The 502,429-nt window shown below is 37.5% G+C and overlaps 57 protein-coding genes, 6 long non-coding RNA genes and 3 other non-coding genes across 151 annotated transcripts; 31 read left to right on the forward strand and 35 right to left on the reverse strand.

Annotated features, from left to right (window-relative positions):
* Window positions 1–4,535: 4,535 nt before the first annotated feature.
* On the reverse strand, window positions 4,536–7,979 carry LOC107225674 (protein transport protein Sec61 subunit alpha). The gene is made up of 8 exons (XM_015666214.2): window positions 7,821–7,979; window positions 7,545–7,612; window positions 7,214–7,279; window positions 6,521–6,731; window positions 6,122–6,379; window positions 5,801–5,967; window positions 5,216–5,605; window positions 4,536–5,015 (listed from the first exon to the last, which is right to left on the reverse strand). The coding sequence occupies exons 1-8, from the start codon at window positions 7,825–7,827 to the stop codon at window positions 4,752–4,754; spliced, it is 1,431 nt and encodes a 476-aa protein (XP_015521700.1). The 5' UTR covers window positions 7,828–7,979; the 3' UTR covers window positions 4,536–4,751.
* Window positions 7,980–11,841: 3,862 nt separating this feature from the next.
* On the reverse strand, window positions 11,842–24,670 carry LOC107225680. Of its 2 annotated transcripts, none has more exons than XM_015666222.2 (4): window positions 24,313–24,670; window positions 16,190–16,493; window positions 15,397–16,050; window positions 11,842–13,637 (listed from the first exon to the last, which is right to left on the reverse strand). In XM_015666222.2, exons 2-4 carry the CDS (start codon window positions 16,483–16,485, stop codon window positions 12,968–12,970), a joined length of 1,620 nt encoding a protein of 539 aa, XP_015521708.1. In that variant the 5' UTR covers window positions 16,486–16,493; window positions 24,313–24,670; the 3' UTR covers window positions 11,842–12,967. The 2 variants fall into 2 exon arrangements, with proteins under 2 accessions (XP_015521708.1, XP_015521707.1); XM_015666221.2 differs by having other exon boundaries at window positions 16,181–16,493.
* A 600-nt stretch (window positions 24,671–25,270) lies between these two features.
* On the reverse strand, window positions 25,271–30,967 carry LOC107225667 (aminoacylase-1). 2 transcript variants are annotated; one of them, XM_046738691.1, is made up of 6 exons: window positions 30,961–30,967; window positions 30,421–30,585; window positions 28,601–28,770; window positions 27,765–28,268; window positions 26,786–27,076; window positions 25,271–26,430 (listed from the first exon to the last, which is right to left on the reverse strand). In XM_046738691.1, the coding sequence occupies exons 2-6, from the start codon at window positions 30,575–30,577 to the stop codon at window positions 26,287–26,289; spliced, it is 1,266 nt and encodes a 421-aa protein (XP_046594647.1). In that variant the 5' UTR covers window positions 30,578–30,585; window positions 30,961–30,967; the 3' UTR covers window positions 25,271–26,286. The 2 variants fall into 2 exon arrangements, with proteins under 2 accessions (XP_046594647.1, XP_015521691.1); XM_015666205.2 differs by lacking the exon at window positions 30,961–30,967 and having other exon boundaries at window positions 30,421–30,592.
* A 513-nt stretch (window positions 30,968–31,480) lies between these two features.
* On the reverse strand, window positions 31,481–67,742 carry LOC107225627. 12 transcript variants are annotated; one of them, XM_046738681.1, is made up of 14 exons: window positions 67,500–67,741; window positions 46,854–49,536; window positions 46,593–46,680; window positions 46,288–46,441; window positions 46,062–46,206; window positions 45,880–45,927; window positions 45,332–45,623; window positions 44,801–45,247; window positions 44,181–44,659; window positions 42,566–44,054; window positions 40,691–42,334; window positions 39,107–39,350; window positions 38,379–38,516; window positions 31,481–38,252 (listed from the first exon to the last, which is right to left on the reverse strand). In XM_046738681.1, the coding sequence occupies exons 2-14, from the start codon at window positions 49,220–49,222 to the stop codon at window positions 37,783–37,785; spliced, it is 8,007 nt and encodes a 2,668-aa protein (XP_046594637.1). In that variant the 5' UTR covers window positions 49,223–49,536; window positions 67,500–67,741; the 3' UTR covers window positions 31,481–37,782. The 12 variants fall into 12 exon arrangements, 8 of the variants coding, with proteins under 8 accessions (XP_046594637.1, XP_046594636.1, XP_046594635.1 ...); XM_046738680.1 differs by having other exon boundaries at window positions 44,801–45,292; XM_046738679.1 differs by having other exon boundaries at window positions 44,801–45,623; window positions 46,288–46,432.
* Window positions 67,743–68,355: 613 nt separating this feature from the next.
* On the forward strand, window positions 68,356–70,367 carry LOC107225636 (protein anon-73B1). 9 transcript variants are annotated; one of them, XM_046738694.1, is made up of 4 exons: window positions 68,515–68,893; window positions 69,020–69,127; window positions 69,254–69,431; window positions 69,492–70,367. In XM_046738694.1, exons 1-4 carry the CDS (start codon window positions 68,685–68,687, stop codon window positions 69,588–69,590), a joined length of 594 nt encoding a protein of 197 aa, XP_046594650.1. In that variant the 5' UTR covers window positions 68,515–68,684; the 3' UTR covers window positions 69,591–70,367. The 9 variants fall into 9 exon arrangements, with proteins under 9 accessions (XP_046594652.1, XP_046594654.1, XP_046594656.1 ...); XM_046738696.1 differs by lacking the exons at window positions 68,515–68,893; window positions 69,020–69,127 and adding an exon at window positions 68,356–68,504 and having other exon boundaries at window positions 69,250–69,431; XM_046738698.1 differs by lacking the exons at window positions 68,515–68,893; window positions 69,020–69,127 and adding an exon at window positions 68,356–68,504.
* A 1,701-nt stretch (window positions 70,368–72,068) lies between these two features.
* On the reverse strand, window positions 72,069–85,003 carry LOC107225671 (constitutive coactivator of PPAR-gamma-like protein 1 homolog). Of its 4 annotated transcripts, none has more exons than XM_046738686.1 (17): window positions 84,891–85,003; window positions 83,129–83,566; window positions 82,843–83,015; window positions 82,640–82,753; window positions 82,158–82,304; window positions 81,605–81,971; window positions 81,235–81,489; window positions 80,723–81,103; window positions 80,478–80,513; window positions 79,927–80,065; window positions 79,367–79,492; window positions 78,795–78,912; window positions 78,365–78,665; window positions 78,005–78,255; window positions 76,601–76,729; window positions 76,410–76,513; window positions 72,069–76,214 (listed from the first exon to the last, which is right to left on the reverse strand). In XM_046738686.1, exons 2-17 carry the CDS (start codon window positions 83,337–83,339, stop codon window positions 76,073–76,075), a joined length of 2,994 nt encoding a protein of 997 aa, XP_046594642.1. In that variant the 5' UTR covers window positions 83,340–83,566; window positions 84,891–85,003; the 3' UTR covers window positions 72,069–76,072. The 4 variants fall into 4 exon arrangements, with proteins under 4 accessions (XP_046594642.1, XP_046594641.1, XP_015521696.1 ...); XM_046738685.1 differs by having other exon boundaries at window positions 78,005–78,267; XM_015666210.2 differs by lacking the exon at window positions 80,478–80,513.
* A 636-nt stretch (window positions 85,004–85,639) lies between these two features.
* LOC107225664 (endoplasmin) lies at window positions 85,640–89,483 on the reverse strand. The gene is made up of 4 exons (XM_015666203.2): window positions 89,324–89,483; window positions 89,086–89,169; window positions 88,038–88,644; window positions 85,640–87,840 (listed from the first exon to the last, which is right to left on the reverse strand). Exons 1-4 carry the CDS (start codon window positions 89,367–89,369, stop codon window positions 86,202–86,204), a joined length of 2,376 nt encoding a protein of 791 aa, XP_015521689.1. The 5' UTR covers window positions 89,370–89,483; the 3' UTR covers window positions 85,640–86,201.
* Window positions 89,484–91,629: 2,146 nt separating this feature from the next.
* On the forward strand, window positions 91,630–100,288 carry LOC107225687 (calcyphosin-like protein). 3 transcript variants are annotated; one of them, XM_015666229.2, is made up of 5 exons: window positions 91,630–91,841; window positions 97,809–97,962; window positions 99,087–99,264; window positions 99,381–99,590; window positions 99,909–100,288. In XM_015666229.2, the coding sequence occupies exons 2-5, from the start codon at window positions 97,811–97,813 to the stop codon at window positions 100,008–100,010; spliced, it is 642 nt and encodes a 213-aa protein (XP_015521715.1). In that variant the 5' UTR covers window positions 91,630–91,841; window positions 97,809–97,810; the 3' UTR covers window positions 100,011–100,288. The 3 variants fall into 3 exon arrangements, with proteins under 3 accessions (XP_015521715.1, XP_015521714.1, XP_046594649.1); XM_015666228.2 differs by lacking the exon at window positions 91,630–91,841 and adding an exon at window positions 94,681–94,735; XM_046738693.1 differs by lacking the exon at window positions 91,630–91,841 and adding an exon at window positions 94,750–94,768.
* Window positions 100,289–101,700: 1,412 nt separating this feature from the next.
* Trnag-gcc lies at window positions 101,701–101,771 on the reverse strand. The gene has a single exon. It is a non-coding gene; the product is annotated as a tRNA-Gly (tRNA).
* A 199-nt stretch (window positions 101,772–101,970) lies between these two features.
* Trnad-guc lies at window positions 101,971–102,042 on the reverse strand. The gene has a single exon. It is a non-coding gene; the product is annotated as a tRNA-Asp (tRNA).
* Window positions 102,043–103,312: 1,270 nt separating this feature from the next.
* On the forward strand, window positions 103,313–109,772 carry LOC107225660 (27 kDa hemolymph protein). Of its 2 annotated transcripts, none has more exons than XM_046738703.1 (4): window positions 103,313–103,390; window positions 107,134–107,607; window positions 107,852–108,020; window positions 108,205–109,772. In XM_046738703.1, the coding sequence occupies exons 2-4, from the start codon at window positions 107,190–107,192 to the stop codon at window positions 108,419–108,421; spliced, it is 804 nt and encodes a 267-aa protein (XP_046594659.1). In that variant the 5' UTR covers window positions 103,313–103,390; window positions 107,134–107,189; the 3' UTR covers window positions 108,422–109,772. The 2 variants fall into 2 exon arrangements, with proteins under 2 accessions (XP_046594659.1, XP_015521684.1); XM_015666198.2 differs by having other exon boundaries at window positions 103,325–103,669.
* On the reverse strand, window positions 108,649–110,866 carry LOC124294199. The gene is made up of 2 exons (XR_006904129.1): window positions 110,736–110,866; window positions 108,649–110,658 (listed from the first exon to the last, which is right to left on the reverse strand). It is a non-coding gene; the product is annotated as an uncharacterized LOC124294199 (long non-coding RNA).
* Window positions 110,867–111,009: 143 nt separating this feature from the next.
* LOC124294200 lies at window positions 111,010–117,440 on the forward strand. 2 transcript variants are annotated; one of them, XR_006904130.1, is made up of 4 exons: window positions 111,010–111,145; window positions 111,241–111,249; window positions 111,356–111,520; window positions 115,322–117,440. It is a non-coding gene; the product is annotated as an uncharacterized LOC124294200 (long non-coding RNA). The 2 variants fall into 2 exon arrangements; XR_006904131.1 differs by lacking the exon at window positions 111,241–111,249.
* Window positions 117,441–120,320: 2,880 nt separating this feature from the next.
* On the forward strand, window positions 120,321–129,208 carry LOC107216556 (27 kDa hemolymph protein). 4 transcript variants are annotated; one of them, XM_046736707.1, is made up of 6 exons: window positions 122,801–123,338; window positions 124,163–124,282; window positions 124,518–125,000; window positions 125,307–125,442; window positions 125,988–126,119; window positions 126,231–129,208. In XM_046736707.1, the coding sequence occupies exons 2-6, from the start codon at window positions 124,246–124,248 to the stop codon at window positions 126,310–126,312; spliced, it is 870 nt and encodes a 289-aa protein (XP_046592663.1). In that variant the 5' UTR covers window positions 122,801–123,338; window positions 124,163–124,245; the 3' UTR covers window positions 126,313–129,208. The 4 variants fall into 4 exon arrangements, with proteins under 4 accessions (XP_015509271.2, XP_015509278.2, XP_046592663.1 ...); XM_015653785.2 differs by lacking the exon at window positions 122,801–123,338 and adding an exon at window positions 120,321–120,378 and having other exon boundaries at window positions 125,988–129,208; XM_015653792.2 differs by having other exon boundaries at window positions 122,797–123,338; window positions 125,988–129,208.
* Window positions 129,209–133,391: 4,183 nt separating this feature from the next.
* LOC107216711 (interferon-related developmental regulator 2) lies at window positions 133,392–138,605 on the forward strand. The gene is made up of 6 exons (XM_015653980.2): window positions 133,392–133,647; window positions 135,986–136,470; window positions 136,606–136,832; window positions 137,030–137,273; window positions 137,374–137,592; window positions 137,732–138,605. The coding sequence occupies exons 1-6, from the start codon at window positions 133,614–133,616 to the stop codon at window positions 137,816–137,818; spliced, it is 1,296 nt and encodes a 431-aa protein (XP_015509466.1). The 5' UTR covers window positions 133,392–133,613; the 3' UTR covers window positions 137,819–138,605.
* Window positions 138,606–139,309: 704 nt separating this feature from the next.
* Window positions 139,310–143,124, reverse strand: LOC107216801. Of its 2 annotated transcripts, none has more exons than XM_015654091.2 (6): window positions 142,893–143,122; window positions 141,656–142,383; window positions 141,383–141,505; window positions 140,650–140,817; window positions 140,299–140,463; window positions 139,310–139,679 (listed from the first exon to the last, which is right to left on the reverse strand). In XM_015654091.2, exons 1-6 carry the CDS (start codon window positions 142,930–142,932, stop codon window positions 139,401–139,403), a joined length of 1,503 nt encoding a protein of 500 aa, XP_015509577.1. In that variant the 5' UTR covers window positions 142,933–143,122; the 3' UTR covers window positions 139,310–139,400. The 2 variants fall into 2 exon arrangements, 1 of the variants encoding a protein (XP_015509577.1); XR_006903703.1 differs by having other exon boundaries at window positions 139,543–139,679; window positions 140,193–140,463; window positions 142,893–143,124.
* Window positions 143,125–143,207: 83 nt separating this feature from the next.
* On the forward strand, window positions 143,208–148,428 carry LOC107216717. Its single transcript, XM_015653993.2, has 9 exons — window positions 143,208–143,355; window positions 143,446–145,029; window positions 145,413–145,506; window positions 145,594–146,621; window positions 146,732–146,888; window positions 146,984–147,151; window positions 147,268–147,580; window positions 147,693–147,990; window positions 148,102–148,428. Exons 2-9 carry the CDS (start codon window positions 143,572–143,574, stop codon window positions 148,162–148,164), a joined length of 3,579 nt encoding a protein of 1,192 aa, XP_015509479.1. The 5' UTR covers window positions 143,208–143,355; window positions 143,446–143,571; the 3' UTR covers window positions 148,165–148,428.
* An 839-nt stretch (window positions 148,429–149,267) lies between these two features.
* LOC107216783 lies at window positions 149,268–154,181 on the forward strand. 2 transcript variants are annotated; one of them, XM_015654073.2, is made up of 6 exons: window positions 149,268–150,384; window positions 150,528–151,627; window positions 152,028–152,244; window positions 152,329–152,438; window positions 152,540–152,914; window positions 152,997–154,181. In XM_015654073.2, the coding sequence occupies exons 2-6, from the start codon at window positions 150,536–150,538 to the stop codon at window positions 153,141–153,143; spliced, it is 1,941 nt and encodes a 646-aa protein (XP_015509559.1). In that variant the 5' UTR covers window positions 149,268–150,384; window positions 150,528–150,535; the 3' UTR covers window positions 153,144–154,181. The 2 variants fall into 2 exon arrangements, with proteins under 2 accessions (XP_015509559.1, XP_046594406.1); XM_046738450.1 differs by having other exon boundaries at window positions 149,268–150,218.
* Window positions 153,905–158,933, reverse strand: LOC107216793 (transmembrane protein 59). The gene is made up of 5 exons (XM_046738455.1): window positions 158,682–158,933; window positions 158,431–158,545; window positions 157,973–158,256; window positions 157,176–157,488; window positions 153,905–157,103 (listed from the first exon to the last, which is right to left on the reverse strand). Exons 1-5 carry the CDS (start codon window positions 158,820–158,822, stop codon window positions 157,090–157,092), a joined length of 867 nt encoding a protein of 288 aa, XP_046594411.1. The 5' UTR covers window positions 158,823–158,933; the 3' UTR covers window positions 153,905–157,089.
* A 432-nt stretch (window positions 158,934–159,365) lies between these two features.
* Window positions 159,366–166,305, forward strand: LOC107216752 (cystathionine gamma-lyase). Its single transcript, XM_015654040.2, has 8 exons — window positions 159,366–159,522; window positions 161,452–161,610; window positions 163,066–163,353; window positions 163,883–164,017; window positions 164,106–164,241; window positions 164,339–164,491; window positions 164,600–164,765; window positions 164,949–166,305. Exons 2-8 carry the CDS (start codon window positions 161,470–161,472, stop codon window positions 165,091–165,093), a joined length of 1,164 nt encoding a protein of 387 aa, XP_015509526.1. The 5' UTR covers window positions 159,366–159,522; window positions 161,452–161,469; the 3' UTR covers window positions 165,094–166,305.
* On the reverse strand, window positions 165,778–169,265 carry LOC107216838 (solute carrier family 35 member E2A). Its single transcript, XM_015654141.2, has 6 exons — window positions 169,115–169,265; window positions 168,622–168,971; window positions 168,163–168,414; window positions 167,882–168,068; window positions 167,597–167,800; window positions 165,778–167,462 (listed from the first exon to the last, which is right to left on the reverse strand). Exons 2-6 carry the CDS (start codon window positions 168,884–168,886, stop codon window positions 167,270–167,272), a joined length of 1,101 nt encoding a protein of 366 aa, XP_015509627.1. The 5' UTR covers window positions 168,887–168,971; window positions 169,115–169,265; the 3' UTR covers window positions 165,778–167,269.
* Window positions 167,365–168,106, forward strand: LOC124294174. The gene is made up of 2 exons (XR_006904084.1): window positions 167,365–167,502; window positions 167,592–168,106. It is a non-coding gene; the product is annotated as an uncharacterized LOC124294174 (long non-coding RNA).
* Window positions 169,266–169,284: 19 nt separating the features above from the next.
* LOC107228215 (28S ribosomal protein S22, mitochondrial) lies at window positions 169,285–172,928 on the forward strand. 2 transcript variants are annotated; one of them, XR_006904083.1, is made up of 5 exons: window positions 169,285–169,325; window positions 169,436–169,620; window positions 169,957–170,429; window positions 170,623–171,347; window positions 171,418–172,928. XR_006904083.1 is itself a non-coding variant. In XM_046738454.1 (4 exons), exons 1-4 carry the CDS (start codon window positions 169,300–169,302, stop codon window positions 171,079–171,081), a joined length of 1,143 nt encoding a protein of 380 aa, XP_046594410.1. In that variant the 5' UTR covers window positions 169,285–169,299; the 3' UTR covers window positions 171,082–172,928. The 2 variants fall into 2 exon arrangements, 1 of the variants encoding a protein (XP_046594410.1); XM_046738454.1 differs by having other exon boundaries at window positions 170,623–172,928.
* Window positions 172,929–174,985: 2,057 nt separating this feature from the next.
* LOC107216582 (phospholipase DDHD1) lies at window positions 174,986–182,015 on the reverse strand. 4 transcript variants are annotated; one of them, XM_046738452.1, is made up of 10 exons: window positions 181,357–182,015; window positions 180,169–180,483; window positions 179,409–179,582; window positions 178,450–178,578; window positions 177,058–177,199; window positions 176,663–176,769; window positions 176,206–176,505; window positions 175,783–175,935; window positions 175,441–175,596; window positions 174,986–175,342 (listed from the first exon to the last, which is right to left on the reverse strand). In XM_046738452.1, exons 1-10 carry the CDS (start codon window positions 181,430–181,432, stop codon window positions 175,194–175,196), a joined length of 1,701 nt encoding a protein of 566 aa, XP_046594408.1. In that variant the 5' UTR covers window positions 181,433–182,015; the 3' UTR covers window positions 174,986–175,193. The 4 variants fall into 4 exon arrangements, with proteins under 4 accessions (XP_046594408.1, XP_015509310.1, XP_046594407.1 ...); XM_015653824.2 differs by having other exon boundaries at window positions 175,783–176,068; window positions 176,192–176,505; window positions 181,357–182,014; XM_046738451.1 differs by lacking the exon at window positions 178,450–178,578 and having other exon boundaries at window positions 175,783–176,068; window positions 176,192–176,505.
* Window positions 182,016–183,715: 1,700 nt separating this feature from the next.
* LOC107216603 (enhancer of rudimentary homolog) lies at window positions 183,716–184,935 on the reverse strand. The gene is made up of 3 exons (XM_015653847.2): window positions 184,720–184,935; window positions 184,194–184,281; window positions 183,716–184,065 (listed from the first exon to the last, which is right to left on the reverse strand). Exons 1-3 carry the CDS (start codon window positions 184,720–184,722, stop codon window positions 183,845–183,847), a joined length of 312 nt encoding a protein of 103 aa, XP_015509333.1. The 5' UTR covers window positions 184,723–184,935; the 3' UTR covers window positions 183,716–183,844.
* A 2,167-nt stretch (window positions 184,936–187,102) lies between these two features.
* Window positions 187,103–189,476, forward strand: LOC107216592 (histone H1-like). Its single transcript, XM_015653835.2, has 2 exons — window positions 187,103–188,809; window positions 189,009–189,476. Exon 1 carries the CDS (start codon window positions 187,166–187,168, stop codon window positions 187,853–187,855), a length of 690 nt encoding a protein of 229 aa, XP_015509321.1. The 5' UTR covers window positions 187,103–187,165; the 3' UTR covers window positions 187,856–188,809; window positions 189,009–189,476.
* Window positions 189,477–189,505: 29 nt separating this feature from the next.
* On the reverse strand, window positions 189,506–190,755 carry LOC107216682 (histone H3). Its single transcript, XM_046736974.1, has one exon. It carries the CDS (start codon window positions 190,672–190,674, stop codon window positions 190,264–190,266), a length of 411 nt encoding a protein of 136 aa, XP_046592930.1. The 5' UTR covers window positions 190,675–190,755; the 3' UTR covers window positions 189,506–190,263.
* A 17-nt stretch (window positions 190,756–190,772) lies between these two features.
* On the forward strand, window positions 190,773–192,272 carry LOC107216703 (histone H4). Its single transcript, XM_046736975.1, has one exon. It carries the CDS (start codon window positions 190,907–190,909, stop codon window positions 191,216–191,218), a length of 312 nt encoding a protein of 103 aa, XP_046592931.1. The 5' UTR covers window positions 190,773–190,906; the 3' UTR covers window positions 191,219–192,272.
* A 1,589-nt stretch (window positions 192,273–193,861) lies between these two features.
* LOC107216694 (histone H2B-like) lies at window positions 193,862–194,329 on the forward strand. The gene has a single exon (XM_015653955.2). The coding sequence runs from the start codon at window positions 193,883–193,885 to the stop codon at window positions 194,252–194,254; it is 372 nt and encodes a 123-aa protein (XP_015509441.1). The 5' UTR covers window positions 193,862–193,882; the 3' UTR covers window positions 194,255–194,329.
* Window positions 194,330–194,981: 652 nt separating this feature from the next.
* LOC107216475 (triosephosphate isomerase) lies at window positions 194,982–196,527 on the forward strand. The gene is made up of 3 exons (XM_015653674.2): window positions 194,982–195,212; window positions 195,516–195,769; window positions 195,918–196,527. The coding sequence occupies exons 1-3, from the start codon at window positions 195,104–195,106 to the stop codon at window positions 196,296–196,298; spliced, it is 744 nt and encodes a 247-aa protein (XP_015509160.1). The 5' UTR covers window positions 194,982–195,103; the 3' UTR covers window positions 196,299–196,527.
* Window positions 196,250–197,459, reverse strand: LOC107216486 (39S ribosomal protein L20, mitochondrial). The gene is made up of 3 exons (XM_015653685.2): window positions 197,223–197,459; window positions 197,021–197,131; window positions 196,250–196,833 (listed from the first exon to the last, which is right to left on the reverse strand). Exons 1-3 carry the CDS (start codon window positions 197,307–197,309, stop codon window positions 196,585–196,587), a joined length of 447 nt encoding a protein of 148 aa, XP_015509171.1. The 5' UTR covers window positions 197,310–197,459; the 3' UTR covers window positions 196,250–196,584.
* Window positions 197,460–199,676, forward strand: LOC107216466 (something about silencing protein 10). Its single transcript, XM_015653662.2, has 4 exons — window positions 197,460–197,595; window positions 197,838–198,415; window positions 198,558–199,207; window positions 199,284–199,676. Exons 1-4 carry the CDS (start codon window positions 197,579–197,581, stop codon window positions 199,371–199,373), a joined length of 1,335 nt encoding a protein of 444 aa, XP_015509148.1. The 5' UTR covers window positions 197,460–197,578; the 3' UTR covers window positions 199,374–199,676.
* Window positions 199,572–201,155, reverse strand: LOC107228221 (10 kDa heat shock protein, mitochondrial). Its single transcript, XM_015669607.2, has 3 exons — window positions 200,995–201,155; window positions 200,575–200,742; window positions 199,572–199,963 (listed from the first exon to the last, which is right to left on the reverse strand). Exons 1-3 carry the CDS (start codon window positions 200,995–200,997, stop codon window positions 199,820–199,822), a joined length of 315 nt encoding a protein of 104 aa, XP_015525093.1. The 5' UTR covers window positions 200,998–201,155; the 3' UTR covers window positions 199,572–199,819.
* Window positions 201,156–201,748: 593 nt separating this feature from the next.
* LOC107216725 (heat shock protein 60A) lies at window positions 201,749–205,510 on the forward strand. The gene is made up of 5 exons (XM_015654005.2): window positions 201,749–201,900; window positions 202,480–202,897; window positions 203,073–203,659; window positions 203,783–204,086; window positions 204,332–205,510. Exons 2-5 carry the CDS (start codon window positions 202,480–202,482, stop codon window positions 204,739–204,741), a joined length of 1,719 nt encoding a protein of 572 aa, XP_015509491.1. The 5' UTR covers window positions 201,749–201,900; the 3' UTR covers window positions 204,742–205,510.
* A 296-nt stretch (window positions 205,511–205,806) lies between these two features.
* LOC107216846 (dephospho-CoA kinase) lies at window positions 205,807–207,771 on the forward strand. The gene is made up of 3 exons (XM_015654155.2): window positions 205,807–206,224; window positions 206,497–206,788; window positions 206,867–207,771. The coding sequence occupies exons 1-3, from the start codon at window positions 206,113–206,115 to the stop codon at window positions 207,171–207,173; spliced, it is 711 nt and encodes a 236-aa protein (XP_015509641.1). The 5' UTR covers window positions 205,807–206,112; the 3' UTR covers window positions 207,174–207,771.
* Window positions 207,772–209,053: 1,282 nt separating this feature from the next.
* On the reverse strand, window positions 209,054–223,798 carry LOC107216502 (zinc finger CCCH domain-containing protein 10). 2 transcript variants are annotated; one of them, XR_006904068.1, is made up of 5 exons: window positions 223,661–223,798; window positions 212,190–212,784; window positions 211,347–211,632; window positions 210,445–211,126; window positions 209,054–209,970 (listed from the first exon to the last, which is right to left on the reverse strand). XR_006904068.1 is itself a non-coding variant. In XM_015653711.2 (4 exons), exons 2-4 carry the CDS (start codon window positions 212,663–212,665, stop codon window positions 210,656–210,658), a joined length of 1,233 nt encoding a protein of 410 aa, XP_015509197.1. In that variant the 5' UTR covers window positions 212,666–212,784; window positions 223,661–223,798; the 3' UTR covers window positions 209,054–210,655. The 2 variants fall into 2 exon arrangements, 1 of the variants encoding a protein (XP_015509197.1); XM_015653711.2 differs by having other exon boundaries at window positions 209,054–211,126.
* LOC107216495 (sarcolemmal membrane-associated protein) lies at window positions 213,130–217,159 on the reverse strand. Its single transcript, XM_015653698.2, has one exon. It carries the CDS (start codon window positions 216,796–216,798, stop codon window positions 214,444–214,446), a length of 2,355 nt encoding a protein of 784 aa, XP_015509184.1. The 5' UTR covers window positions 216,799–217,159; the 3' UTR covers window positions 213,130–214,443.
* LOC107216511 (G patch domain-containing protein 11) lies at window positions 217,392–219,649 on the forward strand. Of its 3 annotated transcripts, none has more exons than XM_015653740.2 (3): window positions 217,392–217,521; window positions 218,433–218,672; window positions 218,779–219,649. In XM_015653740.2, exons 2-3 carry the CDS (start codon window positions 218,447–218,449, stop codon window positions 219,330–219,332), a joined length of 780 nt encoding a protein of 259 aa, XP_015509226.1. In that variant the 5' UTR covers window positions 217,392–217,521; window positions 218,433–218,446; the 3' UTR covers window positions 219,333–219,649. The 3 variants fall into 3 exon arrangements, with proteins under 3 accessions (XP_015509226.1, XP_015509218.1, XP_015509209.1); XM_015653732.2 differs by lacking the exon at window positions 217,392–217,521 and adding an exon at window positions 217,990–218,113; XM_015653723.2 differs by lacking the exon at window positions 217,392–217,521 and adding an exon at window positions 218,006–218,332.
* Window positions 219,767–221,416, forward strand: LOC124294168 (partner of bursicon). The gene is made up of 3 exons (XM_046738422.1): window positions 219,767–220,753; window positions 220,815–220,939; window positions 221,083–221,416. Exons 1-3 carry the CDS (start codon window positions 220,633–220,635, stop codon window positions 221,251–221,253), a joined length of 417 nt encoding a protein of 138 aa, XP_046594378.1. The 5' UTR covers window positions 219,767–220,632; the 3' UTR covers window positions 221,254–221,416.
* Window positions 222,940–225,145, forward strand: LOC107216529 (bursicon). Of its 2 annotated transcripts, none has more exons than XM_046738419.1 (4): window positions 222,940–223,001; window positions 223,668–223,834; window positions 224,210–224,338; window positions 224,844–225,145. In XM_046738419.1, the coding sequence occupies exons 1-4, from the start codon at window positions 222,965–222,967 to the stop codon at window positions 224,991–224,993; spliced, it is 483 nt and encodes a 160-aa protein (XP_046594375.1). In that variant the 5' UTR covers window positions 222,940–222,964; the 3' UTR covers window positions 224,994–225,145. The 2 variants fall into 2 exon arrangements, with proteins under 2 accessions (XP_046594375.1, XP_046594376.1); XM_046738420.1 differs by having other exon boundaries at window positions 224,210–224,335.
* An 809-nt stretch (window positions 225,146–225,954) lies between these two features.
* LOC107228247 (eukaryotic translation initiation factor 4 gamma 1) lies at window positions 225,955–292,075 on the reverse strand. Of its 7 annotated transcripts, XM_046738404.1 has the most exons (26): window positions 259,042–261,288; window positions 258,948–258,990; window positions 255,974–256,344; window positions 254,736–255,005; window positions 253,262–253,382; window positions 252,804–252,998; window positions 250,979–251,175; window positions 249,152–250,061; window positions 236,668–237,488; window positions 236,358–236,462; window positions 235,841–236,158; window positions 234,987–235,208; window positions 234,663–234,739; window positions 234,173–234,326; window positions 233,808–234,072; window positions 233,181–233,275; window positions 232,647–232,804; window positions 232,276–232,328; window positions 231,773–232,017; window positions 231,274–231,446; window positions 230,955–231,034; window positions 230,468–230,691; window positions 230,031–230,177; window positions 229,736–229,811; window positions 229,406–229,561; window positions 225,955–229,156 (listed from the first exon to the last, which is right to left on the reverse strand). In XM_046738404.1, the coding sequence occupies exons 1-26, from the start codon at window positions 259,333–259,335 to the stop codon at window positions 228,969–228,971; spliced, it is 5,958 nt and encodes a 1,985-aa protein (XP_046594360.1). In that variant the 5' UTR covers window positions 259,336–261,288; the 3' UTR covers window positions 225,955–228,968. The 7 variants fall into 7 exon arrangements, with proteins under 7 accessions (XP_046594360.1, XP_046594361.1, XP_046594362.1 ...); XM_046738405.1 differs by lacking the exons at window positions 258,948–258,990; window positions 259,042–261,288 and adding an exon at window positions 290,954–292,075; XM_046738406.1 differs by lacking the exons at window positions 258,948–258,990; window positions 259,042–261,288 and adding an exon at window positions 283,004–283,144.
* LOC124294280 lies at window positions 231,558–231,724 on the reverse strand. The gene has a single exon (XR_006904234.1). It is a non-coding gene; the product is annotated as a small nucleolar RNA SNORA53 (small nucleolar RNA).
* Window positions 240,042–243,808, forward strand: LOC124294171. Its single transcript, XR_006904081.1, has 3 exons — window positions 240,042–240,250; window positions 240,328–240,501; window positions 243,180–243,808. It is a non-coding gene; the product is annotated as an uncharacterized LOC124294171 (long non-coding RNA).
* A 63-nt stretch (window positions 292,076–292,138) lies between the features above and the next one.
* On the forward strand, window positions 292,139–294,268 carry LOC124294167 (putative nuclease HARBI1). Its single transcript, XM_046738416.1, has 4 exons — window positions 292,139–293,001; window positions 293,114–293,410; window positions 293,532–293,740; window positions 293,839–294,268. The coding sequence occupies exons 1-4, from the start codon at window positions 292,735–292,737 to the stop codon at window positions 294,131–294,133; spliced, it is 1,068 nt and encodes a 355-aa protein (XP_046594372.1). The 5' UTR covers window positions 292,139–292,734; the 3' UTR covers window positions 294,134–294,268.
* On the reverse strand, window positions 294,257–294,680 carry LOC124294170. Its single transcript, XR_006904080.1, has 2 exons — window positions 294,621–294,680; window positions 294,257–294,513 (listed from the first exon to the last, which is right to left on the reverse strand). It is a non-coding gene; the product is annotated as an uncharacterized LOC124294170 (long non-coding RNA).
* Window positions 294,681–295,320: 640 nt separating this feature from the next.
* On the forward strand, window positions 295,321–298,932 carry LOC107216824 (protein LZIC). 3 transcript variants are annotated; one of them, XM_046738418.1, is made up of 4 exons: window positions 295,321–295,466; window positions 295,948–296,119; window positions 296,262–296,397; window positions 296,490–298,932. In XM_046738418.1, exons 2-4 carry the CDS (start codon window positions 296,019–296,021, stop codon window positions 296,850–296,852), a joined length of 600 nt encoding a protein of 199 aa, XP_046594374.1. In that variant the 5' UTR covers window positions 295,321–295,466; window positions 295,948–296,018; the 3' UTR covers window positions 296,853–298,932. The 3 variants fall into 3 exon arrangements, with proteins under 3 accessions (XP_046594374.1, XP_015509617.1, XP_015509609.1); XM_015654131.2 differs by having other exon boundaries at window positions 295,324–295,466; window positions 295,990–296,119; XM_015654123.2 differs by lacking the exon at window positions 295,321–295,466 and having other exon boundaries at window positions 295,621–296,119.
* LOC107216662 (zinc finger MYND domain-containing protein 11) lies at window positions 297,354–311,087 on the reverse strand. 2 transcript variants are annotated; one of them, XM_015653922.2, is made up of 9 exons: window positions 310,851–311,087; window positions 306,766–307,176; window positions 306,196–306,526; window positions 305,736–306,049; window positions 305,457–305,486; window positions 304,648–305,019; window positions 304,397–304,576; window positions 300,402–300,584; window positions 297,354–300,304 (listed from the first exon to the last, which is right to left on the reverse strand). In XM_015653922.2, the coding sequence occupies exons 2-9, from the start codon at window positions 307,159–307,161 to the stop codon at window positions 300,182–300,184; spliced, it is 1,929 nt and encodes a 642-aa protein (XP_015509408.1). In that variant the 5' UTR covers window positions 307,162–307,176; window positions 310,851–311,087; the 3' UTR covers window positions 297,354–300,181. The 2 variants fall into 2 exon arrangements, with proteins under 2 accessions (XP_015509408.1, XP_015509414.1); XM_015653928.2 differs by lacking the exon at window positions 305,457–305,486 and having other exon boundaries at window positions 310,851–311,081.
* Window positions 311,088–311,265: 178 nt separating this feature from the next.
* LOC107216760 (pyridoxal phosphate phosphatase PHOSPHO2) lies at window positions 311,266–312,873 on the reverse strand. Its single transcript, XM_015654050.2, has 2 exons — window positions 312,686–312,873; window positions 311,266–312,415 (listed from the first exon to the last, which is right to left on the reverse strand). The coding sequence occupies exons 1-2, from the start codon at window positions 312,746–312,748 to the stop codon at window positions 311,687–311,689; spliced, it is 792 nt and encodes a 263-aa protein (XP_015509536.2). The 5' UTR covers window positions 312,749–312,873; the 3' UTR covers window positions 311,266–311,686.
* Window positions 312,874–313,024: 151 nt separating this feature from the next.
* On the forward strand, window positions 313,025–315,092 carry LOC107216771 (ras-related protein Rab-18-B). Its single transcript, XM_015654061.2, has 4 exons — window positions 313,025–313,403; window positions 313,673–313,790; window positions 313,871–314,188; window positions 314,307–315,092. Exons 1-4 carry the CDS (start codon window positions 313,336–313,338, stop codon window positions 314,466–314,468), a joined length of 666 nt encoding a protein of 221 aa, XP_015509547.2. The 5' UTR covers window positions 313,025–313,335; the 3' UTR covers window positions 314,469–315,092.
* A 138-nt stretch (window positions 315,093–315,230) lies between these two features.
* Window positions 315,231–319,108, forward strand: LOC107216612. Of its 6 annotated transcripts, XR_006904067.1 has the most exons (7): window positions 315,231–316,461; window positions 316,575–316,861; window positions 316,924–317,110; window positions 317,193–317,557; window positions 317,658–317,768; window positions 317,841–317,877; window positions 318,034–319,108. XR_006904067.1 is itself a non-coding variant. In XM_046738414.1 (6 exons), exons 1-5 carry the CDS (start codon window positions 316,027–316,029, stop codon window positions 317,740–317,742), a joined length of 1,359 nt encoding a protein of 452 aa, XP_046594370.1. In that variant the 5' UTR covers window positions 315,231–316,026; the 3' UTR covers window positions 317,743–317,768; window positions 317,841–319,108. The 6 variants fall into 6 exon arrangements, 3 of the variants coding, with proteins under 3 accessions (XP_046594370.1, XP_046594369.1, XP_046594371.1); XR_006904066.1 differs by having other exon boundaries at window positions 317,658–317,877; window positions 318,014–319,108; XR_006904065.1 differs by having other exon boundaries at window positions 317,658–317,877.
* A 161-nt stretch (window positions 319,109–319,269) lies between these two features.
* On the reverse strand, window positions 319,270–322,300 carry LOC107216630 (protein RCC2 homolog). Of its 2 annotated transcripts, none has more exons than XM_015653880.2 (4): window positions 321,952–322,300; window positions 321,462–321,702; window positions 320,118–320,965; window positions 319,270–319,961 (listed from the first exon to the last, which is right to left on the reverse strand). In XM_015653880.2, exons 1-4 carry the CDS (start codon window positions 322,159–322,161, stop codon window positions 319,791–319,793), a joined length of 1,470 nt encoding a protein of 489 aa, XP_015509366.1. In that variant the 5' UTR covers window positions 322,162–322,300; the 3' UTR covers window positions 319,270–319,790. The 2 variants fall into 2 exon arrangements, with proteins under 2 accessions (XP_015509366.1, XP_015509374.1); XM_015653888.2 differs by having other exon boundaries at window positions 321,886–321,992.
* Window positions 322,301–322,623: 323 nt separating this feature from the next.
* LOC107216644 (ubiquitin-like modifier-activating enzyme ATG7) lies at window positions 322,624–326,640 on the reverse strand. 3 transcript variants are annotated; one of them, XM_046738411.1, is made up of 9 exons: window positions 326,128–326,640; window positions 325,560–326,037; window positions 325,099–325,415; window positions 324,731–325,031; window positions 324,160–324,507; window positions 323,957–324,072; window positions 323,256–323,553; window positions 323,108–323,181; window positions 322,624–322,892 (listed from the first exon to the last, which is right to left on the reverse strand). In XM_046738411.1, exons 1-8 carry the CDS (start codon window positions 326,346–326,348, stop codon window positions 323,113–323,115), a joined length of 2,148 nt encoding a protein of 715 aa, XP_046594367.1. In that variant the 5' UTR covers window positions 326,349–326,640; the 3' UTR covers window positions 322,624–322,892; window positions 323,108–323,112. The 3 variants fall into 3 exon arrangements, with proteins under 3 accessions (XP_046594367.1, XP_046594366.1, XP_015509386.2); XM_046738410.1 differs by having other exon boundaries at window positions 323,090–323,181; XM_015653900.2 differs by having other exon boundaries at window positions 322,624–323,181; window positions 326,128–326,639.
* A 74-nt stretch (window positions 326,641–326,714) lies between these two features.
* On the forward strand, window positions 326,715–335,874 carry LOC107216654 (cyclin N-terminal domain-containing protein 1). Of its 3 annotated transcripts, none has more exons than XM_015653912.2 (6): window positions 326,715–326,921; window positions 326,998–327,096; window positions 327,210–327,484; window positions 327,622–327,837; window positions 327,928–329,716; window positions 331,427–331,696. In XM_015653912.2, the coding sequence occupies exons 1-5, from the start codon at window positions 326,870–326,872 to the stop codon at window positions 328,204–328,206; spliced, it is 921 nt and encodes a 306-aa protein (XP_015509398.2). In that variant the 5' UTR covers window positions 326,715–326,869; the 3' UTR covers window positions 328,207–329,716; window positions 331,427–331,696. The 3 variants fall into 3 exon arrangements, with proteins under 3 accessions (XP_015509398.2, XP_015509422.1, XP_046594373.1); XM_015653936.2 differs by lacking the exons at window positions 326,715–326,921; window positions 326,998–327,096; window positions 327,210–327,484; window positions 327,622–327,837 and adding exons at window positions 334,165–334,326; window positions 334,646–334,849; window positions 335,428–335,577; window positions 335,771–335,874 and having other exon boundaries at window positions 329,579–329,716; window positions 331,427–331,727; XM_046738417.1 differs by lacking the exons at window positions 326,715–326,921; window positions 326,998–327,096; window positions 327,210–327,484; window positions 327,622–327,837 and adding exons at window positions 334,165–334,326; window positions 334,646–334,849; window positions 335,428–335,533; window positions 335,771–335,874 and having other exon boundaries at window positions 329,579–329,716; window positions 331,427–331,727.
* On the reverse strand, window positions 329,473–337,378 carry LOC124294169. 11 transcript variants are annotated; one of them, XR_006904077.1, is made up of 6 exons: window positions 337,255–337,378; window positions 336,917–337,111; window positions 335,681–335,830; window positions 333,372–334,987; window positions 330,318–330,480; window positions 329,473–330,113 (listed from the first exon to the last, which is right to left on the reverse strand). It is a non-coding gene; the product is annotated as an uncharacterized LOC124294169 (long non-coding RNA). The 11 variants fall into 11 exon arrangements; XR_006904075.1 differs by having other exon boundaries at window positions 329,473–329,865; window positions 329,931–330,480; XR_006904073.1 differs by lacking the exons at window positions 329,473–330,113; window positions 330,318–330,480 and adding an exon at window positions 332,300–333,297 and having other exon boundaries at window positions 333,372–333,481; window positions 334,029–334,987.
* A 5,356-nt stretch (window positions 337,379–342,734) lies between these two features.
* Window positions 342,735–349,498, reverse strand: LOC107216571 (sorting nexin-13). 3 transcript variants are annotated; one of them, XM_015653813.2, is made up of 10 exons: window positions 349,325–349,498; window positions 348,680–348,792; window positions 347,970–348,069; window positions 347,789–347,875; window positions 347,507–347,631; window positions 346,827–347,385; window positions 345,159–346,748; window positions 344,790–344,978; window positions 344,460–344,674; window positions 342,735–344,369 (listed from the first exon to the last, which is right to left on the reverse strand). In XM_015653813.2, the coding sequence occupies exons 2-10, from the start codon at window positions 348,790–348,792 to the stop codon at window positions 344,039–344,041; spliced, it is 3,309 nt and encodes a 1,102-aa protein (XP_015509299.1). In that variant the 5' UTR covers window positions 349,325–349,498; the 3' UTR covers window positions 342,735–344,038. The 3 variants fall into 3 exon arrangements, with proteins under 3 accessions (XP_015509299.1, XP_046594364.1, XP_046594365.1); XM_046738408.1 differs by lacking the exon at window positions 349,325–349,498 and adding an exon at window positions 348,966–349,052; XM_046738409.1 differs by lacking the exons at window positions 347,970–348,069; window positions 348,680–348,792; window positions 349,325–349,498 and having other exon boundaries at window positions 347,769–347,875.
* Window positions 349,499–349,940: 442 nt separating this feature from the next.
* On the forward strand, window positions 349,941–353,668 carry LOC107228167 (transmembrane protein 26). The gene is made up of 6 exons (XM_015669545.2): window positions 349,941–350,522; window positions 351,198–351,375; window positions 351,502–351,699; window positions 351,839–352,413; window positions 352,479–352,967; window positions 353,046–353,668. The coding sequence occupies exons 1-6, from the start codon at window positions 350,329–350,331 to the stop codon at window positions 353,083–353,085; spliced, it is 1,674 nt and encodes a 557-aa protein (XP_015525031.2). The 5' UTR covers window positions 349,941–350,328; the 3' UTR covers window positions 353,086–353,668.
* A 339-nt stretch (window positions 353,669–354,007) lies between these two features.
* Window positions 354,008–355,858, reverse strand: LOC124293879. The gene is made up of 3 exons (XM_046736679.1): window positions 355,521–355,858; window positions 354,928–355,316; window positions 354,008–354,815 (listed from the first exon to the last, which is right to left on the reverse strand). Exons 1-3 carry the CDS (start codon window positions 355,776–355,778, stop codon window positions 354,176–354,178), a joined length of 1,287 nt encoding a protein of 428 aa, XP_046592635.1. The 5' UTR covers window positions 355,779–355,858; the 3' UTR covers window positions 354,008–354,175.
* Window positions 355,859–355,941: 83 nt separating this feature from the next.
* Window positions 355,942–358,421, reverse strand: LOC124294108 (putative uncharacterized protein DDB_G0281733). Its single transcript, XM_046737985.1, has 3 exons — window positions 358,237–358,421; window positions 357,280–357,740; window positions 355,942–356,315 (listed from the first exon to the last, which is right to left on the reverse strand). The coding sequence occupies exons 2-3, from the start codon at window positions 357,653–357,655 to the stop codon at window positions 355,942–355,944; spliced, it is 750 nt and encodes a 249-aa protein (XP_046593941.1). The 5' UTR covers window positions 357,656–357,740; window positions 358,237–358,421.
* A 422-nt stretch (window positions 358,422–358,843) lies between these two features.
* On the reverse strand, window positions 358,844–361,506 carry LOC107228238 (basic helix-loop-helix transcription factor amos). Of its 2 annotated transcripts, none has more exons than XM_046737485.1 (5): window positions 361,162–361,506; window positions 360,459–360,685; window positions 360,041–360,209; window positions 359,714–359,922; window positions 358,844–359,530 (listed from the first exon to the last, which is right to left on the reverse strand). In XM_046737485.1, exons 1-5 carry the CDS (start codon window positions 361,281–361,283, stop codon window positions 359,424–359,426), a joined length of 834 nt encoding a protein of 277 aa, XP_046593441.1. In that variant the 5' UTR covers window positions 361,284–361,506; the 3' UTR covers window positions 358,844–359,423. The 2 variants fall into 2 exon arrangements, with proteins under 2 accessions (XP_046593441.1, XP_015525113.2); XM_015669627.2 differs by having other exon boundaries at window positions 358,848–359,530; window positions 359,714–359,925.
* Window positions 361,507–366,508: 5,002 nt separating this feature from the next.
* Window positions 366,509–379,282, reverse strand: LOC107216745 (tripartite motif-containing protein 2). Of its 3 annotated transcripts, none has more exons than XM_046737033.1 (11): window positions 375,768–375,940; window positions 374,975–375,220; window positions 374,744–374,883; window positions 374,365–374,669; window positions 374,180–374,299; window positions 373,892–374,113; window positions 370,065–370,219; window positions 369,622–369,851; window positions 367,943–368,289; window positions 367,701–367,768; window positions 366,509–367,617 (listed from the first exon to the last, which is right to left on the reverse strand). In XM_046737033.1, exons 2-11 carry the CDS (start codon window positions 375,217–375,219, stop codon window positions 367,395–367,397), a joined length of 2,055 nt encoding a protein of 684 aa, XP_046592989.1. In that variant the 5' UTR covers window position 375,220; window positions 375,768–375,940; the 3' UTR covers window positions 366,509–367,394. The 3 variants fall into 3 exon arrangements, with proteins under 3 accessions (XP_046592989.1, XP_015509514.2, XP_046592990.1); XM_015654028.2 differs by lacking the exon at window positions 375,768–375,940 and adding an exon at window positions 378,782–379,282 and having other exon boundaries at window positions 366,511–367,617; XM_046737034.1 differs by having other exon boundaries at window positions 366,511–367,617; window positions 374,975–375,236; window positions 375,768–375,916.
* On the forward strand, window positions 377,000–379,634 carry LOC107216736 (xyloside xylosyltransferase 1). The gene is made up of 3 exons (XM_015654017.2): window positions 377,000–377,634; window positions 378,182–378,655; window positions 379,282–379,634. The coding sequence occupies exons 1-3, from the start codon at window positions 377,242–377,244 to the stop codon at window positions 379,486–379,488; spliced, it is 1,074 nt and encodes a 357-aa protein (XP_015509503.2). The 5' UTR covers window positions 377,000–377,241; the 3' UTR covers window positions 379,489–379,634.
* Window positions 379,635–380,050: 416 nt separating this feature from the next.
* Window positions 380,051–447,060, reverse strand: LOC107216537 (proteoglycan 4). 4 transcript variants are annotated; one of them, XR_006904174.1, is made up of 15 exons: window positions 447,049–447,060; window positions 436,198–436,203; window positions 430,685–431,046; window positions 394,683–394,953; window positions 392,991–393,135; window positions 392,486–392,572; window positions 392,222–392,348; window positions 390,122–390,838; window positions 389,567–389,980; window positions 388,261–388,386; window positions 383,997–385,111; window positions 383,803–383,903; window positions 381,821–383,087; window positions 381,496–381,611; window positions 380,051–381,427 (listed from the first exon to the last, which is right to left on the reverse strand). XR_006904174.1 is itself a non-coding variant. In XM_046738996.1 (14 exons), the coding sequence occupies exons 4-14, from the start codon at window positions 394,928–394,930 to the stop codon at window positions 381,552–381,554; spliced, it is 4,383 nt and encodes a 1,460-aa protein (XP_046594952.1). In that variant the 5' UTR covers window positions 394,931–394,953; window positions 430,685–431,046; window positions 436,198–436,203; window positions 447,049–447,060; the 3' UTR covers window positions 380,051–381,551. The 4 variants fall into 4 exon arrangements, 3 of the variants coding, with proteins under 3 accessions (XP_046594952.1, XP_046594951.1, XP_046594953.1); XM_046738996.1 differs by having other exon boundaries at window positions 380,051–381,611; window positions 383,803–383,879; XM_046738995.1 differs by having other exon boundaries at window positions 380,051–381,611.
* On the forward strand, window positions 434,304–438,334 carry LOC107216809 (CCR4-NOT transcription complex subunit 9). Of its 4 annotated transcripts, none has more exons than XM_046739001.1 (4): window positions 434,304–434,322; window positions 435,111–435,502; window positions 435,590–435,984; window positions 436,200–438,334. In XM_046739001.1, the coding sequence occupies exons 2-4, from the start codon at window positions 435,176–435,178 to the stop codon at window positions 436,399–436,401; spliced, it is 924 nt and encodes a 307-aa protein (XP_046594957.1). In that variant the 5' UTR covers window positions 434,304–434,322; window positions 435,111–435,175; the 3' UTR covers window positions 436,402–438,334. The 4 variants fall into 4 exon arrangements, with proteins under 4 accessions (XP_046594957.1, XP_046594958.1, XP_015509596.1 ...); XM_046739002.1 differs by lacking the exon at window positions 434,304–434,322 and having other exon boundaries at window positions 434,410–435,502; window positions 436,200–436,428; window positions 436,540–438,334; XM_015654110.2 differs by lacking the exon at window positions 434,304–434,322 and adding an exon at window positions 434,414–434,884.
* LOC107228207 (sodium-coupled monocarboxylate transporter 1) lies at window positions 437,699–447,272 on the reverse strand. 3 transcript variants are annotated; one of them, XM_046738998.1, is made up of 14 exons: window positions 446,878–447,272; window positions 444,550–444,709; window positions 443,797–443,862; window positions 443,535–443,654; window positions 443,220–443,374; window positions 442,993–443,133; window positions 442,415–442,523; window positions 442,148–442,257; window positions 441,520–441,703; window positions 441,160–441,246; window positions 439,544–439,728; window positions 438,782–438,965; window positions 438,606–438,660; window positions 437,699–437,980 (listed from the first exon to the last, which is right to left on the reverse strand). In XM_046738998.1, the coding sequence occupies exons 1-13, from the start codon at window positions 447,072–447,074 to the stop codon at window positions 438,613–438,615; spliced, it is 1,746 nt and encodes a 581-aa protein (XP_046594954.1). In that variant the 5' UTR covers window positions 447,075–447,272; the 3' UTR covers window positions 437,699–437,980; window positions 438,606–438,612. The 3 variants fall into 3 exon arrangements, with proteins under 3 accessions (XP_046594954.1, XP_015525076.2, XP_046594955.1); XM_015669590.2 differs by having other exon boundaries at window positions 437,699–438,660; XM_046738999.1 differs by lacking the exons at window positions 437,699–437,980; window positions 438,606–438,660; window positions 439,544–439,728 and having other exon boundaries at window positions 438,839–438,965.
* A 10,702-nt stretch (window positions 447,273–457,974) lies between these two features.
* LOC107228176 (metabotropic glutamate receptor 6-like) lies at window positions 457,975–480,653 on the forward strand. 3 transcript variants are annotated; one of them, XM_046736373.1, is made up of 16 exons: window positions 457,975–458,118; window positions 458,739–458,924; window positions 470,982–471,151; window positions 472,056–472,215; window positions 473,014–473,150; window positions 473,400–473,548; window positions 475,044–475,240; window positions 475,520–475,872; window positions 476,309–476,564; window positions 477,638–477,760; window positions 477,861–478,193; window positions 478,268–478,550; window positions 478,836–479,035; window positions 479,116–479,445; window positions 479,532–479,618; window positions 479,761–480,651. In XM_046736373.1, exons 3-16 carry the CDS (start codon window positions 470,987–470,989, stop codon window positions 479,853–479,855), a joined length of 2,868 nt encoding a protein of 955 aa, XP_046592329.1. In that variant the 5' UTR covers window positions 457,975–458,118; window positions 458,739–458,924; window positions 470,982–470,986; the 3' UTR covers window positions 479,856–480,651. The 3 variants fall into 3 exon arrangements, with proteins under 3 accessions (XP_046592329.1, XP_046592330.1, XP_015525041.2); XM_046736374.1 differs by lacking the exon at window positions 479,532–479,618 and having other exon boundaries at window positions 479,761–480,653; XM_015669555.2 differs by lacking the exon at window positions 458,739–458,924 and having other exon boundaries at window positions 479,761–480,652.
* A 113-nt stretch (window positions 480,654–480,766) lies between these two features.
* LOC107228187 (protein grindelwald) lies at window positions 480,767–497,848 on the reverse strand. Its single transcript, XM_015669566.2, has 5 exons — window positions 497,584–497,848; window positions 492,718–493,282; window positions 486,619–486,684; window positions 484,926–485,083; window positions 480,767–484,681 (listed from the first exon to the last, which is right to left on the reverse strand). The coding sequence occupies exons 2-5, from the start codon at window positions 492,926–492,928 to the stop codon at window positions 484,409–484,411; spliced, it is 708 nt and encodes a 235-aa protein (XP_015525052.1). The 5' UTR covers window positions 492,929–493,282; window positions 497,584–497,848; the 3' UTR covers window positions 480,767–484,408.
* Between the last annotated feature and the right edge of the window lie 4,581 nt (window positions 497,849–502,429).

Raw genomic sequence — 502,429 nt, forward strand, 5'->3', positions numbered from 1 at the left:
GGTATTTAAAATTATGTAGGACTGACAGCTAAAGAAAACGGCAAAAGTACAAACAAATTTTCCCTTTGTGGGCTAAAACTTTCGATTTACTGTTCGCAGCGACTTTATGTTGATTGAGCAACTAAATGAATTGATTCTACAATTTTTCGTAATTTTTGGACTAAAAACTTTTTGTCTCAGAATCGATTTGCAGGACCTTTTTTTTATTGATTGCACCCCAAGAATTCAAAAAAGATAAGTAAGTCAATGTGATAGCTGTAGATGTGTGACGCAGGATAAATGTATATGTATCCAAAAGATCAAGTCATTTTTATTTCGTTGTTTTGTTCTGAAGGGTTATCAAAACAAAATCTGGTCATCTGTAACAGGTAAGCTTGTATTATAACTTTTCAGAACAGGTATTTAATAGATAGATTCCAGACGAACTGTCTGTAGAATCGGATAAAGAGGTAATTGAAGAGGCATCCAAGTAATTTCAAGATTTTATACAAACACATTCTCGCAAATACAAAAGACAATTAATTATTATTATCATTATTATTGATATCGTATTATTAATAATAATACAGGAATGATGGTACCTAAGATGAGCGAACACGTTTTGTTCAGTTACTGTACGAATACCCTAGGTGGGTGTCTCGTCCTGTCTAAATTATTACACTGCATTCAATGTTCAAATATTTATAAACATGATGTGGCCTCTCACTCACACACGCACCTAGTCTTCAGTGCCGCTCTGTTTGTTGTCAAGACATTTATTATAATGAAGGGTCACTGCTATACTCCAGTAATAATTCGTCCATTATCCTAACATTGCGCAGCAATAAAGACAAATCTCATACGTACTGTAACGTGGCGTTTTAGAGTCGCCCGTCACAAGGGCACACAACCAAAGGAAATCTCTAGGAAACGCGTCCTCAGCGGGGTACTCCAACCGAACTCTATACAAAATAGGCAATACCTACTCGTAACTAATTCTTTCTTTGTAAATTCTGTATTTCGCGCTCCGGCGCACGCTGATAAGGCACTTGGACGACAACGATCCCGGCCACTGAGGGATCAACAGCTACCGATATCTACCGTTTCCATCTCTCGACGATTTCGCCTACCGACGATCTAATAAGACCACACTGGCTACCTTGGTGCACTTCTAAACACCTGGGATAGCATTCACCCGAACCTCTCGTATCGCCTCGACTACCGGTGAACAGGGAGGTCAAACTCCTCCCGACAGCCGAGGGCACCACTCCTCAAGGAGAATCCAGCCGCCCGCCTTATCGGATGCCGTAAGGATGGCATACAGGGCAGACCGTAGCCTGCCATCTTTCGAGTTACCGGCCTGGTACCGGACTGACTCCAAACCACTACGTCCAGATTGATAAAGCCCTCGTTCCTGAGATCGAAGCAACCTTCCTATTAGCAAGGACTAATCATGTGAGTCATGGTCCACGGTTTAGAGTTGCGGTAAGCCACCGTGTGACAGCATGATCTCCTTGATATTATGGGCAGCCGGCCACTGCCTATATGTATAGTCTAATCGATAAGCTCAAAATGGTCTAAAATAGAAATACTGCTCTTAAAATTATGTGTGATAGCTCATTGGATTCGGAATGACGCCTAGACAAATGTGCTAAAAAAGTTTATCAGCCCATAAAAAAATGCAAAAGTTATAAACAATTAAAGATGAGAAAAAAAGGTATTTCTGAAATTTTAAAAAAAGATTCTTAAAGAGGCGGAAATTTCCAATAAAAAAGTCCTAGCTCCCGGAACTCTATCTCCATTATTTATAATTTTTATTTAACGCTGAAAATGGGTCTCCGCTCTTCGTTTTTAGGTCGCGCGCGCGGGGTCAAAAGCGAGTACGACGCATTGATTAATTTTTTTAAGGTATTGAATATTTTTTGAAAATTTGAAAAAATTATGGTGTATTTTGAACACTTCAAAAAATTTATCCCCGTTGGAAATTTTACCGGGAGCTCGGACTTTTTTATTGTAAATTTCCTCCTCTTTAAGAATCTTTTTTTCAAATTTCAGAAATATGAATAGCCTATGAGATATTGGCGAAAAACGAAATACCTTTTTTTTTCATCTTTAATTGTTTATAACTTTTGCAATTTTTTATGTGCTGATAAACTTTTTTAGCACATTTGTCTAGGCGCCATTCCGAATCCAATCAGCTATCGCACATAATTTTAAGAGCAGTATCTCTATTTTAGACCATTTTGAGCTTATCGACTAGACTAATACAACGAAACCGGTGGATGTGAACAATGAGGCGTCACTCTCCGCTCGGTAACTTTGACCGAGAGGCTCCCTGCGTATGCCGATGTCAAAGGAGTCCCCAATGATAGGCAACCTGGACAGTAAATCGAAGCCGCTAATAAATCGTACGAGTTGGTGTCAACGACGAAATCACGAGCAGCACATCACGCCACATCCAGCGGTAATCTTCGACAACGCATTACCACGCCGTAACCGATATTCGCCACAGGGGGATGGCTGGGGATGGCCTATTTGCGGTGGGGGTCAACCAACCAATCAAAGGGAAGAAGAATCACCTCACGGCAACCGCGAGATCGGCGAGCCGAACTCCGACCTCCGTCTATCTACGCAATTCTACGCTTGACCCGCTGAGTGACAGATATGAGTTTACGCATCCTCCCGATTTAACTCTCGATACTTCCTCCTCTATCGCTACCGTTTCATTATTAGTATCGTTTTGCTCTGCCGTTAAATTCTTCCTGTAAATTCAAGTTCTTTCCTTCCTTCCTATTTTCCCTTGTTCGGTATAAGTTTGTACTTAAGTAACTTCAGTGTTGTGTGCCTGAGGTCATCCCCTAAGGTAAGGCTTCTGCCTTTGTATTGTATCGTTACGAAGTTGCTCATAATTTCTATTCTTTTTCTTATTGTATTTACCGTTTCGTGGTTGCATCGTATGATGCCGATTTTGTGTGAATCATGGTCCACGGCTTAGAGTTGCGGTAAGCCGCCGTGTAACTGCATGATTTCAGTAATTAATAATCTTCGTGTCTGAGCGACCTCGTAACTGCCGAATAATTAATTCTTTTGTATTTATGAATTTCTATTAGTCTGCTTCTGTAGTTTCCATCGTATTTTGAGCCCTATTGGCTTTATCTTCCGTTTCATAATTTTTTGTAATAGTAGTGTGCCTTATATTTTATTTCTGTTATTGTTTATTATATTTTTATTTATTTCCTGCCTATTGTATCATATATCGAGTTCCTTGGAGTATAACCGAGAGTAGAATCAGCCTCTAAATACTACTGCATCTTTTTCTATTGCTATTGACAATCCTATATTATTTTTGCTTGTTATTCTTTTCTCTGTATCTGTCTGCAGTATCGCATTTCCGTGTTAATTTAAGTTCTGCGTATTATTCTTGATTCTTTTATACTGAGGTGTATTTAGTGTATTTCTTTATTTTGCGAACTCTCTGAATTTCTCACTCTCTCGTAATTTTGTATTCTCTCATAATTTTGTATTCTCTCGAAAGTTATATTTAAGAATTCATTGTATAATTCTTTGGATCCGTAACTATTGTAAATCATCGATTCAATCGTTTATGAATAATCTCCCGAAAATTATCTATCGTACTTGACCGTAAATCTAGTCGATCATTTACCCTACCGATTTTGTAAATTATTGATGAATGTCAATCTTTCGTACTGGTTAGAATCTATGGTAAATTCGTCGTATTCTCCCGTTATTATGTCCCGATCTATCGTTACTTTGTTTTCTACCGATTGCAATAAAGTTCTCACTTTCGTTTTTTTTAATTGACAAAATAATGATTGCCGTAGCGTCATTTGCAACTTGGGTAAGATCACGTCGCCCAGTGACGTGTAGTTTTAAGTAAATTCTTGCGTTATATCGCTTCTCCCGATCTACGCTCATTTTTCACTGTTACCTATCGTCTCTCGTTTCGAAGCTACCGTTTAATTCTATTCTATCGAAATTTTGGTGAAAAATTATTGCCTATTTTATTAACTACCGCTATCGATACCATTTCATTTGCCTGTCTTAACCCTGTAACCTAATCGACAATATATGACTGATTGACCTGTTCATTTTTCCCCTACTTGAGTTTATTCTTTATTTCATTATTTTCTTTAATTCTGTAATTATCGTTAGCTACCTTGAATACCGCTACTCTACCAGTTCGTGAGTACCTGAGCCTAGCCAGCCATACAACGGGTTCTCTAGTTATTTTCCATATGGTTTCGTATTATTTTTCTTGGTTCGTATTATTGTTTGAAATTCGACGCTAACACGTCTGGCACCCAACGTAATTGTTTTTTTTATAGTTTAATGTTCAGAATAAGTGGAGAATCGCGCCAAAGTGTCAACAGTAAGTCCCTATCTGAGGGTATCAAAATTTTGCGTTACAGTACATTGCGAATGCAATTAATATGCAATATAATTTTAGTTTTCTTCAGGTATTTCATTGTTTAATTCAGTTACCTGAATTTTCACCACGCGCACTGTAGGTAAATAGAATTGCACGTAATACAGAGTTCTATCAATTAATAATTTAATACGAAATCTGTAAATATACATACATATTTCACCATCTTTTCGGGTAATGCAGCCCCTTACTTTTTACGCAATAAGCCCCACAGTTAAACAATAAACAGAGCGGGCAGTGCCGACTGGACTTTGTTGGCAATAAATTATTATTCAGTTCTTGTGAGGTTTTAAAAATTTACGCCCTAAACCTAAGCGGTTATAGCTTAGAATAGTAGCGTGCTCATGCCGCCCATTTCACTTTGTTCCTTCACAAAGATTTCGAAGTACTGGTAAATTATCGTCACTGCGAGCAAAATACCAGTACCAGAACCTATAGCTCCCAGGAAATCGGCCAAAACAGAGAGAGCTCCGATACATAGACCTCCAAAAGCTGCAGCGGTAGGTATATAACGATTCAACTCACGAATCATCGAATTATCTCTGTGGCCTCGCATCACCATCTGTTGTTCTTTGAGCTGCTTAGCGACCTATAATGTAAAATAATTAAATTCGCAACATTTTTTCAGCTATTCCGATATCTAAAACCTGAAAGTTGATGTAACTGTGACGTCGAAATACGCGGAAAAGATATTTAATTATGGTTTACTACTTGTTGATTAGTGTACGTTATATATGGGTATTGAATATTCAATTTTTGAAGATCTTCTAAAGCATCAACAATACTTACATCCTTGGCAGAGCTTCCAGAGACTTCAATCCACGTTTTGGAGAAGAACGCGCACGATCCAAGCATGAATAAGATGTAGAGAAAGGCATGAACGGGGTCTTGAACAATGTGGCCTACAGATTCTGGTGGAGATAGGTAGTAGCATAACCCGCCTACTGGATACGAGCGAGCAGGACCACCTCCTCCAACGTCGGACCAAACACCAAGCAAATTGACTATAAGATTACCCTGGAACTTGACAGCCAACATTTGCGAGATGACATAAAGATTGGAAACCAATGCTGATTGCAGGATGATCGGGATGTTGCTAGTGTAGAACAATTTTATCGGATAACTGCTGTACTGTCCACGATATCTGGCAGACTTGATTGGCAGATCTACTCGGAAGCCCTGCGATTAGAAACATAAAATAGTTGTGAGTAATACTCTGTTTATATGTCAATGAATAAATATTGAAAATGTGTGGTGTATTTGTCTCAAAACAATGTGAGCATAAATAAGTGTTCAAAAAAATGCTATACATTGATTACCAACCAATGGCTTAATATCCCGTTATGCTTTTAGCTTTAGAAAGTGAAAGCTTACCTGGAAGTAAATGACTATTGCGAAAACTAGGATAGTGGCAAGTAAGTTCATTAAATTTGGAAGATTCTGTCGGTAGAAGGCTTCGCGGAGAGCTCGCACTTTGTCTTGCCTGGTGGCCAAGAGATGGAAGAGTGCAATGACCGCACCTTCGAACTCAGTACCACGACCTGGAAACAGAAAATAATAAATTAGTTCAATCATCAAGCAATCTGTCTGAGTTTTCATATATGACCGCCGAGAAACTGTTTCACCAATTTTCAGTTGAAACAATGACTCATTGAGATAAATTTTTGTGCAATGCTTAAAAAATGTAATACATACCAGTGTTAACAGTTGCTGGAGAGAATGCTTTCCATACAATAGTTTCACAAATATTTGTGGCAATGAAGAGAGAAATACCACTCCCTAGACCATATCCCTTCTGCAGAAGCTCATCGAGTAACAACACAATCAAACCGGCAACAAATAGTTGGATGATAATCAACAGACAAACTCCAGCACCAATTTCGGCAGGATCGCCATACATGCCAGTCATGACATAAACGATGGCTTGACCAACTGTTATTACCATACCAAATACTGAAAAGTGATAAGAAAGAGAAATGTGAAATTCAATTGTAAAACTGATAGTATCACTAATGTACAAAAGTACCAAATTGTTTGACGTGCAGATTCAGGTTACATTCGTAATTGGAAAAAGTATTGCAGAACTCCACTTACATTTTTGAGCTCCGTTGAAGAGTGCTCGATCCTTGGGGGTATCACCAACTTCGATAATTTTTGCACCAGCCAAGAGTTGCATAATCAAACCGGATGTAACTATGGGGGATATTCCTAATTCCATCAACGTACCTCTGTTTGAGGCAAGAATAACACGAATCCAATAGAAAGGATCGGCACTGTCTGAAGACATAATACCAAAAAGAGGGATCTGCAAAAAATATAATTAAATGATTAACTTCTATGAAGGAGAGGCACTCGCCTCAAAACAACTCACTCATTTCATTTGTCAAAAAGAAGTAAATCTGATTCATGAGAACTATCTGGTGAACCACAACTTCTCCTTCAAATGGAAATATATAACAATTAATCATTCCACTAATCTTGCTGCGATTCTGCATACTTTGAATTAAAAAATTTTGAATTCTATAAGTCTCGAGTATCAAAATATCAACATTATGTAATACAAGATATTTGTGATAAGCCTAAAATGTCAAAATCATGTGCACCATTCAGAAGTATGTCAGTGATCCACTGCTGGGAGAACCATCTTGACAATGAATCCCATATGGACAGTATCATTAGAAGAACATCATTTAGATGGTAATTGAGTAAGTTTTCAGTGATGAGTAATAGGACCATACTGATATCTTTACAGAGGTCACAATTAAGATTTATCATTGGTAAACTCACCTGACAGCATACTAAGAAAATGAACAACGTGATGGCAGTCCATAACACTTTTTCCCTGAATTGGATCTGCAAAAAAAAAAGGAAAATTACTTAGATTTAGGTGTAATACTGTATAGTACAATGCTGAAAAATTTGCAGTAACTGAGTTGAAGAGAATATTAATATATCTTACTATATGGAATGGGTAAGGCTAGCTGATTGACAAACATGTGTGATAGTTGGAGATTTGTATCTAGTAGGTAGAAATAATAGGAAGTATGTGCGTAGAGGATCAATTTATGTATTATAAAATATGGCATGTATAACGGTTATATGGAAACGGTAAACTTACCTTTCGCTCGGGCTTTGCTATTTCCGGCAGTATACTGCAAAACGGTTTGATCACCTCGAGGAATTTTACTGAAAATGAAAAAGGCTATACGCATAAAACATTTTTACAACGACTATCATAGAAATGATAAATCAACAATATGTTGCGTTGCGGTTTCTGGACAGACAGCAGCGAGTATCCGTGACAACAGCATTTCAAGAGGTTACAACTTCGAAATTGTATCGATATTATGAATGAAATTATTTCTAGTTATTACAACTATCCTTTAATACTCACTGCCCATGATGATTTCTGGATTGATATTTCTTATACACTAAACAACGTTGCTTTTTCAAGCGTTAAACGGTCAACACTGCCACTCGGGCGAAGCCAGCAGTCGGAAACTAAACGAAAGTCGACCGCTCGGCTGGCAAATGGCAGCAAATCGTGGCTCACTCCAACGACACGTATTCAATACGCCGCGGTCACGTGATCTGATCATGTTGGCCGTGTTGCCTTGCATTCGCCGCCAGATGACGGATATAACCGCCCAACTTCAAGCTAGAGCGACATGCGTATTACCCGTCACATTGTTGGCCGCATGCGGTCCGAAAATACATAGCTATGTACGTATGCCACTGATTTCAAATATCAGTGGTATATATGCATGTACCACTGAACAGTTGTATGCATACATACCATACAAAGTTTGCCTGTGACAACAGTTGTTGGTTATGAAGAACTTTCTCTACCAACGTCGTCGATAATTTAAGAAACTGCGGTTACCCCAATGCTCTGAAATAGTTAAGGCTTAGTCACAGAGAATGCGGCGCTGCACACAGGCTTATGACTTATGCTTACCTTTATACCTTGCCTATTCCGTTTCATCGAAGTCGTATAAAGCTATTACCACTAATATGTATAGTATATATATCAGTGTTTCCATGCCTACGACAAGCGAAATGAAAACAAGATACGCAGAGTTAGGTTAGGTTCGCTCCACTACCATTGGCCAAATTCAAATAGGGATTAAAAAACGCCAGAAATTAATTGTATACATAAAATTCTTGTTTTTTAATTGTTAATTTTAAAAATCCGAATTTGGCTTGGGCTTGACAAAATTTCAAGAACAGAATACTAGTAATTGACGTTTTTTTTTTTTGGCGCAATTGAGTTTTACCGTCGTTCATTATCACTGTGTACATTTGAAATTAGTGCCACGAATATGAGATGTCGTTATAATGCCATATCTGTTTTATTACTTTATTCAATAACCATGTCCAACTGGCTAATGGTATAATAATAATAATACTATATAAATTTTATAAACAGGTACAAAATCTACTAGACTACATTTTATTACAGAAGTTCATCTAAACAATGTGTACTCCATTATGTTCATTATTTTTATACGAAGCTACACATTATACGTACATGGTATATGAGTTATACATGGCATAGTTTCGTAATCTCCAGCCAGCATTTTACATAGATGAAAATTAATGTCTAGCACTTTATAGCATAATTATAAACTGACTATTCCATGCTAAGTTGATTTGGAAAATTCCGGTTTAACGGAAATTCATTTTGAAGCAGTCAATTCTTTTCAATTCGTTCCAATCCGGAATTTTTCAAATGTCGAATTTATTAATCGAACTCAGTTTACTGGGATAACTTAAACTATTTCGTTCTTGTTAGAGAGGAATTCATTATTCATCATTAAACATTCATGGAATAGAAAAAGTTTAAAATTATTTCTTTTCAGGAATAATGGAAAAACACTTTCTAGCACTCTGTAGCTCGTCTGCAAAACAGCCTTTTGAAGAGTGATTGACAACTTTTGATAAAACACAGCATTCCCAGGAAATAAAATTAAAATAAAAAAATTTCAAAGAGCATGATACGATATAACATGATCGTATCAGTGTATCATTGTTTTTCGTACGATGCACAGAATGTGAATAACTTTTTTCAATTGCTAATTTTCGAGATATTTACTCAATATTGCCACATGTACTACGATTTTCGTTACTCCTATGAAGAAGATTAGGCACCTTGAAATTTTCTAGCGTTTCAAAAATTCTAATCAATTGATTGGCGGCCAATTCTGGGTCGTAATATACATCCAAGTAGCTTCTTGGCTTTCAGAATATTATAGCAAATAATGGAAATACAATCTTGTTGTTCATCAAAATAAAAGTATACAAGTAGAAAAACGAAGAATATCAAGTGGGCCACGGTTTGCTTTAAAAGTAGATGAAAAAAATGAATGTATGTGTATAAATTAAAAACTACACGTGTTTTATTCTAAAAAAATTATTTACAACAATACAAACACTGGCTATACAAAATCTATTCCGTGTTAAATAGATCCAGATCATACTTATAAGAGTAAACTTAAAAAAAGAACTTATACGATAAATCTGTAACTAATCATAAGAAACAGTTCTGTGTGGTTGGTCCCATTTTAATGCTAATTTATTTGCTGAGACTTTGTACACCATAAAATTAAACTCTGTATTTCTCACAAGAAAAATCATCAGGATGTCATTATTTGTGCAGCACTCCTGAAATAATAATTGTTCTAAATACGACCTTTTGGAGTTGTGAGTCAACAAGTCACAGCTCCAAAATGTCTAAATAATAAGAAAACATTTTGAAATTAAAATGAAAAACACATATTATTGTCAGATAAAGGTAAAGAACTGCATCGGTTTCACCATTAATTGTCATTGTCGTAAATGAGATCACGTTTCAAAAGTTATAGTGAGATATTAATTACGATTTCTATCTGCATGAAAATGAAACCGTATTATCGTCGCCGTTATTGACTGGGCGAAGCAAGTTGTTCCGTGACGAATGATTTCGATAAAATCTGCCACAAAATAGTTAAATGCAAGTCAAAGTTCAATTGAAATTTGGTAACGTGCATTCAACGATTGTAAAACAGAGCTAAAAAGTAGCTGGAACCTTCCACATCATTGGAAATTTTATAGCATCACGCATGCACTTGATATCATATTTTTCATGATACAATGAATGCATCCTCTGATATTACATACCTTGATTAATCATCTAGAGTTTAGATGTTTACCATCTTTTGGTTACCAGGTATATACAGTTTTGCACAATCTTATTATTAGTAATACATTTGTAGCACTCTCTTTTGTAGTTGCTTGACGACCAGTGACTCCGACCTAACCAAATGCAACATTTGAAAATCATTTTCTAGGTTTTAATTAGTAGATTTGTACTAAGGGGTGTGTGCAGCGGTTGCCTATGCTCCATTTTCTCGTATACAATTTTAGTCAAATTTCATTAGCGGGGATTTTACAATTTGTAATTGCTTTTCATCACAGGCGTGAAAATATAAAATTTGTCGGAAATATTAAACCCAAATAACGATATTTACGATCGAAACGTTGCAAGTGGTTTTACAAACTCCTACCGATGTCACCTATATTTATCATACTAAAATGTTAAGTAGTATCGTAGGTTTAGACTAATAATAAATGATCTTTTTTCGATATCATAATTTTTTAATTATTTAACATACCACTGGCCTAAAACTGGATGACATGTTTTCAAATTAGACAATGGACATTCAAATTAACTTTCAAATTCCGACAAGCAAAAGAAAGAAATGGAATTTGATACTTATATGTTTAAATCAGGATTAGTGGATATATATATATATATATATATAATCATTCTTGACTTGCTATGCTACAAAACTTTACAATTCAAATTTTTCCCTATAGCTGTCACTTTGTACTCTACATATAATAAGTCAAGTCGCATTATATATCCAGTTATCTCTATATTGGAAAAAAAAAAAAAAAATTAAAAACATATACACTTTTTACTTAGTCCAGCAACATATAAAAAAATGTATAATACATCAGTCTGGCCAACATATTTGACCAAATACTTATTGATCTACAATTTTTTTTTTCCAGTTTTGAGTAATTTTGCTTAATCTATATCATGTGTCATTTTGCCAATTCTATACAGTTGTTCAATGCAAACGATGGAGAATAATTACTGTAAGAATTGAAAGTACTAACTCGTGAAAAAAATTTTTGACTGTAAAGACAATTTGTGTAGTGAGATAATGCAAAAAAAAAAAAAAACTTATGTAAGAATTTGAATAAAAGTTGTACTTTTACACCATTATGATGTAAGTATTTTTTCACACTATTAGAAGGTAAGCGTTATTAAAAGACAAGATTAGTAACGAACCTATACACATATTACAAAGTGTTCTGTGAATTTGTCTATATATTTGGGTTCAAAATTTAATTGGATCGGATTCAACATGTCGAAGAGTGACAAGACTGGTAGTAAAACGTCCCTCAAATTTTAGTATTATTTTCAATTTCACTAGATATGGTAAACATCTGATATACCGTGTTCGAATTAAAAAAAAATGATACACTAAAATCTTAAGATTGCTGCCGATGAAAATAATTTTTTTCCAGCTAAATCAACCAAACGGATTTGAACAATAGTACAAAATCTATATTCGTAAGACTTATTTATAGCAATATATTATTGCATACACAATTTGTGCGAATAGGGAATTCTTGAACACTGAAAAATTTTGCTGTGTAATGAATTGACTGCATGAGCACTAAATTGTTTTTCTTTTTTGTTTCTTAAGTAGTATCTACTAAATATACTTGCTCATCATCCAAAGTTTCAAAACGTTACCATGTAATCAAAATCTGTAACTGTTTTTACCCAGTTAGATGCATAATTATAGAAAGTCTTGCTATGTTGAAAGTTAGACTTGATTTGCATGCTTTCAAAATTGCAGTAGTTCAGCTGTTTTCCATAAATTTAATACAAACATTTCTGTTCCATTTATTATTGTGAGAAAAAAAAAATAACCAATCAATAAATTCGAACTATATAATCGTTAATTTTATCAGATCAGGTCACGAACCTGACAAATTAAAAAATTTGTCAATACTCTAATTTGTACCCATTGCAATTGTTTCTCATGTAATGAAATCGTTTTGTTACTAAAAATGTGATAAAAGAAAATATCAGATGAAAAAATGATATCTGGATAAGTTAAAAGTACTGCGAACTGTTTTGGTTTGGTCTTCGATGTTCGAGTTATATTATTATTGTATTAGTCATTTTAAATAAAAGTGAAATACGTAAAAACGGTAGTTAGGTACAGTAAGTAACAAGAGGGTAATTAATAATGAATTAATTTCACTGAACTTCCAGAATACGACTTAGAGCAGAAAGTCAAGAGTTTTAAGAAAAAAGACAATGAATAGAAACTGGTAAATTAGATTAACATGGACACCTTAAATCGATATTTCGTAATAGAATTCGACTACCAATGTGAACGGAGGTAGAAAAAAAATTGATGCATTTTTTATACAGTGAAAATGTATGAATTTTTTTCGTCAATTTCATTCTAACGTTTATTCAATCTTAAGGTATGAATTCGGCGTCGCTCCTGGCCTTAAGAGTAGAGGAGTTTTCCTTCGTGTCGTCGTAACAGGTTGGTAGACATAGTTTCTTTGTAACGTTCCCGTCAACGTTTTTTGTCTCTTCGTGCTAGGACTAAGTTGATATTTAAACGTTGGCTGCTTAGCGATATTTAGCTGCATGTGCAATGTGTCCTTATTATCCTCGATATCAATTTCATCATAGATATGTTCAGTAATATCTATGTCAAAATCTTGACTGCTCTCGTCATAACTGTCTGTTACAGAATTTGCTGCAATATGATTATGAACAGGTTCATCATACGTTGTATTCTCTTCCGCGGTTTCATCGCCAGAGCTTTCCGCCTCTTCTGACATAAAGCCGCTCCCCGCATACCTCATTTCACCCCGTTCTAGTAACTCTAAGTGGTCGGGATAGATCATTGCCTTCTTAATTGCAAGAGGATCCTTTCTTGACCATTTCTGCACTTCTTCGTCCATTTTCGCTATCTTCGCTGGATTTATCGCCCACAAACATCCTTTTCTCTGATTGCCATTACCTGCAGGCTTCTCTATCTTTTCGAAACATTTATTCAGCGACAAATTGTGCCTTACAGAATTTTTCCAACCATTCGGTGCTGTCTTGAAGTAAGGAAAATGTTCACTGAAATAAATAAAAGAAAAAAGCTTGGCTTAGAAGAATACTTCCAAGATATTTCAAGAGATATTAGTATTTGGGATAGACGAATTGCACAAAAACTACAGAGCTGCTTAATTAGTCATGAAAAGTAGAATTTTAATTTTTATAGATCAAAATGTTAGAAACTGGAAACTTTGAAACGTCCGCAAGCATTTTTCATGTAATTTTTTTTTTCAACATCTATTTTGAGTCGGACTTGCTCCACTGATTTAAATATTTTTTAAAACTAAAATATAAGATAACAAGTGTATTTGAAAAAAGTATCAATTTGAGAATTTTTTATTATCAGACTCACTATAGTTATCTTACGGTAAATGATAGCCTAAGCAGTAAAGATTGCCAAAACTACTAGTTTTCAAAATTCACAACAATATATGAAACTGAAATTGCTTGGTCGAAGAATCAGTATTGCGATAATAATGTACATGGTGATAGTTATAATTATACATTCACGCGATGTGACGAATTATAACGAAATATATCATGTTAAACAGCATGGTTGGGTTCGTAAACAAAGAAAGAAGTGAAAGGTTTTGAATGGGACTGTACCCTGACATGCACCTGGTGCTCCAAGGGCCCCATACAAAATGGTTGCTCCCCCCTTAGTAGCCTGTGAATAAAGGGACATGGACAATAATTTTCCATCTCATGCCCCCTCCACAGTTACAGGGTTTCAATCTATTTTGCACCATCAGACCACATGGCAAAAAGTTCAACTGCATCAACAGTTTAAAGAAATGCGATAATAAGCGTGTAATTATTAATCGCAATTACTTTCGTAATTTGTTATACTTGTCAAGCTTTGAATGAACAGCTCTTTAGCTTTTTGTTTAAATAATTGCCTTGTTTAATCTAGACTAATTATGCACACCAGTTTCCTTTGTCTAATGATACGTCTATTTGAATGTCAAGTCATCATAAGAATGGTTCTAATTACAATAATTTTTCGATAATAAATGACTTGTAATAACGTGAGGCTTCCTGAGTAATAGCCCCAAAATAATAGATAAATAGATGTACATACGTAAACGTATCAAATCCCAAAAATGGGCAGATATGTTACCTAATATGTCAATAGATACATTGCTTTGATTCATTTTATCTAGATTTTCCGGTTTGACTTATTCAGACAAGTAATGAAATCCTGTTTCATGCACGAGTAATTTCAGTCTGAGTTACTTCCTGATTAAAAATAACAGTGCCTTATCTTTTAGCAAATTTAGGGTGCTGAAGAAATTTCAGTAAAGTTTTAATGTCATGTTTCACGTATCACACTTCTTTGGACATTACATCAAAGTCTGAAAGGATTTTTACATCACCATCTCACAGAGCAAAATTTAATCAACTGAAGAAGTTTATCAACAGTTTATCAAGGAAGCTAAATTGAGTTGAAGTTGTGCATGTAGCTTGCTCCACCAATTAATATAAATAAGTCTCTTGCCTTATCCGAGTGATAAACTGTTTTCACAATTCTATAACGTCTCAGTAATATCGATGTGTGTACATGAAATTTATTCTACACGGCCTTGATTAAGTTGCGCTAATTTCTGCACAAAAGAGCGGAGTTGAATCCGAACTAAAAAGTTTTCTAAGAGATTCATCATTGTAGCCTAAGGCAGCATTTACAAGACATTTACGTAATTCTGTACAAAAGCTGGTATGCAGCTTTTATTCTGTCGTGTAAGTCTTACAATAAGCTCTACAAATAAGAAACCAAACTCACCACATAAAATTGTAGATTTCCGAAACTGGCAAAGATCCTGTGTGGCTATTCTTCAGTGCCATCGCTATGAGACAGGAATATGAATACGCCGGCTTTGGATATGGTCTTTCGTCGTAATCTGAGAGGTCAAATTCCTTGTCCCTTTTTATTGTCGTAACTGTGTTGTGAACATTGTTATTGTAGTTTTGTTTTCTAACGTGCTGAGCGTGATGCGAATTCTGAAGTAGTTTGAAGTTTTGTACTTTTATATTCGTAACGGTGTTTAATTTCTGTTGCATTTGAGGTTTCGGTATCTGAGGAGATATGGTTTTTATCGTAGTGTTTGTAGGTAGCGAATTTTGCTTTAGTTTGGGCGGAATTATCGTCGTTGTAAGTTCTTGCTCGTCTTCCGACTCCTCCTCCTCATCTCCGTCCTCTTCTTCCTCCTCCTCATCTTCAGTTTCTGTCATATCATGCTCATACTGTTCTCCGTCCGAATCGTTCTCATCTTCCACATTGACTTTCTCTTCTTTGATATCTTTTTTCACAGAGAGAGAAAAAGAGCGATGATTACTGCGCGGACTTGGACTTCTCACAGTTATGTGTGGCATCACAGAGTTGGGATTGACCATCACCGAAGCTGCTTCTCCTCCAGAAATATCCAAATTGAAATTGCTGTGGAAAATTGTTCAAAATAAGTATATACAAACATAATTGTTATCCAAACTTAAGTGGTTTATTGTTATCAGCGATAAAATATTAAGGAGATTTATTTCCCCAAAGTTTATATTGAACGATTTTTTACCTCACATACCTGTTGGAACTATTGCTATTTCCATTCAACAGACTAGCTGAACCGAACCAGCCGTTAATATCATCCTGACAGCCGACGGGATTGTCATCCATCTCAAGGGGCGACAAATCGGTGAAATTGAAGCCTAGCTCCGGATGGCCTCCGATGACTCCTTCGACTTCACACTTTATGTCAACATCCAGCATCTCCTGCAAGGATACGCTGTCTGTTCCTAGGTAGCAGTCCATCGTGAGCCAAGGATCCCTTGTGGACCCTTGATCCAGCCCGGTACTGTGTCTGCTCTCCGTGTCCAACATTCACGCGACTGGAAAAACAAACATTTTCAACCATAAAATATTTCTCTAGCAATTCCTCCAGTCTGCAAAGGTATCAAATACGACTCGACGAGCTTACAGTTTGACAATACATTGGCGAACAAGAAAATAAATTTTTCAGCATATCTGCCAGCGGTTCGTCTTCTCATCAAAATTTGAAACCGTTCAGCTTGACATCATGTAATAACAAGGTGGGTTGATAATATAGAAAATTTATCGGCATCGGCAGACAAGAACAATGTGAAATAAGAGATGGAAAAAAAGGAGGCGCGGGGAAGAATACTACGAGAATTTAAACGGACTAAATATCGCAAGTAAGGAATTCCTGAAGTTGGCTCGAAGAACTGATATACGAGAAGTATAAGGTAGTGCTGTGGTACAGTTAATTAGGTGCATAATATTGTCTTGCTCCTATTTAGATTGCTAGGTAATCTTGTAACGTGATCCGAGGTATAGTCAATAGAATTTCAGCCAAGGGAGTTCAGGTATACAGTACAATAAAGTAGTATACACGTGACCTCGCATGCGGCAGAGAGGAGTGAATGTGTGCTGAGAGGGTCTTGAACTCCTGCATCAGGCTAAGCTTGTGGGTGTGACTGACTCATAATACTATAGCCGATTTACTATAGAATGTGTAGAGTTCTGTAGTACTCCAAGCGATAGTGAGTTTACTTCAACGGAGGAGGAGGAGGAGTGGTACCTCTACGTTCTGCCACGTAGTAGTGTAAAATGCTAAATAGCCAACTCCTCGTAGAAGCAGCAATTACTAAGCGTACTAAACTTGTATCGTCGACTAGGGAACTGACCCTGCTTCAATTGTATAGGTACATGAATAATGCATATCACACAGTATATTATTGATAAGTTGATTGACAGACCCAACCCAAGAATGGCGAATAAATCATTATTTTGTATCGTATTAATTCAAAAATTTCTCTCCATGGCAAAAAATGAAAATACATTAGCATCGTATGTAAAAAAAAAATTTTTTTCGACATACGACTTCAAATTGACATGCGTTTGCTCATTAGAACGCTACATTGGGTAAGATACAAATATTCAATATTTATTCACAACTTTCTTTAGAATTATTCGAGTCATAAATTAGGACTATATTCAATATCTATAAACATTGGATATATGTGGGAAAAAGAAAGAAAAAACCAACTCTGGCATCAAAAGGAGGCGAAAAAAAATTGTGTTATCCTTGACGGAAAGATTGAAGTTGGTAACCAGTAAAAAATGCAATGAAAAAATGAAAAAATAATAAAATTATAATTAGTAACGACATGGATATTCGAATGTTGAAAATTGATGTTTTTAACTCGGACGTAACTTTTTTTTTCTTCTTCTTTTGCGCTTCTTAAGACGGAGCAACGACCTTTATTGATAGTGAGAGGTTGAAAAAAAAAAACAGAATTTTTTCGAAGGTCAATGTGCGCGTACAAATTTTTTTTTTTTTCTTTCTTTCCTTTGGACCGAAGCCAATAGTAAAATTGAAGGGGATAAAAAAAATGTTGTTACGTATGTCGGGTATTGCAACAATTACCGTGCATAATTTTAGAATCTTTTGTCTCTCTTTAGAGACGAACGTCGGCGGTCTTTCACACTTGCTCTCTCCGCCAAACAAGAACAACCTTGGGCCTTTGGCTGTTTAGTTCTTTTCTTTTTTCGTCTGTTTTCAAGTCTGGCCATTCAAACGTGTGCGGTGGATATTACCATGTGGCGTGGTGCCATGCCCTGCGTACAGTAACTCGACTGACTAACAATAAGCTTACTGTCGCAACTTTTTACTACATATACCCATTGACTGACCGTCGGATCTTCTATACGCCTCTGCAACGTATAACTCTCCGTGTTTGTGTATTCCCCCCCCCCCCCCCCAAATTCTCACACAAGTTTAACAACCGACAATGTTTAACCGAAGGAAACTGAATCGGCAAGAGATAATTGGACTTTCTAACGTAGTACAACGAAACTGAAATGTATAATTTTGTTAGCAAAGTAAACATCGGTGATGAAAAATGATTACAATAGGTGGAAAGAAAAAAGTTAGAAACATTCTGCTGTAATTCGGTGATTTTTGCAGACAACAATTTCCGGGACCGGAATTAAATTGCGGTTATTTAACTCAACGTCGAGGCTCGGTTAAAACTGACTTGGTAAGAATTTGTTCCTCGAATATCAGAGAGACACATGGCTTATAGCCGCTGGCTGATTGCGTAGCAGCGAAGGAAAAGAAGAAGAAGCGGTTGAGTCGACGGGAAGTAGTTGATGGTAAACTATATAAAAGCCGCGGTTCGAGGATATTTACGGTACGGATTTAACTTCCAATTTCGTTGATGAATATTCCTATTTCTAATTGGCTTTTGGGAACGACTTTAAAAACTCCAGGGAGCGGAACAAGGAGAATTTAATGTACCATTAATAGCATCGTGACACTTGACCTGGGCGGGTAATTAACGGGATAGATTCGACTCGCAAAGCGTAACGAACCGTCAAGTGATCACGAAGACTTGTTCCGAGTTTCGAGTCAGAATTATAGTATAGAAGAATGGAAATATCTCTTCCCGCATCGCTGGACAATCCCTTGCTGTTTATTTATTTATTTAAAAAAAATTTTTATGCCTTGTATTCCTCTCAACATTTTACACGTGATCAAAACTCGTCCAGTACGTATAAATTAATCTGTCGGCAAGGTGAGATAAGCACAAAATTAAAGGGGAAGGGAAGTAACCGAAATAGAAAAAAAAAACGAACCACAACACGAAGATCAATAGAAAGATCCGAGATACGGATAGAAATTCTTCGGAATGTTGCAGCGGCGTTGTGCAGGCATTGGGAGAATAAGCAGATCAGAGCAGATCAGAGAAGAGAAGAACAGAATGTATCTCCTCCATAGATGTAATGATCCCTGAGATGAACCGTAATAAATCAATATTACACCAATAGTACCATCACTGCGTCCGAAAGCCTAGTTCACACTCGGTGAACTTCACAAGCTTCGTGAGTATCCCGAATGAAAACCGGTTTTCTTGATCACAAAGAAGAAAGAAGAGAGAGAACCTGCCTTCTTCTCGAGTATACGTTCATACGACGACGACGACGATGCCTCGGTCCAATCCGACATACAAGAGTCTTCTTCGAACATAAGTATAATACGGTAGTAGATATGTAATGCATGCATATACGCACATACATATATATACATATATATACATACATATTTACAAAAACTGTAAAACCAGTACGGTTATTCCTAGTTTCGTGCTTTCCGCCTTAAAAGCACTTGTATTCGCCTTTTACCGATTCTTATGACATAGGTATAAACGATGAAATGTCGAATATGCAGATCGTGCAATGAGCAGTAAGTTTGTCAAATCTATATTCAGTACACTTGAATGATACACCACCCGCCGACCTTCCATCCCCCGAAGCAATAGCGTCGAGTCTGGATTTTCGAATTTTACGACTTCAGGCATACCAAAGCCGACGAAAAGCCTAGGACCCGGATTCCCGGAAGTATTCGACTGTTAATCTTTTTCCGGGTATAACGTGGGTCGGATTATCCTTGCTAAATCGGGTAAATGACAATAGAAAAAGGGAGAGTATTCGAGTGAAACTTTTCGCCTTGCACCCTGCTAGTTTATACCTAAGGTTTGTTTCAAAGGACCCGAGTCCCTGCCCTTGCCGACTCACCCAGTTTCTTATTCTACCTATATAGAATTTTCTTGGGACCGCAGGTATATGCCATAAATTCTAACACTGGCCCTACCCCGAAGTAAGGAATGATTCATTATCCCTCAGTCGGTAAGGCAGTCAGTCAGGTACAGCAATATTCATTAATGCCTTAACCTTCCGAGTATCTGTCTTCGGTCCGAAACAAAATGCGATTTCGATTTTATGCCAATTATGTGTCAACGGACTCCATTCTGTGAACTCATCGTTATCAACTCGCATTTTCTTTCCGGTCGAAAACCAAATAACCGTAAGGGTAATAAGGCATTAATGATTATTGCTGTACAAAACAGATCCTCAATTTAGATAGAGACTCAGGTAAGCTAAAGAAATAAACGATCGTGCATACGAGGAATTATTATAATTGTACAAATTCTGATTTTCATCGATATATTACCCATCGTTGTACCTGTATAATAACTCGCGTATGACCGAAATGATGCAAGTATTTAATAACCGCGGAATATTGTAATGTAGAGGTATATGCGGGAAGACGTCGACCGCGAATTGATAGTATTATTACATCGCAGGCAGATATATATATATATATATACATACACGTAGATACGTATATTAAGGCGGTTGACCACTTCCTGCATGAAGGCGCTCGTAAATTAATTCGAAAAAAAAAATACGGTAGGGAATATGAAAAAAGAAGTAAAAGATGAATAATCTCAACGCCACACACGTGTTACGCACACTGTATATTTTACTGTTTGGCTGCGCCGATTTATCGTGCGATATTATTCGTTACATCACGAATATACTTACTATAAACTTAGAAACAATGTATAATGTTTGTCATCGGCATCGATTGATAAATTTCGCCAATTAGCATACATGAGATGCATACAAAAATATCTACCGGCTATATTTAGAGTATAACGGTATGTAGTTTGCGGTTCGCAAAAAGAAAGGCATCTTTGTTTGATTAGCTGTTGATTAGCCGTACAGATACATGTAAATGTGTGTACGAGGGGATTTCGAAGCGAGAGAGTTACAACATGCTCGTCATTCTACATACGTGTACGTACAAACACCATAAGTTATTGGCATACCATATTGACCCGAATGAAAGTAAGAACGGAATGGATTTCTGAACAAAAATTTTATGAAAATTAACTCGTGGAATTTTTTAAAAACAATTTTAGTCTGTCAAACATTCCTACAAAATGAATTATACAAATAGTATATTCTATATTGCGACGATGTATACACGGGAGCCAGTTTTAACTGCAAAGACGCAAACGGAAAATGAATGATCTCGGGTTGGACCGACTGTATTTTCTTTAGTCTCTACTACCCTCTCGACTATCGATCCGATTTCCCCTGCTACATGCCCGACTGTCTGCACCCTCTCTGCGTAAAACGACGAGGGGACGAACGGATGGTTTGAAAATTTATATGAAAGGGGATTGGTTGTTACGTTTGGATAAGATTTTCGTAAATGTATTCGTAAGACACGATTGACCGAGAATATATGACCGAGAAATAACTTGAAAATTACCAAAAAAAAACGAAAAAATTTCAACTCACAATTAGTCGAGATGAAAGAATGTTTTTAATAAAATGTACAAGTACCGCGTACGTGAAAACATTAAATACACATTTCGCAACTAACGAATCGCAGAAAATGAACCGCTACTTCGTGATCGAGCTTTGTCTAATATCGTGAATAATATCAAAGTCGTCGGTAAGCGGCGGTTCATGGAACTTATAATTCAGTGTTTGCAGCTTCTTCGTGGGCGCGTGTCGTAAATGCTGTTCGACACGTACCTCTGCCTATATACCGTACTCAATATATACGTTACAGGCAGACTCGGGGTGTAAAAATATTCGAATATAGGTGGGATATATCGCGTTTACGGATATAGATATAAATTCGTTTAGGTAGTTGAACCGGGTAATGAAAATGTAAACATCGGTAGGTATATAATGTGTGTAAGGTCTGCGCCGAGCAGCATTTCCCTCCTTCTAACGATGATTATTCCGACGCAAAGAACAAAACTCCGCGCCTGAGGGTCTGAGAGCCTGAATTATATAGGTACCTTAGGCACATAACACATGAGAGACTGAAAGTCTATTTGTACATACATGCATAACTTTCTCAATTTCCTGTCTGCCTTATTATGGAAACTATGTATAGAGGCAAATTGTATTGTCCGAGAGAGACAAGATCGAACGATGAATTTGAATAATCTACCCGATAATATTTAGTAAAAGATGAAAGAAAAAAGGAAAAACTTCGTTCAATGAACGGGATTGTGGATGGGAAGGAGGAAAAAAAACTGCTAAGATAAACACGCAATTTGTGCAAAGAAGGCTATAAAACTTTTATATATATATATATATATATATATATATACACACGAGCTGGCAAGATTATATTTCGGTTTAAGCCCGCAGGATGGGTCCGGTGTTGGGCATATGGCGAGGGTTGGAGTTCCCAGAATGTTTCTCACGGTCAAAAATTTCCCGACCATGGGTTGGATTGCCGAGAGAAGGACCCCTTGAAATGCGTTCAGAGCCCCCCGCCTTTTATTTGGGTATTATACTTTTGGAAAATTTCCACTTTGAGGTTGAAATAACTATTTAACTTGAAACGTGTCTGACTTAACATTTTTCAAAAACGAACGATCTATCATCGAATTTTATTTTTCCTTTTTTCATTAAGTAACATTTTTATTTATTTATCTTTACTAAATCTACGTCAAAATACCGAAATTAAATCTCTGAACGCAGTTCAAAGATATACAAAGTAAAGAATAACTGCGATTTGAAACCGCTACGGATTGAACGATGAGACTGAAATCAATTTCATACAAGGTTTTAATGTTTCAACGTTATCATGATATATAGTTAACGCGTGTTAATTATATACATGCCAATTTCGAATGAAAGTTAACGGTGGGAAAAGAGAAGAGGAGATAGAAAAATTGTTAGTAAAGATACTAGAAAACGAATGGGAAAGAATTAAGAATAAACGTATAGCGTATAGCGGGTATTTTTTTGTTTTATCAAATTACAAGTGTCAACAAGTAACGAAGCGGTTATCGTTCGTAAACCGGGCAATGCGATAAGTCTGTAAACACGCCACACGGTGTATTACGGCAGATTAATCGATGCTTTACGCGGGAAAGTAGTAAAATCGTAATGGTAGAGACAAAAAAAAAAAAAAATCACACACGTACGTACACAGAGGCAGGCAGGAAGAGAATAATTCTTGGTAAATAATCAAGTAATCTTACTCCAAGCAAACGTAAATGTCGAATTTAATCAGTCGCGCGTATAATTTACATAGTTATTATATCTGAGACGAGAGCTACGTGTCAAGAGTAAGAATAGTAAACTATTTAGGCGGGTAAATCTCCACACCGAGAGAAAGGTAAGGAGGGAATGACCGGTCTTCTACTCTTTTTATTGCATGTATTTTTCCCGCCGAAACATCCGACGATGTGTTCACGATATGAAGAGACACGCATTTCCGTCAAATCAGAAAAGAAAATCGTATCGATTCTTTGTTGTTTAACAAATGAGTGGTACGTACACTCGGTTGCCATGACGTTTGATGGGATATATAAATTCACAGAAATGAAATTTATTAACTGTACGTGTCCAACACCACAAGCTGTTCCCGCCTTGAGGGAAACGATGACAAATAGAATAACGTGTGAGTAACAAGACTCTCGTCTCGGCGGTTAAAAATATAATATGCACTGAAAATTCCGCACGACCAACGTCAGGTTTGACACGTAGTTACATATTGGAGAGAGGAATTGTATCAGGAAAAATAAATTGTACAAAATCAGTCATCATGGTGTAAAACGTAACGAGACAACGTGACATTCGTCGTAGACTGTAACGTGTAAACAGATCAATGCTCGAACACAGATAAAAGTATCGAGGGTGAAAAAAAAAGAATCGAAACGATCCCAGGTATGCGCGTAATAGTATGACAAGAGCCCACCGAAAAAAACCGGCATCTTCCTTCGACCGCGTGATTATTTTGTATAAAGTAAAATACGATGAATACTTCGTGATTAATGTTAGGAATTAAATATCTTCACTTACCGGTTGTTAAACAGTCTGGACGAAACGTTGTTGTCTTATGAAAAAAATCACAACTTTCACATATAAATTTTTAGCCGAAAAATATGCGATTTTAGGCAGAGACCATACATAAACGAACACTGACACAAGGCCCTCTTTACGGAACTGAAGTAACGTTGACGGGGGACTCGTGAACAAAGACCACGCACAATTTCAAATCTCTCTACGCCTATTGGCTGGTTTGTGTCACGTGAACATACCGCTCGGCGTTTATTGGGCCACTGGTATTGAGGTATGAGATCATTTTAAATTCTATACCAATGCACATGGCTGACAAAATACATTAAATACATCTTGATTTCACCATGTATAAATGACCCGTGCACTCTCTCAGGCTTATTCCGATACAATTTTCGCCAAAATTAACGTCTTCGATGCCTACTCCTATCGACAACGTTATACCGACTTGACAGGTGCGGTCGGGGCTCGCTACACGTCGCTACCCCCCCCCTACTTCAAAATGGCCGAACCCAAAGTGCAGCGTACAAATAGATAATTATTAGAGAAATGAAGAGTTATTTTGATATATCTGCGTCATGAATAATATTAAAAAAAAAATTTCAATCGATTCCCTTCAAAATTTCTAACAAGTTAACCTTCCCTGAGATTTATTTTGCGGAGGATATACACATGCCACAGACGAGTCCATTATCTTTACGATAAAGGGGAGTCGGGTTGCCCCGTTAAGAATGAAACTGAGCCGCAAAGGTATTTACCGTTCGTTCCTCTCTTTCTCTCTCTCTCTGACTCGCTCTAACGTGCCGTAAGATAATGGCGGGAAGACGAGACACATTCACTTACACATCGAGATACAGCCGACGTTGTATTCCTTGCGAAGGAAAAGAGAGAAAGAGAGAAGACAGCTGAACACCGTCACCTGCACACTAGGCAAAAAAAAAGGAAAGAAAACGAAAAATAATTATTGTTGTGAATTCTGGTATTATGAAGAGAAAATTACACCACAAATTTTACGTCTTTTTTTTTTTTTTTAGTTGCGGTGCCAACAACGCGATATCAAATCTATCAACTCCGGGTTCAATGCAGATGTCTTCGTTTTTTAATGTAATAACATGTAATATTTCAAACAAGCTTAATGATTATTATAACACGCTTAAAATAACTATTTCAAAAATATATGAATATATCTATGTGCACGTACGCATACGTAGAAATATAATTTTTTTTATCTTCTCTTCCAACATATTATTTCTTTTCCTTTTTCACTGTTTCATCTCTTTCTAGACATTGATTTCCATGATTTTGATTTTCTACTTCATCGTTTTCATGTTGACATTTTTCGTTTTCGCATATTAGAACTTCAGCAAATTTATGTTTCTTAACTGCATTTTTAGTGCACAATGGCAAAATTAATGTTCAACATTTTGCCCCATCCAAAAGATAATAATCGATTACACATTTCTAATTTTTTCGTTCAATCAACGTATGATATTCACATGATTATATATCTTTGAAAAATCGTTCAAAAACGAAAATAATAATGATCAAAATGAAAAATCAAACCTTGCATTGTTTGCATGTTTGTTCAAATTACACCGGGCTTTGTTTTAATCAGGTTTTTTTCTTCAAGTTTCAGTTTACCATTACTCATGAATATATTTTCATTTAATTGAGAATAATTTGAATCATCCATAGAACTTGGGATGTACCTCGTGCTGTTCAATAATGTTTTAAAAAACGATTTTTCATTACTGGAATTACCTATTTTTGATTATTGTCTCAGTTCACTTCAGTCAAACTGTGTTTAACGTCATCATTAAATTAAAATATTATATATCTTTAACAAACTTTTCACCCCAACTATATTTCATATTTTCTTACCACATTTCATGCCTCATACTTCTCACTTCGTACTGCTTCATCTTCCTTGGAATATCAGGTCATGAAAATTCATATTCAGACGAACTGTGATGAATTCTAAGCATTTGCCACAGCTGGTATCAATTCCGTGTAAATTTCAACACCACGCAAAAATACATCCTTATTTAGATACTCGTTGTGATCGTGAAGAAGGATCGGCGTATTGTTCATCGGTGAAAAACCAATCGCTGGGATTCCAACCTGGTTAAATTCAGTCAATGTTATCATTTACATACATTAAAAAACGGAAGTGTACGTGCACTTAATAAGTCATATACGCAATTAATAACGTCTTTTGAACATGTAGAATTCTTTTTCCCCTTAACGAGGTTGAATTTCGTTTCAATCAGATCTTATACAAAAATTGTAAATAAATGTACGGATCTGTGGTCTATATGAAGTCATGGAAATTCATTTCCACATATTGGTCGAGACAGTTGTTGGAGACGCGAAAAATTTAAAAAGACGAATTTCGAATGCATCATAGATCGCTTCTGAAAAGATATGTACGATCTCGATCTCTGGTTTTCTTTAGCGTTATATTTAAATCTTTTACCGATCGCACAAAGCGACTGTCAGTCGCTCCGGGGAAGATTCCGATGTCGAGATTCACTCCCAGTTTATCACTGGCTTTTTTAAATTCCACCCAGAATGGATTTGTACTGTCTACTTTAGTGGTTTCGATTTTCTCGTTTTTCTGCTCAAATTTAACATGCACATCATCTCCAGCCTCTTTGCACCATCCCATCACCATATCTTCGAATTTTTTTTCATCGACAGTAACAGCAATACGAATATCAAATGCAACTACCAATTGATCTGGAATTACGTTGGTTTGTATACCTCCCTGAAAAATAAAGATTGCATTATTATGAAGTGCATCTTTTTCAGAAGTAGGCTGCTATTGAAATTATATTCGCACAATTGGACACAAAAATTACCAAAACAATATTATAATATCGTCAGAAACGTTTCATATTCCAATCAATTTCAAGGCTACTCACCAATATTATCATCCTAGTGATCAAGGCATGGTAAAATAAAACAAAAACGAATTCTTTAGAGATTCATTGATCTTGCAATTGATTTTTTAGAAAAACATTGCGAAAAGTAATTTGACCAATGCCTAATAAATGTATGTATTTTCAAGCATCCCGTAGCTTACTCTCAAATTATTGTATGATTATTATCAAAAATAATGAGAGATTTGAGAAAAGTTCATTTCACACCCTATATCTGGATGAATAAATCATATTGATTCAAGTGCCTTTTTGAAATTTATACTGGAGCCTAGAATCTTCGAAGATTTGATCTCAGGCTGGAATTATCAGATTAAACTTTCAATAATTTGTCATCTAACCTTTAATTGCCAGTTCTCGTAATACTTAAAGTAAAACAGCGTTTATATAAAGTTAAATTTAAATCAAAAGCAACATTATTTCGAAGAGTAAGGAAAGAAATTAAATTGAACGAAATGCTATGACATGAACAGAATTTAAAGAAATGAAAAAAATTTATTACGTTTCAAGGCTTACTTGTAATTGCGTGAGATTAACTGAAGTCACATCTCCCAGCTTGACTTTTGGATCCTTGAGCTTGGCTTTTTCTTTCGCTCTAAAGTCCATGAATTTGTCAATAACAATTCTGATTTTTTCTCCAGCTGTATTATCCAGCATTAGCGATCCGTGGCCTGGATTACCTGGGCAATAGATCCATAAATGCCACAAAGATCGCTCGCCATTGTAGAGAAAAAAATCATTGGTCGGTGATGCAACTCCTTCGTCCAGAGCGAAACCCAAATTCAATGCCTGGAAGTCTTTTGTGTGGACAAACTCTCTCATTCCAAGTACTCCCCCGATTTCTTCGTCAGGTACAAAGGATAAGTGAATCGTTCTGTTGAAACACTGACCCTTCAACTTCAGGCGTCGTATTGCTTCCAAATATTGAATCCCGACGCATTTCATATCCTGACTTCCGCGTGCGTATATATTTCCTTTCTCATCCATGTGCGCACTAAATGGCGGATACGTCCATTGATCCTGAAATAAATTTTTCTAATTCATCTCATGGCTTACTCCAAGCCAAAAGACTGTAATTTAGTGACAGTTGTTACAAACTTCCAGTATCGTAACAACCGAATTGTTACACAGTTTTACATCATTGTACAGAAACTGTTGCAGAAAGTAATAAAAATTGAATCAAAAGTGATGATCGATTAACTTGAGCGCTTCCATAGACAATTACACCTTACAGACATAATTAGTACCCATACTAAGTATTTGATCAAGTTGCTTGAAATTTTTGCGATTTGGAACAAGAATAAGATGAACCTGCGCGATGGTAAAAAGTCAAATGTAGAAGCATTGCTTACAGCAAAAACTGGCACGACATCCATGTGGCTGTTCAAGAGAATAGCAGGTAAGGATGGCTTGAGTCCCTCCCAGGTGATGATGACGATTGGCTTGTCAGGATGCACATGATACACTTTGAGTGGCAGGTCGAGGGACTTTGCCTGCTTTTGTAGAAAAGCGACGCAGTCATCTGAAATCGAAAACTTGCTGTAGAACGGGTTCCCAAACTTCATGATCTACTTTGTTAGTTACACCAGAATCATTGACGGATTAATTCAAAAATAAAATTAAAAACTATGAAGTCGTAAATTTGTTATAAAAAAATTTCAAATACATATATACATAAAAAATTTAGCCAACTGACAAAATATCGCCAGAGAATGGCTTATAACATTGTAGCAAAGGAATTCTCAATCTGAAAATACGGTATGTTGTAAAGCAGGATAGTTAAATAATTGTGTAGAAGAATAAATTGAGTGTAAAATGGTGGTAAAAATTGCACAATCATTACAATCAACAAGTGTTGCAACTACTACTAGTACTTTCATTTTATTACCATTTTATTGATCATCAGAACGAGCTTGCTGTCAAATTTTTGTAATAAATTAAACTCGCGAACTGCAAACTATGATTTAAAATTAACAAAGGTATTTGTTTTACTTCGTTTATTAAAAGGCACCTCCAAGACTAATTTGTGATAAAATATCGAATGTTTGTAATTAGCAGAGTAGTTCCTTTAATCCCATTGAAAAATTGAAATGCAAATTGCAGTGTAGGTATAATGCGGATGTAACTTCAGATCGCATTTAGCACGATTATAACAAAGAGAATAGTTACTTGAATGAGTATGTTATGAAAAAAAAATAAATAAAAAAATGACCATTAGTGATGAAACTGACGTGCAACCAATATTGTATACGTGAATAGAAGTGACGCTATTGTTTCTTGGCTGGCAAAAAAATCAATTTAACGAAGCAACGCCTTACCACGAATCAATAATCAGTTGCGATTTAAAAAATTTATATACGCTCGACATGAAAACCTGTTTTCACATTGAAAATCTCTTATCGTTTCACCGGCGACCGTAGAGGTATACGAACGCAAAATGATTGCGTGAGGCACAAAAGTTTTCGCAAATGCGTTTCACAAACTTAACGAAATGCGCGAATATTGCGAGTATTTCAGAGTGTCTAAACAACAGATCGCGGAGTATCCGCCAATGACTTTGGCGACATAAATCGTAAACAAAGATTCCGGGTCCGGGAAAGAGGCGTGAGGATAAAAAAAACACGTAGCGACAAAAAAAAGACACATCACGGACTCTGAGAATAAAGAGTTCGGCTGTGCTCGGCGGGGGATAATTTTAAATCGACCTTAAATAAAGACGTATGCCGTTTAAAGCCGGAGGAATTTCGCAGAATGCTTTTTCGATAAAACGGATCGGCTTTCTATGGATAAAAAAAATGACTAAACGAGTAATATACCATTTCTTGATACATGCAGGGTGGGGCAGACAATGGCTGGATAGCGTCTTGGACGCCGCGTCCTTTTCAGAGTTCACCTTCGACCAAACTGCCGAGATAACTACTATCGTGGCACAAGCAACACGCCCACATTCATCTGGCCGTGGTTGAAATCATGACGGATGTCGGTCTCCGGTAATGATCGGCTAATTTAGCTAAGGAGGAAACGCGTTGTTGTACGACCCCGTTCAATCGCTATGCACGCACTTTTAAACTGTTCAATTTAAATTTATAATTCACACCAGATTATCGGCCGGTAGAAAATTTCAATCTTGGAATACGAGGCTTTATCAGTGATATATTGCCGAATTACTCACCGTAATTTACGTTGGGCTGGACCGTTGGTATTCGGAGATATTCACAAAAATTCTCTACAGCTGTTGCCTCCAGCTGAGACTGTTTCGGGTACAGCGAGGACATTGCGTGACCTGCTGATCGGATCGCCGCGTCGGACGCCGTGAAGTCGACTGTCATAGCAGACGCTTTGCGTCGATTTAACCAATGGAAATATTCTCCTCATAATGACGTCACGGCGTTCAGCCAATCGCGTTGCGCGATCTCGAGTGGCGCGTAGGAGGGGCGCGAGATGCAATAATTTAAATCCCCATTCAAAAGTGACTCTGAAGGCGTCCTCTTTCACGAGATAACAATTATTAAAACTGGACCATTATTCACTTGTATTTTATTAGGTCAATTACCAGTTGCGTCTTGCTTGCATTGAATAGCATATTGTTCCTCGCGAATACGCTGCGTAAGGCTGTTTACAATTAATTCCTCAGTCGTTCTACACAGAAGATATTTAATGGTATTTATGAAACTGGCTAGACGTAACAATGCTTACCCGTGTTGTTTTATACAGCACACGTATCATGTAAGCTTGTGATAAATACGACGTAAAAACGTTTATTTCACAGTAGTTACCTTCTGATAACGTATTGCGCGTAGATACTCAGGCCCATATATTGTCAGAGATAAGACAAGACGATGATTTATAGCACGTTATTTATCGAGTACAAGTTGCCAGATCCAGCACAGATGTACACATTCCATAATTTTGTAAATGAATTTGCGTGAATTAATTGAACAACTAAAATCACATCCACACACGTAATGAAAATAATTTTAAATCGTCATTCTCGTTCCAGTTACCCAATTTTCGGATACGAATTAAATTCGTTCGGATCTAATTAATAATTAAATTAAATATTGAGGAATTTGCAGGAAATTATTAAGAGTTTAAATGATAAGCAGTTATTGACTCGGATGAGATAAGAAGTAAAGTCTAAACATTATTTTACTGAAGTTGATATCACGTTTTGAAAAATATGATGATAAAAAGTGAAGGGCTATCTTTCTCTGAAAAAAACTATGAAGAAATTGTATTTTAATTCGTAAAATGTATTTCGATTTTATTAAATTTCATGTATGCCTAAATATGAGCTCTTTACAATATTGTATAATAAATTTATACCATATCCAATATCTGATATTGAAGAACTCGTTACACTTATTACTTAATAACATGAATTAATTCATCATATCATATAATTAATATAACATTGCTATATCTAGGCACATACATGTAACAGCGAATCGCAAATAAAAAATTATAATATGTGTTCTGATATTATTTTTAATATTAATATTTCAAATTTTTATGTATATATTTTTATATATATGTATATATGTATGTAATTATTATTAGCTATATTCTAATTTATTTACAACACTGAAACAATTATTTTAGACCACTTTAATTCTTTCTCTTTTATGCTACCTTATGTCGAATAGTACGAATAATTACTTATTATGCTAACACATCTATGATACAAATATAGCAGGGTTGTAACAGAATTGTACAATATTCAGGGTAGTTGTTAAGTTGGTTACAAGCAAAGCGATTGCAATTGTTACAATAAATGAGACAGGTCTGCAAAATTTATATGCTACAGCTAAACTAATTTATACATCTTGTATTTACACTTTTCACTGCATATTCAATATATGAGAGATACTTAGACTTGTATTTTTATATTATATTTTTTGCGTAATCGTATAAATCTGCTTAATTTCTCAGTTTAGTACGTATTTAACAGTAATTTCCTATCCAAGAAGAGTGCAGAATGAAAAGGTCCGATAACTGCCAGACGATCAACAAAGCTATCACGTTAAAGTCACTCCTTAATTGCGCCCATTTGAACGGAATCAAGGCAAAGCCAAGACTGTGTGTAGCATAAATAAAATCAACAAGCTATGCAAGCATATTTCGATACATTTTGAAATACAGATGTGAACACAATTTAGATTTATCAATTACTTGTTTGGTAATTTGTCACCCTATTTTCGGAAGTATTAGAAGTGTAAGTTTTTTCACTACCTAAGGTCATTGAGTCTTGAGATGGATAATTTTTTAATATGTCAATAAAACTGGTGCTCTTAACTGTGAAATTGTAGATGCTGCTTATATTAAAACAGGGTGACACATGACCATATACTAAGACATTTTTCGAACTTTGGTGCTGATATCTTGTTACAATTGAAAAAAAATCAAGCTTCTTTACTCCAGATTGAATCTTATTTGTATGCAAACATAATAAATACTTCATTCTATATCAAGACCACTGATTACACGCTGTACATATAATATACTATGCAAACAGATGCTGTATCATTGTTTGAGATTGCACACAAATTGTTCACTCGTAAGGGTGTAGCTGTTTTTTTTTTCTTCTAATTTTAACATCGGAACTATCGATACGCATATGTATGTAATTTATGGTAGGAAAAAAGATACAGTAAACGTAAATAATATACTCAAAGAATCTAAATTCAACGAAACAAATTTACACGCTTTGTTGAAGACGATATTGTGTGAGAATTTTTTTCCAATTACAACCAAGTACAACCGATTGTAAAACAACAACACTAGAAGTAGTACAATCAAAGATTTGAAATGATGAGTTGAAATAGTTGCGCCCTTGTTTGGTCTATGAATGTATTTCTGGAAATTTCGAACTTCTGATAAATTTATCACAGATTTAGTAATTCAAGTGTTTAGATTTGAAACAGTATTAATATTGTATACCATTAATTACTGTACATGAATCCAGACGGGCATCATCAGTTATCTATGCAGTTATATCGTCCTATTATTCAAACATGTATTAAGTCTTGCAAGCGTAACGATTATTGGAGTTTCCTTGGTTGAAGTTGAAAAATACATCCGTTCTATCAAAACTTTTGCTGTGTAGCTAATTATTGAAAAGAAAATTTTTTAAGTGCCAAGAGAATATTGAGCCGTTGCAATGCATGAAACCCTACGTAATACAAGTGTTAGTACCTATGATTAGTTTCATATTAGAAAAAAAAACCATAAAAGATTTAGTGTAACAATATTTGTTCGAAGGATACTAATTATTTACATAACATGTTTATGGCTTACAAAAAAGAATTAAATTAAAACTAGTTTTGAACTCTCAGTAGGAACATGCAAAAGATGAAAAGAATTTGATAGAGTAAACCGTGTTTGCAATTGTTTGAAGCTGTTTTTTGATCTTTTTAAAAAATCAAAATAGATCAGTTAGCTGCACTAGAATGAATTGTATTTATGCCTCAGTACATTGAAACGGAAAAGAAATGTTCTTTAACGTAGGCAGCTCAAAATTGAGGTATTTTAGCATATCATACTTCTATAACACTGCAATTTATGTGAAAAATTATATTGCAAAAGTCAAGTTCAAAGATCTCATTCTTTGCAAGCCTAAAGAAATTTTACGTGAATTTTGTGTTTTATTTTTTTGCAGATTACTACTATTTAAACCTTTTGCACACAACCTTAGAAATAGTCTTCGCTTATATTATGTTGATGCAAAGCATTGTATAACAGACAGAGAAGCTTAAACTAATGCAAGATATAAAGTGAAGTAATTCTTTACAGCATTCAAATAGTTCATTTTTTCTATCTCAAGTATCAAAATGCAAAACTTAAGAAATTTGAAGTACTCGATAAAGACATCCAATTTATAACCAACCTTACGAGGATAATAAGAACTTTTATAAAAACAACTAACACTATATTTATCATAATTTTGTACCAATATATTGCATTGAGCTGCGTCTCAACATCAAAATACAGAAGATTTATTAGAAAGAATTGACCAATAAATTTTTTTAATACACTGGAGCTTTATAATTTAGTCTGTGCATAATTTATTTCAATAGAAGTTTTTTCAATGAAATATTATATCACATCGCCACCACGAATAGAAGCTTCAAAAAAACAACAATAAACTGTTCGTTGCTTTTAAATCGTCATACTGTGAATATGTTTAATATTTCAATTTCAAATATATAGGGCATTCACCATTTTCGATTTCGATAAAAAAATTTTATGCAATTGTCCCTATTCCAAAACAATACTCTGAATTTCGTCAGAATTTTTCGAGTGAATTTATATTACTTATGGTTTTTGAAAACCAACACGTCTTATGTCATAGTTTAAAAATCTGGTGTTGCATGAGAAAATATTTGAGCGACGTCCATAGTAAACTGACTCTTCCTTATATTTTTTTGTCTGTGAAGAGCTTACAAAAGAGTCAAGGTGATCCCCGGCTTACTTTAAGTCTCAGCTTGACAATTATTATATCCAATACATGATTTTTGAGAATTTGATGAGGTTTGTAAATTATGCCATAAGACATGTTGGTTTTCAAAAATCATAGATAATGCAAATTAACTGAAAATAATCTGAAAAATTGAGAGTACTGTTTTGGAGATGGGACAATGGCATAAAAAATTTCAAACAAAATCAAAAAATTGAGGGTCCAACGTCGGTACAGTTGGCGTAGAGTGCCCCATATGTATTTTTGCTTCAATGTCGAATTGAATAAGTTATAATTTACCAAGGAACTACATATTTACAAATGAATTTACAACTTAATGTAAGAAAAGCATCATTATTTAAGCTTATTCGAAAGGTACAAGATTTTTAAATCTGCCGTCAGCACCAATAATGCAGCTTGAAAACAACCATGAGCGTCAAAGGTTCATTGGAACTAAAGAGGATGATGTTACTACCAGTGCTAGCCATATATTTGAATGTGTTCTTTAAATGTATTGTGTGCAGCAAACTACATAATGTGATGAAAACTCAGCCAATTTATAAATTAGTAAGATGCAACAGAATTTATGGAATTAATTGCATACTTGATTCATACTTTAACTCTATGTAAAATTACAGCAAAATTGACATCACATATTCTTTAAGTTAAAAAAAAAAGCATGTGTCCCACCTATCTTTAAAAAATTCATGACTGTGACGAATTTTAACTGCTGCATCAGTCATCATACACTTACGCTATGTACACATATACAAGAGTTAGATTGACTTAAATCTTAAGTATTGATTATCTATGTAGATGTATAACGCAATATAATTATTATACACTGGGTAGTTGCGTAACTAGCAGATTATTTTATTCAAAAAAATATTTATATATATATGTATACGTGTGACTGTATATTTTTACTTAATGTTGCCCATAGAAAGAAATTTCAAACATGCACGTCATAAAATCAGAAATCTTCAACGTGTGTGCAAAAGTGGAAAAATATGAAAATGCAATCTACATTTTAATGCATTTCAGAAATTCCATACATCTGAAAATCTGAAAAGTTCCACACTTCTCATGAAAGCTGCTCTTTATTGATGAAACTTTTACGCTTTGGTTTTATTTTGTCATGAATTTAGCAAAAATGTAAGAATTTGAGCTGGTTCTCTGCGATACACAGAGGTAAAAAATGTTAATGGCAATGGCATATTTTTACTTAAAAACTTTTTCTACAATTCTCCTGCCATGATAAATATTTTTCTCTTTACTCTAGTTTTAATGTTTTAAACATTAAAAATTTTTTTCGCCGTTCATCGAGTTTTGTACTTAGTTGAATGTTAAGTTTTGGGATAATAATTTTCCCATGTTTTAAAGATGATTCTTTTTTCTTCTTTATTTTTTTTTTTACTTTTTTCATTTGCGCCTTGTGTTTACTGCTTTCATTTAACTGAAATATACATTTGTACCTCTATCAACTATTTAACTAAAAATACATATAATTTAAAACATTTTTATTGGAAAACCGTATCATAAAAAAAAAAATTTCATTTTGACATACAGAAAATAAACGCCATTTTTTCAAAACTTCCAATACACGAGGAATTCAGAAAAATTATTATTTTTTGATTCAAGTTTATTAGATAATGCTAAGCCAGGCCGAAAGAAATTGGTCGATCAGCTCCAGCAACGACAAAAATAAAAAATAAAAATAACGGTTATCAATGCACAAATTTCACAATTGAACTATGAACGTTAACTGTCGCAAAGAGCTGGAGAGTCCGACCATTTAACCTGTGTATGAGTACGTCATACAATAAATCGAATCCGAACGCAAAAATAAATTTTAGCATTTTTCATTTATTATAACTAATCATTGGGCATTTTACAATCAAATATAAAATATAGAGAATTTTGGGCATAATGCTGATAATATTTAACAGCACCCCACTTACCTATACGACATAAGTTTATATATGAATCTAAAATAACTACAGTTAAATATATAATTTTCATATCGTTATATTATATTATGCATGTATGTAAATAATATGTACAGACAAGATGGACAACGTAGGTTCAAATTTATATAATGTGCATATTACAAGTAATGTTGAAGATGTACATACGTACGGATCTTCGATTTAGTAACGATCGTGAACTAATCATTAATTACGTTCTGTTCTATAACTAAAGCAGAGTTCGTAAGGTAGTTGATTAAACAAATCTTGAGATTGATCTCTCCAGCTTATATTGTGTTAATTGAAATCGGTTTTATCGATAACAGATTAATGCTATGTTTCAACACATTAGGATGACTCGTTTATGAGAAGTGTATGACTTCTAAACTGATTATTCTTGGAGCAAATGAGGAGAAAGGGGGTCGAAAATACGCGTGATGAAATATTCGAATTGTCAACGTTTTGAAAACATAACAAAATATCAAAAACAGCCACTTCCTGTTTGAATACTATGCCTTAAACTTGTCAATCGAAAGCTGGGTGAACTCTGTCATAAAACATTTCATCAGAAAGACGCAACACTAATGTGACGAATCATTACTACAAAATGCAACACCGGTTTCAGCACTAACTTACAGTCAGAATAAATACAACAGACTAAAAATACTCCCCAATCGTATTTGTTTATATATGTACAACCAAATTGAGACCTAACTGGGTGATAGTACGGTATGTTTTTTTCGTAATATCCAATGCCTTACTGTTTTCTCGTAGTAATTGCTAGAAAGCATACAAATAATGCAGAGGGAGTAAGAAGAAAAATTAAAGAATAAAAGATAGAGAAAAAATGTACAAAACATTCTGAAAGAAGGCTCGTCACATCTGTCACGCACAGCCTTTTTTTTTTAGTGTCTCAAACTCAGAGGACACTTTCTAAGTTTTTATGCTTCATCAGCAGTCCAGGAGTAATAAACCTTGTGTATAATAATTACTGGACCAGCATATGCACAATTTGACAATATCAATGTAGTCAACAACAAAACAAATATTTCAGTTTCAAAGTTCTTTCACTTGACTAAAAAATTTGCAACGTTACTAGCCTTAGCGTGAGTTATGTTCTTGGTGTCGGATGGTTGAAGAACGTTTTCTGAGCCTGGGATGGCGGTGGAAAAAATTGAGCAGTCAGCGGTGGCGGAGGTGGTGGTGGTGGAGGCGCAGTTGGAAATCTCTGGGCTGGAACAGTCGACGAAGATGGTACGAACTGCGGTGGGTAAGGATTAGAACCCGGCGGTGCTTGAGGTATTAAAAATTGTTGCGTTTGCTGTTTGTTAGGCAAAGGTTGTGCCGCTGCGCTTGGATATATCGGCTGAGACACTGCTTGAGGCACTGCAAAGTTCGAGTATTGCACTGGCACTGGTTTAGCTTGAAACTGAGGAAAATGGATCGGGGCTGAGCCAGGAGGTGGTATATAAGGTTGAGGAGGTAATTGCGGAGATGGATACACAGTTGCTGCAATAGGAATCGGAGCATGAGCAGAAGGGGATAATTTTCGGGCCTTCAGAATTGCCTCTGCAGTCAAACCTGCAAATAGAACCAAAATTTGATATTTTCAATTACGTTTTATAGAATATAGCAGATGCTGATGTCAGAGATTAAGCAAAATGATTCAAATGTGGTTACATTAGAAAATTGATGAAGGATTTCTACCTTGTTTGCGGGCTCTTTCTTCCTCATCATCACTGAGAAACAGTCCAAACTCGCGTTTTAGTCTCTCGGTAAGATTCTCTCGCTGGCGTTCAACCAAAGTTGGGGCAGCGGACCAACCCATTACTCCTTCTTCTCCACCTATTGATCGTTCAAATTCGTATAATCTTGTAATTTATAGGTTCAGGATAGACAAAGGTCTTAAGACCTAAAGGCTATCGATGAAAAATATTGTGAATTTTGATTTATGAAGACTTCTGGATAAAATGACACCAAAGTAGTGAAAGTAGTTGTAAAATTGTGCAATTCATTTACCTAGGTTGCCTATTCATACGTAGAGTTTGTGCCAGAATTATCATCTTTTGAGCATTGTTTATTATTGATTCTATGCTAGAATAGAGACGAGTGCTGGATGCTACGTTAAAAAAAAACAAGTATCAAAATACTGAACGGTTAGTGCTTTGCTACGTTATAACAAGGCATTGACTGGTAGGTAGTTTCGTTTCATTTCTGAAGCGCATCAGTTATTCTGAATCATTGTTGAAATAGTAGAAGAACATTAAGATTTAAGAAAACCTTGTCACATATAGGTCTAAATTACTGACCTGCGAGAGATTGCCGATATACCGAAAGATGTTTACGCTGAATCCAGCACTCTATCCCTATGCTCACTGGTAATGGCAGCGACTGTATATGCAAATCTTTTACTAAGTGCTCCAAGGATCACTCGCCTTTCTTTTCATCGCTATCTACGTTGATGAACAGTGGTAGAGTTGTTAAGCTTGGTAGATCCAATGCAACTTTTGAATTTCCTTCTTCATCAGAACTTAGCGAAGAAGTTCCGCTACTAGCACTGTCTGATCTACCCCTTGCACCCCCCCGTTCTGACAACATGTCAGTTGATGGCTCTGGTTCTGGCTCAGGTGGCGTGCCAGTAGACTGTTGCTTACGTTTTCGATACTCTGATATTGACAACTACAAAAAAATTGAATGCCTCCATTGATTATCTGAGTTTAGGGATTTTCACTAGTTGCAAAACAGTGCAAGATAATACTTCAATGCAAGCCTACGTTTTCTAAGTTGGTGAATTCTTTTCAAATTTCACTTCACACAAATGCATCTGATCATTTTAAGCTGGAGAATAGTTTGAACAATCATAGCTCATAACATACGCATCACATGTAATGGAATAGCACATTTGCTAATGATGCGCAAAGCCTATTCAGAAGTATTTACAGCAATCATCCAATTTCAAGGACGAATTAAATTGCTAAGATGAATGTCCCAATTGCTGCCGTAATTTAATAGACTCTTTCAACTATTTAAGGTGACACTTACTGAATAACAATTTGCTATCCTTTCAGCTACTGAAATGTATGATTAAGATTTGTACATTTAACGTCAGTGATTTCAATTCATATAAAATTAAATGGTCCGTAATCATAATTCGAGGTTTTAGTTATTGAAACATTCAACTTAATGCAGAGATTTTTCATCAGGGTAACGCTAAAATGGTACATCGAACTCCTTGATTAACGTAATTTCCAGCTTACATCTTGTTGCTTTTATACGAGAGAAAGTAGGTTTGAAAAAGAATGTGAATCGAAAAAAAATACGTATTTCAAATAATCACAAGCTAAACATACAGCTATTTTTACAACTACCTACTTACATTAAGCATATTTTTTGTCTTGGCGATTCTAGGTAAATCGTCAATGGATTACACCTAGAATCGGGAGTGAAAGAAAAATATCAGTTTATGAAAACAATTTATGAATACATGCAAAATGGAGAATAACTGGATATAAAAAAAAACAATGTCTGGTTCTATTGCACATATAAAGAAAAATAGTTCAATAAATACAACATACGTGAAATAGATTGGAGTTAATTTATAACTTGTTACGACGTTTGCTTGTATTCAAATTATGCACAATCTTTACTACGCTTTTGGTAACTTGGAATATATTTTGAGTTACTAATAAAATCAACGGTACTTTTGGATAATTAAAATAGAGATTTGGATATAATCAGTTCTATATCCAGCCATTCTATAATAAATTTGCGACCGTTATATAATAAATGCAATGTAATAACAGTGACATCTATATAGCATTGTGTTTATGAATTTGAGTGTAAAAGGATCATTCAGTCATGCCATACACTTGAATTATCACACACGACATACACCCTAAAGGTTTCAGACAATTCAGCCATTGCGAGTAGTAATAATTACGAGAGAACGAAAAAGAATAGAGAAAACTAAAAAAGGAAGAAGCATTCTGTCCTAGACAGGCTCTCTACCACATTCCTACCGTTCTAACCTTGCGCTTGACTGGAGCAGGAATCTCCGGCTTCGAGGCAGGTGGTGCTGGCATATCCGTAGGCGTAATAGTTCTAGGATCTTTTAAACGTTTAGGTTCGTTTGAAACATTTTCCTCCACCCTCTCAGAAACGTTTTCGACACGTACAGGATCTTTATCAGTTTTTATGACACCATCGTCATTTTTAACAGGATTGGTACATGAAATTCGGTCCATTTGATCATCATTAGAAATAACGTTCATTTCTTCGTTGGGTATCTCCATTTTCACTAGTTCTGGATCAACATCAATTTTTGCCTCTAATAATTCTCTGAGGGCCGAAGAGAGCATTGATTTTTGTCCATCTTCTGTCGAAGCATTACCTACTTCAATCTCAATAGTGGATTCAATGATCGATGCTTCAAAATCAAGCTGCAACTTGGCGGGTTGTGTTTGTTCAGGTTTTTTACGTATTCTTTCGCTAAGTGGTGGAATGGGAAATTGAATTTGCGGAGCATCTGCAATTGATTCCACATCAATGTTCGACGACGTTGACTCGAGTATAGATTCCTCTGACAAAGTTACCGACTCACCTAAGTTGTCTACCTTCGGAGGTTCGAAATTGTCGCGATTTGTCGTTTGCTTATTTTCGAAGTCAATGAAGTCTCTCTTCTCGGGTTTTCTCTCAAACTCTCTAAATGCCCGCATCTTAGAGTTTATATGGAATTCTTTAAACGAAATACTCTCCTCCTTAAGATCATCCATGTCTCTATCTTCGGATTCGGAATCCTCTTTCGAACTTTCCATTAGCCCCTCAATGCCGTCCATGCTTTTGTCTTTCTCTGAACTTGTGTCGACTTTCTCTTTGTAATCGTTTCCATCGTCTCCAGTAATTTTCATCATTTGCGCCTCGACATCAAACTCATCAATAGACATGTTGTCGTCTGATTTCACTTCATCGGATCTATTGTTCTCAAACTTCCTGTCATCGTCGGATTTTTCATTCTCACTGGCAATATTTACTATTTCTGCAATACTGCCACTAAATTCAAGCCGCATTTCAGCTGCCCGTTGTTTCAGTACTGCGTCCGATTCCATTGCAGCAATCGGTGAACTTAGGTCTTCCATTTCTGTGTCTGGTTCATTCTGATCGACAATTTCCACTGTGCCTTTTTCAATTAGCACCACTTGCGTTTCCTTCTTTAACGTAATTGGTTCTTTTTTGATGTGTTGAGACTCTCCTTGATGTTCTGTTGGCTCATCTTTTACCTGATTTGGTTCAGTTTTATTGACAGACATTAGTTGAGCATCAGAAATTTCACTTTTGATAACAGCTGGTTCAGACTTACAAGGGGACTGTGAATTCTTCAGAGGTTTTTCGTCTTTTACAAACTCGTTACTTAGCGCTTTTTCTGGAAGGACCGATCCGCTTTTAACCATTGGCATTGGTTCGTCATCTTTCTCATCTTTTATGCAAAGTGCTGACTCAGGGTTGTCAAATTTAGAATTTGTGAACTCGATTTTTTCTTTCAGCTCGTGCACATCTGCTGTTTCAGACTCTGAATCAACTTCATCCTTCACATTGTCTTGTCCATATTCTAAATTCGGTGTAGATCTCTCATTAATGGGGGATTGAGGCATATCCACGAATTCATCCTGAAAAAAAAGACGAGGTTCCCGTAAGATATGGATAAGATGTTAAAAAACGGGAAACTGGGGTTTTTCTTTTGGACATGCGTAGATTATTCTTATAACTTTCCTTTGAATTTTCAACATGAGTTATAGATCAACAAAATTGCCGACATTTGAGAATAAAAATAGGCTAACCAAGGGCAATTACAAATCGAATTTATCACATGAAATTCGAACTTGTTTTCATCAATTTACCTCGTTATGACACGTTGGCTGAGAAAGTGTGGGTTGTTCAGATGTCAGCAGAGTTGGTGTAGTAGGCGGCGTATAATTGTCAGATGACAAACTTTCCCTGGCGATCCTTCTTTTTTTGGGTGGAGCTGCAACTATTTCGTTGGGTGGACTCTCTGGCCTGCTGTTAGGAGAATCGCATTCTTCAGAAATAGCTTGTCTTAGCCACCTTTTTTTTGCAGAGCCAGTAGATCCTGAGCACGACGAATTTCCAGTTATAGTTTGTCTCCGCTGAGGAGGAGAGTCGCAAATTCCGGAAACAGAATTCGCGGCCTGGACCAAAGTGGCCAAACTTTTAGCTGCATAACTTTGAGTAAGAAATTCAGGCGATGGATCGGTTGGTGACAAGAAGTCGGTCGGTTTGTTCAATTGATTGACAGGATTATTCAATGGTGCTGGAGGCACAGCAGGTATTGGGGATATTTGAGGAATATGGGTTTGAGGTGGATCTGGAGATTCTTTCAGCCACTCATTCATAAGGACCTTCTTAGTTTTTGGAAACTTGAAACCTGGCGCTAATGGCCCGACAGCTGCTGCGACCAGTAAACAAGCGGAAGATAGAGGAGTAGATGGAGTTGAGCTTTGGGAGCTGCTACTGGCGCCGCTATCGCACGTAGGACTCTTGATTGGAGTTGGCTGCTGCAGAGGTGGAGAACTCGGCCCTGGTATATTAGAATTTGCTAAAGCAAGTAGCAAGCCAGCAGCTGTTGGAATTCCATGATGGCCAGTAGCTCCAACGCTACCGCTATCGGTCACATCTTTCGTTGGAGTATGAAGATGTGAAGTGTAAGAAGGCATTCCCCGTATCGGTGGGTAACTCTGATTCGGAAGGGGTGGTGACTGCAAAGAATTACTCTCTTCTCCCGACGATATATCAGAGTCCGCCGAATTTAATCTTGTCCTGCATCTGCTTTGCTGTGAATGAGAGCTGCTGGTTGTTCGCGCGCGACCCTTTCTCCTCTTTCGTCGAACAGGCCTTTCCGTGTTTTGGGATTTTTGTTTCAAAGGAGGGGCAGAAGTAACTTGACTTTCCTCGTTGTCACTATGCGTACCACCAGATTCTTTTCTCTGTGCATTTCTTGCCTGAACTTCCTGTTTCCTTTGTTCTGCTTTTTCCAATCTTTCAAAAGCCTTCATGATCGCTTCCATCTTACGCTCTTCCCTCGTCATTTTCTTTTTGTCCTTTTTATTTGACTCCGGAGCTTGCGATGGTGTAATCGAAGGCGAAGTAAGAGGCTGCTGCACTGTAGTTGATGGTTCTTCTTTAGCTACTTGACGTGTCACTGTTGCACTTACATTTGCATTTGTGATAGTTCTTCGAGGAGGAGCTGCCGTTGGTGCTGGCACAGGTGTTGGAGTCGTCTGAGTAACACTTATAGTAGAAACTGCAGACAAGGAGTCACTATCTTCGCACACTGTGTTTCTTCTGCCTCGCCGTCTTCTTTCCCTACCGCTGATGGAAAATATAAAAATATTGGATATTGAGTAACGGTATTGTAAACATGTATAAACAAAAATTCTCGTGCTAAGAGATATTTATATTTGAAATTAAAAAAAATAACTTCGAACTGATACTTACTCGGCATTTTCTGCAAGGGCTCCGTTGCTTCCTCGTCTACCTGGTTGTCCCATAGTGGCGACTTGACACTCTCGCGTATTGTTGCAAGCACAAATAAGTGGTGCAACAGGTGAATTTGGATTCGGAGAGAGCATGATATCGTGCTGCTCATGCTTGATAGTGATTTCAGCATTTTTTTCGATATTTGTCGTTGTGACAATGTACAAATGCAATGTTCCTTTCTCTATGCAATGTTTCACCTCAGCGTTCGGTTTACAACTTCGACGAACGAACCTCGCGTCGTTACCATAAGTTCTTGTATCAACACAAACTTCTGTCCCGTCGCGTGGTAGTCGGTAAAAAAACACAAAAGGTCCTGGTCTTTGTGCGTGTTGTCGACCTTGCGGATGCGAAGGCCTGTGCTGAGTACTCAGCATGTATTTCCCACGAAGTTCAACGACTGGAGTGTTCGGTGGCAAATACATAGTGGCGACGAGGAACTATTTGCGAAAGAAAAAAAAAGAGGATTGAAAATATCATTTAAAACAGTTATTTCATGCAAAAAATGAAGCAGACAATTCCAAGAGCATTTTATCAAATTGAAAAATTTTGATTGCATACAAAAAATCACAGATACTTACTCTCAGGTTATTACTGTGCACATTAAGCCTACATTTCCCAGTCGCAGCAGCATTCATATTGCTTTGTCTCAAGTCACCATGAGCGCCATTAACTTTGATGCTGGATATCCTAGCCCGAAGTTCAGGACTATAATGATTGGTTACAGCCTCTTCATATCGCTCTATCCATTGTCTTAAAGGAGCCATGTTAGTTCCCCATGCATCTTGTGTATCCTCCTCTCTATCCTCCAGGCTCATTCTTCTCTTAGTCTTTCTTTTGCCCAGGCCTCGTTTGACAGTTTCCTTTTTACGCACTGCGCTAGTCTGTCTTGGATGAGGATCCCTTCTTTGTCTCTTTGCAACATTATTGTTATTGTTGTTAGTGCTTAATCGTCTAACTTGCGGTGGAGGATCAGATTTTCTCCTCAGAGCTGGTTGCTGTGGTTGTTGTTGTTGTTGTTGTTGTTGCTGCTGTTGCTGTTGTTGGTGTTGTTGTTGTTGCTGCTGTTGCTGCTGCTGAGGTTGTAGTTGCGGTAGCGGTTGCTGTTGGACTTGTTGCTGTTGTTGCTGTTGCTGCTGCTGGGCTTGCTGGTGTTGTTGTTGCTGCTGTTGCTGCTGAGGAGCTCGCTTCTTCTGTACTGGATTTACGCCAACGTCAGTATCGGCTGAGCTTGTAGACGACGAATCGGAAGATGTGTCTGAATTCAGAAGCTCCTCGCGCTTTCGAAGTTGCAACGCGCGTGCTCTTTGTCTATCGACACGGCGTGGCCGACACATTTCGCATAGATATTCGTCAGGTATATTAGATCTATCTATACCCATGCAATCCACGTGTTGCCAAACTCTGTGCAAAAAGTACTTTATTGTTAATTCATTATTATGAGCTGATAATCGCCAGCACCAAATCAATAGCCTACCGGGATATTCTACTGGGTTCAATACTGTAAATGATTTTGAATATATGGAAAACTTTCAATAAAGTATCCTGCATTTTTTAACTATCATGCTATGATCAGCATAATAGAAAATTAGACAAACTAATACTTTATTATAACCAAACAGAATGAGGATTCGGTAAAAAAAAAAAATAGTCAACTTACAAGCAACGATCACAGCAGATCATGTATCCATCATCATGTTCGAATTCGCTGTAAAAATAAGAAAAGTAAATTTTGTCAATGATATAGATCAGGTTTAGTAATGCAACTACTACATCACAAACCAACAACGGACAAATTCAAATATTCGCAATTAATGACTAATGCACACTGTAAATAGTTACCAAATGCATCTTGTCACGCTATCTTCGTCATCTCCCTCTCCTTCTGGTGCTGTCTCTGTTTCTTCACCTTCCGGTTCTGCCTCTCTTCCAGCCTCACTGCTTATCGCACTACCTGCATCGTCTTCAACATTCTTACTGCTCACTGCTAAATAATCAATAAAGAATGATCATATCCATAACTGAGAACAGTCCGAGATGATAAATTTAACTTTCATTCCATGCTTACCTTGTCCATAAATGAAAGGATGCTGGGACACTGCAGCAGAACTTGTTCCACCATTGATGGGCTGTTGTTTAGGATGTGGCGGAGGTGATGCTGGGGGAGGTGTCCTCGGTGGAGGCGCACCGTAGTTATGGTCTTGTAGGACAAACTGGAGACACTACAATTAGAGAAGCTGTTGTTCAAACCATGCAGGGGAGCACACAACTACCACCTTAGTAAGAAGTAATAGGGTAATCTAAACAGAGACACTAATTCCACCGTAAAGTCATATCATAGCATCTTTACAACAATTTCAGAATTATAAATACCTCGTACGGAAGTGGCATTCTTCGTACCGGAGATTGAGGATCTGGCTGTGTGCTGTCATCTTTCGCTGAGTAAGCTTCAGTCTCATTTCTATCAGGATTATTATTAAAGAAATGGATGTACATTATTATCAATTTTTGTGCAAAGTCGGTTACTGTAAATTGTAAGTAAATGAAAACAGGTCTTTGTGAGTCTGATGCGGAGAATTTTTTAATCATCGCAAGATGTGTATTAAACTTTCTCAGAAACGAAAATGTACTCACTTGTTCTCACTTTCCCTGCGAGTGTCCGCGCTTGCGACTGGTAGGAGTGTTTTGATTTGACCAGTTTGAGCTCTGGTCTGCTGTGGATATTGAGCAGTAATGACAAGTTGTTTTTGTTGTATTGTTTGCTGTTGAATCTTGACAGGTTGATTTTTATGGGGTAACACATTAGGCCCACCAGGTTGTTGGGGAAGTAAGGTTTTAATGCAAGTTTTCTGCTGTGCAATCGATGACGGTGTTCCCTGCCCTTTTAAAGAGCTTAAATTAGTATTCAAAGATGTCTTGATGCCAGACATCTTTTGCACATGATTTCTCTGCGTCGGCTTTTGAGGTGGTATAGTCTTAATACATCCCGGCTGTTTCTGGGTATTCTGAGGGCCAATGATATTTTGTTGTTGCTGTTGAATTATTTTCACTGGCTGGGAGTTTACTGTACGATTTGATTGCTGTACAACATTTTGCTGGTTCAAAGGTTTCACGCTGTTGATCATTTTCTGCGAAACAGGCTTTAAATTTCCAGGCTGCATATTCTGAGATTGATTTTTCTGCGGACCAACCCTTAGCACCATTTGAGGTTGAGGTTGTTGTGGTTGTTGTTGTTGTTGTTGCTGCTGTTGCTGCTGAGCTTTTGAATTGGCAGTTGCCTGTACCCTCTGATTGTTTGGAACAGACGTAATAGTGGCCACTTTTTGTTGTACTCCAGTATTAGGTTGACATTTCTGTGTTTGAGAAACAACGTTCATTTGTTGCTGTTGCTTTTGCACAATATTCTGTTGCTGCTGCTGTTGTTGAGGTTGCGAGGTTTGATGCATCAGTTGTTGCTGAAGCTGAGATATTTGTGGAGTGTGAACTTTTAGTTGTTGTTGTTGTTGTTGTTGTTGTTGTTGTTGTTGTTGTTGTTGTTGTTGTTGTTGTTGTTGGCTAGCAATTTGCTGCTTGGCGACATTACGTAAATTTTGATTATGCTGCAGCTTAGAAATATTTGGAACGCTGTTACTTTTTGTGATGTTAGGCACAGATTGCGTTTTGTTCGAATTTACCGTTGCAAGTGTTTGAGATTTTTGAAGGACCTCCATGCTCTGTGGCCTCTGCTGTTGTGTTGTTTGCAGATTTTTTTGCTGCTGTTGGGCATTTGTTTGTATCTTTTGTATACCAGCTACAGAGTTGACAGTTTTTGAAAAATTATTCAATGTAGCAGGTTGTTGCTGCTTCTGTACACCAAGTCCCTTATGAGTGGCTCTCTGAGCCCTTTTTTGTGGCATTTGTTGTACTTGTTGCAGTCCAGAATGTTGTACTTTTTGAATACCATGACCGGCTGTATTGGTTATTACTTGAGTTTGAACTTTCTGATTGTTAAATACTTGCGTCACCTTTTGCACATTGCCAATGTTCAATGGTTGATTAACTTTTTGCACATGTTGTTGTTGTTGTTGTTGTTGTTGTGCATTGGAAGAATTAACCTGCTGTATTCTCTGCATATTTGCGCTATTCATTACTTGGCTCATTGAAACTTGCATGGTTTGAGTTGTCGGAGTGATTACTTGAGACTTGGGTACAGTTTGTATTCTTGGTAAATTGCCTCCTCGCTGCCCGGTTTGATTGTTTACATTGGTAATTGTTTTGACCTTCTGCAAATTAACGGTTTGCGATTTACCACCGATACCTTGGGACTTCACTTGTATCCTTTGCACATTTGGCACGGATGTTGTAGTGATGGTTTTCACACCAGTTGTGCTCAGAATTTGTTGCGTAGAAACTTGTAATTTCTGATGCATGGTCGTCTGGAAATTTGTTATCGTGGCCGGCTGCAGCTGTTTAGTTTGAACCGCATTCGGCAGCGTGGCCAAGATTTTAGTTTGTGCATTCGCATTTTGCGGAACCGTCGGAGACGGCAAAGATTGGATCTTAGATACATTGGTGCCAGGTGAGTGCAATGATTTTATTGGTAAATGAACGGCGTGTGCAGCAGAATTCAACGGTAAAGAAGTCGGATGTATTTGGTAGGTGGATTGTGGTAATTTCTGTGAAATAACCCTAGTAGTCAAGACTTGTGTAGTGTTGGTCTGCGTACCCCCGATTCTCTGGGCATCTCTGACAGTCCTGTTTACCGGGTAAGTAACAGTTACAGGTTTTACAGTAGGCGATAAAGCAGAGCCAGCTGTTACAGTCGTGATGTTGACAGTTTTTAAATTTTGTTGCAAGTTCTGGGTTTTGATGTTGCAGTTACCAGTTGCAATCAAAGGTTTACCAATTACCCCACTGATAGTCGGTATCGATCCAGCCAATTCTTGAGGTAGTACGGAAGTGTTGTTGTTGCTAACTTCTTCAGATGTTTTTTCAACGCTACCTAATTGAAGAACAAAACTCATGGTAGCGTCCGTTACATTTGGTACAAACGTGTTAACCGCCTCCGATCCGGTTTTTTTACTATCTATTGGATCATTTAGCTCTGCAGGGGTGACAGGGGGAGGTAGCCCAGGGCCAGGGGACACCTGTTCCCCACCCCCACCTGTTCCACCCCCGGTTAACTTGATCACTGATGGGGTCGACGTCTTGGAGGCTTTGATGTTTCGCCAAATTGAAATTTGACGAAATTTGTTTCAACAATAACTTCTGACACTACAGTTTTAATATCCGTTTTTTCTCTCCTTCGTTGAGCTATTTGAGGATTTCGGTTATGAAACTGCAACAATAAAAGAGAAATTTCTTTTACTTTCAAGGTAGATATGTTTTAAACTAGATAGAGGGAGGAGGACTGTTAAGAAAACGACCATTTTTCTTGGAACACCCCAACGGACGCTCATTGTACGAAAATAAATTTAAAAACAAAAACCCACGGGTGATTGTTATTTTCTATAAAAATTTATCCCGGTTACATGACTGTGTTGAAAAATTCACGTGCTACAAGTTGAGCGAGTCAACAAAAAACCTAAATTAATCATATTCTGGTTACAATTCCTTATTACAGCGATTACGACTTGGAGCAGTACTTTTATTTCCATAAAAAACTTGAATCATCTCTACGTCGCAGTAACGTTTAATTCTAGTGTAAAATAATATCATACATAACTAACAAGTTAACTCTTGATAATCAATCTATAGCCTGTCACTTTTCAACTACTATAAGGTAGATATATAATGCGATCGTGATCGTGACACAAAGAATCCATACAGATTGAACTGCATTACCCCGCGGCACGCTTATCAGTTTGTTGCGATAAGGTAAAAGTTGTAGTTCCAAGCGAAATTCAACCGTCCGGTGATAAGTACTCGCAGCTGTTACTACCTCGCATATAAGGCATTAGAAAAATAAAGAAGAATGTAGTCACATGAACATCACATATGCAGGGACTTAGAATAACTATTGCAGAGAAATCTCTCCTCGAAGAAACGTGATTGACGGGTGACGTTGACGCCGCGACGATGGCATTTCAGTCGATGTATATATCTAGTACAAGACCTGTAGTAAAAACTCGGTAAAAGGTGAATGATCTGAAATCGTTGCATTGAATATACATATTTTAAACGATTGAATTTTCAACATGTATTTTATAATCCAACATCCCCTTGTACAAGATTAAAAATATAGTGGTACGAAATGGTTTCAAATTTAAGAATTACGACTTGCACCAAATCACAGTCGAGATCATATTAGAAGCTTGAGGGAACAACAGAAACGTAAATTTGAAAATATCAACCACAAATATGGGCTGTGTACAGGCTCGTTCGGAGTTGCAGCATTGCCGCCTCTTGACTTGGTAACACGAATAAGCTGAAATAATAATGATAGTCGCGAACCAAGGCCTTGTTTCTCTGCATAATGACTTCATTGTGTTGTCAACCGTGTCTGTCTTTACTCGTGACTAAAAATATGTAGGTACTACCATATGTATTGAAAACGGCATATTCCCACTCGGTCGAGTGAATAAAGATAAGCTTCATCGGTACCAATATGCATTAGCTCAGATTCAGAATATTTCGCAATTCATCGATACGTTTTATGTATAACGAAAACAAGCTCGTACGCAGTTTGTGAAAAAGAAATTAGTCACCGTTCATCGCGTAAAGAGCAAAGAATTGCGCAGCGCGATTACTACAAGCAAACGTTGTTTAACTAACGACGTTGAATGTTTCCCCTGCTTGTCGATTCGTCCATCCACCATTCCATCAATCCATCCTTGCGTTCGTCCGTCCGCCGCATCTTCTCAACTCCAGAGATTGTAACGACATCCGTGTGCCGAGGTTCCATCGTTACCTTAATTAGGCCAATCTTCAAGGAAGCGTTAATTATAACTTGTGATGATTAAGTAATTTCCATTAACCATGTTCAAATTCCTGCAGGTATAATCCATAGCGCATCGGTTCGGTACACTGACGCAGAATTTGCAGCATCGCAACTAATCACATATGCATATACATATATGTGTACATTGTTTATTATTATTTTCTTTTTTTTTGCGAATCGTACGTATACATATGGTAAAAATCCGGCTGCAATATAAGCAGTTATTAGGACGTTCGACCAAGTTACGTCAAGGCCTGTTAACATTTTAGACTAGGCAGTTGGATTGAATAAACAACGGTATGTGTACTTATACATAATGTATCGTAGATATAAGCTGCACCGTTAGAGATTGATTAATCAAAGAGTCAAGTGAACATTGAATAATTATCTGCATCGTCAATGTACAATAACTCGTTTATACTATTCACAGCTCAGGCAGTTAATTATTGATTACTCATTGTCAGACCTCACCAATCAATTCCAACGTCTACTAGACGTGACATTGCCGCTTCCCAAAGATTATGATACAACAGATATATTGGTTCAAAGTAAGGCAAATATTATACGATAAACTGCGCCGATGAACAATCGGCAAGCTGGCTATTATGAATTCATATATAAGTAATCGATAAAACCTGTACAGGAAAAAGTATGACCAAAATGAAGAATTCGATGTAAACGATCGATCCATTCCACAATGTCCCGACGAGTTTTCAGTATGAGAAAATTAATTCACCCCTTCGAGCGTATAGCTGATGATGTGCACGCCTCACGTTCAAAATGGTTGAAAAATGCAAATAACTACCGAGTTGCGGCTATTTTTAAATATCGAACAAACAGCCCTGCATGCACTTTATGCGTTTCGACTATATTTTTTTTGGCAAAGAAAAAGAGAGAAAGAAATAGAGTGCAGTACGTGTATTGAAAATCTGATTTAAAAAAAATTTAATTCTTCGAAAAGCATTTAAGAAAAAAAAAAAGATTACGGGAAACGCGCTGTTGTTGTTATTGTTTGTTTGGTTTTTTTTGACACTTCGGCAAAAGAACAATTCCTCGATAGAACATATTACTACACTACAGGTAATAGCACAGATGTTACATCAATACATCACACGAATTGCTGCGGCCTGTCGGAACACAAGAATTAAACGACGTTATGATTTGACGAATCTGAAGTTACTAACGTTATTGTAATGATTCACGTTTCGGAGAAACCGTTATTTTGTAATTTTCTAGGAATCTCTGAAATGCAGTACATTATAATAACTATAAGGCAAAGCGGTGATTTACATTTTCAATACTTAGCCACTTACAAAGTCACCACAAAATTGCAAAATAGTAATCCCCCCCCCAAATGTTTTGTTACGCCAACGTTACTAACTTCAGCCTTATATGATTCGGCTACAAAACCCGCCGTCCGCAAGTTAATTTTACTCTGCTGTTTTACTACCAGCTAATCGTAATAGGCGTTATGTTATTTCCGAGGTTATTTCACATGCATGCAGAGGTGGTCATTCTGAAAAGAACGAGAACCATAATTTTCTCAGAAATAGTACTTGTTAGACTAGGACACGGCATTATATTATGAAAATATCCACGCAGCAAACGGCAACTACGACATTAAGAATTTTCTTTAACAATACGGAATATACTCATGCAATATCTGTGCAGATTTGAGTCCTACATTCGGGATAAATTCCGACATTTTACTGGCACTAATTTTTCTGCCATTCTCCGTGTGTAACTACATCCAGTAAAGACTATGACACTACCATTTCCTGCTTTCATTTAGTTATAGTCAATGAAATTTATAGGACTACATGTAAGAAATATATCAGCAGAGTTTAAAGAGAACCAACCGTGCAAGTATCGCGATTGAATTAGAAAGTACATGTTATGCTGCACGTCTAAAGTTTACTAACCCTTATAAATGCTGCGAGAAAGTAACGGTAATTTGATTTTTATGCCTCCTTCAAAATGATTCTCATTCTTCTTTTTCTTCTTCTTGGAAAAATATTTATTCAAGATATAGTATTACGATTTAATTCTGAAGTATACAAGTAATTTTCTTACGTTATAGTTGTTTCTTTTTTCTTTCCTTTTCCTTTTATTTTTTCCTAATTGATATAAGAAGACGACTACTTTCGACGATAAATGACCCTTAATATCTAAAGCCTCTGATTTGAACGGTATAATCAACGATCTGAAACAAGTCTGATGGGTAAAGGTTATAACCAAATAATACATCAAAGTATCCTGTATAATGTAAAATAATTATTTTTGCCCGGATCTCATAATATATAATGGTGTGGTGCAATCGATGATATAACTAAGCATTAATATTTACGCCCCAAATAGACGAGCGAATAACATCGGTGTATTCGAATTGACCTGAGCGTAAAGCATTGTGCATGAAATGGAGCAGTGTCCAGGTGGAGTCGATTCGGTGAAACAAGGTACGCGCAAAACTAGCGTGCAGCAGAGTGGATAAACCTATAATACGTATTATACAGCTGCAGAACAGAGTTAGTACACGAAGAGTGAGTAGCGAGTGAATGAGCGCGTGTAAGTCGTCGTCGCCTTGCGTTTAGTTGGCATAGCAATGGGATTTGCAGCGACCTACTTGGCGGCCCTCGACCCTGCATTGATTCGATACAATTTACGAACAAAAATAATTCTCATCAGCATCGTGTATATATTATATGTATATATGTGCTATGCGCAATGGGCATTAGACCGTAGACATTTATAAGATTATAACGGTTATTAAATCACGCCAAAACCCCTCGGGGGTCAACTGAAAGAAGCGTTTGAAAGAAAACTAAAGGAAGAAAGAAGAAAAAATGATCAAGTCATCGTATTCTCTGTTATAACCTTCTGCATCACGACCCGTGATGAGTTTACAATGCTAGAAACGGCACACCGAGTAGGATACAATAATATTCATTAACTGTTCGGCTAACTTGTTTTCGGTCCGAAACAAAATGCGAGTTTAAAAATCTGTACGAATTTTGTGAGAGTGACCGGCAATGCAGCCAACGTAAGAGAATCGGGAGTCACTGTCACATAATCCGTATAGATTTAAACTCGCATTTTGTTTCGGACCGAAAACAAGTTAGCCGTAAGGTTAAGGCATCAACGAATAATGTTATACCTAATTGAACTCTATCGAACCTAACGCCTGCTGTGAACAGCCAACCAATGGTCAAACTAAGTTCAAGTACGTAAGTTCATGCGCAGGTATTGGCACTTCGATAATTGCGTAAGATTTTCACAAGGATTTTGACATGATCGTGTCAAAAAAAAAAAAAAAGAAAGGAGTCGAAGGTAAGCCCTTTTTTCTCATGAAAGAATGACACAGTATAATAACAAAAGTAAATCGAGACCAGAGAGGATTAGGAAAGAAGGGTATGTAAGTATAACGAAATACAATAGGCTGGACAATGGGACCTACGACGAATGTTGGTCCCTCCCTTCTCATACTCTTGTACGGAGTTCGGAGTAGAGAAGAGAAGTGGTCTCTTCACCAATAACCGGTATTGCTACTCTCCTCCTCCTCCCCCTTCTCCGCCACTTCTTCTTATTCTACTTCTTCTGTTTCTCTTTTCTGTCTATAATGTGAGGCTCTGCTACGCTGGGTAGGAGGATGGAAAATGGAGAACGTTTGTAACGGGAGAGACGGAGAGAGAAGAACAACGCGTAAAGGGGTGGAGGAGGAGGGACGAGAGGCAAAGGCAGGCAGCTTCTATCGATCCTTGAAACCATACAGGCCGCACACGACACACAGCGACATCCGGCGATACCTGCATGCATGGATGGAGACATATATATGTGCACGTGTATAATGTAAATATATATATACAGGTACGTATCTCCGCGTATTTCTTCACTTAAACAAGTTAAAGACAAGAGAAGCAGCAGGAGGAGGAGGAGGAGGAGGAGGAGAAGGAGGAGGAGGAGGAGGAGGAGGAGGAGGAGGAGGAGGAGGAGGAGGCGGAGGAGGAGGAGGAGGAGGAGGAGGAGGAGGAGGAGGAGGAGGAGGAGGAGGAGGAGGAGGAGGAGACCCGCGGTGAATTGTGTTATACACGTGCGAAGCGAGCCGAGTTGGAGATCTGGACTATATAATACCTACGGCACGTGTGTATAAGAGGTAAACCTGCATGGTGAAACGAAAGGGGATCGTGTTGTGGTAAAATGTCTGTTGAGAGGGTTGCTTCTTTTCGTTCAGAGTACGAGAGCACACTTCACGTTCATTTGCATGCAGGTTGTTCTTTTTCTTTTTCTTTACCTACCTTTTTACAAGCCTGAAACATTACCTACAGCAAGGGTTTAATAATATTATAAAAATTAACATCACGCATGCATTCGCACCGATTAGACGAAACTGAACGATGACTGTTATGTAGTGGGCGGTATCTCCTTTTCTCTGACAGTCATAATAGAGTTTGATGGATATAAGGTGACCAATAACAACTCAGCTTCGTTTAACGGCGATTTCGTGTTCTTGATATACCGATAGATAGCACTGACGAGCGTGTTCTTATCTTTCTTATTCCTTCGCCCAATACTCTTGAAAAGAGATTATAAACACAACATCAATTTATCGAAATCAGTGTTTCAGTCCATCATCATAGACGAGGTCAATGCAGATATTCAGAAATCGTGCATTATAGATGGTATTTTGATAGTATAAAAGGTATAACATCGACAGTGAGTTTCATCACGATTATAAACTGTGATAAACTGCGTCAGTGATTCGTCACAAAACTTGCGTCGATGCAACGAAGAAAAAGTCATCGTTGTGTACATTCATCGTTGATAATAAAATCGCGCCCTACTTATGATCAAACCACTAAAACCGCCGGCGCACCCAAGTTTTTTTTTTTTTTTATTGTCTCTTTTTCCCCATCATTCATTGTGAAACTTGACGCACGGTATAAATAAGCAGCGTGGTCCTCGTTATCGCTCTTTCTCTCTCTTTCTTCCTCTCATCTGTGGTATAAAACGTATATGTGACCATAAACAAAAAAGTGGATCACGCAAACGGAAACCATACACAATACTACATGGTATCAGCGATAGTACACGCAAGATGTCTCGGTTACGTGCGTGTAAATAAAACGTATGATATATACGCGACGGATATGAAAGCGTGTTAAATGATGCGGGTACATTAAATTGCAAGATCGAACCATCAGTGGTCTGAAAACGGAGTTCAATGCAAATGTTTATATGTGTGTGTGTATATATATCATAATTAACAATGAAATGAATCAACGAAACTTTGACTCATATGGCATCCTTCTGTAAGTTATATAATACTTATGTAGTAAAAAAAGAATCTAGTCTCCCGAAATATCAATTGGAACATGTAGCTCTACTGAATCTGTATTTATACTGTTCCCATTTGTCAAAGTGAACCAGTGCCCTTAATAAGATGGGAGGTGGGACCTATTCGTTCGTGACTTGTCGATGGTTGACCGTTTGTTGTTCGCTTCTTGTGTTTAGTCTATTGTTAGATTATTTCTCTTCCACCTTGTGATCCCCGTCCTCCCGAAACTCCCGGATTATCGTTCGCCCCGCTTATACATCCTTACGTTATACAAACATGAAAAAAAAGAAAGAAAGAAAAAAAGAAAACAACAGCCGCGCGTTTATGTAACGGGGACATGTAAATAAATAAGTACAATGTGCAAAAAGCTACAACGTTATTATACATCTGCACAAATATCATACACAATTGTGTACTTAATGCGTGTGTAGGTAGGTATAATGTACGTTATGTACCTCATTTAATACATAGGTGTATAAAGGCCACTGACGTAACTGTAGTATACACATAATACACCTATCGCACAATGACTTATGCATAGAGAGTCAATAGCTTTCATTATAAGTATTATAAGTATGGAAAAGCATACGTATATGGAAGCGCTTTGCATTCTCCGTGACACAGCGCAAGCAATCAACTATCGTTTTCTCAATTCCCTCCCTCTTCCTCCTCCCCTTTCTTCCGCAAATTTTTACACTATAACGTATATATAAAACTTATTCTAAACTGTATAATCCATTGGGGAAATTTGATCAAAGAATAATGAAAATTTGCAACAAACACGAGTCTTGCTGCGATGCAATATATATATATATATATATATATATATATATATATATATATATATATATATATATATATATATATATATATACATATATATATATACATATATATATATATATATATATATATATATATACACATACATATATATATATATATATATATATTTCTATAACGGGAGGCATTAATCGGGTCTCATGGATACACACGCGAGGGTGAAAGTGAAGGTGTACATATATACAACAGCAATAATAACGAAGAATAAATAATGACAACAACAAGATGACAAGAAACTTGGGAGAAGAAACGTGATCTTCGATTTAAAACTCGTGCTGAAACTTTCACTGCGACCGGCCAGCCTTATACAGACATACACACACATATAACGCAATCGCGTGTAAAATCCATGATATACATGTTGCATAACGTAATTCGTTAATCGTTCCGAATGCATTACATGTATTACATGCTCACTGGTATCATAAAAGTGATAAAAAAGGAATGAAAATAAAAAAAGAATAAAAAATTAATTCCGTCGCAGATAAAGACGTAATATGTAAACAAAGAGTTAACCTCGTTTATATACGCGCATATATAATATCACGTGTGATATTTTCGGAATAGGACATGAACACTGTACGCACACATATGTACATAAATACAAATCTCTTACGCGTAGCTATTCACAATACGGTAGTTGGCAAAAGTTCCTAAGTGTGGACCTCGGAATGAAAAACGTCGACCGTTTTGTTGTAAAAAAATTTTTCATTTGAATTTTAAAGAAAAGGATAATTAAAGAATAAATGTATATTTTTTTAAATAACTATACACGTTTATTGCTCATATCATTTAGCTGTGAGAAATAAGAGAAAAGCAGTAAGTAGAATAAAAACTGGTTTAAAGGTAGTTTTGTTTGTGTTTTTTTTTCCCCTTATCACCCGTGAAGCGGAGTGAAAAAGAGATATGGAGAAAAATTGAGCATTTGAACGCGCATCTATTGTAATATACAATAAAAAGAAAAAGTTTGATAAAATACCGCAAAGTAAATGAAATGACAAAGTAAATATGAATTAACGTTCCTTTTGACGCTTATTATAACGTGCATAATATTACACGTAATATGATAAAAATTATTCGATATTTGCTCGATAAAACACAAGCATTGACGTAATGTAAATTTATGTATGTATATATGTACGAGTATTAAATGCTTGTTTATTTTTTAACTCGTCTTTTCTGCACCTGCAGCACAGTTGCGTCAATTAAGATTTTTCTGCTTCTTCTTCTTTGTCGTCAAAAAACATACGATAAAGAATTTATTTTGTAATGAAGAATATCGGAAATTCGCTAAAACATTTATAATTATCATAACGTTTTAAATCATTGCTAAATTTCCATGTTTGGTTATCTGCGCTGAAGCTCAATTCCGATGCCTAAGTTGGAATGGTTTGTAGCTAATTGCGGTTATTCACGTTCGCCTTTTACGCGACATTTTCGGAGCTTTAATTAATTTGCCAGATTATGTCATGTACTCCATCGGATGGGTATTTACGTGTATATGTATGTGTATATGTACCTGCGTGACTTCACCTGCAGTCTGTAAACTGCAGATCACACCATGAGAATAACTGCAGGAATTTGGCTCAACGTTTAAGATTGTTATTCATTAATTATCATGACTTTTCCAAGTTTGTCATGAAACGAATTTGTGAAATCTGCGCGTGGCAGTCTTTCACTGTAAAATCGTCTGCCACTGAACATAAAAATTTTCATAGTACCAGATATTCTAGTATTCTTAAATTTGTAATTCCGGATCCGTTCTAGTGGTTTTTTTTCCTTGGTAAAGCGCTACAACTGAGCGTTTAGAACTCCAAGAAAGATTTTACAAATATGGTTCAAGATACGATTATATCTATAGCGGACCTTTTACTCTTCAAAGCGTAATAGAAAATTACATATTTACCCAAGTATAGTATACTATAGTACAACGATGAGTGTGTGGTTCCATAAAGAAATTCAAATACCACGCCCTTTGCTAACACGCAATGAAATCTCGCAGTGATTTTTTTTTTTGATCCAAGTGTTTATGCATGTATAATTGTTTTAATTACAGACGCAGAAAACGTGATTTAATCACAGTTTCTCGTTATTATCACGACTTCAGTGCACCTGAAAAACTTCTCTGCTCTATACAATATATTCTTCTAAACATCCGTCAAACGTCAAAATCGTCTATTCTGTTAAATCAAATCCAAATATTACGAAGCGGAAACATCTTGCAGAGACTACAAGTATCGAAAAAATAGATCTAACCGAAGAATATGTGGTGTAAGACTTGTATAAATAAGAAAATCTGTGCTTATCTTCCTCCTTTTTCAAGTCAAACTACATTACAGCCAGTGCCGTATTGCCGCCACTCTCCCTAACGCTGGTGAAAGGTAAAATTTTCAATTTAAAATAAAAGCACGTATCAATTTTTAAATAGATACCGTCATCGCTGATTACGCCGCATGCGATTCGATGCAGACTAACTATTACATACATCTTTAACTTTGATTTAATACAGAGGGTATATAAGGTAAGCGTGCCAGTTATAGACACGTTTAGACCCAATTATTGACCCTTTCATTTATCAAAATTATAAATTGACGGCACAAATTTATTTTTTGGTAATTTTAGAAATAAGGATCAAACAGAACAACCAAAAAAATATCAACGATTGGGACAGGGTTAATAACTGGTAACGTGGTACAAGTTCTGTGCAAGTATTTTGCAGATTGAAGATCAATTCGTAGACAATTTGTGCAGGATTTTTCTATAATTTTTCTAAATCATTATTTTCAGGACTTGACGAAATATGTGACCAAAAATCTATATGTACGTATAGGTATGGTGTGATTGTATAAATTTTGTAGTAAAGAATGCATATTGTAAAAATAGGAGATATGGTCGAATTACATGTTTTTGTAAATAAATAATTGTACAACGAACATGTATACTACGTATATTGTTGTAGTGTCGTCGCGGGGATTGCGAGTTAATTAAAGAAGTTTGCATAGCGCCAACTTCCAACGACACGAGAGCATGAATAATTACAACCCAGAGCAGGAAAGCAGCCGGATATTCGGTCGACGAATCGTTATTTAAACCTCGGACTCCGGATTCCTAGTAACGACACATATGGGTTTAAATATGTCAAGATGAATTTAAATACGGTATAAAAACACATAGGTATAAGGCTTTCTCTCTTGGACAAAGGAGAACCTAAAACCGACAAACGCAGACAAGCGTGAATTCTTTATTATGTTTATTATGTGTGTAATAAAGTATAAGATAACGGCTTGGTGAGTAAAATACAGAGAATTAGACGAGAATTAAGAATTTCCTTTACTCTTGTTTGGTGCATTTTATGCATGCTTTATCCTTTCATTGCGGATTTCAATAGTTACAGGTTTTTTTTTTTTACTATTAAGAAACCCCAAAAAACTGAAATTTTCCGTATATAAGCGAACGAACCAATCGTTTTTTCGGTAAGAAACAGTTAATTGTCCACTTGTATCCAATGAGAAATAGAAAATCGCATATTTCAAAATTATTCGATTTTTGTCATCATGTCATAATATTTACGATAATCAACTATAAAGTTATCACCGATATAATAACGATAAATTTTCACACCATTTTGTCCTATCAGAAAATTGGCTTCTATGTAAATGCAACCCACGATATTCAGCTTATATACATGTATATTACAGGTGCAAGATAAGAAATGCTTTCAGGTGTAATATGATGGAACTAGACAGTCCGTTGCGGCTCCGCCCGTTTTAACATTTTCAAATGTTTCTCGTGACAAAACTATTAGACATAGTCATGTGCTCTCGAAATTTTTTTGTATAGCTTCATCGAAACCTTGAAAACTCTTTAAACATAACTTTTGCTCCATCTGTAAGAGTTTAGTGAGCGTGTGTGAAGCCGTTCCGACTTTACTTACAAAGATCGTTATATCTCCAAAACTATAGATCTAGTTGTAACGATACATATCCTAAAACCTGGCCGGACATTGTAGCTATTCACAGAAAAAAAAATAATCAAAATCGGTTCAATATTTCTGGAATTAAAAGCGAACATACGAATAGTTAGACAGAGAGACGTTGAATTTCATACACGTACAGAGGGAAGAAAAGAAAAAAAGAATACAAGAAATAAGGTATAGAAGTGACGATAAATAATAAAAATTGATGATTCCCTCTGCTCTCCGCATCTCTGCAAACTATATCAATGTCTCTCTATGGATCGAAGTTTCTATTGCCGAGGCAGTGTCGCCCTCCGGCGACGAGTTTCGAAAGAATCATCCCCCCCATATTTCTGCGCCCTCGACTCGCGGCGAACGACCCTTATTGTTAGTCAAAGGCCACGGACGTGTCGAACGCCCCCGCAAGCTGAGCTTCGCTGCGCGTCGGCAGGAAGTTCGTACCTACCTATAGGAGTATGGGATGAGAATCGTTGGGGGTGGGGCTGAGGACGCAATTCGGTTGACAAAACAGGGTCGCCCGACATCTCCGTGGGCGTAGGTCGGGGCAACGACGCGACGACGGCGACGGAGATACCGTCGTATCTCGTCGTGCGTTTGTGACGTCATTCGGCGGTTTAACAAGAATGAATTTAGCCGCGGAACGGAGCGCGCTGATCGTCGTTTACATGCGTCGATATACGTATGTACGCGACACGATGTACAGGTTATGTGTATACAGATTGTTGGATTTCGTCGCACACCCTTATTCGCAGGGGTTTTTTGGGTGGTGCCCCAAATTCAGACATATTATATACTGCGATAATTACAGTATTGTAGCGCAAATCCGATGTTTTTACACGCGCGTATTAATTGCTTTATTTTTTTTAATGTAATTATGTCATTTTTTGCACCGCGACTAAGACCGAATACACAAACTTATATCTATAGCTATATCGAATACCCTCGAATCGTTTAAAAAAAATTTACGACGATTTATATAGAAACGTTACGAATTTAATTCATGGAAAGCCTCGTTCATTTTATTTATTTATCTATGTCCTAAACGTGTAAGCCGATAAATTTCAAACAAAAAAATTCTCAAACAATTTTACTAACTTTTTGTCACAGTAAAGAACAGTATTTAGAACTGCCGAATATTCGTTGAAAAGTTTGTTTATTTATAATAACAAAAATTAGAAAACCCAATTTCTCGGAACTGTTTCTTTTTCCACATATTCTGACGAACGAAGATTAACATTGTTTAGAAGTTGAATAATTATTTTTCTCCAACCAAATTACAGGGTGTCGGACTTGAAGAGTTTAATAACCAAACCCCGTCAGATTTATCTTGCGCTGAGTTTTCTCAAAATTTTAGAATATAACTTTTTTTCTCAATGTGATGCGGATAATACGGCGATGCAAATTTATCAGTTTGAAAACCGAAGGAAATGAAAATGTATTCGAATTCGAAAAAAGAGAACCATAGCATAAAAATAAAAATACACGCAAAACAATCTCGCGCCATTGTATAACATAAAATGACGATATAATAATCGAAATGCCGACTGGGGTACGGATGTGAATAATAACGACTATTCGCCCCCATCCGTTCGTCAAAACATTGATGCGTGTACGTATACACGGATCATGTTTACACATGAATAATGCGTGAGATGAAACACGCGTATCCCTATGTTCTGTTATACACCAAGAGCTGCCTACTGCTCCTCTCATTTCGAGCCCTAAAATCCATGAAGCAACGTTCCGACCGCCACAGAATCATTATACATATATACCGCATCTCTCTCACTCGCTCTCCCGATGAGATCCAACTCTAGACGTGAACTAGAATCAGAGGATACTAGGTATAGAGGCCAGCATAGAAGCTTGGCTTATATAGGTATACATATTATAAATACGCACCTCGCTTTTAGAGCTTGGGGCGAGTATAAGCGATTCGTTAAAATGATAATGATGAGATTGAGAGATATTGTAGACTGCATACATACATTTCCATCATGGGAATATTTTTCTTTTTAAATTTCATTTACAGGGGGTATATACATAATAATATATACATATCTCATATCATTTTCAGTATTCTCGAAGTATAAGTACTCAAGCAAAGTTTTTTCGACTCTTCAACTTTACAATTTAAACTTTTGCATCTACCTTAGATACGAATTATATGCACTTGTCTTTTTCAAATAATAGCGAGTTAGTTTATATGTGGAATATTCCATTTTATCTATTTTTCGGTTTACCAAGTACGAATGTTGTTAGACAAAGGGTAGTGCCGAGTGAGTCGTGAACGCTGTGAGTTGCGGATTCGTCTTGAAGTTGATCGAATTTAATTTTGAATATTGATTCGTCGTGTCGTGACGGTTGGAAGATTTTCTTGCTTAATTTTAATTTTTTTTTTTTTTCCGATGAATTTCTAAGTTACACGTACAATGACCATGAATTATATCCCTCTCGCTGTATATTACAGCCGGATTGCGATCAGCACATACATACATACATTAAATATTATACGGCATTACGGCACGTGTATATTCGCGATGGTATGTACAATACATTGACATTCCTCGTATATACCTGTACACATATTATGCAGATAGAACGCTTTGTTCTCTGATCCACCTCGATGTTGTTTTCAGTCTTCTTATTCTTATTCTTCTTCTTCGAGTTTGGTGTTGTTTCTTTCTAGCGTATTCACCAATCGGAAAACATTCACATCGTAGAGTATACGATGAAAATATTTTCAAAAATTATTTAGATTATGTAATATGTAAATAGGTAAGAACTGCCAGAATTGCAATTAAAATTTTGAAAATTATTTTTATATTATAGCCAGAAATCTACGCAAGGTTCTTCATAATATATCTCACAAGAAAACAATCATTTATTTAATGATGGCGATAAGTCGCATTGTCAGCTACTTAACGACGATCCACCACGAGCGCCACATTCCGAGGCATGAAAAACGATTTTTCAAAACATTCACGCAACCTTGGTAGGTGTGTGTGCATATATATATATATGCATACCTTTCGTCGTCCGTATCCGTAAACGATTTTGCCGAAAAATATATATCATTTCTTCTACGTATAAACGTTATATTATTATCTTTTATCGGAATTCATACAGAAGCTGCAGAGGAACGAAGGAAGATTGAATCCAAAACATTATAATATACGAGGCGTATGGTAACGTTACACATGTTATCACATCTATTATAAGCTTAAGTTCCGAGGGTACGCATATGGTAAATCGTTTTATTTCATGCGAAACGATACGAACACGCCTCGATGCGAATTAACGTTTCATCGCTTGTAATATTCGTGCCGTATTTATGATCTACAATGTGGCGCGGATTGCCACGGAGAACAGTCATTTCCGCGTAGCGAAGAAAACAACAGAAAATAAAAATAAAAAAGTAAAGGAAAAAAAACCTACATTCTTCAAGATTAGATAATAATCTAACTCAGACTAGTAATTTATTTCCTAGCCGCCGCAGTCGCTACAGTCGCCGCAGTGTCGGTAAAGTTTAAATATAAAGCTCGAGATTCCTCCTCAACTATGAAAATCGAATTTTTCCCTCCCATCAAGAGAGGAATGTGTATATTTCGATTTAGTATACCTGTGCTGGAAGCCATGCAAAACGTTATCCACATTAAAAGTACAGTGCCCATGCTCCGAGTTTCTGTATAAATTTGTACATGTCTGTACTACGCTGCAGTAAATATGGCGTATGAAAATAAAATAATATAACATGAGCTTTATGGGTTTTAATACCTGTACGTTTCTCCTTCTGACAACGAGATAATATATAATGTATAGCATATATCCATTCGACAACAACATCGCGATTATTATACCGTTCTACATCGTGTATCTTATTGTTAACATGTGCCGAAAACAATCCTGGCTTTCTCTCGTTTGGTATAGCAACGAAACAACAAACAACGTTTTAACAGTTGGACGTAAAACCCGGACATCCGCGATCCGTTCCCTATATGTATACAGCAACAGAGATGATGACGGATAGATGATAAAACATTGTGTAATGAGAAAAATGAATGAACAACTTTGTTGTAGATAGGGTAATTGGTCTTATAGCTATATCATATTGTGCAAATAACAATTGAATTCTTGGCTTTGGGTAGATTCTCGAAAGCGGGGAATCGTATCATGGCGTTCTTAAAAATCGATGAGCAGTGTTTGAAACGCCGCGGCGCAGGTTAGCAACGATGGGATGAAGGGAGGTGGGAAGGGAAACGAGAGGAAGAGAGGGAGGGAGGAGAGAGGAGCAGAGCGGCAGTCAAGAAACTAACAACATGGCTGCCAACCTGCGAACAGAGCGCCGCCTGGACGGAATATTGGAAGTTTGAACGTCTTTCAATTGTTTATACTTGTAGTTTCGAAGAAAATTATAATATCACTTTCATTTTTCATAACCTAACCTAAAAGTTGCAACGCTTTCTGATAACAAAAATGGAAGTAAAATTACATACGTCTCACAATTTATGTATCGCGACGCTTATTTCTGTTTTTTTTTATTTATAATTATATCGTTTGCGTTTTTACTTTTACTTACAGGTGAAATGAATCTATTTCTTACTTTTTAGTTTTGTGGTACAGTAAAGTAAGCCTCTAACATCACGACGACAAATCATCATGTTATCCATCATTCCACTTCGTATTAATCATCATCGGTATGTTTGATTTTTGCAAAAGGTATACAATATTTATAATTGTAATCAACGAGTTAAAGATTTTAATGGGTCTAACGTCATTGATATGTTATTCGTTTTACAAAACCCATTCGGCTACTTACTGACCTGTTAGCCAATAAATAAAATATGAGAACAGGTAATGATGTACGAAAGTAATTCACAGATAAGTTTCTATTTGTAGTTTTATATCGATTAACAATGATCTTAGCTTCCCTCAAGACCTCTTGTAAGTTTTAATCTCAATAACGTCGACCCGAACTTTTCAGCGATGGCTTCAAAGATGAAGATATTTACCAAGCATTGAATGAGTTAATATATGCACAAGATAGAAATTATTGGTGGATTAAATCAAAAAAGGATTAGGGTCAGCTACCCAACAAACTTTGTTGTCAGGCACATATAAAAACAGTCGGATTACTGCCGACCATAAACATATGGTTTGGCTTTAGAGCATGTCCTCATCTTTCGTGATGTAAATACTAGGGAAATTGTATCGTACAACCAAAATTTATAACTTCAGCGATAAGAGGTTAATTATATTGAAAATACAATAGTTCAGAGAAAATCTTGCTTGCGTTTGACAATTTTGTAACCCCTTTTCTTTATCTTAATAGTTACGTGGAACGAACAAGACAAACGGTGGTTATGTGCAGAAATTGATTTACATAGATTAGAAAATGAAATTGTACTGACGCAATTTTGCCACTCTTGGATGAAAGTTTACATGAAAAATGAGTTAGGTGCATGTTTATCTTCTCACTGATAGAAATACCGAACTCTTCGTGTGTTAATACCAGAGTTACAGAACCTCCTGGCTTCAACGGCAGAAACACCTGATCGTACTAGTGATTTGACGAGTGAAGAAACCGAATTATGTCTTCAATATTTCGAGCTGAAGATTTTAGATAATTGTAAGTATTGCGAACTAAGTTCAAAAAAGGCTGATGGCTGCGCAAGTTGGATTTATGAAGCAAGTGTGTGTATGTACGATGTGGTTGACCTGGCCTTCCTTGCTACTTCAACAGGCACTGCTGCCATCATACGAGAGTGAAAAAGAAAATTTATAATGTTTGATGGGAAAAAAAGCTAACCAAAAAATCGAATGAACTAGAGGGTTGATGATCGGTAAGAGTAGAGAGGAGTAATTTTTTTTTCGTGAAGATAAAGAACTCAACGTACGAGCGACGTTTACTTGGTTAGGTGTGGGTTTAATGCATCGAAAATACAAATCGAGTTTTTGAAGAAATAGTCGGGGAAGACTGAACAACCTTTGAAAACTATGAGAATAGTCATTTATACTCAGTAATCGTGGTAAAATTGATATTAAAACGTTGGTTTGTACGTCAGAAATGATAAATGCCGTGTGCAATTGGAGTCGCCCTATTGGAGTGTTTCATTGTTAGTTTGCGGGCATATTTGCCTGCGAAATCATCGCATACCGAAATATAACATCGATTCGTAGGATAATAATGGTAAGTTATTAGTTTCTTACCTTAATATGACAGGAATACAGAAGCTCACTTCAAACTTGGATGTAAACACAGGCATTTTTTAACGGAATTGACACTAGGGCAGCTTAAATTGATGAGCATTGAACACTCGTTACATCGCGCTGAACGTTATCTCACTATTTTAGATTTAATTACGTTATTAAATACCGCAATAAATATAAGAATTCACGAACTCTTCGGAAAACATCCATCGAAAACTAAAGATGGCAGCCATTCTTCTGTACAAAACAAAGGTTCACATCCACGGACTCCGGAGCAACGAAGCCTCGAACCCAGACGGTTTCCGGCGCTGCTGTCTCGGCGCATACATTCGAAAGTGATTTTTGCAACAATCATTTTCACCACAATTACACAGCGGGAGATCTTTTCGCCTAAATTTGGGATAAACGAATGTACTGCGAATTTTAGTTCAAGCTATTCCCAGTCGTATCTTGGATTATTTTCAGTTATTCATCGCAAATTTTAGTAGGGAATTTAGTACAAGTAAAATCCGACAGTCAGCGCTTAAGCCGAAACGTAATTATTCATGAGTTCTTTTTTTCATGGTTTCGCAGCGCCATCTGTGATCGGTTATCTCAGAGTATACACGTCTTGTTGCCAACTTCAGCTGGAATAAGTCGCACCTCTCATTCAAACTTTTTGCTTATACGACATGAATCGTGAATTGATGCGGTTTTCGGACATGCACACGTTTGTAAAACTGAGGCAAGAATTTTTTCTATCCCTTTCTATATAACGCTAAAGGCTTGCTGCGTTTTGAATCACAAGCTGTTTCTGCGTGCGCCGCAGCAGCGATTGTTCCAAGCAACAACAATGACAAATGACGACGTTGGCAGGACTGTCGATCATGCAGCAACTTCGGATCGGAGAATTCGCAGATAGATACTGAGAAGCTAAGGTCGGCCCTCGGCGATGTAATACTTGGATTATTGATCAACACGCGGCATATATGTTTTAATAATAGAGGAATCGGAGAAGACACATAGGCATGTAATGATAGTTATTGTGTGCTAAATGGCATGCGGTATATTGTCGTTTTTACACAAGTATCATTTGGATCCATTCGGATTACCCGAAGGGATAATCAGTGCTTAGCGAAGCTTGCCACTACTTTTTAAAAAACAATACTGATCGTTCGGCTTCTGTGTGCTACTGCTCACTGCTGTATGCTTCAGCCAGATTTTGTAACAAAAAAACAGCCGACTGCAAACCTTGAATCAAAAAAAGGATTGCTGAAAATAAACACTTCTACTCCGCACGAATCACGTTCGACCATTCGAACCTCTTCACGTTCTGCTATTAAAAAAAACATCGTTTTACACAGATTATTATATCAAGTCCGTCAGAATTTAGATTCAGCACTTGCAAGTCGGAGGTAAAAATCACTCTGTTGACGATAACAATGAATCTCTTCATCTCTTGTACACAACAATGTATCCTCAACTTTATTCACATTTCACATCATACATTTTGATAATTTCCCTGGTATTTTATTTGGCAGCCTTCAAGATTTAACAGTTCAAGGGGAGAGATCAATTAGTTCATTTTCAAATTTACGCAGTCAATCTAAACAGCTTGCAAATAACCCGCATCCAACATACCTGTACAGGTTTGAACTGCAGTTACTACCTTGATTGAATTTTTCTGACGTGGTTCAAAATTTTAATATATGATTCAACGTCAAACAGTCTAGGTTTGGTCTCAATATCAGAAATGTTTTCTTTCTCTCAGAAAGCACTGCGATGGTGGACACCGACCCTCAAATAAAGAGGCTTTTGTTGCCTACGGAGGAAACTTTGTTTGAGCAATTATTGAGAATTGGTCTTTACCTGGGAGCTGTATTTCAAATTATCTGTCTCCTGGCAATTGTAGTGTACCAGGCAGGACCATCAGACGGGGTGACTGCTCTAAAGGTAACAAGAATTTGTGCTCATTAACGGATAATCAGAAATTATAATCGGTATGTTTCACAGGACGATCCAAGTGATGTTGAATGCTCCGAAAACAGCCCTCAAGTAACACCCAGACGGCCTCATAGACTCCGAAAACAAGAGAAAAAAAAGAGACGCTGATGAAACAAGAGATGAATGCGAGAACTGTACATGGAGATATTTTATACATTTTGTGATATTTTATCTGTACATTTATTATTTATCGACTTGAAAATGACTAGTTAGTTGATTATACATTACTCTGGTATTGTAAAATAGAAAATTATTTCTAAGTAGCAACTTTATCTGGTAGCTCTGTATTCTGAGTATAAAATTAAAATTAAAATACTTTCATTTATATGAATAATTGTATCCCACATGAATAAGAAAAAAATTGAAAAAGAATATTGAAAACATTACAGCACAGATTTCAAAGAATTTCATTAGAATATTTTGCCAATCATTTTGATCTAAGAATAGGTTCTTTAGAGTTGGAATAGGAAGGGAAGATGTATGAACTAGAAACAGGTCGTAATTTAATATATAAATAAGAATTAATACTTTCGATTACTTGTGATGAAAATTATAATTGTACGGTTTATATTTTTTATATTCGTTTTATTGTTTTTAATATATGACAACACGTTTCATTGAATCATTTATTCTTGCGAAAATGTCAGTCAACTATATGCCAGAACCTCTTCAGCCAATATTTGAAGTAATGATATAGTACTGATAAATTTATTAATGATGTAGCAACGAATACAAAATAATTATACTGATATACAGCTGGCTAAGAGGATCTAATTTGCATACCACTCTAGTGCCTGTACTTTGTGTTTATGTGTAGATAAGTGTATTTATTTTGTGTTACAACATGTAAGAAAAATAAAAATGAAGTTTCTTGCAAAAACGAAACCTAATGCGTCTGCAGATTGATCGGCTACTCGGTTACTTTATTTACTTCAAAGATATCAGTATGGAACTCCAGAAATTGTATTTTTTCTATTTATTTTGCTTTTATTATAAGTTGGAATCCTCTGATTGTAGATGCAACCAAAACTTTTGATCTTGCAATTGTAAAGAACCGATTACATCTCAATTAACTTACAAAGTAGGATTTTTCTGATGAGACTTACAGGCAAATATTCATGAAATTTGAATAATTCTAAATTGTTTACAACATCCATTAAAAGTGCATTTTGCATTTTATATTTTGAATAATCATTGAATATATCATTTTTATTTTATACCCTCTTTTTGGTAGTGCTATAGTTTGCCACTAGGTTTACAATATTATTATTAGATTCTAAGTTCCAAATATGTAATTACGTATGTATCTGTTTTAGGAATATTTAAATGTGAATTCATCTTTTAAAATAATAATTTTATGTCATATTTCGGTTCGTGCTTTTGCCAACACTGATTCTTATTAAAATTCCGTTGATGATTTACTTTTTATTTCCAGCCTTCCATGAATTCTGAAAGTGTAGTTTGAAACTAAGGTTATAAGTTTTCAAAGCGTTTTTTCTCTGTTCATTTTATCAAGCTGTAAAGACATAGAATCAGGTGTGCTTGACACTAGACACGAATGGTTACACATTACGACAGTAAGTTATAAGATAGAATAATACAATGAGGATATATTGATCCAGTTTTGATAATAAATGCAAGGACCTAAAGGTTGGCTCCAGAGAGCTCACAAATAAAATAGAACCAATCAAACATCCATTTATGTAGCCCGCTGACATAAAAGTCAAACCGGTTCACAGGTAAGTGTAAAATGTGCCAGATTTACTAAAAAGTTTTATTACTTGTAAACAGTTTCAATGATTAATTAACTCAGAAGTGAAATTCTGCTTTTACTCAGTTCATTTTTTCAATTTTTTCAAATTTTCGTTTCTTGGATGTCTTGAGTTCAATTTATACTTCATTTGTTAGCTCTTTAGTCGACCACATTGGCGTGTTATAACTCATTGATATTAACTTATGCAATCAACGATAATACTTTAGCGCATGGAATGCTTTTTGTGAAATGAAACGTTTTTTTCATATGCATTTATTTAAACATTTATGAATCATTTGGAAACATTGAATATTACTCGTAATATCAGCAAAGAAATAAATTTCAATAAACATGTATATTTAACTCTAGAGCTCTGCCCATGCGCTACATAATATTTCGTAAATTTTTAATTCAACTTTTTTTCCAGAGAAAAACTAAACAGAGGAATAAACATATAAGTTGTTAGCAAACATACAAAATATATCGTGTATGTAGGTACGTTTTTTTTTTTTTTTTTTTTTTTTTTTAAATTCATTTATTACTTTTTTCTTCACCTTTAGCTATGAGAATTGATAGCAGAATATACGTTATGTAATATTTTATTTAAGAATATATAAATACGGGGGCCCACGTATGGTTTTAGCTATATCGATAGATAAAAATTGAATTTTTTTTTTGTTTTTTTTTCTTAGTGTTTTTTCTTCTTTTTTACTTTTATTATTTATTGAGCTGCTAATATACTTTAATCTATTTGATATTACATATACAAGCAAAAATACATTATAAAAGAAACTTATAATTTATAAACAAGAGCGGCGTTACTCATATCTCTGTTAAAAACCACATACCACATTATTGATAATATTTAGAGTCGCACCTTCATTACTCAATTCATAGATAATGCAACAAAAGAATACGTAATGAAAAAATTCAATATTGTAATGCACATCCTTTTGTGAGTACCTAAGATATGTGCAGAAATGAAAAATATTTCAATTAAGATTTTTTCTGCTGAATAAATAAGCATTTAAAATATATAAAGGTATATCTAATAAATGAAAGTTTTTAGGGATAATTTTTTTTATTTACTTTTATACTTTGAATTTTCCTCACTGTATCTAGGAAAATAAGCGGCAAGAGCCATAAATGAAAATGAAATAATAAAATTTTCTTTGAAACAAAGAATAATAAATTGATTAATTTTATTGCAGATAAATTAATTGGTCAGTACAACCTTTGCAATGTTATAAGTTGTAAAATTGCTGTGCTCAAAGTAATATGGAAAATTGCTGCTAAGAATCCCCAACTGATTATATGTTTGCGTATAATTGAAAAAAAAAAAAAAAATAAATAACGAACCCATCACGCTGAAGGCGATTCTTTACTCACTTATATTCTTTTCAATGAACGTGCTTTACAACAAATAGAAATGTTTAATATCGCAGATATTACAATAAGATGCGAAATTTTTGAATACGTAACACAGAAGCTAACTTATGAATATAACAGAGGTATTGTTCACAGTATAATGTCAAGTCATAAACAATTTTTGTGGGCCCCTATTCTACACTTCCAACAAAAATCAGTTACAGGTCGCTACGAGAGGACCTGTCTTGCATAGACCATATTAGTTTATTTTCATGTTCAAGCTGTCTTGTTTTCACATTTCTGTTCTATGTTATACATATTAAGTTAAGTTTGATTTTTCACTTTTTCTTTGTATGAATTGTGTATTATTATGCGATGCTGTAAATACTAAAATCAGTGCAGCAGCAACTGATTATTTTTCATGTAATTCATTTCAACGATATATCATATAATATATTTAATATTATTATCAAGAGGTTGACTTCTCGAAAAGAGAATTAATCATTTAGCTTTACAAAAGCGTAAAGTGGCATTTAATCTCGAATTCCATGATTTATATTCAATGTTATATGTCAGGGCGTGGTCCATTTGAAATCACAAACATTTCGCTTACTTTACAGATCAAAGACTGAGAACGAATGTAGCGTTTGCAGTACAATTATCATGTATTACTTATATGTTCAGTAAATAATGTGTATATGCTAACTTTTCGTTTCAGACTTGAAAGTTCACAGTGCTCTGTATTGTCGGCATAGATTTCATTTATTAATTCATCGTATTTATATCTTTTGTTTTAGTGACATTTTTTTGTAAGTAGCAGCCTCTTTGAAGGTAACCCATTTAAAATATTGAATTAACGTTCATCAACACTGCCTTCGTGTTCTCATAGCTGACGTTAGGTTGAAATTTCTTTCCTTTTCTGTACTTATTCATACTTTATTTTAGTTTCATTATGTCTTGGACAACACCAACAATATTGAAGAATATGAAACACACGAAAACGTGGAATTCAATATCAATGAGATGCGAATGATTTAATAATTTGAATTGTTTGAATCAGTGGTAGCTATTTTCGCGACACTAGTGAAAAGTGGATTTTTTCAGGAACAGAAAATAATGTTCAAAATCTGTTCAACGAGCTACTTAAAACTTGATCAATCCGGCAATTTCTTGCCCAAAAGGTATTTAACATACTGAATATGATTTGGAGTAATCATATTATTCAACCTCGATATGATAGTAAATTTTAACTCATTATTTCCCTTACGTGTCACAAGATTTTTTTTCTCATTGTCTTAATGCCTTTTTATGCAATAACAAATCTATAAAAATATAGCCTTTCCATCTGATCACGTCTCGTTATATTATCTCAGTAAATGGATTTTGTTAAATGCAGCAAATACCGTTTTCACAAGGTATTCACTCATACGTTCCCCCTTAATTGTTCGTATTTGTCAGTTACTCAATTTAATCGTGTTTCACCGTTCTGGTGCCCCCCCCCTCCCCCCCCCCCACACAAAATTTACTACATTACATGATTGTTGTAATTAGTAAAAACGAACAATAACAATAAGAAAAAGAAGAACAAAAAAAAAAACAAAAGGGTTTTCTAATCAACAAATTGGTTGTGATCTTCTGTAGAAAGTCTCATTGACTATACTACACATAAATAGAATATTTTTTTCAACACAATCATTTAGCAGCCTCGGTGCATTAATGGCACACTTGGGCGTTGCTTATTATATACATCTTCATTCATACTATCACTGTAATCACTGTATCTTACATCTAACCAACATTTATTTACAATTCACGTTGTCAAATCTGTAACACAACATTATGATCGTATTAGACATAGGCGCATGCGTACCGAATTGATTCTTCAGGGATCCTGAATAATATTCTCATAGCCGTCGTCATTGAAAACTAGCATATAACATTACTTTCAACTATCTCTCATCAATTATATACCAGTTAATTAATTGAGAGTTACTCACTTCATAGAGGATACATCATGCGATCTAATATTGTGTGGCATAATTTCACAACTATACATGTCTACTTGATAAGCTACACGTTGAAAAAAGAACGAAAAAAAGGTTGTCATACCATGTCAGCTGGGCGTAATAACATCACTCCAGCAGATTTAATTTTCAGACATTTCTCAACCAATTTCAAAGCTGTCTTATATTAAACTCTCAATCAAACCAAAACAGCCCCATCCATAAAGTCTCAAGCACAACAGCTAATAAATATATTTCTTCCTGTGTGTGTGTGTGTGTGCGTGTGTGCGTGCGTGTGAATCTGTAATATTATATCCGCGCCTTTTATGTACATCCCCCCCCCCTCCCCCTCGCCGGCCGTCCCCTCGTCACAAACTCAATAATGAATATATAAACGATATACTTAGTAATTTTCATTCTCTCGAAATATTCAAGCACGCTGTCAAGCTTTCTCTATTCTCATACCTTAGGTCTAATTTACATCGTTATGGGAATCCTAAACCTAAATTATGTATAAATATATATTTTACTTATATGAAAAGCATCAGTCTCCATACGCTAAGGGTTGTCCTGGACCTCGATTCCCTGCAGCCTAAGAAATTCATTCTGACTTCTAAGAATGAGCCAATACTTTAGCTCTCCATCCTCACCAGGGAAATGAGTGCCAAGACGTTCCGAAGCGAGCATTTCATATAATACCGGAAAATATATATTTTCTTTGTAAAAAAAATAATCATGCTTCTTAACAACTAAATACATATATGTATGTATAGCAGTTTGACGACTCTTCTTCTTAGATACACATTAGCGCAATTGTACACTAATCAGTCAAGTTTTTTTTTTTATTATTATTTGTTTTATCCATTATCCGTAGTATCAATGCAAGCGGTAGAGCCTGTCAGCACAACCACCACATTTCTTCTATCGTGTAGAGTGTGGTGAATTTGGCAGTGAGGACATCGTATAGTATTAGTCAAAAATTGGTTAATTTTGCACCTTTTCAATTATTCTTTAGGCGCCATTCGGTGACTTTACCTATGTTATTTTATAGTTTGGCCCCACCAGAACTGTATATGCTTTGAGCAGCTACTTCATCAATAAAGTTTGCTATAAATATGAAACAAATTTTCCAGTATGAGTTTATATTTGAAGTAACTTAAAAACACTTTTCTGAGAAATTGTTATAGAGCGCCTACGGAAAAGATTGAAGTTCAAAGATACGACGAAATTTGTCAATTTAATTTCGTTAATAATAAAGTTGGTGTTTTATATTTAAAGTGAGTGATCCACAATGTATGATACAAATGTCAGTAATAGAATACGTGCCACTGACTTCATTGATAATTTAGCAAACGTAGCTGCTGTAGCTGCTCAACTGACATATAGCTAGATTGATTGGTTGCAGTCTTAAGTCATATCCGAGAGGTTCGTATTATTTGATACGGGGCATTGTTTTTCTGTATAATTTAATTTTCAACTGGAATCGCTGTAACTAGCGGAGCATCACCCTGCCCTTTTTCAACAGGCTTACCATTTTCTGGCGCATCGTCAAACTGGCCAGGTACTGAAGTGGTTTCCTTTGTGCCATTCACAGGTAAAACTGAACCGCTGTAACAATAAATTTTTTATGCTTATACCTGAATATGAAATATATTGCACCTCTATAGCCAAAAATTGAAATCATATAATACAACTTGTCTAATGGAATATTCAGTTTTACATTTAACACAAAGATTATAATGAAATGACAAATGATTTTTTTTTAAACAAAGAGTAAATGCGTAATTACAAAAAACCACTTACACGTATTCACCTGTCACGCCCTCAACGGTAATGCCACGACCTCTGCTATCTTTCTTTTCGTTTTCCTTATTCTTCCTGTTGTTATTTCTCTTTTTGTTTGTTGCCTAAAATTTTTTTCATGCTTAGTGTAGAAAATCACTCTTGTGAAATGTTACAAGAGTATTGAAATTAATTGCATAATAATATTTCACCTTCATTTGGGTTTTTTTTCCACGACCACCAATTTGGTTTCTGTTATTTCCGCGAGTAGGAAAAGTTGGTCGACCCATTGGGTTAAATCCACGAGGAAGACCATACTTCAGACCACCGATAGATGTTACCTATAACAATTAAATCGATGTTTTCAACAATTCCTGAACTTTTTACAACAGTTTTTTATTCTAACTGACAAGAAGGGTAGGATTAATATTAATATTATATAACAATAACAATAGAATGAATGAGTGAAAATTGCTTTATTCGATCAATTGAAAGCATCTTATCCATTTTTGATTTTGTAATGATGTTCTATGCAAACAATTTTGAATGTTCGCCAAATCGAATTCTAGCCAAAAGTTCAATAAGAATGCAGAAAAAATCCCAGTCAGTTTATCACAGGCTATATTCCAGGTACATCGCAATTAGCTGTGCTCAAACTTAATATTGGTGTGGTATGAGTTGGCTTTTTTATATTCTTCAATAAAAATTGACAATAAAGAGAAGTAGCCTGATCTAAGCTTCAGAAATATATGTTCAAAAATCTGTAGCCTAGAGTCTTTCGAGTCTGAATGAAAAAAATAAATAAAAATGTAAATAAGAAACACAAGTTCAAGTCTTCAACAAAATTGAAGTCTCTTTATTTTCACGAATATAATAAAAGCGGGTTATAAAAACATGTAAGTACGTTAGAAAATTATAAAAATTACATAACAAGACGAGGAACTTTTTTTTATCAATGAATAAACGTAGACATATAAAAATTACTAGAAACGAATGACAATAAAAGAAAACATCAATTTCAATACAATTTCTTACCAAATGATTTTCTTGCATTACTATACCAAAGGATTCGGAATTGTGAATGGCCAGGGTAAGTTTAGTAGTTGTTAGTTTAGTTTTGTGGGAATAGCAATAATTGATAGTACAGTGGAAATAGATTTTAATTTACATTTCATGCAGAATAAAAAAATGCAATCATTCCGTGCAAGAAAAAATGAGTAACAAGCACTCTCCTTATAAATTTTGAAAAAATAAACAATCGCAATGTTAACATTATAATGAAATATTTGAATTATTCGAATAAATTTAATTCAGATCGAAATCAAAGTATTAAAAGTTAATAAAAAAAGAGGCAGTGGTCGTTTGTTAAATATGTCCGTCATTATTATAAAAATATGAAACTTCTTAGCACCTGACACTTAAAAATTACAAGAAATAATTTGGCTGTGATATTTGTTTTTGTTTTGGCACAACGACTGCTAATGAATATTCTATCGAATATTTTCAACATCTTTTTCAACACCAGTCATCGAGCTTGGCTCCTGAGAATCTTGTCCCATATAGACACATCGGTAGCGGACCATAGTGAGACTGCGATTGCACATGCGATATCCTACCTGAGGTGGAAGTCGGCCACGAGTATGACCTTGGATGGGCTGTGGCAGACGGCCTGGTGGCATGGAGCCATAATTAGGGCCCCATTGCCCTACAACTACGCCTGCTACTTCCAATTGACCTCCTCTAGATGGTACTGGACGTCGCATCAGTCCACGCTGTGCAATGTTCCCAGTTCCACGACCACGGACCAGACCTTCGCTGATGGTGCATCCAGCAGGCAGGATATTTTGTGGGACTGACACCCGAATGCCTGGAAAAACATCTAATTTACGACGTAGTTTGATTGGATGCGTAAAAGAACGATTGTCCCGTAAATTACAAGTCAGAATTACTTCTTTAGAGGATTATTTCGAACTTACCGGGGGTAACTGGTAGTGGGGGGCGAGCAAAAACAACGTTGATTCCCTCCAAGACAGCTTTTCGCATTCTCTCAACTTTCACAACTCTTGCAATGTCCCCGCCACATAGCTCCAAAAGGTTTTTGGCAATTGTAGCACGTGCGAGGGTGTGATGAAACAATTTACCATCAAAGAAGAGCCAAGGGCAACACATCAGCCAGGGGATTGGAGCCCCGCAGGCATCATTTGCTAGTAATGCAGTTTCTACACCAGCCATGAACAGAGTCGCTAGTTGAACTCCACGAGATGTGACCAGAGGTAGCTTTAAAAAATTTTAATTATATTTTGAACCATTTGTAAACCTGTCAAGTTTTTCTTCGATTGTTGAAATCAGTTTGTTCAAAATATTCACAAGTCGTTTGACTTAAATATTAAATTAAATTATGTTTACCTGTAAATCTTGGAGGTACTGAGCATTCATAAGTTCCGGGGAGAAAGCTTGTGCGATGAATGCATCAAGTTCTTGACGTCGCAGTATTTTGACCTTGTCGTTGAAACACATTACGTACCTAAGATTTAAACAGCCAAATTGAAAGACACCTGCTATTGCAGATTTGAAAATAGAGATAAATAAATACTATTTTCATGAAGATAACTAGACAAGTTTGTTTCAAATATCATTCAGAAACAGTTGACAAGGAATTCAACTACTCCTACACCCATATTTGAAAATACTTGATATTTTAACGCTGTTTATTCACTCAAAAATTAAGTTTTTCAGTTCCTCTACTTCCTCTAATGACTATGGTAAGTTAGTATTCACACCATAGCTATGCTAAGGAAGCTCAACATTGCAGGTCTGGTAATGGTTGAACCATTTTAAAAGGTGGGAGAATGAAGTCATGTCATAAGAATGAATTTTCACACGTTAAAAGACGTGAACATTGGTCGAAACAAGAATCTTCTTTTGTTTTGAGTCACAGTGAAAAAATTTCAATAACTTATAATTTAATTTATATTTACCTCAAAACACAAGCCATGACCAACAAATGTTGAGGAACATAAGAAGGATTCAACATGAGAGGTGTGTCTGATTTCAGGCAAGTTAAGAATCCTCGAAGTCTCCGGCGTTTGTCGTCGATCCCTGTACTGGAAAAAGTTAACCGATAATTATGAGTTGCAATCCTTTGCAAGAGAATAAATTTATTTTGTTCATGACAAGCTAGACATATTTCGTCCACTTCATTTCTTCTAATGAAATTCGCATCTTTAGCGTATCCAAGCAAGGCAATCAGTAATTTAAAATATAAGCTAAACGAAACATGGCTATGAATTGCTATACTTTGAAATTGATTCTGTTCGCCTCAAATTACAACATCAACACAAACATCAGTGGACATACCTATGATGCCCATGGGAGCTGCAACGAACGAGTATGTTGGATGGATAAAGAAGCTAAACAATAATTCTGTACTTCATGAGGCCCTGACAATTTTGAAAGTCATGTTTTTTTGTTTTTCATGTTCAGCTATGCCAATCACTATAACAGAAAATGAGGCTACGTATCAAATATCCATACTCACCCAAACCATAAACGCTGTATTGTAGGAACACCCCATCCAATTTGCTCAGCTTTTACCAATTCGGGTGTCTGGTAGCAGTTCGTTTTTGACCACACCCATTCTTTGATCACGACGTCAGGTACGTCCACTTTTTCGTTATCTGTTACGATAGTTGAGAATAAAAATTGGTAGCTGTACTGTCGGAAAACTTTTTAGATAAAGAATGATTTCATGATTTTGATTTTGGAAAGTAATACCGAAATGGGTTGGGAAAATTTTACACAACTATCGATCATGACTACCAGGAAGTTGCAATATCAGAAAAACTAGGACTAAATCTGCATCCACCGAAACATAGGAACTGTGTTGAAAAGTAGTTTATTTATACATGCTTGTTACCATAAGCTTATTCCACGAATTGGATATATCGTTGGGTGATGGTAATTTGGAAAGGTAAATGAATGCTAAATGCTGAAGTTGATAGTCTAATGACACATTGCTTGTCCAAACCTAATAAAACTCAATAATAAATAATCTAATTGCCATGCGGTAGAGGAATAAATGGTGATTACTTTTCTTGCCTGGTCTTCTATTCTTTCCTGCGGCCTCTAATCAAAATTTTTATGGATATAATGAATATCGTGAATGTGACATAAATCTTCCTGTAAGAAGTTACTGAAAGTATGCTACAACTCGTTAGATTTTACACATTACTTTTTTCAGTGACGAGGTACTGTTAGCAATTACTAGCCCTACAAATGTTCCTCAAGTTCAGATTGTTATCATAGATTAAATTTTTTTGCGAAAATTGACTTACCGCCTTTCTCCTTGTTCTTTGTGGCGAGGTATATGCGGTGGTGCACATTGAACAAAATGGCGTAAACCATTTGCCTCACAGGTCTGTAGATCAAGTGGATGGATGGGAATTCCTTGTGACTTTCATCCTCTAACAGAACTGGCAATTTTAGTTCTCCGGCGATCAAAATTTGGTATATATGCGGAGACATCAGTCCTTTCTGATGTCGTTCTGAAGCTGTACGCATAACTTCCGGAACAGTGCTGGGAATGCTTGTTGTTGATTCAGACTGTTTAGTGGAATCTATCGTAATATGCGAGGGAGATGTAGCTGTTGAACTACTACTCGAGCTCGAAGAACTGATCAGTAGATTATGAGTACCATTTATGGCATGGCCATTGTCTGTCAAAAAGGAAAAATGTAGTAATCAAATTAGATCAGAACGCGTAATGAAATATTTTCTATTTATCAACTCCACGATGTTTGGCGTCTAATTGAAAATTTAATTCACATAACTGCTAGTTTAGACTTACTCTGTTCTTCTTCGGTTCGGTTATTATCAGCATCTCCATGTCCCTGAATTCCTGGTGGTTCAATTACGATTTGCGGAGCAGCTTGGGCATTCGCTGTTGCTTGTTTGTACGCTTGCAAGCTGTCACGTTCACTCTCTAAAGTCTCTGATGCGAAACGTGATGTTTCTAAATTAGCATCGTCTTCAGAGGTTGTTGATGGAACCTCTGCTATATTTTTCTGAACTGGTATATTTTGCTTAGATTCGGACTTGCGAGCTGTACAGAATATTAAAAATGTAGGAACTACATTGTTTTGGTAATGAGATAAGTGAATGAAACATGTCATAGAACTTCTGGCAACATTTTGTTACAGAAAATCTTCGTCAATTACCTTTAGCTGGTTTCACTGGCTTATAATGTAAAAATCCTTCTTTGGTTCCGTTAATGTAGTACTGTACAGACTGTCTGAGTTTAACACATCTTGGGTCAGATAGAGAGCCGAAAACATTTTGTGCTACAACATCCAATTCAACAGAATGCAAATCTTTTACAAAATTAGCCACTGTTCTGACTAGTTGTTCAGCTGTTACTTTATTTGGGTTAGTGTTCAAGTTTAGTTTTTTGTAAAAGTCTGCTAAATCTTGTTCCGTAAGTAAATAATTGCCGAGCAATGCAGTCAAGGTGCAAAGTCTCTCTGATGGCAGATTGAGCGACTTTGTGAATTCAGAGATGATGTATTCTTTTGTTTCCAAGGAACCCTATAATGACAAAAACAACCTTCGTAGTACATGTGAGGTATAATAATTCGATACAAAATTTGCAGTTTGCTTTAAAAATCAACCAGCAGCTACCAATAGTTATTTGCGATCAAAAATATCAACCAATTCTATAAAAATCATTCTTAAATTATGAACACCGAATTAGTTAAAATGAGTATTGAATACCTTGTAGGTTAATTTCAATTGTTCCGACGAAAAATACCTCGGTGGATCAAATGCGGCATATTCGGCATCATCGGCTATCAATCCGTTGAAATAATTTTCACGGCAATAGGCGATAACTTCTTGGTGATGATCATCCATGCTGCACAACTGTTCAGTTAAGAGAAAAAAGAAATGGATTCCCTCAATTAGACGACAGTTATCAATAAGCGTCCTCTGTTAGAAATACTAATCATATCAACCCTTGCAATAAAATTTACAAAAATATTTTACAACTTCTCGCATCAGCTGTCCTCCGGTCGTTCAGACGTCTTTAAAAACGTCGTGATAAGAAAAGACATCCTGATATATATTTTGTGGGTTTAACACATCTTGGAATACTAAAAATAGCTCATGATTTGACGCTTTTCGACCAAACTTATCATTTTCTGTATTTGAAAAGTGAGTTATATTTTGCACAAGATGTATTAAAAATAAGCTCTTACCACTGCAACATTCAAGTGCCGGAGTGCCATGCGAAGGCTGGTCCGTAGACAGACTGGTGGTGTCCACCAAATTTTTGGAGGAGGCGTTCCTTTGGTTGTGATGTGTTTCAAAACCTATAACAGAGATTGAATTTACATCCAATTTATATGCATGTATGTTAATGTGATTCTATTTCATAAAATAAATTGGGTAAGACACTTACATTGTTAACTTTTATTCGAACTTTCAATTGCTGCTGAATCCAATCAAGGCGTCGAGGAGACTCCAAGGATCCATTGAAAAACACAGCCAACTCTACTCCAGACATTTCTGTAGCTTGTGTCAACACTGCTAGGAATTGTACCATCCGGTTCCATTGACCACCGCAAGCCCAGTCTAAAATGTGAGTGCAGAGGTCACTTTACTTTACCGACTGACGACTATCAAGTTTTTTTTTTTTTTAAGAATTCGTTCCAGTTCAATCAAATGAGTTTGGGGAGTGATTTTACCTGAGAAATAGCCGCCGTACAATCTGTCCAGACAACATTCTCCATCAAGAACTAATCTGAGTTTGGACGATGGTGACTGTTGTTGTCCCTTTCCAGAACGATTGCGTTGTCTCTGAGCGACGTTACGAGCGATTCTCAGTAAGTCTACAGGTACCGAGCCACCTTGAATGGCATTGCTGTCCAAAAATGCTTGTAAATCTTGTATACCCATTGCAACAGGTTTTTATTCCTCTTTACAAAGAGAGTATTTGTTTTTATTCAACTTTACTTTACACTGTTTAATGAAATGTTACTATTTTTTTTTATCTTGATATTTTATTTTTCAGAGCCAACAATTCATTAATTTCTTTTACTTTTCTCTAGATTATATATTCTTAGATTTTCAATGTTTTCCTTTAATAGGTAGAAAAGTCCAACTCCAATTTCAACAGTCGAAAGCTGAAAAGAAAAAATCAAAATGTCACTTATATGTACTTCATTTTTAGATTTGTGACTGATATTTTAGTCAAAATTATGCTTTGAGAATATTTGTTTTACGCTCAAAGCTTTGATTATTCTTGCCGGCATATTAAATCTCATGCACTTTAGTATCAGGCAGCAACTTGATCCTAAATATCTGAAGCTTCTGCATAATCAAATCTCTCGTGTAACTTAATCGGACATCAACCGTCCTTCAAAATGCTACAAACTATTAGCTATATTTCATTAACAGTAATATATCAGACAACGTTGCATCTCATTATTTAAAACTACGAGTACCTATTTTAGATCCAATTATTCGCTCAGTAACTTTACACCTGGCATCTATGAGTTGACAATTGAATCGAAAATAGTTGTAAGAATTAAAAGTATCTCTAAATTATAATATTTCGTTGAAAGTGATCTAATTATTACATGGAAAAAATTGAGATCAGAACGGGAGTAAAATGAACATAATCATGCAATCAGGACAAGTTTAATTTTTACTTGTGATCAACGGCTAGCACAGAGGTTTAGAACAATTGGTGTGGTTTTATTCCTCCCAGAAAAAAGCATAATAATAATAGTTGAGAGATAAATCTTCATCTAATAAATTTTAGTCACTTTGACTTCGGCCGAATTTCATGAAAATCTAATACGCTGAAAAACGCGTGGGAACATCGAACATGAAATGGTTCGCATAAACTCTGATTGCTTTATTATTGTCAGTCTCTTGACGGCTCCTGGTAGAGCATGACGTGGTTTATTGCCGAAGTTCCGTGAAATAGAGGTTTTAATTTGATTACCCAATATAGGAGTGAATGAGCCAAGATCCGTCAAGCTTGTCGGCATATGAATCGGGACGTTCCGTTTAGAAGTATAAAATAATGCGAAAAAAGATGTGCATTACGTTCGGACATTTGCAGAACAGTCGAGAATAGTAAATTTTCCATTCTGCATTGTGTCCGAAGAAGCGTGACTAGAGACGCCATTTATTTTGTTTACGTGTACAGCAATGCTGTTTTCATCGACACAAAGTATAACATGTCATGAATTATTTTACCGTTTAAAAGAGGCGAGCCGAGCTCGAAACAAGTCCCATTATTCGAAGTAGTATATCAACGTTAAAAACGGTCAACATTAGCTAGGAATTTCCTCGCCGGCATGGTGAAAACGGCATTTTAGGTAGCAGAATCTCTCAAAGAACAAGCTCGTCTAGTTCAACATGTGGGCTGCTATTTGGTTTTCGTTTAGCTGAGCGACTTAGGGCCTCGATTATCGCAGTTATTTGTAACATACTTACGTTAAATTAGCGAAAATCATTGTGGCTCCAAAGAAACACAAAACACACGGACTTTGACTATGGTTGACGTCGGGTTCGAAAACGGAAATGTACTCGGGCACGCTCAGCCAACTTGTCCCGTTACACTTTGTTCCAGTGGAAAAGTTCGTCGCGATTCGTCCGATTTAACGGAAATTCAAAATGTCCGACGGATGCCTGAGACGCGTCTTGTTTTCAAACACGGCGTTGAATAACGAATTCTTTTATTCCTTACAACAATAATAACAAATCAATTGTTCATCACGCCTAGCAGCAGCTGCGTTTGTGTCTGTCTCGCATTCAAGTTTTCATTTCAATCAGCTCTAATAACAATAACAATAATAATAAAATGAACATATGAATATGCCCGCAAATTTCAGCACGGATCGACGTTGAATCCTTGAGAAATATTAACACATCTCAAAAACGTAATACATAATATTCCGATTTATAAATTCAACACGGATATTATAGTTTTATCGTGAACGAACAATGGCAGACGCGAATGCCTTGATTTAAGATTTTGCGAATCAAATAACGTCTACATACCTACAGAAATCAATATCATATATGCAGATCGCATGGTATACGCAAGTAGGTAATTTTTCTTACATAGAAAATTCTATAAATTTTCTTATTTATCATCAAAAAGCATATGTGTACGTTAGAACAATATAACGACGTAGATATGATGAAGTGATTATACACTGTTATAAAAGTCCGGGGACGAGTTAAATTGAATAATGTTTTTATTTATTTTTTGTACAAATTACACTCACACATTCTCACAAGCATACACAGGATCTATACGACACGCAATTGATATTTGCGCGATTACTACACACGAAGTATGGTGATGGAAGAACAAAAATAAATTAAATGCATTGCGTTTCAACAACTGGTATGAAAAATTTACCAATGAATATGTTATAACGATCCTACCTTGATATTCTGTTATAATCGAGCATGACAGGCAACTATAAACAATTGCGATGCTATGTATCACGTATGCAGCTTGTCACTATACGGAATATCAAGTCTCACATTTTCTCCGTCGACCTAGATTATTGCTAATAATAATCCAGCTACACATCTTTTACGAATAAAAAATGAACAAATCAAAGGGCAAAAAAAAAAAAAAGTTCAAATTAAATCCTACTGCAAAATTTTTGACTCTTTTGCATGTAAAAATTGTAACGTTATGTTATTTATTTGAAGCTGCTATACATTGTATAGCTTACTTCGAAGATTTGAAAGTCTTTCCTTTTAATATCTTAAAGCTAAGAAATTTCTTTACAGTTCGTCGTGCTCTTCGTCCTCCTTTTCTTCATCAGCGTCAAGTTCTGACGCCTTTTCAGTCTCAAAAGTGGAATCCTCCTCACCATCTTCTTCTTCTTCCGCTGTCTCGGACAGTGGAATTCCCAGAGTCTTTCTCATTAGCTGTTCAACACTCAACGCGAAGTCCGAAGTCTCCTTTAACATGTAGCCGGATCGCAAAGTCGCAGTTCTGAACATCATAACAGCAATATCCTTTGCCGCTGGATCACTTGGATCTTCCTCAACTCTGCGTAACAGCTCGCGGATCAGTGGATGTCTTGGATTTATTTCCAAAGTTTTCTTCTGATTCAAGTAGTACGATTTTTGTGGGTCGTCCGCCTTCTGATGAGCATTTGATATCGCTAATCTCTCCATGTTTCCGGTCCATCCAAACATGCTCGCTACCAACGCACAGGGCGAGTCTGTCAGACGTTCGGAAACCTGTGCCTTGCTGATCTGATCCTTGAGTGCCTCGTCGTTCAGCCATTTGGTGAGGGGTTCAAAGGTGGTTTTGTACTCCTCAAGGCGCTCCTTGGCCTTGTTTCCTTCGTCAAGGGTGAATCCCTCCTTGGCAACGTTCTGGAACTTCTTACCGTCGAACTCTGGAAGTGAGGAAATGGCGTACTCGTCAACGGCTTCAGTTAGGTACAAAACCTCGTAGCCCTTCTTTAGAAGTCGCTCAACAAACGGAGACTTCTCTACTTCGCCACGCGATGATCCAGCAATGTAGTATATGTGCTGTTGCTGCTCCTTCATTCGGGATACATAATCTCCTAGAGACGTCGTTCCTTTTTGGTTGGAGGACTGGAAGTGGAGGAGTTTGGATAGTCTGGCACGATTGCTGGCATCTTCAATGACCCCCAGTTTCATGTTTGTACTGTATTCTTTCCAGAACTTGTCGTAGTCTTCCTTGGGGATCTTCTTTATCATATCCAATACTTTCCTGATCAGTTTCTTCTTTATAACTTTGATCAATTTGTGCTGCTGCAGGGTCTCACGCGAGACGTTAAGTGGCAGATCATCGCTGTCTACAATACCTCGAATGAATGATAAATAATTTGGCATCATGTCATTAAATTCGTCCGTAATAAACACACGCCTGACAAACAGTTTAATATTATCTCCCTTGGTGCCATACTTATTAAAGCTATCGCCAGGCTGTACCTTAGGAATGAACAACAGAGATTTAAACGTAACTTCACCCTCAGCAACAAAGTGGGTTTTGGCCAAAGGATTGCTGGTATCTTTTGTAAGTGCCTTGTAAAATTCGTTGTATTCGTTGTCCTCAACCTCGTTTGGTTTTCGTGTCCAGATAGGTTTGGAATCGTTCAGGATTTCCCAGTCCCAGATAGTTTTTTCAACAGTTTTAGTTTTTGGCTTATCATCCTCGGATGCTTCCTCGACCTTAGCATCATCCTCCTCAGATTCGGTCTTATCATCTTTTTCAGTCTCCTCGTCTTTCGTAATTTCATCCTCATCAAGGGGTTCTTCAACCTTCATAGTCTTACTGGCCCACAGGTAGATAGGGAAGTTAATGAATTGAGAGTATTTTTTCACTAAGTTCTTCAGTGTATCAGGTTCCAAAAAGTCTGCAGCTTCGTCCTTCAAGTGCAGGCTGTAATTGAAAAGATAGTAGTATTAGAAAAAATTGTCATTGAAAACTAGAAATTAGGGTTGTTCCAAGCTATAGTATTTGAAACATTGAAAAATAAAGTAAAGTTAGAGAAATAGGTAATACGCAGAAAAAACAAATTTTGTTAATAACCAGTGATTTTAACTGTTTGCATTGCAATTTATAATGAAAATGCTTACCTAATTGTCGATCCTCGCTTGAGGGTATCACCTCGTGGATCTTCACCAATGCTATAGCTGGTGCTGTCAGATTCCCAGATCCATTGCTTATCGTCGTTGTGTTTAGATGTAACTACGACTCTGTCAGCTACTAAAAATGAGGAGTAAAATCCAACTCCAAATTGGCCGATCATATCGTTCATGTCTTGTGCGTTAGCAGTGTCCTGTAGTTTTCCCAAAAACTCTGCAGTCCCGGACTTAGCGATAGTTCCAAGATTGTTGATCAGGTCGCTCTTGGTCATACCGATGCCCGTGTCTGTGATGCTAAGTATCTTATTCTCTTTGTCAGCCTTGATCCTTATGGTCAATTCATTGTTAGTTTCTAATACATTCTTGTCTGTCAATGAGAGCAATCTTATTTTGTCCAAAGCATCAGATGCATTGGATATCAATTCTCTAAGGAAGATTTCTTTGTTGCGGTAAAGGGAATTGATGATCAGTTTCATCATACGATTTACTTCAGTTTGGAATGTAAACTTCTCCGCTTTGTCTCGAAGCTCCTTAAGTTGTGCAACATTTAACGTATCAAGTTTAATCGCTTCCTCTTCTCTTTGCACAACTTCATCATCTGGTAAAAAAACAACAATACTTTGTTAGACTTGGAAGATAATGTAAGAATTGGAAAAATATTTTCTTCTCACAACAGTGCCATCAATGTGTTCAGTTCATTATAAATTTTGCATATATGTTTATTGACTCGAGGAGTTTCATTATTTTTCTTATAATCGTCACCTTATTTTGATGTTTTTCACATAGACTTTACACAAAAAATAAATGAAATACTGCATTACATCGTTAAACAGAATGTTGGTTACTTTTCACAATGAGAAGAGACTGATAAGTGCTGTGACAAAATATGGTTTAACATGCCACCATCTGTCGCAACATAACAAGATATGCCGTACAGAAACTGCGTATACAAATAATATAAAAGATCGGAATACAAGTAAGAAAATGGAAGTAAAAACATCAGGTAACATGAGAGTAATACAATGAAATAATGCATTACCTGTTCTCGATCCCTCCCGACTTGATCCGAGGTCATTTTCGACGGTTCCAACATCATCAGCGGGATCCTCGGCCCGGGCGAAGCCTGAAAAGCAATATATATAATCGTTAATATTTGGTTGAACGTAGGAAGAGAATTATGATGGATGCTTTTCGAGATGATCAGAGTAGAAATGAGCCACGAATAGTTCACGATTGATTTAATTAATGCGAGTCAGAACAACGAGGAAATAATTTACCGGCGACCAAAAGAAGCCCGACAACGCAGAGGAAAAACTTTTTCATCGCTCCCTCCTAAGCAGCAGAACAAACCGGTGAAAAAACACACAAAATACAAAACGCCTCGTTGGCACGCTGTGTTCTCTTTAATTGCTTCTCGCCGACTGTCACAGACTCAGAGTTGAAATGGAATTTAGCAAGATGCGAGTTTCGGGTTCGGCCAATGGCGTTCGACCACGCAGTCAACGTGGACCAATCAAAGATCAACCGGTGTTAGCGACTCCATATGTCTCGTTTTCATTGGTTGATCATCCCTGACTACACTTCTACTTTGCTTCTAGAAAATTCAAGATCAACGGACCGGATTTTCTTATCAACAGAGTCTTCTGGTTACGTTACGATAAACTTTTTACCAGGTATAATATGGAAATCATCATCTGTCGATAACAGCACGATCTGGTACCAGACTTCGGTAAGTCGGTAGTAAAGGATCCTTTTCAACCTAGTATTGATTGACCGAGTAGTATTATATGACCGCAGACATTACCGACCGGAAGGTCCTTGGCGTCGAGGGACGAGTGAAGAGAGATTCTCACGGGACTTGAACTTGTGGGAAAAAGATGATCTAGCGAATCACGTTTTATAATTGTTTCTACATTTTTGTATTAAAAAAAAAAATTTAATCGGTCTTTGCTACAGTACAATAGGGAAATGAATAAAACACTCGAACGTCTATGTAACAAAGGAATCCGATTGGAAACTCGAGTTTTTGAGTTACAGCTGGTGAAAAATTGCAGTCACGAGAATCTCACTGCAAGAATAGACTGTTTACAGATTCTAATGAGTTAGTTATAACAAAATAAAATTGAATAAAAAATTATCGCAACTGTTGTACGACATTACCTTTGATATATTAATATCGCGTGGGGTCAAAGTTCATAAACTGAAGCGACCTGACGCGGCCGCTGCTCTTATCACCAAAATACCCTGGTAATCAGGCGGCGAATGTTTTCGTGTATCGCGAAACTCGACCGTATGTAATTCAATTTTTTAATTTTTTTAACCTGGTACTGCCATATGCGATAAGGTTCTCTGCAGTCCCTCTGGCACTGAAACGATATGCAGAATCGGGTCAACAAAACAGAATAATCAAAGATTGGGAAATCGGAATCACTGAAACTTCCAACATAATTGGATCTAGTGAAGAATATTTTGATGCATTTATTAACTACGTAAAGTCATACTTATAGGTATGTAATCCGGGCGTTGAAGAAATACGATATTTCCGAACGACAATGGCAGTATGCTTACGTTGTGTAATAAACAGATTAAGTATCTTCATGCTCTATTTGCTGTACCAACATCTCGATCTGACAATGGGCCGGCGGATATATACAACGTATAAGTCTCATATAACAATAGAATGAAGTTCCTGCACGCAGTTGAATCTTTAATTAGCTCTCTATACATACAACATATTAGGTTTATATTCAAATGAAAAATAAAACGTTTCCGTATACATTACCGGTACCAATACAATTAACAATCATGTCGTGTGTTCGAGTTTCAAAAATGCGAACTGTACGTGTTTTGTGCTTGAGAACCATGCAGACATCAAGATAGTCTATGTCGAAGAGTGTACCCGCAGATTCTCGGATAATCAGCCTTGCTCGAAGTGTTTTGACAAACGGTTGTCATGGACGTGCATACGCAACGGATAACGCAGAACGGCCGCACATGTGCTTCACACTTCGCAAAGTCTATCCGATTGTGTATCGTGCATGTATCGTACGGAACAGACACACCTTTGCAAGCCACAAACGTTTCTTTGAGTGGTAAACCGATGCCCAAATACATGTAAAAATGAAACTTGCGTACGAGCGAAGCCGAAGTAGCGTAGCCAGCCATAATATTATCACCAAATGCTCTGCTTCTAAAAGCTGGTATTGTAGTTCAGTAGGAAATGACGCATCGAAATTGAACCGAAATCGGTTAGCTCGAAATAAAATCGACGGAATGCCGACGTCAGTATATACGGATCACTCCATAATGCACGTACAAAGACAACGAAGGGGGGTAAACGGTTCGAAATCGACCACATCAGCTGATACATATTATGGTATCCAACCCTGGCCGCAAACCGTATGAATAAAAAAGGAGTGAGGGATATTTTACAGTTATCAGCTACGGCACTGCGCGTGTCATGCATGTAGGAGCATGTCGTATAGGGGTGTGTATACATACGTATGCCTCCATGCAATATGTACAATCGCATGTGTATAATACCACCTATGACCGGGAGCCCTCAGACGCTGTCACTTGCCTTCCGGTCTTCTTCAACTTCATTTCGAATCGTTCCACTTTGTTCTCAAACGCCGGATAGACAAGCCTCTGAATTTTTTGTCGTCGATGCGGTAATATCGCATTTGGTCATTAGTCAGTCGTTCTGTCGCCAATAGACGCGGGATCAGCTGCCGCAGTTCCGAGGGCTGAAAAGTTTCCCACGATTTTCGTCATTTCCAAAGAATTATTCCAACGGTGAGTAATATTGCATCTATGTTATACAGCTACAATACCGCGTACCGGCCAAATGTCTTATTTCATCGTTTCAACATTGTAAAATCTACGCTGTTACAGCGGTGGTAATAAATTTATATACTCGCATGGAGTGAAATAAACATTTAAGTGCAAAGTTCAATGTCGGTCGTTAGCATTTTTCGTAAACCGCTGCATAGTATAACATACAATGTATGTAGGTTCATACATATTCAAGTTTTTTATTCAATCAACAATCTATTATATGATAATCGTTTTTTTATTTCGTTTGTTTATTGTTTCGCTTATTCTCTGCAGCGAGCTGACGTGGATTATATCACTTGTGTAGTTACAGCAGTGTTGTCATAGGATGTTAATTCCATTCTTTCTAACATGTATGTAGTAATAAATAATTTAGTACGTATGACTCTTTATGTGGCCGTACACTTGGGATCGAAGTCAGCAACGAACCGATAATTGGTGAAATCGTTTGGTAGTTACATATCGACAAATCGACGTGATCATACTTTCAAGGAATAAGTTTTTATTGATAAAGTATTGGAAATCGACTGCTAATTCTTCGCGTAGGTCAGCATTCACACGCTGCAGGTAGTTCGATTCTGTTATAGGCACATTAATCTGGAGCATTTCACACGATTGTTTTTCAACTGATTGGAACTAGAGTAAATAATCTAATCATCATAAACCGTTCTAGTACACATGGTGATGTTGCCATAGTCCCCTGAGGCAGGGTGTGTGTGTACATTTGAAAGTCGAGAAAGATTGTGAACCGTTGGATTGTCAATACATAATTCATAAACACCACTAATTATCTAACACAAATAATATGTTCAGTGCCAACGTGTGCTTTTCCAAAGACGGCGATTATACACGTGACATAATTAATTGTCAAATTCACTAATATTCGCGGATATATTTGGTCATCCACACGTCACGACCGCAGGTCGAACACAACGATCGTTATTTTCTAGGAGCAGTCATAACACTTTACATGGAGGAGTGCCGCCCCAAATTGTCACTATAATACGGCGAAAATAGTCGTCGACACACGTGAAATCGATAGACAAAAAAATTTGTAATTACACGACCACAGTTTTCTTCGAATACGACTTATTTTATATATGTTAGAGTTAGAAACGTCGGATTATATTCAAACGCACGAGTTCAAATACAGGTAAAACAGAAAACCAAATTGGCTTTGATATTCAGTTTGACATTGCCTCAAATATGTTATGTACGCTATATTTATACTAAGGTTAAAATGTAAACAGTTTATAACAGGAAAGAGATATTGTAGAGACAGATTTATCGGAAGAAACGAAACCGCGAAAGTGTTTCGATATCAAGCCCACGTGCGGTATATCTACAGTACAAGGCTCGTATTTGAATACTTTATAGATAAGATAGCGACGATCATGAGGGTCTATATATCGGAGGGGAGCTTGAACGAAGTTCATTGCCTGACCATAGGATATACGAATTGGGTATAACGGCCCTGATCATAGGATTGCAAGACAAATTGCCGTCTGCTGATGAAATTTTCATAAATCCCAATTGAAAGTTCATCCAACCGCATGCATGCGCGATTGAAAATCAGAAAAATTATCGCAACTACGAAGGCAATGAGGCATAAAAATTTCATTAATTACTTATCCATTGATTTTCTCGGTCATGTCGAGTCGTCTGTTGGAAACGGGTCGCTGACCCGAACTTACAGACGCTCGTTCAACTTTCGTGCAATTTTAAAAATGTATAGAATTTGATCGATTGCCCCCGAGAACCCTACCGCTTCACTCCTTCAGGCCCAAGTCCGAAAGCAACGAAATCGCAAAGTTGGAAGTTGAATTTATTACACCAAGAAGACGCCGGTAGCCTTGCCCGCATTCACGTGCCTTGACCCGCATACAATGGTGCGGTATAATTGGCCGATTATTAATTCGGCTGGTTACATAACGTGGGTTATACATAATATAACGTAACATAACATAGAACAGGAAACCGGTGTCTCGAAATTAAGAATGCGCGCCTGTGTTTTGAATAAATCATCCTCATTGACTTCCGCGCGATTCGTCAGATGACTCGTGTAAGAATCGTCAATTTGTTTTTTTCTTGTTTTCTGTCAAAGAGGATATAAAAGTTTTCGAATAAATGAGCAAAAACGACACTTGTACAAATTATGTTATAATATTATCGAGTTATCAAGGCCTCAGCCACGCTTAACGAGAGGAACCTTACAGACATTATTAATCCGCCAGTTATAGAATATCCGACGATAAGCGTATTATATCAGATATATATCGTCGTTCAAAGTGCAAACTTCGAATACGTTTTGGTTGATCGATTTCCCGTATACGTTTAATTAAACGTTGCGTGTATTTCAATCGATTCGCTCTTTTACAATATCCAAGTTTCCTTCTCAAAATATGTTTCGAGAACGATGTAAGGAAAAAATGTCTCCAATATTTGGAACTTGACCGTTCCAAACTACGATGTCTTTTGTTTTCTTACAAATTTCTCTTCTCCCTGAACCTGAATACCTGGAGGGGTTACGCCACTGGAATTTTCCCCCCGATACTTCCGCCGTTGTTTCGGCGTATATAACACATGGATCAGGGGTAGTAGCAACGCGGTGTCAGACACGTTCAGGACTACGGACACAGGGGGTATGAACTACTGACCGGCCAGTAGTGACTGTGTCGGCATGATCAGGCGAGGTTGAAAACTTTCACGGGGAGTTTTAGTACAGGGAGGAAAGGAATAATTTTTAAGCGATTTTGAGGGTGTTAAGCTCGGCTGAACTCGGGGACAAAAACAAATTAACTTTAAACTTGGCATTATGTTTAATTGGAGGGTTAAACATAAAAATACGTCGCTGAGTGAGTTCGCATCCGTGGATGCAGTGTAAATGTGTAATAATATAATTGATGTCGTAATGATACAGTGTCGACCATTTTTATCAAAATTTTGTTATTTCACTAATACAATTTTCTTCATTTTTACGGTAGCTCCAGATACTTATACTTTCTGCAATGCTTTAAAGACTCGAAAGATTATATTGTTAAGTTTTTCACGACCAGAATCGTGCAGTATTTTGCCCAGTTGTATAAATAACGCGTCACGTGGTTCAAAAATATATAGACACTGGTACCAATTCGGATTCTCTTGATCTTCCTTAAGCTTGTACTTTCAAAGGAAGATCACACACAGGCACGCACACTCGACTCATTGATTGAGTGTTTTATTTTAGTAGGTTGAATAATCTGCTATCACCCTGAAGCCAATGCTAATCTGATATGGATGTGACCCTGCGCTATAAAATAAATATTGCCTGTTCAGAATGTCGTATTTCATTTTATTCCGTATTTTTTATATCTTACCCGTGATGTTGGAGAATAAATACCCACGCGCATAAGCCCACGTGTATAGCGTATAATGTCAGCGAGTGCATGGTCAATATTCATGTATAAACTCTTGAAAATTTGGGAAACGATCATATAGTTGAAATTTTCCAGTAGTACTACATATAAAAAACTTCACCGCAGTGAAACCATACCTACATACGTATAGATATGAGATGTGCAAGCCATGCCTGCGACATCTTTGACCTGGACTGTTTGCAGATCTGGTGATCATATAAGTACCATGAAACACGTCCGGCTGCTATCATTCCTCCAGACTGTATATAAAAAAGGATTCGTTGAATAATTTATCTGACGGCATTTACCGATATATGCAATAAACTGTCGGGAATCAAGCCAGAGCGCAGGTCACGATCTTGGACCTTACACCGTATCCGTGGCCATTATTTATGACTCAAAACGTGACTTGGTTATGTCCTAATTACTAGCTGTACAATACTGGCGCTAGCGATGAGACAAAATAACGAATTTGCCATGGGAAAGGGAAGAAAGTATTGCTCTGATATATGTTTTTTTTTTTTTTTTTTTACTTGTCAACACTACACCAAATTGTAAAATCAAAAAATACCGAATCAGTAAACACCTAAATTCATGGACACATTGGTCTAGGTTTTCGAATCGCGGAATTAGACTTTACGCTTTGTGTGTTTATCGTTTTTCTTTCCGAGCAAGTCAATATTTTCGTCGATGTAAGGATATAACGCAGTTAAGCCGAAAACTTTCCAGCCGTAAAAAAAAATTTCTAACGACAATCCAACACTATTTGAATTCTATTATATACCTATAAAATAGAGGTAAGGTCCTCGTTAGTGATAAATTCTGGCCAGGGTAGAATAACATCTGTACTGATTTTACTTTCCTACCATTCGGATCAACACTGAATAATATTGAATATAATACAACCTAATAAGCTCTGTTGGATCAAATACCAAATATTTCAAGGTTTAGTCATTATTTACTGTGTCACAGAATATGATCAGAGCATGAAATTGTGACAAGAATCTCTTTTCTATCACTTCTGGAGCGATTTCATGATATCTCCGTGAGATAATTTTCTGCTGCACATTCTGATCTCCGATCAAAGCTGAATTTGCACGTCTGTTAAGGCGGCATTTAAGGCTAAAAATAGATTTTCGGTTTTTCACATTTTTATATATTTTCACCCCTCCTCTGAATGGATCCCCGTATCGATTTTTGCCCTAAAAAAATGTTTGGGGTGAAAACCTTTGGTTCTCATGAGTCTGCATACTGCAACTCTTTGAGAATTTAAACTTTAAATGCATTTTCATCCACTTTTTATTTTTCAAACTTACGCGTAAGGTTTTTCCTACACTTTCTGATCGATTCACGTAAAATTTTTACACGTTGTTTTTTTTAAGTATTCTTCACACATTATCATAGGATTTGGCTTAAATTCTTTCGTGGGAGTAAGATATCCTGAATATTATGTTGAAAAACGGGTAATTTTTTGTCACGATTCTCAAAAATGATACATTTGCTTTGAAAATGAAGCGATTGAAAAAATCCTACAACAACTTATGGGCAATTGCAAGTGGATTTGCAAACTTTGCGAGCAATGAATTTTCGTCTTTTTAGACTCTATTAAGCTTGCACTCGGTGCATCACCCTAGTACATTTAAATGAGAATCTAATGAAAAAATTTACTCTAAAAGATGTAAGAAATGCATAGGTACCTAAAACCACTGAAATTTAAAAAAATTTTCCTACGTGAGAAAGAAATTAACTAAAATACTCAGGAATTTTCTGAAATTCCTGTAAATGCTCCCTTAAGAGGATGTCCTTACCGAACACGTTAAATATCACTTATTTTGCTTATCATCGATGTGAAAATATCGCAGTCAGCGCAATTCTACATGCTAAGTGGAATACAATGAAAAAAAAAATTTGTTTTACCCAACAATAATGCCTGAAGAACTGTATTCCTACAATTTAATTACCTTGAGTTATTTTGACACGACGGTAAAAAAATCTTTCATAGTTTTATTCGGTATTGCATGTGAAATTGCGCTGACAGCGGTATTTTCGTATCAGTGCTGCGTAGGTTTCGATAATAGTAAAAATAAGTGACATTTTACTCGGTCGGTATAGAGAGACTACATCATTTTCTTAAGCCATAGAATTTTCACATCACAAGCGAGTTACCAGGCAATTGGTACACGCGCGAAGCGGCTCTTGTCGACGCCCAAATAATACAGCCCTACTTGGTTGGTCTTCACATTATTACTCACTGTATTACGTAATTCGTAAACGCCGTTCGCCGTCTCTCTCTGCAGACAACCGGGAATGTGGTTGTTATCTAGTTAGTTCACCGAAGTCAGCTGCGTCACAGTTGAACACGCTTGTCGCACGCACGGCATATTCTCATTCCCTCTTTATCAGCGCGATGAGAGGCGATCGCTTCGCATTTTAAATGCCGTGCGGTTGCCAGAGAGAAACGGAAAATGGAGGAGTCCGGAGGGGGGAGGAATTCGTGTGAGTCATCAGACTCAGGTTCGCATGACGTTTCCAGGGATGTTCAACAGACCGCAGAGTGCGGCTACCAGACAGGAGGCTGAGATGATGAACAAGGCCCAACGGGCCATACACGGAACCACGGACATCTTGGAGAAGCTGCGTCTGCTCTGCCTGGCCAGGGGTGCCAACGGCATCCTTGGTTTGGGTAGGTGAGTTCGATTTCCGATCTACTCACCCTGCACCACTGATATTGTATATTTAATGTCAGAGCCCTGCACTAACTGCTGCACTAACCGCAAATCCAGTAGATAAGGTTTACTCTGACGCCATCTTGAATCGCGCTCTTGACGAAAGCGAAAAACTCGTCACGTCACGCGGTTACTTATACACAATTGGGTTCAATATATATCAATTGCACTGGTAATGCATTTACGATCAGCTTATGAATGTCCATTTTAGTAGCCATTTCAAATACAACTCGTCAAGCGTGGAATTGACGATCGTTGTTGGACGGTTGATTTACTGAACACTTATAATTAGACGTAATAATGACCATACATGGGTATTATTAACTGCTGTAATATTAACTTTAATGACTCGTTCGTTGTGCCGGTGAAAAAATATTATTGAGAAATTTCAGTACACACTGTTATTACGACATTGAGGATGTAATGATTTGAAAATATTTTATACAAACTAATATTTTATAAATGGTGCACTCGTTATAGCAATCGCTTCGGGTCAATTGAGATGCTCAGCGTAATATCTAAAAAATTTCCATGTCCCAGCTGCCTTGTCACAATTTACTTACAACTTCGTACGACTATTAGAATATGGAAAAATCTAATTTTCGCCCAGAATCGTTGAATTTTGATAGTTTATTCGATTTTTCATCCGTCATATTGGATCCGCCATCTTGGATTTAGAAATTATCAAATTCTGACTTGAGATTCGTGACCAGTGACCCTAAAAAACTTACGAGCAAGAATATTCAGGCCAAAGTATTGATAATCTGCGTATTTGAACGGGTCCTTGTCGCTATTCTGAAGTTTTATTATATCTGAATCGGGTGGAAGAAAACTTTCTCAATAATGGCCAGAATACTGTATTTATACTCTTTAGGTAATAATTGTTTTTCCATTGCGATTAAGCGATTTGCAATTGGTGACGAGGCTGCAGCAGCGGCAGGCCATTGTGTCCGTATTTAACTTGCCCTCGTAGTTATGACGACATCGCTGCACCATTGATTGCATGACGCCCGATGACGAATCAGTTTCGTGCGGTCTGATTTCATTCCAAACAAATCACATATAACTATTTCGGCACCTTCCAGATGCTTTCGACGAATGGACGACGACGGAAACAAACAACTGAGCCTGGAGGAACTCAGCAATGGAATTCGCGAAACTGGGCTTGATTTATCGGACGCAGAAATAGCGGAGATGTTCAAGGCTCTCGATACCGATGGAAGCGGCGGGGTCAACGTTACGGAATTTCTTGTGGCAGTCAGGGTGAGAAATTGATACATCCGTTTCGCTGTCTAAGTCGTTAATTAAACCTACGATTTATGGGATTATTTTACGGGGCTGTAATTCGAAAAGTTCACAAGCTTTTTGAATTTTTTCAGCCGCACATGAACGACTCGCGCAAGAAGGTTGTCGAGCAGGCATTCAAGAAGTTGGACAAAACCGGAGATGGAAAGATAACGGTGGAGGACTTGAAGGGTGTTTACAACGTGAAATCTCATCCACGTTACATGAGCGGCGAGGAGTCCGAGGAAAGCATTCTCAACAAGTTTCTCGAGAACTTTGAACAAGACGCGACTAAGAATGGAGTCGTGAGTCATTTTTTTTTTCAACTCAATTCTTTCCTTATTAGAAATCGCGGAAGTCCTTGTATATCGTACACTTCCTTCTATTAATTCTGATACTTCCATGATGCCTCTTTGATCTTTGATATTTTTATGATATTTCCTTGTTCCTTACGCTTTGCCAAACTGTGTCGATGGCAAGGAAGTTACGCCGCAACGAAGATTAAACCTTGATCACATTAGCATGTAAATGTATCCACTTCTCGATTAAGATCGGCGCGATTTGGGACCTTTCTCTGTATAGATAAACGAATGATCACGAGTTTATAGATTCTGAATTTTCAGGTTACCGAAGAGGAGTTTATGAATTACTATAGCGCGATCAGCGCCAGTATCGACCACGATGCATACTTCGATCTGATGATGCGTCAAGCGTACAAATTATAGATCCTATATACCTATATATCTGCAAAAGACATAATCATTTTATACACGCACTTGTGAGTTGCTGTATCAAATGTTCTGTTCGTAAATTATTACAATATGTCAAAAGAAAAAGACACTTTTTCATATAATAATACCCCGGAGCCTAGGTTGTGTTATTATTAATTACCTCCAAAAGTCTAGACTAACCTGTGATTACATATTTACCGGCATGTTATTATTTTTATTATTATACTTGTTTACTGCGTATAAAGTGGAATAAAATATGTATTCATAATTTATACTTTTCGTTTTACTCATTAGTACTATTTACTTAAACGACGTTTATGTAGTTTCAACTACATAATATCAAACATCCAATCGCGGTGAATCGAACAATAATTTTCATTTTCCACTTGGCGTATAACGTTGCGCTTCGAGTTAAAAAATTCTGTCGACGTCGAGGCGCTGCAATCAAGGCTACATATACAAATTACATACTGTATCCCCTTTGACGCCTTCTAAGTATGAGTAACTAAGTTAGATACGTGTATCACGCATCCCAGCACTCGCTTTATCGCTCATCTATGTTGAAGTTATCTTTTGTGTGTCAACACCTCTACGTATTACAAATGCATACAATAACATAAAATACAGCAAGTCCTTTGTTTGACGCTGCGTTAGAATTTAACGGAAAACGGTTAAATGAATCAAGAAAAACGGAAGAAAAAGAAAAACACAGGTAAATTTATAAGAACAGATGACGAGTGAACAGAAACAAAACGTTTCTTGCCTTGTTGATACTTGATCTTATAATGCGGATTGCAGATTCGAGGACTTTACGATACAGAATCAAGGCAATATTGCAGTAATTAAACAATTTACTATTGCATATATATATACTTCGGGAGAGAAACAGAATTTCGTAACTCACTTCTAATTTCAATAGCTTTAGAAATCGTGGCTTTCGTTATAATTGCAACAGTCCAAATGCAGGTCATCAAGAGCAATTTAGATTAGTCAATTACGAGATTGAATTTCGGTCAATGGCGAGTAACTTAAATGTTTCGATTCCCGTTCTCCCGTCGCTGTTTCTTGATCATCATTTTTTAATCCACAATTTTATTCTCCCTGCTCATCGACGATAACGAACTCAAAAAAAAAAAAACAAGTAATAATTAACCTTTGCTTCGCCGTCTGCCGCAGTTGCAGCAGGTCGTTTTGTCTTGATAGAACGTACTGCATAATCACGGTTCTCTTGCGTCATTCGCGTTGCGAGCAGTAATTATTGCATACCGATATACTTAGCTGGAGGTAATCTGTACATGATAATGGTCGAAAAAGATTGTCAAATGATGTATGCCTTGGATAATAAATTGTAGCCGTGATTACTGCGTGATAAATCCAAACTGCAGGTTGGTTTATTCCGTTCGTGCATTTCCTTAAACACACTATTAGAAATGCGATGTTACATGTAACACCAAAATTATTCTATAAAAGTCCTCACTATTTTGGTGTTGATTTTAAGACCACTTGGTGTTAAGAATCGAACGATTTACTACGATGATGTTTAATTTGACATTAATCGGTGTGGACTTTTGTCAATACTATGAATTTTTCGACAGTGCTTGGTTTTATACACGTCTACATTACAGGAATCGAATTTCTTCTGTATGATTATGGATCAGACCGAGAAGAAAGATGAAAAAAAACTTGCATCGGCCGGGAATCGAACCCGGGCCGCCCGCGTGGCAGGCGAGCATTCTACCACTGAACCACCGATGCTGTACATGTCGTTGTATGTATTTTATATAATAATGAACATAATCTATCGCATTTAACCAGATTTAGGCACACACACACAAACACATTATATACCTATATAAATATATTGCAAAATTTGCAAACGAAAAATTTTACGTTGATATCGATGAGAATTGGAATGGTTTGCGAATATCTCGAAGAAGTGGAAAAAAAAATTATCCTCCCCGGCGGGGAATCGAACCCCGGTCTCCCGCGTGACAGGCGGGGATACTTACCACTATACTACCGAGGACTTGAGATTCGTAACTTTTGATTGGTCATGAAAGGAAAGCGTGGTGCGATAGGTACGACAAATATGACCGTTGGTTCAGCGTAGCGACGAATATTTTTGTCACTAAAAAGCTGAGAGCATTTGACTTGAATTGATACTTGAAATGATGTTGGTTAAAGTAAATTATAGACGAGAATAACCGGTTCAACATCAAACGTGACAGATTTGGAAGTTTTTCAACCTCGTATTGAGTAAACAAATCGAAATGTCGATTTTATTTTTCGAGAATGATAGAATATGTGTTGAATATCGTTAAACCGTGAGCGTAGTGTCGAAACTTAACGATTAATATATCCGATTTTAGTCATCATTTGGCGCGATGAACGAATGCACATTTTGCAGCGGTGAGAAGAGACAGAATTTCGTACAAATTAATGAATTTACTGAAAAAGGAAGATATTCGAATTGTTACAAGTATTTAGAATGTCTAAATAATTTTTATCACCAAATTTGGCACTTTTCATAGTAGCGGAAGAAAAAATTATTCACATATTTATTCAAGTATTGTTCAATGTTTAAAATGACCTAATTCCGAGTAAAAAATATTTCAATAGCTTTTGTCGACTCAAATTCCTTACATTTTGAGCCACTCGAGTTTTTTTAAAAACGTCTCTTCCCACCGCTTCGAAAAATTCGCGTTTGTTCATCGCTATTTAAAACGAATGAAACCGTACATATACAAATACATTAAATATTAATGTTGATTAGCTCAAATGCTTGGTTAAACGTCGCGGTCACTTGTAAACTTCATGAAATTATTTGCAATCTTTGAAAAAAAAAAAAAACATCATTTCGGACGATTAATTTTGTACGTATTCTCTCTTTTTTCTTTACGTATAACCAACGTAAAAAAAGTTTTCGATCGATTATAAAAAATATTCGGCCAATTATCTTACGATTAGACGTGGAATTGCCGGAAAAAAATCCTCTTCGTTGCATTAGGAAAAGCGGAGGCCAGGAAATACCAACATTTTGTATCAGAGGCCCTTGGCTCTGACTGGATTCCACCGATGGTTACAGGTTCGTGAATAACAATAATAACAAAAAAAAAAAAACGAATCAAAACCAAACAATCGTACTTGAAAGGCTCAAGAAAAAACATTGAAAATGAGAGAGCGATTGATCAAGCGGAGAGAAGAGCGATCGCGTTTCGTTCATCACAGGAGAGGGGGAGTGCAGTCATTTACTGCAATGGCTCCTGGGTAGGAGAGATTGCGAAGTTATAAGAGCGAGACGCACGCGCTGAGTCAGGCAGTCGGTGATTGGCGATAGAACGTTTTGAGTGTGGGTGTCGAAGCTGCTGACCGTGGTATAATACACAAGTGTGCAAACGGATATTCGTAATATAACGAGACAGGGAAAAATCGTGGAGGATTTGTGTTTCTAATTTTCGACGCAAAGATGCTGTGATAGCTTTGAAGTTAATCTCTCTAGTGGTTCTTCGCGTTGTAATTCGCGCGTGAAAATCTGACACCCGTAAGGTCGCTGGCACGAATATTCGAGTTACTTGTGATAACGTTGCAAGAGTAAATTGATCAACTGCCAAAAATGAGGAACTTTACTACTTTAATATGCGTTCTGGTCGCAGGTAATTTATACGTCACGGAAGTTATAATACATGGTCACGGCGAGTTGCTTTTGTTACGCTCATGCGCGAGGGTTCATCTGTTTACTCCTATACATTACGCCCATTACTATCGAAACAATTGAGCGGGGTTAGCGAGGTCGGAGTCGACGATAATAAACGACACGCAGGAACGAGAAATCAACATACGAGCGATTATCGCTGTCCTGTTACGAGGTTATGTCCACAACAGGTTCGAGCATTGGCTACGCAAGTTCCACACCTGTGCGCGCGGTGTAACCGGTGTAACACACTCGTCAAGCGTGGCGCGTTGCTCTTTCGCATCAAGAGCATTGACTGAAGATATAGGGTGTGTTTTATTTGCCTCCTTTCGACTACGAAAGAACAGTGAAACACGCCTATGATTGGTCGATATCCAAAAATCAGCTAATCGGCAGCTTCGTACAGGAAACATCTTGTTTCCCTAAAGTGGCAAATAAAACTTACAGGCACAGTAAGGACCGCCTAGCCGTGGGTTATTATTAGTGGTAACTACTACCCTGCACTTACCGACACGTCTTATCTGATCCCAATGTAAAATCGAGTCGGCATAGTAGAATCTGCATTTTTTTCTAACGCCCTCTAGCAATCTTTACCCGCACGTGAAAGTCCACGAGGCTGGCTAGCAGTTTGTTACAACTGTCGAGAGTCAAATTTAAATTAATCAGTACAATCCGCGATTTGTCTGCAAGTTGGAATTCGAGAATTAATATTCAGAATTCTGTCGGTCTTACCGGCCGGGACTTTCGGCAATTTCCGATAACCGACTTTTGTACTTTACGCGAATAAATCAGGCGTCCTGTCAACGTTGTCGAAACTATGAAAAATCGAAAACTTTGATTTCCAATTTCACTGTTATTAAATTATTCGTCAATTTCTTGGAACAAAAAACCTGAACCCCCTTTTAGAATTCAATGACTTCGGATATGCATTCTGCTCGATGAGGCACAACCGAACTAATCGCAAAATCACGGTTTCGAAGTTAACCTGATCGATAGTGTTGCGCCCAAAAGATCGGTAGACATCTATTTATCAACTATGTCTAAAATTTTTTTCTTGCTTGTAGAAAAGGAGAAAGCGCGTGACAGAAAATTTTCACGGAATGTCATTGCCGCTGATCACTTAGTACATACATGATACGTTATACTGCAAATCAAGAGTTTGCGACGCATGAAGTTCCATCGAACAACCGATATCAACCGGAAAATTGAACCGCGTAATGCATACATTCCTCCGTTGAGTATTCCTTTGTTTTTCTGTCCTGCGTTATGGGCACGGTCTTTATAAACATGTGTAGTTGATACTGCCTTACCATCGCACTGTAAAAACATCACGTGACTCTGGTAATCTAGAATGTGTACAACGCATTACAAAGCTCGTCACAACGCTCAGTGACTAACAAATTCTCTTTCATATCTCGATATGATCAAGTTTCAAACGCATGTCAGATGCAGGCAATTTATTGTCAGAGTTCAAAGTCTGGGGCACGCGTACTTGGAACTCGATGTTCGATAAGAATGTCGTCATTTGGAATACCGAATAGATAGTGACCCGGATGAAATGAAGTAACCCGTATCTTTCGGGCAACGAGGGCTGATTTTATTGTTTGAATTCGACTAATTGCTTCCCGTTCACGTGCGATAATTATCGCAGTCTCTGGATGTATGTTTTAAACAATTTTTGTGCACAATTATATTCGAGTTTCCATAATTTGTCGAAATACGCTTCCGTAAAGCCGCATAATTTTTTACTGACGATTATCGACTGTCGGAAGCATGACTTCGAGGTCGGAAATCAAGCTTTAAATAATAATTAGCATGGCTTCAAACCGGATTTAAATAAATAACAGTACCCTATGAAGTTGTTCATTTTCAAAATACTCATATTTCTCGTTTATCTCGAAGTAATTCCGTTTATGTTTTAGGAAGGTAGGTTGTAGTTATTATTGTAGATATTGCGTCATGGAATTTTTGATGAAAAACAGCGATAATTAATCGTCTTTTTTTCTTACACGGACACGCGAATAAATTTATTCTTCGCTTTAAATATGTCCTGTACGTTGTTACGCCGTGCTTATGGAAATTGAAATTAACATTAGTATGAAGTTAGTAACGTTACTGTAACGATACTGTATGTTTAGGAAAAATCGTTACTTCACACCGTAAGCAATGTCTGTTTGGTAAACTATGACAATGAAAATATATTCATATTTTGTAAAACCAACTCGTTGAATGTCATTATAAAACAGCGTAATAATGATTTTTCCACAGTTTCCCTCCTGATGTTTCGTTACGTTAATGTTATTAACTTTATCCTCATAAATCAACAAACTCATGATTTCATTTCCGATGAATGAATCAGTCAAAGATACTTTATCATTGGCAAGAAAATATTTATGCGTATGTTTATAGAAATTAATTATCAAGAAATAATTGACGAACAAAAATTTTCGCGTGCACACGAATCGTTATTTCATTTATATATTAAAATTCCATTGATTTTCCTTTAAATATATATATCGCATTTTACGTAACCGCATAATTTTGGAATCGCTATATTATAGACGGAGTGAAATTTAATCAGTTGACGTGCGCGTTGTTTTCGGGTATAACACGTAGGCATATTCAATTAAATTGTCTTTGTACCTCCAAAACCAGTTTTATCGAACGTACAAGAAATTTAAAAGCGTCCGTTTTTTCAAGGTGATTCGGTTATGGCAAGTTGTTTTTTTCCCCGATCTTGGTCGTTTTTTCGCGGCCAGCCAGTATTTCAAACGGGATAAAAATACAACCAGATTCTACTGAAGAATTTAACTGGAATTGCTCATGCTAATGTGACGCATTACATATCAGTTTGATTTGAAATCTTTATAACTATTTCTTGAATCTTCAATTTCTTAACAATATATGTATAACTCGCATTTACAATAGGTATTTAATTTTTAAATGAAAATCGAATGACAAAGCAAAGGATGGTTTTCAATTTTTGCTTATTAAGTAAATGCTGGTACAGTTTTCAAAATTAATATGATATACATCTGCGGTCAAATATCGAAAACGATAAGCAGATTTGTCCGTCTGAATTCGTTTTTTTTTCTAATGGGTCAATCATATTCATTGTTAATATCGACGTATCGTAAAAACTGAAAAGAAAATCAACTTGATGTAATGACAAAGAGCTCGTTTGATTACACCAAAATCGATTTAAGTAAAATTTACGAGTGTACTTTATTTTTGCAGACAAATATAAGACAGGCTTTCTTTCCTGCGCTCTAAAATTTTACATTGTTTTATGAAATTGAGCAAGACAACGACGCGTTCTCTTTTATAGTTTTTGCAATGATTCGATGAAAAACTTGTCTCGTTTTCTCAGCGCCGTTTTTTTATAACGCATAACGATTTTAAGGAGTTGTTTTTATCTTTTTGCAGGTCTCTTGAGCTTCAGCATTGCTCAGGAACAAACAATTCCGAGCAAAGAGGAGATCATGAAAAAAGTACCGGTGCTGAATAGTATTCAAGGGTTGGCAAATTTCAACGCCTCTGATGTAAACACTGAGAAAGCGGAGGAGCTGATAAAAAATAAGTGCAATAAAAATGGAGGCCCCGAAGCATACGATACTGCCAAAGGGGCAACGCAGAATCTAATGGAGTGCGTTACACCTCTGATAAACTTTACCCAGCTGGAAGCTGAGATGGCCGAAGCAACCCCAAAAGGGGATCTCGATGTAGTGTTCAAGAAGTATTGCGGAAAGATTCCAGACTTGAAAGCATGCGTTACTCAGGCGTCAAACCTGACGAAGCCTTGCCTAGAAGCAGAGGAACGTCAGAGTATCAACATGTTTCACAATGTGACGGACGCGCTGCTGGGATTCATTTGCGATAATGAGGGCGACCGCATTGCCAGTCAGTATATATATGATATCATCTGATTAGGAGTTACAATTAAATTGTCTATATCGATGACTTTTTTTTATGTGGGGAATGAAACGAACTTATTCAAACCGTTGTTTGATCCTGAGTTTGAAAACGAAATTCATATTATCGAGTCGAATGGAATTCTAAAAGAGGCTTACTTCCTTCGTACATATTCAGATTTCATTTGGCAGTTTCAGAAATTTTCTAATATTTAGCTTTTCTTTCATTTCAGTGTTTTTAGCTGCTGGCGGTAGAGAATGTTTCAACAACTCGCGACAGGCTATTGAAAAGTGTGCAAATGATACCCTCAAGACCCATTTGTCTATAGCCAACCTTAATCAAACAGGGCTTTCTCCTCTGGATAGTATTCCTTTGTTAATCCTCGATGCTGACAAATGCAGGTAAGTAAATTTTATTCAAACAATGTGATAAAGCTTGCTGAGAAGATCTCTCTTAGTTTGGGCAAGTTACAGCGCTACTCGAAGCAATTGACTCTGCAAATTGCCCAATTCGAGAGATGTTTGTGGTTTTGCACTGATAAAGTATGCGAGATAGATTGTTTTAAGATTATTTTTTACTCCATAGGGACATAGAAAAGTTTCAAAACTGCACCGTGAGAGTGTTGGAGGAGTGCAAAGACCCAACCCCGGCAAATGTGTTTGATTCACTGGTGAATTTTGCCATGAGAAGTACACCGTGCAATCCTGCACCAGTATCAAACAGTCTAAATGGTGCATCCAGCAGCTTGGTCAACGTTTTATCACTGACTCTCGCGATGGCAATGTTTTCGAAATACGTCTAAGAAAAGGTCTAGGAAGAAGATGAAGATAAAAATTATTTATTTTCCGTAATAAGAAACAAAGTTTCTGGACTATGTAACGTGTGACCAGCCACTGGAATCAATGAATTCTGAGTGATTAAGTGGAAATATGTGCATCAGTACACGTAGACCGAGAGCACGATGGATTATAAAAATCTTCACCGTTATGGAGCGGTGCTCTCAAGTTGTCGTTCAGATATTTTTTTTTGTTCAATGAATCGAATTCGTTTGAAAACCTTGATGCTAGCCGCTTCTGAATAGGGTGTGACGAAAAGGTAACGAAGAGAAAACATTTATCGATTCAGATTCGTGTATTATTTACCAATAAACACGGTGGAGAGAAATTACAAAATTACATCGCTATTTGCATTGGTATGAGTTTTTCCTTCGCAGATGATAGAAGCAGTAAAAATGTTGTGTTTCCATTGGACGTTTCAATTGTGCCTTTTTCAGAAAGTGACTACAGTAAACCGATATCCTTATGTCAGGAGTTATTCCGCGATTGTACAATGATAAACTAACAAATTTTTAGAATTATATTGTATCTGTAAAATAGATGATAAGGTTTAAATGTCATTACCATTTTAACTGATTATGAAATGAAAATCAGCGTCGGACTTGAAGGTTTGTACATAGTTACATCATTGTAATTTTTTTTTACTGATTTAATTATACTACTACACGGCACATTACATTTTTCATAAGGTGGTTTGCGTTCCTTAGATACTTTTATCATTTCACTTTTAATTTTGAACGATAAATCAAGTATGATATGCGATCCTATACTATCAATTGATGAAATTTTAAGAAATACACTTATAATAAGCCAAAACAATTGTTTTCAGTTACTTTCTAATCCCCTCCTCACTTGTGTTCTTTTCTAAATGCAAATGTGGCTGTACTCGTAAGCCGAATACCAAAGTCTCTTTATATCATGCAAGTGAATTCAAGATTTGTACAAAAGCAAGAGCCATATTTCACAGTGTTGTAAAGTGTAAAACGCTTGTGAAGCAAGCAGTGATTGAAAATGCTGAAAATTTCACGTATGTTGTACATTTGTATGGATTGGAGATACTCTGAAACGTAAACATGTTGTTACAGTTGTTTGCTGTATACAACATTTTAATCAACAAAGATCTAACGGTTAAAAATACTGTAAATTTGCAATTGTTACTTACACCATTTCGAAATACCACATGAACTGAAAAAGAGGGGACAGAATGTCTTGATCTCTAGAATGATTGTTGTTTTGCGCGTGAATATAAAGTTTTGTAAATTTTTATCCATGAAAATCTGTATAGAATTAAGGAAATAAAACTTCTGTAATTCGTTATTCCTCTGACTGTTTTCAATCATTTAAGAACTAGAATCTGTTACCACATTGAAGTTATAAATAACATTATCGTAACGGTTCATGCTTAGGAAAAAAGATTATTTCGCGATTTTGAAATTGATGAAAATTCAGTAAGCTTCGTTATTCGCCTCCATAGCTATCAAATATCACATGCAGCGCGCGTGTGGGAAAAAGTATGATGTCGAAATAGCAGGCAATACACGCTATGTTATTTGATACGTTCATGTTTATTATACATGAGAATTATAACAAAATTCTTTCTAATTATTATTTTTTTTCTTTCATTTTTCTCGTATGTCCCGATCTGACTTATGGCAAGTCAGTGCATCAATCAGGTTGTATTTAAGTAAAGAAGACTTTTTTAGAATATTTGCATTTTTCGTCAATCACCGACTTTTCTCCGGATTATAAACGTCATAAATTGCTTGTCCAAATTAGTGTCGCGAAGACGATAATCATCATGGCTTTGCGACGTGAACATTGATGGTACGAAGCCAGCGGTTCGTCATGGTTCATGCGCTGATAAGAACTTAAATGTTGTTATTAATATTGTAACATTGGGTTGCGAGAGAATAAATGGCTTCTCTGATAATGCTTTTATCTTGAAGGGTTTAAATATACCGCAGGGTGAAAAGGTACCTTCGTTAGAAAATGTGCGTATGACTGCTCGCATCAATGTGGAAGAAATGAATTTTATAAGAGGATTGAATAAAAATCCATTCATTCCAAATTAATTGTAAAATTAAGATATCTATTGGCATATCGGCTTGTGGACAAGGAAATTCGTATTTTTAAAATTATTTTTTTCATGATTCCAGTCGAACAAACTGTCGAAACGGAATTCGAAACTGTTGGAAAAGAGCATCTGAAAAAAAAGAAACCTAGAACAAAAAAGAAAATACGAGAAGGAAAGAGAAGAGAGAAAAATAAAAATACACATACAACTCGAATAGGTTACTCGACCTTCCAGATCTCACTAACATATTCTTAATCTAAATCCATCAAGAATTAAACACATAAAAAACGCATCTTCGTCCCAGCTGACACTTCGATGTTTGTCTCGAACCGTGAAGCTAGAGTACAGGAGTCCAATCTCTAAGGCGGAGAGAAACTCCGAGATTTAATAGTGCACGGTTTTATCACCAGCGTCGCTCCGGTCGTTCTGATCCTCTAAATATTGTTACGTTCCGAGAGGAACAGTGAGAGGAACGTTTCGAGTCGATTCTGATTCGCTGCGTGATTTAAATTGTTCTCCTGACCTACGTAGTTGTTATATGTCAATCTCGGGAATCCGCTGATCAGTTCCTCAGATCTTCTCGTTCAACTCGCCTACAATTCTGAGAGTTTGTTAGGTAAGGCTCGTGCCAACCATCACTATGCGTGATTGAAATAATTATTTATGACAACACTTGGGTTAATTACACATTTATTAACAATCTCCTTCTAGTTCTCAATGGTAGTTTCACAATTGTGGTAAAGATTGGTGTCAATCACTATCGCAGTGACAAACTGTTAATAAGTCTCGGAGGTTCTGAATGAATTATAATGCGATTTGATTCTAGGATTTCGGTAGAGTTCTGATCTGTTCTCTATGATGTCTGAAGTTCTTCTCTGCTATTCTGTTTTCTGGAAAGGTTGAATTAGAGGGAAAGTAGGAGGAGTTCAAAAGGAGTCGCGGTTTCTCGCGGGTCTCGGATGATTGGTTAAGGATGATGAAATAATTGGGGGTAAGGTTTCTGGTTCGTGCATGAGATCTCGGTGGTGGATTAGCGCGAGGTGGTTGGTTTAGAGAAGCAAGCGGCGAAGCGCTAATTGGTCTTATCATCATTAAAATGAAGGCGCTATCCTGAATTCTGAGAATAAGGGTTTCTTTCTCTGTGAACTATCCGTGATTTCTCTTCCCACGTTTCCGGTGTTTAGTCTACTCGATTATCTTAACTATTGCAGGTGTTTATTACTTTGGGTTATTACGGTTGAGATCGTAAATCAAAGGTTTTATGTGAAAGCTAATGTTGAACGGTATAACAGTTAAATGGGAAAAAATATATATACCATGTATGTTATGAATTTAACTGATAAAATAACGGTTAATCTAGCGTATGAGAACTATCGATATAAGAATTTGGACGTTATGATGGTAACTATGTGTGTTGGTATTAATCTACGACTATCGGTAAGAGCACGTAAGGCTCTCTTATGGTAACTGCACGCTGGTCAGGTAGGGCGCAGAGAGGGCGCCGCCGTGGATACCGGCTAGCACGTAACAATATAGTAATACAGTGATATAGTGACCAAAATTATAATAATTATAATAGACGTAAATATGTGCGGCATTGTAACATCCGACCGGAACGTCTGTATGTTTTATCGACTATTATTACTGCATGTCACTTTTATCAACTAACCAAACTCGAAGTACGAGAATCTTGTAACCGTAAGGTACTAAAACAACTGTCTAACTATTTGGAATATCCGTAGATGGAAATAACTATGACATTCACTAACCAAAGCTTAAAAACCATGTTACTAAATCTTCGGACTACAAAGAACTATAATATTATTACACGTTATTATATATCACTATCGTATTAACACCATAATTAACTAACACCATTATATCCAATTATTATATAACTCACGACAATGCCATTTGTGCTTCCGGAGCTGAGAGCTACACTACCAACAACGAAGATCGACTATAAGCAACTTACGCTATACCATATAGCCTGGAGTATAGAAGAGTGTAAAACCCTAGATAAATGTATAACCAATATAATGTAAAGATAGCACTGCTGCAATAATCCATAAAACCAGAGAGTGCAAAACCTTCAAAACCGTGAATACTAATTATCCAGCATGAATTATAAATGTCAACTTGCGCATGAAACAGGCCGAGGATAAAGAAGAGCAGTTACCAACAGAGCTCGCCGAAGCGACACTGGGGCTTTTGGGAGACGACCCATCTAAATACAATCAACGGGGTCCCGACATCCATGTGGCAGTGGCACAGCGCTGGACATAGATATTGCAAGATGGACTGCCGGTAGACCAAAAGCGTGATCTCCAGGGAAAACATCCAACAATTGGAAACTGTCCTTTTACCAAAGCGCCGAAAGTTCAACCAGAAATAAAATCGGCCTTGACACAGTTGGCGATTAAGAAAGACGCGTATCAGTACGCCGCTCAAGATCAACTCGGAGCTGGCATCAACGCTATTGGCGCAGCGCTAACGGAAGTACTGAAAGCGGAAAAGAGTACCGACCGAGAAGTTGATACGCAAAAATTTACCGAACAGCTGGCTGATGCAGGCAGAATTCTATCTGACCTACATCATGAGATGACAAAAACAAGAAAATCTTTCATGATTCCGGGATTAAATCCCATTGTCAAAAATATTGCCAACTACAGTCCACGTGATGCATGGCTATTTGGAGAAAAGTTTGCAGAAAATCTCAAGGCGGCCAAATCCATGGAAAAATCATCTAAAGATCTGACTAAACCGACTGGATATTAAAGAAATTTCGGGAACGCACCGCGCGCAGGAAATCGCAGGTTTGCATCAACCTACTCAAGACCAAACAATTTTTTGAGGGAACAACAGTCGGAGAAGTTAAACTGGCGCCGTCCCTCCGGAGCGAGTCACCGGGGCACTCAGAGAAAGGGACCGAAACCGAAAGCCTTCCGGAACAAGGACAGTCGTCGACACAAGGATTAGACCCGGTGAGAATCGCAGGACGTCTGCGAAATTTTTTCTCTGTGTGGAAAAGACTGACCAACGATCTCTCCATTTTACAATCGGTACCGGGTTACGTTATTCCTTTTGTAAGTCAACCAGGTTCACAAGTTGAATACAGCCAGCCAAGATTAACAAATCAAGAAATTATTGCTTGTGAAGCAGAAATTGGTAAATTACTCAAAAAAGGCGCAATATCTAGATGCGAGCCGTGCGAAAAACAATTCGGTTCGTCATACTTTCTCGTGCCAAAACCTAACGGTGAAATGCGCTTTATTCTTAACCTGAAAAAATTGAATATGTTTATTTCAGCACCGCATTTTAAAATGGAGGACAAAAAGACAGCGATTCGACTATTGCGAAAAGATATTTTTATGGCGACAATAGACCTGAAGGATTCGTATTTCTTGATTCCGGTTGACAAATCTAGTAGACAATATCTGAGATTCATTTATAAACACACGTTATACGAGTTTAATTGTATGCCGTTCGGGCTATGTACAGCAGCGTACGTGTTTACGAAACTCATGAAACCAATAGCGCAAAAATTGAGGTCCAAAGGATTTGAATCTGTCTTCTATCTAGACGACATTTTGTTATTTGGAGAGTCAGCACAAGAATGCCGAAAAAATATTCAAGAGACTCGAAAGTTAATTGAAAAAGCCGGACTAATATTAAACATGGAAAAATGTGTCCTTGAACCATCGAAAGAAGTGAAATTGTTGGGTTTCCTTTTTGATTCGGAAAAATTCTGTCTTAGATTACCATAAAGCAAGAGAAATCAAATATATGATCTCGCGAGAAAGTTTCAGACCATCAGTCATTGTGAAATCAGGAAATTTTCCGAATTTATTGGAATTTTAGTAGCTGCCAGTCTCGGGGTTCGATATGAGAATTTATACATTAAGAATTTTGAAAGAGAAAAATTTTTAGCTTTGCAAAAAACAAATGGAAATTACGATAAAACCATGGAAATATCGGACAATCTAATCCCAGACTTAGAGCGGTGGACAAGAAATATAAAAGAGTGCGTCAACCCGATAAGAGAGGACCATTTTGAGATGGAAATCTTCAGCGATGCCTCGTTAACAGGCTGGGGAGTAGCGTGCGAGGGAAATCGGTCACATGGGTTTTGGAACATGGAAGAGCGAAAAGAACATATTAATTATCTCGAATTAAAAGCGGTATTTTACGGACTCAAATGCTTTGCCAAGGATAAACATTCGTGTGAAATATTGCTTCGTGTCGATAATACGACGGCGTTATCGTACATAAACCGTATGGGTAGCATTCAGTTTCCAAAGTTGTCAAATTTGTCAAAGGAAATCTGGCAATGGTGCGAGATTCGCGACTTGTGGATTTTCGCTTCGTACATTATTTCTCGCGACAATAAAGGCGCAGACGAGGAATCGAGAGTCAAACAAAACGAAACCGAATGGGAATGAGCTAGCTGGGCATATAATCAAGTAGATACAACCTTCGGGAAATTCGACATTGATTTGTTCGCATCGAACGTAAATGCAAAGTGCAGAAAATTCGTCTCATGGCACAGAGACCCAGAGGCGTGCGCGGTAGATGCTTTTCCCATACCGTGGACAAATTTATATTTCTACGCTTTTCCACCATTCGCTGTCATCCTCAGAACAATTAGAAAAATAATTGCTGAGAAAGCAAACGGAGTGTTGGTTGTGCCTTTCTGGCCAACACAGTCGTGGTACCCCCTGTTTCAGAAATTGTTTGTGAGCCAACCGATCCTTTTTCATCCGGAAAATGATTTGTTAATTGATAATTGCAGGCGATTCCATCCGTTGCGAACCTCGCTTTCCCTGGTTGTCGGGAAGTTATCGGGCAAGCGTTTGTCATGAAAGGCGTTCCTCAAGAGTCCGTACCGGTTGTGATGGCATCGTTGTCCGAAGGAACCATTAAGCAATACCGGAAGGCATTAAGTCTCTGGTGGGATTTTTGTCAAAAGAAGAGAGCCAACCCTTTTCAGGCTCCAGTTTCATCTGTTCTCGAGTTTTTAACCGTCTCTTTATCCCACGTAAAAACTTATGGGACGTTAAACTCGTATAGATCAGCTTTAGCGTTAATAGTTATAGGCGATATAGGGCAACAGCCCGCTATAAAGAGATTCTTTCGAGGTGTGGCTCAGCTACGCCCGCAATCAGCAAATTGTGACGAAATTTGGGACCCTGAACCAGTTTGATTTGACGAAGAAATTAGTCATGTTATTAGCGTTAGTGACAGCACAAAGAGTGCAAACGCTGTCAAAAATTAGCTTAAGCTGTATCGACAAGACTGACACAGATATTAAAGTCAAGATCATAGATCGTATAAAAACTTCGGGTCTGGGGAGAAAGCAACCCTTATTGTGTCTGCCATTTTTTGAAAAACAACCTAAGTTGTGTGTAGCTACGGTCTTAGACTGTTACATCAAGCGTTCGGCAAGTTTGCGACCGAATAACGAAGATTTCTTACTGATGACATGTAAAAAACCTCACCGTGTGGCAACAACGCAATCTATACGAAGGTGGATAAAGGAAGTGATGGCCAAAAGTGGCGTTGATACAAATACTTTCGGTTCACACACTACTAGACACGCGGTTACCTCCGCGGCATATCGCAGGGGTGTAGACATCGAAACAATCCGAAAAGCTGCGGGTTGGACGGAAAAATTGAAGGTGTTTGCGTGATTCTATAATCGACCTCTGATAAAAAATATAAAGATATCCAAATCCATAATTACTTAAGTACAAGAATGGCTGTAAGACAGATGTTGTCAATGTCAACTTAAAGTTTATAATTATTATTGTACGCACCAAATTATCCTTAAATACAAATTGCATAAAACTTTGAACAACTACCATTGATCTAGTGGACAAGACGACGTAGCATAATTAGACGATCAAACGAACTTACCTTAAGTGATGTTTGATCGTGATTATGCTAGGCGTCTTGTCCGAATAGATCAAGCCCTCCCTGTTTCTCCCGTCCCTTTTGATCTATTCAAGATGCAATTTGTCGGCTTTCAAATGTAATGGCGTCGGGGCATAAGGCGCAGGGGCTTCTGGGGAGAGTGGCACCGCCATCTAGAGGCGTAGGCGCGAATTTTTGGTTTAATTTAAAAATCTGTGACGGATCGAGCAACTGACGTTACTGCCATTGATCTAGAGGACAAGACGCCTAGCATAATCACAATCGAACATCACTTAAGGTAAGTTCGTTGGATCGTCTAATTTTGTGTAAATATAGCGGTGTCGAGTTTAATGCTAATTAACAAATTTTTTTTCAATCTACGATTTATTTTTATCAGTTATCCGCCTCTTTTTTTTTGTCGAATCGTTTCCTAAATTGCGTGCGATCACGTGTTTAACATGCATTACATACATGTTGTATAATATGATTGGATTAAATATTGAAAAAAATAAATAAACAAAGACATCGCTTTATTTAGAACTGATATGGAATCGAAAGAGGATTAGTTAACGAATATTTACCCCGAATTTCATGATTTTATCGACGGTATAATTGTAAGTATCAATCTAAACGCCGGATGCTTCGGCGCATCGAATCTCATTACAAAATTTGATTGAAAATGAAAACGCAATGAAAGAATTCAAACTGTCTGTATATAGCAGTTTGAATTAGTGTTTTGGGGTTATGAGTTATGGGTTATCTATCGATGTATGTAACACTTTTAATTTTTCCTGGCATGGTTGAGAGGTTGGGACGGGATAGAGTGGGTCTCTTCATCGCAGCGACTCCCACGTGGTGAGACCTGGGTCATTGATGGCAATGTATGTATTTAGTAGGTATGCGCGATTCTAGATCGATCCACTCAAGAATCGAACTTTTGGGTCGAGAAAATAGATCTTTTGTATCGATACTTTACTAATAGATTTTTTCTGGAATCGAAGTTTGCAAGGATCGGATTAGGTTCTTAAATCCTCAATTAAAAAAAGTTTTGAAAGTCTATTTTGGCGTTCTGTATTTTATGGATAACATAGGTTTGAGAATTCAAATGAATCGACCAATTTCTAGCGCTTAATAAATCTAATATCACAACTAATAAAAAAAGCTTCCCACCTAGTCGGCTGGATTCGTGTAATATGTATATGAGAACTATTTCTGTGATAAACAAATATGACCCAAAGCAAACTATTGATAAATATCAAAACTGTTGAATAAGTAATACATTTGTGTGACACGATTTTTAATCTCCAATATAGACACCGGTTTCCAGTTAAACTAAAAAGTAAAAAATAACGATCAATCTTCCAAAGATCAATCTTTTGTATCCGATTTTTTGGATGAATCGGTTTTTCCAAAATCAATCCGAATCGATTCTGAGAATCGATCTTTCGCTTGAGATCGCCCATCCCTAGTATTTAGTCATGAATTAGCTAACTGCTGTTTCGGGTAATTTCTCTTGTAATATTTGTCACTTTACTGCAACGAGTTATGCCATAGATCTCTTGAAAACACGAAGATTATTCAATGATTTCTGTAACTTATTATTTTTTGCGTAAGCAATAAATATTTGAAATAATATGTATACGTGCCAACCTCTCCTTGGATAAACGTATCGTAATCTCATCAACCACGCGAAACTCATACGGGCTTCCAGTTATTTTATAGCTCAAAAATTATGGACATTAAAAAAAAGGAGTTTCGAACAAAAGGTGTGGGGAATACATTGACCTTCAAAAATGTACGGAAGCATTTTATTCATTATTCCAATATTATAAGAGTTATCGGCCGAGATAAAAAAACTCGTTCATTCAACGAACCATAAAACGTAGACGGTAAATTTTACAAGAAAATTTCTAAGAAACAAAAGATGCAAAATGTTACTCTCCACAATAATGGTTTGAACAACTTTTGCCCTAAAATGCATGATTTCCGAGATATCGACCAAAAAAGGTTATCGAGATTGCGCCTGAAGCCTTAATCTGTCAGCATTTTGTGTTTTTATACTCAGTCAGTGACCCCAAATATTACAAAAAAAAAAAATTGGATCGGAATCGAGTGCGAGGTTAAGCCCAAAAAACGTTTATTTTTACTGGCCTAACAGCCGTCATCTGTCTTTAGCGGAATGACATGACAAGACGAATTTTCTAACTTTTCAAAGATGTTCAAACGATTTCGTCTTTGTGTGAAAGGTATTTTAAGCTTCGCCATCGTCAACAGCAGTCTCCGAGAACAAGAAGAGCTGCAGGAAATTTCAACTTCGGTTTCCTTCGCGGTACTGTTCGTGAACATCATTTACCCCAAATCCAAGGATCAAGAAAATGCCGCCGGGTGGGGAAATTCGGGCGAGGTGTTACGAGAAGGAAGGCTTAGATATGCTTCGCGGTTTTGAAACTTGTACGACTGACCAGCTCAAACGGTGCACCAAGAACTTGAAACCCGTGATCGACGTGAAAATAAAAGCCGAATGGTACAAAATGCCCAAGTACGCGATCGACTTGATGATCAACTTCACATTGAGAAAAATTTCATCTGTCATAGTACCTATAACAATTCAGTAAAACAGGTATCGTTGGAAAAACTGTTTGAATATTGTTGGAATTACGAAGACGAGGTACGTCTAACCATTTTACGCTACTGTCGATCCATTTTTGGTAATTGCAATGCAAAATCAGTTTCTTCGGTTTACTCTACTTTTTTAGTTAAACAAGGCTTTAACGTCAATTTATCGTTGCGCGAGCGTTAAATTTTCGCAACAGTTACAAGAAAATACAGTAACGGTGATCGTAATGAGAAAGAATAGTAACGGATACCAGACTTTCCGGTAACAGCTAAAAAACTAGTTTTCATTTTGTTCCTAGAACTATATTTTTCTATTGTAAAAAATGAAAATAGTTGAGGACTGAGCGGAAAACGAAAGTAAAAATTCCTCACAGTGCACGGTCGAACTTCTGTACGGTGACAAGTGCATGAAAAAAGGGGAGAAAAATGTCCTTGACGTAGTTGACGGAATAATAACTTCGTTGAGGAACTTCTCTGACCATGACAAAGAAGATCCCGTAAAAAGTCGGTGAATTTCAGAAAAAAGATCACTGTTGATCCAATTTCTTATCCCTGTCATATTCATACTTATCTTTTTTTAATATATGGATGTTTAACGACATTCTCGACATGCGATTAGTTCAGCCGTCGCGAAATGTGTCAGGAGAACAGTGAAAAGTGGATTTTGATGAATGCCTAAACTTCGCACACGTGTGGTTGACATAACAGACATATTTTTTTGCTCACAGAGTTTGTTAACGGCCGTGACATGTCAGCGTGCATGACGGCGTGCGAGGAGAAACTGAAGAAATGTTTCATCCAGCACTTCATTCATTTAACTATGAAGAGGGACGCAATTCCAAATGGGATAATTGGACTGTTGGACATGGTGTTGAAACAGGGTGCGTGCCAGTAGGTTTCACTAGTACCGATTATTCTTCATGCTAAACTTTTGAACCAACATTTTTTCCACCTGACATAGTTAATCATCAACAGCGAACAAGAAAGCTTTCGCCAATGCACTGTGAAGATGAAGACGATTTTTCTTGACCTTGGTGAATTGTTGAATAACTGAGAAGATCTTTGAGAGCTTCAACGATGCCGAAACATCTGGTAGATGGGTTGTTTACTTCATTTTACGATGTGACGAGAATACCGCTGATATCAAAAATAAGTTGATTTTTATACAGCACCTTGTTGATAGTCTTGTGAGTACACAGAGCTTTATTCGGTTCACACACACACAAGAGCATGGATCATATATATAAGACAATTCCTATAGTTGAGCAGTCAGTGTACAGCGGTCAGTCGACCCAGCCAGACGTTAATCGATTGTTTTGAGTAAGGAATTACGATCACTCATAATCGATAAAGCTTATTTATGGTTAATTAGTCTTAATTAATTACACATGTTATAAACATTGCATAAATTTCATCATGCGGTGTAATCACTTACGCACGTAATCTTCGAGTGTGAAAATTCGTCTTGTGATTATTGCGGATTATGGGTAAAATTTATCTTTGACAAACCTTATTTTTTCTGATCTTCTTGATGATTTCTCGCATGGAAAACACCCTCTTTACCCGATCGTCAATTAACAAGTGAGCAGTGTGAGTATCAACGTGTCAGAAACCACGTGTAACTGATGCATGGTACTGTCTCACCGATCGCCGGTATCATAATTCACGATCCTCAAATCCAGTTGCCCACGATTTGAACTTGTAATTCAGTCATTGCTGGTATAATATTATTATGCGATAATCGCAGATTGCAAAATTGTTGTAGAGTTGCAAATTATGAGACGCACTGACAATGAGCTGAAAACTCATCAGGAGATAAAATGACGCACCGTAATTATAATTATTTCGCTTGTGGCACCAGATCGACAAATGAACAGGACCTTTCATTCAGGTATCTGCGACACGTTTTCGAAAATTCGACGTCCAAAATAATCCTGAGGCACGATATTGTCCTGTTCAGGTGTCGATTTGACGTCTTATGTCGTTATTCGAACCTCCTGGTTCTAATTAAACTAAATCAGTGTAGATACTTTCCACAGCTCTGCTTGTCGAGCTGGATTGAGTAACGAGTTGATAACATTTACATTAAAGTGTGGAAATTAACCGTGCCGACCAAATACCTTATCTTAGTTCTTGGAATTGCGACATTCTGATATCAGCACTATACAGGAAACCGCAGTCTGTGCGACTTCACCACGCACAGATGCATGTACGTTGTTGGTGTTTGGCATTTTTTTTTTTTTTTTTATGTATACGATGGCCTCGCGACAAAGGTTGGCTGTAAATTCTCCATGGAATTCAATTACACGGGATAACTTTGGTTATTATACTTTCCGGGTTCTTTTACATTTCGAATGTTTTTCTTCGCGGATGATATTGCTCAATTTGATGTTGATATAATCAATTCAATGATGCATTACACCGGTTAATAGTGGTTTTGTTGCCATTGATATTTGAATGGTCTTTGAAAGGTTTGATGTCAACGATCGTAGGAGTATGCGTAGTTTTTCCAAATTGGCTCTAGTTTTTTATTTTATCAATATTTTTATATACGATTAAGAGAAGCAATTTTAGGTGAGAAATTTGATTTTAAATATCTAAAGTTTATTAAAAAAAAATACTATCGATAGCTTTAGTCTTACTTCATTCAGACAAAAGTCAAAAAACTATAGAAAATATAATAATTTGTTGTTCTTGGCATGAAAAAGGGGAGAACATTTAGTCGAAAGGGAAGCAATTAGGGTGTTCCAAGAACAAAAATTCTTTTCTTCAAACGCGCATCAAAATTTCAGTACAGCATTTCAAATAGAATATCACAGGCAAATAAGAGCTTTTAATATTGATTTTTTCAATTTCCCATTTAAATGACTGTAAAAAAAAATTGAAAAATTTTTGAATTTTTTTTTTCCATCTCGCAAACGGCTTGACTTATCAACTATCTAAATACAAATTCTTATAGGAAATTGAACACTCTATAAAAAAGTACTGAAATCAAGAACACCCTGATATATCTGGCGTTTCGCGTACTCGGGGGTTGCCAGAATTGCCTTTTCATAGACAAGGGGTTTTAAGCCGATCTCTCCGATTTGACTTTTTTTGGTAATATGTCATAGTAGACTAAAAACTAAGCGATACGTGTTATTTTTTAACTGCCATTAAACACTTTAAAGTAAGACGTGTCAAGCAGCGATTCACGTCTTCGGCTGTGTTCGGTCTTTGCCGACTGTCCTTGTACCGCTTGTATGTAAGCACTGATATATGTAAAGCTCAGAGGTCAACTTTGAGTGGGTCCGTTACAATACACGTAATGCAGTAATGAATAATTGATACTTACAATTGTTAGGCTATTGCTGTAAAGGGACGTGACGTTAGAATATTGTTGACTAAATTTCCGTTGACTCAAGGAGACGAACCACAAAGTGGAATAATAGTAGCTGTTGTACACCGCACAGTGTGAGAAGCTGAATTGTTATAGGAGATAAAGGAACAGCGCATTTTATACTATCGCTAATACAACGCGTATAAACACGATATTGTAAAATTAAAATTAGTCTGTAATTAATAACGCTGAATGTTTTCTCGACCTTATCTCGGTGCGTGTGAATAGTTCTCGACGTTTAAATCGATGAATAAGTCAGGAATTCAATTCATGACGTTTCGGGCCTAAGGGGGGCCCTCCTCAGAAATGTAAATACTGTCAAGACCGCTTATGCGCGGTGAAATTTACATAGAAAGGATTCCAAGTTAATAATTAAATTTAAAAAAACCATCTCAAAAACGGGGGGTCCTTAATTAACATTCCATGTTGTCGGTAAAATCATTTGTGTCGTCTCTCATTCGCAAGGTAGCGAGTAGTAAACCTGGTTAAGTAACTGAATTTATAAGTAACGTTATTGTAATGATTCTCGTTTCGCAAAGTCAGTTATTTCGCTATTTTAGGAATCTATGAATCTCTGAAATGGACCAAGTCATAATGAGACAAAGCAAGAAAATCATATTTTCAAAACTTAGCCACTTCAAAGTCACTACAAAATTTCAAAATAGTAATTTTACCCTCCAGTGTTTCGTTACGCTAACGTTATTAACTTCAGCCTCATGAATGAAATACCTATATGTTTTAATTTCTGATTTATTTACGACCTATTGTCTACGTGTTGGATCGCGGCCTGTCCAACCGTTTGGGCTTATATTGGCGCGCCGCCCCCCAAGCGCCAGAATTTGTTTGAATTGGAGTGGCGACAGATCGCTTTGCCCGTCCACTCCCAGCGTCAGCAAACTACGTAAGCGCAGCGATTATAAAAAGGGTTGCCCACAGTTTACAGTTGATCATAAATAGGAGCAAAATCAGGCATTTGTGCACGGTTCAAACAACATAATACAACACCTACGGTCGAAAATTAAACGGAAAATTTAGAGTGAACGTGTTATGACATGGTTCTGTGATAGATGTAATTATTAACACCCGTGGAAAGTTGAAAAGTGATAGGAAAAAATTGTCATCTGGTTATCCTTTCCACATAATGAAACCAGATCGTGATGACGTAGAATTGACGTGTAACTTCGGAATTTACATTCGAGATTCGTAGCGAAGAGACACATTTTTGACTCGTGTGTGAAGCTTGTTGATATGTGCACACATGTGCTGTATGTGGCTATTAATGTGAATTAAATTCACTTAGCCACTTTTGAACGGCGCGGCGGGCCGTTCATTTTTGCTGATATGAAATACAACATATCATATTTATAGCGAGAAAAATTTGCTAGAGAAGAGTACAATTTCGAAATTTTCAGGTGAGTTGACACTGTAGTCAGGGCGGCTAGGTGGTCTAGTGGAGTGAGTCTCCGGTAAAGCATCTCTAGATACCAGGTTCGATTCCTGGCTCCGTCGTTAATTTTTCAACTCACCAGAAAATTTCGAAGTTGTATTCTTCTCTAACTTCGGAATGTGCAATGAGGAATTCTCTGCGCGTACGGGAAAATTTAAATAACGCCGAGTCATTATACACGAGAAATGATGTCATATACACTGAAAATTATGATTGTACAATACGTGATTAGGATTTCGTATTACCACTAAAAGTAAAGTTAGTCTTCATATCTACAGCCGTTGAATAATACATGCGTTACACCGAAAACATTTGCAAGTGGAAGCTCGCTGCCGATTACTGATACCTACGATACGCCAAGATGAGGATCAACGTCCTGACAACTTTTCTTTTCACTGGTAAGTCAGTGCACCGAATAATTATACGTTTTAGAAATATTATTTGATTCCTGATTCGATCCACGAACAACGTTTTGACCTTGTCATTGTGGAACGTTTCCAAAATATAATAACACAGGAAAAAATGCCGAAACCATTGACTGAATTGCAACCAGAATGGCTGGTAACGTTTTGGAACGTAACGCAGTTACAGAAGTGTCCAAGAAGAAATATCAACCTTTCCCTACTGTTCTAGGGATTTTGTGCCTGACCTTCGGACAAAGAAATGATTCAGCGGCGAGTATCGTATATAGAAATGCACTACAGGTCGTGAGAGATGTGGTTATGATGGTGACTAATGAAAGCATGATCAAAGACCTGGGACTAATCAAAAACTTTACGAAGGAAGCGTGCCCGACGAATGGTCAAACCTGGAACGAAGAAGAAGCAACGAGCAGCCTAGAAAACGCCCAAAAATGTATCAACGATGTATTGAAGTCGAATATGAAAACCGCCCGCGAAACGTACAAAGGCAATTCCCTACTGGATACTGCTATTGAACACTACGTAAGAAGTTATTGTCCAAGCAGAATAACTCTCGAAAGATGTATGAAAGAATATTCCAAGTCCTTCGAGCATTGCGTGGATTCGCAACAACTCAAAACTATCGAGATAATCGGTAAATTTTCAACATCCACGCTCGAATTCGTCTGCGAGAATGACGCCAAGATGTTTAAGGGTCAGTATGTGTCATTTAGTTTATCTAGTCATGCGAATGCGTCGTTTTCCGAATCGTTCAATTGCATTTTAAATTGTTGAGTCTCGGCTTCGTCCTGCGGAAGTTTGTGTTTCGTTATTTATCAGTATACTGCGGCATACCACCATGTGATACACAGTGAGCAAATTTATTTATATCGCATCAATATCATCTTAGTTTTCCTAGATAGTGTCGAATATGCTCCCAGTGTTGGAACTCGCATACACGCGATAAACAATCACCCGTAAAACTACGTTAACGCGTATTGAAATTTCATATTATTTGCAGATTTGTGTATCAATGGAGGCGTGGAATGTTATAATTCGATTAACGATACCGACAAATGTTGGCCTGCACTGACTACCGGAATCAATACTTTAGAAACTTACAATTTCACTCTGGTTTGGAATGACGCAACATGCTCGTAAGTATTACCAGTATCTTCAAAACGTCTCTCTGATTAGAAAGTCTTTAGACTTGTCTTACTTTCATTTTCGCAGTAACCCAAGTGTCTCATTTTCACATAAACAGTTGAATAAGTCGAGAATATGGACCGAAAATCTTTCAATAATACAAATACCAATGCACAGTTTTTATCTTACATAAAGATGCAGGTTGAAGATTTCGATAAGAATACGAGAGAAACTCTGCATACATAGTTACAATCGAATAGAAGTAACAGTTTTTCAAATTTTGAAAACTAGTGCAAGTTCACCAGCACATCCTTTTTTTTGGTAGCGAATCGAAACTTTGGTACGACCTTATTTTTCGACCTGCAGTACCGTTCATGATTTGAAGATAACTTTTCGAAGTTTTAAATCTCAACGAAAAGTTATAGGTCTCGGGTCAAAGAAACGTAATCAAATGATTGCTACGGCATTTGAAATAGTTTAATGAACCAATTCCATTATGCGTCTCTTAAAAGATGTAGATTCTTATCTCCCATTACAATTAACTTCTAATTAATAGGGAACTGAAATCCGCCTACAATTGCATCATCGAAAAGATACCAAACTGTAAGGGCCATCAGATAACTGTAACTTTCGTGAGAGGTGTATTCGACGTGTATCTGGAAAACTTAGGCTGCAAGAATTCAAGTAATTCATCGACTAAGCCAATTCGGACAGACGCATTCGGAAGACCAATTGTAAAGGAAGAAGAAGAAAAAGAGAAAGAGGAGAAGCTGAAATTGGAAGAAAAAAAATCAAGTAGTTCACAGACATTACCAGTTATTAGCATCAGCGCTCTCTTCTCGACTGCAATCAACCTGACGATCCGGCCATGGAACGTTTAAAACTCTTATTCAGAAAAAAATATATTTCTAACACGCAACACAGTGTTTCAGTAAAGTAGCGATGTAACGCTTCAAGTCGAAGTATTGTATCGTACTCCTTGATCTGATTTCACTCGCTATTTAGAATCGTCCTCAAACATATACATACTTACTCACACTCTTGTTTTTAGTATCATCCATGTATTCTCTCGATTGCGTCAAAGCTCAATTGCCTTTCTGACCTCTAGCGATACGGTTCGTATGTGTGTGCAAAAATACAGCATATCTTTTGTTCGTTAATCATCAATTGTATTTTGCGCCTCTTCCTTCAGAGATCAAATTGTAGTACCCCTCACTTGCCTCATTTGTCGCCACAAGTTTTAAAGCAAGCTTTTTTCCCGGGTTGCTATGCAACCCATAACCTGCTCCGTTGTTTATTCTCATTCTTTCGCTTTGTGTCAACGTCGTCACACGCGAAATATTAATAAAAACGCAAAATGTTCAAACGAAATGGGAAAGAAGAGGAATCACGATCATCCACCGTCAAGGGTAAAGAAAAAGAAGGTCTTCACTGAGAGACTAAGAGGAATGGTGACAAATATTAACCGGAAAAATAAAAAACGTAAGTGGAGAAGAACTTAATCTGTGCTTACGGGGCGAAAATGACCACCACGAAAATTGACTATTTCTGAAAGATCAATTACTGACAAAGATTTTTTGGTCTCGACACCTTGTTGCTATGCCAGCGATTTGATTGCTCGGCCGCGTGCCTTCGGTCTGACCGGGGCGCACGCCTTCGTCTGACGAAGGAATGCACCATGCATTGTTCAGTTTCCTGGGTCTGACCCTCGGAAATGTAATTATTCCTTTTAATGAAAAATTGAACAATTTAAAGACGATGTGAGACAAGTATTGGCAATTTGCCCGTTTACCTTTCAGGTTATAGATCGAGTTCGCCACATCGTCGGGATCGCTCTCGAACCCGTCACAGGAAAAACGGCGAACGCAGACGAAGGTCAGATCGTCGCGGCCGGTCTCCTGAAAATCGATACGACTTCAGTCGATCACGACGTTCGAGAAGTTCTTCGCGTCACACTCGTCGCTCAGAGCGTAGTCGCTCGGATCATTCTCGTCGCTCGGGTCATTCTCATCGCTCAGAGCGGAGTCACTCGCGTGAAATTGGCCAGGGCTCACAAAAACTTCCGCAGGAGTCGGAGGAAGAACGAGAGGAATTTCCGATACGGACTCAGAAAAATGACGAGGTGGAAATCGATACCGAGCAGTTGCCAGCGGGCGCACTAGGGGCCGAATCAACAGCCCCGGTCGACAGGGAACAACACGCGAGCGTGACCACAACGGACAATGAAAACCAGCCTGATCATGAAGTTGACCTTGGAGAGGACGTATTAAACGTTATTGGACCGCGTTTGGACCCGGACCGGAAAAAGGCCCCTGCATTGCACAAGGACATTGTCATTCGTTGGAAAGAGATCTTTAAAAAAGGAATTTCTAACGAGGAAAACAAGAACCTAGTGAAAAAATATAATATTCCCGAAAATTGCGGATTCATAGCTGCCCCAGTGCTAAATTCGGAGGTTATTGCTGCAATACAGGAGAATGTCAAAACAAGAGACAAGCGTATTACGGAAAAACAAGAGCGCATCGCTGCCTGCATGGCAGCCAACGGAAAAGCTATCTCGATTACTTTAAAATTGGACAGTCCAGATAAACTCGAACGGCTCGAAATTGAGAGCGACATAGGAAGACTCCTGGCTTTTCTCCAGAGGGAGGAATCAGAAATTCGCAAGAATTTAATTCTCACGAATCTCAATTCATCCGTCAGAGAAATCTTGACGGGCTCGACAGTCGACGGTTTCCTGTTCGGGGAAAATCTGGAAGAAAAAATAAAGACTGCAAAGACGATTGAGCGTGCATCAAAGGACCTTTATGTCTAGCGTAAGCTCTCGAAAAATTACATGCGTATTAATGCGTTATTGCGTTTTTGGTTTGAAATGTTATGAAAATTTAAAAATGTTTAAAAAATAAATATAACAATTTTCTAAACAGCCGTAACTCGCTTTAAACAGCTACAATTTGATCTCTGAAGGAAGAGGCGCAAAAAACAATTAACGATTAAACGAACTTACCTAAGTGAAGTTCAATCGTGATTGTATGAGCGCCTCTTCGGAAGAAATCAGTTCCGCCCACCCATTAATCTCGTATGAGATACCCAAAATATATCAGTTACGGCTTAGAAAATAGAACTTTAAAAAAAGGAGAATAAACAACGGAGCAGGTTATGGGTTGCATAGCAGCCCGGGAAAAAAGCTTGCTTTAAAACTTGTGGCGACAAATGAGGCAAGTGAGGGGTACTACAATTTGATCTCTTCGGAAGAGGCGCTCATACAATCACGATTGAACTTCACTTAGGTAAGTTCATTTAATCGTTAATTGTCTTCAATCATCATCCCGATACACTCACTCCTATCCTCTATCACCAATTCACAGACCCCACGTCAATAGACCAGTATCTATCGCTATCTCTCCAAAAACATAGGTATAAGCGATGTGTTGATGACATTTTCACTTTGGTAAAAAAGTACTACACAATTCACTGTTTGCACTATAAACAAGGAATAGCTTGATTTTCTTGGATGTATTTGCTAGAATATACGGTATACATATTATATTGTATGAGAGTAAGAGAAATACAAACAAGAGTGTATGCCTCTTTCCGTAATCCCCATGTAGGTGTGTGTCGTGTGAAAAAAGAGAGAAACGCGGGCATGAGATCAGGTGTGCGCCGCGTACCTCACTTCTACTTCTACTAGCGTTAGAAATCATGTATTACCGATTGTGTCTCTAAATTACTATTTTTATTCATTAAATATTTCTCAAAAGTATTAGTGATTAATAATCCTGGTGTCACTGAATGTAATTGGTACCGCAAACATACGTTATCAGGGAGATATTTACGTTATCGTTCTATTCATCCAAAAACTTACCAAGTTAGTACCGCTATTGCGTATTAATTGATATGAGATGTCCAACGACTTCTGATTGTAAGTCGGTAATTGGAGTGAATGAGAAATAAAAGAAAATAGAATCTTTCTGTGAATATGATATAGTCGTTCCGAATGAAGCAAATTAAAAGATAATGTTAATTAATGTTTGGAGGACTAATGTGTCTGTGGCAGCTTCACACCAATGGTGAGCCTCCGCAGCTTTCACGAACGAAATGTTAACTTGCGATACGATGACATGTCGAACCAAATTCTAAGATACGATGATTTTCTGTTCAGCCGTCGATTATATGTATAATTTTGTGTAAATATAGCGGTGTCGAGTTTAATGCTAATTAACAAATTTTTTTTCAATCTACGATTTATTTTTATCAGTTATCCGCCTCTTTTTTTTCGTTGAATCGTTTCCTAAATTGCGTGCGATCACGTGTTTAACATGCATTACATACATGTTATATAATATGATTGGATTAAATATTGAAAAAAAAAATAACTACAGACATCGCTTCATTTTGAACTGATATGGAATCGAAAGAGGATTAGTTAACGAATATTTACCCCGAATTTCATGATTTTATCGACGGTATAATTGTAAGTATCAAGCTAAACGCCGGATGCTTCGGCGCATCGAATCTTAATACAAAATTTGATTGAAAATGAAAACGCAATGAAAGAATTCAAACTGTCTGTATATAGCAGTTTGAATTACAGTGTTTTGGGTTTATGAGAATAAGAAAAATCAAATAGAAGCATGGCGAAAGTCAAAGTCAGTCATTCGACCTGAATATCTTCTTCGACCTTACAATAAATTCCTCACGTATACGGCACTGTTCATAATCATCATTCACTCTAAGTTAAAAGGTCGAGAGCATAACGACGGCAACTTTTCGGAGAAAAATTGCGGAGAAAAGGAGGGAAGGAACTGCGGGGCAGGATCAATGGTTAAAAAAATAGGAGATATCAACCGCCCAACCAACATCCCGCGCCCGCCGCAGTATTCAAATTTGCGCAAATGTGAGACGTGATTAGTTCGAACGCGGATGCCTGAGCGGACATCTTTAACGTCATCAACATCACCAAGTAAAACCCGAGTCAAGTTGCAGCATTCGTTCGTCATGCTATATTCAAATACACAAAAAATGTCGAACGATTTCTTATATTCGTTGGCTGTATAATCGATGGTAGATCTTATTTTTACTTTCTCTTCGTACAGGAATGTTAAACTTCAACGTCGTTTTTGGTCAAAATCAAGTGATTCGAAATATATTAGCAGCTTCCAATAATTTTGGCATAATCGATGAAAGTTTATTGGGCTGCTACCTTAGCGAATTTAAAGTACTTGTAAGATCAATCTGTGTATTTACTGGTCAGTCGTGGCCGGAAGACATTGCCACGGCAGGGCAAATAAGGGCTGAAAAATGTATCGCATCCTTGACGAATTCGACGCGATATTATAACAATTGGGACTGGCTCCCTAATGATACCGCCCGAGTCGATACCTACGTGAACACCTACTGTCCGAAAATCACTTCTCTCAGAGCCTGCGTTAGAGAGTTTACGAGGTCCGGTGAGCATTGCTTGGTACAGGCATCGGGTTATCACGGGTTATTACAAGTTCAGACCCACCGGTATCGAGGACGAAAAAGCGTTAGAAAAGTGAACAATTGATATCAGTCAAGTGATCCTCGTTTTTTCGTAAAACATCGATAGCCCTGCCATCTGTAGGACGACTAGTGACCTCGACAGTAGTAGTCGTTAATCATCTCGGCCGGTATAATCCAAGAGGATTGTGCAAATTTTTAGCACCGATGGTAAAATAGTACCGACGGGGATTTGACTTATTTGCATGAAGCGCTGCTATAACTGCACTTGCGAAGAAAACAGGCTATCAAGAGAACACTACCACCAATAATATTTTTGTAATTTTACGTACTCATGGTACTGAAAGGTGTGTAACGTTTTTTTTCAAATCAACTTTTTTTATTCATTTACTTCATCCTTTATACGTCTGCGCACATCGTTTACGTGTGGATTTAATCAAATTCGTGCTAATCAACAGATATTTCGTGATTTTCAATGGCAAACGCGGATCTTGCTTTCGATTACCTCGCGCCTGAACAGTCGGGCTTATTCTTGAAAATAGTAATTCTTAACTAACAATATTTGTGATAAATTAAATTTTGATATAAAACCTGCCAGCCTTCGTGAAATTCTCCAAAATTTCTGTACAGTTACTGCTGTAATCCGCAGGTAGGAAATAGCCGTTCAGCCCTTAATGAGCCTTATTATACCTACCTGCGGAACACAGCTGTATTTGCCGATTGGCCATTTCCTAGTATTACCTACCTGCGGGGCACAGCTGCAACTGTACAGAAGATTTCTGCAGAATTCCAGAAAGGCCGGCAGGTTTTGTATGAAAATTTAATTTATCACAAACATTGTTAGTTGGGAATTACTATTTTCAATGGTAAGCCCGATCACTTTTCAAGCGAGAGGTAAAGGAAAGCAAGATTCGCGTTTGTCATTGTAAATCACGAAATATCTGTTGATTAGCATAAATTTGATCAAATCCATAAGTAAATGATGTGGGCAGACGTGTAACATAAAAAGTAAATTAATAAAAAAGAAGTTGATAATAACGTGCCTTGAATTTTAGGTATACTTAGACCTCCTGAGGATATTGCCACGTTTGAAAAAAGCGCTAAATACTCTACCGCTTTCGGTAACGTAGTAACGAGTATAATAATAATTCAGATACTTTTATATTCATGCCGGTGGAAATTTCACTCGGTAGTATGTCAATTCCAAAATTTTTATTACCGTCTTAATATTTTAATCGCATGTATTCTTATGTATCCACATCAGGGTGGTCCTCGCACTCAAGTGATTCTGGAATCTCGTTGCTCCCATAGGTTGAAATATCTGGAATTAATATTTACTCAATTCTAGCTAAAGTTTTAGGCGCGATTCCAAATTGTCTGCCGATCCTTATGATTTCCTCATTATGATCATGGAAATCGGAAAATTTTAAGGCCTTGATGACTGTCTAGATACTTTGTTTCCCAAAAATCTATAAGTCTGTGATTGTTATTTTTGAATCGTGAATTATCTTAAAATTAGTCTTATCTGTAAATACTCACTCTTCAAGATTCTGTTCGAATGATGTAATTATTTTCAAATTAACTGGCCTTATCCCAAATTTGAGAAATGTCAACTGATCGAAGGAGAAGTATTATTGACATTACTGACGGTAACGTTATTACATTTATGTTCAGGACATGGTTTGACTAGCGAAATGACAGTTTAGTCGCCGCGTTTAAGCTGCGCCAATACGAAAAGTCGCATATTTCATCATCAGATGTTCATAAAATTATACACGACTTTCATTATAATTTTTTGATCGCCTCAGTAAGCACAGACACGTATTCAAGTTTCGAACGTGTAGAAAAAATTCCAAGTATCGTGATGTTGTACGAAAATATTCTGTATCGGAATGCCGTGCAGTACTCCCAAATTTGACATAATAACTACCACCAATTTTGAGATGTTTAAAATTTTATCTCTCGAAACAAAAATTTATCAAGTTCAAAAAATCTACCAATCTTGCCCCATATACAATTAGCGTGATTCATCTTTTCCAAGACTAAATTTAATGTCAGCTATAGGTTGAAGTTGTGCGTCACAGCTGGCATACGTCATACAACTGATGCGATGTTGTGAAATACGCCTGCATAGTTGTGCAGCATAACATTACGTCACGCGATGAAACTTTCCTTGAGGAAGGATCGAAAGACCGAGGCAAACAGCTTTCGTTACTCCGGATTTTGTCGCATACTTCGGAAATCTGCGATTGCAAGACAGATATCAGCGTACAACGGAAATTTACTGGCTTTCAACGCGAAGTTTTTTTTTTTTGACAATTAAAATAAATTGTATTTTCGAAATGCTCTTTGTACGACAGTAGTCGTCATTTATGTATACGAGATTAGTGACAGCAGATCGGCGAGGTAGTTCGGGAACAATCGTGAAAGTTCGGATGATTCCGAGAGTGGCGAAGTCGTAAGAGCTGCGGACTTGATCGCACCGAGAGCAAAGATAGCTGAGAAGGCCCGGCGTTGGCTGTCTCGACGTGCATGTTTTGAAGACTTCGCATCATGTTAATGAGTTCTTATCAAATTTTAATCACAAATTCATACAGCGTGTTCAGTATACGAAGGAAAAACAATAGTGCAAGATATTTACCCTCTTGATCGAGTCATTTCGCTAGTATTATTTGTGTAACTGAAAAGGCAAATCACCATGCCAGGAAAAGGAAGCAAAAAGCGATCGTCAGGTGAGAAAGAATAATTCAAACCAATTTACCAGAATAATATCACCCAGAAAAATTCTCCCTATAAATTCCTCTGCCTGTAACATTTTCCGTTATATTTTCTTTACCCCACATATGCTATGTTCGTTCGCATTACACTTTGTTATTACTGCCGAGGACGATCGTCGCATGATTCATCGTCTCACCGTTCGGTGTAATTTCTGTCCCGCTTCACCTGACCCCTGTAAATTGGCTGTATTTAAAATTATCCTACTTTTTTTGCCATTCGTTTTTCTCGCTCACTCTTCGTACACGCTTATCGCCAGGCAAACTTAATCCGATTTTCTAGGATCAGAATAGCTCATGGCCACGAGACAGGCATCGTATTGACCCCCATGTGACTTCCATGCCTCCGAAATTTCAGTGGATCGTGTCTAGCCAATGCGCCATTCCGAACGGCGCAATAAAAATTTTCGTTGAAACATTCTTCAAATTCAGCTTGCAAGCTGAATTTTATCATTTTCCTTATCGTGTTGACGTGCTATTCGACCGTTTCCCAGCAATTAGAGTCTTCGGAAACTAATTGTATTTTAATTGCATTCGTTTTAATCTCGTAATTATTGTAATAAATCAACGTGAATAAATGGTACGATTTTGTTTTGGATTCTGCAAAATTTCCACAGCGTCATAACTGATAGTCAATGTAAATACAATGTTTGTACAAAACTGCTAACGCGTGTATCGTTGCAGTTGGCACAGCTGTTAGCCACGTGTTATGTAACATGTGATAGTTAATACTTGTGAAGCTACAGCGCTTTGAACATTTCTATTTTGAAATAATCCTCGTGCATATGCTGGCGATAGAGTAGAATGCTTGTAAATTCTTATTATGGCATTTTGCAAGTCACAATAAACGTACTTTGTGATATAATGTACAGCATCCAATTATAATTGATTTAATTGTACGAATAATTGGAAACCACGATTGTAATCAAAAGTTGGGAAATTGAAACAAGTTATTTCAAATATCTCCAGCTGTTATTTTCCACCAATGATGGCCAAATAAGAATCCGAAAAAATTCAAATAACATCTAAGATGTCCAAGTTGCTGGAGATTTTTTAAAAGATTTTTTTTCTCTTCCTAACTTTTGATTCAGGCTGTGGGTTCCGATCATCCTAAACAGAAATGAAATAATTCATTGAAAAACATCCATCATAACTTTAGTATTTGGCTAATTCGAATATAACATACGGATCGCGGGTCTAACTCATATGTTTACAATTCATTTCTGATAAGTGAATATCAAGCGTTGAGCTGACTCTGGAATTCCACTATCTTTGATTAAAAAACATGGTTAATGCAGGAAAGCTGCTTCTAAAAGCCTTAAGACCTGGTCTGTACTTATTTGCCACAATTTTTTTTCAGAATGTTACGAAAGGGGTTTCACTCTCTTTCTCCTTCCCACCTATCCTCAAGGTGAACGTGACTAATTGTCAATACAGACTCTAGCAGCTGTTTGATAAACTTGCGTCCCACAGCCATGTAAACACGTTGCATTTTTCAATCATTTGTTTTCCTAATGTATTTCTCACTTTCTTAATTCTGCTCAGTTGTTAGTGATTAATGAACACACTCATGATACTTGGGGAATTTTTTTTCCCTGATTTATTTTCAACAGGAAATATTCAATCTCTGAATACATCCCATTAATAAGGTCTATAATCAGGCGGTCACAGATTGTTAGATTAACAAGTTCCACATTATCGTTACCAACTTAATCGGTAGAAACACTCTAATATATTTCAATCAAAAGATTGCGGAATTTATTTTTACGGCACCACAAGATCACAGAACGAGAAATGACTCGATAGTTTAGTTGAAAAGGATGACGAAACTATGACAACCTTCAAGATATCAGACTATCGCTCTACTCTTTTAACACTTCAGATCAAATAATGTTTCACCTTATTACTGTTCAGCAACCAAAAGTGCTGACCTCCAATTCATAGTCCCTATAAATATTTATACCTCCCGATTTTACGCTCATAAATTTTGTTACCTTATAAAATATTATTCTTATGCCTTGTTGCCACAAATTATTCCAGTATTTCTGGAGGGCCTTTAATTTCAGCAACACATGCGAATAGTTTTTGTTTAACCAAAGTCAAATTATGACTTTCATAGTGCCGAAAGTCCTAGTCAATATAAATATATTGAATGCATTTTTTCAAGGGCATGTGAAGTTTGATGACAGATGATACACTGTGCATGGACTTATTATTCTCCTACAGTTTTACAATCAATTTACAATCGATTAATCACATCTTATAATTTTCTTATATTTAATCTGTTCTGTCTTAGCTCATGGCGGAAAAAGGGCTGAGCTGATGTCTGACGACGACTCGATTAACAATGACGCTTGTAGCGTTGCTAGCGGTCAGTCGGACAGTCGCAGCGTGATGGATGATGGTAACTTCAACGACAATGAGGTGGATGAAATAGCTCAGCAAGAAGCGCTAGAGGAAAAGCTGAAGGAAGCGATCGATGGTCTAACTCAGAAGTGTGCCAAATCAAGAACAACATGCTTCAACGGCATAGAAAAGGCCTTCACTATGAAATACATTCCAGACTTTGTGGAGGACAGAAAAATGACAATCACCGACAGCATAGAACGAGCCCTCAAGAAGGGACGAGGCGACGAACAATCTGCTGCTGCTCGACTTGCTAGCTTACTATGCGTTCAACTTGGAGCTTTTGACAGTGCCGAAATAATAGTCAAGGATCTCAAGACTGTTTTAATATCTACTGCCAACAACAAGTCTATCTCACCAACTGCCAGAGCTGAGGTAAAGAAAGTTGAATTAACAGAAATACTATTATTACAAATAAAACTTATCCTACTTGTGAATTTTTTAACCTAATTACTGCAGTTTTTACTTGCATCCGCGATATAGTTGATATTGTTCTCTTTATTTTTACAGTGTTATTGGACCCTCAGTATGATGCAATTTTTATCAGGCAACGACGCTGCAGATACAATCGAAATTATGCAACTACTTTTGACCGCATTCTACGATTCTGCTTCCGCTGATCTTACTGCCCTGCAGGCAACAATTCTCTCAGCATGGACACTTCTTTTGACGCTTATGGCATCTTCAGATGTTCACAACTTGATTAGTAGTAGTAACACAACGGACTCCTACATGCTGTATGTTTGTACAAATGTTTAAACTACCCATTTGCAGCAATTACTCAGTTTAGTCTGCATCCGTTTGCTACATTGAACGTTACAGACTCTCAAATCATTTGAATAGTCTCGTTATTCGTTTAAATATAAGATCTCAAACATAAAAGCTATTAAAATATTTTCTTGGGTAATTCATAAACTGATATTCTGTGCTTTAGATCACTGAATCAGATACGGGAATTACTGGAATCTGCACATCTGGAACTACGCCTAGCAGCCGGCGATGCTTTAGCAGTAATATTTGAGCTTGGGCGCGATTACTCGGAGGAAGACGAAATATTCTGGGCAATAGATCTTATCGCAATTCTCAAGGATCTAGCAACTGATTCAAACAGGCATAGAGCCAAGAAAGATCGCAAACAACAGAAGGCCAGTTTTAGAGACATACTGCGGTACATAGTGGTAAGCAGGCAAATGATAAGTGTGTACTTGTATAATAAAACTTGATACACGTCAATATTGGAAATTCTCATATTTCTTGTTATTTTTTCATTTCAATTAGGAGGATGAGTTTCCAGAGCTACAAATAAAGTTCGGACATGAAACTCTCTATTTGGAAGATTGGTGTACCCGAGTTCAGTACACCGCTTGTTGTCGCCTCCTTGGCCCCGGTCTCAATATTCATTTAGGGGAAAATAAGCTTCTCCGCGAGATTTTTAATTTGGGAGATAGAGTCATGGCACCGCAATCATCACAAAGGAGAGCGACCAAACAGCAAAGGGTGAGCAATTACTTGAATAAACTATTATTTTTTCTCCCATTCACCTGCAGTAATAATTAGATAGACTGAATTTTTGTACTTGTTTCAAGTACATTTTCTTTTACTGAATAAAAGTTAACACATCTGTGTTTCTTTTCAGAATCTTTTAAATGCCGCTGCGTTCAAAGCACGGACAAGGCAGCGCAACAAAAACCGGGACAAACGCTCTGCTACTCTGGCTTCCTAATTTAAATTTTATTATTTTATCACAACTAAATAATTAATCCACACAATCTTATAGCATTATCGAAATTACTATTTATTTAGCTTAATATCTAATAATGAAGATTCAAGCAAATGTTATTAATACTATGAAACTACTATGTGAATGAAAAAAATTGTACATACAATAATTGATTTGCTTTTCTTGTTGCTTGGAGGGGAAATAGTAAAAAAAGAAAGGTTATAATGAAAATCATTACATTCTGGGGCAATTAGTCAAAAATATCGCACGACTAAATCATGGAATATCTTTGTGACACTTCAACAATCCACAAACGAATATGTTCGAAGTTATTATCAGTATTTGATTTTAGAAAACAAATATTGGAATTTATAATTTCTGTAGTGAATGTTTTTATTCTGAGATTTTTTTTAGATTCTCTCTATACCTTTTTGGGCATCGTGTTGATAGAAGTCAGTTGATTAAATTTTGTTTGTTTTTTGAACTATTATAAATATCCAGTAGACAGCATTGACTTGAATTTTTGTTCCAATTAAATTTCACATACAAATTCCTAACATTGTAATAGATATACATGATAATAATTAACGAAAATGAAGTTTTTTTAAAATTTATTTCTTTTCACATAGCTATAAATTGATCACTCTGCAATCAAAGTGTAGAAAAAAACTGTATATATTAATTATATACAATTTCAAAACTGCTTAGAATTGCACAGTTCATGTACTTTATACTTATATGTTATGTAATTTGGACTGTTTTGTAAAAATATTATGTACGTTACACATTATTATCTCAAGTTTTAAGACTTTCTTACCCATACTTGTCGACATTCGCGTAATTTTAAACTAAAACCCCGATTCTTCACCAGAATAATTTTAATAATCGCTCAAGGATTGGAACAGTTGTTTTTTAGTTCGTGCATGCTTATCCAATGAGTTTCCCATGAAACGAGAGATATTTCATACGTAACTAACGTAAATAAAAAAGCTGTCGTCAATTTTGGTTTAAAAACATTTATTTTACACTTAAATGCAAACAGTCGAATTTAATAACAATCCGATATGATACAAGAACTATTGTTCTTACAATTATTAATACAATTTTTGTTAGGAAAACAAAAAAAAAATCACAGATGCTTCGAGATGTGTATACGCAATTTTCCACACCTTTATAAGTCATAAAGACTAGAACAGAAATCAAACAATACAAAAGTAGTTAGTGTATTCGAGCAAGTGTTTTTTTTTTTTTTCGTTCTCACGCCATAATCGTGGATAAGGCAATGTTGATCCAAAAATTGGGTCAAATGGTTATCACTGTAGTACTCCCATCATCTGACTAGTTTAGAGAGCTAACTGAGCTGAAAGCTTTTTCAACACTTAGCTATGCTAGATGCTACAATATAACTAGCTTACATCTTACACGGGTTGTAAGTTGTGAGCTTTCAACCAGGAGAAATTTTCAATAAGCCTGAATTATCAAATGAAACGTAAATTTACAAATGATATGGGAAATAATTTTTTCAAATTTGTCCCACAAGAGATATGCTCATAAAAATGCATATTCTGTGAAGTTTCAATGCTGGTTATGTGTAAATATTGAGCTGTTGGTTTTTGAATTCTTTTTCTGAAAGCATGTGCCATCGATATCCCAATACCTTCGATACTTCTTTCTCAGTGTCTTCATAACTTCGGCTGTTTATTTTTAGCCATTGATAATGTTCTGGTGTCCAATTATTCATCTTTGACCAGGCTCCATCAAATCTTTTCAGTATCACATTTCGTCTAACAAATAAACAGCGAAGGTTTTTTGCTGTTTTCACAATCTGGAGAATTGTTGCCGTCGATATTTTATCACGAACCATCTAAGGAGCAACAACATTATAAATTTCAAACAAAAATAATAATTTGGCCAGTGAATTTGTAATTAGAAAGAGGAGTCAAGATTTGACTTTCATTAGCGGTATCGTATTTGATTAACAGGTAAAAAAATAGCATATCTAATACTACGAGAAAAGATATTTTCATTAGTCAGGAAGTCCACACAACCAAACACATTGGCATAGCGTTAACAAAGGCAAAAGTAAAGCTGTTCTTTGGTAGAAAATTTTGGGGTATAAAAATTTTATAAACAAGGTCAGACTCTTCAATCGCCTTTGATTGACCATAACGTTTATCGAAAACGCTATCATTAGCCAAAATACGTTTTTATCTCTGACATCAGTTTTGACGAGTCATATTATGGATTTAAAAAGCCTTACTACATACTTTTATTATTTTACAAAATGTTTTCAAAACTCGTCATGATAATAAGGAAACGAAAGTTGACTTTGTTGTTTATTAGTTGTAGCTTTTGTTAGCAGAAAAGAATGACTCACAACATGCAACAACGTTAAGCACACGCAGTTAGCATAAGTGCAGTGTGAAAGTAGACTGCAACCAACGCTTAGGCAGCGTTGTAAGAATCTAAACACAAGATGCTACCAGTGTGTGGAGGTTCGGGCAAGATTTGCAAAACCGAACTAGCGCTTCATCCAGTCTTTTGGAAAAATTTTTATGCTGATAATATCTGGACAATCCTTTAAATGCGTAGACTCTTAAAGTAGACTCAAAGTATGCTCCGTGAGTTGTCAACGTAAATGCTGAATGCTGTTGGAGAAAAGTATACAAATTCGATTAATATTATTGAATATCAATAATTATTATGCTGATTGAAAAATAGTCGTGAAACTTTTCCAGCAATATGTTGAATGTAATGTTTTCAAAAAAATGTATCTATATATCATGTCTGCATCTATCAATTATCTGTTTTTAGTTTTAGTGTACTCAAGCAACCTTAGTGTTTGGATTATCCATAACAATGCTATAGCATGGGATGGCTCCATCTTGGAGTGCTACATCAACAGGCAGAGCAAAGTCGGTGGGTTTCGAGCTCTCTAATTCGAAGTGAACCAGCAGATGAGGATTGTTTGCTTTCATCTTGCGCCATGCATCAATCTTTGGCTGCAAACATAGATATTTACAATAAGATTTGTCATAGCTAAATCTTGCAATGGATGTATATAACGAGCCAGCTAAAAAAGTGCCTCAATTTAGAAACTTATAAATTGACAAATAACTGTTCAATTGTATTTTTTTTTTTCGTATTTTAAATATATTTTCAATATTTTTAATTAAAATCAATAAATTGGAAGAATTTTTATAGAAGATAGTGTCAATCAATTCACTCGGTGATATGTTTTGCAGCGACTGTATTATCTCAAAAATTGCTCAACCGATTTACCTTAAATTTTAAGACCGTACCTTGGACAGTTTATCCTCTCTACCACAATCCAAATCTTTCTTTAAGCAAAATGGCAACCATATAAAGTTAAAATATGATTGTTCATAAAAATATTGCAACTTTTTTAATTTAAATGACAAAAAAAATAGCTAATAATTGCCAAGAATAAAGGACACTGAGATAAAAAATAACCACAAGCAGCAACAGGAATCAAATCTAAGTCTGAAAAGTTCAAGTGAAATACGTTGTATCATTATAATGTGAGAATAATTAACATAATATTACCAACTGAACTGTTGAATCCACAGGACTGTATCGATTTTGCAGAATATGCAAGTGTCGGAGTTTTGTGTAGCCAAGTAGTTCGATTACATCTTCGTGAAGATTTTGAGGACTAATGACAAGAATCTGAAACAATTTCTTTGTTTACTTTATTGTGCAAGCAGCAGAGAGAAAAAGTTGAAAATATATTTCAATCCAGTAGTGACTAATTTATTTTTTCATACTCCTGGCTTATGTCCATGATTCACAACGTAGTATGAAAAGGTAAATGCTCACATTCAAATTCAGAAACACACCAACATGGAGCAAGGGACATCTGTTTCTCGTTGCGTTTATCAATACAAGTTTGGATAACGTTTCCGTGCAACCTGTGCAAACTTCGTCCAATAAATGTATGGCTTCTCTATTGTCTAGCATCAAGTCAATCAGCTCCAAGCACCTCAGATTCGCCAAATTTCCCATCAATCGTTTCAGAGCTTCAAGTAATTTTCCTCCAGTTCCAAAGACCCTGATTCTTTCATGATCATCTCTGTTGGCCATGTTGCATGGAAATGTAAACTTTAATCGTCTGATCAATGTACCAACACCAGCGACAGAGGTGTTGTCAGACCCTTGCTTCTCGGTGTACCAAGATATCATATTCATGAATTCAAACAAATTGTAGAAATTCAGCATCGGCTCAAAGATGAGGGTCCGGAAATTTTTTCCAACTTTGTTGAGGCACATCGAGGTGCGCATGTGATCCAGAACATACTCCCATCCACTGTAGTAGTTGAATTTTCCACGTGTCAGTGTTCTGTCTTCCAGCACGAATAACGACCATACTCTTTGCAATTTGAATGCGTGGTACCATGACTTGCAAACAAGCGAGGCGTAGTAACGCTCGCGTATTGTTAAATAGGAAAATATTTCTTCCAGCAAAATGTCTGGAAGATCGTTCCAACAGCTGTATACTGTTCTTTGCCTCACATCATCTGAATCCTCCTCGATATCGATGTAAAGCGCTGTTAACATTATAAGTTTGACAAGAATATTTGCAATGGATTTGTTATTAGATAAATTATTTCTGGAAAAATAGAACAAACAAAAAACTAATCGAATTGTATAATTGGACGTCAAGTCAATAAAAAAACCTAGAAAATTTGCGCATTAAGTTAAGTTTACGTTTTCCAGATCTTGCCAATTTTTAGTTCATGTGTGGGATGCGTGTTGTAATATTGCGTGAATAAACTTATAGGCGAATAGGATTCGGCGTTGCTTAGTAAAAATAGTACACTAAATAGATATAGCGAATGTCTGGTTACCGACCTGATCCGAGATAACGATGACCGAGAAATTATCGAACTATTTGAAAATCTGAGGCCGGTGTGCAATTTAGCTGCGTAAATACATTCACTGCTTCATAAAAAGGTAAAAGCAGAAAGAAAAAAAAACTAGATCTTTATCGAGCTATCAGTTCAATGCCGTTTGACATTTGTGTATAACCTATAATAGGTTACCTAACTAGACTTACCTTGATCATTACCGTCAAACTTCCAGCAGCCTTTACTCATGTTTGAATTCAACGTAAAATAACGACAACATTAAAACCACTCTTTGTGCGCGTTATACTATTTATATATGATATTTCTAAAAATATACTAAAATTGAAAGCGGCCGGAACATATGATCGTCTGGCGCCATGTTAGTTTAAATAACCGGACGCACGTCACTAGCGTTGATCCTTCAGCATCGCCAACCTGCGTCGAATGACCAGGTTGAATTTCGCTGTGGGTAGGTACCCTACTCATCTCTGTAGGTACCATTGAGATTTATGACTCCCTTCACGCACGTCAGATGTCGTTGGTAAAAACTTATTTGAAAATGCTGTCTAACCGTAAAATGAGATTTGTGTCGTGAGAGTCGAAAAATTATGTTTGGATGTGGGTGAATGTTTTTCTGTTATTGTTGTACATTTCAAATCATTGTTTTAAAAGGTAAGCCTGGGTTCCAATAACGAACAAAAGATGCTCCACACTTTCCACACTTGTATTTCTAATCTGAAAAAACAAAATATCTTGTTTCAGGCTAATGTTTCGTGCCCATTTTAACGGGCGAAACTCACTCGGCGAGTTGGCTCTCCTTATTTTGAATAAAGCGAAATCGTTCTGAATTTATTAATAGACTTAAGCTGACGTCACGATCGAACCGTCATGTGTGATTTGATTGATTTAAACAGCCCAGACCCTCGTAATTCGGTTAGCTCAAGACTCCCATCTCCTCTGATACCCGGACCAACGATTGTCGCCGACAATAACGACAATAAGAAACTGAACATCGTCGAGTTTGTTCGTCATGGAAAACGTTCGAGCCTTGAGAACAATCCGTTCGACAAAGTGTACAAAGAGACCGCAGATTACATGGCCAAAAAGGATGACCCATTCGAAGTTATCTTGCAAAAGGCGCTGCAATCGAACAATCAGAGCAGCCAAAAGTTGGCAAAAAGGAGTAAGCATCGAGAGGATTTCTCGCCAAAGTGCAGAAGACATTCCGATGTGTTAAAGGTAAACAGAACCCTGGATGAACCTTTGATGGGTGAAATCCTAAACAAACATCTTAATCATGTTCAAAAATTGTCCTGGAATTTAAGTGCGAATCAGAGCATTATTAGTGATTTAAACAACACGAATTTGCTGGAGGATAATTGCTCAGATTCTTCGATGCCGAAATCACCTTTCAAAAACGTTAACAGCTTCCCCACTCCAATCGTCACTTTGATGCCGCCATCCCCAGAGAATTCCTCCCTACTGAATCAGTCCGCAATGAATGACAGTCTCTCCGAAGTCAAAGAAAATTTAGTAGAGAACAATGCAAAGGGAATCCTCGATGTCAAAGATTCTGGCTTCTCTGACCATTGTCAAAATCCTACAGATCTCGAAAACTTGTTAGTCAAGTCTTCTATGCACAGAAGATCTTTGTCACAGGGTAACAAGCCTCTGCTCATGTCTCCTGACAAAGAGGAAACCACATTTCGGCCTAGGTCCAAATCTACAGCTGATACCAACAGGACCAGAAATATCCCGAGTAATCCTCCGATTTTATCGGTATCAAATGCATCCTCCCGTTACACCGACTTCATGAATAATGGATTCATTGATATTGGCAGCAATACCGTTTCAGACTTGCTTGATATTTCGAAAATTTCTGGTACCCCCAGACCGAGTTACTACTCTTATGGTTCTCTGTCTTCCATGAACTCCGACGGCACCAACAACAAGGCTTTTATGTTGGACAGTGAGTCGTCAAAAGTGCTCAAGAGCATTTCCTCAGCTAAATCTAGTCTCAATTTGTCAAATGTCTCAAGAACGACTAGACCTGGAGATTACTTGATGAAAACTCCGTTGAAAACTTCTGTTCGAATGTCAGACTTAGCTCTCAGACTTGAAAAAGTGAAACTACAATCAGTCACTAACATCGGAGAGTTGCCTCTGTACAGCCCGAATCACAAGGTCAAGAATTTTCTACAGCTTGATGAAGTTTGTTCTGATAATACCAAAATGGAAAACTGCCAGGAGAATGATGTACAAAAAGAATCTAAATTGATAGATATTGATTGTGATAGCTACAATGCGACCTCTGTGTCGAATCATTCTTTAGATTCTGTTTTTATTGTAAGTTTAAACTGAAATTTATTTTCTGCAGTATGACGCTGAAACTAGCAGATAACATAGGTGCAAAGGTTCAAAGGGGTGACCAAGCAATGAAACTTGACAAGATTATTTGGGAAACTCTTTCGAATATATTCCTTGATATTTTATCATTTGCTCACTCCCTGAAATTCTACCAGACATATCACCTGCTGGATATCACCGGCTAGTTTCAGCGTCATTTCTGCATTGGTGTTAATGTAGTTATCAGACTTAGTACACTGGTGTATCATTGATTAATTTATTAATCACATCGGATCATTTTTAAAATAAGGTTCGAAAATTATCACTATCGAAATTCGAAAATTTATGCTTCAGCCTAATGATGTATTAACTGTTTTACTTAGGAGAATAACAACAAAGTCGATCCGATAGTGTTGCAGGATGCAAAATTACTTTCTCGAACCTTCGCCGAAGCGGCAGAACAATTCAGTTCCTGCTGTAAGTAATTTGACTAAAGAATTTAATTTCCTTAATATTTACAATAAGGTTTAATATATAATAATGTTTCTATTTTTATACCTAAAGCATTCAATAGCTCTGACGATTTACTGTCAACCTCACAATGGAACTTTGATTTCCTGCCTGCTTCAGATGATGAAATTGTAGTTGATAATTTAATTGAACTGCCTGTATCTCCTGCAAAAGGTGAAACTAGCGCAAACTCAGACCAAAACGGAAACCCGACAGAGATTGCAAGCAGCAAACCATCTGACTCAGTAATTTGTCAAGGATTCAAAGATTTAGAAAGTGAATTTATTGACCAAGACCATACCACGAATAAAGTAATGGCTGCGACATTACTTTTGGATCTTGAAAAGATAGTTCATCGAGAAAATAATCCTGAGGCAATAACATTACTTGAAAATTTAGAGAAAGTCTTGGGTATTAACTGTGAAAGCAATGCTCAGTTGTTGGCCACCTGCATGCAGGGAACCAATAACTTAAGCAAGAGTCCAAAGAGATGTTTGTCAAAATTGAGTTCCATTGAAAATATAAGACATGAAAATTTGGAAAAGAGTCATGAGGATAACGATCTTGCTGGAATGTCGAATAGTATGAAAGTTCTTAAAATACAAAATGATGTAAGCTTGGAGATGAACTTGAATGATAAAAAGGAAATAAACAAAATTGAAAAGTCTGTAATACCCGATTTTTCACCATCTACTGAGGAAAACACGGCAAACTTGTCTGAAAAGTTTAATAGTTCTAATACAGTGGAAAATGAGCAGAAAGAAGTGCAGGTTGATCAAGCAGAAGCGTTGGAGCTGATTACAAATCTTAGTAAAATATTGGGTGGACGCAACAACGAGTCTTCTCCACTTTCACTTCTCACAAATTTACGGAAAGTTTTGAACTTAGCCACAAATCAATTGAATTTTGAGAATTGCCAAACGACGAAATCCAAAAATCGAGACACACCAAAGGAGGCTAATACTGAGGCTCTGTCGCAAAAAAAAACAACAGCTGGGCCAAAACATAATACTCAGCGATCTGAAACCAAAACTAATAAGATCAAACCAGAGCGTAAAAAAAGTATAGACTCAACAATGAAGGTTCGTAAAATTCATAATGAAATAAAATATTTACTAGGTTGAATTAGTCACATTGAAGTTAAAATTTTTGTAAGTCATTTAAAATGCATCGAACTTGTTTTTCAATATAGACACAATGCACTCCTCCGGTTTTACACAAACGCAGCATGTCGCTGAGCGGCCCTAAACATAATAGTACGCCAACAGCAGTTCTGTCAAAAGCAAAAGAGAAAAAGGATTCTGACAGTACTAAGAGGGCATCATCTTGCAGTGCACTTCCCAAATCAGGTGACTAATTTAAATTACTTCCTCTCAATCAATGTTCACTGCCACGTTTTATACTACAAAATATGACATGCCCTCTGTGTTCTTATCTTACCTAGGTACGATAGAAAAATCTTCATCCATTGGACAAGAATTAGGCAAAGGTAGAGCATCTGTGATCGGAGTTACTGGCATATATAAACTGAAAAAGAAATCCATCGTAGAAAGTGCTAGCAAAAAAGGTCCCTTGAAAGCCTTAATTCCAGTAGGAAATATGCAGAGGCGAGGTAAAATTTCACCATCAATTTATTGGTTCGAATTTTCCATTGAATTTTAGAATAGAAAACTAGAAATAATTGGTTTTTATTAGATTTTTTGCTCAAACAATTACTTATATTTTCAGGGTCATTGGGTTCAAAGGGACATATATCAATACCAAGAACCCCTCCTAAATCAAGTTCCAATGTACCCCCTACTTTCACTTTCGGGACTAGCAGCACTCCGAATCCCATTATTCCAATAAGCATCGCTAAAAAATCGCCAAGGAATAAACCTGTAGCGTCCTCCACACCAGATGGTGGAGGATCCAGGAGTGGCAAAATGAAATTGCAAGTTTCGAAGAACATGGCAAAACCAAGATTCTCCTGCAACATCTCCCCTGTCTCACCATTGCCAACTCACGGTATCAGCAGCGGTTCCAAGGGTTCGCCCAAAAAGTAAGGACAGGATTTTAACTGTCTTTGAATTTGGTGTCCCTGTAATACGTAGTAATTTACGCAATATTTTGTGTGGATAAATCTATAATGTTGTGAAATCTTTATTCCGTAGCTACAGACACAACAAAACTCTGTCTCCCCCAAAAAAACGAAATTCTCAAGGGGCTCAGGGGCACAATGCAACTCTGTCTAGCATTCCGAAATATTCACCGTTGGCCAGATTTTCGAAGGATAGTTTTAAGGAGGCACTTAAAACCTTCGATATTTCTGGCTCTCCAACGAAATCGTTGGTAAAGTCAAATACTCCAAAAAAGGCACCATTTGTCCATAGCAAGAGTGAAAGTCAAATACTCAAGAGTCCTTTGAAAACTATGAACAATCAGACTACTAAATTTAAACCATTTAATCTGGTAAGCAGAACAAAGTGTTTTCATGCAAGTGACACTTGAAGAGTGGCAACCATATTTATTACGACCGTTTATTCTATTAAAAGATTTTAATGAATATTTCTGTATTTTCAGATATCTAAGATTTGCCGGGGTAACAGTGGCAGCAAGTTAGTAGATAAAGAGAACTGTGGGTAATTAAAATGTTTCCTTCTATAAAAATGTTTTTTATATACAAATATTTTTTATTCTTTGATAGTATATAATACAGTCCAGTAGTGCAGCTCCGTTGTAGTTACAATTGTCTAAAAATATCGAATTGCAAAGATCACCATATCCTGAGAGTCCATTAATAGTATTGCGGTTGTCAATGAGAATGTATATGTGAAATATTCAACCATGTAAGAATATGATTTTAAATTATTTTTATACCGAAAGTCAGAATTTATCCTCATTCTTATTTCGTATTAAAGTGTATTTGTGATATTTTTACTAACGAATCATTCATTGCCTTTGAACTTTTATTATTATCATTGTCATTCAATGCATGATCGAATCCTGAATCGCATACAAGTACACAACTCATACGAATCGTTTGCTACATGAGTCATTGAAGATAAAGTTGAGCGAAGGAAATCCGAAATTCCGCCGACCAATGAGGAATAAACTCTACATATTCTTGTTTTCCCTGAGTTTATTACTACAAAAAATATTTACTAATTATTGAACATAATTTCGCAGCAGCAATGAAAAAACTGCGTATGTAATTAACTTTTTGACTCTCGTCGTGCCGCGATGAATGTCCGGAAAAAACACAACAGGTGCAAACTTATCGAGCGATGTAGACAAAATCGATTCCGAGTTACAATAATATATGCTGTTGATTCCGGGCTGTCTGAAAACAAGACGACCGGTCACCAGCATCTTCATTTTCGTCAATACTATAAGTAAAAAAAAAATTCCACGACGCATATACGAATAGTAATTCCGCGCGTAATTCAGAGCAATTTTTTTTTAAACAACATCCGTCGTGGTCTCACTTCTGAACCTTCTGAAATAAAGGCTCATGGTCGTATCACAAGAGATGAAACACGCATTGCGCGCCTCGAGTGTTCAATCAAAAGACAGGACGAAAAGCCGGTAGGGTAAAGAAGATATTCTATTGGCCGATGGAGGGTGAACGACGACGATTAAAGTGAATGTGAGCTTGCCTTAAGACTGGGACGCCGACGCGGTCGTGCGCAGACGCCATTTTCGTGGCCACTTAGCGAACCACCAAGGCACTAAACCGACCCCGCAAAAACTCCGCCCGCGTGTCCGTATTTCGTGGCCCGTCCATGTTCGTAGCCGCACCCGGCCCGCGAGATAAAGTATTATTAAAATATCGCTGTTAATCGTGTACGGAGAATAATACTGTAGCGTGCAAACGATTCTGTGAAAAATATCGAACAAGTTAGAGTGTTGAAATATAAGTGCGGCACAGTTTCCCGGAGTCGAATCTTTTCGAGGGATCATCCGGCGAGGCGGCCAGACGGCGCGGCGCGCCTCTGAAAGAGCGCGTCGAAACGCGTTTTGTGCTTATCGACATTTGAGACAATTTTATTCAACCCAACCTCGGACCCTTGTTGGCATACTGCCGTCTTATAGGCAACACAACGGCGTGCGCGTGTCTATTCGCCTAAGAAATTGACTACGATACACTTTCATTTACTCGTATTAATTACCGCAGTCTATATCGCATCGTATTCGGCGAAGCGCAATTTTGCGCGTGGCGCAGTTCGCCCGACGTTGTTTGTCTACCTTAGCTCCGTGTATGTAATCGTTGCATGTCTTCATGTCAACGTTTCTCTGTGAAAAGTGCAGCCGCACGTACGCGGACATTCAATTAAACCACTGCAGCTCTTATTAATAATCTACTTTCTCATCCTCCGACCTAAGTTTCGATTCCTAAATCGAACACACCGTTCAATGCAACATTGTTGGGGATTAGCATACGTTCATTGTTAAAACAGCTGCCTTGTTTCAAGTAAACATCAACAAGATTATACACCCCCCATTTCTGTGAATATTTCACAATGAATATTTAACGCGGCAGAATATATCTGTCCACACGATTCAGTTTTATTTCTCCGAACCCTCCCCCACCCTTCTTCCCGGCTACTTGCCGTGTATCCAGTGCATCGTACAGCCGAAGTAGCCGACTATCGGCCGCATTGCTTCGTATTGTGACGAAGATCCTTGCCAAGCTAGGTGTGAGTCAAGGTGCACGTATATCTCCTCGCGTCTATTATGTCGTGTTTATACGTTACATAGAATTAGCAGTTTATTCCCGGAGCCAGAGTCGTTCGATCGGATCCTGTCATGCAGATTTCTTTGAGGAAGAAGAAGAATCGAAAAGGTGTCTCGAAATTGCAATAGGTAGACGGGTAATCCCATGACAATTGTACAAACTACCAGAACGAAGGAAGTACTAGTGAAAGAGTAGAGAGAAAAATCGTTAAGCGGTCCGTGCGAATTTATTAATTTTCAAATAAAAATTCACTATTTTTGTGATTGCCTAGAGTGAAAGATGCAGCATCGCGGCGGTGAATCAAAAATAAAACACGAGGAGCAAATACTGGAAGCTATAGATCAACTTCGGCGTAGAAAAGCTCGGCCAGATGCAGATAGAATTTGTAATTACTTGTTACGCAAATGTTCTGTCGATGCGCGTGATACAATCGCGGATCTACATCGGCTGATAGAAGCTGAGAAAGTGATCCAAGTAGACTATAAGGGAAACACGAGTTACCGTAATGCCTCTAAGTGGTCGAGGCTTCAACTTTACAAGAATAAACCGGAGGGATTTGTGAAAGAAAAATTGAACTCGTCAATGGTTGCGGGTGCCGTGGCGGAGTTGGTTGTGGCCGAACCGGATTACCTTGATCAGGGCGTACCGGCGGACAGATTAATCGAGCAGTTAATGAATGGAAGCACAAGTCCGACGACTCGACGCGTCGTCGATGACTTTTTGAGCAAAGAAGTGGCGAGCGGTAATTTGACAAGGTTGAACAACGGCAATTATTCCCTGGTGGCAACACCTGACATGACGCAAGAGTCCGTTCACCAGGAGAACTCTCGTCAGGAAAACGGTATAAAAAAAAACACATCCCAGAATTTGGCCGTGGTGAATGCCTACGATTTTACCGAATGCGACGACATGACCGTAACGGATTCCAGGTCAAATACACCGAAGTCGTCCGGCGAGGCGAGTCCGAAACAAGATTCGCTGAAAAAGGATGAGTATTGCGAAATCGTCACTGGCACTAAGCAAACCTTGCAAAATTCTCACAAGGATAATTCGAGCACGAAATCGCGTTCCCGTTTCATCGATAATAAGGAAGAATCCTTGAACAGGAGTAACAATCATCAGCCTAACCTTAAAAAAGCGTCGAAATCTGAACGCAAACAACGTCTTCAAGTAAGGAGTGAAGAACCGGTTGAAATTGAAATCAATTACGAAGACTATCGTACTGATCGTAAGGAAGAAACAGAGCAGAGAGATGAGTCTGAACAGCTCAGCGAGGAACGTGACGAAGAGGATGCAGGTAGAAGCTCCACTAATCCTTCGCCAACTCCGTCGTCCACTAATACTGGTGGATTCCGAAGCGCTCGCCGAAAGGTAAACCCAGTGATACTGTTTAACGATACTTTCACACCTTTGAATTTGATTTGTTTCTGCTCATCGTTCTCTTTTCTCATCATTTTCAGGAGCCTCGTATTTCTACAAGTACTCTGTTCAAAGCAAGCTGATATATTTCAGAATTGATTGTTATTTGAGCTGAAAAATAAGGCTTAGTCGAATTTTTCAATAAAATATTAGTATATGCATTCCTACTGCGATGTATTTTGGAACGACAAAAGTATTGTGTTCTTATTTCTATTGATCTCTTAGCGTTGGGTTTCATTTCTAAAACAAACAAGTTTATCATCACAATTGTTTACACAAAAACATTTTGCTCTCACTAATTAAGTCTCGGGCCATAGCGAGTCTATAATATCTTTTTACATTGTTTCTGCAGAGAGCGAAGAAAGTCTTTGATCCGTCAGACAATAATCTTGTGAGGCGAAAAAGAGGGCGGCAATCTGGTTCCCAGAACAAAACGGCAATGATCGTATCACAGGATTCTCAGGAAGCGGTAAAACCAAGTGCAAAGGAGGGTCCACACAGGCATTGCAGTCTTTGTGCAAAACAGAAGCAAGAGAGGCTTGTTGCGTGTCGAGATTGTACCGTCAGAGGTATACAGAACTCTTCGATTAATCTGTACTTGCAGATCACTTCAAGTAACTGGTAGTTTATGTATGATTAATTTTTTTCACCAGCGCATCCCAGCTGTATTTACTCGCCAGAAGAACTGATACACAAATTGGACAGTAGTTGGCAATGTGAACGATGCAAGAGCTGCACAGTTTGCTGCGAAACATCTGATGCTGTAAGTTGTTACATTGGAAGAAATGCGAACTGCTTCTCACTACCGTCTTTAAATAATGAGTTCCAGTCTGTCTTGACAATAACTTAATTTTCATTTTACAGGGTCCGCTGATAACTTGTTATTCCTGTGACGAAGCTTATCATTCTTCGTGTCACACCCCTCGGATATCAGTTACTAAGTCAACGACAAAGTGGCACTGTAACAACTGCACACAAAAGCACAGTAAAACAAATAATACACATAGCTTCAGTTCCAACACAAGCCGTCCAGTAACACCTTCACATCCATCTGTACTACCCCCTGTTTTAAGTCCGCAAGTTTCCCCTGCTAGGGGGTCTTCCGATCAAATGGATGACGATGGGCCCAGAGATGGTATTGACCCAAATATCCCGGACGCTTCCGACTGGACTTCTGAACAGGTTTATCAATATTTTGCGAGACTCTTTCCGAAAGAAGCTGAAGTTTTTAGACAGCAGGTATGACGAATTACGCTTATGATTATTCCAGGTATCTAGCAATTTCTAAAATGACATATTACTCACGATTTTACGATTTCAGGACATAGATGGTCATTCGCTATTGCTAATGAAGCGTTCCGACGTTTTGAGTAGTATGGATTTACTTCTGGGACCGGCATTGAAGATTTATCGACACGTTTTGAAACTTCAAATACGCAGAGACGACCCTAGATTGTATTGGCTATAATATAGAACATCAATCCATTTGCGTAATATTTAACTCTTTTTATTTAACTCTGCTTCACATGGATATTCGTTATTATTATTTTGAATAGTGTATTCCAAAACTACAATATCAGATTATTCTTCAATTGACAATCATCAGTGATACCTATTGATTTTCTATTTTTTTTCCTTCTTCCATAACAGTACAAAAATGACGTACTGGTCAAAATACTGCTCAATGTACCATTTGCTCGCGAATACTGTACTCTACCTTCAAGCTCAACGTAGGGAATTTTAATATTTCGTCCTTTGTATTATATTGGTTTAAAATTGAGGCGGTCGGTATGCAGTGATTGCACCTGTTTTATTGAGCTTTTTTCCATCCATAAAAATAACAAAGAAATCTATTTTGTTATTGAATCATTTTAAAGTGTTCGACGCGAAAATGAATGCACAGTATTGAAAAAAGAGAAACATCATTTGTTAAAATTGAGTACGTAATAAGTCACGTAAAACACACGATATATTGGAAACTGCATTCGTAACTTTTAGATAGTTGGGCAAAAATAAATGCAGCCGCAACTTTGTAAATATTTTGCCTCTTTGTTCTGAGAATTGTTAAAATTCTCACCACTATTTTTTAATAAAATGTAAGGTCAATTCACTCTTATAAGTTTCAACTGAACGTACCTATAATGTTTAAAACTGAATATGCTGCATTAAAACAATAACTTTGTCTATCATTATAATAACGCCAGTTGGGTGAAATAAATACTATTTATGTACCTCAATGACACATTATTATCTTTATTTTCAATCTTGCGTAATAACATGACTTAAAACTTTTTTACTGTCAAGTCTGGCACTGTATTCCATCAGAACATCTCAGTCTTGATTCATTCTAACGTACAGTTCTCTAAGTCTACAAAATATCATTTTCTATCCACCATTCTGTTTATAAACATATGGCAAGATTACTTGATAGATTTAAGAAACTGTGTATGTCAATTTAATCAAGATTTTGAGTTTTGTAAGCTAAATTTTTTCTCGAATGATATAGTTGAGATCAAAAACGTATACACGTATAGGTGTTTTATTTTCTGTTCTCGAGTGTAACCCGTTTTCCTACTGAAAAAAGAAATTAGAATATTCTTATTCATGAATATTTTTATAATATAAATGCAGAAAATGTTACGTTACATTATTATAATCGCATATTTCCGAAAAGCACATACACTGAGACTTTCAAGGTGTTCCGTAGCGCTAAGGATTACTTAGTAAATAATTTGAATAATTCATGACAGTTATCAAAACGCGTGAGACTGCGCCAGATAAAAAAAAGTATTTATAATATATATAAGATGCAGGTAAAAAACTTAAACACTGATTTTCTTAGACTCGGATCACCTTGAAGATTTTAAAGACATTGACAGAAGCTTACGTTAGTAGGTGTTTGAAGAGAAAGGATTGCATTGCTCAAAAATCTAGCGCACTAAACTGATTAACACTATTTTGAATTATATTATTTGATTATGGAAAGCGTATTAATTGTGAACTGTTCAGACGATTTATTGCTTACATAATCTTACGTAATCTTAAAAATATTAGGTGAACCTCCATTTGACAAGCAATTATTGATAGTTTAGGAAAAACAGGAAAAGGAAGTAATTGAAAAGATAAAAGTTCTGTACAGTTATCGTGCAGATATGCATAAAATTTGCATCACGCAACACAAAATTCTAATCGTTTTATATTAGTGATAAAATGTTTTTCTATTAATTATCACTTCATGTGGTTTTAAACTTGGTTTTAAGCAGTGCATTCAGACCATTTCTTTGATACTCGTACACAATAGATGTAAAGTTTAGTAAATATAATTGTCCGGATAGCAGCTGTCTAGATAGGGCCTCTCAAAAACTTTTTTCCTCTGTCGCAAATAATTTCCGTACGGTGTTATAATACTGGGTTTATAATAAGTACGTTAAAATCAAGGTCTAAATGCACGTACTCAACTAACAGTGGTAGTAAAGTTCTATATAACGACGAGTGCATAATTGTGTTTATAGATGAGTGTGTGGAGTTTTTATAAATCTAAATCAAAGTATGCATGACTGTTTATAGAGTGTATTGGTATTTTGCTATCTGGGTGATTGAAATTAATCGTCAAGTACGTCAAATAATGTGAAACAAATAGGTGTATGACGTTCCTGGGAACCAGTCTCATACTAATTCAGGCCTCCTTATCAATATCTGTTTCCAAACAAATATTTTGCCCCACCATAATTTTGATTAGGACTCTACACGCAGCTGCGCTTGCTTGGCTGTACTTTTTCTCATCACAACTAAACTGAATCAGATTTAACTGACCTAAAGTCAAAACATGATGTACCTGTCTGAACTTAAATATTTGTTTGTTTTCATTGGTTTACTCTTACGTAAGATTGGCAATGAGTCTGAATGAAAGAGACGTGTCTCAGTTACTGAGATATGTCTTTTTCACAAAGGTCCATATTGTGATTAGTGAGAGGAGAAAATTTTCCACTATTTTATAATATATATTTTTTTTTATATACGTATATTTATATATTTTTTAAAATTATTCTCGACTTAAGAGTATTTTATAATATACATATTTAAATACTTATACATATGTATTCGTGTGCAAATATGCTATGCATACCTCAAAAGTATTTGGCAACAGGCCTAAAAATTTCTGATAAATCCACATTTCGCCATTACGTAATTCATTACTCAGATTTGATTAGATTTCAGGTGGTGATCTTCGTTGTACCTTGGGTGGATTATTGATTGTTTGGTAACTTAGAGTAGTATCGGTATTTCATTTTACTTGCAAAGTTTAATGTTAGAATTTTCACGAACTTTTGTTTGAGTATTTCAGATATGATTAAGAATTACGGATTCACAATTTCTACATATGCATGCATATTATAGGTACGCCATAGGTACGAATATAACACAAACTTAATTTGAGCAAGCTAATATAGGTAGGTAATTGGTTATAAAATATTGAAAATTCAAACTTCGAATTGGTCGAACATTGATACTGCATATGCACAGAAAACATATGACAGTGCATCTTTGGAATTTGAATCACAGTTATATAGGAAAATTACGAATTTCAGTTTCAATGTACATCTTTCCTCTTTAAAATTAAACGTTCAATTCCAACGTTATCCCGCAGAAGCGAAAAACGTTTCAGTTGTTTTTGAATCTTAATTCTATATAACAGTATTTTCGAGACTTTCATTTATGCGAATTAATTCATACGCTCAGTAGGGAGAAAATTATCATGAATTGGGCATCACTATCAGATAAATCGTTTTTGAATTTGAATTCCAAAAATTCAACACAGTTGAAGTAACTTTTTTTCCATGGGTAAGTAAAAAAGTCTGAGGCAACGAGCGACTTTCGTACTCTGAATTACAACAATGTGAACTTTTGGCATATAAAGGATTATTGAAAATAACGCAACGTCTTGATAATGTATAATTTAAAAAGCTTTTTGCAGGAATTATATGGAAGCTTTTCTTCCGCATCACAAATGAGAATTTTTTAATATTTGGTCAAATGATTTAAAAGTTTATACACCATTTTTCTCCAACTTTTTGATTTGATTCGTAATGTTTCTATTTCAGATCATGACTGCTTCCATCAAGATAAGACAAATATGTAATACATAAAGAATAACGTACCTAAGCAGGAAAAAATGTAATAATCATTCAATCTTTTAGCTTATCCTAAGAAAAACATCCAAACCTCATAACATTATCATTTAGTAAACTGTAGCTTACCAAAATCTTCATAACATGTTAATCTTTGTTTTCGTTTTACATAAATTATCATCTTTTCCAAACTTTGAAATAAATTAACACGCTGCCTATGTGTTAGTAACAAATGAAGTACCTTAACTTGCGAATAAATTCATGCTTTCCTATTCAAAGCCTCTTTCATATATTTTCAACTGCAAAGAATAAAAAAAAATCTGAAATGTAGTATTGGAATACAAATAATATGTTAGCTATCTAGAATTTACCATTCATATCAATCTCGCTGTATTTGGGTGGCGGAATCTTATTTAAAGGTGCCTCGTCCAATATAAGTATTGTCAACTTATTGGAAGGGCTTGACTTTTCACTAATCAATTCTTCAGACTGCAGGTCGCTCGATTTGTCAGCGGACAAACAAAGCCAGAGAGCGGACAGTGCAGCAGCTATCATCGATGCAGCTAAAACCCACTGTGGCATCCCTGTATGTCGCGAAGCACATTGCAGCCAATCGGAACCTGGGATTGATGCTGATTGCTCGGTTTCACCAGAGTAGTCAGATGGAATGCCATAATCCACAGCCTGTTTTAGAAATGATGTCATTAGTTTTAAGAAAATACAATGACAACGAAACATAAAAGTACATGTGTTAAGGGCCAAAGTATTAGAATATGTTGCGTTATAAAATCTTCTTCGTTATTTTCTAACAAAGACTTGGATTTTTCTTTATTGAGTATCGTTAAGATCGTTAGGCAAAAAATCTTATGATCTAAAATTATTGTTCATGATAAGAATCTGTAAGAATAGATGCATATCAGTCAAGTTTGTTCGCAAAATAAGATAAGAGAAGCGAGAAGATTTTACTAGCCAATTGGCTGTGTATAATTGTCGGTCTAATTAAACTTGAAAAATTAATGTAACTCTGTCTTGTGATTAGAATTTTACAATTGTTGTTTCATCTTACATGGAACATAATTGTTTCTTGCACTACTATATATTGAGATAAGGAAATATTTGTGGACTGATCTATTTGTGTTCTTTGTGTAGACTTGCAATCTTTTCTCACCCCTGAGTCGATCGGGACTGTTTTGATGTAAGTTTGCGGTAGTTTGAATCCTTCCGAATCCCACCAGCCAGGCAAAAGCTCTTTCCTCAGTCCGGGATCGGTGAGAATATCGCTTTCGGGCATGTCAGGAGACATTAGAAGGATACTAGAATCAGGTCCCTCTTCGACGTAAATAGCGACAGAAAAGAGAGAGACGAGTTGAGATACCCGTTCCTTGGCCATAAACTCGCAGCCTGTATTGCAGGCGTAGCGATCTTGAGGGGTAGAATATGCCTCGATGCATGCTGTGAATTAATGGTGACTAATTTATCATCAAAACGAGGAGATAACATTATTTATTATTAGAACTAAGTGCATAGATGATAGAAATCAATAGCGTAGTCAAATCAGTTGGTAATTCCTTCCAGAAAAATAAAATGACAGCAACTAAAAATATAAGAATCAAAATTGAAACTCACAAGCTTCGCAGGCATCTCTTGTTCCATTTAAACTTTCAGGTTCCAAGCCATGACGAACATCGACTAGATTGAAAAAAGTACAACCTCGTTGACAGCAAGATTTGGCATGATTCGTCTGTCACAGGATACAAAAAAATTAATAAACAGGTATTGGAATGCCAAGTATGTTTACGTACGCTCCGTATGTCGTCTAGCGTTGCATGTATAAACATTGAACAAATTTTTAGACGAATAGAACCGTAATTACTCACGTCGCTAAATGACAGGGAAGTTTTGTCGCAAAGCGTGATGCAGGGGTCTTCTCGATTAACGAAATTGTAATAAACATCGCCCAGAACGTAATCGGCAATAAAAACGAGAAATACGATGAGGATTTCTTTATTTCTTTCCATCGCAACGCACGCAAGCAGCGCTCAAATGTCGCAGACGAGTACCCACTGCATGAAATATAATCCGTCGAACAAGGAGGGTTGGTATTAAAACAAAGATAGTCCTCACACGAATAATCGAGTAAATATCGATTTAATTATGGTGGGAAGGTTGCTGATTGGTCGACAGCACTGAAAGACGAAACAATCGGCCAATCAACATCAAGATCGGGTCTGAAACGCACGTCGTCTGCTTTACATCGGAGTTCCGGCTGTCAAACATCGTCCCGCTGCTACATTCACGTTGCTATTTTAAACGTCTCATATCCTACATGCTAAATCAGCGATTTAAAATTTTTCAAACAACACATCTAAACATTGTTATATGAAACAATTTTCAACCTATATTTCCGCCTGCATATCAGGATACCAAGCAATGGTTTATGTTTTAATATCATGCGAAGCGTCGCAGTAGTCACTCATCTACGTACGACAATGACCTTGTATACTTTGCCAATTTTTAAACCGAAGTTAACTTCAGGTGGGTTGCGATTTTTTTGCACGTGGCTTGGTCCACTCGGGTGATATTTTGCGCCGTCGGCGGCTTCCAATCGAAAAATTTTCTAATTATTCTTCCCGCGTCGGCAACTCAGGCAAGCTCTCAGTCCGTCGTTAACCATCAGACCCGACGCTTCGTACTTTCCCCTCTGCTTCCTGCTCTACCGTAAGTAATGAAATGCAGACCGAGTAGAAGAAAGTGAAAAAATTAGCGCTATTTTAAAGTGTTTCCTTCTCTCTACCTTGGCTGGTATTAAATTCTCGAATTTGCGGTATTTTTAGTTAATTTAATTTACCGAATCTATTCCCCACGTCCTTTGTACTTCAGCTGATGTAACATTTTTTACGAATCTCGTAACAGCAGCATGTGCGATGACAGCCGCTTTACTTTACGACAAGCGATTTTCCTCATAGGCACAAGTTGCAGTCAATTCTCATTGCACTTGCGTTATTTTACGAATTTTGTTCTTTTTCTTTTCTCGCCGATTTAATTTCCATACGCAACTCGCTTCTCATCTTATAACCACTTGCTATCATCCGTTGACAATATTAATACAAGATGCTCTTTCCTCATTGACGTTCAAGTGTATATGGTATGTATAAATATAGATATAACAATGTATAACATATTTCACATTTATAAATACTTCTACCACTCTCCTAGAGGCAATTTAGTGTTTAATTTGACTGTTGGCATAGTCCCGCGTTTAACGACGGAATTCGGGAACACTGTAACGAGTCTTCCTTATATTGAGAACTCACACAACATGTTTTCGTTCAAGGAAGCCTGTTAATAGTCGGCGCCTTCGTAATTTGGGAATTTTATAATTGGCAGTTCAGATCATTACGTACAGAGTTTTTATTCGTATAATTATAGAACGCTTTTGCATGTAGCTACAATCAAGGAATTCTCAATCTTTAGTATTACTTGTAAGTAATCAAACATGCAATAGTAAGGATGCAAATTAATGCCACGTCTTACAATTGCATGGATTTTAACTTGGAGAAGGGGATATCCAAACAACGATAACCCGGCATAGATGCAATTGAGCGATAAACGAACCAAGCAAGTGGAACTTGCTATTGCTTTTATTGTTACTCGAGTTTCTTTACACATACCATGTTTATTTTATACTCTTATTACTATACGGGGCATTCCACGTCAAATCGACCTGGGCCTAATCCTAAATCCTCTCTGATTTGACGCGCAATTTTTCATATGATTGTTTTGACTCTTGAAAGTACTATTGTTTTTTCTTCAAAGCTTTTGAATCCGTTGGAATTAGCTAGAATTTTTATAAATGAACATATTGATCGACACAGTTTAAAAATCTGAAATAATTCTTAAAAATCCAGCATTACATATACAAATGTTCCAGAATCAGCCCATAGTGGACTGACTCATCATTTGGATTATATAAAAAATTCTGTGCTTCCGAGAGTCAAAACAATTTTATAATAAATCGCGAACCAGAACGGAGAGGTCAAGTTTGGTCGACTTGACAGAGAATGCCCCATACATATATTATTGAGATATCAGATAGCCTTTTGCTATTGAAGTTGGAGATTTATTATCTGTATCTTTACATTGGCTGTGAAAAATGTATGAACAATAATATTTTCAGCTTGTAAAGGTAAAGACAGTGTCTTCTCATCTACGAAACTGTAACTGAATTTATAAAATTTATCCTACACATGAAATATGCATTATTGCTCAAGAAAAGCCTGAAACCAAAAAAGAAAAGAAGTGTGCTTTTTATTGCCGATTTGATAATAATTTGAAATACTTGTATTATTGCATCATTATAAATTTATGATAATGACACGATAAATCGTTAAGTTATGAAATGTAAGATAATTTTATAATGAGACGTTATGTTATATTCTAAATGTATTTATTCTCGTATTACAACCAGAAGATTTAGTACAAAAAATTCTCATCATCATGACAAACTATATGTATCCACTAAATTTTTAATTTGTACTGCTTACAGTAGATTCATCCCTTGTCGATAGTTGATGATGATTTTATTATACCCAGTAGTTTTTTTGTTACATGAATGTAAAATGATTAAATGGGTCTTAATTATTTCAGATACCTCTGTAATTAAAAATGCCGACCAACACACAAGAAGGCTTCGCCACCAAAGCTATTCACGCAGGACAAGATCCACTCCAATGGAAGCACTGCTCAGTCATACCACCTCTGGTGATGTCCACCACGTTTCGTCAAGACGGACCTGCCCAGCACAGAGTCAGTAGCTATAAATGCTTTGCAGTAAATTATATTCATTTAGTTGTAGATCATACCATTCAAAATTCAATCCGTAGTTCAAAGTATCAGCTCTTTACTTTGATCTTCGATCGATAAAAGTCAACTGCTTCGTTATATAATGTTCCAGATGTTTCGAAATGTCAAGCAATCTTTTGGAAACAAAAACATGTACCTATTGAACTGCTACAGCAGGCAGTGAAGTGGTTTCATTATATATGATAACACGTGAGGTTAGATTACGGATTTACCAACAAGAAGATATCTAAGAAAATTTCAATCACGTTTTTTGCTTTTTCTATTTATTTTTCTTTTTTTCTCGTATAGTTTGATTTATTATGCAATTCACGCATCGAATAAGAGATTAAACTATACCTGTACCTGTTTGCAACTTGAGCAAACTGAAATGGAACGACTAAAAATAATGCGATGTAAATGAATGAGGACTGAAATTCACGCTAAATTTAATTATGTCTGGCAAATTCCTAGTACACTTGCATTTATTTGTGTGCAAAAACCCAGATATTTTTCTCTCATCTGACGTGCTGTGCGAAACAAAAAGTATTTTCGTTTTAGCTCCTTGGACTTACTTAATTAGTGATTTGATGTCTCTAAAGGCGGTAATAATTCGCCATGACAAAATGAGTGCTGATGGAAATAATTATATGACTTACTTCAATTGTAAGTTGTCTAGAAATTTATAGAATCATTGTCTGAATTGAAATGAATGACTTTGGCATGGGTATACATGCATGTGTCTTTCATTATTCTTCTTATCATCTTAATTCTTGAATTAAGTCATCAAGTCTTTTTTCAAGATATTTTGTTAGTCCAGAAATTTTTTGGTGTACGGTGAAAGTACTTTACGCATTTCTACATCACGTGAATTGACATTCAACCAAATAAAGTCAGGTTGTACTAATCTATTATTCATTTATTTTGATATGCATATGATATGAACACGAGTCATTGACCCAGCAAGGATTGATATGACTTCTGTTTAGCAGTACAAGCATTATTTAGTCTGTACAACTTAATCTATTATTAGAAAATTCATGACACTAATCTGCCAATTGAGATACTTGATGGTAATTAGACATTGGATAGCCAATTGGATCTACAATTGAGACAATTATTGTTTTACTAATTATACAAAGAATGAACATGCAAAACGACTGCTCTCACTCATTGTAACTTGTCCTAAGTCAAATATGAAAAACTAATATATAAAAAATGCCGTTAAAATTAACAGATAAATAGAATCAAGATCAGTTGAAAAGAAAATTAAATAAGGAAGTGATAAATAAAAGAAGATCTTCAGTTTACAGAGATGAAAATTTCTGAGAAATAATTCAGTGTACTGAATAGCGTGGTCAATTTCAAGACTTGTAATTTACGAAATCAAAATCTCAATTGATTATCATATGATAATTGCAGGGCTTCGAATATGGTCGATCTGGTAATCCAACTCGTAACGTTCTTGAAGCTTGCTTGGCTTCGATCGAAGATGCTAAATATGCAGTGGTTTTCTCTTCCGGACTTGGTGCTACAACAGCGATCACCTCTTTGCTCCAAGTAGGGGACCACATTGTATGTGGCGATGACGTTTACGGGGGTACCAATAGATTTTTCCAAAAATGTGCCTCTAGGCAAGGCATCAAGGTTACCTTTGTCGATGCCACGAATGTAAAATCTGTGGAGCAAGCATTACTACCAAGTACAAAGGTATTGTGACACCTGAAGATCATAGCAACAATAATTTTGCCTTCTTATTATTAGAAATACGGGTTTCATTTTTTGTGATGATTAAATTTACAGCTCAGCTGCATCATATTTGATATCATAGAGGTGTATTATGTGTGTATGTTTCTTAGAAGTTGAAATGCATAAAATCTTTAATCTCTGTACTCAGACTTAATCTAACGTCTAATCTTGGGCAATCTTTCAAAACAAATGTGTCGGAAAAATTTCCAGCTCTCATAACCCAACAATTGATTAATACGAGATATTTATGACAATTTTTTCCCCCCCAATAACATACAATTTCGTAACATACTCATCACTTATCTAAGTTTGAGCAATGTTACAGCTGTAGACTTAATAACTCATCGATATATTTTGTAAACATCAAATGATCCGATTACCTCAAGTGATGTGTGGTTAAATAACGAACAATAATTAAATTCTCCAAGTGTTCTGTTTGCTTTTTATATGTATACAATTCATTCTAATCGTGTATATTTATCAATTCCAGATGGTATGGTTGGAGACACCCACAAACCCTTTGTTGAAATTAGCTGATATCGAAAGCGTATCAAAAATGCTTAAAGACAAACGTCCGGAAATTCTACTAACGGTTGACAACACTTTCTTAACTTGCTATTTCCAGGTAAAATGTTACACATGAATATTCAACAATTATTTAGGTTGAAATGAAATAATCAATACGTTAGTGTTGATCATTTTTGTAATTATAGCGACCTTTGGAATATGGTGCCGATATTGTCGTCTACTCCTTGACAAAGTACATGAATGGCCACTCAGACATTATTATGGGTGCCGCTATTACAAAGAGGGCTGATATTGAGGAAAAACTAAGATTCATACAAAATGGTATGCATAAAATTATCAATTCGTAGATAATTGTACAACTCAATACTTTTACAATTATGAAAATTTGCATAAACTTTAATTGACTTTCACTTATCAGCCATGGGGATTGTTCCGTCTCCATTTGATTGCGCCCAAGTAAACCGTAGCCTGAAGACCTTAGAATTGCGGATGCAGCAGCATCAAAAGAATGGTCTTGCTGTAGCGAAATTTTTAGAGAAACATCAACACGTTGAAAAAGTAATTCACCCACGTAAGTGTTGCACAAGTGTTAATTATGTTTGGTGTCGTTGAGAACTACAGCATCAGAAAAATTTTGATAACAATACAAAATTAATCTAAAATTTTTATTTTCCATCAGTTCTTCCCAGTCATCCACAGCATCAATTGGCCTTGAAACAAACAAGTGGTCACAGTGGTATGATTTCCTTTTACTTGCGAGGAGACCCCACTAAATTCTTGAAAGCTCTAAAGCTGTTCACTCTAGCTGAATCCCTTGGAGGGTACGAGTCTCTCGCTGAGTTACCGTAAGTTTGATAGAGCAATCAATTTCATTCATTCTAATTAAGCAAAACTGGTCCAATTTGTAATGATAACTAAGGATGACAATTACCAATCAACAATCTATCTGACCAGTTACTAACTACCGATTAGAAAGGATGCTGCTTTTGCATAAACTCGAATTTAATGGACAGTTTAAAATGATTTAGATCCGTTATGACTCATGCATCGGTACCGGAAGCTGAGCGAGAAAAACTAGGCATCACTGATCAACTTATACGTTTGTCAGTTGGTCTTGAATCTGAAAAGGATATTTTGGCAGACCTTGATCAAGCATTGAAAGCTGCACAATGAAATTGGTAACGGACTACACAATTTTTACACGAAAGAAGTACAATTCACAAAATTAACCAGGCATTAGCAATTAAAGTGCTTTAATTGTGTTTTAAAATTTTAATATCAATGAACAAACATGTTTGAAATTAAAACTTCTCTCAAACAATTAGACATGTAAATTTGCTAAATCTCTTAGGTACGAAAACTTATATGAAAAAAAAAAAAAAACGCTAAAGGCTTCCATCTACATACTACCAATACGTCAATTTGCTAAATATCATCATTTTATACAATTTATCATAAATGTTTCACTTATAATTATTGTTTGCTATTCACTGTAGCAAATAAATTCTAGTGTTATTATTGTGGTGACTAGAACTGGGTAGTATGTTCCCTATTTTACTTACAACTGAAAGATAGTTATGATTTCTCTAATCTCAAACAGTATCTGATCCAACTTCACAATTCTGATTCACACTATCAATCTTTTGAATGCTTTAATACTTTTTTAACTAATTTAATTAATATATAGCGCACTTTTTCTTGATAATATTTTGTAACACTACCTTCATTGCCTTTCACAAGATAAGCCTTAAGTGATCACGTTCACTTAGTTGTAAAATGTAATTGTTTATACATGTAATATAATATAGGCTGTACCAAGTTATCTACCGTGAGGATAGGTCACTTTTTAGAGCCATGTCAGCGCCATATGTCATCGGAAACTAATATAATGCAATCCTTGGTTTTAATTGATGCAAGTCGATGCAATAGTTACTAACATATTATAGCAAATAACCTGAACAGAATAAATTACATACAACGAACCAGGGAGGCTGTTTGACTTGATAATCAGCAAATAACTAGTCCGAATGTAGCTGTACACAATATTTATATGCATTTAGCTATCTCATTGCATACAAGCGGAAAAATATAGATGTTTGTTTTTGCTGATTAAATTAAATTTGTAGAAATACGTAGTTGACAACAGGTAAATTTTGATTCAGGATCAAACCGTGGTACAAAGTAGTAATTTATTTCAGGGTGTGCATGAAATGATATATTAAATGGAAAAAAACCGTGTTCCATTTCTGTTTATAAGTATATTTTGAAAGAATTCACTTTAAATATTTATTCAATACGTTAAAATACGGCCCCTGGTCCATATACATACATACATGAAATCCAGTATTGTAAATAACAAATGAAAATAAATTATTTTACTCGTTACCGTAGCTTTGGTGATAATCATTCACCTATCTATTGTATATTCGCCTCAAGAGAATCCACGGCGATAAAACAATTAGCTTTCAAATTAAAAGAATTAATCTCGCCTAAGTAATTCCACAGGTTGATTTTATGTAATTCTTTTATTCTCAGATGTATGGTATATTTACAAAAGGTGTATGTGTGCGATTTCGTGGTGTCTACTTATTCGGAGGTGTACGAGCACCACCTGTATGTAATACATACCCATACACCACTCTAAATGTTATAATCATATCAAACATGAATCACGAACAATCAACACATCCACTTATCACCTGTGCACCAAACTTTCATATAATTAGAATGATGAAATGAATACTTTGAATATGGGAATGTCAAAAAGTTAAATAGACTACAGCCTAATAAAAAGCGTTATAAGTACAATTAATTTAAGTACTTTCAGAATTTTTGATTTCAGTTTTCATTTATTCAAAATACAAGTAATATTTCCATCGTTGTAAGAAGTTTAAAAAAACCTTTAAGACGGTTAAGAACCTGCATGAAAATCACAATACGTTACTGTCACTTCTTTTAAATAACTAAGTCAATAAATTATCTATACACAGTAGGTATATAATATCTTATATGGTTTTTCAAACGAGATTACAATGGAATCATGTGCTACATACACTAAATTACTGTCTACTCGAAATGCACTGGCGCTCTCAACAAGCAATAGTCTTTTGCTGAGTTTTACGATGATAATAATAATAATAATAAATAGATTCTCTCTATGATATAAGTACTTTAAAAAGAAACATTTTTTAAATTTTAAATATTTCATTAGAAATCATTGTTTTTAAAGTAAGATTAATTTCAAGTCCATCAAAAAACATCGTGTATTCTGATTTGCATTAATATCTACATATTGTATATAAATTGGTTGAATAAGTTGTTATTCGTCCTAGGTAAAATTGCATCTCTATCATTGAAAACTAACTTTTGAACTACGCCGCGCAAGTGCTAACTTCATTTTATCATACTGCTGTGCACGATTGTACAAAAGTACTCCAGCGATGACCAAGGATGTTCCCAATGCTGATAAACCGGTAACTGGATTGTTGAACAGTAATACTGAAAGCCATATGAGGAATGCTCTTTTTGCAGTATTTGCAACGCTAAGTACAGGAACAATTTAAAAAACCAGAATATTAGAATGTAGGTCAATATTTGATATAAATTATGATACAGTTGCTAATTTGTCATTATTCACTGCTATGCTACAAAAATATTGAAAACTGTTGAAGCTCACCTATGCGTAACTGGACTGATGTAGTCCATGAGGACATAGGCTGTTATACTTTGGAAATGGAAGAAGATACCATTGAGTAGAAATGCCGAAAGTAATCTGGCACTCAAGGCGTGTTGAAGGGCTGGCAAATCTACCAGCATTATTGACACAGGAATTTGAACCACCACAGATGCCAGACTGGTGTAAAATTGCAATTCTGCGGGGCTGAAATTAATTTGAAATAGTAAAGTGTTTTAAGTAAATCAGGAATTTACTGATGCAATGGAGATTTATCAAGTAACTTACGTATATTTGAAGTTATCACCGCTAATTAGCATCTTTGAATAAACGTTTTGTAAACATTCCGTTAAATTAGTAGCCATAGCAGCAACAAAACCTCTCAAGTCGAAACTTAGTTCGTTTGCTGAGCACAGTGCTAATCCTCCCATCACCGGGATGAGTGATAAATTTACGTACAAGCCTGTGTATTCTCCTGTAATTTGTTTAATTAAAATATAGCGGAAAATGAAACAGTGGAGACGTAATCTGACATCATATGATGGATCCATTTGAAACTATTATCTTACCTAATAAATATCTACTAATAAAGACTGTAAAAAGTGGCGCACTGCTCTTGATTGTTTCGGTAAAACTAACAGCCACATAATTCAGTGCCACTAATCCAAGTATAACTGTTGTAAATCTAGTACAGCCTACAAGTATCATGTGCTTATAAAAACCCGGAGGCCTTGTGAGTCGAGGACTTGCTCGATACATTCCACAGGGGAAGTACATCTGTATAAATCCACACGTCGCTGTCATGAGCATCTGGCAGGCACCTTTTGGTAGAAATATTAATTTGTAATTATCACAGTAAAAATATAGCGAGATCTCTGTTTCATTTTATAAAAAAGGCAAAATATGCTGACTTTCTTTTCTAATCGAGGAAGGCAATATTCTTTTCAAACTGCAATCCAACACCAAGTAAATTTTACGTAACGTTAACTTAGTGATAAAATTAATATAACGATGCATTATACGTTTACCTAAAATAGTTGGGTCACCCTCCATGTACGAAAGTATGTATTTATTCAAAAATAAGGTACATCCGCTGAAGACATACCATAGGGTCAAGAACAATATAGCTCTAGGATTGAATAATCCTCCCTTTGAATCGCTGGCCAGAATAACTTCATCCCCACGTTTCTTTTTTTCGATATAAATTTTGTTCAGCGCAGGACCGCCTGTTGTACCCCCATCATTTTCTTGAGGATATTGTACACTGTTTATTGGTACCAAATGATTTTCCATTGTATGAAGTTATTCTCCCGGCGAATAGATTTTTGAATAAAAGTTATTGTGCGAAGTCCCAACCGTCCACATGCCGGGTATCGAACTGTTAAAAGGATATGTGAAATAGAAAAAGGAAATGGTAACATAGGTTATGAAATTGTTGATAACCTAGTACAGATAAATTAGATCCGGCTCAAAAAGAACATTATTATTTTGAAATTGTTTTTAATAAAATATTTCTCTTACAGATCTAACTGTGGCAGCACATCCGTGTTGATATTTGTCACCGACTTACGTTTTTCCGAGCTTACAACAATATTTGCGGTCTTATCAACTTATCAACGTAGCATGCAACGTAGCATGAACGTGGACACATGCCATAGCCATATACACCCACTATCACACCACACGCAAGGATATCGTCAGAATGTATGCATGTGTGGACATTGTATGCATTGTACGTATATACATACATGCATATACATACATGCATGCATGCGTACTTACCGACGAATTGTTTCATGTATTTTTAAAAGTCGCTTGTCGGTAACATGGGGACTGTTATAGCCTACGAGTTAAAGCATACTGCACGGGAAAATTGGGGAAAATGGCGTGCACCGGTATACGGGTAGCAAGAGTGCTTAAAAACAACACATTCTTCTCTAATTTGAGTGGATTATTACTAAATCCATCACGTAATACCGCCGTGCTAATCAAGTACCGAGTTTTCAGCTCAAGACCTTCCGAAACCGGTAAGTCTAATTACTAAGTCTCTACAAACGTATTCAGAGCTTATAGGTTATTTTTCAGACGAAAAGACTTAGGTATTTCCAGTACTTAACTGATCAAGGACTAGGATTGACTACAAATTCAATCAGAAAAGCATATTTGTGTATCATTTTTTAAGCAATAATGCCAGTATCGATATTTTATTCATTTGGTTTATTTGATCTTCAACTGATTTTATCAAGGTGTTAGATGTGAGCTTTAGAAATGCCACTTTTGGATATCCGCTATTGAGCTTTGTTTTGTTCAGATTTTGCAGTATCGCAACAATACATTGCTTTATTTCTATAATAAATGTTTAGAAAATGATCGAGACCCGGCACCGTTGTTTTTCAACAAGGAGGTACAGGATTTGCTTAAAACATTGACCAAAGTGGACCTGAAAAGAGTTTATCGTCACCGAAAAGATGGTGAAAAGCTGGAGCCTCCAGTCTATAAGTTTATGACTGATGATGATTTGGAAGCAGCATTAAATGAGGCAAAAGCAAAAGCAGATCTGCGTCTTCAAATGCCACCAGTTGTGAAGAAGATTAACGATACTCCAAACATATTATCGAATGATCATGCTCTCCAAAAACACGATACAGCAAAATTCGTTTTCACAGACATAACTTATGGCATCTCCAATGTGGACAGATTTATTGTAGTCAGAGATCCAGATGGGATTTTGAGAAGTGCAGATGCTAGAGAGAGGCACAGAATGAATCAAATCTATTTTCCCCTAGAAGGACGGGAAGTTGATGCGCCTAAATTATTTCAAGAAGAGTATTTAATGGTGAGAGTATAAATTTTATATACTGCAGAAATATTTTCTAAAAATTGTTGAAATTCTATATTCAGTGCAGTTCTGAGCAGTTATTTTCTTGCCAAAGTGATTGGCACCTCATGTCGAATAATGAATACAATGATATTCCTTGCTTATTATTAATAACCTACGAGTTAATTATTTCATATTTTTCTATCTGCAGGATTTACTTGAGCGTGAGGAATATGAGTTCATTTTGGATCTTGCCTGTGTACAGTTTGAGCCTAATGACCCAGAGTATCATAGGGTAACCGAGACGGTTTATTCTTACGTAAATAACATGAAGCACTTCAATTATTTGAGGTCAACCAGACACTTTGGTCCCCTTGCGTTCCATTTGGCTTGGAAAGGAAATATCGATAATTTGATTCTGGAGAACATTCAGACTTCGAGATTGGACGATGCTGTCTTACTAATACAGTTATATCATAAAATTCATCCTACGGCAAAATCAGCAGAGACCAAATTTGAAGGCGATGAATTGAAGTTCATTCAAAGTTTTGTTGATAATGACTCAAATAATAGAAATACATTAGACCTAGCGATAAAATCATACGTTAATCTAGAAAATGCCAAGCTTGAAGTCAACGAAGGCATTAAGAGAGCCCATGGTAGCGATTGAAATGTGTACATTGTAATATCATAATTTTAGATTAATAAAGTATATCAAAGGAAAAACGGTTAATTATTCACCAATACAAATATTTCCAAATTATTTTTGACTAATTACTCCCATATGCCAGAAATTTTTGCAGTAATTAATGACTTGTTTCATATATTTTCAGATGGGGGCAAAAAATAGGAAGCCGCCTGCAATTTGAGGTAGCTCCCAGTATTTAGAAAATATTCTAGGATTACCTCGCTCTAATCATTGTAAAAAACGACATGGTTTGTTACCATAAACATTTTTTAAGGCTGATAAAAATTCGGTTTAATGCAATATTGGGAAAATTCACAGCTTAGAATTTCCAAGTCCATGCTCTTGACCTATTTGGGATGTGGACCTCAAAACTCAGACGGTTTAGGATGAATTACCAAATGATGGGAGTAGCTGCTGTTTGCTATAATAATAACGACAGTAGTCAGTAGTAACAACGTTTGTATTCAAACTGCAAAATGAAAATAATTTTTCGACTATACTTATTTATATTATAATATGTCATGACATCCTAATACTTAATTTGTAAAAATTTTTTCTGCCTGTGATGTTAATGCAATCACACTAAATGTAGGTACTAAAGACACTTTATTAGTCAATGTGTACTAAACTTTCAAACAATTTTCGACCTGATCTGATGGACATGTTTTAGCAATTAATTGGCTAAAGCTTGTTGGAATAACAGGATTACCTTTTAGCATGAGAAGATAATCATCAAAAATCAAGCAAGGAGAGTTTTGAAAATAGATATGACATTAATTATGTATACGATTTGATGGTGGTTCCACGTGATTTTATTAACCCTAACAATAAATTCAATCTGTGCACATGCATCCAAGTAGATGAATGTCCAAGTCGAATCATTTATTTGTTCTCTTGGATGTAAAACATTCTACAATATATCATTACGGATAGTTTGAAAAAACGAAAGTATCCGATAATAGTTTAGTCATTAACTACGAAGGCTTTGCTAATTTGTAAAATATTTACTTTCCAACTTCATAGGATGTTATGCCATGATACGTGATCAAGCATTTATAACTCTCTTTTTAAGCAAAGCATATAGAGATTGATATAATAAATGTTGTGGACTCTACTACATTCATTTAAAAATCTATATTTGTACACATAAACTTTGCACTCTGTCGAACATTTGTGAACATGAGTGTTTCGCTTATTATAGCAGTCTTCAAATTCACGTAGTCTTCAAATTGGTGTATTAAGTTGTAAAAATCTAGCGTAAAAATTGATTAGAATTCATCAATATACAGTAAACTATTACAAGAGATGACAAACTTGACCAGTATTAGTACAAAGTAACAAAACATATGGTGTGTTACATTATAAAAATGGATGCATTAAATTGTAAATTTTACTACGAATTAGTCAACATTGTTTTGCTGATAGGAATTCTGCTTCAAACAGTACACGCGATTATCATTATAATATGACGCTAAAGTCACAAACTATCTCTACCAGTTTCAAAATGAATATTCAGTGATGATAAACTGTATAATATGTGTGTAATTCGGCAACAAAGTTTCTATCATCTACATTATCGCTGCATGTATAAATTATTATAAAGTATAAAATTTTTAACAATGTACGTCACTTGACAAAAGCTGAATTAGCATTGTGATGCTGTGTCAAGGTTGTAAGCTTATATTACAGACAGTTTTTTGAATATCTACATATATTCTCCTAGAAGTTTATCGTTTCTTAGTGATTGATTTGAAGAAAATAATGTGATGAAAATTTCATGACATTCATCACATCACTTCGACCTTGGTATCGAGTCTTGAGCATGTATATGGGATTTTAAAAAAATATTCAAGAAACAGAAACTTCTACCTTGTACAGTAATTTTTACCCATACGGCATGCGACATCAGTTTGAAGAACACTATAAAATAATCAAGTATTTCAATCGACACATACACAAGCAGATATACTGCCTTGCCTGAAAATATCATACCTACGATTAAGTATAGTTGACAATCTTCTATATTATCCTTTCACCAGAACGTAAAAATTCATCATAAGTATGAGAGCATTTTATTGTGGATAGGATAAACCAAAGATCAAATATTCATTTACGTAAACATGAATTAGACTGATATAAATAAACCTGCATCACCTAATTTTAAATCAATACTCTCATGATGATTTTATACAAATGTATGTTTCCTTCTCTCCTTTCCCTAATAGTAGATCTTACGGAATTTTTTTTTTCTTGTCCCAGTTCATTCGCATTCACTATTTCAAGGTCCCACAAAACCTATAGTACTATCGTCATTTTACGCGTTTTACACATTTATTTTTAGTTCACTTTTTTTAAATTATTTTAATTATTTACGACTCAATGTACCCTGTTCCACTGATTTCTGTTAAACGGTGTTAGAAAATTAGAATTCATTATTTATTCGATGAGTATTTAACGGCAACATTGTTGATCATTGTTCTTTTGTTCGTACAAGAAATAACAGAGATATTAATTTAAACAACCGTCTAAAAAGCTTAGCACAATACAAGCAACATTTGATAACATTATCAGACTTAAAATAACAGGCCTGTGTTCGGTTAATAATGAAAAACCCAAATTTTTTTACTAATATTCTCTAGATAGGTATCAAATTCTGTAAAAACAGTTAATTTTACATGGTAAATATCTTGATATCATATACAAAAAAAATTTCGGTACAGCACTATCGAAATCTCTTTACTGTTCGAACATTGTACTGTAGTTCACGTAGTTCACTGTTACTCAACTTCGCGACAGTGATTGATTCGTCGATCAATTGAACTGAAAAATAACACACTAATGTAATCCCAATTACCATTAAAATTTTATCGTGACTGGCATGTACGATTTATAATCTATTTATAGACAACTTTTCCAATCTCACGGAGTATTTCCAATTTATCAAAACTATATAATGAAAAATATTAAAGTTCATCTGTTACACAAAGCTTGACTATGACCACATTTGATAAGCAAAGACCTAAAAAATACATTTTAACTATAAGAATAGATACGATTTTTCCGTACAGATACACTTTAATAAACCTTTAGGCAGTTTGAATGTCTAAAATTGAAAATTTTGGATTGATTGTAAGTAATATAGTTTTAATAGAGTAGACGATGATTATCCAAATCAAATTGGCATCCGGCCTAGTTCGAATCAGTGAAAGTTCGGAGAATGGAACAGTTATGTTAGACGAAATGATACAAATGCTAAAAAATATTGGAAATAAAACGCACGTATAATTTTATTACTTTTATACATATAATGTGTCGCCTTTAACCCTTCGTTGCACACATTTATGTAAGCCATATTTTTTATGTTTAAGACACGTTCCGGGGGTTTTTGAGGTCGCTGATCACCAATCTGAAATAGAAGCCATGGAATATAGGTGGTACATACGTGTTTACCACTGTGCAACAGAGGGTTAACACACGACACATTATTCTATTAGCTTTTACGTGCGAAATTACTCAAAATATCGTTAATGCATGGTTATGTATTCCAAAATTTTGGACCTTCGGATAATCGAGATTCTACTGCAAGAATCCACAAATAACGACGGTAGTTCAACAAATAGGTGATCCTGGACTGTTTTAATACAATTTATTGATATGTTCCTATTTAATGTGATAGACACGTAGTAAATGAGAATTTACTGTTCACTCTTGTACGAAACACTGATATTCTCTATTGATACCTATTTTCACGTCAACTGTATATTTCTGTACAATACTGTAAAACTTTGTATCTGATCCCGAAGAGTGAAACGCTTGGATTTAGCCTTCGATCGTGCAAATTATTCAGAATTGTACACCTAGTTTGTTTTTCACCTTCTTCTTCCTCTTCTTCATCTTCTCGATCCTGTTTCCGATTTATTTTTATTCCATAAATGTTTTTTTTTTTTATTATGTTATTGTATCATTTTTCCGTTATCACAGATTATTTTTGGTGGCAGGCCTTTTAACAAGCTCAAACCTGGAAGGCCTGTGGTGGACTAGTGGAGTTCAACAGGGTCGAAAAACGGCCCAAATAAAAAAAATAAAAGCCAACATCATGTTTCCAGTGCAGGGAAAAGTTTAGTCAGTACAAAATAGGCTACGTCATAGTTGCTCCAATAGGCAGTGTGAGCTGTAACTGTATAAAGGTAATTTCGCCCCAAACCAACAGCCCGTAAGACGTAATCCAATCTAGGCTTCAGTTCTGACGGAAAGAGAAATCAAATTATTAAATGCATAAAACTTGATCAACAAAACTACTCCTTACCTTACCTTATCTTATCTTATCTACCTAGTCCTTACCTTGATCAGGATGAAATGGTGGATTCATATCTGGTGTAGACAAGGATGTGCCATCTTTCGTGCTCCACCCACCTCTCACCAAGCCCCAGAGACTCCAGCCTTTGTCTGCATTACGACTTGGCATATCTCCTGGGCTTTCGTCTCTTTCTTCGCTCTCTGAGTTGAAAATTGACCATGATTTATCAGATTGAAATGTTCAGTTGAAATGTGTGATTATTTTGTTTTTGTAAATCCAAGGATGAATGCATGTTGAAATTGATTCATATGATATCTTGAACAATTCTATACATTTGAAAAGAAATGTTTCATTCAACATAAAAAGTGTTGGTGTGGAAAACATACCTGCAGATGGTAAATTTGGATCAACTGCATTCGACGAGGAGGGTGACTGTTCGCACGGTTGGCCATCGACCCCACCGTACGGGGGTATCAGCACAGGTTCTACTCTACTGTATCCCCTTTCTAACAATGGCTCCATTCGATAAGCTACTGGATCTGACCAATGAAAAATGTTATAGAATCGCTTGCACAAATCTTGTGGCATTACACCAATTCTGTTGGATGGAGCACGCGTGCGCAAAGCTAGGAATACCGATAGCGGAGAACCCAGACAAAAGAGGTTCTCAATCTGTGAAAAGAACAAGAGATAATTAGTACATTAAAGAGCAAAAATATGTAAGATTGTTAACAATTCAGTTTTCAATCAATTTAAACCAAATGTTTTTGTCAAACATTGGATTTGTCAACTTACAGGAAATTGCAGACCTTCTGGCGAAACTTCGGGTGATGCTGGTGACGAAGGTCTATTGTCAGGGCCCATCCATCCTGTGACAATGTCGTAGACGATTACACAACCCAGGGAGTGAGCTAATATGGATACTTTCCCTTTCCAATTTGGATGGCGACTAGCGAACATGAAGTAAAGTCTGTTGAGCTCTTTTTGAAGACCAGCTCTGACCTCTCCGCCGTACAATGGACTTGTATAATAGAGAATGTCCATCGCCGATGTATTCAGTAAATGACGAATACTCAGAACACTGTAAGGTGTTATAGCATCCACGATATCTGTGAGGGTGAGATAGAGAATCTTTGGTGAAATAATTGTTCCTTACTAAAAAATTAAATTGAGTACAGATGTCATTCAAGTCAATCCTATTTTCAACTCGGAATTAGTGTCTGGATTATCTCATGTATGACTTATTTTTGGAGATTTGAGGCTCACCTCCATCAAGTTTGAGCGAAGATCTCCATTCAACAGGAAAAAATTCTGCACGGTGAGTCAAAGTTGGAAAATACTTTTGTTTTAACCAATCGACACATTCTCTGAAACTACGTAATATAACACATATGAAATATGCAACGACTATACATTCTGTCCCTAAAGGCAATTAATGTAGGTCTACTAAAAGATATTTGAGTCTGCTAAAACCTTACAAGAACGTTATGTAACCAATACTGATCTAATTATGGGTGCATATCAGAAATTTCTGTGGCTTTGTATCATCTCAAGTATTTCTGAAGAACGGTGAGCACAATGACAAATCATAGGAATGATAATTCAAATATTCTCTCTGTCCAATTGCCTTAGGGACTATTAGCAAAAACATAGACACACACGATGTTGTGTTACGAATAATCTTTCCAGTGTCTCTCTTCTGTCCGATACCATGAACGACAAAAACCAAGTGATCGATGTCGTGTGGTTTATCGTCCATAACTGCAGGATGTTTGTATCCTCTCCTTAGGCGATATCCCGTCGCTGTAACAAACGTCAAATGAAACAATTAAACGATGTTAATGTCATTGACATTCCGTATACCAGTGGGGCCTTTTCGATAGATGGGTTTTCCTTGGGGTAACGATGGCCTGTAACAACGGCGATGTATTGTGCTAACTAATTTCGCTCGAACATTTCCGAGAAACTCTGAAATAAATATTGCATCATGTTAAACGTGGAATTCATCACTACAATTTACATCCAATAGGCAAACTCGGGCCGCGTTCTTTATTTGGAATTTAGATATTACGAATACAGAAATCAACATAGGTTGCAAAGCACTACATATATATTTAACGAAACAGACTTTGTATTGTAGTAATTCGTGCAGTGAGCGTACATATTGCTCGCCACGCCAGAAATTTAAGTCATAATATTTCAATTCATTGACACTGTTCCGACACCAATGCCAGAGATAATAAAAGTTGGCACGCTGCGGTAAATTGAAAATTGGGTCTGGTAGCATAGAAATGAGATACTTATCCTGCGTCACAAAATGTTGTTATAATGGTCGGATGTCTCAAGGTGTACCATTATTACTTCGGAAATCCATAATTGATTGTTTCGGGCTGAATGATTTTATCAATGAAATTGAAAACGTAAACTCAGTACAGTTAAGTTACTCTAAGCCTTCTCTAATAAAAAGCCATGATAGAGTCAGGATTAATAGCTCTGGATGTCATGACACAAAATGCAAAGTTGCAGTAGCTATGAATGGAAATATTGAAATGAATCTAAATTCAAAGTTAGAAAATAAAGACTGAATGATTTCAGTAGCATGACGAAATTGGAATTGTGGAGATCATAAATGTATTATAGATGAATATACTGAAGCAAAAATAAACGTGGGTATCATACTTATGATTCGTGAATAAGCCACATTATAAATATTACATGATCTGCAGCCAAAAAAGTAAAACAATTTGTTGATTTAAACTCTTCTATTAATAGATTTGGCAATTTGACTAGCATGCTCAACCAAACATATCAAATACAATGATTTGAAATCATTATTCCTTTTTCACTTATTTCTAATGATTTTTTAATAAGCGTTCAAAGAAACATACAAATATTGATTTTCCTATGTACAAATTATGCTAATTGAAATTGAAACTTATTGTGCGTAGATAAAAATCTCGGATTACCACTTGATAGCAAAATCAAAAATTAATTGAAAAGAAAACGCTGTATTCTATAGATAATAGTTACCAGCAAAGATAATTTTAACTTACTTTTGGTGAATCCCAATTTCAGTGTTACGCTACGCATTAATTTGCTTGGTGTATTTTCACTGTAGAGAGCTACATCATCTACTGCATGCCAATCCACATGGAATTCGGGAAAGTTTTTTGTATGAAGAACTAAAATGAAAGCAATCAGGTGACACTATTAGCTATAAATTCTGAAGTCATTAATATCTGGATAATACATGTGTGCTAACAATTATTAACTGATCAAAACTTTTTAATTATTTTTATAACACAGACAAGTCTACCCAGATATTCTTTCAAATTGTATAAAATACAAATATTTTGAGCATCAATAAAGTATAGAAGGTGCAGATATTGTGTTTTCCACAATAGTACATTAAAACAGAATTTTCAATCTGCTATTGTGGGAAACAGTTTTTCAATTGTTTATGTAATACTCAAGTTACGTCCCGCTGTTTCAAATTGCTCTATTATCTAGATGTCATGTAATTCTATTGGGTTGATGTGAAGCAAAGAATTTACAAGTATGAATTTAGGAAATGAGAAAATTCATTCAACTTCCCAAAAATAGAGTTTTTCTCAAGAAAGTAAGTTTGCTATGCGCCTTATGTATAATTTTCTTGTAAATAACACTGATAGCCATTTACTTTTTATTAATTAATGCACTTATTTGAGACATTTAAGCATATTCCAGGTTTCGCAATGACGCATTAGGCATAATGCAGATGCCTGCCAAAACTAACAAAACATGGTCCAAACTGTTGAATTTCAAACTGTCACGTATATATTATACATATTTATGAATATATACGTACATATATTATACCTCCGTGTAATAACATTGGAAGTTATCATGAGCACGATAACAGAAGAGGATGAACGAAATCGTTTGCAAAAGTTTCAAGATCAGTAAGTATAGACACTCGAGATTGGTAACAAAATAACATTTAAGAGAAAGAGAAAATGAAAGGCTGAGGTACCTTTGTAAGAATGTGACGGGGTGCTGGCTGCTGACGTTGAACTAGATTGGGTGGGAGACGATTTTTGAAACAACGTAAGATGTGTTTCTTCTATAGCCCGCGAGGGATCCGGTTCCAGCGGTATCCAACTGCCATCATAAAACCAAGTACCCCTCATTATTTCCCATTCTTCGCCTTCAACAAAGTAGATAACACAATGGTATTAACCGAAAAATGTTTTGTACCAGACTTATACAATTTTTCATAAATTTTCCAACTGCCAAAATATGAACAGAACAATATGACTACTGAAACTTTTTGCTGTGAAAATCTGATAAAATCATTCGGTAAAGAAATCTTACTACAAAAGTCTAAAGCTGTTAAATTTTCTCACATAAGGGTCAATTACTAAAAAGTGTACAACACGACCCTAGTAGATGTTAAAATTACACTTATTCTAGCAAGATCACATATATCATGTACTTCTGGCAAGCAATTGTAGATGTTGTTGGAGAAAATTAGCCATATTGGCCTCAAGGACAAAGTAATCTGTAGACACTCATGTGTGACGATAGGACTGAATTCAAAATCATTTGTTATTCATTAGTGCACATTATGTATTAATACACATAAGTAACTGTTGATTTTTTTCTAGGCCACGATAAATTACATATTAGTCAAAGTGATTACAAAAGAAAGCTAATTAGAAAAATTAATCTGTGTTTGCCAAGTTTATTTACTACTTGATATCCAAGTCTTACATTCGACATTATAAGCCTACCTGGCCAGTAAATTGAGACGCATCGCATATTGTCTATTTCTACATCATACATTCCACCTCTGACAACAACTCTTTCCATATGCCCATCAGCGGTAAGATTGTTGTGTTCATTTGTGCCGCTCTTTCGACGTCTCCAAACATTTTCAATTCTAAGACTGTCGTATCCACAAAATTCAACCCATCTCTTGTCCACTCCCTCTTTATAAAACCATCTGACTTTTTCTGGGGGTAGAGGCTCTGCATATTCTAATTCGTTTACTTCGATGTCTGAATTTTCTTCTATTCCATTGTGTTGGGACAAACTGTCTTGCAGCTCTTTGGAAAGACATGAAAGAAAAAGAATAATGCATGCAAAAACACTATTATTATTACTCAGACTAGTGCTGACGTCATAATTTATTCACACACGCATACTTCATCGCACAAAATTTCATCCGTTGGTAAAAAATATTGCCAAGTTATGCATGTAACGAAGTGGATATTATTCATTTCTAGCCAGGTGTTTTATGTTTTACATCTCCTTTCCATATTGTTTCCATGTATAAATACACAGAGAATTAAGGCAACCTATTGTTATCTTGTACGTTATCTATATTTGCATATCCAGTTCGTTGGCGAGAAAAAATTATTTTTTAAAGGCTTTTACTGAGCTGAACAATGAAGAGTTGTGGTAATCTAAAATAAAATTTCTAACATCCTAGGAAAAATGGATAATTCTTGGATATCGAGACAATGGAAATATTGTCGATACTTTCCTAGGGGATTGCATTATTAATATCGACGGGTTCACAGTTTCTTTAGATAACGAGCGGCGTTAGCTTGAGGCAATAATTGAACTTGTGCCATGGATTTTTCTTACGCATTTGTAACGTAGCTCTTTCGTAAGAATTCAGTTTCGAATTAGCAGTTGAATATTTGGAAGATAAGATACTATGATAGATATACTATGTTCGTATGTATAACAAGAAACGGCCTTGTGACTCCGGGATGAGAAAAGAAATGAAAATAACTTATTCACGACGATACAATGCGCAATTTTTTCCTCAGATATACGTTGGAGTATTAAATGAAAAGTGCATATTTTTCGAGTGGAAAAATTACGTACAAGGAATGTGAATAAATTATACGGAAATAAGACGGCGGCACAAACACGTGTTCAAACATAACAAAAAATCGTGATTCCGGTACCTTCGGTGGGCCGTGAATCCGATTCCATGGGTATTTCGCTCAGGGGATCAACATCGTTCAACAGGTTTTCAGACATTTCAAACCCCTTTGCTGGCCTCTGTGAACGTCGTTGTCAAACTGTCAAAATGTCGAGTGACGAGTGTGCCTTTTCTGTGAATCTCAAGCCCGAGGAAAATATACGAGAACGATGATGTCACTCCGATCACGAGACGCGACTCAATCGAGCGTAGATTTTTTTATCATATATGATTTTTCTTTGTCCAGCGATATGAAAGGTTGTACTAAAATTTTACTTGTCAATGTTGTCAGGACGTTGATTTTTCCTTTACGCCATTGACTGCGTCTCCTTCTAATGACAGATCAGATTTCGATGCAATGAAAATAATACCGCATGAATATAACGCTCTATGCAGCGATTGTTTTATTGAATTATTTTTACGCCACTAGATATTATGTACAGGCTGACTTGCTGACCGACTGACTGACCGACTGACTGACTGACTGACTGTGTAATATGTACTATTTTATGATACGCCGAGCCACGCCGCAGGTCTAAATCCGACCGTTTCGCACTGGCGCAAGACTTCCACTGACTTCTAATGCGAAAAAAATTATCTTATCTAAAGCACCAGAGCGGTCGGCAGTCGGTTCGATTCGAACTCTAACGCTCCGTAGAGCGGCTTTAGTCGATGGTAAAAACGTTCCTTCATCCCCACTGCTATAATATGTGTTCCGCCTGCCTAATGCGGTTATGCAACCGATGTTTTGTATACAGTTCCATGGTTATTTTCTTTATTTCTTATCCTTTACTTCAAATCTTGTCATGACCCTGTTACACAGATGAACAGCTGTATGAAAAGGGGGGGTGTCATTACGCAGGACGTTTCAGTTTCGAGGAGGAAGATAAGACGTGTGTACGATACACATCGAATACAACGTATATATAACGTGTATATATATATAATACCTAATGATGAATCAGAGGCTGCGTAGTAAGTGATATGATAAAGGATCAGTGTATACGATGCATTGAGGAGTATAAAGACGCACCGCTGTATCTGCATTTTGCTAAGCACTGATTGTTACGAGCTGAATACAGCAAAAATATCATAGAAATTTCAAATTACTGGGAAAAAAATTTATAATGCCGCAACGACGGCGACTGCAGAGCCTGCGCGCGGCGTCGCCGCTGCATTTGAAAGGGTGAGGAGACTGACAAATATGTGTCAACAGGTATATAATAAGATATAAAATCGACCGTGCACCTACCATGCACGTAATTTCGTCTCAATATTCATCCTACACTTGATGGTGCGCAGTCTGTGGACTATTTGCCACGTGTCTGCGTCTCACGGATGCATGCACGTGTGCCAAAGGATCATCATCTTTATTCAAGGTCATCGCATTCTTTCTTAACTACGAAGTTCTCTAGCCATGTAGTCAATAGACTTTAAGATATAGTGTCGCGAAAGTTGAAATTCTCAATACTCGTTCGACCCCGAAATCGTTAAATCACGGATTGATATTGGGTATAATCTATTTCGGTCAACGGATATAAAACCGGCTCGGGAATTTTATTACGTTTAGAAATTATGTATGAAAATTTTTTGCGGTTAATTAATCATTCGAATTATTCAAGCGTGGTATAAATCATGAATACATATTACTCAAGGTGTAATTATTCTGTGTTTTTCAGTGCACGCAACTGACGCGGAACATTCACTTTCTGTATGGTAGCTAGGTAAAAAAAAACTTGTACCAATTATGCCTACAACTAACATATTTCCTGTACTTCGTCACATAAGTTATGTGCAATGATCTATGGATTTCTCTTTCTCTGGTTGTTTGGTCGACATCAGTTACAGACTAATAAATATTAAAACTGGAGGACCATTGTTTCCTCCAAATATTGGACGACAGGCAGTGTGTTACATTATCTTTATCACATATGATACTTGGTAGATAAGAATTATGCATGATTTCCTCGAATACTAAGAATTCTATGCCGTACTATCTCATAATCAACAATAGTTTATCAGTGGTGAATAACATACGCTTAGACATTCGAATATAATTTATCAATGAACGAAAGTTTCCTTGTACAAAGCTTGTTTCTTTACTCGCGAGAATCGATTCAAAATCAAGGTACGGCTTCGAATGGTGAACTCAATTCTACGAAATTAAACTTGTGAAAGATGATACCTGATGGTTTCCAACCCATTTTGAAATTTTAACAAACTTGAATATGCAAATTACAAAGCTAACCCTTTTCAATTCTCTGCAGGAAATTAGTTAAAAAGATTTGCAACAACAAAGAGTGCTAATTTGATGATGATACAGGAATTGAAAAGAATAATAATTTCGTTTTTCTTACTGCTCATTTATTGTTAATAATAATATAGACAATATTATAATAATGTACTTAGAATTAACTTAGCTTATACGTGAAGATAAAGGTCTCGTTCTTAGGTGTACTTAATGGCAAAGGTTATTCGCTGTGGCCAGCGGCTCGGCGTAATAACACATATATTTTTTCTTTGATCCAATCCTTGTTATAGGGGGCATAAGTATTTGTCGATTTTTGGTAAACCAAACATGACAAGTCTGTCAATTGATCAACAAAGTCAAATAATTGACTGATGTCATATGTGATGGTAGGTGTGTTGGGATTTCGCCTCTTCAAATGCTCTTCATAGATTTTGCATACACCTAAAAATAAAAATTATTCATTTAATTCACATATTAACAGTTGAATTTCATACGCTCATCGTGGTCAGACATAATGGCGGATCGCAATACGAATTTAATTTTTTTGAAAATAAATAAGTTTTTTTTACCTTCCATACACTCGTTGACACTTTCATAATCCGAGTATGTCCTCGTTTCAGGCCTGGTTCCTGGCTGAACAAGCAATATAGTGTGAGACTGAAAATGAAAATAATTTCTTCATTAGATGAACGATGCTGGCATATTATGCTGTAATGGATATAGGAAGTATATTTAGACAAGAAATGAGTGTGGAAAAATGATTAACGTAAATAATGTGTTACGTGAATATCAAAATAAAAATCTCCTCTTGCTGTTGGCAAAATGTAAACGTGTTCAACTGAGCAGCTGCAGGCTGCTGTTACTGCGGGAATAAACAAACATTGTCATCATTTCCGTAACTATTTATTGTTCGAAGAGATTGCCGCACAGGCATACTGATTACTTTCTTTGCGATGAGGATTCTAATGATAATCGATAATTTTTCATTGACAAGGAAAATTTCGCGTGAATAAGTCGATTTAAACGTAAAAGAAATATTCTACAACGTGATCGTCCCGTTTCGCTTCAGCCGACAGAACACGAGTAGTCACTCACCATTTTGTCAAGTCAAATCAGTTTGGATGTGAAAACTGCGATGTGGCGATCGAAGTGGAGACGTAAAAGTTTTTGGCTGTATGGTTAGCAAATGTTTTACAAAATTGATAATGGAAATAAAACGCAGGGTTGAGATTTGCAAAAATAACCACAAAACTGCAGGTCTAGAGTATTCGATTGAACAAAGGTATTGGAATTGGAACGGTCCGGGTTCCACTGTTCTGCCGTTCGCTGTTGACTGTTCATCACGAATTCCGTGGTTTGAAAACGATTTTTTTTTTAATTTCTTTAGCTTTCGAGGAGTTTGAGCTAATATTTTTGGTCTCATTCTGCACTTAGTTTACTGTAATATTTTCCTATTCATCTCGGTTAATGATGATACATGACATCTGCTACCAATAGCGTGGAGAAAATCCAACAAATATTCGCAATGTAATACATGTAATAAGCCGTTTAGAATCTCCTCGTAACCTATACATTTCTGTATCGATAACTTTATAAACCTACATCAAAAAATTCACAATTTTATAGCTACAACCGTTTTTTAAGGAATTAACCAACCGTTGACAAATTTTCAGTCGATTTTCAGAATCCGTAGCACGTTATGCCACTCTCAATCATGATTATAGCTGTATTGTAACCCTTTCACTCTTCTATTATAGGTTAAGGGGGTGCCCTGGTCGGATTCGACGTGGACGTATGTATCTCCAAACATCAAAGTCCATGTATCGCATAAGCGAAAACGACCGGCTTAAACGTCCCACTCCATACACAATTTCGAACAGAAACCCTCCAATTCATTTTCATTTGACGCAGAAATAAATAAATTGCACGAATTCTACGAAATCGCATTAGTAAATTCGTAGAATTCATCCGTTCCTTAATTTTTCTGTGAAATAAAAATGTGTTGTTTTTTTTTTAAATTGCATATAGAATGGAGCTGTTAAGTCTTTTTTGCGTTCGATCGGGAGATACGTGGACTTCGATATTCGAAGATATACATATACGTCGAACGTCGAAATCGACCATAATAAAATTTATATATTGTCGGAAATTATCCGAATTTCGGATTTGATGTTGAAAATGTTAAATCAATGGCTCGTAACAGTCTTGAGATGATAACTAATGAATATACTGTATCTTATACTTATTGGTATAATTGTTTTAAAATCACGTCACATTCCATGATTTTCAATTAATTTTTGATGTGTGTATTTTATTTTACCCATTAAAGGAATCTTATGTGAATTTCTTATAACAAAATATAATTTATCGAGCCTGTCGAATTCTTCCGATCTGATATTTTATTACCTGTCGAAACCTAACCCTGTTTCCATACATGGTACATATTTCGGCGCCATAAAACGCTTGCAGAAAAACCTAATAAGAAAGTAGAAAACGGTATATCGAAAAACCGTAATGTGCGTTATTGAAATATTTATCATAAAAATATGATGGTGGTCTTACATTTTCAGATAATTAACTTGGACCATCGACGTATAATGAGAATACACGCCAAATAAATAAAAGCTTCAACGATCTATTTCTAAATAATTATCAGCATTAGATATAAGTATATGGAATGTATTAATGGGATCTACGGAATAGAAACATCAGACACCCCAATCGAAATTAAAATAGCTCTGTTTATATCAGGCTGCAATATTGGATTGTTCATTCCACAATCTATAATGACTGAATCCATTTACCTGCACCTACATCAACCGAAAGCACCACATGCTTATTAACTTATATACGGATTATCGGCACGGCAATTAATTCGAGGAGGAAAATTTCGTAATTAATTTATCCAAAAACTATTGTCATCATGATTATCTGCGAGGATGGCATTCATCCTTGCTGATGTCGAGCCGAATCTTGTTCGAGCAAATCGCGTCGTCCGAGATGGAGGTTGCTCGCATCCCTTCCGACTTCGACGGCTTATATCGTCGCTCCAGGTCGACCTAGAAAATTGAATTTTTGCATGGAGTTGGAGCAAAGCTTTGACTTGAAGTATCACCTAATTTTATACCCAGTAACCGTCACCTAGGTCGGAAACGTAGCAATTGTTGACCAGGGTGCGATCGCAGCGGAGATGCACAGTCTCAGCCGCTCGCAATTTTCGAGAAATTCTATACAAGAACTCGTTCGAAATCTTTTCCAACCCGTTGTCGAAAGTATGGAGCACCTGGTGACAAAAGCCCGACCACCAGGAACCCCAGGAAAGCTGAGGAAGAGCGATTATCGTCCGCTTACCCGGTTCCACCAGCTCGGAGACTCGTTGCGCGTACTACGTGAAACGCTTGAGGCCTCTCTCCATGGTCCGCGCTCGGGCATAGCTTGGGTGGGGACTTGGCAGTATCGTCATAACTCGTGCATCAGTTGTTTTGTTCGCATCTAAATAATTGCTCTCAAGTTAATTCGACATCAATAATAATCCGCAGTAATGGCAGACAAGGTAGCATCACCTGTAGCAGCCGCTACTCCAACCAGTCCGGCTGTACAAGCGAAGAAAGGTGCCGCTGCTCTGAAATCGCAGAAACCTCGTACCAAGCCGGCGCATCCTCGTACGTCTGAGATGGTCAACTCTGCAATTTCTACTCTGAAGGAACGCGGAGGTTCATCTCTGCAGGCTATTAAGAAGTACATCTCAGCTACGTACAAGATCGACGGAGAAAAACAAGCACCTTTCATCAAGAAATACCTGAAGGCTGCTGTCAGCACTGGAGCTTTAGTTCAGACCAAGGGCAAGGGAGCTTCTGGCTCGTTCAAGATTTCTGCTACGAAGAGTGAGACTTCCAAACCCAAGGTAAAACCAGCAGCACCAAAACCAACTGTACTCAAGAAGAAGGCTGCCCCCTCAGCCGTTTCTTCTAATAAGAAGGTGAGTGCCGCCAAGAAAGCAGCTGCAGCGAAAAAAACCGGCGCTGCTAGTAGTGTTGTCACAAAGGAAAAGCGTCAAGTCGCTAGATCCCCGGCCGCCAAACCACCAAAAGCAAAGAGCTCTTCCAAGGCCAAAAAAGTCGCTAAAGCACCTACAAGCAAGCCTAAAGCACCGAAACCGAAAAAGGCAACAGCTGCCCCGAAAACCGCCAAGCTAGCACCGAAGAAAGCGGCTGCTCCTAAAAAGAAGTAAATCGCTTCGATTTACAGGTGTCATCTACAATAGCAGTGAGCAGCAGCAGCAAGCAGCAGCATCAACACAAAAAAAACGGTCCTTATCAGGACCATCAAAAATTTTTTGCAAAACAAATTTGATCGTACGCACGTTTTCATGTTGATGGTGTATACATAAAATTTATGCCAAACATTTCGGAAATCGTTATTTTGAAGAGCAAATTACGAGTTATAAATTATCCGTATTGCCGATACTAGATAGTTGCTAAAATCAGACGAAAATTTATTTCTGTCGTCTTCATAGATCTTCGATAAACTATCAAATCTTTTAGCCAGCGAGTCGATTCGCGTTCACTAAAACGTCAGGAAGTAGTAGATCCGTCGATTGCTAGCATTATAGGGTTTTCCCTAAGCAAAAATGAAAGAAATTTATCGTCAAGCGGTGCTTTCTGCGTTTTATATGTACGCGCTACTCTAGTTGGTAAACGGTATATGTATAGAGAACAACGGACAGTCTATTACCAACGTTGGCACGTGACAGTTTATGAAGAACTTTCATCGGCCTAGTCAGGAGCTAGGTCGATAATTTACGAATCTGCCGTTATTTCAATGCTCGGAAACGATTACAAAAAAGAATTGAAGCTGACAGTCTGCCTGTTATAAATCCTAAGGATTGCAGTCTTGTCGAGTTTCTACTTCATTCAGGGTCCATGTATTCTCTTTTTCGTGTGCGAACGCGTTGAGGTTCAACCGGATGCGATTGTATTGGCTTTACGACCCATTCTGAATTCGCACGTCATGCAAGCGTAGCTTTGCACTGCTTACGCTGATCGAGACGAGTGAATATAATTTTCGCGTGTGAATTGACTACCTGTAAGTTCGGTGATAAAGTCACGCAGTTACGACACTCGTCGATGTACGTACAATAATTGCAATCGCTTAGCCTACGAGCTGAAGACACTTTTCGTTTGAGGTTAGGAAGAATGAAACGTCATATCGTATTTTATCGTAAATGTTGCATTTCCTTTCTCTTCCTAATTAATTTAAAACCAACTGTTGACATATCGGCCATGTGTTTATTATTGTCTTTGAAAATCATGAATATAATTTTTCCATTCCCGTCCTAATTTAGGACACAAACAATAAACTACATATTTATTTTCTCTTTTCAGCTAGCTTCAGTTGGAACAAGTTCATCTTGGGAAATCTTGAATTTGAACTATCTTCATGTTTATTATTATTAATATTAAAATTTTTTTATAATATAATCATGACATTTAATTTGTGGTAGATATACGTAGCAGCATTTCAATTTCGCAAACTCTTTTTTTTTTACTATTTTCAGCAATCATGATTTCTTTTCATGAATGAAATTTTTTAATTTCAGATTTATACATTATTAATTCCAGATATTTGCATATGTACTTTTGCAAGAATTTAATTTTTTACCTGTAGATTTATTTTTACAGATTGCATATTTTATATATTACTACAGAATCAATTTTATTTATAATCAATATATTTTTTACTAATGAATTCTTTTCGATGCTTTCCAATTAATTATGCCGGTATGGTATTACCGAAATAAATTAGTTAAATCAATATAAGTACAAAATAAAATGCGATCCATTGGTCAATTTACATTTTTTAATTCCGTAATTCCAATTGAATTACCCATTCTCAGACCCAAAATATCTACTGTCTCCGTGGTGTCCTGTGGTCCTGGACATGTCTTTGAATTTTTTTTTTTTTTTGTTGTATCCTGGAAATATTCTATTTTTAAAGTTTGCTGCAAATGATATATTTATTGACGTTCACTGAGTAACTGTTTGTAAAAAGTGGATTCCCACTTCAAATCGTATTTTTCCCTATTAACAGGTGTAGTAGAAGTAATGTATGCTGTCTTTCTGGATTATGTAGAGTGCCTTTTGCATACGTCTTTTAGTTTTCCTGCATGTTTTGAATAACCTAAAAATGCCTTAGAATTCGTTACGTATCTTCTACTAGACACCATGTTCTATCAAATCGTGTCAAATGAAGATGTATCCGAGTGTTTTTGTTCAGAATTGAGTTCAATAAAATGGGGGCTACTCTCATGCCTTCTCGCATTTGAGATACGCGAACCTTGATGTTCGGATGTTTACACGCAACTTTGTAATTGACGAGGGCACTACTTCGAAAGCAATTAAAATATAATGATTGGCAAGTACGGAGTCGATTTCGATGGAATGGTAGAATAAACAAAATTCGAAGTTCGTTGCATTATTACAAAAGTTGCAACAGCTCACTTGCTTTAGGAATTTGGTTAAATTGGATAAGCCCAACGAAAATTCATGTTCGGCATATATGTAGATTCAATTCTTGTGCATAAATTATTTTGGTGGCCCTGAAAAGGGCCGGTTAATTATTGGCTCATTGCAGAGCTATTTAAGCACGTTCACCACGAATACGACGAGCCAGTTGTATGTCTTTAGGCATGATGGTGACTCGCTTGGCATGAATTGCACACAAATTAGTATCCTCAAACAATCCAACAAGGTAAGCTTCGCTTGCCTCCTGAAGAGCCATAACAGCAGAACTCTGGAATCTCAGGTCGGTCTTAAAGTCTTGGGCTATTTCACGAACGAGTCGTTGGAACGGCAACTTGCGGATCAACAGCTCAGTGCTCTTCTGGTAACGACGGATCTCACGAAGTGCAACGGTACCAGGACGGTACCGATGCGGCTTTTTAACGCCACCCGTGGCCGGTGCACTCTTCCGTGCTGCCTTGGTCGCCAGCTGTTTACGGGGAGCTTTGCCACCAGTGGATTTACGAGCAGTCTGCTTAGTACGAGCCATAACGATGGATGCGGAGCTAAACGAGCGTGGCCAAACACGAAAGTTTAATGGAACCTGCCGGCGGACCCTCTGGTATATAACGGCGCGCTCAACCAGATGGTGCGCTCTGATTGGCCGGCGGACGTGGAGTGGGGATAAGAGCGTCGAGGGTATATAGGTGGGTCGCGCCGCGCTCACTCGCATTAAACTTCGTACTTTCGACCAACGTCGTACATATCTGATCTGTTTCAACATGACTGGTCGTGGCAAGGGAGGAAAGGGTTTGGGAAAAGGAGGAGCCAAGCGGCACAGGAAGGTGCTTCGTGACAACATCCAAGGAATCACCAAGCCTGCTATTCGGCGTCTGGCTCGTCGTGGTGGAGTCAAAAGAATCTCCGGTCTTATCTACGAAGAGACTCGTGGCGTTCTCAAAGTGTTTCTTGAGAACGTGATCCGTGATGCAGTCACTTACACCGAGCACGCCAAGAGGAAGACTGTAACAGCTATGGACGTAGTCTACGCTCTCAAACGTCAGGGTCGTACTCTGTACGGTTTCGGCGGTTAAATTTATCCTGGTCCTCGCTTCAATTCTCAAAACGGCCCTTTTCAGGGCCAAAAATAATTTTCTAATGCAAATCGAATATCACATCACCATGTTTAACAAATACACATTGTCCTGATTACCATATCCTATTCAGACATGAATATTTATCTTTCATTCGATGTAGTCGTATTTAACATTTATACTAAGCAATACCGTATTGGATAGCATGAAGATGCCACTACTGATCAGAGGCATGCGAGACGTCCAGTCTACTCTTAACAACCATCCATCGAAACATCAAAAGTGAAAATTTAAATGATTTAATCAAAATTTGAAGCATTAAAAGTTTGTTCATTCAGTTTTTTATCCGAGACTCGTAATTTAGTTGAAGTAATTACAATTGCACAACTACGAATAACTCGTGATGAATCGATAAAAACATCAACCTATCTATGTATAAAAATTTAGTCATCGAATAAAAAGAGCCATTGTTAAATTATCAGCATAAGACAACCGATGCGGTTATACATACTATAGGTATCTGCGAAAACAAGAATAACGTTATTTCTCTGAAGTAGTTTATATAATCAAATATCAATAGTTGATATTTGTCCTGCCATGCATCATGAAATGCTTTATTATAGTTATACCTATGTAACTTGCGTTAGCTCAAATGACTTTTCCTAAGCTTTCGTTTTATCGCGTTCTGGTTTCAACTATTCTTATCTGACTATGCATCCCAAAACCGGAAATGTGTACTAAACTAGATTATGCGCAGCGCGTTGTAAACCAGAATATTCTTGAAATTAAATAATATAAACTGATACGCGGTAACAGGCTAGTCATTTGTAAGTTTAGTTTATGGGATAGGTGACTGGCCGTTATAGGTATTTGTATTGGATATCCTTCCAGGTATAACTCACCGGTTTACCTGCCAGCTGCCTGAACACGAGAAGGGAATGCATCGAAATTCCGGGTAGTCATTGTCATTATGTTCCATCTTTTTCTGGTAATACACCGTTACATTTCCATTTCGCATAGATAATGAAAATAATTGTTTCTCGCCCCATGCTTTGCCATACTTATTATTAATTTAGATATTGTCAAGACTTCGAGTAATTTTATACTTTGTGAGTAAAATAAAATGTGCTCGAAATGTATAGTTCCGTAGGAAGTGGGGTTGCAAGGGGGAAATAACACGCTGAATTAACGTGTCAATAGGTTTGTAAATTAATTATAATTCACCTGAATTAAAGAGAATCGCCTGAATTAACGCAAAATAAGTAAATCAATGAAAATTAATTGAGAAATAAACGAATTATGAGAAATTAAGTCAAGTTGATTTGAATCAATTTTGATTCGTGCCAGAATTATCTGTCTGCAGAGAAAAGAAAATTTGAATTGAATTATAAAAAAATGGAATTGAACTAAAAAAAATCAATTTGAATTAATTAAAAATATAAAAGATTTAATTGAAATTTTTTGAAAGTCACTTGAATTAGAATCAATTTTATTGAATTAAAGAAATTTATCTGCATAAAAAAATTAATTTGAATACTCAAATCTCGAGTTATTTTCCCCTCGTGGAGTTCCACATGGCTAGAAACACCGTCGCCGCCCTTGTAACATCCAGTATACATATAAATCAATAATAGTATGCTCAGAACGTGATCGACTTCAGGGCCGATAACAAAGAATATTATTGTTTGCTGCTTTGTCGAAGCAAGCATTTTTATTTATTATGCTGTATTAATTAGACTTGACTGGGTTACATATCCTGGGTCTAATTTTTCCCAACGATTGGAGAGTAAACATAGTTCGTTGAGCAGATAATAGATATTGGACAATCAATCCCCTTCAAGACCCAAAAATACAGTAGCGTTTATGTGGCTACTCGTACTCTTATAGGTCCAAAATTGCGAAAGAACCCAAGGAATGTTTTACTGCAACGATTGAGTTGTCAATATCGTAATAAGTATTCTGCGAAATCACAATGAAATCGATAATATTAAAATACAATTCTGCATTAGTAATAATCAAGGTAATCACGGATAGTCATGAAAAATCATTTAGGATTACAAGAATATTTTTTTGATCTTAAGAAATCATATGAAATATCTTAGAAATCATGAGAAATCACGTAATTACAGTAAAATTTATTCAAGCAATCTCTCGTAAACACTATAAAATGTAGTAATCACGAAACATGTACTCATGATGTCAATTTTTGTTCCGGCGAAATACCCTTTGACGCAACCAATAATTATACTGTTCTAAGGAATGAATTTTTCGTCATATACATATGTATACAATTGTGATTCATAGAAAATACATTAGTATAAATCCCGCGACCAGACCTAAGTTTGATGATATAGACGAATTAGAGGTACGGAATATTATAATTATGTGGATAAATTAAGCAACCCAACATAAAATAAAGTTCGTAGAGTATAGCTTGAAATTACATGCCGACCCACAAACACGACTGCAAGCTGCAAAGCGGAACGTGCAGCCGGGCTTCTCGTTTCCCGGCATGCCCGGTGCGGGTAACGATGGGCGTGTCGTTTGGAGCTCTGTGCTCTCTGATTGGCCCGGCGGCCGTACCTGGCCGCCTAATAAATATGCTGCTTGAGAGAGCGCAGGTACAGTCGTCCTTCGATTCTCGACATCGACGCATAGGAGACAATGACGCCAAAGTCTAGCGGTAAAGCAGCGAAGAAAGCCGGTAAGGCTCAGAAGAATATATCGAAGGGTGACAAAAAGAAGAAGCGCAAGAGGAAGGAGAGCTACGCTATCTACATCTACAAAGTCCTGAAGCAGGTCCACCCAGACACTGGTATTTCGAGCAAAGCTATGAGCATCATGAACAGCTTTGTCAACGACATTTTCGAACGCATTGCCGCCGAATCGTCTCGTCTAGCTCATTACAACAAACGCTCGACGATCACATCTCGGGAGATTCAAACTGCTGTTCGCCTTCTGCTTCCTGGAGAACTTGCTAAGCACGCTGTCAGCGAGGGTACCAAAGCTGTCACCAAATACACCAGCTCGAAATAAGCGCGACTGCCTCAATTTGTTTACGAATCGGCCCTTTTCAGGGCCACTAATCATTGTAAACGCTAAAGAACGGTATTTCACAGATGTAACAGTCTGAAGTGTGTGAGGGGTAATTGTACAACCTTTTATGGCGAATTGTTTGACAATTTGGTGATCTCGTTATTTTTTTAATTGTCCAAATATCTGCATACCTTACTATCACGTCAAAATCTTTTCCCGCAATGTGTATGAAAAAGTTTCAGTATATTATACAGAATTCGGGCGCAATGCGTTGAATATCAGACAACTTCGTACGTGAATTATAGGCTCTGCAAACAGCTAATAATTATAAGATCGAATATTATCTAAGCAATAATTTTAAATTCATTCTGAGTCTTTTACCAAGCTGATATTGGCTTCATCAGTACTACATAATATTACGGATATTTAAATGCTCACATCGTGCGTCCTATTCAGATATATGTGTTCAACATTTAGCTTGCCTTCTGGAATAATAATTACCGAAAAGTGTCTGACGGGTTTGATATTAATCAAAACAAAAATCCACCTACACGTTTACTTTGAGCTGCAGGTATCCACGTGAGAAATAGATGGAAAATAGATGCACGCATGTACGGATATTATGTGCACTGGGTAGCGCGAGAGCTCTCAATCCCCTCCTGTGCTCTAAATTCTCTTGGCTGATAGAGAGGGGATGTCAAGTGGAGGGGACGACTGAGCCCAGGGCGGATTTCACCTTGTCGCTTATTGTGAAGGTCACGCTAGCAGGTATTTGGTTAAGTTCTCGCAGAGAGCAGAACAATTCGCAAGTATTCATCAGAGAATTGTCAGCAAGGCAGTCTGAGAATCATGGGTCGTAAATTTTTCGTTGGTGGTAACTGGAAGATGAATGGAGTGAAAAAGGAAATAGACGAAATCGTCGCATTTCTAAAGACCGGCCCCCTCGACCCGAATGTCGGTACGTGCAAGTTGCAATGTTACGTTTATTTCAAATAACCTACTGTGTATGTATTAACATTGCGTTTCTCCAAACAAATACAAACTAAATCTGTAGGCAAAAGCGTCGTCTCTGTTGCTGATGAAACAAAAATTGTACGTTAATACTATTTTATATTTCTCTTCTAGCACTTTCAAATTTTATTCAATATTTATTCGGAACTTTTATCTACGATTTACTCTTGTTGGGACATGACGATAAATCACTGTATTCTATCAAAGAGTCAAAATATCTTGTCACTAATTGCGTTATTAACTTTTTCAGAGGTCGTTGTTGGTGTACCTGCCATTTACCTGAACTATGCCAAGAGTATATTACCTGCCAACGTACAAGTCAGTGCACAGAACAGTTACAAGGTAGCTAAAGGTGCTTTTACTGGAGAAATTAGCCCTGCGATGCTTGTGGACAATGAGATCCCTTGGGTAATCCTAGGACACTCTGAACGTCGAAACGTGTTTGGCGAGTCAGATGAACTCATTTCTGAAAAGATTGCTCATGCCCTTGAAGCTGGTGTAAAGGTAAATCCTTTGGATTAAGTCTCAGTTCTCAATTTTTACATTGGATTGCTTTTTTTTTTTAATAAGAATATTTATACAATAGGTGTGTTGTAACTCGATATGACTCTTGACAGTATTGTATATATCTTATTTATTTTTCACCCTAAAGGTGATTGCCTGTATCGGAGAGAAACTGGACGAACGTGAAGCTGGAAAGACTGAAGAAGTTGTGTTCAGGCAGACTAAGGCGATTGCGGATAAAATCAAATCCTGGGACAATGTTGTACTCGCTTACGAACCTGTATGGGCCATCGGTACAGGAAAAACAGCAACGCCTCAACAAGCTCAGGAGGTGCATGACAAACTTAGGCAATGGTTATCAACGACTGTTAATCCTGCTGTCTCTGAATCTCTGAGGATTATTTACGGTGGTTCTGTGACAGCAGGAAACGCCAAAGAGCTAGCTAAGGAAAAAGATATCGATGGCTTTTTGGTCGGCGGTGCTTCTCTGAAGCCAGATTTCGTACAAATAGTTAACGCTAAGCAATAGACCTAAGTTGATAAGTTTATTGTGTTGGTTGTTACTACTATTAATAAATGTGATTATTGTTACTCTATGAACGAATGTATAATACATATATAGAAATTTACTCAGCGTTAGAGTAAATGGGTACAACAATAATACTAATAATTCAGTCATAAACATCTGGTTCAATTACTAAATATATTTATCATTTTGTTTATTGTATTAGTGAATATTATAAATTACGTTACATCAGCTTCTCATCAATACTATATTATTCTCTATAGCTTAAGTTCACTTCATTCTCTGAAGTTCACTTAAGCATTCCTCTTGTTATTACACCAGGTGGTGTTTTTACATACATCACATCATTAAGACCATCCTGCTTTCCTCTGGCAATTGCTAATTGAGTCAGTGACTTAAAACTTCTGGGTTCCCATATTGCCAGATCAACCAGAGTCTTTCTATCGATCAGAATATTGTTTCGCATCAACGCCTCTTTAAATGTCCGGAGATTTATATCATGCTCGGCACATGCAGCTGTGAGCCTTGTGTTCCAGAGCTGGAAAATTAATAGATCACAACATTGATAATATTGGTAAGATACATTTTGAAATTTTGCATGAAATATATGAACATTTGCTTGTATAGATTCCTGTTACAGTCGCAGACATATTCTTAATATGTGTCAAGGTGTCAGGTAGAATTTTATGTCTTCTACAAATGCTTAGGTTCTATCGAGTACTTACATTCAACATATCAGCTTTCTTGAGCTTCCTACTCATAGTAGCATAACGCAAAGCACGATGTACATATCTTATAGCGATACTGTAGCAGTTTCTCTTACGGCCAACGAAGTGCTGCGGAATATCGTTGTCATTATAATATTCTTAACAAAATTCTTGGTGAATTGAGATCATTACTAGAGTTAACCTATACGGTAATACTCACTGCGGCGAGTTTGAAAATTTTCCTTTTACGCCAGAACTCATCTGGACCTCTCGACCGCGCGAATAACGTCAATGATTGAAAAACCATCTCTATACCGATTCACAACTCTTTTCTATATTAAATATTATTCATTCACAGCACCGGTGATCGATGACACGTTTCTGGGTTAGTTTTAAGTATGAAGCCTTAACTTTTTAGGTTAGATTGATGGATAGTTCGGAAGGTCTAAGGTTCGGAAATAGGTGCGATACCTGATGGAACATTTTAAGGTTAGATTTTTAATGTCAATGGCGTGGCGACGCACGCGGTCGACGAACTGTGATTTACCACAAGTAAAATAAAAAATCGGCTTTAACATGAGTCGCAAAATAAAGTGAGAAGTTTAAATTTATTATCCAACGAAAACACATTCAGTAGCGGATTGCTTTTAAGATCGTTTATCAAGAGTTGTTGATTATTGCTATTTTAAGTTAATCTCTCGAAAATGATTTTGCTTTTGTATTGAATTGTTATATAATTTGGATATAAAATAATTAAACAATTTCGTTACTAGCACTTTTGATACGGACAAGTCTTCAAGATATAAAATTCCTTTCATTATGAAATTCTTTTCAGATTTCGAGATGCTGATGAAAACTTGTATGGCTTCGAAACTGGCGACGTATCAGATTCAGAGGAGGAGTATTCCAAGGAAGACAAACGACTGTTGGAGAAAGTTCGGAAAAAAAGAACAGTAGACAATTATGACAGTGAAGATGAAGTCTATGGACTTCATGCTGACGAGGATGTGGACAACGATGATGATGACGATGGATCAGATTCTATGAAATCCGACATCGAAGGTTTGCAGGAGGATGACGATTTGCCTAACGAAAAAGCTTGGGGAAATAAAAAGAGCAGGTTCCATTCTACTGATTATGTCGACCAGGATTACGCTTCGACTAATCAGCAGGATTTGGAGGCTGCAGAACTTGAAGAACAGGAAGCAAGAAATATTCAAAAAAGATTGGCAGAACAGCTGGATGATGCTGATTTTGGATTGGACCTACTTGAGACTAAACAAGATCAGGAAGAGAATGAAGATTGTCAACAGACAGTGAAAACCGATTTAAGCAAACTCACTAAAAGGGAAAAGCAGGCGTTATTTATGAAAGAGAGTCCTGAATTTACTGGGCTTGTAACGGACTTGAAAGGTAATGCATTTAGTGATTATTACCTTCTTACTGTGTCGACTGATGAGTTTCAATTGTCTATTATGAAACAACCTAGGGTTTTTAATATTCTACATATATATATTTGCAACACATAATGAAATGCCCAATTTATTTATTTCAGAATGCCTGACTGAAGCACGAGATATTCTAGAACCATTTTTAAAGTTAATTAAAAATGGTAAATTCTCGGAGTCTGCCGGCTTAACATTTGTCAGGACCAAGTACCATGTCATTCTGAACTACTGCACCAACATACTATATTATTTGATGCTGAAAGCAGATAGAGTACCTGTTAATTCGCATCCAGTTATCAAAAGGTTAGCACAGTACCGCCAGCTCCTTAATCAGTTAAAATCTGGACAAGGAGAATTGTTAGAAGAAGCTGTTGAAATATTGAAAGCTGCTGAAAACAACCAATCGCTTTACAATCTGGACAATGTTGAATTTGATAAAAAGAGCCGAAAGAGGCCATCCGCTGTTTTACCTGATGAGCAGATAAAAACTGGCAAGAGAAACTTTGTTGAAACTGTTCAGGATGAAAAACCAATTGAACAGACGGAGGATGAAAATTCTGAGGTGAATGAAAACGCTGACGAGACTGAGAACCAGGGTACTGAAGTTATGTTTGAAGATGTTGATGGCAAGCGAGCCATTACTCGCCAAATTGCAAAGAATAAGGGACTGACCCCGCACCGTCGGAAGGATCTACGCAACCCAAGAGTTAAACTCAGGAACAAGTATCGCAAGGCTAAAATTCGAAGAAAGGGAGCGGTGCGTATTTGTAGTTTTATTTATATTTTTTAGCACTTAAGCTGTATTACTCAATAATTGAAATTGCTTGTTTCAGGTGAGAGAAGTCAGAAAGGAGGAGACACGCTATGGTGGAGAGACCTTTGGAATCAATGCTCGCGTTAAGAAGAGCATTAAGTTGAAGTGAAAGTAAAAATTAACAATCATTCAAAGAAAACATGTACAAAATAAATTCTAACTTGAGTTTTGGATGTAATATCACATTTGAGACATGCGCAAAAATATTTCTCATAGTACATGTATGAAATATACCGAAATTAATTAATTGGTGGTATACAGGTCTTGATTGGAAATATTTAATGAAGACGAAAAATGCGATAAAAAATAATTGTTAAACAAATATTTTTATTCGTTACGCAACGTTGTGTATGAAATAATGACACCTACGCACTAGCAGACTTACAGAGAAATAAACATAACCTTCAATTAATTCTAATTAACAATTATTAGTTGCATTCTATAAACACGGATGATGGCTGTGTTCGTATTTGGTATGTCACAATGAGATTATGGACATTCTACCACAAATATTCAGTTTCTGGCATTCATCGAATGTTGGAATTTACAACAGCATTAAGATTCCAATTTAGCAAGGATATCAGATTCACGGAATAGGTGGAACTCCTTATTCTCTTCAAGCTCAACTTTCGTTCCACCATATTCTGGTAGCAGCACAACATCTCCGACTTTGACACTCAAAGGCATGTGTTCTCCCTTCTGTAATCAGAAAAAAACATGGTTTCGATCAAATCAATTAGATATAATTTTTTTTATTAATACATTATTATTTCTATTCTATTATTATAGAGCCAGCATATTGGATCTTGTAGTACTGTGTAAGCATTAGAATCACCGTTAAAATCAAGGACTTCAAATGAATTGAATTTCAAACGTATGCTGTCGAAATAGCAAGAATTATATTGTTCAAGTTACTACTTCATATCACTTCCGGGACATATTTCCACCAAATACTCAAACATGATTAAACATAATTGTTGCAAAAAATTTATTAGAAAAAATGATTGAGTAAGATAAACCAATTTTCGTTTCAATGTGGTGTATATGAATGTTCAGCTGATTTCCAATCAAATAAAACATGCCACCAACTAATATCAAATAAAATTTAATTTTACTAATTATATTTGATGAGTTATTTCAAAATTAAAATGTGGAAGAACGAAGTGACCATTTACATGGAAGCATGACTCCACTGAGCCTAGCAGGAGCGGTTAGAATAGAGTTGAATGGTCGCAAAGACTTTCAATCTATCTTGTATTTGAAGTCACTCTAGTGTTTGAATAGAAGCAGCGACTACGAATGAAACTTACATTGTTCCTAGATCCAGGACCTATTGCAACAACAGTGCCTTTGAGTACTTTGGCTTGAGCTTTTTCTGGGATAACAATGCCACCCTTTGTTTTAGTCACAGCTTCGGCCCTCTGTATCAATACTCGATCAAAAAGTGGGATCAACCTCTTAGCTGCAGCGGCGACGGCCTGTGAAATAGGTTAAAAATATTTGAGATGATGAACATCATGCTACCCGCGAGAATACACGTGATTTCTCATCAACTTGTGAGTGTGCTTGAAACGGCAACAAGAAATTAATACTTTAGGGAAATATTTTAATATGCATGTCAGTCACATGGGTATTCAGCTGTAATTTATTTGCTCTTTAAATGATGGATTTATATCGTTCCCGTAGAATTATGTGGCACCGCGATTGAGTCGGTCCAGAGAGATACGTACCATTTTGAGGAATTATCTTAACTGGCGCGTGTGACGAGTTGATCGGGGAGCTTGAACCTTAGCCGGCAAACGCACACGTTGTGTAACCTATTTGTCGAGAGTCGGAATGGGCCTCCCGTGGTTGAATTTTCTCGAAGCTTCGTTGTTCCGCCCGCCCCACCAAAACAAATTCAGCGATCAATTTTTCCCCTCCGAAATGATAAACGCGCCTTACGTAACGCGAGGTTCCCGAGATTCGGTTGCCGATGACGGATTTTCATTGTTGCGTTCGCGTCGCTGCATTGTTGGGAGAGGCGCCACCATGCGGCGAGAATGGGAAGTCGATTGTTATATCGATCGTCTGCTTGGGAGATTCTAGAAATAATCAACAAATGATAAAATCAATTTGTAAATAATTTATTGGTCAATAGTATTTCCGATTACAGGAATATCATCCAACGTTTTACCGTCATCAATTTTTTATTTAAGACAACATTGCCAACTTCATTGATGCATGATTTTAGATCTCTAGTTTATTGCATCATCTATAATCTCGTAACTTCTAGAAAACACATGGACCGGCGATTAACTTTGCCGGATAAAATCCGTATGTAAAGGAAATTAAGGTATCTAATGATCGTTCCGGTTTCTAAAATAATTAAAACATCTTGTGAAGAATAGTATTTTACCAATCATATTAAATGAACTGTGAGTTTTTACGAATTTAACAAAAGATCGTTGGCCGAGAGGGGAAGTAAGCAGCGAGTTGGTGGGGATAGCAGGCCATGTGATATCGCAGACCTCCTAGCTGTTCTCATTCCATTCAGGGAGCAACGCGCGGTTCTTTGCGGCGACAACGATTCTCGATTTATATTCACATTTTTCTTCCTTTCGCATCTAACGTTTTCAATCGCAACACTTACGAAGGTAATCGAGTCTATTGTTATTTCACAATTCTATTATATTCCTTAATTATTCCACTGCCAATCCTAAGATCGTACGGCTTGTCTAACTTGATAAAAGATTGCTATGCACGCGGCATTCGGCAAATTATTAGATGAACTAACAAATTTTACCATTAAATACTTTTTCGATACAAAATCCAATGCGGTTTAAATCATTTTCGTATATAATTTTTAATATTTTTCTTTTTTCATCACTGTACACACCCTGTTATTCTGGTAAAATTTTTACATAACCAAGTTCGGCGTTTCTCCTCTTCAGACATGGTCTAACCGCGCTTCAACGTTTCTCATATCATAATCTAACCTGTTTCATTGCTTTAGTTTCATGTCATCATTTAATCATTTATATCACAACTTTTAATCCCTTCATTTGTATTTTAAACAGCAATAGATTGATTCGAACATTAGATACTTGCCCTGAATTAATTATATTTAAGTGTATCATGCATTGGATTTTTATTTTACACCTAATTCTGCCATACAGCTAAAAAGGAAAAACACCAACAACTGAAGAATTATTCATTTCAATTCAATTTCACAGATGTACAGACTACCGAATATGTTACGAGGCGTAGCCCTGCGCCAGCTGAATCTCCACTCTAGATCTTATGCCAAAGATGTTCGTTTCGGGCCCGAAGTTCGAGCTTTGATGCTGCAGGGTGTGGATATACTAGCTGACGCGGTAGCTGTAACAATGGGCCCTAAAGGTCGTAATGTTATTTTGGAACAGAGTTGGGGAAGCCCTAAAATCACCAAGGATGGAGTAACAGTAGCCAAAGGAATAGAGCTCAAAGACAAGTTTCAAAACATTGGAGCAAAGCTAGTACAAGACGTTGCCAACAATACTAATGAAGAGGCTGGGGATGGTACGACAACCGCAACTGTTTTGGCCAGAGCAATCGCCAAAGAAGGTTTTGAGAAAATCAGCAAAGGTGCTAACCCTGTTGAAATTAGACGCGGTATGTATTTAGTCACCCTTTTGTGACGCTTTGAAATAGATAATAAATATGAAATAAGTTGACTTTTGTACTTTAGGTCATATACCATGCAATATCTGTTGCAATACTAAAGAATATGATGGCAGCATCGGAGCTAATGATTTACATAAATTTAATGCATACGGTGCACTTTCAGGCGTTATGCTGGCAGTAGAGCAGGTAAAAGAGGAGCTGAAGAAATTGAGCAAGCCTGTTACAACACCGGAAGAGATAGCACAGGTAGCTACTATTTCTGCCAACGGAGACACAGCAATAGGCAATCTTATTTCTGATGCTATGAAGAGAGTCGGAAAGGAGGGTGTGATTACTGTGAAGGATGGAAAAACCCTTACCGATGAGCTGGAGGTCATTGAGGGAATGAAGTTCGATCGTGGATACATCTCTCCATATTTCATAAACTCGAGCAAAGGTGCTAAAGTAGAGTTCCAGGATGCGTTGGTGATATTTAGTGAAAAGAAGATCTCATCTGTTCAGAGCATAATTCCTGCTTTGGAACTAGCTAACTCGCAGCGCAAACCTCTAGTTATTATTGCTGAAGACATCGACGGAGAGGCTCTGTCCACACTGGTCGTCAACCGTCTGAAAATTGGCCTCCAAGTCGCTGCTGTGAAGGCGCCTGGATTTGGCGATAATCGTAAGGCAACACTCCAAGACATGGCCATATCTACTGGTGGTATTGTTTTCGGAGACGACGCTAATCTCATCAAATTAGAAGATGTTCAGGTAATTGAAAATTTCGTTTCAAAGCTACGGTTTGTCACTGTACACTATAGGTACAGAATTGCACAGAATCTACTGGTTGATTACAACCAATAATTTCTATTTTTATCTTTATAATGTTTCCAGATGAATGACCTGGGTCAGGTTGGCGAGATTGTCATTACTAAGGATGATACTCTAATTCTGAAAGGTAAAGGTAAAAAAGAAGACATTGATAGGAGAGCAGAACAAATTCGCGACCAGATTGCCAATACCACTTCTGATTACGAGAAAGAGAAGCTCCAAGAACGTTTGGCCAGACTTGCCTCAGGTGTTGCAGTTTTGAGGGTTGGTGGTAGCAGCGAAGTAGAAGTCAATGAAAAGAAAGATCGTGTTCACGATGCACTTAATGCTACTAGGGCTGCCGTTGAAGAGGGTATTGTTCCTGGAGGTTAGTAATCAGTTTCTCTAAACAAAAAGTCCAAGGTGTTATTGGCGCGTTGTTTTTTTCACTTTGTTTCAAGATTTTGTCATTTAATCTAATCGAGATATATTCCCTAAAGTGTCGATGACGATTATAATTCATAACTACATTTTTCAGTTATATAGTGGAACTATGCTGCTTTGAAATTATTCAGCCATTATACATCATATCCAATTACTCTATAAACTATATCACTTTAAAATTACTTTTAGGTGGAACTGCCCTTCTCCGTTGCGTGCCTGCCCTATTAAAGATGAAGGCGAACAATTCTGACCAGGAGACTGGTATTAAAATTGTTGCACATTCGCTGCGTATGCCATGTCTTCAGATAGCACAAAATGCAGGTGTCGACGGGAGTGTGGTTGTCGCCAAAGTGAGCGAGGGCACATTGGGTTATGACGCATTGAATAACGAATACGTAGATATGATTCAAAAGGGTATAATTGATCCAACAAAAGTTGTACGTACCGCACTCACCGATGCAGCAGGAGTCGCGTCTCTTCTTACAACAGCAGAGGCTGTTGTTACGGAAATTCCTAAGGAAGATCCACCGATGCCTGGTGGAATGGGCGGAATGGGCGGAATGGGCGGAATGGGCGGAATGGGTGGAATGGGGATGTAATAAGTTTTCAAAGACTGAGCCAAATTCAAATTATTCGTTTTAATTATTCATTCGAGACTAGAGAATCACGGGGAATACCATATCCCAAGTTTCAACATAGTGAATCATTGGATATTACTACTTCAAGTGAAGGTTCACCCGCAGAAAAATGAAATTATTCAATCTAACCAGGTGTTAGATTAAAACAGAAAATGTCATAATCTGGAAACTGAATATTATATCTAGTATGATGAATGTTGTATACATTTCATGGGTCGTGGGAATAGTTGCCTGGGTTAAAGGCGCTGTCATAACAAAGAAAACAGTACGCATATATATCTCGGATATAAGTTGATCATGAGACAGCACGAGTCTTCTTTACACCCACTAATTTGTCACATTTTTTGTTTTCTTTTATTTTATTTTATACTTTGCAAACAAATTTCATCCCTCCTATTATTTACTTTGGCAAAGGTCAACTAAAATCCCTAGCTAACGAACGGCGGCTAACTTTATCTTTTTAGTCGAAACATGTTTTTGGTTGATGGTTTAAAGAGCGTGCGAGCGGACTGTGAGAGTACGTACTCGTGCACAATGCATTTTGCGAATCTTTCTCTCGTTAAACGTATGAAGGAGTTCGTTTAACTAGGATAATCTAATTGTAAAAATGTTATCACCTGCTAACTACTATGATAGGATAATGATACGAGTTCTATGTTACTTTTTTAAACATTAGTCTTTACTTTCCAGTTTGTAGTCCAATAAAAGTATGTTTAAATGAAACGTTAAACGTTTGTATCTAAGTACATTAATTTCACAACAAACCATGCTTGTACCCAACCTGTATAGAAAATTGCAAAAATCAGCTTTAACTTATTAAGAGAATTTTTTTAAAGGTATTTATGTACATACATACATTATTATAATCATCGAAAATAATGTGTTTTACAACCTCTACCGAAATAATATATCGAAATTAGCAGCGGTCCTCAGATCCAATCGGAAGTGACGTCGAAGTAACCAATCGACGTAAGCGAGCCATTCGGCTCATATGCTCCGGCAAGCCCAATCCCAAGCTCGCGTATTTTGACTCGTTACTCTTTAAAACGGGATTCGTCAAAAATCCTAACCAGATCAATGATAATGTCCTGTGGAAAAACCAACTGCAACGCATTGCTTGCTGCTCTAATAAGAGGTCATTGCAATTTTGTGGAAATGGCGTCTGTAGTCATATGGTCGTACAACGCAAGACACCTGCATAAATGAATACATAACCAAAGTCGAGATTCCCCCACACCTCGAACCTCGTGTATTACAGTGTAATGCGCCAGTCAGCTGGTGGTTCTGTACAAGTTTAGAGTTCCTCGGCACAGTGAATTAGAATTATAAGAAATGTTTATAGTTGGTTTAACAGGAGGCATAGCCACAGGGAAAAGTACGGTGGCCGCTATATTCCGAGAATATAATATACCCGTCATTGATGCCGACCAAATTGCGAGAAAAGGTTAACTAAATGTATTTTAATATATGCACATACGTTTGCACTTCAACCTCGATTAAAATATATTTCATCTCTCAAAAATTTGCTTTACAAAAGCCCGTCGAATTTGTTTAAGAGTTTTCAAAATGTAAGTGTCACCCTACAGTCTTAAATTATTACATTTGACCATCTAGCTTTATGATGTGCATATTTAGGAGGTAACAGAAAATTTAGGATTAGTTTTAGCAATGACATCAAATTCCTGGATGTAAACCATGATTTTTATGTGTCTCCAGTTGTCGAACCAGGGAGACGAGCATGGCACAAGATTCGAAAAGAATTCGGTCCTGAAGTATTCTATGAGTCTGGACAGCTCGATAGAACCAAATTGGGTGATTTGATATTCAACGATGTCGAATTAAGAAAGAAATTAAATGCCATAACACATCCAGATATCTACAGAGAAATGTGCTGGGAAGCTTTAAAATGTTTACTGCGTGGTTATCCATTCATAGTGATGGATTTACCATTGCTATTTGAGACGGGTCACATGCTCAATTATCTGCACAAAATAATAGTAGTCACATGGTGGGTAAAAGTAGCTATAAAGATTATCCTGTTGATATTTCATATCTGCACTTACTCTTGTTTTTTTTTATATTCCAGCGAGGAAGATCTTCAGCTACAGCGTTTAATGGAACGGTCAGGCTTCACGGAAGCCAAAGCAAAGCTACGAATCGAGGCTCAAATGTCCTTAGATAAAAAGGCAGAGATGTCGAATTTCGTTATTGAGAATTCAGGCAGCGACAGGGATACCAGGGAACAAGTTATCAAAATAATAAATGTTTTAAAATGTTCCAAACACCACTGGAAACTCAGGTTTATTGCAGGAATTTGCTGTACCATGTTCTTGGCTGGTGCTTATTGGATCAAAACAAAATCAAATAAGCCATTACCTCTGGCTGTATTGTGATGAGCGTCTAGTAACTACGTTTGTTTTAATCCAAGCATACGAACTTTAATAAGTGTTAATAGGCGAATCTCGTAGTTGACAACACAAATATGCTCTACTATTAATTACAGTTGTCAAAAAGTCGCAATCAATAGTAAAATACCAATCCGCGTCTATGGTAAAAAGTATATTTCAACTACTAGCACATCACACAATAAGTTTTCAGTATAAATGTTTACAATATATCACAGCACGTGCATCCATCTCATAATTATTGATATGTTTCCTGGTAAACTTTTTGGCTAGCATAATATGACCAAATCGAGAGAGGTCGAATGGTCGGGATGTTTAAACAACGTGCTGCTTGTTTGTAAATACAATTTATTTATTGAAAATCAATTTGACTCGGTGAGAGGGAATATTGGTTGTATTGATACATTATTAATAGCTAATAGTTTCGTATGTGATTTAGTATTCGGTTGTATTTTATATAGATATTGGTTGCCAAAATATGTACATCGTATACATAACTAATAAGCCCATTCCAATATTCATCCACACTGTATGTGTATTAATTATACAAGTATATCCAATGTAAATTCCTACGGTTAAAAGAAAACGTACTTGACGAACGGCTTTTTATCCATAGAATTTATTTCCTAATCAGCGTTACACTGTTAGGGAAGGCGCTGACTCCTAAATTTTATCACACGACAACTCAGCTTCATAGGTTTCTATAGAAAGCTACGATCCGTGACATTTTGTCTCATAACAAAAATCACCAGTGAGCGCCTACCTTTAAAATGAAATAATGAACAATTGGAAGGCCCAAATGGTTACAACTTAGCAGCATTGACTAATGTTCATTTTAATGTACATACTTGATTCGGAGTCTGAATTTCATGAAAGAAAATGGTTGAGACAGGACTTCAATGTTCAGTCACTCGGCCCATTTTTATTTTTTTTTACGCATTTTGGCAAATTTCGAAAAATACTAGTATCACTTAATTTCTGACGTTGATTGCTCACGTATAATGATTTTAGTTTTTACATATCAGACAAGAAATACGCACTTTATCTTTCCTGCCCATTCCAAACTCAAGCGGCTAGGTCCTTCGATGGTCAGCCGTTGACTAAAGATATATTCTTCAGTTACCGGGACAGCTAATAACGCTGCCGTTCTGCGACAGTTGGATGATAAAAATTTTTGCTCGTACCTTCCAAACGTGTGTTAAAATACACTCGAAGTTTTAAAAAGCTTCGTTCTATCTCTCCCTATCAAAAAAAAAAAAAAATAAATAAAATCTCCGACAATCACCTTTTTAGGTCTTTAAATCAGGACACTGCGTTAAATACTGTCTTATATACGGAACATCCATTTCATCTCGATCAAAATTAGTGCATCCGTGATGTATGACAGTTACTCTGAATTTTTTCCATACGAACACTTTTCAAAAAACAATTCTGCTACTCTACCCAACGTAGATACTTCACTTGCGATTAGCTAAAACAGCGTTTCGATTCTATGCCTACGAAACTTCAAGATCGAGATAGCAAATGAAAAGTTATTGAAATAATTATGAATATTAATGTTATGGAATACATCGAGCGCGTGTCGAATAGAATCCCATTTCGCAATGAATAATTCTTCTATTTCCATATTATAGCCGTATTATTGTAGATGATCTAGTTTGTCTCTTGGAAAATTATAAAATTTGTAGTATGCATCACGTAATAATCGTAAGTGGATCATATATATCAATATCGTACATGGACCGCATTTACATATATACTTTTTGGCCTCTGCATCATTATTACATCTGAGCTATTATTATTTATGATCTATGTATACATTCTCCTCTCGGGTACTTATACTATAATCAAATCACTGTTTTGCTACGAATTTTGGAAGAAATTTATTCTCATTATTGATTTCTTGTATCGCCGACAAGTCGGTAAGTACACACAGGTTAAGTACTGGCTTGGGCTTACCGTTGCGAAGACTGCGTTACTCGGAAGGTGAATGCAGCCAGCATCATGTCGAAATCGGCAACTCTCTTGATGTTCTGCAATAACTTCTCAACTCTACCGTTGGAACATCTCAGGGGGTGCAAGCGCACGACGATTTTCGGTTGTCACACCAAAACCCATTAGGGCAACTGTCTTTATATTCTTCAGTCAACGAACTTACCAAAGTACACACGATAACTTTCAAGGCTCTACACCTGTTCGGGATTGGTATACAGTTCATCTTTCACAATTTATTATATTTGTCTGGAATTTCTAGACTTGTATCAAATTAGACATTTCTTTTCTATAAATATGTAATATTTTGCTTTAGAAACATTTAACAATCAATGATAAATGAATTCTCCACTCTACCACTTCTAAGAAGAAAAATATCTTACTGAAAATATGAAAAGAAGCCTGCTACGTTAATATGAGGGAAAACAACCAATAAGCTAACAAATTTCGCAAGCTTTGTTTAGTAGTATCTGGGACAATAAAAGTACCTATAGCAATCTATTTTTGTATATAAAATATAACTATTCGTAGGCTTATATTTCTTGATCATTACGATAAGTAGAACACACGTATATTACGGCAGCTCACGACCATGATTTTTGACTCATAACATCCTGGCCAAAACCGTATAAAATCTATTATATGATCCTGAACTCAAAAATGTGAACAAATTGAGCCGACCTGTTAGATAATATCTTGTCTGATTTCCGGAATGTAGTTACATGATAGTCCTGAAATACCAATGACACGTTTTTCATACGCCGATAGCGCAGCGCCTGTCCACGAGACCATTCTGAAAAAACAAACGAGAAAAAAAATTACGTATAGCATGCCGTCTGAAAATTATTCTTGTAATTAAATTGGGGTCAGAAAAAAATCGCACCGCCTCAGACGTTGCATTTGCATTTTGAAAATGTCAACAAATTTAGCCAATCCCATTTGTTGGAAATGATAAAATAAGTTGCCTAGATATAGAAGAAATTTTTATCAGACCAACTGAGTGCAGCATCTGGTTTATTGGGCATTATAGTCAGTATTAAAAATGTTTAAAAACAGTATTTTCGTAACCTCAGTAGCCATACAAAAGGATTTAAAAAAATCGAACTGGGATGCTATGGAAGAGGTTGGCTAAATTTGGTGCCATTTTTGAAAACTCCACCAGGTAAAAAGCTGCGCGCAAAATGTCTTAAACCAAAAATTTTATAAGTAAAATAACAAAATCTATGTACATTTTCACTATCAGATAGGATGTTATACATCTGTCTACCTATTTGTTTTGACATAGCAGAAATGGCCCCCCACGAAGCAGCTGCGTTCTTGACCGTTACTACCCACCTAGCCGGGTCAAGAGTCATCTAATCTTTTGATTTTATACGGTTTTAGCTGGGATGTTACGAATCATGGTTTTGATCTTAGGCTCCCTAATACAGTATTTAAATGAGTTGGTGTTTTTTTAACTTCAATAAAAGAATAATCTTTTATTGTAAGACAGGTCTCAGTTCTTGTGTCATAATTGGATAAGAAACGAGTGGTGCGGTTGGACCAGATATTGATAGTGGTAAGTTTGTTGGTTGCTGAGCGTTCGGTGCTTGTTGGTTGGTAGGCTGAGGACCCGAACCACTCATACTAATAGTTTGTTGAGCCATCGTGACAATCGGTGGAGGAATAGACACCGGTGCCATGGAAACAGCAGCGATTGATACAGGAGTTACTGTTGCTATGCTCACAGGAACAGTTGCAACGCTAGCTGTAACAGTTCGCAGTGTTCCAGCTGCTACAGCAGCATTAACCATCTGTTGAGGTGTTGGAGCTTGAGATGGAGGTACAGTGTTTGTTATCGTAACTGCTGGGACTGTTACAGCAGTTACATTAGTTGTCCTTTTACCAGACATTCTTAGTTGTGCATTTTGGTCCAGTAGGAATTCATTTGTCGCTGTTAAATCGTTGACCTGCAATTTGAAGAGTATAGAATTAACTTTAAACGACATTTTTGATAAAACAAAGTCACTCTGTATTATAATTGAGTTGCTTAAAACCAATTGTTTAATGTTCCATGAGTCATTTTTTCAATTTCACTATAAATTGATAAGCCTGAATTCTTTTAAAAGCTATGAAACAGAAACTTGACCAACACCACAAAGTTGTATTACATTATATTGCGAACTTTACCTGCTTTTTTAGTTCCTCAATCTTTTTTTTCAGCAATGCATTTTCATCTTCGAGATTAAAAGCTCTAGCTTCATTTCTGGGGATTACAGGATAGTAATAGCTAGAAGTTACAGGCTGGGTTGGATGCTGTCCTACCAGAGGTGACGTTTCGAAATGCAAGATAGTTTCTCCAGAGACAATTCGTCGTTTTGCTTCAGGAGGCCCCAAATAATCAGGCGGATGCGTAGAAGGATTGTAGCCATTATTGTGGACCAGTGGATGCGGGTCCTCCATCTGCCAGTGGTAGCTGGTAATCAAGCATATTCATCAATAAAAACTATGATATATAAACAATTGTAATCTGTGATTTATTACATTTCAAAAATTGATAGTTTCTTGAAAAGAAGAAAAACCAGAAACAAAGAAACCAAAGCTGTACAGTATGATTTGATATCCTCTTTGTAAATATTTACGTGTACAGAGGTAGTGATAAAAACATCAGTTTAAAAATAGCCTTGATCATTAATTTTGCTTGTTTGCTACAGAATATACCGCAGTCAGATGTATGTATATGATTGATGCTTACAATGCATGTCTAATGCATGATTCATCTAAATAGCAACAACATGTTCTATCCACGATAGAAGGCAGCCAGTGTGATAGTTAATGTAATAGAATGTCTATTTATATGCATGAACCTACTTTAGCTCTCTGCTCAGTCAGAGTACATTATCTCTTCACACTGCAACTACTGATCAATTAAGAAATAACTATGGTAGACCAATGAAAGAGTTGCTTGTCAAATGCATTTTTCAACCGTAATACTTATTTTGAATCTTAAATTCCAACTGTCAAGTAAATTACCTTCTTTCTTCTTCATATCTTCGATTTTCGCCATTACTGACACCATTAAAATTATGTTGAGGTCTCGTAACGGTATGATGGGGCGGAGGGACCATAGGATGCTGTGGTTCTTCCTTCTTGTAATGCCTGTACTTACAATTGACTCTTTGGCAGCTGCCTTTGATGAAATCCTTGCATAACGGTAGTTCGGATTTGTCATTGTTACATTTCAAATTCGATAAAATACGCGGTGGTAATTCACCAGTTGCTCTGAAGTGTTTTTCTTCACTTTCAGTGCAATGCAAAAATCGGCATCCCGGCCAATTGCAAATCCCATTTTGAAAATCATGACAAAAAGTATATTCATCTGCTGGGTCATCTTCTGATCTTTCATGAAGATATTTACATCGCTTCCCTCTGTGGCAAACGTTGCGCAGAAAATCTCTACATACTCGACTTGGAGAAGAATCTCCGTTAGAACTGGAACCACCTGCCATGTGTTAGTGTTTTCGGCACATTCCAGTTATTGTCAAGAATATTATTGCCCGCATGGCATTGGAAGTCCTTATGATTTTAGTTATGACTCAGTGAACTAGAACCAGCTAGGTATCCATGACTGTAAATTAAACACAAAGTACTGATATAAATTTCTGTATACTATATGCAATACAATAATTAAATTTATACTACTTACAACAAAAAATTAATCCCTCATTACTTTTCAACTAGTTTCATTATGCGTATACTTAATTTGTACTTTTAACTATTACATGCAAGAGGTATATGATTAAAAAAATTTCGCTCAACGCATTTTTATCCAAGTTAATTTCATATCTACTTTAAAAAAACAATGCTTCCTAGAATTAATTAGGGCTAATAATTGACTTTAAAGGCTGCTTAAGCTGACATTGAAAGCGATAGCACAGTGCAAATTACAAGAGGATATAGTAAGACGGATTAATAAAATTTCAATTAATTTAATTTTATTTCGTTTTATATAGTGACTGTTACATAGGTATTAATATTATATCAACAAAATATGTACAGAATTTAATAACTATTATCGTCATATTCTATCTCAAACCTTCCAAATTGGTTTCATTCTACAACATGCTGCATTTTACGCTGGAAAGATAGTGCAACATCTTTCAGTTATTTTTTGCAAAATGGAAAGAATCGAATTAATCAATGGCACACTACAAAAACTAACATGATAAGAAAATATAATAAATTTTTAATCTACTATAAACGACGAATAATTAAGAGAGACCATTATTTTATTTATTGCCAATATGAAAATAACTCTAGGCCCATACTGATCAATACCACATTGAGGTGTTCTGTAAACCATATTGTGAAAATTTAAATAACAAGAACATAATTACCAGCTAACAATTAACATTGCATTAATGTATTTATTACAATAAAATTTAACATATAACAGAACCAAGTGCTTTCCACAGGCAATATTCAGTGCGTGATATCAGCTAGTACAGTAGAGAATAAATTTTACATATTTGCATAAATCTTTGAATTTTCCTGAATATTCACTTAGTTTGAGTATAAAAGATTCTCCGTGCTAAGTTATAAAAAATTTTGCATTCTAGTTATTTTATTTACCAATATACATTATCACGATTACTTGCAAATGAAAATGCATAATAATCAATGATACATACGATAAATTTGCATGTCGTTTTTTTTTTCAGTGTAGAAATACGTTTTATACGTTAAAAACGATATGGTATTGAAATTGGCAAAGTGGTTATTCATTTTTTATACGGTACGTCAGTATTGTCTATATATTTTTCTAACACATCTCCAACTCCGAAGAATTGGCACAATGCTTGAATGTTTTTATGTGTACTGAAGATGTAAAGGATATAAATAGAAGTAAAATAATATAAATATTTGATTTCTTTCTGGTTCTTGAATTGAAATGGTAAGATGCTGAGCTTCCATTCAATGTTTACTCATAATGGAAGCGAATAAACTTATCTTCACATCCTTGACTTTTAGAGTTAAATATAATATATGTATATATGTACACTGTTAATTTATTTATTATGTTTGTTTTCTTTTCGTATAAAAAAAGGTTCTCAATTGCAACCGAAACAATATGCTGGAGTATCCTGTAATGCTTGGTATTATTATTATTATTGTTATTATGATAATTACTTTATACTATATCTCATAATAATATGCTTAACATGTGACATCATAAAAAATCAAATATAATAGTATGAACAATAACTATGTACAGAGTTAGAGAACATTAGAATATTTTTTCAAACAGCATCCATAAAAATGCTATTGCGATTGGTGCAACGTATTGTATGGGAACTGTGTAGGTAACATTCAACAGATCTCCACACTGAGCTTTAAGAGCTTCGTATCCTTTAACTAGTTCTGTATTCTCTTCTGTACAAGCGTTGCACTTTTCTTTAAGAATGACAAGTTCTTCGTTTATTTCTTGAATACGTTGAGTCTCATTTTTAGCACGATAATACAACTCCTTTAGTTTACTTATTACAGTTTCATTAGACTCGTGAATCAGCCATTCTCTAAGGTCGTCCAGCTCCTTATTAGCTAATTGCTGTGCCTCATAGTTATCTTCATCCTTCAAGGAGTCCAAAGAGCCAATTAAAGTTTGAAGAGTATATTCCTTAGACTGTAAACTTTGTTGTGCAGACTCGTTTTTCGATATCGGTTTTAAAGTCTTTATATAATCTCCATCTAAATGTTCACCCTCGCCGCATTCTTCTTCATCTTCGTCACGCTCCTCACTATTTTCACGTTTCTTTTCTTTATCGCATACTTCAAAAGATTTATCAATGTCTTCGAATTCACTTTCTGCTGAATTTTTAATATCCTTTGAATCACTTGTCAAACTCGAAACCTCGGACTCCTCTCCGGTTTGTTCAACAGGATCATAATGAACCTCTAAAGGTTCACCATTTTCTTCGCAAGCAAATCTTACCTCTAATAATCTAGCTGGCTGACCGGCAGCTTTAGTTGGTGTGCTGTTTTCTTCGCTGGTTCTCTTCACTTCGACGACTGATTTTTCGCTGCCATCGTCGCTGGTGGTGGTACAAGCGTCTTCGCTAACCTCAGAGTTATTGTCAGACTCTACGCTGGTGTCTAAATTATCTAAATTAGCGTTTCCATTGACCAGGGTTCTCCTGGAAGGTGGGTCCAGGATGCACCCTACAATCTTATCTATCTCTGATAATGATACGTCGATATTGCTCTTGTTGCAAGAGTTTGAGTTAATTTGATTGTCATGCTCAATTTTGTTCGCGTAAGAATTAGACTCCTCATTATAATCAAAGTCTTCTATAGACATCAGCTTTGTTTTGTACAATATATTGTTAACGGCAAGCTGGGCCTCGTCGGTAAGAAGGTCCAAATTCATATCTTGCAGAGTCTTGAGGTGCTTTCTAAGTGCAGTCACTTTCTCGTGAATGGTAGTAGAGTCATACCTGAAGTCCCTCAGTTTTGACTGCAAGATTTTCTCCACTCTAGCCTGATCCTTGATCCTTTTTAGCAGTCCCTTCTTTTCTTGTTCAGCTTGAGCTACCAAGTCCTTCATCTTGTCTTCGCTCTCTACCAATTTGTTAGAAAATTCGCTTATTTTAGTTTGGGCCTCGGTATACTTAGCTGCTAGTTCCTGTAGCTCAGCCTGCGTAGTTTTGGATACTTCATGCAAACTCTGACACTCATCTTCGGTATTGTTAAGCTGCCTTTCAAGATTGGCAAACTTTTGTGTCACCTCTAACTTCTCCTGCAATATTTTCTGCAAAGCTTCCTTAGCCGCTGTTTGATACTGTGCTTTGTCTTCTTGGAGTTTAACAAGCTCATTCCTTATCTTATCCTCTGTAAAATTCTTCGAATAAGCAACTAGCTGACTCTCGACAGTTTCGACACGCGATAATAAACGGTCCTCGTCAATCAAAGCTTTCCACGATTGATCGGCTGCCTGTCTTGTCGTTTCTACCAGTCTTTGGAGGTGATGAAGTTTGCCGTTAAGGACCTCTTCCCGTCTGTTAGCTTCTTGCAAGAATTGATTAAGTTTGTACAAATCCTCCAGGGATACACTACTCGTAGGACTCGCAACCGACGTGCTAACGCTAGCTTTAGCTTCTTTACCGTCAGGCAGGTACAATTTTAAAGTAGCGACGATACATCCGTGAGTAACCTTCCTCGTGTTTTCCATAACATCGACTCCGAACTGTACAATATCACCAGAGCACACCTCCCTGGGTCCTGATTCTTCGCCACCTATGCTAAGTCTTTGGCTATTGATAAACGTTCCGTTACTACTCTTGGTATCTTGCATATAAAATTTACCAGCCTCGTACCAGAGTAAGGCGTGATTTCGCGAAAGCACTTTACAGTCGAATATAGCATTGTTCGGCGTAGCTCGAGCTCTCGCCACGGAACGACCAATTTTAACCGGTTGTTCGAGCGAAACGGTGCGCTCGTGAAATGGATGGGAATTTGCCCGACAAATCAAAACTGCCTTAGCAGCCATCTTGTTGTTTGGCGTGTTACTAGTGTTCAGGTTGGAATTGTTCGGGGTCGGCGAATAAGTAGCATTTTGAATCCAACCCCCACTAGCTATAACCATAACCTATTGTAAACTTTATTTAACGGATATAACTATGAGAAATATATTAATTGGCTAGTGGTTACGGCAGTAGGTTAATCGTACGTTGAACACTTTCTTCATCAAAGTGTTGAGATTAGTTTAGTTTGGTGTTAATTTTGGATTTTCACATTTGGATGCACGATAAGATTTCCAGCAGCTTATATCTTCGTCAATTATTTTTACAATGATTAATATTGATCTTCATATTGTGTACACCACTACATAAACGTCAATGTCACTTTTTCTCAGTTCATTCGCCTATCCAGATGGCTTGAAACTTATCGCCCAATAACATTATCAACTCGTTTAAGGTGAAAGGTCTTTAAGCTGTATGTTCGAAAAATTTCGGATACCATGTACCATGGTTCGAGTCCATGTGTGGATAGAAGCTGCACACGCCCACACAACGAAAATAGCTGTTAAACTGGCTCGTAGGGTTCATCGGCGTTAACAATAGCGTGCCATAACTCGGCATAAAAAACGGACAATCATCACTCGGTAGGAACTCGCTAGGCGTATTGTGTTACGCTTGTCAAATTATATCACCCAAGTTTAATCACACTCGACTTTCGCAGCAGCTCTGCGTTATTGGTATCAAGACGAAAATACTTTACTTAAAACACGGAACAGTGAACGGTGTTTGTTACTTTAAGATTTGATATAATTTATTTGTCAGGCACAGTTTCAACATGGTAATGCAACGTAAGTAACACACGGCGAACGTTCAAGGGGTCAGCGACGAAGGTGTAGTTGTAGAAAGCACTTTTTTAACACGATAATTACGCGAAATCTCCGATGTCTCGAGATCGAGATGTTGCTCTACAGACACACAGAATCAGAATATTTTTTTCGCTCTCTCAACAATTGCGTTGAACTCCCGTGAACTTTACTCGGTACTGATGGTATTAGTGATTTGATCGCATCGCCTTCGGAGTTCTCTACGCTTCACGTATGGGAATAAGAGACTACACGAGCAATTAAATAAACAATTGAAAGACAAAATATTGTACACGGGTGGACTGCGGAAACACAGTGGTCCGAATTCACTTTGTTCCTTGAGAGTCAGTCCGAATTCCGATTCCGGTGTTTCTTCCGTTTATCGACCGTCGGATGTATCTGCGTATGAATATGTGTATGTGTGACGTACGTCCTTTTAAAATATCACATGACCATTTGTATGCATAATTTCCCACATAAACCGGAGCGAGTTCATCGTACATGGATATTCTCAAAGTATTTCAATCAACCTGAATGCGAGGCTAGGCGAATCTTACGTGCAAATGGAGAAGCGCGAGTAAAATTTTTTGAAAAATATCCTGTGACAAGATCGTTTGAATAACTTGGTCAAATCATTATCAGTAGAAATTGAAGATAACCTCAAAAGCAAGTTGACAGAAGATTAACGAAAAAAAAGGGGAAGAATCGAAGAAATTTGAGTGTTTATGGTATTACATATGAGGGAACTTTTGTCACGACCATCTTGAGCCTCACTTGTTAATTAATTTTTTTATCGGTACGTTATGTTCACTCATCAGGTCTGTCACAACAATGGTTTAGTCTTCAACGTGGTTGCGAATTTTTTACATTTCTACTTATCTGTATTCAATTTTCAGGTAGGTAATAAATCATGTCCGATGATGAAGATTACATGTCTGATAAATTTCTCCATGCTACCGAAGAACACTGCACTCCAATTCTCGCTCGTCGTCGCTCAGATCAACGGGAATTAGATCTTTTAAAAAAGAAGGCAGAGATTGAAGCTCGATTAAAGGAAAAAAATGTGTCTGTACGGGTCATAGAACAGGAAACGAGAGATAAAGGACTAGCATCTGCCATCACTAGTGACAATAAAGGTCAAGCTCAAATCATTGTAATTATATTTCTGCACACTTGGAGCTAGACAAATATCCTACTTGAACTATTTTCGAAACTGTTATATCCACTATTACTTATATTCAGGTTTTAAATTATTGGAGAAAATGGGATACACACCTGGGCAAGGAATCGGGAAGAAGGAGAGTGGAATATGCGAGCCAATTTCGATTGATCTGAAGACAAATAGGCTGGGCTTAGGCAGAGCACCGAAGAAAAAACCGTCAGCAACAAAAAATGGGAAGAAGAAAGAGGATAATTTTAACGCCAATGATTTTCGAGGAAGAATTTCACAGAGAAAAACCGAGCAGATGATAGAGGTTGATTTACGTAGAAGTCAAAACAGCTGCGAGCAGCTAGATAATCAAAATAATATTGACAAACCTGTAGAAATTTGGTACTGGCCGATAGTGGAAGAAGAGAAAAAAGACTCTGAAAACAACGAGTCAGTGGAATCAAGTGAAGAGGATGAAGATGAAAATGAAGATGATCACTACAGGATACCAGCTAGTGAAAAATTAGAAATTTTAACCAAATACCTAAGAGATCAATATTTTTATTGCATATGGTGCGGGGCAGCATATGACGATGTAGATGATTTGAAAGATAATTGTCCAGGAAATACACGGGATGATCATTGAATACTGAAATTAATTTATCTAATGGACTAATCACATCATATCTAGGCTAATATTTGGCGCTTGTAATACTGTCAATTTTTTTACGGAAAAAATAAACAAAATAGAACCAAACTATTTTAGTGTTTCGTATCGTTTGGATTTTTTCTGGAATTTACCGACAAATAATATTTGAAGAAAACAAATTAATTAGGGGAATTTTTAGCAGACTGCATCCTAAACAGAAGATAATTGATAATGTGTTGATGGATAATTACGTTCTTTGAAGAACAGGTATTAATAATATCATAAGAAGTTGACAATAAAAATGATGGATTTTATACGATTTTAAAAATTCAGCCATTCTGAAAATTTTTTTTTATACATAGATTTATGAGATCACATCTCTTAGCTCTGGTCATGATTAATTCAATGGATTTAGAATGATATTTTCATGAAAACTATTCAAATTATTCTTGACTACTAAATTGTGTACATGTATATGAGATGAAAGTTAGAAATACTGTGAATAGTAAGGGAAAATAAATTTAACACGAAATTCCACGTTTTTCACCTAAGAATGATCCAAGTGATTGTTTTGGATTGTTTATTGACGACGTGAAGTTTAGTATGCATCTACAGGTTGCTAAAATAATTACCTTCCGAGATTGATACTTTGCCAACGAGGTATTGTGATATGAAACACGAGCTCATTCGAGCTTTTCAACTTTCGTAAAACTTGTATCAATGCCTAAGTTAACTTAGGTTGTGCGTGCATCCAGATACTCAATTGCAACAGACGTACTAAAGACACTAAATTTTGTCAAGTATATAAGGATAAAAAAATAATTTCATTCCAGTCCTTACATCTTTTACAATTGTTATAGCTGACAATTTTATACAAGGCTTCTATACTTAGTATAGTAAAACTCTGATTTGCTATGGAATGTCAGATAGTACCTCCTACTGGGGAACATAACATAAAAAAAGCATTAGGTGGATAATGCAAAGTATCTCTATACGAATAAACTGATGTATTACAAAGAAAAAGAATTAAAAAAAAAGAATAAAAAAAAAAACGTTCGAGCTGTATGTAGTTGGAAGTGATTTCGGATCGACTAGGCTATCAAGACACAGTGGGTGGTTTACTCCCCAACGCGTAATGTCAGGGGTGGGAAAAGTATGTATAAAAGCTTTCCTCTCGTATTTCGTCTCCTCACTTTGACCCTAAACGTTGACAAAGCTCATTGAAAATCTTATTGCAGCGCACGCGAGTCTAGGACATCTTAGAAATAATCTTATTACAGTTGAAATAAGTTAAATAATGCGGAAGTCGGTCCTTTTTTTACTAGCCATTATGGCACTTTTTAAAAGTAATGTAATCGCTCAGCTGTCAGGAGATGAGAATTGTGAGACATTGCAAACAGAAATTCACGTAACTAAAGGTAAAACTTGAAACGCTTAAATAAGCTTCAAATTACATTTGGTAATATGTTTTTACTACAGACGAGTATGACGACCTGGGACGTTTGAAAAGAACGTGTGGCGGTGATATTACGGTTACAAAATGCGAGGGATTTTGTAATTCGCAGGTACAGCCAAGCGTCGTCTCCACCACAGGATTTTTAAAGGTACACCGAAACAAAGAAAGTATAGTAATTATTGATAGGTTGCTTCAATAACTTTGTGATAAAAATAAAGCGAGATCAAAGTTAGATTGATATCTACTCTCCTTATAGCCAAACTAATTTTTCTTCTCTTGTGTGTTATTTAGGAATGTTTCTGCTGTCGTGAAAGTTACCTAAAAGAGCGAGATGTTTTCCTGGATCATTGCTATGACGCAGATGGTGTTAGATTGGACAGCGAAGAAGGTGGTTCCATGGAAATCAAGCTACGAGAGCCAGCCGAATGCAAATGCTACAAATGCGGGGATTTCGCAAGATAAAACTTCGTGATTTGCTGACTTGGACTACATGCTTATACCAATAATCGTCGTCTTTTGTTACAATCCAATACTGTATCATTATTGATTATATAATATAAACATTATGACTTGAAATACCTTGTTCTTCAACGAAACCCTGCGCTTGTATTTAATAATGCGAATAAAATACAATTTTCCAATATACATATTCTCGTTTTTTTCAACTTCACTTTGAATTATACGTACGTCATTAAGTTTGGCTGAATCATTGCAATAAATTTGATTCACACATGGCCTATATTCCGAGTCGTTAAATATTTCAAGATGTTAATATTACCTGAAACGTTTGATCAGTTAATAATAATCATTTATAGTGAATTCCTGAATGACATCGAACATAGTAATGATATTGAACATGGTATTGATATACATATAGAATTCTGAATTAGCTCAATCTGCCAACAATAGTGTGATTTAAGACTTCTGCTTATTGACTACCGCGTATGACTGAGAGAATTAAATTTTTTAATTCATATATAAATCGAATGATCGCAAATGTTGGAAAAGCATTCAATTCATCATCAAGTCTCTCGTCTTGTAGAAGAAAACATATTAATTTCTACTTACTTTAAAACTGACTAGCACGCATTGAATGTGCAAAGAATTATTGTCGTATTTATCAATTGAATTTGCTGAATCATAATGAGACTCAAATACATGTAATAAGAAAAAATAATTATTGTTGTCAACAAATTACTAACAACTAATTACTCAAGTTATATACATTGATGTTTAGATGAAATTATTTTTTTAAATGTATTAGATGAAAAATTTTTCTGCACTCACCACTAATCCAAATTGTGTGTATTCAAAGAATTATTGGAATGTGGAACTGTTGACCAGAAATTAACACAAATAAAATAGCTCAATTTTGCACTACAACCGTAGCGTATTGCACAAAAGAAGAAGCTCTCTAAATAGGGGATCATTGATATAAGTATATCTTGAGAAATATAATAAACCAAAGGACCACCAAAATTGATAGACTGGATTTCTGCCAGTAACGTGTAGACGATTAAATATTTTGCAACTGCCAAGACATGAGACAACTCAAGGAATGCTATTACATTTATGGTTTTGGAACTGCTCTTTATAGGTCAACAATAGATTTTCCCTGGTTATTTGGCTCAATCGCTAAGAGTGAACCATGAAAAAGCATTATATGACGTTGTTTTTTCGTGCTGCTCCATAGGGTGTCCAGCGATACGTCTCTTGTGAAGTGGCTAAGAAGGTTCTCAACTAACAGAACTAAAATAGTCGATTTTTTGGTGGAGTTATAGACTTAGATGCTTTTGAGAACCTCACACTTGACTGAACTGCACTTATACTTTACGCCACTGCATACTTACAGTTTTTCATCCTCCATGTAAATTTCTTACTCTTGAAAACGGTGATTAAATGAGGTCAGTTTATTTCTCGTGAATTAAACTGAATTATAGAGAAATCAGAAGAATACTAATTTTTAGCATGAGAAAACTAAGGTCTCCATTTTATAGGGATGTATAACAACTATATACAGGGTATTGGCAAGCATAGTTTTAGGCAACAGATGTTTCCCCCCTCTATAAGGGAGTGGCGTCACAAAGTAGGGGCTGAACGGAGCTAACTGTGGGGTATAAAAAGCCACGACCGAAGAATAATAGCCACAGTGGTTTGCTAGCAGAGCCTAAAAATGTATCGCACTGAAAACCTATTTTTCTGTCAGTTTGGTAAGTTAAATAACGAGAAGACTACGACAAACCAACTAGTAACGTTAATTTCAATGAATTACGTGTCGTTTCACTTTGTTCTTTATTATCAAAATTAGTGTCCAAAAGACTTATGTTGAATATCAAAGTTCTTTCATCATTATGACATTGAATAGCGTTTAATCAATTTATTTAAAGAGTTACCAGAAATCCATGGACTCAATGAAATGCAGAAACGGTCTGCGCAATCTCAATATGATTTGTGAGTAGTATTTGGAAATGAAGTGTGAAATCTAGAGCATCATTAATGAAAAAATTGTTATGTAATAAAAATGATTTTCATCTCTGAGATATTCTAAAACATTGTAATCTGAGTTTTGGTGAAGTTGTGATCGATATATTATGACTTTCGTACCTAAGAAAATTTGAGTGAATAAATTCAACAGATTAATTTGCAGTGATTAAAACTAAGCTATAAAGCGATTGAAATTTTAGCCACTGCGGCAAAATCCAGAAGATTTTGCACAAGCTTCACGAACTGCGCTATCAAAGCTAGAAGTATAGTTAAGACAATAAATAAATACAAGTTAGTCATAAATTTGTACAGTGTGATATTTCCGTAATAGAAAATAGCTAAATATTGTGTTGAGAGTAGTGAAAAATAATGTCAATTTACTTACACAACAGCTCTACTGGCTACACTGATGTTTCTACTTTGTGGAAACGTCTCTACAATCGCAGGGGTGGATGAGTGTCAAGTGACTCCCGTAATACACGTTCTGCGCTATCCAGGCTGTTTTCCGAAACCAATACCAAGTTTTGCATGCACTGGTCGTTGCAGCAGCTACTTACAAGTAAGAAAAACATCCACATCCTATTATTCGTCAAAATAACATTTAAATTCTAAAAATGACCTAAAAATGATTGAAAGTAAATTGCAGTGCAATAATGGTAAAAAAAAATTGGGTAAACCTCAGAATTTAAAAACTTAAAGTGTCTTCGGGTCCTGTAGATTTCATAAACTGAATAAATGAAAAAATATAGAGGATCGTAATTACCAAAGAATGAATTGACACTTCTGTATACATAAGTAAACAGATATACACATAGTGGTTACGCTCAAGATTTGTGGATAATGATACGTTAGGTGAAGTAAAAACAGTTGAAGGGTGACAGATTATCGTAGTTTAAAAATAATTAAACAATAATAACAATACCTGATATCGTAGGTGTCAGGTTCGAAAATTTGGCAAATGGAAAGAAGCTGCATGTGCTGTCAAGAGAGCGGCGAGAGAGAAGCGAGCGTGTCGCTGTTCTGTCCGAAAGCGAAACCAGGCGAAAGAAAATTCCGAAAGGTGGTGAGATTTTAGCGATTTAAACACAGCTATAAGTTCGTCGCAGGTATCACGAGGTGCTTGTACACTGTTTAAGAAACATTCAAAGACGTATGTCGAGAGATAAATACAGGAAAAAATTATTGTTATCCAAACTTAGATTCTTAGTGTTTCGAGTACTGCCATATTGTTTTTATTTTGGAGTAGGGAACGCACGGAATCGGACCGTGCGCGCCAGCTTCGAATATGCACTGACAGATTCTGAACACGCAGCTAGATAAAATATGTTAGAAAATTATTTAAATTAAATAGCATTTGAAATTATTTCACGAACCGAAATTTTTCAATAGTAAGTCTACTGACTCCAAAAAATCTGCACCATTAATGAGTAGAAGCGATAATTTTTCGCAGTGTTTAACTGCTCGATTTGTAGAACGAATGCACTGCGTATACCTACCTATGTATTGATTTACTTTTTACTCTTAAGTTATGAAATTATTTTCTGTCAACAACAGTATTGCTGTTTTAGGTGATTACCAAGGCACCTCTTGAGTGCATGTGTCGACCCTGTACCGGAGTCGAAGAGTCTGCTATAGTCCCACAAGAGATTGCTGGATTTGCAGAAGAGGGTCCATTAACAACGTCGGCTCATTTTAGACGATCACCCGGTTTACAGTAAGATTCCGACCTTCCCGGATCTGGACCCCGGACGACTAATTAATTAATACTTACAAAATAATGTTTCATGTATCTTGGTCGAGGCGAATTCTTGATTGTTTGCTACCTATTCAAGCGATGGTTTATAATAAATATTGATACCCAGAAAGCGAACCTATTTTCGTATAAATTACAACATAAAACAAATTATATACCCCTAATCATATTATTCTAACGTTTTCTAACCATTTAATAAAAAAATTGAAACGGAAAAAACACAAGTATGAGAAATGTTTTTTTCGATTTCAAGTAACAATGAAGAATATCCTGATAAATTAATTTGATTAGAGAAATGTGAGATGGAAAACTGATAGTTATTATTATCTGACGTTATCAAGAGATTTAAGACGAATCTTTCTCTCTGCATCCAACACCACATATAATTCTTCCTTTTCCATAAAGACAGGTAAAGAGAAGACTATACTTCTGTATACATATATTGTGTTCTTGTAGAATCAAACTTTTGACAGTGAAAATGATTAAAATACCTGACCTGTCTTCTCCGAATAAGAATTCATTACAAAATAAATTACAGATGAAAATGAAGTTTTTGACGATTGGATAAAAATACTGCACCAAAAATAATCCTCAATTTTTAGGAACGTAAGGTGAAATCAAACATAGTTAAAACTTACTGCATTTATAAAATCTTCAATCTTCTTCAGTTCAACATCTCTGCGATTTTCATCGATGGTATTCTTTTCATTCGTATCTCAATGAAAATATATTCGATATAATAAATATTGATTGTAGATAAAATATTCTGCAATTCAAGAGTATACTATTCAGACTCTTTCCCTTTCATTTCATTCTGTTTTCTATTTTTAATCAGCGATAAGTAAATTATGTGGAGTATATCGATACTTGGATCAGAGTCGTATAGAGATTGGATATCCAAGGTTTGAAAAATGTCATGTGCAAAATGGCATGGAGTTTTTTTTTTATTTTTTTTTTTACCTTTTTTTCTTTATATAGATATGGTTTATTATATAAGTGTGTGTTGTGTTCTTAATTTTAATTTTATATATACATATGTTTATACATATACACATACACAAATACATGTATATACATATACGTACGTATAATATATAGTATATACAATACATAATATAACCGGCAGAGGCGGGAACAGCGGCGTCGCAATTACATGCCCCCAGAAGCGAACGCCGGCTCCTCACAAGCCCTTCCTGTCATCAATTTTCCACTTACGTTACCTATTCTTTCATTATTTACAGCAATAATATTTTTTCTTATTATTCGTTTATCCACAACTTTTCAACAACGTGTTCTGTTTTTTTTTCTTTCTAGTTTTTTCATATTTTTTTTTCTTTTTTTTTTACGTTTTAAGTTTATCCATCATATAAATTAATTTATTCATTTAATTTACCTACTCTTTCGCGATTTTTATTTTTATTCTTCGTAGTATTACTTTTTTATTCATCATTTTTAGCTTTATCAATGCTCGGAATATTCTACCATCAGTAGAACAAGTAGTTCACTAATATTTCGTTTTTAAAATGTGACGACAAATAACTGGCTGTTTTTTTCGGTTTTGTTTGGTTTACTTTTATTTTTGCAATCAAACGTTCGTCCTGTCTCATTGTGTGGAAACAATAAATAGTTTCCGGAGGTTGGTCCCCCTACATACAAAATAAATAAACACCAACAGAATAATTGTTGCATCACTCAATAGATTCGCTGCAGAGGTCCGTACAACAAATTATACCTAAGTATATTATCACTTATCATAACGATACGATTATTTTGTATAAAAACAAATCAATACAATACAAATCCAATCAACTTTTGTTTGATTTGTCTTTGAAAGAAAATTGCTTTTGTCGCAATATCAACCTCAAGCTGGATTCATAAAAAATGCACTACTATACCTGTAACAATTCTCATAATCCATATCCGATGTATGTATGTATGTATGTATGTATATACGTATGTATGCATACAGTTGAAGATAGCAACGTTACATGTGAAAATAAGTTGCAGGAAATAAAATAAATTATCAATCAAAATAGTACAGCTGTGCAGAGAATATAATTAATTACTCATAATTAATGTATCGATCATATTTTCAAGGCAAATGTATTCATTGCGATAGCGGAAACACCGTTTGGTCAAAGACATACCTTGGTTGTTATTGATAACCAGTTATCTGCGGAATAGAGTTTACTACAAGGCAACTTATTTACATGTTAACACGGTATCAACAAATCATCCACAACAATCTATGTACCATCGGAAAGCAATCCTATCCAATCATATGTGCAACGAAATCATCGTCGTCGTTGTCATTATTCTGGCATAGAACGATCGGAGGAGAAATTAAATTCGGTGAAATTTAGATGAGAAATATTTATGCGAAACGTTATCAATCAATAACGGAAGAAGACCAGCGGAGATCTGAGACGTCGAACAATGTCTCTGTTTAATTCATCATTGAAGAAATACCAGAGAATTTTCTATTCACGAGATATTGAATACTGATAATGCTTGCAAATTGAAGTAATACATTGTCATTCAAAGGTTAGCATAAAAATACAAGTACGTATACAGTATTCACTAGAATTTTCAATTGAGAAAGGGGGAAAAAAGACGAGAGGAAAAAGAATGTTCGACTAAGTTTTGCGCAATTCAATGTTTTCGCACTTCTCATTTGAATTTCACGATAATAATATTGATATATATATATATATAGGTACATATACGTATATATATCCTGATAATTTTTCATTATCGTAAATCGCGTTAACAACTTGAATCTCACGCATTTGCCCTGACAGCAATGTGTCGCATTGACTGTTTATATCTGTTTTACCCATTCATAATCGTTGTCTCATTCACACGCTTTCTTTTCGCTTTACTTTTGCTTCACTCACACCTTCAGTTCATCATGATTATAAATAACTAGTATTTTTTTAAAAATAGTAGCGCCTTAGTATGCACACCATTAGAAATCTCCCCTTCCTAAAAATCAAGATCCTAAGTTTCAAATCTTACGTTCGACTTCACATTGAAGTTTATGAATGTCTTTCTTACAATGTACCATAGTAGACCCTACGCGCAATTATAAATTATTAATTCTGTTATATTCATTACAATAATAGGAAGAACCATCGCTCGTCTCAGACTTGATTATGAAATCTTTTTCATATGCGATTTTTAATGCAAAGAAATAAATTTTTTTTCAAAAATTTTATTTCCACCCGAATTCTATATCTCGAGTTATTTGTTCACTTATTATACGCATTTCTAATTTCAATTTGTTACCTACATTATGTAGCAAGCATTCAAGTTGCTATTGTGGCGTTGCATAATTAGAAAGAACTAATTTTTTTGCGATCGCATTTCGAAATATGATCATTCATCGTCGGCGACATATATTAATATTACATAGAAACACGACATCATCTTCGCGCATTGTTGATATATATATATATGTATACGTGATTTTGTTTTTAATTTTTTTCATTTTTTTGTGATTTTTTTTGCTTTATTTAAACTTTAAACCATTTCAATTAATTATATATAATAATTATCTTGCATTTACTTCTTCATCATAATTAATTATTAATCTTTCATCTTCGTTATGTATAGCGTATATCAAATACGACTTTCTTCTTTACTTTACCTTACTTCTGTTGTTCTAGAATATAATACATACACCTCGCGGCACAACCACCGTTTGATTGTTCATATCATGAATTTTTTTTGTCGCATCGTTCTGGATTTCAAAAAAACTGCAATTTTGCTTATCACGTTCCGTGTTTACATTTTTAGTCTCTTCACAATTTGTTTGAAGATCCATTTCACGTTCAAGCACAAAGTAGTAAATCGTGCGCACAAGAGTTTGAAAGCTCAAAGGCAACGCAATGTTACAGTTGAGCAATGATAACTGAGACCGTGAACGTCGAACTTATCCTCACGCTTCATCACCGCTGGATTCGTCATCCGCCTCTTTCAAGGAAGTAAAGAACGACGTTAAAGCCATTATGGCAACTGATTTTCCCGCTAGTGTCGTCGGGTCTTTGTTGCTCTCCCATGCAAGGAATGCATCGTACGAAATAATACTATCTTCCCACAGCTTTTCAATGATTTGCAAAAGTACACCTGTAATCATACCCGGAATTGTGATTTTATTAAACTTAATTCATGTAATCTTCATGAAACGACCACAATTTTTAAAATTGAAACCGATGAAAGAAAAATTTAATGTGCAGAGTTATGGATTTGCATTATCTGTAAAACTGACGAATAAAAAGAAAAAAATGTGGTACTACTCGTGAAAATGAGATAAAAGTAGTGTGAAGAACGCTAATATATTGCTGTTTGTATTTGATAAAAATTGTAAAGTCGTACCTGATGGGTGTTCTAATTTGTGTATGTATTCTTGAATCGCAATGAGGCACTGTAACTCCAAAACCTCGACGTTGACATCGATATATCGAGGAATTAGATTTTGTAGATTTTGAAACTTGTCTGGTCTAAATTTCCACGTATTATTATTGTAGGGTTCTGTAAAAAAAAAAAAATTATCATGTCACAAGTAAAGTAAATTATAATAAAAAGAAAAATATTATATGCCATTATATTTCATTGGTAACGAATCATATAAACATTTTAATTGAACATTTTGTTATACAAACTGTTTCATGTAAGAAACACAATAAATACGGTATTTTTGCTTACCAATCGATACTTCCAAAATTGACGACATCAGTATCTTGATAAATTGAGGTTCGATTGCTCTTTCTCCTACGTTTGCCTATAAAAAAAGAAAGAAAAGTGATCAATCGTGTTTCGACGGAACTAAGGACATTTAATGGAAATTACAGAAAGAAATTATTCGTGTCGAGGGGTAACATATAAACGTAATGTGGAATTCAAAGCTATTAAATACGTTACTTAAAGAAATTGAAATACATTGTACATATAAATCTTATGAAATAAACGAAAACAATAAAATTGAAATGAATCAACTTACAGAAATCCAACTGCAGATATTGTCAAATGAATTCTCCTTTTCATTGGCCATGAGGGCGCGAAGTCGTTCATGTATTTGCTCCATACTCAGCTGCGCGCTCAAGCTGCCAAAACTAACATTGCTATCTCCCAACATGAACTCTAATTTCTACGTGAAAGAGAAAAAAAAAGATTGTTTTAGTGATAACCATTTACCATAATTGCAATTTGTGGTAATGGTTAAAAACGTGAAATTTCATCTTTAACTTGGGCATTTGGTTGGGATCAAATAACCCCCTTCTAATTGTAAGTGCGATTAGTTTGCAAAATCAGTTGCAATAAAAGAAAAAAAAATACATTTTACACAATTGAATAAAATTTGTAGTGTAATGTAGGCGCACGTAAAAGATCATAAAATAATATCTTTATGGATTGAATTTCATCGATAGATTGTCTTACGTATTTCTTGACGAAATCATTTACAGATTCACTTTCTTGCAGAAAGTCACTCCATTCCAGACCCGATTGATCCCACTTATCTTTAATCCATTTTGGGCTCTTTTCTTGAACTAACGTGATCATGAGTTCCCCCATCAACTTTCCGGCCAAACCTTTACTTTTCAAAACAGCCATCGTGTTCTTGAGTTCCGAGAACGGAAGAACACCTTCCGCTAGTGGATACCCTATAAAAGATCAAATAATGCGATTGAATAATGAGTGAAAGATGGTATTTAAATTTTGTGAAGGTTTTTTTCTCTTTAAACGTATTTCATCAGGCCTGTTGAGCTTTACATCCAGCACGGTGTAGCACTATGGTGTAAGAAGTTGTCATCATAAAACGTTTAAGAATAACGATAGTAGTTTTTGCATTATGTGACTAATGTATACTCGTCAGAAAAATATCACTTTTGAAAAACTGTGAAATAGTTCAATCAATCAAACTTACATATTAATTCTGCCAAGTAGATCCAAATTTTGGGAATATCAATAACGAGATCCTCAGCCGTGTCTAAGACTTCTCCAAGACTGAAATGATAAAATATCGACATGAGAAAACCTGACAACGAAAAATTGGACTTGACGAATATTTGTTTTCAATATATTCAGCATCCTTTTGGCTAAACAACACTAAAACACTCCAAGTGCCTTTTCTTTAGTCTAAAAATTATCATCACTTTATGATTGTTCGGGACTCTTCAAGCCCCAGTACGGAAAAACGGAGAACATTCAATTGATTTAAATCAAGTTATAATTTCGTCACTTACCCAGCAATATAGAGAGACAATGGCAAAATATTTTTAGAGATGAGATGCGTCATGAGTTGACTGACTTGTTTCCTGGCAGTTGCTGATTTTTCAACAACTCCGTTTAGCACCTCTCGTACAAAGTTGGCAAAAGTAGAATTGTCAAATGTTTCTTTAACTTCTATTGCTGCATTCTGCAATACGGAACAAGCATATTGTAAAAAAAAATAATGACAACTAAATAATAAAGGTTAATTTATTTAAAAGAGAAATTCTACGAACAATATTATAAGATACATTTAAGTATTGTCCCCACGTCAGTCTGCTCAATTCCAAGAAAATTCGTAACATTCGAAAATTTGAATTTGTGCTACTGAGACAAAAGACTAACACGGAGATATTGCATATTCTAGCACGCCAATGACTCAAGCACCTCTTAGGGTAGATCAGAGGTGGATCTAAGGAGCGTGCAATCTTTCCTATGACATTGTGTATAAATTCCCAAATTGAAATCACTTACGTTAATGTTAGTATCGGAGAGATATTCTTCCAAAATATTCGCCGATTTCTTGACCAGTTGTTCCTCGGACATCGATGGCACTGGCTTGCTAGGGGTAGATGTAGGTGCTTGGGGCGGAATCGATTTAATAGATTGAGGTGGAGGCATGGACATGCTCTGACTTCGTGAACCATCGTGAAGTGAACTATCCCGACTCGAAGATCTACTGCTCAATTGTTGGCTACCGTTTCTCGAATTCCTACCATCTGTTTACGGAAATACGAAAAAATCTGTTAACTTGAAATTAAAAGTAATCTTGACTGTTAGGTAAAGTTGATACTGTCAGAATCCTTTTGGCTAAACAACACCAAGTTTCTTAAAACTTTTCAAATAGAATTTTTATCATCATCGGATGGTTCAAATTTTGATAAACAAAAAAAAATAATCCATTAATCATGAGGGTAATAAATAGAAGACGTCTTAAAACGGTAAATAAGATAATGGTACACTCAAATAAAACTTACCATAAGATTTGTAATCCGGACGACCATAATCTCTAGGACCAGTGGACCTCGATCTTGAAAATAAAAAACACTTTACGATAATTTTTAAAGTACGATAATTTTTCTTTCAATATTGTTAAATTTTTACTTCAGTATGCTGTTTAATATCATGGGAATGTTAGAAGATTCAAAAACTCCAGTCTGGCAAGACATGCATGTATCATCATTTCAGTAAATGACACGAGATGGAATAGATTTGTGACATATTTTAAAAAATCCGTATAAAATAATCTGTCCATCGATACAGGAAATATACGACGAGGTATAGCGCAATACGTTTATCGAGTGAAATCGAAGAAGTTTTGCACAGTGAAAGTCTGATATAACCTTACCCAGACAATGGAATTCCGGAACGCTTGTCTTGTTCACTAGGCATGTTTTCTAACATCGCAAATTTATTAGGAGTGACAGTCTTAGGAGCACCCGCAGAAACGTTTCTGGACCATTGAAACATGTTTTTATTGCCTAATTGGAGATCGTCCATCGGAGGCTAGAGTGAAACAAACGTAAAATGACGTTTTTGATTATATATTATTATCTTCTCAATTAGATTTTACAAGTAAATTGAAAAAATATTTAATTTCGTTATAATTAATTTGATCCATTTTTCGTGATTGATTCAGAATCCTTTTGGCTAAAAACATACAAGTTCCACGAACTCGTTCTCCGCAATAATAGATTATCATCATACTATCAAGCACCGAACGTCTTTTTACGTATCTTGATTTTTTTAAGCTCAAACAGTTGTTCAAGCACACACTTGAAAATATTCATGTGTAATTCCAATATTTAGGCACGTGTTGGGTTACGAAAAATCAAAATGATCAATTAAATGATTCAACAACTATTTTGCAAATGATACTTACAGGTTTGTTTTTGAGCTTAGCTGATTCAACGGAATACTGTTGACGGCTTCTGACCGGTTGGCTCCAGCCACCTTCCTCTGCTGGCCCACCGCCACCTACAATATAAAATACGAAACCGCAATTGTTATACGAATTCTTTAAAAGAAAATACACAAAAATTTTCTAAAACTCTCGTCAGTAGATTTTATCCAATCACAATATGGTTTAATAATTCAGAAACTCCAGTCTGGCATGACGTAAATCATATCATCATGAAAAATTACAACTTACATCGATTAATTGCAAATTCAACATTTATTGGTCTGTAATTTTATTACTGTATTAATTCGATGTGTCGTTAAATAATGGATTATTTACATCTTTGATAATCAATCAGATGTGAAAAAAAAATACTCGTTTGTTACAAACATGGCTGATTTAAGAATTGCTAAGACTTCAGAACTTCACAACTGTGCTGATGCAAAGTGCTAGGCGTTCGTTACTATTTCGATTCGGAAATAGGTATTTAATAACTAAACATGTAGCAAACATCTTATTCAATTAATAATAATGACATAGTTTAAAGATTTCTTGGGAAAAAAAACGTGGAAAACCAGAATCATGTGATCTACACGAAGTAAGACTTACGATTCCGTTTCCTGTCGCTGTTTCGATCGTCTTTTCTCGGGGTATTCATCGGAGTGTTGTTTAGATGTGTATCTAGACGTTCCGTTTCAGCTTCCTTCTGTATTTCAGCCATTGTCTTGGGATTGCTGTCGTCTCTTCTTGGTACCCATTTGTTCATCCTCAACTCAATCACATCTTGCAGCATGAACCGCACCCTCGAACTAACTTTACCTGCAGATTTGCGGTTAACAATATCCAGCATTTGTTTGAAATAGTCGCTCAAATTCTGAAATACGAGATATGTAAATGTTAGTAACTTGCATTATAAGAAAAACAGAATGTGCACAATTTTATAGTCATATTATGTTTATGCAATGAAACTTTACTTGACTCTTAGATTCCAAGTCTTTTCCAATTGTACTAAGTAGCTTGCACAAGCATTCTAAATTTTCTTCGTCGATCTGAGCGAGCAAATGACGTATACATCTGTGCATAATATTTGTCGTCAACATTCCTTGTTTGAAAAGTTCTCCTATAAACCTGCAAGGTAAATTTGAAAAAAAAAACGTCATGAAATAACGATGGGAAATTCCATTGTGTAATGATGTTGATAGTCAAGATATGCGTCAGCCCTGTTGAACTTTACAACCATCACAATCAATTTGGTATAAAAATAGTCATCATTCCAAAATAAGTAGCGTGAAATTTCTCTGAATTATTTTACCAGATTCGATTTCAAGTAACTAATGAAGAATGATCATTATGAAATAATTTTACGAGTCGAGCGTATAATTAGACTCAAAGGTAATGAAATAACATGCTATAAAAGTTATAAAACTATTAGATTAGTGTGAGGAAATGTAGCAGTTTTTTCACCTGATGTTACCAACGGATTTGACACGAATTCTTCTCTCCTCTTCGTCCAATGCCGCCTGTAGCTCTTTCTTTTTTTCCTGAATATAGAAAACGGCAAACATTTACTCATGCATACTTTTTGCAATCGTACAACTAAGCAAATATAAAATCAATCTCAGAATCCTTTTGACAATAAAAAAAACAGTGAAACACTTTGTCGTGCCTCTTCTCTCAATAAATGATCATCATGAATTAAATCACGGGAAAAAATTAATTCTTTTTCATGTTACGTAAAAATTCACATAAGATGTGCACTAACATTATAAACAGTTAAAAAAAACTTACTGGATCTGTACATTCGTCAATCTCTTTCAGTTTCACGGCTTTGACAGTTTCATCGACTGTATTCTTCTCAAATTCCGTTTGACAACGGGTTATGATTAGTTTTCGGAAGTTGACGTTGCTTTCTTCTTTGCCTGCCTTACTATCGGAACTAGAAACTTGCATCAAAGCAAGTTCCTTGCACATGAGAGCATATGCTACAGAAAAGCTGGGTTCGTCAACTGCCTGTTGATATCAGAAACACAAGTTTAATGTTAGTAAAAAAATTCAAGTTAGGTGTAAGTCAAGATTGAAGATTTATAAACTATTATTTAGCTATCATAAGCTATCCACACGGTGTAATATAAGTAATTCCGCATGGAACGTTATTGAATGAATAGTGAAAAATAAATTCTTATTTTATTACAAGTTACAAGTAAATTACACAACGTTTCCCATTGTTTGATATTTTTATCAGATAAACGCTATAGTAAAACCACAAACTGCGGTCTGTACTCAACCACATTATTGTACTTATTTTCATCTGATTGTATAGTTTCAGGAAATAAGTATCAGTATTTATGGTTAGAATAGATACGCAATAGCGGTAAGCTTTTTTCGATACCTTTTTTTCACAAATGTATCAGCATTAGTGTCAAGATAAAGAAATATTTTCGATTCAATGTTATCATCGTGGTATATCATAATGTGTTTTGCAATCATGTAAAATTCAGAAACTCTAGTCTGACATACACATACATATCTCATCACTAGCCCCACGATTTCAGTGTATGTACAATTTTGATGGTTTAACTGTCCCAGATTAAGTAAGTAATTATTTGTTTTCTTTTATCATACAAATAACAATGCGTACTTGCCTTTTCAAAAACTAGATTAATGACACCTTGCAATTTCTCTTGCGAATCAATTTGCAACGCTCTAACTTGGTTCACTAACGTATTGAATTTTTGTGGTGTTAATTTATTCAAAACTCCCCGCACTCTCTTGTACAGAGCTTCTGTTTTGGCATCTTCTTCTACATTATCACTAACACCGCTGTCTTTTAGACGACCCGGTTTCCATGCATTTTCTGTTTCCCTTAACTTAACGTCTTCTCTCAAGGATAAAGATACATGGATAACTGGTTTGGCATTTTTGGGTTTGCCCTGTTGGCTGCCTCTCTTAGGTGGCACTGGCTGTAATAAGAACAAGAACAAAACTAGCTAATTAACATGTTCTATTACCTCATTAAACAATTTTTACAACACACGCATTCAATAAACATCCATACACATAAACCTTGTATAATTATTGGATCTAGTACTACGTTGAAATGAAATAAACAAAGAGTTGTAATATAGTTATTGATGGAAAATATTCAGTAGATCAACTTACACCTCGCATACTTTGTGACTGTTTCCCAAAAGGGAATAGGAAAGAGTCGTGCCTGCCTCCAATACTCGCATCTTTCAATTGCCTTAGATCCATTGCACCACGATTCTGTAAAAATGACAATAGTGAATAAAATTCATATGCCAAAATACCCATTTGTACAAAAAAAATTAGCCTGTATTTAAGAATCATTGATAATCATACTAAAATTTAATTTTATTTCAACAAAGGTCGAAGTAACGCTATTATAACACTGCGACAATACGAATTTTCGCTCGTGCAGTAAAACTGATTACTATTAACAGCTACTTACTCTAGAGTTATCTTTCAAAACAACTTCCAAATCCGGCAAATTCAGGGGCTTTATTTTACTATTTGGATCGTTCTGAAGCTTGATTAAGAAGTCCCGATCGTAGACTTTCTTCCCACTCTTGTTCAGCGGACTCCATTGGTCGTCTTTGTAATTGTATTTTAGAAGAGCAGGTCCTTTAGGCGTGTTTTCATTTGGATCGGTTTCTTCATTCTTATCATCTTCTTTCTCTATAATGGGAATGCTATCTTGCTGTTCTTCACTGGGATGACGGAGAGCAGAAACTTTAGCATTTTCCTCATTTTTCTGAGCTACTATGGCAGATTCTATTTCAGAATCATCGACAACAGCGGCATGGTCTACAACGTCATTGGCAGTGGTTTTAACAGGCATTTTACCGACTTCTTCTATTCTGTCTGTATCCTCAATTGTCGGGGTCGTTTCCTTTAAAGATTCTTTATTATTGTTAACAATTGACGGCAGTTTTTCCGCCGTTGGTGTTTGAACTGGAGTATTGTCTTTAGAAGCTTCCGGCGTAGCCTGTTCAATTTTCAGAGCAAGCTTGGTCTCTGCTCCTTTTTTAGACTCGATATTTTCTTCCTCTTTAATATCCTTAGTAGATTCTTTTCCAGAGTCATTAGGAAGCAGTGATTCCTGAATCTCTTGCTTAACCACCTCTGGTTGTTTAGCTTCGGGTTTTGCAGATGGTGCGGTGGGCATAAATGCATCCATCTCGGTGCCCTCTTTTTCGGCACCTTTACGGTTGATAACGTCCCTATTCTTAAGATGACTTCGCTTATGCTTTTGCTTCTGTGTGGCTTTACCTATCAGATAGAAACAGAGAAAGAAAACAATCCCGTTGAAATTGCCGCAGCATAGAAACACAGTGTGAAAATCCTTATGGCATATATTTTTCAGATTATCAAATATCTGTCAAAGACTTTTCAGTCCACTACTTTCATTTCTTTTTATTTTAATCATCATACAAATTCATAAAAATTCATCAAACGGTTTTCAAACCTTACCGAATAATGTGCAATTTATTAAAATACTGGTCTAATAATAATACACGACTGCAATGTCAATTAGACAAGGTCTGAGGTGAAAAAGTAAAGCGAGTAATACCAAGTAATACCCAAAAATACCTAATTATAAATGTTACAATACCAAGTTTCCTTTTGATTTAGGAAAAATGTAGATTTGACACGTTTTAAAAGTCAGTTGTCAACCCTCAAAATGAAATGCAATCAAATGCAAAGCAGTTTTCGCAACTTGGATGATTAATTGTTTGTCAAAATGTTTGGAATCAAGTTAGAACCTTCTAAATTATTAAACAGAGATAAATTGTTCACGATATGACTGATTTTTATTAAGGGATACGACATATAATCGTTTTTGATTTCCAGCCTGCGTAATGCTAGAAAACAAACTGATAAATAGCTGTAAAAATCCTCAATCTTGGTTTATTTAAACGGTCTTCGATTTTTTCAAACTTATTTTCATCGAGTACTTTAGCAATTTCTCCAGGTTTGAACAACGAAACTAGGACAGTGTACCATGATCTCTGGACCCCCGTCTGTTGCGACTCCTAGATCTTGAACTACTGCAGGCTCGGCCAGCGGTGTTAGTTCTTCGATCACTCATGTTGTGTTATTTTATATATTCTAACAATTTCTAATACGATATTTCTTCACCATATTTAATTCTTCAAAAAGGAACGTTGAATTAAACGAATCACAGCAGAAGAAAAAAAAAAAGAATAATAAAAGATGAATTAAATAGAATTAAAATTTCTTTAAATGAAAAATAAATAATAATTATCGCAGGGCGGTAGCAACAGCAGTTGGAAAAAAATCAAATCATTACAGCTCGAATTTCACTGGTCGAAATCGGCACTGAGTCAGTGTTTTATTTATAAAACTACCGAGAGATCGTTGCCAGCGGTAATGATATAGGAATGTTAAGAGTCCGTGTACAAGCAACAATATGTAATATATTAAAATATGAGAAAAAAAAAAGTAAACCGCCGTAATTAAACTTTATTAAAAACCGCGTCAAAATTCAAGTTCTCTTGGGTTTATCCAATTGATTTCCCATCTGCGTTCGCAATGATTTTCGAGAATTTAGCTGTCTGACGATTTTACGTTTATGTCATTCAACACTTCGTATAAGCAGTATATTTATGATATAGGTTTCGAAGTGTGTTATTATTATTATTTTTATTGCTATTATTTGATATTATGTCGAACCGCAATTCGCGACGTTGTTTCAAATAATGTATTATCCGGGTAAAAAAAACTACGGGTTTATCATCAGTCTTTCCTGAAAATATTTTAAACTTCGTGATTTTTATTTTTTATTTTTTTATTTTATTTTTTATTTTTGTTTTATTAAATCTTCTGCCTCTTTTTCTCTTATTTGTATTGAAGAAGGAACAAAATTTTCCTCTTCTTTTGATCGTTCAAATTAAAACATGTCCAATAAATACGTAACGTGATGTTGAAAAGCTTTTAAAGCGCCAGCAGCGAGAAATGTCCACACGAAGCTTTCTCGCGTCTATTTTAACACCGAACTGGCGCAAAGCAAGACGTAGGACGGTTAAATTTCTTAAATTAGTTCACTCGAAAAGGAGGAGGAGCAGGCGCATTGCGTCTAACCTCTAAACTTCTCGCCAAGCGGTTCAGTTGTAATAAATGGGAAACCGTTTCGATTTAAATACGTGCGACTACATGAATATTATTATTATTATATATTTTTCTTTTACGTACAATCTTTCGAGCAACTGATTAATTTCAAAGACGCGTTATCGTTAACGACGGTTCGCGATTTATTATTACACTTCCGTTAGAAAATAAGCGAGTTTTAATTTTTCTCTTCCTGCCTTCCCACCTTTCTTTCTTTCATTCATTCTTTCCTTCTTTCTTACTTCCTTTATTTATGCATATTTCACGGAGACAGATTATCAAACAACTTCAATTTTCGCCCCAAAGGTACAGTTGAATTTGCGTGTGTTCGCATACAATTAATAAAATTTTTCAACGCTTCGAGAGAATGAGACAGGGAGAGGCAAAGAAAGAAAGAAAGAAAGAACGAGAGGAAGCGAAATATAAAAACGTTCGCACGTCAAATAATTATGGTTCAATCTAGAATCTAGAATCCAGATCGATAGACAGATGCTCGTGCGATCATTTTATCGGACCTTGACGACACCTGTTGGCGAAAAGGGAGAACTAAAATTGTATCGGGTGATCATCAAATAAGGTAGCTAGCCAGCTGCTTAGCCGCACCAACAATGAAATTTCAAGATGAATCACCGCAATGAAAATGTCGAGCATGGGTTAGGCGTGTATATGTAGAAACGACGACGAAGACGATTGCGTAACCCGAGGTCTTCCTCCTCCGCGCGTTCGCTACGACGTGCATTTGTTTCCAATTTCAACGGTTTCGAATTATCATTGATTGCATAACTGAATTCCTCAATCGATGCATACGCGTATCATGAATTACCTCTGCATACACTGATATGTGAATTAGATGGTATAAGAGATGTGATATTAATTGAAATCAGAATCACCATCTTACGTATGTACGTCTCTTTATATCAAGGTATTTACTGCATCACTGTAGTCTCGATACGAGCTGATACGAGATTAAAATTTTCAGCTTCGTTGTGATAATTTATCGACAAATCAACGCTACGTTTGTGTATCATCCGGTCTTGGAATTGTACAGAAAAGAAAACAAAAAAAAAAAGACCAAGGATAAAAAAAAGAAAATAAAAATGACGCCATGACTACGCACCGATGAACGATGTGTCGTTAATATTCATAGAAACAGGTAAACTGCATATAAGACGACTGTCCTAAGCACAACTATGAAAGACTTGCATATGTTATTTTCTTGAATAACCATTTTGTACGTATTGTATAAGAAAAAATCTCGAGTTTATAAGAAATGTCGCTTCTTTTTTTTTTTACAGTATGTGTATCGAGTACGTAATCGTTTTAACACGAAATACCGCGGTATAGAAATTATGACGACAATAGCGATAAGTGTGTTGGTATATACGCACGTATAATGTACGGACAAATAAGAACGCGATAAACGTTGACGCGTCTTTTAATGTATCTCATAAAATTTCAACGTCTTATCAATGACAAATTCCTTGGGTCACGCTGTTATCATTTTGATATCCACTCTTGACCGCATATTGCCGCGAAAATATCACGTTAACGTATTCATTAGCATATTCCTCGGTCATTCGTCAAATTTGAATGATCCCTAGCGATTTCATTTCCATTGCATATGCATTGTGCGAATTATATTCTTCTGATTGTATGCAATATAGTAAGACACTGTTGAACATTGCGAGAAATAAATTTGAAAAGAAAGGGAGGGAAAAATAGTTCCTTATAAAAATTTCACAGCTTTACTTTAAACGTCTTTCTCACAGGTAAAATTATTCAAGATATAGATGCAAGTTTTCAAAATTGAAAGTCACACATGATACGGCAAAGAATGATTTTATTCCCGTTTTTCCCCGGAACGAATATTTCTTAAAGAACTCGACATAGAGACGTCATATCAAGTCTTTAAAAAAGTTTTGCGAAGTTAATCAGGAACAATAAACTTCACGATAAGCGTCGGAAAATCTTATCCTAGTAATTGTTCTTAGGATGAAGTCGAAAGGTTGTCTTTTCCACATTATGGGTAGATCAAATTTTCAGCATACATTGATAGACTGTATCAAAAAAATCGACTGTTTTTTTTTTTTTTTCAAACTTGAAATCGAAAATATTGTTCGCAATGACAAAAAAGATTGCTGTTCAAGTTTCTTAATCTCAATATTTAGAGGTGTCTCATCGCGATTTGTTATTTCCCACTTCAATAAATGGAAATTTTTTCTTCCAACTTCAAAATTTTATAACTCGTCAACGCGTTAGTATATTGATAAGGCCGAAACGTATTTTTTGTAGAGAATTGTACGCTCTATTAAAAAAAAAGGTCCTTTATCATTTTATAATAAATCTACTCTTTCAAGTTATTTAAGGGCTTTAAATTCATACATATATATTTATATATACGTATGTGTATGTAAGTATTGAAGTACTCAATCCGTTAGCTAGCCACCGAAGTAATTTTGTTGTATGCAGGTTATTCACAGTGTTATAATAAAGAAATAAAACAAAATATAAAAGTTACGTAACGTGCGCCGCACCTTAATTTCTGCAATTACGCGTGCAATGAGAGGTGAATTTTATTCGAGAAATTTCTCTCTCTCTCTCTCTCTCTCTCTCTCTCTCTCTCTCTCTCTCTCTCTCTCTCTCTCTGTCTCTCTCTCTCTCACGTTTGGAAACCTAGAATAATCATTATAACATATCAAATGCAGACTTTGAAGGTATACGTATAACGTAGTATCGCTAGAAAGTAGTTTGTAAGTATAACGTAATCGTCCAATAAATTATAAATGTATAAGTGACAATTTTGTCATTAAATGAATTGCTATTTACAGCCGTCAATGATCGGTATAAACTACAGATAGAGAAAACTTGAAAACAATCCGTAATCTATGAGTCTGCAGCGATCTATTATTTAATTCTTAACGCAACTCTGACGACAGTCCTTTCTTTCATTTTAAAGGGCTCCGTATGTATGTACGTGAATTTAACTACGGCAATTCAACAGTGGACGATAAACAGTTGTCAAACAAATCGACGGGTAACGTTGTTTCGAAAGGGTTTAAAGAATAATTCATTTCCGTCATACATACACACATACACACACACACACGCATTTATATATATATATATGAACAAATGCGCATGTGTTTCCACGATTCAGTAATTAGGTATATAAAACACATTCAACCGAAAAATACGAAAACGTAAACAAAGAGCACGACATACGATTATGCACCGCGGGAAATATATTTATGATGACGTTTAAGTGGATTTATCATTATGCAACAATTCATCCAACAATTTCTATCATTCAATGCTTATTATGCACAATCGGATACCAAAGGTAGTGAATTTTAAAAAATCATTTGCCAGATAAATTATGTAGGTCAAATGGCATGTTTGCAAAACTTCTTACACACCTACATAGTTACAGGGATAGTCGTCAAACAATAATTAGCATCTTGGCACGGTTCCTAGTTGTGCGCTCTAAGGTAACTCAATGAATGACTCAAACCTGACAATTATTTGACAAGAGAGAGACAAAGAGAGATTTCCTTTTCAAATTATACAGCCCATCGAATGCTAAATTTTGAACCGACTAACGACCCAAGAAAGTCCAGTAGGGGGAACCTTTAGCGCAGAGACCGAGGGGCGAAGGCGCAGGTAGGCCACATCGTAAACGTGGACACGGTCTCGTCGGTATGCAAAAAAGAGAACCTTGCTCTCTTTTTTCCCCCGCTCTGAGAAGATAAGCGCACATATCCAACGAATCTCACGGTGCAAAATCACGAAAACTTACAAATATCTGAATAACAAGTACATATGATGTTACAGAATGCGAAAAATCATTGTAGTGAATGGATGGATGGTTGGTCAGTTTCTTGAAATCATACAATGATTTCTCCCTATAATATACTGAGAAATAATTGGCGGACCTGTTAATGGACTGGAAAAAAACTGGCTGTCGCTATGCAGAAATCAAGAACTGTAAGTATGTGGCTCGCGGCATTTCATCGTCGACTCGCAATCGCAGAGAGTGAACGGGGCTTACGTACGGCCATGACCTCGTCCGACTACCGTGCCTCCTCAGTGTCTGTCTGTCTGGGTAGACACCGTTTTCTGTGCCTTCTTGTCTGCCTACCTGCCTGTCTACCTACCTGCCTACCTACCCAACCTACAACGAAAGCCTATTTGCGACCTTCCCCAAGTGTCCAATTCATCAAAGTAACTGTCGAACCGCCCCTACTGCAACAAAATTTCCAGAAAACGAAATACAGCCGACCCGAGCCTTCGATGAGCCGATAACTCATTTCTAAGAATCGTACACGACGCTTCGAATATTCGTATGACATTCAGATGCGGAAAATTTCATGGAACACGTTTCGAACGATGAAAATGATCGAACAAAGAGAGATGAAAAATCTATTGTAGATACCCTGATGTACGTATGCGTGTATATATTTATAATTACAACATCGTCGGGATGGTACAAGAGATGCGGTTTTCGACTAGAATCATTTTTACCCCTCACACCCAGCCGTCCGGCACTCTCTATTTCTAGACGGAAACACTTGGTTTTTCCTGTTAAACGGATATGCTTTTGTATATATATATATATATATATATATATATATATGTACATCTAGCAATACCCCGTAGAGCGCATACCTCCTCCTCAACAGCAGACAAAACCTGCCGCAACGTGCAGTCCCTGCGGATTTATGAATATACGACCTACCTACGAGAAAGTCGCAGAAAGGCAGGCAGCCAGGTAGGTAGGTAGGTAGGTAGGTAGGTAGGTAGGTAGGTAGGTAGGTAGGTAGGTATGCGAGGGCATTGCGATTGTGTACACAGAAATAAGACTGCGAATGGCAGCATTTGGAAATATATTCGTTCCTATCGAGTCGATTTTCGAAGGTGAATAATGCCGTACGGATAAAAGTTCAACAGATATTTAAACAAATATTAAGAAGAAGAAGAAGAAAAAAAATGACTCTGATGCGTACTGACGGAATTATTCCTATTTCGGGTGTGTGTATATCCTAAAACTTGTGTGTACACACATATATATATATATATATATACATATATATAGTACGCAGTACGGACATGAATTCTTAAAAGGTATGCAAGTCGGGTTGGGGAAAAGTTCTCAAGCCTTGATCGACAGCTAAATGATAAGTAAAGGTTTTTCGGTCAGTTCGGAGTAACCAAAAACCGAACTAAAGGAATATTAACATGGAAAAAAGGGCCGAGACAAAGGGTTCGAATCAGGTCGGACCGCATTCTCTAACCGCTCTAACCGGCACACGAGGCCGGACCATCCAACATGGCGTCGGCTCTTTTAATGGTTACACAAGATGGCGTTTGCTGCATGTATTTTCAGGCTACCATATGCTCCGAAAATCGCAACATCGTTAAGTTTCGCCAATTTAGTTAGAAGGTAAAGATGAAAGGACAAAGAAAAAAAATAACAAAAGCGAAGCGGACTTTTGTGAAAAATCATTCACGCGATTAACTGTGCCGATTGAAATGTTGCAACAGCGGGAAATAGCGTGTGGAAACGAGTCTTTGCACCCCACCCACGTGGTGAAAACGTGGCATCCCCTTTTTCCGGTTCTTAAAGGGCGAACGACACGAAGAATCGAACGTTACTTTGACTTTACGGGATTTGCATTGTTTTAGAGAAATCAATATCAAACAACGAAAGCTTTGCGTTATGAAACAGAGACAGGCGGGCAGGCAAGCATCGGGAACGATTCACTGATTTCGGAGCAACGATTCGATGGATGGACGAAGATACTTTGGGCGTGTAAACGTTTGCCGCTTCTACTTTGAACTGTACCGGCTTAACGCGTTATATTCATGGGATGAAATAGATATGATTACCAGAACGTTGGAACGGATTACAATTGAATACATACATGTTTATGCGAAGATATCCTTGGGCCTCGTTGACTGCTTGTGTAACACGTTTTATCAAATTTACGCACACTTCTCGTACGTCGGGGAAGAATAATTATTTCGGTAGGAAGAGAAATAAATATGATGGGGGAAAAAAAAAAAAAAAATTTCCGAAACCGTGCGACGACAATATTTTATCGTGAAATTCTTTCGACAAATTAAACCACTGAACACTGCGTCGTCGTTCTAATATACGATTATAGGTATAATATAAAAACCTCGAGTATATGTGGATAAGTGTAAATACGTGTATAATTTAATAATAAATAGGTAAATCACACTTGTAAAAACAGAACTAAAACAACAATGTAAGCAAAACACGCACACAAAGTGTAAAAATTACGACAAGAAACAAAGAAATGGAAAAAAAAACCACAGCAATTTCCAAAAAAACAAAAAGATATTACTTTTCTCCGACTTGAACGTAGGAAATTGGTGTAAAAGGATGGTTTCAACTTGGGTGTATAAGAGGCTAAAAGGAGTATGATTGTGATTACTTTTCGTTTAAAAACTAGGTGTGATAAAATAAGCGTAATTTGTTGTATTTCAAGGGATTTTGTATTGGAACTTGGGACGTTACAAAAGGGGATGTGTAAAAATTTGTTGGAAGAAAAAGGGGGTTGCAGGAGGTTTGAAACTTAGAGAGGTACCGGGTACCACACACAGCACGTGCCGGCCGTTACAAGGCACTTGGAATTCCCGGCTCGAAATTTCTCGACATCTCCCAACCGTCTACTTCGGCTCTTTTCGTGTCTTTTCGGTATATTGACGTCACGTCTATCGTCTAACTCTCCCCCCTCCGCACCCCGCCAGCCGATTGCTGCGCCATGTCGCGTCGTTTACCCGACACCCTGCGTTTCTATGTATGTATAAATGTTACCGACCGACCGGCCGGCCGGCCGGCGACAATTCACGAAGGCCTCGCCGATATGCTTCGGAATCAGGCAGGAATGTATAACTTTCATTTGCGCAAACATGAGATTAAAGCCGTAACACGCGGCTGCTCACGGGATAAATACGGATTGTCTTTCCTTCTGTTGTTTTTTTTTGTTTTTTTTTTTTTTAGTCCCCTCTTACTTTGCTCCCCCATTTTGTTTATCGCATTTTTTCTTTTTCACAGCGTTATAATGTATCGCATAATAATAATAACAACAACAACAACAACAGTAATAACAATGACAATACGATCGCAAAATACACGAGTATTCCGGATATTCTTAGTTCAGCCATTTTCCTATCGCCCGTTCATTTCTTCTGCTTCTTCTTCCTCTTTCTCCTTTCTCTTCTTTTTTACGGTTATATGCTCGACACGTGCTCAGCGAGACGACGATACGTTACACGCAGAAAATGTCTCTATTCGAGATTTGAAAGCCACGCAATTAATTTGCCGACCGTTTTACTTTTTTTTAATTCCATTTTTTGAATTAGATGGTTTAAAACACGAATACGATTGTTAACTTTGTGGAGAAATGATGAAAGGCGCCCTACGTAAATAATGCTAGGAAATTCGGTGCAGAAAAAATTTATATGTATATATGTGTATATATATATATATAATTATGAATCACGAAGGCAAAATATGTGAAATTTTTATTTGTTCTTGGTCCGAAATGGAAAAATGAAAAAATAATAAAAATACGTTACGGCAGCTATCTAGTTTCAAAATTCTCAGATCGCACATACTCACCCTTCTTTTTCCCCATTTTTCTCGAATTTTCACTGTTTCTTTCAAGCGAAATATATTATTAATATATAAAGATCACGTTATTAAACACTTGTAGAAATTTGTTAGTTTCATTCTTCTAGTTTTAAATTTATGCCAAAACCTTTGTTTTTCCCCCGGAATGACGACTTACAAAATCGTAGAATACTCCAAAACGATTGAATTTAAAAGGAGACCGAAATAAACACGAAGAGAATCGGTATAACATTAATAAACAAGTAAAATTTGTATACATAAACTCGACTTACACGTAAAATATTATGCAATAATCTAATCTATATGTTACATTTTTTAAACTTCATTGATTTTAGATACTATTCGGTATAAAATATCACGATTTATTTCAGACTAGACAATGTTACTCACGCAATTGTAAACGTTTAAGGTAGGTTTACGAATTTTGAAATTTAGTTTCTAATTTTATCATGCAACCGACGACGACAAACTCCTTTTACGCGGAATAGACAACGAATTATATTATTATAAATACATAAAATTAAAATGGCAAAATGAGGCAAAACGAGTTAACGATATTATTAATTCTTACTCAGGGATTCAAGTTTTGTATATATTATTTACACCGAGTTGCTCAGAAGGAGGAAACAATAAAAAAAAAAAAAAAAAAATGAAAATTAAATAACTAAAAATAAAAAAAAAATAGAAAAAAAAAATAAAAGAAGCCTTCAGTTTATATTTAATTAAATACGAAATTATGATAAATAATTATATTATGACAATAAATTTAATTCGGTGTTAAAAACGTTGCGCGCAGCTGTTTCGCGTGCCTTTCGTGGCGACGAACTAACTACCCTTGGCGACGCATTCGCGAACAAAAAGTAAACAACTCCGGTGCCGTACATAGCACAAAGGACAATATACCTATAGTGAATAACATACGCGATGCCTGTATCTTTTTTCTTCGTTTATACATATGTATATGTATCAATGTACACGCGCGTATATCTCTTCGTATACGCGAAGACGCAGAGGCCGGAGACGCGCATCTCTTTGACCCTTTGACCACCAAACGGGAAGGGGATTTCATCAGTATTTATTATCAAACGTAAATTGGGAACGAAAAATTTCATACGGATAACGTTTATGCTAACCGTAAAATAACTCTTCAGTAAGCAGTACTATCAATCGATAACAAATGATTTGCTCATTCGAGAGTTTAAAATTAAACCGTAACATCAAACTCTCGATGCCGATTGCATTCAATTTTCCACGTAATTTTATACAATTCGACTCATCGGTTATAATAGTCCACTTTTATTCTTCAAATTTTCATTTCCCATCGCCTCTATGAGACAAATTAAAGGTAATATTTTCATCGTTTGATTTTTTATATTTTTTTTGCAATTTTCTTGAAAACGCTTCCACAGATAAAAAACGGATAAACGTTTATCCTGACTTTACCAGCTTGTTCAAACTGCCTCAGGATATCAGCATCGTAATTTTGCCTTCAGAACAGCAGAACGCAATTTCGCAAGAGAAAATAAACAAAGATAAAGCGACGGTTTATTTTTGTCTGTATAGTTGAAAAATCGTTATTTGTCCGACACTTAATACCGATTGTGAATCATCCTCTAGAAAAGGACAAGAAATAACGTTACTATAACGGAATTGATTAAGTACGTGTCGTCATTCAGAGTATGGTTTACATAAAACAAATTCGCGGTGGCAAACGATGAACAACAAAAACTAAAAAAAAAAAAACAGATTTTCTGGAAATCTTTTTTTCCTTACCATTCCTTACCACACCGATTGACGATAGTTGAATAGGAATTAAGATTTTCCAATAAAAACTTGAAATCGGACATACGATCACGACTTGTGAGATGTAAACAATTTCGTTCAAAAATATGCTTAAATTGTGATACCTACATTGCAATCACCAGTCACTGATATGAACAAACTTTCGTTATTTTGACCAAAGGAATTATGTTTTCCAAAAAACTTGGAACAACAATAATGATAATTCTCGATTTCCTAAAGTTGATTTAGAGGAAATAAATGTATTATTGGATCTACCTAATCGCACATTATTTCGAATAAGCGTTGAAAAGAGGAAAAGAACATAAATAATAATAGAAAGTAACAGTTGATTCAAACTCACCATCCACAAACCGTGTCTGCTGTTGCTGCTGATCAGTTTTGGAGATTGGTTCGGGATCATGTTTTTCAAGCTTCTCGCTGATCGTGTCGCCATTTGGTTTTGTATGGTGATGATCGGATTGATTCTGTAGAGGAGGCGGCGTCGTCCCCCTAGAGTTGAGGTTTCTCTCACTCGATTTCCGGTCCTTCTGTTCCTTTGGCACTGGAGAAGCTTCGGGAATAGGATGAGCGACGGTTTGACTCTGTCCTTGATTGTGGGATTTGCGACGCGACAGAGAGTTTGTAGAAATCTTGGGATCTAGTGTTGGGAATTCTTCCTTTGAAGATACACAATTGGAATTTGGTGCAGTTCCAATGTTATTGACTGCTTCATTAGTTGTTACACTTGAGCTCTGGACCGTCACAGAGATATTTGAAACTTCAGGGATACTCAGGGGTGGAACAAAGGCGACAGGTTGCTCTGGTTCGGGGATTGGAACTGGTATGGGTAACTGTGAAGAAATAATTTCTTGGTTGATCACAACTGGGATAGTTTTAGGTTCGTCGGGCAGGATTTTTATTTCGTGTCTCGGCTGAAACTCTCTGACAGGTAGTTGCAACGGTTTATGTTCCTTTGGTTTGACCGGACACAAATCTACCTGAACCGTGGTATTAGAAGAAACTAACGATTGACTACTAGGGTTTGGGACGTTGGGTATACTTTGCGTTGGATTTGGGGGACCAGTATTACATCGACTATTATTATCGATCTCTGGATTTGGTTGTATGAGGTTAGTTAATGTTGGGGAAGTATTTTGCGAGGTTGCGGTTTCCGACGCGCTAGATGGGGCTGGTGAGCTGGAATCTGATTCATCATTCGCGGCTTTTGCAACACGGGCCGCAAAGTCAGCAATCAACTCCATACCACACGTCTGCAACAATCACCAAATCTACGTGATAGACGATGATAAGCCTTGTAGAACTGAACCTATATTTTTAATAACTAAAAACTTGCTTCATACTCCAAATTATAGTGATACAAATACAAGTTAAAGGTATGAGAGAAACGAAATAAATATTTAAAGTTTTCAATATTTGTACTCAAACAAGCTATCACATAACTATCATCTCCACTATCGATTTTCAATGTTTGATAAAATTTTAAATCAGCCAAACTTTCATAGCTTCGATTAAACAACTGGTTAATTTATTGGTATTGGAGAATGCATATTTAAATAACATTACGTGGCACAAATTTGTACTATTTTTATCTTTAAGTTCACAAAAAAATAGATAAAATTATCACAGGGTTTTCCACGTCAGGTTTGAAAAAATAATATAATCATCCAACTCTAATGACATTTCTATTTTAGATTGGAATATTTTCTAATGCAGTTACCTATTGACCTCTCATGCGATAGTAAAGATTTAAAATATGTTTATAACTTTTGGGTACAAATATAAAGTTTGGTAATTGCCCAAATGAACTTTGCTACACAGTAATTTGGCCGACGCGATTTGAAACGATCACAGTAAAAGAAAAGACTGAACTTCACTTTCTCTTGATAAACAACATTCCATTCACGTCATAGATTGATAGATAGTTATCGTTTAGGAAAGTATTTCCGTATCTTGCAATACAATGAAACTTAGCTACTGATATCGTGACTTGAGAACTGATAAGAATAACTTGATTCTAAGAGGCAGGGAAAATAAATCCCTTGCTATATTATCAAGAAAATTTCAAGACCTCATTAAACAAACAACTTGGCGTCAAACAAATATCTTTCATTTCAGAGGTATGTTCATTGGGACGATTGCCGGTGTTAATTGTTACAACAAAACGCACTTGTGGTTGAGGAGTCGTTCGATTACTGGAATCTCCACTTTGAGTTGCAACATCGTCATCGTAAATTTGTTCACTTATATTTTTTCCTGTTTTTGGATCTACGATATCCGTAATAGCTTTCGTTCTTCTCGGTTTTTTTCGGTTTGCAGCACTTATCCCAGGATTTTGTATACCGCCATTGTCGCCTTGGTACACATCTTCAAAAACAAATGAAACATAGACAAATAAATAACGGAGAATTCAGATCTTATTACGATATTTATAATACCAAAAAATTTTCAGCATCAATCACAAGACACAAATTGGATTGTTTCATGTAAATTTAACAGGAACAAAGAAAAAAAAAAAAACAAAGTGAGGATGGAAAAAAAAAAGTCAAGTTATAAAATCGTCTCAACATCGTCTGATTACCAAATAATATGAATAACGAATAAAAATATGGTGAAGTGTGTCACTTACCAAAGTGTAACTTATAAACTTTATCAACAACGTACATTATCAAATCGGCCGAATATATTCAATCATGAACCTCTTTAATAACTTACTCATTCACTGCCCAAGTTCGAACTGGTCTCGATTTGAAAATACCGTTAATAATATAGTAAAGGATTTTATGGCTGCAGTACGCTGGTGTGCTCCAAGGCATAATACCTGTTGCCAAAGTTTCGATATTTTTCAAAAAGTGCAGTACCTTCCAGGAATGGTTAGGCCCCTTTGTATAATGTAATATGTTTCAGAGAACTATTTAAAGGTTTATGGACATAATTTACACATAAGTAATTAGATTTACGCTCTACTAATCCGTTCAGTGCATGAGATCAGCTGTAAGGGATTATAACGGTCAATTTTACAGTGAACTTTGGAAATTCTCGAAACAGCAAGACTCCTCGAATTTTTCACTAATTGGTCTAAAAGCTAATCGACCCATCTACCGTTGTTGAGAAGAAAAGATGAACAAAAATCCAAATGAAATTCCGAACTGACGTGTGATTCAGTTACTCAACAGTACAGCAACTGCTTTACTTTATCGCGCTAAACCACTGACAATGCTAGTTTCTTTATCAAGTACTTTATAAAGTATCTTCAGATAATTATCTGTTGCGGTATTACACATGCCTTGACATTACACAATCTTTTTCTTAACAAGTGACAAATATAAATAATGAGTACGATTTTCATATGAGCTTAATAAATGTGTGAATTTTAATTTTTCTTTTTTCCCCACTTTTTGTTCTTTTTTCTAGTTACAGAGAATACTTAACCAGGGAGACAGTTACACGTCTTTATACGCTAAACTGTTCTATAACGATATATCAACAATTCCCATACTTTAAAGATGAAATTGTACTTTTATCTTTTTTTCCGTTTTACAAAAGGTTACACATTTTACCAGGCAATATTTCTATAAGTGAAGAAAATTTTCGCGTACACCTGCACAAGAAAAAATAAAATTACAAAAGTTATGATGAATCTTTGAAAACTATTCAGAAAAGTAAATACAAATTTTCATAGAACCCGATTATGCAATAGAAGGTCACTCACAACAAAATTAATTTCTTCTAGATACATTTTTCAAACTTATACCGTCAGTTATTTTACAAAGAGCATTAAAAAACCACGTTTATAATACTATGGGAATAGGTCGAAAAACTTTTTTATCCTATGTTAACGGAAAATGCAAAGCTAAACCGTGTATTCTAACTTCAACAGCATTTTGAAGAAGGTAACTTGATTGCACTGAGAAGTAAATGACTGTGTGTTGCCTTACGCTATAAACGATCATACTATCAAAACTGAATAGACACAATAAACAAACAATACTTGCCTGTTTGAACTAATGGTAGGGCCATCGCCGGCATTTGCTGAGGTTGCTGAGAAGGTTGCTGAATGCTACCCTGTTGAACAATGCTAGCTCCTTGGCCGCCAGGTAGAGGACTTCCAACGTGCGGAGCTCCTCCGCTTATCGACCCTGCCGTTGGTCTGCTCAAATTCACCTGAGGCCCTTGTTGTTGGTAGTAATCTGAAATTTCAACAAAAAATATGGATTTCTACATACGTTATATTAAAACAACAAGTACATATTACGTTGTTAGTTATCATTGCAAATAAGAAATTTCAAAGTTTCAAACTTGTTACAGACAGGAGAAAGGAAATTTCCGAGAGCTGAGAATATCTCGTTTTTGCTTTGCATGGTGTAACTTGAGAGAAATTGCAGGTTTCACTGCCGGAGAACCTTAAAAGCTATGCTAATTAACATTAATTAGATATTGAAACTGCATTTACATGTATGGTGTGGAGTTGCCGAACTAAATCCATAGAGGTTCGACTGTATGATGGTGGGTTGATAAGTCGGGAAAAACTGTTGACTTTGGTGGCCCTGAGGTCTCTGTGGTGGCCCAGGAAACTAGAATAAAATAAAAAGATATTTGTCACATTTTTATTTCACGGCTTGGAGAGTTGTTACTGATAATTTACAGAGTTTGGCCTAAGAAGCTGACAATTGGTAATAAAAAAGATATGGTTCTTTCGTTCTTAGAATTGATTACACTGTTTATAAAATACCGCAGGAAAATACTGTTGAATTACGAATAAATATATTGTAAGCTTCTCAATGAAAATGCATATATTTTTATTCTCAAGGGATGGAAGAGAAAATTCAAAAAATTAATCGAATTCTGAGAAGAGAAATGAGAATTAAAATATTATAAATGATAGCTAAGAAAGAACTAGCAAGAAAGTTCTTGAGCTTTATTACTACTTGTCTCAGATATTTAATATCTGATATATATAGTACAATGTGGTTCATAGTATAAAAATGTACATCTTTGGATATGAACTGGAGTTTCGTTCTAATGGGACTTGCATATTACTAACTTATTTTGAATGAGTCATTCTATTTACCAGCAGAGACGAAGTGATAACAGAAAAATAAATAAGTGTTGATGATGACTTTGTTAGATAAGTGAAGAAATTTCTCACGTAACAAGTTGTATATTTTTGAAACCAATGAAGAATAGAAGTCTCTGGATTTAATGCACAATAGATTAAGCTTACGAATCCCATTCGCGGCTAACTGGTACACGGTGTGATACGTTTTAAAATTGTTTAGCCGCAGTAATCGTCAAAAGCTTTTTGTTCAAGAGAAAGCTTCAATTATGTAAAAATTTGGTAAGACGTATGAAAATTTATATAATGTAATGAAGGAAGTAGAAAAAGGTTATAATTAAATAAGGTGATTGTAAACGCATAGCACTGGGCTGGAATATACACTAGCGCCTCATTGCTAATACGTATAACATACAAAAAAGAAGTAAGAATTAAAAAAAAAAGAAAAAGAAAAAGTAATCGCAAACTATCTATTTCTCCGAACTTCTACATCTAGCTTCATTTAGGTGATGCATGACTTCATAGTGAAATGAGCTACCTGCACATGCTACTTTGCCTACTCTTGCTGCGAACAGAATACTGGGGTTTGTAAGTGTCTAACTTCACTCTCAAATCATTAGTGATCAACACAGTACAGCATTCACTGGATGAAACAGTGTGAGTAAATAAAATTTATTGTATCAAACTTGATTCGTAATTTCTGCAAAGCTCCCAAGTGTAAGACATTTTTTCAAATCAATGTAATAATCAGTGAAGTAATACATGTATTCAAATATAGTGTTAAACATTACCAAGGAGAGATGAAAGACACGTTAACAAGGTGACGAAGGGGGAAGATATTGTAATAAGTATGAAATCAATGGTACTTAACTACTACCTGAATGGGCTGCATCTGAGTGTTCATCGGATAAACAGGTGGTTGGTGCGTGCCACTGTGCGAAGGATGCAAAGGCACTTGGCTCGACATATACAAGGTGCCGGGTGCCATCGGCAAACTGGCAGGGTGCGGAAACATGGCCGTTTGCTGGCCTCCACCCCCGCCCACTGATGGTATGCTCACAACTTGAGCACCACCACCCCCCTGACCCCCCCTGTGATTACCCCTTGCCGTCTGCGGCCTCATTGCAGATGGATAATAAACCTGTAACAAAATTTCTTATTACATTGTTCATTGATTTGATAACTTCCTCTTATCAACCATGTTCACCATATCTCATGTCTTACATGGTTACTGAAAACGTTCTTTTCAAGTTACACTTTTAACGACGAGTTACCGATTTTGTCACTTTGTCGATTTCTACATAGTTGTAGTCTTCAATTCATAATCACCGTCGTCAGCGCTAACTTCAATTACGCTGGAGATCAATTTAGAAAAAAACGGAACTTCAAGGATGTTAGTTTGGTGAAAAATTCCGTTTTTCCAACAGGTTGAAGTAAATTATATTATTTCATTTTAATTCAAAGTATCCATTATAGAATAATACGGAATATGAACAATCAAGATTCTTCAAAGTTGAATATTCTCTAGTTTTCATGTCAAGATAATTGCCACGTAGACCAACTTTCTATCGAGGGGAAATTCCACACAAAAAGTAAGATTTTATATAATTGAAGAGACTAGCGGGCTTTCTTTAAAAGTGTTCAAAATAGTTGCTGAGCAAGCAACTCTAATGTACACAATTTACAATGAAAATGATGGCAGATTTGGGAATATAAGAGCATGTGCTGCTAAATTGTCACAAAAAGAAATAAAATAGATGAAAGTTACTCTCTTTTACCCCCATAGAATTTTTGTGGTGCGACTGTAAGGTAAATGGAATTGAAAAAACATATTCATAAAATTATTTGAATGACGATGAAAACTGCACTAATTTTCTCCTTTAAAAATTCTGGGTCACTTTATTGCTGTGCACCAAAAGACGGTTACCATTTACAATAAAAACCAATCAAATTCCATATAAATTGAGAGTACAAAATTCTTCGTTCGTTTGATAGATTCTCAATTGAGTAATATACGGTCGGATAATTCAAAATTTGCTTGACGTTACACGACACGCACAAGCGTCAGTTCAAACAAGACGTATCAACTTTAGAATGAAAAAAATTTACCTGGGACGCTGGTCTCGGTTGACTGGTAGGGTACATGTTGGGTTGCAGGGATAATGATTGGGCCTGCAGATGAGGTTGTTTCCCCATTTCCTGAGGCGATTGAGTATGACCAGGAGGCGTAGTAGTCTGAGGTGGTCCCTGAGACTGCTGCGACTGTACCCCAGGTGTCTGCGATTGAGGCGGAGGTTGTTGCACCCCTGTTTGATTCCCCTGCGGTATACCGGGAGCAGATTGACCAATACTTTGTATTCCCGCTATCGGCGGGGGCCCTCTACCCCCGGGTACTCCTACGCTACCTCCACCCCCACCGACCTGGCCGCCAGGTTGACCTCCGTAGTTCTGCCCAGGTACATGAAAGTTAACGTCTGATCCTGTAAAAAATAGATGCAAAAAAAAAAAAGAATTAGTTACAATTTAATTTGTTATTACACGGTTTAGAATACTCTTGAGAAATTTCATTAGGTGAAATGCAAAACAAGAAGACAGGAAGTCGGAGGATGGTGGCCACGTCGAAAATTTAATTATTAAAAAAATTCACAAATACAACGATGACGATGATAAAATCAATGATGATAAGAAACAATTAGAAAAAAAAAATAAAAAACTTATAAACAGGTTGTAACTGACCTATAGTATAGGCCCCCACATAAGCGTATGCGGGCAGCATGTTCGAGTCTGTAGCATTTGCCATAATTAGCACTTGACTCGAAATATTGGTTATGTCATTTTGCGACGAAGGTGTAACAGCCGTTGAATACTCGCCTAACTCTATGACGCGAAGTAAACCATATTTAAAAATAAATATCACACTGAAAATTGATCGAGAAGGCTAGAAACGACTTGGGAAAGTTGAGTAAAAGTGAGCCAAGGGATATCTCTCGCTGATGTTGGTTGGCGATAGTAGTGGTGGTGGTGTTGGTGTTGGTGGTGGTTGCAAGTTCCAGCAGTATTTCAACCTTTTTTCTACATACAAACGTGCGTATTAGAAAAAACTTCCACTCCTCGTTACGAACGGTAATAAACGACGTCGAAATAACGTTATTCGAATAACCGATTTTTAGAAAAATAACCGATAAAATATTTAGCAAAAACGATAATAAAACCTCAGAGACCAGGCTTGCGAGAAGCCATGTTTGCACATGTGGGCAGGGCCGGTGCTGCTATCTGTGGCTCTGCAGGCACATTGATTGCACGGAAAAGGGGGCGAGGCCTAGAGACCGAACCGCCAGAGCCAGAGCGCTCGGTAGAGGAAACAGCAAGCTACGTACGTTCTCCTAGTCATTCCACTGAAGCTACGTCACTTCCGGTGCAGCACCGCTTGAATGGAATTTCCGCGTAACGGCGCGAACAACCGAAGAGACTTGGAAGGCTGTTTGGTTCCAGGCTTCTTTCCATCGCGGGCAAACAGTTGTACCTCTTTTTTTTTCTTGCACGCAAGCACGCTTCGGAATTTTTCTCACCATTTTTATATTATCAATTTTTGTAAACTCCCGACAATTGTGTAAAAAAAAAAAAAAAAGTATATAATTCGAAAAGACAGAAGAAAACGATGTCTCTTCAATTTCAATTCGCTATTCAAGGATACAAATTTACTTGCAATTACACCGGTATTATCTCAATATTACAGAAGAATGTTTCGGTGTTATCGATTGAGTATACGTTTATGATTATGATCATTATTATTGTTATTATTATTATTCCTATTCGGTATAACTTTAAACGGTAAGAATCTCGTTGAGAAAATGATAGGAGAAATTTAGGGCAAATTGAACGGTGAACGGATATCGGCACAAGAGAAGTTTCATAATTCTTGAAGTTGTTTTTAGAAACCTTCAGAGCCATTGTATTAATCGTGGAACAATATTGATATAGACAATACTCTTATATGGGTCAAGCATAAGTTTCCTGTTCAAAGAATCGATTGTAGAGTATAGTTAGAATATTATCCGTTGCATTTTATTTTTTCTGCCCCACCATTGTCGGTATAAGAAAAAAGGAACAAAAAATTAATAATTTTAAAAAATTATTGAAAAAATACGATAATCTCGCGCTCTCCGATATACACGTATCCGTGTAACGTGCCCATTACGATAGGTATTGTACCGATTATACAACTAGACAGTGAGATCTATTACAACCAATCTTAAATGCAGACACCGGGGACTTGTAGACTATTTCGAACTTGGTCAAAGCTAATTTAAAATTAGTATCCATTGTAATTGACGACGGAGGAATTGTTGTGAGAATGGTGCCAAGTTAGGTAAGTAAATGCAGCATGACACGAGGAACACTGGCAGCGGTAGGCAACGTGTCACGTCTCGCTATTGTCTCAATGTCTCTTTCATAGTGCGGAGAGGGGTTTACTATTTAGTAAGGTGATTGGTTGGCTAGTTAATTAGTTGGTCAGCTAGTTACATCACACCTAGGGTTTTCTTCTCACCTTGTGGGCACAAGCAAGGCTAGCGCCTAAGGAACAAGGAGTAAAAGTATGGTATGCAAGACGACGTATGTCAGTCAGTCGTTGCTAAGGTGTTTGATAAACGCGTGTCATCGCAATAGTCGTTGTCGTCGCGATGAAATAAAGACGTACCTAGGCGAACGTCTACACGTTATTATACACTATCCACGATCTCATTTATCCCCACCCTCGAACCGACCGTTTATCAAAAAGTCCGATAATAGATGTACATCATGAATAAATGAATATTCTATTAATACTGCATGAGGTCCACGTGACTGCCACCTTGACGTACGAGTTTAGTAAGCCTGATAAAATGCATAATAGAGTATATATATATATATATATATACACACACACACACTCTATTATGCATTTTATATATATATATATATCATCTCGTGTAGGTCCGTATAACTGTACATTTGTGTGATCAACACCTATCAACACCTTTGGTAAAATTAAAAACTGGCAACGTATTCGGTGAGTTGACAGTAACTGATAATAAGGACTTACTGGCACTGGCCGTGATGATCCTGTACTGAGGTTGTTGTTGTTGTTGTTGTTGTTGTTGTTGTTGTTGTTGTTGTTGTTGTTGTTGTTGTTGCTGCTGATGCTGAGTCTGCTGGGACTGCAGCTGATGATTGTGGTTAATATTAATTGTCAACTGATGTTGGGCGTGATTCATCTGACTTAGATGACCGTGAGGACTCGGCGATGCCGGCGGGTGGTGGTTGTGATGATTGTGATGGTTATGGTGGTGAATGTGATTGTGGCTCGGGTTATGCCCGTGTGGTGACATGTGGTGGGGCCCACCGCAATGGGGTAGCAAACAGTGCATCGTCCCGACGCCGACCGTAACACCGACTGCACCCTCCTTCGTAACACCGTATCGCGAAACCATGACGTTGGTAATTAACGGTAGATATTAGCCGTCTAGAAACACCTTTATTGTCTCAAAAGCTTACGAGCTTCTTCCTTACTTCTTACTGATTCTTAATAGGAGCGTGTTACGGTACGTGTATAAAAAACGATCAATTTCTATAATGAATTGTCTTCCTTATTGTTTTCCTCTCAGGTGGATTTTCTCATCGTTGTAATATTCTTCAAATTAATTTTTTTTTATCACCAAGTTTTGACGGGGAATCATTATTCTTGCGCCTCCGTATTTATATTTTTCGATTTCTTCTTTTTATCCTCAAATTTAGAGTTACACTTTATTGGAATTTTTCATTCATTTGTCTTCTTCGCCGGTAGTACTACAATAGCACAATAATAGTTGACTTGCGTTGCGTTGTTTCTTCAATCTTTTCCTTCTTTAAGTTCCGATAAAGCTTTGACTTGATTTTATCGAACGCGAAGAAACTCTGAGCAAAGTCCTGCCGATTTTTACTATCGCCCACATTTTTTCTATTCGTATTGTACTTCCTTTTTTTTGACCTTTTTTTTTTACTCTCGACGTACGTTCTTCTTGTAAAAACAAAAAAAAGAACTAAATGGAAAACAAACGGAATGTCTTCAAAAAAATTCCACCGTTAACAACGTTACGGCGAAAGCGTTGGTAATTTTACAGGTATCCTCGATTATCGGCGGAGCAAAAAATGCACGTTCTCGCTCGTTGTCGTTGAATTCGACGGTGAGAATCGGTTATTCGACTCGTTGGCGTTGGCGTTGTTGTTGTTGTTGTCGTTGTCGTTGTCGTCCTCGTCGTCAACCTCAACGTAAAAGTCAACAAATGATTATTGACAGATGTCAATTGTACGATGATAGCGACAGCTGGACTGTTGTCAACTGTCATTCCACAATATGTTTCGAGGCGAACGTACTATAGAGTAGGTCGCACACGCCAGCAGATCGATATTTAGGACTAGAGCCGCTGCTTTGTGGCGTCCGCAGAACACTCGATACAACAAAATTTTTATTTTCACGTCCTCGTAGTCGTTGTCGTATCCCGTTTCACGAACAGTAGTTAAATAAAACTAATAAACTAGATACAGTGTTCGTTTACATATAATATTTTCCAAATTGGTTTTAAAATCTTGGTAAATAATAATCAACGTACGGCTTCTCGTCGTTCGCGCTGTGTGTAACGAGAAGAAAGAAGAAAGGAAAACTAACCGTAATTTGAGCTAAAACAAAAAAGAGACAACAAAAAGACCCAACGTTTCCAAACGTCACTTATTGTCAAATAAACAACAACATCAATGAAAAAAAAACAGCACACTGAATCAATCGACCCTCGACGTTTTCTTCCTCAAAGTTTTCGTTTCGATGTCTCAGATCTTCTACAGTTTTTGTTCTGATTCAATTTTTACATTACCGTAAAAAAAAGGAAAAACGAAACGGTCAAGTGGCGGGGGAATGAAAAAAGAGAACTTTCATCAATCCACAGTGACAACACACACGCGAATTATGGCACAATATTACTTAATACAATCAATTGTCCAAATAAAATAATTACGTTAAAAAAAAGTTGAAAATATACAACGGAACAAACGGTCTTTTCTATAGTTTCGTGTCCTAGGAAAACCGATGGACGATCTTGCGACGAAGAGCAATACATACACGTGTAAACATATATCTTGGTATTATTCTGTCTCGGATCGCGGTTTCGAAGTATACTTTTTAAAAAATTGTAACCAATATCGTACGAATTATATGTTGATTAAAATGGTCGTTTAGAAAAAATCCGTACTCGTGTGTCCGTGTTAGTTATAATTTATTTATTTATTATATTACTATCAGTTTCCTTGATAACTGTCAACCCCCCATTGGGTATTTTAACCGCGCGCTTGTCAAAGACGAGGAGGAGCGTCCCCTTTCGAAGGGACGCAGTAGAGACTGATGCAGGGCAGACCCCGACCCCCTCTACACCGCCGCTAGTTTCACCCACACTAAGAATTCGCGTCGTCGAATCACCACGTTGTATTTCTAGGCTGACACAACGACGATCCGGGAACCCAGGCGCATGCCGCGTCGGCCGTTTCGACCCACGTTCGTGAAACCTTAGCCGATGTTCATGTGTGCGAGACAAGTTCGGAGAGTGAGAAGGAGAGGGAGATGGCAAGAGTTCGCGTAAGGCGCATGCGTCACCAAAACGAACCTCTCTCTCTCAACGGTCACGCACTGCAGCGATTCGCCAAACTTCGGAAATTTTCGTCAAACTTCGTAAACGCTCGGTTTAATCTCGCGTTACGATTCGTCGCCGAGAAACATTTGTCAAGTGTTTCTACCCCCACTCTCTATCTCTCTCTCTCTCTCTCTCTCTCTATCTCTCACTATCGTCAACGAGCCACGCCGACGCCGTGCACGCGTCGTACATTGTGTTGTATGCATGCGTGTACATACCTGCAACTCTATACTCTGTGCACGCTAACCAAGTTTGTCTAAGCTCACGCCGCCGACTGCCACCGTATGGTCGATGATAACGTACACGTTCGATTTTCAAAAAACTTCCAAGCTATTTTCAACGGTTAACGTTACCCTGTCAAATTGGTTTTTGTTGAGGAAATATTTTTTATGCTCTTTAGAATCACGCGTGAGCGATTTTTACAAAATAAACCGAACGACGGTAGAACAGAGATTTGAAATTAAAAGTTCAATTGCAGATTCCTGTTTTACCCAATGCCGCGAGGGATCTTTTTCGTCACCTTCTTTTTTCATTCCCGAGTCGCATGACGCGCTGTCAACTATTACAGCTATAATGAAATTCTTTTCATTCTACGTCAAGGCTTTTACCGCGGGGATTATTTGATTCCAGAAATAATTAACGATTATTACAGGTATATTGTGCCAGCTAAATATTATATATTCAATTCCGGTACACGTAATGGTATAGATTATTATTGTTTCAGACGATAAGAAAGGCTGTTTAAAATTTTACCAAAAAAAAAAAAAAACTTCTAAGCAGTCTCATTTTTCAGTATCGGTTGGCATCCGACCTGTTGACCAACACTCCCAAAGCCGATGGGTTCTAAGTTTTCACGTAGCGTTTGCTGTTTGAGATTAGAGCAGATAAAACATAATATCCATACTACAGGAGGTCGAGGGAGAAGCGAAACTAGCGAAATAGAATTTATTCTGGTACGGAGCCACCAAATACGTAATTTTATTTTTAGAATCGTTCAATATCTGCCGTATCATCGCATGTTATATATTTAGCTTAACGTAATTTAGGTTTAACAAGGAGATTGTGACCTAAATACATTTATATTGTTACTCGTTCCGGTGCCGCCGAACAAAACGCCACTTAATTAGTCTCTTCAGAGAATTATGCTACAATGCTGTATGCATATTTCACCATCATAGTGTAGTATAACACCAGAATAATAACAAGGATAATTTTCACCATTCCTTGCAGTAGAACGTAATGAATTCTAAAAAAGATGTCTGTATAATGCCAATGTGTAAAATTATCAGCATCCTTTTGAATCGAACAATCGTTGCGTATAATTCAACTAGGTCGTCAAGAATTTGCACTCAAGCCTTCGAACAGATGCCCGATTGTCTCAAGATCGCACGATGAACGAACTCTCGTCATCAGCTGAGTCTTTTTTTTTGTTTTGTTTATTTACTTACTTTTTTTTTGTTTTTTAAATTGCAAAACATCCAAAGGCATGGTGTAACATAGCGACTAAGAACCTTGTCATGTTTCTTTTCATGTCTTAAAATTTCGACTTCTACTCATCACCGAAGGCAATGTCATGCATAATCACAAGAATTGACATAACGTCGAGATTCACTAGATTTGCTATAAGCCAAAAACAATAACAAGATGTTATTATTCCGATAGGAAACTGACTGCCGACTTATTTACCAGAATCTTGAGGAATAAGAATTAGATAATAATAATAATAAGAAATGAATACAAAAAGAGACACGTTCAAACGTACGGGCAAAAGACACGGTCAACGAGCAAACAAAAAAAGGACCTCTGCTTGTCGAACTGAGTTCGTCAAAGAAGAAAAATATTTTGCAATTAGATTATACTCACGAATGGCTAAACTCCGGGAAATAATGCCGAACGACACTACGCGGATGCTACAGCTTCGTGTTCGTGTTTCCCCGAAATCATGTTTAAGGTAAGTATCTGCCTGCAGTGCTACGCGAACGAATGCAAAGTACAACGAATCCGCACGTCAATCATTTTAATTCTTGTTTGTCACCCTGGAGTACAAACGAAGCCACGCCTTTTCTTCGTTAATTTAAAGTACCAAAATTTAAAAATATCGGATCCATGACGCCATCTGGCATTTTGATATTTTGTTTTATAACCTACATAGTATCAAAAAGTAACCTTTTAAAAACTTCCGAAAAAAAAAGGTTCGAACGAACATATTTAATAGTACACTTTTCACATCGATTTTTGTTGCTGGGATACAAAACAACCCCTGCTGTGTATCAATTATGCGATTCTACACAAGTATTAATGATAACAACAATAATTCGTTATTAATCACAATTGTATTTGCAATAGAAGGGAGAAAGTACAGAGTACTTACGGGTTCGGCAGCGGTAGTACAAGCATCCTCACTTGCATGAGGGATAAGGGAAACTGCCGAAAACCTTGTTCAAGTATATCCGGACCCAGGTCCGAAGGACCGATCAGCAACCCGGCCCTAAACGACGTGACCCGTCTGCATTTTTGCAAGTTACCGTTAAGGACCTAATTGACAGGCCGGGTATTTGAATCCAAGTTCTCCCGATCCGCAGCCTCGAGTGCCAAGTACCTGAGCTACTACGTTCGGTATTATTCAAACAAGGGTTAGTCCGTCCGTCTCTTCTACACAAAAGATGATTGGCAAGGATAGTAAAGTTTATGATGTTGGATTCCGAAAGTTTTACGCCTGATCCTAAATTTCCATCTCTGTACAAACTTTGTCGAAGAAACGGACATTTTCTATTCAAAGATGGTCGTTTAAGCCGGCTAGAATTTATTATACCTACAAGCTCATAAGCTGCTTTACAACCTTTCGTTACACGCGGGACACGACGGACACCGAACAGTGCAAATAGTCGTTGTTTCCACAGGGTGTCGTCCCGTTACGTCAATTTTACAATGAAATCGTAGGACCACGTATACGTATTATGACGTACCGTTGTCGTAGGTGTAGTACATCGACTCTAACGTAGTCAGGCAGGGTAGTAGTGGGTAGTTTTCGACAAGGTTCGCATATAGGTAGAGTAACCTAGTTTCGCCGGTGCACCAGGCCAGCCTGCAGTGGTGCTGTACCCAGATCGATATATGCACTTTCCGCACATACAGCAACGTAGACGGGTCGCCGTGACGCCCTCTCTCTCTCTCACCTAGTAGGACATGTACGGTGCTCGAGAGGGTTTGTTGACCCACATTTACCCTAACCGTCCGTCGAATAAAAAACTAAACTTATTCTTCAATCATATTCTCAAGAGGAGAGAGTAATATGGAAGAGGCGAGTAAAATGGATCCCCTGTATAATGGGATTTCAAAAAATGTCGATAACGCTTGAATCGTATCTTTAGGTCAAAGACAAAAGAAAGAAAAAAAAAAAAAAAAAAATTGGTCGAAAGTTATTCTTCAGTTTTAAGGGGCCTATTTTTCCCGCGAATTATACTGTAAAGTGTAACGCAATTGATTAGTCATCTCCATATGACCGTATACAACCAATAAAGTTTTGCGCAATTAATATAACATCATCGAGAACGTCTAACGAAATTATACAACCAATTTCACCGATTCAAAATATTTCTTTCTCTCTCCATTTCTCTGCGACAATATATATATATATATATATATATATATTTATTGATACGCAGTTTTAAATCAGGTTTCATCAATCGCATTGGGACGATATATCGAAGAATGGAAAACCAGGAGACAATATACATATAAACTCAAATCGCGACGAGGCCTAAGCACGCAAAATATAGTATAGTATAATAATATGGTACCCTGATCTTGAATTCTAGGCAATGCGGCAGCTTTAAATAAAGTCTACAACGACACAGTGCGGTTATATAAATCTGTTTTGTTTTGTACAGTTTATCACATTCGCGGAAATTGTACAATCTTCGGAAATTGAGGTCATTTTCAGCATACGATATATATGCATATTATATATATACATATAGCAGGTGAAGAAGACGAAACTTTGGAGATAAATATACGTATCTAAACGCTTTTATGAAGCAACTCTAGGAAAACAGTCAGTTTCTTCTACTTTTCTTATTTCAAACTATAGAACGTAAACATAAACTCTACTTCTCGTGTGCTAAGCGGAAAGGAAAAAAAAAAGGTTGAAGAAATATACAATACACAAGGTTTAAAACCATCAGGTGCTTGACATGCAACGGTTATAAGACGCATTTGTATACGAAGCAATACTTGAAGGTCAGTTATTGCATGTATCTATATATACTTTCGTGACAGACGATCATTATGTGTGTATGGTATATGTATACTGTATCTACGTGGATACAGAAGGTGTAGGTAAAAGAGCACCGGTTATGTTTAGTGGTAAGTAATTGCGAAGAGTTGTTATAGAGTTTGGAACTATACATTATGCAGGTATCTAATTCTTCTTCTCACAAGTCTCTTTACTTATAATATATAATACAGCATACGATGCACTGTAGCCTTCACTGTCGCTGAGGAAAAATCCGTCAATTTTTTTTTTTTTTTTTAACTGTAATCGAATCGCAGTTGGTTATTCGATTTCGACACAAATACATGCGGCATATATAACATGTATCCATAATACAAAATGTAAATGCCCGAGTTATTCGAAAACAAGCAAGTGAAAAAATTAGCGAGAATCGTTACGCAGACGTCCTTTTCACTCTTCTCTGTTCTCTAACAATAAAACTAAATATTCATGAAGATCAATTCATACTAACATTATATACAGGCATCTGTTAAAGGTTCACGAAATTATTGTCGAAAACAAGTTGTTGTACAAGGGTCACTCACTCGTCCACTGTTTTAGCACAACAGCAGCACAAGCAGCAACAAGCACGACGCTTATTGTTAGCTCGTGTTCAATCAGATATTTCAATTCGTTGCGTACAATAATATTATGTACGTACGAATGATGCATGCCTCTATACATACACACACATATATGCATATATAATGACACGGTGCTATAGTAAAGGTGTGAGCGGTATAAAGGTCACATACCAATATAATATTATACCGTGCATAACGTGTAAAAGTTGTATTTATCGCCGTGTGGATGAAACATTCGGCCAGAACTCGATGTGTATGATTAAACGCAAATATAAGATAACTAAATGAAATATAAAAAAAGCAAAGAAACTAAAAACATGCGTATATTAAAAGAATGAGAGAAAAAAAAAAGAAGGAATAAATGAATAGACAGAGAGACAGAAAGATATTGAAGTGTACTTAAATATAATACATATTGCACCTACGTATGCGTAAGTAATAACGCGACCGAGTTGGCTGCAATAAAAAGCAATGACCTTGGCGCCCATATTGTTGCGCGGGTAGATAAAGAGGAGGTTATAGACATATTACACATATACACAACACGGGTCGACGACACACCCACACCTCGCTTTAGGGTTAAACTCGCGCGAACAACGAGACGAAGCGCAGAAAGAGATGGAGACAAAACATATGTATGTGTATATATATATATATATGTATATAAAGAGAGAGAGAGAAGATGGGTAAAGTAAAACCGACGAGCGGAGTGCAAAGCATCTGGAGAGTTTTGGCGGTGAGGTGAAGCCAAGGAAACGGGGGGTGGATGGGCGCAGTCAGAAGAGGGTACGGGGGGGGTGTCTAGCCGTCTAGATGGAGGGCAAAAACCGACGAGTTTTGGGGATGAGAAGAAGCGTCGGGTCGGTTCACCCAGGTCACCGGCATGATACTTGTCGTCGTCGCAGCAGTAGCAGCAACAACAGCGACGGCTATGTTACCGGGAGAACACGCCGCGTCAACCTTGCGTCAACCTTCGAACTAAACAACCTAGACGTTGACGCTCTGTTCCGTTCCGTTCCGTTTCGTCCGTTCCGTAATCAGTATCGCCAACTCGGCGGTATTAGATGGAGGTGAAGTTAGTTAGGTTATTGAAATGATTTACGTTTCGGAGAAAAATTGTTATTTCGTAATTACTGTATTGGCTGAAATGCAGTAAATTATAACAGTACAAAAAATATTCACATTTTGAAAATTTGACGTCTTCAAAGTCGCTATAGATTTGCTAAATAGTGACCCCCCCCCCCCCCCTCGCTCTTCCGTCCGCAACGCTTCGTTACGTTAACGTTACAATCGTCAACCTAACGGTTTTGGAAGTTTTTCTCATGGGATGATTTATTTGTTTATCACTTAACAAGCGGGAAATCTGGTATTCTTAAGGTCGATTGGTATCTCCAAATAAAATATTCGGTAATTTAAATTATTGCGGTGTTGTCGGGGACAAATTTGGCAATTTTTTTGAAATTGTCTCGATTACATTACAGTGATAACAATCACGTGTGAATCATTACTTAAGACGCATGAATGTTGGCAGTGATTCAATTCGGCACTCGACAGAAAAACGAACGCAGAGGAGTCTAGTGGTTTCTATACGCAAAATTTATGAAACTTTCTAGTGGGATGATGACATTCTGAGTTGGCAACACTGGTTCCGTTCCGTCCCGTTCCTCCTGCCTTGGTCAAAGTCCTCGAGTGCGCGAAAACATCGTTGCATTGTCATCCTGGCTAACAGGCGTTCTGACTCACAGAATTCTTCATTAAACACACGGTTTGTGCATGTGTGTAGCTGGTTCGGCACAATGATATGACTTTATGAGCTCGCTGCAACTCTGTTGCACTCACGAACACGCATGTAAGCAAGGTGGTCACTTTCGGTTTGTTCGTACCGTCGTCGACGATCCAAGCGGCCGTAGTAAACGCGAGATTTATTCAAATGAGAAGGCATAGTGACACACAATTCCTGACCTTAAACGAGTTAAAAATGACACAATTATATCTCTCAGGCAAATACCGGATTTGAACATAGTTTCGAGTTTAGGATGTGATCGGTAGTTTTGAGAACACCTCCTAAGGAGAGTCGATCTCAAGAAAAAGGCAAACCCGGCACCACCGTCCCAGGAGCAATGGGTCGATGTGCTCGGTTAACCAACATCCACTTCTCCTTTATCTGTTTTCAATTTCTTTGACTACACGTCCTTTTATATGAATAGTATATAAGATATCACGCAAACGAGTTATACACATGTAATATATCATACATGCTGTATACGCATACACAAGTTGTTCCAATCCCTGATAATGTATAACCGACGAATCATCCTGATCAATCATGACGTACAATGCTTTGTAACAAGTGATACGGGCATCTTAAATCGCGTGGACAAAAAGCAGACGTATCTCTCTAGGCCAGATTGATAATAACAGAATTATAACGGATATCGTAACATGGTGTCTGGATAATATGCCCGTTTCTCTATCAAGCTCCTATTAATAATCCAACGTGTCCGTATTGGTGGTATTATAGATTACTTTCTCTGAAACCGTATCGTGTAAATTCTCAGCGGTATCTCACCTGTGGCATGTATAACACAAAAAGGAACAAAAATCGAACCGATTCCTTTCTCTTTTAGATCGGGAGCATTTCACGCAAGAGATATTAAAGTAAATCGAGAGACGGCATCGCATCCGTCGCGCTACAACAACTCACATCACAAACGATATAACAAATGCGACAAAAGCTCAATTAATCCGGAAGAAACGTGATGCGGGAGTGGAGTACGAGGGTTTTAAGCTAATGTCAATCGGAGAAAGGCAGAAGCCGTAGCATCAGGTCGCACATGGGAACCTCGTGGCGAACGTAGTACTATAGAGGTTCAGTGCCATGCAGGGGTGGTACACAAGTTGGTTGTCCTCTGTGCTAAGCGGGTGGGCACGGCGCAAATGTTGGTGCCAAAGTCCTGCGCGTCTGGATGGGGCGAAGGCAACGGCCACCAACCAAGCAAAGGGGTCGATAATTCTCGGCTTTCCCGCCCGGGCAACGACCCGTTCGTTTTTCTCCTCCGGCGTCGTCAGCGGCGGCGGCGCTGTCCGTCCCCTGCGCAAACCAGCGTGGATGTGCAGCAGCATGGGATTGTAATGAGCCGCTGCCGAAGAGGGCGGGTGAATAGGTAGAGTACAAGGTAGATGGATAAATAGATATGGTTTATTTTATCCATGGCAATATTGGATATGCTTACAGGACATTTACATGGAATACATGCACCGTAAGCAAAAGGAAAAGAAAAGGTACAGGTACAAGGTACGGGGGTGAAGTAAGAAGAAGACGAAGGCCATCACCAGTGTTGAGATTCTATGACATCACTTTTCACGTTTCTCACCATCCAAGCATTGTCATTCGTTTGCAAAGTTTAGTCAACCAATCAGAATGCTTGGATGGTGGGAAATGTAAAAAGTGAAATTACATAATCTCAACCCTGTCGCTGCGCTACGAGGGTCGTCGAAGCGTTTTATTCTCTTTTCCACTTCTCTCTCTCTCTCTCTCTCTCTCTCTCTCATTTCTACTGAGATAAAGAAACGAAGTTACTATAACACCACACCATACAATCATATTATCCTAAAGGTAATGTCCTATATATATATAGGTACTGATATCCTTCTGCAATAGTTGGCGTGCAATCGACGACGTTCCTTTCATCACCGGGGTTGTTGGGTACAGTTAGGTTATGTATATATACGTACGTATAGTGCGGGAATTTACCGAAGGAAATACACGTATGCACGTACGCGCGCGCGCGCGACTGTTGCAGCATCTAGCGATCGTATCGCAAACTATCGACACTCGGAGAGTAATTTAATTTTTAATACCGATAGTGGCGGCGCATTACTCCCGTGACAAAAAGCTATATATGGAGGGCTAATTCTTATCTAACGAACGATAACTGAGCAGCAACTTGACTTGCCGCTCATCACATCTCACCCGATATAATCTCGCAGCAGAAAAGTTAACATTCGAAATTTATCGTCGATAATAGAATTTTTACCCTACATGTCATTTATGTAAAAAAAAGAAAACTTACGACTATACAATTAAATTCATCACAGCGACCAGTAACACGTACAACCCCATGTAGGTATATAGATATAAATATATGTAATGTTTTAAGGTATATATTCGGTGCGGTGTATTGAATAGGTATTTGTGAGAATGAACACTTAAGGGCAGTATTTCATTCGCTTTCACATTTCGTAAAATATAAGATTATTTCAAACTCATTGCTCCCATCTTTGAAACCATCTTTCTCCTTCCTTCCTCTCCTGCAATATCGTCGTTATCAATATTCCTGTTTTTTTTTTTTTTTTCCCCCTTAAACTTGTTGTAGTTATTTTATTTATTCATTCAATATGTACTTATTTTTCCTGCCTCGCGCGTATGTTATAATAAGCTTTTGATCCGTTCTTCGTGGTCATTGCAGAGTCGTAGGAACGGTCGTAGTGGAAGTGGTAGCAGTAACACACGAGTCGTAACTAGAGCTAGCGCATGTCGTCTACAGTGTACACATTCGGAACGAGGCCAAGGCGGAAGTCGCTAATTCTACTGACCGATCTGATAACATCCGCTCTCTTTGTTCAACGATCACATGGTATATAAACCTGGATATATACGTGCTATACATGAATGCAAAATGCGCAGATGCATTCTCATTGTCAACTGCACACGCCGCCGCAGTGCTCGGAAAGTTATTCGTATAGATCGCACGATCCATCCTGCGCACACCTCTTAAGGTACGCGTTGGCATGAAGGTGTGCATGTATTGCACATATATATCAGGGTGTTCCATATATGGGGGTGAAAAAAACAAATTCTAGATGGAGCGTGTCAAATCGGTTCCAAATGGTGAAAAAAAAAAAAATCCCCTAATTTTTTCCACTTTACATTTTATTCCTCTAGTCCTCCTGTTTAAACGGGAAATTTCAAATTATTCAAAAATATGCACATTCACTCTATTTGGTACTGAATTTTATTTCAAGGTTATTCGTAGGTAAAAAAAATCCATGTTCTGGAATATTCAGTGATATCAATCTTCTTTTCACTTAAAAATAAAAGATCATAAATTGGATATATCCATGAGAAACGTGTGCTGCATTAATTTAGTTTTTTTTTTCAAGATAACAAATGATCACGTTAAGTAAAAAAATAACCTCAATATTTGCATCTGGGTCCATTACAGTGCTGAATGCTAGGGTTTAATTTCAATTTTTTTTTTCATGTTATGTCTGATTGAGAAAACGATTTTTTTTTTTTTTTTTCACTGAAACGAAGATGAATCTCACCGAATATTCGAGATTATGGATTTTTTTTTGCCTACGAATAACTTTGAAATAAAATTCAGTACGAAATATAGCGAATGAGGATATAATATTTTTAAATAATTTGAAACCTCCCACTTAAACAGGAAGATCAGGGGAATGAAATAAAAATCTGAAAAAATTATGGAATTTTGTTCTTAACCATTTGTAAACGATTCAACAGGCTCCGTGTGAATTTTTTTTTAACCCCATCTAAAGACCACTCTAATACATATACACATACATGTATGCGTACAGTTCGAATTAGAAGCGACTCGCGGTATTTAATTCCATTACGTAACGTGACTGTCATGATTTGGACATTTCATCACCGACATCTTAATATGCAATAGCGAAAAAAAAATATATATATATGATAGGGAAAGAAGACTGAACAGTGCAAAATGATCCATTCGAAAAACAACCGTTGAAAATATATAACAAGATGAACAAAAAAAAAAAAAAAAAAAAAGTAAACATACAGTTCACCCTCAAAGAGACGTTTGGACATTGAACTTGCTGTACACGTGTAACGGATGGTGTGTGAACCGTATTATAACCGTTGTAAATAGTAAACACTAGGGAGGAAGAAGAAGCCAGAAAATAAAAACAGAATATGTATAGTGTAATGTTATTTGCAGAGACACGGTCGCCTCGCTTGTATGATATGCAACAGTGTTGAGAATCCGGTATTCGTGTAGAAATCTCTTATTTTGTATTTTTTATTTTTTTTGGCATTCTACTACTTAATTACATACTATACAACATATCTGTGTAATATACTTGTGGTAATCACATTCCGATGTTATACGTGTTTTAGAATGAAGAAAAAAAAAAAACAAGTAATTTTAAACTTGCATATTAAAAGTGCAATTTTACACGAGGATGAAGTTAGTAACGGTCAACGTTACGATACATCAGGTGAAAAACTGTGGAAAACTGTGACGAAATGATTATTGCATATAATTTTATGACGCCTTCGAGGAGTTGGATTTGCAAAATATAAGTAAAATATAAATTTGTCATGGTTTTACCTAATTTCAGAAATTCCTAAAGGTGCGAAACAAGCATCGTTTGCAGTAAAAATTACTAACTTCATCCTTCACAAATTCCCCAAAAACGTGTCGTTACGCGAATGATGTAATGAAAATAATACAAATTATAGGCACATATTAGGTATACATATAGTAAGTAGCAGGTACAACGAACTCGTTGAAATCCGACACAACAAATCGCAATACGTTTTATATGAATAAGGCAACTGAAGTAGGCGTTAAAGCGGCTCGTAACATTAGGTATTGATGCAAATTTAAAAGTTCACTGGTACGTTGTCGGACAGTTTTGCGCTTTTAAATTGTACGATACATGCTAATAAAATAGCGGATATACTCAGAAGGCAGAGCGGTGCAGAGGAGGAGACGAATGTATTACAGCAAGGTGGCATTCCTAACTGTATTCACGTACGTTTTTCCATCTCTCGTCGTCGTCGTTCGGATGCTTATTTTATACAGCCGCAGTAGTACATAACGATATAGCATGGAACGGCAAGGAGGTGGATTCTCTCTTTTATCCGACTCGAAAATCAATCAGCATAATATGATGGAATCAAATGGATGTTCTAAATGGATGATCATACCATTGCGTAGAAGCACAGGTACCAAATTCCCAGAATTCCCTAATTCGACATCGTTTAACATTTCCCAATGCAAGAATTCGACCCGAACAAAATTAAACCTCACAAATTTCATACAATGCCAAAGAAAATTATTATACATTTCAATTTCAAAGACTATACTTAACAATATGTTAAGAGGACAAAGAAGTTATTACGTAAACACTAAGATTTTTTTCTTGTTACCTATCTCCGTTTCGCATGCGCGTTGTTTCAACTTTAACGCCTCATCGGGCAAAGCCACCAATTATAAGTCTGATCCTTACAAGCTTTTTATTGTTGTATTTTCTTTTTTAGGGCGCAGGTGTAATAACATGTACCTTACTACAGTAACGTATTTAGCCAGTCGATTCTATCACATCTACATTGGGTATATTATATTACACGTATTTCTAAGCCAATAATAATATTATATAAACGCTAAAGAAATGGTGAAGAATACTCTTAAAAGACGATAACTTGACGTATACTGTAGACATGTATCCATCCGAAGAAAGCCTACGAACAAATATCGATTGTTGACTAATTTTTTTTGCGTATTCTAAAAGTATGAAAAAAAAAAAAATAAAATGTGTTATCAAACTAACCGTTGTAATAAGCATGATTTCTTTTATCGCACAAGTTTTTTTTTTTTAATGACAAGAATGTGGTAACTAATAATGATTAGTACGCAATAGTTACATGGTTGGTAAAAATTCTGAAATAGCAACGTTGTTATTTTACCCGGTAACGACGCTACGGTTGGCACCGTAATAATTATAATATACTATATATTACACTAGTGAACTGTGAGATAATATAAAAATACACGGCAATTTGAATAAAAATATTAATGTCTGCTCGGGCGTGCAGTAAGAGTAGACTTTCTACCAGGAACTAAGAGAGGAGAACAGAGAACCTGGTTCACCTGATAGAATGCCCACAGCTGGAAAACCACAAACCGACCAACCGACCGCCGAGTTCTCTGACAACTGCAGGTGCTAAAAATGTTGTCACGCATATCGCAACAACATTACGAATCACTTTACACAGCATCCTTCAGTGTCCGTAAGATAGATTATATAAAATAGCGTATACATAATTGATAGGATAACTAGGCTAAATGCATAGTTTTATTACTATCAGGGGTATACGAAGAAAGAAGTAGCTATGATAGGAGTAAAAGATGACGTAACGGCTCATCAACTTTGTCATTACGATTGATACTTTATCTATGGTATAGGTGATGATGCGAGAGTAACAATAATAATAATTCGTTTACAGACAGACTAAAAGTGTTTTAATTTGTAAATGAAATCTGTCTGAAACGATGTTTTCATGGAATTTCTACGAAAAAAAGAAGGGAAAAAAAAAGCGAGATTTATAAAAGTTTTTTTCTCTTGCGAGATGTGACGAGGAAATTCATTCCGCAACTAATTACACGATACCTTATCGTTCGAGAAGATAAAGCCATTCGGTGACATAATGTTTAAACGTTTTTCATCCACAGCACACGTAATGCATGGGTGTATATAGCGATCATAGCATTGTTTCGTACATGACATGTCAGGTACGATGCAGCAAAATTCGCTTACGAAACGAAAAAATGGACCGTGGGAGCTTCCTGTTTTATATACAGATTCAGCAAATGGAATTTTACACTTTTAGCTTCATGATTCAGATACACGATTCACTATCGAGTTTGCGTGTTCGTCAAGAAAAGATGAAAAAATAATGGACGCTAAATACATGACAAATGTACTTGCAGCTAACTTTGACTAGTTTTTAGATTCTGACACGTTATTCTAAAGATAAATCCGAAATAAAGGAATTCGACTAAACATGATACAATCGATAAATCCTACATTCATATTTCTTGAACGAATATTAACGCTTTTCTTACAGTGAACACACACACATTTCCCACAATATTCAAGCAATTTTATCATCGACAAGGAGAAGGAGAAAGATACAGTGTCGTTGAAAAACAGAGTTTGTTGAATTGATCGGTAAGACAGAGTTTGCTGAATTGATTGGTAAAACAGAGTTTGTTGAATTGATCGGTAAGACAGAGTTTGCTGAATTGATTGGTAAAACAGGTAAGAGGTATTGAAGATTCCTTCATTGTCAGCCTGGAGTACGAAACGTACATTGATCGCGAGAATTCTGTTCTACATTTGTGTGGTTGTAGGTTGCATAGATGCAGTTTCCTGCGCATTAGACAAAACGGGATCGCGAACCGATAATCATTCGATCAGGAGTGGAATCATTAGAATAACGGTGTAGGTATGAAAAAGAAACCGAGGTAGTGGTAAGTCGTCGTCGTCGTCGTCGTTGTAGACGCAGGATGCGTGAGCAAGACGCAAGACGCGAGCCGCATTGCCGACAAGGCCGCGCAAGTGGAACAGCCCCAGATTCCGCTGCCCGCAGCCGTAATACTTGGCTTCGACATTCGCGGTAGCGCTCGTAAGGACCGTTGTTCGCTAACGGGTGTTTCGAAGAAAATAATCCACCGTTTGCACACTACCGCGTTCTAAAAATTGAGCCACCACCGCATAAGGTATAATACAACTGGTCAAGGGATCATCGTAGTGTAATGGGTCGAGAAAAAGCTGATTTTCGCGATTTTTTTTTATTCAAACGCTAATCAGTCTCATGTTTTTTCTTATGCAGTAAATCAAAGCACTTATGAAGAACGGAAAATGATTTTTTGAACGATGATTCTTTTTTTTTTTTTACATTTCTTTTTTTAAGGGTTTTCTCGAAACGTGGCTTTTCAAAACGGTCGACACTCTCAAGGGAAGAGTTTTGAAGCTATCTGTCTCAAATTTGGAAACAACATTCTTCGAGAAATTTTTTTATCTTGATATCGGAGCTTTTTTTATTGTTGAAAGAACGTAAATTCGAAAAATTGGTGATTTCGAAAAGTTATCGACGGAGCCAGGAATCGAACCTGGCGTCTAGAGATGCTCGACCGGAGCCTTGGAGCTTCGGAGCTTGATACGAAGTCATTTTCAACCTTATAAAATAAATAAATAAAGAATTGTTTAAAAATTTATTTTCTGTTCTTTACAAGTGCTTTGATTTGAGACATAAAAAAAATCAGACTGATTATATCGTGGTAACGCAGAATAAAAAAAAACCATGGTATTTAAAGTTTCTTAAATATTAATTAATAAAACCTGACAAAACCTCGAGTTGTTTTTACTGTAGCTTATTATACATTATTCGAATTTGTTCATTGCCGATTAAATTCTATTAAATTAAAAAGCACGAACGTTATTGTTGGAACATACGGTATCTACGGCCCATTAATTCTTAAACATATCACCCGTCGGAAATCTTTTTTAAATTATACCGGCAATGCCTTGCAGCTTAGTTGTTGCCGTGCGGTGCTGTTATAAACTCGAGTATCCTAAGGCAACCCCCCCCTATATCCTTCGATAAATCGATCATGAGTTATAGGAGCATATACCGAGACAATGTCTTGAAACTTGAAAATCAACCTCTTGTGTTCTGAACCACGAATAAAATTTTTATTTCATTAAAAACGAACAACCGATAGAATTTTAACCAATTATTTTTTCTTCCTTATACCCTTCATTACTCCGGCATTATTATGCTATTATTAGCAACTATTATTATGTTCTGTATTGTATTAATATCAGATGAGTGGTTAAATTGCAACTTTCTAGGCGAAAGCCAACTCCGTCCGTTAACTTTGTCAGTTCAAGACAAGTTTTCAAGATTATGAAAAGAACGACAAACTCGGCGACTTTGTGAATTATTCGTTCACCGGGTAAATGATTGCAAAAAGAAAAAAAATAATCAAAAAAGAAATAATGGAAAACCGTATAGAAATTTGCTGTGTATTATTATGCCCCGTACATATAATACAATACATAGTTACGTTTACAATGTAAGAATAAAAAACGAACAAAAGAACGAAACTGTTATAATAAATATAACATAAAAACAACAACAACAACAACAACAACAACAACAACAACAACAATAACAATAACATCGTATAAGGTAAAGCGAGCGACTGACGTTTGAATATTTACGTTATTAATACTTAAAATTGAAGTCAAATTTTCAGTCTCACACTTTCGCCCGAGGGACACCCCATCCTTTTCAATCTTTATAAGTACAGCTACACACCACTAAGAACCTAAACGTTTTCCTCGAGATGAAAAAAAAAAAAAAAAGGAAGAAATTCTCATAGAAGTCAGAAAGTAATCAATATATGTTGCGACGTCAAATACAAATCGCGTGTAAATTATATATTTCTAATTACGATTTAAAATTACCCATCTTTTTGCTGTAATAGAAACTAAAAAATTGTCGATACTACAAATTTACTCAAGATGTTTCTTTTTTTTCTCTGTATTTTACCGAATTTGCTCGGTAAATTCTTCTCGTCAAGAGATTTAGTAAAACGGTCGTTTGGAAAATGACAAATTAAATCATATCTCATGCGAATTCATCATAATATAATACCGCAATACATATGCACGTGTGTTTATGTAGACATTTGTGCACACAGGATATTTGTTGCACAAATTTCCCTCTGGGTAATATAACGCCTGTACATGTAACGCACCGCAGAATCGTATAGAATATAAGTGACGTACAATTACGCGTGTGTGCGTGTGGGTTTATTTCGTGTGTGAATAGGTATGTAATACTGTTAGTTTCTCCCCGGATATGCAAGTGGCCTCCTTCCGTGAAGAAGCGGCCTTGCCTGGAATGTACATTTTCTGTATTCCGTTCGTTGGTATAGGTATAGGTATCAAACCAATCCGGCACACCTTTCACCTGCCTGTGGCAGACATAAGCGTAAAACGACTCACAATCAGCCATCATACTAATGTCTCTTTTGCCGATCGTGTATATATGAGGCGTTCCACCCGAAACCGAGCCACGTCTGACCCATGAATCTTCAAGTATGGTCTAGTGTGATAGAAAATATACACACACATATATATATATATATATATATATATATATATATAATAATAATAATAATAATAATAATATCCTAAATCGTTTTTTGTAAAAAAAACAGTGAAAAATCGCATTAAATAAGTTTTAAATCTAGGTTATTGACTTTTCTCTCTCACTAAAGTCTTTGGGGTCCTGAAAAAATAATTTGAGACACGTCACACAGAGAATGCTGACGTGAAAGGATCGCAATATTTATTTATTTATTTTTTTTTCAATTAATTCTGGTCCAGAATAAAGAAAAATATTTTAGTTTATACATTGTATAAACTTAAACTACTATAAAAAATATTTTTCCTAATATACATATGTATATATATATATCATTCACCGAATTAGATTTTCTCTACCACGGGTTTGATTTTACTGCTCCCAAGAACACGAAGACCCAATTATCGAATCGATAGCCCCAATCGATTGGTATGAAATTATTCTCATAAATTCTTTGGAAAAAAAAAAAAAAAGTTTTTAAGACCGAGACGAACGTGAGATTTAGACCTTTGGTTTAGAAGTTACAGGTGAAAAAATCAACTAAGAAGTGAGAAGAATCGTATTAAAGATAAATTTGCAAAATATAAATCTATGTGTAAGATATTTGACTGTAGTATACACGCATTCTATATTTGTAAAAACCTTATGATCGAAAATTGTATAATAAATGGAATCGCGGTTATGAAATTACATAAGTGGTAAAGTATACTATGTAATGAGCAAACATCTAGAGAAGCAGGCTGTATTGAACCTTTGAACCATAATAGTGGTAAATATTCTTACTGCCTATTTCATATCCATATTTTGTATATTCAGAGAACTTTTGAACGTATTTCTTTGCGGTTTTTTCCTATTTCCGATAGTATACTAATGGGTTTTCAATACTCGAGACTAATTATGGCGATATAATGTAAAATTATTATTGTTAGAAGCAAACTGATTGAAATCGGATTTAAAAAATTCAAAATGGCGGTTCCAATATGGCGAACGAAAATTTGAAATTCGATCGAATCCAGAGTAGAAAAAAAAAAGAAAACTCTGCCCAATGGTTTTTGAGGTTGCCGATTACGAATCTTAAAATCAAATTTGGAAAATTTGGTACGACGAATTCATTCAGCGACTCAGCGAGACCTCTGCACAGTTTTTTTTTTTTAACCGTATTCGATGAAGTTTAAAATTTTGGTCTACCATATCGGATACGGAATTTTGAATTTTTGAATTTTGATTTCAGCTTCGTAATCAGCGACCTCAAAAAAAAAACCCTAGATTACCATCTTGTTGTAAAAGTTGACTCAGCACAATAACGTGTGACTCAAAGGGTTAACGGGGAACAACTAAACGAGACGTAGAGAAATGAAATCGTACGAGTTGATTGATTCTCTTTAGGTACCTAATGTTATATACGTACATACATAAATACTTACAGCTTGTAAATGTATACATAATATATCGTCAGACGTAGATATTAAATAAACGTCGGGCCTCCGCACCAAAGTGCCAACCAACCAATCACGTGTTTCGTATATTTTCTTATGTATTATATGTATATGACTATTATTTTTCCGTACAAAAGGGGGAGAGAAGACGAAAGAAAAAAGGCAAGGTATACTTATCGATATAAGCTGCGCGTTCGTAATAATACAACGTGTAACCATAAACAGAGCCATGGTTAGCTAGTATCGATCAAATGGGGGTTAAAAATAAGCAAGTTACGCCCCTGGAGCCGACCGCCTAAAACTCGTCGACTCATCTACGCAAATTTATGCGTAGGCGTCTAGTCTGCGTTTAATCTGACCCACGTGACGTCATGCAATTCCCGAAGCAACTTGGTCGATGGATGATTATTCATTATACGTGTAAAGAAACATTTCGAAAATATTTCAAAAAAAAAAAAAAAAAAGGTTGCTGCAAGTTGAAAATGTACGCGCCAGAAACTTGCAAAATATTTCTTGATTGTTGTTGTTCTTAAAAAGATTCTCATAATCTTTCTATAAAATATTTTATTGAAAGTTTCTTGGAAAGATTTCATGTTACGTGGGTATACGGTGTCTCTTTGTTGCAGATCATATTGTGAGAAGAGACTTATCTCTTCGATAGAGAAGAAAAACAAAAAAATTTAAATTAATTGAAAATAATAAAAATAAAACGATATTTCAACGCAGTTTATACGGTAATAAATTTCACATAATTTCGAAACACGATATTTAATGCTAATGCGAAGACACCCGGTATACAGTGTAAATATATGTATATATGTATACATGACCAATGTCCGAGATACGAGTCACGTGAAACTGACGTTTCCAACGCTGTTTGCTTTCCTCTCGTGGAGCTTCGATGAAAAACGGTATTCATAGAGATATTCAAATTTAAATTTGAAACAGTATTAACGAACGTTTTTTTTTTTCTTTCTTCTTTACTCAATTTGGCAATTTTTCCTCATTGTTTCTGCCGCTTTCCGACAGCTTTTGCAACTAAATTGTACCGTTGTTTTTTATTAAATATAATTTTTACGCTAACGATTCTTCAATCATTCGATAAATTTAATCACATCAATTCATCGATCGTAGAAGACAACCGTGAAACAATAGTGAGAAAATAATTTCACTTGAATTATAAAAATACAACCAACGAGAATGAACTCGGTTTCTATCCTGCGCATCCCGATTTATCGCTTCGGGTGCATTTAAATTAATACATGCATAAAATGAAGGAAAATATTGCGAATACTTTCCGTGAGAAAAAAAATTTTGCGAATAACGACGACGACGATAATAACAACAACAACCAACAATTGGTATACAGATTTATCTGTCGGAGAGACGGACGAATGAAAAAAAAAAAAAAAAAGTAAATTATAAATGAACAAGATAATTATATCGACAACCGAAAACGTTTCCGCATAGCGAAAAGAACAGAGGACATATAATGTATAAATTTTTGCTCGTACTGTACTGATTGTAAGTGCAATTATAAGGAAAAAGTCTGGTTAATTTCAAAAACATCTTAAACCTTACCAAGATACTCTTCGACTATTACATTTCACGGCAAATTAGTCATCCGTTGCAAAATGAAATTTTGAATGTGAAAAACAAAAGTATTAATTTGAGTATGTGAAGCTAAATTTTCGTAAGGGGAAAACAAAAAAAAAACATTTGAACCATACATAGTTGAAGGAAGACTGAAATTTGCAACATTTATTGAAGGTGATTGTTGTTCTGTTTTATCTTACAATTATAACGTGGCTTGAAAATTATAAAAGACTATAAAAAAAAAAAAATTAGATAAAGTTAAGGCGGAGGGGGAGGCTTGTTCCTATGTACATTTTTGACGTGTGTATTCGGGCCTAGCAATCGAAAAAGAAAAAAGAAAAAAGAAAAAAAAACCGACACTCTCTTGAATCTGTGTGTGGGAATAGAACAACGGATGTTGATTATATTGTTGATTATATGTTGATTATATTGACCCCCCGTCTGCGGTAAGATTATCGACGAGTGGTCGGTCGGTCGGTCAGTCAGTCAGTCAACCATTTATTCAGTCAATGAATGAGTCATTTTCTTCCGTCGACCACATTTGTAAAGTTTCTTTGATTACCGCAAAATGAAATAGCCATTAGACTTCTAATTTAACCCTTTGAGCCATAGCGGTAGGAGTATTCTTACCACCTATTTTGCATCCATTTTTTTTTTTTTTTTTTGTATATTTAGAGAACTTTTCACGAGGTTGAAATTAGTAACGTTACTTTAACGACGCATGTTTCGGAAAAATCGCTACTTCGCACCTTCAGGATTGTCCGAAATTTATTTAGCCATATTAAATAGAACGTAAAGGTGATTTGTTAAATTCCAACTCGTAGAAAGTTGTTTCAAAATTCCACAGGGATGATTTTTCTTCCCGGCGACTATCCGTTACGTTAACGTTACTAGCTTCAGCCTCTTAATTTTCCAACATATTTCTTTGCGGTTTTTTGCTATTTCCGATAGTATACTAATAGGTTTTCAATACTCGAAGGTAATTATTGCGATTCGATGTAAATTATTATGGTTAGGAACAAATTAATTGAAAAAAAATCTTGAATATTGAAGGAATAAATTCATTTCCGAGAAAGTTACTCCCCTACACATATATAAATGTTTTACATAAGTTATTAAGTTTTTGGGGATCGCTGATTACGAATCTGCAATCAGATTTTGAAAAATCAATAAGACAAATCCAATCGGCATACCCGAAAACCCCGGTATAGAGTTTCTTAACCATTTTCATCAAATTTTAATATTTTATCCACAATATTTGATCCGCCATCTTTAATTTTTGAAATCTGATTTCCAACTCGTAACCAGGAACCCAAAAAAACCATACAATACTATCTTGTTATAAAACTTGACCAGACATTTTCAGATTTTCCCTAACATTTTTGCAATTCTAGTAAGTTACTAAAACCTAAATCATTCAGCTTAATAACTCTATACTTGGTTCGAATTAAATTCGAATTCGAAGAAAAATATAATCTACAAAAACGTCAGTTCGAGCCAATTTGTTTCCTCAGTGAATGGAAAAAAAAAGAATATTACAAATAACGAAAAATAAACTCACCTATCATATTTGGTATTTCTTTCTTGAAATTTTCACAATTCTCCTCCGTCTCCTACTCCTCGTTATAGAATGCAAATGTGCACGGTATTATTACTTGTTGAATAAATTATTGTTAAAAAAGTATGATCCTTGGGTTGCACGAAATTGTTGTTATTATCACTGTCATTTATTTTTTTTTTTTATTATTTTGTTGATATATATATATATATTTCGTTTGATCTGTTTACTTTCACTTCAGTTATTATCGTTGTCGTATATTTATCACTCTCCCTACTATCTCCAATTGTTTTTCGTAATGTATGAGTACAGGTAGTTTGATTTGTGCTTGTATATCAGCAGGCCGGCACGTCACGTCATCACGACAACGTAGATCTTTGTAACTCCGTTGCGGCTGGCGAGTTTGACAAAGTTAAAATAGCTTAATAACAAGAATAACCGCGAACACGTTGGTTAGAAAAATTGAAACATATATATATATATATAGGTATACCTGTATGCACATACATAGATTGTTGTAGCTGTGTTTCATTTTTGTTGCGTGTGTGTGTGTATTGGGAAAGGAAATTAATTTCGATGAACCCTTTTTCTATTTCTTTTCAATTGTCTCTTCGGTGTTGAAGAAAAAAAGAAAGAAACAGAGAGAAGATGAAGAGAAAAAAAAAAGAAAAAAAAGAAAATGAGCGCGCGACTGTCGAACGAGATTAATAAGTTGAAACGATCGTAAGAAACGTTAAAATTGCACAAACGGGAGGATTGATAGAATGAAAGGAATTGAGGAAAGGAAAAGGGATTCGGGTGTAGGGAATAATAGAGTAGAAAAAGGGGCGAGAAAAAGAAAAACATAGAACGATTTATTGTCTAAAATTATTATTGTATAAGTTTGAAACGTTTTCAGCTATGCGCGACTTTTATCAGCGTATGAAGAAGAAGAAGAAGAAGAAGAAAAGCTTTTCTTTACCAGTAAATATATTTTGCACGATTGATACTAAGTCATACTTTGTATTCATCGAGCTGATAGTGGACATAATTAATCAAACAACCCTTGTTACATGTTAACCAGTTGTAATAAATAAATATATATGTACTTGAGGTATGCAATACTTCATACATTGCATATACAAATACATATTATGCATGTGTAAATGTGTTGGGGGAAACAAAAAAGAAGACGAAAGAAAAAGGAAATAGTAACTCGTACAGTTATCCCAATCAACACATCTCACGTATATATTATCATTATTATTTATTTTTTACTCCCCCAAATTGCAGGGCAACGAAGATTGTTTCACGTTACGTGTACAATAATAATATTGTATATAAATAATATCAATTTTTTTTTTTATCCCCTTGTAAACTTGACGGACCACAGAAAAAATCAGGTATTATATGAATAAATGAATGAATGAATGAATGGATGAACGAATGAATGTATGTAGATGTAGTTTTAGGTAGGTGTATGTATATTGTATATACTATATGTTACTCATTCCCTAGCTTCACGTCACAGTTGCTATGTTGCTGCTGCATTAACAGGGTTCGTACGCTTTTTGGAACCCGAAATTCCCTAACTTTTCCAGCTGTTCCAGCCTGAAAATAGGATTTTTTTTCAGCAACCTTCCAAAAAATATGCCGCTGATTAATGACAATTTTTTTGCTTACTAATACCAATACCTTCAATGTTACCTAGTAATTAATTTACTGTCCGACTACTAATTTACAAACAACAGCCAGCGATTTTCAGTAAGTAAAAAACGAAAGGAGGTTTGATATCAAGTAATGTGCGTATAAGAAAACGAGTTCATTTCTTCAAGAAACTTAAAATTCCAGTCTTACTTTCGAAATTTCCTCACTTTTCCCTGCTGTAAGAAATTCCCCGAGTTTTCCCAGTTTTCCAGGTTTTCCCTGTGCGTACGAACCCTGATTAAACTGTAAAAATACAAATTTACCATACTATCTTTCGTTATTATACACAGAGACTTTATCAAGTGGCACCCAGTTTGTAACAACATATGTTACTGTCTCTATGTGCTAACATATGTCAAGTCCACGAACGAAGAACAATGATACGTAATAATAATAACAATAATGACGATGATAAGAAGAAAAAGGACGTATGCAAGGTTTAGTTTTTACTCTGTACGCGCACACGCTCACGCACACACACACACACACACACAGTCACTGTCGTCATATGTTTATTAATTCATCAATTCACGTATAATTTATAAAAAAAAAAGCGTATATTTTTTATGCATGTATGGAAATAATTTTTTTTTTACAATATACAAACACACACACACGCGCTCTCTTTTTGCATATATTTTTTCTATATCGCTGAAATATACGTATGCCGTCGTTGATATTCATATTATAGGTATACATACATCAATTATTGTATTTCCGTATCGTGTGATTCTTATTGAAGTGAAGGAAAATTTTAAAACGTACCTCGCAGGGAGGTGAGTAGGGGGATCGGATCAACCGTGTTACGTATTTTTACTTGCTAAACCATTTCACTGCGTTGATTCTATTATTTAATTCTACAAGGTAGAATTTTTAATTTTGTCAACGGAATTGAAGGTATTCAACACCCGACGAACGTAGAAAAAGTGCAAGAATTAGATTTAACCAGAAAGTCAAACCGCCGACAAGCAATTAAAAACAAAACTTTGTCAACAGCCGCCTTGTTTTTCTCTTTAAATGTCTTTACCAATTATTATTATTACTATTGTTATTATTATTATTGTTGTTGTTGTTTTTGTTGTTATTAGATTTGACAGTTACTTCTTTTTTTGAGAGTTCCCAGGTTTCTATCCCGTCGCACACGTTTTTCCCCCCCCCCCCGTTCTATTCCAGTATATTAAGTTGTACGAAAACAGTAAGGATACGATGTTGTAAAAAAAAAAAAATAGATAAAAAAAGAAAGAAAAAAAAATCGAAAGGGATTTTTACGGAAACGAGAAGCGTGTAGTACCGTGTGGCTTGATTGCCACATGTACACGGACTACGTGCAATCACCAGCCGAATAGCGATTCGGCCCTGTTCGGAAATGTTCGGAGCCTGTGCCGCTGTGCCATTATCACCGCGAACTCTCACCGACTATCCCCTCTATCGCACATCCATGTTTCATGCCGTAACGAAGAAGAGTTATCGAGAGCGACAGAGACATAGAGCGAGCTAGAGAGAGAGAGAGATAGAAAAAGAGAGTGAGAGAGAGATAAAGAGAAAGGGATGGGGGAAGGAATATATCGGCATATTCACAATCAAACAGTAGAGTACAACCAATTTTCAAGTACATATGAAGAATTACCGAACGATTTTAACCAACGACGCACACACAGTATCGTTTGCCAGTCACGACAAATTAAACACGCATATATTTCGAAAATGAAAGTTTAGTCTTACGATACACTTAATTGTAAGATAAAAGAAGACAAACGATAAGAATATTCGGTAATTATATATTATTATGTAAAAAGTTTCTTATTCACCGATTCATCGTATCTTCGTCGTTTGATAGAAATTTAAAAGCCTGTATAAATCTATTAATTAATATACCAATTCTGTTTATTTAAAAACAAAACAAAAAGTAATCAAGTACCTTGACTTGTTGTATATCATTGCGTTTTTCTCTTTGATTTTGCCATGTACAAAAAAATAAATAAATAAATAAATATATATATATATATATATAAGACAACGTAACATGCGTTTTTATATATCCATTGATCAATGCATCCGAAATCGACAAGTTTTTTTTTCAAATTCTCTTTTCTCATTCCATGAATAGAATTGAAAATAAAAGTATATAACGTATATCTATCGAAGATTTATTTATCTGACGTATAAGGCAAAACAGAGAGCCGAGTTTCGTGAAAGAGAAGAAGTAAGTTAGTATAAAATTACCATTAGAAAAAAACAAAAGTAAAAGAGGAGAGAAAACAAAAGGAAAATTCACCGATAAGCATGAAATTGTTACAATATGCGCCACCTAGCGTTGACGGATCGAATTTCATTCCCGATACGAACGTTTGTCGGTCATGCGACAAAATTGATATTACAGGCCGACCAAAAATATTGGAGAAAAAAAATTTCACAACATTTCCAAGCTTTCCCTTACATTTTCCCACTTCTAGTAAGTTACTAAAACAAAAATCGTTCAGCTTATTAACTCTATATTGATGATGAAAAACTAATATTTTTAGTAGTGTTTTTCCACGACCAAAATAAAAATTCCCTAGCAATTCCCTGATACTTCCAGGATTTCTAGGTGCGTGGACACCCTGGATATGCATAGCCATAAAAACATTGCGTAAATTCCCAAATTCTCGATGAATAAAATTATATACCGATGTTCTTTAATTAAAACGTAGGATGCGAAAAGTTAAACATCGCTTGCGTGTGAGACGAAAGCTTGCATAATAAGAAACGAGATTCAAATTGGAATACGAACGAGTCGATATCTTTAATAAAACGTACGATAATTATAATTTCCCATTTACCGTCACCGAAATTTTGTCGAAATTTGTCTGGCATACGAATATAGAGAAGTACAAAGCATTATTACGGAGCGAGAAGATATCGTAAATGCACAACTAATACCGTTAAAAAATATGATGTCTAAAAATAATAATATGGAGACAATTTGACACTTTGTAATAATATAATAACAAGGCGATAATGTCTAGATATACCTGCAAGAGCGGCTAATTATAAGCTGAAAACAATTTTGTAACATGATAGTACTTTGGACGTGGATTATTGAATTGTAATATGTACCGAAGGATTGAAACAATAGAATTTCATAACTAATAACACAGAAACGTATTTAACCAAATGGTCGATAAGAACAACGCGATGTTGTAATTATTACACATGTACCTATGTATTCGTCGTTCCGAATTGAAACGCCTCTTCGTTTGCTCAGTTCATTATTCAATTCTTCTTCAATCAATTATACCATCAATTCGATAAAATAATAACGAACAGTCGGTGTTAAAACTTATCTTGCTAGAACAACAAGCGTAACGACTAGCTCAGGTGGACGGAAAAAATTAGAAATAAAATAAAGAATTGCTGAAACGGAGGAAAAAATTATGGGAAACACCCGAGAAACAGGAAAATCGCAATAAGGTCGATAATAATTTGCAATAATAATAATATTAAGACAGATTCGGGAGCACGGTCTGTTTTTAATTGTGAATCTTTATTTATCTATTTTCTACACCTGTGCAACGTTGCCGTTTTCATTTTCCGTACACGTAGGACTTCGGATCGGATACGGAAACGATTCTGAATTAAAGAGCAGTCCGAGTCAGTTGTTGTTTCTTTTCCACTATGCAATTTCTCGGCTGATGAAATCACAGAGATTGAATTTCATTGGTCAGCAGCGAAAGTTCCACGACGATTTCTCGTATCCCGTCACTGACGCATGCATGTATGTATGTTTTTATATGGGGGCAGATTTCGATGCGTGTGCCTCTGTTGAACGTACACGTGGCGACATGTGTTCAAATAATACTCGCCGCGCCGCTTCGCGAGCAAAGTACAAAATTGGGTATTTGCATGATTTTTATATTTCTTAACTTTTGATGTTTTTCGATTCTATAAATTTTTTTAGAATTTTTGAAAAAAAAATATTATGTTTTTGTTTATAAGTATTTAAATAATTTAATAAATAAAAAAAAGGCAATATTTAAATGAATAAGTAGCTCCATCTCGCGTATGTGACGTCACAATGCTGAATTTTTTTGAAATTTTTAGCGCCAAGTTCTCCTGTAAGCACGCCGTACGTGTAATCAGCTGTTGCTCTGTGTTGTGATTGATGAAAAGAACGTCTGATAGTGCTGTTTATTATAAACTAAAGTTATTAAATTATTTAATATGTCATTAAAAAACGATTTTTGTTGGTGTATAGTACCAACTTGTAAAAATACTCAAACTAATGCTTGCTTAACATTCTTAGTATAATAACATTGACGTGATCATAACCTCCACACAATTATCCGTGTGAGTTAAAAAAAAAAAAAACACAAAAATTGATTTCTATTTTAATTATTTTCACCGAAGTCTGACATTAATTATACAATGTATCAAACTTAAGGTTTAAAAAACTTACTTAAAATTTTTTTAGCGCTAGAAAATATTGTACATTACTCTTTGTGAATTCAAATAAACGCGCCAGTAGCAGCACAATGACGTCAAACCAATCACATTCCGTTTTATGTCACGTGACTTTTATGTGATTTAGGACCACTTTTATTTATTAAATTATTTAAATATTTATAAAAAAAAACAAAATATTTTTTTTTCAAAAATTCTAAAAAAATTTATAGAATCGAAAAACATCAAAAGTTAAGAAATATAAAAATCATGCAAATACCCAATTACCCGACAAATTGCTTGTCTAGATTTTAAATGAATTTTGTAAAATCTAAATCAGGGTTTGTACGTATTTTCGAATCTAAAATTCCCAGACGATTCCAGGTAATCCAGTCCGAAAATAAGATTTTTTCAGTAACCTTTCAAGAATTATTACTTTCATGTTATCTAGGAACTATCTTACTATTTAACTATCAATTTAAAAACGATAGCCTGAGATTTTCGGTATAAAAAAAGAAATAAAGGAAAGGAGCTTTGGTATTGAGAGTAATATACATAGAATGTATGAAATGGTGCTTAGAAACAAAATTTTAAGATCAATCTTTGCTTTTTTTTCTTTAAGATCCATAGTACTTTGTGTAACAACCAGTTTATTTCTTCGACCGACACAAAATACCAGTCTTATTCTGGAAATTCCGCGAGTTTTCCCGGTTTTCCAGATTTTCCCTGTGCGTACGAACCGTTATAAATGCGTATAACGGAAAGCTAAACGCACATAAGCGCAATCCATGTTTGTCAAATATTTTACATTGGTATTGAACTATGGACATCCGAAATGAAAATTGCATGATAACAACGATGTATCGGAGAGACAAATTGTCGTATAAAAATAGTAATTGCTTGGGGTATAGTAGATAAGATGCGGATGAAAAATATTGACAAAACGGATTTTTGACCTTAAGTCTGACTGCCCAGCATCAATAATACATTGCCCAGAAATGTTGCGACTCAATGACGACACGGAGGATAGAAAACAAGTCTAAAGGTACAAATAACTCAACCATGATAAACAAATGTAAACTGTACTATCAAACAGGGCGAAATTAGCTCTACTTTAAGTAACAACACGTATGACGTAGTTATCACCAGATTTTTAATTACTTCGTGATAATTCCTGGAGTTTTAAATGAATTTTTAACAGTTCGGACAGGATGGGTATTGTTTAAATATTATGAATGTGTACATATGTACATAAAACGACTTGGCTTGGTGTTCCACGTAACGAGGAGGAAAAAGTGCGTTCAATTAATGTATAATTAAAGATAATGCGCTATCCGTCGAGATAAAATGGGACAAAAGTCGAGGAAAAATTTTTTCAACGGATGAATAAGGGAAAAAAAAAAAAAGAAACGGTTTCTCCGAAGTACAAACAGAGTAATCTATCCGGCTACAAGTTGCGAACAAGCGGCGGGTAAAACCCGGAAGATTATCGAAGAATCGCGATGCGCAACTATTTTTGCGGATTCGCGTAGCGTCGTGCCGCCCAACGTAACCTCACTTAATCCTAACCTAAAAACGAGTCGAAAAACACGCTCGACGCGAAGTCGAATGCGACGGTCGCACGTCACGGATAATAAATTCTGGAATAAAACGGCGATGATAATATCTTACAATTAGCGAATGCGAAAACCGAGCAGAAGAAAAAAAAGATGAGCGGCGCAACGCGCTCAGGCCTTAAACATAACCTGAAAACATAGCTACCAACCAAACCGAAAGGAATGTTTAACGCGGCTGTGGTATTCAATGTTCATTCAATAAGATAGGAGTTATTCAATTAATGTGACTCACCATGCGGTGCGAAGCGTTGATTGTTAGCCACAACAGCCGTGTAGGCTGGCGGCGGATGCTGGACGACGGATTGATTGACTACGTGTTGCGACGGGGGATGATGTTGCTGATGTTGTTGTTGTTGTTGTTGTTGTTGTTGATGATGCTGCTGATGGTGATGGGACAAGTGTTGATGCTTCCCTTTAGCCGGCATGCTCATCGCAGGAGATCGCCTCCTTTTGCTCGTTCCGTAATCTTCAAACCTAGCGTTGCACGGCCCGCTGTAGTCCTCATAGGGACTTGATTTTTCCGAATTTATCAATTGAGAAATGAGACCTGATGTAAAGACGTTGCGTTCTCTCTTTTTCTCTTCTCTCTCTCTATCTCTCTTTCTACCTTTCTCTTTCTTTATCTTGCTTCCTCTCGCTCGTTCTATCGTCGCGTGAAGCTGCACGAATTATCGCTGCCACCGAGCTGCGGTTCGTAAATATTGAATGAATTGCTTGCCCCTTTGGCCGCGTAACTAGTTTTGCATCGGATAATTCGAGGATCCACCCAGAGGCTTGACGGCCGTCTGAATACCAGAGAATAATTCACACGCGGTCATGGGAACGACACGCGCTGATTTAACCCCGAAAATTCGCCACCGCCACCCTCTCGGTTCCTTAATTTCCAGCCAGGCTGCTGATCACGCGTTTTCGTTGTGTCGTGACGTGCTCCGCGAGGATTCTCACTTGACCGGTTATTCCGAAACTCGGCACTGCTATCGTTTAAGCGTGCATCACTATTCACGGCGGCGCGATTATTTGCGTGATTTATATCTCGCGTTTACGCTTGAGTAATGTCCAGTCGGGTTAGCTTGTTTTAACAAAAAAAAAACTTCACTTGCATCAAGCAACCAGCGGCGACTCTAGAGTCTCGAACTATTAGCGTGTCTCGAATCGTTCGTTTCACATCGGCTTTCTTCGGCTTACTACGGAAATGCGCCGAGCACCGTAGAAAACACGCGGGAAATAGACTTTTGCGGTCCCCACTATCAGTCGATTCTTATTTGTTTCTATCTTCGGATAAATTCACAGAAGTAGAAAATAACGAAAGTTGAGAATCGAATAGAGTGACTGCCCTCGGATAGAACACGTCATCTTGGTTCACTCTATTCTCTGCTACTGAACCTTCTGCACTGTACTCTTAGGCCGGTATTCATAGTCAGTGCTTAAGACCGGACTCGAATAAGACGGTCTTATACGAGGCCTTAAGATGGCGTTTGGTTCCATAGACGTCAAACAAGACGGTCTTGAGACGCGGCAAATAAGACGGTCTTCATCAAGTCGGTCTTATTCGAAGCGTGCTTACAAGGTTGCATAGTCCAGTCTTATTTGAAATAAGCATGGTCTTGAGCACGCAACGTTTCATAGTCAATTAACGCAGTCTTATTTACGTATCTTGATCAAGTCGAGTTCGGACTGCACTTAAGCAAATGCTTGTTGCCTAAATATTACTCAATTGTTCTGATGCGTACGAAATTGATAATTACGAATTGTTTGGAAAATATTATATTCGAACAATATAAATTAACAGGAATAGATTGTGAAGGAATGTTTGGGAAAGTGCAGCTGGGACGGGATTATTTACTGTAAAAGGGTAGCAACGGAAACTTGCAATTGAAGTAGAGGTTATGAGAGCATTCGCTTTGAAAAATTTGTGAAGTGAAGTGAATAGTGAAATTCTACTGACATGGCGAATATGCAAGATATGTTTAATTTCTACGATCAGATCGAAGAAATGAATAATATGATTGTTCAATGGTCAACGTTGGGCCGAATGACGAAGACGAGGGTGAAGTACAGCGAGCTCCGAAGAGATACATCAGAGATGGTCAAAACCCGTTCGAGTTTTATTCCGAGCAGGAGTTCAAACGGCGATTCCGATTTTCAAAGGATGGTATTATGTACGGAATACTACCTAGAATTGAAGCTGCCTTAGTCAGTGCCAATAATCGTGGTCTACCAATTCCACCTGTCATGCAATTATTAATATGTCTACGATTTTACGCTACCGCTAGCTTTCAAGTAAGGATCATTGTGATTATAATTCCTGACATTCTACTGAAAATATAAAGTGATTTCATTGCTTCCTGTGATCATGGAATAAATGATTGCTAATACATTTTGTACTGTACAGCTCGTCAACGGAGATCTGATGACTATATCGCAGTCTACAGTATCGAGGATAATACACAGAGTATCGGCTCAAATTGCATCATTGATTCACGCAATTATCAAATTTCCTAGTACGGAAGCTGCTATGATCGCAAACAGAGATCTATTCAGACAACTTGGTGCACGCAGGGAGGGTATCGGTTTACCTGGCGTTGATGGCGCTATCGACTGCACTCACATTCGATTATGTCATACGAAATTTGCAGACCTGCAGGAGGTTTATAGGAATCGTAAGGGATATTTTTCCCTCAATGTACAGGTATGTCGCGTTGGTGATAACCGTTTACAAATACCATAAGTTGCAATTAATTTTATCTAGGATACAAATAAACAATACTATTCTATGAAAATCGGTACTTTTAATTTAAATGATACCACAGGCAGTTGTCGGACCCAATATGGAATTCTTGGATGTGGTTCCGGAATGGCCTGGAAGTAACCATGACAGTCAAATATTCCAAAATTCACGAATTTACATGCGGTATCATGAGAGACAACTTACTGGAACCCTGGTTGGAGATGCCGGCTATCCGTGCTTGCCATTTCTGCTGACTCCACTGGCAAATCCAATTACAGATGCTCAACAAAGGTAAGATAAAGATTATCGCATTACTTTAGATTTCGATAAGTAGTCATAAAATTGACAAAGTATACATGTGTGAATTAACCAAGTCGGTATCTTGATAGGTATAACAACGTACAAAGCAGAACAAGGCAAATTGTTGAAAGAACATTTGGAGTTTGGAAGCGACGTTTTCCTTGCCTATCCCGAGGTTTGGGAACCAAATTGTTGTGCTCTACCACAATTGTTGTAGCTTGTGCCGTACTACACAATTTATCACTAACATTGGATAATGCTCTTCCGGAAGATAATCGCATCGAGGAAGAAGAAGCGGATGAATTGCCACTTCAAGCACCGCATTGGCAGCCTGGAGAGGGTTTTGCAATACGCGAAGCTCTAATCGAACGGTTATTCATTTAATCAAAATATATGTATATCAAGTTAATTTAATTGTAAAGACTAATTGATTTTAGAATGAATATACTCCAAATATTTAATAAAATTGAATTTAATCTGTACAAACAGTTAACATTAGAATACATATTTTACTCATAACTTATCATTGGTTCTCATTTTATTTTTAAACCCCTCACTTACTCATGAAAATACTGATATGTACGTAATTGTACTAAGCGTCAGTCTTATAGTTACGATAATACTTATGAAAATTTGTCTACGTAAAAATATTCAGTACATTATAAATACAGCCAGTAAATAGAACTAAAGTTGCTCTTTTGAACTTTGAAGATCAAAGGTTGTCCCTTTCACGCGCATTTTTTTGCAAGTCTGCACCGGGATTCCTTTTAACATATCAATACAATTTATTTATCAGTAACCGGTATAGAGATTTACATAATGATATAGGTTAAAATATGTGTATATAAAAATTATATACACATAAACATACACTATAAAATTCTTTTTCTTCTTCTTCGTTTTATAGCTATACACCCACTACAAAAAATTGTATGCGATTTGTTCCCGTTTTTTAGTTCCTCTACGTGGCGCTAACGTTGTTGTGTTCATAAACTATAAAAATACTCAAGAGCTGCATGCCTATACGAATATCTTGCACAGGCTGAGAAATAAAATCCGAGCATCTTATTGGGGGATACATCGGAAATATTCCGAACATAACCGAACGTCGAATAAGACCGTCTCAAGCTCAGTCTTCGTCAAGACGGTCTTGAATGAAATAAGCTAGCGCTTGAGACCAAATTCTTGACGAAGACCGTCTTGTTTTCCGACTATGAATACATAGCATCTCAAGACGGTCTTGAACGAATAAGACGATCTTCACCAAGACGGTCTTAAGCACCGCCTTGAGACCTGACTATGAATACGGGCCTTAGAGCATATACTACTGAGGTAGCTTCGCGTGTAAAGAAAGTGGAACGGAGTGAGTGAGAGTGAGGTATATGTTGGTTATAATCTGTCTCCTTCGCTCTACGCCTGATTGGTCGATACGTTTCCTTTCAGCCAATCAAATGCAGAATGAGAGAGACGGAGTACCTAGTGTATATACCTTTCTCTCTCATCACGTCGGCTGGATTATCGTCAAGGCGATGGGATGGGTAGCTCCCTCCCTCCAATAGTATATGCTCTCTAGACTGTACTACACACACATCACTAATCAGTGAACTTGTGCCATAGAGGTTCAACTATGCGTTCATTGGCTCGCGGCACTGAACTCGGAAATGCACTTACTTTCTGCGGAAATAGAGAAACGGCGAAAAAGGACGCTTCAGAAATTGTAAGCCTTACGTTGAGTCGAGATAATTATCCTTTCCCACTTCGAGAATTTTAACGTCTTGCGTATGTATATTTATATTGAAAAAAATCGTCACTTGACTGATAAGAATAATATAAAAGTACAAAAATTAATTACGCACCTTGCGTACACATCCAATCTCGACAGGAATAATATTTTTATGACCAACTGCATCGCACTTGTGTAAAACAATAACAAACGAGTTACATATACATACCTATACGTATATGCCCCGTTCCTCTGTAAGGCAAGATGATTGGTTGGATCTAACGGCACGCGTAAACGATTCACTTTGTCGAGTATCGGTATAGATTTGTGCCAATTAAGTTAACGCGTAAAATACGCAGTCTACGTCGTTGAAAACCAGAGCTTACAGTCAACGTATTCTAGAACGAACAATTACATACTCAAAACGAACCGAGAATCTCCGATAATCGTGTTTTTGTAACATAACCTCTTTTAGCAAGTTGTAATGCGCCGCAACGCATTTTGAAATCGTCCCAAGTTTCAGCCAAAATCCACAAAGGCCATACTATGACGTCCCACGGTAAAGCAGAGACTGAAAGATTGCGAAAAAACCTCGAGGAACAGTTGGATAGACTTGTGCAACAGTTAGAAGATTTGGAAGAGTGCCGGTAAATATTTGTGTCAGGTGACGGTTATTGTTTTGCTAACAAAAAATTTCCATTGAGCCAGTATGTTGATTACAGCTTTATTGCTTTGTGAAAAAAAATTATTCCGACCAGTTTTCTACATGATTATTACTCTCACTTATAGGAGCGAGTTGGACGAAGCAGACTACAATGAAACTAAAGCTGAAACAATGGATCAGCTCAAAGATTTTAACGAAAGTCTACAACGAATGATATCTGGAGATATGACGCTTGTAAATGATCTGGGAGCGATGCAGTTGGTAATCAAGTTTTACCTTTCACACGTCTTGTAATAAATATGACTGTCCAAAGAAATAACTCGCTTAGTATAAAATACAACGTTTAATTGTAGGCAACCCAAGCTGCGATCAGCGCAGCCTTTCAAACCCCTGCGGTTATCAGAATGTTTGGTAAACGCGAACCGGCACAGTTGAGAGAACGTTTGTACCAAGTTGAACGTGACGCTAAGCTTGGAAAGCTAAGCAAAGAAGCAAGCGATAGACAGCGCGGGGAAATACTTAGCGCCTTGAAACAGTTGGGGGAAAAACTGAATCAATCCGAATTACAGCTGGTCGAAAAATTATCCCCAGAATCAGCAGCGCATTATAATTTTGTTCAAATAGATGAGAAAAGTCCCAAAGGAAAGATTGCTGTCGCGCTTGCTGGAGAAGAAGTCAGAGCTAATGAAAGTACTTGGAAACATGCCGTCGATTGAAACTGACGCTTAGCTAACATCGGTTGTGATTTTGGAAATTTCGAATCTTATAAGAATACTATGAGATTATTACAACCCAGTTTCACTTTTATTGTCAAATTATTCAAAAATCTACATATTATATATATGCTTATACTATTTGACTACATTTGCATATTATTTTTATGCAGATTGAACCAGTTCATGACTACATCGTTATAACTATTCCATGGAATATCATGTTTTATAATTCATACGTTTTTCTATTATATTAGGTTTGGTGAGGCTGCATGTAATAATGCCATAGAGGCGGTTTTTTCTATACAAGAAAAGTCAAAACATATACCGTGATGTAAAGGGTACATTAAAAAAAGGTTTAAATGCCATTTCCAGTCCTTGGAATTCGTATAAATAATAGATAGATTTTGAGTTGATTTACTCAATATCTTGCTGAAGTTGAGTCGAAGCCAAAACTCCAACTTTTCCTTTTTTTCTCAGCTGCCATGCTTTTTTTTCTCCAGGTTTTAGAATTTACTTCATAGTTTATATAGTTTATAACTTGGACATACAACACATATTAACAGTAAGTGAGGTTTTGAATCACTTTGCAATATATACTTGGAAGTACCATTATATAGGTATGCAAAAATACACTTCAATATAATATCTATATCGGATAATCAAACCATAGTTATGTAAAATGTAAATAAATATTAATATATTCTACATATTATTAAAATTTTTTTACCCAGCAGCTTTATTAACTTTATAAAGAATACACATGTCCAACAAGTGTGATGAAAGTGTAACTGTATAACATTATAATTAAGTTATTTAACTGGCAATCAAACGAATACTAACGGAATCCCCAATGATGGATGGAAATAAATACTTTCTACTTTGCCAAATATTCAAAATGCGTGTTCAATTTGTTTAGAACTGATTGCAAATTCAACGCTTTATGTATTCTCTTTCATGCCAACTTTTTAAAGTGTATACAGATTTGATTCTACAATAACGTGTAAGAAATTTCCCATGCCAAATTACCAAAATTCCGATATTGATTATTTTTCATTTCGTTAATTCTTTTTCTCATACCGGAATACCCATCAAAAACCATTCGTGTATAAATTGAGAAAAAAAAACCTGTCATGTCAAATACTTCAAATTTCTTCTACTCTCTATACGGTTCATCTTGACAGGTTTCTGGAAATTCATAAGCTAATAAGAGATTTGTATGAATTTGAATGAAAGTTTGTATGAATAGTATTTCAGATAGGCACTGTCGTGTGACTTTGGAAATTTTTTTTTGTATCAGCACCAATTATGCAGAGTAAGAATGTTCAGCACTCTGAACTACACACAGAAGACTTGCTGAACCAAGTTTAAGTATATGAAAAAAATCAGCCAAATCAAAAACTGTCAAGGTCGGCGACTCAGTGACTTGGCAGGGCATGACCATAAGTGATCAGGATTTAAATTACGCAGGGTCATCCTGATCACTTACAATGAGTTATAAATTTGTTGTGAGTACTATAAGAACCATTTGACTTTTGAATAAATTTTTATTCCTCTTTCCTACCTTTTTTTTTGTGACCTAATAATATTTATAAAAGATATTTAATATTAACATAATGATTAATTATATCATTTTCACCTTAAATAATATCGATTAGATTAAAGATTGAGAAATAACGGTATGTTGTATAATCAAGAACAGGTTTAAACTGAAATTCGCGGATCGTTTTTGATCAACACAAACCGTTTCTACCGGCAATGAGCAAACTAAAGTGAAGGCGATTTTGGGCTCCCATTATAGTGCGATTAGGGTGCATTATTGTAACAACAGATTCCAAGTTCCCGGAAAATTAGAACGTTTCACTAGTAAGATGACTTGTTCTTAGATTGAAATCTAGTTATCACTCATTGTGAAACATGAATAATCTTACTCTCAAAAATACCTACAGAATAGGTAAAGATTTAATCCACAGGTTTGCTGTAGTAGATCAAGTTTTTAATATACGCTCGTTCAAATGAAATCTGAGCAAGTACTGATCATATGTAACAAATGAAACAACAAACTTTTATTAAAGTTCAAAAATAGGTGTGAAAAATATTCGCCAGACTCAACGTCTGCCATTTGCAAAAACGTATATGTTGATTGGGTTCATGTTTTTGACTTCATAGATGCTACTGTCTTGTGACAAACCCTTTATTGGAGTGGTTTTAAATTATATGATTGCTTACGTATTGTTTCATAATAATTCTTATAATGAACGAAGATATGTGTATAATTATTCCCATAGACAAGAGTAGTATATTATAGTAGTAAAAATACTGACGAGGCCACAAAAGATTTTTGTGAATTTTTATAACTACAAACCGGTTTCGATTCTTTTAAAATATATGTGGGTATAGAATAGAATTTCTCTCTTTGTTAATCAAGAAAGATCATGCTTGTAACGCTGACAATAGTGAAAGAACAACAACAGTTAATTAAAAGTAATTCAAGCTGCAAAAAGCATCTGCCTAGGATTTGTATGACTGACGAATGAATAAGGTATTTGAACTTCAGCTATATCACCTTCCGATATACACTACTCAAATATTCGTAGAAAAATAACGAATGTAAATTCTGTTCTTTTATGATATTCCGGGGAATACGTGGGCTATTTATAACTGATCTTCGACTCATTCAAACATTCACATATTGCTCGTTGTTTACAAAGACCTAAGACAATTACTCCCTTGCTTTGAAAGAGTTTCAAAGCAAGTATAATTTCGGTAATATGAGGAACTTTTACACTATATGAAATCAGTATGTCAAGATGAAATGAAAAGCTTCAAGAACAGAGAGTTTTTCTTCATGTGAGGTCGCATGTACCTAGGAAAAACAGCTTATTAATAATTCAGAAATATAGTCCACAAAAGTGTCCCTCAAAAGTCTGTTTCTCATAGGATAATGATTTCATATTTTATTAATTAATATAGTGTTGAAAAAACATAATGCTGATGCGTTTAGATTTTTTGGTAGATCAATTCAATCCGAATATAATATAATAATTATTGATTTTTTAGGACGTATTGTAGTCGTCTACTAGATAGAGTAGGACGTCTAATAGATTTCTATAGGTATTGCACATAAAGAATAATTCGAACATGGAATAAATTTACAAGCTGTTACTGTATCAATGCATAAATTAGCTACTTTATAGAATTCGGTGCGTATTTTACCTTTTAAGGGAACAGGAGCCCAAATAATAAAAAGGGCAATTATCAACCAAAGTCATTTTAACCAGCTTTTTAAAGCCTTAAACATTTTTTGTACTTGCTTAAAATAGCTGAAAAGTTTAGCGTTTGCGTCTGCAAACTCTTTTATGTTCACGCTGCCAATGGAATTGTTGACATTCGATACTGCAGTAAGCCGTATTCCAGCAACAATGATATATTGCTTCTGCTTCACAGTTGTAGCACTGAAAGAATTTTGAGTCATTGCTTGCACTTGTGAACTTGAAAAAATGCTAAAAATAATTAGTATTAAAGTGGTATTCTTTAAATCTGAATAATTACCCATTGCTTCTTTTTTATCTCTGATACGACTTGCTGATGTTTATCAGTCAATTGACGTATTTCTTTAGCATGCTCTGCTTGAAGTTTTTCCAATTCTTTGCATTTGTCCAACTCCAATTCTCGTCGTAACTTTTCTAATGCCGTCGTCATTGGCTGATCAGAGGTCCTGCGACCTCTTTTTACCTTGAAGAATTTTCATTGTTTCAACAGATTTTATATCGTATTTATGATTCTGATCATACTGACGTGATTTGTAAAATCTAGTGCAAAAACTGTGAGAAATGTTACGTGGGCCAATCCTCTCAACATTTAAAAAAACGCATAGTGAATCATAAATACGATATAAAATCTGTTGACCCTGATAAATCTGCTCTAGCTCATCACACCTTAACAAAAGGTCATGTTTTTAATTTCGCCAGTGTAAACATAGTTGATGAAGAGAAACATTGGCATAAGAGACTAATTAAGGAAATGATACACATTTCTAAGAACAACACTGTAAACAGAAGAACTGACATTCAAAATCTTAGCCATTTATACTCGAATGTGATTTAAAAAAATCGAAAAAACTTTGTTTAGCCAATTTCAATCAGTCACCTCCATAATACTTAATCTCGAAGGTGACACCATATTGTTTACTTAACAGTCAAGTTCAAAATGAATATTAGCCATGCACATTTAGGAACGTCACTATAAGTAAGTCAAAACATCTTTCTACCTGTAGATACACTCTGTTTTTCCTTGGTTTTTCGACTTATTATGTTATAATTTTAATAAGTAGCTAAATTTGTACACAACATAATTTACACTATATATATATTGTACATTTTCAAATTCTACCTCCAAAATAGCATGCGGTAAAACTGCCTTAATCCAATTGTGACTTCACGTCAATTTTCTTCATTATTATATTTAGTTTTGTTTGTTTTTTCTTACTTTATTTAGCATTAAAAAATTTCTTTTTCTTTTTTTTGTTTTTACCTTAATGTATTAAAAATATTTTGTTTTTTTTTTTCTTTTTGTTTTGTAATAAAGATAACAGTCAATGATGACAAGATGCAATTCATGGAATGTTGCTTTTATTTACGACGTTTCGGCAGGACCTCGCCTGCCATCATCAGGTTTTTTAAAAAAATATTATACAGAGAATTACAAAAATAAGCTAATTTGAATTTAACATATTTTACAATTTGAACTTTCGATTAAAAATTTTTAATACATAAATGCCATTATTTGTTATAGTAGTTATGTTGTCATAAATTAATAAAATATTATACACTCACATTTTCAGACATTCCTTAGCTTAACAGTTGCTTCTTACATGGAGTTATAGAAGGAGGTGAACTATCCGTCTGTCAAATTCACCTGCTTAATGTTAGTTATCATAACAATGATACAATGTTATATATTTATCTGTGTGATTGTTATTATACTGGACACTTTGTTTACATGACCTTTTACAACGTATGTTTTTTGCGGAATTATAAAATGTCTACGTAAAGGTGACTTAGATTTTCGAAGTTTGTTCTTTTGTTTACAGTATCATTTGTTGATATGTGTATCATTTCTTTTATAATTCTTTTGGGCCAGTTTTTCTCTTTATCTAATATTATTACATTTTCAAAGTTGAACTTATGTCCTTCAACTAATGCGTGATACGCTAATGCCGATTTTTCTGGATCATGTGTTTTGATGTCATATTTGTGATTTGCGATCCTTTTTTTTAAATGTTGTCAAGATTGGCCTATGTAATATTTTTGGCAATCTGTGCAATTAATCTTATAGATGATATTAGTTTATTCGAGCTTTGGTATTTTAGATTTTAAACATGTGAATAAATTATTTAAAGAGTTGGTGATTTTATACGACACATTAATGTTTTCTTTTCGCATAGTAGGTTTTATGTTCTACGATAGACCTTCAATGTATGGAATTGAACCTACACATTTATCTTTGTTTTTTTCACAATAACCAACGTTAAAACTGTTGTAATCTTTATCAATTCTTTCTTTCTGTAAGTGTCTAATCAGTTTGTTAGGATGGCTGTTTTTCTTTAATGTTTCGCGTACTAGTTTTAGATTTTTTTTCCTAAACTGTCCATTTGAAAGTGCAATGCTTCGATCTAGTAAACCTATCGTGACACTTTTTTTGTATTGTAGTGGATGGTGTGAGTGGAAATTTATGTATCTAGCTGACCAGGTTTTTTTGTGATACCAATCCGTTTGTATTGTTCCCTCATGATTAATTATTAACATGTCTAGGAAGCTAATTCTGTTATTATCTTCTAACTCGTGTGTGAAATTGATGCGTGGATGATATGAATTAGATGCATCGACTAGTTTTTGAATATTATCATATATTGTGTATGCATGTAATGATATCATCAACGTATCTCTTATAAGATGTTAATTTGAAGGGTAAGGAGTTTATGACTGACTGTTCTAGAGTTTCCATGACCAGATTAGCTGCAACAGGGCTGATGGGTGACCCCATGGCAACACCATAGATTTGTCTATAAAAACTGTTCTCATGTGTAAAATATGTGGAGTTTAAGCATATATCCACAGCTTGGATGAATTCTGTTTTTGGAAAGGCAGTGTGTTTTGATATGAGCACCCAGTTTTTCCTAATAATGGCTATCACTAAATTGGTTGGAATATTTGTATACAGGGATGATACATCTAGCGATAAAAGAGAGAGATCATTAGAGATGTTAAGTCCTCTTATTTCTTTAGCGAAGGACCAAGAATCTTTAACATGGTATTCAGTGTTGCCTATGATGTTAGATGAGATTCCTGCACATACTTTTAATATCTTATATGTGGGTGAGTTAATGTATGAGACAATCGGTCTAAGTGGATAATCTTTTTTATGTATCTTAGGTAGAAAATATATTTTTGGTGGTAATGCGTTATGTGTTTTAAGCATTCTACATGTCGGGTCACAAATTCCTCCCTTTTTCGCTATGTTATTGATTTTATCGTTAGTTTGTTTTTCTATTATATTGGTCAGGTCCTTACATTTTTTATACGTATTGGTATCATTGAGTATTTCATTAGTTTTTTGGTTATACTCTTCTCTGTCCATAATGACAGTGATGTTACCTTTATCTGCCTTTGTGATAATAATGTCTTGATGAGTTCAACTTTGAAAATGTAATAATATTAGATAAAGAGCAAAACTGACACAAAAGAATTTTAAAAGAAATGATGCACATATCAACAAATGATACTGTAAACAAAAGAACAGACATCGAAAATCTAAGTCACATTTACGTAGACATTTTATAATATCGCAAAAAACATACGTTGTAAAAGGTCATGTAAACAAAGTGTCCAGTATAATAACAATCACACAGATAAATATATGACATTATATCATTGTTATGATAACTAACATTAAGCAGGTCAATTTGACAGACGGATAGTTCACCTCCTTCTATAACTCCATGTAAGAAACAACTGTTAAGCTAAGGAATGTCTAAAAATGCGAGTGTATAATATTTTATTAATTTATGACAACATAACAACTATAACACATAATGGCATTTATGTATAAAAAATTTTTAATCGAAAGTTCAAATTGTAAAATATGTGAAATTCAAATTAGCTAATTTTTGTAATTCTCTGTATAATATTTTTTTAAGAAACCTGATGATGGCAGGCGGGGTCCTGCCGAAACGTCGTAAATAAAAGCATCATTCCATGAATTGCATCTTGTCATCATTGACTGTTAATACCAACGAAAATTTAATCATACAAGAAACACAGTCACGAAATTCAAACCTCATCAATACAGATAACCTGATGACGGCTGGCTGGGCCCGCCGGAACGTCGCTAAATAAAAATATAAACATGCAACCACGCATGGTCAAATTCTCTGACCCTCTCAGACGAATCCTTCCACATATTTGAGAAAATTCAAGGGTCACGAAATCTTCACATTAATTGATAATGAGGTAAATCGATTATTTAAAAATCAAAAGTACTCTTACCTTAGCTGGAAGAACTTCTGATTGTATTTGTTCAGTTTGAACAAGTACACATTTGGATCTTGGCTCTTGAGAACTTGATGTAACCATATCTTCTTGTGATCCTTCCTTTTTCAAGCCTTGCGGACAAGTGCTGCATATTTCTCTGGCTGGTTCATCTTCAGCAACAGCCAAGAACGGCACCTGTAGAAGAAATTGGTATTTCATCGAGCCAAAAGTACAAGTCAGAAAAAATAGACAAAGTTTGATCGTACTTGTCTTTCTTCACTCGTTTTCCTGCTTCCAGGTGTAGCTTTTCGCTCCTCACTGGCCGTTCTACTCGTTGATTTCTTCAATTTTTCTTCAAGTTCTCCGGAAGTAGATTGCATGTCCGAACGACCCTCAGTACTCAAACGTTCTACCTTTACTCTTAAGTCTTTGAAAATAGTCATCGACTTGCTCGAAGTGGAGTTTTTCGAGCTATTCAGTCCTGGTGATTCTATGTGACGAATTTTTGCTGGTTTGACACCATTTTCATCATCCGAAAGTTCAGCATCTTTTGTTTCAGACTTTGCTAGCTGAGCAAGTAAAGTTTTGTGGCGTTTCAATTCCTCGAATGCCCGGTTCCAGGCTGCCGATCTTTTGATCTACAGAAAAAAGAAACATGTATTAATTTCAGATAAGCAAGCACCCGCTTCTTCAACTTCACCTTTTTTTGTATTGATATGAGTAATATCGAAGGAAGTCTATCGTCAAAAAAATCATAAGTTATTAAATCTATTTAATAACGCACAAATTCTTGCATGCCTAAAACCTGGATGATCTAATAAAATAGAGCTAGTCATGCTTTAAATAACAAATTACGATAATAAATTGAACTTGAATACGATTTCGAAATGTTTTATTCAAATTTGGTACCACCAACGTGTTTTAAAATAAAATATCGAACAGACCAGGAGGAAAGTATGATTATTTAATATGTGTCAATGCTGTTTGTAGAATGTTCAAAATTTATAAAAACAAAGAGGTGTGTCAGCTATTTAATAGATAACACAATCATTGTGATTGAATTTTGATGTCGTACCTTAATTTCCTTCCATTTTCCTTTCTCTGACTGCGACGTGAAAAGTAATTGAAAATCAAATTTGGTACTAGTCATTGCGTTTTAACTATGATACAATTCATACTATTGCATAATTATGATAATTCATATCAGAGAATATAGTCAGTAGGCGTATTACGCTGGGAATCAGTGATTCTGCTCAGCATCGCGATTAAAACTCTGAATTTTTAAATTTAAATATATCACAGAAAGGAGATGAATAATTTTGAGTGCTAATCTATAATAATGTGTTAGTATCACCTGCAGTGTGTTTAAATTGACCGTTATCGGGCGTATGAAAATCTTCTCAATGTTTGCCCTCATATGATGGCCGCCAAAAAATCGCACATCATACACGTCATTGTTTATTTGCATTACTTTGGCTGGCCAGTACGGATATCCCTTCTGTTTTGCATAAACAAGTTGATGCGGTGGGTTGCAAGGTGTACAAAACCATAATTTCTCAGATTTTTCATTAGATATTCGATAGCAATCGGCACAGCGACGAATCTCTTGTAGATCGTAGCAGCAATCCTGGTACATTGTAATGCCCATTTCGCCTATCGCACTACTTTCTGAAGCAAAAAAATTAATGCTTTTAACGCTAAAGTTATTTTGGAATACTTATGGAAGTTAAAGTTTGCACGACATCCAAGTCTGCTTCTTAAGGTGAAAAGTTTTCAAAGAGAAAATCTTCAGATTGAAGCCAATTTTTGCTTACCTCCATGATACACGATTATATTATGCATTATATTATGCGCGTCTGTCTCAAATTCCGCAAGGTTGTTATATTCTTTACGTTTTGTTTTTTTATCCATGATAGCCAAGTCCATGTGATTCTTGATCAATATTCCTGGACGCCAAGAATCCTCTCCCTCACTAACCCAAGTTGGCCCTGAGTAGCCACCTGATGGTGTGACAACCGGCGTATTATCAAAAACAATCGTTCGATTTGTAATCTCTGGTGGTAACTTTGCTTTTAAGTGACCACACGTAAAGTTAAGTATATGATTCAAGTCGGATTTGTCACCGAATACGTCATTGTTTATTTTCTGTAATGAAACAAACTTTTAAAACTCCTTTGCACTTTAAAATTTTTTAAATATATTTAGAACTGTGGTACGTTACATTTAATCGTCATTTTAGAGTTCACATGTACAAAAAATTTACAAAATAGTCAAGAGCTATTTTTTGTTAGAATCAGATCTAACTTAATGATACTGAGATATATTTGTAACCAATGAACATATGAAATGTGTGCGATGTGCAAAATATAATAAGGCAAACATACTTCACAAAAATTACAGTATTTTAATTCGAGATTTTCTGGGACGTGGCATTCCTTGTGGAATACTCTGTGGCATTTTTGGCAACATTCGACCACTCCTGCTCTTTGGCATTTATAACAGTACCAGTCGTGTCCATCAGTCTCAACTAATTCAACAGGAATCCTATAGCTCTCTTGTTCGACACCATTTTTATTAGCGACTTTTTTTAGCTGAACGAGCCCGTCTTTGACTGCATTGTTTAAATCCTCTTGTACAGTTTGCTCGGACTTTCCATACATCCGAGCTATGTGACGCCTGACTCGTTCCTCGTTTGGCAAAGTTCTTTGATGTACAATGAACTTTATGCTATCCCAAATACGCTGGGTAACCACTGGATCTGTCCGACGGCGTTCAGCCATGCTGACGATTTTTCACTGTTGAAACATAGGCCGATTAAAACGTCAGTTCAAACATATAGACGGAAGTTTCTCATTTTCAAAAATCAACAGCCCAGACTCAACGAATGTAGAAAATGGACATTTCTATTCCTCCCATAGTTTGTCCGTATAGATTGGGCGGTGAGCAAGCCCCTATATTTTACACAGTACAGTTACGATTGAGCCTAGATTTGTTTTGATAATAAACTGACCCTCATATTCCTGCATTTGGTAATCTCATACCCTCATGCTTTACTCGTCAAGACTCAGTCTGTTACAGAAAGGCTTTGAAATTATTACTGTTGAACCAGTGAACAAAGAGGGAATTCAGTTTTTCTATGAAAACGGCCTAATTTTCTGTCTAAAAAGTTATTTCGACAACAAAAATGTGAGCAATAATTCATAGTTAAATAACTATATAAGTAATCAATTGTCAACATGCACACAATGGTATTGGGTTTTGCGGGCTACAGTCTGTTGCTATCAGGCTGCATAGCGTTGATTTTTTTGCTTAAAATCGGCTGTTTCAAAGACATTCTCAAGACCCCGTTACACATTCTCTCCACATCGGACACGTTAATTTCTGTAGTAACATCGATAATATTACTCCTAAATCAGTCAATACCGTTGAATAATTTTGAACAAGATCCAACAATGAGTGTTGAGGAAGAAATATCTGATCGTCAACTATTTTCACATCAAGAACAAAAGGAACTACGTCAGAACGAAACGTGCATGAGATTTTCTTACAAGTACGACGACTCTTGGCTTGCTAGTCAAGATATAAATGGAACCGCACCAAAGTGCGTGTTTCAACACGTTTTAATGCATTATGCAATGTTTCTAGTGCCATTTGCAAACGCATTTATTTCGCTTCTAATCTATTCAATGCAATGCAGCAGTGGAATATCTTGCATTAACAAAAGATGCTCAAGTTTAATAAGAATGTCACAAAATTCCAGCAACGATAACGGTCATGAACCAGCTAATCTTGGCTTGCGAAAAAAAAATCTCCATGTGCAAGAGGATTCGAATGCTATCTCCAAAGCTCCAGAGGTGGATAACGAAGCACAAGAAACTGTTATCAATATTGCAGACATGGAAAATATTACTAAGAACACTAATAACAAGTCCAAATTCACCGGATTTGGATTAACTGTACAGTGGCTCATTCCAGCATTGGTAACAGCTATATTGTATTTTTCTCGAGGTCAAGATATGGATAAAGTGCGTGAATTAAGTGAGATGGAATGTGTTTTCAAAGTAAATTTTCCGCTAGAATCATGTTATGAAACTAACTCAGGTAACGTTGAGTCAGTGATATACCACGAAGAGAACTACAGTGAATCAAGTGGATATTTTGAAGTCGATGACCCTGACACAGTTATGAGTTCTTATCCACATTCTGAAAAGATTGACGAGGTCGTACTCAGAGTCCGCAATGTACTTGAATCGGTCTTGAAGAAAACTTGCAATAAGACAAGTGAAATGAAGTACTCTGAGAATTTCAAACCGTGGAATATCACGAAATATGTAGCAGTAACAAATTTGACACAGGGAATAAAAAGCAATGAGAATGAAATACTCGAAAAACTGGCTAATATACAGGAGACATTGGATAGTAAATATCCTGAAATTTATAAAAACTACGAATGCGAGTCTAATAATAACAGCGACTTGATCAGAACATTTCCGGAAGTACTTGGAGCTATAGATTCGATAGTTTTCGATGAAGTGCTCGTAAAAAAAAACAGGGTAACTTCAAAATTAATACCCCTGATCACAAAAATGAAACCAGAAGATTTAATTTATCGGGAAATAATTGCTGCAGACACATTAACAAGGAATAAAGATATACAAGCATCCATTAACACTTCGACAAACGAAGATCAAGATAAAAATGAGAACCAAACAGCTGGATACAAAGCGGCTACATACGGAAATAAAACTACAACACATGAAATTGATAAAAATATAGAGAGAAAGTTGAACGGCCAAATCTACCCAGATATTATCAAACGGATTCGTGACACCGTTAAACAAGTTGAAGTGAAAGCACAAACAGGAAACTCGCATGATAATTATGAGGTAAATCGCGTGAAATTCGATACTGGCTTGTTTCATAAACAATTCAGCGACAATGAGGTGGAAATTTCTGCACTGAACCCAAACGCAAGGAGTATCAATGAAGATAAAAAGACTGTGGAAAATTTTTACGCAAAGAACGAGGGCAAACAGATGTTGCAAGTACCGGTGTACATGGATGAGCGCTGTTTGTTGTCTATGAAATTTCTCAAAGTACACCTGTTGATTCTTCTATTTTTAATTTATTTCACACCACTGTTCATTTCCGTTACTTTGCAGACTCGTGCTATGTATGCGTGCAATAATATCTTGGACAAAATTGATAGAACTGACAAGAAAAATTCGAAGGCTTCTCCGGTCACCAAACGAACATTGGTTTCAGATCAAACTTTAGTTAACAAAGATCCACTGAAACCTGGGTGGTTTGGAGATGAATCTGGTACAATGAATAACGATTTAGGGGAGAGTTCAAGTGGCTTAGAGAATCTTAAAGTTATTCAGCAGTCAAATATTATTCAATCTGATCGCAGTGCAGCTATACAAAGTGTCCAACAACTAGGCTTCGATTCAGAAATGCAAAAAAATGAGGAAACTGGTTATAAAAACGTTATGCACGAGATAAAAAGCGTGCAGATGCTGTTTGGTATTTTGAAAAAAACTTTGATCTTGAGTATATTGATGTGGACGCCTGCCTTTATAGAGATACTTAGTAAGGTATTTTTATGCAGTTCAACGCCTGGGTGGCTAGTCGATATTTTGTATTTACTAGGCGTGTCTTTTGGTATTGTTAAGAATTATCTGAACGTCAGTATAGCAAAAATTAATAAAAATTCAGGTGATCAAATGTTTGTGAAGGAGAACAGCATCCTTCCTAGCACCTATAACTAGTAATAATGTATTTTACCCGAGCAACGTAAGTTGTGTTAGTAATTTGTATAAACTAACATAAAATAATAACAGTATTAATATTTTATACTTAATTTACTACCAATTTGTCTATATACCTAGTGGAATATCTTGGCTTTCTAGCATCATTAAAAGAAATTTGATATTTAAATTAATAAAATAAGTGTATCTCAGCTTCGTGTAGCGTGATATGGCAACTATTCGCGGTATTACGATTATATTGAAAAAATTGTACAGATGTACTGTAATTACATTAAATACGATGAAATTTAATGTATATACTTCAACAGCGAAGATTTTAAACACATTACGTAAGCAAAATTTCATTGTTGCCTTTCAGTCTGATCGTAAAGATGTAAAATATGTGAGTAGTTACATCTGAATAATTATTTGAACAGCTATAAGATGTGAGAAATAAATGTATATTCAGATAAATAAAGAAATTCATGAAAAATTTTCATCCCGAATTTAGATTTCAATGCCATGCATGATTATTTGCGAAAATTCGCTACGCGAGTTTATAATGATAAGCGTCCGTCTATGCGAAATAATATAAAAAATTGATTGATCGAAATTTGTTATCAAAGCTTGCAAATATCGACGACAGTAAGTAAAAGGCAAGTAGGTGAACTAAATAAAAAGATAAAAAAATTACACTACATAAATGAAAATTTACTTACCACAAGTCCTGCGTCGAACGATCAAACGATTTTTAGAGGTCGATTAATCATTTATTTTAACGTCAGGTTGAGTTCTGCGAAAATTTTTGCAACTCCTGTTCCATATTAATATTTTCAGGAGGGTAAAGTTATCCGTGAAACCGTAAATAAACTCACGTTCGACAGAACACGAACAAACTAATGGAGACGTAGACGTCACGGCTAACCTAAAAGTTGCGCGCGCAACCGCGCGAAAATATTCGAAATTTGAACTGATCTTAATTTCATTTTCTGGGAATGGAGATCATTGACATTGTGGATAACTATTAAAATTACTTCGAGGAAGAAAAAAAACCATCAGCTATTACATAACTTAGATGTTATAAATACAGGTAAGTAGATGCTTAAACAGGTAAGGCAGAAATCCACCAACAAAAATGAAAATATTAACGACAATATTTACAATTGTCACGAGATTGTTGGCAATGTTCATTGATAGACTAACAAACTTTTAACTATTCCTTGATATTTTGTTTCTTCCCTAGTTAAAGAATCTTTAGTCGGTTGTGGATTCGGAATTGAGTGGTTGGCGGGTGACGAAAAAATTGTATTCATGATATATATCATAGGGTGAGAAATCGGGAGTTGGGACTGAAGTGTAGCGATTAATCTCGTCACTAGATATAAAGACTGAGTCAAGTAAAGAATGATAGGAGCAGTATGCAAGGTACAGCATAACTGGAAGAACTTGAGAATCGAATTGAAGAAATGCCTAGACTGAAGGGTTAGCCTTAACACAATATCATACGATTACAATCAAATGTCATTTAACTTTATTTTTATTATTAAACTCTAGTTTACTCAAGAGAGACGAGAAGTTTTTCCAAAATGTGCGTACCATCGTTCCACGGGCATATGTGCGCTGTAACTTGATGCGTGCCGTTAGTTTTTGCTTCATTTAAAATTTTAATAAGAGGATAATTCGACCTTGGAAAGGCAAAATCTTTTTCCGACAATCTCAGAATGGGGCAAAAATCATTCCGTCCATCGCCGACGTAAGCAACTCTCTCGAATGAGGTTCCATTTTCCAATGACTCTTTTATGTAATTTTGTAAAATATGCCCCTTACAGAGATTTTTTGTGCTCAATTCGCACCAATCTTGCAGATGATACATTTCAATTTTCAACAATCCGTTGTCGTCGTATTTAGCGGGATTAGTAAATACCCGAGATATAGTATGACTCAATTTTTTATTCTTCAACCAGCGCTCTATGAAAATTGAGTTCGAGTCACTTATTATTATAATATCGCAATTGCTCTTGTGCAATCTTTCCAACAGATCCTCCATCCCGTTTACTGCAGGTATATTGTCTATAGCGGCATTTATTTGTGTCTGGTTAATGCAATTTGCATGGAGAAGTTCGAAGATTCTCTGCATGTAGGCGGTCCATCCGTCCGATCGATACATGCCTCTCACTGATTCTGGTAATTTTTGTTCGGGCAGTAGCTTCCGGACTACAATATCCGTATTGTCATTCACAATTGTATGGTCAAAGTCAAACGCGACTAGAAGTGGTCGAGACATCTGTTAAAAATATTGTTAAATCAGGTACGATTAAGAGAAAAAAATTCCTAGTCACCCTTATTTTTCGACCTTGCATAAGTTATGCAATGGTGAATGAAACTTTTCATTCGACGAATCTACCAATACTTTCTTTCAATTTTCGTCGATAATATCTATAGTTGCACGGTTATGTGAAAGGGGGAAAAAAATAGTGCATCGTTTCACATGCTCGTTCTTTTACAAACTCAGTTAAGAGTAAGCACAGTATAGGAAAACTTTATAAGCACCCACCGTTGAAATAACCCTTTTGAAGTAAATAACCGCCTTATTTATGTGTAATTGAGTTTGATTCATGAAGATCAACGATCAGGCGAAAATATCATCACAGAAACGTGCGACGATGTGCTCGATACCAGGGTTTGGCGAATACTAAACCTTCAGCCTGACATTCGTGTGACAGTTCGCAAACATTTTTGAGGTTATTGTATGCCACGAGCGGCAGCGACATCTGTACGTTGATCGCCGCGTTATAATTAAAAGGATGATGAAAAACAATAAAAAATAACTTTACGTCGTCACTTTGCAACTGTATCTGATTCAGTGGATCTGACGCGCAGTAAACTCGTTATTGTTTTTTTCTCTTTCGTTTTAGTCATGTGTGCAATTTAGCACCTTATATGATTATTAAAAATATTGTGTTTGATCATCTACACGGCGAAAGTAACTCGCACGCACATCACACCCGCACAGCGGAACTGTAACGTTGATTGAACCAAAGGATTGATCAAAGAATTGTGCTTTCTGTCAGTGCCAGGCTTAAGGCTAAAAGTCGAACCACGAGTCGTTCGATTTTCGGGAGTTTAGAGGTGTTATTTGGTGCCGACCTTTCAGTTGAAACTGCAAACTTTAATTGGGGCCATTTTGAGGATAGATATAGTAAAATGGACCAAGAAGTTTTGACAACGCTCAAATTACTAATGATAGGTGAAACTAACGTAGGAAAGTCTAGGTAGGTATCGAATTTATTGCCATATTATGTTACTCTGTAAATTCTAACCTCTGATCAGTCTACGATAATTAATTAATTAATTGTTTAATCCGCATAAGTCAACTAATATTTGAACCACGTCAGTAGGCTTCCGTTAAAAAAGTAGGTAGATTTTTCAAAAATTGAAGCAACTGCCGTTTGGTTAATTTGTTGTTTTTTTTTTGTCAAGTAAGTTTCAGAACTCGTGATATCTTGTGTTTTCTTAAATTACACGGTTGTCCTGATTTCAGTATATTACTCCGATTCACTGAAGATGAGTTCAATGAAAACATGCAGAGCACAGTCGGTATGGATTATAAAACTAAACAGATCACCATCGACGGTAATACGGTTAAACTCGCGATTTGGGTATGACGACTACTTCCTGAAACTATTCCATAATCAGACGCCAACAGACTTGACAGCATGTAAGTTAATTATTTGTCCAGGATACGGCCGGCCAGGAACGTTTTCGTACATTAACGCCAAGTTACTACAGAGACGGGCAAGGTGCAATTCTAATGTTCGATGTAACGGACAGACATACATTTACGAAGCTTGAAACTTGGCTAAACGAACTCAACACTTACTGCAACAAAATAGATATTGTGAAAATGGTTGTGGGGAACAAAAATGACTTGCCCAACAGGGAAGTCAGCATGGAGGAGGGCTTGGAATTTGCTCGGCGACACCAAACTTTGTACATTGAAAGTAGTGCAAAAACTGCTGACGGAGTAAGGTGCTGTTTTGAAGAACTCGTTGAAAAGGTGGTGTGACTTGTTTCACGTGGATACTTTTGAGCTCTTGCTACTCTGCACATTTTTCAATCTATGAAAAAGAATTGTTCCGTTAGTTGAAAATATATTTATGATTTTGCCTTAACAGATAATACAAACTCCTGGACTATGGGAAGCTAATTCAACAAGAATGTACGGTGGTGATAGTTTAGGTGGAACGAGGCATCGCCTGGGTAAAAGAGGAGTTCAATTGACAGACGATTACGAACCACAAAATCCTTACTCAAATTGCTATTGCAGTTTAGTTTAGCAAAACATCACAAGCTTCAAATTAATTTTACACGCCAATCACTCCAAACTAGGTACACTGGGATCAGCTTGTGGTATAGCGAAAAAGAAAAACTAAACCATAATAATGTCTTCTCTGGCTAATTTCTATTGACCTTAGTTTGTAAGATAACCAATCTGGAATCCGAAGGGATTCTTTAAAGAATTCCATACACGAAATGGTCTGGAGTAATGTAAATATATCTATGGTGCATATGATGTGGAGAACGTTTTAGCAATTGATAATTACTGATCAAAAATCTAATCTTAACGATCAGACAATTCGATTATCTGCATTATTCTTCAAATTTTTTCTATGCTATTTTTTAATTCGGTTTTTGTAATGCTACTTATATTTGAAATTATAAGTACACCCTATCCTATTGCTAATTGTTCAGCTGTTTTTGTAATACTAGCACTCCTTATTTTAAGAATTTTAAGGTTCATATGCTTGGCCTTTTAGTTTTTGGTCTGTCATACAATAATTACTTCAGATTTCTTAAGTAAATGGTCGAAATAATTTTTCCTCTCGAAATTTTTTGTTTGTACATGTCAACTTGTAAAGAGCATATTTATTTGTAAATAAAAGAGCCTTTCAATAATCGTAGATTCTTCAAACTTTTACCTGACTCAAATGGCATTGTATCGTTATTGCTGAAAATATCTTGTGAAAAAAAAAAGATCGAAAGTAGCATTCATCGCAACGTAGATCAGGACACAATGTGATCGATAACATAAGCAGATGACTTCATTGACAAGGACCAGTAATTGAAAGCAGCAAATTGGTATTGTTTTACAATTGCGTTGGGGCTAGTAGGTTTAGTCATTGATCAATGAGTCATTTGACATTGCATAACAGACATCCTGACGTATTGCTATGACTAATATGGAATACGAAGGAAAACTGTTCGAAGTATCGGAGAAACTGTCAACCCATGGCTCCAAATACAATTACAGTCCTGTTTCTAGTGATTGTATGGCATGCGCCGTACGTGTGACAAGTCGAAGACATAAAGAATTAGAAGAACAGGTGACAGAGTTATTTACACCCTGCGAAAAGTATGATCATAGGTGAATTATCTTGCTTGATTTTTAGCAGAGCGTTGTTGTTTGTGGACCTTTTCCAAGCAACGAAGATGTATGTTACTTGCCTGAGACTCTTGCCAAAGAAAAATACCGAAGAGCTCAATTGCATGTAGTAACCACTAATCAAAGGGTCAAGGTTTTCGGCAAGTGGACCGAGGAAAAATTATTGGCAGCATTGACAGACCGATTACTGCAAAGAGCTACCAGTCAACCCCCCAAACCTTATGAGAAAATTCCCCCACTAAAAATTAAACAATTTTCTGCTGATATACCTTACTGTCCGATTGTTCATAGGGGTATATACAGCAAGGATATTTTGGGACGATTGTACGGCAGTGGTATGGCGTAAACATTGATTAGGAAACATAATATAATACAATATATATTCCATCTTGTAATAGAAAGTATTATTGGTCATATTTTAAGGTGTGTCAGAATCGCTTGTTATAAGAGCAATGAAATTTGGTTTAAAACATCTTAAACCGGAGGATCTGAATTACTTTATCCAGTTTGGAGTGTCCATTCAAACTTTACGATCGCATAAACTCTGGAATGAGTTGACTGACGAATCTTTAGCTACGTCTCTGAGAACTATGGGCTTTGATGATAATGCTAGCAGGAAAATAATATTGAACGGCATGCTGGTACAAAGCGAAATTTGTTTAATGCAATTAATGCTCGCGGGCGTTGATGTTCCTGGAATTCTTAATTGGCAAGGGGAAAAGATCGATGTAGGAGCTCGAATGATAAAATTTTTAAGAAATTTAGGAATTCCAGAAGATGTACTGCAACTAATTGTTCAGAAAGGTATCGATGAAGAGACTATGGAGATGCTTAAGGATTTGGGGTACACGGAAACAGAAGAAGAAGAACATGTGGGAATGCATGAGGTCTGAAATCATTATGAATGTAATTATGCATGAAAAATATAAAAAATGCAATGTATGCAGATGTTACACTACTTGCCACTCCCAAGTTTGTACAACGTATACTTTCAATGTAGGTACTCATTTGCGAATGCGATTTGACTGTCCTTGAGTCAGAAATTTGTTCAGTAAATTCGCCACCCTCTAATACTAACAGCTTGAAGAGTTTAATTCCAAAGCCTGATAATAGCGAAGCCGATTTTGAAGCCGAAGATACTCGCGTATGTTTTTCTGATATAAGTAGTTCAACTGTGTCAAATTCAACGTCGAGTCAACAGACTCTAGTAGATTGCAAAAATGTGCACGTAAAACCAAAAGCGCTAACAAGCTCAGAACTTCTCACCGAACGAAATGAGTACTTAAGGTAAAGATTTGCGAGTTCAATTTTTCACTCTGGTGTGTACAATTTTTGAAATTTATTTACAGGCGAACAGTAATGGCACCATTAGCTTGGGCCATGAGCAGAGCGTTACAGTACAGACCATCTGATCCAAATCATTACATAGCATGTCAACTGCTGCGTTGGAGATATGGGAACGTTTCCAAACTGGAAATGAAGGCTGTAGAGGACTTTGTAATTGCTAGAACAATCGAAATGGACAAAAAATTAATGGTTTCAAATAGCTTTGATAAAGTTGGAGAAGTTTTAAAAGTTCACTTTCAATTCTGTTCATGAGAGTAACATTACTTTTAAGGAACAAAAACGGAAAGAAGAAGAAGAGTTGATGGCCAAACATAATTTTGAAGCTTTACAAAATATTCCTTGCCATCCGTGCTGGCAAAATCAACAAATTTATCGTGTTAAAGAGCGGTGTTGGAAATGCATTAAAAAATGGGTACCTAACTACGAGCGATGCGAGTTGCCTGAGATTTGTAGTTCGTGTGAGGTCGACTTATCTGAGATTTTGAACTCTGACACGGCAACAAGTAGTACTGGAGATAATCCAGAAACAGAAAGTGCTGTACAGACTCAGAAAGTAGCCATTCTAGATAATAGAAATATCTCATCAGACGGTCAGTACCGTTATACGGAAAACTTGGACTTGTCAAGTTATAACAGGCTAGTGAATATAAAAATATCTCTTAGCAATGCTGTGTCTCTGCTCTGCCCAAATACATTTGTATTAAAGTTTTTAACGAGATATGGTTTTCTTTTACAGAGTTGACGAATTGTACGGAGAATATTTCAAATCGGATTCTTACGAGGAAAATATGCATATAATTTCAACCAAGTCTGAAGCATAGATGTTGATACAGCATGAGAACTCTATGTACAATTTTAAGTATTTTATGAATATTGCTATGTTGGTAAAATTACCGATTTCTATTGCTTTAAATTACAGTTTAAAATATACTACTACTACGATCAGATATATGAAGGTAAATTTGTGCAAAATAATTTTTTTCTTGTTTCTATGAAAGAATGGTACTACTAATACATGATATATGTATTGATCGCATGAATATTTTTTGATTTTGTTGACTATTCAACTTGTGATGATAATCTGATTAATAGAAAAATAATATTTGTGAAAGCGACGACTTCTCTCGGCGCTCATGTTTATGAAAGGGACGCACTTGGGACGAGCATCTCTGGTTTTTTTAACTTCGCGCCAGCTGCCCGGACTGTTTATGCAAGGCGATAAGTACCTAGGACAAGTGGGCCCCACGGTTTGCGAAGCAACGTTTCGACCGGCGAGGAGACGATCACTTCTCGATAGAGTTCCAAGCAAGCAACGTCGTCCTTTGAGTTACTTAAGATTATACGCGACGCTGTACGTTTGTGCAATTATATAAATATAGACTCATTCCGCTATTCGTTATTCGCCATTTCTTACATTTGGAAAATATTATAACCGAATTAGATTAGAAATATATTGAATCGATGAGAAAATTCAATTGTGGACAGAGCAATCATAGAAAATTCGTTTATTTGCTAATCAGAATCGTACAATTGTTATACAACACTTGATCATAATATTTGAGTACTAAGATTCCATCACACATACAAAATCAGATGAGATGAAAAAATTTAAAACATTGCGAATAGAAAAATATAATAACACACTGGCGGTGTTTGAATTGTACAATGATAACTTTTCTATGATAATATGTAGAAATATAATAAATTTCGGTTAATAAACAAATACGGATAAGTAATCTTCAAACTATTGGATGAAGTTAAAAGTGAAGTACTGGTGTATTTATGAATAAACCAAATGCAGTACTTCCGTATAAAATTCGAGGTTTTATTGAAAATGTAGAATAATAAATACTGTACGTATCGGTTGGGTATAATAGTATAATAATGTAATAGGCAACAATATGCATCGTTCGCTAAAACTTTTTTTTTTTGGACGCACTGATAACTTTTAGTTAATCATAGATTGTGCTTTAACAGGAAGAACACAACGACCCGCGTACGAAAATAGGAAATTCACAAGTTGTCATGACAGACTTGACGTAAGAATGCAGGGGAGCTATCTCTTTAGTGAATCATGGTATTCCATCATTACCTATTTTAGATGATTCCCGGGGTTCACAATGAGTACGTTTTTTCGGTTTACATTGAAAGTCTTGGTACAAGTTAGAGCGAACGTCAATAAAATAGCAACGTATCAAAATATATTTTTGCATCTATTTGTTTGGTCTATATCCTGAGCTACTAACAAAATGGGGTTTCACAAAATTCATTAACGTCCATTCATGAGTTAATTGTTAAGTAAAACTTGGAAGTACAAAGTAGGAGGGAGATTGCTAAGTCTATGCCTCGTATGGACGTATTATTTGCTACGGTATGAAGAAATCTACGAATTAGGAGTATTATCGATTTTTTTTTCTTATTTTTTTTTTGTTGCACTGTTATCCAACGGTGAACACAAAGGGTACTACAGGGTAAGCTGCAGTGAGCGTGTTTCCGATTATTCCTAATACTACAAAGATCCTAACTAAATTCGAACTAAAACAAAATTTAAATAATTGGTATAAAAGATAAGTATCATCACTGTTTAAATGATTTCTGTGAAAGCCTTTGACAAGTTCACTAGTCAAAAAGATTTTGAAATATGTTAAAAATTATCAAACGAGATGAGAAAGAGACGACCGATGAAGTCGACCAAATGTTGTCTTTTTTTTCGATATTACGTTCCAAGGTTCTGATCAATAGCCTTGAGTGATAATACCGATCACGCTCAAGACTTCTCATAAAATTAATCAATTCCTTCAAGAACAGTTGCAATACCTTAGGTACTCAACAAAATTTTTCGTGTAAAGGTAGAAAGTGCATCATCAATTTAAACCGAATATTCTTGAAGTTTTGCAAGCTTCGCTTTTTCTTCGTCTGATTCATCTCGACAAATGAAAAGTGTGTGAGATAAGCCGCATGTTACCGCGGTTATATAAAGACCCTCCAATGCCTTAACTTCCATCGGTGTTGTTGATGATTTACGCATTTCACCAAAGCCCTGAAAGAATTTTCATTGAAATGATTTTTTACGTTTATGCTGTACATTCAACTTATCCTCAAAGGAGTAACAATCACAAAAATATCTGACGTAAAGTTTACAAGTGGAATAAGTTAATTAGTTGTGAGCATAGACAGTAAAGTTCAAACAAATTACCAATTCACCGAAGGTTGGACTAGCACCCCATGCGATCACTGATTCATCAGCAGCGACAACAACACTGGTTTGGGAACATCCAACGCACCTAATTTCCCATCCAGATAGATCTTGAATCGGTTTGGGATACATATTTGCTTCACCTGTCCGTTTAGTTTGTCCGAACATCAAAGCCGATCCGTGTACGTTGATTGCAATGCTGTAAGTGCTCCCACAGTGAATAGATTTGATACCGCGACTTGGGGGGTCAAAAAACTTTATTAATCGTGGTACCAGCTCATCTCGCTGTTCGGCATGACCTAAGCGACCGACGCCTCCAAAGCCCCAAGAAAATGCACGATTCTTATTATCGATTGCAACTGTGTGGTGATATCCACAGCTAAAGTCTGTAATCTCTACACGATCCAGAGGGGTGACATGTCCGTCTTTTGCTCTCTCGACATACAAAACGATCCGTTTAGGAACCTTTTCGAAGTGAAATGCCATTTTTGTGGAAGTTATAAAGTATTTACCATCCGTATTATGGCCTAGAGCGCCATATTCTGGACTGCCAAAAGAATGCAGCCCTCCCTTAATGTCTAAGATCATGGAAAAATCAACACCACATCCTATTTTAACTATGGGAGGACCGGTATACTTTATTTTCATTGCTGCAGCGATGCATGTTTCTGATTTACCAACACCACACTGACCAAGTTTATTATCTCCAGCTGCAAAAACAATACCACGGCTGGTTAAAAACAGTGTATGGTTCCTTCCACATGCCGCAGCTATTACTGTGTGATCTTTTAGGGTTTCCACTTCAGTCGGTTCATCTCGACGTTTAGTGTCGCCGACACCAAGTTGCCCTAGAAATTAAAAATTCATGCAGAACTTTAATTACAAAATAAAAAAGTCACTGGTTTCTTATTGTATGGAGTTTCATACAATTAAATAGAAATTATATGATACATCCAACTGTTGAATAATTGCCCAACATAAGATATAAAATTACTTTCATCCCAATTTACAATTTAAAAGAGATCTTACTATTTCAAATAATTAAAAACTAAGAAGATTGTGGGCTGTTAATTTCACATCAGAAAAATGTAACCAGAGCCAAGTGAGTAAGAAAAATTGTCCTACAAATTCATTTTATCAGTATGATTCCAAAAAGCTTTCCTGCACCAGTTTTGCAATTTCATAATTGTTCTCTATCCGACGAGATTAAAATGTTTGTTTTTTGCTTTCACAATCATCACACTCCTCAGTAATGCATGTTGTAGGTGATGCTATGATGAAGAAGTTACCAAATAGAGTGAATTAGAGTTTAAAATATTTCTACAAGATGTTAGATTATCATACCTTTATCATTTCTGCCAAATACCAAACACCTGTTATCTTCGGTGACGACTACATTGTGTGATGCAGCAGGCCCTGAGGCAACAAGTCTGACTCGAGTGCCTTCCAAGTTTTTGAATGTGTGCGGAGTCCACAAGCTGCGTCCTACGGTGGCTTTGACCCCCTTCGGAGGCGCCTTGCGTCCGCTCATATCCCAATTTGTCAAGCCGCACATAGCCAGCGTTCCTGGCTTACCCCACCCTCCCTAAAAATCGCATTTCAAATCACGCATGAATTTTAGCTCGCAAGCGTGATGGAAGTCTTTCCCGACATTATTATTGTGGGTTAAACAATGGATAAGCATAGAATTGTTATGGTCTTTGGGTGACGAAATGGTAGGAAAAAGAAGAGTCAGTTATATGAGAATAAAAAGAAGGACGCGATGTACCTGATTCTAAACAGTATGAATTATTTTCGTAATTTTTGATGACGATATTCAAATATAAATAGTTACTTCCGGAGGAGGGAGCTCCGGCATTGTAGCAACAACTGCCAAATCATCGGCGTCTTCCACGGCGTCGTCCCCGTCGACATTTGAACCGGCGTCGGCGTCCTCGACGTCGGATTCATGCTCGCTTGAAATATCCTCGTCGTCGTACTCGACTTTCTTGGCCTTGCCACGACTTTTTTCAAGACTCGATGTATTTTTACGCTTTGTAGACATTCTCACTCCCACCTAATAATATATTCAAATACCAAAACTGTACAAAATTATTTGTAAAATTGATCTAGAGGGACGCGGTGCAGATGACATTTATTGATGTAATGGCGGTACGGATGTTGGCCAGTGTTGTACAACATTCGTACAGAACAGGGTGTATAATAAAAAACGCAGCCACCTGGTGCACAAAAATCATAACAGAGAACCACTCACAGCTACTCGATAACTGTTGCAACACAGCGGCGCATCAAGTGTCATCTGCAAATGCTCGAGCAATTCGAGAATTCAAATTTATGCAAAATGAGTTGTCCTGCTCAAATTTATACATAATAAAGTTCAGCCAGGAATTCTCAACAATGGTCAGAATTCAATGCGCATAATTCTATAATTGCAATAACCTCGGATAATCACTTAATAATCACATTATGCACACACTGACTCTTCAGCTGCAGTAAAATGCGTAGGTAAAGAAATAATAAACATTTATTATTTGAACATGTAGATTTTCTATTAGTCTTATATATATATTATAGAATATATTAAACACTGGAAAAAACGTTACACAAATTTGACACAAATTCATTTTTTACAGAACGTACATTTGATTGGCAATACAGTTTAATATCCACGTGCAGGAAATTGAATTTCTTCTCTTTGTTATTTCCATGGAATTGACCAGTTTTGTTTCTGGAAAATCTGTGGAAAATTTCTATTCCAACTGTTTCTGGCGGAACCTAAGCCAAACATACAAACAATAGGAGCTACCAATAAATAATTCAAACAGGTCAAATGGGACTTTGCTGCAAGGAAAAGTGATAAAGTACTGGTTAGACGTCTGGCTTCAAATGGAATGAAATCAAAGCTATCAATTTTCTGGGGACAAATACAAGTTGAACGAAGTATACAATTATTGTGAAATCTGTATATTTACAAATTGTTTGACTCATACTGATTTCACTTATGATTTGGATGTCCTGGTTCTTCATTCTCGTCCTCACTTGAAGAATCAATGGCGAAGCACAGCTGAAAAAAAGAATTTCATTGAAACTGCGAGTCAGATTAGTACGTGATATTTTGTTAGTTGAGGTACCGCATACTTCGTCCAGATCAGGTCGCTTCAGAAGATCATTAAGACCAGTCAAATGTTCCAAGTAGTTGGGCTCATTGCAAGCATTTAGGATAACGTCAAATCCTTTTTTGCGAAATTCGTTAATCAGAGGCGTAGAACAAGCAGTGCAGGCTGGAAACCTGTGTGTCACGGTTAAATGTGTTTCATAATTCCAAAGAGATCCTCGAATAGTATGTGGAACACCTCCTAGCAGACCACCTCCTCCATGTTCGACATCTGAGTGTGGCTCAGATCTATCGTCAGCAATTAACGCTCTTGCTTCAGCACTGCAAGAAATATTAAACTTTCATATAGGTACATGAAAAACGTCCGTGAAAGTCCAGTTAGATGCAAGATAAAACGGAAGGAATTGGAATGTTTATAGAGTTTTTGAACAGAGCCTGATTCAACAACAGCAAATTGAATGTTTTGAGCACTTCCTTCAATATATGTTGCTAATTTGCAACGACCTATTTTTCCCAGATTGTATGATTTTACAGGCTGATAACAGTCCTGTGGTCCCATTGAATTGGATTGATCTTTTTTTTATACTTCCAGCCTATCGTAAATCTAATTATATTCGTAAGTCCCATCGTGTTTATTCAATATAGTTTCCCTCTTGCATTTTACACTATGGAACTTTAACATTGTTCCAAACAGGATATTGTTTGTAATTTAGGCTAAGCTTACTATTCTGGATGCTGAGTCAGCGAGACCATAAGTTCGACTGCAAGGCCCCCTGCAACTTGTGCCAGACCAGGACGGCTCACAGTACACTGCTGATCCAGAGTTCTGTCCATTTGGGACTGAAAATTATAATTTAGTATAAAGTCGAGAAGTTGCAAAAGAAAGTTTTGAAAGAATTAACAACAAGATGTAATAAAAAAACTTACGTTTCCAGGTTGCGTAATATCATTACAAAAGTAACAGCCCAAGTCCGCGCCCGCAGGATTGTGCATTGTGAAATCTGGAGAATCCGGTCTCACGTTATCACGTGTACCATGTCGTTGCACTGTATAAGAGTCAAATCCCAAGGCAGCATTGATCACCAATTTTCCATGAACCGCAGCCAGAAGTGTAGGTAACCATCTAGCTTCACGGGAGTCCAGCAGGAGAAAAATGACATCATGTTGTGTCACAAGCTCCTCAAGAAACTTCGCTGCTGACCTAGTTGCATCCATCATACTTGGCCCTACTACATGGCCTGGCATCGGAATCTGGAGTATTGCACTCTCTACATCCTGAAAAATTAATGAACAATTGTACAGATATCACAAACGCTGATGTATATTGTTCAGCTAATCGAGTGTGACAAAAATAACATAGATGCTGCAGTTTTGTTTTCGTAAATTTATTTTAAAGAAATTCGTCTAAATAAAGACCTAAGAAGTTACTTTTTGCAATTAATTTGACTACATCTTGTATATACTGTGAGATGCACGAAAAGTAACATTTATTTCTAACCAAACTAGGATGAATTCGAAGCAAGGCATCCTTGGCTGCTTCTGCCTTGTAACGCCGTTCTACGGCATCCGTGTGAGTATACAGACTCTGACGAACGGGATTGCTCTGTGAAACAGTGGAGCCATCGACCAAAGTCAATTTCTGAACACCCCACCCAAGGAGTACCCTGGCTACAGAACATCCCAAAGTCCCAGCACCCAATAGTAGGCAGCGCGTTTTGTTGATCTTCTCCAAGTTCAAGTCAGGTACTAACCGCCATTTCATCAGCTTCAAATTAAGGTTCACCGCTCTTTCTGATAGCCTGTGAGACAAAGCAGTCAATAAATCATCCTTTTCAGATGATACTAACACTTACTTGAAAGACTTACTTGACAATGTCCATGGAGTTTGATAAATCAATTATGTTGGGACCCATTTTACCATTGTGACTTCTTTCCCATCCAACGAATCGCCCTTCAAAAATAATCTCTCGAGTTTCCATTTTGTTTTCATATTCCTTAGCTTTCATGGTAAAAATTACAGCATCTTTGGCATCAGGTCCTCGCATGGCAACGATTTTGATAACGCTGTTGAAAGATGCCTTTGGGCAATGCCAAAATAATAAGCAGATCAAATTTCGCAAAGGCCAACCAGGTTCGGGACTGTTGCAAGGATCGTAGAAGCCAAAGTAAATCTCTTCTTCGCACTGAAAATATTTCACATATAAATTACTGTTCTTGGATGTGTGCAAGAAGTTTCTTCTGCAATATATAATGCATTTCTTTCAATATTCACATATAATTTAGGTGGCTTAACATAGCATTTAAGGTTATCGATCTGCTTTGCTTACCTGCTCCACAAATACATCTGCAGTAGCTTTCTTCTCGAACAAATCGACTCCTTTGCTAAGATGCTCGACATGCAAATTATCCGATCCAGGTACAAGTACGGTAAAGAATGCTTTTTGCTTACTGTCTAATGCCAAAAAGCTGCGTGTCAACTGCGCCAATTGATCGGGTGACAGCTGAGACCCCGCAGACAATGGATTACACACATGATAAAGCTCGGGCAAGTTGAAGGATGTCGGATGGGCAGTCCAGTAATGAAATCTGTAGCGTTTTAGATCTGCGAATGACAATAGGATGAAGAAAGCAAGACGACACGGCTCTCGTACTGCGCTTCCATCCTTGATCGACTGTAGCAAGGACACACTTGCTTCGCTGATGAATTCCTCAGGTTTTATCTCACGAAAAGATTCGTAAGTGTTAGTATTTATCAGAAAACCAGAGCAGGTAACGACTGATCTATGAGATGTCATCTCGACGTTCCTGGAATGATAAGGCTGTGACAAAATCTTGGCATATTTAAATCTTTAGGTTGGGCTAGAACGGGAACTCATTCATCGAACTCGGTCTCACTCATTGAACGAAGTACAATCCAATTTCAAGGTGCGACCCTGCCTGTCGCTCTGCCGGTCCAGGTTATAACTGGCCCACAAAGGAATCTTAATCTGGTCGTTCAGTTTGAGGCTGTCCAGTTTCAACTCTGAGAGCTTGGCCCAGAATCCTGGGTCCATCGCTGACCTTAGCTTGGTGAATTTCACCAGTCCGTTCATCGTGGGATAATTGTTTGTTTCCATAGCCAAGCCGGTTTTGAGTGTTTAGAAGTTTTAAAACGTCGAAGTCAGAGACGTGCTAGCGTATATTTCAACGCCTGGTATCAACGTCCATTGTTATTTATTATTCACAAATTGCGTCGCGCTGGTTAAAATAAAGTCATTTAAATCTCTCATCTAATCTCTCAGCAAATACACAACTGAGGTTATCACAATTTATCTTATGTGAGACAAAATATCCTCCTTATAAAACACATCAAATATTTATCTGACAGATGATTTTAACTAATCAATGACTCAATCACTGGTATCACTGAAATGTATGAGCATGACGGGATATTTCATATCTCCTGGCAACGCTCCTGCTGCCGCTCTGATGTCATTTTGCGTAGTTCGTGTCCGAAAAATACTATAAAAGGAAAGTGCGATTCAAACGGAAGCGTTATTCGACCCGAGATACTTTTTGAATCGTTCATGTTCCCTTCGCAACTCCAACGACGTTGACTGAAGAAATTCAGCCCATAATACTTTATCGAAACACCGCGATGTGCGCCACGAAATTACCGAGGATAATGGATCTGGACACGGCGTACATCGGTTGTCAATTATTTTTCAACTTGTCTGGATATTTTCTACTGCACTTATTCACAACTAATATAACAGGAATTTCTAGAACCCTTGATCAAGGAATGGCTGCAACACGTGCACGAGGACAATGCAAGGCAGGAGCAAATTTTTGTGGAAGGAAGCGAATTTTTCATCCCGTTCATAGGTAAGCTCATGACTAATTGCTCCATCATGCCGACGCAACACATGAGGATTCGTCGAATCTTCTTTGCGTAATACAATGGTGGTTGCACAGTTGTAACGGGTGATATTTTACAGCGGTTCCTGTACCGGTGATGAAAGCAATATTTGTAATAACCGACCACCTTGGTCTGGGACCTAACACCAGATACTTGACGGTTCATCTCTTCGATAGATTCATGTCAAACCAGTTTTGCGAGTTGTACGTCGCCGAAATGGTATCAAATCCGGGTGAAGTCGCTTGGCCACAGATATGCAAAATTATTTCCAGCGAAGCAAAATTGAGGCTTATGTCTTGCATGCAACTGGCAAGCAAGATGGATTCGCATACCAAAGGTCTAAGCATTTCACAGGTATATAATAATCGAGCCTCCTTAGTCGTGGCTAACTGTTCACTGCTACTGTTGGACTAATTCATTGCGGTAAAGAAAAGCTTTGTCGAGGAATAGTTAGTACTGCTTTGAATTGATACGATGTTGATATATTGCAGGTAGTGCGTGGGCTGCGATGGTTAGACGACAAGTCTGAGTACACTACAAATAGCATATATTGTTCAGAATTCCGTGTATACAAAGCTCTAGACTTTAAAATACCATTATTCACACCGCTACACTGTGTTGAAATACTTCTTGCTGCGACGAAGCTCGGACAGATGCCTAAAATATATGATGCATGTGTTAATTTGCTGGATTTAGCATATTTGGAGGTACGATTTGCATCCAGACACTTAGCCTTTCCATTTCTACATGAAATGCTATACCTTGGAATGTAACGATACGTACATGTTTCATTTCAGCATGAAAGGCTATATTCATGCCTTGTATTTTTGATGAAGCAAAGGTTTTCAGAGTTCCAAATTGACCCAGGGTACATCATGGCCCTTGAAAGCAATGTTCTTTATTTAGCAGCTGCGGTGGTTCTTTGTGCCACGTTTATTCTCGCTGTAGAACACTCTGAGACTGAACGTTTGGTTCAGATGCTCTCCAATCAAGTTGGGATAAGAGTCACTAATATTTGGGAAATGGCCAACTTACTCTTCACTATAGCGTTGCAGGAAGATACTCCAGAACAATAAATAATGTATAATTCCAGTCATCTGGTATCACATAATGATTCATATCTGTAGCTAAGAAGAATCATATTTTTTTTAATGCAGATGGTACTTTGTTTTTACAAATTTCACACCGCTACAGCTATTCTCTACAAGTTGTCCATTTGGTTTTGTGTTGTTTATTAAAGTGAAATAAACTTCTCACAATCAGTGAAGAGGAAAAAAAAAATTATTCAGTTTGACACAAGATTGTTTTACAGTTTTTCTATGAGTACATTTTAATTTATCACGCTTTACTGGATTAACTGGAGACAATCTTAAAATTACAAGCTAATGGTTTTTCCGAAAAACATTTTTTTGGTCTTATTATATCATACATATCATTTACTTATTTTTTAAATTGAACAATTCACGACAGATTGAAAAACGTTGAAGACGCTATAACAAATGTCAAATAATTCGTAATGGACCCGCGCATGATCACGGACGATGCTCAAACTTCTGCAGGTGTTGACAGTAACCTTAAGGCGACACTCAGCTCGTCGAGGAATTTTAAACCGTCGGTAATCGCAGATTTACAGTTTTTCGAAAACATTGTAAATGAAAATAGCGTATCGTTAGTAAATGATATTTCCGCGCCTCTGGTAAGATACTAACAAGTCAAGTTTGGCATTTCCACGTGAATCACTGCAGTCCACGAAGGGTAAGAATATAAATGCACAAAGAATTATACGAACGGTGCGCTTTGGTGAAGAGTACAAGTAGCCATCTTTGCGCATGAAGCAATACAACAGAGACACTTTGTTGAAATCAAGTTTTTGTCGTTTTCATTCAACATTCGTCAATTCAACACTGCATAAACCACACAAAAGTAGTAGGACAATTGATTCGACGTCCGAGTTTAGAAGTAATTTAAAAAACTGCAATGAGGATAATTTCAATCGGTAAAGAAGAGGCGTGGTATCGGCTTAATGAATATCAGGGTGGGTTTATTTCCGATGCATATTGTCTGTAATCCTTGGTTCGGCATATATACGCGACAAATAAACTTTCATGACGCACGTTGCGTAGGCAAATACGAAGCAACGTCGTATGCACTATGAATGCATCGATATACTTGTACGTGCATTTGAAGGATTCACACGTATGCGCATGAGTACAAGTCCTGTATGGGTGTGCAGAATTCGTACGTAAAAGTGGCCGAGTGTAGTGCATGGATCGTAGGAGCTGGACGGCTTGTTGTGCGGGGAAACGAGACGACAAAAGAATTGACGATTTTGCCGGTAGAGGTCGGCTCCTCGAACGAATACCATGCATTCCAGTTGCGTACAAGTGGTGGGGTCCCCGACTTACTTCTCGTGTCAAACAGCTTGTGCTGTGTGTGTCTGTCCGCATACCATTCGATTTTAATAATTCTCAATGAAAAAATAATACAAGCAAGTCTCCGGGGGCAAGTTTTCACGACACATCAGACGGTTGTCACTATTGCCAAGTGTGAGGTGCACGGGAACTGCGATTAAGGTGTATCGAACAGGTAAGTCTTCTCTCTTCGTAAAACATTTCCATTTAGCTCCTCAGGAATGCAAGGTCTGCTTTTTTTTTACTCTGTCCCGCATTCCACTATCGATTTGTTATTGGGGATGCCAGACAGCTTACGAACTTTGTAACTCGTTCGTTCCTTCGCTATTTGTTGCAACAAACGTTAAAATTCCTCGAATCATGTATTATTTATCGTAAATTCTACGTACCTGCGTTCCACACAGCTTCATTTTATTTACACATCCCAGTGCTGCCTCATACTATCGCTAAATTCCTACGCGACGCACACACGAACGATACACGCATCGTGTTATGCACATATTGTATACTGTATACGTCGTGTTTCCCAAATGTGCAGACTTTCGGTTTGTATAACGTCCTTGTATGTCCAACTGGTCAAGTTCGTTTAATTATTTATATTTGTCAAAACGACACGACGAAAGAATCAAGCTTTCGCTCGTACGCGCATTAAGAACATTCGCCTCTAATTCAAAAACAAACAAAATTGTTATCTCAAACATTCCGATAACCGATTTACGTTATTATGTATACATATACACCTTTCAACCGCTCTCAGCGACTACGTATATACTTACAATCTCTATTCCGATGTGTGGGATCGATTTTGGCCCACTTTCCTCGATTTTTTCTTTCCTTACTTCTCTCATTTTTCCCCCCTATCTCTCAAGTCGTTACCGCACGGTTTCCCATATCTCCAATGCTCGAGATTAGCGAAATTCTTCTTACGATTCAATTCGCCTACGAACAAACGGAGTAATTTTTATTTTTCATTTTTATCGTTCTCATTTGCCTTTACCAAATATTTCTTTCATCCTCAGTCTCTTTGTCCCCTGATCGTTGCACTCTCCTTATTCCTAAAATCCTTAAAACGCTAGCTTTTTCTTCCTTTCTATACAAAAGCCGTTAACGCGTTATAATATCAACACGTATTATAACCGAGCGTAGACATGTATTCGAAACAACCCGAATACAGTAACAACACAACGGCTGCAACATCGCGAAGACATTTCATGCCGCGGCCCCGATTTAAAAAACCACGTCGCGACGAATCCGCGCGCGGTAAATAAATATACCTAGGATGCATTGTACGCATAGTGTCACGATCGCAAGACGAGAAAACAAATATTATTCAAGGGACCGCGTTGTGTTTGAATGTGAAAATAACAAGGAAAAAAGAAAAAAAAAAAAAATTGATATAAACGAATGATAAAAAGAAGCTGACAGAGTAAAGATCCGGCATGTGCAGCTGAATTATATCAATAATAAAATTATACGGACGCGCTCTAGTCGCGCGCTACTCCCGCGATATGATGATTATTATGAAATTGTTCCGTTTGCGCGGCGCGGCGAGGCGCGGGTGGGTGGGAAGTACCGAGCTAGAGGAGTGAGGAGGGTCGGGGAGGAGGTCGCAAGGAGGGCGCATTCCACGCACAATGCCACGTTTTTTTTAAAACCAAGTTTTGTTTAGCCTATACATAGTCGTAATGCGTAACAGGTATTGCAACGCGAGTAAAATCGCTCGTTCGTCAATACGTACAGATTTATACGTATCTAATCGTGAAATATACGCCTCCTGCGAACAATGATCATATATTGTCGTATTTGATTATCACTTGCACATGTATACTTATATATATCAAGCACACGCATCTGCGTTTTACAATCAATCCTGATCCTTTTCCAGGCGCAACGATAAACGTGTGCGTTATAATATTACACGCAAAGAAGAGAGAAAAAGCTTTTTGCGTGTCAACCGGAACTGCAGGCGTGCAGCAGTTTGTCCGTGTATACGGAAGGAAGGAAACGGATTTTGTAAACCAAAGGATTTACGTATAGACGTATAGACGTATAATATAAGGAAAGAGGAAAGATTGCAACCCTATAAAAAAAAAACAAAGAAAAAAAAACTACGTCCCAGGAAAAAAACATGTCCGCTGTCGAGAGTGCTCTCGACGTCTTATCCAGGGCAGCCACAATGGTACAGGGTGAGTATAGCAATTATTTACACAAATCGATAGACCACCTCCTCTTTCTCCCCCCTCGCCGCCGACGCCATCCCCAATTCCCTTCTCTTGCTCCACCTCGGCAACTTTTCGTCAAGTTTTACTATGATACATATATAGGTATACACGCCGTTGTATATGTATACGTATGCAATTTCGTAATTTCCTACACGTCATTGTCGAGTTATCTGTTTTATTGCCAAATCTTTTCCTCTGTTTTCAACAAATTTTCTTACAATTCTCATAAGGCGGTTCTTCGCTCGTTATATTTTCAAACTTGGTTCCGTTCGATCGTATGCACCGTTGGCGCAATGACGAACCAGGGATTCTTTATGTTGATTAGACAAGGTTTATTCGTTACACAACGTTTATTTAAAGTTCCCGCATATCTGGATGTGTGTTCTCCTCCTACACTTACACGTAACGCAGCGGCTAGGCAGTTTATCTAGTTTCTAGTCTCTGATCGCTGATTATGCAGGTGGGAGGATTGCACGCGTGCGCGCGTTCGTTTGGCGCGAAACCGCGTTTCAAATTCGCTGCACTCGCACGAGACGAGCTTACGATAATAAGTGACTCCTTACCAGCGGTTCATCATACGGACGCTGACAAATGTATACGCTATGTACACAACGTAAATTACATTCGTTTACCCGATGAATTCATGCGCACAATAGCCTTGATAAAATAAATACATAACGATTTTATTATACATATAGTGATTTAGTATTAGCATATGCGGTACACGATCGAATATTGTATTCATGTGTATGTAATATTATACTTGTAGCGTCTTATATTCTCTCTCGACACCTGCAGCAGTACAGCTCGAATTATATCTACATAAGTTTGTATAACATATACACAATTACATTATCACTGGCATAATGCAGGAAATACGTATCCACTCACGTATACATACTTTCAATTTATCCTTGTATACCTTTGTTCTGACGCAATATAGGTATAAATTGTTCTAAAAATTGACCTGAATTGGAAGAAAAAAAATTGAAAGTGATTCGACTGGTCGATTTTGACAAATACAGTCCCATTCTATACGTAATTTTGGACAAAAAAAAAAAAAACTAAAACTTCAACGCATTTTTAAATTAGGCAGAAATAAAGAAATGGCATAAGTTTTACGAAATCGCAATAGTAAATTCGTAGAATTCATGCAATTTCTTTATTTCTGCAGCGTCAAACGAAAATGTGTTGGGGTTTCTTTTGTTCAAAATTGCGTATAGAGTGGGACTTTTGAGCCCTTTTTTGCGTTTGAGATACTTGGACTTTGATATTTGGAGATATATACATTAGCGTTGAAATCGAGCAAGGCACCCCCTTAAGGCGAGTGAATCAATCATGTTGTTTGTACTTGGATTGTGTTTCATCGGGCCGAGACTAAACCTCATGGTTGGAAAATTCAGGTCGACGAAGCGATTCAGGTTTACTAATTCTTTGTACGTACGTAGAGCTTTCCACACCAATTATCGTTTGTCTTTTTCCATCAGCTGTCCGGAACAGAGTGAGCTATGCTGTACATACACACCGACGTGTCCTATGCGGTACAACATGGTAGATGAATAATATATAATACTTATAACGCAACTGACAAAGCATTCAGTCACATACCTATAGCTGTACGTGAGAGCATCCGCTGATTTCGCTTATATTTCATTGATTCTTGAGCACGCCCTTCCACGTATACATTTCTAGTACAACTTTCGCCATATGTCGTCGATCTGTAACCACATTATTATATGTTCGGTTTATTAATTATGATCCGAGATTGCAACCGCGCGTATCAACTGCAGAGAGTGCCTATACGGAAGTTGAAGTTGCGATTATAGTTTACCCGAGTAACGAAACGCCAACGTCAAACGAGACGAGACGAGTAAAAGACTAGACTAATATATAAAAAATAAACCAGGAACAAGAAAATTTTTAGAATACTTTTGATAGTTTTCATTTTTCAAAAATTAAATACACGTTGCCAGGAGTGCAATGTCATTCGATATCGACGAATCAGCGAGGGTAAAAATCGCGATATCCGAGTCAAGTGGTTCTTTTTGGCAGCCTTGGCGAAATTCATACGAAGGCTTACAAATCGCAAGGTCTTACACATCCAGAGGTTGTAAACGTATTGCAAATTTTCAATAGCGCCTTTCTTTCGTTGATAGAAAACTTATGCACGTTAGCCAAACCGTTGTATAAAATCTGTAACTCGCATTGGTTGAAGAAAAATTTAACGAAAAACTGTGACGATTTTCTGTCCATATATCCACCTACCTTAAAGAACGTTTGGGAAGGTTGACAGTCTCATGGTTGATAGTGATGATACATCAATGGGAATAGGGATAATATAAGAGCTTGCTGCGCATTGATGCAAATGCAGATTTGTAATTGTGTACATGTATGTTTACAGAGGAGAGGCCAAAAGCGTCGAATCTTCACAGAAAGCCCAGCAGTGCCTGGCGTAAAGAACGCAGGCGAGATCCGATCCAAAGCGAAGCTCTTGACATGTCAGCTGCCAGGGTACATCACCATGCGAGGCCGAGTGTAATCGTGCCAACGACACCGCAACCAGGTGAATTTAATCAAGTAGGAAGACAGTATTATTGTAATACAATAAAGACGGATATATTTTTTTCAAATTATCCTCATTAATATTATTATTATTATTATTATTATTATTATTATTATTGTTAGTTGACCGTTAATCGAAGCTAAAAAACAGCCGATGACGGATCGTTAATCATATTACCTTTGAGTTTCGTGCAAAGTAACGCCAATTCTACTTGCTTCATTATTATTACCAGCAGGGTTAGAGATCTCATTGGTCCAGATCGAATCTGTTTCAACAACTGTTGTCACCCTGTTGTTAAATTGTTTACGATTGAAATTAGGAACGACCGTCGAGGACACGGCGGTAGCGGCCTGCACGGCCACTGCATCCGCTGCAACGGGGACCCAGCGAACCGGGGTCAGGAGCAGCGGCGTTGTCTGCGACCCGGCGATCGACGAACACTTTAAACGGTCCCTGGGCCTCGAAGAATACGCGGCCGTGTTCGACGCGACGTCATCAAACGACAAGGCGACCGGTCTCAGCGGTGAGTTTCAAATATGATAATGACGATATTCCGACTCCTTTGTCACCTCGATTCAATGGGCATAGTCATGTAAAATCTCTTCGTTGTTAATTGTTGTACACGCTTAGTGTATACGTATCCATCCATCCATGTACGTACCTGCAGTGACAAATATTACAATACGTTATTGTCGATGATTGATAGTGATGCGATGGACAAGTCGCGTTATGTGTATCTATACAGATAATACATACATACGTATTAGACGATCATTCTTTATATCCGTTCAAAACCGCGTTATGATTCATTGGGCATATTGTTTTCAAGCAAAATGTTATTCAACTATTAGTCTACACTTCGTTTATCTCGTATACCGGCACAGGGAGAGAACAGACGCACGTGTGTGTGTTTTGATATATCGATCGTACGAAAAAAAAAAAAAAAAATGAAAGAAAGGAATCAGAAATATTCTGTTTAATTGTAAGATAAAAATTTTGTTCATTTCGATTTTTGAAGGATGAAATTCACAGAGTGCGAATTCGGGTCTTATTATAGTGGAAATATGCAAAACTCATTTGTTTATGGTTTGTGAATTGCAGTTGACGACCACTTTGCCAAAGCCCTCGGTGAGACGTGGACTAGACTGCAGGCCACCAACCGAAGCAAGGACTCGACTTAACCTTCCGCCACCTAACTACTCAGCAGGTTAGAATATTCTGCGTTGGCCGGATGCAGTTACCATCGTTCTTGTTAGTATGATATTTTCGACGATCACTATATGCATATTCTGCCTTTGTTATTTTTTTTTTCTCTCACTGTTACAAGTACGGTTATTCTGCGTACATGACTTACAAATTCACATATCCCGTGATAAATGAACGTAACACAGGCGTCCCTGTGCAGCACCTAATCCTCTTCTTATTCCGGTCGTCAAACTTTCAGGTACTCGATCCGAACGGCCAATACTACGCTCCTCGTGAAATCGCAGCTGTTACTGGATCGCTGGAATACATTAATTGTAAATAAAGATAGCTTAATCAACACTATATACACGATGCCGTATAATGAGTACCCTGATATATCACATATCCATGACCGAGGTGCGACATTCAATCGGGTATGAATTTATGTAGCATCTTACCGAAAATTGATACAAACGTATACGTATATTAAATAATAAGAATAATAATCATAATGATACGTCAATAATTCATCTTGACAAAAAAGAAGTATTTACTAGCTATAGGTAAAAAGATATCGTTTCAATTACGAAAGGGAAATAACTGTGCTTCGATAGTAAAGTAGAGTGCTGCAGACTTTACCGCATACGTCGTAGAAAAACGACTCTTAATATTATCTCACCTTAACTAGCCTCGATTTATCCTCGGCTAGTGCAGAGTGATGGGAGGAGCGGCACTGATTTCAAATGGTGCTAGGCAGCTTATCGGTAACCCCAGCACACACAGAAGTCAGTACCTCCGGCATCCCGTGTTCGTATTTTTTTTCCGTTTATCAATCTTACCGAGTTCAGCACGCGCCGATCTTTAAATTGGCAAACCGGTAACCATCATCGGCCAGCACGTTATTCTGAATAACGACGTTTCTTCGGTCAGTCTCGCCATTTTTCAAATGTTTTCTACAACCGGTTCATTTTACATAAATTTAAACATCGTGAGTTCGCATTAAGGAATAAACAAATGTTTAACAAAATTGACGAAATATCTAACATCACACGGTTTTGCAACCATATGGCGCTGGTAATGTCACGAGTAAAAAGTTTACGTCGTCACGCGCAAAGGTACAACTTTGATCGGCATTCTACAAAATGAAAAAACTAAGCGTGATTAGAAATTGTGATCAATTGTTCCTTGAAAACACTACTGCATTTGTAACTGCAGTGTCATAGATTCACCGAAACGTTGAACGTAAGAATCACACTTCAACGATGGAGGTACTAATTGTCTTTACATCAAATAATATACACTGCAGTATTGGACGTTGCATGAATGATATCTTGTACAGTTAATAAACGAACCAGTAGATGAGGTATGGCGATTGAATAGTGATAAAGAGTGTCCAATACGTTACGTTAGGTAGTTCGACGGTTGTTTCCGGTGCAGTAAATCGATTAAGGGTGCCTCTCATATATCCATCTGCAGCGGGTAGTTGTAACGAACGTGTCGAAGGACGTAGCTATAGATCAGAGATGGCCTAGGTGGGCACAGACGAGCCAACTGCCTCAGGAGCGGTCAGATGGCTTCCTATATGCAGGCAGCTTGTTCACTTGCCGTAAAGCAGAATGGTAACTTAATATTAGACTTGAATATAAGTACGGTAATCCCACACCACGGTCTCTAAAGTAAGTCTACACCTCGCTCCCTCCCGCCCGTCCCCCACCCCATCCCCCTTTCGCCCTTCCTTTTTACCTCCGTCACATGGATGTGTACACCAGTTTCACCTCCGTCCTCCAAACACCCTCACAGGTAGAGAAAATGACGATGCACCGGAGATGGAACTGGATCATAAAACCAGCTACATGCGGCGACCCATTGTTTTTACTTATTCTCCCCATCGTCGTTCTATTTTTCCTCTATTCAACAATCGTCACCACGTTTCAATTCTTGTTATTCCTATTTTTCTTCTTCACCCACGATTCTCTCAACGCGTTGATAGTTCCGTCCTAGCGTCCCATCAACAGGTGGTTTCTCCGCACTCATCGCGATACTTGCGCACGGGTAGTTACGACCGTAGGAGCTGGCTATAATTACATGGGTGTAAAGTGTACTCTGCGACAGAGACTGTCCTGTTGCGGGTGCGTATTCCGAATAGGCGTTCCCGATCTGTTTCTAAAACGGTTCCTTCTTCCAATCAATTTCTTCACTCGGGTGTACCGTCACTTGGTAACTTAGTACTGTCATTGATTTGGCTAAAAATTTATATTTGCCGGCGAAAGTTATCTGCCTGAGAAATACCTACGAAATATTCCACTCGTTCATGGAAACACAAACATGTTCAACGATTCTACGCCAAGAAATTTCATAAATATGTAGAAATTCTGTAATTATGTCAGTGTGTGTGAAGAAAATGTACAGGTATCTATGATTCTGTGAACTCTCTATATTTGATACAGACTCGGGGAAAAGTTTTCATATATTGTTGTACGAATTATGTTATTGGTAGGATCGGTACGACAACAATAGGTAATCCTTTTTTTCTGTGTAAAACCAGGTTCGAAACTTCGTCTTTGAAATTGACTAAAGATTCGCGAATGCAAAGTTTCGAAAGGTTCGCAAAAATCAGGTCTATACGGTAAACAAAAGAGTAGAATCAATAACGACCCGAAACAGAGAAGATTATTCTTAGCGGGACAACGATGTTATACCATCTTGTAATCCACCGCATCGGAAAAATTATGACAAACAAATTTCGTAACTGACACAGAAATTGACACGTATAGCTTTGCGCGGTACGGGATTGGCTGCAGTTTTTTCTAAGTACGTTTTTTTAATTTCTCTATCGAGGTCGCGTGGTCACCAATCGAAAATCACACTCCTATTATATAATGCACCAAATCGAAAGGCAACTCTTATAATTGGCACGTCGCGTCGGAATATTAGGGGAAAGGGAGACGAGATCGTATTGAAGTTAGTAACGCAACGATTCATGCTGAGGAAAAATCGTTGTATCGCCATTTTGGAACTGTCAGAAAGTCAGTAAACCGCAATAGAACAAAACACATGAATATTTCGAAATCTTGGTTCATTAAAAATCATTTTAAAGTCAAGAAAATAGTGATCATTTTTTCCCCAATGTTTGGTTACGATAACGTTCCGTTTCTCACCGATTGTGAGAGCTGTCGATGGTTGCGGAGGATGAAGAATTACTTATCTGCATCTACACAGTGGCAGTCGCGTCCAAGCACCCCTGTTAGTACAAGTGGAAACTGCGGCATGGAGGATAAGAGAGAAGTTCACCCCCAGTAAAACAGCTTACGGGAATCCCCCCGCGATTGATTGGCTTGACTCCCTGCAGCGGTGCAGCTGAACAAAGCGATAATTTTTCGTGTAATACCGCGAGTATCTTTATTATTTTTTTCCTTCCTCTTCGTCGCCGCTGCATCACACAAGATATAACTCTCTAGGCAGCTTGCACCAAACGCAAGGCGACATTATACTATTTGTTCGAGTCTCAGGCGTATCTCGTTGCGAAACCAGAGCCGCAGCTCGGACCGACCGACCGACCGCAGGTCGGCACCATTTTCTCATTTTACACTTATTTTATTTCCTCCTCCACGTCTATACTGTAATATACGCAAGATAGCTGCATGGGATATCGTGTATTTACTTACATATTCCGTTCACCGTGATTGTACGATCCTTTGCACCGGGTTGTAGCTACGCTCTCTGTTACTCAAACAGATCGCATGTGGTACATTGCATACTCTGCCATAAACCGCGATCTTCGTATTATACCTAAGCGGTATAATTGTCGCGAGACTCATCTGCAAGGAGCCTCCCGATATGCGATCTAACACACAACGAATTGGAGCGCGTTTCGCGTTGTACATGAACGAGTAGTCCTCCGGTATATAACGATCGAGATACAGTAACGAAATGAAAATCGTATAAACTGGGCAAAAAAATTGCTCCACTTGCGTCTGGCGTCTGGCAAGAACCTCTATGTTGCTGAATAAGGGACGCGCGAATGGCGATGCGGCCCCCCTGGCCCTGCACTATGTCTGATGTGCACATAGGGACACCCTTGCTGCTACCGAGCGGGGTCGCCTAGGGGTATTAAAGTGCGGCGCGGTGTGCAAAGGGGTCGCTCACCCCACGTATAACTGTAAGCCAGCTCGTCCTTGCGCCACGAATTTTCCTTTTCTCCCCCGTTTTTCCCCGCTACCCCCTTTTTCGCCCCTTTCCATTTTCTCCCCCGTATAACTACTAGTGTACGATTTTCCCCCGACGCTGTGCTGCGGGTTATAGTTGAATCCGCGACGCTTCGCATCCATATTTATATCCTGCATTATACATGCAGCGTAGCGCGGAAAGTTTATGTTTATAAATTTCGTCCCAATTTCTATTATACGTATCCATGAAACTTTAACAATCGTTGCATAATTTCTTTTTCTTTGAGATGAAGGGTTCGACTCGGATATGTCGAACTACGTGATATTCGTTCAGGATTGCATTAAAATACGAACTGATGCAGGCCCGATGAAGTGAAAAGGATCGATCAATCCTCAACGATCAATATTTCAAAGCATTTCGGACTAGAACTAGTTTATAATAATCTGCATTCTTTTTCCACTCGGCCAAAAATACCATAGAGGCTTGATATCGATCGCTTCGTTTTCGGTTAATGAAATGCCGTAATATCGTTCATCGTTGCACTTCGATCGAGAATTAAAAAACTTGCACTGCGTCTTGAATGCTTTACACTGATTACAATCAATCCTCATTAGTCAAGCGTCCCGCACTCGCGACGCATCCGAGAGATTTCAACGCGATCCGCGTTAACCGCGTCAGTTTAAGGATCGGTGATATTCGCAGACCCGAGTCGTTTACAGCCTGATTTCGAAGTCCCGATAACAATTCAAAAAGAGCTTTCGGCGAATGAAAACCAGTGAAAATTCGCTTCAACACTAAAAATTTATGGAAGAACCGCGCAGCGGGTATATTTGCAACGAATTTCGAACGGTGCCACGCGAAACTTCGCCAACGACTGAACAACCAGTCTCTTCCTCCTCCGGACCGACCACCGACTGTCTGCCGGATCGACCGACAGACGGATGAACCGAATCGTGATCAACGGGGTAGGTTGCGTAGCCTGGAGACTAACGTACCTACCACCTATACGCTTCGAGTATATTTGCGTTCGTTCGGGGGCCGGATGAGACCGGGCCGTCCCGGAAACGGTATCACTCGTCATGTACAATCTCGAGGATGGCGAAACCGTGCAGACGAAGAAGGCGAAGAACCACCACCACGACGCGGACGTAAACTGCACCGTATGACGCGTTACGTCGACGCGACCCCTCGCCAGTTCCTTGTATAGAATTACCAACTACCCACGGGGGGCACGCGAAGTAGGGGCCGCCGGTAGAAGGGGACGTCGAGGAAGTGGCTACCCCCGCCTGCAACCCCCGTGGCCCCGCGCCGTTCGACGGTTGCGTGCGTGAATCATGCATATCGATTTTCCTCTATCCCCATGTACCCTGCATGCACGTTCGTTCGTTCCGAGTCCAGTGTGCACGCATACGCGCTCGCGTCCCCCGTCCACTAATTCCAGTTTCCCCTCCCATCCACCCCCTGCCGGCCCCCGCCGCCCCTTGATGCATACAGCAGTCTGCAACGGCAGCGTACGTGTCAACCAACCCCCTCCGTACTTTTTCTTATTCTTTTTTCTCAAAGGCCTGGGGGCCCCCCCCAGTAGCGGTGGCGGTGGTGTGTTCCTCCGCACAATGCCCCCTTGCTTGTCCCTCTCCTGCCTTTTGCCCCCCCCCCCCCTCCCCCCCATCCCCGCCCCTTCTCGTCCACCCCGCCGCCTTTCTTTCCAGCATCATCGCGCTCTTCGACTGCGGTATACGGACGCCGATCACGCATATCGGCCCTCCCGAGTGCTGCTAGGCCTCCAGGTCCTCGGTTGCAGCAGCCAGGACGGAACGAGAGCCGCGTGTTGCCCCCGCCCTGGTGCAGCTAATAAACCCTCATCCTTTGTCCCCTGCCTGTACAGCCTCTCGTCGCCTTTTGTCTTTGCGTATTTCGTTGTTGGTAGGCTGCATGCATAACATACATGCGTACATGTGACGATACGCGGAAACGTCGCGTCGTCGCCCTGACCCGCAAGATTGAACTCACCCTTTAACACTTTAGAGGGCTTCGTGGAGCGCGTATATATTATATACCATCGATGTTATATCGTTTGTTCGATAAGTTTTTGGCAAAACTTTTGCGGCATTGCCGGACGATAATTTTCACATATATCACACGTGCGTTAATTTATTCAGACGGATGACGATCGCTTAATTGGCGCAGCTGCCGCTAAAAGGATCCTCAATTAGTTTCACGGAACAATGGGGATTTAATGTGATATAGAGAGAGAACATTTTTTTCATCCTTTTCGTCAGATGTTGCGATCAAGGGTTACGGTTCAGCTTCGATACACTGGATCTCCTGATTCAAGTGAAAATTCTTGCTCCTTCCCTTATCCGAAGCGACTCGTGTAAATACCTTGCGATTGACTTGAGCCTATGACGTCACATTAACGGACGCGCTTGTCCCGGGGATTCGCATTGTGTATCAAATCCGATGACCATTAAAAGCACTGACACGTTTTTGTTGTTGAACATATTTTTCGTTGAATCACGCGAGGTGTAAGTTCTACATATATTAACTATTATTATTACTAACGGATGAACTATACTTATTGTTGGCCTGTCAGTCTTCGGGTCCGTAAATTTTCAAAGTTCGAAATAGTCGATACGACGCACCGGCACCAAAGGCAACACCATTTTCTGGCTCAGAAAAAGCTTCAGACGGAGGGCGCACTTTAAACGATTGACAAAGTGACACGTGTTGTCTACTTTTCCTACGGCAAAACTCTGGCGAATAGATGAATATTATTATAAATTAGACCTTTCATCTGTTTTGTGAGTAGAAAATATCATCTGCAGTACGATAATGCATAAAGACAAGACAAGATTGTGGACAATAATTTGTACTTCGACAAACAGAGATGATTAAAATAACTTTGATGCATAGATTCTTTAATAATTAGGTAATTATTTAATATAATAATATAAATAACTACATCTATATACAGAGATATTATGGAATATAAATTATTATTTTAGAGTAATGATGTGCCGAATTCGAATGATAAATGAGTATTTTTTTAACATGAATATGATCAATTACGCTATGTTCAGCACTCCACGTATTCAATTGATTGTTATCTCTCCCGTCCCGCGAACTCCGGTCCAATAAATAAATATAAATAATGCGAATGGCACAGTCGCAGGGTATCCAGTTCAACTATACGTATACATGTACTTTTACATATCATATACATACAGATGAGTAAGTTCAAATATAAATTATCTTAATATCACGGCCGGGGTAACTAACTATAGAGAATAAAATTACCGTTTTTCATTCTAAATATTTACTGTATATAAGTGTATAATAGACGTATAACAAATTAATATTAACGTGTACAAAGTGATGTCTATTGTACTGCGAATGACGAATAAAGTAATAATAGTAATAATAATCGTAACAATAACAGGTAATTAAAAGTGTGTTCTTATTTATTTCGTTTTTTTTTTACACGGGCTAGAGTATACTTGCGTATCATGATTAACACCGGGATTGACAGAGCGATGCTCCCCTATTACCCTTCGAAATAATATATTCTCGTATTTATGAGTACGTAGCGTTAAAATGCCTTTGGAATGTTTCATTGATCGCTAATACGTGGGTAATAGTAATTACCTATGAATAATATATGATTACGATGAATCGCAAATTTAAAATACGCAGGCATACACATGCGAATGAGCTTTGTTAGTCACGTAATACCGTTCTCGTTATATAGCTGCCGGTTATAAGTCTCCATGATTTCGAAATGATGTTGATCTTTGGTAATTTAATAATAATTTTCACGTTTTTGTATTTTGTTACCGAAGTACAATTGTATCATATGCAAAATAATCACTTTTTTGTTTCTATCTCCCATAATTCTTCAATCTCTTGTTTCTAGTCCAAAACTTGAGATTCCAAATAAATAAATAGTACTAGCATATTGACTAGCCTTTGCAAAGTTATGAGGAATGAAGAAAATGAGGAGCTCTTAGAAGTTTTTCTGTCACCCCAGATGTGAAAAACCTCAATTCTTGAAGTACAAACGACAGATTCACAGCTTTCGAGTTGGGAAATAGTTGTAATATCTATTTTCCTAAAGCATCCTAATGTATCCAAAGCAGTAATGTAAGCGATTCCTTACGCATAAGAAATAGAGACAGATTAATACTTATTTTTTTCTAATATTCATTCGAATATATAATTCACAGATACGGAGTCTTGCCATTTCGTATGAAATGCTTATCTGTACCTATTCCTTGCAAATATAAGAATCGAGCTACATGACTGCATGTGAATTATTTTTTGACACCCTATTCACTTGAAATTAAATCATTTTTTCCGTCGATCAAGACTTCCCCTTGTCTTTGACTTTTACCCTTGGTGACGAGGAATACAATTTTCTAATTACCGACACCAAGTCGTTTTGGGGAAACAAATTTTCTAGTATACCCTCCAGGAGTACATAAAGTAGTCTTCGATTAAGCACAGGTTCTTGAAAAAGTTGAAAGACTCTGAGCAATCCACGGCGAGTCGTTTCACTACCAATGATATGTTTGAGTTCATCTGAAAAACACGATAAAAGCGCTACCTTCGCTGCTACTCGCGTTCTGCTTTTCATTTCTGCATCTCGAGGTGGTTTAGCTTCTGCTTTGACACCGTTTGGCCAGAAACTATGCCTAAAATGTGAAAAAAAAAAAAATATATAAATATGTCACGGCCCGAAAAATATTTCGAAATTTTATCGATTTGATTCCAATAATATTTACTTGAATAGTTTCAAATACGTTGCAACGTTTTTCGGACTTGTTAAAAGTGACACATATTCCACTATCCTTCTGTTCACAATGTCGCCAAACATCATTCTGATTATTTGCCTCAGTAACGTAACGATTCTCCTCCTTAGCCATTGGTTCTTCACTTTCAAATCGAACACTTCATCCATTAGGAGCAAAATTATTCTCAATGGAATATTATCGTCCGTCTGAAATATGCATAACTTTAGCCTCTTTTTTACACCATTCATTCATTGTATATTCGGTCTTAAATCTATACTGAGAATTCTATTTTGCATTTAGCAGATTTTCTACCAAACTTACCTCGACATCAAGACTCGCTCCAACTTTGACACTCTCATAAAGCATACTGTTCTTTTTTGGATTTCCAAAGAATTTACTTATGTTGTCCATAACACCGTCCACTGTGCTCAGCATATTGTCAGGCATCGTCTTCACTGCTTGCGTCATATTCTTCATTGAAGTCTTCAAAGGATTCACCAAAGTGTCGAGCTGCAAAAGAATTAAGTCTTCTTTTTAAGAAAAACAACATGATTTGACATCGAGATATTCTATGAACACAGATAGCTATTATTTTGTGTTCAAAATTTCGTTGAGATGGGTTGTAAAATTGCAGTAACTTAGTGATACTTCGCAAAGGCTATTTAAAGAAAAGACTCGTATCCAACTAACTGTTCTAGCAACATGACCTCCTGTGACTCCTTTGTCATAATCTCCTTGCTCCAAGAACGTTAGTAGTAAGGACTGGAGGCCCAAGTGGCCATCAACAGTGAGTGGTCTAGTGAGCTGTTGTAGCCAGATGTTGAGCATGGTCATTCTTCTCTCGAGAACGGCACGGTCCATATTGTGGAAGGCTTTCTTAGCTGGGAATGGCAACTTGGCTAAATCGTAATACTTGTCCTTGATTTTCTGATGAAGATCGTGAAAGTCAGAGTATCTCCTGTAGATGTGCCACTTTTCCTGATACCCAGTATCATACCTTTTAGTCACGGCCACCGCGTAAATCCCATAAGTTTTACCTTTATCATTAACGATACCAGTCTCAATTATCTCTGCTAAAATGTCAAACCTCCCCTGCACCAGCTTCTTTATTGCATTTTGGTCAGTCATCATTGTGTCGCCAATCTTTAAATATCGTTCGCTTTCCGGCTCCAAGTAAAACGTCACATCAGACTCTGGACCGGAGCTCAAATCCCGTGTCACTCTCTTGGGCTCTGCGAATGTCCCCTCCCGATTGACATCGGCACTTGCATCGCTGTCGATGTTCACCTCAGAGTCTAGATCAGTTTCATCAGATATCCCACCGCTACACTCCGTACCCAGGCTTATCAGATGTGTCGAAGAGTTTGGATTTGACTTCACTCTGTTGCCTGAGTCGTCGTTTCCCCGGCGGATGTCGATTAACTCCCCTTGTTGTACATCGAGGTCGTTACCAAAGCTTGATACGCTTATGCTATCCAAAGATCTTGAATCTTCTTCAGAAGTTGGATCCTTGAGTAATTCTAGCTCTGCGAGTAGCCGGACGTACGAAATGGAACGTTTAAAAGCAGGAAGGAACCTATCCTCATTCTGCAGTTTCTCATAGCAACAGGTCTGCAAATCGTCGAACCAAGTTTCACGTACAGGTTCGGACTTTATCCGGGTGGCAAGTATTTTGACAAGAGCATCGTCGAGCTGGAGTCGTATGCAGGCCTTATCGCTAAGATACTGTTGGTAAATTTTCACCGCTGCTTCTTTAAGATTCTCCAAATCAGTATTTTTCGTTTTTGAATTATCCGCACCGTTGCCGTGAAGCTTCTGAAGCTCTATATCAGATATTTGCTGCTCCGCTGACACTTTCCACCCATATATATTCAGGTAAAAGAATAAGTACGCCTCCGCCCCAATGCTCGTCATGTAGTCAATGTAATAGCTGAGCGCTATGTTGTTCTTCAACAGTTCGTCCAGTGGCAGGTTTACTAACTTGTGCCCAGGAACTAGTAGCCTGTTCCACTCTTGGTGGGCACTCATACCATCTGTCAGATCGCTTTCGAGACCCTCCTGCATCCTTATCATCCTAGTTTCAAGAATCTTTTTCACATATAGCATGCTGTTTAGTCGTTGCTTGACTGTCAAGTCGTTGTCTCCGCCGGAATCTTTAGATCTCAAATGTGCGATTTCTTTTAATACAACAACTTTGGTGGCAGCCAGTTCCTCCAGGTTATCCGTTATTCGAATTACGGTTAAAAAGGTTTCGCTAGGTAGTGTCATATCTTTTGTACACTGGAATTGAAAAAAAGATGGTGTTGGTGCACTTATCTACATCTCTTATTGATAATTATATTTTCGTCTATTACTTACCAACCATATACATGCTTGATTGATGTAATCTGGGTCGGAGAGTAATTTTAGCATAGGCTTAATGACAACGTTGACAAGAAGCTCCCGGAGGATAATCCTGACAGTGAGGCAGTTGAAATCTTCCTTCGGCAGCAACAAGTATAGGAGAATCTCTGATATTTCCGCAAGGAATGTGAGCTCCTGACTCTCATTTGTGCAAACGAGATCTCTACATATCAGATTATTCTCCATCTGCACTTCGAGATCAAAGAATACTTTCTCCAAAGAATCTTCCTTTTCTTCTACTGGTTCCGTTCCAGGTTCAGTGAGTGATCCCAAGTTTGGGACATAAAATTTTGATTGTGAATACCACGAGATATCAGTCTCGCTCTTGTTTCTACGATGCGTCGGAGTTACAGTCTTTTTCGGAGTACTTCCTGAGGTGCTTGAACTTCCACCACCTTTGTATAATTTCCCACTTTTCATCTTAGCTCTGGCCTGTCGGTAGAGACGTACATGCGACGCTGCATCGTCAACCAAACGCGTTGTCAGATACGGTATCCAGTCGACATCTTTCACTCTGGAATCAATGCATGGAAAGAGGATATTGGAACGTTACCAGAGCTCATGTCGAATCAGAGTGCGGTCAATTTTAAGAATCAATAATACATTTGGTAGAACATTTTCAGCAATATAGTCACCTATTTGCTAAGTTGATGGCAATCTTCTGAGCCGTGTCCCTTACGGATTTAGGGAATTCTTCATCATCCGTTAACCGTCCATACCATGGCTCTACATGATCTCTTAAAATGAAGTCCAGTATTTCCTGGAAATAGTATGTGTTGTTTAGCATCTGTCTAGTTCAATATGGTTGTGGTAGGTATCTACGTTGTACTCTCTGTATAGGGTGTACGATACACTCATAGAAACAACTACTCAATCCCGACTCGGTGCATTTGTTACCTCAACGTCTTGTAATTCACCTGTAAAGATTCATCGATGACATGACTCCCTGTAACTCTTCTGTCAGAGGTAAACTTCACTTTATTTTTGTAAGCGTCGTCGAGTTGCTAAAAAAATAATCAGAGATTAAAAATATTCCGTTTAGTTTAACAAATTTTATCTGATTTACACTGCAGGATACTGAATTGAAAAATGAAATACCTGTCGCAGCTTGTCTGTCTTTTTGTATAAGTTTTCTCTTCTGGATTTGATTTCATCAGGAAGAATTGGAGCATAACGAGCATAAATGGATGTTAGTATCCTGTATAAAAATAAAATTTAGATAATAAGTATTATGTGTGCACAAAGCGAGGCTGGGCAAGACATGTAATTCTGGCAAGATGGATAACTACCAAAATGTTTAGACAAATTCTACAAGTAAGTTTAATGGACAGGCAATAAAACTAGCCACCTGATAAATCCAGGGACTGAAGTTTTATGACTGCAATAAATCATTAAACATATTCGAGTATCAGAGGCATAACATGTTTATGATTGATAATAAGTTTTATAAATACTTGCTGTGTGATAAAGCTGACTGATATAAAAATAATTCTACCTGTACATTTCCCAAATTTACATATTAAAAGAAATAGCACATTAGCAAGAAGGTACAAAGCATCAACTCTGACTCAGTTTTGTCCAAATTTGGTAAATTATTACGTCATTTGACTGCCTTACGCATGGCATTTGAACGTTGGGTGTAAATTGCTACATATAAGGAAAGTTTCATGACTGAAAGTCCCTGCCTTATTCAGATTTGTAACAACCTTGAACTTGTTTCAATAAATTCAAGAGTGTCAACAAGATAGTGCTTTGCAAGATTTACTCATGTGGATGAAAATATACGGATGAACAGATATTGCAATCACCCAGTTAACAGGACAAGTAGAACGATGATGATTTTGCAAATTGTCCCGAATCCAAAGAGCGTGACGAAGAGGATGACAACCGCCGCAACAACTCCGTAAAGCGGAACGTTCATCTGAAAGCAATATCGACACTTTACTTGCGAACATTTTTTCTTCTTGTTCCAACGGCAATAGCAGATTGGCTAAACAAACATGTAGATATAAAAAAACCGAAGAATAAAAAACAGACAACTGTTGGGCAATGTCGTTTTTTCCTCATTAACCAAGTATCTGTTATCAAGCAAACCGGAGGATTCCGTAGATATATCTGGAATCGGGGGATGAGGTGACACATGGAATATTTAATTGACTTTGAATAAATCTTTGATCGTAGGTGCACGCTATGTATGAGTTCGGTCTTGATTTTGACATCCGTAAGTATACGTGACTACTCATGAGTGGGACGTGCCTTACCTATCAACAACATCGCGCGTGCTCGGCATGATCATTATTTACACAGTTATGTGAATATACGCAGATGTCGGATGAAGGAATTTTAGATAGATAATAATTCAAGGCCTGTGTGTTAAATTATTCTACTAGGGGAGGTGTTTTGAAGGTGGCGTGAGAAAGGGAGCGGGTTGATTTTCGTCTGGTGTTACGAACCTTTGATATACGACGATATAACCCACACGAACCGCGGTGGCGGTAGCCACGTACATATTGAGCTCCGCAACGCAACTACGGGGCTTATCGACGGAAAGCGGTCAGCTGACTAACCTTTTATTTACATTTTTACTTGTGAGAAATAATCTGCAACAACAGCGAGACATTTTTTCTATTAGTTCAGTCCACCACCACTCGTAGCGCTACCTACCAAATCGCTATTTGCGCGCGCGCAATCGAACCGATTTAAACTGAGATTTTTGGTCAAGACTTCCGCAGACACAATTTTAGCGACAGATATTTCAAGATTCAAACGTAGATTTCAGAGAAAAATACGAATGTAATTTCGAGAAAATCTAGAGGGCTACAAAGTTTAATAATTTTGGGGTAAATCGCACACTACGTGTATGGAAAAATCACTTTTAGAGTATAATGAAGAATTGGTCGAAGAACTAGCATTTACGTTTTTATACGGACTAGTAATAAAAATGTTTGAGATATTTGACCGATTATTTATTTTGCAAAATTACGTGCATTCACCTCGTTTTTGCAAATGCCGGCTGCTGGCCGATTGTAAGCATTCGAGGGATTCGAGGTCTTCCCCATGTTGCCCTTATTATACCTGGATGCACGACGGCGAGATGTCGCCACGTGTTTCGCCCCAAGGATCAGGAGGTACCCTTCAATTTTCAAACCATGCGCGGGGTGACCGAAATAGAGACGGGGCTGAGTGCAGTCTTCGTAAATCTCTGATCCTTTCAAGTCCGTCATCCAGTTGAAAGTGGAATTGCCGTTGCACTTATCGAGGGAAAATAAAACGCGATAAATGACATAACGTTTGAATGTCAAGTTATTTGAATTCTCCTTTATAAGACGATGTTGTTCAACTGAATTTTTCGCGTGTTCTATTCAAATTTGTTTATTAGTAACAATCAAACACGGCTAACGATAAGTCGAAACTCTCAGTGACTTTCGAAACCGTTGATAGAGTAAGCGAGTACACAATGGCCAAACTTTTAGCGACTTTGAAAGCAATAATAACGAGGCTCGTTTTCGCTGCTCACGGTTTCGTCGCCATCTGGCAAGTGACTACGTTCAAAAAAAATCCTCTCTACTGGTATCTGAGTTGTCCGATTCTGCTCCTATTCTTCGAAGGGATATTCACACTAACCATAAAGGAAAACCAAGAGTGGAAGTGGTAAGATCAACCTCAGCATATCGTGGGTTCATTTTTGCCTAGAGTCTACAACAGTATCGGAAGTTCTACGATAAATATAATAATGAGTATATTATTGCGTAATACAAGAGCCACTACAGCTATTTAAACAACTGTGTGCCAGTGACGCGGTAAATGAATCATCCGGAATCTAACCGAATCGGAAATGATACGTTGGGTACCAAAACAAGAATACATGTTTAGAAACGAGAATCTGCACCGCAAAAAATGAAAAAAAAATGGACATGAAATTTCTGGAATTATGATGTCCGTTGTATTTTCTCGGTATATATCAAACCAGACTGCTGCAGTTTTATTTTATTCTAACGAAGCGCGGACCCTAACAAGCCAATTTTCCGGGGCATAGCGTTTGATGGTCCGGATGAATGTAGCGGTCGCCCCTATAAACTGTGCAGTGGCAGTGGTCTTTTGTGCGCGTGTTCTGGGGTGACGGTCGGAAATTGGGCATTAGCAACTCGTTCGATTTCAACCAAACAGACTCAATATTTATCGACCTACATTAAAGACGGTACTCGCGCCACAGGGATTCGCGTGAAATAATATCTCCGCATCATCTAGGCATTCACATTTCGCATGTTACGTGAAACATGTGCTGCTCCTTACTCATCATTCTAAAAGAATGTTTTTTGTTTCAAGGTTCTGCCCCTCTGTTTTTCTCTACCTCAGCAGCGTTGTACCGGCGATATGGCTTCTGGAATTGGACAAGGTGGACAGACGCCTAAAAATGCGCGATTCCAACATCAATCTTACTGATAATTTGAATTTCACTAATCTTGCTGGGGCGGATTTAAAAAACTTGGAAAAAGCTCTCGGTGTACGTAAATTTCCACGCAAAAATATTACAGCGACGTTACAATTTTTGATAAGCCCGTATAGCAAGCAGTTTAAGTCCAAATTGCGTAATTTAATCTGATGCACGGGTAATAATGTTTATATGCAGATGAACATCAGGTTACCGGATATCCAAATATCGACCGAGACCTGGGTGACGTTGATCGAGCAATTCTTAATGCTTATTTTGATAATCGGTCGCTGGATGCTTCCCAAGGGTGAACTGACGCGAGATCAGTTAAGCCAACTGTTGCTTGTTTACATTGGCACTGCCGCTGACATCATCGAGTTCTTCGATTCATTCAAGGTCAGGTGTAATGCCTTCAGTTGTTCTTCCATCTCTCGATCTCTATTCCATCTGGGAGATGAATCTATTAAAAAATGTTTAAATCAGATTAAGATTGAGAAGAATGATCATTGTTTCTTTTTTGTTGCCATTTCCACAGGAGGGAAAGATCGCCCAAGAACCTCTGTTGGTGTACCTCACATTGGCGATCTGGGCTTGGTCGTTGATGCAGTTCACGGTAGTCCTGACGGCAACAAAGTCCAGGAAATCTCGATTATCGTCCGGAACGACAGTGAAGCGGAAACGGGGCGTCCGGGCGCAGGAGACGAGCTGTTGCAGCATCGACGTCTGGGGAATCGCACTGAACATGGCGCTGCAAGACGGACCGTTTCTCGGTTTCCGTCTGATCTTGATAATCCACTACCAGATAGTCAGCTACATGAATATTTTTTTCACCTGCAAAAACACCCTGGTCATACTCCTCCAGTTGTACCGACTTTACGTCGTTCAAAGTGAGGGTAAGATCCGGCGGAAGGAGGAGAACCTTGGAAAGCGCGAGGCCCAATCTGCCAATATCAGCATCATATCTCGAAGCACTCCGACTTCTCGGAAACGGAAGCGCGAAGAGCACGGATCCAGACGCCCCAGGAGGGATCAGGACTCAGAGAGTGACGAGTCCGCGCGAGAAACCGACAAATACGAACTCTCGCCGAGAAACCTTGAGGCTGCGACGAGGTAAGTAAATGTTCTTGGTCTATGGTCGGCACTATTCTTGACCATTCTTGTCTGTTCGTGCGAAGGAGGACGAGGGGCGGTCGTCAGGACACGGGCTACTCGACATCGAGTTCCCGAACTTCGTCGAAACAGGACAAGCTCCAGAAACGAGAGAACAAGAAGAAGTCGACGAGTTCCAGGCGGGACAATTCGACCGATGAAGAGCGTCGCGGTAAGCGGTCCGAGCCGAAGAAGAAGAAGCGAAAGCGATCCGTGGAACACAAGGATAGCTTCAAAGTTGGAGCCGGCGTGGAGAAGGAGAGTCCAAAAGGGAGTCGGCGAGGCAAGGTTCGATGTGCTGAAAAAAAGGAGAAGGAAACAGACGGCAACGGCCGCCGAAGGCGTCGCGAGGCTTCCGATCCCGAAGAGGGTGAGGAGGAAGAGGAAGATGAGATACAGCGGACGGCCACCGAGACTGAGGACGAAGACGACGAAGAGGAAAGAAGCCGGCATCGATCTTCGTCTCGTTCTTCAGCTGCTCGGAGTTTTGGAAGCGACTCTGAGGGCGCCAGAAGGTTAGCGAATGTTCAAAAGTCATTAATCCTTAGTTCAGAGCGCTCACCAATTTTTGCTCGCTTTTTGATTCTATTCAGATACAGGCGGCGGAGGCGTGGACATGAAGTTCGCGATTGACAACGGAGTCTCGGCATCGTGGCGATGTTCTTCCTCTATCTTGTCATCCTCGTGATTTGCATGCTTTTCATTCACGCCGGTATAAATGACGGCCTTGTTTTGACGACGAGAAGTCGTCGTCAGTTCTTCTCGTCGCCCAGTCAACAAGGATCAGAAGCTTGACGCGAACGGTTTAAGCACAACCGTGTTCTTCGGACCCTCATCAGACCAGATCCAATTGTTTCGGCCAGGCTGTAACGGGCTACATTTATTAATAATCAAAACACATTCGAATGAATCTATTCTAATTTGAGATATTGTGATTAATTCTAGTGTTTTAGGTGTTTACGCGTAGAGGCAGAGTTAGATTTGATATGCAGCTGAGCCTCTGCATTATGGACGCAATGTGCATTGTAGAGCATTATATAGATTAGTGTTGTTTCAACGTTTTAACTGTGAATTTTACATTTTATTGACAATTTTTGCGAGGATCGGAAGTTCTCAGAGTATAGCGTGTAATTATATATTGATTGATGGATTACACGGTCCTTTTCTCTCATGTAAAAAGCCTGCCAGATAACGAAAGTATTGTACCGTTTTAATTATTCATCATGAACAAAATAAATAAAATAACCATTTTCTTTAGCGGAATGGCGATTTTTGACCCCATAAATTTTTAAATACTTTTCTGACTATCAGACTTATTCCAGATACGAAACTGAAAAATTGACGGTGTGATTTAATACATTTTGACGTTTATTGGCACAAATCATGAAACATCAAGTTGCGCCACAATTTACCTGCGAACATACTTGTGAGAATGCAGCATAAACGTGAATATACAAATTTACGGTTTGATAATTTAACCGTTTATGTAGTTTATCTTTGCCAATTAGTAATAATATAATACATTTTTCATTGCGCAACTTCTGTCGGGCATGAAACTAATTTTTTTTTTTTGTTACATACACAGTAGTATCCAATATAACTATCCCTGCTCAACTCGACTATATATCATCTGATTATCTAACTTGAGTACTATAATGAATTTGTGGAAACAGTTCACGGAATTATACAAAAGGCACATCAAGGAACGACGGAAGGAACTTTTTCATCCTTCGCGGGGTTGAAGCCACTGCAAGCTGTGTTTTGCGTCGAGACTGTCAACATATTGACTGAGGTCGCGCTGTCCAACCCCAGTTGCGACGCAGTAGAGAAGACTAGTGTCAACGAGGAGCTCTTCGAGCCAATGATGGTCGTTAGTTTTTCGATCGGGAGTTTGGACCCCTTCGCTGACGGTAATCGTTGTGGTGTTCGACGGTTCTCGTGATAAAGATCCAGTTGCGTCTTCTGCAGAGATCACCGACGTCTTTCGCGTCATTTCCGGTTCCCTGCAACTCGTTTTCACTCCGTCCTTCGATCCTCGGCTCAAGGATCGACCGGCAAAAGAGGCAGCTCCCTGCTCCTTCAGGCTTTCATTATACTCCGAAAGGATCTTAGCGATTTCTGAGGCCTCGCTGGTGTTCCGGAGGATTGCAGATGACCCATCATTCGGTTTTTTGTCGCAATTATCGTCCGGTGGTAGCGGTGAGTCATCGTGACTAGAAGGCAGGTCCTCCATCGGTAGAAGCTTTTTGTATATCGAAGACATCTCCATCAGCGTCTCGTCGCTTATCGACGAATCCTCGAGCTCCGTAAGGTTTATACTGTCCGCACCGAGCGGCTGCCCATCAGCGGTCATTTGCTCTGTGCTGAAATAAATTGATTTTAGGAAAAAGTTCCATGCATGCAACTTTCACATACATCGAACTACATTGCGACGTGAATCCTGCTTGGATCTTTGCATAGCTTGAGTGTGCTTACTTTTTTCCGTCTTTGAGTTCGTTGTCCAGTTGAGTCCAAGCCTCAGCGTCGTGGCGCCGTTTTTTTCCGACGATGCGACGGTAGCTGGGCAACATTACCTGGGCACAGTAGGCCAGCACCGAATGCAGGCTTTCGTGCATGCAAGCTCTAAAAGATGCATTCGAGCCCTCGATGATGGGCTGAATAGCATTTTTAGTCGATGGTAGTTTTTGGAGGAATCTCGACGACGTGGGAGACGTCGTCGGCGGGGTTCGCCTCGGGCGTGGGTCCACCGACACCACTTCCACCTCATCCGGTCCATCCAGAACCTCCCGGTACGTGCAGTCAAACCCTTCGGTATCAGTGCTCGACCAGAAAATACGACCTGCATAACCCGCTGCTAATCCAACCTAAAGATTTGTCGTGTAGAAGAGGTCAGTGAAGGGTTCAAGATCGCTTTTGATCTCAAACTTCCAGAACTTTCAGTACTCAACATTTGTCGGAAGTTTGTGCCAGGGTAAGTATTCAAAGGTGACATTGAGAAATGACCGGTCACTAGTACATCTAAACTACGCTTACCATACACCATATGTTATGCATAGATGAGTAATGACCTGAGGATGGAAGACGGGTCTTTCGTGCATGCCGTGAACGGGCCATTCTCGCCATTCAGTCTCATCTTTTCGAGTCGGGGCCTGATAGGTGGCTCCAACGGTGTAGAGCTTTCTGGTAACCGATCTGGTATTCATGTAGGGTGTGGTTGAGGGTCTGGTTCTTCTGCTGGTTCCTAGTTCGGCAATTCCTTCGTTTCTCCCTAGTCTCCTGGTAGCGAGAAGTCGCTGCCGTTGCCGGGGACACGTAGCCGACGTCATGGACGTCGTTGCCGCTACCCCAGCTGTAGTCGCATTTTTCTTCGAGCTACATCGCGTAGGATTTCTTCTTGGAACCACGTCGAGAATTCTTCCGGATGGAATAGAATGAAAAGATAATAAAAAGATAAGGCGGAAAAAGATCAAGATCGTAAGTAATGCCTGCCTACTTTTTTACTCCACTCGCTCTGGCTGCTCTGCGTGTGCGTTTAACTTTGCTGGATGGTGTGGCGGGTCGGGACTCAAAGCCACCACTGCTGCTAGCGCTACCACAGCTACTGACGCTACTGCCGCTGCTTGTGCTGCTGCTGCTACTGCTGCTACCAGTCGTTGTCGTAGTCGTGGCCGTCGTTGTCTCAACTGAGCTTCCGTTCGAGTTGTTCGGGGCTGCGTCGGCTTCCGGGGTCCTGACAGTGAAAGTGTCGTCGTTTCCGTCGGCGCTCTCCATTCTGGGTTCTTGTTTTATAAGGACAGTTCCTGGAGGAAGTTTGTGAACTGGTACCGAGGACAGTCCCGTGGAGACCGAACCGGAGCTCAATCCTGGAAAAAAATACATGATTTGAGTCGAAATATATGAAATGGAACTTTCCAAAGAAATCTCTATAAATTGTTGAATTTTTTTTATTTTTGTCCGTCTAAATACTTGAATTTTTCTGCAACTTTATGATAAATATTTGTTAGTTTCTACTGCAAATTTCTTTACGGGATTAATTCATAAATACATACAGTAATTTTCATATTGGAAATGCAGATAAAATTTTCGTCGATAAACTTGGAATAGTAAGTTTTTACCGGCCGCGTTAAAGGATACTTATTTTGGCTATTATTAGTGCCCAAACATGGTTGCCCTAAAAAATTTTTCGGTGGCGGGGGAAACACATAGACTTGATACAAGGGTACCTCCCTGCTTGCCTAATTGCTTTCCCCGCATGGCGACTGGTCCCAACTCTTTCGATCGTGCAACAAAGTGGGCCAGCTCCAGGACTATCTCTGACCTTCGGTTTGGGCTTCAGCGGCCCCGTAATATCCCGCAGTCTATCTCTATAAAGTCTATGTGTATAGGCTCTCAATAATAGTCTATGAAATAAGTATCATATTGAAGTTACGTAAGTATGGTTATCGTAATGGATCATGCTGAGGAAAAACCGTTATTTCACCATTTTGGAATTGTCTGAAAATTAGTAAACCGTAATAAAACAAAACTCACTCATATTTCGAAATCTCAGTTCCTTCAAAATCATTGTAAAATTAAGAAGATAGTAACTTTTACCCCAATGTTTCGTTACGATAACTTCACTAACTTCAACCTCGTAAATAAGTAATATTTTGCTCGATCGGTAAGGACTGACTATACAGCATTATTCAAATAATCTTCGAAAGGAGCGAAATTTTACTCTGTCGATAAACACTGGCTAGATCATCCCCTTAAACACAATGTGTCAATAATAAAGAAAAAAATATTAAATTTCTTGAGAAAAATATTTTTATGAGTGAATGAACCTACGATCTTCGTCTTCATCCTTCTCGGTGACATTGAATTGCCTACGAAGTTCCATCTTTGATGCCTGGTCGCTGAGGTCGATCACTCGTGGTTTTTTCACTTGACCATCCGATCTGGGCCCGCGGAGTGATTCTCCAGTATTGGAAACGGGGGTCCGAGTCTCTTCGGCTTTTTGAAACGACTTTTTGAACGACTTTACCACGGCCAATGGCAGCTCACGGATGTAGTGATACCTCGCTCGTTTCGGAATACCTGCAGAATTACTGCCCTTCTTTATCACCGCTATCACGCTTATCTCGTCGTCCGAGGCCCCGGCCGACGAAGTCCTTCCTTTTCGTGGACTCTTGTTGCTCGGTTTGCTCCTGCCGTCCAAGCTCATCACGGGATCGGTGAGGAAAGTTCAATTTTCGGGGTAATACGAGTTCGCGGCGTGTCTTTGATAAAAGAAAAACTGCAATCAGTCGCTGCAATTCACATTACATACCGTCGTTTTGCAAAAATATATACGCAGATTGTCTATTCGATTTCGGCAGCACCATATTTTACTGAAAGTGACGTCACATCAATAATAAGTTCGCATTACAAATATTCGATTCGCTACTAATTATTAGTATGCAGAAGAGTCCAACCCAATGTTTTTAGCGTGATATTAAGAATTTGAAACTACCCAGGGACCCTTGCGCAGGATGCGACTAAACGAATAGACAATCGGTCCTCGCCGCAGTCATTTGTTTCGCAATACAGCATATCTTCCCAACTAGGTTAAATGTGCGATTATACAAATCCGAAGAAGCTTATAACAATCAATCAATAACTGCTCAGATCCGAACGTTTCAAGAAACACAATGAGGCTTACAACGCAGAAGTACGAGCACTTTACATCTTGTCCATGGTACGAAAACGTCAATCAGTCAGTTCGCGATGCTCGCGATTCGATGGCAGTCGGTAATTAAAAAGTACCTGAGAAAGTAGCAAGCTTATTCTCACGGCCGAGTGAAGATGAATTCCGAATCGAGTCTGAAATCGGCGAATACGAGGTGACTGACGATTAATGCTTTTTGGTTGGAAATAACACTGCAAATCGTCGCGACGTGAATACCGGCTTCGCTAAGTTATAGCCGCTCATTTGTTTTCGATCTTCATCTTGTTACCACAGCCGACGCAACTGTTGTCATTTACGCTCACGCATCTTACACCTAGAGCCCTCTAGCCGGCTACTGTGGACCCTGCAGCCGTCGACTCGTCCGCTGTGGGAAATTGAGGATGCATAATACTTCGAGAAGTGCGAAATCCCTCGGCAATACTTTGTTGCGAGCTCACTGATGTCGTCATCGACATATAGGTAGTATGGATTAGGCTCAGGCCATGCCAGTGGAATACGACCAGCTGGTAGAAAGTGATAGCCACTGGTGGCCGTCAATCTCTTTCTATTCAGGAGCGTAGCAATATGATAGAGAGAGAAAGCAATTGACCTCCACCTCGTTCTCTCTGTCTAAATCTAGCGGACACTTTTCGAAGGCCTTCATGTTGGGATTGCACAGTCCATACTAAGTATATATGTCGATGGATGTCGTTAATTTTGTTAATTTTCTTTTCTACCGTTAATACGTATAACACAGTGTCATAATACGTGATAAGATTCTTGCACATACGAAATAAGTTATGGTTAAAACATAATTGTACCAGCTTATACTTAATTAAATTCATTTCTTATTTATTTCTTTTTCATTGTAGGTAATGTAGCCTTAGCGTGCAGTACCATTTTGATTCAAGATATATACTGATATTCAAAGCGCAAAATAAAAATTACTTTTATGCAGCCATTTATACATACTATAAGTACAATATTGCACATGGCCTAAAATATCTGCTCCGTACAATCCTTTCAAAATGTATACATATGTAGGTATAGATGTACATCTAATACGTTGAACACTTTGAATATTACATTCCTGGCTGCGCATAAAATTATTTAGATACAACGGTGTACTTTAATTTAGGTATGCACGTATTTACTGTAAATTTACGAACTAACTACGCGATGTTTTGCATCAGAAAAATATTATTTACAACAAATAAATTACGGCTAAATAGGTACTGTTACGTGATTATCATACTTCCCCTTCATTTATGCTACGTAAACTAATTCAGTTCATATTGTCTGCGGTGAGTGCAAGCGTCGTCAGCACCGAACGACGATTTGGATTAACACCAAGGTTCTCCCAATTTATCCAAGACAGCCGCGCCGTCAAATCTACGAGGTACAATTTACGTGAGATTAGAAAATCGAGGAAATTCCTTTACTCCTCCGAAGGCTAATAAAGGAGCGAGATATACTCGACATAACAGTGACTCGAACCGATTCGAGTCGTGAAATTGGACCCAGAGCTTCGATCACCTCCAATTCGAAACGTTTCCCAAACAAATAATTCCTCACCACTGGTGTTCCATTCTGCACGTTCGCCACTTATCTCGCCTCGAAGACACCGTTCTACGTACGTGAGAGGATCGAGTCTGGCGGCAAGAACTTCCCTGAGGAGAGCGATGTAGGCGATGGCGAGGCGGAGGGTGTCGATTTTCGACAGTCTTTTCTCGTAGGGAAACGTTGGCACGTGAACTCTCAGCTCGTCGAAAGCCGAGTTGATGCTGCTAAAAATCGCAATCACATTTAGAAGTCGGCCTTCTTCCTTATCGGGCTGAAATGAAAAACGAACGAGACCGAAACCCGGAGGCAAAATTCTACTATCATGTTAGATCTTCTCACCTGAGCATCCGCTTTCGCTCCCGGATGTTCGCTGCGTGCCTCTGAATTCTGTACGGACTTCCGTTTGGATAGTAACCCTCCTCGACTCCGCCGTTCATCGAACTCATTCCGTTAATCCCGTTTATACCGTTCATATTCGTCATTCCGTTCATCTCGGCGTCGTTGTGGTCTGCGAAACAATTTCGCGGTATTAGATAAACGAATTCAACATAATTTTGTTTAAAACTGACGTTACACTTTCTTCTCCACTGGGTTGGCTTTTGCCCTCGGAAAAAATCCACTTCTCTAAGTATTAAACCATTTCTTTCAAAACGGGCATTAAAAATATTTCCCGTTTTACCCAAGTCGTCCGCGTACCTTCCACATTGTTCAAACGCCAATGATTCACTTTGAAAATTATCTAATCAATTATGATTACCTGCACTAGACTGAACGGGCATGTGATAGTGAAGAGGTGAATGGGTGTGAGAATGTCCGTGGTTATGTTGCTGGTGTCCTGGACCAGGATGAACCACGTGCTGTTGTTGTTGTTGCTGTTGCTGTTGCTGTTGTTGCGACGAGGATCTTCCTGCGTAAACGCAAGATGGAAGCTCGGATAAATCTTCCTCGCTGATGTCGCTGCTGGGACTCACGTAATACTGAGTGCTGAAACAAGCGTTATTCAAGTCAAATATCCCGCATATAATCATAGAAGTTGCAAAATCAGCCTCGAATGAAATCTAAACTGACGGTATTCGTTCCAGAGATGTATTTTATCAATAATATAATTACTTGTAACAGGGTTAAGTTGGAATTGAACTCGACACTTGTAAAAACCGATTAGAATTAAATATCAGAGATTACTTTATAAATCTCTTGTCGGAATTAAGTTTCACACGACTTTTGAGAATCAAGGCTCATTCCGAATACTGTTCAAACGTTGCTTTTTTAATTACGAATAGTCTGAAACTTGACGTTGATCCACGGTTGGAATCAGACTTCAAAAGCGTCGTCTCGCTTGGAGAAATGGTAAAAAAAACCTGGTCTCTGATTAAGCCAAGTATCTCGATAACCGAAAAACCTGCACCTCTTCTTCAGGTAACAAATTATATCAACATTGTCGATTTTGATCCTCCTATTACCTGGAGCAAGCGACCGTGGAGTCAGCGGGTCCTCTGGTAGTTGCGGGTCCGCTTCGGTGTCGAATCCTCTGATTGCGTTCCTCGTATTCGTACTGATTCCTCCCGGGATGAGCCGACATCATGAGTGGATGGTGCTTTGCCCGTTGTTCGTCTTAATTTAAAATCCAAGCAGCGCGCAAGTCGCAAGTTTCTAAAATATTTATACACGCTATGAAAAATTCAGATCCACCGGCAGCATCCAGCGTTCCCCGAAGATCTCGCTTTCGTTTCCAATTTAGCCAGTTGTCACAATTATCCTGTTGGATTTCCGGATATCGCGGCGCGTCCTGTCCTCGAATATTAAATCACGACTATCAGCCGGATCCCCGGGGAGCCAACCTTATATACCTAGCCTCTAAACGATATCGCTCGGGGATGATCGATACCCCAGACAACTCTGGGCGGAGCCAGGCAGCGACCCTTAGGATCGGCCAATCGGGAATTCGGGAGGCTCGAAATTATACGGAAGGTACGGAGCCATTGGTTCGAGGCCGAGGGCCTTGAGGCGAGTCTCCGGTGCTCAAACGGGTTTTTCTTTGTGCGCGATCGCGGTGGGCGTAAGCTTTTCTACTCACACCATGCAGCTTTTCGTTCTCCTGAAGAGGAGCCATTGCGGCTCGGTTCCTAAGTGCAAGACAAGTATAGGTACGGCTAGATTTTACCACGTCGTTTAGCTTTTCGCCGAGATCCGTTTATCAAGGAGGGTTGTCGTAATAGTTAAATTGTTTTTTATTTTTCGCCGTTGGAGTCTGGTGGAAATCGATTTACACTACTTTGTAAGACGTACCCATACTGTTCTAGCTTTTGCGTGAAACTTTATACGAAGCATCTTTGTATTCGTTCCTATTGAAAGTCAGACACTCTGTTTTCTCGAAGCTGGTCTTCTCGGACGAATCTATAATGCAGGTCTTTTACAACGTTCTAAAAATATTTTCAAACATATTGTTTTACGGTATGTGGAAATTTTTACTATAACCGAATAACGCGAAGGATTCAAGAATCTTTTCTCGTTAGTGGGAGACTAAGTTGAGAAAAAAAAAGTGGAATCGTTGTGAAGTATTTTCAGGACCATTCAATCAATGAATTTTGGAAAGCTTTGGACCAAGACTTGTGATCAGGCGATTTGAATTCCTGTAAAAAGTAGGTAATCACATCAGGAATATTACTGATATTGGAATTTAAGGAGTTACACCTAGTTGGTAGTCCGAAAACGGGCAAATTTTCAAGAATTTTTCATTAAGAGAAATTTTAATTTGTTGATATAAAAATTTACATACATATTGTGGTAACATTAAAATTCATCCTGATATATTTTATTTGGAAAAATAGTGATTTTTAAATCTGCTATAGGCGATTTCCGGGAGCACCTCTAAAAAAGGCGTCTTGTCGTGAGCAAGATATCTCTGAACTGGATCGTCCGAAGTAGAAAACCAAAAAGATTTAATTTATATACGTTATTATCTGGTCTTTGATCGAAGGAATAAGCAAAATATTAATTTTGAACAAAACGGCGGCTTCTCAAAAGAAAAAAACAAATAAAGAAATTCGATTTTCCATAAAGATTTTCGCCTTAGTTTGTTTATAAAATAGATAATATTTATCGATGAGAAAAAACCTTCGATCAAGGACTGAAAAATATATCCATAAAGCTTAGGTAAAAAATTGTGACTGATCAGTTAATCCGTTTCCGAGAAATCTTGCCTACCGAGTTTGAAAACATGATTTTGAGAAAAACGCGTACAAAAATTTCAAAAGCTCATTCAAACGCTCCGGAACGTCTTTGAAAATTTGCGCGTAACTTGGAGAATATTCGTCGGATTGACAAGAAATTTTCTATGCGTATACTTGAATGTACGTGTACATTACGAAAATGAAAATAAACTCCTTAATCAAAACCAGACAACCGATCAGATCCTTACAAATTACCGTCAGGCAATCCGTACGATAAAAGCTACATAGCTCGGATAATTTGCTGTATGGAAGTTTGCCTGCAGTCGATTAGCAAGATATACGAATTAAAGCGGCGTCCGTCGGCCAATTGTGAGAATTGATTGTGAGCGTCAAATCGCGCGGCGATTATTATAACGAAGGTCGGAATGACAGCCTGAGAAAATCATTTACAGAGCCGTATATACGCATGGATTCGTATACGTTGGTCTCGTACGCAGTGCATGGCGTTAAACCGAGGTTCCATTCAAGGGATCTTGAATTGAATTGATGCCGGCAACCACACGCAGCTTAAATATTAGTCTTTCCTCCGGCGGTGCAGCGGGATGAACGGGTAAATCAGACATCGCTCGGCTATGTCGGTGAATGGGCAAATATTCAAATTAGGTAGGTACCTTTACACGAGTTCCCCGGCTCCTGCCCCCGCTGACAATAAAATACGCTCCGTATGCAATTATACAAGGTGTTAATGCGCTCACAATGGAACCGGCCTGCCAACCCTTACGTACGAAGAAGATCACGCATCCCACACATTGTAGATACAGAATAAAGTGCGGTGGGATCCGTGATGATTCCCCGTCGTACACGACAAGCTTCGCTACCTTTTCACCTAATTTTTTCTCGATACAACATCCGCGGGCAATTTATTTCGAGAATTTTCAATGCGATTGCGGGATACACTGAGAGAAATTTTTAGTTCCGGTTACCGCTCAGTCCTTGACTATTTTCATTTTTTAAAATCGAAAAATATACTTCTAGGTAGATATTGAAAATTAGTTTTCTAGCTGTTACCGGAAAGTCTGGTATCCGTTAGTATTCTTTCTCGTTACGATCACTGTTGCTATATTTTCTTGTAACTGTTGCGAAAATTTAACGATTGTGCAACGATAAATTGACGTTAAAGCCTTGTTTAACTAAAAGAGTAGAGTAAACCTCAAAAACTGATTTTGCGTTGCAATTACCAAAAACAGATCGACGATAGCGCAAAATATTTAGGCGTACCTCGTCTTCGTAATTCCAACAATATTCAAACAGTTTTTTCAACGATATCTGTTTTACTCAATTTTTCTAGTTACTGTGAAAAATGAAATTTTTCTCAGTGTATTTTTGAAGAATCTGAAACGGAGTTCTAGGCCTCGTTTGGATGTGAAGAAAATTTCGACGTTTTATAGGCTTCTAACAATATTACCTATATTAGACCTTCCGGGATAGGGAAACACTGAATAATAAAAGATCACATATTTTAATCTCACAACTGCGCGTAAGTCTGAGGATCTGGAGGGTGTAAATGAGATTTAAATTCGATTCGGTTAATCCGAACTATAATACAAAGAAATAAAGGGTTGAGAAAGGTTCAAGGAAGTCCTAAAATCTCGACTCTGGAAATTTGCGATGGAATAGCAGGAAGTTTCATGAAGATAAATGCTCGTTCAGTATATTTCTGATTTCGGTGAAGTTGAACCGATGCTATCAGATTTTTGAAAAAAATTCCAGATGACTCAAAGCATGGATTCATATTGTCTACATTCGATGTAAAAACCTTTTAAATCACTTGATCCCGACTCTTTATTAGACGTTTGATCGAGGATGTTGAGTGTAATTTTCTGTGAAAGAATCACCCTGTATTAAATTTAAAAAAAAATACCAGCAATCGGTCGACTCCCTTTACCAAATCCAATTGTTCGTAAAAATCTAAAAATCTGCTGATCAAATCAGCTTTTAGCCACATTCTACGTATAAATGTTACGCCTACATGCATCTGGTGCAACCGTGTCTCTCCATACCATAAATACGTGCCTATCCTGTGTAGTTTTCGGGATAAATGCATAAGTCCTATTTCGGATCGCCACCCGTCGGTCGCGTGTCGTCACTCGTCATCGCATGCGACGCGGTTGTATGTATACTTATGGCGCAGAGGGTGACGTGCTATGGTCCACCCTGTCTTGTAGTTTGTATGGATATTCAGGCCGCCCCATTTTAATCGTTATGTACAGTCGAACACCCCCGAAGTTGATTGCCAGGATGCAGTAATTTTCGGATCGAGGTTCGCGCTCTTCTTCGATCCAATTAAATGTACTGATCGGCAACGATTTTTACCAAATAAGAAACGGAATCATGAATAACGTAAATAGACAAGAAGTTAATTTGTCAAAATTGATGGGGTACATTCATTTGTTGAAATTGCAAATCATTTTGGAAAGCAGTCACTCTAAAACCGTTTGAAATCATTCAAAATCACTTGAAATCACTTAAAATCACGTTTAATCGTTTAAAATCGCGTGAAATTTTGTGAAATCACAAAAAATCACACGTATATTCACTTGTTGAAATCACTTGGAATTGGTTGAAATCGCATGAAATTGTATGAAGGTTTTTTAAAATTGCTTGAAATCATTGAAATCATGCAATCGTTTGTCACTCAATCTACGAGTGAATACCCCCTCGGTCAAAGTATCAAAGTTTGTTCAAGAAACATCGTACAGCGATTGTTTCGAATTTCTCATTGGTGTTGAAGAAATTCCTTTCTTTTTTTGCCCTGATTTTTTCCGGAAATTTTGGTGATTAAGAACGTAGAATTTACGAATAAAATCATGATTAAATTAAATTACATAGCTCTAGTTTTTTTGTTATTCTAGTACTGTAAGGAGGGGGACGGTTTCTAATATCATATAATCATGATCTCTTTCGTTAATTATTCTTCAAACTATTTTTTATCGCTAAGCTATGTAACATTTTTTTGATAAGCTTTACATATTAGACAAAAAAAAATCGAATTTTTCATCTAAATACTTCTTTTGTTTATTCACGTATGAAAATGTCGATAAAATAAATAATTAGAGTCCCAGTTTCGAAAAACTACGCTTACTCTTAGGGTCGTTGACATCAAATCTTACCAAGACCGCACTTAAATATCAAGGGCAACAAAACCACCGTTGACCAGTGTCTTTAACGTGGGTGAAAATTTGAATAGGAAAATTTCCTAAAGTTCGAAATATTCTTGAACGCGATATTCCGATTTTCCAACACATTTGCATGCGAAAGTATGCGCCACCGGGGTGAAACGGGTCCGTCCCTCCCCGTGTCCGTCACCCGGGTAATAGAGATTTCACGCCGCGGGCCCCTCTCGAGTTCTCACAGTCGGGGTCCCCGGATCGCCGTTTAAGAATTGGCCTGGTTAAAAGGCTGGTTCGGTTCCCGGTCCCTTTGGGCCGAGGCATAATTTCTCCCTCGATGAAGAACCGCCCCGGCGCGTGCCCCTAAGTATCTGTTTATAGTCACTGGGGATCAATTTGTTTGCCAAATTATTTATTGGTCAAATATGCTTACGAGGTTACACGAGTGGTTGCGGACAAACGGGATGTATAATGCCTGTACCGGAATATCTATTTACTCCTTTTATTTTTCTATATAACGCTGCGGTGATTGCGATGCGGTCGCGATTTGCGGGAAAGGTAAACATTCCAAGCCCCTCGATGATTTTTTTTTTATCAAACTCGGAGTACGTGAGATAAATTATCGATTTTACGTGAGGGAATATCAAAATATTTTGAGTTTGATTTATTTTGTGATATTTTTTGATTATAACAAATTAAAATACTATGTTTATTTATACCTAAACGTTTAAGTAAACATGTGACAGATAATGACAGACACCATGTGATGAAATGATTAAAAAAAAAATGTGTAATTCTATTTAGTTGCCATTATTCACAAACGTTGGAGAAAATAAAAGTTTTTATTCTTTGTTGATGGATGTGGGGCATTTTATAGGTAATCGAACTGACCAAGACCTTCTCAAAACGTATGATATTGAATCCTTGTCAACAGGTTTTTTCTTTTTAGCTAATAACAGTACCTGTATGTGATTTCTTGCAGATTTTTATTCGATAACGTTTACAGTTGATAAAATACATACAAAAACTAAGAATGTCCGAGTTTCAATTGACAATGAGTATAATTCTTAAATTAAAACTCACTTAAAACTGAAACTCTCACGTCCTGTACATTACTCTGTGCGGGCTACACTTTTTGAATTATACTTAATTGTTTAATATATTTTATAAAATGCCAACTTTTAAACGTTTTCGAAGAAAAATCTTGAATATAATCACAGATACTATCATTGTCTGAAAAAAAAAACATTTTACGAAGCGTGAACCGGTTTGGCGAGGTAGATTACACGTGTACGGAATGCACCATATCCCATACGTGTAATACGAATCAATCGCAGTGCGGTGTCGATATTTTTAAAATACTTGAATGGTATAATTCTTGCTGTCCGCGACGACAATTTCGCAATTATCTTTGACGAAGATGCCCGAAACCCAGCCAAACTGGCCCTCCTTCGTTCCCTTGGATCCCAAAACTCTTAGCAGTTCACCTGTGGCTGTAAATATCTGAACTCTCCCATTACCGGAATCGCCGACGATCACGTTTCCCTTCGGGTCCAGCGTCACTGTCTCCGGAGATCTGCAGTCATAATTTAAATCGGCATTTATTCTCGGAGTTCGTTCACAGAAGGTTGCCAATTTTATTATCAATTTAATACTAACCTCAGCAGCCCTCTATGCGTTCCTGGAGTTCCAATGGTGCGAAGAAGGTTCGCGGCGTGGTCGAATATCTGGAAAAATTACGATTTGGATAAAGTTTACGAGTCCCGAGTTAAAACGACTCAAAAAAGAAATCCTAATGTCCAAATACCATCCACTTCCAAACCTCGCAATTTCAAAACCATTAGAATAATAATCTATACGTTAGAAGTAGGATGTACGAAAAGTTTCCACACAAGCGTCACCTTTATTTTGTGATTCCCACAATCAGCGACGACGATCACAGTTTCCGAAACTGCGACGGCTGTGGGCTGATTGAAGTGCGTAGCGTTATTCGTGATTTCCACCCCAGCTTTGGTCAGGACGGTTTCAGCGTTCCCGGTCGGTCCGATGGTCGCGAAGGTCGCACCGTCGGGTGTCAAGATATGGATTCGGTCGTTTCCCGTGTCCGCAACGTAGAGTAGATTCCTCGAGGGGTGAGCCGCGATTCCCTCAGGACTACGGAGCTGCCCGTCGCCTTGACCCTTCGTGCACAGTCGCCGGAGAAGCGTTCCCTTGCTGTTGAACACGTGGATGCAGTGCTTCCACTTGTCTGTCGATCGAAATGACAATTACGAAATTAGATCAGTGGATGGAACACAGCTAAAAGTCCAAAACATTCATGAACTCCTCGTCAAATTGCGGCTGCTTTTCCTTGACCCTTTAATTCACGCTGCGACGCTCAGCGTCCCACCTTTTTTTTTTTTTTTGCAGCTTTTTACTTATTAAACTATTTATTTGGTAACAACTGCAGAGTTTTTTGGTACCACATGGGCCCTGAAATATTTTTAAGTCTAAAAAAAATATCAAATTCATTTATTTATTTATTGACAAAATAGCACGTGTCAACGAATGGTCGAAATTCGTACTTTTTGACGAAAAATAGCATTTTCTGCTAATCTACCGTGAAAATCTGAATGCGAATTTTTACACAAACTTAATGCACGCCAAAAAATGTATCTTCGGGTTGGTTTTTTTAGTCCGCCATATTGGATCCGCCGTTTTAAATTTTCAAATTTCGAGTTCAGATTCGTAATCAGCGACCCCATAAGCCCATGTATGCAAAATTTCAAGTGAATCGCATGTAAGGAAAAATGTATGCATGAAAAGGTTAAGCATATAATCGTTGGTAAACATTATAGCTTGCAGGACGGAAAAACAGTGTCAGGAACTGTTTCTGTGATCATATGTTGTCTGCGAGACAGTCTCAGCAAATCTGTAGATTTTCATCAAACTGAATAAGATACAAGTCAGCCGAAACGTTATCCAACCATTTGGGTTATTTGTTATTTCCATGATGCGCACTATAGGGATTCCTAATTTTAAGCAAATCAGAGTACAAGTCCATCCTAAGCAGCTCCGATACACTACTCCGATGCTGTTTTGTTAGCACGGGGATGATGGGTGCGCTCCGAAACTAGCTGCCAGCGCTAAAAACTCCCTAGGACAGAGTCAGAGCTACTTACGACATCGGCAGTGCAAAAGAGACAAAAGATTATTGACAGTCTTGGAGTTAATTTCGGAACGCGGCTGACGTCGTTCCGGAGAAACTCTGAACTGCTCAAAGTGGTCTCGTACCCTGATTTGCCTATACTTAGGGGTCCCTATGGGGCGCATCGTGGCAATAACCTGGTATACTGTTATTGTTTTCCAAGTTCCCGACTATAGTTGAAAAAGCTTGTGAAAATGGATTCTACGAGAAGAAGATATCGGGCCCCATCAGTCGTAAAAATACTCACAATTTGAGGCGAGTAACTCTTTTAATTTTTGGTGAAATTTCCGGTTTCCTAGATTTCTGAAATGACTTTCTCTCTTTCTTTACTCCGTACTTCTTACATCTTTTTTACTTTCAGTTTGTATCGTGTAGCTTGATGAATATACTTACCAGTGACGAAAAGCTCTTCGAAGTCTTCGAGGAAGGCGACACCCTGGGGAGACATCATACCCTCATGCTGTATGCGTCTGTGTACTCGGTACTTCTTGTCGAGGACCAAAACTTGCCGAGTGCCCGGACAGGCCACTAGGAAATGTTTTTTCCAGGGGTCCATAGTGATCCCTGAAGGTCTCTGAACTATTCCGCGGCCAGCTACGATCCTCGGTGTAAAAGTTTTGCTCCTGTTTTCGAGGGTAATGTTTTATTTCTGTTGATCCCTCATTGTAGATTCACAAAGCTTGAAATCGTACAACTAATAAACAATATTTTGGGCACGGAGTTTAAGAATGGTGCTAAAGCAAGCCATTTTTTGCACGTATCTTCGAGTAAAATTCATTCCGTTTACTAATTTTGGATCGTTATTTAACAGTTGAAAGACTCTATTCACTACAGACCTGTAATAAAACTGAGCAGTTTCCTCCGACGTGGCAAAATTTATCCTCTGCTTTTCGTCCTGATCGTCCAGAGAATCACTAATCTCTGGCTGCCAGTAAGCAACCGCTGTCATGAGTTCGCTTGCTCGTCGATGAAGGGCCAAGAATGTTTTGACCTGAAAATAAGCGTCGAACAGTAAGTTTCAAAAACTAGCATGAATTTTTGGAATGAAAACAATAAAACTTCTTCGCTTTTTGTGACATCGTTTATAAGCTCAATTCCTGAATAATCTTTCGTCGCAAAAATTCCCCGACAAACGAGCATTGCGCAATATTCGAAAAGCTGCATAAGTATCTATAGGTATATCTTGTTTGTTTTTCAATCCGCGACGTGCATGTCAATTATAACAACGGAAACAAACGGCATTCGGTTTCTAACATAGGTGTAATTTTATCGGGTAACGGGGGCACGTGATTGCGCGTAGACGAGTCGCGAGAAGGCAAAACGAAAGCAAACCACCGTCAAGCCTATTTTCGGTACACGTGCAGCATCCCCCGTTGGATTTCGGGCGCCAATCTGCCCCCGATGGACGTCGTTCCACCTCCGACGGCCAGCGCACGCGTCGCCACGCGACCCGCTCCTCGAAGGGGGGAAGAACACTCGGGAACACGCGGATCTTCTCTGTCCTCGATTGCCCGCAATTTAGTGCCGCATCAACGCATTCGAAACGCACTCCGCAGCGCTCCTAGGTACACATAACCGACCGCAGTATCTATCCATCCTCGAGAACGGCATGTGTCACTTCCATTCCAAAGTTAGCCGCATTGCACATTCGCTCGATTGGCAAACCACCGATATTTATCGCTCGTGCAGAAAGCTGCCGATGGTCGAACAACATTAAAGTACCGGACCCGACTATCGTCATATCCTGCAAAATACTGGGAAGCCTGAAAAAAGTTCATTCAAAAATTTCCGTATATACTTGTCACTCAGAAAATTTGAAAATTACTAAAATAAAATTCTTTGATTATTTTCAAAGGATGGTAAACAATTGTATTTCAATTTAATTCAACCTTATCAAAGCGTAAAATTTCTAAAATCTAACCATATTGGGCGTTTTCCGTGAAACTCACTACTCAACGCCAGTCAATAGGCAACCGAAGCTACATTTAGAATACCTTGGTTGCCTATCTACAGGCGTTAAGTAAGAAAAAAAATTCGAATTTGTTACACGTTTCTTTATTTACCGATGTTGATCGGCGAGATGAATAAAAAAAACTCCTTATACAATTGAATCTTGTTCCTTTTTTCGCTTCCAACACCAAATCTCGCAGAGAATCGTGGATCATTCGAAAACAATCTGTTACACCCGTATGGGTATAAGAAGTCGGTTAAAGAGTAGAATGGCGCTGACTGCTACACGAGTGGGGTTGTTACTTGCTGCAGTAAACATAGGTATTAGAAGCCAAACGACATGCGAGTTAGTTACAGGTCAGTTCATTTTCCCAGGGGCCCCGAACACGCGGCTAATGCGCAGGGGAGGCCCTCGACGCAATATGTCACTGTGGCTAATTTGGGGCATAACCGGCCCGGACCCGATCTAAGCATCGTCGCACCGCTTTCAATTACCCATCCGAATGATTACTCGTTATCGCGTTTTCCGTCGACGCGCAAAAGGAGTACCACGAAATGGTTTCTGCCTAGGTAAGTGCTCGCTACTTGCGAGTTAAACAAGGCGTTCGGTACTGCGGATGGGATGATAAGAAAGAGTAATCGTAAAATCTGCAATTCTCCTAAGGGCACTCATGATAATGACGATACAGATCCTATGATGGTATCAGCGATCATTTCAAAAGATTTGTCAACAAAGCGATGGCCGATTTTTTTCTCGTGGGATTTGTCATTCAAATGGTAACACTGGAAACTTTTTTCAACCACTGTGTACACTCCAACCTCGAGAATATAAGTGTGTTTAACAATTCCGGACCTCTGTTTATGTTCAAGAATATATACCTGTGTATTTTTCATCGTCCATGATTCATAATTACTGTTTACTTCCTGTTTTAGTATTTATCACACTTGTGATTTTCGCTTCGTAAATGATTTTCTAAAAATGAGGATAAAAATATATGACATGTGCAGTAATACAAGTTAACAGAAAGCGTGGATTGTGGTTGACTTTATGCGTTGCCTTCCGAAATGTGTGGACTGGATACACCGATTGCGGATGTTTCTGTGTGAGAAGTGTGCGGATGACGTGAATTATTAGAGCGTTCTGCGGAGAGTTTGACGGGGGGGGGGGAAGCAGTTCAGGGTGTGGCCTAGACAGAGGCGAGGGCGTGCCACTGAAGGAGCCCGAGGAGCGAAAGTAAATTGATTTGTTATGGAATCCCGTGAAGCGGCAGTGAGCTTTTATTCGTCGAGCTAAAATATGCGTAAAAATACTACACGCATACACTAACGTTGACATAGAATTTTACAGTATTTAATTCATGCTGTATAATAGTTAGCTTGATAACAAAGGAAACATTAATAGGCTGTTGAAAGTCTCAAAAATCATTGCGTAAAAGGAAACTTGGTCAGGCATTTAATTCTGAATTCGTTTTTTGGATCAGGAATTTGAATGATGCTAAAAATGAGAAAAGATCATTGGGAAAAGCGCAGGATACGAAAGTGGCAGGCTCGTTATCCATATTGTTTCACAATTTGAACAAAGAGTCAAGCTTGCTTCATTTAACACAAATCGAACTATTATAAGCTTTGTAAACTCAGCATAAATTTGTACAAAGTAAATAACTTCATTGATTCAAGTAAAAATTTGTGTGCAGCAGATGAATTATTTCGTATATTCTCTCGCGACAAAAGTTTAGTAATAAGTCCCAGCCCTTAATTTTGTTGGTGGTAAAAATGGTGTCTTATCGCCAAGAGAAATCTTTATTTAATGTGGTTACTATTTCCGTTTTTCATTATAATCGGAAAATATAGTTTTTTTGGTAGAAAATAAAAATGCGTTTCGTAGCGGTAACCTGAAAATCAAGTCCGAATTATCATTCTTTATGACGATCGTTACTCAGACCATATTAACTCGTCATTTTAGCGATACTCATTTTACTAAAATTTTCTCCCAACTGTACAAAGAACGTAATCATTCCCAGTGAAAACCCCTGTCGCGACTCAAAAATATCTTAAAAACGGTATCGAAGGGTGGTTCGCGGGATCGTCTGGCTTTGCTGCCACCAGCAGCTTGCGCGCGTCCTTTTGCACACAGTAGTAATGGCCTGTCACTGCCAGACGCGACGAGCCATCGCGTTCCGAAAGGGATGCTGGGTAGGCGTTCCGCGCCCGTAGAAACGGAGATACTCGAGTCGCACGTGCGCGTGTATACGGAAACCGGGTGTGTAGGTGAATGGCTGCTGCGTTTAACTACAGGTATCCGCATGTGTAACCGACCTGGTCTCGGTGTATAAGCTTCGTTCCCGGCGTTCACCGCTGATCAATAACGCCGCATTCCTCGGCCCGGTTGCTCAACCTTATACATATGTATATCGAAGGTCATGCGCACCTTGCCAAGGAGTTTGTCAAATTTCACAAAACGAGAACTCTGTTCGCAGATTTTACGCCGTGAACATAGTCCAACTGACCTTCAAAATCGTTTCATCGACAGAAGCTGTTCGCAGTTCCGTCTTTTAATATCCTAGCACGTAACTAATTTGTAACCACTTTTACCATCGTGCGATTGCAGTATCGGTTATGAAGTTTTATCACATTATCACGAAGTATCTCAGTTATAGCTTTCCAGGAATTTGTATCCCCAGTGTTCGATATTCGTTAATAATTTATGGCTCACCTTCTCCTGATTGTCGGCGAGAGTGTCGAACTTGAAGCATTGATAAGCATCGACCTCCTCCTTTGTTCTGATTATCTTCCCTTTGAGCTCCTCAGCGAGATGTTCACCCTTTCTGGCCGATTCCTGGACTTGCTGTATTCTCTCTTCGCGCTCCTGCCGCAGTTCTCCGATTCGCAACTCGATGTCACGATCAATGTATTCCATCAGCTGATCAACCCTTGTCTGTAAAAATGGTTAAATCGATTATTTCAAGCAGCCCAATTACCGCATCACCGTTCGTTCACTCACCTTGTAATCTTGAATCCTGTGTTGAAAGCGATCCGTCGTGTTACTGAGCTGCTCTGTGATGTTGCCGAGTTGCTCTTTGAGGTCGTCCATATGGGCGACCCAGCAAACGCTGCAAAATATCTGGAAAAAGGATCGACGTTAAGCTAGTTGCGCTTTCAGGAGAACGGAGCCCTGCGATCACTCACCTGTTTGCAGTGTTTGCATCTATTTTCTCTCGTGCACGCTGTCTCGCATTTAACGCACCGGATTTCCTGGACCACAGGCTCCGGCATAGACATCAGTGAAGACGGTCCCTGGACGAGGGAAGACGGCTGATCTACGCAGGGCGCAAAGGTCACAACAGGACTCGAGAAGACCAAGTGTTCCAGACTCTCGCCACCAACGTTTCCCATCACTCGCAGAAGATTCTCGATGTACAGGTTCGTTGGAAGGTCACGAGGCACCGATTCGACCACCGTCAACTTGCAAAGCGGGCACTTGATCGTTCTTCCTGCAGGGAATACCATCATACTCAATCACAAAGTTTACGCCGATTAAAGAGTCTGTCGCAATAGTGCCGCCCACCATCGTTTCCCGAGTAGTTAAGCTGCTCCTCCAAGCATTCGAGGCAGAAGGTGTGCTGGCACGGCATCATGCGTGGTGTACGAAGTCGTGCGAGGCAAATGGGACACTGTAGTAGGTCCTCGATCGCCCCAAGGGAAGTTCTGGAATGGTTTAGGAGCATAAGAGAGGTGCAAAGTACGTAGAGATCATTGCGCGTTTTTCGTTAACTTTATAAGCTGTGAGTGTCCGAACCCGTGAGATTTCCTTGAATCGTTGTTCCTGAGTTCCACCGTCGGTTGTTCAATGGCGGATTGACTGGAGTTGAAAACTGGCCGGGACTTGGATGCCTTGGGATCGGGACCCAGGATGAAGTCCGCTGGGAGTTCCGTCATTTCCTGCATTATAGCGCTGGACTCTTCGTGGTTTTCGACCGGTCGAGGATTTGTCGAATCGTGAGAAAGTGGCCTCTTGAATACCGACTTCCACTTCGAAGTCATTCTGGAAACGCCAATCTCTATATCAGATCAAAAACAACAGTACTAGCCAGTAGTCAGCACCACCTCAATCTTATCAATTATGAATTGATTCGGTATCAAGTTATTATCGAAGAAGCATTTTTTCACGTCAACGCGACGAAATGAGAGGCACAATAAACATAATTTAGTATGATGCATTTGTATACTCTGTGACATGCGATAAAATGTGTGAAAAAATTTAGCTGGGTGTTATCCGTACGTACTTTGAATATAATTGATTGTAAATCGTACTGAATTCCTGACTAAGTACTAGGTCAAACCGTATTATGGAAGACTAGAAAAATAAAATATGATAAGGTACGTTTTTTTTTAGAGTATTTTTGTAATCTCTCAAATCGCGCTACCTGCACTCCAAAAATTACGATACTGACATCACGATCCATTTATGGTTTTTGAAGATATACAATCCCAACTCAGAAAGTATAAAAAAGCCAATATTTTCTCTTCCATTGGCGACAATGCAGGAATCTCAAATCGGAATGGAATCGTAAAGTTTAAATTAATCTTACCCGGGATTATTGGCCGCTGTCGGCCACGGGGCGTCTTTTACAGTCGATTTTAATGTACAGCAATAAGGTGAATGTATTACTGTACTGATCCAAAAGTTCTTTCGACGCGGAGGATACTGCTGATATCTCGATAAGCTAGATGTGATGAAAGACCGTCGAAATAACGGGACTGATTGTAACGTCAAAGGAAACGATATTTTCACCACGATAACAACGTTATCAAGTACACTTATATCCACTAATCAGAAGATAACTTAAGAAAAAGTTGCTGTCTGTGTACAAGACAGGTTATCAGATCCAATAATCGATCGTATCACCATACTTTGAGTGTCAGCAACACTTTATACTTGAAAATGCTTTTTCGTGTAATTACCAAACGGGTTTACAAGTGCATGCACACACCATATATAGCGAACGCGCGTGTCAACGCGGTTATATCGGAATATGCGACTTTCGTTTATCAAACAGAATCAAATGCTGCAGTTTAATTCAGTACAGATTTCTTGCGTCAGTCGGTAGATTTAAAAATACAAAGTATATTTGTGTTTGAGATTTTTATATGAAACTGGCTTCGTGATCAAGCAATCGAATTATCGTGGACAGTCGAAGCTTCACAGCAAATTTTGAATTAAAGAAATCTCGAGACTTCCCGCGTCTGAAATTTAATTAATTATTAACTTGCGTGTAAGATTTCAGGTATTTTGGTAGTCGATATCTCTTGATTACAGCGCGTGCAGTGTTAGAGCCATTCGAGTTATTTGTGAATTCAATATTATTAAGGAACAAGCTGCTTTGACAAACTAATAATATTGATCCTAATAAATGATCTGAGCAAACATTTTATGAAAAAGTAGCAAAAAAGTTTCGAATTTCTCTGTTAAAAAATCAATTTGGTTTTTTTGAATTACCTTATAATATTGTAAATACACTTTCTTCTTTACGCGGAACAAAATACCAACAAAAATTATAGATCCTTCTGTGATAAAGGGTGCGTTTTGCTTCCTAATCTTCGAAAATGTTAGAACAAAGCTACTGATTGGCTGATTCTTGTAATATTGATCAATCAGACGAGTCTATCGGTTCTTTCGTTCTCAAAGTGTGCCAAATAACACACATTCAATATCGCTAGGAACGGGAAGGAATTCGAAATTCTTTCAAACTCTCTCGAAGTTCGAGATAAATCGAAAAGCGATAGAATTGATCTTAAACCAGACTCGACGCTCGAACGGTTTGACGTGTCGCCATGTTTGTTTTTCGGTCAGCGGATTGAAAATAATAGAATGTAAGCGATGAGGAGAGGAGCCTATTAACGTATGCAGTTGGAATAAAGTCTGCGATTATCCGTGGCTAATTACCGCGCGATGGTAGTGGAAATAAGGACGTTCATAAATGCATCCTCGCGGGGTGAAATTCGCGTGTGATCTGCGTGTAATAAACACGTACAATTAATGCCAAGCTTGGATTTGGTGGTTAAATGGGTTTGCTACACAAAGTGCTAGTGAATCTGACAGTTCTCGCCGTATTCCTGATAGTCTTTTATTGCTTCCAAACGCCGAGTTCCGCCCCAGCGACATTTTATCGCAATACAGAACCCAGAAATGAACTTGCAAAAACACCGAACGTTTCGTCCGCCGTAGCCCTCGCATCTCGGAAGGAAATAAATGACGAGTACTATAATGTGTGGTGCATATTCACAAAGGTTACGTCAAACTCTCCCCTGAGGAGGAAATTCAAAATATTTACCGCCTCTATGCTCAAACTGACCTCCGTCAACCTCGCTTTTCACGTCATCAGCGATCCAGCTAGTCGCGAAATCGCTGAACCCCTTATTCGGGGAGTCATCGCCACGTCTGGAAAATCTATGAAAGTATGTACTTTTAAGGATGAATAGGATCGACAGTCCGCATCAAAATTCAAGAAAATAGAAAGAACCGTTTGCAAAAATCTCCAGCGATTTCACCTGCGTCGTTACTAGTGATCACGAACGAAGGGAAAATTCTCACTACGCGATAGAAATTATTTTCATCAAATTCAAATAAAATCAGCTAAGATATCAAGAATTTGAGAAAAGGTTTTACTATTTTAACATTCCAAGTGAATAAACTTTGGTGCTTTTGATCCGATTCTAATATTTTGTGGCTTATTTTGTTCACCAAGAAGACCGCCAGAAATTGCTGTAAAAAAATCTATTCCCTAGCTTTCGATTCAGACTGTTGCTGTCATTCATTCTTATATTCATTACACACATCCTCCACTTACGGGATCTTTTCATCTTTGAATTTGTATTTCAGGCAGAAATTCAAGAGTGTAACTTAAAGAGATATGAAATTTCTAGGCGCACTTACACCCCTCGAAAGTTCTATAAATTTGAGTGAACCTTGATTACCCAGTTTTAATTTGTGTAATATTTTCAGGTAACGTACTACGACGTGCATGTGCTGGCTAAACAACTGGAGGATATTGTGTCGACAATGTCGCCGTACTTCAGCAGTAACCCAGGAACCTACTACTCTGACGCGCTCTTCTTTCTTTCTCTTGGACTGCACAGGATAGCGCCAGAGAATCAAAAGAAGGCCGCCATGTTTGATGCGGATACAAAATTTCGAACAGACATCAAAGAGCTATTCGAGGAGTTTAGTAAATTTGGACCTGAAGCCTTGTTCGGCCTAGCACCTGAACTGACTCCCGTCTATCGGCACGTTCTTTATTTATACAGAAGCAAAAACCCTGGCACCTTGTTCGGAGAACCTGCTTACCTAGGCGGTTTTCCAGGGTTTAATAGCGGTATGGTACTTTTCAATTTCGAAAAGTTGCGAGAATCTCTGGAGTACGATAACATACTCAGCATGGACAGCGTCGACCATATGACCCAGAAATATTACTTCAAGGTTTGTACAATCCTGACTGTTTTCACAATTACGTCAAGGTATTTTCGAAATGTTTTTATATCACTTGGCATTGTGAGAAAAGCGTGGAAAGAGAATAAATTTTAGTACCTATTTTATATCGCTCACCTGCTGGGGTGTTTAATTTTTTTCCATATTGGCTCATCTTTGGGAAAAAACATTGCCACACAGTAGGGAAACATTTCGTCGGATTCTCTGAAGCAAATATTTGTCGACATGTTGAATAAATTCTTCAAGCACCTTGAACTCCACAGACATGTGCAACAAAAGTAACAAATGTTTACAACTTTCTATTTCTATTTGATTCTACGTTAATCACTTTGCACGTTATTCAATAATCCAGTTTTGAAAAACGTTGACAAACTTGAATTATCTAATCGCAAGCAACTTGAATAGTCATTCACAGTCGAGGCACACATCTGTGAATATAACTTTCATCTGCTTTATATCTTCGTATCTACACTGATAGTGGGCCATTTTTTCTATACAAATAATAAAATTTGTAAATACATCCAAATTCCGACTGTTCCTAATCCTTCAGGTGGTGGTGTTGTGGTAAATTTTGTTTACGTTACATTGCAAGCTTGTCTCCTAATTTCATTTTGCAGGGTCATTTGGGGGATCAGGATTTCTATACTATTCTGGGTATGGAGCGGCCTGAATTGATCCACAAGGTGGACTGTGGTTGGAACAGGCAGCTGTGCACGTGGTGGGGAGAGCATGGATACTCCGATGTGTTTGCCAACTATTCTCACTGTGATGCAAGAGTCAAACTTTGGCACGGTAATTGCAACACGGCAATTCCTGATGATTAACTGCAATGAGTCAAGCAATTTTAAATAAAATTCAATAACTATTTAAGTATTATGGCAAATGAGATAAAAGTTTGTTATTAAAAATGTATGGACGCACTAGAGATATTTTGTAAAAAAGTAAAACGTAATTATAGTTTATATTATATATATATATATATATATATATATATATATATATATATATATATATATATATATATATATATATATATATATATATATATATATATATATATATATATATATATATATATATATATATATATATATATATATATATATATATATATATTATACATACACACACACACAATCGACTCTGTTTTAACACTTTTTTCCCTATGCTTCATTTCCTTTTCTATATTAGTTGAGGTGTTCTTTTCAACTATCTTGCCTGGTGAAGGTAATATCTTCGTTTTTGCGATTTAAAGTTTTGGAAAATAAGTTTCATCAGGTTACATTTACGTGAATTATTCAATGTTTGATACATCATTTTTGATTAACTTTAATATGACTATCAGTTATAAGATTTATAACTTACATAAATAGATATTACATACAGTTCTTTTTTCTTGTTTTTTTTGTTTTCTTTTTTTTTTCTTTGTTAGTTGTATACAGGCTGAAATGAAATACAGTATCAACATAATAATAAGTTTTCTTTCATCATCATCAACACAATATATTTACAGAAGATAATAGATATGTTTTAATCTTTGCTTTTTAAGGGTGCTGCCTCTTACGTTGACCTTGATCCTGTCAAATCTAATACTACATAGCAAACAATGGCATAATAAACGTGGACACAATCGTATTCATATGTAATTATTACATATAAAGACTATTTATGTGTTTCATGATAACTTCTTAAATTTACACAATGAATCTCATTAGAATCGAAGCATCGAACAAACGATAGTTGCGTAACATATAATCATAATTTCATATCGAAAAGTCTGCTGGATTCGAACATAATAAATCAATGTTTTGCGTTTACTGCCGTGTTTTACAAAGCAATTTTTTGGATTGCAAAATTACAATCGAAGTAAGTATATGCAACTGTTTTCTGTTAATGTTTAAATATAACTGGATCATCGGTTCTAACTAACTAACTACGGATAAATATATGCAATGTTTAGTATAAGTGTTAGTTAAATAATTAAATTGATTATATCACGCATTATGTACGTACGCATCGTGTGGTAATCCTTAAATTAATATATTATACATTCACCATCAATTTTATAGAATTATTGTCAAATGTAACAAAATGACGCTTTGGTAGAACTAAAAAACAAACTATATGTATATCATGTGTATATAATAATAATAGACACTTCATGTGCATGATTGTCCTTTCGTTAAATATAATGTATATAACGGCGAATGTTAATGACCATAAAATAATAACTGAAAATAATAACTCGTACTTTTTTTTAACACACTTTTTTTTCAATGCTTTTTCCCTCCTCGTTTTTCTAGTATAAGTAAATTCTGTCTGGGTACAAAGTTTTACGCTTTTACTTACGTCTTCTCAGTCGTCTTGCGAGCATTATTTTTCGAATAATATCGCTCCAAAGTATCCTATACAGAACATGACTAAATACACACCGTAAAGTAGCACCTAAAGTGGAAATAAATTCACCACGCGTTAATTCAATATTAATTCAATATATATATATATATATATATATATATATATTTTATATATACTACGTACCTGTATATGTATATTATATACACACATGAATTCCTTTACTTTATGATACATACACGTTATATATGCAGATGGAAAGAAATGACTAGTAATCCATATATTTCGAGTTTAGTATAGCTATAATAGATTAGTTTTTGCGTTGTATTAAATGACCATATTCATTCCTTTCCATGTACCGCTTCACCTTACATCGTCCGATTGATTGACTTCGCAATTAACGCCATACTAAATTTATAGAAAATAATTATTCAAAAATAATCCAACTCTATGAAGATTTTTGAAAAATTACGTACACCTGGCTGATAATTGTGAGCAATGTAGCGTTGCAGAATGACTCGCTGGCGTTCGCTTAGCTATGTACAAATCGCGAACTTGAGCCACCACCAATGTTGGTATTCCTTCGTGAAACCTGGTCAACAAGATTATCAACGAATTATTACTCCAAGACGTAATTTACAATCGGATAAATACATGAAAATTAACGATTCTTGAAATTTAATCCGTGAAAAATAAACCCAACAGACATAATGAATGAAATGTGAGAAACCGTTGGTTTAGTCAAAGCTCATCATCCTTGATCTTGAATTAATATAACTGTACAATGATTATCATACTCACATGTCGCAGCTGTCCAGATCCACCAAATCCCCGAATAGACTCCAAAAGATCGTTCCTCGGGTCGGCTGCAACAATCATAGACTTTGGTCTTGCATTGGCGTTGGTGCTTTTTAGGGTGACGCCCGTTATGACGGGCATAGTTGGCGGCGGTTTTGGAATGTTGTTAGAGTTGCTGATTTGATTGTCTCCCTTGATCTGGACGACGGTTTTTCTCAGACCATTGTGGGCAGCTACATAATTCCCGTTCGAAATGTCGCCTATCGCGACTCTGTGGATGTGTGGTTTGTCTTGCGACAAAGTTACCGGCTCTTCCTCGGAAGGAACGACCTTGAATCCCTTGACAACGGGCATTAAAGTCCCCCGGCTGGTTCGGCGTGCAGTGCCCAAAACGTCGTGTTGAAAGACGGCCGTTCCGCGATTCGCGGGTGTAACGAAGTTCTTCTTCTCGGAGGCCACGGTCTTGTTCTCCCCCCTCTGACCGTTCACCTCGTTTCGGAAGGAGGTTTGATTCTCCGATTCGTTATCCCTCCGTACGAGCGTTCCGCTGATGGAATTCTCGGCTCTTCGACCGAGGCTTCCAAACTTCGGCACCGGTTGCACACTTCCGTTTTGCTCCCTGGCGAACGCCTGTTTCAGTTCCTTAAAGCTCAGCGGTCTCGTGTCGACCTCGCTCTCGGTTGCGGCGGAGGCCTTGTTCGACTCCTCTTGGTTTCCGGTTCCATTAACGACCTCCGGCCTTTTTTGAGTCTCCTTTTCTCCCGAAATCGTTACCGAGGATTCGAACACAGCTATAGAAGCCGGCCTCTTGAAACCGGAGGCCGTAGTCCGAGTGATAAGCGTTCTTGCCAGCTCGTTTGGCTCTTTTCTATCGTGATTATCGACCGTAGATTCCTTCTCGGACCTCGATGATTTCGTCAGCGTATTTTTTACAACACTCGGCGTTACCGCTGTCTGAGATACCGCGTTTAGGACGGTTCTACTAACAGCGTTACCCTCCTTATAATTCAGAGTCTTTGGAGCATCCTGTTGGATCCTCGCCGTTCCCGGAATTGGACTCTTTTCGAACTTGTAGTCTGTATCCGGTTTTATTTGAACTTTGGTCCTGGATCTGTCGGACCAGCTGCCAAGGTCTATAGCCGGTGGTCCTGCGTAGGTGTAACGCTTTACATGTGGTTCAATCGGCGCTGCAACGGGTGCAGGAGGTGTTGTTTGAGGACTCGGCTCTGCGGCTGTTTCTCCATTATTCGGGGATTTGACGGTTTCGACTCTGTTGAAACACGAGTTGATTAGGAAACTTTGAAGGATTTCAAAACTAGGATTTCGAAGTATCGTATGATGTATAGTAGGGAAATTAGCTATGCAAGTGCTGTAAAAATTTCAGGTTTGAGCATTTGAATATGTTTCAAGTATGTGTTAAGAGAAAGAATTTTATGCAACGCATGCGTCAGAAGTGCTACTACTTCTCGTTCCTGCCGAGAGTGGCGTAAGTGGCGCTTTACATGCAGGGACAAAATGAAGGTACTGCGCATGCGCAAATCCGCTCGACTTTAAATTCTCGCACTAGTGCTTTCCAAGGTCCGTAGATAAACGAATGGGCAAGGGAAGATCTTCGCATGGTTTGCCATTTTTGTTCCAATTCGTGTATAGTGTGTAGGTTTTATCCTACAGTCTGAACATAAATAAAATAAATATACCTCGGGCGCTACTTGCAATCGCCATTTGTGTTCTTACGGAAAATTCATCATTCTGCAACGAATCTTAACCTCTATCCACTCATCTATCTACGGACCTTGAAGTTTTCTATTTCTCGAGCTTGCTGCAGAAACAAGACTTCTCATAGATTTGTTGCATACATAGTTATGCCACACTTGTGCGAAAGCGCAACCACATGCACGCCTTGTGTCTCCTTGGTCGCAACTTCACAGCATGCGTATAATGATCATTTTCTCGCACTTGTATTACAATATTCTATATTACCTCACCTCGTTTCAACGGCAGAAGTGGGAGCAGCTTTTTCGGCCGTGCTTGTGTCGTCCGGCTGTGGTTGAGAGTCTTCAATCTGTAACGAAATGCCTCTTAGAACCTGAAAGTATGGAATACAACACTGAGAAACATGAGCCAGAGTACGAGATCAGGAATTCAGAGCCCCTCTTTATCAACGCCCCAAGCAGCATACCTGTAAAGATTGCAATTGCCGTTCCCTGCTCGGTGTTTCCTGTTTCTTTAAAATATTCTCCCTCCACTGAGAGAATTTCTCGTTATTAGCCGTCTTTTCATCGAGCACCGTAACATCGCTCACACCGCGTCCGTCGTCAGAAGCATCGCGAACGGCGGCTTTGAGAGCCTGATTTCCGCTCACGGAGTTTCCCCGAGACCTGGGTTTCGCGACGATGGATATCTTGATATTCGCCCTGCTGACCATATGGGGCGAACCGTCGTCCCCGCGGACCGGCGGAGCGACTTCCGGTCTCTGCGGCGTTTCGTCGACGCTTCCGAGCTGCCTTTCCTCGCTTTGGGGTAGCGAGGAAGTCGAGCTCCTGGATGATTCTCTACGAGTTTGACTGGCGCTCGAGCTTTTGCGACTCAGCGGCAGTTCCGGATCGCGATCGGCCCGCTCGATCTCGTCGAAGATGTCGACGTTCTTCGGCCGCGAGTAGGTCGTTATTACGAAATTCGACAAGGTATTGTCCACCGGTGCAACACCTGGCGTCGACGAGACGTGGGAAGTCCTTCGGGAGCTGTTCTCACTTCCGGACTTCCTTCTGCTTCGTTTGCTCTGATGATGGCCGTCGTCGTCGTTGATCGGCGGTACTTTCGTAGTCGGCGATACCGGGGCGCTGACCTCTCTCCGCTTCGCTTCGACCGCTGTTCTGTCCTTCAGTTCTTCATCCGCTATCAATTTTTCTAATTCGCGAACCGGCACTGGCTCGGTAATCACAATTTTCCCACCTTCCTTTGCCGTAGGGACCTCGGTGTCCCTGAAGCCGCTTGGAGGCTCTGGAAGCTGGTATTCCCAGTCGGGTAAAGCGGGCTGATGAGCGTCGATAAAGTCCGGTGCGTCTTCACCGACATCCGGTCTGGAAGCCGATTCTTCGTCTCTCGCCATCGGTTTATCCGCCTTTTTCGACTCTACTGGTGGTTCCAAATCTTTGGCCAAGGATGAAACTGCAGCCACAGTCGCCTGTGATCGCATCAGAGAACTGGAAAGCGTATCCGAAACTTTTTTGAGCAAATCTGTCGTCGTTGTTGCGGGGCTTGTGTTTGGTGCAATCTGCACAGCCGCATCCGCTTCTGAAATAAGGAATCATCAGGGTGCTGTAATAGATGCGATTTTATACAAAATAACTTTAGTCTCAGGAATTTAAGCGCGGGTCTTATATCGCTCACGAAGTACTTCTTTCAATGTAACGCGCAGTTCTATAATCAATAGAACACCGATCGGTTCATTTTGCCGACAGCAAAAAGGGCAGTAAGAATTTATGGATTGAACTACTAGGCTTTACGTACCGTGAATAGACGATTCGACGCTTAGAAGCGAGAAATGATGTAATTATCGGCACGAGAAAAAGAAAAGGTACTTTTGCAGCTGCAGTCACTGATTGCTATTGTACAGCAAAATGATTTCCGGTCGCCTTAAAGGTGTAATCAGACCGTTATCGCTCCAGGCAGAGAGACGCAAGTTGCAGGACTATTTCGAACGCACGGTAAAAAGATTTGAACGTCGATTAAAATTAACTGTCATCGATCGATGTAATTTGTCATGTTTTCTATATGGACCTGTTTATTGCGCAATGCTATGCGGATTTCGATTGATGTTGTGTAACGTGTATCAATCAGCCATAGACGACACACGACGTCAGGTATTTTCTACGCACGTTGTTTGCAGAAATTTATAGAGCTATTCGCCAATTTTCTTTCTCCTTTTTTCTATAAATATAGGTTACAATTTTCTACTTCGAATTGTCGTTCACCATTTACACGTAATTTCACGCTCTCAATAAATGAGGGTACTTTTTACCGATAACTCTCTTCGCCGAAAGTTATACATACAGGAAAGCAATTTGTCTGTTGACTTTATTAAATTTGAACCGAGAAAACCTGTCACCTTCAGTGTGGTGAATTCGTGGGACCACATCATCTGGATATGTATATTTTGCACTGAATTGCCCTGAGAACCGCAATATTACGGTTATACATATACACGTATATTTATGTACATACTGAAACGGCAGTAAAATTTACCGCATTCTCCGCAATCTTCCGTTACTCGAAACTGTGTATATAGTTACACATCGACGTTTACCAAAGCCGCACGCGATGACGCGGACTATGAGTGCAGTTTCTAAAATTTTGCCATTGGAATTTGAAGTGCACAAGGAATTACGCCTATATTTCAACATCCTAGTAATTATTCATTCTTGAACCAATAATAACATATTGAATTTCTTTCGAATAGTTTTAAGAAAAAACTTACGATATACCTACACCGCAATTATATTCCTCATGTACTATTATTACGCGAACCGGAGTAAACAATTATAGCTTAATTATGAATTCTCCAGCGGTCGAACAATTCTTGTAAAATAGAGTTTAACTACAGTATAAGTATACCTATAATAACAAATAAGCACAGGTATAATTATGCTTGTTAGAATTGTGTTACATCGTGGAGTATGGTTAGTAGGGTGGTCTTTATTTAGGGTGTCGATGAATTTTTGCCATCCCACCCCCAAATCAACTTCGAATAATTCAAAAACAATTGCTAGATTTCTTCAGAGATTTACCTCATCTCTAAGATAGTCCGCATTGCGATCGAAGTTTCTTATGGTAATATAACATGGAAAAAACTTTTTTCTCAGTACATATTTTATTGCAAAAGTAATAATGTTCTAAAAAAATTTGTAACTGTGAGGTTTTAGTGGGCATTAGTGCTACTATCTGAAAAAAAATTCACATCATCATACCAGGCAATCTCAACGAATTTCACACCCTGGAAACCTGCCTTTTTTTTATTATTTAGAGTTAAGGTAAAAATCGGAAAAAATTAGGCAATTATTTTTTAACTATATAAAGTTGATTTGGGGGGTGGAGTGGCGAAAATTACTAAACACCCTAAATAAGGACCACTCTAATGAATACGGAAGAACAATTAATCGAGGAGAGTCTTTCTGTGCGGGATAACGAGTGTCGGGATAACGAGTGTTACTAGAATGTTATACATATCATAACCCGACGTGCACCTGAATAATTATCCTCATCCTCCGCCGTACCACCGCCCTCTAAATATTCCCGCCGTTCCCAGGTAATACTGTTGGCAAGAAACGGCGGCAACTCGTTGTTGCTGTAAGTGGCAGGTCTGAGTTCCTTGGATTCTTTCTCGTTAGTTGCAGAATGGCGGCCATGTTTTCCGGTGGGATAAGAGTCCGTCGACAAGTCCGAGATGTTTCTGGCTAGGTTTGGGTTCAGGGCGAAGGTGAAGTCGACGGATCGCGAGGTCAAGGGCCGTCCTCCACCCTCGAAGGTGTTTATCTCAAAGTTGTTGAGCGTGGAATGACTCCTGAGGACCTTGGCCCACTTTGCGGGGGCCTTCGGCCGCTCGAACATCTCGAAATTCTCAAGCTCAAGCTCGTTGTCGGTGCCGTCGGTGTTTTCCAGACTTTTCGACGTCCTGCTTGGCTGATTATCCTTGTCCAAGATCAACCTTCCGACTCCGAAAGCAGCGTCCACACTCGTATCAACTCTGCCGGTTGTCTCGTAGTCCGACGACTCGGAGCCTGATCTTTCTCCATCATCGTCAAGCTTCGGACGTTGGAAATTGTCGCATTTTGGTATCGTCGATATAACGGCGCACGATCTCGCACAATCCGTAATCGCGGACTCATTGTTCTCAGCTCCGATTTGCGGATCCTTCGTCGCCAAATGCCGAGGATTAGGTCCAGAAATGATCTGTTTTCTCTGAGCCACAACGCGTTTCATCTTTCTTTGATCGAAACGTCGTTCCTCGACGGTTTTCTCATGATCGTTACATACCTCCGATCGTTTATCGACACGCGATACTGTGGCTTCGTCAATTTCTTCAACATTGTTAAACGGTGATTTATCCAATACTTCTTTGAGTCCCGGTTTTCCCTCTTCTCCGTTTTCACGCAAACTCATTTCTGCGTCTTCAAGAGTCTTGCGTTTCGGTTTCTCAGGCACTTTAACATTTCGAAATCTCGAACGGATCGAGATTATTTCGGGTTCCCGAGCTGCTCCGTCAACTCTGGTTGAATTTTGTTCAGCTTGGGGCATTGGAGTCGGGTTCGACGACGAAAGTACATCGGTGTTGTTCAATGGTTGTCCATCGGTTGGTTCGTGGCTACCGACGTTATTAACGACGGTTGTCGTTTCGCCGACAATCTTATTAGGAATAATTTCTAACTGATCTAAATTACTCGTACTTTGCGTGGTTTGGTCTCTTGGCGTGGGCGAGGGTAGATACGGCGGTGAATTTTTGGGAGGGGCGGAAGTGTTAGCAGCGTTTTCCAACCCGTGAACCAATCCACGGGGCTTCGGGACCGGGGCGACTATATTGAAATACAGAAACAGAAGAGAAGAGAAAAGTAAAGAGAAAAGCAGACTCGGGAAGGACGGAAGGAGCCGCCACCGTGAAAGAGAAGTTAGTAAAAGCAGCAAGCGTAGCATAGAAGGATAAATGGATCGATGCATTGATTGATAGACAAACAGAGGAAATATTCGCATTCGCGGAAAGGAAAGTCGCAGGATTGCAATGATAAACGCGTCGACTGGCGAGGTGGTGACAACAACCTGTAGACACGATCTAAACGAATTCCCCGGTTCTGCTCTCGAGAATGGAGTTTAATCGTATCAAAAAGCTGTTCCAATTCTCGTTGGACTCTTGCCGACTGACGAGACCAGGTGGCGGAGGTTTAAAAAGGCTGACAACTTTTCTGTCCACCTTCGCTTCGAGTCCGCCGTTAGAATTCGGAATCAAACTAGGAAGCGAGGGTATATTATCAAGATCAGAAAAATCCCCGTGAACCCTGACTTCGGGTACCAAGATCTGATTCGTGGGTACAGGGACGGATTGTATGCTCTCCGGTTTTGCCGATATCGCGAATATCTGCAAATTGCTAAGCGGGAACGATGAGGCGGGTTGAAATCGAATATCCGAGTTCGAATTTTCCCGGGATGAAATTTTGAGCTCCTTGTGCGACCGCGCCAGTCTAACATCCCCTAGTCTGGGCTCATCACTGGCACTGTCCAAGGAAAAATACGGTTTCGACTTGGCCTGAAAGCTCCGGGAGGATGTCAATCCACCCGAGATCTCATAGCTGTTCGATATCTTGGTATCCTTGAGCTTGGTAGTGCTCTGAAAGCTCAGACTCTGCTTAATCATTCTGACCCTACACCGTTCGTCACATATGTAATTACCACTGTGGGATCTCTTCGGGCTAAATCTACTCTCGAGCAAGCCACAAGTCGGCATTTCGTCAATAATCTCGGTAAACTTCAAAGACCCGGAAAGATCGGGTGACGCGGTTTCGACAGCGGGTATCGACGACCTGGCGAAAAGGACCCTGCGAGTATCCGGAATTCTATCAAACGGAGAACGATCGCGGCGGCTACCATAAGTCGTCATCGTCGCCTCACCAGTCTCGACAACGTTCTCCAAACTATGCCTGGACACGAAGCTGTAGGAGGTTGCATTTTGCTCCATGCTGCTACGGCTACGGACTAGCTTACCTCGTTTGCGTTCACTAGCGATTTCTACGTTAGGAATGATTGCTGCGACCTCGACGATCTTGGGACTCGGGTTGACGCTAGGCGCCGATTTTTCCGACAGTATCGGTGACTCGTAAAACCGAGCCGAGTCGACGTTGATCGCAGCAGGCTTATCTTCGACTCGCGCTTCGTCGATCTTTGGTGTGATCGAGGCCCGATTTTCAGACCCTAAACTGACCCGAGGTTGGGCCTGCAGTCTTGATTTGGTAGTACCAACGGCAACATCCGAGGACGCTTTAGTCGGCAACGACGTCTCAGCTACAGAGGTGAAGGACTCTTCGGAATCCACGATGCGCTCGAGAGCCTGTATCGAAGTTGACGAGGTCAAAGGCCTCGGCGGCGGCGGTGCCGGGGCAGCTTTTTTCTTTCTCAAACCTGCAAGGATTCGGATTTTTATCAACAAGGGTCCAACGACAAGTGTTGCAATTATGTCGTACCAGCGATAAGCGACTTGAAAAATACTTTCCAGTCCAATCGACGATGAAAAAAAAAATAAGGAAAAAGAAACTAACTCACCTGCTGAACTGAGGGAAGAGTTGCTGGTGACGCGAGCAATGGTGGAAGTTCTCTGGTTAGAAGCGGCAGCTAAATTCCCGAGACTCTTGCTGGCCTGGGAAGTCTCGGCGAGTGTTCTTCCCGTAGACTCAACCGAGGAGGGTGTCTGAAGTCTGCTTCTCCTCGGCAGTGTTTCGGGTACCCTGATGTTCGAGTCGAGGTTGTCACTGAGTACGGATGCCTCGTGGTATCCTGAGCTGTCGCTGCTGTTGCGACTATGGCTGATGATCGTCCTCTCGGCCTTTTCCCTCTCCTTCTCCCTTTCCCCCTCTTTATCCTTTTCCGGATTCTTGGCACCCTTGGTACTCGGACTGGTCTCGACCTCGGCGCGAGGAAGCGGCGGCTTCGGAGCCGGTCGTCGTTTCCTCTGAGGTCTTGTCGGCGCCGTCGGAGCCTGAGGACTTACGCTCCTTCCGGTACCGACGCTGCGAGCCGGAGATACGCTCCGTTCGCCAAGACTGTCGGTACTGAGGGAGCTCTCCTTTGATTTTTTAAACGCAAAACCGAACACGCTCTGCTTCGCCTCCTGACGTCGCCTCTCCTCCTGACGCTGAAGCGCCATTATGTCCTGCGAGCTAAGCGACGATCCCAACGGACGACGTTTCGGGCACAGCGTCACCTCCTGGAGATGGTAGTCCTGCAGGGACAGCGACAGGTCAAGCGTCTCCTCGATGTTTGCTGAAATTCATTTTTCCATTTTATTTTATATCCATTAACAGAACGTCCACGGGTCACGTATTTGAAGCGAGAAATATCAGACGTTCATCTCTTTGTCGCGTTCAAATTGAGGTCTTGGGTATAAGCACGGATGATTCATTTTCCCTGTTACGAATCGAAATTACAAATTACGTACCGGTATAATAACAATGGCGAATAACGATGATCGCGCCTATTGACTTTCAATTAATTTTAATTTTCAAGGTCACGCTATCGTCTCGATACATCATTTTTCATGACACCATTTTTTTTTATCCAAAACTGCGAACGCTTGCCTCGAAAGTATATACGTATAATAATGATAATATGAGGTTAAAGAAAAAATAAAAAAAATTAACGAGGAAACCTTTTTTCTGTTTATTTATAACTTTCAGCACCGAAAACCTTCACAGCAAAGTAACAACATTACATTATATCGCGTGCCCGCTTTAAAAACTGCGTACAGTATACAACACACGGAATTCCATGACTAATTAGATTCTTCGCTCCTCCAAACTTCATCGGGGCTTCTCGAAGCTCTACGAGTGTATCAATACACCGAGAAGCCCGCCGCCAGTTTGCTAAATGATCAGCGGCAGGTAGTTACGTTATCTAAACCGCACCGTTCGTCACATTCGTCAATAATAATCTGTCGAATAATAACTGATTACGCGTCAGTTTTCCGCGAGCTTTAATAATACAAAAATTGTACGCCGTAACACGCGACAGCAACGGTGACAATTGTCAACGCATGAAAAACCAAAGTTTTAATATAAACAACACAGGCCTGCGAAAGACAATTTTTTATTTTCCCTTAAAATAATAATAGTTTTTTTTTTATAGGTATTGAGATACGTTGAACTAAAATATAGCCCCTTTTCTTTCTACAACACATCGAGCTTCATTTTGAATCAAGATATGCATGTTTACAGATTTTTGTAAAAAGTTTCATGAAAAAATAAAATATAACGAATATGAATTTGAATGTTCAGGTATATATTGAACAGCATTAGTTTCAAACAAGACTTAAAAGACTAGATAAATGAAAAAAGACTTGCGACATCGTTTTCTACTTTGTTCAAAACACTTGTTCAATCTTTTTCTCTTGTACTTACGAAGCACTGAATATGCTTAAAACCACCATAAACAACAACTAGTGAAGCTAAAAGAATATTTAAATATCAACACTACCATTAATGCATATAATTAAGAAAAAAAAATTTACGAGTTTGGATATCAGGATGTTTTTAATATTTTCTTCACAGATTCGTACCTAATACCTACCGAAATGACTACTCAGTTTTATCAGGGGTAAAACCATCGCAGGCCTGTGTAATAAGACGGGTAAACTGAATAATGACTCACCGGGATGTCGAAGCTCGTAGTTATTCCTATCGAGGTTTTTCTCGCGGCAAACTTCGTCGAGAATTTTTCCCAGGTTCATCCTCGAGCTTACCCTGGAAACGTAGAGCTGATTCCTGGGTAAATGGACCTACGGATCGAAGCGAAGGAGATGTTCTAATTCGAGAATTTCGTGTTCTACACGCACGGTGGTGGAATGCTTAACAAAGAGACACCTGCCTTGGCGGGCGGGTAATAGGATCACTGGTATTACGTATTGTAATTTACCTGTAACCGAAACGTCGGTTCGAACGGTTGGTTTGCGTGCCTCGTCTTCATCGGCGCGAACGTGCCTTGTTTGGGTAGCAGCTTCACCTGTACAATCATTAGGTTAGACATGTATATACCGGTGTTATAAACGTTGGAGGCATGCAATGGCGGGTAGGTGTATAAAAATAAAATATAAGAAAAACGAATCGGAATCCAGATATCGAGGTGTCATTATTTCGCCCGTTATAATAGAGGGACACTCCTTCTCACCTATATTACACTTCCATAGCTTTACTGTAAATTTTTCATGATCTATGCATCATTGATCGCCGCACGATCATGACAATGGTAATAATATCATTACGTATATGTATTGCCGCAAGAATGCCGAATCGCATTCGACGGTTATACAATAATACACATGCATCCACGAAATCGAGATACTGACGTAATTCTCCTTGGTAGGTATAAAAAAAAATAACGATCGGAAGGATTACATCCTCTATACAATTGTGGTACAAACCTGCAACGCGTCCAGCGCGCCGATCGGTGTATTAGGATGATGGGTAAGAACCAAGCCGTGTTCTCCAATAGCCTCGAGGGTGTAGCTGGACGCTGATAATTTCTGGGACGTTGCAACTTGGACGAGGAGATCCATCATCGGTGTGCTAAACGATCACGGGAGAAGAAAAGGTCGGTATCAAGTAGTAGTCCGTTACACTTGCGAGTGTTCTCAAAACACGGGATACATCCTCTATTCTTGGACACGACTAAAGGTGTTCCGTCAGCGTGACTTTGGTAAACAGTAACGTGCCAAGTTTAAATCCCAAATATTGCAAAAACTTCCATTGAAAATTTCTCCGTCTCTCGACATTCTGCCTCGATAAATGGTAACGAAATTGCAAATCGTGCGCCAAGAGGATGAGGGTGGTGTACGAACGATGTTTTATTCAGGGTCCCTGACGGACAACCGGTAACGACTATATAGGTAGTTACCAATACTTAGACACAACACAGGACCGAGTGTACACACTGCATCTCTGTTTACGTAATCGATTGTCCGTCCAGTAACGGTACGGTTCTTATACATATTTGAAAGTAAGAATACAACTGGTAGGCAACAGACTCTGGTACCGGTGGTGCTGTTTGTTGCTGGTTCAGAGAGCATCGTGTGAAGCAGTTGCGTAACAACGGCCAGATAACCCGGACGATGCTTCACGCACACAAGGACGAGGAGGAGGACGAGTTACGATCGTCCTGCATGTACCGAATGGATTACCATAAGGACTTCCGGTTTCGGATAACCCAAATAAAGCGGGGATCGATGATAAGTCGGAATATGCACGGAGAGATTCGACTTCGGGGTCTCCGACCGATTGTTAGTACCACTGTCACGCAGAGTCGAAGACTGCAGGTATAAGGTACAATGTTTATCTACTTTCTAAAGAGTCAAGTAACACGCTGTGGCAGCCGCAGAAAATTTTCTCCGTTTCACCGTATACACATTCTCATGGCTGTGAACTTACGCGGACTTGGTACCGGTAAGTAGGTACATACTTATAAACGACTCTCATGTCGGTCTTATAAGCAATAGAGTGTAATTGTGCAGTTGAACGAGTAAAGATAGTCTAAAAGTAGCGCCGGAGGCTTGACAAGGTCAAGTTTGCGCATAAATCGTCGTACGATTGACGACGCGAGGTTTTTTTTTTTTTTTTTTTTATCCTCGATAGTTTGTCAAATTGCAAAACTTGCCGTTTCCACTCTAACACTTTCGTACTGCAATATCCTCCTGCAGCGGTGAGCAAATCGTTGTTCCCCTAATAATTACTTCACCCAACGAACGAAATATCCTTTATATTAACTATGTATAATAGTACCAAGGATGCCTGGACTAATGGAAACGAGCAATCGGTTCCAAGCCAGCTGGGGTTTCACAGTTTCGCAGTTACCTCCTCAACTAAAACACCGTACATCTGACGAGAAGATTACCGCCTCACCGTCAAGGTCCGTGGGGCACGCATACATAGTACATGAACACTTCGTGATAAAAAAAAAAAAAAAAAAAAAACTAAAAAAAAACTCGAGGAGCAATTCATCTTCCAAATAAAAAAAAAGATGGGAATAGCATCTGGAAATAAGATTTTTTTTTGTTTCTCTTTCCGGTTGAATCCCAATGCAGACTTTATAGGTGGTTGTATGCATTACGCATGAATACCTTCTGGCCACGGTTACTCTTCGCGCATTTCCGTTTCCAGTGCGACGGGGATGATGACCATTTGTGATGTGATGATTGTGGTAACGGTGATGATTCCGACCGTGCTGATGACGGTGCTCGTCCTCATCCCCCTCGTACGTCTCGTCGTTCTCATAGTCGTCGTCGTTTCGGGGCGGTAGCTGAACCAGGAGTTCCATATTCCCAGCCAACATGTCCGCCGGCGTGTCCTCAGTGACGGTCAATCCCATTTTGGTTGAGGATTGTGACTAGCCTGAAAAGAAGCATACATAGCAGTATGAAATAAAATAGCAAGGATGTTTATGTGAGACGCATTATACCGAGAAAAATATCTCTCTCAAAGAAGAAGAAGAAGAAGAAGAATATTTCCTGGGTTTTACCCTGATCTATAAAACTGTCTCAAACGAATGACTTCCATGAAGATTTCAATAAGTCGTTAGAATTCCTCGTAAATCGAGAATGGCGTCATTAATTATATCTCAACGCATTATAATAAAACGCTTGGGATCGTTAATTCGGGGTCTGGTTTCGACGAATTAGAAATCCGCGTAACAACCTTGCGGGCTAGGCTGTTGCGGTTATACTACGGTTTTTCATGGAGGCGAAACAGTTCTGGTTCTACACTCTGCACCCTTGGAAGAAACCTCGGGGCCGCGTAGTCGAAGATGATTGCGTCGTTACCGCGAGCTCGAGACGAGGCGAGCCAAGGCAAAGCAAGGCAAGGCAAGGCAATTGGCGAGGTAAAACGAGGTGGGAAAGAGAGGAACGAAGAGTACGGTGGTCGTAAGGAACAGCGGAGTCAGGGGAACCGATTTCTCATCCATGTCTAGTCAACTAGAAGGATTTCTTCGGTCATAATTGGCACCAGTCACGAAAGCGTATCCGGCCGTCCGGCACATTTTCACCGCATAGGCATCGAGTCGATTTCAACTGATGCAGTTTTACCGGGGTTGTTAGCAAAAACCGCTTCTCCGATTCCGCTGTGTCGATGGCTCATCATCGAGCGAAATAAAGAGAAAGAAGATTAAAAAAAAAAGAGAAGAAAGAAACAACTATCCGCGTGACTTAAAAATTATCTCCTGGACGTGAAACAAATTTCAGACAACTCGTTACGTGTTCGGACACAAAAGTTGAGCCTGCTTCATCGTTCTTGGAATGTCCGTCGTAGGTACGCGCGATGCGTTTCAATCGATTTGCTTCGCATATCGCACATGAGTAACCGTTAATACTTTCTTCGAAAAGACAACATCAATTTAATTAGTCAGGAGTTTTATAAGCGACCTGGTCGTGTGCGCCATGCCACGCGAATTAAACCAACGTAAAACATACGAAATGAAGAATTCAGCGATTCATTCACGGTTACGGTGCGGTCAGCGTGACCCAGAACCACGCGATGATTGGCGCAATGTTTCAATCGAATCGATCAACTTTCCGCTTTCAGGTGCACCAGATTGGTCTACTACAATTACTCCTTTATTCTCTATGTCAACTTGATCAAGCTTCGGAACAAGACCTCGATAAAAAGCACCCAAGTGGATGTTGGATGTCACTTGGTCATCAGTTTCGCATATCAGCATCGAATCAAAAGACGTCAAAACCGTCAATCATCACAAGTAGTGAAAACTGATGTAAATTTAAACCATTCGTCGATAATACCCGAACGTAATCAATAAGCATGGATCAATTAAACGTGTAACATATTCAGACCAAACTACCTCCGTCAATCACGTGAAACACAATGGAGATAAAACTAGGACACGTGGAGGAGTGAAATACGCGATGAAATTGGAGTTGTTATGAACCAACGAGAAGGGACGTTTGGAATAGTGAAACTGCGTTACGTAGGTGCGCGATGACAAGCAAACTCTGGAGTGCGATGACAGGTGCCGTCGTGTTCGAGCGCCTACGTACCGTGTGTGCATACACAACATTAAACATACGTGTGTACGAACCATACGTTCAATGTAGAAGCTGCTATCCTCTCCCACGCGTCCCTCCTTTCTCAACAGAAGTTGCGCGGCAAGGACGTTCAAGGACGTCTGAGGACATACCGTGAAGTTATTAAAAACTATTCGAAACTCCGTGAACTTGTCCGTGCGTCGATCAACGACACCTTGGAAGAACGAATCCTTGTCTTGGGTCACCTCGGCCATTGATCATCGACCAGTTGTCAATGTATTGAAATCCATGAACGGATAAAACGATTATGAAACTCTTGACGATTTTCGTCGATGGAAGGATCGACCAACGATTAAATCGACTGCACCGTGTCATCGTGGTACGCGTCTGTTTAATTAAACCCTCTTGGAAAGATCCGGTGTTGGTTAAAGTAAGGCAAGATACATCATCCATCAAGCGGTGAATGTATCCGATGATGATGTCAGACTTGTACAGTATTACGAGCCCCGAGGCTGCTCGGCACACGAAGAACAGGGTCCTAAATTGATCATAGAATTGCTTTTCCTCTCTCCCCGACGAGTTTCCTTCAATCGTCAGTCCAATGCCTTAAAATTCCCTATACCGTTTAAATCTGATTCAGTGAATATTTCACCAGATAGTACACACGTCGTACTGATAAAATTGTCGATTCTTACCGTACGATAACCATCCTACGAAAACGCATATCATTCAACCGTCCGAACAACAGCCAGTGACAGTGCTTTTACACAATCAGTATGTCCATCTCGTTGATCGAAGGTGTTGATATTTGACCGATGTCGGCATGTCGATCACTGACCATTCGCTGATTGATACCAAAGTACGAGGGAACGGATCACCGAGATGACGACTCGAGACCCGGAAGTCGATACGACGCATCGCTCAAGGCAGTCTGTTCGACCTTGCGGATCCCCGATGCACTTCGCACTTTTTCCCGGCTACGTTCGTCTCCCGATCATGTTACATTACGATACTCAACCGTAGTTCCCGCATTTCAGATCTCTCGTGCACACCTGTTCGACACGAGCCATTAACGGCTATCGCGATGGCATCGTTGGCGGAACTCACGGGATGAAATTCGATGGAGAAAGAGGAGGAAGAGGGCGAAGAGGAACGACCTGGTCTCGCCTCTTACTCCGTACCATCGACGTAACATGCGATTACGTATCGCTTAGGTGCTGCATGCGCGCACACACGTGTGCCTCTTTACATGCGGCGAGTTGGTCAGGCCGGCTTTCATTGCGGAAGGCCCTCGATCGGATAGCCGCGGGATCGTCAAGACACACAAACACGAACACACGTTGATCAGGGATCAAACTCTCGAGTTGGTGCGTGGGCGAGTAGAGAGCGTTTCCAGAACCCGGAGACATACAGATATTGCATATCACTGTGTAGTAACACGTCTACATCCATACCCACATTACGTGCGATTACGTGCCGGGTGAATTGCTGTTACACGATCATGATCAGAATCTGCGTACACGTTACGCGTCTTGATATTTCACATAATTTCTTAAAAGTGTCTTTGAAACGTCTTTGCGCAAAGACGTCGAACCTACAATGAAGAGTCCATTCGTATCCAGACTCAGGGTACAAGATTCACTTCACCATGATTTGCGCCAAAGAGTCACCTTTAAGAAAATCCCCACTTATTAACCCAACTTTGAGTAAGTTTTTTAATACTTGGATAGGTACGATCCAGCGGTTTCGACACTATTAATTTCCCTCAACAATCAGACCGAAGCAAATCTGTAAAATTACTGGCCGCAGACTCAGATTACAGGTAACGAATATATCCATTGCATAAGTGGTGCTAAGGTGATCAAAAAACCGTAGAGTACATCTACCCTACCGGACGAGATCAGTTAATTATCTTTCAACTTTTCGCAAACGGTGAAAATACTGTGAGCAAATGTATATTGTTCATACTATACATGCCATTTTACGACAGTGTCTAATTGTTACGTGATTGATTAACGATCAAGCATCCTCGATCACTCTGTGAGCACGTATTTGTACCTGCGCATATATGGTTGAGATAAATCGATCCCTCGTATAGAAGCCAACCGTGGTACCTACCGTATACTACACGTTGGAAGTTGGAGCTTGGAAGTTGGAAGGAACCAACATGGTCTGTAAGTGCGTCTCATCGTTGGACGCTTTATCGGTCTTGTCGCTCGAGGCGAACATATATATATATATATATAATAGACAAGCATGCGTATTTGTGTTTGGAATGTATGCGAGAACATAGATGGTTTCGTATGGTCCTTTTAGGCGGTATAGAAAGCTGAAGAAACGAACGAAAGAAGGAACGAACTAACGAACAACGAAATAACACGACGCAACAACTCGCGCCCCGAATTTCGTATCAAAATGTCAGCATTGACAGGAGTAAACACGCACGCGATTCGCTCCTACGTGCAATTAGATATTTAAATATATTTATAATACCCGTATACAATATACATATACGTATGATTTTGCTATCCACACCCCGCGGCTAGTCGTTCGCACGAATTTTATATAACCCGCGATACGTACCGTATGATTCCTCATAAGTATTCACGCCGCGGCACGCGTGTGCAAATACATACATATATACATATATATAATTCATGAATGTATGTATGTACGTATGTTAAATCGGATTTATGTATATCTAAACGCATGTCTCGTTTGACGGATGCGAAATCGACAGATTTCATCGATAAAATTTCTGTTCGTCTCGTCAATCTTTATAAATTTACGTTCTATGTTTATCATCGTTGTCGATACATTTTTTTTTTTTTTTTTTCAATCCACTAACGATGGGTTTTTTATTATTCAATTTCGCTAAACTCGTGAATCTGGATGATTTAGAAAGAATTATCAACGTCGCTTAAACACTGTCAGACATGCGATTAAATATACCATAATTGAAACCAAATTATTCCCGTAAATTGAATTATATCGACAATGTTTTTTTTTTTGTTCCAAACGTAGAACGGGAAAGTTCCATGGGAAAAGAACGTTCTTCTTCCTCTCTACATTATTGCGCATACGTAATATGCGTAAAGTGTTTCAAAATAATGAGGTCCTATCCCCCCCCCCCCCCCCCATCACCGTTAAAAAACGATAATTGCTAAAGTTATGTGAAATTTAATTCCACTGTTTCTGATGCAAACGAATGCACGTTGAAGACACTTTCTTTTCTCAACCTGTTACTTCGAGAACGAGGAGAGAAGAAAACAAGCGATCCAATACTTTTTTCTTACAGCAGTTAGGGTGTATACGTTATACGTTATAATACCGTCAAGACGTGAAATAAAATTTGAAAAAAAAAACAAAAAAAACCGCGAATCTTGCTTAGGGATTTAAAACTTTTTGGTTTTGTTTTTCAATCCTCACGGCTTCGCGCAGTTTGTAACACAAGACTGTACTCGACGATTAACATTTTATCAGTAACTTTTAAACCGTATCAGTGTAATTTCAGATGGTTTTACATAAATATACGGCAACTTGAGATAAATTCGATCATCATGATACATCCCAGGTATAAAAATGAATCGTTTTTTCCGATTAATCGACTAATCAACGGTTTCGATTAATCGAAATTGCCTGATACTAATTCTGCCGATCAATCGTCATGTGAATCGAAACCGTTTCGATTTATCGACTAATCGGAGAAACGATTAATCGATTAATCAACGGTTTCGATTAATCGAAGTTCCCCGATACTAATTCTGCCGATCAACCGTCATGTGAATCTAATTCGTCGATTTATCGATTAATCGAAGCTACCGATTAATCGATTAGCGTCAAACCTCTAATGAAAGTCTCGTCCGAAAGACTGCGCGTAAAATCAGAAACGTAACGATCGCCGTTCCCGCAGTATCGTAGACTGGGATAAACCTAATATATGTAAAAGTTGGCGAATCCTGACGAATGTAAAGAAATGTAGAATCCGGCGTGTAATCGCGTGCAGTTGGCAAGGTTTAACCGATCGATCGTGGTACGGAGATAACGCAAGTACACGATGCTGACTTAGAGAGCGGGCAAGGTCATTGCCTCGGGTGTACCAGGCTACTCACCTTATCCTCCTCGACGCGGTTTGTATACCCTGCCTACTATTTGCGCCAACATAGAGATGTAAGTTACAGGTAAGAGGTATTGCAAGCCTCTGCAAGCCTGCGGATTCGTTCCGTCAACGACGCGACGCGACGACGAGTGTGTGAGTCTTCCACGGTCCCGGAGCAAAACGGTACCTTATACCGGCGTGTCTACGTACGTAATAATAAGAAGTGGTGGTAGGTGTGCGGGTATACATATATATTAGGCTGATTCAAAAAAAATGGCTAATTTTTTTTTTTCAAAATCCTCACATAAAAACTTCCGAGAAGGTGTGAAAAGACGCCTGTAAAAAGCAGAGCCCTTAATCTTATCATTAAGAGGTCGCGCATCGGGAATTTCTATTTCCCGTTTAAATAACACAGGAATAAATTTTTTTAAAATTTGCAATTTCGTATTTTTGCAACGACTCATTGAATTAGCGGACCAAAGCATATTTTTGTAGGAAATTTGACGCTCTACAAAAAAAGTCCTTACAAAGTTTTCGATAGTCACACTCCTTCAAAAGTTATTCGAGGTCAAAGTTGAACTTACAAAAAAATTCAATGTTTTTTGTTTTTTTCGATGATACTATGAATCTTTTCTCATTATTTTGTTATAAAGAGGATAGATTTCGGAACAATTACATTTTAAAATAGTCAAGTGCATCAGTTATGGATTCTCCATGATAACATGTTTATTATTTAACATCGCATTTTTGTAAGGTAACTTTATATTGACTCGATGGGAAAATTAATGATTGAAAAAGCCCAATTAGAGTAACATATATTTATTGAATATATCTTTATAACAAAATAATGAGAAAAGATTCATAGTATCATCGAAAAAAACAAAAAACATTGAATTTTTTTGTAAGTTGAACTTTGACCTCGAATAACTTTTGAAGGAGTGTGACTATCGAAAACTTTGTAAGGACTTTTTTTGTAGAGCGTCAAATTTCCTACAAAAATATGCTTTGGTCCGCTAATTCAATGAGCCGTTGCAAAAATACGAAATTGCAAATTTAAAAAAAATTTATTCCTGTGTTATTTAAACGGGAAATAGAAATTCCCGATGCGCGACCTCTTAATGATAATATTAAGGGCTCTGCTTTTTACAGGCGTCTTTTCACACCTTCTCGGAAGTTTTTATCTGAGGATTTTGAAAAAAAAAAATTAGCCATTTTTTTTGAATCAGCCTAATATATATATATATATATCAGGGTGATTCGGAAAAAAAATTTTTTTTCCAAACAAGTTCAAAAGTTTCATTTAGGCATACGACACCGGTTAAAATTTAAGATTTTAATATTAATATTAAGGGGTGGCTCATCGCACTTTTCGATTTTCCATAAGAATTGGATAGGAAAAATGTTGTTTGCTTCTTCTAGTTTTTATAACTAGCTAAGGAAACGTCGTAAAAAAAACCCCAAGGACATAGTTTTGTAGGAAATTGAATGCTTTACAAAAAAAAAAAGCTCTTTGGTAAAAATTTCGTAAAACTAACTGTGTCAAAGTTAAAGCCTGTCAAAAGTTGAGTTACTTATAATTTGACCTTTTTTGAATATTATAGCGTAACTACCGGTAAGAATGTACAAAAATAATCGATTATTTTTCCGAACGTTTAGTTTTTGGTTTTTTTTATCGAATCAACGAAGCAATGCAATATCAATAATTTTTGTGATTAAAGTGTAAGTTATTGTCATTGTCTTAGTTGCAAAGATATTTTCGAATGAAACTATGAATTGTCAAAAAAAATTTCCGCCGTCATGACTGCGTAATGATATGTACGAAATTTTGATTTCAAATGCCCCGTTTCAATAAAATACGAAATAATTTATCGATCGATTAATTTTCATCGATTTAATCGAATTGTGTTCGATATTATGTTTTTGGACTCGATTAATCGACGCATCGATTATTTTTAACTTAGCAGTCATCGATAGTGCAACGGTGGTAATTTAAACGATTGCGCAAAGATGAGTGAGATTAATCGAGTGTTGCAGTGGTTAATTATATATTATTATATTATACTTTTTGTCAATTTATAAGCATTGCGAGTTATATTGTCTGTCTGTTATAAAACAAAAGAACAAATTGCGTATTCTTGTTTTGCTTTTTTTTTTTTTTTTTTTTTCTTTAACAACTTTCAAAGAAAATTTTTTTACAATTTCGTTTACAGTTGTCCTGCGGCATATACGTATCATAATATCGATTGGATCTATGATTCATTGAAAAATATCATCGACAGGAAGTCGTCGAGTATGAAAAACTGGTCTAATTTGTTTTTTTTTTTTTTTCATCAAAATCTACCTGCGATCGCGAAGCGGATTAAAATGCGTTGCAGAAAGAAAGAGGAAGATATAAAAAGCAGGTTTCTATTCCGTTGCTTATTTTCCCAGCCTAGTTCGCATTGCAAAACTGCACACACGCAATTTTAAAAACGTACATGTATAACGTGTAAGAAATTAAACCTGCATCATTTCAGACAATTCGCACATTACACATACCTACCTCGACGAAAAACAATCGTATATATATATATATATATACATGTAATATAAAAAGAGACAAGTGTACAATGTGTATTAATAATAGTGGTGGATCAGATACTGCATATATATTTATATATATATATATATATATATATATATATATATATATATATATATATATATATATATATATACGTACACTTGTTATTTTAAGGAAAGCACGGTCCGTAGGTAATGATTAAAAGTTATATTATACACTGTAAAAACCAGAAGTATATAATACAACAAACAATATGTAATATTTTATTTTTAACTTGTATACGTACCCCGTTTCAGGATATCTTTCGGTATAATAAGTTTAAACTTCTTATGTCGTATAACAGGAAAAATTCGTAAATATTTAAACGTTGAAAACAAATGACGCGACGTGATTAAAAAATAAGTGATAAAATTCGTCGTAAATAAAATGGAAAAAAAAAAAACAAAAAGAAAGAAAGAAAGAAAGAAAAGGAAAAAGTGAATCGAGGGAAGAAATGGAAAGCATAATCGAGAGATCCTCCGTGAAAGAGATATTTCCGCAGGTTCTTACTGGCAGGATTGCGGTAGGCCAGGTAACTCGGCGGACTTGCGGTTTCCGATGCGGGTTTCCGGATCTTTTGAACAACAACAACAACAACAACAACAACAACAACAACAACAACAACAACAACGACAACGACGACGACGACAACGAAGCGGACGCAATGCTCAACTCTCCGACAATGAGACCACGGCTCTGCCTTTTTCTTCCGTTCTTTCCCGTCCCGCGATCGGCGTTCGCCTTGCTCCAGTTAAGACCCGTTGGATATATCGAATGAAGTGAGAAAGAAAGAGAGAGGTGGATTTCAAACCGTCGATTATACACACACAGAGCTACGCGCGGTGCGTGCATTAAAAGAAACGCAAGTACCAAGCATGACTCTGGGCAGACTTCAATAATAATCGCGACCGTGTAGTTTTAAAGATCGGTTCGAAGGCACGCGATGACGGACCGACCGTCACGCTTCGCCACGGGCCAACGGCGACGTGATACGTATGCATTATGTACAGTATACATGCCCACGGAAGGATTCAGGTATGAACGTATGAATACCCGGTGCGCGCTTTAAAATGTACCTAATTCCATAGATGATATTATCTGAGATTATCATCTTTCATAAATGTAAATCATCTTTTATCTTTTAGATATAACGACGTGTCAGGTGATTTTGTATACGGTAGGTATGTACATGCATGTACACCGAAATAGCGAATTATGACCGTATAAATGCGTAGTATTCACCTTATTTCACAGATAATATTATCTGAGATGAACATCTTCGATCAATTTAAATCATCTTTTATCTTGTAGAGATAACGAAACGATACGTGGTTACGTATACGGTACATGAACGTCCACCAAACGAGTGAACGTGTAACTGCGCAGTGTGCGCCTTATTGCATAGACAGTATTATCTGAAGATGATCATTTTAAATGAAATTCCGTAATCTTTCATCTTATAGAGATAACGACATGACGATGATAGGAAACCCATCGAAGAAGTATTTTAATATGCAGAAAGTGCAGAAATATATTATATACAAAAGTCGAAATGCAGAAGGCTAAAATATTACGTCTATAGAATCGTCAGATCCGTTGATTCTTACGATTTTATAATCTTTCGGATTTCTGTATTTTTAACTTTTTGTACTTCGCTTTTTTCCTATCAATCCCTCAAATTTCCATATCCTAAAATTCGACGAGTTGGATTTTTCAATATTTGTAAATTTTATACATTTGTGACCCTTCTATTTCTGCATTTTTCGATAATTCCACATTGATTCGTACAAGTTTCGTGTTTTGATTATTTATATATTGACTTTTCTATTCCTCGACCTATCACATAGATCACCGCGTTGTTTGTAAATTTTACATTTCTATCTTTCCACCATCAATTCCCATCTCTTTTCATTGAACCAAGAAAATCAAGAGATCAAAGACTTGCGATGCGAATTTGCCAGAATCCACTCACGTATTTGAAACCGTTACCACAGATTGTACGGATAGATACAATTTTTTGCTCCAACATTTACAAACGATCTCCAGTCGATAAAAACAACCTCTAGGTACAATAATATAACAAAGCCGCAACGATGCGATGCTAGGCATGAAGAGAATAAAATCCCCTTGCGTTTTATTACAGAGATAGATAGATAGATGGATGGATACATAGATATATAGATACATAGATAGATAGATAGTTAGATAGATAGTTAGATAGATGGACACATAGATAGATAGACAGATAAAGAGATAGACAGATGGATGGATAGACAGATAGGTAAATAAACAGATAAATAGATAGGCAGATGGATGGATAGACAGATAGGTAGATAAACAGATAAATAGATAGACAGATGGATGGATAGATAGAAAGATAGATAGATAGACAGATGGATAGATAGACGGATGGATAGATAGATAGACAGATAGGTAGATAGACACATACATAGATAGACAGATAACTAGATAGACAGATGGATGGATGGATAGATAGACAGATGGATAGATAGATAGACAGATAGGTAGATAGACACATACATATATAGACAGATAAATAGATAGACAGATGGATGGATAGATAGAAAGATAGATAGATAGATAGACAGAGAGACGGATAGATAGACAGACAGATGGATATAGTTTATTTTATCCATGGCAATGTTGGACAAGCTTACTCGAGAGAGAGAGACGGTACAACGAGGAAAAAGAATTTATAATGAAAAAGAAGAAAAAGACTAAGACGAGGCAGCGAGAAGGATAATTCATTTGTCCTACGTGAGAACTGCCGTAGCCGCAGCTGACGTTACGTGCTGCGTGTAAATTCAAAGTCCTGCATGACTCCGAGTGAGCGCAGAGAGCCTATTTCTCCTTATTGTTAGACCAACCAAGCAATGGACATTCGCTTCGCGCCTATCTCACACGCGACGAGAATAATGTAATCATCTTCGACATTAAATTGCGGAGGCGCACATTTCTGATCACACCCAAGGGTTTCCGGCATCGAAGAGTGTTCGTTTTTCACCGACCACTAGTAACAAGGATTGTTGTTCATTTTTTTTTTTTTTTTTTTTTTTTCTTTCTTAATTTTTATCAAATTTCAATATCTGTTAGGTCGAAGTTTGCGACATTGATGAATCTTTAGAAAATGGTCGTAACTTTGCATCGATTGCGATTTTGAAAACTCGAATTTGTCAAAAGTTTTATTCTAAGATTGCAAAATAAATAACACCAAATTTTATAAAACATTAATATTCGTTACAGCTTTAACGTTGTTATAAATCCAACCTTGGCAAGATTTCTATCCGGACCAAGTTCATACGCGTAATAAACATATCGGTAAAATTTCGTTAGACTATAAATTAGCCAATAATATATACATATATAGGTTTAATAATTAACATTCGTCGGTTGACATGTTTTCTCGTAACATCGAAGCAGCCTGGGGCGTATTTTATGAAAGCAACGATTAAATTTCAAACTGTTTATACCAACGTTCAAAAAATCTTTATATATACATACATACATACATATATATATCGATATTAAAGTGCCAAATAATTAAATTTTCTCACGCTGCAGTATATATAACATTCTCCAAATAAATTGTCGGCAAATTTCCGCAGCGATTAGTTTTGGTCAGTTTATTCGTAACGCGTGTAGTAATATTGTACATGTATGTATATACCTGCAGGTGGCTCGAGCCTTGAAAAATGTCAAAGTGATTTACTCCGGAAGATTACGTGTATAATACATCTAACCATTTTTGGACATGCATTGCGCGACGGCTTTACCAATATGAGCTCGTTGAACTGCAACTTGAACGTCTCTTCTATACATATACATATACATATATATATACACACACATATTACACATATGTATATCACTCATATATGTAAACGCATGAATGAAAAAAAAAAAAAAACATCAGGTATCTGTTAGTTATTTAATCGAATAGTCGTAAATCCGATGTCTCAAATTTCAAGGAAAGTATGTAAATAAAATTAAGTGCGTATGATTAATTATGCTTCCTTTATTTTTGTTTATTTTTATTTTTATTTTCATTTTTTTTTTGTTTTTGTTTCCTATCTCTGATTAGCGCATCATACATCAGATTCCATCGTTAAAATATATACGATCTTCTGCAATAATTACCAGAGTTATACGGACTACATTTATACCTATAACACATGTATGTATATATACGTAATGTGTAATGTATTTCCTTAGTGTTTCTCAAGAATTTCCCAATTACATACACCGAGCATATATCGTGAGAGTGACGTGCAACAGCAGCAGCCAGTCTTACAACTTTCACAAAATTGTGAACCGGAATTGAAAAAGAAAAGGGGGAGAAATATACGTATATATGTATGTAGAGAAAGAGAGAGAGAGAGAGAGAGAGAAAAAAGAACAAAAAGCACTACTCGAAAATATAATCGTTTATTTTTTTTTTTTTTTTTTTTTAAATATTAAAATTTTTGTATCATTTGAATTTGATCGAGTATTTGCAAATGGAAAGGATATTTCCTGATTGAATTATATACATACAAGCATTTCATTGTTTCGTTATATCGTATCAACTTATTTATAATTCAATGTTTGTTTACACATTTATTTTATACGCGATTTCCGTCTCTGTATTTCGTCGGTTTGTTTTTTTTTTTACATTTCTCGCCACTGTCACACGCACCGTAATAATTATTCATTACCATGATGCGCCGCTCTCCCGGTGAACGATGCGAAAATTATCGGAGACCTCCGCAAGCCAACCAGTTTAAACATATAATCGACGTCGCATCGACGTTTTTGCAATATTCTTTTCGTAAACGACAATTAAGGCTGCTGCGGCAAGTATCCGATCGTTCTCACTTTCACCCTGGAGTGGAAATAACCGCGTCCGCAGTTCTCTTTGGGCATCGATTTCATACACAGCCAAGTACGTGCAACGATTTTCGGATGTTACTCAAGTACGATTCGTCGTGCGTCGCTTTGTAAAATGCGTTGAAGAAGAAGAATAAAAAAAAAAAAAATAAAAAATATATAGAAAGAATGGGTGAATTTACTGAAATAATTGATAAATTTTTCTCAAACGAGTGTTTCGATAAAAAAAAAAAAAAAAAAAAAAAAAAAAACCACGAAGGAAAAAATTCTCCAGCTGCATGCATGAACGGCAACAGCATGCGGGGTTCAAGGATGAAAAGATGGAACGATGATCGCTCTGGAATGCGGTTAAATCTATATACTCGTACCTTCTTCACTTATTCAGGGGCTGCGATATGAGGTTTGCCTGTGTTTAAAACGTACGTGCCCGTGTGTGTGTACAATATATAGAAAGTATATGCGGAGAAACAAACACATAGCGATCAGCCTGCACCATATTAAATATTTTAAGTACACCTGAAACAACTGGTACTGTGTATTTTTTATGATTCGCACCACCTGAAATTACGAGACATCGTCTCTGTGCATTACGCGTGACGAATGGTTAAAAAAAAAAAAAAAAAAAAAGAAAATAACACTCGCAATTAGTCTTATTATTAATTTGAGTATACTTGATAAGCTGCGCGTTCAGTTTCGATCCGGCATTCAAATCGATAATAATTAATTAATCGTTGTGTAAAGTACGTCGTGACGATGATCAATGGAATTCTTATTCTTATTCTTATTCTTATTGTCATTATCATCGAAAGTAGTAAGGAATTTAAACAAGATTTGGAGGTTGACTTGTTCCCATTTTACCCCGATTTCATTTTATCGCCAACTGTTGATACCGGAATCGGACAAATTGTAGGATGAGAGTGAAACCCAGGAGAGGAATTTTCGAAGAACTTGTAAAGTCACGCCCTTACCTTTAATGATGTTCAACCTTGTTGCGACAACCTTGCCCGAAGATATTTATTACATATATGTATATATATATAATGCGTATACTTGACAAATTTTACCAGTGTCTATAGACAGAAATAGATAATGAGAGAGAGAAATATTCGTAATGATGATATGTAAATAAACCAGCTCCTTCCGAGTTAAAAATAATCTATCCGAAATCTTTAAAAGAAATATTTCTTCCTCGTTTCGTTCGATTCCGAATCCTCGCCAAACTAATTTATGCATTTGACATTTGGTAAAAAATAAAAAAGAAGTATCGATATTCAGTCTCACTAATTAACTAGTAATGAGTAAAAAAAATTGTTCAATCATTTAATCGTACCAAATCCATAAGACACGATTATAATTTCCCGTAAGAAAAAAAAAAAATAAATTAATAAATAAAATATAGCGAGACAAATTATATAAGGCATGCCATTTAATTATTTGGTAAGATAAAATTTCATACACTGAGAGAATTTTTTAGTTCCGGTTACCGTTCAGTCCTTGACTATATTCATTTTTTTTTACCACAAAAGAAAAATATACTTCTAGGTAGAAAATGAAAATTAGTTTTCCAGCTGTTACCGGAAAGTCTGGTATCCGTTACTAAAAAACTTTAACGTTAACTTAGTTTAACTAAAAAAGTATAGTAAACCTCACAAACTGATTTCGCGTTGCAATTACCAAAAAAGGATCGCCGATATTGCAAAATGTTTACGCGTACCTCGTTTCTCGTAATTCCAACGATATTCAAACAGTTTTTTTAACGATACCTGGTTTACTCAATTTTTCTAGTTACTGTAACAAATGAAATTTTTACTAGGTGTATAATTCTTATCATTGCAGAGAAAAGACGAAATGAAATCTTGTATTTTAGGTGAAAAAAAAAAAAAAAAAAACAACAACAACAACGCAAACGAAAAAATCACATTGCTAATGTGCAGATAAGTTGAATCGGTATAAGCGTATAATTATTTGTCGCATGTGATAAACGATCTTGAAACCTGCTACTTTTCTCCTTCTTCTCTCGAACTGCGATATATGCCGCACGTCAATCCGACCGCCGCAGCAATGATTTGTATAATTGCACCAAACCTCAGCTGTAATCTAGCACGACGCTGTATGTATTTTATATTTTTCCTTCGCTTTGTGCGTTAAAAGAAAATTCAACTTCCGCCGTCAATTGGAATGCTCCAATTGCAGTTGCAGTTTTCTATTTTACCGTCGCGCGATGTCCGGCAATTTACAAATATTCGTAAGTATATTATACATTTTTTTTACAGGGTTTATGCAACTGATCTGTTTAAAGAAATTTTTGTACATTTTTTTTATCGATTCATTATCATTTTAATCGATTATTAATCAATTAGGCGGTTAATCCATTAATCTATCAATTGGTAAAACGATTAATCTTGATATGTATAAGCGTTAATTGGACACGGCGGGGTTGAAATTTGAAATTTGAAAAGTTCCGAATTTTTGCGCAAAGAAACTTATTGAAGTAAAGATACCAAACTTTGTCGAAGCTTCAAAGTTTCAAATTGTCCCAAACTTGAGGTTCAAAGTTCCGAAAGGACGAAAATGAGAAAATTTGAAAATCTGAAACATCGAAATTCTGAATGATCGAAGATTTTCAGTTCTTTGTACTTCCGGCTTGGTGAAATATCACCACTTTGATCTTTCGTTGTTTCGGATTTGCGATATTTTTACGTTCGGAATTCCAGTAATTCTGATTTTCGGTTTTACTGATTTTTTACACCCACTCGTCGATTAAACTACGCCGTGTGAGTTTATTTTAATTTTCGTCATTTTACTCTATGGAAACTTTGTTTTTCGGAATTTTGTTGTTTCTACAAAGTGTGATTTTTTTACATCAACTTTCGCCACCAAGTAATTCGAAATCAAGCGCTTTCGGAACTTTTCAAATTCGGATCTTCAACCCCGCCCCAATTGAATTGAAATGTGAAATAATTGCATTTTCACGCATATTGTAATTCATAAAGTCTTGTGATTAGTGATCGTGTAACGTTTGAGAAGATAATAAACTTCATATTTCACCCGAGCCGCACGTATCATCAATATCACAATAACAATATCTCATCGTAAGTAAGTTGTGCATGATCAAAGACAATTTCATATTCCACAATACGTTTACAATTGCAAATCATAATAATACCATTATCGTTAATATTTTTCTTTCGATTTTGAAATATTATACGCCGATGTTTGTATTCGTACCTTTATACATAATACGGAAATTAAGAGACACCTTGCCGATCAATTTCGTTCAATGATTTTAACGATCATTTCGATCAATCGACGCTGTTACAATTAGTTGCTGCTGGTCTGGATCTTTTTTTTTTTTTTTTTTTTTTTTTTTTTTTTAAATAAATTCTTCTCAAACTCGTACAACTACATATCGGTCATTTTTTTATTTTTTCAAACTCACATTTAATTCGATTTTTCTCAGCTTTTAAACAAAAAGTATACCCACTTTCACCTAGGTCTCAAAATTTTTGCTTTTCGCAACAAAGAATTCACGCGAATAGTTTTAAATCCAATCGATTAGAGCCTTTCATTAGAAAATTGAGTTTCCGACTTTTCGGAAGCAGTAAAAATCAAACCCGTGGTCCCAAAAATCCAAAACTCAGTGAAAGATGATTTTTTATTTTTTAAACTCTACAGCATAGTTAAAAGTGAAAAAAATCGTCGACGAGGGGTGTTAGACATAGGTCGGTTTGGGTTGGAATGCCTCGTATACAAACTACCTAAACTGTACACAAAATTCTCCCGCAATTTGGCATAAAATTTTTTACACCAAAATCGTGCATTCAGGACATTTCTTTGCTTGCTTTTAATTTCATTTTATGATCGTTGCCCGGATATTTTTCTTTGCGAATGATGAAAATGGTGGAAAAAAAAAATAATACGACCGTCGTGCAAGCGTATGGCTGGTGGATAAATAATTATACGTATATATGCGTACACGTGGGTTAATAATACGAACTCCATACTTTATTATTTTATATCGTACCCACCCACACGGAATTCCACAAGTAGGTTGCTACCGCGGAATGCACGCATGATCGACGACAAATCACCGCGTACAAAACAGGTGCGCGTGGTGTGTAATAAAATAGAAAAACGTGGAGGCTTTTACGCTGCTGCATCGTCTTACTTCAGTTGCAGGTAAGTAAGAAGTGACGTGCTTTAAGAATGTCCAAATATAATCGATTAAATCGTTCATTTTTTCCCCGATTAATCGAGTACAATCGGTTTTCGTTTTTTTTTTACTCCAATGAACGACGCAACGCAACCATCAATTTATGTTATTAGAGTATCGATTACTATCATTATCTTACTAAATAAGTAACTATCTGATGTGATAAATGAAGGATAAATGAATATTTTCACCTGAGATTGAAACATATTTTCAACGAAACTATAAATCATCAAAAAAACTTTTCCGCCACTAAGACTGTGTGTATTAAAATTTACGTAATTTTCGTTTCACGTGCATCGTTTCAAAAAAATACAAAACAATCGATTAATCGGTTAATTTTTACCGATTCAATCGAGTCGTGTTCGATTACACGTTTTTTTTATCCACCCGACTGTAGGAGACGCGCATCTTTGAGGTAATTTTAATTTTTTTATTTTACCCGATGTACAAAAACGTAAATGCACACTTCACGATACGTACACGCGTTATTTATTCCGATGAGAGTAATTTTCTTTTCTCGATTTCACTCGCTGATTTCTCACCGTATTAAGTTGACTCGTCACGTTGTTCTACTATCTCCGAGTCAAGGTGTACGGGCATACATTTATACATATACATATACATATATATATATATATATATACGTATATAAACGTGGCGATAAACGCAGTTCGTCAAGGAAAATTGGTTCGATGTCTTTCCATTTATGATTTAATTATATACAAATAGCGCACTTAAGGATCTACGGGGTGTAGAGGTTTTCAGGTTGAAAAAGTGTTGAAACAGAAACGTGAAGAAACATAGTTTTAAACGGTGTCAATGAAGCCCTGATTTGTCTACATCCTACTCTAAAAGTTTTAACAACGGAGGAGAAAATGTTAAGATATTGAAATTCAATTATAAACCTCTCGATATTTCTGTTGTTTTTCTGTGAAAAACCCTCTTAATTATACCTAATATAGGGATTAATTTAAATCGTTGAAGAGAAATTGGTATATTAATTCAAAGAGGTAAATATTTTTTATCTTTAAACAAAAACAAAAAAAAAAGTATTAAATTTTCACTCTAATCATCTTTCAATCGAGAAACATGGAGTCAAGTAAAAAACAAAAAAAAAATCGGCAGTCAATATTGGAATAGGAACGTTGAAAATTTAATTTAACAAAAATCAGACTTGTCTAATTATCCAATTTTCGTTTTCCCCTTTATGCGCAATCCTAATTACATCATTCGAGCTGTGAAAATTACGTTTTTATATATAACCTGCCTTCTAAACTGTGTTACCGTGTTAATTTTTTTTATTTCTTCTTTCTTTGTTGGTTTATTCTTGTCTTCTTTTGTTCGACAGTTGTATACGTCACGGAACAATATTGGCGATTAGGCGTACGCGCAATTGAACAATGTAAGAAATCTAACGATATGACAAATGGCGGAAGCAACACGACGTGAGCTAATCGCCTAGAAGAGAGTTGTTACAATTCGCTAGCTTCTGTTACACAGTCTAATCCAGGCTAGTTAACTGTAAAATCTAAGTCACGGCGGGAGTCAAGCACCTGTTTTATACAACTGCGTATGAGAAATATCACTTGTAATTGAAATCCGTGCGTATGTGTGCGTAATAAATAAACGCGATTTCTCGAAAATTTTAAACGATATTTGTCGAATTTTTAACAATCGCGTTAATTTTCTGTTACAACGTTACAAAACTCCCCTCCCCCAATAAAAATTCAATTTTGGAAAAAAGAAGCTTCCTCCTTGACAAGTGTGGAAGAGAATAACAAAAAAAAAAAAAAGAAAGAAAATCCGTATTATGCAACGGAAATATTTTTCGAGCAAATTTGAACACAAGCTGAGACGATGTCATCGACGGTTCGTCGCAGAGAAATGATTTTTTAATTACAATGTTCGAAAGTAATTAAAATCTCGTGTTATTTTTATACAATTATAATGTTCATGGGCTCATTTTACTCCTCTTGAAATTTTACATTTACGATAATACGGTTATCAAGCGGATATGGAATTGTTTACAACAATTCGTTACTCTGGAGATGAACTGTAGGCAATTGTAAGAAAGAAAAGAAAAAAAACATTCAGACCATCTTTGGAGATTTCTATGGTGAACGAAACAAGACAAAAAAACATTACAGTCGTAACAAAACAAAACAGAGTTTGAATTATTTTGAACATTTTAATAACTTTTTCTGAAATTGTTCATTATAGATTTTGTAATAATTTTGATATATCGAATTTTGCTCAGATTCATTTCAATAATATGATAAACATGTCGTCTAGTTCGCGTTGAAAATATAATCACTGGCGCAAATAACCTCGCCGGAGTTTTTTCGAAAGCTTTTTTTATCTTCTCATTTCTGATTCAGACTATTCAGCTCGTAATTCGTCCTTAATCTGTATAAGAAAGAAGAAGAAAAAAAAAAGAATTAAAAATAAAAAATACTCGAAACTCCACGACCGTATTTTCAACTTTCCGACTCGTTAATCAACATCCCGATGCGTGATCTAAATTCTCCATCACCCGCGGGTCTCGGCGCTAATCGTCATGGAATAGCACTTCTTTTTAATAATAACTGATATCGGCGCAGCTGTCGTCGCGCCGCTTACAATTAGTCTTGGATTACACAAGGCATATTACATTATTCCTATCTATGATACGAAAATGTATAAAATAAAATAACAACCGTATCGGCTTAACCCCCACCGTAAAGTCAGAAAATAGAGGGGGAGAATTAACCATTTCACAGTTTATTTTAAAACTTGAAATGATCATTGTTATTTCGTATACCCCCCCCCCCCCCCCCCCCAACCCCGAGTAAACAAGTTTCGGACAGAATCGTCGAGTTTTCATAGTTTTTTCTATTTTCCATCAACCATATTGGATCCACCATCTTGGATTTTTTTTTTTTTTTTTTAAAGCACTTACAGCCTCTTCAACTATTCGCTTCAGTTGATTATTACCTCATTTCGAGTTTCATTAACTTCAAACTGCTGTACCTACCGCAGGTAAGTTAGACGAATGTTCTCGTCCATGGACGCTGTAATGTTAGTTTGCCCGGCGTCGCCGCCAGATGGACACGCGCGTCACGTTCTCGTAGATCGAACCCCCGAGCGCTTTCTCACAGTAAAAGTAACTCTCCAGCGAGTACGTGAGTGCAATGTGTTGCGCGGATGATTTAGAAAATCGAGACACTCGCCTGCAAAGAAGATACGACGTGATAATCGATAAGCGACGTTGCCGATTACTTGGAAAAAAAAAAAATAAAATAAATCACCGAATACAAATTGTAATCATCATTCTTTCTTTTTTATCTAATTTATAGTCCTATTAAAAATAATTCGTTTCTAATAACAGGTCAACGATCATCGTACGGAATAATACAAAATCGTTCGGAACGATATTTCAACGCTGATGATGATCGTTCGTGGAGTGTTTTATGTAATTTCGCCCCCCTATGCTTTTAATATTGCAGTCGGTGTTCCGCGTACGTATTACAGCAACAATGCGATCGACGTTCATCGTCAGCGAAATTTGCCTCATTAATTCACAACGCGTTCGTGCTTTATATAATTATACGAAAAGAATTTGTGAAGAATGAAATAAAAAAATAAAACATTCGTATAATTTATTCAGTAGTATTCACCCATTTCGTTATTTACGGAACAAAAACGATAGTACAAGGTACATTTTTCAAACGAACAATTAAATTTCTATTGTTGTAAACTGTTCTACCGTAATATAATAATTTCCCAAATTTTTTTTACATAATATTCCACCGTGGAGAAAAAATTATATACTACAAGCAGCTCACTTCGTTTTGTTTCTTTTTTGTCTACGTCTAACTTGAAAATTTTGCAAACGCCGCATTAGATGCATATTTTCGTGACAAATTTCACATTGCAGAAAAAGATCGCAATATTAGATGGGAAAAATCGTCCACGGATCTTTTTCCGATAACCGACAGAAAACGACGATATAACACGTATGTTATAACAGAAAGCGAAAATAGACGTATGCGGTGAAAATCCAAAATTTGAAAACTCGACAAGCACCCGAGCCGTAACTGTTCCATGTGGCAATACGACATCGATAACGATGATAATGATAATGATAAGAAATAACGATAAAATTAACGACGCATCGATATTAATAACTCGAAACGATTACAAACCGAAGTATAAGGTAGAAGAGACGCCGATAACAACACAATTGCAAACCTGATGTATACATATAATGTGTAAGTATAACGTAGCATCATGACATAACAATTATTGTTCGTTCGTTCGATTGAAATATCTCATACATCCATGTATACATATTAACGTTATATAAGTCACAAACAAATAACAATGTGGCGGAATAAAAAAATGTAGTTTTAAATTTAGATTCAAGCTTTTCTTGCTACTTATAATTACAGGAATACTTTTTCACGTCAAAAATGCAAAGACAAAGACAATAAAAAAAAAAAAAGAAAAAGAAGGATCCTAAATTGTTAATACTTCAACACTGTACAATCTCCGAATAAAGTTTAGTTCCGAAGTGACGAGATTTTTCTTGAAAACGTAAAGTTATATCAATATTACAAACTTGAACCTCGTACGTTAGCCAAAAAAAAAAAAAAAAAAAAAAAAAAAAAAAAACAATGCTTTAATAATAATAGATTATTTTTTATACACACACGAATCAGAGATCACAGATAATTGCGTAATGGAAATGTCGGGTGTACCTGTGGTATGAAATATACAAGATCGTCCGACGTAATACGATCGAGCAAAAATCGCCTTCTCCGCTCTACGAGATCGGTATAATAAAATCGATCCCTGGGTGCTAGGTGCAGGATATTATACATAGATGTATAGATAGATATATATATATACAGTTTCGAATTAGCGTTCCGGACACGTAGGTGAGGCTTACACACGTCTGGCTACGATGCCTGCCTGTACAATATCATGCCTCCTTTTAAACCTTGTGCTCGATTGGTAAACCGAATAATAATATTAACCCTGCAGCAGATATACATGCAGGCAAAGCAGGTGGAATCGTTACCTGTATATAATACCTATAATCGCTATTTGCCGCTCAGCTTTTTGACATACATACATATAAATATATGCATACTTGTAATGCGTCAGATTATATGATAGTTATTACGGATCGTTAAATACGTAGGTCTATGTTACTGCGACGTCGATCGATCTATCGGCGGGTTAAAACGAATCAGATTTAAAACCGCGATTAAAACCGCGTGACGGCCTTTTATTTTATTGGTGAGTTAATTTGGGGATAATCTGAGTTATAACTTCAAATCGTCAAAGGAATCGTGTCAATCGTTGCTAATTACTCCACCTTGTAACAAATAACAATTTTAACATACGTTATTAGTAAATATACATAGATTTTATTACGTTTTGTTACATGCTGTATGTTACATGAGGTATTCCATGCCGACTGAGAGGACATTTTCCCTGACCCCCCCGCCAATTTGCTTCATTATTTTTTATACGATTCTACAACCTAAAAAAAGCACTCACTATTTTTTTCAGATTTTTCGTTCCAACCATTCTTTTTTAAAAAATGTTACAAACGTGACATATGTTTTGTATGCACGTACAAAATAATATTTAAAAAATACAAAAAATCAATTCTCCACTCTGAACTATGGCTCAAAATATTTGTTTTGGGACCTAGAAATTACGTTAATTTAAAAAAAAAAAAAAAAAAAAATGGAGTTTTTTTTTAAGGACCATAAAAGGGTTTGTAACATTTTTTAAAAAAGAATGGTTGGGACGAAAAATCTGAAAAAAATGGCGAGTGCGTTTTTTAGGTTGTAGAATCGTATAAAAAAATAATGAAGCAAATTGGCGGGGGTCAGGGAAAATGTCCTCTCAGTTGGCATGGAATACCTCATATATTTCTATACAGTATGACGATTGTATAATATCGCACAGGATCATCGCGTATATTATATACGCGTGGCAGAAATTTGTAATTGTCGAGAGACTGGGAGTTGAGCTGTCAATTACGCCGACTCGACGATGCTAATTTTCCTTATTAAAAATCATTCTTTATTGTATATTATGCATACATATGTATAAATAAATTAGCAGCTGGCTAGAGAATTGTGCAAAGATATTTATGTACCGTAATTGCTAACTCGGATATCGATGCGTCATTTTTTACCGATTCACATTGTACAACGATTTACATTGAACGGTGAAACGATGATGACACACGGAGGTTATGCGGGATCATTCAAAATATCGTTGGTTAATTTACGCGATGACAAGTTTACTTTACTTTTTTTAATTCACGTATACCTCGAAATTCACGAATCCCTAACGCGAGTTCTTAACCCTTTGAGTCACATATTAATGTGCTGAGTCAACTTTTACGAAAAGATATTATTCATTACATCTGAAATCAGATTTTGAAAATTCAAGATGGCGGATATGATCGACAAGAATTTCAAACTTAATTGAATCCGGTCAAAACACTATGCAGAAGTTTCGGGGTCGTTGTTTGGATCCGTCGATTCGTGATCAGCGACCCCAAAAACTCCTGGACAGAGTTTTTCTCCAGATTCGATCGAATTTGTAATATCCATCCGCCATATTGGATCCACCATTTTGAATTTTTTAAATGCGATTTCAGATTCGCAATCAACGACCCTAAAAACTTATAATTTATATAAAACATGTATACCGAGACAATCTCTTGAAATTTGAAAATCAACCGCGCATGCGCGAGTTTTATCGGCTGGCCAACCCGAGTTTCAGCTGTCAAACTCTTTCTGCCGGCGATGCGGTTGATACGAATTTTCGAGGTTAGAATCTCGAATAATCGAGGCAGCGACTCGGAAAGGTTTCGGAAGCGTTTGTTGTCGGGTCGGAAAGTCGATTCTTCAAAGAACGCACGGAATTCAACGCTTACGCTCTTTGAAAATTCAAACGTAGACATTTTGCGTAGGTTGGCCCGCCTGCGTCGCGGACAAAAATATCGCTGCGTGAAGATTTCGCCGACCAATGAGATTTAATTACTTGGCGCATGCGCGGTTCATTTTCAACCTTCAAGAGATTGTCCCGGTATGTGTAGATCGGTAACTATCTCGAAGCTGAATCATTCCTTCGATTGTTAAGATTTTTTTCAAGTAATTTGTTTCCAACAATAATAATTGAGGAAAAAAAAGGATATAAAATATGCGGTAAGCATACTCCTAACATTATGACGCAAAGAGTTAACTGCGAATCGGCATCTGTACACATACCTATATTACACTTACGTATGTGTGCATTCATTCTTCACCTCATGCGCGCGATGAGAATCTTCAATACGTCCTGTACAACTGCATGGTAAAATCGGAAATGAAAGTAAACGCACGAGATTTCACTTTACTAACGCGCTTCAATTCGCAAATCGATTCTTTTATTATTATCATTATATATGAATAGCGTGATTCTTCTGTGTGATTGAAATTTCACAAGGTTTTTACATTCGTTCGATGCACGCGTCTGCTTAATTGTAACAGCAATAAATTTTACGCTTCGATAATGATCGGGAATTTTACTTTAATACTGCTGAAGCAGAAAAGATGATAAAACGATGTAAAATAAAAAAAAAAAAAAAAAAACGTAACATTTTTCTCCTCATGTTATGAATCAAACGTCATTTGCATCGTACTGCAATAAACTATTCGAGGAAAAAATCTGGAAACAGCTGTACGTCACGTTTATACGCGACAATTATTCATACATAATCAATGGTATTATATAATATAACGTATATATTATAATCTGACTATGAGAATAAATTAGCGACGACATAAACGGTGTTAAATAACACGTGAGATATTGCGTCTGTGAATTAAAGTTCCGATAAGTTATACATATATGTATACATACATATGTGTGTGTGCGTATGTGTGAATAAAAAGTAATAAAATGTACACATATATATATATACGAATAAACAATTGTCCGTAATTATTTTCATAACCATGATCGAAAAATATTATAATTCAATATACAATTCGTCACTTGAATAACAAAATTTTGTCGCAACTGTAGCGACAATTTTTTTTTTTTTTTGTTGGTGGTACAATAAATTAACGTCAAGACCTAGATTGAGCGACGAGTAGAAGAATTTGGAAAAAAAAAACAAAACACATATACGTACGTGTTAAAGTAAACGACAAGATTACAACGTCGTGTCGCAGCGATAACGAGAAAATTAAAAACTACAAGGTTTAATACAATTTTCTTCTGACCATAAATAAAAAATGGAATTATTGTTATCTTTTTTTTTTTTTTTTTTTTTTTTTTTTTTTTTTTTTTTTTTTTTTTTTTTTTTATCACGTAAACTCATTTCAGGCGTAAGTTGTTACAGCAGACATCGACTTTGCGTGTTGCGTCGTTACGACGTTCCTGCACGCGTTAATACGTGTTCCTTAGCGTTGTATTACTTGTACGTATTACAGCTAGTTTCATGTAGGTAAGGCCAATATAACCGTTACGCAACACTTCCATCGCCCAGGTCTTATTTTATCTTGTGCCATGCCAAAGGAATACCAAAATGTAAATACATGCAGGTACGTAACGAAAAAGAATCGCAATGTTTACGATTTACACATATTTGCAGCTGTATATCTTACAACAATTTATTACGTTATACTAGTGCTTTGCGATTAATCGATTGATCGAAATTCTCGACGGTTTCGATTCGTACACGGACTGAACTGCAGAATTGTTATAAGGCAACTTCGATTAATCGATTGATCGAAAAAACGATTAACCGAAATGGTCGATTAATCGATTAATCGCAGAACACTACAATAATACATCGAAATTTTTGCGTGTCGAAAATCGACGAAAGGATATCGTATCGAAGTTTTTCGATACGTTAGTTCAATTTTCGCTGAAATGATTCAACGATCATATATTCATACGCATTTATACACCTGTGCGTACAGGTATAAGGTTGTGTTGAAAAAATATTGAGATTCAGGTACGTGTGTACGTCGGAAAAAGAATGCATCGTTTGTCGTTTCAAGACGAATAAAACATACGGAGTACAATATAGTTTTAAAATTAGTAATTACGCAATATTAATCGAATCGATATTTTTATCATTTATTTATTTTTTTTTTTTCTCGTTTTTGTTTCTATACATTAGACTACATTACGATACCTGCAACAACGGACCTGAAGAATAACATTTCGAATTGAAGAAAAAGGTAATTAGTTACGTACGTATACAATTATATCGGTAATTGAGATTTTATAGACGAGTATGTTTTTGTGGTTTCTTTTTTCTTCCTTACGTCTGTTTTACGATTTAAGAAAAAAAAAAGAAGTTAAATCGCGGCTGCACACGGAAAGCTATCAATACTCTGCGTATATGCGCTGCGTATGGGGGAAAAAAAAAATAAATAAATAAATAAAAAGAAATGGAGGAATAAAAAAAGAAAAAAAAAATGGAAGTAAAAAAAAAAAAAAGAAAAATCGCCCAGCAGGTGTCTATTACATACGCGCGATTATGGAGCTGATTATCTCGGCAAGTAAGTTCCTTGCAATGACGACGACGATGATAATGATGATGATGATGATGATCAGCCAGCGTGACTGACTCTCTAGCAGCGAGGCTTGTTCTCCCTGTGTCTTAACTTATATACGGAGCTATTTTTTTATTATACACCTATCAAAGACCGCATGTGGGAGAAAGATAACAAAATATGCGCAAAATCGCAACGCCTCGTTTTCTCTCCGGGGTTTCGCGCGGTTTTCGTCGTACAGCGTTCGCAGAAGTTATAAATAATAAGAATTTTTGCCCCGCAGCGTAAGGAAAATCCGTGCACCTTAATCTTACACGACGGTTGTATTGGGTGTATATTTCGTTGTTCCACAATGACGAAACTCGACCTCGAGATACATTTAACAAACGCATACGTACATTCATTCATTCATTCATACATACGTATACACGATACTACACATTTATACATTGTACAAGAGGAATTAAACGCCTAATATGTGTTTCTATTCTTTTCCATTATGCCTGATGCATGTATTATAGAGATATATATAAATACATATATATTTACATTATACTTTTCTGTTTATACACGATCGGTCTTCGATAAGGTTTATAACATATTGCTTTTTATCGCGTCGTTCCGTGTGATCTGTATAATTATGTTTCTAGGTACGTGTACCTGTAATATGTATTACTATTATCATTATCGTTGTCGTTGTTATTATTACTACTATTGTTATCACTTACTTTTACTATTACTGGTATGATTATCCTTGTTGTTGTTATTATTATTGTAACGCCGTAACGCAGGATTAGTCACGATAATTCTGAAACACGCGTTGAAACGCGAATTGCAATAGTATAACTATACATGATAAATAAAGTGGGGGGAAAAACAACTCAACGAACTTGTGAGATCGATTTCAATACGATCTTTGACACCGGGAGGATTGTTGCCTTTTTCTTTCTACTTTTTTTTTCACATTTTCTTTCTTTCTTCCTTTTTCTAAGTCGCTTATTCCGTTTTGTAAAGTCTCGCGTGGAAGAAAATAACAACAACAACAACAACAACAAATAAATAAAAAAAACGCTAATAAACAACTATATATACAATGCATATATAGTATATATATTTATTTTTTTTTTTCGAAATTCGAATTATCCTTCTCAGTCATTTATGCGTTACCGATTAGTCATGCATATACGTGTGTATACCTATGTACAGTGTGGTTGTGCAAATGCGAAAATCAAACAGATCGGAAATGACGTTGTTCAGAAGGTAAAATAGCGTATACTGCAGAGAAGCATGAAGAGAAAAAAGTATGAGTAAATAAAAAAAAAAAAATAAACAACACAGCAAGTACGCATATATTCATACATGATATATGTTTACGACGATATTGAATATACAAATATATGTGCATACTCATAGTCAGCATACCCGTATTAAAATAATATTTCCTTCTCACAATTGCAGTCTCCTCATACATGTATATTTATTTCGTATGAATTTTTTTTTTTTTTTCCTTCATGTTATTCAATCATTGGATAAACGGTAACATAAACGCGCAGTGTAGTAAAAACGCGAGCCAAGCACACAACAGTACGAGTTTAATATTATTTTATATTCTCTATTTTTTTTTTTTTTTTTAGCTTACTCTCCCCTAAATCACCCGCCGTCTATTATTCTGTTCCCTTTATCTGTTGCTGTAATTTTAATTTTCAATTAATAAACAAAAGTCCTATAAACAGTAAATTTTGTTAGCCTCTTTAGGTTTTATTTTCGTAGTATAAGTAATACCGAATACATTGTAAATAATAATCCGCCGGTCGATAAATAAAATAAAAATAAATTCTATAGACTATAATTTGTATGACGTATAAATATTAGATAATTCTAATTAACATTCATAATTTAGCAACGCTTAATATACGGTACCGTACGTACTATGTACAATGTACGTCTGTCTTTTATAACCGTTTATGACAGATCTTACAACGCTAATAACAAAAAAAAAAATCATACAAAACCTAGGGAAGAAAAAAGAAAGAAAGAAAAAAAAAACGACCGCTCGTTCGAAATCAAAATAAATAATACACGGCGCGGAGATAATAAACGTTGGCGGGTTCGTGCGTTGGTCGTTTCTCTGTCGTTTAAAGGATACAGGATTGTGTTTGCATTGAGTGTGTTGCATACTTTTATATAAATATATATATATATATGTATGTATGTATATACACATTGTCTCCCATACGTGCATATGTTGTGTAAAAATGTGAAAAGTGACAAGAGTTTACAGTATATTGTATAGAAACAACACGCACTATATGATTATATCATGATGATAATTATGATGTCGTCGTGTCTCGAAGTTCGGATATTGGGCGTTGATCGAAGTGAAGAAAAGAACGAAGGATGAAAGGAAGAGAGAAAAAAAAGTAGGAAAAAAAAAAAGAAACAAAAAATCAAAGGCGACAATTCCGAACGATGAATCCCGGATCGAAAGAGGCACTCGGTCATCGCGTTGGTATTCGCGTGAAATATCGAAGAGCAGAGCCGAGATGACGACATATTGACAATATGCCGTCAGTCAGATGATCGCGACAATTTTCGAACGGTATATATTCAACGATTATATGTATACATACATACACATCTAACAGGGACGTTAAATAACTTTTAAAAGAGTAGATTTATCGCAAAATGATAACAGACCTTTTTTGTAGAGCGTTAAATTCCCTACGAAAATACTTTCTGACCTTATCGGTACGCTGATGCGTTGACCGGTTATAAAGTTTAAAAGTTAAGAAAAAAAATATATATTTCCCATGTTATTTAAATGGGAAATAGAATATTAATATCAAGAGCTCAAACTTTGACAGCATTTTTTTCCGTCAAATGGAACTATATTTTTGACTTGAATTTTGAAAAAAAATAGTCGATTTATTCATACAGTCCAATATACATATATATATATATGTATGGATGTACAGACGTACTTAGATTACATGTACGAAGAAGAAAAAGAAAAAGTAAGACATAGTCAATAATAAAAACAACGATAAACGATATAAAATTCAATCCGTGATCCTCATCGATAGTCGAGACGATCTTGCAGATTTCAAGGCGCAGCTTATGTGACTGCTGATGTGTCGGAGTGCGATGGCAAGACATGTATCAAATATACATATATGTAAGCATGTGCGAGTATGCGATTAACGTTCGATCTCAACAACAACAATGCGCTAGTATAATACCGTTGACCTTGAGCCGGCGATAATCACTCGAAGCAACGCGACGTACGTGCAAGGTGTGCAAAAAAAAGATATTCTTCTTCGCTTCACGGTCTAGGATAAATATGTTGCATACCGGGACAATCTCTCGAAACTTAAAAATCAACCGCGCATGCGCGAGTTTTATCGGCTGGCCAACCCGAGTTTTCAGCTGTCGAACTCTTTCTGTCGGCGATGTAGTTGATACGAATTTTCGAGGTTAGAATCTCGAATAATCGAGGCAGCGACTCGGAAAGGTTTCGGAAGCATTTGTTGTCGGGTCGGAAAGTCGATTCTTCAAAGAACGCACGGAATTCAATGCTTACGCTCTTTGAAAATTCAAACGTAGACATTTTGCGTAGGTTGGCCCGCCTGCGTCGCGGACAAAAATATCGCTGCGTGAAGATTTCGTCGACCAATGAGATTTAATTACTTGGCGCATGCGCGGTTGATTTTCAACCTTCAAGAGATTGTCCCAGTATACAATATACAATATGCGTTGCATATTATAAAGCCCGCTCCGCCGTTCATTACATTGTTTTGAGTTTGTCACGTATTTTTGAATTTACGTTGTCACGTATGTAATACATATTTTCAGAATTTATGTTGTTAGGCGAGTACATTGTAAGCGAACACAATATTATATAAGTGTATATACATATACAGGTATGTAGAGGTGAACGGAATTTTTCCGCGATCATAATTATATGACGTGTAATCTTCCTCTCGGCTATTTTTCTCTTGTAATCGATGACTTTCAATACACTCTCGTCAACATCCAAGAAGGCGCTTATGTGTTAACGTATTGAAGATTTTCTTCTGTAATTTCTCTTTCCCCATATTTTTTGTTTTTGCTACTATCATTTCCGTCTCACTTACTTTAAATTTTACAATTTAGAAACTAGAATGAATGAAATGAAACGATTTAAATTATTTCACAATACCGTGAAAAATACTTTGATTATTATAGGTACCTATCATAACTTTAAAGGGTTGTACAAATTTTTGCACGTTTTCTTTTTTATCCTGTCATTTGGTTGCGTAACGAAAAAGTATGAGGAAAAAAAAAATAGTAAATTACTACCTACGGATTCTCGCTGATGAAAGAATATCGTAGAATTCGATTATGTCGTGCAACGATGGTGAAGAAGAAGTAATTTCCGCCGTTTCTTACACAGCCCACTGCACGACGGTATATACAAGCAACTGCAAATTCCGCGATAATAGGATGTAACTATGATTTCACGGTCGAAAACAGCGCATGTAACGTTGTCCGCTCGTGCATAGTTTCACGTGACATGCGTACGTAGGTATACCTATATACAGTACGTATGTACGCATACGTATAGTAATGTGTAAAACACGTTACCTGCGCACAGGTGATTAGAAGCGTATAATATGATATCTATACAACACGCGGACGTAACACGTAGAAAAAACGTGTTATCTCGCTTATCTATACGATGTGAAATAAACTATGTATTATATTATATTTATACACGACGAGCAAACCGAGCGTCGCACACCCTGAGCCTACGCCTACACCTCCTCCTCCTCCTTCTCTTCGCTAATTGCGTTATATGTTATGCACACAATGATTATACTCGCAATTGTAACGATCATATACTGCACGGTGTTCCTCATCGCAAGAGCAACGTAATTACAAATTAATAAAATCAGATCAATTACCGCCTTCGTCATCCTCGTACAACGACGAGATAAATAAACGATAATAGTGAAACTTACGTCACATAATATGTTTTTTCGCGATAACGTACAGCTTTCCAATCAATTTTCTCCCGGTTTTTTTTCGGTTTTCCTCATCAAGATGAGATCAATACCGGGTCAGACACTTGGAAGTTCGGTTACACCCTGTATATAAGTACACCGATAAAATCTACTTGTAGATCATGCACCTATACTCGTAGATAGATACTGGATGGATGATTAGATGTAATAACGTATTCAATAATTATTCACTCACATCTGTGCAACAACATACGCGTATTTTATCTGCGACAAGATATTATCAAAGGACGTCGTTTAAAAATCGAACGACCCCGGCAGGCGGGCGTAACCTTGTTCGATTTTTGCGGTGACGGTGTTACGGTCCCGTTGAATGCGACCCCCCCCCCCCCCCCCCTCAACAGGGCCCGGCGCCATTTTACTGGTGTCAATCTTGTTTACTTTTCCGCGGCGCGAAGGGGGGAAAAACGGTTCACCTTCGTCCCTGTTGACACCCCAACTATGTGGGCGACGGCACGTATTGCGTACGCAAACCTTGTTTCTAGAACCATATGTTTTGCCACCGCGTTTCTTTTTCCGCTAAGCTTTGCGGCGGCGGCTAAAAACGAGCGCGCGAGGCGTCTCTCTCTCGCCATCGTTCGTCTACGTCACGAGGAGACGATGCGTGCGTGTGTTGTTTACCCCTGTTGCATCATCAGGCTTATATTAATATTCATTTAATACCTCGGGTTACGCCTATAACCAGGATTTTTCTAAAATCGATTTTATTTTTTATTTCATTTTCGTAATTTTACATACATATATTAAAGTATATACACAGAAAGTTTCACGTCTATCAGACAAATATTCTCGAAGTTACGCGCACATTCGCAAAGACGCCCCGGAGCGTTTGAAAGTGCTTGTGAAACGTTGTACGCGTTTTTCTCAAAACTATGTTTTCAAAGTCGGTGAGCAAGGTTTCTCGGAAACTGGCTGAACCCGTCAGTCTCAAATTTTTACACTGGCTTTATGAATATATTTTTCAGTTCTTGATCGAAGGTTTTTTTCTCGCCGATAAATGTTTTCGATCTTGTAAACAAACTAAGGCGAAATTTTTATGGATAATCGATTTTTTTTTTTTGAAAAGCCGCCGTTTTGTTAAAAATATATATTTTGCTTATTCCTTCGAACACGACCAGATAATGTCTTGTGTTAACTGAATATCTTTTTTGTTTCTTCATTTCGGAAGATCCAGTCCAGAGATATCTTGCTCACCGCAAGACGCCTCGTTTTAGACGTGCTCTCGGAGATCGGCTATAGCAGCTTTAAAAATAATCATTTTTACAAATACAATAAATCAGAACGAAGTTCAATATTACCCCAATATGTGTGTCATAAATTTTTGTATTAATAAATTGAAAAGTCTTTTCATGAAAAATCCTTGAAAACTCGTTTTCTTTCGGTCTCCTGACTAGGTATTACATAACTCCTTAATCCTCCGGTTACCTTGTTTCCGTTCCGGAACAAAATGCGAGTTCGGTTCTACACGAATTATGTGGCAATGACTCCCAATCTTTCACGACAGCTGCATCGTCAGTCACTGTTAGATAACTCGTATAGAATCGAACTCATAATTTTTTTCGGACCGAAAACAAGGTAGCCGGAAGGGGAAGGCATTAATGAATATTACACATGCATGTCGACTTTCTACACGCGGGCGTAACGACGGACGAGGCGGGGAAATGGTAACGTGGCTCACTCAGCAGCGCCTTAATTTCCTAACGACTTGCGAGACCCGGAATGCAGCACTTTAATTGAGGGGATTTTCATCCGTAACTTAAATTTCACGGAAATACGACGACGTCTTCATCATTGCACATACTATTTTAACCTTCGCGACGATCGTGTACTATCTTGTCCTTTCACGATCGTCTAATCCCACCAGAGAATTATTACAACAATATAATTATCCTGGGATTTTTCGGGGTTGCCGATTACGAATCTGAAATTAGGTTTTGAAAATTCAAGATGGCGGATCCAATATGGCGGTAAAAATTTCAAATTTGATCGAATCTGAACGAAAACCTGAGGGTTTTTATCGGATTGCTGATTACGATCTGAAATAAGATCGTATAAATTCAAGATGGCGGGCTGAAAATGGGCAACAAAACTTTGAAAAATTTAATAAATTTGCACAAAAATCTGAGCACAGGGTTGCTTCGGGCGATAAAAAATTTTGTCTGCCATAATAAGTCCGCCATTTTGAATTTAAAAAATCTTGCTTCAGATTCACAATCAGCGAACGTGATAATATTATTATAGCAGCGATGTCTTGGTTATTTAATCGGTTTCGAACTGAATGCCGGTGGCGCTGTCACTAAACTTTTCAAGAGAGCTTGTTACACGTAGGTACAATGAAGTAAACGATTGAATCAGAATTACAGTTACCTTTTACACTCGCGCAATCGCGGTATGCGTGTATGAATATCCATGTACACAACCGGCGAAAGCGAGTTACGAATCTCGTGCATATGCACGTATGGTTCGGGGTGTCTGTTTAAATTCCGGTAACAGATTTAGCGATAATCTCGAGAGCAGGCCGGTTTCAAAACAAAGACCGAGCCGGTATTTACGTCTGGTTTACTGTTTCAGGTCAGTTTTCACCACGCATATATGAGAAGTGAGAAAGATCATTTGAATTGGGTTACGAAAAAAGATGTACTGCGCCCCGATACTCAAGTGTTCCAGTTTTTCTTGAACTCTGCGATTATCTCACCTCGCGTGTTTTTTTTTTACAAGTTTTACGAACCCCGTTGGGGGATTCCGTGATTTGGGACAATTTATCACCGTAATCGGAGTGATTCAACACCCGGATTAAAACACACCCTGTTTCCGAACGCACTTTGGTGATTCGTTAATTAGACTAATACCCTACACCGCGTGTATAGTATATCCGATAGCAGGTGATCACGACGACACGAGAGTTCAAATTAAGCCAGCTCTTCGGTTAATTGAGTACATAAAAGTGTGCGCCCAATTCCCACGGCGTAACAAAAACGGGTCATTCGCATTCGCGGATCGGAGTTTGTATTATATGGTAGCCTGCACGGTAGGTGATTTTCGCCACCTGATATAGAGAAGGCATAGAGTACGCGGTTGGTATAGAATGTCATACCCGTTCCACCGCCATCATCATACGAACCAGTCTTACACAAAACTAGTTTTTGGTATACCCAACCCGTAAACTAATTCGCATGTGCCAATTACGCACACAAACGCAATGAATTCCACGGAACACTTCGATAATTACCTATATTTATGTACGAGTGTCTCATAATCTTGACGAAATAAATTCTGTCTACAACTCGGAAATTTCACCGTCGGTATAATTTCAACAATTATACATGTATCACAAGTCAATCGAGCCGCAATTGATGCGCGATATTTCATTGTCAAATTTCACGATAATAACATATGAAGCTGTAAAGAAAAAAAAAAATAAAGAAATTGCAACAGTTTTAATTACGCTGTACGTATGTGAAAAATGTCGATAGAATCTCGCATAATTCCTCAACAACTTTTCACGTGTATCCCCAAACAACACTCGCGATCTTTGAGCTGAAAGTGCATTTTGCGCACAATTCCATGATAATTGGCACGCCGTCGTAAAAATCCACCGTGGCGAGAGAAACACCTTTCTATGTATAACATACATGAATATGTACATATGTGACAAGTGTACCTGTGTGTAGATTTACCGGACTGGACGGCTGGCCGTCCGGCGTTCCGGTTTTTCCTCGATCCTGAGTGGCACACACCCTTCCTCGATATCGTCCCCCTCCCCTGCCAAATATCTCCACCTGCACTGTTACCGTTCCTTCCGTGTGACGCGGCGCTGCGTAAATAACTCTGATCCAACAAAACTCGCTCCACGATTAATAGTACCGTGAAGATAATAATTAGCGTTGGGTCTCGCGGCGAAAAATAATTAATCGCTTCTAACGTCAACCGGTATTTTTCCCGGCTTCAGGCCGCGCGGCTCGCTGTCGACGCTAGATCGACGCACGTTACGGACTTCCTTTCGTCAGGGCCGCGATCACTGGACTGTCGGTTCTGAGCGGCCTGCCCTCGGCGCGTTCATGCCACTTCTTCTCACCTCACCTCGCCCCCCGCCCGGCGTACTGACGCCATTCCCACTCGGTGGGATCCAGGTATGTCGGCCGATGTGTGCGATGCACTTACACACGCCGATATACCTGTCGCCTTGCGCCCCCCGCGGCGCACGATCCCGATGACTATACCTGCAACGGAAAGAAAACGACGGAGAAGAGGAAAAGTATGAAGGACTTCCGAAATTTCACATTTCGCGATCGACCCTCAAGGCCTGAAATTCCTGAGAGAGCGATCGGACCCTCAATTTTGTCGGTAATGTTGAAAAACGTCAGCTTGCAAATACATTCGAAGCTTTTGCCAAACTTCACACGCGTGTGCATTAATTAAATCGTCATCTGAAATATATTTATTGTTGAATTTTTAATAAAAATTTTCGTCGGTTGGCAACTCTGTGTCCACGTGCTTCTCCCAATCATCCCTGTACTCGTACGGAAAAACTCCTTTTCTGCTTTAATAATTCAAATTTCTCCGAGTTGGGTAAAAATTTGCACGTAATTGTTTTTTGATTTCATAATTTTGATAAATTTCAAACATTATTCGGATTCCATTTTTTCTTTCTTCTTATCACGTGCACTTCGTATGTTCAATCTGGAACGATCGTTTGCCGTCATGAGAATATTTTGTATAGGTCGAGCTGTATGAGTATGGCTGTATTAGTTGGATCGAGCGATCTATACTCGCAGCTGTTCAGCGACGCGCTGACTTTGGTGCAACGCGCTTATTGTTAGCTGCAATCCCGTCAACAGCTGACTGTCGTGGCTTGTAGACGTAACACGCATTTCTTCTTACAATATGCCGCTCTATCCCCCTAGACCAGCTGCTAATTTACAAAGAAAAAACCATGAAATTGCAATTTTTCGATGCCACTACTTATTTTTATAATCGTCGGGGATATGTAGGTCATCGGTAGCCTAAATCCAAAATTTCGATCCAATTCTGCAGCAGCTTTGGCTGCCTGCACCTTTAACTTATGGTTTAAAAGTTCAGTTACGACCATTTTTGATCAAATGTTGAAAATGGGCGATTTACAGCTTATTTCGTATAAACAAACATCCCCCATAAATTCAAGATGGCGGCCGAAGTTACTGCAATCGAAATTCTGCATTTCTTAGACCACCAATAACCCACTCGTCAATGATAAGAAAAACAAAATAACGGTATCGAACAATTTTAAATTCTAGAGGGAGCTCTCCGTTGCACGGGACGCGATCCAGGATATGTTATACTTATACAGGCTGTAAATTGTGCGCACAATGTGAATTGTCGTAGGGTACGTGCGACGGTTATTAGGGGCGTCCCATCTGCTGTTGGCTGCATTGAAAATTGCAGAGAAATAAATGACGTGGAATAAGATTTGTGTCCCATCCGTAAGGGCCAACGTTTGTCTGCGGTGTTATACCGGGTAGTTAATCAGACTTGTGGATTTTTTTTTCTGTTAGTTCATACCTGCAAAAAACGGATTTATTGACAATTCGAAACGTGGGGATGCGTATAGTCCGTACGTACGAATTCTCAATATTCCTACTTTCAGTTTTGGTGTAGAAATCATGGTTGTTATACTCGACGATTTCATGCCGTATGCGGGGTTTGCTCATGCGGCTGTAGATAATTACACAATAAAGACAAGTTGATCGTTCGGTTTAACTATTATTTTATTCTTGCTCCCATTCTACCGGAGAAAATTTTTACCCCGTTTCTATAACGCTGCTCGGGTATCCGCTGCAGTGCTCCTTCACGCATTCATGCGTGTAATAACGTCAGGAGTCTTCGAACGTCCTTGAACCCTCGACGGCATCCTTGAGCGGCCTTGCGGGCCTCCGATGTTGCATGCATAACCGTCTCGGCTTTGCGGATTATTCAAGAATTTACACAATATGACAATTCATAATCGTACAATTACGATTCTGTGGTCGGAAATACGGGTAGAATTTGTTGCTCGGTTCGTTTATTTTCGTTAACGGGTTTCTCACGAAAGTACAAAATCAGCTGTAATTTTAACTTTATCCGAAATTGTATGTGTACTTAATTGCATAATACCTGCCGCGGTAATTAGTTTTCGATTAGCATGTCAATGAACCGCGACGTACGCTCCTTGTAAAGCTTCAGAGCAGTTTTTGTTGAAACCGGTTTTTTCAAACTCTCTACCAGGATATCTCGAAGACCGTCGAACCGATCCGTCTCAAATTCACAGGGTAGCCGATCATCATCGGATACTTCCAAATAACCGAAGGAGTGGAGGAAGTGAAGTGAAATTGATCGAATCGAATCTTGATCTTAAAAAATTTGAAAATCAAATAATTCCTGATTGATTCTATACAACATTTAGAGAGCTAGTCCTCATAATTGAAAAGAGCATTGATCTACAATTAGTAGTTCTAAGCAGGGAATTAAACGCGAGGGTGATGTGAAATCAGGGAGAACTTTGAGGCCTGAGACGGAGGCAGTTCCCCAGTGATTTTTTATATCGCAGTATAAAATGTGCGGTGAAATATCAGCTAGTGAAGTGAAAATCAACAGCCCTGATTCAGAATCAGCGGCAGAGAGGAGTCTGAACGAGTCCACGTTGGTGTTTTCACTACTCTGTTTTCGTAGCGACATCTGGCACGAAATAGATTTGTGGAATTAAGTCTTGAGGTCCGTGGTCGGTAAGCGCATGTCGATAACATCATGAAAGCAGTGGGTAATGCAAAGCATATTTATAAAAGAGAAGTGCCACTGTAGTGGTCGAAGATGAACGTCGCCAACATTAATTAACAAATGATATTACCGCAGTATTACAATCGATTGACGAACTTTGTAATCTCGAAATTCACTGCAAGATATTTTCTATCACCTACGAGTATGTAAAATTTCCATTGACGGGCTGAATCAGTACTTACTCAAAGGTTTCAATGTTCGTTAATTAAAACCTGTTACATAATACCTTACTGGGGTTTAGTGCGCTTATGGAGTTGCGTGTCAAACGGCGCCCGCCGATGAAGAAGTTGGCGGATCGCTGACGGGGCTCCTTACGGCCGCAGGCTCACCACGCTGACTTACCATCCGAGTACTTGTTACGAAATCTGCACAGAGGTAACAGTTGTCTTCAAATACTTTCGTCAACGCAGTTATGTCGACAACGAAATGTCAAAACCTATTTTGAGTCAGAGGATGCTCATAAATTGGATCAACGAAAAATGCGATTGTGGCTTTACGAAGCTCTTCTCTGTAAGTAGCTTATGTAAGGAATGACCACCAAGCGCAACGCGCTTCGTCGGAGACAACCCAGCATGCCCGGAACACCTGGTGGCCCAAAGCTGACTTAATTTCACGCAATGCACACACACATGCTCGCACGTAGATGCATATGTAACGCTGCCGACGAGTGCCGACGAGCTACTAGAGTTATTTTTGGACAGCGTTGCGTTGATTGCGTCGTAAATAAACGGTATATTCGGTGCGGGTTGAGAGTTAAAAGTATATAATTTGAAGAGGAACAATTTCCCACCTTTTACGCGAGTATTTCGGCGACGTCTGAACAGTTCTTATCGCTTCAGTGTGAGCCAAATATGGACACCGGAATTTACGCGTAATTCACCGCCCGCTGTCCGTTTGGAAATCCTAACCTCAAAATCTCCGCGGCAGAGCAGAAACGCGCGGATCAGATATCCGAGAATCCTCGCTACTGTTCGACGGAGGTGGTTTGATCTGCGCTCAAAAAACGCTCCCCGAACTCTTAGCGTCCCTTTTAAAGCTGGCCGTATTACCGACATATGCCGAGGCCACAGCGGTAACGTATAATCAAAGATAACACTTGGTTCGAGATGTCTCGATGAACCGATGATCTCCGCGTAAAATGTGGTCTTTCAAAGTAAACAGACAACGGTTGTGACAACATTCGGCGCGTCATCTGATCTCGAATTGCTCATTTTAAACGTGCTCAATTAGACCTTCGTCATTTCTTCTATCGCACGATTGTATCGAAGATAAAATAACCCAGATTCCATTTTGGTCAGCTCCGATCTTCACCTCCTCAGTGTTTTCTACAAGCTGAATAAGTCCAGGAACGAATCTCGTCGCAATGAGTTCTCAGCAGAGTCCGGCTGCCCTGCAGGCAACCGTCGACGCCGACAAGGTATACACGTGGATTATCGAATTGTCTAATCCTGAGACACGGGAGAACGCCTTGTTCGAGCTGAGCAAGAAGCGCGAAGTTGTTCCGGACCTCGCCCCCATGCTATGGCACTCGTTTGGCACGACTGCTGCACTGCTCCAGGAGATTATCAACATATACCCTGCCATCAACCCAGCTACGCTTACTGCCTATCAAAGCAACAGAGTCTGCAATGCTCTCGCTCTCCTTCAATGCGTCGCTAGTCACCCTGAGACGAGATCTGCTTTTCTGCAGGTGATAGAAATTGCTCGGAAGCCAGTCTTCGGTTCGCTAACATTCCTGTAACGTCCTAATAACGGTTTATTTCTTTTCATTTCCTAGGCTCACGTACCTTTGTTCCTTTATCCGTTCTTGCATACCACGAGCAAGACGCGACCCTTTGAGTACCTGAGACTTACCAGCCTTGGAGTGATCGGAGCGCTGGTTAAAACTGATGAGCAAGAAGTAATCACGTTTCTACTCACCACCGAAATAATACCGCTCTGTTTGAGGATCATGGAAAGTAGTTCTGAACTGAGTAAAACAGTCGCTACGTTTATACTCCAGAAAATACTGCTCGACGATAGCGGACTTTCGTATATATGTCAAACTTACGACAGATTCAGCCACGTCGCTATGATCCTGGGAAAAATGGTTCTGTCCTTGGCCAAAGATCCCTCCGCCAGACTCCTCAAACACGTTGTTAGGTGTTACTTGAGGCTATCGGACAATCCCAGGTTCGTATTTATAGATTCGCAAGTTTATCAGCCTTGATTCTTATTTTCAAGATCGAGTTATAGAGTTTTAAATTCAAAGACAAGTAGTACTTTGCTTTGTTTTTCAACTGTTTCAATTATAAACTGGTTTGACGAAAGATTGTTATGTGGAAGGATTACGATTGGTTTGGAATTTCTTATGGCTCTGAGGTGTTTTTATGTTAATTTTTTTACAGAGCACTTCTGGCGTTAAGGCAATGCTTACCAGATCAACTCAGAGATAATACTTTTGCGACCTGCTTACAAGAAGACAAATCTACTACCCACTGGCTGAATCAGTTACTTAAGAACCTGGAAACTGGACCTCAGCCAGGGCCTCAAAATCAGCCAGGGCAACCAGATCCCAGGACGATCGGCATGTCACCCCTGACATCATAGACTGATTAATAATTTTCCTATCGTGAGGTAGAAATGATATTTTAGTAATGACTGTTGAATTAAGTGCCACTTGATAAGAGAAAGCAGTGAAGATACTATATAGGGTAAGAAAGTTATAAACTTATTTTTCTTATTTAGTGAAAATAACAACTTCACACTGCCGCGTGAGGGAAATATTTTGGCCAAAAAGAAAAATGGATCGATTCTCCGTTGTAAGGATTTAGTTGGCAAGATTATTAAAATTTGACAAGACAATAGTGAAGTAAATAAAGAAAAAAACAATGAAAAGAAAGACAATTGTTTTCTAGCAACAGTGATCGGTAATGTAAAAATATGAAGAAATTACTGGTATGATTATTGAATAATGACTGGTACCATTCTGAATATAGTCGTTTATTACTTTGTCATAATTTTTTTTTCTTTTCTTTTTTTTTAATCATGTTCCTAAAGTTTTCAAAAATTGTGCAGCCACTTCGAAGTATGCCAACATCACTGTCGGATGCCCGTGTTTAAAACAATTCCGCTATAAATGCGTTCAGACATGAAATATTTGTACATTAAATTTATGTTCACACGCTCTTGAGAAACAGCATGTTATGAATAATTTCAATGAATTCATTGATTGTATTGAGTTTGAGGTAAGCTTTCGCATCGCAAGATAATTTTTAACATCGGGAAATTTGCGTATCTAGTTTTGAGTTCTGTGATTGGCAGCAGCGGCGATTTTTCCTTGTTATACAAATTCTACCGTGAGGATATTATTTGCGAGGTTTCTTTACATTCATATTATTTTATATGTCTCTCTATACATGTATAAAAAAAAAAATATAATCAAAAAAACATACAATGGAATTGAACACTTTTGATTTACTTACCGAAATTGTTCACAATAACAAAAATTACAAATATTCTTATTTTAAAATATTGAATAGTAGCCAGTGCTCAGGGTTATCTCTTAGATTAAAAAGAGTATTTCATCGTTATAGCTCACGTTACTTCATTATTACATTAAGATCTTACTTAAAGAAAATTACCTGTGTATCTTACTTAAGCGCACAATTTATTATTACAATAATTTCATTCATTTAGCTGTAAAACACTTTGTATTAATTAGCGATGGTCTCAATTTCATGTGTTTATATTATTTGAAAGAAGAGTATTGCAGAACTGCGAATTAGATCGGATGAGGAGGGGTAATTAATTGTATAGTTGCGGTTCTTTCAAATGCATAATAAAAATCTCCTAAATCGCATCGCATCATTATAATTACGATAGTTATTATTTTTAGAACCCGGTGCACGCCCATAATGCAGATATTAATATGCTGGTATAATTATTGAAAGGAAGTTACAAATTATTCACGGGACTATGCCAGCGTTTACAACAGTGTGTGCAAATTTCCACGTATAGTAAATTGTAAAATTCGTTCAACATGTATATATATATATATATATTATGTAAGTATGATTATAAGCATAAAATATGTACCTTGCATGCTCTGTGTACTCTTGGGTGCGCCGAGATAGCCAAAATTGACATTTTAACCAATTTCTTTCTTGTTCTTCCTTCTGATTTTCTCCTAGAAAAGGAAAAACAACGCAAAGATGAAATAATATTCAATAGGTTTATTGACTTTAATGAATCTATATATAAATATATATCACTAGTCTAACTATATATAATAACAATAATTGTTATCAAAGCAATGTATACTTGTGTATAAAGATATTACGTGAGAAAGTCATGCTGCAGCTAGTAAGAGATATATATAATATTAAGTTGATGTAAGATTAATGCTGCTCTTGGTGATTGGCGTGCATTATACATATCGATGTCTATGTTTGTGCATATACAGTTGATTGATTGGTTAAAATTTTCAGATTCAAATATTATATGTATATGTCTGCAATTAATTATACGATTTTCTTAATTATATCGGCTCGCTAATATTATCATCATACATATCCTATCCTGTCCAAAAATTCCTATCATATGGAAAAAGTCTATATATATATATTATATATACGTACATAATATTTATATATTACATACTACAGTATATCGCAAAAAACTATTGATAATAAAATGAAAATGACTATAAAAAAATAAACGTTTTACATGTTAGATCGTATAGTAAAACGCGGTAATTTATTCGACAATTTAATTATTCGTTACTTATATCGGAATGTGTTACTAATTATTACATAATTATCAACTCGTCTCGGCTACTTGATTCACTTTTGCGAGTTCCGTCATATTCTGAAACGTAAAACGAGAAAACCAAATTTAATCCTTGTACACTGTAAATCTTGTTTACGCATTTCCACGAATAATTATTTCTTGGATGGGTTTTGTTCTTAGGCATACAATAATTATTTACCGTGGGACCTGAACCTCTTGTCAAAAGTTTATGTATAACGGGTGTGTACAAATTCTTGTCCTCAACTCTGTATTTGTTCGGGCCTGTAATCCAAGAGACAAGTAGCCCGACCAAAATAGCGACCAAAAATCCAACCCAGGTATACCACAAGTACGACATTCTGTAGAGGAAGAATGGCGCCTCACTGAAAGCAATATATCTCGAATCAAATATGTCTCGTATTCTCGGTCGCTACACATTATTATAATGAACGCGTCGCGTATGTATTCAGAGATGAATCTCCTCCGTGTACATATTTCAGCTCTTGGCATATTTTGCTCTATTCATTTTTTTACACCTATATCATTCATAAAGGGAAATGAGACAAGCTGTTTGGGAAGGTTTACTTTCCAGTGATTTGCAGTCAACAGAAAGCGTGACTGAATATGAGAAGAAGCAGAAGCAGATTAAAACAGAATTTCACTTATGAACAAAGAAAAAAAAAAAAGAAAATGTCTTATTTATGATATTAAACCTATAACTGACACTAATTCTTCCTCCTTTCAAACCTCATAACTACGTTAAGAAGTTTCACTTCTACCGTGTGGTTCTAATAACACATTATTACTTTTTTTGCAATCTTTTTACTCTCCCTTGTTACTTCAGTTGCAAAATTGTACGCAATTTTGGCTTAAACTAGTCTGAAATGACGAAATGTTGAAAAGAAACGAAGTTTATATAATTTCAAAGCACAATTGACACAATCTGGTAAATAAAAGGTACCTTGATGCCTTTTCCAGTATTGTGGTGGAATTTTGAAAGCTGATATTTTTGAACTGTTCCGAGCATTCTTCCACGGAAACTGGTTTCGGTATGAAATGTATTTGCCCACTGGATATGGCAGCTTGAGTACCGAAGGATATCCAGGCGACGAAGCACACGCTAACGATTCCACCGGTCAGGGCGCCCTGTCGATAAAACAGTATTGTTCGTCAAAAGATACGAATTTCTGCAGTCTCGAGGTTTGCTGTATAATGTTCTATATTTACGTGGTAATTTATCGGATTATCTTATCCCTTTTGAATAAAGATGCCGCGTTAAAGTTTGTTTCCACTTTAAATATTCCTCAACTTCATTCAAACCTTTCTTCATTCTTCTCCCACCATATATATATACCTATATATATAGGTATATATATTACAGGTATAACGGCCAACTTAAAACTCCCTGGCTGAAACGCATTTCCATAATTCACTCGATAAAACGAGAACTACGAAGGTGGAAAGTTGGGACGAACAGGTTCAACAACGGAGTTTGCCGTTGTGTGTATAATGCATAGAATGAGGTTGCGTTGAGGGTGGCTGGCAAGAACCATAACCCTACTTCAATAGCGTCGTAATTAATTATAAAAGTCGTTTTCACCGTATATTTGATCATATTGACACACTGTATTTACTTAAAGAAACAAATCACGAATCTGATAACTTGCATCAGTTTTCCTGTGCCTCGGTGCTCCTATTATTTACCCGAAACGATCAGCTAATCGATCCTTCGGCGCCATATCGATCCGATGTCCCGATATCTTGGATCTCAGAGTTGCAAGCGATATGTCAAAGGTCCAAGTCGTGGAAGAAGTCGAAATAATGTAAACGATTTTCGCATACTGTAGGATGTGATTGGATCATTTAATTGCAGTAATCGTGAGACGACGCGACCCTGATGAAAATTTCTATTAGGACGAATTTTTACAGGAATTGGAGTAATTCGTATATTATTTCGTACAAAATTGTAAATATGCATAGTTTTTCGCAAAGAATTGTTAATTTTGCGTTACAAACTTGTACTATCTTGTAGATTTAAAAGTTTTTCAGAGAAACTATGTATATTAACAATTTTGTAGGAAAACAATTTTTTGTACAAAATTGTACGAAATAACCCAATTTCCCTAAAAATTCGTAGAAATCATTTTCACCAGGAGAAAGCTTCGGGAAATTACCGTTAAGTAGTTTCAGTCGCGAATAGGTCAGACAGGGCCCGGAAGTTTGTATTCTTCAGTGAAATCATTATTCTAAAATCGAATTCGAATCTTTTAGGCTGAACGTGACGTCTTCAGGAGTAATGAATCTCAATCGCTAAACCTTTTTGTACCTGTACGTCTTCCGGTCTAAGGATCGAGTGAATTAATTGTGCTCCCAGCTCACAGAGCTGACACATTGAATTTGTCGATCGGTTTTTCGACGTGTCACTCTCCGCGTGCGAGAAGAAAAGAAGAGAGAAAAATGAAGCGCATATATTTTATCCTTCATAATTGAAACGCAACAGCCCGTTATATATATATATATATATTATGCACACCAAGTGTTCGTCGAACCGTCTGTATAATTTCAAATTTTACTTACCGCCGAGTTTGCGTAGGGAAAAAACATTCCAAGGGTAAAAATACCCAGCAATGGTCCAGCCGTAATTCCAGACAAACTTTTTCCAGCCTAGAAAAAGGAGAAAGACAGATTAGAAAGAAAAAGAAAAGAAAAGAAACGTGCATGACAATAGAACGAGGCAAAATAAAATAGCGCGGAGTTTTCGAAGAGGCGTGAAAGAGAACCGCATCTCGCCCTTACAAGTATAATATTCCATTTTCGAAGGTCCGAACGCTTTTTCTTCAAAGCTGAAAATTTATTATACGCTTTCTCTCAAGTGGAAGAAATTCATTCTAAACACGAGAACCGCCGACGCGACGCTCCGACCTCCATAAGTCTTACGTGAATTAAACTGCTGAGCTTTTCCACAAGGAATACCAGGCCCACACAAATAGTCCCGATCAAGACAACCGTGAGTTTCATCACTCGACTGGCCGCCGTGTCGCCGAACGGTCGTTTCATCAAGGGTTTAATCATGTCCTCGTAGATCACGCCGGACATGGAGTTCAAGCCGGTTGACATCGTGCTGCAAATATAAATCAGCTAATGACAGAAATGTTCGGAGGATTCTCCGTTCGATCCAAGTGGGTGAAAAAAAATAGATAAATAAAAAATTAAAAGCGAGTCAAAATGGTTATCGTTTTGAATAGTTTTTTTTTCCCCCTTTTTTTAAACCTTTTTTTTTTTTAAACAATGCCGTTGGCCCGCGATATGTTTCACGCGAATCTGGTCCCAATCTGTCTGAAAGCAGCGAGTCAGTCGAAAATATGTTTTCAATCCGCGTGCAGCGACGGTTGACCGACTGCAAATATTTGACAAATATCGGGAAAATTTTTGTTTTTTTTTTTCTCTTTGTGCTTTTTTCCACCTTTCGCAGTGTATCTCTCACGTAGCGACTCGAGGAACGAACGAATGACGTCCGTCGCTCTTGAATGTGTGTATACAGAGGTGTCACCCCGCCTGCACGCACCTTAGAGCAGCGCTGAAGACACCGGATATGAAAAGGCCCGGAAGCCCGGGAACGCTCTCGGCTATTTCCATGACGAAAAACGGCAGCAGCTGATCCGCCTTATTTATTTGCTGAAAGGAAGAGACGGATGACGCTCCTTTATTATATTAACAAATTTCTTGACGCAAGGTAGATACAGGTATAACTGTTGCATAGATGTGTATGCATAGAATACGTGTTTAATAGATACACAAAGCGTACACCTGAGGCAGCGAAAAGACGAATTACCTTGGTCGTAATGGGATCGCATTTGTGAAAGGCCGCGTATATGACAAGTCCGGTGTAGCAGCTCATAGAGACAATGGTTACCATGCCTACGGCCATAATGGCGATCGTGCTGAAATAACGAGCTGCACATTAATGGCTACAGTAAAATGATATAGCGGGGAGCGTAAATTTAACGTCCAAGAAATTATCGACGGACTAAAGCTCCGTATGCGTACATATTAATTTTGGTGGATCGTACACGCGTGTCTTACACTTCGGCTGAGATTCGGAAAAAATTTCCAATCCCAGTTTCCCTGGAAAAGTTTACGAACAAAGTTACTTCCAGCCGGGTGACTCGCTGAGAGTTCGTTTGGAAATTGAATCGAATATAACCCTCGGACGCATTACTCTTAAAGGACTTCAATATAAATGGTAATTTAGATACGGACTCATAAGCCGGTGTAACTATATGTATAACCAATTGCCGATGTCACGTCGATTCAACTGCCGAGTCCGACGTTCATTGTTAAAACGTGTCTCATTCTTGTCCCAATCCATCCCATCCCCTGTCGAAAACGGCAAAAATTATCCACACTCACATGTTCGCGTTGCGAAGATTCGGCATCGACAAGCAACGCTGCACCATAGATTGATTTACCGAGCAGGACGCGAGCCAGTTCAAGTAATTCCCGACGACAACCGTCCAGAAGGTGTGCCTGATGGTAGGGTCCGGATTTATGCTGAAAGGACACGAGTGGGGTTTCTTTTATTCGAGCATGGGACCGACGGTCCATTACTATGGAAATTCTTATTCGGGTATCGGTACTTGAAAAATTCAATCCTATCGCTGTCCCAGCTTCTTTGCCAGACATCCTGGACGCTCCCGACCCTCGCCGTTCCCAGCACAATGACGACGATCACGCCCCCGAACATCACTATCGTCTGTATCGTGTCCGTCCATACGACGGCCTTCAAACCACCCTGAAAGCCCATTTCGGTAAATCGATGAAGTGGCCCGAGATGCCTTCGGACGCGGAAAGTGATCCCCACGATTTTTGAGTGGTGAATTAAATTTTACGTTGGATGAAGCAAAAAAAAAAATAAATAAAAAAATTGAAGAATAGCTCGTCTATTTTCTCACCAGGGTCGTGTAGAATATGCAGACTACGCATACGATCGGCGTGATCAGGTGAATTTGGATGCCTGTGACCTGATTGAAGGCCAACGCAGGCACGTAGATCACCAACGGAATGTAGAGCAACTGTAATGCGACTTGTGATATTAAAAGGAGCGTGAGGGGATGAGAAACGGGACGAAATTTCCGGAAGAAAATTAAAATTTCGTCTTGCCGTTTCTTCTTCTTCTTTTTTTTTTTCTTTTCTTTCTTATCAAGCGAGACTCACCATCTTGATGATAAATATGATCGAGCCCATCAGTCGCACCACGTGGTTGAATCGCAAATTCAGATACTGCAAGAAAGAGGCCGTGACTTTTTTGTTTCAAGTGAAATATACCAGAGTTTCAGTCATACCGTCTTTGACAATGTGCAAGCTAAGGTGTGACTTTGATAAAAGGAAAAGCACAGATCGTTTTCACGATATTGTATTTGATAACGTTATACGTATGGTTTAAATGGAAACGTCAAAAATTTGAGGTCTGGAAAATGAGCTTTTCTTAGGGGGGAGACACGTGTGGAATAATAATGTAAATAATAATAATCGTGAAAAGAAGCCAAGAAAAATCTTACCTCCCCACACCCCCTTCCGACCAAAAAAAAAAAAAAAAATAAGAAGAAGGGAGAGAAGAGGTAATGTTGAAACAGTACGAAAACCCTCGTCGTAAAGAAGTGAAAAAAAAAAAAACAGTGTAAAGAAAAATAAATATTTTCTGTTAAACGGTACAAAGGGAAACGTTTCAAAGCTTTCGCGAAACAATTGACACGAGAAAAAGACGAGGCGTGACCCGTTGATCGAATATGAAAAAAGAAAAAGAATAAAATAAGAAAGCATAAAAAAAAAGAAGAAATAAAAATTAAAAAAACATCTTCTGCGGGCGATAAGTCGAATTGATTTTTCTATCCCCGGGTTTTCGTTTTCCTTCTTTTATATCGTTCCTGCTCTCTCTTTCTCTCTTAGCTTCTTTTTCTAATTTCACACCTCGTAGGACGACGTGATTTGCAGCTTGTAAAATACTGGCAAGTAGACGAAGGCCATCGTCAGGGACACGAAACAATCCGGGATGACAACGCACCACAGCTGGGTTCCATAGACGTACATTTCAGCCGGTATTCCCAGTATAGTGATACCCGAGATGTAGCTGAAGCGGAAAAAATTGTCATGAGATTGTTTCTCGATCATCAAGGTGTTCGAAAAACGAACGAGCGCTGTAAAGTTTTACTTGTTTGAAAAAAATTGCTTTCGCAAAGATACGACGGACTCGAAAATTCTCTAGGATAACTAACTATCCGCAGATCCGGTGCATCCTCCGCTTTAGTCGGGAAAATTTGCATCACGGTTCATGAATTTCCGATCCGGTCTCAGCTGCAGAGGACGCAGTTGATACCCACCCTCTTACGTGAGCAGTCAATTAAAATTCACCTCGCATTCCTACTCGATTTTAATTTAACGCCGTTAGTAGTTTTGCTATACGCGGGATAAATAGAGGCGGATGTAACTGCTAAATCAATACGACATACTGTCCCTACGTACCTATCCATACCTACACCTCGACAATGCCCTCGAATACTCGACGACCATAACGTCGTTAAGCGAAAGCACACAACCTACGTTGTTTTCTCTTCCCGTATCGTACTATATTATACATGAAGAGTAATTGTTTGCCCTCCCTTATTGATAATCATAAAACTAAATAGGTTATTTTATCAATAGGAAACAAGCATCGTTAATATTATGTTTTACACATTACACACTAGGGTGGTCCTCGTTTAGAATGTTGACGAATTTACTCCCGATCACCCCACCAAATCGACTATAAATAATTCAAAAACAATTCACAATTTTTTTCAAATTTTTATATCAACTGTAACCCGTGCCTGTAAGAGGAAGGATTTCCTAATTTAAAATATTTTACTGTAAGAGTAATAATGTTCGAAAAAATCCATGAATGTGAGGTTCTAGCGAGCATGAGTGCTACTATCTGAGAAAAAATTCACGTCATCATACCAGGTAATATGGACAATTGCATATCTTATAAATAAAAAGAAAAAGTCAAATTTCTAGAGTGTGCAATTCGTCGAGATTGGTTGGTACGATGATGTGAATTTTTTCTCAGACAGTAGTACTAATACTCACTAAATCTTCGCAATTACAGATTGATTCGAACATCGTCACTCTTACAATAAAATATATGCTGAGAATGTATCTGAAACAAGTGTACTTTAAACGGTGATATCCATCCATTTACAGGCACGGGTTAGAATTGATATAAAAATCTGAAAGAATTGTGAAATTGTTTTTGAATTATTTATAGTTGATTTGGGGGGTGGTCTGAAAAAAAATCATCATCACCCTAAGTAAGGATCACCCTATTACACACGTTATATTTTCAACCTAAACAGCAGTCCTGTTGTGTCATGACTGCGAGGAGAAAATTTTTATCGCTTGACAAGTTTTCCATTTCAACTCTCAGTCAGTCTTTTCCTCCGTTTTTTCTGTTGATGAGCCTAGATATGTGATGCGCTGGGTACGCGAACCGGAAAATACAGGCCATTCAAAACTCTGAATATATACGAAGAGAGAGAGAGAGAGAGAGAGAGAAAACCTCTCACACATATCGCGATCATCATGCTACGTTCTAATTAAAGTTTCTCGGGCTCCGTTTTTGTTAAAATAACCGTGCACCCTACGATTCATAGAACCATGCGGGTTGCAGGTTGGCAAATATGTACCCAGGTATGGAATACTGGTAGTATGCTCATCTGAAGTACACACTTATTACGAAGAACACTTTTTAGTTCGTTGAAAATGTAGTCGCGAGCAGGGGTTGATTCATTCAGAGAGCCTGAATAGTTTTGGAACGACTCAACGACGAATGGGTGTCAAGGAAAAGCTACACTGATTGAAAAATTTTAACTAAACGTAATGTCTCGGCAAGTCCGCTTTATAATTGTGTTATTTGTTACATTTCTGTTAGTGAATATGACAAAGATTTTTGTGATTTTAGAATTTAAATGGTCGTATCGACGTTTAATTTGTAATTTTGAGTTTTTTTTTTTCACTCAGTATAATGCATTAAAAAATCGTCGAGTAAACTCAAAAAATATTAGCATACCTGCTGGTAGATTTTTTTTCTAACCGTGCAGGAAAAGGAGACATCAGAGTTCGATCGCTTTGAACGTTGTCGCGACGAAACCATTTCCCAATTTTCGATTAAGACGGTTTATGCCTATTCATCCTAAAGCAGGTCTTGCCACGCAAGGCTTTTGGTGTCGACGTCACTTGAAACGGTTAAAAATCATAACTCACCTCGCAATCAAAGACATGCTTATGGGAAATATGGACATGTTCTGTCCACCGACGAGGTATTCCCTAACGGCGTTCTCGTTTTTCCTAGACTTGTAAGCCTGGTATACGCCGATGAGGGCCGATACACCCAGCATCCCGGCGAAGACAACGCAATCGACGACGTCGAAGGACCTCGTCTGAACTTTGCCGGCGTCCATCGATGCGTCTCGATCGACAGCCGAGCACTTTTTATTGAACGAGTCCCCTTGTTCCCGGTGACTTTTTTCCAGCTTGCTCTTCTTCCAATCAAGGTTCACCTACCGAGGGATCAACTCGTGTAACGACAACGCTGGATGAATGGAAACTGCGAGACACACTGACAGCTGGCAGTGTTTTGACTCGTATGAATGGAGGCAAAGTCTAAAATGGCACTGGACACTGATTGAATAATCGCCGACTCGGCTCTTCATCTACTCTGGCCGTCACACATACGAAACACGCGTTGCTTGTCAAACGTACAGACGTATCCGAGCTCGCAACGCATTCTCCACACGACGATCCAAACGCACTTTGTACGTGTTCACGACACTGTAATTGTTTAACATCGTTCACCGTGCCCTACATATCGACGGTACTTCACATGGTTTTATTCCCCAAATTCATGACTGCTTACGAAGTTTGGTTTTGGTGCTTGGATGTCTTCGGATGTCCACGAAGTCCTGTATTCGGAAGTTTGAATACCGAATGTTTGGTCTTCGATGGAAATACTGTACTCTCTCTCTCTCGACATCGGGAGATTGATGCAATTTCCTTGATGAACTTGGAAACGAGTCACCGGACTCGCGTTCGAAGCGATTCTAATTCACTCCTCAAGCCACCTCGCAAGACGAATGTAGGTACCTACAACAATGCCGTTCATTCCTATCAACCCAACGAAGAGGAACGAAAAGGCTATTTGGTAAGTGGCACAACGTGGTTGGTGCAACGATATCTTCGCCCTGAAGGGCGATCAGTCAGCCTAAACAATAAAACCGTTTTCCCGAATTCCGAATGCGGGTCGGATTTGTTTTCCCGGAAATTGAGTTGCTGTTGGCTTCAATCGTACACGAGGAAATGTATGTTTCTCAGCATTTCTGGGAACAATACTTTCACACATGCTTGTACACAGGTGTAGGTCCATATTCCTGTCGGATCAAAGCTTACGCGAAGAAGAATTGCTTACCATCAAGTTTGGACTTTAGTTAAAAAACTGGAATGATACACGTATAAAAGTGTTGCATTAAACGACCCGCTACACGTATCTCGAAAACTGAAACGCCGCCGTTGGGTTAACGAAGGGATCGATTTTTCATCTCTCTTTTATAACAGTCTCATCAAATATAACGATCCTTACACCGGGTCAAATAATTATCCCTGCAGGTCTTCTCGACTTGTGCCCATGATTATACCTGCCCTAATTCGGTTATAGAGTCAAATTCTGAATGGCTAAGTACGACGTACCTTCCCATCTTCCGGTGGGCTCCAAGGCTTATTACATAACGTTATACCATCCCCTGGTGGAGTTAATTCCGAAATTAAGTAAGGATCAATGAACGTCTGAGTTCGTAATTTGCAAAAGATACGCGGCACGACACGGCGCCAAAGGAAAATCGTTGTCATGAGAAGGGTGACGATGATTTTGCATAAATTGGTGGGTGAACGTGTCGATGAGCGGATCGATATCACGACGGACCTCAACGCGAGGTTTGCTTTCTGCAAGTAGGCCGAGTTCGCCCTTTACCCGTACAGAGCACACTCCCCGGTTATAAGGGGTAGATTCGCCTTTTTCGTCAGCGTGGAGTTTTCCCACGGGAACAGTACCTAGAACACGAGGGATCGTCGTTAACCGAGAATACATGAAAATTAAACGAGAGAATTGCCGAGAGGGCGAAGGATCCCAAAGGCAAAGTGGAAAACGGAAATCACAGGGATGAGTTGACCGCTTGACATTGTCTGTGCGGTTGAAAGAATGGAATTAAAGGGATGTACAGACCCCGCTGAAGCTTTTCGCTGCTGCTGCTACTCGATATATCCGCTATCAGACGCAGAAGCTACCGTCACGCAACAACATCCTTTCAGACCAGCTCTATTTTCGTAATGGTTAGATAAATGGTTATTGCTCGACGGAGAGCCTGTCTTTTATCGTTTTTTCGCTACCTTTGTTGACTATGGGATATCGAGTGTCGAGGCCCGGTCGATTTCCCCATTTATTTCATTACCTGTCCATCTCCTTCTCGACTGGCTGAAACGAGAGACGGAGAGTCGTTTCACTCGATACTCATGTTGTACACTATAAAAATACTTGCGTTTGTTGTACTAACTGGAAAACATGGTGGGAGTGAAAATGATAAAAAAGAAAATAGTAACACACACCCGGTCACAGCTACTTCCCAAACTCGTTTTCCAAAACCATATTATTCGATTACGTTGAATAATGAAAATACTCGAGGACTGTGTAATAGGAATGGAGTTTATAAATATACGAAGACCAAAAAGTTGAACAGTCGCAATATCGAATTTTTAAAATGTAGAAATTCGAAGTACGGAAAAGTAAAAGAAAAGAAATATCGGAACATAGAATATCGAATTGTAGAATTGTCAGAATTCCTCTTGATAATATAGAATCGTATTCAAGTCTTCGATTTTGCTATTCTGTGTTTTCATCTTTCTATATCTTGTCATTCAGTATTTCGACTTTCTATATTTACAATTTTCCCGACCAGGACTTTCCACGTTTATAACTTTCATAAATCCGATTATCGCGTCTATGAAAATTCGACATTCTGGTCCTTCTATCAATCGACGCTTCTAGTATTTTATACCTACCCGGTAACACTGATCACAGCTATGCGGCACTTCAAGTTGATCGTTTGATTATGATATCCGAAGTGGGTACTGGGGAGTTTCAAAGAAACCTGCGTAGACCGATCCGACGGGGTTATTCAGCTATATTAAATTCCATTTCCACCCCTTTAAACTCGAGGTCGAAATACCCGCGAGTCCATTGATCCGCTGACCGTCTCATCATCAGCGTCTCAAACCCTCAGTTAAACTGAGAGCCGATCAACCTTCGGGGTTCAATTTCTCCGCTATAGGAGCTTTTCCCCAGTTCCGGCATCACTCTCGGCTCATTTAGCATCGCCCGTCGCAGCTGCCGAGCTTTCGCTCGATCCCCAAAAAAACGGCCCTCGGTGTTTGGAGCAGATAAGTAGACCCCGCTTGGAGCCTATTTGCGCAACTGTCGAGGATGTACGAAGAGATCTGCCAGCCAGTCGACGGTGAAGATCTAACGACGAACGGAACGCGCTCTTCTTTCCACCCTTGTACAATCTGATCTTCAGCTACATCCCGGAACACCGAAAGCTCTCATCGTTATTATATCGAGCTAGTGATATTTCCGGGCAAAATTCTGATGCGATTTTTTCACAGTCGAGCGGTGTAAATAGAAACTTTGTTTTTTCAAATTCCCTGCCAAGATGTCCAAACACATGTATTCCGGAATTACTTTGCACCCTGCAGAGTGGTGGACGAATCAGCGTGGGTTTTGTCCCGTCGCATCTTTTCTCTCGATCGCGTTTTATCGTCAGCTTACGCACGTCGTGACGGGGGCGGGGATCAAGACGGATTGAAACAATCTGATAAATTGTTTAATCGAACGGGAGTGTCTCGCGAATGATCGAGAGGACGACGTCAAAACAAGCCGCCGCGTTGGAAAGAGACGTCGCTTCTTTCTTCACTTCGGCATTAAAAGGTATAAAGAAAATATACGTACATCGAGGGTATAAAATAACCGTGGACGAGGTTCTTTTTTTTTTTTATCCCTTTCGACTTTCAAAAGAACCGAGTCTTCGATCTCCTCAATATACGATCCATCATAATTTTACTCCCTTCCACTTTCCTTCACCTTTCGAGCGATATAGAATCGTATCGGAGGTCCAATTCCGCGTTAGCTAAAATTCAGATGTGATTATAGGTTAAAATTTTTAATTCCGATTACTAAAGTTGATCTGGGCAGAAAATTAATATGAGTTTTTTTTATAAATATTTCAATTACGATGATGCTAAATAGTTACGTTTGCGCCAAATTTTCTTGTACGTAATTCGAACGATATTCGAAACGATATCTGAAATTTTAATAGAATTTTCTGGTAACTATCTAGCTAGGGAAGTTTTTTTGTTCAATGTTTAAACTTTGGCGTATTTATAACTGTTTCAATTATGATGACAATAAATGGGTATACTTATGTCAAATTTTGTCGTACAAAATTCGAACGATATTCGAAACGATGTCTGAAATTTTACTAGAATTTTCCGGTAACTATCTAGCTAGGGAAGTTTTTTTTGTTCAATGTTTAAACTTTGGCGTATTTACAACTGTTTCAATTATGATGACAATAAATGGGTATACTTATGTCAAATTTTGTCGTACAAGATTCGAACGACATTTGAAACGATGTCTGAAATTTTACTAGAATTTTCTGGTAACTATCTAGCTAGGGAAGTTTTTTTGTTCAATGTTTAAACTTCGACGTATTTACAACTGTTTCAATTATGATGACAATAAATGGGTATACTTATGTCAAATTTTGTCGTACAAAATTCGAACGATATTCGAAACGATGTCTGAAATTTTACTAGAATTTTCTGGTAACTATCTAGCTAGGGAAGTTTTTTTTGTTCAATGTGCGAATACAGCGATCAGCGTACAAAGGTTTAGCATCATAATGTTGTGGGCGGGCAATCAAGACAAAGGCGAACTTAAACTTTGACGTAATTTAAATTTATGTTATATCGCGGTGAAACCTCTCCGTGACATTTTCAATTACCGTAGGTTCTATGGCTATACTTACATCGTACATAGTACATAATCGGGGTTAATTTAACTTTGCTAACGAGCATCGAATCGATTGCCATTTTAAAAATCAGCACCGTTCTCAGAATCGGATCGGGTAAGTAAGTGAGACTCACTGCCGGGGAACGCGGAAGTTTCACGAAGTCTCATCGTACTTTGACTTTCGTGAAAGCATAAAATGACGTGTTTGGCTCGAGGACTACGCGTGACTAATGATTATGCGTAACGGTGTCGATTTACTTGCCGAATAATCGGCGGTGTCACTCGCTCTTAAGGATGTGACAGTGGTACAGTCCCCTCGAAAAAGTGTCGAATGGAAAAATCGAGATACAAAAGTTCAAATCAACAGACGAACATAGTTATGATAAGTTTTCTCGAAAAACTATCCCTGATACGAATGGAAATAAGAATCCAACACTTTGAATTTTCATTTAAAAAGTTTAGTATTAATTGATAATCTGAGACTAGTTACATTGTTAAGCATCTTTTCTTTATACATATAATAAATGTGAAATTGATATATTGATTTTCCATTTTCAATGAATAATAGGTTATTTTGTCGGTAAATGAACTCTTATACTTAAATCATCGTTTAGAAATAAAATATCAATTTACTTCATGCAACGATAAATATATTGATTTTACTCAAAAGTTTTCTTTTACAGGCAAACTGAATTGCTGAATAAAATTCTACGTCCAGGAAATCAGTGTATGATCCATTTACGAAGAAACTGGGTTATGATTTATCAATATTCGATATCGGATATGTAAAGTTATTGCGTTGGAAAAATGAAGAATATTATGATATAACAAAAGTTGTCGATCATTGAAATTTTACCATGTAAATTATTTTTTATTCTGTTTTTTTTCTCATCTTTTCACAGGTTGGTAACGAGTAAACATTCTTTTAACCTGTTATTCGACTTGATTAACGTTAGCTGGACTCGTTAACGTTTCATTCACGTATAAATTCTCTCGTTCTGCGATTATTTCGACATAGCCTGTACACTTGAAACATTATGAAATTTCATTAAACCACAACTGAGATCACAGCGATTCAATTAGTCACTCACGGAGCTTTCTGAAAAAAAAGTGTAACGATCACGAAATGATTATAATTATTTAAGATCTGACTAAAAGTGAAATCGAGTAATTGGACTGAAAAACGGTCACTTCGTCGATCCGCCTCGTGAACATATGTATGCGCATATATTCTGAAAAACAATGCGATAATAATTTTTTTTTTTTTTCAATTATTTCTCATGAAAATCATACCTCTGCAGCAGAACGAAAACATTCACAAAACACAAATCCCTCCGTTGCTCGCTACCGTGAATGGATTAGCGGTGTGAAGTAACCGAAGATAGGGTCTATTATCTGCAGGTATAATCCGGAGTATGTAATGATCATGAAAAATCGGCTGCCTCTCTGCCGATATTCGACCGGGGAAAATAACAATAATAAAATATTGTTATATATAAATAAGGTATAAAACTGCATTGTAACGCACGATACATCCACCCAACCATGCATGGTGTTGCGTAGTATCCGAAATATGTCTATACGAATGTATAGCGGAAGGCGTGTAGAGTGCGTGCGCTTCGAAACAAGTGATCGATCGGTGTGTACGGCCACAGCTACTGCTGCTACTACTGCTAGTATTGCTGTTACTACTAGTGTTTTAACTGCTGAAAAAAAAAAAAAAAAAAAAAAAACCGCGAATGAGTCTATTGCTACGAGTATTTCTAATGCTACCGCTAGTATTTCTACTACCGCTAGTATCGCTACTACTATTAGCATTAATACTACTAATAGTATTTCAACTACTGTTACTAGCATTACTAGTACTATTCTACTACTACTAGCACCGCTAGTATTTCTACTGCTAATACTAATATTAGTATTACTAGGACTAGTATTACTACTACTATTACTAGTATTATTACTGCTACCATTAGTATTGCTACTAGTGCCAGTAGTATTATCATTACTACTAGTATTTCTGCTACAGAAAACAAACTACAACTGAGTCTACTACTACTAGTATTAATGCTACTACCACTAGTATTTCTACTACCGAAAAAATTCGCGACCGAGTCTACTACCACTAGTATTATTACTATTGCCGCTAGTATTACGACTAATAGTAGTATTTCTACTGTTACCACTGGTAATATTATCACTACTATACTGGTATTATTACTACTGGCACTAGTATTACCACAACTACCATTACTACTGCTACTTCCGCTACTTCTACTGCCGGCCGTTACGTTCTGGAGGGATTATTATCTACACTGTGGCAGCCTCGGTGTCCGTAGCACCTTGTATTTCTGTCGTCGCTGTTCTAGTTGCGGGGCAACAAGAGCGGCGTTAATCTATGCCCCGCAAGGCTTGTCTTGTATCTATTTACCCAGGGGATAACCTGGACTTAAGTGTAATCTGATACATAATTGGCGGACACTCGTGTAGGCGGCTTGCAGCTTTTCACCGACCTCGCTTCGAAACTCTAGCTATGTCAATTATACACGATCGTGTCGGCAAATTTTTATCCCCCACGTAACTACAGGTATTAATTTATAGAGGTACGAACAAACCGCAGTCTTATCTAGATTTGAACATTTTTTTTTCACGATCAATAGACGAGACACCGAAATTCTATTTCATCCGTCGAGTAACGTTATCGCTTTTATCTCGTTAATTTGTATAAACTGAGAAGGCTGCAGGATTGACGAGAATCGATACCTTTCATCCATTTTATTACGAGAATGAAATTCCTGTCTCAAGTAGATACGCGTAGAGATGAAAATTTCGTCAAAATGTCGTTTTTTTTTTGTTAAATATTTAACTTTGACCTTTTACCCTCGCAAGAAAAAAAAAGAAAAGAAGAAGAATGAAGAATAAAGAAAAGACAATTCGTAGAGGAAAATAGAAAATAGACTTTCCGACCGCGATAATTATAATTCGCATAAGAGTGAAAAAGTATTACGAGCGCCCAGAATATCGAGGCTCTATTACATAACGACATATTTACGGGTTTCGATATAAATCTTGAGTGTTCCGCAAGTTTGACAGTCCATTAATCAGCGACGCGTGATTTTGTTAACCTGGATAAGCGCGACGTAATCTAAGACACACTCTCATGTTCAACCGTTAAAAAAATTTAACTGCTAGTTTCGCTTCTATTATATGTACATACCCTATACCTATAAGTGTCTTATAAATCTCTAACGTGAAATATCTGTATCATATATATATATATATATATATATATATATATAATACAGATTTTTATATATATTTAGGAAACATCGCGATGGTGAGCGTTGAGCTTTTAATATATGTGCGGTTTAATCGCACAATGGTTCTTCGTTTAGCCTCGAGGCTTGATCCAGGAATTTCATTAACTGGAATTAATATATTACACGAGTTTGGCTGTTGCGTCGGTGATCCCGCGATCACCGAACCCGAATTTGAGTACGGCTACGAATGCGAAACGCGTATTGGGCCTTCAAAGAACTGTGAGCGAATTTTGGTTATAGACGGCAGAACTCGGTACGAATCCCAAATTTACAGGGTATTTTGTAAGTTGCGTGTTGGACGTTTCTCGCTTCCGTGCGTCGGGATAAGGAAAAAACGAGAGGTGAGCAAAAAAAAAAACGCACAAGGTAAAAAATAAAATAAAGGAAAATAAAGTAAAGGAAAAGAATCGATGATTTTGCGGTACATTTGAAATATAGATATATATATATATATATATATATATATATATATATATATATATATATATATATATATATATATATATATATACAGTATTACATACATATATATGTATGTAATCCACTTATATCCCGTTACTCCGCAAAATCCTTGCTTTGCGAATCGGTGCACCGCGATCCATGGATGAAGAGAGGCAGAAGAATAATAAAAAGATGTCGGATAAAAAAGGTGCAAAAAAGGTGAAGAAGAAAAAAAAATAAATAAATAAAATAAAAGAAGGAAACAAATAAAAAAAAGAAGTAAAAAGAAATATTGTGAAACCACCCTTCCCGGCATCAACGGCGAGTTATATACCTATGTATACCTATAAATGTATATATATATATATCTATGTGTATCTCAATGAAATGACAAGCGGTCTTCCTCTCTTTGTCCGTGGGAGTAGGTATATAACTTTGACGGCTTTTCTGCGCAGCCATTATTATTATATTGTATAATATGTACGAAGACGTTCGGCGCCGGAAACGTTCCGTTGATCTTTTGCTTTTTTTTTTTTTTTTTTTTGTTTTTGTTTTTGTTTTTTGGAATTCGTTTCTTTTGCGATCAAATTTTAAATTCCTTAAAATTTGTCGCCGTTTTACCTGCCTGGCGGTAAAAATGTGGAATGATATTGAAACATGAGGGTCTAAATTGCGAATTTTCAAATTTGTTTTACAGAATTTCAAAATTTGCATAAAAATCCAAGTGTTGGGAGAAGTGAAATTGTAGGAAGGTTGACTGTGAAAAATCAAACTGTATGTACAGAATCTTCAGAATTAAGTATAATGTTCATATCGAATTGTATGAAATAGATTTTTGAGTATTTTTAAAAATTCGATGTTGCGAGCCTTTTTATACTTTTGCATATTTTCAAATTTCTCTTTACCTTCACCGTCAAAATTAACTGCCCTAGAAAGATGTAATTTCGTTTCGCCCTACGATGAAGAAAAATACTTTTCTAGCGACTTTCCACTCAAGGATAATGAAAAGAAAAAAGCTTAGAAAAAGAAGATAAAATGGAAAGGACACACTTTTTGGACATACCCAGCGATTATTTCTCTGCGATCCGTTACATTACGGGTCGGGATATATAAAATTCCATCCTTTCATGGTTTGCAGGTGCACAGGAGAAATGATACCAGTAAATAAATAAACTTGGTATTTCGAAAATTTTGTCGATTAATTTCACTTAAATTGTTATTGTAACTGTCACAGTTAATATACGCAGGCATAATATCGTTACTTTGCTTATGCTGCACAGTTAAAAATTGATTGTTAATTAACTATAAATTTACTGTACAAAAGAGTTGTCAATTTACGGTATCGGGTTCCAAAATTTTTTTCATCAATTTACAATGAAAATTATTGATTTTACTAAAATTTATAGGCAAAACACAAATGAGTAATTTGAATCTATTTACTAAATTGTGTAATAAATTTACTGTATTTTTAAATTGAATAAACATTTAATGTATGGTGAATTCACTGTTTCGTATCCGAATAAAACTTCAAATACAGTGTAAGAAGTTTCATACAGAAATTTTTAACAAACTGTGTGTGCGTGTGTGTGTATTAATAATAGTTCGACTCTGCATCATTATCGATTTCATGCGAGAGAAGCGTGAGGCTATCGTTTAATTGTCAAACGAACAGCGTTTCTGCGCTGCGCCTCTTAATGAGATTACAACACGTATGTAATTAAGGGTTTGTAACTGTACGCGTATTATATTATACAGACACGAGGCTGACTAATTCGGTTTGTCGACGCAGAGTTGTTAGAATGTTATTCGTGTTGTACGTATGTTATTAACGCTGTATACGGAATTGTTGATACGGTAATTAATGGAGTTTCGCGTGTTACCCTTACAGCTCGCCAACCCGCAAGTTTTTATCTTGAATCGAGAATTAGAAAAACGAAAAAAAAAAAGAATTTATAAAAAATGAAGTTATTTGACACAGTAAAACATATTATTCAATTAAAAGCGAAAAAACATGTGCAATCAGAGTGATGAAACAGTTTTGTTTGATTTCTCGGAAAGCAAATATTGAGAGATAGCAAAGGAAGAGCTTTTTTTGGGTTTTACAAAAAGTATATAACGTAAATAACGAATGTTAAACGTTTGTGAGATATTATATCAAATTGAATAAGGATTTGTTCAACTCTGTGAGGTGATGAAAAAATTTCGTCGCGTGCAACGAAATTTTAACGAATTTAAAGAAACTTTTGTCTCAATGAAAAATGATCGAAATGAGAAAGAAATAATATAAAATAAAAACTCCGTTTTCGGGGTACGGAATTTTAACGGATATCGTTTAATACCGTCGTTGACAGGATTTCCCCGCGTATCGCCGGACTCTCGTAGCTGTATAATAAAAATCGAGGAATGGCGTTGAGTCAGGCGCGCGCATAACTCGGCGAACTTGAACAGCTCAAGCACCGCAAGCATCAGTCTTGAACGCGTCGGCGTTTGCAAAGGACGTGAGGAAAGTGTTTCGGTGAATCAACGCGAGCGAAAATCCCTATTTATCATAAAAATTCTAACAGAGTAATCGGTTATACGACGCACGGTGAAATCATGTGAAGCTATAACGCGATAACAATTTATCAGGTGCAGTGTAATTTTTGTGTAACAATAATTTTCATTTTTCATTTTCATTTCAAATAATTTCTGTAAGGTACAATTAAAATAATTACATTATACTATTTATGCAAACGGATAAACTGCGGTAAAAATTTCGTTACTCGTGTGGAAAATAATTGATTGTTCCCGCAGCGTGGTTTTATTTTGTGTTCTCACTTTAAAAAAAAGTTTGAAAAATCTCCAGTTACTTTGTTTACCTTTATTTATTTTTTATTCTTTATAAATTTGGTCAGAATTAAATGAAACGATTTGAAACTTGGCAGAGTTGTTGCTTATAACGATAAGAATAAACCCAAAAGTTCAAAACCGTTCCATTAGCGCGTATCAAAGTTATAAAAAAAAAAGTAACCGGTTCCGAATAACTAAATTTATTTTCTATTCAAAACTTTCGTAGCCTTCGACCACGTGTTAATATTGAAATTGGGAGCTCAAATATCGCAGTAGTTTAAGAAAAATGTAATTGTAAAGTATCCAGATGGCGCGCAACACTCATTTCAAAATTCATTGAAATAAGCTCCACCCTAATATACATATAACATATATTATATGTATGTACGCATGTATAATATAATAACAATTCTACGCAGGCTCTCGTTCCGGAAGCTCGCGACGCGTTTAACCCGCGGGTAACTTTATTTCCGGTGCAAAATTCGCTCTGGTCATACAGCATATAATATTCGCAGGCCGCGCGCAGGGAGAGAATTGCGTTAAACTTTAACACAGTTCGAAAATTAATGATACCTGGAAGAGCGATGGCTTAAGAGAAGACAGAAGTGAGTATATTACGAATAAATGTGCGGTATATTTAAGAGGCTGCTCGCACTTCTGGCCCAAATAAAATCCCACAAGACTTCAACTTCATTTTACAACGAATAATATTTATTAACGAACAATAGGCTTTCACGTTTCTTCACATTAAGCGTCTCATTACAAACTGACGCCGGTTGGCGCCGGCCATAGAAAGTTGGTTGTTTAGAGATGCCGTCTCGTAAATATATGTGTCTAACTTGTTCATCGGACCTTGGTCTAACTATTTTGCATTCGGGTTACAAAAGATGCTTATACCTTACGCACGTGGACGTTACGTACATGTATCTTCGCGCATCGAATCCCTAACGACTTTGTTACTCGATATCGCGATCTTGCGAGGAAATTACGATATTCCTCAACAGATTTGCCGGCAAAGTTTTACCGGTAAATTCCTCTCGCGCGCGGCTGAATTTTAATCCTCGAATCGCGGGCAAGTTCGAGGACTTCGATGATCCTTCTTAGGCTGTCGAACAACAAAGCTATGCTTACATAACCTCTCCAGTTCCCGCAGAAGTGTAATTGATACCGCAAACCATCGCACTTCACTCCATCGATCTGCACCGACCCGCATTGTCGAGCTGATTGAATCGCAGTCCTTTTACCGCCGAGCCGTAACTTTGCATTTGGAATAACTGCGCTGCACTGATTTTTTTTTTTTTGTTGTTGTTTGTTTCTTATTTTCAACTTCCCGTTTCTCTGTTATTCGGAGAAAAAACGATGTTATAGTAATTACCGCGAGAATGAAAAGTTGAGTTTTCACTAGATCCCCACGTTTTGAAGTTTAGAGCATCACTTTCAATAGTTTTTAGATGGGCCCTTGTGTCTGTGTGTCTGTGTGTGCGTGTTTGTACGTATGTGATCAATTTGTTGGTCCGACGATATCTCGAGAACGAGTACATAAACGGATTTCAATAATTTTGGTCTTAATCGACGCGGCTTTTTTAAACTTTGAACTGATTAGAGTTTGACTTCAGTCGGTTCGGTACTTTTGGAATTATTCACGTAACACGATCCTAAAATATAAAATCAAAATCATGCTGTATTAGAGATCGGATCAATGGATTTTGATAAAACTTGGTACCCTGAAGTTTTTTTCCAATCGCTGATCACGAATCTGAGGTTAGATTGCAGATATTACAAAATGGTGGATCCAATATGGTGGACCAGAATCCAAGGTAAATCGATTATTTCGAAGAAACTCGGTACTTGGGGTTTTTTCAGATCCCTGATCACGAATATGATATTTCATTTTCAAAATTCAAGATGGTGGAAAAAATATGGCGGACGAGAAATCAGAAACATGCTCTTAGGCCTTGAAATTTTATATCACGGAATTTTTTCTGTGAACCTGGAATCTACAGTGCGAAAACGGAAAGTTCGATTGCTGTCGCTTGTTTTTTTTTCCCCCCCGTTTCAAAGCAAATTGGAGTACCATAAAATCCAAATTTCGAAATTCGAATCAGTCAAAATTCATTCAATTTCCAGTTGTAAGTGATCTTTAAAAAAACACAAAAATAGAAAACATACAAAACAAGAATTAATTGTTTTGTTTCAGAATTTCTTATACATGAACAATTGAGATTTCAAATTAGTTCTCAGTGTCCGACTAATTTACCGCCCTGAAACTTTTGAGAAAAGCAGCTTTCCTCGAATGATTGAAAAATATGCCGAGATAATAAAAATCATTCATCTTTCGGTGTGATTGAAGTAAAATAATAATAATAATGAGAAAGAAAAAGAAAACACGCGGGAAAAAAGTAAATCTACCAAGTTTCCTCTGTTTGTGGAAAATAACCTTATTTTCTGGGTACTTTTAGGAGACCCGAAGAATTGAAATCGGACCCACGATTGACTTGGAAAATTGCGAGAAGTGCGAGTCGCCCGATGAAAGGATATTTCGAGAGACGGAATTCTTTCGGCTTTCAAGCACAATACCTCGATAAACTTCGGCCAGTTCTCCTGAAAGGTTTTTTTTACCCAATTTAGATCCAACCACTGTATGCCACGGATAGGCTCGGAAGAAAAGACGCGCGTACGAAATATCGTGGAATTTTCCAATAAGGATGAAGTAATACAGAATTATGCCTCTCGCGGAAGAAGTTTGATTAAAATCCGAAGTTTCCTATTTTTTCGTTTTTTTTTGTTTTTTTTTTCCTCCTTCTTCACGTGAAATCAGAATTCTCAATCGGCACTTGGGTCCGCGATTTTTCGCGTCGACTTCAATCGCGTGTATAAATTAACTTGTACGAATTCAAACGTCTTGTATAATATTATTTTATTTATATGATATTTCATCTGAGGAGATTCGAGAGATGAGGGAACGAATGATTGCTTTCAGTCTTCGGGATTAGTCGAGTTATATTTACGCCCGGCAAGTTCGTATCATGGGAATATAGAACAGAAACACGCGTTATGTTTGATTAATTTCATTTATTTTACTTTCTTTATTTTTTTTTTTTAGGATACTGTCGTGCACGCGAATCGTCGAAAATTCGTTATTCTTTTTCTCGATTTCATTCCACGCTTTGCACTTTTCCAAAATTGAGAAGATTTTTTTTGAAAAATCGAAAAATTTGATATCAACTATAAACTGAGAAACAGTTTCTAAAATTCGTATCAAAATTTTCTCGTCCTCCAACAAACGCTCTTCAATTTTAAAATAAATTTTCTGAGTTTTTAATAAAACTAACGAATTTCGCTCAACTTACGTCATCATATTTATATCATACGTTTAGTAAAATTTATCCCATGCTGAAAAATTCATTAGCTTGTTTTACAAGTAAACTTTGTTTAAATTTCTGTTGTCTCTGGTAAAACTTACAGACTGGACTAGTTTAACGTTAACTTGAAAGGTGGTTGAATTTATTGGCATCAAGAAGAGATTCGAGCATTTCCAGAATTACTTTCGGCATCGAGGCGACGCGGACGTGGGTTATAAGATCATTTAATAAATCAATCGGAGTTATTTCAAACATGTTAGTTTCGACCGGGAGGATAATCCAGACTCTGAAAAAATATAATCAAATATACAAAAACTGCGGGTTTTTATATAAAACCACTGATGTGATTTTCCTGCTCCGTTTCCCAATTAAACCAACAAACAGAGGCCGATGTTGCTGTGGAATGATGATACATATTCATGCCCAAAGATCGATCACTAACGACTCAACAACAGCAGCCCATCACTGCCAGCTGTTCCTGCATATCCCACTTTATTCCCTACTAAAAAATCTCCCCGAAATTTCCCTCTGAATTTTTCAACGGGAGAAACAAATATCAAAATATTTCAACGACGGTTGAATCTTTTTTTTTTACACAATTGGACTCCTGAGATGTCAATGTGATGTTTTAAGAGGGATTGTAATGATCCCGCGAATATAGTGAGCGCTATAAATAAACAAAGTGTCGAAAACGCCTGTTTTTATGGAATAAATTTAATTGTGGGAAGGTTATGGGGACTAGAAAACTGGAAATCGGTAATCTTGGGTTTATGGGATTGCTGAAAACGAAACCGTCGTAAAAAATTCAAAATAAAAAATAGCACATCCGATATGGCGGACCAGAAATATAAAAATTGATCCGATTCGCTTGAAATTTGTTACTCGGGGGTTTTCCGGATCTCTGAAAACGAATCCAGCGTCAGAATTTTAAAGTTCAAAATAGCGGATCCGATATGACAGACTGAGAATATAAAAATTGATCCTATTCGCTCATACTAGATCGGCCATTTGGAATTTAGAAAATTTCTCAGGTCTGACCTAATTTTTGATATCAGCAGAATTTAACTACAAGGAAAAATTCATGCTTCAAAGGGTTAAAATATTGAAGAAAATACATTCCATGAATTATAATAATGCGTGCAAAACTTTTTGCAATCCCGATTTCATTCTATTTTTTTTAGCTCAAGGCAATTGGTGGAAAGAAGATGATTATTTTTTGCAATCGTATACCTCACCGCAAATATAATATTAGGATATAATATTGTGGCTTCAAAAAAAAATTTAAAAATAAAAATCGCACATAATTTCGTACAGATATCGAGTCATTAATAAATTGCGGAAACCTTTTTCTCCGCCCACTCCGTTAGATGTTACACGTCGGCTTTGAGCGCGTCTGAAAGCCCACGTAGCCAATCCGATTCAACTCATATATCTTTTGTTTGTATTTCATCTCGTATCTGCTTCTTTTATTTTGACAGGAAAAATATTCGCAAATTTTACGACCAGCGGCGATTAGGTGAAAAGTTATGCTTTTCTTCGCACTCTTCTTGCCTTCTTATACTTTGTAAATAATATATACGTAACCAAATCGAGGGATAAAGAACGTGTGAAGAATTAGAACAACGAAGAAAGATATTTCAAGAGTTCTTTGAACCATCAATTGCAAATTAAATTATCGCTTTCTGTTTGATCTCGAATATATGTATGAATATATATATATATGTATACGTGCAAGTTTTTGTGCAATGACTTTTTATTTCGTTACCTTAACCCTCTATTTCTGCTCCTCTTTTGCCTTCGTTATAATGAATGACTTTTTTTTCTCCTTATTTTACGTAATTGGGTGAAGGGGGGAAAAAATTGCCTCAAGCTTTTTCCCCTGCAATTATATGATTATGACCAGGTGAATGCGAAAAGTTGTATCTCAGGTAAAAAAAAAAAACAAAAAAAAAACAAACAAACAAAAGAACAAAATAAAAATGATTCAGCGGTGTGTGATGATTATCAGGTCTCATCTCAAGGGTGATTTTTTAATTTTTTTTTCCAAAAAACGGGTCCAACCGGAACAATACGTTTTTCGAATTCTATCAGTTTCATTTCTATCGCATACAAATACAATTCACTCAGGTTCATTTTCATTTACACAATTAACGTATTTCTCTTTACCGGACGGTTTTTGCCGGTTAATTATCCCGAAGAATGTGCACAAAATTTTACGTACCAAAATATAAAGACGAAGGTTTATTTTAGTTTTTTATTGACGTCGAAAAAATTCAGGTAATCAGTTTCAGGTGCCTACTCGATATTCCAATAGTTTTCATTACGGAATTTTCAATTAGTCAAGTAGTAGAAACGGTTAAACAATGAAAAATTCCCGAGGCACCGATGAGTGATAAAGTCAGGGTGGACGGATATCGTCCATGTTGGCCGGCGGAGGGTTAAAAACGATTAAAGAATAATTAAAAAAAAAAAAATGAATACTTAATTATAAGGTCGTTGTTTCGAATTTCCCGTGGGGAAGGTGGAGAAAAATGTTTTTCCCGACTATCCCGCATGCGGATGAGATGCGGAATTAGGTAAAATTTGTTTCGAAATCTGAAGAAGAACTTTCGGGCGTTCCGCAGGGTACAAATAGGCACTAAAATGGACCGGTGATATAAACCGCCCCTGAGTTTATTACCGAAGCCCGTATATCCCGAGTCGGCCCAGGTATAGCGTTATAGGTCTACGTATAAGCCACGATCCGGGCTGAGAGGTTGGGATTGGGTTGCGGGGGAGGATTTCAACCGGAGGGATTATTAGCAGACCCCGGGGACGCCGGATCCCAAGGAACAAGTTAGTCTACGCGAGTTAAGTCTACGAGCCGCGGGCACCGCGGTTAATTTACTCGTGTCAATACGCGGTGAACGCCTTTTCCTTATACATAGGTACGTACCTATGGCCGTTCCGAACCTGCAGCCGAATGAAAAACCCATGCCTTGAAGGAAAAGTTAAATCCGGGAGACGCGGAGGAAGGGCTGAACTAATTTTTCTCAGGGAGAACCTGATTTCTTACATTCATTCATTTAATAAACTTATATTAAGTTTACTTATTTCACGACGACTTTTGTTCACGCTAATTATTAGAATTTCTTGTTATCTTTGCAAAAAAATAAATACAACATTAAAAATAGTCAGGGTGATTTGGCATGGAATGACCCATATATATATATATATGGGGTAATTGTATATTTATAAAGAATTATTCGGCGCCATTTTTGATCCACACTCTCCGTTTTCCTTCTATTCCTCTCTCGGGATCTCTTTAAACTCGACCATAACCTATAAATCATGAATTATTCTCCAAGCTTTTGTCATCATTTGAATTGCAGACAATGTTCGTTTCCAAGTTTCGCCTCTCGTACGATGTAACTATCGTTTTGCATAGCTTACGAAACTACCCCGTGAATTTTATCTCTGTAGGTACATGGAATATATGGAACTATCAAGTTTTATCAAGTTTCTCTTATTCTCTTTTACGCCAATTTTTTCCCGTAGCCTAAATTATCCTACAAAACGAATTAGATTTCGGTGATTTGAAATAAGCAGATCATGTTTTTCAACAGCTTCGGTACTATTTTATTCCAAAAATAATTTTTACCAAGCTCTTGCGAAAAGTAAAAAATAATAGCAACGAAATTTCGTTCTTTTCCACGAATCGTTGCATCTTGGTATTGGTAACAAAAGCAACAAACCAAAGAAAGATATTAGTCGTATGAAACCTTTTTCCACGCTTCACTAGTTCCACGAATTTATCACGCAATGCTATCGCCTCGATCGTGGAAGTTGATTAAACTCGTTACTCCCACGTGAAGAGGGTTGACATATTATCGCTTTTTCGCCGTCGATATTAATAATTCCTGAAATTCCATCGAGCCGTGAGGTATGTACATGATATACGTAAGTAGTAATACAAGAAGGGTTCTGGACACAGATTCCTGTTACCGACACTTACCGACATCTTACCCAGACCCAAAAGATGTCGATAAGTGTCGGTAGTAGGAATCTTCATCCATAACTCTCCTTGCGTTACTTATACTTACACAGTGAATTCCCAACGACTTCATCGTTCGTCGTTTGCTAAAACTTAATGCGCGCCGGGGTGGCCAACCGTCTTAAATTTAGACTACAGCTCGCCACTACGTATCTAACCTCAAAAAACTTGACAGTTATGAATTGCGTACAACTGACACCGACAACTGTCAAAATGTAACTCCTTAATCTCTTATAACTTAAAAAATTTTAACGGTTGTCGGTGACAGTTGTGCTCAATTCATAAATGTCGAATTTTTTGAGGTTAGAGACAGCTGGTTCCTCTTGCAAACGGTGGCCGTGGGTTTGTAGCGCATGCGCATGAAATTTTAGCAGACGACGGAGCATGCAGTCGTTAGGAATCCACTCTGTATACGACATTGCGATTGTCACGGCAAAAGTTGAGCGGTTTCTTTCGATATATTCGGACTCACGGTACATGTACTTCGAATGTCGTATCGAAGAAAGTCTTACGGCTTCTAGATTCCACTCGGCGAATGTAGGACACACCGAGTATTCCGCTAAGTCGGATCGAACCCAATCAACGATCAAAAACCATACATCTAACTCATACGGCACGGTCTCTGCAATTCATTCTCAGCGTGATGAACAACCGGTTGGCAATTGGCGCGAAATATTTTACCGGGAATCCTCATCGCCATTTATTGTTTTCTCGTAAAATTACGGTATTCACTTGAGATATAATGTAAGGACCGGAAAATAAATTGCTTTTATTTACTCGCGTGGAAAATTAGACCTTTTGGAGTATGTCGATAATATGAAAGAAATTCTTCCGAATTGTTCGATATTAAATGATTTTATTTAAATATGCCGAAGCTATTTAATAATCTAGCTGTCGTGAATGAGACAATTTTATTTCGTTCAGAAAATTTTTGTTTCAAGCAAGACAAAATTCTATTAGGTTCATATTCGAATTCTTAGAGCGAATATTTCATGGATACGTGAAATATGTTGAATAATTTTCTCCAAAAATTCGATAACACGACGGGAAATTTGTACCCACCGATTCAATTATGATCCCATTTTGATTCCAATTTGTAAAAACTTGAGAATGTACTTCAAGATGCATACTTGTTTAAAATTTATTCTTTGACCCCTCGCGTACGAACGAGACTGAAAAAGTGAAGAAATAAAAAAACGATTTTTTTTTTTTTTAAAGAGTTACCGACTATCTGCCTGAAAATGAATTTTGTATTCGGAAACGTCGGACTTTTTATCAGACAAAAAACTCATTACAAATGATATTTTTTTTCACCGATATGAAACTCGATATAAATTGGAAATCGTGACCCTAAAAAGTTGGCCAAAAGTTGGTGGATCGACCCAATTACAATCGTAGATTATACAAATTTGAAATAAATGCAAAATGTATTATGCCACTAAAAATTGGCACTCTGATCGTCGAGGTTACAAAATCATTTTATATGTATATTGACAGAAAATTCTGGTAGGGTAAATTTTAAATGAATTCTCGTTCGAGGGGTTGAAACGCCGGGTTAATATATTCTCGGCTTGGGAAATGCCCGTGTTTGTAGCTTATGCATAGTTTATATACCCTCTATGAACACACGAGAACGATATAACAACGGCAGAGCGCCGGCAACAAACTCGATTCTGCAAGCTAAAATAGCAATGATGATAAAATTAACTAACGCGTGCATCGGAATACGGAAATGAAGAGGGCTCTACTTGGCGCAGAGAGAGAGAGAGAGAGAGAGAGAGAGAGAGCGGAATAATTGCTCTCGGATGGACATCCGCTTCTACCACGAATAAATATATACTCTGGCAAAGTTTCAAATTGAAATACTGTCTCTGCGTGGATCCGGGTAGGGTAAAACTTTGAGCTTCAGCAACTCGTACGAGCCGTTATTTTAAACTTAAAGTATAAAATGATTATATACTGTCATTTACAGGCGCAGGTATATACCTGAATTTTTATTTTTTTTTTCACCGGATCAAGGATGCTTAACGCCCTGGTTTGTAAATATTATTATACTTCGTATTTTTGATGGATATAGTTTTCTTTGCGATGATCTTTTTTGTGTTTTTATTAGCCTCTAGATCTCGCTTTGATCAATAGCTGAAAATCATTTCTTCACTTTGACTCTTTTGTATTCGAAAACTCATATGATTCATGATATTCTGTCAATTGGTAAGAGGTCGATTTTCAAGGTTAAAAAATTCAACGTACAAAAGAAATAAATTACTTTTTTTTTTCTTTTTTTTTTTCTTTAGGATCAGGCTTCGGGTCGATACGAGAGTTACAGACGAGTCTCAATTGAAAAGATAGTTAAAGAATCTGAAACGCGAATTCGAATAGTCGACTTGACGCTGTGAAAAGAAAACATTCCGAATGACGTGTAATTAATTTCTTTCTTCGGAGCTTTCCGAGCTAGTGGAGCGTTTTAATTAATCGGAAAGAAAAGCGTGACTGCAGTTAAAAACGAGGGTCGACGGTGGAGCGAAAAGTTTTTAATTCCCTTTCTCGAAGGGCGATACGTTGAATATTTTTCAGAGAAAAAATGAAGGGCATAACGAGTATAAATTCCGTTGCACGTCGGCTGATATTTTTTTAAAATTTCGCATCGGACAAAACTAAATCAATAAACGCCTCGAGTGTAAAACGAGGCGAAAATTGGCGAGGTGGAATTTGAAACGAGGCGGAAAGCCGCGGACAATAAAACCGCGCACAATTTCGCGGCTGGCTAAACAGCCGGAGATAATAGCTGCCGAGGCAGTGACAGCTGTTTCGGATCGACGAGGCGTCGAATAGAGATAAACGCGGCCATAGAGTTGAAAAGCAAATAACCAAAACAGGCGAAATTACCTTTTACCTTAAATCAATTAACTCGGCGCTGAATCCCGTAACACCGAATATCTTATCCCGCAATCAATCCGGCAACAAATTATAATTACTAGGCTGGTCTTTGCATGTTTTTAACTTTTTCTTTTCGAAATTTGCACTGAGAAGAATTTCGTTTGTTACAGTAACTAGAAAAATTCAGTAAAACAAGTATCGTTAAAAAAAGTGTTTGAATATCGTTGGAATTACGAAAAACGAGGTACGCCTAAAAATTTTGCGATATCGTCGATTCTTTTTTGGTTATTGCAACGCGAAATCAGTTTGTGAGGTTTACTCTACTTTTTAGTTATATAAGGCTTTGACATCGATATTGCTGGCAAAGCGTTCGATTGTGAAAATTTTTTATGCCGAAGGAACGAAGAGAATCACATTCAACGACGTCGCGAAAAGAGATGCTTGATGATGATAATATGCGGTTCTCTAATTTACGTCGAAGTCGAGTTGGGATAAATAAACTGTAATTCGGGTGGCAAGAAAATAAAATCATAGTAATAAAAAAGTTGAAATAGTTTTATGGATTGAAAAAAAATTATCAAAATTTACGGTGAATATTCACCTTGTATAGAATTTGTTTACGTCCTGATTATCGAGGCAAAATATTATATCCCAGTGCAACGGTTATCGCAACAGTTAATCACGTCCTTCTCATCGCGGCCCCGCGGTTTCACCTGCGATAAAATAAATCCCTGCCGTGCCTAAAAGCTCGCGCTTTCAAATTTCGCTGATAATCCACGTTTTCGCAGCTGTTTCAAATTATGAGCAAAAAAAAAAACAAATAAATAAATAAATAAAAAATCTTTTTATTTTTTTCAGCAGCGATTTTTCCTTCTTTTGTAATATCAACGAAAGTACAGTTCTGGGTAAAAAATTAAAATCAGTTTTTTATAGCTGTTCCAGGAAAATCTAGTGTATTTTACTATTTTTTTTTTTTTTTATTTTACAGTCATACTATATTTTCATGCAACTATTGGAATAATTTCACGTTTGTGTGACAATAAATCCGTTTCGAGGCCATATTTAACTGACGGAGAATAGTAAACTGATCATGTTACAGATTTAACGTTTCAAGATTCATAAAATTAAGTTTTAAATAAAACTGTAATTACTCTTAATATAGTTGCATGTTGGATATTTCCTTGTAATACATAGCAATAATACTTTAATCATTGTTGTAAAGATGTCAATTTTAGCAGAATTCTCTAGTTACAATTATATAAAATTAGTTTCCTTCCAACACGCGGATCCGCAGGCGATGGTGACTCGATGGTTACGCCGTATTTATCATTCATCATCATCATCATCATCATCATCAAATTATCCGATCGAATCAGCGGCAGTTAGGGCAAAAGCGAAGTTCGCGAGGTGGCCTCGATATTGATAAGTAAATTTACGTGTTAACACTAGCCGTGCGACGACCACTCGACGAATGACCTTATTTCTGTACTTAAACGTGTGATGTATAAAACCTCGAGATCGATACGTCGTCGTCTTATTGCGGAGACGGAGGAACAATTTCAACGAATCGAAATCTCGGCTGTTGCAATATGCGCAGAAACTTTGACGTCTGTAAAGTTGAGGGTGAAGAACAACGGATTCAATTCGACACGAGAGGCTGCTTGTGATACGACAGGAACTATAACCGTGGAAATCAGTCAACGACAATGATTTTTCATCTACCAATAAACACTTTAACGGGGTAAATCCACCCTTCAAAGTAAGGCACGTCAAGGGGTGATTCGGCAGTTTAACCCACGAGAACATAATATTTTTAAACCAATCCAACTGGAAAAGTTTTCATGAGAAAACGAGAACTGAAAAATGTCATTTTCTCAATTAAAGAAAAACAAAAAAACTGTCAAATCGCCCCTTGACACGCCTTACTTTGGAGGTTGGTTTAACCCCCTTAAAGTGTTTGTTGGCAGATGAAAAAGAAATAAGTGTCGCTTAGTTTTCAGTCCGCTATAACATATTACAAAAGAAGTCAAATCGGAGGTATCGTCCTGGGATCGAACGTGGCATAATAGAATTTCTATTTTCTTCACTTGTACCGAAAAGAAAAACCTCGGAGATTCCATGACAGGGTTTAGATGGTGCACAAGGCCTCCTAGTTTTACTAATTTCGTAGCGATTTCAACTCGACCCTCGTTGACCATCGAGCGGAGCTTCCAATTTGAGTCCACTTAGATTAAGCACCTTGGACTGCTTCGCCCTGACGTCTGTAATCGATGCGACGATGATCCGTAGCTATTTTTGTATTCAAAACGAGAGTCAGAAAAGCGAAAGTCACAATTCTCAATTCTCCGATAGGTACTTAAGTTTGTTTTCTTCCTTTCTTTTCGTTTCAGAAAAAATGACACGAACGCGGTTTACGCTGTTGATACTTCTTGCCGCAGCAACCGATGCCAGAGTTGCAGGCATGCAGCCTTACTTGAACATGTCCGGCGACATTACACTCGGGGCACTTTTTCCAATTCACAGAAAGGGAAGCGACGGCGAAGACTGCGGACGAATTCAAGTAAGCCATTCCATTCAAGTCACATTTCTACGCAGAATTACTGCTGTACCAATAGGCAGCAGCTTTCAATACCTTCACTATTTTTATTCTTCGTTAAAGGGCTCTGCGATTAATCGATTTTTATTTCGGTCAATTGTTTTCTCAATCGAAATTTCGATTCATCATTTTCTCAATCAATTGTTTCTTCAATTACAATCTCGGTGAACCATTTTTACGATTTATCGTTTTCTCGATCGAATGTTTTCTCAATCGAAGTTTCGATTAATCGTACATTCCGATCAATTCGCTTTCAATCAACCGATCAATCGTTTTTTTGAACAATTCTTTACTCAAACGAAGTTTCGATTAATCCTATACTCCGATCAATTCTTATTTCAATCAATTGATTGATCGTTTATCCAATTTATCGTTTTCCCGATCAATCGTTTTTTCAATAGAAATTTTGAATTACCATTTTTTCCATAAATTCTTATTTCGATCAATCGATTAACCGTTTTTTGGATCAATTGTTTCCCGAATTGAAATGTCGACGAACCATTTGTCCGATCAATCCATTACTCCGTACTCCATTGATAAAACGTTGCTCAATTATCAGTTCTACATTTTCGTTTTCCCCTTTTCCACTCGTCTCTTCTTTGTTCAAATTTCTCACAAGACCAACTGCAAACCAGGGTATGTAACGGTCGATTTGTTACGTCGCTTAGTTCAGGAGTTCCGTTAACGATGCCAAGTGTAATCCTGGTCGTTTGCCAGCTGGCCTAAAGTTCGGCGGCTTGTATCGAGCGATGGAACAGAGACGTTCGGGAAAAAAGAGATGAGAGTCTACCTAAAAGGGCGAAAAATCGTCTGTATAGAAGCCGTGTAATAACAATTTTCACGTAGTTACGTACGCTTATAATTTCAGACCGAGGATGGCATACAGCCGTTGGAAGCGATGCTGTACACCTTGCAGCAGATAAATCAGGACCCAGACATTTTGCCAGGCATAAAGCTCGGCGCCTTGGTCTTTGATTCCTGCGACAATCCGAGCCACGCTTTGAAGCAGGCTCTCTACTTTGTCAAAGGTAAATCACGCCGCGATGCAAAGTAGAAATTAACCGAAATATCTCGCGCAACAGGAAGTGAACAAGGGGCGGAGATTGCGAAAATTTCGCGCCGGAATCTTTGAAGAAATTCCGTCTTTCTCGTCTCTTGGACCAATTTTCGCCTCATGCTTATAATACAATATTGCAAAATTCGAATGACACCGTTGAACGTTGTTTTTTTTTTTCCTCATAATTAATCTCAATTACCGCAGCAGGTAATTTACTTCAAGTTTCAATCGAATTTTCACGACACAGGTCCGCGATAGCATTTTTTTTTTTTTTTTTTTCAACTGCTTGGGGTGTTTTTGATAAATCTTATGTTTTCGAGTATGATGAATCCAAAAATAAATCCCATTTACATCCACCACGTACAGTATTCTGGATATGGTATAAAAAATACCCGTGCAGTGTTTTGGTTGCAGACCTGCGTCATCGATCATTCAATGTCCGGCCATTAGAAGACCCGTGAGGATAGCTTAATTTGGGTAAAAAGCTGCAAATCACCTGGTAAAAAATTTCCCAGAACCTCGGTGTAATTACCTTCGCGGTTTCTCGGTCAAAAGTTTATCCGCGAAGTAAATCAATCACAGTGAATCTTTTTACCTCGCCTCTTATCCATTGAGGTTTACCAGAGCGTGCAAACTTCGAAAAACGTGGCTAAAACGCAACTTTTTTCTTTTCTTTTTGTTCGCTTCGTGTTCCGATTTTCTTTAATTTTCAATCTTTGTTGTACCGGTACGGCGGAACATCCGACACTGAATTCTCTAACGCTTGCAGGATTCATCGCTCATGTGAACACCTACCATCAACAGGAGTTTCACTGTCTCGACGGAAGTGCACCGAAGTTTCTTGGCGGTGGATTCGACAAAGTCGTTGCCGTCTTGGCGGCTCAGTCAAGCTCAGTCACGATACAGGCGAGTTTATCTGCTTTTCCTTCGCACGATATTAAAAAAAAAAGGAGAAAAAAAAAAAAAAAAGAAAAGTAAAGATAACCATCGCTATCACATTTTGCGGGATGGAAATAAGAGGGACGATATTTTCGCTCTTTTATTCCCTTCCGATCCCCGACCGTGAAGCTGATTAGAAAATTGGGGATAACGAGAAGAAATGACCGGGCCTCTGTACAGTTTCATGAAAATTAAGGAAGATTTTCCGCACCGCAGGTTGCCTCGATGCTGAGACTTTTCGCCGTCCCCCAGATATCTTACATGGCGACGTCGCCTTCGCTCAGCAGCAAGGATAAATTTCCACACTTTTTCAGGACCGTTCCAAGCGACGTTAACCAGGCTCACGCGATGCTGGAAATACTCAAGTGAGTTTTTACGATATCGATCCTATGTTTTACTCGGCTCCGAAATACATGTATAATGGTTAGGTATCCTTTTCGCACCTTTCGGTAATCGGTCGAAGAAGTTGGGACGCTGCACCGAATCACAATGAAAATCATGTGATACGAGTAGACGGATTCAAACGTGGGTAAAATTTTTGAATTTATATCTCGACGATCGATTATTAAACTCGTTTAGGGTCTGGTTTATGAATTTTTTTTTTAAGTCGAACATTTTACCACGATGTTTCAAAAATGGCACAATCGATTTACCTACTTCGAATTTGGAGACAATCTTCTTTGATAGTTTATCCCAATTTTTCACAACCCGTAATTTTTTTTTTTATTTTTTTTTACAACCAATCGGCAATCGTTTGAACTTGATATTTGATTTGTTTGTGCAAAATTTTCAAATTTTTAATTTCAGAGTCAATAAATATGATAAAAAAGTCTCCTGTCTTCAAATTTAAATGAAATCAGTCGAGCCAATTTTGAGATATCGTCGTTGACGTCATATTGTCAGTAAAAATACTTACAATTAATTGATACCAATGGGAAAGAAAATATGTAAACGGAACTCGATCTCCTTACTTTTGAATAAAACAAACCTTGATCGAATTGTATTACTGGTTGTTGAGTTACGAATATCCAAAATTCACCCACTATTTCAGTCGTCTTCGCGTTACATACCCCCCTAAATATACTCGGCAATTTCACGCCATCTGAGTTCTGATCCTGACTCCGAAGCATCTGGAATAAATTTTTACACCTTCGCTTGAAGGTGAGACCGAAAGGAGTGACGAGTTCAGGGCAACGGAGGGGAAATATCTGCCTCAAGGAGTTTGGCTCTCGATGGGCGAAAGTATAAATGTCGGTACAGTAGGAATTTGCCTATCAGTATTCCGCATCTGTTCTCTATCAAGGGCCGTATATTTTGCTTATACCACGACATTCGGGATACACAGCACAGGCAACGTTTCGTATTGATCCGGTGATTCTGTACCGCTGATAAGACAGCGACAGGGAGAAACACTGATTTCCGCTTATCGGAAAAGCAATCTTTAAACCGTCTGCTTCTTCTCCCATCGATTTTACAAATTCATAATCTGATCGGCGAACTCCGAATAAGATTTAAAACGTTCAATTTCCTCGTTACCTCCGTAGATTCAACGTAGAAAAACATTCGAGTCTGAAAACCTGCGGAAAATCGAAGCGATTCTCCTCACAGTTTTCAAATCACAGGCAATCAAAGTCGACCAATCGCGGCTGTCTACTTCGTAACGGTCGTTGAAGCGGCGGCCAATCATGAACGGCGGAGGTCACGTGCTTCTCCCACTCCGAACTACATTCGCGCCGCGATTGGCAAACGGAAATTGGCTCCAGTTTGAATGCTGCCAGAGATAACTCCCTGGTTCTTTTTTTATCAAGGAAATTGCGGCGGCTATTTTTCGCAAGTATGCTAGAGTTCATGTATTTTCAGGGATTTCGGGTGGACCTACGTGTCGATAGTTTACTCCGACACGGAGTACGGAAACCACGGATACGAGACCCTCGACTCTTTAGCGTCGAATTATTCCATCTGCTTCAGCGCGCCGCACAGGATAAACAAGGAACAATTTTCCGACGAAGATTACGACGGAGTCATTCGCACGATAACGAACAAAACGGAAGTCCGAGGTGAGTCGGGGATTTCATGAGCCGATAGTGAAATTCTGCAAAGTACAATATCCTGCTCGGAGCTTTAATTTCCCTTCTTTGCGATATTGCATTGGTACTGAACATTCCCGTTACGGTTTACATTTCTGCCCACTGTTCCAACCCTTATAACTCGCAATTTTATTCTCGTCTGTTTGAAGTGTTTGTCAGGACTAGAAAATCTCGTTAACCTTTGGATAAGAAGTCTACAGCGTTAGAAAGTGAGAAAAGCACTCAACCTTCACCTTTCGCCAATTCCAGTCGTCGTCCTCTTCGCCGAAAAGTCGACTACCCTGCGGGTCCTGGAGGCTGCGAGACGCGTCGGTGTCGGGGAGCGGTTCGTCTGGATCGGAAGCGACGCGTGGTCGACGGCAAATCACAAGGAGGTGATGACCGCGCGTTCGGACGAGCTCCAGGTAGACGAGATGACCGTTCTCGAGGGCGCTTTGGCGGTCCAGCCTCTGTCAGGACGGATGTCAGGGTTCGACGAGTACTTCACGAATCTGACCCTCGACCACAAGGCCCTCAATCCGTGGTTCTCCGAGTTCTGGGAGGAGTACCATCACTGCGACCAGGAGGGAGAGCCTGCCCATGACAATGAAACCATGCCGCAGGTACACTTGGGGGCAATAAATCTGAGACGGTTAATTTTTTATACTGGACAGTTACGTTGGCAACACAGAGAAACCTACAGCGCCACAGTCAGCCGAGCGCGAAACTAACCCAATCTCAATAAACGTAACATAACCCATGACCGTCGAATCTCACCTTAAAATACCTCAGGGATAATGACTTGTTGGATTGACACGTATTCTACGGTTACGGGTTATGTTACGTTTATCGTGATTGAGATTGTTTTTCGCTCGGCCGACCGTGGCGCTGTAGGTATCTCAGTGTTGCCAACACAACCGTCTAGTGTAAAAAGTCGGATTCACTCAGATTCACTGTCCCAAAGTGTATCGTTTAAATCGTTACAACTAAAGCCTATCACGTGTCCGAGTCTCATGGGTCTCTGTGTCAGTTTGCGAACCATTATCCGATCCGTTGCAGGTCTCGTTATTCCCGAGGGTCACTCTGAGTCCAGATACTAGTTGCACAAGTCCGCGGCTTACGATCGAGGAAGCCAACGGCTACAAGCAGCAGAGGTTTCTCCACTTTGTCAGGGACGCAGTTTACGCGGTTGCTTACGCTCTTCACGATTTGCATCAAGTAAGATGCGGCAAGAATTACACCGGGATTTGCGACGATATGCGGCACATCGACGGTGAAACGATATCCGCCTACTTGTCGAACGTATCGTTCAACGGTAAGCTTTAAACTGGAGTTGACGGCAACGGCTTCCGTATTTTCAAACGCTCAAATCGAACGCCGTCGATTTTTGCACAAGCCTTTTTGTTTTACACACGACACACCGTGTACATTTACCACCGTAAATCAATCTTCCAATAATTGCTTGATCTCCCGTGTCGCGTTGACACGTTACCGTTATATTGTGATTAATTGCCGATCGTGTCACGGCTCTTTTTTCACCAGTATCACCTACAGCGGAAATTTTTCTACGTACGATCCGCGCGGAGATAATTGGCCGTAAAAAGAAAACCCGAAATGATTATGGGCGGAAGTTATTGTACGAATTACGAGTTTTTTAGTTTGATTTTTTTTTTTTAATCAACCTGACCTACGTCTTTATACTTTTAGCATGCTTTCCTCTACTTTGCTGCTCTGTACTTCGTGTTTTTTATCTCTGTACTTGTGTTTATTGTTTCTCTGTTTCTATTGCTATAAATATTATTGGTTTGTTTTTGATTAATTCAAGGTTTCTTGATTGTATTCAATTTTTAAAGTCGTATTTCTGGCTCTCTGCTGTTTGAAATGTTTGTCTTCGTATTTGTTGAACTTGCTTGAGACAGATAATTTAAAGTTGTCCAATATTATAATGGACATTTGTAAATATTGATACTGATACTAATCTTAGCTTACATCGGTATAGCATAAATTTGACGCTCACGTTGTGGTGGAAAATGTGAGACCGATTACACGGTCTGCAAGATAAAGCTTTTCTTTCTCCTTCTGATTATTATATGTAATTATAATAGATTTGATGCTCTTGAATCGAAGTATAGAGATAAAAAATATGTACTACGTATATGTGGTGTTTTTTTTTTTTTTTTTATCAAAACTTTATTTCTTCTTACAAATTATAATCAAACACTAATGATAGCAACAATACTTATAAAAAAAACGTTATGAAGTTAAGAAGGTTAAGCGTTAAAATCGTCAGAAAATCTATTTGCTAGTATAATTCTAGTTATTTTATAGTTTTCTTTCTTTTCACATCATCGGTAAAATCAGAGTATAATAAAAGATCGCACGTTTCAGACGAAGCTGGAAAGAAATTCCGTTTCGTTCACAACGTCGACGGGCCTCCCAGATACTCGATTTTGAATTACCAGAAAGTCAAGAAGGATTCCTATCATTGGGTCGTGATCGGCAACTACACGCGTGAGTATTGAGAGTTAATTTGGACGCGACATTAGGTAAAAAGTCTCGACGTATATTCGCGGGTTCGAAGCGAAGACCATTCCCGGCATCTTACTTTCAGAGGATGACAACGGCGCACCGTTGCTCTACATCGAGAAGGGCTTGATGAAGTTCCGAGGGCAAACGGAAGGCGGACGCGAGTTCTTTCCAAACTCGACTTGTGCTCAGCCGTGTGAAATCGACCAGGTAAAGTTCAGGGAACGGCTGGATCCGTGCTGCTACAAGTGCAGGAACTGCGGTCACTACCAGGTGAAACTGGGCGAGCACCGTTGCGAGGACTGTCTGGAGGGAACGCGGCCAACATCGAACAGGACCTTCTGCGAGGACATTCCGGAGGACTTCATCGACTATTCGAGTCCTTGGGCGATAGCCGCGATGGCGGTCGCGAGCTGCGGTGATTATACGAACCCTGATTGGAAGCGCCTTTATCGACCCTTTACCGTAGTCAGAATGAACGATGTTTCGCAGGGATCCTGGTCACCCTCTTCGTGCTCTTCGTATTCTGGATATACAGCGAGACCCCCGTGATCAAGGCGTCGGGACGCGAGCTCTCCTCCCTCCTTCTTCTCGGCACCCTCGTCTCGTTTCTGATGACCTTTGCGGTTGTCGCCAAACCGGACAGCGGTACCTGTACCATAACCAGATTCGGAATCGGACTGTGCTACACTCTTTGCTACGCGGCACTTGTCACCAAGACCAACAGGATACACAGGATATTCAACAACATGACGCACAGTCCGCACAAGCCCAGGTATCAGATGCCAACGTTATGCATGACAAGAATTTCTGGTACCCTGATCAATGCCTCGTGAGAAACATTTCGGAACGTCGATTGCGAAGTATCGGAATTATCTTCAGGGGTTATACCTAGTCAGGAGGCCGGAAAAAGGATTATTCGGGGATTTTCAAAAAGTCCAAAAAGTTGAAAAATTTTTCAAAAGCATCCGACTGGGTACAACCCCTCCGTCTTTTCCTCAAATCTCAGTGATGACGAACCGCTGATCCGAACTGCTCCATGAAAATCTTTCAACTCCAGATACACGAGTCCCAAGTCCCAGCTGATAATAACGGGTCTCCTCACATCCATCGAAGTCGTGATAAACGCGGTGTGGCTGATGAAGGTCCCACCGTCGGTGAACCACATTTACCCCTCAAGAGACGTCAGGCTGAGGATATGCAGGGGGCTGGAGGACCGTTCTTACATGGTGGGGTTGATCTACCCGTGTTTCCTGATCGGTGAGAGCGAATGGATCGAGTCCGAGTGTCGTGCTTCAATTTCCACCCTTTTTTCCATTCAAACTCGTCTGTCTTTCCAGTGATCTGCACCCTTTACGCGGTGAAGACGAGGAAGTGCCCGGAGGGTTTCAACGAGACGCGTTACATAGCCTTCACTAACTACACGACCATCATACTCTGGCTCGCCTTCGTCCCGCTCTACCTTGTCTCGACGAACAACGACATCCGGGTCGTAACCCTGGCCCTGTCCCTCTCGCTGAGCGGGTTGGTCCAGCTGGCCTGTCTCTTCTTCCCGAAGGTCTACATCGTGCTTATGAAGCCCGAGAAGAACACCAAGGAATTGGTGATGGCCCAGCACAGGAGCTCTTCGTACCTCGCTGCGCCCGCGACTCCCGTCGTTGTCCTTAACGGTATCGATCTTTTCCGATGCTAATGACATTAATTAACGAACCCGAGAGCGTGACGGTGTTTCTTCCATTACCGATTTCCATTCCAGAGAACGGTGTAAGCTCCTACGTCCACGGTAGCGATTCGTCGATAAAGACGGGCGGCGGTGGGAGTGACGCCTCGACCTTGAACCTTTGTAAATTAAAATATATTCATATTAAAATATAAAATATAATTGTAGAATCGAGTTATATATCGAAGAAGCTTAGAAGTCACGATACTTACGACGATTACCCGCGACCATGGCAAATTCTCTTTATTGTTGTTGCATATTTCAGGGAAAATCAAGCCGATCTTGAAAGACCAGAGCATCACTTCGGCGGCCCTTAATGCCAAGGATACGTTGAAGAATTTACAAATCAGGACAATGTGAATACTGGATGATGTTTAATTGAAATATTTAGAGTTAATTGTATGATAGGAAGAATTGAAGTTAAGTGAGTATAACTGAGGCCAAATCAAAGTCAACAAGTACATATCGCTAAGCTAAGTATACACACGCATGTATATATATATGTAACGAGCATCTACGTAAATGTAAAATATCAGGTAACAAATAATTGATATTATATATATATATTATATAATATATTATCTATCATATATATACATAATTTATATTTTTTTAATTACTTTTGCTTCTTTTTTTGAGAAGCTTATAACCAATATATTGCACCGGGTTACCCTGAAATTGTGTATCATATTTACGTATATTACGTATAAGATGCGTAATCGCGTAAGAAAGATTTTTTTTCTTCTGCGCTTCGCCGCATTTTCTGAAATTCAAAACTCGTTACCATAAAGCACAATTCACCGAGTGAATCGTCATAAAAGCGTAAACATTCCATGTAGACGGTAACAATTGTACATCGATACCGAAGTGTGTTATATGTAGTGTAAACTACGTATTCGAAGTAATTGTCAAAGATGAGGTTATACTTATACGATGATTATCAATGTAGATATATACGTTAACATTCACTTACTGGATCATTGTAGATAGGAAATGAATCGTTAAAAAATGCACTTTGTATATAATTTGTACATACAAGATTGAAATAAAATTGGTAATATGTTATTTCAACGAAAATTAGTAACTGAGCTGTTAATTTTTTACGCCGCAAATTACTCGGCTTGATCAATTGCTCCTTTTTAACTTTCCCGCTGTACCCGCGTTCCTGGGGGTCCAATTAGTCTGGAAAGGGTCGCGCGAATCGATCCTGAGACTGACAACGTTTTGCTGAAAAAAGTAAGGCTTTTTAATGAAAAGATTGGTACACTCCGTTCAGGTTTAATGATTTATTAGAACTATTGATCTATACATATTACTAGCTGTCGGAGATTAGCGTAGATATAATCTCAATAACCATGAATATTGTTTCAACGCATGACGAATCTGCTAAAAATCTTCTTCGTTACGATACGCTAACGTTAATAGTGATAAAAAAAGAAAAAAAAAAAAAAAATTAAGAGTAAAACGTGTATCCACGTTGTAAATATGTTACAAAACATTTAATATATGTTTGAGAAGTTAAATTTCATTACGCCCGACGAGTCATACCCCGTCTATAGTTATTATAAATCTTATACATATATATACTTGAGTATCTATCCGCTAACGAATTCGTGTATGATAATTTTACTTTAAATAATCCAATCAACAATCGTTATACATAGCATCTGCACTAACTACAACTCAATATAATACACCTCTGATCGTATATCTTAATCTATGTACATGCAAAATCTAACAATGTGATGTCACGTGGTTTTTCACTTTTTATTACAATTATTTATTATCTATTACGCAACCACACGTATATACAATATCAAACGAGACAGCGAGTCAAAATTCAAATTAAACAAATGCCAAGTACACTCAAATTCTGGAGAAAAATTTTATGTCAATCAAGTTCTACTCTCGTATTTTATATGCTAAAAGCTGTGCGGCTAGAAGCGTGTTTCAGAAGCAGCCCGTTTCTCGAAAATCGCGGGCCGAATTATAGACACGGAATAAAAATTCTTCTTGCTTTCAGATCAGTTTTCGGCGGGTTGACAGATTAGTATCAAAAATGATTCTAGCCACGATTGTCAAACAATTCTTTCATTGTGCGGACATACTGTAAAGTCTTGTGCGATTCGTCTTTAAGTTTTAACGTCGTATCGAATTAAAGCCAACAAGATTAGGATGCGCAAAAATTTTCCATCCCTATTGGAAGTTGGTAATTTAATCCACTGCCATAGAATGCCAAATTATAACAAGTACTCAGATATAATTTTGAATCGTCTAAAAATTGTCCCTTTCGCACGATTGTAAGCATCAAGTTAAGGGACGATTCATGCTGTTATCAAACAATCCTGCTTGCTTTTTCACGAGGGAAATTTTATCATTTATACAAAAGCAACGACGTTGCCGAATACTCTAATTTTAAGTACAATATTCAATTATTTATTGCTAAATACAAAGCCTTATATACTTATTTGTAGAATATGATCGTTAAAATTATTGCTTCAAACTTATTTACTCTTTACAGTGTTTTATCAAGATTATGAGGTTTAATACAAAGACGTCGTCTGAAAGTTGATTTTAAAATATGATTTCTATTCGACATTGCAAAAACGAATTTAGACCGATATTCAAACTGAAACTCGATTATTCTGATATAAAATGACGTTTCGCACAAATCCCTCTCTCTCTCTCTCTCTCTCTCTCTCTCTCTCTCTCTCTCTCTCTCTCTCTCTCTCTCTTTGTGAATTGTACTATAGCGAACTTTTAATCTATGTAAATACATATATCTAGTCGTCGAAATACGCATAGATACTTATGAACGATTCTTTAATCCTAATAGCTGCCTGGGGCACAATAATATCTTCAATTCTGGAAGACATTGGTCTCAAAAAAATTGGACCAAAAATCACTTAAATCTACGGTGAATAATTCATAGAAGCGATAGACTTACAATACATACTTTCAAGATGTATATATAATTTATTAGATAATATATACTGCTTAAATATCGTGAATGGAACTGATACAAACTAAGGGGAATTTCGTAATAAAACGTCAACGACAACGCATCAAAGGCACCGTAACGACACGAGTAAAAGGCACGATGTTGAATTAATCATTAACTTTTCAACTTTCTCTTATCCTCGGATTATTCTTGTCATTTAATACCATTGTATAAAAATTGGAAAAATTTAACGTTCGAAGTAAAGGCTGGAATAACACGTTTGTACAACGATTTGAGCATAAGTATCGACTATAACGAAACATGGTTACGTTGAGCAGTTTTGGTTGTTTTGTTTTTTTTTTTTTTTTTGTTTTTCATTTTCGCACAGACACCAAGTGATTTTGAGCGTTACTTTGAGCGTAGAAGGTACTTCACAGCGAACGAAGAGGTACGAAAGGGTTTATTGAGCTTCCAGCGGCGGTTCTAAGGCAGATTCTGTCAAGTGACGCGAAATTATGAAATTCCCCTATGCAAGCCGTACGTATTTGTACGCGAATGCTACTAAGGCCTTTCATGGACGGAATGGCTGATAAGGTTACGATACTTTTAGGAAGTGATCAACGAAGAGAAGAAGTTAAGGAAAGTCGAATAAAGAAATAACGCCGTCAGCCTGATCTACGTTACAGAGACGGTGATACGTGATAGAAAAATTGGTTATCAACAGTATCGTTAAGACTATATTATTCAACTGTTAGAAAAAAAAAAAAAAACAGTCAAATTGTTGTATTTATACCTACGTGTACTAAAATATTGCTCTTAAGTTCGTCTTAGGCTTCAATACCTAGTCAATCAAATATTTAAGTCACACAGCCGCACGGTTCTATATTCACTGCATCGCAGTCACACTTATCATATCCTATATAATAACAATATTAACGTAATATCTAGAAGATACGAATAATACTTATTCTTTAAATACATCCGTAAAAATATCTAACGCTGTCTATGAGATAGAAAATACACGCATGTCTCCAAAGTGATTAGAATCTTATTTTTAAATGAAAATCTCACTCGTTTTCTATACCTATTTACTGCAGCTAATGTTATATTACGCACAGAATTTCAGGTGATTTAATTTTAACTGATATAGTTTCATTAATTTAATACTACAATTGTTACAATATTTTCACACCTTCACAGAATATCACAAAAATTGTCAACTTTTCTTGTTTTTTTTTTTGTTTACAAGAAACAAAACGAATTCTTATAAACAGTGACAATCTGCTTTGTTTTTGCTTTTATTTTTTTTTTTTTTTATTTGCTTCTAAGTGATTTCTTTCATTAGCGCGAATATGGTAATTTTAAAAGGATTTCGGAAAGTCCGTATAAAATCGAAAACACGAAGTAACAAATTGACGTTTTCGCAATACTGTCCCTGACAGCTGCGCTTTGTCAAACTTGTTGAGCAAAGTTGAGAAGAGCGACTCTGTGCACGTAAGTACATTACACAGGAAAAATAAATCAACAAACGGGTGAAAACACCGCGTGGGTAAAAACGAAATTTCCCTTTTATAAAATATTGTACAAAAAAAAGAAAAAAAAAAAAAAACAGTGCGCACCGCACATGCTAAAGAATGTCGAGGAACGAATATTTACTCGTCCGCCTCTTTTATTCGACAATTTCTTTTTCCGCATAAAAAGTCAGTCCTTACCGACCGAGTGAAATGTGACTTATTTTGACTATAATCACTCACGCGAAAATACCACCAATTATAGCACAACTTTATACCAAATTCCAAATTCCGAAAAAAGATATGCAAAACCGTATTTGGTTTCAAAAGAACAAGTGATACATTTCACTCGGTCGGTAAGGACCGACTGCAGAATGCTCTCGAAGAATCGTTCAATTTTTTGATGTCCCCGATCGAACCCCGGGAGATTTGAATTCTTCAACTTTTCATCTCCGTTAAGTCTAGAAAGAACTCTCGCGTTTCGTGCGCGGTTGAACGGTTTCCGGACTCGGGGTCATCCCCTGATTGTCGTAGGCGTAATCCAGGGTCGTGTCTTCGCTGGGATGCCTCCTGGAGAGCGGGGTGCTTGTTGTGTTCGGAGTACCGTCGCCGACTTCGCTCCTCGGCGCAACTACGGTCGCACTTATCGTCGGCATGGCTAACTTCAGGCCATTCTGCTTCGGGTTTTGACCGACCTCGACGTCGTCTTGCACTCGATTGTTGTTCGTCGGTTTCTGGGTGAGGGGAGGGGTGGAAGAAAAACGAAATCACATGATAATGCGCCGTGTCACCATATATATATATATATATATATATATATATATATATATATATATATATATATATATTTTAATAATTTTAATAAAAAAATTCTAAAGTCTTGTTGAAACTATAAGTAATAAAGCTGTCAAGTTCAGACTGCTCCAAGTGTGTTTATTTTCATTATAAAAAAAAACCAATCTGTCATCAACTGCTTACCTTCACCCATTTCTTGCTCAGCTGTCCCCCCTGCCACGATTTTCGGATCTTCTTTATCGGCTGAGACTTCCAAACCAAAAGCAAAGCCACTACGAGGACCGCAAGACAAGTCACCGTCAGCGTAATGGTTACCAGATTTTTCAGTCGTTGGACTTCGGCTGAAAATTGAAATTATGGGTCTCTTATGCTATTGAAAACCTCATCTTTCGTACACATACACATAGACAAAAGTCTGTATTGAAGAGTCTCGACAATATTTCACCGGTTTCAAATTGTTTCGTACGTTGCGGAATACTATTTTGATTAAATTGATACACTTGTGGGAATGCGATGCGTTTAGGCGTTTTGAACCCTCATTATCGACTATCGATGAACAGTTAGTTGGGGCAAACAGCGTCGCAACCCGAACCGAACTCATAATAAGTAAATCGCAATTAGGAATGACGGGATCACGGCCTGCATTGCAGACTAACAATAAGAGCTGCTTGGTGTCTGATTTGCATAGACAAGATCTTGATATCGCGTGCGCGAAATTGCGATATGCTAATATGGACGGTTGTACACAACAGACGGCAAACCGTGAGTCGAGACTTCCGTGCAACGAAAACAAAAATTAATAAGAGATATAGGTATGTAGTGTGAGCAGTTTGCACGCTTGGTACAGCGACGTGTTTGCGGAGCAAAGCTCCATGAGGAGTCTGGGCGACCTTCGTTATTCCGAGGAAAATTAACTTCCGGCTCAAGAGGAATGATTAACCGCCTTGTGTGCTCATCATTAAGTCACGGATACCTGTTTCCAAGAGTTATTTTCATCGTTCCTCAATATTTGAACAGTTAATGACGTTCGACTGCACTCGTGTATGTCCTAGGTAAGCTTGCTCGACGACGTTGTGTGAATATCGAATGCGTATTGCCGCAAGGCTGGTTTTCCCGGACCTTGAAACCCCGCGGCTACAAAGGAACTGTCCAAGTTTCAAGTCTCGTCAAAATTGAGGATGAGGAACTTTTCGATAGTGAACACGAATGAAACAACATTCCTAATATATAAAAGTAACGAGTCGGAGAAAGTTCGAACGACCTGCAGTAATGTTCATTAAAGCCTTGATCTTCCGGCTAACTTGTTTTCTGTCCGAAACAAAACGCGAGTTCGATTCTATACGAATTATGTGACAATGACTGGCGATGCAGCCGACACGAGAGATTGGGAGTCGTTGTCAGATAATTCGTGTAAAATCGTAAACAAGTTAGTCGTAAGGCCAAGGCATTGTTGAACATTACTGTACAAGCTTAGACATCAAAAATTTGAAATTTTTCAAATACAGCTTGATATCTTTTTCCTACTTCTAATCAAAACCGGTCGATTCGTCGTTAAAATGAGGAATTTCCACAATCTTCGGACACCGACTCGACGCTACAGGGTAATATTTTCCTCTTCTTCAAGTATCCAACTACGTCTCTCTCGGTATTACGGGAATATAAATTTCCATGGGTTCCATTCCCATTGCGACGCTGCCGAGGCTGCCTTTCACCTCCGGTATTTGTTCGCACGCACGCACGCGGGCTCGCTCGTTGGTATAATACAGGTACAATGTTAAATATCGACGGTGAGTCAGACACCGCAGTGTTTATAACGAACCATCTACCTTAGAGAGTGTATAAATTGATATGTAGCTCATGCTGGCGAGCAGCTCACCTCTTAGGTACGGATCCTCCCCCAGCAGCTCTTTACGCAGCACGTAACGCTGGTCGAGGAGATACTCTGCAAACATAAAAGAAAAACACAATTAGAAAATTGTCGGATCATATGCTCCCGAGCAAACAACACCGAGAGAAATTTTTAGTTCCGGTCCAACAATATTCAAACAGTTTTTTTAACGATACCTGTTTTACTGAATCTTTCTAGTTACTGTAATGAATGAAATATTTCTCACTGAAGAATTTGTCATTTCCGTCGGTTCTCTCCGTCCTTTAGAATGGTCCAACGAATCGTAGGTTAGTCATAACGGGTCAAAAATCTCATCAGAATTGTTTTCTAAGCAACAGTAACCAAATTGGTTTCGAACCAACCATTTCTGAATGTTCTGTAACCTCGTGAAGACACTCGCTGCGCAAATGAATTACAGTATCGATTTATTGCTCCATCGATTATCCTTCTTCAAAAACTCAATCGCAAAATCATACCGTGACATCGAAATAATCAGAATGGATCTGAGTAACGCCTCGGGTTGTGGTTAACGACCGAATCGAGCTCGTCGAAAAAAAAGAAAAAAGCTCCAACCTAGCCAATGCGAACTTCCAAGTCTCGCGAAAGTTTAAATCGATAGCGATAATTTGTAGTACCTACTGGGAAAGTCCGTGCATAAATGGAAATTCAGATTCTTTTGTAAACGCGAGTCTGTCCAAACATAAGCGTCGATCGGCATTGAATCCCGAGTCACGCACCGCGGAACGGAAGACAAGAGCCGAGTCTTCTTCAGCGGGTGTATTCTAAAGAGACATCGTTTTACTTCAGGGCCCAGAAACAGACACGGCAGACCCTCGACGAAGCTTCGAGTCTCCCGGCGTTTTCTTTCGACTCGAATGGCCGCCGTTCTAGGTGCGGCTCCAGTGTTGCAGTACCGTCAACAGAGGTGAATGACTCCGAGTTAACAGCGGCTAGTGACGTTCGGCTGGCCGATTTCTCCGGCAACAATTCCGAGGGTGGAAATTTAACGAGCGTTGACCTCGATGGAGCGATCGGGAGTGAAAAAAACATGTACATCAATTTTTATATCAATAAATCGTAAAGCCTCTTCGTGAAAAACCTACAAAAACTGTTTCTTTCGGCCTCCTGACCAGGTATAAACCCTTAAATTCACGATCATTTCTTGCCCCTTGTCACCGATACCGATATAAATTTTCTCGCTTCCTCCTTTCGTCTGCGTCGTGTGCAACACGAGGAACGCCTGCGGCGACATCCGATACTATGTGTACTCTACGTAACCTGTTCAGCTTCGTTTTTTTTTTTTTTTTTTTTTTCTTATTCGCATGCAGCGTCGCGAACTCAACGTGTTGAGATAGCAACCGTACACGTTTTATAAGAACGGGTTCGTTGAAACAAAACCTGCTCGGGTGTCTTTCCGCTCGCGGAAAACCGAAACGATGACAATTTTTCCGTCATCATCGAGACGTAGGATACAACGAAATCACTTCGGGGTTCAAAGTAACACTTTTTCACAGCATCCTTTCTAAGCACGCCTTGCAGGATTTGCTACCCAGGCGTGACAAATTGGGGTCAGAAAACCGTGACCGATGATCGAGGCTGAACTCGAGTCATTCTTCAGGGTCAATGTGTCGAATCGGGCCCGAAAAATTTGAGTCGAAACAAATCGGAGTAGCAGTCCGTATCGATAATTGTGCTACGGGATAATGGGCACGAAACAATTACGGAAGAACTCCTCGTTTCGTTGGTAAAAATTTTCAAAGAAACACGGATACGTAAATGTACTAGTTTTGCGAACGTTCACCAGCCTTCGGAAGAATGAAGAAACGCCGAAGAGTCGAGACCTCGAAACCGAGTGTAAGACTTCTTACCTTTTTCTACGAATTCGTCCCCATCTTCTCGATGTGATGAAAATTTGAATACAAATGAAAGTAAAGGCGAATTTGAAAGGAGCTGAGAGTATAATAGCGACTAATAGAAGTACAGCGTGCAAAGTTGGTAAGACTTGGAACGGTTGATAAAACGAACCGAGCGCAGGCGCTGCTTCTGCCAGTTGTGATAGCAACCTGCTGCAAACAATGGCAGGTGACTCGATTGCCATTCCTTACGCTTGACGGTATATCGTACATTTTACATACATAGGTAAACACACCCGCGCATACGTGTCATAGACGAGGAAAAATATGGGTCGAATGTGCTCAACAATCGTTCGAAAGAATTTATTGTATACGCGAAGGCGTCACGAGCTGTTGATAGCGTCGAATGTTTTACACGCTCCGAATGACGATAGCGTTTGACGAATCGCATCTTTTTCTTCTTCGCATTCTTCTTTCCGGTCCGTGAGCTTTTTCTCTCCACGGACAGTGGAAAACCATGCCGTTACGGCTTTTTCGTTCGGAAACGGTTCACCCGAGATTCTTTTCTTTGGAATTCCAGAAAAAGTCGATCAGTCCACGGGAATCATCGCGATTTTTAGAGAGGAATTTTCACGGTCAGTGACCGCGTTCAGTGGCGAAATTTTTCCGTTTCGATCCCTCCGCACCGGGGAGTCGGAATGTCTGCATACCGAAGGCATAGATTTTCCGTTCGTTTTCAGGTCGATCGATTCACCCTTGGCAACCTGGAACGGGGAACCAAGGGGTTTCTTTGCTAACCGTTGACGATGACTCAGAGAGCGCAAAGTGAAAGAAAAACTGTGGCAGCTGATCGAATTCACAGGGGTGAAAATACCCGGAAAATTATCCAGTCCGAATCAACTTCTTGGATTAGTCTTCACCCCGTCGAAAAGAAAAGTTTTTGCGTCGATGTAACACTTTTTCATGTTTAATTCTCGAATCGATCACAAAATTTGTTTTTTAGTATCAGACACCAGCCAATTTTTGTCATATTTTTAAGGGGTTATATCTAGACAGGATTTTTCAAAAATCGATTTTTTTTGCAATTTCACTCTCGTAATGTACGTATATTTAAGTATGTATAGAGAAAATTTCATGTCGATCTGACAAATAGTCTCAAATATATCCATAAAGCTTTATGGATATATTTTTCAGTCCTTGACCGAAGATTTTTTTTCGTAGATAAATATTTTCCACTTTGCAAACAAACTAAGGCAAACATTTGTATGGAAAATCGAAATTTTGTTTTGAGAAGCCACCGTTTCGTTAAAAATCAATTTTGTGCTCAGTCCTTCGATTAAAGACCAGATAATACCTCATAATAACTGAATCTTATTTGTTTTTTATCTCGGACGATCCAGTCCAGAAACATCTCGCTCAGAATGAAGTTCAATGTTACCCCAATATGTGTATAAATTTTTATATCAACAAATTGAAACATCTCTTCAATAAATGTCCTTGAATAATCGTTTTTTTCGGTCTCCTGATCAGGTACAATCCTTCAACACTGGCATTTTCAACTTTTTTTCTAACGAAAAAGAAGAGATAAAACAAGTAGCAAACAGCGTTAGTCGACACCGCAGTTGCACGCTGATGTCCAAAGGCTTCATCGGAGGCGACGGATGCTCGTCGATGGTCGATGTCGGTCATCCGGTCGGATCGGTTCGAGTGAAACGACACGGAGAAGAAGAAGAAGAAGAAGAAGAAGAAGCGGAGGAAAAAGCTAGCGGGAATAGATGGTGACGATGAGTCATCACCTTGTGGTAAGAGTCGGTTGGACAGTCAAGTGCAAAGTCAACGTACTTGGGACTTGGCTGCCTGTCCTGGCTGCAAAAGCATTTACAAACTCTTGTATAACCGATCGCCGTTTCAGTTCAGAGATCGTTAGTCAGTCGGAGGATCGAACGAGTGTAAAAACGAACGACGAACAATCGCACGAGGTGATTACGGAGGCGTTTCCAATTTTTTTTCCCCAACTCCATTGAAGAAATTTTCATTCGCAATTACGTCGAAACTTCAAGAACAAGAAAGAATCCTGCGAGTCGTTTCTCGTTCGCGTGTTTCGGCGGAAGTTAAAAATTCATCAAGAATCTCCGGCTTTTCGTCAATTTCACGGACGGATTTAATTATTACCCGTCAATCACTGTAACTTCGGTGGAATGAACTGGTTCCTGGTAATTAATACACCTTGCGAAAGTGTCGCGGCTGTTCGTTAAGATCGAATCGAGACACGATCAAACGACCTTCGGTACCATATTTGCTTTTCTGGTCGGTGCCGAACGAAGCAACTGTGCAAATTAAGTCTCGTCGTCGGTAGGATCGTATCGTCGACTCGTTAATATCGCTGAGGTCTTCTCGAAGTAGATGTAACAGCGTGGATAGCGTTCTTTATTAACAATGGTAAACTTCTTGTGATAAAAATTTATTCAGTAATGACGCGTAACGTGTCTTCTGGATATTTTTTAATACATCTATGTCACGAAATGTATATTAAATAGATGGGCGTGTTAGTTTTTAGCGTCTAACTATATTGCAGGTTATCCGTGTTACAGTTGGAACAAAGGATCGGAAAGATACCACGCCGGTAAAATAAGCTGGAAAGAAGTTAAACGAGTCGCGAAAAGAAGAAACTGTACATTAGGGCGGTTTACAAAAGGACCTTTTTTTTCAGATATCGCTCTTCTCCGAGATTCTTGTACTTTTTCCGTCGAAAATAGCTCAAGCAATTTGGGCTGGGGTGAAAAAAATTTTTCACCACTGCCTCGACGACGTTGAATTTTTTAAAAAGGCCATTTTCGGGAATTTCAAAATTGAGACATCTTTACATCCTTCTGTGGCTAAATTTTTGCATGACGAAACAATGGTTTTTGTAAGATCCGAGACTAGTGTGATTGTTTTTAGTACCGAAAAATCTATCTTGTAATTTGTAAAAACTAATTTTTTTCCAACCGAAGTCTTTAAAGAACAAATTAATAATTCGATATGGCAGTAATCAATATTGGTTCACACTCCTCCAGTTTCGCTTCAGCTTCTTGATTGCTATAAATCAACGAGAAAAATAAATATCAGTCAAGTATCTTGATGTTTGAAAGTTAAAAAAATTTCTACACATCTCAGATTTTACGAAAACTTTCGTTTCGTCATGCAAACCACAGCCAACGAAGTAATTTAAACATGTGTCAATTTTGAAGTTCCTGAAAATAATCTTTTTGTCGAAATTTCAACATCGTCGAGGCAGTTGTAAGAAAAAAAACTTTTTTCTTCTTGTTATTTTATTTTATTTTACTTTTTTTCTACTGAAAAGGCGAAGAGCGAAATCTCAAAAAAGGTCCTTCTTTCGAACCCCCCTACCGTAGATACATCGCGAAGCGCACCGACAAACGGAGAGGAGTGGAAAACCGACGGTGACAAATAAGCCTGACGCCAAATTATGCAAACCACAGAATCGTAATCGGCCAAGAGTTACAGCGAGTGACTCACTGTCGGTGATAGGCAGGCTGCCAACTTACGTGCCGAATGTGTAAGTGGCAAAGTTAAGGTGCTTTAAACAATAAGGACTGCGCGAGTTGCGCGATAGAAAAAACGCGTGGCGTTATCTTCGTCACCGTTCGAAACCTCTTCGTTCGCACAGACGACGACGACAGGTAGAAAAGGATGAGGTAAAAATCTGGTTTTGCCTCGGACGGTAAAATTCTTCCGAATAAACCGGCTCGACCGCTCGTTCAAGGGATGAGAATAACAGGATCGGGGAGCACGCGGGATAGGAACCGATCTTCCAAGGGTAATAATCCTGGAAGTCTTATTCGGCTAAAGCAAAACTCCGTGCAACAGGTTGAAGCGACGTTATTCGAGGACACGGAGGTCCGAAAACGAGGCTGTGTCGTAACGACTATCCTCGTTTTTTCTACCTGCGCGTAGGAGATAGTCGGCGAAAAGAGAGCCTCCTTTTCGAAATGTTTTTTCACCGAAAGGAGATCCAGCCCACGTACCGGGTGTTCGGAAAGTTATCGATATCCAGCGATTCTAGCGAGAGATTTTTAGTTCCGGTTAACCATTTTCATCTTTTACCACAATCGAAGAATATTGTTTTTTTTTTAACGATACCCGTTTTACTGAATTTTTCTAGTTACTGTAAGAAATGAAATTTTTCTCAGTCTTTTAATTTTTTTTTTTTAAACGTCCTAGTTGGACTTACCTTGACAGTGAGCCGTGCATTTCGGCAGGTCGTGATTGTGAGTTGTCGGATCGCAAATTTTCGCACATGTCTGACATTGGCTGTCGAACGTGCTGCAATATTCGTTCGGTAAGCATTGCATTGTGCCGCACATCCTGCCTCCAGGTCTTATCGTCGATTGGGCAGAGCAGAGGACGAAAAGTCCGAGAACTGCGACGTGGTTGTAGAACATCTTTGTTTCTTCTTTAGCAGTGTCGCGAAAGGAAAATTACTTTTCTTTTTACAAATGGTAGAAATCAGCAAAGTTCAGGATTCCGAATCGGCTTTTAATGACTCTCGATCATTTTACTTTCTCGCTCTTTTACTTTCTTTTTAGTCTTCTTCTCTTTCTTGACGGTAGGAGAAAATTGAAAAAAAAAAAAAAAAAAAACGATATTCAATCCTTCGATTTCACGAACTTTAGAGTATTTTATGTATGTATTTGAAAAGAAATTAGACACCAATTTACTACGTTTCAATTCAAATTCACTAACTATAATCGAATGGTACGTTTCTCGGTGGATCCATGTTCGTTCCAGATATCATTCTAAAATCATAAACAAAGAGAAATTTTCGCATTAGAATGATGTAAAGTGAAACAGGAACGTCGGATTTTTTTTTTTTTTTTTTAATCTACCGAAAATTACCGCAGGAAAATTGTTTTGACAAAGAAAACAATATGTACAAAATTTAACCAAATAAACACTTCGAGTTCGATTTTCGAGTTAGAGTTTAGTGTTTACAGCTCACGCAACCTTTTTCGATCCCTCCTAAACCGGTTCAGGAATCTCGCGCTTTTGTTGAACCTACAGGACGTCGATGAAGAGGGGACGGAAAAAAGAAATTCTGTTCAGACACCTTGCGGTCTCTGGAATCGGGTTAGGAGATCCCACCTCTTGCGTAACGTGTCAGGTGGGAGATATTTTCATTCAAAATACAAATATAAAACAGTTGTGTATTATTTGTGCGGTGAGAAATAATAACAAGAAAATTTAATACAAAGTACGTCACATTTTTTTAAAACCCTTGAAATAAATCGATCGCATTTAATAATTGTTCTGTAATAAAACGATGGTAAAAAGAAATTTTTTTTTTTCTTGGGAGAAAAATGATGCATCGTAATAATTGATAAATTTTCTCAGCAATTCTACCTGAGAAACGTCCTCGCCTATGTAATATAGTTGTACGACAAGAAAGAATAAAGCGAAGCTTTTCGTCGTGCAACTTTAACAAGGAATGCTGCGGCAACATCGATTAGTTGTGGCTCTACTTCCACACTGAGGGTGTATCTCACCTTAGGGTCGATTCTTGCGTTCAGCGACTGGACGAAGTATTTTCTGAACAATGAACCTGGGGATTGAATAATTCGGTGAATAGCGAAGCGCGCGATAAGATCGCGAGAGAAATAATTAGGGAGTGTAAAAAAAGCGGACGCGACGATCGGCGAGATTTGAAATTCGCTTCTTTACTTCGTTCAGTGTGAACGATATTGATAAGAAATCCAACGCGTTGATTCGTGTCAATTTCATTCAATTTTTAACTTATTTTATCGTCCAAAATTCAATTGTACACAGCGCTTCGAAGTAAATGGAAATAATCTCCAAGTATGACGTACGGAGGAATAATTACAAGTTGTAATGAAGTCATCGCTATATGTATAACCATGAATATGAAAAACTGCGCCTATGATGCGTATAATTAAGAAGCATTTGAAAAGAATTAAAAGTCTTGCGCCATGTACCGCGAAACACGCGTATACGTGCCTGATATTAGAGTCTTTGAACAATGTACGTTAAACGGTTCTCGCAGTAACGATAATACAGAAGACATTGTGCATATTTAACAGTATAGAAGAAGAAGAAGCAGAAAAAATTTACACAGCCATATGTTAGCGTAACATTTGTGTTATTGTATTACAACGCGTTTGGCGTAGAAAGAAGTATATTGAGAAAACAACGAGGCAGGAAAAAAGAAACATTCCGACGTAGCGAGTTTTGTTTATTTATTTTTTAATCGCCTCACGCTGTTATTATACATGTATTATGCGAATATCGTGTATCATTATCATTATCATCACCGTTCTCGCGAAGCATCGGAAGAATTCATTTAAGAATGACTCGAGAGGCGAGAAAAGATATCCGGAATCGGCGAAAAACATCCGTGTTAAAATTGACGATGACGACGTTATATATATATATCGAATTATTTTTCTCACAAACTTCAATCAATTATTTCTCGCAGATTTTCTACGAATCTGTTACAGGTTTCAATCAAGGCTCGAAGTTTTCTCAACGAGATGTGAATTTCTTATTCCACGGGATATTCGACTCGGAAAAGGAGTCGAAAACTCATCGAATTGACCGGCTGACCGGAATCGGTTTGCGGATAGCGGTAAATCCGCACGGTCGAACAGCGGCGAGCAAACCGTAATTGGAAAGTTGCCTTATTTACGGTACCTATTACTGCAAAACTCTATTTCGGCCAATTCGCATGCGTAGAAATAGCCCATCCATAATTTTTGCCGATCGCAAATCGATTTTCGGTATTAGAAGCAAGCGCCGTTCCTCGCTGTCGCTTATCGCGTTTTCGCTAATATTATTTTGCAATAACAGTTATTGTTCCCCGGCTCCGCTAATTTATCTCGATCGCGCAAAACGCGATGCGCGAAGCTATTGCGACTTGGCGATAACTTCGTTGTGCATATCGAATGCATGCACGTGTTCGCGTTTACGGTTACATTGTGCAATTTCGACCGTGTATCGAGGAAAAATGTAGAATCTTGTAACAACGCGTTGCGCGGCGAGAAACTCGAGGCAAGAAAATTATCGCGGGTTATAAGCTTCGCTGACAAAAACTGATAGCGCAAAATGTTTACGGGTACCTCGTTTTTCGTAATTCCAACAATATTCGAACAGTTTTTTTCAACGAAACCCGTTTTACTCAATTTTTCTAGTTACTGTAACAAATGAAATTTATCTCAGTTGGCAAAATGGAAATTACATCTATTGATCTTATCATCGGACAATTGTATAAAGAATTTGTGTAATTAATTTGCAACGAAGATTAATTCAGATCGCAGTTTTCTCAATCGTGATAATCAGGTGACCGAAAACATTTTATCGCAAAGCCGTTTGTATTACAGTTGTAATTAATTTGATGATAAACACGGCTGTGAGATACATTCTATGATCGATTCGCACCGTGAGAAACAATTCCGCGGTAATTATTATACGCGGCAAAAATTTTCCCTGTACAGTTTCCGGCAGAAATTATCTTTCTCCTGTAATTCCAGGTCGTTTTATTATCCTATATATATTTCAAGATACATCGAGCTTTCAGAAGCTGGATGAATTGTTTCCTCTTCACGCTCGCTGCGTCGCGTTGTTCGTTGTAACTTTGTGAATGTAACTGAACACACTTTGAAACGCGTGTGAATAAGGAGACCGGAAACGACGGACAGGTAATTAGTTACGCACCCAGAGAAGGTAAATGCAGTCTGTAGCAATAACCCGGTTAATTTATTTTCACGTGTATAATCGACGCAGATGCTGATTATCAATTTGTATTGGCCAATTTGTTTACACAAGGATGTCAAAAATGAAAGAGTTCGACTAATGTTTAAACGCGTTTCAGTCGGTAATTTATTACGAGATCGCCGTACGTTCAGGATTTGTTAAATCATTACGTTTCAGCTACGTAAAACTCTCTGAAAATATTTATAACGGAATATACAGGAATTATAAAGAAAAAGATGCTTCGTTTAAAGTCACTTCATAATGGTTACAAAAAAAAAGAAGAAGAAAACTTGCAGGTTTCACTTTAGAACGGTGCATTTGACTCCCAGGACCAATTTCTACAAATTGACTGAATCTCTTTTTTCCATCACGTTGGTATCGTTGAATATCTAATTTTACAACATTGGATAGATATTGATATAATGATAAAAAAATAGGGAGTATTGAATCGAGTATTGTAAAAAAGTAAATCTGTTTCACTCGTAACCCTTTAGAAAGGAGTATTCTGAATAAAATCAGGCATCGCTGAGTGAAATTTAACGAAACGAACAGATTTTTAACAATTTTTAATTCGAAACGAAGCATCGATAGCTGGATCAGCGATAATTCCTGAAAATGAAACTTTATTCGTATATTCACCGATATTTCAAACCGGTATATGCTGTCTTGGAAGTTTTGTCTAATAAGCTACAGGTACGGCCGTTCTCCGTTTATATACCTATACATTATACTTTCAGTGTAAAAATTATCCACAGAGGCAAGACGAAGGCTTGAATCGGTATAGGAATGTCGTTCGACTGGTTTGAAAAGGAGTTCCTCTGAGAATATACAGTGAAGTCACTGCAAACTTGCTATACTCCGTAATATATACCTGAGTACGATAACCAGCTCGTACTTATGCAAAGGCTCAATCTGCAGCTACGCAAACATTAATTCAAGAGCATCGAGAAAATATTATATAAATCACTGCCTATCGTGCACTCGAAACGCAAGCGTGAATCAAAATACGTTAATTTAAAACTTTCGCGGGGTTATGAATTGGCGCGTGAAGACAATCCGGGTACGTACAATTTTCAGACTTTAAAATTCAGGCTGCGAAATATCTTCTTTTAAATCTATTTAAAAATTAAAACTTCATCAAGCGAAAGGAAAAAGTTGCTCAGAATTTTTTACCCTTAATATTGAAGCACGATTTCGAATCCAAATAATTGCTCCAACTTTCGCCTAGATTCCGATTCCACCCTTGCTTCGCGGTTTCAAATTTCAAAAAATTCAAAGAGAAAAAAAAAAGAAAAAATTGATTCCCATACAATTATCTTTAAACGTTACTCACCTGAAAATTGTAGAAAATATGTGTGTGAGGGGGAAAAAAAAAAAACAGCTAAAGAAGGGAAAATTCACAGAAACACACCGCGGACTTTCACCCACCGATAATATCGGTGGTCTACTCGCATTCACCGATTCGCACGTATTCGGTGATTCCGCGTCAATCGCGCGCAACTCGACGAATAAAAGGGCGAAAATCGCCGTCTGTTACAACAATTTGCCCGAACATTTCGACTGGCTGTGTAGAACTGTCGATCGGTGTTGGGTGAGCGAGCCTCTCGGCAGAGGCCAAAATGCCGGTCAGGTTGACTCCCACCAGGAGTCAAAACTCCCCCTTCGCCTACACCTGCGGCAAGACCGCGACTTTTACCTGTTGCCGATTGCGCGCGCATCCGGCTCACAGTTCGTACCTACCTGTAACAATCATGTATCCATTATACCTGCTGCGCCTCTTCGAAGCATTTATAACCGTTCTTCGGATTCGTTTCGCGCTTCGAACCATCATTTTTCTCTCCTTTTCCTCGTTAAGGGAACCTTTTTCTTTCTTCCTTATCGACTGAGGGATGCACCGATTAAGGAAGAACCGTTTGGATGGGAAGATTTTTCAAACGATGTTTTTTTTTTTTTCTGTGGGTTCCAATAACTTTCAATTCCGTTCATCCTTAAAACCTCGTCGCTTTCGACAAGCTAATTTTCTCACTTTCTGAGGTACATTTTTACTCACCCGTCAAATGTCATATAATTTTTACAGAATTAGGTACTACGGCAGAATAGAAGAAGCCTTGGTTTATTCGTATTCAAGTCGCGATAATATCGACGGCTGGAAGATTGTTTACTCGAGAAAAAAAACCGAGAAGCCGGTGAATTAGGTTAGAAAACAATAATACGATCGCAGATACTACGACGGACCTTCACCTCGCATTTTGTAACGGTTGTATCGTCTTATTCTGTTCAGATATTTCGGTTTTTTTTATTGGAGGGAAGACGCACCGACGGATAGAAAGATTTGCACCATCTTTGCATACATTTGTTGCTCGAAACGTCGAATATTTTCGCCATGAAAACGCGTCGTAACAAATATGGCGTACGAATAGCGCTGCTGCTGGGGTAAAGACACGCATAAAAGCGTAAAGATTTTTAATTTACAGAGAATAAGATATTTGGATGGAAGTATATGTAAAGAGTGCCGATGAATTGATCGATTGATTGATAGTTGAGAAAATTAGTAAAACTCAGCGTTACATGTTATACAGTTAGAAATTTTATTTCAAATAATGGTTTGTCTTTCGATCTTTTTCCTTAAATTCTCATTTCAATAATATATTGGTGTACAGTGTTTACGAAACGAAAAAATTAACTTACATCGAGTATTTAAGATTACTAAATTCGGTTCTTTGATAAAATGGTAATAATGGTAATATATTTTATATATATATCGTATATGTATAATACTATTATAGTACACGAAAAATTGCAATTGCAATTTTTTTGGAAATTCTTCTTCCAAATAACCCAACTTTATATCATCGCCGCTCTTTGAAAATTGGCCAATTATCTCGCAGGCTATGGATTAAATTTAATTCATCCATTTACACTTCTTAATATGATTTCCACGATCCGTTCCTTGAAATTCGCAATAAACGCGAACTATCCGCTTTATGTTATTCCGACATAATTACCAAATAAACAAATTTGCATGTATTCGTCGAATATACGTATTGCGACGGTCCTTTAAAACAATCACCGTCTCGAAAGTGACTGAAAATTTCATCTGGTACACTTATTTCATAACTATTATTAAATGTTTATTGCCTGGTGCAGGGTAGGTGGGTGTAGACTATAATACATGTGATTATCAGGGGTTTATTTTTCCTTTTTTCTACACAAAAATCAGATATGTCACGAAAAATCGCCTGGTTTTAATAATCACGCTGATTGGTTAAAACTTTTCAAAGATCGGTTTTTTTCGGTCAGCTAAATTTCTCTCTCTCTTCAATATTCTGTTTTACTTTTATTATTATTAATATTTATTCTTCTTTCAAATGTCAGGCGATTTATATCTTGTGCGTTACGTATAACATATAATTGCTCATCTCTACTGTATACTGTACGGTGATTATACCAACATCTATTTATTTGTATAACTGTATATAGCTTGAAACTTTTCTACGTCACAATAGAGACACCCTGTATGTATAATAATATATTATTTTTAAGTATATTGTAGCATCTTGAGGATATGCGCTAACAATAAGTATACCTTTTATTTATCATTCTTATTTTTATTTTTGTCTCTATTGCATATATAATAATTCCTATTACGGAACAAAGATTCGATTACACTGGATAATTTATCGTACAAGATACATTTATTTGCATAACAAACGGTTGCCGGTAGTTTTTATATTTTCTTTTTTTCCTTATTTCCTTTAATACTGATTAAACGGCTCTAGATTTCTATACATACACATGAATTAATCTTTAAACTTTAATCCTGTATCGATATACTATAAATTAATTTTTTATTTTTATTATTTAGAATAATTTAAACCAATCATATGATAGATCAGGCGTCGGCAGAATAACTACGCTTACAATTAGTTGTTAATACATATTTCGCGGAGTGCGTGGAAAACATTAATTTGCGATCACATTTCAAATTTTTTGAGACAATTTCTATAAGCAGGATATTGTTTGTCTTTTTTTTTTCGTTTATTAAAAAATCTGTTCCGTTTTTTTTTTTTTTTTGGTCAAAATTCGAATCTAATATAGTTAAACTTTCTTACCTTTCCTTCTTCCTACCCGTCATCTGATCGTTTTTCAATTTTTATTATTAATATAAATATATGTATGTATATTTTTTTCTTATCCAGAATACAAAAGCAAAAATAATAGAAATGATGCGACTCTTACGAAAATAATTTGTGACAGTTAACAGAGGAAAAAAAGGGAATAAAAATGAGTCGAATATTTTTCACAATTACACGACGTAATTTACAATAAGTTTTAATAACGGAATTCAAGTGGGAAGTTTTTATAATTACGTAAGTTCGTTTTTTAAGTTTGTTTGTAAGGATTTTAATGATTTATATAAAATTTAGACGTATATTTAACTAAATTTATTTCATTCGTCAACTTTTCTTTCATTGATCGATCGATTGATTGGTTAGCAGGAAATTTTAGAAACGGACCAGCGTAGCGTATGAAAAATCGAAGCTTTCCACGTCTTTTCACCTTCTTTTCCATTTTTTTCCATTTTCAAGTATTTCTAAATATTTCCTTTCCCTCTTTTCTTCTTCTTCTTCTTCTTCTTCTTCTTCTTCTGCTTCTTTTTCTAATAATTTACACTAGAATTTCGTTCCCTATCACGATATATATTATACGCTTCAAATTTATATGATGTATATATACTATAAGTATATAAGAGGACGATTCCAGAAAATTTTTTTTTTTTTTTTTTCTTCTTTAAATATTAAACTAATTTCTCTGTACGTATACAAATTATTATACAGTGTATTATCAAAAAATCAATACGCGCTACGTCGTATATTTTTATAGAATAGAATATAGATTAATGTATGTAAGGTATATGTGTAAATATACAGTATATAATAGAAGACACTTTTTTTTTTTCCTTTTCCGTTACTTTTCTTAGTCCGTTTTCATTCTTGATTTTAAAAATGTTCACTTGTGTTTTCTCTTTCTCTCTCTCTCTGTCTGTCTCTCTTTTTTCATTTCTTCGCAGAGTATAAAATTTTCAAGATTTACCATACGAATTTCCTTTTCTTTTTTCTGTCTAAATTTAATTTAATTACGATTTGTTAAATTTTTTTGTTTTACATATAGTGTATATATATATATATATACCTAATTATTAATTCTACGTTCATATACACTCCTTATATCGTAGATGAGAAATTTTTTCCTTCAGCGCAAAACCGAAAACTTTCGCTACGGACATATTTGTGAAAGAAAAAAAAAAAAAAAAAAAAAAAAGAGGTCCAAAGATAAAACCGACAATGTCACAAAGCATTTTTATCTCTCCACATAGAATATGTATCAATTAATCAACGTGTTACTTTGCGTCTTCGATATATATGTACATATATATTTATTTTTTTTTGCATTCAGTTTTCTCCACGCTTCTTTTATTCAACAATTTACCTATTTATCCTCGTACTTCCTGCCGTTAAAAATCTCGTCATATACGCTTATACAACACATATATATTTCACTATTGTACACACACATATATATATATATATATATAGAAGTGTATGTTAGAATATTGTTACAGCCACTAAGAATCAATATTCAATTAATATTGGATGTTATTATCTTTATCGATATAGTAAGTTTTAAATTGTTATTAGTTTTTGTGAAAAAATTAACCGCGAGACAGACACGTTTGGTGTAAATTTATAATAACATTGTTATTATTATTATTATTATTATTACTACTACTACTACTGCTGCTGCTGCTGCTGCTGCTGCTATTATTATTGTTGTTGTTATTATTGTTATTATTATTAAATTAAACACGTATATATGTATATGTATATATATGTATGTATAGAAATAACGGACACACATTGTATCATAGAATCGAATGCACTCTCGAATTTCATCAGTCTCGTTTCGCGCCACTAACTCGTCGTCTGTTGTTGCACTGTGATTCCGGCTACACAACGATACAAAATATATTTTACAATTTATCATTATTAATGTTATTAAAATTTTTGTTGTTGTTGTATTTGTTATTGTTATTATTATTACTATTATTATTATTTTTATTATTATTAATCTTCCTTCTTCGCGCGTCGTGGTAAATTTATTTATACAGAGCTTTCGCC

The sequence above is a fragment of the Neodiprion lecontei genome, chromosome 4, assembly GCF_021901455.1.
Source record: "Neodiprion lecontei isolate iyNeoLeco1 chromosome 4, iyNeoLeco1.1, whole genome shotgun sequence".
Lineage (NCBI taxonomy): Eukaryota > Metazoa > Arthropoda > Insecta > Hymenoptera > Diprionidae > Neodiprion > Neodiprion lecontei.

Excerpts from the sequence above, each read along its gene's own strand:
- LOC107216654 (XM_015653912.2), top strand. The coding sequence starts at position 326,870 with ATGTGCGCCACGAAATTACCGAGGATAATGGATCTGGACACGGCGTAC. Across the intron at positions 326,922-326,997 it reads TCTGGACACGGCGTACATCG|AACCCTTGATCAAGGAATGG; the intron begins GTTGTCAATTAT and ends AGGAATTTCTAG. Across the intron at positions 327,485-327,621 it reads AAGGTCTAAGCATTTCACAG|GTAGTGCGTGGGCTGCGATG; the intron begins GTATATAATAAT and ends GATATATTGCAG.
- LOC107225627 (XM_046738676.1), bottom strand. The coding sequence starts at position 49,222 with ATGAGTTTTGTTCTTCAATTAGGTAGCGTTGAAAAAACATCTGAAGAA. Across the intron at positions 45,928-46,061 it reads AGCGTGACAAGATGCATTTG|CGAATTCGAACATGATGATG; the intron begins GTAACTATTTAC and ends TTATTTTTACAG. Across the intron at positions 39,351-40,690 it reads TCAAGCGCAAGGTTAGAACG|TTGTCAATATCAGAGTATCG; the intron begins GTAGGAATGTGG and ends ATTTTTTTGTAG.
- LOC124294108 (XM_046737985.1), bottom strand. The coding sequence starts at position 357,655 with ATGAGCTTGGACGGCAGGAGCAAACCGAGCAACAAGAGTCCACGAAAA. Across the intron at positions 356,316-357,279 it reads GAAGGATGAAGACGAAGATC|GATTGAGCTCCGGTTCGGTC; the intron begins GTAGGTTCATTC and ends ATTTTTTTCCAG.
- LOC124294168 (XM_046738422.1), top strand. The coding sequence starts at position 220,633 with ATGCGGAAGTCGGTCCTTTTTTTACTAGCCATTATGGCACTTTTTAAA. Across the intron at positions 220,754-220,814 it reads AGAAATTCACGTAACTAAAG|ACGAGTATGACGACCTGGGA; the intron begins GTAAAACTTGAA and ends TTTTTACTACAG. Across the intron at positions 220,940-221,082 it reads CCACCACAGGATTTTTAAAG|GAATGTTTCTGCTGTCGTGA; the intron begins GTACACCGAAAC and ends TGTGTTATTTAG.
- LOC107216752 (XM_015654040.2), top strand. The coding sequence starts at position 161,470 with ATGCCGACCAACACACAAGAAGGCTTCGCCACCAAAGCTATTCACGCA. Across the intron at positions 164,018-164,105 it reads TCTTAACTTGCTATTTCCAG|CGACCTTTGGAATATGGTGC; the intron begins GTAAAATGTTAC and ends TTGTAATTATAG. Across the intron at positions 164,766-164,948 it reads GAGTCTCTCGCTGAGTTACC|ATCCGTTATGACTCATGCAT; the intron begins GTAAGTTTGATA and ends AAAATGATTTAG.
- LOC107216760 (XM_015654050.2), bottom strand. The coding sequence starts at position 312,748 with ATGAATCAAACTCAATTACACATAAATAAGGCGGTTATTTACTTCAAA. Across the intron at positions 312,416-312,685 it reads TCAAAAGGGTTATTTCAACG|ATGTCTCGACCACTTCTAGT; the intron begins GTGGGTGCTTAT and ends TATTTTTAACAG.
- LOC107216571 (XM_046738408.1), bottom strand. The coding sequence starts at position 349,013 with ATGTGTCACCTCATCCCCCGATTCCAGATATATCTACGGAATCCTCCG. Across the intron at positions 344,979-345,158 it reads GAGGTCATGTTGCTAGAACA|CTCGACACTTTGGTGAATCC; the intron begins GTTAGTTGGATA and ends ATTCTTTTGCAG. Across the intron at positions 344,675-344,789 it reads GAGCGAGTCTTGATGTCGAG|ACGGACGATAATATTCCATT; the intron begins GTAAGTTTGGTA and ends TGCATATTTCAG.
- LOC107216495 (XM_015653698.2), bottom strand. The coding sequence starts at position 216,798 with ATGGTTATAGCTAGTGGGGGTTGGATTCAAAATGCTACTTATTCGCCG.
- LOC107216725 (XM_015654005.2), top strand. The coding sequence starts at position 202,480 with ATGTACAGACTACCGAATATGTTACGAGGCGTAGCCCTGCGCCAGCTG. Across the intron at positions 202,898-203,072 it reads CCCTGTTGAAATTAGACGCG|GCGTTATGCTGGCAGTAGAG; the intron begins GTATGTATTTAG and ends GTGCACTTTCAG. Across the intron at positions 203,660-203,782 it reads TCAAATTAGAAGATGTTCAG|ATGAATGACCTGGGTCAGGT; the intron begins GTAATTGAAAAT and ends TAATGTTTCCAG.
- LOC107225680 (XM_015666221.2), bottom strand. The coding sequence starts at position 16,485 with ATGTTGGACACGGAGAGCAGACACAGTACCGGGCTGGATCAAGGGTCC. Across the intron at positions 16,051-16,180 it reads AGTTCCAACAGGTATGTGAG|CAATTTCAATTTGGATATTT; the intron begins GTAAAAAATCGT and ends AATTTTCCACAG. Across the intron at positions 13,638-15,396 it reads GAAATCTACAATTTTATGTG|TGAACATTTTCCTTACTTCA; the intron begins GTGAGTTTGGTT and ends TATTTATTTCAG.
- LOC124293879 (XM_046736679.1), bottom strand. The coding sequence starts at position 355,778 with ATGACGTCGGCTACGTGTCCCCGGCAACGGCAGCGACTTCTCGCTACC. Across the intron at positions 355,317-355,520 it reads GACCCGTCTTCCATCCTCAG|GTTGGATTAGCAGCGGGTTA; the intron begins GTCATTACTCAT and ends ACAAATCTTTAG. Across the intron at positions 354,816-354,927 it reads GAACTCAAAGACGGAAAAAA|CACAGAGCAAATGACCGCTG; the intron begins GTAAGCACACTC and ends AATTTATTTCAG.
- LOC107216717 (XM_015653993.2), top strand. The coding sequence starts at position 143,572 with ATGTGTGATTTGATTGATTTAAACAGCCCAGACCCTCGTAATTCGGTT. Across the intron at positions 147,152-147,267 it reads AGGAAATATGCAGAGGCGAG|GGTCATTGGGTTCAAAGGGA; the intron begins GTAAAATTTCAC and ends TTATATTTTCAG. Across the intron at positions 147,991-148,101 it reads AATTTAAACCATTTAATCTG|ATATCTAAGATTTGCCGGGG; the intron begins GTAAGCAGAACA and ends CTGTATTTTCAG.
- LOC107216801 (XM_015654091.2), bottom strand. The coding sequence starts at position 142,932 with ATGAGTAAAGGCTGCTGGAAGTTTGACGGTAATGATCAAG. Across the intron at positions 141,506-141,655 it reads GTGTGTTTCTGAATTTGAAT|ATTCTTGTCATTAGTCCTCA; the intron begins GTGAGCATTTAC and ends AAATTGTTTCAG. Across the intron at positions 140,818-141,382 it reads TGGATTCAACAGTTCAGTTG|CCAAAGATTGATGCATGGCG; the intron begins GTAATATTATGT and ends CTATGTTTGCAG.
- LOC107228176 (XM_015669555.2), top strand. The coding sequence starts at position 470,987 with ATGACACGAACGCGGTTTACGCTGTTGATACTTCTTGCCGCAGCAACC. Across the intron at positions 473,549-475,043 it reads GCGATGCTGGAAATACTCAA|GGATTTCGGGTGGACCTACG; the intron begins GTGAGTTTTTAC and ends ATGTATTTTCAG. Across the intron at positions 476,565-477,637 it reads GTCGAACGTATCGTTCAACG|ACGAAGCTGGAAAGAAATTC; the intron begins GTAAGCTTTAAA and ends CGCACGTTTCAG.
- LOC107216582 (XM_015653824.2), bottom strand. The coding sequence starts at position 181,432 with ATGTCTGAAAACCTGTTGAACGATGTTGATCCCCTGAGCGAAATACCC. Across the intron at positions 178,579-179,408 it reads CCCGTCACATTCTTACAAAG|TTCTTCATACAAAAAACTTT; the intron begins GTACCTCAGCCT and ends CTTTCATTTTAG. Across the intron at positions 175,343-175,440 it reads ACCATTTCATCCTGATCAAG|AACTGAAGCCTAGATTGGAT; the intron begins GTAAGGACTAGG and ends TCTTTCCGTCAG.
- LOC107216556 (XM_015653785.2), top strand. The coding sequence starts at position 124,246 with ATGAGGATCAACGTCCTGACAACTTTTCTTTTCACTG. Across the intron at positions 125,001-125,306 it reads TGACGCCAAGATGTTTAAGG|ATTTGTGTATCAATGGAGGC; the intron begins GTCAGTATGTGT and ends TATTATTTGCAG. Across the intron at positions 125,443-125,987 it reads TGGAATGACGCAACATGCTC|GGAACTGAAATCCGCCTACA; the intron begins GTAAGTATTACC and ends TCTAATTAATAG.
- LOC107216745 (XM_015654028.2), bottom strand. The coding sequence starts at position 378,891 with ATGTCGACAAATATTTGCTTCAGAGAATCCGACGAAATGTTTCCCTAC. Across the intron at positions 367,769-367,942 it reads GTGGGAATCACAAAATAAAG|ATATTCGACCACGCCGCGAA; the intron begins GTGACGCTTGTG and ends TAATTTTTCCAG. Across the intron at positions 367,618-367,700 it reads ACGCATAGAGGGCTGCTGAG|ATCTCCGGAGACAGTGACGC; the intron begins GTTAGTATTAAA and ends TTATGACTGCAG.
- LOC124294167 (XM_046738416.1), top strand. The coding sequence starts at position 292,735 with ATGGTCAACGTTGGGCCGAATGACGAAGACGAGGGTGAAGTACAGCGA. Across the intron at positions 293,002-293,113 it reads ACGCTACCGCTAGCTTTCAA|CTCGTCAACGGAGATCTGAT; the intron begins GTAAGGATCATT and ends TGTACTGTACAG. Across the intron at positions 293,741-293,838 it reads ATTACAGATGCTCAACAAAG|GTATAACAACGTACAAAGCA; the intron begins GTAAGATAAAGA and ends GTATCTTGATAG.
- LOC107216644 (XM_046738411.1), bottom strand. The coding sequence starts at position 326,348 with ATGGAAACAAACAATTATCCCACGATGAACGGACTGGTGAAATTCACC. Across the intron at positions 325,032-325,098 it reads AACTCCATGGACATTGTCAA|GCTATCAGAAAGAGCGGTGA; the intron begins GTAAGTCTTTCA and ends TTTGTCTCACAG. Across the intron at positions 324,073-324,159 it reads ATATTACGCAACCTGGAAAC|TCCCAAATGGACAGAACTCT; the intron begins GTAAGTTTTTTT and ends TATAATTTTCAG.
- LOC107216703 (XM_046736975.1), top strand. The coding sequence starts at position 190,907 with ATGACTGGTCGTGGCAAGGGAGGAAAGGGTTTGGGAAAAGGAGGAGCC.
- LOC107216838 (XM_015654141.2), bottom strand. The coding sequence starts at position 168,886 with ATGGAAAATCATTTGGTACCAATAAACAGTGTACAATATCCTCAAGAA. Across the intron at positions 168,069-168,162 it reads TATTAGTAGATATTTATTAG|GAGAATACACAGGCTTGTAC; the intron begins GTAAGATAATAG and ends AACAAATTACAG. Across the intron at positions 167,463-167,596 it reads ATCAGTCCAGTTACGCATAG|CGTTGCAAATACTGCAAAAA; the intron begins GTGAGCTTCAAC and ends TCCTGTACTTAG.
- LOC107216486 (XM_015653685.2), bottom strand. The coding sequence starts at position 197,309 with ATGGTTTTTCAATCATTGACGTTATTCGCGCGGTCGAGAGGTCCAGAT. Across the intron at positions 197,132-197,222 it reads AAATTTTCAAACTCGCCGCA|CACTTCGTTGGCCGTAAGAG; the intron begins GTGAGTATTACC and ends GATATTCCGCAG. Across the intron at positions 196,834-197,020 it reads AGAAAGCTGATATGTTGAAT|CTCTGGAACACAAGGCTCAC; the intron begins GTAAGTACTCGA and ends TTAATTTTCCAG.
- LOC107228187 (XM_015669566.2), bottom strand. The coding sequence starts at position 492,928 with ATGTTCTACAACCACGTCGCAGTTCTCGGACTTTTCGTCCTCTGCTCT. Across the intron at positions 485,084-486,618 it reads GGAGGATCCGTACCTAAGAG|CCGAAGTCCAACGACTGAAA; the intron begins GTGAGCTGCTCG and ends TTCAATTTTCAG. Across the intron at positions 484,682-484,925 it reads TGAGCAAGAAATGGGTGAAG|AAACCGACGAACAACAATCG; the intron begins GTAAGCAGTTGA and ends CCCCTCACCCAG.
- LOC107216771 (XM_015654061.2), top strand. The coding sequence starts at position 313,336 with ATGGACCAAGAAGTTTTGACAACGCTCAAATTACTAATGATAGGTGAA. Across the intron at positions 313,404-313,672 it reads ACTAACGTAGGAAAGTCTAG|TATATTACTCCGATTCACTG; the intron begins GTAGGTATCGAA and ends TCCTGATTTCAG. Across the intron at positions 313,791-313,870 it reads CGGTTAAACTCGCGATTTGG|GATACGGCCGGCCAGGAACG; the intron begins GTATGACGACTA and ends TTATTTGTCCAG.
- LOC107216612 (XM_046738414.1), top strand. The coding sequence starts at position 316,027 with ATGAAATTTGGTTTAAAACATCTTAAACCGGAGGATCTGAATTACTTT. Across the intron at positions 316,462-316,574 it reads AACATGTGGGAATGCATGAG|GTACTCATTTGCGAATGCGA; the intron begins GTCTGAAATCAT and ends CTTTCAATGTAG. Across the intron at positions 316,862-316,923 it reads GAACGAAATGAGTACTTAAG|GCGAACAGTAATGGCACCAT; the intron begins GTAAAGATTTGC and ends ATTTATTTACAG.
- LOC107216662 (XM_015653922.2), bottom strand. The coding sequence starts at position 307,161 with ATGGCTGAACGCCGTCGGACAGATCCAGTGGTTACCCAGCGTATTTGG. Across the intron at positions 306,050-306,195 it reads TATAATCGTGTATCATGGAG|AAAGTAGTGCGATAGGCGAA; the intron begins GTAAGCAAAAAT and ends TTTTTGCTTCAG. Across the intron at positions 304,577-304,647 it reads AAACGAGTGAAGAAAGACAA|GTGCCGTTCTTGGCTGTTGC; the intron begins GTACGATCAAAC and ends TTTCTTCTACAG.
- LOC107228238 (XM_015669627.2), bottom strand. The coding sequence starts at position 361,283 with ATGATGTCGGCTCATCCCGGGAGGAATCAGTACGAATACGAGGAACGC. Across the intron at positions 360,686-361,161 it reads TCCACGGTCGCTTGCTCCAG|CACTCAGTATTACGTGAGTC; the intron begins GTAATAGGAGGA and ends CGCTTGTTTCAG. Across the intron at positions 360,210-360,458 it reads GCCCGTTCAGTCTAGTGCAG|ACCACAACGACGCCGAGATG; the intron begins GTAATCATAATT and ends ATTGTTTCGCAG.
- LOC107216603 (XM_015653847.2), bottom strand. Across the intron at positions 184,066-184,193 it reads TGTCAACGAGTGTATGGAAG|GTGTATGCAAAATCTATGAA; the intron begins GTAAAAAAAACT and ends TTTTATTTTTAG.
- LOC107216511 (XM_015653740.2), top strand. The coding sequence starts at position 218,447 with ATGTCCGATGATGAAGATTACATGTCTGATAAATTTCTCCATGCTACC. Across the intron at positions 218,673-218,778 it reads CATCACTAGTGACAATAAAG|GTTTTAAATTATTGGAGAAA; the intron begins GTCAAGCTCAAA and ends ACTTATATTCAG.
- LOC107216694 (XM_015653955.2), top strand. The coding sequence starts at position 193,883 with ATGACGCCAAAGTCTAGCGGTAAAGCAGCGAAGAAAGCCGGTAAGGCT.
- LOC107228215 (XM_046738454.1), top strand. The coding sequence starts at position 169,300 with ATGCATGTGTGGACATTGTATGCATT. Across the intron at positions 169,326-169,435 it reads GTGTGGACATTGTATGCATT|CCTACGAGTTAAAGCATACT; the intron begins GTACGTATATAC and ends GGACTGTTATAG. Across the intron at positions 169,621-169,956 it reads CTCAAGACCTTCCGAAACCG|AAAATGATCGAGACCCGGCA; the intron begins GTAAGTCTAATT and ends ATAAATGTTTAG.
- LOC107216630 (XM_015653880.2), bottom strand. The coding sequence starts at position 322,161 with ATGTCTACAAAGCGTAAAAATACATCGAGTCTTGAAAAAAGTCGTGGC. Across the intron at positions 321,703-321,951 it reads CGGAGCTCCCTCCTCCGGAA|GGAGGGTGGGGTAAGCCAGG; the intron begins GTAACTATTTAT and ends TGCGATTTTTAG. Across the intron at positions 320,966-321,461 it reads ATTTGGCAGAAATGATAAAG|GGCAACTTGGTGTCGGCGAC; the intron begins GTATGATAATCT and ends TTTAATTTCTAG.
- LOC107216537 (XM_046738995.1), bottom strand. The coding sequence starts at position 394,930 with ATGGGATTGACCGTCACTGAGGACACGCCGGCGGACATGTTGGCTGGG. Across the intron at positions 389,981-390,121 it reads CTCTTCCCTCAGTTCAGCAG|GTTTGAGAAAGAAAAAAGCT; the intron begins GTGAGTTAGTTT and ends GAATCCTTGCAG. Across the intron at positions 385,112-388,260 it reads AAGAGACCAAACCACGCAAA|AAGCGGATGCGGCTGTGCAG; the intron begins GTACGAGTAATT and ends TCCTTATTTCAG.
- LOC107216809 (XM_046739001.1), top strand. The coding sequence starts at position 435,176 with ATGAGTTCTCAGCAGAGTCCGGCTGCCCTGCAGGCAACCGTCGACGCC. Across the intron at positions 435,503-435,589 it reads CGAGATCTGCTTTTCTGCAG|GCTCACGTACCTTTGTTCCT; the intron begins GTGATAGAAATT and ends TTCATTTCCTAG. Across the intron at positions 435,985-436,199 it reads AGGCTATCGGACAATCCCAG|AGCACTTCTGGCGTTAAGGC; the intron begins GTTCGTATTTAT and ends ATTTTTTTACAG.
- LOC107225660 (XM_015666198.2), top strand. The coding sequence starts at position 103,630 with ATGAGGAACTTTACTACTTTAATATGCGTTCTGGTCGCAG. Across the intron at positions 103,670-107,133 it reads AATATGCGTTCTGGTCGCAG|GTCTCTTGAGCTTCAGCATT; the intron begins GTAATTTATACG and ends ATCTTTTTGCAG. Across the intron at positions 108,021-108,204 it reads CTCGATGCTGACAAATGCAG|GGACATAGAAAAGTTTCAAA; the intron begins GTAAGTAAATTT and ends TTTACTCCATAG.
- LOC107216682 (XM_046736974.1), bottom strand. The coding sequence starts at position 190,674 with ATGGCTCGTACTAAGCAGACTGCTCGTAAATCCACTGGTGGCAAAGCT.
- LOC107225636 (XM_046738694.1), top strand. The coding sequence starts at position 68,685 with ATGCTTCAGCCAGATTTTGTAACAAAAAAACAGCCGACTGCAAACCTT. Across the intron at positions 68,894-69,019 it reads TCAGCACTTGCAAGTCGGAG|CCTTCAAGATTTAACAGTTC; the intron begins GTAAAAATCACT and ends TTTATTTGGCAG. Across the intron at positions 69,128-69,253 it reads CATCCAACATACCTGTACAG|CACTGCGATGGTGGACACCG; the intron begins GTTTGAACTGCA and ends TCTCTCAGAAAG.
- LOC107216736 (XM_015654017.2), top strand. The coding sequence starts at position 377,242 with ATGGGTTTGCTACACAAAGTGCTAGTGAATCTGACAGTTCTCGCCGTA. Across the intron at positions 377,635-378,181 it reads CGTCTGGAAAATCTATGAAA|GTAACGTACTACGACGTGCA; the intron begins GTATGTACTTTT and ends TAATATTTTCAG. Across the intron at positions 378,656-379,281 it reads CCCAGAAATATTACTTCAAG|GGTCATTTGGGGGATCAGGA; the intron begins GTTTGTACAATC and ends TTCATTTTGCAG.
- LOC107225674 (XM_015666214.2), bottom strand. Across the intron at positions 6,732-7,213 it reads TTTTCTTAGTATGCTGTCAG|ATCCCTCTTTTTGGTATTAT; the intron begins GTGAGTTTACCA and ends TATTTTTTGCAG. Across the intron at positions 5,968-6,121 it reads TCCAGCAACTGTTAACACTG|GTCGTGGTACTGAGTTCGAA; the intron begins GTATGTATTACA and ends TTCTGTTTCCAG.
- LOC107228167 (XM_015669545.2), top strand. The coding sequence starts at position 350,329 with ATGGCCAAACTTTTAGCGACTTTGAAAGCAATAATAACGAGGCTCGTT. Across the intron at positions 352,414-352,478 it reads AACCTTGAGGCTGCGACGAG|GAGGACGAGGGGCGGTCGTC; the intron begins GTAAGTAAATGT and ends GTTCGTGCGAAG. Across the intron at positions 352,968-353,045 it reads GACTCTGAGGGCGCCAGAAG|ATACAGGCGGCGGAGGCGTG; the intron begins GTTAGCGAATGT and ends GATTCTATTCAG.
- LOC107216592 (XM_015653835.2), top strand. The coding sequence starts at position 187,166 with ATGGCAGACAAGGTAGCATCACCTGTAGCAGCCGCTACTCCAACCAGT.
- LOC107228247 (XM_046738402.1), bottom strand. The coding sequence starts at position 259,335 with ATGGTTTCGCGATACGGTGTTACGAAGGAGGGTGCAGTCGGTGTTACG. Across the intron at positions 236,463-236,667 it reads TTTTGAAAGATAACTCTAGA|AATCGTGGTGCAATGGATCT; the intron begins GTAAGTAGCTGT and ends TCATTTTTACAG. Across the intron at positions 233,276-233,807 it reads CAGCGACAGGAAACGGAATC|GTGGCGGTGGGCCAGCAGAG; the intron begins GTAAGTCTTACT and ends TTTATATTGTAG.
- LOC107225687 (XM_015666228.2), top strand. The coding sequence starts at position 94,696 with ATGTTTAATTGGAGGGTTAAACATAAAAATACGTCGCTGA. Across the intron at positions 94,736-97,808 it reads ACATAAAAATACGTCGCTGA|GGATGTTCAACAGACCGCAG; the intron begins GTGAGTTCGCAT and ends TGACGTTTCCAG. Across the intron at positions 99,591-99,908 it reads ACGCGACTAAGAATGGAGTC|GTTACCGAAGAGGAGTTTAT; the intron begins GTGAGTCATTTT and ends CTGAATTTTCAG.
- LOC107216502 (XM_015653711.2), bottom strand. The coding sequence starts at position 212,665 with ATGGCAGGTGGTTCCAGTTCTAACGGAGATTCTTCTCCAAGTCGAGTA. Across the intron at positions 211,633-212,189 it reads AGATATGAAGAAGAAAGAAG|CTACCACTGGCAGATGGAGG; the intron begins GTAATTTACTTG and ends CTTGATTACCAG. Across the intron at positions 211,127-211,346 it reads TTGAGGAACTAAAAAAGCAG|GTCAACGATTTAACAGCGAC; the intron begins GTAAAGTTCGCA and ends TTCAAATTGCAG.
- LOC107225664 (XM_015666203.2), bottom strand. The coding sequence starts at position 89,369 with ATGAAAAAGTTTTTCCTCTGCGTTGTCGGGCTTCTTTTGGTCGCCG. Across the intron at positions 88,645-89,085 it reads TCGGGAGGGATCGAGAACAG|ATGATGAAGTTGTGCAAAGA; the intron begins GTAATGCATTAT and ends TTTTTTTACCAG. Across the intron at positions 87,841-88,037 it reads AAGCGAGGATCGACAATTAG|CCTGCACTTGAAGGACGAAG; the intron begins GTAAGCATTTTC and ends TTTCAATTACAG.
- LOC107216466 (XM_015653662.2), top strand. Across the intron at positions 198,416-198,557 it reads GCTTGTAACGGACTTGAAAG|AATGCCTGACTGAAGCACGA; the intron begins GTAATGCATTTA and ends TATTTATTTCAG. Across the intron at positions 199,208-199,283 it reads AAATTCGAAGAAAGGGAGCG|GTGAGAGAAGTCAGAAAGGA; the intron begins GTGCGTATTTGT and ends TGCTTGTTTCAG.
- LOC107225671 (XM_046738685.1), bottom strand. The coding sequence starts at position 83,339 with ATGGGTATACAAGATTTACAAGCATTTTTGGACAGCAATGCCATTCAA. Across the intron at positions 81,972-82,157 it reads AATTGAAATTAACCTACAAG|GGTTCCTTGGAAACAAAAGA; the intron begins GTATTCAATACT and ends TTGTCATTATAG. Across the intron at positions 78,913-79,366 it reads GTCATGGCTTGTGTTTTGAG|GTACGTAATGTGTTTCAACG; the intron begins GTAAATATAAAT and ends TTTAAATCTTAG.
- LOC107216711 (XM_015653980.2), top strand. The coding sequence starts at position 133,614 with ATGCCAGGAAAAGGAAGCAAAAAGCGATCGTCAG. Across the intron at positions 133,648-135,985 it reads AAGCAAAAAGCGATCGTCAG|CTCATGGCGGAAAAAGGGCT; the intron begins GTGAGAAAGAAT and ends GTTCTGTCTTAG. Across the intron at positions 136,471-136,605 it reads CACCAACTGCCAGAGCTGAG|TGTTATTGGACCCTCAGTAT; the intron begins GTAAAGAAAGTT and ends TTATTTTTACAG.
- LOC107216846 (XM_015654155.2), top strand. The coding sequence starts at position 206,113 with ATGTTTATAGTTGGTTTAACAGGAGGCATAGCCACAGGGAAAAGTACG. Across the intron at positions 206,225-206,496 it reads CGACCAAATTGCGAGAAAAG|TTGTCGAACCAGGGAGACGA; the intron begins GTTAACTAAATG and ends ATGTGTCTCCAG. Across the intron at positions 206,789-206,866 it reads AAAATAATAGTAGTCACATG|CGAGGAAGATCTTCAGCTAC; the intron begins GTGGGTAAAAGT and ends TTTATATTCCAG.
- LOC107216824 (XM_046738418.1), top strand. The coding sequence starts at position 296,019 with ATGACGTCCCACGGTAAAGCAGAGACTGAAAGATTGCGAAAAAACCTC. Across the intron at positions 296,120-296,261 it reads GAAGATTTGGAAGAGTGCCG|GAGCGAGTTGGACGAAGCAG; the intron begins GTAAATATTTGT and ends TCTCACTTATAG. Across the intron at positions 296,398-296,489 it reads ATCTGGGAGCGATGCAGTTG|GCAACCCAAGCTGCGATCAG; the intron begins GTAATCAAGTTT and ends GTTTAATTGTAG.
- LOC107216783 (XM_015654073.2), top strand. The coding sequence starts at position 150,536 with ATGCAGCATCGCGGCGGTGAATCAAAAATAAAACACGAGGAGCAAATA. Across the intron at positions 151,628-152,027 it reads TCCGAAGCGCTCGCCGAAAG|AGAGCGAAGAAAGTCTTTGA; the intron begins GTAAACCCAGTG and ends TTGTTTCTGCAG. Across the intron at positions 152,245-152,328 it reads TCGAGATTGTACCGTCAGAG|CGCATCCCAGCTGTATTTAC; the intron begins GTATACAGAACT and ends TTTTTTCACCAG.
- LOC107216793 (XM_046738455.1), bottom strand. The coding sequence starts at position 158,822 with ATGGAAAGAAATAAAGAAATCCTCATCGTATTTCTCGTTTTTATTGCC. Across the intron at positions 158,546-158,681 it reads CTTCCCTGTCATTTAGCGAC|ACGAATCATGCCAAATCTTG; the intron begins GTGAGTAATTAC and ends ATCCTGTGACAG. Across the intron at positions 158,257-158,430 it reads AAGAGATGCCTGCGAAGCTT|CATGCATCGAGGCATATTCT; the intron begins GTGAGTTTCAAT and ends ATTAATTCACAG.
- LOC107216475 (XM_015653674.2), top strand. The coding sequence starts at position 195,104 with ATGGGTCGTAAATTTTTCGTTGGTGGTAACTGGAAGATGAATGGAGTG. Across the intron at positions 195,213-195,515 it reads CCCCCTCGACCCGAATGTCG|AGGTCGTTGTTGGTGTACCT; the intron begins GTACGTGCAAGT and ends TAACTTTTTCAG. Across the intron at positions 195,770-195,917 it reads CCCTTGAAGCTGGTGTAAAG|GTGATTGCCTGTATCGGAGA; the intron begins GTAAATCCTTTG and ends TTCACCCTAAAG.
- LOC107228221 (XM_015669607.2), bottom strand. Across the intron at positions 199,964-200,574 it reads GTCCTGGATCTAGGAACAAT|AAGGGAGAACACATGCCTTT; the intron begins GTAAGTTTCATT and ends TTCTGATTACAG.
- LOC107225667 (XM_046738691.1), bottom strand. The coding sequence starts at position 30,577 with ATGACAGTCGACTTCACGGCGTCCGACGCGGCGATCCGATCAGCAGGT. Across the intron at positions 28,771-30,420 it reads CCAGCCCAACGTAAATTACG|ATGACTGCGTCGCTTTTCTA; the intron begins GTGAGTAATTCG and ends TTTCGATTTCAG. Across the intron at positions 28,269-28,600 it reads ATGTCGTGCCAGTTTTTGCT|GATCAATGGACGTATCCGCC; the intron begins GTAAGCAATGCT and ends AATTTATTTCAG.
- LOC107228207 (XM_046738998.1), bottom strand. The coding sequence starts at position 447,074 with ATGGACGCCGGCAAAGTTCAGACGAGGTCCTTCGACGTCGTCGATTGC. Across the intron at positions 443,375-443,534 it reads GCATATTCTACACGACCCTG|GGTGGTTTGAAGGCCGTCGT; the intron begins GTGAGAAAATAG and ends ATGGGCTTTCAG. Across the intron at positions 441,247-441,519 it reads AGCTCAGCAGTTTAATTCAC|GCTGGAAAAAGTTTGTCTGG; the intron begins GTAAGACTTATG and ends TCCTTTTTCTAG.
- LOC107216529 (XM_046738419.1), top strand. The coding sequence starts at position 222,965 with ATGTATCGCACTGAAAACCTATTTTTCTGTCAGTTTG. Across the intron at positions 223,002-223,667 it reads CCTATTTTTCTGTCAGTTTG|CTCTACTGGCTACACTGATG; the intron begins GTAAGTTAAATA and ends CTTACACAACAG. Across the intron at positions 224,339-224,843 it reads AAAGAAAATTCCGAAAGGTG|GTGATTACCAAGGCACCTCT; the intron begins GTGAGATTTTAG and ends TTGCTGTTTTAG.